Below are 549067 nucleotides of genomic sequence, written 5' to 3'. Positions count from 1 at the left end.
TCTAATCAAGAGGATACCGAACAATTAAAATCAAAGACAGCTACAAGAGAAACTGCCATCACCATGGAAAGGTTGCCAACAACCTTAGGATTCGTGTTTTGGGGAATATGTTTGTGAATTTGACTTTTACAATAGTAATACCAGAATTCTACTCCAGCACTGAGCAAGCTGAAGAACAGACTCGTTATTAGTTATGCTCGCTGTGGAAGAATTGTATGGGGAAGTGATTGGGCTAATTGGGGGAAAAGGCTAAGACCCAATTAAGTTCAGAGAAGGTAGAGAGGGCTCGTAGACTCGGAGTGGGGAACCCAAATGCCATCCCCTGCATGCAGATGCACCTACAGCTGAGGTGAGGTTCAAAGGAGGGCAGGGGAGACCCCTTCACAACCAAGGACTTTTGGTGCTTGGCTTTCCAGAACCTGGCTTTAAAGTTATTCCATCCCACACCGTAATTTCCCACTCAGACCTTGTCCTAATCATGTCTGCTCTTAGGAGGAAGGTCTGTGTTCATGTCTGTGATGGCTACCACCTGAAAAGTCAGTGACAGGAGAACAAGAGATGACCTGAAGGGAACTGTGGTGTCACCCAGGGTGGGATACAGACCTGGCTCCAGCCATTGCTAGGCAAACAGAATCTGTGGGCTTTCCAGGATGCTGTGGAGAGGGATTCTGAGAAACAGGACACACTCACAAGCAAGCTGGTGGGGCTGGTTCGCTGAGGTAGCACGCTCTTTCCAAGTGGGTCAGCTCCTTAGTCCCTGATGTCCTCTGCACAGCTGACACCCTGTTGCTTAGCTAGGAAAGGCATCCCCCTGAGTTCATTTCTTGTCTCCCCTTGCATGCCAAGCCCAAGTTGGCCCAGCCCCTTGCATCTACTACTTCCTGCCTGTTACACATGACTTCCACTGGCCTCTCCATGCAGTTCATTGCTCTCTCGACAGGATGGAGAATGTATGGCCTCTTACCAACTTGTGTATTCTCTACATCAGAGATGTGATGCTCTTGCCAGAAGTACAGAAACAGAGGAATGTGGTCCTTGGGGCAAGGTAGATGACATCATGTAGCTTCTGATGCAGACCACACATTTGAAGAAGTAGATTTTGTTCAGATGAGATTGGCTCACTCTCAACTCTCCTCTGCTTGTCACTTAGAAAAACTACATTTCCCAGCCTCCCATGCAGCTGGGACTCACGTGACCAGGATCAGGCTAATGGAATATGAGTAATAGGGCTATGGAACACTTCCATACGTGGCCATAATTGCATGTGGGGTTCTCTCTACATTTCGTCTCTTACTTGAGTAGATGGGCAGGGGAAATCCCACAACTATGGAACTGCTTCTGGAAAATTCTGGGGTGTCCCACAGACTCAAATGGGAACTTGAGGATGATATTATTGGAGCTTAAAAAGGAAACTCCATGGTAGGAAAACTGTACATCTCAGCAGGTACCTGGGGGGTTGGGGATGGGAAAGATGAGAGGGGAAGAAGTCATTTAAGTTAAGCTGGCGTGGAGGTCATCCACATGGTGGCAGGCAGACACTAGATGGTAGCAGGGAAAGTGGGGGTTTAGAGACAGAGTAAGGAAGCCTGCAGGGACAACAAAAGAACGTGTAGGCTCTACTCAGCACCTGAAAGAGAGAAAGGAAAGGGAAAAGGGGGAGCTGTATCTTTCTGAGTCAGGATTCAGGGTGTGCGGAGCCAGCTGGACCTCAGGGTTGCTCCCTGGGACTAGGAGACAGGGATTCTAGGAAGGAAAAAATACAGTATCTCATTAAAGGGATAATTGCTCCTCTTACTCCTTTAGCATGGGTTAAGATGGACACATCTTTCTAGGAGTGGTCCCAACTTCCTGAACTTCCCAGCTGGGTTAACTTGTCAGGGAAAAGCCAGCGACATCTCTCTCAATCTTTAGAGTAACAGAGTCCATTCATGGATGGATTTGAATCTGTCATCACCTGGGAAGAGGCTTGCCAGAAAGCAACCGTCTACTAAATTTTAAGAATACTCTGTGTGTGTGTGTGTTTGTGTGTGTGTGTGTGTGTGTGTACATGTGTAGGCGTGTGCACATGAATGTGGAGACCAGAGGTTGGCCTTGGATGCCTTCCCCAATGGTTTCCCACTTCCTTTCTGAGCTAAGGTCTTTCCCTGAGAAGAATGGAGCTCACTGATCATCTTAGTTAGGGTTCTATTGCTGTGAAGAGGCACTGTAACCATGGCAACTCTTAGAAAGGGAAACATTTAATTGAATGGCTTACAGTTCAAAGATTCTGCCCATTATCGTCATGGTGGAACATGGCGGCGTATAGGCAGACTTGGTGCTGGAGAGGTAGCTGAGAGTTCTATATTTTGTGCAGGCGACAGAGTGATCTGAGACACTGAGTGTGGCTTGAGCATATATGAGACCTCACAGCCCGCCTCCACAGTGACACACTTCCTGCAACAAGGTCACACCTACTCCAACAAGGCCACCCCTCCTAATAATGCCACTCCCTTGGGGGGGCATTTTCTTTCAAACCACTGCACTGATCTGGCTAGACTGTCTGGCCAGCAAACCCCTAGCACCTGTCTCCACCACTCCAGACTTGGCATCAGAGCCTGGCTGAGTTTTGTTGTTTTGTTTTTTTTGTTTTTTGTTTTTTGAGGGTTTTTTGTTTTGTCTTGTTTCATTTTGTTGAGACAGGATCTCACTGTGTAGCTGCTCTGGCTGCCCTGGAATTCACTTTGTAGACCAGGCTGGCTTTGAACTTACAGAGATCAGCCTGCCTCTGCCTCCCAAGTGCTGGGAAAAGGTGTGTGCCACCATGCCTGGGTATTTTTTTTTAATGTGGATCCTAGAGACTGAACTCAATCTCCATGCTTGCATAGGAGACATTCTCCTGAGGAAGCCGTCTCTTCAGGCCCTTCTCCCTGGATATCTTATGAACATAAAATAAATTTGTACTGGTCATTTATGTTTGTTATTTTTATTTTTGTTATTTGGGGCCAAGGATTGAATCCAGGGCTAACTATAAGATAAGTTCTTGCCCTTGTTTTATGGCACTGTGATTTGGATGGGGGTTATTTATTGCTCCAATTCAATCTAGTTTTGACTGAGTTATAAGGTTCATCACTGAGGAGTGTCTTCAAACACCTGCACCTTAATAGTTACAGCTACAGCCAGAGCCAGTAATAAGTGATTCTGTGTTAGGGTCCTTAGGAGTTACGGTGCCCCCGAATTGGCTTGTCTGCATAGTAGTGAGTTAGCTGCCACTGCTGGTGTCTGTGGAGGGTGGACTGAGGAACCCAGAAGAGGTACTTAGCAGTGAGGATGCTGGGTATTGTGACCTCTCTGCTCCAGCACAGATAATGTCTCATATAGCAGTATTCCTTTGAGAGTTGCTAACTGACAGAGAATAGAACTGAAATCTCACCATTTCCCCCAGAGCCCTGGACCCAGAGACCAGAGGAGTTCCAGGAATGGAAACTCCCTCCCCAGATGCCTAAAGCAGTTGGGTCAGATTTGACTCTCTCTAGAATGCACGAGCCGACGGCAAGCAGCAGATGGGGTTGGAGCTTTCTCCCACTCTTCTCTGGCCAACCCACAGGCCAGTGTGTGTAAACAGGAAGATGAGCCCTTGTCTTACTAAGCAGCACTGGTAAGTAGGAAAGGAATTTTAATGGCTTCTGTCACCTTCGGTCCAAACCAGATGGACTTTCCCTCCCAGCCCTTTTCTTAGGAGAGAAAGCAGTATTAATCCTTAATAGTGTTCTTGCTTAGTCTGTTTGGAAGAGAGATCTGTTCCTTCCATAACACTCCAGAACTCCAGGAGCCTGCCCCACAGAGGGATTAAGTGGTCAAAATCAAATGTATGTTTCAGTAGGATGTGGGCAATCCTTCGGGATAAACATTGAGTCGGCCGCTGTCGAGAGGATGCCCCACCTGAAAGCGGTTGCCAGCCAACAAGGTGGGCGGCTCCACACAAGGCCTGATGACGACTCTTGGAAAATGCCAGAGAGATGAGCGCAAGAAGCCCTTCTTCTGGTCTGGTGGGGGCTCACCCTCACTGTGGGTCCCCAAACCACAGGGGTGGATTTGCAACGACGCCCTGCACAGATGCCTCCAGGGTGCGTTTGCGACAGCGTGCTGCACCGGAGCACGACCCCTGCTCAAGGCAGAAGAGAAGACCCTCCTGCACTCGGGGGCTCGGACTTGACCACTTGATGGGTGCTCAAGGGTATCCCCCAAGCTGTCCTGAGTTTTCTGCAAGGTCAACCCCTGGATCTTCCTATTTGGGGTCTTCCAAGGACACTTTGGATCTCCCTGGTGTGGGTGGGGCCCCTGCCCATAAGGACTGCACAAACTCTGCTGTGGTTGGTTATTTTGCTTTATTTCCAGACTGAAGTTACTACATAAATCCACCTCACAGTCCAACACAGGAATACTCGGCAGAAGAGAGGCGACAATACAAAAATACAGCTCTCGATAGTAAGGGGGCTAGGCTCAGCTCATTCCAGTCCAAGCCAGTCAGAATTCACAATTTCAGGTCAAAATGGGGTTGGGGGATACTAAGGAATGAAGAGGTGCAGACCACTCAGCTTTTAGCCCTGCCCCAGAAGGTCCTAGGCTTGGGTAGGTGTGGGTTGTTCTGGCATGCAGCCCCCTCTGGCAACTCTCCTACAAGATTTATACCAGAGTGGAGCTTGAGCCCAAACCTGTGGTCAAGAGACACGACAATGTGTGTGTTTTGTTACTTTAGTTGTACCTAGGAACTCTGGAAAACTGGCACACTCCTCTCAAAGGTTGCTGGATGCTCTTTGTGTGGGGCAAAGGGTAGGAGCTCCTGGCAGCAGTCACATGACCCTGGTATCAGCGTCTTGGCACACAGTTGCCATGGACACCTTGCAATTTTTATATTCTCCCTCTCCTCCCTCAGGCTCTCGGGTCTAGCACTCTGGTCGGATGGAAACAGAAAGCCAATTAAGAAAAAGTCCTGTCAAGAACTCAGCTAGGGATTCAGCCTCAGGCCCGAGTCCTCTTCCATTTGGGATGACATTTTGAAGGGCCCTCAGCATCTGCCCAAGGAGCCCTGGGGTTTAACTGTCATCAGTCCTCGGGGTTGGGGGATTTATTGAACCAGCCCTGTAAGAGTGAGATGTGTCTGCTCCTGGATCTTCTCCGGGACGGCCACTCTGCTGTTGCTCCTGCTCCATCCACACCAGAACCCCAGCCCTTACCCCCACGCTTCACCTTAACCAGTCTTCCGGTCTAGGCTTGCTAGAGAGCTGAGCGCAAGCATTAATAGTGACAATACAGCTTCCTGTGTCACACAAGACCACAGCACGTTTGGACTGGTGTCACGTGACGACAGTGGTACTGTAAGGCTCGGCAGGCGAACACCCAGGTTCCTGCTCTCCTCCTGCATGCCCCAGCCCTGCTCCTTGCAAACTTCCTGGAGTGACAATTCTGACTCTGTCCCACCTGCAGCCCAGGTGGCAGCAGACATGGGAGAAGACAGGGCTCATTCACACACTCAGCAGTGCCCCGGCTTCCAGGAGCCAGCGGGACCTTCCTGAGGGGAGAGGCACCTGTACATGGCAATGTGGGAGACAACCACCACGCAAGCTCCAGACCACAAGGCCTGTTGGTGAAAGCTCAGGCCTAACCTAGCCTCACATAAGGATAACTAGGCCAACCCAACTGTGGGGGACCCTCCCGCTCCCAGTGAGTTAGGGGTCTGGAAGGCTGAGTGGAGCTTGGTTAACAATTCGGGTTCCTCGCCTTGGGCCCCACTTTTCCCAGAGGCTTCAGGGGCACCCAGAGGGTAGGCCTCCCTGGTCCTGCTTGTCCTGGAGCAGGTAAGGAAGGCTAGGCAGGTTCCTCGGAGGCGGGCGAGGTCCCTGTGAGTGGTCTCACTGACGAAGCAGTACAGCACCGGGTCAGCTATGCAGTTGAAGCTGGTGAGGAGGAGGGAGAAGTGGTAGATGTTGAAGATGCTCTTGGCGAAGTCACAGCTAGCCTCCCAGAGGCTGCGCACCAGCAGCAGCACGTGGTAGGGCAGGAAACAAGCCAGGAAGATGACCACGGTGCTGAGCACCAGCCGCTGAATCTGGTCCTTGCGGCTCTTCTGCGTGCCGTGGCTGCGGCGCACAGCCCGCAGGATGCCCCGGTAGGAGGCCAGCAGCAGGCAGATGGGGAAGAGGAAACCCACGAGGAAGCGGTAGTAGTTGATGCCACGCTGCCAGGCCTGGATGGGGTAATGCTCAAAGCAGACTCGGTGCCGGTCCTCGTCCTCGATGACTTCCTTGTGCTTGAGGAAGTAGACGCTGGTCAGCAGCTCCTTGACCCAGATGAGCACGCTGACCCCCACGGCTGCCTTCAGGGTTCGGAACTGGTGGAAGCGGAAGGGGTGGGCCACAGCCAGGTAGCGGTCGATGGAGATGCAGCAGAGGAAGCCCACGCTGATGTAGATGTTCTCATAGAGGAGGATGCCGCACACCTGGCAGGATAAGTCGCCATAGGACCAGTTGTCATGCTGGAGCACGTACTGCAGCCAGAAGGGGAGCGAGCAGATGTAGAAGAGATCCGCAATGGTCAGGTTACACAGGTACACTCCCAGCTCATTCCGCGCCTTGATCTGCAGGTAGCCGAAGTAGAGGGACAGGCAGTTGGCTGGGAAGCCCACCACCAGCACGGTCACGTAGACCACCGGGGCCAGTGTCTGGTGGATGGTGTGGTCGATGGGGCAGGGTAGTGAGACGTTCTCTGTGGTGATGTTCCCCATCTTTGGGCCAGAAGGGGCCTTACCCCTCATAGACTTTGAGATGGGGTCAATCTCTCTGTTGCCATCTTGTTTATACGCGACCCAAGTGTGTCAAATCTGTTCGTCACTGGCGGTAGGTGAACCCCTACAAGTGAAGGCAGAAAAGGCTTTAAATAATCACAGCTATGTAACACCTGTATGCCAGGCATCGTTCTACTTGCTGTGCTCATTTAGAAGCTCTGCCACCCAAGCAACTCCAGTGCAACTGAACGAGATATACCAAAACACCGAGGTGTAGCTTATGGCTCCCCATCTCTGGCTTCCCTATTTATCCCCTGTCCCTTATTTATTTTTCTGGTCCCTTGGTGCAAGCAATGGGGGTAAAGAGGAGATTCTAGGAGCATAACTAAGCTTGGCTTTCCAAAGGAGAGTATCCAGGGCTCCATCACCTTACACAATAACAGTCTGAACGTTACAGGACTGTAGCAACGAGGCCCAACACGGAAACCACAGCCACTCCATAGACCTCTCCCTATGAAGAGTCACACATATGAAGAGTCCATAGCCTTCTGTGCTTTGGCAAGAAACAAAGGCCAGTTTCTCATCACAGTGCCCTACCCCTTGCTACCCCTTGCTATCCCTCAGCAAGTGTCTCCTCTCTCATCTCCCCAGGGGATCTTGGGCAAGGTTCTAGACTAGGGATCAAAATAAGCAAAGGTCAAGCCAGAGCCAGTGCCTTGTCTAAGTTTGTTAGTCTCTCTGAGCCTCGATTTCTTCATTTGGAATTTAGGGACTAAAAACACCTTCCCCTTTCGGTCGGGACCATGTCAGATGCTCACTCCTTCACTGCATTAGTGTGACAACTGTGTCGAGACTGTTTGTTTGTTTTTTGAGACAGGGTCTCACTGTGTAGCTTAGGGCTGTCCTGGAACTCTCTCTGTTGACCAGCCTGGCCTCAAACTCACAGAGATGCACCTGCCTCTGCCTCCCGAACGCCGTGAGTTGAGAATTTAACAAATGGAACTCCAGAACACAATGATGTCTAATGGTAGAATGTGATGTTTTGTCTCCAGTGTACTTGATAAATTAAGACATCAAAACAGTAAAGGCTTGAAATGCTCTATTGATTCAACCCTTCTCTCTCAGCTGGAAAAATCTCACTGGGGCTACGTCATATTTTTCTTTTCTTCCTCTTTTTATTTGTTGGATTGTTTTGGGAACAGCTTTGTCCATGTGTGTAGTCTCCTCAGTGCCGGGGTGATAGTGTGTGTTCAACTGGCATTTTTGAGCCTTTTTTTGCATTTATTTCCTTGAAGAAGTCGTTTTAGGTACAGTATTTGCTGTCTCGTGATGAAACTTACTGCCACAGGTCTCCTGTGTGTTCATGCTGAAGTCGTCTGGAAGGAGACATGACACTGTGGTCTCTCAGATTTCTTCCCATTCTACCCCTAGCCAAGAACTGACTTTCCTTCCCCTTGAGAATCTACAGTCTACCTGACTTAAGATTCTAAATTACTCTGCTTTGTGATTTCTGCAGATCAATACTGGCCTTTGTGCACTCTTCAGAAAGCTGAGGGTTAGCTGGGCTCCTGAGGGGAAGCCTCTTAGAGACCCTGACCAAGTCTCAGCAGACCCCAAGTCTCTCCAGAGCCACGCCTCCCCTTCCACCTCTGCCCTTCTCTCCACTACTACCTCCCATCTTTCCTTGGCTCCCACCTGGCCTGGGACCACCAGAGCAGAGATGGCTAAAGGAGCTAGAGACTCCTGGGAAGGGATGCAGAGAAATCTGGACCCTGCAGCTCCAGTGCCAGGGTCCCTGAGGACTAACACAGGAGTTTCTCTGAAGTCACACTCAGTCTTGCAGCTAACTATGCAGTCACCTGCTCCGACCTGTGGTTTCTGTAACCTTGACCTCAGTTACCAAGGTTAACAGTGGCAGAGAGAAAAAGACAGGTGAGTGCAGCACATTAATGTATTCTGAACTTGAGAAGCTAAAGTAGGGGATTTCGATGACACCTTGAGTCACCTTAAACAACTTAAACAACAATAAACAAACATCATTGCCACATATATTATATACACATATGTGGGGATGGTGGTACGTATCCACATACCTGTAATATGTCTCTCTCTCTCTCTCTCTCTCTCTCTCTCTCTCTCTCTCTCTCTCTCTCTAGTTTTGTGAGACGGGGTTTCTCTGAGTAACGGCCCTAACTGTCCTGAACTAGCTCTTGTAAACCAGGCTGGCCTCGAATTTACAGAGATCTGCTTACCTCTGCCTCCCGAGTGCTGAGATTAAAGGCCACATATCTACAATCTCAACAATTATGTCGGGGTCCGGTGTTAGCCTGGACCATAAATTATTTCTCTCGACCAGACCCCAACATAAACTCTCTCTGGACCGGCATGGAGACGCAGGAATAAAGAGACAACTCACGTGGCTTTATCTGGAGGGAGATTCTCAGTGATCCCTCATGAAGTCCTGCATTCACATCCTGAAGAATTCTTCTCATTTATTCTTCAAACAGCTTTTATACCAACACATAAACTGAGCGGGGAAACACACCAGCATTCTGTCTCCTAGGTAACCAGGTGAATGGCATTTTGTCACGTCTGCATCTACCTGCCTGCTGTGTATGCTAACTGTCACGTAGGCTTGAATCAGCATCTCTATCAGGTATCTTCCAAATTACAAAGAAAGGAGCAACAACATCCTGACACTTTGTTGGGGCAGTGACAGCCTGTCTGCAGGGCCATGTGACCACCTCAGGTGGGGCCCATGGCTTCAGAGCCTGGCTGCCACACTATATAGAAATATGGGCCTACACAATAATGAGGCAGAGGCAAGAGAATCACTGTGAATTCAAGACCAGCCTGGGCTAATCGCTTAGTAAAATTTTGTCTAAAAACAATATTTTGAAAGAGAGAAACCATATTCACAAAAATTTATTACAGTATACTATTGTAATTATTCTTTTTATTACTAGTTATTGCTCACATCTTCCTATGTCTAATATACAAATTAAACTACATCAAGGGTAAAATACGTACATGTTTGATAACTCATAGTGTAAACAGAGGTCAGTGCTCCCCACCTGTGAATTTAGGCATCTCCTGGAGGTGTTGGATGTGTGCCTTTGGGACAAGGTAGACCACTGTGTGTTCAGTTCTCCTGGATAAAGGGGCCAGAATCCTCATGCATGTTTAAACGAGCAGGAAATGGGTCTGGTCCAAAGCCACCTTTTCTCTCATCTGGATTCCAACTCCCCCTAGCAGGGTCAAAGCCCAGTCCCTCCTCTACCCTAGCTCACCCCTCTCCTCTCCCCACTCATATTCTTTCCTGAGAAGTCCTTCCAGGCCCGCTCACTCTCTATCCCGCTCTCCTCTCCACCTGACCTCTTCTGCCACCCAGCACCATCCCCGCCCTCCCGCTCAGGCTCTGTGTCAGCCACAGCCCTTCTCTGGAGAAGCAGCCCGTCATCTCCTTGATTTACACAGCTTCTCCCACACCTAGACTAAAAACCAAGCACCCTTGTCAACCCAGCAGACCCCCCTGATTCTAGCTCCCCTAACCTTGCCTGCCACCCCACCTGACAGCCACACGGCAGCCTTCTGTGCCTCGGTCCCTCTACCTGGATCTTGCCTGGCCACTCCTTCCTAGAGTTCTCCTCCTTTGGCACTGCCCCACACAGCACCTGCTCCTGTTCTGCCAGAGATCTCTGTACTGCCGCTTCCTGGGAAGGCTTCTCCTGGCACCCACCTCAAATACACACATACACACACAGCACGCACACACACTCACACACACAGCACGCACACACACTCACACACACTTGTGTGCACTCACATTGCACACACACTCACACACACACCTGTCTCCATCTCATCATCCTGACTGATTGCTTCATAAGCTTTTCCGATTTATGTCTTATTTATTTAACTTGTGTGACTGTTGATGGCCAGGCTCCGCAGGGATGCAAATTCCAACACAGCAGAGGTTTTTTTTTTTCTTCCACCTCTCACTGATGTCCCCCCAGCAGTGTGAACTATTTAGGGACTTCTTAAATGACTAAGTAAGAGTCATTGCTCATTCTTTCCAGGTGAGGAAAGTGGGCTCCGAAGGGGAGACTTGGACCAGCGAGGTGGCTCAGCTGATAAAGGCTCTTGCCACCAGGCCTAACGACCCGAGTTCAAATCCCACATGCCACAAGTTGTCCTCTGGCCTTAACATATGTGTCATGCAAGTGTGAGTATCGAAGTTCAGACCCCCCAGAACACAGGTAAATCCCAGGTGGGCATGGCAAACCATCTGTAACTCTAGGCTTGCGCAGCAGAGATGGGGGTTTCTAGAAGATGCTGGCCAGCTACTGCAGGGAATCCTGGTTTCGGTTGAGAGACCTTGCCTCAGTGAATAAAGGGGACCTGAAATGGAAAATAAAAGGGCAGAGGAGCACAGGCCCCAGGCTTCCCCAGATCAGAGCAGACGAAGCCTCCCTGAGGCATGCCCTGTCAGGTCTTGGAAATTCCCTGATAGTCACCGGGCCCCAAGTCTGTTGTTTACTAGTGGTGAGTGTATGGACGTGTGGGGTGGGGTAGGGCCGGGTGACGTTTGTAGCTTCCTCTTTCCTAAGCCAGCAGCAAGCTACTCCTGGCAACCAAAGGCAGAAATCTACAAGTCTACAGAGCTAAAAAGCAGCACTACTGCAGCCAGGTTTAGGCACCTCCCATGGTCACCGTGGAGCAAAAAGAACAGCAGTTCTTAAACTGGCTGCATCCACTGGAAGTTTGGGAAACCACAGCCTCTCACACTCATGACTTTCCAAACTGGCTAGGTCTGAGAAAGGAGCTCTCGAAGTTTTACATCTCAAATGAGCTGCTAGGAGATGCAAAAGATGTGGGCTAGCTGGACCATGGATCACACTTTTTAAATAGCAAGGTCCCAAAGAGTCTCGAAGGTCATAGGCTTGGGTTCTAAGCATGTTCCCCTCCCATTATGAGTTTTTGAGGCAGGGAGCAGATGCTGCTAGAAGGAGATTAAAACCCAGCAGAAACTTTGAGCAGAACAGGGGCACAGGCCCTGGGCATTTCCAGACGCTATCTGGAGGGAGTAGCTCCAGGGGTCCTCATGGCGTGGTGACTGCAGGTATTCCTGAAGGTGTCTCTTTAGCTTGCAAATGATTTGTACTTTATTAGGGTTTCCTATCTGTACTCTGCTTCCACCTTCACAACCCTGTTTTTGTTTCTCTTTAAGACAAAGCTATTTGTCCAACAGTCCAGTACTTCTAAGTTTCATGGAACAGATATTTGAGGAACATGTACAGTGTTCAAGTGCGGCCAGGATACACACATGGGGAACTTAAGAGATAAAACAAGAAAGAGCTCCCACCCCCAGGGGACCTCCAAACCCAGAGCTCCCACTCCCAGGGGACCTCCAAGCCCAGAGCTCCCACCCCCGGGGAACCTCCAAGCTCAGAAGCCAGGAAGACACATGCAATGATTACTGCCATGAGAAGTAGCATCTGGTGGATGCATGGGCATCTCTTACACATACATTCAGTGTTGGTTCAGTCTTGTGAGCCCATGCACACTTTCCATGATTCCAATCCCACTACAGCCTGATGGCTCCCAGAACTCCCCCTAGGCTGAAGGCTACATATAAACCACCCCTGCCACCTCACAGGACAAGCCCAGTGGGGTCCACACTAGGTCCCACATTTTCTCCATTAATCTGTTCTTAGAAAAGATGTCCCCACTTGCCCAGTTACTCACCTTGAATGGATGCCCTTTAGATTCCTCCCGCCTCTCCTTCATGGCCTTAAGAAAATTGCCAACTTCTAGAATTTTCAACTCCTAAGTTTTTGAAAGCATTGCTCCTTTCTCCCTTTCTCTCACCAGCACCTAAAGTTGGCTTGATCAAGACTTCCTGAAGTCAGTGTAACTGCCTTAAGTTAGGTTCATGTCTGTGACTCACCACCGAAATGCCATCTTTCAAAACACACATCTAACCAAGTCATACACTGGTTGTCCAAACATTCACCCATATCTACCCAGCCACCTATTCACTTACTCATCCATCCCTTCCCTATCCACCCATCATCCATCATCTAGCCATCCACCCATCCATCCATCTATCCATCCATCCATCCATCATCCATCCATCCATCCATCCACCCATCCATCCATCCATCATCCGTCCATCCACCCATCTATCCATCCATCCATCCATCCATCCACCCATCCATCCATCCATCCACCCATCTATCCATCCATCCATCCCTTCCCTATCCACCCATCCATCCATCCATCTATCCACCCATCCATCCATCCATCCATCCATCATCCATCCATCCATCCATCCACCCATCCATCCATCCATCCACCCATCTATCCATCCATCCATCCCTTCCCTATCCACCCATCCATCCATCCACCCATCCACCCATCTATCCATCCATCCATCATCCATCCATCCACCCATCCACCCATCTATCCATCCATCCATCCCTTCCCTATCCACCCATCCATCCATCCATCCACCCATCCATCCATCCATCATCTACCCCTCTATCCATCCATCATCCTTTCATCCACCCATCCATCCATCATCCATCCATCCACCCACCCATCCATCCATCCATCCTCCCATCCATCCGCCCGTCCGTCTGTCCACCTGTCCGTCCGTTCATCCATCTATCCATCCATCTATCCATCCATCCATCCATCCATCCATCGTCTACCCCTCTATCCATCCATCATCCTTTCATCCACCCATCCATCCACCCATCATCCATCATCTACCCCTCTATCCATCCATCCACGCAGCCAACCACCCATATTCATCTATCCAAACGATCTTCCTAGAACAGTCACTCAACGTCCATTGTGTGGAAGGCATTACACTATAACCTGGCTCTAACAGCCAGCTTCATTTTATTCCCATGAAGAAGAACAGGTCAATGAAGTAAACTAGGAAGAGCACAGGATTTTGTGGGAGTTCTTTGGAGGTAGCCTAATGCAGAAAGGGAAGCCTTTCTGAGCAGTGACAGCCAGACTGAGGCTAAAAGAAAGAGGAAGGGCTGCCCAAACAGCGGGGAGTTTTTGCCTGTGGAAAATGTGTGCATGCCGTCAAATGGAAGAGGGAGAGAATGAGTACCTTTGGGGAACTGAAAGTAGTTTGACATGAGAGCAGGTAAGTACGAGGCAGGCATGGCCAGAGAGGAGACAAGAAACTCTGTAGAATGCCAACAAAATAGAAAGGAAATAGAAAGCCTGCTCTTGGAGGCTGTCTCACCAGCTTACCTATGCACCCAGTCCTTGGTCTCCAGTGGTGGAGAAAAAAAGAGAAACAGCTCTCTACCATCTAAGTACACACAAAGTGACTCGCAGCTGGGGCAGACCCTTACACACATGTGAGCCAGCGTAGAAGCCGCCAAGGGTTTAAACGACCAGGAGAGATGAAGCCCTGACAGGGAGGAGGCACCTCTAGGAGAAGCTCTCCTGGAGCCTGAATAACTATCTCCCCCAGCACTCATTCTTCTGCACGTTGTACTCAGAGCTGGAAGTTTCCGGTATGCCTGCTTCCCTTTCCTCGGCTGACCAAGCATCCAGACATTTACACGGGCTGTTTCCAGAGGGATGAGGGCACCCAACTGTCCTATGAAGGCTGGCTTTAGAGGAAGTTTCCCCGGGGAAAGGATAGAAATAAAATGTTCTTTCTTTCTATTGTCACCTTTCCCCTGAATAGTCTCACTCCCGCGATGACAAAGATAACCGAGTCCCATTTCTAATTCCAATGAGAGTTTCAAAGTCAGCCCAATTGAAGCTTACCAAATCCCTGTAAACTGGGTGGGGCTGGCATTGCTAACCCATTTCACAGAACCTGAAGCCTGGGGAGGCTGAACTAGTTCCCAAAGCTTACACAGTAAGTCAGGATGATTCTGAATCCAGAACAAAAGCCTGACAGTGGTGGCATGCACCTTTAACACCAGCACTAGAGAAGCAGAGACAGGTGGAACTCTGTGAGTTCGAGGCCAGCCTGGTCTACAAGAGCTAGTTCCAGGACAGCCAGGGCTGTTACACAGAGAAACCCTGTCTCAAAAAACAAACAAACAATCCAAAAACAAAAAAACAAAACAAAAAAAAACAACAATAAAAATAGACCCCAAACAATAGCAAGCAATAGCAAACAATACACTTGACTGTGTGGCCCTGTACACACACACACACATACACACACATGGACTGAGAAATAAACTCCCCCAGACAATGCTTACCTTGATGCTTGTCATGCATGCTGGTATTTTCTATTTCATTTTCTTTATACACAGGTCTTGGGCTATTAGACTGATTTCTGTCCCACAAGCAGGCCACTTTGGAAACTATCCAGTCCCATACTCACACTGCCTGGCTTTTCTGGAGCCTCTGGAAACACAAAGGAAGGCAGCAGGGTGTCTACAGCCGGGGCTGACGGGAAACAAGCAGTGAGGTCCAACCTCAGCAGCCCGAGTCTCTGCAGAAGAACCCAGCAAGAGCGGGCTCTGACTCAGCCCGTCTAGTGAGCTCTACCCTCAAACCTCAACTAGCTGTACTCCTACAGCTCAGCTTGGCAGTACACGGACAACCCTGCCCCCGGACAAGCTCTCCCTCTCTCAATTCCTGCAGAAAACCTTCCCGGTTCATCTAGAAAATCCCCAGCTGGAGGCTGCCCATTCCCGAGCTGAGGCAGAATCATGTGAACTCCAATCTGGTGTCAGGCTGGGCTGTTGCTGAGGAACCGCCCGCCAGCAGGAGGATGAGGGTGGCAGGGATCCCTCCACACACCCTCCATCCCTTCGGCTTTCCGTGTGCTGCAGGTGGAGTCGGGGAGCAGCCTCGCCGCAGACACTCGGACTTGAATTAATACCGATGCCTGGGGGTGGGGGCTTAGAAAGAATCGGGCACCCCACTTCTAGCTATCACCACCTCGGGTACATGCTAGGCACCAAGAGGCACCGAACATTGAACCTCTTTCCTGTGGTTTTCATTGGAGTCCCTCAGGTCTGCACTGCGGTTCTGACTTAGGGCCATCAGAGGCAAGGACAAACTGACAAGGGACTGCACTCCTAGCCTCATATCCTTCCTCCCGGCAACTAATATCTGGGTTAGTGGGTCTTGGCCCTGGCCACACTTGTCAGAAAACACTTCAGAGCCTATTAATACATAATACATACATACATACATACATACATACATACAGATATAGATATACCCTATCCAGAATTGTCCAGGCATCAGTGTTATGCAAAGTTCCCTGGTTAATACTAAAATAGATGAGCAAATGGAACCTGCTCCACAGACCCATAGAGCTGGGGGATTAGGGGTCAAAGCCTGGGCAGGATAGGATGTGTGACCCCAATTGTCAACCAAGCGCTGGACCATACCCGTGAACTCCTTCTGCTCCTGGGAGCACTCATGAAACCTTGCTGTGTTCATTTACACACTATACTACACAGGCCAAGCTGTAGGAAGTTCTCCAGTCCAGCCCCTCAGTTACAAGTGGGGAAACTTGGGGCCCCGAGGCCCAGAGGCTGTGGACAGAACCTAACCACTAAAGAATGACTGGGCTATGAGTGAGTTTGATGCTGATGTCAGGGGCTGCGACAGAGTCCTCCAAAGCAGAGCCCTTTGGAAGCCCATCACAAGCTATCCCTGGAGCCTGGGCACACCACAAATAGAGGACCCAAGGGACACGACCTCACTGTGATGTAGGGGACCTGTCTTCTCCAGAGAACAAGCTGCTCTAGGACAGTGTTAGCTGAGGATCCTTCCAAGAAATGCCAGCACGTAACGGGCCTTTTTCAGCTGTCACCTGCATCTGCGGCTAGCTGGAGGTCTTATGTTACAGGAAGACGGCCACTTGTTCTGGGGCCGCCATCTGCCAGCACTGGATGTCACGCCTGGGGTCTAGAGTGTACTTGTCTTTCCATGATGTCACACGGGGGAGGGGAGAGTATAAGACTACCTGACCACCTCCAGGTTGCAGAGAGCACCTCCCTTCCAGGGTGGCCCAGCTTAACAGACCACACAGACACTGCACCTGCACCGTTGCCTTGCACACCTTCAGGAACCAGTGAAGGCATTGTGAACTCCCTCCAGGATACCAGGGACCAGAAAACTGTCCTGGAACTCTGCTAGCCAATGCACAAATCTCCACCTGGAATAGGCACCCAGCAAACCCACCAAGCCTCAGACACATTGGTAGAAGGATTCCTTAGTCCATGTCCTCTGTCATGCCCATGTAGTAAGAGAAAATAGAGCCATTGCTAGGTCTTTGGTGCTGGGACTTTTTTCCTTCAGCAGTGACACTGTACAGTGGTCTCGGGAATCCTAGAAGCCTCATAATCCCCTGATCTTTACAAACTTCAATAAAACCTACAGTTCTATAAAAACACGAGCCTGTCACACACTGCTGTACCGTCAAGAAAAGCATCGCCCTGTATCTACCTGCAGGATTCTGCCCTGTAGCCAAAGAGAACCAGCTACTGCCCAGGGCAGGGTGGGATAAGGAGGATGGAACTGAATGGGACCAGGTCCTTCCACCCCACCCCACTTAGGTTTAAAGACACAGTCTCCTATGTAACTCAACCTGGAACTATGTAAGCCCAAACTGGCCCTGGACTCATGATCCTGCTGCCCAAATGTCGAAACGCTGGGATTACAGACAAGCATCGCCACATGGCTGCATTATACCAGCCCGGTCGCAATGACTGCAGTCCATGGACCCCACTGGACTGAGCCCTGACTGTCCCTATCCTGTCATAGCATAGACACCTGCTTCTGGGATTGCCCCTGAAGAGTTGTGAGCCTTCCTCGGCTGCTTTGGAAGCTACTGGCTGCCATTTGCTTTGATGCAGAAGTCTGCTCCGAGACAGAGTCCTAGGTCACAAGACCTTGAGTTACCCACCATCTCCCCAGGAACCCAGGCAGCTGGGAAGCAGGATAAATAGCCCATGGGGTCTACACATAAGGTCTCCAGCACACAGGAATAACGAATGCCAAGGCCACTCGGAGGCCAGCTCAAGATGGAGGGTAGGAGGAGCACAGGCTCTGACCCAGACCTGGAGGTCAAGGTGAGCACTTCCACTTCCTAACCTTGAGAATCATATAGTCTACAACTTCGTGAAGCTTGGAGACGATGAGACCTAGTAAAATGCCTGGCACGTAGTAAGTCCTGAAAAAGAGCCAGTGAGATGATGATGATGATGATGATGATGATGGACTGATAGATTGATGATACTAAGCCTGGAGTTAGAACTTCCCATCCCGCCATCTGATGACGCAAGTCAAGGCAGAAACTGGGCAGATTGACTTGGGAAATGGTGATGGAGCACTGTGTATTACCATTGGGGTTTGGAGGAACTCAAATTACTCCCTAATTTGAAGCTAACCAGGAAGGAGGATCTGAGGGGCTCCCCGGGGGTCCTGGCAATGTAAGCAATGCCTGTAATTAGCCATCTGCAGTTTGGCTGCAGGGAGCCTTTCCTGGATTGTGTCTTCAGTAGCTGTGTGTTAACTAGCTCATGCTTGTAGCCAAGGAGACTCTGCGTAGGTCACCTAGATTCCTCGTGGTGCCGTGGGCTCAATAGGCGCCAGGTGTGGATTGACGATGGCTCCAAAGAGTAAGACTCTTCAGTTCCCAATGTGTCCAGCACCAACACCTCCTTGAGGGTTCTGGAAGAACCTGAAGGACCTCAATATCTACACTAGCCACCAATAATGTGGCTATCCACCAATGCATGCTCTGGTTTTAAGTTTAAGAAAAAACACTGTGTGCATGCATGGGCACATGTACCGTGGTGCATGTGTGAAGGTCAGAAGATCACTCCGTGGTGGTGATTTTCTTCTTCCATCTTCACACCTATTCCAGTGACTGAACTCTGTCACCAGATTCGCCCAGCAAGTACCTTTCCCGCTGAGACAGCTTGCATGCTATATTTCTTCTTTTCTTTTCTTTCTTTTTTGAGACAGGGACAGGGTCTACATAAAGCTAACTGTTCTGGAACTCACCATGTAGATTAGACTGGCCTTGAACTCACATATATCTGCATGCCTGCCTCTGCCTCCTAAGTGCTGAGGTTAATGGTAGGCACTACAATGCCTGATTCCATTCTTATATCAACCCTATGCTTCGGGTCATCCCAGCTTTATAGATGAGGGAAATGAGACTCAGACAGAAACCAGTCTGCTCAGGGCTACATAACTGGCGAGCACATTAGCTAGGATTTGAACACAGGCGTTTGACTCCACATAAGGCTTTAGACCAGGGCTTTCCTGGTCCCATTGCTCCTGAAGCAGATTGCCAGGGAGTTGCTTTAAAACAAATTCTCATCGTACAGTTCTGGCGGTCCAAGTCTGATATGGATTTTACTGGATTAAAATCAATCTGTTTCCTGGGTTGTATTTCTTCTGAGGGGGAGTTTAAAAAGATCGCCTCATTTTTTCAGCTTCTAGAAGCTTCCAACATCGCTAGGCTGTGGGCAACTTTCCATTCCCAGAACTTGCCATGGAACCGAACGCTCTTTGCTTTGTTATTTTGTTTGTTCCTGTCAGCATGGCTTCTCTCTCCTCCCTCCTTTTCCACTTTCAGGACAAACTGGGTCCACTCAATTGGCCCAGAAGAGTCTCTTTATTTTAAGGTCAGTTTAGCAGCAACCTTAGTTCCTTAATTCTCTTAATTGGTGCCTATGAACTTAATTCTCTGCAAAGGCAATACTGTTGCAGGCCCCAGGGTGAAGAACTAGACATCTTGGGTTGGGGAAAAGAAGACAAGAGACCTAGATGTTTCCCTCTATTCCCACCCCAATCAGGACAAGGTCTAAAGCTGTAAAACAAGGCCACATGGACCAGCACATCAATGTACGTATAGGATGGGGCCTCTGGGTGGAGGCAAGCTTGAGCTGTGCCCTGAGACAGAGCAGAGTTCTGGAGAGGGAAGGAGAGGAGACTCTTCAGTCTTTCAGCATCCTGTGCTAGGTGACCCAACTTGTAAGTCACCCCTTCCCCAACTTCTGTTCCTTTTTCCCCAATACTCCTTACCGCCTATCTCTAACTCTTCTCCCCAGTCTTGAAGGCCACCCTGTTTCCCAGGTATGCAAAAGCACTACTGTTGACCTTGAGGACACCTGTATCAGCAACCCCTGGATGCCCTGACCTGGACTCAGACTCAGAATCTCTTAAGGGTCTGGAGAGATGCCCAGTAGTTGGGAGCACTTGCTGCGCAATCGTAAGGAGCAGTTTGAATCCCAGAACCCACGCAACAAGGCAAGCATCTTGCTGGGCATGACAGTGCATGCCTTTAATCCCAGAATTTGGGAGGCACATACACATGGATCTCTGTGACTGTGAGGCCACTGGTCTAATAGTGAGTTTCAGGAAGCCTGAACTACATAGTGAGACCTTGTCTCAAATAACAAACAAAGAAATGAACAAATGAACCGAAACAACCCTGGGCCCTCAGCACTTAAAAGCAATGACTGCTCTTCCAGATGACCCAGATTCAATTCCTACAACCATCTGCAACTCCAGTTCCAGGGGACCTGACACCCTTTTCTGGCCTCCAAAGAGCACCAAGCATACAACTGGTGTACCCACATACAATCAAGCAAAACAACCATACACATAAAATAAAAACAAATATTTTTAAATGAAAAAAACAATAACAGAAACAGAAAAGGCTGGATATCCATAAATAGCTGTGTAAGACAAATAGTAGGGTCAATTTTCAAAACCAAAGTATCTTGAGGCCCAGAAACATATACACAGAAAGCTCGGCTCCCTGCTAATGGTGGCAAGTCTCACTCCCCCAACCCGAACTAGACATTTAGAGTAGAAAATTACCAAGAGCAAGGCTTTCCTCATAACCTACAGAGGCCACATCCCTGAAAAGCTGAAAAATAAACAAACAAACAAACAAATCAAGCAAGCAGGCTGTGAAATATGCTAAACCCACTCAGGCCTTCACTGAGAAACAGACAAGGATAAGTGACAGGTGACATGTTAGTCTGTACCCGCCCCATTGCTCAGCCACTGAGGACAAGAAGGAAAACAGCCCTGTTCAGGTTATTAAACCTCTTCTCTACCCTCGACTGGCGCACCGGTCACTTCTTTGGGTTGGTGCCCAGCTTTGCAAGGCTATAATATAACTGGCCTCTCTTTCAATCCTCTGGTCAGTAGGCTTTATTATTATGACTGAAGAGTGTATGTTCCTTCCTCAAAACCTGTAGCTCCAGCTCCAGAGTTCTGATATCCTATCCAGGCCTCTGAACACACCACACACACACACACACACACACACACGCCCGCTCACACATGCACTCTTTAAGGGATGGAATCTGGGAGGCTGTGTCTCAGCAGTTCCCCTGGGTGGGTATGCCATATACCTAAGCTTCCTGGTGGAACTTCAATACCAGCTTCTCCATGCAGCCCTTCCCGAGCCCAGAGGCCAAACCAATTTCCCGTCCACTCCTATACCATCCACTCCACCCTTCTCTGGGACTGCTTTGTCCTTTCTGACTGACCTGTGACTCTAGAGGTGAGCCTGTTCTCTCATTATGACTGTGAGAGCCAGGCCAGGGTACCTCACACAGAAAAAGGTGTGGCAGGGAGTTCCAATGACAGGTGAGTGCAAGTTACGGGTACACGGGATAGGTGCTGGCGTGCTTTGAGCTACAAGCAGGTGCAAGGTGCCGCACCTTTCACAGGCTGTGACCCTGTGGGGAAGACAGCTCATCCCAGCTGTGTCACCTAAGTGAGTCGCAGGGTCACACAGCTGAGAAGCGACAGTGCTGGATTCATGATGAAACCCAACTTCAATATGTTTCAGTGACTGTCAGTGTCATTCCTGGGACTGTACGGGGTGACTTCTGGGTGCCCACATCCTCCTTCGTTTCCTGTGTACTGCTGGTCCCTGACACCACGACCCCTTGCATGCTAGGCCTCTGACCTCTACCTCTGAGCTCTACCCACAGCCTCCCACCTCCCTCTTGAAGAAGGAGGACCTGGGTCCATTTCGTTTTCCACCGAGGAAAACATACACCAACTCCATCAAGAGTTTGCATGAATAAGCGACTGTGGGCCTTTCTTCTGCAGCCTGCCTGAAGTCCGGTGTAGCCAAAACTGAAGTTAGAAGCTAACAAATGGGGGCGGGGGTCGGGGGAGACAGACAGGATGTGGATGAGGGAACAGAAAGAGCGTGAGTCTGTTCTAAAGGTCTGGAGGGTTGGATCTTGGTGACTATGAACCACAGCAGAAGCCTGTCACCCAACCCGACTTTGAGCCAGGAGGGTCTGTGGTTTAAGGAGTTGAAATCTGTCTGAGCATCCTTCTAGCTTCTGGCCAGAGGAACCCCAGGCCTTTAGGTTGCCATGGTAACCCAAGTCTGCTGCACCCTTCCCCTACACTTCCTGCCTACCCACCCTGAGAGCTCTAGGCCATCAATTAATGAGCCAATAATGTCTGACAACAGTCATCCAAGCCCAGCTGCAGCCTCCTGAAATCAGCGAGACTTCTCCCAGGGACTGGGAACCATAAAGATGTTCATCGCACTTGACCCAGAACCACCTGCTAAAGTCTCTTTTCCCAAATCTGGGTTACTCTTTATCTTCTTCCGCCTGATTTTGAAAGCATGAGGTTGCCAGAGGTTGGGACTGATGCCTTAGAGACTTCCGGAGAAACAGATGCTGGAAAACAGCACACGGGAAGCTTACCCCCCTCAGTCCTGACTCAAGACCAGAGACACTGATTCCTATGCGCTTTTGTGACACTGCTGGTCCTTCACCTTTGCACAAGATGATCAACTCACAGCACCCAGAAGGGAGAGAGGGAGGGAGGCTGGAGATCTGACTCAGTAGGTAGAAAGATCAGCTAGCAATCCACACCCTGGGTTCGGTCCTTAGCCCTGAATAAAACCAAGCACGGCTCCTTACACCTGTATCCCCAGTGCTGGGAAGGCATAGACCAGAGAGGGTCAGAAGGCCAAGGTTATCACACAGCTAGTTTGAGACCTGTTGTGGAGTATTATTTTGACTAGGCAAAGATGTGTTCCACTTGTTTATGCCATAGAATATTGCTTCAACTATGTGAACGTGTGTTCCATTTGTTTTTGCTGCCTTTGTTAACGATGGAAAGATGTGTTATATTTATTTGTTCGTGCTAAATTTGTTTAATGGTGTAAAGATGTGTTGCATTTGTTTCACCTTGCCTAAGGCACTGGCTAGTTTAATAAAAAAAAAAAAAAACTGACTGGCCAATAGCTAGGCAGGAGAGGGATAGGCAGGGTTGGTGGGCAGAGGAAAAAAAGAGAGAGAGAGAGAGGAAAAAAAAGAGAACGAGGAGAAAGAAGGACATGCCCAAGGCCAGAAGTCAGACAGTCACCAGCCAGACACAGAGATAGCAGGAAAGAAAGGAAGAAAGCCCTGAGGCAAAACATAGATAAAGAGAAACATTAAAATAAGAGCTAAGATAAGGCCGAACATTCATAATTAATATTAAGTCTCCGTGTTATAATCTAGGAGCTGGGTGGTGGCCCAAAAAGAAAAAACCTGGTACAGAGACCGGCCTGGGCTACATCAGACCCTGGAAAGACAGAGGGGAGCGGGGGGTGGGGAAGAGGTGAAGGAGAAGGGAAGGAAAGAGGAGAGGAGAGAGACAACCATGTTGTGGTGTCTCTAAGGTGGTTACAATTTAACACTCATCTGGCCAGGAGTAGGAGCGCCTCTGGATCCTGCTGGGCTCTGTGATAGCCAGGCCAAGAGAGCTAAGTGTCTGGGTCCAGTCTAAGGGAACAGACAGTTCCCACTCCCTTATCTCTGGAGATAGCGGTTAATTGAAATTTAAGTACTACACTGGAGGGAGCTCACCAACCAAGACAAGAGCTGACAGCCCCAGATGAACCTCCAGTTGACAGCTGAGTCCAGACTCCTGCTATACAAGTTTGCGACTCCATTGCAGAGGGGCCTCTGAGCCCTTCCTTAATCACAGTCTTTTGAGCAACATAAACAAATGTTCTGAGTATCTGTTTTGTTTTCTTATTTCTTTAAAAATACATAACGAAATTCTTTGAGAATTTCATCCACGGTATTTTGGTCGCATTCGCTTCTACTCTTCCCCCCTCCCCCAACTCCTCCTGGATCCACCCCATCTACCTAACCCCCCCCCCCACACACACACTTCCTGTCCTATCCGCTGCCCATATTCTCCTAGATATGGGGCCACCCACTGGAGTGTAGCTGACCTACTAAGGTCACCGCCTGACTGACCGACTCTTCCTCTCATTCTCAGTTCCTAGCTGAGTTTGCCGTTTGCTCTGCTCCAGTGACTAGAGGGAATGTTAGTATCACTGTCTCCCAAATCTCCGTAGGGTCTACCCTGGACTGGGCTCCGTGCATGGCTATTTAATTTTAATATTTGTATGGACTCTGTCGCAAGGGTATTATCATCTCTATTTTCCCTGCAAAACACAAGGGTTCGGAAAGAAAAAGAACATCCATTGAGGTCAGCAGCTGAAACAGGAGTTTCAATGCTGAGAGCCCCAGGGAGCCCAGTTTAATTGTCCTTCTGACGTAATTGTTCTTCTGACTCTAGTGCCTAGAAAGTGCAGCAGGGGAGGAGGCTGGGTATCAGCGTTGGTCTCTACACCTTGGAGGTCAGAGCTGTGTGGTTCCATCACCACACTAGAAAGAACTCCAGTGGCAGGTCCTTTCTCGGAGGGGCCCACTGAAACTTAAAATGAGGGTGTTTTGGACTGGAGATGCGCATTGCAAGCATGCAGCCCTCTGGGGAGCAGGTAGGGGAGAAAGGGTGAAGAGGAAGAATAAGAAAGAGGAGGAGGAGGAGCCCAGAACTCTAACGAACAGAAGAGGTGGCTCAGAACGAAGCGGTGAAGTTCCGGAACTGGGCAGAAAACTCAAGGAGTCCATATTTTGGCCGTTCGGCATTGCCCGCTGGGCTAGGGAATTTCCCCTCTCGCCCTTGGACACTCACCTCTGTATTGAGAGGTGGAGATGGAGGTGGGGGCGGGAGGAATGAAGCAAGTCATAGCTTTGTCTGTTGTCTCAGATTTGTGTCGTTTCCATCGTCAGATGGGAGGGCAATCGACTGCCGCATGTCACCTCACTAACCTCTAGGGTTGATTCATCCACCCACAGGTATCCCACCCCCCTTCACAGCGAGACATGCCCACAGCCATTTGGGCACATTGGCACCAAGACAGTGTCTTTTTAAACCAGTGCTGAGCCCCAGAAAGCTTGCTTCCCTTGGCGTTTGCTTCGCTTTTGTCCACCCATCCCTTCATCCAGACACAGGACCTGGGACACAGCTTTCTCTCTGGATTATTTGATTCCCAGAAGGGATTTGGGGGTTCAGACCAGCAAGCTCTGGTACTGCTCCTGCTGACTGGCGGTGGACCAGCTTCCCCCTTCCTTGAGTGGAAGGTGAGGACATGGTAATTGTTTGGGTCTCAGTATAAGATGTAACCAGAATCTGCCGGAAGAAGGGACACAGATTCTGGGAAAGGACCCCAGTGCAATTTCTGGATCACCAGAGCTGGGGAAATAAAGGGTTAAGGGTCTCACACTCTTTTTGCGGGTGAAGAAATTACCAGGTGGTCACGGAGCCAGCCGCGGGGGCGGCTGCTAAACCCAGCGGCGACCGCATAAGGAGACACCGACCTAGGAGAGGACCGGGAGGCGCCTTCGCTCCGGAGCAGACACCATCCGGTCACAGTTCTGCGGGTCCACCACACGACTGTACTGTTTGGGGGTGTGCCCGCCTCTGCCGTGTACAAGCGTCTGCGCGCGGTCGCACCCGCATCTGTCGCCGGGCAGCGGTTGCACGCTCGACCCCGCGGTGTGCGCTCCGGGCAGGTCCCAAAACCCAGCCAAAGACCCCCCACGCGCTTCTCCCAGCACTGGCGCGAAAGCCACCCGGGACCGTGGCAAAAAAGAAGGAGCTTGGCTCGCTGGGGACACGTACCTGTGCGGCGACAGTCTGGGACGCGGGCCTGCTGTCTTCCGGCGCCCTCCACTCGCCGCCCGGAGAGGTCGGGGACTCCTGCAGGCACACAGGTCTCTTACTCCTAGCCAGCCTGGGCCACGTTGTGAGAGATTCCTCCAGCTCCCAACCCCCTTCAGGCATAGCCAGACCTGCCGGCCCACGCCCTGCAGTTCACACTGACCGCAGGCCACAGGCGAGGCGCCTGCTAGAAGGGCCGAGGTGGCCAGAGAGCGCGCCGGTCCTGGAGTTGCAGCATCCCCCACCCTCCCTCCCGCCAGCATCCTGACATAGAGACTCACTCTGCCAAGGAAGCCTCGCTAGTGATGGGCTAGGGGACTTCTTCGGCTACAGGCACAGCCAGGCGCGCTTGAAATACAACATGGGAAGCCGGGAGAAAGGTGAAGAGCGCAGTAGCCTTTCTGTGTTCACCTTCTGTCTCCAACATCAGTGGCACATTAGTGGCCACTCAGTAAATGTGGTGGGTGTCACATATCTGAGCCTTTCTCTATGCGCCCTAAATCTGGCCTCCTGGATCCCAGAGCTGGTGCTCCCAAAGCCAGCAGGGGTGGCCAGGGACTTCATGAATGACCTTCTCTGGTTTTATGGAGACATCAAGGAAAACTTAAATGTCCTTGGCCCTACATGCTCCCAAATAATACTAATAACGATAGCCACAGCTTGCATTGCTATAAGCAGCTAAACATGTTGATTTGATTAACTCTAAACAAACGCTACTATTTTTCTCGTTTATGTGAGGAGGTATTGAAGCACTGAGAGGTCAAATAGCTTGCCCAAGGCCACACAGCTATTTAATGAAGACTGATTAAATCCGCATCCCATCCTACGGCCTCGCTTTCTCACTCGTGCACACCTGGGCTCCTGCCGACCACCTCCCCTTGAAAGCCTCCCTGCCTCTCATTTTCTGAACTTTCCCAGTTTGGCCTCTGGCGCCCCCACTGCGCTCTTCCCGACCGACAGCCTTTGCATGGCCTGATGGGATCGTTGGCACAGAGCTGCCTGTCCGCGTGGCCCTTGCTCTGGACCCACATTCCCATCTATGGAGTGAATGTCTGCGAGTGGTTGGTGGGGAGTCTACAGAGTCCTTGTCTGAGACAGACAGGCGGTGAGGGTACAGTGTAAACCAAGGCGCAGCATGGCGAGGGACAGACAGGAGCTATCTCAGCGGCTACCAAGGCCTCTGGGTAGCCCTGAGTCATAGGATGGAAGCTCCGGATCATTGATTCTCAACCTTCCTAATGTTTTGACCCTTTAATACAGTTCTTCATGTTATGGTGACACCCCCTCCCCATCATAAAATTATTTCATTGCTACTTCCTAACTCTAATTTTGCTGTTATGAACTGTAAACAACCAGAATGGGAGGGAGGCTGGGTCAGTCTGCTGACTGGTCCCCATTGTGAAATCCCACTTTTTTTGTTTTCACAAGTGGAATTTTCCAGATAAACTGTCTGTGCCTGAAAATGCTCCTCTGGTCTTTCTCTTAATTTTTATTTATGTGTGTGAGTGTAGTGTGTGGTATAAATCTGTGTGTGCTGGTGCAGGGGGAGTTGGAGGCTGGCATCGATGTCTGTGTCTATTATCTTCTCCACCTTGTTTTTCTGAAACTCTAAAGACCACTGACTTCTAGACTGGTTGGCCAGAGAGCCCTGGGGATCATCTGCCTGCCTATGGTGTGTCCCCAGCCCCCATCAGTGCTGGGTTACAGATACATGTGGCCATACCTGGCTTTTTGCACGAGTGCTAGGATCCAAATTCAGGTCCTCATGCAGGCACAGCAGGCACTTTACTGACCGCCTCCCCAAACCCTGCTTTGCTTTTTGTTTGTTTTGTTTTAAATTGCCACTCTGAATGTAGTTAAGAGCTTGGGTTTGAAAGCCAGAGCATCTGAGTTTAAATTCCAGCCCTTCTTTCTTACTGGCAGGGTGACTTTTGATCAGTCTCTTAGTCACCTTGTGACCATTTTCCCGTCTATAAAATGGGGGCACTACCTAAGTGTGGGACTGACGTGTTGCATGAGTTAACCAAGTGATGTCTTCTCCACTCAGCACACGGTCAGGGATGTCCAACAGATGTCGGCTGCTGTGATGTTTTGGATGCTCACTGCATCCTCAGAGCTCAACCCTGAGTTTTCTTTGTAATTAGGTTTTTTTTGTTTTTTTGTTTTTTTGTTTTGCTTTTTTCGAGACAGGGTTTCTCTGTGGTTTTGGAGCCTGTCCTGGAACTAGCTCTTGTAGACCAGGCTGGTCTTGAACTCACAGAGACTGTCTCCCTATTTCTATACCATAATCTCTGTTTGCAGATGGCCAGCCAATATCTTGTGCCTCTTGCTGCCTGAATATTCTGTAGTGCTGGGAATTGAACCCAGAGCCTCATAAACGCTAAGCAAACACTCTACCCCTCAGCAACACCCTAGCTCCTAAATGTCCTTGAATTAAGCTTCCTATTGATTTGTACCTCACCTTGTGAGACAGGAGGATGGCTCTCACCCCCAGTTTCTCAGAGCAGCCAAACTGGTGGGAGAGGTACAGACAGGACAATTCTGGCCTTCTCTTCCATAAGAAAATTCTAGATTTGAAAAGGTGAGCTAGGCACAGTGGCATATGGGCACGCCTTTAATCCCAGCACTCGGAAGCAGAGGCAGGAGGATCTTTTGTGAGTTCGAGGCCAGCCTGATCTACAAAGGGAGTGCCAGGACTGTTACACAGAGAAACCCTGTATTGATCGCCCCTACCCATGGCCCTGCCCACTCTGCTGTCTTTTGGCCAGGTTTTTCCGGGGCTCTTGGGGTCAAGGTGACTGACTCTTTGGCAGGGGCAGTGGAGTTTGTTGTACTGCAGATGAAACCTGGCGACAACCTTATAAACAACGCACAGCTCGCTAAGTTGAAAGGAAGTACGCGTCATCTTCCAGGAGCTTCCTAGGGCTGGAATGGGAACTGCTCCAGGAATCCTGATTTGGAATACTCTGCTAACCACTATCTTTCATGCTCACTGAAGTCTCTCCCGACATGGGCAGGGTTCCAGAGACAAGGCCAGAAGTTCTCTGTCCCCAGCAGGTAAGGTTTGCTCCAGGCCTTCTTTTCCAGTCTCCTGTGGTTTGGGGTTTTCTTATCTGTATGTTTTGTCTTGGCATTGTTCCTGAAGGCAGTCTCCATGCTGAGGGCAATGGTAATGGGTTCACTGTAGTTTTTGGTATCAAACTTGGGATGATGCTCTGCTAAGGTCCAGAAAATGGCAGACATCAGCCCGTGTGCACAACACCTTTGCCCAGGCGGGGTTTTTTGTGTTCTCCTCTGTCTGTCCACACCCACTCTTCACCCATTTCGCGGAGAACTGAGTCCTGGCTCCCTGCCTTGCTTCCTGCGTTTAGCCAATAGGAGGAGAATGGGGACCCAAGGGACCTAGTCCCTTTGCCAGGGTGGCTTTAAGATGGCTGCTTCCTCTTGTTGAAGGTGTCAGTCCCAATAAGCTGCCCCTTCTCTACTTTCTTCCCATTGGCCTTGGGGGAGCCCCTGGTTCCACATGACCACCCCTTAGGCCAGTCTTCGGGACCCTGCCCCTCAGGTCTCCACTTCCCACTGGGACTGGGACTAACACAGAGGCAGTGGATACACACACGGAGGACTAAGAACGAGCAAAGATGAACTGCTTGTGAAAATAGCTGTCTTCCCTGGCTTGTTCTTCCAATGCGCACAGCTGGCCAGCCTCGGAGCAAATCCCTCTTCATCCTCCAGCCTGAAGAACGGGCAGTTATTCCCTCCCCAGCCTCCAGCGCCAGGTCATTTCTGTGCCTGCTCGGCCCCACGGCTCCCACCACTGACTGCCCTGCCCCATCACTGACTGCCCTGCCCCGTGCTCCCTATCACGGGAACATGTCCTAGGCAGAGCTAATCAGGCAAGTGGATGCAGATAGACAACTCTCCTCCTCAGAAACACCCGCCTGTGCTGAGTCAGGCACCTTCTAGTATAGTCTGGGCAGCAGGAAGCTGGTCGCTCTGTGGATCATCATTTCTGGCATCAACCACACACCAGCAGGCTGGGGCCTGAGCTGATTCATCATGGCCTGGGCAAGCAGAGGACCACATGGCTGGTTTTGCTCCTCCCTAGGTAATCTGAAGGTTCTCGGGAGACTGTGACTAATGGGGACACCTGAAGAAAGGAAATGCTGAGGCTGGTGTGTGTGTGCGTGTGTGCGTGTGTGCATGCGTGTGTGTGTGTGTGTGTGTGTGCACGCGTGCACGGGGGGGTCAGCTCAAGTCCACGTGGAGTACAAACATACGCATTGAGGGCAGCGTGTTTCAACCTGTGGTTCATGACCCCTTTGGGGAGGTCACAGAGCAGAATCCAGCATATCAGATATTTACATTATGATTCATAACAGTAGCAGAATTACAGTTATGAAGTAGCAATGAAAATAATTTTGTGGGCGGGAGTCACCACAACTTGAGTAACTGTATTAAAGGGTCAGAGCAACCGGGCGATGGTGGCGCACGCCTGTAATCCCAGCACTCGGGAGGCAGAGGCGGGTGAATCTCTGTGAGTTCGAGACCAGCCTGGTCTACAAGAGCTAGTTCCAGGACAGGCTCCAAAGCTACAGAGAAACCCTATCTCGAAAAACCAAATAAATAAATAAATAAATAAATGATCAGAGCATCAGGAAGGTTGAGAGTCATCTAGAGGGCTGGCCTTGGGATTCTAGGAGAAGCTTTCAGGCCGGGTTTGCTCAAGTTGGGTTTTTTGAGAAGAGGAAAGTACAGGGAACGTACGCAGGTCTGATGCTGTGAAAATAGACAGCTTCCCTGGGTCTCAGTTTCCTCTTTAAAATGGGCTGTGGTGGCGCAGGCCTTTAATCCCAGCACTGGGGAGGCAGAGGTGGGCAGATCTCTGTGAGTTCGAGGCCAGACTGGTCTACAAGACCTAGTTCCAGGACAGGCTCCAAAACCACAGAGAAAGCTTGTCTTGAAAAACCAAAAATAAATAAATAAATAAATAAATAGATTTAATATAAAGATCAACACCTACCAACTGAATACAAGGGAACCCTCACTTCTGATTGACCTTAGAAACCAGTAGCCTATCTGAGTGTGCTGGTGCAGGCCTGTGATGCCAGCTACTCTAGAGGATAAGGAGGCAGGGGTACCAGTCTGAGGCCCTTTTAGCAATTTCAAAGCCAGCCTAAGTAACTTAGTGAGGCTCTATCTCAACAAAAGCAAGAGTTGGGGATGATGTAGCTCGGTGGTACTTGACTAGTATGACCAGTGCGCATGACGTTCTGGGTTCTGTTCCCAGTTCAGGAAGAAAGGAAGGGACTGGATTTACAAGGAGCATAGAGAGAGCAAGTGAGGCAGAGAAGGCACACAAGGGGCTTTCCTTGCGGCTGCAGTTTTGAGAGCCAGGATGGAGTGCTCAGCTGGCATAAGCAGCATCTGCCTTGGTTCTTATGTGTCATGCATCACACCTTGACTTCTCCATTGATGCTTGGACCTTAAGCATCCCTCTAAGTCTCCATTTTATTTTATTTTCTTTCTTTCTTTTTGACAGGGTTTCTCCTTTCCTTCCTTCTTTCCTTCCTTCCTTCCTTCCTTCCTTCCTTCCTTCCTTCCTTCCTTCCTTCCTTCCTTTTTGACAGGGTTTCTCTGTAGCTTTGGAGCCTGTCCTGGAAGTAGGTCTTGTAGACCAGGCTAGCCTTGAATTCACAGAGATCCATCCGCCTGCCTCTGCCTCCAGAGAGCTGGGATTAAAGGCGTGCGCCACCACTGCCCGACTTCCATTTTCATATTTGTAAAATGGCATCACTAACAATACCTCACAGGGTTGTGGCAAATGAGTTAATGGGTCTAAAATTCTTAGAACTGTGCCTGGCTCTAGCGAGTGCTCCATGAACGTTAGGCTATCCCTCCTTAGCCCAGCACCCATGGAAAGCGCTGAGCTCTGCTCTGCCTCAAGAGTGCCAGGCTTGGAGTTGGGTAGATGGAGACTGGTTTGTTCACTCGACCCTCTTGGGTCAGGTCGTATCATTTTGGAGTATGTGAAGGAAGGAGGATGACAAAGAGCCCCTAGAGAGAGCCACTGGGAGTAGGCACAGCGATACACACATAATCACAACAGTCAAAGTTTGAGGCAAGAGAAACCCAGCTGAAAGTCAGGCTGCATAGTGAGGCCCCGTCTCAATAAACAGACAGACACAGTAGTAGAGTACTGACCCAGTTTGCACAAGGAGGCCCTGGGTCCAAAGTACCCCAAGGAAACCAACCAACCAATAATCAATCAACCAAACAATAAAAACATCTCCCGGAAACGTCCCTTAAGTCTTCAGGGACCACAGTTCAGGTGCCTCTTATGGGGTGTGGGAAAGAGAAGATGGGGGAGGACTCACAACAGACATAACCTAGACCAGGACCTGATCAGGGAAATTCCAGTGAGAACTCTCTCCCCAATCTCTCCCCCAGTCAGCTTTAGACCTTGCTTGGTCTGAGCCCAGGGTGTAGGAGCAGCAATGGTACCAGAGAGGTGCTGTCACCTCAAGGTCAGAAAGGGGGTGCTGTAGAGTCCAGCTCTGCTACCCGCTGAGTTCTAAAAGCCCGAGTGCAGCATATGTACAATGAAGATGTACCATGTACCATGTATGATGGTGCCACCTGCCCAGGGTGCCATTCTGTAACCATTCAACATCAGCCACTGCTAACACAACCCTACCACAGGGGTTCCCAGGACACCCCCCCCCACAGGTGTCGATGTCCTAGTCCCTGGAGCCTGTGGATATGTCATCTCACATGGCAAAGAGGACACGGTCAGTGTAACTAAATTTGAGATCTTGAGATAGGGTGGTTATCTGGATTAACTTAGGGGGAGCTCACGGAACAGCAAGAGCGAGAGAGGGATGCGGGAGACCCACCAGCCATTGTCCATTTTGATGGAGGGAAGGGGAATAAGGAAAAAAAAAAAGCAGGCAGCTTCCAGATGAAAAAGGCTACCAAATGGAGATCCTCCTGGAAGATCCTCCACAAAGGACCCCGCCCGGGAGCTCTTGGCCCTGACCTTCGAAATTCTGAGATTATAAATCTGTGCTGTCCTGAGACAGCACATTTGTGGTCATTTGTCATGACAGGAAATGAGTACAGCCACGAAGTCCCTGCACGGCAGTCTCCTTGATGGATGGGCCGACTAAGGAGACGACGCCACAGCATCATTGAGCCCTTGTGGCATTCACACACACACCCCCCCATCTCCTCTGTGTAGTTCCACAACCCATGTCATGGAAGCAATTGTCCATGCTTGGGCACAATCCAGGGACAGAGACTTCCGGGATAGGCGAGCTTGGTTTCTAGAGAAACGGGGCTCTCATTGGGTTTTTCTGAAAGTCTCCTGAAGGATGGATGTGTGTGGATTTGGATGAGTAGGAGGAGGGCAGACAGAAAGACAGAAGGACATCATTGGAATGGGACCAAGATTCCAGTTTTTCATTCACTCGTGTCTTCCATACTTCAGGGCGGGGCACCTGGATAGTGACGGCAACTTTTCATGATATACGGAGTAGCCAACAACACACCACAAGGATAGCGGGGTTACATAGGGAGGTGGGGTCGCTGTGGGTGACGTCAGGTGGCTTCCTGGAAGAGGCATCCCTCCAGCCACTGCAACTGGATGAGGTGCTTTCACTTAGCCCTGGGACGTCCAGGTACCCACTGGAAGCATTTAGCGATTTTTGTTGTTATTCTCTATCAAGTTCTCTTTTAATTTGTCCAATTACTCGGAGGAAGTCTCTGCGGGTGCGAGCGTGCCTTGCATGCCCTTAGGGTTCTCTGTTGCACAGAAGGGCCAGCCCCAGGCTGGTCTGCAGGCAGCGAGGACACGGCTTAAGAGCTCTGCTCGGCTTTCTTTTGTTTCACCTTTTGTCTAACTACTTTCCTTTTGTGCTAGGATACCGATTTTCCTTTTCTGGGTATGGAATACCATTTCTCTTTATAGCAAGGACCTCTCTTGATTCCTGCCTGCAGGTTAGTTGACAGGGACAGCTCCCTTCACCTTGGGACAGAGCTAAACTCAGCAGTGGGTTGGCCTGTGCAAATGAATGAATGGGAGCAGGAAGGGAAGGATAAACAAACAAAATAAATAATCCTGTGCCTCTCCCTTTTCCTTCCTCTCCCTGGGCCAGGGCCCACCCTGCCTTCCCCTTCATCTGCAATGCCACTGGTGGTCCCTGGTCTCTTGCCGTACACATTATAAGCAGGACGGTCAGGACATGTCCCAGTAACTGGGCAGGGTTGGATTAGGCTCCCTCAGGAAGCCTAGACAGGTGACCTCTTGGATCTACTGATCCTTACACAGTTTGGCAGGTCCCATCAAAGTGGATGACTGCTATCTCCCAGCCCTTCTCCTCTCCATCCCCACCCCTCGGCTTTTATCCCTGAGCCTGGAATTTAAATTTTCCGTGGGGGCCCGGAGCACTGCTGAAGGTCAGGGTCTTAGCGTCTGCAATCGTGAGTTCCTCAAAGGTGTTATCTCCTGGCTGTACTCACCGGAAGCCGGGGAGCCACTCACCTACCTCTTGTTAGCACGGCTGGTACGCAGCCCAGCCCGCACGGCAGGGGTGTGGGGATGGTACACAGCCCGCACGGCAGGGGCATGGCACGGGTCCGATGGAGGCTTGGCACCCATCTGCACCTACTCAACCCCAATGAGAGCAAGCCCCAGGCTGACACAGGGAGGCGCTGGCCAGCTCTCCCTACCAACTGCCCAGCAGTGGCCTGGGGAGGGTGCAGTCTCTACAGTCACTAGAAATAGAGGGACCCAAATCCCTGCCCATCCTGCGGCAAGGGGATGAAGAACAGGTTGATGGTTTCAGAAGGCCAGGCAGCCTGACTGATAAGGCTCACTGGTATGGGTCACCAGGTTGAGCGCAGCCACCTTCCTCTCTCTCCTTCCCCAGGCACTAGGTGACCACAGTGGAGATCCTTGTCCCCCAGCTCTGGCTGACTTCAGGCTGCTGCTAGGCAGAGCCTCACTGCCAAGCTGGCTTCCTGCCATGCTGCATGGAGAAGGCAAGGGGTGTGGGTGGGGATGGACTCAGAGCAGCTGAGTTTGGGATGACCTGCGGTGGCCAGTGTGTCACCTGTATCCCCTTTGCTGCTCCCCTGCTTCCAGGCCAGTCTTAGGGCTGGAAGGACAAGGAAACCACTAAGGGAAGAGGTGCTGCGGGCACACCTAGCCATCTCGATTTCAGGTTAGGACCAGCCTCACTTCCCTTCTGTTCTTTTGTTTTTGGCCATTTCTTCTTGATCTTATGTCCATCCCCTCTACTGGTGAAGAGTTGGTTCACTCTGACTCCTGACAACAGAACAGTGAATTGTGCAAACCAGCTGTTAAAGGTGGCCATTACCAGGAGAGGAGGGAGGGGAAACTGAGGTCGGGTTGTAAAATAAATGAATACATTTTAATTAATAAAAACAGTGACCATTACTGAAGATGAACTTACGTCAAGCTATGATCAAACAATGTAATAAAAACAAAGATCATAAAAACTCAGAATTCACCCTCTTCTGTATTACTTTGCTAGTTCTGTGCCTTCACGGTTTACACGCATTTTAACTGTACAGTGGGTTTTACAGTGGGGGGAAGGGCTACTGCACATCTTCCTTCTTCATCCATGCTCTATCACCCCATGCGGGTAGCTTGAAATCAGCTAAGTATTTACACCACAGGAATGGGCATGCTGTACTCACGGCTGGATTTGTGGCTGGTTTGGGGGTTTTATTGAGATAAGGTTTCACTAAGCAGTTCAAGGTTCTCTCTCGTCTCAGCTTCTTGAATGCTGGGATTAACCGGCATGGTCTGTGCCACCATGCCGGGTCAACGTTTTTCCAGTCTGACTTGAGAAAGCGATGGAGACAGTAGGCTAGCACGATAAAAGCATGTCTTGGGCGAACACTGTGGTCCTGCCTTTAAGGACAGCTAGCCATACTGGAGGCTGTTACCTCCTGAATAGCACACACACGGAGGAACTCTCAGTGCTGCAACCAGAAAGCACTACCTAACTTAGCAGGTCCCTCCCAAGTCAATGAAATCTGACTCAGTCTTTGCCTTGCTGACCAAGTGCCAACCCACATTCACTTTGGACTGCAAGCACCCGCCAGCCAGGCTGACGTCAATACGTGAGCACGGCAGCCATGAGCGAGAACATCCTTTGACAATCAGCTGGCTGAACGGACTTTGATAAACTTTTATTATTTGTAAATATTTCATATCCTTTGCATCAGTGAACTTAGATGTATGCATTCATCTCTCTCAGACACAGGTATTTGCCAGAATGATCCCCAATGTCTGCTCTATCCCAAATGTTCTCTAGAGCCCCTTGTCCCAAATCTCTCGAAGACCTCACCTCACGCTGTGAACATGAAGACTCGTCTGTCACTTGGGTACTTTCTAGACACCTAAAGTTAATGTAGAAGGTGGGATATGGAACCTAGGAGGGGTTAGTTATTAGAACACACTTCTTAACCACTGGACCCAGGGTGTTGCTAAAGGACCATCATCACTTGGGACTGGGTACGGACTCAAGGCTTGAGTTGAAACCGTCTGAGGGAAGGGGCAAGGGGAAAGACAATTCAAACACCTGGGCATGAATCATCATGTTTAGTGAAAAGGGGAAACGGACAGCCAGTCTTGGTGCTTGGGGCAGATGTGAGTTACATTCCAGGCAGCTCAGCGACATCCCAGTCATGTATGTGCAGATCTAGAATTCCCAAGGAGCTGGGGGCTGAAGATGGCAGCTCCGCGCCTCCTGGGAATGGCCTGTAATTAGAATTGTGGATCTGGAGGAGCTTGTCAGGACGTGAGGGGTGATGAGAAGCCTAGGTGTGCCTCAGGTGGACAGGACTCAGTCCGCTGAGTGCAGGGTGTGGCTACAACAGAGCCCCAGAGAGGGGAGTGTCAAAGGGAAGGTCACCTGGGGTGAACGCACCAGTGCCCAGACTGCCTGGGCATTTAGTGCCTTTGGTGACCTGAAGAGCAGAGCTGGACAAAGTGAGGCAGAGAGATCAGAACTAGGGCCCTAGGGCTGGATGCCTGGGATGAAAGAGCTAACCAAGGGCAGGACAAAAGCCTGGCATGATCTCTAAATATAGCTGAGAGGGTCAAGACCAAATGCGGGCCTCTGTAATGGCACAACAGATGGTGTCCATTCAAGAGCTTGGGGAGATGAGCCAAGAAGCTGAAGGCGGACTTCATGCCTGAAGCTTCTAGGTCTGCGTTTGTGAGCACAGGGGAGGTGTGTGGAGGGAAGGGAAGTGGTGGAGGGAACCCAGGGCAGCCCACAGGCTCTGTGTGGGTGTGTGAGTGTGGGAAGGCTGTTCCAGAAGGGACACGGTCGTGAGATAAAGGCTGCCAACAACAAGACATGACTGGCCAGGTGTCAAATCCTACAAAGGTCACACAGAGTGAAGTCTGCCAAGTGAGTACTCCATGGAGAGCAGCTCCCAGCACGCAGCCAGCTCCAACAGACTGCAGATCCTCGGGAAGGAAGGGCAGGGCCAGGAGGCAAGAGCAGCTCACACAGGAAGTCTGGTGAGGGAGGAAAGGAACTTGAAATAGCAGATGGACCAGGAAACAGGACACGATTCGGTCACCTGGGGAGATTAATATACTTTTCCTAGTCCCATTCATCCACCTAACTGATTTAAATATGAGGCTCCGACATCCAAATCCAAGATTAGCACTTGGTAGCTGTGTAAGGGGATCTTATCCTGGCTGCAGCGTCCTATGCCTAACTGCAGCTCCCCCAAGGCTGGCTACATGTGACATGGACCATGGGGGTTGCGGTCACTTCCAGGTCAGCTCTGTTCTTTACCTTCGTCTTGCTGGCTGTGCAGCTCTGCATATCCAATGACTCGGCCAACTATGGACCCCCACAGCCGAGGAGCCTGGGGTATCGGAGGAAGGCCTAGTTTGTGGTAGCTCACTGCATGCAGCCATAGTGTTCACTGAAGAAAGCCAGGACTCACTCAGGTTCCATTCTGTTTTATTATGGCCCTGCCCTTGTCTTCCAAAAAGAAAGGCTATTTAACACACAACCCAAACACCCTTACCATGGATCTTGTTAACATACAGAGATCTCCCCTGTTTCCTCCTTAGCACGTTACACCAAAACAGAAAATAAATCGTTCAGTCCATTCCAGGAAAAAGCACCATTACAACAGGAAACGCAACATGTTAGGAATTGGACCGAATATAAAAACAGCAGGTCAGACCCTGAAAGAATGACTTCCAACATAATAGGAACATAAATAAGCCCCCGAAAGTATATCTATATATATATTCATGTGTGCACATATATATTAAAGAAATTTGGTTTCTACCCCCAAAGTTATTCAGAAATAACAACATTCCATCTGAGCTAAGGAAGGCCGGGTGCAACAGCCACATCACAAAGGGGCATGGCTTGGCCTTCCCTCTGTACTAACCATGCCGGCCAGTCAGTCCATCGCTGGGACACTTCACACCCTAGGCCTAGCAGATCCAGTGTTTGTAAAGGCTGGTCCCTGGGCAGCCTCAAAATCTAGTAACAGAGCCCAGAGCCTGGGGCTGATCCTGGAGCTTGGTTCTGCTGTAGGGACAAACCTGGAGCCTAGAAATGGGATGGCCACCATCCTGGGTTTAACAGCCAGCCCTGCCCTGGGCTTTTCCCAACACCCTGCAGATCTTTGCAGTTTGCCCAGCCCAGGCCTTTCCCTAGGATCAATGGCTTTTAGATGGGAGACCTAGAGTTGGGACTTGGCTCTGTGCACAGAGCCCGGCGCACACGAATGTATTCACATGTGCACACACATGCTTTAGCGGAGGTCGACAGGTTGCAAGTGAGTGTTCCTACTCAAGTAGTGTCTCTTCCTATGTAAACTGGTTTTGCCACTGAATTCTAAGCAGTCCCCCTGCTAAACAGATCTGTCCATTAGACACCAGCTACCGGAAGCTGTAGACATAGAAGATAAGTTACAGACCCTGGAGAGCAATCCTCTTAGGGCTTGGCACAGTGTTTCCATCAACCAATAGGATGACTGTGTGGGAACCCCATTCCCCTTTCCATACCCTTTCCTGGCACGCCAGGCAAACAGGAGAAAAGGCCATTGTAATCAGAAGGCGTACAGTTTGGGGTTTGCAAGCCGCAGATCCAATGACAAGAGTCACACACAACCATACTCATACCACACTGTTTGTGGGTCCCCACCTGGCTCTGGGGACGCTGGTGTGCTCTTTGAGCTGTTCCCTTGACTGAAGTCATCAGGGCCCCGGCTGACATGAGGAGCCAACTCGGGAGACCGACCAGGACTTTTGGTCAGGAGCCCCTCGCTGTAGCAATGCCCCGTGCCCCCATCTCCTTCTGAGGTGCTGAGCCCTGATCGTACAGGAGCAACGGTGGCTATCTCCCCGGAGTGTGGTGACACTTTGGGTTTTGTCCTGGCAGCAGGAGCCACAATGGGAGAAAAGTGCTGGATCGGGGGGTTGCTACCGCTGCTACACGCAGTGGCCAGGGCTGGGGCAGTGGCAGACTGCTGTAGGGGGGCCAGCCTCTCCTCCTTTGGGGGAGCCAGAGAGAAGCGCCTTGTGTCCAATGGCCGGCCACGAGGACCCGGGCCTGGAGAGGAGCTGTCAGCTTTTCCTGACAGTGGAGTCCGCTCCCGGGCCAGACTGTGGGAACCCTGCAAGCTGTGGCTGCCTGTGTCTCTGGTTCCTGCAGCCTCAAGACACCCAGGCTTCTGAGGAGACTCTGGCCTGCAGGCTTCTGGCCCACTGGCCCGGAGGAGGTCAGCCGAAGCCAGGCTGAAGGTTCTGCTCAGAGACGCACTTCGGCTAGCAGGCATGTGGCAAGTCGGGGGCATCGTGGCTTGCCTGGGTCTACCCAGAGACAGGCTCTGGGGAGGCTGGACCTGTCTCGAAGGAACCCCAGCCAAGGCTTCCGCCTCAGGCTGTCTCAAGTTGGGCTTTACATAATGCCCTGGTTTCAGCCGCTGCCCCTCAGAGGTGTTGACTGACATTTTGATGGTGGGAGCCACAAAGTTGGTGGGCATCTTGGCTCCGTCTTTCCTAGTTGGTCTTAGCTGGCCTCCCGTGGCTGGAGGATCATGGGCCTTTCGGAAGTTGTCACTAAGAAGGTCATCACGGCAGCTGGGAGTGTCCTGGGGAGGGGAGAGAACAGAAGTGGAAAATTAGGCCCGAGGGTCCTCGGGAGTCCAGACTGACATTTCCTTTTCTTATGGGCTTCTAGGCATGCCCGGGAAGCAGTCTTGGATGTGGGGCCAGGAGCGCAGGAGACACTGGGTAAAGAACCCCAGACATCACCCAGGCAGCCCACTGCCTAGGCAGACACAGAGAGAAGTGACTTCTCATAAAGCCACAGTTTTAATGCCCACAATGAGACCTGGGAAGAGCCGGCTGTTTCAGTCCATGTCCTCCCTATGGTACGGAGCAGGAGTGAGAAGTTTTGGGGGTGAGTCAACCCTTCTCTCTCCATCCATCCCACAGGCTTGGGCACTCACGAGGACAGGAGAGAAACAAGACACACACAACTGGCACCGCCACCCACATCTTCCTCTCAAGAACAGGAGGGGAGGAGGTGGAAGCCAGAGATGTGGAGGGCCCGGAGTGGAGATGGCCCATCCTGGGCTCCAGGAAACTGCTTCCCTAGGGCTCTGCTTCTATCCGGGAGAAGGTATTCTTTGCCACCACCCTGGAAACAGTAAAGCTATGGGAGGCAAAGGTCTGTGACACCGGTAGGGTCTGTAGTCTGTAGCATCTCATAGGCTGACAGAGGCAGCCGTCAAGGTGAGGTGTTCTTTCTAAGGCTGACAGGCGGGCTGGTAAGACAGGCTCGGGGGTAAAAATGCTTGCCACCAAGGCTGACAACCTGAGTCAGCTCTCTAGGACCCATTGGTGGAAGGGAAAAACCAACTCCCACAGCTGTCCTCTGATGTCCCCATGTGCCACTGTGCATGTGTCCACACACACACACACACACATACACACACACACACACACACACACACACACATACACACATACACACACACACACATACATACACACACACACACACACATACATACACACACACGAACACATAAATTCAATGGGAATAGGAAGAGATGGGAGCGCAGACAGGACGTGAAGTGTCAGGGGCCGCCAGTTCCTGCTGTGACCTGCAGTGGGGCTCTCTGATGTGGCATGTGTGCTGTGGACATCTAGGAAAGCTGTGAGCGCTAATGTCCACAGACATCATTTATCGCCTCTGCCACCAGGCCCCGCTCCAGGCTTCAGAAGCCACCTCACCTGTTGTGGAATTCCCCCTTACACTGTGTGAAGATGTGTCACTGTGACGGGTTTAATAAGAGAAACGGCCGACGGCTAGGCAGGAGGTACAGCAGGGACTTCTGGACAGAGAAAGCTCTGGGAAAGAAGAAAGGCAGAGTCTCCAGCCAGATGGAGGAGTCTCCAGCCAGATGAGTGCAGGGTAACGGTAACAGAGCCACATAAAACAATATAGATTTAAAAATATGGGTTGATCTAAGTTGTAAGAACTAGCTAGGAACAGGCCTAAGCTAAGGCCAAGCTTTTATAATTAATGTTTCTATCATCTTTTTTGTGAGCTGGGAGTCCAAGGAAAAATTTGTCTATATTCACCCAATTCCTAAAGCAGCTTGGCAGGGGTTGGTTCAAGCTGTGGAAAAGTACTTAGACAGATTGAAGAAATGAGGTCAAGCAGGTCACAGGCTGGAGGTTAGGCCAGGGCTGTGTGACCCTGGGCCCCTTTCCACACAGCCTCTCCTCTCTGCACGTTGCTTCTGTTTTCATTCGGTCATTTGCTTCTGCCTGTGTGCAGGCCAGGGAGTCGGATCTCACCCCCCACCTGCTGTGGCAGGGCCTCTCACGTCTGCTGCTGTCCCTAAGCTTCTGCGGATGCTGTCTCCTGTGTCTCCTATCTACCTCCTGCCTCACTGGGGGAGCACTGGGATGACCAGTGTATCCTCACTGGGGGAGCACTGGGATGACCAGTGTATCCTCACTGGGGGAACACTGGGATGACCAGTGTATCCTCACTGGGGGAGCACTGGGATGACCAGTGTATGCCACCATACACCCAACTCTGTGTGGGTTCCAGGAACTGAACTCAGGCTGTCAGGCTTGCATGGCAAGCTTTTTTTTTTTTAAAAAAAAAAAACCTGCCAAGCCCCACCCCACTCTGGCCCCTCTTGTCTTCTGCTGAACTGACTTATAACGGCCATTTAAAAGACAGTACTTGGTCTTCTACACATGCCTAAGCATCCTACAGCACGCGTAAGTTCTTCGTGTTTGGAATCTCCAAATGCTTCTCTTCCAGTTCTTCCACCACGGGCATTCATTAATTCTCTATCAGTTTCTTTTAGCTTCTAGGTGAGGAAATGTGTGGCAAATTTCCAAGTCTCGAACACGCACCCTCCAAAGATCAGCCTTCCTGGCTACCCCAGAAACCCACCTTATGCCCTTTCCCAGGCATCAAAGGCTTGGGTGGGGACCCCACTGTAGAAGGCTCTACTGTGGTTCAATCAACCTAGCGGTCCTAGGCACTCAAGGGAGGTGCGAGAGGCTATGGCTGCCCACATCAGATTTCATCGGAAGCAGCTACAAAAGGCCTCGTATAAGCTGAGAAGAGGTGGGCGAGCCTACAGGGCTTGCGGCTCTGTCGCTGACAACAGGTCTGAGCAGAGGAGGGCCTCATCCTCTCTTAGAACCTGGAAGGGGAGGGGACACAACTGCTGTGGACACCACACCAGGACAAGAAGGAAGGCTCAGCTGCAGCCCGATTCCTGGACTGTGCCTTGGGCCAGCGGTTTATACGGTGCCCACTGAAATGATCTGAGCACTGCCTCGGACCCACGCAGTCAGAAACACCAGTGTGCCTTGTGCTCTGGCAAGCCTATTAGGCAACTGGACCTACAGAAGGTTCAGGACCCATGAACTCAGAAGCATCAACTTGCCAGGGGACTCCATCCTCCTCAGCTGGAGATCTCAGGCATCTGGCTTGAAGCCAGCACTCGACAGACAGAAACAGTGCAAGTTTCTCTCCTGTGCCAACCATGAAGCCAGGCACTGAGCAAACTTCTAGAGGAGTTGGTTGGCTTCACTGTGGAAAACAGGCACCATGCCCACTGTCCAACAGATAGCAGGTACTCAATGAACACTCACAAGCAAGCATTTTATATACCCCGTGCCTTTGGGCTCTCTCAGTATACTCCATAGATACTGCTACATGGATGAAATCTGTTTACTTAGGGGGAGTGGGGGGGGGGGGAGAGACAGAAGCATTAACTCAACAGTTCTCAAGGTCAAGATGGTATATTTCACTCAAACACCCAAGACTCCCATTACTAATTTCAGACAGCATACTACAGCCTATGGGCGGCCCTAAGACACTGAAGCCCTAAAGAGCACAGAGGAGGGTCCATCAACAGGCAGTCATGGGGAGGGGGGTGAGAAGCTACTGAGCAAGTCAGCACGCTGAAGCCATGAACCCAATCTAGCTAGCTTCTCAAAGATGCGGTAAGGGACAGGGAGAGAGAGAAAGGGGGGGGGGGGGAAGGAGAGGGGAAGGGAGAGAGGGAGAGAGGGAGAGAAGGAGAGAGAGATATGCTGGAGATTGAACCCAGGGTAATGTCAAAGCCACCCAAGGACTCTACCAACTATGTCCCAGCCCCTATTGCAGCCTATTCTCACAATGGGTGAGCACACAAGTCTCTGATGGGTGGCTGGGTAACACAGGGGTAGGTGTGTGTGTGTGCATGCGTGTCTGTCTGTCTGTCTGTCTGAATGCAATGTGAAGACATGTATGTGGCAGCCAAAGGAAAAACCTCTTCCAATACTGTCTAACTTAATTTTTTTATTTTTTGGAGACAAGATTTTTCTGGCCTGAAGCTCACCAATTAGCACAGCAGGATGGCCGACAAGCCTTAAGGATCTGCGTGCGAGTCTCTGCCCTTCAATGCTAGAATTACAAGGGGAGAACTACAGTGCCCTGCTCCAAGCTTTCATGCTTCTAAACATTTGAGCAAACAGAAAGAAAAACCAAAAAAACCAGGAGTAGGAATGGCACAAAGCCCTGGGGTTCAATCCCTAGTAAAATACACACACACACACACACACACACACACACACACACACACAGACACACACACACAGACACACACACACACAGACACACATACAGACAGACACACACACAGACACAGAGACACACAGACACACACACAGACAGACACACACGGACAGACACACACACAGAGACACACACACACAGACACACGCACACACACAGACACACACACAGACACACACACACACACACACACACACACACACACACACACACACACACACCCTGTTACATCATGGCATGTGAAAAGCATTCAAATGTCACTGCGTGTAAGCACAGCTGTGCCAGACACGGTCAAAGTCTGCATTCTCTACAGGAGCAGAGCTAGACAGCTCTAATGAAACTACTCAAGGGTCTAGGGACCTGAGATGTTTACTCTGTGGTCCTCGGGAAGCCTGTCCAAGCTGCCAATGGCTGCTGGAGATGACACAGGCTAAGACGCACTCAGCTCTGCCACAAACGCTGCCAGTGAGCGCTGGTCACAGGCTCGACCCATTTGGTTTCCCAGGGGAAAGCAGCTGCTGTCTGGGACCTGAGTCCCTGCTGTCCCTCCCTGCACCACTGGCTCTGCTGGGCCAGAGAACTCACTTGGGTGGGAGAGCCGCGGTTACTCTCCTCTAGAAATTCCTCCAAAGTGACCATCTCACTGCTGGGTGAGGCCGAGCGGGGCCGTCCCCCGGCGTGGGCTGGAGCTGCACCTCTCTTCTGGACACTCTCCTGAGGGACAGGCCCGTTCCGGAGTGGAGGGTACTCGTGGCGGCTGAGAACAGCACGTCCTGGGGTGCTGGGGTCCCTGCTGGGGATCAGGTCTGAGCTGCTGAAGCTCTCGCAGCGGCTGTGCAGACGGTCAGAGGACCCTGGAGGGCAACGCAGGGCACACGTCAATCTCACTGTCCCCTCTGCTCCCTGCGGCTCACCTGAAACAGGCTGGCTGGTGACCTTGGACCTCTGACCCACCTTTACCTCCCAAGCGCTGGGATTATAGGCCTACACAGGTTTATGCGGTACTGGGGACTCAACTCAGGGCTTCATGCATGCTAAGCCAACACTCTATCAACTGAGCTATATCCCCAGTCCTATTTTTCTATTCTTTGCTTGTGGGGGAGGGGGGGTTGAGACAGGGTTTCTCTGTAACTTTGGAGCCCGTCTTGGCCTATTTTTCTATTCTTAAAACAAAATAAAACAAAACCCCTCACAAGAGGCAGACACTCCAGTTGGTGGCAAGTGTGAGTGCTGAGGTATAAGGTTTACACTGGAGAAAGAAGCCCGGTGCAGACGGATGGGTGGGTGGGGCGTCTCTTGGCTCCACCAGTTTGCACATCCTCCTTGCTCAGCAACAGTGCCCATCTCTTCTACACTGCTCCAACATCAGTAGGTGTGCCACAGCATTGAAATAACTAACCCTGGCACCCTCATCAGCTCTCGTCCACTCACATACTAAAAGTTCACTGAGCGCACATACATGCAAGGTCACTCTTGCAACGGTCAGTCATGTAGAAAGTTAAGAAGAAAAAAATCCTGGTAAGTCTCACACAATAAAGTCATGAGACAGCATATGCCCTCTTCAAATGTGGAGGCAGGACGGGCGGTGTGGCACAGGCCTTTAATACCAGGAGGCAGAGGCAGGCAGATCTCTGAGTTTGAGGCCAGCCTGGTCTACAGAGCTAGTGCCAGGACAAGTGCAAAAAAATAAATAAATAAATAAAATAAAATAAAATAAAATAGAACACCCAAAACTTAAAATTTCTTTAAATCACATTCAGGCTGGGGATGTATCTCAGTTGGCAGAGTGTTTGGCTAACACGCACAGAGCATCACACATTCTGGCCTTGGCTCTAAAGTGAGCTGGAGAGCTGCCTGGGATACAAAACTCATCTTCTAAGAGGAATCACACTTGTTCTCGGTTCTGCGTGGGAAAGAGCACTGGTCCCTCTCTCTAATCCATGTAGCTTGGGCTCAGAGGAGCTGTGACTTACCCATGTCCTCGGGGTAGGCAGGGGAAGAGGGGACCGGAGCCCTAATCTCCTTGGCCTGTGCTTGGAACCTTGCTGTAGCCTATGGCTGCGCCAGAATGTGTCTCCAGCCCCGCTAGGCAGATCTGAACTCTAAGATAGTGCGAGCCCAGGGCTGACTGTCCTAATAAATGTTTGCCTTACCCTTGAGGCTCAGGGGTGAGCTGTTGCTGGACGTGTTCCTGCTGCTCTCCAAGCTGTTTGGCCGCGACACTGAGAAGAAACGACTGTGTTTAATACAAAGGGCCAATGACCAGGTAGATCCAGGTTAATATCCCGACTTGAGGAAGAAAACATAACAAAGCAACTCTACACCAGTTCAGGCCAGTGCTCTCAGGCAGGGAGCTCTGCGTATACTCTTCTGAGGCAACTGGCTTCAGCAACAGGGAGGTGGACATAGCACACAGCAGGCAGCCATAACTGGCTGAGCTAGGTCTCTATCACCAGGTCTAGGCATCTAGTTTAAAACATTAATAAAACAGGCCATATCACAGAATTCTAGCACAAAAAGTACATAGGGGCTCCTCTGGGCAAACCCAGGACTGGGGCTTAGAGACCACCTCTTACTGCACAGAACTTTCCAGAACACATATCCATTGTCCTCTCAGCAGTGAGGTACTGTCCAATGCAGAAGGTGCACGCACGTATATGCGAGCAGTAGTGTGTATCTGAGTGTGTTCTGTACGTAATCACAGGAGGGGATGCCAGGATGTGTCTGCATGCTGTCTGCATTTCTTCAGCTGCTTTCAGTCACCTGCCTCAAACATTCATCTGCTCTAAATCGAAAACTCAAGGCTCCTAGTAACAAAGGCAGAGGGACCCAGCCTTCATGACTGTGAGGGTCAGCCTGAGTCAGTCTGCAGTAATCACCCTGCTTCAGGTGCAGAGGGCAGCACCTCACTCCTTGCCCTGGCTGGACCATCCCTTCTAGGGTCCACAGACCTCTCCTGGTCCACCTGCAGCAGCCTGTACCAGTGTCAGGTGAGAAAACACCTCTGCTGCTGGGCTCTGAGTCCCGAGGGAAAGGGGTAATGTTCCAACATCTCTGTAGCTCTGGAGTCAAGTGCAGTGTGTAACAGCACTGGGCAAGCCTTCAGAAACTCTAGAAGGCCCCTGGCTTGCTGTCCTCAAGGGGCGTCAGCTCGGGTGTCTACACAGGCCTAAGTACCAAGTGTGGTAGGTCCTGGCACAGAGCAGGCATCCGGAACACATCTACTGGCTAAGTGTTTAGGGATAAGCCAAAGAAGACTTGGAGCTTGGGAGCAGTACTGAACCAAGACCCCTGGTAGAGAGGCAGTCGGAACAAACGCAGGCTGTTCTGTATCAGGTACAGGGTTGCTAAATGGAAGCATCTATGTTTATTATTTAATTCTGGTTTTGAGTTAGTGCCTTATTAGGTAGTTTAGGGTAGCCTTGAACACACAACCCTCTCATCGGAGTCTCCCGAGGCCTGAACCATCATGACCACTCACCCGTGTTCATTAAACAATTCTTTTTGTTCCATATTCCAAACAAAGACACTGGAGGGGTTGGGAGGTGTATGAAGAACCTCATGGCCAGGCAACCAGTCACCAACTGGATATACAGTGAGCTGGTGCACTTGGAAGGGCCCCCCACTCCGGGTAAAGGCAGAAGGGCTCCTAGACCAAGAGGCCTCATTAAAGAACCTGTCCTTACCCACAGAATCATAAATAACTAACACCAACACTGTCGCACTCTCTAAAGAACGGGTAGAAGACAAGGCTGGCTTCCTCGACGACTTCAAGCACATCAGAAACAAACTAAACCCATGTAAACCTCCAAGGTTTCCCTTCTGAGCAATTTCTTCCTACCCTTCTAGGGTTTATGTTTTTTTAAACATATTTATTTAGCGTGTGTTATGTGTGTGAGAGGGCATGTGAGGAGGTCGGAGGACAAAATGGCAGGAGTTGGTTCCCTTCCACCATGTGTGTCCTGGGATAGAATTCAGGCCATCAAGCTTGGTAGCAAGTGCCCTAACCCACTGAGACACCCCACTAGCCCACTGCTTTTTATTTTTAAAACATTCATTATTTTTAAACATTTATTCGCCTGCATGCATGCATAAGTGTGTGTGTGTATCCACATGTGTATGGAGGTCAGAGGACAAATGCAGTAGCTGGTTCTCTCCTCTGACCACATGGGTTATGTGATCAAACCCAAGTTGCCACACCTGCACTTGGCAAGTGCCCTTACACCCTGAGCCGTTTTGTCAGCCCCCTAGAATTCCTTTTTAAAAACTGAGAACTAGAGACCACTGGGAGAAGCGTGAGCAGCAGCATGGCAGGCCGCAGTGGAAACAGCAACATCTGAGCCTTGGGCCCGCAGGCACCTGGAAGAACAATCACCAAGGCTCTCTCCACCTGAAGAAGCGATCAAGGAAGCCACAGCCCCTAACTACACCAACTGGAGGAAAACGGAGCCCCCTGAAACACAGGCTCCACCTGTTCCGATTGGAGAAAGAGATGGGTAGACAACAACCTAATGAGCAATACAGCACCATCAGGAACTAGTGGTTCTACAAGAGCAAGACCTGAACATCCCAACACAGATGAAGCAGAAGAAAACGGCCTTAAAAATAACTTTATAAAGATGATAGAGGACCTTAAAGAGGAAATGAAAAAGTCCCTTAAAGAAAGGGAGGGAAAGGAATAGATAACCAAAAAATTGCAAGAAATCAACAAATACTTTAAAGAAAACCAAGAAAAAGCAATCAAACATAAGAAAGAAACGGTTCAAGACTTGAAAACTGAAATAGAGGTAGTAAAAAAGAACAAAAACAAAAACACACAAACCGAGGGAAATCTGGAAACAGAAAACCTGGGTAAACAATCAGGGACTATAGATGCAAGCATAAACACCAGAACACAAGAGATGAGAGAGAATCTCAGGCATTGAAGATACAATAGAGGAAATAGATTCATTTGTCAAAGAAAATGTTAAATCCAACAAATTCTTAACACAAAATATCCAGGAAATATGAGATACCACGAAAAGACTGAACCTAAAAATATGAATTGAAGAAGTCCAGCTCAAAGGCACAGAAAATATACTCAACAAAACCATCGAAGAAAAATTCCCAACCTAAAGAAGTATATGCCTATAAAAGTACAATAAGCTTACAGAGCACCAAATACACTAAACCAAAAAAGCAAGTCCCCTTGTCAAACAATAATCAAAATACTTAACATATAGAATAGAGAAAGAATATTAAGAGCTGCAGAGAAAAAGGCCAAGTGACTTATAAAGGCAGACCTGTCAGAATCACACCAAACTCAACAGAAACAATGAAAGCCAGAAGTCCTGGTTAGGTGGCATTATACAGACACTAGGAGACCATGATACCATCCCATACTACTATATCCAGCAAAACTTTCAATCAACATAGACGGGAAAAAAAACCAAGATATTCCATGATGAAACCAGATTTAATCAAATTCCAACCCAAAGAAGTTAGCTACACCTACAAAAACACAGGCAATAATCTCACACCAACAAAACCCCCCAAAAAAGAGAAAAATACACACACCACCAACAACAAAAATAACAGGAATTAGCAATCACTGGTCATTAATACCTTTAAATATCAATACCCTTTAATATCAATGAATTCAATTTACCTATAAAACGACACAGGCTAACAGACTGGATACAAAAACAGAATCCATCCTTCTGCTGCATACACGAAACACACCTCAACTACAAAGACAGACATTACCTCAGATGGACCTAAGAAACAAGCTGGTGTAGCTATCTTAATATCTAACAAAATGGACTTCAAACCAAAATTAGTCAAAAGAGAGGAAGGTCATTTACACATTCATCACAGGAAAAATGCACCAAGATGAAGTCTCAGTTCTGAACATCTATGCCCCAAATACAAGGGCACCCACATCTGTAAAAGAAACATCACTAAAGCGTAAATCACACATCAAGCCACATACACTAACAGTGGGAGACTTCAACACCCCACTCTCGCCACTAGATAGGTCTGCCAGACAGAAACTTAACAGAGAAAGGAACTTACAGATGTTATGACTCAAATGGACTTATAACAGACACCTACAGAACCCTTCACGCAAACACAAAAGAATATCTTCTTCTCAGCACCTCATGGATCCTTCTCCACACACTCGGTAACAAAGCAAACCTCAACAGATACGAAACAATTGGAATAACCCTGTGTCTTATCGGATCACCATGGCTTAAAATTAGAATTCAATAACACTAATCTCACAAACTCATGGAAATTGAACAACGCTCAACTGAATCATCACTAGGCCAAGGAAGAAATTAAAGACTTCCTAAAATTCAGAGAAAATGAATCCACAATATACCCAAATTTATGAGACACAATAAAAACAGTGCTAGGAGCAAAGTTCATAGCACTAAGTGCCTAAAGAAGCTGAAAAAAAAAAACACCCCACACTAGTGAGTTAACAGCACACCTGAAAGCCCTAGAACAAAAAGAAACAAACTCACCCAGAAGGACTAGATGACAGGAAATAATCAGAGAGTTGAAATCAACAAAATAGAAACAAAAAAGAACAATATAAAGAATCAATGAAACAAAGAGTTGGTTCTTCCAGAAAAATATCAACAAAATAGACAAACAAACCTTTATCCAAACTAACCAAAAGGAAGAGAAGGGAATATCTAAATTAACAAAATCAGAAATGAAATGGGGGACATAACAATGGACACAGAGGAAATCCAGAGACTATTCAGGTCATACTTCAAAAGCCTGCACTCCACAAAATTGCAAAATTTAAAGGAAATAGACAACTTTCTGAATACGTATCACTTACCAAAATTAAATCAAGACCAAATAAGCAAATTAAACAGACCTATAACTGCTAACGAAATAGAACAGTCATCAAACAGTCTCCCAAACAAAAAAAAAAAAGCCCAGAGCCAGATGGTTTTAGTGCAGAATTTCACCAGAACATCAAAGAAGAACTAATACCAACACTCCTCAAATTGTTCCAAACAACAGAAACAAAAAGAGCTTTGCCAAACTCTTTTTACAAGGGTACAGGCTACCCTGATACCCCAACCACACAAACATACAACTAAGAAAGAGAATTTCAGACCAATCTCCTTCATGAACATTCATGCAAGAATACTGGCAAACCGAATCCAAGAACACTTCAGAAAAATCATTCACTATGACTGTTGTCCTTTTGCCGAACTACAGTTCCCAGCATTCTCCTGGATACGGACATTTCTCAGAAGCCTTTGTATTCCTCGTTAAAAAGCGAGGGTCCTACGACCCTCTCTCTCTCTCTCTTCTCCCTCTCTTCCCTTTTCCGTCTTCCTAGTGTATCGACACACCTTCACCTGCCTGTTGCCCCTCCCCCATTAAAGTGCACCCACGTGGGACCGCCGCGTGTCTGTGTCTTTTCCTCGCGTAACCGTCTTCGCCTTCTACCTTAGAGCCAGAAATTAATTAACAACATTGGTGCCGCCGTTTGACTCGTCTGAACCGACTGCCTGCACTCACCTCCACCTGTTTGCCACGGCCTCATCCTCATCCGTGAGTTAACCTAACTTGGCTTCCCTTACCCCCGGGGCGCTCAGAGACTGTCCGGCCGGCTTTCTCTGCTGTGTCCTGGACTGGGTCGCCAACCTCCCTTCCCACCCCCTCCTCGCTTTTTGCCCTTGGCTTAAACCTGCGTCAGCCCGCACCCGGGAGTTCGGTGCTCCCGGCCTTTTTCTCCTTTTTTTCTACTCTTTCCTGTCTCCGGCCCCGCTTCGGTGCGGTGCCTCCGGGGCTGTACGCAGGCCCTAAAAAGCTTAATTGTCTCCTCCCAGCCGGGGCTTTTTCTACCCCGTACGGTAGTTGGGTTCGGGCCAATTAAGTCTTAACACGCCCCAAGAATGCCGGGACGCCTACGTTCTTGGCCTTGCCGTGTTCGTGGTACCTTTTGGGTACCATTTTGCGGGCGGGCTTCAGTTTCAAGTCATGGGCTCTGTAACCAACCCCCGCACCTGGAAGGCTGGTGCAATGCCATCCCTTTCAACTCATGTATGGGCGGCCGGTCTTAACCCCCGGCTTCTCATCAGAGATCTCTCCCCTTCTTGACCACCTGCTCACTCTCCTCCTTTTCCACTTACGCTCACTACTGTGGGACTTCACAGATCATTCACTACCTCGACCATGTGCTAATACATGTCCACCGCCAGTTAAAATAGGAGATAAGGTACTGCTCTCACCTCCAGGCCAGCGCCCTTCACCCCTTTCCCCTAAATGGCAGGGCCCTTTCAGAGTAATTCTTACTCCCACAGCTGCCAAGCTTGAAGGGATTCCTCATTGGATTCACCTGTCACATCTTAAACCGTTTATCTCCACAGCTCAAGATAATCCTTCATATACGGTAACTCAAACTGGAGCCTGTTCTCTTAAGTTCCAAAGGATGCCTGATTCAGTTCCCCTACCACAGTCTAAGGAGAATACTGGTCCCCATCCGTCGCTGTGTTAACACACCCTCCCTTCTTTAAATTCATAAATAACCGTCTAGCTGTCATTACAGGTACCCTCATTAAATACGGAGTCAAGTGGTAAGCAGATTCTCCTCTACAAAGCTCTTTAACATAACAGGCCAGCTACTGACTGCAGCAGTGGCCCCTGAAATGTTAAGAAATGTATGGTTAAAATCTATTTCTTTTAAGACAGTTTCTTTAAGCTCCAGGATGCCAGCCCAACCCACCTAAACAAATCAAACACAAGCGGACCATTAATGGAATAAGTATTCTTTTTATCATTCTTAACCCCGGACATCCTATCCCCCCCCCAACCCCGGACATCCCCTTTTTTAACCTCTTTTTTACTTTTTTAATTTTCTTCCTTTTACTAATGCAACTTTTGCCTTCCAGCATCTTAATGATGACCCAGCTACTCAGGAAAGCCAGACAGATTTCTCCAATTAGCTACCTCAGATGATAGCCGATTTCTTCAATCAGCTACGTCAGACACCAGCGACCTCAGACACCAGCGACCTCAAACACCAGCGATCAGCGACTTCAAATGCCAATGCGACATTCCCTGGACCCCTCAACGCCCAAAGCCAGCAGGAAGCAGCCATGAGAGACCGGACTACGCCCCCATTCCCTACCCTTCAAGGTTCCCCAATTTTTTTTAATCAAACCAAAAGGGTGTAATGTTGTTCTTTTGCCGAACTACAGTTCCCAGCATTCTCCTGGATACGGACATTTCCCAGAAGCCTTTGTATTCCTCGTTAAAAAGCGAGGGTCCTACGACCCTCTCTCTCTCTCTTCTCCCTCTCTTCCCTTTTCCGTCTTCCTAGTGTATCGACACACCTTCACCTGCCTGTTGCCCCTCCCCCATTAAAGTGCACCCATGTGGGACCGCCGCGTGTCTGTGTCTTTTCCTCGCGTAACCGTCTTCACCTTCTACCTTAGAGCCAGAAATTAATTAACAACAATGACCAAGTAGGCTTTATCTCAGAGATCCAGGGATGGCTCAACATATTGGTCAATGTAATCCATCACATAAACAAACTGAAAAGGAAAAAACCACACATGATCATCTCATTAGATGCTGAAAAGCCTTGAACAAAATTTAATACCCCTCATGATAAAGGTCTTGGAGAGAGCAAGGATACAAGGACCATAAATGGACAGAAACTCCTAGCAATCCCACTGAAATCAGGAACAAGACAAGACTGTCCACTCTCTCCGTATCTATTCAATGTAGTACTTGAAGTTCTCAGTAGAGCAGTAAGAAAAATAAATAAAAGAACAAGGGGATATAAATTAGAGAAGAAGTCAAACTTTCACTATTTGCAGATGATATGATACTATGCATAAGTGACTGCAAAAATTCCAACCACGGAATTCCTACAACTGATAAACACCCTCAGTAATGTAGCAGGATACAAGAGCTCTCCTATACACAGATGATAAACAGGCTGTTAAAAAAAATATTCAGAGAAACAACACCCTTTGCAATACCACAAATAGCATAAAATACCTTGGGGTAACTCTAATCAAAAAACTGGAAGACCTGTATGACAAGAACTTAAATTATTTGAAGAAAGAAATCCAAAAAGATATCAGAAAATGGAAAGATCTCCCATGCTCTTGGACAGGTAGGATAGTGAAAATAGCAATCTTACCAAAATCTGTATTGCAATCTACAGATTCAATGAAAACTCGTGAAAATCCCAGCAAAATTCTTCACAAACCTCGAAAGAACAATACTCAACTTCAAATGGAAAAACAAAAAACCCAGGATAGTCAAATCAATCCTGTACAATAAAGGAACTTCTGGAGGCATCACAATCCTTGACTTCAAACCCTACTATAGAGCTATATTAATGAAAACAGCCTGGTATTGACATAAAAACAGATACATGGATCAATGGAACGGAATTGAAGACCTGGATATCAACCCACACACCTATGAATACCTAATTTTGGACAAAGAAGCCAAAATTGTAAAAGGGAAAAACAAAAGCATCTTCAACAAATGGTGCTGGCATAACTGAATATCAACATGCAGAAGAATGCAAATAGATCCATACCTATCACCATGCACAAAACTCAAGTCCAAATGGATCAAAGACCTCAACATAAAACCAACCACTCTGAACCTCATAGAAGAGAAAGTGGGAAGTAGCCTTGAACGCATTGGCACAGGAGACCACTTCCTAAATATAACTCCAGTAGCACAGACACTGAGAGAAACAATTAATAAATTGGACCTCCTGAAACCAAGAAGCTTCTGTAAAGCAAAGGACATGGTCAACAAGACAAAATGGCAGCCTACAGAATGGGAAAAGATCTTCACTAACCTACATGAGACAGAGGTCTGATCTCCAAAATATACAAAGAACTCGAGAAACTAGACATTAAAAGAACAAATAATCCAATTAAAAAAAAATGGGTACAGACCTAAACAGATACTCTCAACAGAAGAATTTCAAATGGCTAAAAGATCCATAAGGAAATATTCAACATCCTTAGCTATCAGGGAAATGCAAATCAAAACAACTCTTGAGATACCAGCTTACACCTGTCAGAATGGCTAAGATCAAAAACACTAATGATAGCTTATGCTGGAGAGGATGTGTAGTAAGGGAGAACCTAGACAACAAAGAAGACCCTAAGAGAGACATACATGGATCCACTTTGGAAGGAGAAAAAGACAAGATCTCCTGAATAAATTAGAAGCATGTGGGATAGGGTGGAAGGTAGAAGGGTTGTGAATTGTAGGCTGATTGTTCTTTGCTTTATGTCTAAAATCCAATTATGAGTGAGTTTATATTATATTTGTCTTTCTGGGTCTGAGTTACCTCATTCAGTATGGTTTTGTCTAGTTCTGTTCATTTGCCTGCAAATTTCAAGATGTCATTATTTTTTTACTGCTGAGTAGTACTCCATTGTATAAATGTACCACTTTTTCCTTATCCGTTCTTCAATTGAAGGGCATGTTCTACTTATTACGAATAATGCTACTATGAACATGGTTGAGCAGATGTCCTTATGGTATGATCGAACATCATTTGGGTATATGCCCAAGAGTGGTATTGCTGGGTTTTAAGATAGATTGATTCCTAATTTTCTGAAAAATCGCCGTAATGATTTCCAAAGCAGCACCCTCCAGGTGTGCCAGGGAGTCCTAGTGACCAATGTAGGGAAGGGAAGATGTTTTAGGAAGCTCTGCAGCTTGCCCATGTTGTTTTCAGAACCCGGGGCTTCTAGGGGGACAGTAAATTCCCTACCTGGAGGGGCTGCCAAGTAGAACTGTGTGGAAAGTTCCTGGCAGGGCGGAGAGGCAGGCTCAGAGACGCCCCAGTCCCTGCATCTCCACGTCCACCAGAACAATTCCACCCTCACCTCTCTCGTGTGTTAATATCCATGACGCCCGTGCCACTTGGCTCAAACTCAGAGTGCAACCAACAAAAACCACCTAACCACACCGACTGCTCACCTGGCTGCCGGTGGTAGGGCCCCTCAGGCTCCATGGAAGGCTCACAGAGATTGTCTTCTGAATTATAATCTAAGGAGAGAATAAAGTTAATGTGTTGGGGTTTCTAGAATGCCTACAACCCACAAGGAAAACCCTGGGGTCCCGGGCTACATGGCCAACTCAGGCCTTTGTTCAGCCCCTCAATCAAGCAAGCAAGAGAAGGTCCAAGGGGTGAGGGAGGGGTGTGGATGGTGCCTCCGCTCATCTGTCTACCTGGGAAGAGAAGATGGGCTAACGCACTGGACTGACCCCATCCAATTCAAGTCACACTGTGCTGTGCATGAAGGGCAGGTGAGCTCTGGCCTTGGGGCCGGGGAAAGCAGCCAAGAGTCTAGTGCCCCGGGAACTTTCCAACCCCCAAAGCTGGCAGCACCAAAGGCAGAGGGCGTGTGATCATCTTTAAGGGCCACAATGTCATCAAGTGGGGGGAGGAAGGAAAGAAAAAGAGCAGACAACTGGGACCCACCATCTAAGGAGGGAGGGTGAGCAAGCCTAGAACCCTCAGCCCCTAACAAGATATTAGTCAGCAAGAGGCCTCTCCAAGATTGCCTGTCTCTATCCGAACACTAAATGTGGGGTCATCTCTGAAAAGATCTCCATATTGAAATCAGTTACCTACCCGCTGGCAACAAGTATCCAGACTGTGAACTCAGGGACCCCATGAGTGTTGCTTGTGTTTTATAGCACCAAGGCTGCGCATGCTTCCTTCCAAGGCTGAGTGTATAGGTATAGCCCTGGAGAGGCCATCATATTCAGCTGTTTCTTTTTTCCTTTATTTTATTTTCGTATTTTCATCTTCCTTCAATCATATGGAGGGCGGTTCCCTTCTGTTTGCGTATTCTAGACTTTCAAATGCCTCTCTCTGGCCATCACTTCTTTCATAGCATCCTGTTCTTGTTTCGCGGCCATAGTAACTTTTCTGACCACCATCAGGCAATTTAACACTTCCATCTCAATGCTTCCAAACACCCCAGTTTAGGCCAGTGATTTCTGCATTGGCTTTTCCTCTGTTAGGGGCTGCAGGCTCTCGTGTGCCTACAGAATCCTTGAGCCTCTGTGGGCTTTATGTGACAGCTGACCAAGCCATTTGGCTGGGATCTCTTCAGCTAGTGAGACTCAAAGACTACTGATTTTGCACCTGAGGTGTGTACAGCCAGTGGAGTGCAAGGACATAGCTATCTGCAAACCCTTCACTGATGTCGTTGTTTTCGGTATGGGACATTTGCCCTCGGTTCTGTCAACAGACTTCCGGGTTAGAGACCCTCTCATTCATCTTTTCTAGAGAAAATATCTTCTGACTCCAGGGAGCTGCCTGGTATCAGCCCAGCCCTGGTGACAACAATGCCTGAATGCTCTTGCTGATGGGTCCTGAGGCTTTTCTCGTGGTACTTAGGCCTACTGATGGTTGAATTATTTATCCAAACTCACTTGGCTGGTAAGTAGAGACAAGGCTTGCACCAACTTGTGACTTCGAAGTCTTCATCAGCTTTTCCCCTCTGAGAATATCTCTGGTCTTAAGAAGGCCCCAGGCCCAGAGCTCATCATCTAGAGAGGTCATACTCACCTTTGGTGCGGCCTGGGTGCTTGGGGACTGAGGTGGAGCTGGAAGGGGCTGCCGTGATGGCTGAGCTTGAAAAAGTCCGGGAGCCAGGCTCTGAGGGCCAGGACTTCATAGCTGGGTCTGTGGAGGCATCTGTGCGATCAACACTGCCTCCTCGTGGGGACCCTCGCTTTGGTTTTAGATCCCCGGAGCCTGGGGCAGAAGACATTGAGAAATGAGGTTGTGAGCTCGAGTCAAGGCTGGGCAAGCACACGGAGGCCCAAAGCAGGTGCAGCAGGGCACAGAGACTACAGAGACACAAGCTGGGTGGCCCCCCAGCTAGGACGGAGAGTAGGAGGCTACCAAAGGCTAGCTCAGACTCCAGTGTGGGCCACATGGTTATCACTGGGGGACTGGTGGGGAAGAAGGACACAAGCGGAGAAATAAAATGTTGGGGATGATCCAAAAGTCAACTATGGGATACGCTTTCTGTGATCCTCTACAAATCCTGTCTCAACAGCCCGAACAAGTACCTGCAGCTGTCTCCAACCCTGCCACTGAGGTGCTAAGGGCCCTGCCAACTGGGTTCTTTGGGGTGTCAAAGGGAGGTTCACTGACAAGCTCACCACAGTTTGTTCTCAGAAACAAAACAAAAATAAAACAAAAACCCAAAAAGCTTTAATCTCTGCAAGGTGGTTTTCACCTTGTATCTTAGGATTTTATGCAGTGCTAAATTTTCTGCTACAATCTCATTTCTTATTGTCTTCTTCCCCAGGCCCCGGGGCTATACCTGCTGAAGTTAAGCAATATTGCTGAAAAGCACTACCTCCAAAAACAAACAAACCAACACCTACCCCACCCCCCGCCCCAAAACACCTAACCAAAAGAAGTGAGTGTGGGATCTCCAGATAGAAAATATAAATGAGCAGGGAGGGCTGAGGGCACAATGAGATGGCATCATATGGAAGACCCAGGGTTCGAGCCCAGCATCTCAAAAGAAAATAACCCCAAATAAACAAAAGAAAACACGGGAGCATTCCCAGCAGCTGGCTAGGCTGAGGTGGAGGTTGCTCTCGCATAAACTGGCTCCTCGGCCCTTCCACTCCAGAGTTCTCCGTGTGGTCTCAAGGCTCAGATCTTAGGATCTGAACCGAGGAGATTAGATTTTGGATGCTAACCCTGCTGAGAAGCAAGACTCGAGTCTGGTAGAATGGATAGTGACGAGGCCTTCCTGTGGGTTATGAAAATGAAGTCCAGAGGGGAGGTGGAGATGGGCAGACGGCATGAGCAGCAGACAGACAAGCACAATCCCAGCAGCATGCGAGGAAGACAGACTCTGGGGTCAGGCACCACGATGGCTGGGTGTTCTTAAAGACAGGGTCACAAGCTGAAGTCAGCGGCAATGGTAACCAACCGTAACGCTGTCATAGCTGCAGGTTTATATGGTCACCTGGTTTCTATGGTGACACTTTTTTTCCCTGTGCAGCACAGCACTGACAATAACCTTTCCTTTTCAAGATAAACTGAAGTGCAAGCACTGAGTCACTTTAAGGGAGAACATGTAATAACCATACAGGAGACAGGGCCACGGCCCAAATCACAGAGCTGTGGTGTGAGGCAGACAATGACGGTGCTGGTGACCTCTCTGGTCAGCATCTTCCCCTGCTCTGGCTGTAACTTAAGTCTTGATATATGTTCTGTCCACTATGGCTTTAATGTCACCATGCACGATGTCAAAGAATCACAACACAGCCATAAAACTCCACTCTGGCTGGGCGGAATCAGTTCAATTATTCAAAATGCTAAAAAAGTGCAGGGCCATCCTTCAAAACACAGACTGGGGGCTTAGGAGTGGAAGGTAGCAGCTGTGTTCTGACCAAGAGAGGGGAGCAAAGTTGAGCTGCTTAAGAATAAATCTCTAGAAAGGCAGCTCATGGTCTGGCGGGACTTCAGGAAGCGCAGCGACATCTAACCACGCCTGCTTTGCTTTGCACGCGCACAACAGAAGCTTGCAGACGCGGGAGGGGGAGGAACACGAGGCCTCTTCACTTACTTAGCACGGGTCTCCTGGCCCAAGGGCAAGTAAATGCACGTACATCCCGAGGGTCCCCTAAAACTGTGCTGTGCTGAAGAATGGTCCAGGGAGCATGAGAACTCATCTTCTATTTTGCAATCAGAATCCACGATGGCTACTTTGTAACTGGGGTGAGGAACAGTGCTTCCACTAGGGACTAACTTCCTTTGGCTGGCAGTTTGAATTTTAGAAATGAAGGAGGGATACATGATGCAGACACATGGTAAAGGAGGGGGTCAGAAGTCCCCAATGTCTGAGAAAGAGACAGACTCGCTGGGAGAGGATGGGATGTCAGAGGAAGACCAGAACCGCAGGCGTTTAGAGAGAGCTGGGTGGGCCGACGGAGACTTGTCTTTATCCTTGCTTTTGCTTCTCAAAAAGGGACTCTTTTTGCGCTGGGATGCTAAATTGTTATCATTGTGATAACCCAGAAGAGGAAAAACAAAAAAACAAACAAATGAAATGAACAATAATCACAATGACTCTAGGCTAGCAAAAAGTACTTAGGAAAGCGGAGTCCTGTCCAGCCAGTACCCAATACCTGGGGCCAGAACCGTTTATGCTCTGACTCAATTTAATTTAGTGGCACACCGGTGCCAACCATTACTCCTGAGGTGCATCAGGAGAACGATACGCTGCCCCAGGAGCCGCCGGTTCAGATGACTTTTCAATTTCAGTGTGTTAAATTATTAAATACGAATGCTTATTAACATGGAAGCCAGCTTTCTTACTCATTCATTTTAATGACAGGTTCCCTGACAACTCATTGGACACACCTAATAACATGCTGGCCCACTGTCAGGGGACAGTCTGCCTGAAGCACTCACAAAAGGCTGTAATTCTAGAACCTCCCTCCTCCTTTGGCAACATGAGTTTAAAAGCACTCAAATATATTTTTCATCCCCCTCCACCCGAGACCAGGGGGAATGATTTCCTTTCAGATCCCCCCACGTCCTCCATTCCTTGAAGTGGAGTTCCTGACCGTACCTGCCAGGGTATTCACTGCTCCAACAGATGTCTGGTTTAGGATTAGAGACCAGGTGCTCTACTTTTCTTTTGCCACAGCACCACCTAGTGGCCAAATCCCACATTACAGACTAAGGGTTCCAGGTTAGTGACCACAGCTGAGGGAGGCACCAAACAGAACTCCACACTGCTGTCACTCCAGACAGTACCAACTCAGGAGTCTGAGGCTGAGACACCGGGCTTGGATCTCTATTACTATATCGGCTTTGCCTCCTCAGTGCTACCTTTGTGAGACCATCTTCTAGAAAATAAATAAATAGCATAAAAAAATGGACAGTAATAATGCCCACCTTGTGGGTTAGGAATCAGAGGAGATAGAGACCTTGTGAAATGGCTCAAAGGGTACTCAGCTCAGCTCCCAGCGGCAGTTTGGACCAGGCAGACACTTTCTCTGAAAGTCTGCTTGCTTGCTTGCCTTCTGGGTTTTCGGGTTTTTCTTTTTTTTTTTTTTCTGAGACAGGGTTTCTCTGTGTAGCCCTGGATGTCCTGGAACTCGCTTTGCAGAACAGCCTAGCTTCAAACTCAGCGGTCCATCTGCCTCTGCCTCCCAAGTGTGAGGCCTAAGGGGATGTGCTACCATGCCAGGGCTTCTGAAAGCTTTCTCAACTCAGTTAAACTAAGCACAACTAACTCATTTATTCAACTTAAACAACAATATTAGGCAGAAATGGAAAATGTTCAAATACTGCCGATACGGAAACTGGAAGACCCTCGCTGGCTATCAGAAATGTTAATGTCTAGAGCTAGTTAAGAGCTGAGGCAGGAGGAATGCCATGAGTTCACGGCCTGTCTGGGTTATGTGAGTTTAGACTGAGCTGCAGCATGGGACCCTGTTCGCTCTGACTCCCCTTTCACCTACTCCCGTCTGCATACAGGACAGACACAGCTGACGGGAGCACACACACGTCATGAAGTGACATGAGCTCTTGCAGTGGCGAACATGCCGCAACCCACAAGAGAGGGCACCTGTGACTCCTCCTCATGTGTTCTGTCAGCCCGACAGCCCGGGCTTCCCTGAGATACATTCAGAAAGTTCCAGTGTCTTTAATAAAACTTTCAGTTACTTAGAATGAAGGTCTGGCATAAATAACCCAGTACTCCCTCCTTCCACGCCCCCATTAGTGAAAAGTAAATTTGAACTTCTTGACATGTTTAAGGTAACTTGTATTTCAGATTCAATGTTAGTCATTTTCGATATAACATTGGAAATTTGGACCTAGCTTCAAAACTGTTCAGTCACTACAGACCTAGTGGTGACAGTGATAACAATGTCTGTATCATACCGGCCTTGCCAACCTCTTCTTATTGTATGTTGTGTGCACAACCATCTGTATTGTTTTAAAAAAAAAAAGAGCTGGGCACAGTGGTGCACATCTTTAATCCTACTTGGGAGGGAGATTCAGGTGGATCCCTGAGTTCCAGGCCAGCCTGGTCTACAGAATGAATCTCAGGACAGCCTGGGCTGCACAGGGAAAAAAATTAAATAGTTTTTTTTAAAATTTTATGTGTACAAGTGCTTACTTGTGTGTACATTGTGTGTGTGCAGTGTCTGTGGAAACCAGAGAGGGGCATCAGATTCCTGGAGCTGGAGTTACAGACAGTTGTGAGCTGCCATGCGGGTGCTGAGAATCAAAGCCATGTCCTCTGCAAGAGAAGCCAGTGCTCATCTCTGCTGAGCGTCTCTCTAGCCCCAACAATCTATCTCTTAGATGAGGTTTTTACTGCACAGGAGCATGGTAAAACACCTCAGCGGTGAAGTGCTGCCAAGACCAAAGGCATGCACCAGCACACCCACGTGCAGCTCGTCCAGTCTGAGACTACAACACGAATGACTAGTGTTCCTGTCTTCAGAATTCCTGGCCAATCCCAAACGCCAACCTTCAGGGGAGATACACCCAGTGTCCCAGGACTACAGTGCTCAGGTCCTATCTGTGTGGAGAATAAACCCACGTGCTTTTCAAATGATAAAAGACAACCACTCGGGACTTTCTAAAACTTGGCATGTGGAAGGTGTGGTAAATACGTGTGTACAGAAACGAGCTAACCATAACCTTTGACATACCTGAGGGAACTCCAGATGCGTAGCCCATGTAATAAATGGTGCTCCCCATTCTAAAGTAACAACCCAGCCATAGCAGAGACGGGCTTGGTGACATGCCCAGGTAGGGGACACGCATACTGCCACATTCCCACGGAGACACGGCACACCCGATCAGTGGGTGGAGCTGTCAGAGCTTCTATCATTGCTCTATAACATCTGGCAGAAGCACCTACCTTTCCCTACAGGCCCGTTGTGGGTGTCACGTTCTTCTGTACAGTTTGAACCGGATGTGGGGTTGTCAGGGCTCTCTGTCTGTGATCTGACAGTCTGGGAGGCAGATGGTGAGGTGGGGTCTGATGGCTCCAGCTGCCAGGAGGAGTTATCTGTGGTGGATTTTAATCGTTCTCTGGAGCCTTCTTTCTTTGGTTTGATAAGTTTGACTAGGGCTTTAGCTCCGATCCAGTGGTTCTTCCTAGTGAGAAGAATTTTAGGAGTTACAACCCATGCTCACAAGAGGCAAGCAATGGCACTGGGATGGAGGTGTGGCTCTGTGGCAGGGTTCTTGCCTCGTATTTACAAGGTCCCGTGTTGGATCCCAATAACCTCAAGAAAAGAGGACGGTGTTCATGAACATCGCCATGATCGTATTTACACGGCTGAGGCCTGGAACTGAGAAGCCTCGCTCTTGGGTGCAGGCTCTGCAGTTAGCAGAGGGCATGCGGCATCAGGCCATGCTGGTCTCCTAGAAGACGACACTTAGCTGCACTGTTATTCATCTCTCCCGTGCAAGAACAGGGCTGTGCTGTCTAGCTGCTCTTTGTTTTGTTTTCCCCGTGAAAGTCATCTTCAGGCGTAGCTGCTTAAGTCAACCAGTGACGGCTGGTGTTCACTGACTGGCATTCAGGAGGCGCACCAGGGGCAGAGGTGTCGTGTCTGGGTGAAAGGGAACCGAGGGCATTCTCGGGTACCTGGAGGAACGCCCCGCTACACACCTCCTGCTCTTGTTCACCTGTTACTCCTACTCCTCGCTGCAGCCTCAGTTTCCCCACCACATACAAGATGGAGACTGGGCGTCTCAATGAAGCTTCTGTGAAGGACTGGTGGTGATTTCAACTCCACAGCCTAGCCCAGGCAGTCTAAAGGGACTGCTGTCAAGGTTTCAAGCCAGCAACCAGGGGGAATACTACAAGAGATGATGGGTAATCTACAGGCACTGAGCTAGCCCCACACCCCGGGGCACTGCTCATGGGGGTAGATTCACTGTCCACGCTTATAAAGTCATCCCTTGTAGACAGTGTGTCTACACAGGGAATAAGGCCATTGTATATACACCACATGTGATAAGTGTGGGGCCCAGGCAGGGGTTCTGCTCACGATCCCTTTCCTTCCCGGGACCCTGGCTGTGCTGCCGACATCATGTTAAACTCCGACAAGCCAACTACGTCATTCAACTTTAATGACTGACTCACAACTTTCTGACTCGGATCAAGGTTCACCCCAGTGTCTCATCAGGGCTGGCTGGCACTTGCCACCCCCTCACAGGACCAGCTGGGGTATACAGGGCAGGGCTGAGAGCTCTTACTTCTTTGCCCTAGGCCAGTGGTTCTCCACCTGTGGTCGTGATCCCTTTGGACAACATATCAGATATTTACATTAAGGTACTGTACAAGGACTGTGCACAGATAAGATCTACTCACTTCTTTGGAGCAGGGTCATAGAACTTGTACTGATCCATAATTTTTTCTTCCAGTTTTTCCTTGTGTCTCCGTAAAGCATTTAACTTGTCTCTGTGAACAGAGGGACAGGAAACTGATCGATCCAGTTTAAATAAACAAGTGAGAGTACTCAACATCCCAATCTAGATCAGAAATCGGTGTCTGGATTCGGACCTCAGGGGGTTCGATCCTACACTGCTCACCGAATTGGGAATTTAGGGTCAGCAGTACCAGCTATGCATCCAGGTGGCCTTGTTGGCCTACTCCTTTACTTCCAGCACTTGGGAGGTAGAGGTGGGTGGATCTCTTTTGAGTTCGAGGCCAGCCTGGTCTACACAGTGAGTTCCAGTCTAGCCAAAGCTTCAAAGTGAGTTCCTATCTCAAAAAATCAAAACAAAAACCCAGCTATTCATCTCTTGGAACACCTGTGATCAGCTAAGTGGGCTTAAGGAAGCAAATCTCTGACCACCTGGGAACTCACGCTCTGAACTCCCATGATTTCCCAGCCAGGCCAAACTGTGCAGGACTCGGTACCACTGGCCCGAGGCAGACACTCTAACGCAGCAATGTCACCAGGTACGTTGGCACTTGAACACTGGGACTGAATGCCAGTGTAGCAAAGGCACCCTGGGGCCTGGTAACAGCTTGTGAGGCTCACTGCTTTCAGAGGATGAGCAAGAAGGCAACAGGCTGAAGGCCACAGACTGGGGCCCGAGGCAAGCCTGAGCACGCCCTGGGCAGCCAGCCCCGGCAGAGCAGCCATGCAGGAAGAAAGCATCTGGGTATGGTGACCCCTTGAAAAGCCAGAAGCTCAGGGGCCAAAGCAAATCTCTGCTTTTAAATGGCGGAAACCGGCTTACGCCAGTTTCAACATCACAGTAGCAACTGGCAGTCCCAGTGCCTCTGCTTCCTGTCTGCCATGCTTGCCGAACTCTGCGGGCCTTCTGTGTGGTCAGCTGGCTCCAAGCCCCCAGCTTCCTCATGGGAAAGTGAGGCCCTAGGCAGTAACTGCTCAGGTTACTTCATTGCTGAAGCAGAGAAGATAACATCTATGCGGAACACTTTCCCAAGAGCCCCATGAAGGCTGAACTCTGGGAAAAAGCAATGAGGTGCACACTGCTTGGAACAAGCTGAGACGGTGTGCCAATCCACCGGCCTGACACAGACACTCTCTAATACAGAAAACATTACCAATAATCTCCCTAGGACCAGTCTTCTACGCTGTTTCGTTTGTATCTGCCCAACCTCGGCTGGCGACTCTACCACAGGGATTACAGAGGGTAAACTTCAAGCAACTGCCACTTAGATCCCAAATTACAGTGTGGGCTGGTACATGAACCATCCTGAAGGAGGTGGCAAGCAGATGCATCAGGCAAAGAGGAGGCAGAGTTACATCAGAGAGAGCTGGGAAAACACCAGGGGTTCAGAGACCACACCTCTCCATAAACACACCTCTTCCTGCCTTTGTTTTGAGACAGGGTCTCTCCATGTAGCCTCGGCTCTCTTGGAATATGATATGTAGACCAGGCTGGTCTCAAACTTACCAGAAATCCACCTGCCTTTGCCTCCTGAGTGCTGGGATTGAAGCCACACACCACCATGGCCCACTCTTCTTGTCTCAAGCACACTGAGCCCAGCAGCGCAGGGCTTGCCCAAGACGCTGGCCATCGGGAAGGACAGGCATGATATACACAAGCATGGTACGCTCGGATTATCCAACTGTGGGTTTCCAGCATCACCGTTCTTCCTCACATTCACCACCGCTGACAAGTGACAAGACACGCATCCCTTCGGATGTCCCCGTAGAGCAATGTCTAGAGGGGTCTCACCTACATTCCTGATCACCTGCCACACCCGCCCCTCCCTATCCAACCTGGCCTCTCTCATCTCAGCACCACAAACGGACCCCTCCATGAGCCCTTCTGTGCCTCTCTAATCCCCATGGGAGGGGACACAACTCTGTTCATACCTGTCGCCCCAGGGTTCCAGGCTCCCACGGAGGAGGCTGGGGGGAGGGAGGCGTTAAGCAAGGCAAGGGACAAACTTACTTACTTGCTACAGTCACGTGAGACAGAAACGATTCCCAGTTTTTAATCTGAACTCGATCCCTGAGCTACATCTAGTGCTAGCTGCCTGTTTCTACAAATGAACTCAAGTCCAGAAGTAGAGAGAGACACCCCCGCCCCCAGTGGCAGATAATGCTACAGAAAAAGAAAATGAAGGCAGAGGATATAGCTCAGTTGGTGGAATAACTGCTATGGATGCATGTGAGGACCCGAGTTCGATCCTCAGAACCCACATAAAAAGCCAGACCGAGTGGAGTGCCCTTGTAATCCCAATAGGGAAGAGAGGAGACAGGAGGACCCAGGGGGTTCACTGGCCAGCCAGCCTGGCCTAATCAGGAAAGTACAGGCCAATGAGAGGCCTTATCCCAAATGACACTCCAGGTGGAACTCTGGCCTACCCACACACGCACGCAGACACACACACACACGCACACGCACACACACACACACGCACACACGCACGCGCACATACACACGCACACACGCGCACACACACGCGCACACACACAAGCGCACGCACACACGCGCACGCACACACACGCACGCACACACGCACACACACGCACACACGCACGCACACACACACGCACACACGCGCACACGCACGCACACGCACGCACACACGCACGCACGCACGCACACACACACGTACCCCTTCCCACACATGTGTTTTCACAGAGAGAGGGCACCTGGGAGCAGAAAACCTCACACGGGCACAAGTTAACCTCTACCTCTTTCAGAAATCAAGAGCATTCCATAAAATGGTTCCATCTCCAACCCTCCAACCCTAACGGCTAGGGGCTGCTCTCTTCTCTGTCTCGAAAGCAACAGGTGAAGACAGGACGTCAGGGGACTGAGCGAAGGCTGCGAACTGTAGGGGCGGAGGACAGTGGCGGTGGGGGGGCCCTCATGGACACGCCTACCGCGGCACTCACATGTACTGTTTCTGCTCCTCGTGGTACTGCTCCTTGTTCTCCATGTTCTGCTCCAGCAGCATCTGGTTCTGCTGGCTCAGCAGCTGGATCTGGCTCAGCAGGTGATGGTTCTCCTCCTCTAAGTTTCCCTTGAGACGGGAGAGCAGCTGAAACACAGACCAAGGCTGTGATGCTAGGCTGGGAACCCAGCCTCTCGAGGGAAAGGAACACGTGCTGTCTGCACCTGGGAAGGATCAACAAGTCTGGAGCCTGTATTTCCTACGTGCACACCTGGCCCAGCAGCCAGCTGCAGCTCGCGGCTGTTGGGAGCACAGGTGAGCCACTCTAATGGAGGTGTGAAGCCAGACACACAAGTGGGTGCTGAAAACTCAATGTGAAAAAAGGGACTACAAGATTACATTATGAAATGATATTTTTGATCTATTGGTTCAATAAAATGTTACTGCAATTAATTTTCTGGGGCCAGGGATGTGGTTCAGTGGTAGAGGGCTGCCTGACATCCCAGCACTGAAAAAAGAAAAATTTATTAATCTCGAAAAGAACTGTTTTGAAGGCGGCTACTACACCGTGCTAAATCACACATGTAGTTTCCATGTATTTCAACTGGAAGCTCTGCTGTGAAAGACAGCCTTTTCTGCCAAGCCAGAGACTAAAGACTGTGGGCCTTCCAAGACATCTAGTGTCTTGTGCCCTAGCAACACAAAAGCAACCTAAGAGTGGCTGTGCCCCAACAAAACTACACTCTCACACACACTGACAAAAATCTCATATATTTTTCCCTAGCCACAAATATCACTGTTTGTTTGATTTTTACCTTCAATGTCAAGAGCCATTCTTAATCCGTGGGCTGTGTAACTGCAGGTGATAGGGAGACTCTGGCCTGTGCACTGAAGTTCACAGACTTTCGTTTTAGAACAGCACTGTGGTGTAGCAGGAAGGCCCAGAAGCGTGGGAAGCAGAGACCGGGCTCCTGTCCTTATGTACCTCACTGAGGATGGAGTGAGCTAATGGGTAAGCCACAGTGAAACTCCCAGCATGCCACAGGAGGGAAACCCCATAAGACCAACTTCATTAATCAAAGGATCAAAGTCTACTTTAATTTTCAATTATTTTTTACAACTAATATGTATGTAATGAACAGAACTGGAAGGACAATAGAGGTTAGACCATTTTCTTTGCTAGAACACTTCTTTGAGGTCCAAAGAAATGGCTCAGTTCATAAAAGCACTAGCCATGCAAACCAGTAAGCATGTGCACGCACGCACACGCTCACACACAGACACACAAAAGAATCCTCCTGCAATGGCAGTCTCCAGTGGATATGGGTTCCCTGAGCAGTGACAGCCCTCCCCAAGAGGGCACTGGGCCAGGGCCTCGCTCTCTCATCCTCCATGGGCAGCTCAGATTTGGCTGGGTGATTGGATACTAGCGCCTGGGACTTGTCTCCCAGGGGTGTCTCAGAAATCAGGAGAGAAATCACTTGCTTTCCTTAGTCTCTCTCTATACAGTGGGGTCTATCTGATATTCTATTTGAAGAAGGTCTTTGCTTCCCACAATGGCCATTTCTGACCCAGCTCTATGCCACCAGCAGCTAAATCACCCAGGGGAATGAAGCCAGGCAGCCACACTCAACTCCAGGCCATTTTGCTTGAATAGCTGTCTACCGAAATGAAGAGGTAAAGAAGATGGTGCTGCCATGTCCTGAAGGACTGACAGGAACCACTGCCAACCTCAGGGAGCAAATGTCAGACCAAGTGGCCTCTGAGATGTCCCTACCCCTGGTGGCGCTCGGGTCTCACCTTGGGTCCAAAGTGAGGGCTGTCACTGCTCAGGGAACCCATATCCACTGGAGACTGCCATTGCAGGAGGATTCTTCTGTGTGTCTGTGTGTGAGCGTGTGCGTGCATGCACATGCTTGGCTCCAGCCCCTCACCAGACCTGCCCAAAGCCACACCTCACCTCACAGTGGTTGTCCAGCTTGGTCAGTGATATGTCCATGCTCTGGTGCTGCTCCTTAAGCTCGTCAAAGCGCGCCTGCCAGCGGTTCAGCTCCAGCTGGGAGTTGTTCAGGGATGTTTTCAGCTCCTTGGTGTGGGCATGCAGCTCTTCGTATTCCCCTTTCAGCTGGTGGTGCAGGAAACTGACCCTACGGGGAGGAGAGCCACAGGCAAAGGGGCTGAAAAGCATTCCAAAGACAGAAAGGCCTGCAGCAGCTACGGTTTCTGTACCCGTTCTGACAGTGGCAGGCTGTGTGAGCTGTTAACTCCTATGTGTAGCATAAGAATTCTGAACAAAACTGCTGCTTTTCAGCCGTGTTCTCTGGGGCTCTAGGAGGGCACCTCTGATGCCATGCTGGCCTGGGTGGGGAGAGGACAACAAACATGCAGGCTAAGATACTGGCCTAAATGGGACATCAAGGTCAGCAGCCTTCTACATTACAGTTTAGGCGTTCTGATGTAAGTGGAAAAAAGAGCTATGGGGGAAAAAATTGGGGAATATTTTTACTCTAAAACACAGCACTTACTCTTCCAAAGGAGAAAGGAAACCAACAGTCCCACTCAGCCAGGACACCTAAGAACCACGGTAACCACCAGCATGGCACAGTAACGCTACAGGTGCAATACTGGTACCTACTTGACAGTAACCAACAGCTCAGCTCTCTAACTGGACTTAAGAGCCACTCAACAAGAGGGAGATCATGCCTGGTACTGGAAACCTAGCTAAGTAATCAGAGCTAGAGAAATCATGGCTACTGGAGGAGAATCTACAACCAGTAACTTACTAAACCAGCATAATCCCTAATAGCCACCTATAAACAGTTGACCTTAGACCTACAGGTAAGTGTAGTTTCACCCCTCATCAAGGAAATTTCTCTTTGCAACAGAAGCTACAACAGACAACTACAACCAATGTAGAGACGTAGAGCCTAGTTCCAACATACTTCTACAGACATTCCTACATGTAAGGCTCAGGGAACACTGCAGAAGAGGGGGAAAAGATTCTCAGAGGGGCTAGAGGTGGCCCAGGGGTTAACAGCACTTGACCGCTCTTCTAGAGGTTCTGAGTTCAATTCCCAGCAACCACATGGTGGTTCACAACCATCTATACTAGGATCTGACTGCCTCTTCTTGTGTGCATGAAGGTAGATGACACAAATACATGAATAAATTTAAAAAAAAAAAAAAGATTCTTAGAGCAGAGGATCGGGGACTTTACTGTGTGAGATTATCCCCTAGAGTATCATCAGAAACTACACCCATGCAGTCTCACCAACACGACTGCCCAAACATGAGCTGAACAAGGAGGATACCAAAGAACATGCCACCCAGCATGAGGACCTCAGGAGACCTCAACCCTACCCAAAGAACTCCAGGCAACTGAGTAGAGCTGGGAGCTGGCGAGGTGGCCCTCCCAGGAAGAGAGCCAGTGCCAAACGTCAGTCCTGAAAACACACACACAAGCCTGTGACTCTAGGCGGGCGGGGCTTATCTAACACAGGTGTTTTCTCTGCTAGGCACACAGTTGCCACTCTGCACTCCGGACACCGACTGCATTTCAGCACTGTGCCTGGATCTGTTTAACACAGCAAGATGAGGACTCACGCCACCGGCAATTCGGTCCTGGGAGGACTCTGGTCCACAGTGGGAAAGATGTTAGAAGGGAGCTGGTGAACCTGACAACTGGGATATTTTGTGAACGCTGTATGTACCAACAAAAGATCCATGAACAGGAGGGAGATGCTGGTTCCAGATGCGTATTAGTGACTGGGTGAATCTGCTGAATAAGGAGGACCACTATGGCTCCCGTGGGCTGGGCTGACATCTGAAGACAGCTATGCTATCCAGATACATGACCCTCCCTTCCCTGTACTGGCTGGGCACCACCATCCACGCCACCCCCACTAGCACAGCCCTCAGCTCCTCGCCGGGCCAGCATCACGCAGTCCGTGACAAGGAGTTCACAAGCCTTCCACTAGCAGGTTTTAGTGAGGACTGGTCTGAACAGACTTTTGGGTAGCTGCCACTCCCCCAGGCCCAGGTGGGCGAGCCTGGGTGCTCACCTGTCCAGCTCTACTCGCAGCCTTTGGTTCTCGCTCGTGGCGACGGCGTTGGTCCTCTGTTCCCGCTGCAGAGCCTCCCGCTCGGTGCTCAGCACTTTTTCCAGCTCCTCCAGCTCAGCTTTCTGCTTCTGTAAGTCACCGTGCCTGGTGGAGGAACAGTCATTGGAAGCGCAGCCAGGTTTTACCTTCCACAAGCAACTTACACCCCAGGAGATGAGAACAAACCCTCTCAGAAAAAATGGGGACTCCTCTGAGACCTTCTCTCTGTGGAGTGAGAGGCTGGACGGCAGGGGAGCAAGATGAACGCTGCCAGAGTGGGGTCTGTCAGTCTCCCGGGGGCCGAGTCCTCTTCTATAGGTCACCCGAGAGCATAAGGCCCGCACTCTACACCCTTTTAGAGACTCACGTTACAAAGCAGTTCACTAACAACCAGTAGATCTAAAGGAAACCACAAAAAAACAGCTAAATTCCACTGCATGAAACAGCTAATCCCTGCTCACGCTCTCCTCACCCTATGGGAGCCCACATCTCTGTTCCCACTGGCATGGGGGGGGGGGTATTGTTGAGGTACCCCCTCCCTCGGCTTGAACTTTCTTTCTCAATCCTTGCAGGCTTCACAGCTGTCGCTGGGGGGCAGCAGAGCACAAGGAGGATCAACAAGCCTTGACTTTTGCCCCTCCCTGCTGATAATCCAGGATCTCCAAGTCCATGAAAGGAGTGGTCTGAGGCACATTGTTCAACCACCTGGCTCAGAAAACCTGGACGCCCCCAACACACACACCCCTCTCTTCAGAGTATGTAACATTCTATTGGTGTCCTTATGTTGGGGTCTCCAGTCTCCTCTCTAACTTCTACCCCCCACATCAGCTGAGCCTGGGCCATCTCACTGGAGCCCCAGGTAAGGGATCTGGTTAGGAGACTCAAAGACAAATGTTTTTAAGGCCATTAGCCAAAGCACAGAGGTGGCCCTACCATACAGCAGGGCACAGAGACAGGATGTGAGTAAAGGCCACAAACTGACCACCAAGGCTTTCCAGTTCCTGCTCTCCTTGTGTGACTTCAGCAAAGCATACAGATCAAGCCTGCCGTGGCCCGCAAGCCTATGGAGTCTTGCTTACCAGTGAGCCCTTGACACGACACAGCAAGTATCTGGCAGGAGGCCAATTAAACATCAAATGAAAAGAATCCAGACTTCTGTTACTCTGAAGACTGTGCCTCCAGTCATGTGTCCAACTAGCCAAAGACTTAAGTAGATGACATGCTACACCAAGCCAGAACCTTGACCTTCAGGGTCAGTCTCAACTACAAAAACCTTCCTCCTCTGAATGGGCATTAAGACTCTAAGAAGAGATCTCTGTGAGTTCAAGGCCAGCCTGGTCTACAAGAGCTAGTTCCAGGACAGGCTCCAAAGCCACAGAGAAACCCTGTCTTGGAAAAAAAAAAAAGACTCAAAGAGGCTCAGTGATTGAGAGCATTGGCTGTTCTTCCAGAGGTCCTGAGTTCAATTCCCAGCACTTACATGGTGGCTCACAACCATCTGTTAACTGTACTCCTTGGGATACAATGCCCTCTTCTGGTGTGCAAATGTACGTGCAGACAAAACACCTATACACATAAAATCCGTAAGTAAACCTCATGGTGGCGCAAGCCTTTAATCCCAGCACTCAGGAGGCAGAGACAGGTCAAGGGCAGCTTGGTCTACAGAGTGAATTCCAGGACAGCCAGGAATACACAGAAAAACTCTGTCTTAAAAAAACAAAACAGGAGGCTGGAGAGATCAGCGGTTAAGAGCATTGCCTGCTCTTCCAAAGGTCCTGAGTTCAATTCCCAGCAACCACATGGTGGCTCACAACCATCTGTAGTGAGGTCTGGTGCCCTCTTCTGGCCTTCAGGCATACACACAGAAAGAATATTGTATACATAATAAATAAATAAATATTTTAAAAATAAAACAAAACAAAACAGAGGGCTAGAGAGATGGCTCAGCAGTTAAGAGCACAGACTGTTCTTCCAGAGGACCTGAGTTCAATTCCCAGCAACCACATGGTGGCTCACAACCATCTGTAATGAGATCTGGTGCCCTCTTCTAGCCTGCAGGCATACATGGAGGCAGAATGTTGTATACATAATAAATAAAATATTTTAAAAAACAGACAAAAAAATCTTTAAAAGACTCTAAAAAGACAGTGTTTTATGATGCTTGAGAGCAGAGATCACGCCCGTATTAGCGCCAGTGCTGTGTCCCACTGCATTAGTGTGCCAGGGTTCCGGGACTAGACACAGCACCATATGCACAGTATAGGTCTAATAAATGCTGCAGATAGTACGGGCTGCAGGGGGAGCACCAGGGGATAAAGATGCCCAGAGGCAGAAGCTGCACCATCCAGTAGGAAGGAAAAGTCATACTGAAGCCAACATCTTGACAGCCCTGAAGGACAGAGATGGGAGGGAGACTCTAGATGAAGGCAAAAAGGCCATAGTTGATGGGAAAATCCACTGCCGCCACATTCTACCCACAAGTACCATCAGCAGCACCCCCACAAGGCTTTTCTGGCTCGATAACATTTGCAGATCCCTACAATGGAGATTTCTTACACGTCAGCCACTCCTACCAGACATAACCAATATACTCGGTGCCTAGCTGTTCTGCTGAGGACTGGGCAGAAATGCTGTCAGCGGGGACACTTTGCCAGTCCAGAAAGGGGGCGCTGGTTCTCTCCTGTCCCACTCCTGTGGGTTCCTTCTTTGGACAAACCTCCTTCTGATGCATGGCTCACTGATTCTCCAGGCTCTGGAGATAAACCTCCAGACGGGACTTTAGATACACCTGCTAGGGATTGGGAACCCGTAGTACAGGAGCAGGAGTTCAGTCAACAGTGGGTGACCTTAATGACACACACCCCAGGACCTGGGACTGCCAATGGTGAAAAATGAACATTTATGTATTTCAACATAGCTACAGTTTACCTTAAAAAATAAAAAAAGTGACAAATGCAGACGAAAGGATAATTGCAGTGTGGGTGACCATGGGAGGGGGGCTAGAGCAGTCTCTCTTCCACTCCCTCCCTCCTGCTTCTACCTCCCAACTGTGCTAAGATGATAGGAGTGGGATTCCTTTGTGCTCTGTTGTATGCATTCAATATTTAACACAATGGGAGGGTGTGTGTGTGTGTGTATTTGGTTCTTCGAAACAGGGTTTCTCTGTAGCTTGAGTCTGTCCTGGGACTCACTCTGTAGATCAGGCCTGCCTCTGCCTCCCGAGTGCTGGGATTAGAGGCGTGTGCCACCACTGCCCGGCAGATCTGGGTTTTTTTTTAAGCAAGCCCTCTAGACTTAGACTTGGAATAGGCAGTCTAAAGTGTGAATGTGCACAACCCTGCACAGAGGCAGCAGGAGAATTTTCTCAGGGCTATGGGTCAGGAGAGGAGAAAAGGCGGGGAGGAAGAAGAAAGAATTCTTAGTGAGCAGATCTCCAAGTGTCCACACTGGGTCACCCAGAGTTACCCCTTTGCTCCAAAGTGCCCTGCCACAATTCCCAGCTGGACAGACAAAAATCACATAAAAACTGCTAAAGGTTCTATTTCCTTCCCTTTGGGAAAGCTCAGGTGCACCAACAATGGGAAGCAGCCCGCCAAGAGGAAATGCAGGGGAGAAGGAGGTGCGTAGAGGCCTCAGGAAAGTCCCAGAAGCTCTGGGATAGCCTAAGGGGCTCAGCACAATAGCTGCCTCTGCCACAGGCTGCATCCCTGCCCCCAGGCTCTACCCTGCCCTCCCCTGCCCACAGACTCTACCCCTTCCCTCCCCCGCCCCCCCCCCCGCCCCCAGGCTCTCCCCCTGCCCTCCCCTGCCCCCAGGCTCTACCCTGCTCTCCCCCTGCCCACAGACTCTACCCCTACAGTCCCCTGCCCCATGGGCTTCACTCTTCCCCTCCAGGGCCCACCTCTCCCCAAGCTCCTTATGCTCCAGCTCCAGGTTCCGATGCAGTGTCTTCAGGCAGCTGTGCTGTCGGATGAGGGCCTCATACTCCGAGGACTGGCGCTCGTACAGGGCACCCAGGTGTTCATGGTCCTGCAGCAGGGCCTCATAGGCCGTTGCCAGTTGCTCCTGCTGCTTCTGCAGACCCTCGTGTTCAGCCTCCTTGGCTGCGTGCTGGCTCTGCAGCACTGTGTACTGCGCACCGAGCGCTGCGTTCTGGGAGCTCAGTGTAGAATTCTCCACCTGCAGGAGAGCAGAGCCCTGTGTGTGGTGAGCAGGCCAAGGACTACCAGCCACAGACGGCACCAGAGGGACCACAAGGCAGACCAGGCATGGGCAATGCTTCTAGAATGTGAGGACTTGGCTCTGGAAAGGGTAGGGGTCGGGGAGGGGCAACATGGCAAACACTGGCCATGAAAAGGTTGTCATCCTGAACTATCTCCAGAAATTGTCCGCCTAGGTAAGCCCGTTACAAGTCATTACTGATTATTTTTAAAGCCTGTTTTCTAGACAAGCCAACAGAAAATCTGTAAGGATAGACTATCAGACCACAAGGTCTGTTATTTTTGTTCTGCTAGGGTCCGCACCGAGGACTTTAAACATGCTAAGCATTTTTACTAGTGGTCCGTATCTGAACCCCTGGTGTTTTAGAACATTCTAACACAATCCCAAAACAGAAAACTGAACAGGGGCCAGAATTCCTCTGATATTAAAGGCAGACAAAGGCTTTTTCTAAGACAAAACAAAGTAACAAATCAGCATCCTATTTTGTGATTTTAACAAAACAAACCCAACCTCTTTGCCAAATACATTTCCTGTTTATTGTCTCTGTCCCATACATAACTTTCCAACTTTTCCCAGAAATTACATTAATGAGCAATTTTTCATTTTCCCACCACCTAATAGCCACAAATAAAACCACGTGATACGTGGGCTGCAATGCTGGCCCTACTGGCTGCTTCCAGCAGACGGAAGCCAGATCACAGCCCCACTTCCCTCTATCAACTTAATACAGCTCTGCCAGGTTGTACAATACAGAAACTGCTTAACCGAGCTTACTTCTTTCCAAATCTCTCTTTTGGTGTGTATGTATGTGCGTATGGGTGCGTGCACATACATGTGCATGTCATGTTCACTTGTATAAACTGAAAAGCAAAGAAATGAAGTTTTAGCCAGACAGCCCTAGGCCCAGCTACAGGAAATGTCTCATGAACCACCCTACTACCTTCAAAGACTCCTGTCTACAACAAGCCTCGAAACAACCACCCAGTCCCCACTGCCCCACACTTGGCAAGGAACCGCCCTGGGTCCCGCTACCTGCAGCTTTGCGGTCTGGGTCTGCAGTGTGGTGGTGTGTTCCTGCAGGAAGGCGCTCTGCTTCTGTAGGGTCAGGATCTGGCTGCTGAAGGCCACATTCTGAGTCTCCAGGTGCTGCAGCTGATCCTTCAGCAGCTGCTTCTCAGCCTGAAGAGCTGCGTTCTAGAGGAGAATCATGCGCCAGTTACCCATGACTGGCATGAGCCCTGGGGTTCCTGAACCCTCAGAGCTGGGGTTCCTCAGGCACGGGAAGTTAACAGCTTTCCTCTTGGAAACAGACAACTAACAGAATTTTCAAAATAGGACACAAGATTACAGGAGCTATTGCCCAGGACCTGAGGCACGCGGCATGCAGGCCACTTTCAGGATTCCATTTGTTTCCTCTGGAATGGAGTACCTGAAGAGTCCTTTTCTGTGAGCTCAAGCCCTCAGCAACGGAACAGGGTACTGAAGAGTGGGAGACTAAGGTTGGAGGGAGAGCTCACTGGCTAAGAGCACTGGCTGCTCTTCCAGAGGTCCCAGTTCAATACCCAGCAACCACACGGCAGCTCAAAACCATCTCTAACTCCAGTTCCAGGGGATCTGACACCCCCACACAGACACAGGTGAAAGTAAGACACCAATGCACACAAAGATAAACTACTTTTAAAAAAGGGTAGGAGACTAACAAAGATCATATGTATCATGTTACCAACCAGGTTAGGAGCCAGGACATGGGCTGCAGGCTGGTGCTACCCCTTATTAGCATGTGACTTTGAGAGAACCTCTAATGTTCTGTCTCAGCTTGTTTGTCTATTGAAAAGCATCACAGTGAACTTCAGAATGTCACTGTTGTCAATCAGGGGGACAAGGGGGGCAAGCACGCACTGGAGAGCTTTCTCTGGTAAGGGCCAAGGGTAAATAAATGCAGGTGCGGTGGTCGTCTCATCTCGATCCCAACAATGAAGGCTGCCGACACCGTGGGAAAGCAGCACAGACCACGTGGCAGTATGAAAGGTGACTGCGTGTCAATAAAGCTTTGTTCAGACACAGCTTGGGCCGTGGTACTGGGAGGTAGCTCTGGAAAACACATCACTGTGGGGATAAGGCTGGTGCACAGATTCTAGGTTTGTTACCGCAGCCAGAGAGGTCAGCCCAGGAGACTGGATGCGCCCCCTTGTATATGAAAGGTACCCAAGGGAACAGCCAGGACAGCTGAGGAAGTGTCCTACTAAATCCAATAGCCTCTGTGGCCTCTGCCATGCATATTCTTTGCAGTGGTGATATACTCTCGGGGCTGCTGCTAATAAGACGTTCAGCTCAAGGGTGGCCCACTCACGCTGCGCTCTAGTTCGATGGCCCGGTCCTTTACACGGAGAAGCTCCATGGTGGCCTCTTTGTGGCTGGGCTCCCAGGCCTCTTTTTCTTGGGGACTGGTGACCACCTTGCCCGTAGGGAGCTTCAGCACATCCTGTGCCTGTGTTCTGTCCTCCTGGGTCTGCCTGAGCTGCTCACGTTCGTCCTTTACCTGCAAGCAGCGTTGGAAAGCATACTCAGGCAGGAAGCAGCCAGCGAGAGCCCCACTAGTAGGGAGGGAGGGACCCCTCACCAAAGCCTCAGACACCCACCCACTCATTACACGAGGAGGGACAGGCCAGATGCTCTCCTTTGCCATGTGTTTCCAACCAGAGAGGACATGAAAGGTGGGGACGTGAACCTATGCCTGTCTTAGCCCCACCTTAGCTACATGATTGGCAGGTTCTGTTGCTTGCCTGGGCCTCCAGTCTACACCACACAACAAAACCAGGCACAGATAGTCACACATCTCACAAGGGCCTTGCCAGCTCTGCGTTTGCCTGACTTCAAATCCCAAGTCAGCTCTGTAACCAGGGAATGTGCCACATGTCTAAAAAGGGAAACGATAACACGTGGCACCAGCCCACCCATACACAGATGGAGATAGCATACACAAGTGTGTGTGTATGTGGAGCTCCTTATTGGCATGTGTGGAAGATGGGAATGAGGGAAGCATATTTATATGCATGTAGACTGTGCACATGTCGCCTGTATGTATGGGAATGCGTTCTTGTATGCATCCAAGAGTTGACACACATATTCATACAAGGTCCTGTCCCATCTAAGGGGCCTTTGAGTCTGCAGGGCTCTGCTTGGTGCTCTGGTCTGTTTCATGTTCCCACACCTTACCAGGAGGTGTGGAACTGCCCTGAGCCACAGCCTCCTCCCTACCATGCATCTGGCTGGCGTGCCAGCTCCTATACCCTGAGGTGGGCACCCTCAGGAGCCTACTGCTCATCCTCATGTGTCCCAGGACACTGCCCCGGTTGTCACAGAGGCCTGACAGGTAGGACCTCAGCCTGGTCCTTACCAGCTGCAGTTCAATCTGCAGTTGGCGATTCAAGCTTTCTTTCTCTTCCACCTGGGCCTCCAAAAACACAATCTTTTCTTCTTTCATGGCCAGTGTTGTCTTCAAGGCCGATTCACTTTTGCTTTCCAAAATCTTGCATTTTCTGAAAATACAAAGATACAATAGTACAGTTTTCATGCTACTTCACCCCAATCTCATCTCCCTGTGTCCCTGCACACACCATTCCCATTTATATGCCACTTGTAGAAGGTGTCACAGGGACCTAGAGCCCTGCCCGGGGTTCCCGGCTGACATGTCCACACCGCTACACTTGGCGGCTACTCCTTGAAGAGGTATGCTATCACAGCCACTTTACAAATGCCTTTCTACCCATCTCAGCAAACACCAGCAACCGGTCCAAGGTCACAAAGCTAGGGCATGGCAGCTCTGCGGCCTCCTGCTGCACCAGACATGTCAAAGCAGGCATTTGAGTCTTGGTGCTTACAAATCCAGAAAAGTCAAGTTATTCAGGAAGGCATCGCTAGGAGAAAAGCTGTAAAATCCATTAAGAGTTGTGGCTCTCCCCAGCTGCAGTCAGTGCAGAGCCTGTCAAACATGCGAGAGGCCCTGGGGTTCACTTCCAGCACCACAGCTGTTTATCGCACACAACAATCTCCTTCCATGCCTCCTTGAGACTCTCTAGGGACAAGACCTGAACTAAGGACAGACACAAGGGTCACGTGATACAGTGACTTCAGCAGTGAAGAATAGATCTCGGCTCAGGCTGAGATCCGGGAGCTCAGAGTCATCGGAGAGCACAGTGTTAGCATGCAGGGGACTGTCCTTACGTGTCACTGTGACTATTCTCCTCCTGCAGCAGCAGCTCCTTGCTGAGGCCAACCTTCTCCAGCTCTTGGCTCAGTTTGTCCAGTTCGCTGGTCAGCTGCTGGCTCTTCAATTTTTCCAGCACCAGGTCCTACGAGACAGGATAATACCACTGTGGACAGGAGTCTGGCAGAGGCATGGCAGGGAGGCAGGGCTTCATGACGGTGTCACCTCTTCCCCAAACCTGGCTGTTTCAGATGTTACAGGCAAGCAAGCGAGGTGACAAGGTGGTCAACTCCTGGATGCTCCATCAGAAGAAAAGGGACAAACACCCTTTCCCAGCTTTCTCGGTGCTAGAAACAACAGACCACACAGCAACATAGGATGGATCCAAAATGTTCTCCTTCTCCAAAACAGATCAGAAATATTCCACTATGCTGACTTTTAGTAGCGAGAATGATCTCTACTAATATGATTGACATTTTAAATTACAAATTTAGCAAGTAATTAAACACTCAATAGTGACAGTGAAAAATAAGCAAGGAGAGAAAGATGGTTTGTTACCATAACTCAGGATGGTCTTGCTGTGTAGCTGAGGCTGATCCTGAACTTCTGATCTTGTCTCTCCAAGTACTAGGTGTACACCACTATGCCTGATTTTACACTGTGGTTTCAGCCTAGGGCTCCGTGCATGCTAGGTGAGCAGGCACCCAACCAAGCCACCTGTCTCCACACCCAAAGGAGTTTATTTTAAACCTTGGCTTTGGTTAATTTTTCAGAATGTGGGCGATGAGCCCAAGGTTCATATCTTCAATCCATTTTGCTTTCATCACCACATATATCTCTGAGAGTAGCTATTGCCTCCGACCTGGTGCCACAGCTAACCCTCCTATCAAATCATAGGCAGGATGGTATCCCCACCACCAAATTTCCCGGCATGCTAGCAGCTGATACCAGGTGAGCAGCTCTGGCCATGAGTTGTGGGTTAGAGCAACATGGATCAGCTCCTGGATGAAGCAGAGACGAGCTGGCATGTGTTTTCCGGCAGCCTTCTAACCTACCACGGTCACTGCCAAAGCCCAGTGCTGATATGGTGGAGCTCTAGGTCAAAGCTGCAGCTGGGCCCTTGGGAGGCAGAGACAGGAGGATCAAGATTTCAAGGCTAGCCTGGGCTATACAAGGATCTAAGACTAGCCTGAGCTATATAGCAAGATTCTGTATTCAAAAATAAAAACAAAAGCAGAACAGCATCCGGGATGGCTAAGTCCCAAGTCAGATGTCCGACGGCTTCAGGACTGTCCTGCGGTGGTGAGAGGGACGTGCATCTGTGTGACAAGCCCTGGGAAGTTGGTAACGCCATTACAGCCCGCATTGCCTGCACTGTACAGACATGGGCTGTGGGAGGCATGCAGCGCTTGCCTCCTCCCTGGCTCAACCTATGTTATCAAGGCTCTGGGCTCACTTTGAAGTCACTTTCCTTCTCACTAGGCACACAACACCCTGCAGCCGCCTCCAGCTGAGCTCCACAGAGTGTCGGGCTTTCTCCCTTGATCTCTTCCTTGTCTACCTGGCACACACTGATGAGCCAGAAAGACAGTCCACTAGGGGATGGTTTAGTTCTAAGCTAGAAGGAGCCAGGCACCCAATCAGTGAACTGCAGCTACCTGGAACTGAACTGAGCTGAAGCCTGCGGGTTGGACCACTCTCTACTAGAGCACACCATGATGAACACACCAACAGCCCAAGAAAAGGTATCAAGGGCAGCAGAACAGATGCCCAGGAAGCAGAAGGGACAAGAGGCTAACGCGCTCACACACGTTGATCCCATCACTCTGCTTCTAGAAACATATCCTTTAAAAAAGAGTCCGATATGTTCGTGAAGTGACAGGAACGTCTAGTACCATGGAAGCAGTAAGAACATGTGGAAACCGGAAGACATCTTAAGAGAGTCCGTTCTGTCCTTCCATTATTTGGGTTTTGGGGATCAAATTCAGATCGTCAGGCTTGTCGGCAAGCAAGCGACACACATATGCCTACACGCACACCAAATGAATGAATGTAAGAAAACCATCACCTAAAACCTGAAACTTATTTCATGTGGAAAAACATAATTAAAAAAAAAAAAAAGCTTAGCCATATGTAGTCTGGCATGGAGCAGCCCTATGATACATGACTGATTCATGATTCTCTTTAATTTATGGTCAATTTTGGGGAATCCTGGTTTTATCTCAGGCTAGCAGTATACACAGTTTAATACTGTCTCTCAATGCTGGGCAAAGGCAGTTAGCTAGAGCTCTGAATTGCAGGCACTCCAGAATGCCATGTGCCTAAGCTTACGTGCAGAAGATTCAGTGTGTTAAGTGCATCTTCCACTTACAGAATCCGATCTATAGTGAGTGACAGGGACACAACCCACGGTGAGTGGAGGAGCACACAGGCACGGGGGCACAGAGTAAGAGAAAAGCATTCCCAGGGGGTTGTTAATGAGCTTCCCCCAGGCTGACTGAGCTACCTTAACCTCACACACCAAGGTCCCCCTTCATTCCAGAACCTCCCATCCTGGAAACAGGCCGAGGCTCACCTCTCTCAGGGTGGTCAGCGTCTTCGTGTGCACAGTGACCTGCTTGGTGAGGTCCCTGTTGTCCTTCTCCAGCTCCTTCAGCTTGCTGGCCGCATCCCGGCAGCGTGCCAGCTCTTTGTCCAGCGCACGGCTCTCCTTCTCGGCTGCTGACAGTTTGGCGGCACTGTCATCCAGGACAGCATCCTTGAGCTCCACCTGCTGCCACAGCCGCCTGGTCTCCTTCTCCAGCAGTTTCTTGTCCTTCTCCAGTTGGGCCACCTCCTGCTCCAGGGCCTTCCTGTCCTTCTCCGCCCCCTCAAGCTGCTTGTTGGTGAGCTGCAGAGTCTCCAAGTCTCGCTTCAGAGACTGGCGCTCGGCCTCCAGCTCGCCCAGCTCCCTCTCGAGGGCCTGGGACTTGTGGCTGCTGCTTTCTAGGCTGTGCTGCAGCCGCAGGTTCTCGGCGCTCACGCTCTGGTAGCTGAGTTCCAGGCGCTCTGAATTCTTGCTTAAAGTCTTCAGCAGCTCCACACTCCTGCGCAGCTCCTCCTTCTCCTGCTCCAGCTGCTGGTTCTCCGTCTCGATCTGTGCCATCTTGGCGCTGGTGAAGCGCATGGCCTCCACCATCTTTCGCAGCTCCAGGTTCTCCTGATCCAGCTGCTTGTTGTCCCGCTCCAGGCCCTCGAGCTGCACAGACACATTCTGCAGGGTGTCTAAGGACTTTCTCAGCGTTCGGTTCTCCAGCTCCAGACCCTCGACCTTCTCAGTGACTGTCTTCAGGGAGGTCACGTTCTTGGCCAGCTGCTCATTCTCCTTCTCCAGACGGTGCAATTCCTTCTCCAGCACCTCTGCCCGCTCTCCCTTCTCCTTGGCCTCCTCCAGGTCTCTGTGCAGCTGCTTCTTCTCTAGCTCCAGTTGGCTGACCTTGCTGCCAGCCTCAGTCACAGCCTGGTGGAGGGCTCTGTTTTCCTTCTCCACATCCTTCATGCCGCTGACCTGTGGCCTCTCCCGCAGTGACCACACAGCCTGGTGGAGGTGGCCCTTCTCCTGCTCCAGGTCCTTGATCTATAAGCAAACACATTAGGTATGACCCAGGCTGCTGCAGGAACCCACACCAGTGATCTGGGTTCAAACAGGAACTGCCAAGTAGAAGTCTTCAATAGCACTCTACGGTGCACCCAAACACATCCATGGCTCAGCAAAACACACTCAACACAGTGAGCATGGCCTTAAACCTAAATGACATGTCTCTTTCTTAAAAGTGTTAGTGATTCCCTTGGTCATGGTCAGCAGAACCCAGTAGATATCCTAGCTGCCTCTATGGCTTTCTCTTGGGCAACACCCTTCTGTTGTCCAGTTTCTTCCTACCATGGATACACTAGACAGGCTGCTGCTTCCTGTGCCTTGGTCCCTTCCCTGTGTCTTCTCTTCACTGACCTCAGTGCCCCAAGGAACCTTGCACAATGGCTCTAAAGAGCCGCTGTACTTGCTTGGCTGTGAGTGCGTTTCCTGGAAGTGTGCTGTGTGGGGTACCAAGCCTTCAAAATCCAGTTTCCCTGACCTCCCTTAATGATGGGCTGTACCTGTAAACTGTAATGAACCATTTCTTCTTCTACATGACCTAGCTTTAGGTCATGGTGTCTGTCACAGCCACAGAAAGAATCGAGAATGTTTGTGTCGGGAACGCTAGTCTTTTCCTTCCCAGAGTCCAAACAAACAACTGTCGAAAGACACTGCCAAGTGTCCATCCCAGACGGGGGAGGGTGGAGACACGGCCATATCCCTCAGCGCCTCTCCTGCTAGCACGAGCACGTTGGGGGGTGATGACGACGACGATGCCTACCTGCCTGGCCTTGTCAGCCTTCAGGGCCTCCATGTCACTCTGCAGCTGCTCCTTCTCCCGGATCAGCTCCTCGCTCAGAGTCTCCAGGTCTTGGCTGCTCTGCTTTTCTCTCTCCAGCTGTGTTTGCAACTTTTCAATCTGCAGATTAAAAGATCCAGCCTGTTGACAGTCAGCCTAACTCAAGCGAGCTGTGTTTGGACAGACAGACAGAGCCTTCTCTGCCCAGGCTATCCCCACAGGCCCTTGAGAAAAAAAGGTACCAGTGTTACTTTGCAGCAAAGTCGCCCCCCCCCCCCCAGTCATGGACTTAACATGGCCTGCACTTCCTGCTCGGGATAAGAGAAGTTACTTGGCAGAGCCCTGCCCTTGTCTGTCCCAGGTTACCCATGTGGCTTTGTGTCTAATCTACCCCATATCTTGCTTTTTTTCTTGACCTCATCTACTTCCACTGTGTCAGACCACATCTCCCAAACACCCAGTGCCAGATTCCCCACAAGTACCGTATGGTTCCCCTTCCCCTCCTTATGCTTGGTGAAAGCTCCTGGACACTTAGGTTTTATCTTCCTAGGTAAACCTATCATCAAACCCTGCCCCTTCTGCCCACGCTACTCCCCCCCCACCACACACACTTCATGGCTGCTGCCCCAGACCAAACTGCACTGTTCTGCCTAGACATTATCTTCCTATTACTTCCTGCCAACACCAGGCTCTGACAGAGGCACCCACCAGTACCCAAGCTCCCGAGAGCACGAGTTATCTGGATAAGAGTTCTCCACATCTTCCAGCATCTGGGTGCCCGTGAGGACTCAGGACCTGACTCAGCAGGGCTGGCAATCCTGTTCTCTGGAGATACTCAAGCTAGTCTACTCTGCTGAGGCTTCAAGCCCAGGCTGTCTCTTCTTGCTGTCACCAACTATATTCAGCATGGGACACAGATGCTGGCCTCAGAGGGGCAAAGCAAACCTGTCCCCCTACTGATGATGTGACTTCGAGTGAGTGCCTGACCATTCATCAGGACCAGACACACTCATGATGCTCAGTTACCACATCTGCCACATCACAGGTAGCTGACCCTCCCTGGAGACTGCAGGGCCCACGCCCAGTTTCTGACTCTACGGGTCTGGGGATCTGCATTTTATGTCATCTTAGTGTGCCTCAGGCTGCTGGTTGGGGGCCACTGCTCTAAAAGCGATGCTGAGAAGCATCGGAAGCTCAGGCCACCATTCAATCTGAACCTTGAAGGTAGAACCAGGGAAGCCCAGTGACCCTCGGAGCACAGGGACTGAGCGGCTGCGGCTCTCCCTTAGCTTGTGGTGTTGTACGGACAAAGGTTCAAGATCCCACAGCTCTGAGAATCCTTGTCTATAAGAACTCTGCAATCTCTCTCCTTCTTGAGGTGCCATCCAGCCTTCTGACCTCATGGTTTGGGGTACCATGATAACTTCCTTTGGGGTCCACCAGCAAGAAAGGCAGGGCCAGTGGGGTGTGCATGCATCATGGTTGTTAAGAGTCCCAGCATGGGACCCTAGGGCAGGTGACTCATCCAGCCATGTAGGTCACGGCTTTCCAGAGGATGCTACAATGTGCCACATACAGGTCTTTTCCAAAATCAAGACCCCCTATCTCACCCGAGACCTGACACGCAGAAGGGAGGCTGAGTTGGCTCAACACAGAACATGCTATGGGGCCAGATATGAGAAGTGGGGTCTGTTATGGAAGAGTACTGGCCCACGGGGGTCAGTGTGGCCTAACACCTTTAAGAAGGGCTGGACACATGTCCCTCTATGCAAACTTCCAAGCCTGTGGGATAAGGCCCCTAGCTCTGCCCTGAGCTATGATGAATACCATACCTTCTGGCCCTCACCACGCCCCCCCCCCCCCCCGAAATATGCTCGACCCCACTCCTAGAGAGCTATGCCAGTCTTTGAGTCCGATGCTGCCACTGCTATCTAAACATGGGATTTTCCTGGGTCCTGCTTAGCTGCTCTGGGGTCACCTCCATCTTTTTCCTTCTTGGTTCTCTGTCCCACATTCTATTGCTCACTGAAGACAGCAAACCCCTCCACCCCCCAGCAAGCTGGCTAGGCTGGGTTGAGAGCTAACTACAGGCTTGTAAGCTTGAGAAAGCTTCTGTCCTTACTGTTGGGGCTCAGACACTTCAGACAGCTGCTCCTGACTTCTCCTAATGGCCCCAAAGCAAGCGTGGCCCTCTTCCTCTGATAATACGGAATCTTTTCCTATTTGACTATAGGAACTGCACCTCCGTGACACTGGTATAAAGTTGCACAAAGACTGGAGGGAGGCAGTGTCTCAAGGACCTAGCAGAGAAACTGCAAGGACTCTAGTGAGCCCTGCCACACAGAGGATGACTGGGGGGGGGGGGGCTGAGCTGGTTGAGTGTGACCGCCTACTGGTGCTCAAGTGCTTATTCACCGAATACAGGGAACTAGGACCAAATGATGGTCAGAGCTGTATAAAAGGACGGAAACGGCTCCTCTACTGGCTGGGCAGACTGCTGTCAGACACACTCTATAGGCAGGACACAGGACAACTCTGGTCTGGGAGAAGCAACCCCCCTTCTAGTGTCCCATTAGTCCCTAACTACTAGGAACTCTGTGGGACGTCACGGCTTTCCTGGGACCACACAGGACAGGACTGGTAAGAGTCAAAGGGCTCAGGGAAAGTAGAAGCTAGGACTGGACATGGGCAGGAGCTGGTGGCAGTGTCCACTGCTTGTGTTTATATACAAAGGATAGTCTATAGAACAGAGGTTACCCACACTGTCCCTAGCCCAGTAAGAAGATAGCCCGGGCTTTCCTGAGAACCCACGGAGTGGGAAGGTCTCATCTTCTTTTATGTCAGCTCTTTTTCATTCTATTCAACACTGAATGCCCATTTATAAGGACATTCCCTGCCTTGGGACCACAAACACCCAAGAGACCAAACCATGTGCTCACTTCTCCCCTTTTCTTTGCACCACAAGACAAGGCATGAGAGAGGGGTGTCTCCTGTTCTCTCAAGTAAGAACAAATCACTTGGCAGCTAAAATGTCACAGGACAATCGTACTTCAAAGGACCATGAGGGTAAATGCAGCTAGATGGTTCCATGAAGGTCCTTTTCACAGCGGGAGGGTTTGGGCCAAGCCCTGTGCGCAGAGGAGAGAAGCAGCAGAGGCAGCATTCCTGGGGACTGGTCTCCTGCCTGCGACCTTGATCCCCTCCCTCCACCACACCAGGACCTTATATGGGACTAAGGAGCAAATCAAGAGAACACAGACATGAGACACAGTTCCTAGGAGAGCCACCAGTAAGGGAATGATCGCTGTCTCCCTGGAGCCTGGCATTAGGTGTGTTAAAGGCCCAGAGGCACGCCATCTCCTGTATCGCACACTGGGTGCCCCATGCCCGCCCAGGGAGGTCACCTTCTTGCTAAGCTGCTGGTTCTCCTTCTCCAGCTCCCCACATTTGAGGCTGCTCTCCTCCAGCGCCAGCGACGCGTCCCGCAGCCCCTGGATGGTACTCTGGAGGCTCTGGTTCTCCTTCTCCAGCTTCAGGATGCGGCTCGAGGCACACTCGTTCAGCTCGAACACGAAGGACTTCCTGGAGGCTGAAGTGCCGAGTCAGTCAGGGTCTAGCATTTCGGGAACCCCTGCTTGCTTCCACCCTCTGACACAAGCCGAGCCCCAAGAACAAGGCATTCCTCTTGTTCTCCATTCTCATCCAATTGGGAATGCTGCTTCAGCATCCAAGACTGAGGCCTATCCACTCAATCTAGAGCTTGAGGAGAAACTGGATTACACTGGAGGCGCCAATCGTGGAACTGATGGGAAGCTGGGTCACCACACTGCTCACTCAACTGACTCAAAGGCTACAGGCATTTTAGGTGCCCACTCCAGGAGCAGTGGGCATCTTGGCTGCTCAGCAGGGAGGGCAGAGTGACCAGCTGACTATGAGTGAAGCAAAGTGGTGCCTATGTATATATGCCTATAGCTGCCAGCCCGGGGATAGAACCTGGGCAGCTTGTGTATATACGCCTGTAGTTGCCAGCCTGGGCTAGAACTGGGCAGCCTGTGTATATATATGCCTGTAGCTGCCAGCCTGGGCTAGAACCTGGGCAGCCTGTGTATATACGCCTGTAGTTGCCAGCCTGGGCTAGAACTGGGCAGCCTGTGTATATATGCCTGTAGCTGCCAGCCTGGGCTAGAACTGGGCAGCCTGTGTATATATATGCCTGTAGTTGCCAGCCTGGGCTATAACTGGGCAGCCTGTGTATATATATGCCTGTAGTTGCCAGCCTGGGCTAGAACTGGGCAGCCTGTGTATATATGCCTGTAGCTGCCAGCCTGGGCTAGAACCTGGACAGATTTCTTCCAACCTCACAGTTATGTTGAAGAAAAGTCAGACAATACACTGCTTTAGATGTCTCAGTGAGATGAGGTAAATGTCTCTGCATTTACACACCCCAGGTATGCAAGTAGTACAGAGATATGCACGCAGGCAAAAACACCCATGCACACAAAATCATGTGATCAGTGAGATGGCTCAAGGAGTAAAGGTGCCTGATGACCTGGGTTTGGGGGTCCTCACGTGGTAGATAAATAACCAATCCCCACAAACTGTCCTCGCTTCCAGGTATGCACACGTGTATAAATAAATCTAATTTTTAAAATTTAAAAAAAAGAAAAAAATCTATCATGGCCATTGACTTAAAGGGTTCATAAACTACACCAAGCAGTATGAACTGACCAGGCCTTTGAAGCTGGCCCTGATAAAGTCTGCACTGCTTCTCCAGTCCACCAGGGGGCAGAAGTTCTTCTTGGTGGACTTGAACTTCTGAGCCATAGACAATGCCTTCTCCCCACCCACCCCGTGTGGCTCCCAGACACCTCAGCTTGGTATACAGGCACCAAAGCAGACACAGTTCAGTGTCCACAGAAACAAGCTAATGCAAGGCTTTCATGTTCAGAGCTGGTAGGAGCACTGGAAGAAATGACCTCGGTCGTATTCTCAGGGATTTTTATTGCTCTTTCAAACCTAAAACAAGCCAAATGCCCAAGCCTGCTCTGTCAAGTGCTCAGTCAATACTAACTTGTTAAGTCGGGTGCATGGGAAAGGTGAACGTGGCTATTTTCAAACACAGGAATTGGCTTATTGTTTGCTGGGCGCTGGAGCTTCCTGCTGCAGTGCTGACTGGGGTCCCCCACCCTTCCCATAACGAACAGCTTATCTCAGGGTACCGACAGAGGGCAGCAGTGCAAGCCAGGAAGAATGACTCTCCTCCCTCCCCTTCCCCAAGATCATAAGGATCATAAGAGCCGGAGACTAGGGAGAAGAGGCCACTTAGCATCCCCACCAGGGAGACAGGAGAGGCTGCATCCATCCTGCCCAATTATGCAAATGAACATGGCAAATAATATCCAGGGTCCATTTATAATAAGGATTAGTGACCACTGGGGACACTTCTGGTGTCAGGGCTTTCTGTCATCAGCAAAGAGCTGTGATCTGGAAGCTTCAGAGTGTCCATATGGAAAACCCAGAAATCCCAGCACTTCATCTAGAGTTTACTTCTGGGCATCGGGGCTGCCAGGCCACTCATGTTTCCCCTGGGGATGACCATAATGAAACAGCTCCAAACGGCACTTGAGGAAATTACATTTACTCGTGGAGAATGGATAGGCTGTTAGAAGCCGCAGACGCAGTCACAGGCTCAGCTCCTGGATGAGCAGCGGCTCTGTGGGGTCCCAGCACCGGGCGCTACGTACCATCGGACAGGTCTGCGTGCTTGGACAGTTGCTCCAGCTCCCAGCCCAGGTGGGCCGACTCGTTCATGCTCTGCTTCTGGGCGATCTCCAGAACCATATTTTCTTCCAGCAGCTCCTCGATTCGTTTCTTATCTGTGTCCCGATCCTGGGGTAGAAAGAGGCAACGTAGGAGAGAGGGCCGACTGGTCTCAGAAGCGAAGTACCAACTACCATCCGCTCAGGACACAGTGCTTCCTTCCAGACAGAGAGCTGCACACAAACACCCCCACTCAGGGCCCCACGGCAACAGGGAGCACTACTAGAGAGTCCCTTGACCTGGCCACTTAGGTCAAGAAGGAAATTCTAAGGTCCCAGTGAACGCTCTGAACGTAGGAACACAAGGAACAGTGCTTTGCCACGTGACACTTGGTGACAGGACACTTGTCAGCCCTAAGGTAGGTCTCTGCACCCTCAAGTGCTGTGACGAGATGACATGCCAGTGCTCAACCCATTCAAGAGCCATTGAGGACCCTTGAAAAAGACAATATGTGTTCACTCTTGCAGAAGCAACACATTAAGTCAGGTCCTAGCTGTTTTGAGGGCACTAAGTGCTCACTCAAGGCACTGAGTGCTGCAAGCTCTTCTCTTAACTCACAAGCTGCTGGGAGGCAGCAAACTCAGAAGCTGGCACACTAGAGGAGCTCGCCCCTCCTACACCCCCACCACGGCTTCTGCACACGGCACCTGCTTCATTCATACCAGTTCCAAGTCATGCAGTTTGGATTTTAGCTGCAGGTTCTCTTTCTCTAGCTCGTGGACTTTGTCACTGCGAGCCCGGGAGGCGGTCAGTTGCTCCTCCAACATGGCCTTGGTCTCGATTAAGATAATGTTGTCCTCTCTCAGTTCCTGAAGAGCAAACACCAACAGGAGAGCCATCAGATAAGGCCAGGGTCATGACCCTAGGACTTCCAAATAAAGTGCTTTCAGGCCCCTGAAGCCAGGCAACCAGGTGAGGGATACACATGGTGGGAAGCTCTGCACCCAGACCTTGTCAGCCTCACCCATTCCCTTGAAGCCAGGCACATAGACTCTCAAAGGAAAAAGTTCAAGAATGAAGAAAATATTTAACAGTGCTGGGGTGCAGATCAGCGTGTGCTCCCCGGCACAGCAGATAATGAGAACTCTGGGAAAGCAGCCCTTCCTCAAGGTCTTCCAGTCAGTCAGATGATCCTCAACTTGGACCCCACTGGAAAGTGGGCTCTAACGACAGTGTGGGTCACCTCTGACCTGGTTTCCTGCCGAGGGGAGGGAGCCCAGGACGAAGTCAGGGCCAGTCAAGTCGCAGCAGAGGAAATACAAATCCCACAGACAGATGCAGGCAGAAACTGGCCTCTGCGGGCATCATAGGAAGAGGCCAGTCTATGAGCCATGTCTGTCAGACCTTGCCGTCCTGAGCATCTCATGTCCCATGAGCCCTCCTCAGCAATGCTTGGTGTCCTGAGTGGGGGTGGGAGTGGAGCGGCCTGCATGTCTCTTACATCTTCACGGTTTGTTAACAGTACACACCGGGAACTGTCACCTTCCTCGGTGGGGAAGGTTCTCAAGGCTTGTCCCACTCACAGACTGCAACAAGGACCAGGGGTGGAGCTTGCCCTTACCCACCGTGTGTTCATTCTCCTACACAGGCCTGAATCCAAGCTTCCCAGGAGAGGAAAACACTCATGGGCATGGGTGTGATCAAAGCTGGCCCTGGGGACGCAGCTCGTTGATTCTAGAGTCTCCATGCCAACAAAGATCGCATCACTGGGGCTGGTTCTCTCTCAGCTGCTCCTCATAGCACCCCTCAGAGGGCAAGGCAGGGCCAGCCTCTTCCCGCAGAGGGAAAAACAACCCAGTACATGAAAGAAGGTGCCCAAGTCACAGGCCTGCTGTGGGCTGAGGCTGAAGTTCCCATTTAAGCTGTGGGCTCAGACTTTTCTCCATGACCCTCAGCTTCTCAGGGGCCTCTGGGGAGTAAGAGGCCAACGCTGCCACCAACGACATAAGACAGAGAACACGGAGGATCCAGAATCAGAGAAAGTCCAGCATGGTCTTTGTGGTCACTGTCCACCCTGTGTCTAATAAGGTCTACCCAGCAGCCCCAATTTCAGCCTCACTATTCAGACTTGGTAAACAACCACAAGACAGGCTGTATGTCTATCCGCACCGTCAACTCCTACTCAGACTTCAAGATCCATCCTGAACGACTCCCTCTGAGGACTTGGAGTAGACATTATCCTGTTCACTAAGTCAAGTCCTCTTCCCCAACTCGGGAAGTCTTGGAAAGGAACTGTTTCACTTCTGCTCACTGAGTCTTGTAGCAAGAGGAGATGGAGGTAGCCTACGTGGTGGCCCTTGAAGGACTCAGATACTAAGACAAGCAGGGACAGCACCTAAACAACTTTCAAACTGCCTCTGCTTTGGGCTCAATGTCCCCAGTATTAGGTAATGACATTCTACCCTGCCTTATACATCTACCACTTCACAGGACAGCAACCAGCCAGGAAAGACGCTGTACTTAAGCTCCTGACGGCCAAGAACTTCACTAGCAGTCTGCAGGGCTGAGAAGCTGACTCCATGGCTCTGGGCAGCTGTCTGGCACACCTATCTGTCCCAACCAGGAGGCTGTTATCAAGTCCAACCCTGCCCTGCCTGCAGCTGGGGAGGTTATACAGCCATAGGTTAGACTAAAGGTCCTGTCTAACTAAAGGTTAAACTTGAAAGAGTAACTGAGGGGGCAGCGGGCCAACCCCATTTCTGCCACGAATTCTGGCTGTAGGAACTCTCAGACTGGATAACTGCCTACGTGAAAATGTGGGTTAATAATGTATACACAACTCTGATTACACAACGCCTGGACTCACGAGCTCTCCAGTCACAGGCACTTCACACCTGGGAAGGACAAAGTTCAATCCAGCACTCGCCCACGAAGCAGCTCCTTGTTAACACATAAAAATTGTTTGGCAAGGGCTTAGGGGTGTTGCTGAACAGTGGAGGACATGCCTCGCATACATGAAGCCCTGGGCTCTGTCCCTAACACTGGAAAACAAACGCATACAACAAAAATTAACTGGTTTCCCAGAGTGCCTCATGACCCCCCACGAACACTGAAAGGAATATGGAGTCAAAGAAAGTCTCCTTTCCAGTGAGCTTGGGATTGCAACACACAGGGCTCCTGGCGTCCACTGCAACAGAAAGCCCAGGGATGCCGAGGGAAGCAAGAGCGGAGCCACCGGACCCATGGCAACAGGCCTCTTGCTCCTTCCTGCCCTGTCTCTATCCCTCTTAGCCCCACTGCCATGGAGAGTCAAAGGCAGGGTATGTTCTACCCTGACCCTGAAGGCCTGCACACCTGAAGCAAGGCCTGACCTTAAGAAATGTAGGGACCAGAGCAGAAGCCAAAGGTCCCCTCTGTCCTGTTCAACTTGACAGGTCTCATCACAGTGCCCAGAAGTCAACAGAGAGACAAAGGAAACCCCAAGGCAGAAAGAACAGAAGACTGCCCAGCCAGCATATGAGTTCCCCTCAGCCAGCTCCCTGGAATTTAACACTCCTCACTTGGGACATGACTGCTTAGTTGGGCACGAACTGTCGGAGGCTGGGGTCCCCCATAAGCACCTCTAGTTCTCCTGCACCACCCTTACCCCCTTTTCTTCTCCTTAATGGCCAAGGCTCCCCCTCTGGCAGCCACTCAAGGCTCTGGAGACTGCCAGCCACATTCCGATCCCAGACCACTTGCTTAGCAACTGTGTCGCCTTTTATTGTCTGGAGAAAGGAGGTTGCTACACCTCACAGGGTCACTGTGGGCCTTAAACGGTACGGTGGAACTAGAGCTAAAGGCAGTTCGTGTTCTACAGTCCCTACCGCTCACCTAAAGGCCACACTACACATCTTCTCTGTAAAGGACCAGAAAGCAATACTCTGTTGGGGCCAGAGGATGGGGCATTGTGTGCCAATAAAACTGTACCCACAAAAGCCAACGGTGGGCTGGGTTTAATCTACAGACTACAGTTTGCTGCTTGTGAGCCGAGAATGTCACTGGGGCAGAGGCCTCACTATCAGAGAGGCACATACTATCTGCCTGGGCATACAGTCTGGTCAGGAGACACAGAAACATGTATCATCACAGTAATACCTTACTTCACACACCAACCAGAGTGGCGGGGTGGGGGGAAGGGGGTCTTATCAAAAAAACGGGAAGTACAGGATTTGCTGAGCTCACAGACCCAGCCCTGCACTCTGGCCCTAAACTTCTGAATGAATGAGCACAGGAGAGGCAGACATCCTGGGAAGTCAGCTGCAGGGGCCCAGGGTGGTGGCTGCAGTGGGGGATCAGGGGTAGCACTGAGTACTGGACAAAGGGAGAGCATGAAGTCATTCCGGAGATATGAAATTTTACACACACACACACACACACACACACACACACACACACACAAAGTATATGGTGGACCATTGGAGAGGGCATCCCAGGAGTAGACCAGGGGACTGAGCAGCATAGCTAGTTTAGATTCAGGGAGGGCTTCTGTGTACAGCTGCCGGAACAACCAGAGCAAGCCAAGAGAGGTCAACTAGAGACATGCACAGACTTCGGATACCTACTGAGGACAGCAACATGCTGAGAGATGGGAACGCAGGTTTAAGGGATGATGGGCCCCTGGGCCTGACCCTGGTGGGGTGAGGTGAGGAGAAAAAGAGGATGTGAACTCCGCACAAGTGCAAGGAAAATGACTGAACTCCACAGTCAGCACAGGCGGGCATGGAGGGCAGACAGTGATTATGGACACATTAACTGAGGCTCCTATGGGACGGAGATCTGAAAGCAGGAAAGGGTCCAGCCCAAAGCTCAAGGCACTGGGCACTAGGAACCTCAGGGTACAGGGGAGTAAATCAGCCTGGGGTCAGGGCAGGAAAGACCAAACTCTGTCCCTTCCTGACCCTGGCCCCTCCCCCCACTACTGTCATCTTAGAGGTGTGATCTCAGAATGGGGGTTATAGGAAAGAAACATGTTGGAACTGGTCATTAACTCAGCTCCTAAGGACCAGGGCCTTGCCAGTGACCCACCCATCTCTCTGGCTGCCGCTTCCCTGCAAGACCTGTTCCAGGGCTTTCATCTCCACTTGGGCTTCTCTGCAGGGAAGGGCTGGCTAGAATAAGCTTGCTGCAGGCATGCTTCTGTGCCTGGGAGGCCAGGGCAGGACACACTCCTCCTTCCGTAACAGGACAAGACTTGCCCAGCACTTGGCAGAACAGTGTATGGCTGGGTCTCTGCCCCCTCTGATTAGTTCGAAACTAGCACTTCCTAGAGAGCTGTGCATCTACACAGCACAGGGAAGACCACAGCCACTGTGCTCAAGATGCACACAGCATCTGATCGGCTACCTTCTGCTTTATGCAGAATTTTAAAAATATTTATTGTTATGTATATAGTATTCTGCCTTCATATACGCCTGCACATCATTATAGATGGTTGTGAATCACCATGTGGGTGCTGGGAATTGAACTCAGGTTCTCTGAGTTAACAGCCAGTGCTCTTAACCACTTAAACCATCTCTCCAGCCCCTTAGGCAGAAACTCTAAGCCAATCAGGAAATACTGAAAAACCTCCCAGGCTGTATCGCTACCCTACAACCCTGACTGAGACCCTCTTGCCCCAGGCAGCGGCCCTGAGGACCACTGTTTTCAAAGGGAAGCCACAAGGACCAGCTATGTACCCATTCCACACCTTTTCCCTTCTCCAGGGTGGTTACACTGCTCCCTGGATGCAATTTCCATCCTTCTGAGAACTAGACCAGGAACCACAGAAACGCTGTTGCAGTTTAAGAACAAACTGTAAATCTTGTGATCCAGATTTTACTCATGAAATCCAATTTGCTATGGCCCTCGGACCCGAGCTCTTCCTCACCTCCCCCTCCTCCTCCTCCTCCACCGGCACCGACACGTTCTTCCTCTGGGCATCTGCACTGGTGTGCTCTTCATCATCATCCATCAGAAAGGATGGCTCAGTCAGCCCCCACCGTTACCGAGAAGGGTCACAAATGGGGACAGCTGGTGTGAATGTGACAGCTAAGCAAGCCAGACTCTCACTTAGAGGAGCTTGCCCACCTGCCCATCATAACTAACTTGATCCATGCCAGTCCCAAGGAGAGTGACCCTCAGGCTTCTCCCTGCATTCTCCCTACAGCAAAAAAATCTCTACACAGCAATGGTTTCTTTCACTGGGTGCAGGGGTTCCCAAAGATCTTATGCCTGTTGCTATGTAAGGTAGAATCCACACCCAGGGTTGGAAGCCCACAGGAACAGAGCAGACCACAGACAGGTATTAAGTTCTGTAATTCTCGCCTATGGAAGTGAGCATCCCGCAGCCGAGAGCCTCTGTAGCAAAGTGTTATGGTAGCACACGCCTGTAATTTGTGCATGTTGGAGAGTGGAAATCCACAGGTCAAGCAGGCCAGAGGTTGGAGCTAAGCGTCTCCTCAGTGACTTTTTTACTTTATTTTAAAAACATACTAAAACAGGGACCCTCCTATACCTGCCTCCCCAGTGCTGGGATCACAGGAGCAGTCCAAACTCAGGCCCTCCTACTGTGGAGCAGCATGTTACCAACTGAGCCATCACTAATCCTCACCTTTGAAGATGAATGTGCATGTTTATTTTATATGAGTGTTTTGCCTGTATTAATATTGGGGCACCACATACCAGAGAGGTCAGAAGAAACCATTGAATACCCTGGAACTAGGGTTAGACAGGGTTAGCTGCCATGTAGATGCTGGGAATTGAACCTGGGGCCTCTGAAGATCAGCCAGTGCTCTTAATCACTGTTTAGCTGTCTCTCCAGTCTGAAATGTGTGTTCTTTAACAGGTCCCTCAGCTGATTCAGGCCACAGCTTGAGAAGAAGAGCTAAGATGCAGGGAAGGAAGGTGTTTCATAGCTTCAAACTAGCATTTCTGTTTCATAATTAAGTTGATGTGGCTGACCAGGTATGCACCTATTCAAAGGGCTAATGGCCCCTTTCTCCATTGAGTTAAACTGTCTGTGTGTGTGTGTGTGTGTGTCCTCTGTTTTTCTCCGCATTCACTTGAGACAGTCTCTCACTGAACCTGGAGCTCACTATTTCTTTGGATGACAAACCCTACTATTCCTTCTTTCATCAGAGGTGCTGGTGGGCCCAGGCCTAGTCCTCTGATGGAGGGACAGTTACCTCAATCCCTGAAGGCCCAGACAACACCAGGACCTTCAGGGAAAGCAAACTACCCAAAGTCTCCAAGCCACACTTGACCTTAGGGCCAAAGCACACTGGTGCACAGGCTAGTGGGGGCCGGGAACAGCCTATGTCTACAGAAAGTACAGTGGTTACCAGGTCTGCAAATGCACCACCACCCAAGAAAGATTCTAGTAAGTATGATTCTTCAGCTCCTGGTGTGTGTCAGGACTGTTCCGGATGCTGAGAATATGTATCCATCAGCAGCACGAAACCAAGCTCCTTTCCAGAAAGGCCTTTCTGGTGGGACTCAGGAAAGCAGGGAGAGGCTTAAGTGTCAGCCCAAAGGAGCTTCTGAGGTAGACACCAGCATTCCACCCGCTGGACTGCTGGGGAATAATCCTTTTGTACACTGGGAAAATGGGCGGCTCCCATTGTTAATAAAAAGTTAACAGGCTAAGCAGAACTTTCAGGACAGAGAGATTGTTGGAAAGAAAGGAAAAGTCTGAGGAGTCTCAAGCCAGAAGCACCATGGGAAATTCATAGATGAAGCAAACCAGCCTCGGGGCAGCACACAGATTAATAGAAATGGGTTAGTCTGAGTTGTAAGAGCTGGCTGGAGACAAGCCTAAGCTAGTGACCCACCATCTATAATTAATAGCAAGTCTCTGTGTGGTTATTTGGGAGTGACGCTGGGAAACAGAGAAACTCAGCCTATACTAGACGTTGAACAAGGATGGTACACTCTGCATACCTTGGCTGGCTGGGCCGCCAAAAGCCTCCAAGTTCCCTTTGCATTGTTCACCATGGACACACCAGGACTGCATAAAACCCTGACCTCATCCCAGGTACTGATTGCCCTGCTGGTTGCTTTCTCGGGCTTCTCAGAATTTGACTCCTCTGCATGGTACCCCCAACTTGGAGCTGTTCCCCATCATCTCAGGCTCTTCTTTTTCCTGTGGTCTCCCAGGAAAGCACTTCTGATCTTGGCCTGTGTCCTGAGGGGGGCTCTCTGTACAGCACCTGCATAGCACTCGGACACCACAACCTGATTGCAGGCTTACTTACCTGCTTCTCACCAGACATGGAGCTTTAGGAGGGGACTGGCAGTGTCCCTGTCATTCCCATGGCTGTCTCCATATTGTTCAATGTCACCACAGGGCAAGTGTGCCAGCAGGAAAGGGAAGTCCCACAGCAGGGATGACAGAGGGCTGCTAGACCTGTGCTCAGTGACCCCAGAAGCTACCCAAGCTGAGGCAGTGAGCAGGAAGGCAAAACCCATTCTCAAGTTGGGGGGAGGAGGGAGATGGCCCAGTGGTAAAGGCATTTGCTATGTAAGGTTGACAAATCAAGTGCAATCCCTGGAACCTACATCAAAACTAGACACAAGGGGGCGGAAGGGCAGCTCAGTGGTTAACACTTAGTCCCCAGCACCTGTCTCTATAGAGCAGCTCATAACTACTGCTAACCTCTGACCTCTGTGGACACCTGCACATACATGCACACAGCCCCCCCCATACACCATTAAAAGTAAAATTAATCTTTCCAAAAAAATTCAAAAGGCTAGACATGGTGGCACACATTGGTTGTTACGAGACTCCTACAGTGATGTGGGAAGCAGAAATGAGAGAACAGGATGGAGGCTCGCAGACCAGCCTGCCTGGGGAGATGCAGGGGCAGGGGTACCCGGCTGGCCTGGGGAGATGCAGGGGCAGGGGCACCCAGGCAGCCTGGGGAGTGCAGGGGCAGGGGCACAGGCACCCGGGCAGCCTGAGGAGTGCAGGGGCAGGGGCACCCGGGCAGCCTGGGGAGATGCAGGGGCACCCGGCTGGCCTGGGGAGATGCAGGGGCAGGGGCACCCGGGCAGCCTGGGGAGTGCAGGGGCAGGGGCACCCGGGCAGCCTGGGGAGATGCAGGGGCACCCGGCTGGCCTGGGGAGATGCAGGGGCACAGGCACCCAGGCAGCCTGAGGAGATGCAGGGGCACAGGCACCCGGCTGGCCTGGGGAGTGCAGGGGCAGGGGCACCCGGGCAGCCTGGGGAGTGCAGGGGCACCCGGGCAGCCTGGAGAATACAGCAGCATAACCACAGGAAGGACTCTCTCTACCTCAACAAGGTAGGAGAGGCAGATGCCGGAAGGTCATCCTGATCTCCACACGTACTCTGTGTGTGCCCACACTTACAAACGCAATGAGTAAAGTAACGCTAACAGCCGGCAGGGCTTCCACTGCCTTGGGGTAGACGAGGGGACCTGCGTTCCACATGGCTCATTTTTAAAACTTCATTAGAAGCAGTATTTTTATTTTATGGATGGTGGACACTGAGGCCTAGCAAACAGCCCAGAAATTGCAAGCCTTAAGAAACAAACCAAACAAACAAAAACCAAAACAAAACCACAGACAGAAGTCATCATCATGTTATTATGACGATTGGTTTGATGTCAACTTGACACAAGCGAGAGGCATTTGGGAAAATGGAATCTCAACTAAAAAAAAAAAAAGCCTCCAAAAATGGCTTAAAGCTGAGTTTACGGTTCATTTTCTTAATTAGAGATTGATCTAAGAGGGCTGTTGTGGGTGGTGCCTGAGCTGAGGAAGCCATGGCTTCTCCATCAGCTCCTGCTTCAGGTTCCTGTCCTGACTTCCATCAACGATGAACTGTGAGCCGCAATATAACATAAACCCTTTCCTCCCCAAGTTCCTTTTGGTTACAGTGTCTACCACAGTAATAAAAAACCCCAGGACAGTCATAAAGTGGAGAAAGAAAACTCTACAAAGCACGGCTGTTTGTCAGTCGACCCCATTCCCCTCACCCACCCAACATTTGGAGATGAGAGAAGGGCTCAAGGGAGACCCAGGAAGGACTCAGGCAGGTGGGCTGTGCAGAAAGCGGCCACTGCTCTCTCCTCAGATCCTCCAAGGACACATGCTTGGTGGCTGTGCCCAACAGCAGTGGACGGAAGCCTGTCTGGCCACCTCACTCTGTCTCGAGGGTGACCACTCACCTCCATGCGAGCCTTGTAGAAGTCCACATCATGCAGCTTCTCCTTGCAGCGTATCAGTTCCATCTCCAGCCTCTCCACACGGTTCGCCTTTTCCCTCAGCGAGTCAAGCTCATCCCGATAGGCCCGGGCTGAGCGGGCATCAGCAGCGAGCTGAATATTCTGTGGGTGCAAGAAGGTGAAACCCCAGCTTAAGACACTCATTTGAGGATCCAATCCCTACAGCCCGGGATCTCCTGATGGCCAAGGAGCTCCATGTCCATGCACCCTGCATGGTCTCCCACGCTTTCACGAACACACATGGTTGGCATCCTGAGAAAGCTCTCAGAACAACAACTGTGAACGCTTTGCTGGACAAATCCCGTGCTACATTTGTGACCCCCTGGGACCGGTTATTGGGGAACCCCAGCCTCAGCCCAGGCCTTGTGCTTACATCTTGCTTGGCCTTCTGAAGCTCCAGGACCAGCTGGTCCACCTCGTGTCTGGTATCTGCAAGCTGCTCCGTCTTCTCTTCCCTGCACGGGTGATTAGGAGAGAGTGAAGGAGAGGATGTTTCTTGGCAGGCTCAGGGGAACAGGCTGCTACTTCTAGGACCACAGAGGGGAAAGGAGGGCACACAGGCTTCCAGGAGCCTGTGAAAATATTCCTGTGTATTCTGTATGCTAGTACACAACGTGCATACCCACATGTGTGTACATTCACTTGTGCAAGTGCATGTAGTATTTATAGATTTGATAGTCCATGTCTTTCTCTATGCCCTCCATATCATTTTCTTGAGACAGAGTCTCTCATTAAAACAGGAACTTGTGTTTCAGCTAGACTAGCTAGCCAGCAAGCCCTGGGGACCCTTCTGTCCTCAACCCCAGTACAGGGTTACAGATGTGCTGTTATGTGGGTGCTGGGATCCCAAACTCTGCAGGCACTGTACCCACTAGGCCATCTCTCAAGATCAAAACTCTTGGGTTTCTAAAAAGCACCCTTAAACTGGGCCTAATAACCAACAACCTACTACCCCCTAAGTGAACAAGACAGACAGAGCTAGCCACAGCTCTGTGAGTCCACAGGTAGCTCTGAGGCCAGACATGGAGAGGTAAGGCTGAGCAGCTCCCCAGATGGAAAAGCGACATTCACAACCTCAAGAAAACGGGAAAGAACCAAGAAAGCCAAGAAAACAATCTGTTCATCCCGGCCCTAAACTGAGTCTGCATGAGCGGCAGTCTACTTTGATCGGCAGCCTGGCTGAATCCTAAGCACCAGGCAGCCCTCCCTACAAGTGCAGGCCTGTAGAGGGCTGGTGATGAGCCTTCAGCCACAAGAAGCTCAGAGCAGCCCCGCCAGCTGAGCTATCCCATAACAGCACACATGCAAGCAAAGTACCTGAGAAGAACCATGCTAGGTTCATACCACAGAAGAGGGGAAAACGGCAAGACTCACAGTTCCTGCCTGACGCGCCGCAGCCTGGCCTTAGTGTCAGCCAGCTCAACAGCCAGGTGCTGCTTGTCTTCGCTAGACAGGCTACTGGTGGGGCTTGGTGTGGAGTCTGGACTGGAGAACTTGCCGGGGCTGGGAGGGTGCTGCGCCTGGAGGTAGTCCCTCTCTTGTGTCAGGTCCACAATCAGCTGCACAAGGACAGGGAGAAGACAGACATATGCGGGGTCACTGCTGCTCCCCGGACTGGCCCAGTGTCCAGGCCCAGATTCAGTGAAGAACCACTGAGACAAAAGACTGAGAATCAGGAGGGAGAAGATGCTACATGTTTACAGAGAGCAGGAGCAGAACCCACCCGTGTTAGGAACCCTGGTCAGCCTCTGTCTTCCTGTGGGCATCTCTGCTGAGGCTATTCACCACAGGGGCTATACCCTGGGGGAATACTGACATCCCACCCTAGAGACCCTGACCAGCAGGCTGGGAGGAATTCGGACCAGAGACAGAGAGGGAAGCAGAAGGAGAAAGGCCGCCTCAGGGACCCACACTGCCAGCCACAGCTGTTCCACAAGCACACCTCGGTGCACTCGTCCCGTTCGTCGATGAGTCTGCGGAGGTGGAACACCATGTTTCTGGAGAGGGCCTCCAGCTCCTCGGGGGCCACGTCTGGCAACTCCAGCCACTGCAGGTCAAACACATTCTCCTGGTTGTGGGTCACCTGTGGGAACACGGCCTAGGATTGCAGAGGCTGCTATGCGTGGTCCTGGTATTCCTGAATGCCCAGGGCCATGTGGGGTGTGACCCAGGCAGAGCCCAGGGCCCACTCTACACCTCATTCCCACATCAGGAACAGCAATTTACTCCCCAGACGTGATTAAGCCCTCACTGATAAATTTCCCATGCCCAACAGAGGGGGCTCCTTAAGTCCTGTCCTTGGATGACAAGATACTCATTCTCTGGGATGCTGTAAGCTGCACGAACTCACAACACCGAGAAGGTGAGTTTTCAGTGCGTGGATGAGGAACAGCTCTTAGCTTATTTCTTAAAATAAAATCTAATGCAAATAGAACAAAAATGTTAAGCCTCTTAGTTCAGAATCGTGCGTACATAGCAATCTTGGTTTCTTCGGGGGAGCTATTTACAGTCTTAGGCGATCTTGAGGTCCGAGCCTCATTCCCACAGACCACAGAGGGCAGCCTGGCTTTACCACTCTCCTGCGCAGAGAGCTGAGGATCCACTGAGCTGCTACCCTCTCATTGTTGGGAGAGAGATAGCATAACGGACGGGTCTCAAGGGGACGGCAAAACCAGGAAAAGAGGTGTCTACGGCGGAAGCACTCAGATGTCTGAACGAGGAGAAATCTTACCCCATGGTATCTTGCAGTCAGGATCTGAAGTAAGTCCCCAACCTGATCTAGGCCAGGGCTGGGAAAACCTTGAGTCTCAATGTCACTGTGAATGGCTGCAGGGTCTCCAAGCCCGTGGCACGTGGTCACCTCAGTTTTTTAACTTCAGGCCCATTCTCCCCCTCCCTTGAGTCTAACAAGCAGTTCCATAGCAGATCCTGAGCATGGGAGCTTTTAGGAGGCACCCAGTGAATTCCTATGCTAGCTGTCAAATTTGCTAGTTTACACAGGCATCTTTGGTTGTATATTTCTTTTTCTTTTTTTTAATATCCTGCAGTCTGGGCAGGAAGGGCAGTGAGTGGCAAAGAACTCACAAATTTCAATGACCTAAGTCTGTCCCTAGACATACATATTTGCAAAACACAATACCCACAAGGAAACTGAAAGGCAGACTACTTCTTAAACTCAAAGGAGCACAGTAATGGGTGAGAATATTTATTAAACACTTTCTCCTATGTCAGCTTTGCTGGGCCTCCTCCTACTGCATGCCAACCCTGAACCCTGCAGTGCCCCAGCCACCGTGGGAGCCAGGTATCCAGCCACAGACATGTCGCCAGCACCTACCAGGAAAGCCCTGTGCCCGGTGCCTCTTTTCATTGCACAATGGCTCTTGCATATTCCCAGTTCTGCATTTATCTACCTTGTCTAATTAGAGCGTGCGCTGAGCCCAAACAAAGCACTGAGCACCAGGACATCCCCGGTGAACATCTGCCACACATGAAGCCACCTTTTTGGCTGACACCATCTCAGTCAACCTTAGACAGAGGAACAGGAAGGTCTGCCTTGTCCTTCCCCATGGCAGTGACCGCACAGAGGCCTCCTGAGGCAGTGTTCTCAGGGTCTGCTGGCTCTGACATCTCACTTGGTGGCAGCTTGTTTCCTTGTGTATCGCTGACAGCAGTGGAGACTCTCTATAAAGATCAACTGTTCAGTGCGGGATGACATTTGCCAGAATACATTTTCAGGGCCAATAAATCAAATTCTGAGCCTAAACCATTTGACAGCTCTTAAAAATAGTCTGAGTCCATATAAGGCAAGAAGAAGCAGGCAGAAGATGACTTGATTGAAGTGTTGATTTTTTTTTTTAAAAACCTCTATTTTATTTTAGCTTGCTGGTGGCTACCTTTCCAAACAGAATCAATGTGTCTGTGGTGTTATGAAACCTAAAATTAGCAGCACCATTCACGGTGATGCAGTCCTCAAACTTTTCCACTATGGAGATGTCACCTCTTGCTATAACCCCAGATCCACAGCCACCCCACCCCCATGCTTACCTCCTGGATGTGAGCCACAATGCCAGCCTGGGTCTCGATGTCCAGCTGTTTGATTCTCTCAATGAACTCCTCTTTTCTCTCACACTGTGAAGGGTTTACACAGGTTGATGGAAGCTTTTGTCCAGGTACAGAAAACCTGGGTAATCAACACACCCAGAGGAGCCTGGGGACCTTGTACCCCCCTCAGACTAAGACTACATAGAGCTCCTCTGACCACATACAGGAGACTAATTTCTGAAACTTGCCTTTGATCCCTCCCAGGTGAGAGCTTAGGTAGGACACACAATTGCTTGCTTCATACAAGGTCTTCACAAGTAAAGGGAACACACCTGACTCGGGGCAAGGGCAAGCACACTCCAACCATAAAGGGCCAGAGGGCAACTATGTTTGCTTGGTGGCACCAGGGACAGAACCCAGGCTTTTATACAGGCTAGGCAAGTGTCTTGTTAGTAAACCTGCACCAGTCCTCGTCACTGTTTGAGACAAGGTCTCTGTCCTCTAGGTTACCCTCAAATTCACAGTTCTCCTGCCTCAGCCCCCAAGTGCTAAGATCACGGGTGTGTGTCATTTCATCCAACCAGATGCTGACAGTTTTCAATTTCCTGGCCTCTGTCACAGTTCCTCAACCCTGCCACCGCAGCTGGACAGCGTGAGCGACAATTGTGAAGAACAGAGCGTGAAAGCAGCTCAGTAAAACCTAGTTAGGAAAACAGGTGCCTGAGATCTTGCCCACAAGTTGTAGCGAGCACAACTATCCTGGCCTGAGGAGGTCTGTACCTCAAGATGCCTGGCACTACAGACGGTGCCACATTGTTTCCTAGCAACTCCCGTAATGACAGACTGGCCACCCGGAACCCTCCCCAGCCACCGAGCGGCCCTACCTGAACAGCACAGCCCAGCACCAACAGCAGCACCTTCTTAATCTCCTCCATGCTCTTCCCTGTGTCAAAACAGCAAGAGATGTCATTAAATTCAACTGCTTAAGCAAGTCCTGGGAGATGTGTTTTTCTTAAAGGAGGCGCACGGGGGAGGGGAGAATCAGAGAAAAGACAAAAATAAAATAAAACAAAATCCCAGTAGCCACTTACACATGCACACTACATAAGAGTTCATTTATTTTATTTATTTTAACTATGAGAATTCTGTGCGGAACCATTTGAGCCCTTTACCATAAAATAAAATACCTCATAAAATCTCTCTCCATGATAATCAACACACCTTCCCATCTGCAAAAACTGTTAGCATGTACTATAAGCAAACTACAGGAGCCTCCTGTGCACGGCTTTGCCTGTTATGTGGCATCTCCAATAGAGCAGGCGCGACAGCATAGCAAACGCGCTGTCTTCAACTTCACGCTGCCAATGCTTATGTATCTCACATCCCCTCCCCTCTTTGTTGGTGTCGGACTGGAGTGCTCTAATATAAACCACAGAAAACATGGATGTCATCTTTTGGGTTTTTTTTTTTGTTGTTGTTGTTGTTTTTGGTTTTTTTTTTTTTTGAGACAAAGGCTTCCTATGCACCCTTGGTTGGCCTGGTCCTTGTGACTGCCCCCTTCTTCAGCACCCCAAGCTGCGGGCATTACAATCAAGCACCCACACTGGATCCACATTAGTTTTTGATGGTACCACTTCCAGGGGTCAGGTTTTGAAAAGAGCATCTTGTGGTTAGTTCTCTAGCCTTACTCACTTTCACACTTGCCATGTGGCCAAACTGTCCTAAAGACGACAGGCTTTTCCACATGTCCTGTGAATCAATCAAGTAACAGTTTCTACTTTCCAACTCTTGATCAATACAGGCGGCTACTCTCTCAACTCTGCCACTAGGACAGGCCCCTAACTGTCCTTCATTCAGATTTAGATGTCTTTGACTGTGCTTGAGGCTGAATGAATGTCTCAATTATCTAACCAATACCCGAGGACCTGGGCTCTCTCCTGCTTCTGTGAGATGGAGGCAGTTGGCCGGGGTTGGGAATAGGGTTTCCATTCAAGCTTGCTTTTTTTTTTTAAAAAAAAAAAATGTGTTTCTGCTTTTTTCATCACATCCTGTCATACAACAGAGAATCGTGTTTGCCAAAAACATGGCATCATTTTCTTAAGACTTCTGACTCCCTATCATACTGCACCAAAACGGACCCGAATACCAACTGGAGACACTTGTGATGTCAACCATCACTGTCAATTTGACTAGATTTGGAAGCACCTAGGACACTTCTGTATGTGTCTTTGAGGCCAATTCCAGAGAGGCTAACTGAGGACAGAAAACCAACACTTTTACGGGTGGCACCATTCCATGGTGCCTGAACTGAAGAAAAGGGAGAAGAGAAGAAGCCCCGTAAGTGCCAACATCCCCATCCTCTCCTGACAGAAGCAGAATATGAGGTGACGGGACCAGCTCCACACTCAACCATGAACTCCACATCTTTTCCCACCATGATGGATCCTCTTAGTGCATGAGCCAAAACAAACGTATCTTCCCTTAAGCCGGTCTGTCAGGTGTTTTATAATGAAGAGAAAAGTAACTGATACAAGTGAAAAGACCAAACCACACCTAGGAACTGGGATACAGACACAGGGGCACAGGCAGTTAATATAGGATTTCCCTCTATATGCGGTGACTATGTTTTATTACCATTGGTTAATAAAGAAGCAGCTTTGGCCTATGGAAAGGCAGAATATAGCCAGGCTGGAAGAGATAGAGACAAAGAGAATAGGCGGAGTCAGAGAGGTGCTATGTAGCTGTCGAAGAAGAAAACCACCAGCTGCCAGCCAGAACCTTACCGGTAGGCCACCGCCTTGTGGTGATGGCCAATGGCCCAGATAGTCCGACATCTATGATAGCTTCAGGACTGCTGGCTAAGATGGACCTAGCACAGAGGATACGCCATGAAAGGCCTGATTAACAGCACCCCAATTAGCAAAAGGTAGTCTAGACAACAATGCCCAAATTCCCCAAATGATTGTTTATAAATGTTTATTTACCTTTAAAGGGTGATATGCTATAGAGATGAATACTTAGCATTGGTATGGGTCTGGGTTTATATGTATATTTCTGCTCTTGATTAAAGTATTGTATTTGTGCAGCTGATTTAAAAATGTAATGTATAACTAAGAAATACGGGTTAATAGATAGTCATCTATAATAGTCAAGCTTGTAGTCACGTTAGTTAGGTTTTCTAAATTTATAGAGATATATTTCAGATGAATAGGTATTCTTCAAACCTTTCAAAGACTAGCAGAATGTTTTAAGAACTTAGGACTTCACATGACAATGAGACACATCTGCTCCTGGCAACACCAATTTACTTCAAGAGGATGATAGGCATCAAAGATGCTCCTCGTGGAGTTTTTTAGCCATTTGGGCAAGAAACTGCTCTTGCCTGGACTGCTTGATGGTATGCTGTATGAACTGGACATGCAGGACACACAGAAAAAATGCCTGAAGTTGCCTAAAGGTGAAACAGTCCTTTAGGGTTCCTATTTCATGAAAGAGTCCGCCATACATTCATTCTGCAGGACACAGAAGAAAGAAACTGCCAATAGAGGTGAAACAGTCTTTCAAATTTCCTGCTTCATGGAAAAGTCTGTTGGATACTATGGACCTGTAGGCTGAAGTGAGTGCCCAAATGTTACAGAAGATCTTTGGGTGACTTTCCAGGCAGTGAGATGTCTCTGTCAATTCTAAAGTTTTGGAAGTTGCTTATAATATACTTCCTGTTTCCTTAGGTAATATTATATCCTTCTGGAGTCTTTGATGGAGTTGAAGAATAGATAGTTATAATTTTTCTTAGCTATGATAAAATATAAAGTAGATATAAATATTGTAACTGTAATTCTTGCATGATACCAGTTTTGTTATGTGTAATTTTACTATCTTAAAATTAAAACCTTCCTTTTTATTTAGATAGAAAAGGGGAGATGATGTAGGATTCCCCTATATACACTGTGAATATGTTTTATTACCATTGGTTAACAAAGAAGCTTCTTTGGTCTATAGCAGGGCAGAATATAGCCAGGCTGGAAGAGATAGAGAAGAGACAGGCAGAGAGATGCCATATAGCTGACGAAGGAGAAAGATGTCAGTCACCAGCTATAACCTTATCAGTAGGCCACAGCCAGGTAGTAATTCACAGATTAATAGAAATGGGTTAATTTAAGATGTAAGAGTTAGCTAGAAATATGCAAAAGCTATAGGCCAAACAGTGCTGTAATCAATATAGTTTCTGTGTGACTATTCAGGTCTAAGTGGCCAGGAAATGGACAAGCAGCCTCCGCTTACAGGCAGTAACCTGTGAACGCGTGCTAATTCCTGGCCAAGACTTCACTGAACTCAATTCTGTGGCATTAGCATGGTTGTCAAGCCTCAGAACAGGGAGCTAGGAGATCACTCCTCTACAACCGCGAAGCACCTCCCAGCCTCGGGTGGGGCCCGAGTCCATCTCCTTGTTCTCAGTGACACATCAGAAGATGAGGTTCAGTGTTGTGGATCCATATATGATGGCCTTCTTTTTGCCCAAAGACTCTCTCTAATCCACACATTACCATGTTCCCTTCTTATCATTGAGAAAAAAATAAAAATCAAGCCTTCCACATCGGTTCTAATTAGAGAAAATGGGGAATTCTATGTCCAAGAGCTAACAGCTTCAAGTCAGGCCAATGAGATGCTCTGGGCATCCCAGTCACCAAGTACCTCCTTCCCCTCTGAGTTTCACAGATTACTGGCAGGCAGAGGCCCTTATGTGCCCTTGGGTAGACACAAAAGCGCTGGCTCCTAGCCCTACAGTGAGAGATACATAGCCCCTCCTTTCATGCTGACCTTCCCCTATCACTGGACCTGAGACAAGGGAAGAAAATGCTTGTGGAGCTCGAGCTCATGCAGAAAATCTTTATTCATGCCCAGGACCAAAGGATCTAATTGTAGCGTCCTTTAGAATAACTGAGACAGCTCCAGCGATGTACTGGAACAGCAGACTAAAACAACAGGGAGAGGTGGCCTCGAGGAGTGCAGGCCCACCAGATAGGAGGAGCAAGCTCTGTGCCCTAGAGACAGTGGTGACAGCTCACGGTACTGTACATACACTCCAAAAGGTTATAGGGAGGACCTGGGTGGTCTCACCAGGGTTCAGTGTTTGAGTGATAGGCAACCTAAGGGGCCTAGGTTGATCAACACACACTATGAATGGACCAAGATGTCACGGTGAGGTGCATCTAGTCTGTAATTGTCAATGAAAACAAATCTAAGTGTGGAGGGAGTGCTGGGTAGGCCTGATGCTAGTGCCAAGAACACAAGCAAGTGTTCTGACAACAAAGGGTTTAGAACCCTGCACAAATGTGAGGGCTCAAAACTACACCGAGGGGCTGCAGAAATGGATCAGCAGCTAAGAGCACTGGCTGCTCTTCCACAGAACCCAGAGTAGATTCCCATAGCATTTCACAACTGTCTATAACCCCACTTCCAGGAGATCTAATGCCCTCTTCTGGTATCCACGGGTACCAACACATGAGTGGTGCACAGACATATACGCAGACAATATGCCCATATACACAAAAAAGAATTCAAATAAACAACAGTAAAACCCAATGAGGTCAGCAAAAGAGCAAGTGTGGCACTCCCTCGGCACCCTGCCATCACCCACGTGCTACCCCAAGCCACTCATTAACTCAAGAAGTCACCAGAATTAGGGAAAAGCAAAGGAAGTTTCAAAGATCTAATGGGCTGGAGAGATGGCTCAGTGGTTAGGAGTACTGGCTGCTCTCCTGGACCCAGATTTACAGATTTGGTTCTCGGCACCCACATGGCAGCTAACCACTGCCCATAATTCCAGTTCCTGAGGATCTGACACTCCCTTCTGGCCTCCATGTGCATACACACGTGGTGGATAGACAGGCATACCTTGCGCACGCGCGCGCGCACACACACACACACACACACACACACACACACACACACACACACACACACACACCCTGGGGACCCAGAAAAAGAACTTCTAGTTTGCAGTGCCAGGCACAGGAAACACTATCTGCAAAGGTCCAGAGGTAAGAAAGCATGTTTCTCAAATTTTGAATGTTTTGTGGTTAAGCTTACTGGAGCTGGTTTCCACAGAGACGGTGCTAGGAGTAAAACAATATCATTTTCTAGGCCAGATGATTCACAAGCAACCCCAGGTAGTGAAGTCAGACACCCACTCTAACCTTAAGTTTTGTCAAGGGAACCCCAGAGAGTCTGAGTCAGTGGTGGAGTCTAAGAAAATCCCACTAGCTTGCTTAGAGTCACCCAGTTTGTCCCAGGCAGCGTGGAAAGCAGCAGACATGCTGATCAACAAACGCACAAACCCGAAAGATGCACACAGCACCTGGCTCCAGGAACAGAGGAAAGCATCTGCTCTCATGCGTGGTGTGAGGGTGGAGGGGCAGCGTGGAGCTGGGCTAGCTCAGAGGGCTAGCTCAGGAGTGGACAGTAGCGGTGCAGTTGTACCGTGGAGCTGGGCTAGCTCAGAGGTGTGAGGGTGGGGCGGATAGTGGCAGCCTTGAGGAAGGTAGGAAGGAAGCACTGGGGATCTGGACAGGGTCAAAGAAGAGCAAGACATCTCAGCCCTGCATGGCTAACTTAGCAAGCAGAGGACCTGCAAATTAGCCGGGTTTGCGGGGAGGGAGCTTAGATCCAAGAGTACCGGCCTGAGCTTGTGGAGATACGCTACAGCCACGATCACTGTACCTCAGTATCATGTACTATGGCTACCATTGTGTTAACCCCAAAACAGCCCCGGAAGGACAACTTTATCTCCTCCATCTTACAGACAAGGAGGACGAGGCTGAGTCAGAGCTTCAGGCTGCCCCCAGCCTGCCTACCTCCTCCCTAGCAGCCCAGCACTTACTGATCCAGTGTTTCCCTACAGTTCACTCACTGATCTTATCTGTTGCAGGAGATCAGCTAAGATAACAGTGTTGGTTTCCATAGATAGAGGCCTGTCTTAGTAATTCTACCTTCTGTTCTCCCCTGACTTTACATGCTAGGGTGGACCACTACCTCTGCTTCCCCTGGCTTGCTGTTTAAGAAGCGGTCGTTTCATAAGCACGATTACAGGGCTGTCCCGTTCGTGAAAACAACAGTTTGAACATGATTATCAACGGTCCTCATGTATATCCAGGGGCTCACCCAAGAAGTTGGCTCTGGGACCTTCCTGGAAGTTCTGCCTAACATGAAGGCAGTGATTTGCTATTATTTAGACAGTCAGAATAGCCTTCCAGGGTACCACCGTGGAATCATGCGCGAAACTGCTCATGTGTGGGAACATGGACAACCTGTACCATCCATGCCCCACTCCAGGGGTAGGAAGCAGGCTCACATTCTGGGGTGGGGGTGCGGTTTGGTTAGATTTCTTAGCCACTGAATGTGATCACACATGACACCCACTTGGCACCAAAGAAACCATGCAATCTCCTATGTGTTTATTTAGTCACTCAACAAACATTATCAACTAGAGACTTTGGTAGGCACAGAGCTACACTTCTGTGTAGAATGGTGCAGAGCTGCCCCAAGTGCCCCTGACCAACCACACACCCCCATCCCAGTGTCTTCCATATTAAATCTGTCCTATGCCTCTGAGTGCCCTGGTAAAACCACCCAGGACAGAAGATAGGTGTCCCCAGGTTATGCAGAGCCATTTGTAACCACAGGAGCCCTCAGGACACCCTCCCCATCCCAGCCTGTTCCTACCAGCCTGGGGCCACAGAAGTTGACAGAAAATTCACCAAGCAAAGAATAGGAGAGGAAAACACATCCACAGTTTGCCCAGGAGGAGATGAGGGGCTGTGCAGCAGGAACACATTAGAGTCAGGGACCTCCCAGCACCAGATGGAGAACTCTAAGCCCAGACATCAGGGAAAGACAGAGACCTTTGACAAACAACATCTCGTCCTTCAGTCTCCTCTTCCACTCTAAGCCCAGACATCAGGGAAAGACAGAGACCTTTGACAAACAACATCTCGTCCTTCAGTCTCCTCTTCCGACTTGGTGGAGCAGAACTTCTAGAAGCCATGGCGGTGGTGGTTGAGGCTCTCTCTGGGCTCCACTACTCCAGGAAGTTTACTAAACAAAGCTTGGTTTCCAAGCAGGCCCTGCTGGCCAGAGGGCTGGCCCTGGGCTACTGTGCTGGTATGGGCATGCGGAAACCAAGCTCCATCTGTTCCTAGGAGGCATGGCGTGGGCTTCTACTGTCCAGGCCACCAAGCCAGCACTGCAGCCTGGCAAAGGGACACAGGGAAGTCAGGAGGAAGCTAACAGACCCTGAGAACATCAGGATGCTATCCTGAACAAACAGGAGACACCAGAGTGATTAAAATTCCAGGAAGAGGAAGAATTTTTAAAAATTTTATAGCTATTTTTCTCACTGCTGTGACAAAGGGTGCACTCGGCTCACGGCTTGAAGGAATACGCCCCTCACGGCAGGGCAGGTGTGGCGGCAGAGTGAGGCGGCTCTCATGCAGCAGACTTGATTCAGTCCTGGACTTCGTTCCACAGCATGGCGCTGCCCCTACTCTCTCTGGAAACCCCGCTCACAGACACACTCAGGTTCCCAATCTAATCAAGTTAAGGAAGATTAGCCATTAATTCTTATGTTTTCTCCCTCCTTGTTCAAACAACTTAAGGTTTTCATGATCTACAGTCAGCCAGACCTTTGTGGGTAGAGATGCCTGTGACCAAGAGACTACCAAGTTGAGTTTAAACCCTGGACCCCTACATGAGGGGAGGAGAGAACCAACCCCTAAAACGTCGACATCTGCAGAGCTATACATGTACACCGTGGCACATGTGCACACAAAGTAAGTGTAATAAGTAAACAAACAGGGTTAGCAGTAAAGGCCTGGATAAATGAAATAAATACAAGGGCAGGCTGGGGAAAGGACACAAGAACGGCTCAGCAGCCCCATGGAGACTCTTAGCAGCTTCACCACCCCACAGCAGTCAGTTCTGAGGAAAGCAACCTAGGTAAGAAGGCCAATCATGACAAGCAGAGCCTGGGCCATTGCAGGAAGCAGCCAGTGAAACAAGCACCTTGCCTTGGTACCTGCAGTTGGCTGTGCAGAGAGAGGTTGCTATGGGATCCAGGAACTTCAGGGCCAGCCCTGAGAGGGGTAAGGCGGTAAGGCTGCCTCAGAGCCTTCCTCCGAGCTCCTCCCACCCCTTACACCCCTCTTCACCTCTATAGTCTGAATGGCCTGTGTGTAGAAGGGGTGATCACAGAGTGGGACTGGTAAGAGACGGAAGAGACGGGGACTAATGCGAGGTCTAAAGTTAGGTCACTGGGGCATGCCTTGATGATGGAGGAAGGTCATTGGTTAATAAAGAAATGGGCCAAGGCAGTTTCTTTATTAACCAATGACCTTCCTCCATCACCTTGACCCTGGACATTTCTTCCTCTGCTTCCTGGCCCTCATGTGGGCAGTTTTGCTCCAACATATGCTTCAAGGTCCCAAAGCAACTGAATTAAGGGCTGATCATCCAACATGATCCAAAGTAGACCAGCCCCTGTATAAGGCGATCGCTCATCTCAAGTATTAGTTCCATGACAGAAAACAAGCACAACTTAACTTCTCCATTAAGTGTTCATCAAAGCTCTGCCCAGACACCACCTCCTCCATGAAGCCCTTCTGACTTGCTCGGGTAAGATTAATTATACCCCCCTGTACACAGCAGCATGCTGTCATGCCGGGATACCCATCATTATGGATTTTCCTCTTTCACCTCCCTGCTCAATACACACTGAGGGCTTTTCTATGGCTCCAGGGCCCCTGGATCCAGTACAGGGAGCATCTGAACAGCAAAGGCTGAAGAGCAGGTTTGGGCTGAGCTCCTTCTGCAAGGTTCCAGCCAAGAGGCAGCCAGCCAGGATGAAAAAAAAAGACACAAGGGCATTTGGGTCTCCTTGGGAGGGTCAGAAACCAGGCCTCTGCTTCCTTAACCGGAGCAGAGACATCACAGGATCCCACACTTGGCCAAGGAGGAAAGATATACACAGAACACTCTGAGCCCTCCAAGGGCCCCGCCTGCTGCTGGAGACCTTTCTCAACGGCCACGCCAGGAACACTTGGGACCAATGGCCGATCCACTGACAGCTGGTTTCAAGAGCTGCAGCTTGTATTCACAGACAGGTCCCTACGGAGCACACATACAGGGTCGCAACCCCTTCACAGCACCCCCAGCCCCACCCCCGAATCTGAATTGACATTCAGAATGAGCATAGCAATGGTAGTGGCTTGTCCTGCTTGGGAGCTATGGTCAAAAACCCTTAAACATAACCATCTGCATGATGTATGGCTTAAACATGGTTACCTAGGAGACCTCTGTGCTGCATGCATGTCTCCCTCTCTCAACAGGGTCTCTGCACCGTCATGGCTCCTTCTCTTTTATTCGTGCTAATGCAGATGAGATCAGCAATTTATGAGTATGTAAACCACCACTGCGCTTGGATACAAGCCCTGGATGAAGAAACAAAGTTCTCTTCCAGACCGTTCTTTGCAGCATCACAGAAATTAATTTGTTAACCCTCTGGCTTCTTGTCAGACAATCCATCTTTCTGTGTGGGGAGGGGCACAGTGGCAGGCCTAGGGGCTGAGAAACCAGAAGTGTCGTATGCACTACCCCACCTCATTCTACAGTCAGAGCTGACGTGGGCCGTCGATCTTCCTAAGGCTTCGACAGAGCACTCTCACCAGCAAACCAAATAAATGGGCTTGATGGTTATGCAGCTGGCAAGCTGGTGTGGCTCTCTCTGTGGGCCATCTTGGGCCTAAGGAAGAGACAGCTGTTACGGAGCAGAGATTAACCACCACCCGAATGACCTTTTATGTATCCAAGTCTGTGGTTAAACAACTGAAGGAAGCCGTAGGAAGCTGTTAAAAGGAGTCGCATATGGAGAGACAGGAAGAGATGGGGGCATGCCTCCAGCACATAGGCCGTGGCTCTGCGTGTTTGCCAAGCAGTTATTTCACACCAGACCCTGATCTAGGCACAGACTATCCACTCAAGGGAGCTAGGGAAGAAGGGAAAACAGGACAGGAAGAATGGGACAGGCTGGTGAGGGACAAAGGAGGCCAGGAGGGCCTTGCTGAGGAAGCTCAACAAGCAAGGACTTGAAATGGGCTGCCCCCATGGGTGCCTGAGAGAGGAGGTAGCAAGCAAGAGAAGAGCAGTCGGTGGCACCAGGAGGGTATGTCACAGTGGATTCCATTGTGGTACGTGTGCCAACAACACAAAAGTAACCTCAAACAGCAGAAAGCTATGATTAACAGCATGGTGTGAGCCTCTGCCAGAAAAAAAAGGTTCAAATGCACCCCTTATTAGACGCAGGAGACGGGAGTGAAAAAGCCAATTCTCTCTACCCCAGGGCAGCTACACAATTTCTTTAAAATGCTAACCCTGTTCTTTGTTTAAAAGGAAACACAAAATACTTCACACATCTATTTTTAAAACTGAAAATACGATTCCATAAATACCGCCTGGGATTTGTGTTTGCATCTTCTTGCTGGCAGATGATTCCTGCCATGCCCTCCCCTGACTCTCAGAACCCCTCAGGAGCCCTGTCAAACCTACTCATCCGTGTGTCGTGGGGAGGCCACCTTTGCCCTCAAAGGCAGCCTGCTGAGGCCCCTGTCTAGCATGTCATTCAGGCCTGCCTAGGTCTCTGAACTTAGGCGTGAGTGCCAATTTTTGTTCTAATATGCAATGCTCCAGCCGTCTTCTCACCACTTCTTAGAGCTGGACCCAGGGTCTCTGGAACGGGTGAGCATTGGTTCTTTATCACAGAGGAGCCCTGGGACCATTCACCTCACCTGCTGACAAACACCGAATAGCAGCTACCCCATGGACTGAGGTGAGGGTTATACAATTCTGTGCACTTGTGGGGAAAAGCACTAGCGTGAACGATACACTTAAAACTGGGGGGAATCTGAGAAATGAAATATGCAAATAAAGCCAGGTTTTGGTTTTGGTTTTAAATTGGGCTGACAAAATGGCTCGGCAGGTAAATTCATTTATCACCAAGCCTGATGACCCAAGTTTGATCCCTGGACTCTATATGGTGGAAGGAGAGAACCAACTCCTGCAAACTGTCCTTTGATAGCCACATGCTGCCATGGCCCATGGGCCTGTGCCCCCCCCCTAAAATAAATAAACAATATAATTTAAAAAGAATCTACTTTTCTCTGGGTATTCTGAGTTGGTGCCACACAGGAACAAGGACTTGTTTTCCCTAACATGGTCACTCTGTCTCTGATAGAGGTAAGGGACCCTGAGGAAGAGAGACAAAAGGCGTCCAGATCTGGAAGCAACAGGAAGATGAGGAAGTGGCACAGATGACAGGGTGGTCAGGCAGGGCAAGGAGAATACGTTTATTACGTTGATCCGTTCACCACAAACACTTTTCTCAGCAATTGCCGAGTGTGTACTACAGACAGGAACTCAGGCCCCAGAGAGCCTGGGCTGCCAATCAGCTGTTCTGCTTATCAGCTAGTGACAAGGGTGTGTGCACACATAAATTCCACACCTATATAAATGGGAATGACATTGACACACCCCAGAAGCACACTGTCATTTCCACACTTTAAGACGTGTTCAAAGGCTGGTACAGGGGCAGGTGTTCTGTTTTCTGGCTCCTCCAGTGCCCTCAAAGCAGACAGAATGGCAGCCCTTGCTGGCACAGCCAACCTTACAAGGTATACCCCTATCTGCTGGTTAACATCAGCCCCTCATCAACCTGGAAGGCAACAGTTCCCCATCATCACCATTCGAGTCTCACAGGACTCAACTGTCCCTGAGGTTCAGGGGTGCTGGACAGACCACAGCTGGCATTCTCCACCTCTTTCTGGAGGGCCATAAGCTGAATCCAGAGACGGGGAACCAAATGCTCCCGTTCCTGATGCGATGGGATAGAATGGGGAGGGTCCTCACAGGCAGGAGCCACCAAGCAACCTGGTGGACATGGAAGGGCCACCACGTCAAGCTGCTGCTGAACACTTATGCACCAGTGCCAAGGATGTCTTTTTTTGAGTGTACAGAAAAAAAAAGAGGTGGACATATTGCCAGCTGGAGCCCAAAAGGAGTGTCCTACCTACTTAAGCTGTACAAAGATATCTCTGCCGACTCCAAGGTTGTGCCACCAAACGAACTGCTGTTTTAGAAGTCACGTCCTTGGTTGGTCGCTGGGTTTATTTTTCCTCCAGTATCACGGCAACTTAGGGACTATCCCAGTCAGGAGAAAGGTCAGGCAGACCCCGGGAGGCCAAGGAGCAGCCCACAGAAGGAAGCTCCTTCCGTGAAAACTGCTGACTCTCAGGACCCCTGGCCTCAGCCCATCCTGCAGGCCTAGTTCCCTTGCTTGTCCTAACACCTCATGGACTTCAGAGTTCTAAGCAACCAAAGAACAAGGAGGAACCAGCAGGAGGAGCTCGGACCCCAGGGCGCACACTGGGTGCCAAAGTGTGACCTTTTCACCTGGAAATTACCTGCACGTGGAATGAGCTGTGCTGTGACACCTAGGAGGCGTCAGGAGGATTTGCCACTTTACAGACTTACTGAGTCCAAGACCAGAGGGGCTCAGAACCCTTGCCCACCAGGTTCTCTCAGTCCAGCGAGGGACATGGGCCAGGGGAGAGACACTGGCTCCCAAAAGGGTGCTTGCTTCCAATCTAGGGACGCACCCATCACACTGGAATCTGGTGCCGTGTTTACAGGAGTCGAGTCTGCAGAGCCCATCACAATTCAGACCCACATTCTCAGAAGGAACACAGCAAAGGCCCGTCTATCTCTGCCTTGCATCTAAGGGTGGAGGGATTCACTCTCCAAGGTAAGAAATGCATGCCTGGCCTAAAGTCTCACCAAGACCATCATGTGTTTCACTGTGCTGGCTCTAAGCTGGCAGCCAGAGCTGTGGCTAACAGCTGTCCAAACCGATGGCATTGCCCAGGCACTACAGAAGGTGGGGGTGGGGTGCTTGCACTCACCAGACAGTGGATCTTTGCCAATCATCAAAACATTGGGCAAATTCATTACGATCAGCTGCTGGAGAACTTCCTATAGAGACAAAGAGAGAACGACACCGTCAAAGAAGACAAGGGTAAAGAGCCATTAGGTAAATCACAGCTAATCAAGTCACTAGAGAAGTGTGCAGCCACTATGGGGCAACCGTGAAGGCCCTAAATGATAGGATGAACCATTCAACACAGAGTGTAATCATTCTGTCTTGCTCATCAAATAAAAATGGAGGCTGCATATGTAGAAACTTGCTAGGTCTGAACTTCTTTTCAAAAGCTATACAGAATTGTTTTTGTTCCTATAGTAGGTGCAGTTAAAACATAATAGGGAATAAATAATGGAGATGCTACTGAGCCTTTACAAGCTGAGGGCGGAGGATCTAAGCATGGGATGAGGCTTTGGAGCAAGTTCTAGATGAGAATTTGTTTTTCCACACAGGAGTGACCTTCAGCCTGGTCAGAAAAGGTGGCCTTGGGGACAGTTGCCTCCTGACCTGCATACAAAGGCCCCTGAAAGAAGGTGGGACAAGGCCTCCTATCTGTGGGTCTTTTAGGAGCTGTGCTCTGGCCAGGGGAGGCAGCACTGCCACACACAGCCCTGGTCATTCCCCGGGGTTGGGCAGATCCAGTCTTCCTCCCTGCTTAGAACTGCTTTTCATGGATCCAGAAAAGAAAAACCCAAGTCCCGAGCTCCAATACTCAAATGAAAATTGAGGCATGGCCGGGGTGGGGAGTGGCGGCAACAGCAGGCGGATCTTCAGAGATCACCGGCCAGCCTAGTAGTGAGCTCCAGATTCAGTGAGAGACTCTGACTTTATAATGATGATGATGATGAAGATGATAAGTGGAGTGATAGAAGAAGACATCCAACATCACCTCTGGCTCCATGTGCATGTATGGGGAGACACACATGCACACACGCACACATCAAAAGAAAACTCCGGTTTTATGGAAGACTGGTGGAAAAGAGTGGGTGCCTTTGAAAAGGGTTTCTCCTGAGAGGCAGCCTGAGTCTGACTTCTCTGCTGCACAGAGGGGGAGGCAGCGGCTGTGTTCAGCAGGCTTCCCACTGGCATTTGAGAAACAAACTCACTACCTAGTGGGCTAGTCTCACAGCTGAGCACCTCAAAACCATCTCAGAAGCATGAGGTGAGACACTTGACAGTGGGGACTATCTAGTACCTGGGCTCACATGTCACCTTGCCGACCATAGCTGTCATCTCAAACATACCTCGGTGACAACACACAAAACTCTCCCAGCACAGGTCCAAAGAGCACATCTGGAGAATGGGGCTTTTAGGACACCGTGCCCATTCTTTTAGGCAGCTCCCTCCGTGGGGTCCTAGCATCAGGCTACCCAGGGAGATCAAGACCATTCCGAGTCCTAGCGGCTTTCCCGCCACCTTGTCCAAATCTCAAACCTTCATGCACCCTTCTATAAATGACGTGAGTAGAGTAAGCAATGCTATCTTCACCGTTTTCAAAGTAATCCGTCAAATCTCCAAGCTTTACTTTTGTGCTAAAATAAGCAAATATTACAAAGCACTATTAGGAAAACTGTCTTTCGAAACAGGAGGCTTAGATTCATTTAGTCAGTACTTCCTCATTTCTCTTAAGAAAGATGCTATTTATGCAATAGAGAAAAAAAACGGTTTATGTCATGGTGGTGTATGCCAATAATTTCAGCATTCAAAAGGGTGTGGCATGAGAATTGCCGGGAGTTCCAGACCACCCTGGGCTACACGACAAGACCCTGTCTCAAGAAAACAGTAGTAAAGAAACAATATTTATAAACAGGATTTTAAAAAGTGTTCCTTGTAAAACACCAGGAGTCTCCTAAGACCTAATTCAATGAAAAAACAAAACAACAACAACAATAAAAATGCTAAAAGGCCATTAACCACTAGTTCCCTTAACGAAGCATCCATAACATTCCAGCAAAAGCAGGCTCAAAGGCTAGCATTGCCAATAACAAGCAACTTGAGATACATAGTTAATTTCAATTTCTCCAGAAGCCCACTTTAAAAAGATAAATAAAAGTGTAAGTATTTTCATAATAATACTTTTAAGCCAGTGTATCTAAATGTAATCATAAAACAAGATAAAAATTACTGAGTCATTTTACATTCTTTCTCACAGGATCTTTGATATTCACAGTATATTTTACACTTAGATCACCCAATTTATATGCAATTTGGAAAAACGTGAAGTGTACATAGATTTAATAAATTTATAGCTAAACAAGTAGATTTCAATTCCCTAGTTGTTCCAAATACACTTAGGAATATCTTTTTTTTTCTTTTTTTAAAATTAGGACGAACTAAAATAGTAATTTGTATCCCCAGATGTACCAGTCACATCCCAAAGCTCCGACAGCCACAAACAGCTACAGGGTCCCCAAGAGTAACAAGGTACTCTGTGGCCCATGAGTTCCCTTGCACCTTTGACCTCTCCCAACAGAGTCCAGCAAAGTGTTGGGGCTCCCGCAGGGCTGGAGCCTCCCTCCAGGACGGGCCTCAGCCTACTGGGGACGTGAGCAGGGTGCTGACGAGAGGCCCCTCTGCCTGGCACTCAGAACAGAAAGCCACTGTGAAGCAGCTGACACAGTCTGCTTGGGACACCTGGTCCCACCCAGGCTGGCTGTGAGGAGCAAGGCTGGCTATGCTGGAATGCAGCCCAGTGTTGAGCTCTCCACAGTCCCCCAGACCCAAACACCCCAAAAGACCACAGCGACATCCTGACATGGGGATGAGGGAGCCTTAACCAAGGCTTGGATTTAACAAGCCGTCCTTCCAGAGGGCACCCCTGCCCTACTACCCCTGAGTAGGGTGGGTAAGAGTCTGCACCCTCCACCCTGGACTTAAGATCTGCTGTAGCAGCCGATCTTCCTAAATTTTCCTAAATGAAAGTGGACTAAATCCAATCCTGGAATGGCCCACTGGCAGTTAGTTGCTTGAAACAATCCCCCAAATCTGGGTCAGAGGAGGGTGTGTGCATCCTGCAGAGGCAGCCTGAGCCCCAGGGAGGAGCCAGGCAGGAGAGTACTGAATATTATAATAGGCACCCTTTCTGCCATACTAATCTGGGCTTCAAAAGCAAATGCAGGATCTCATCAATTGCTCGAGACCAAGGGGAGCAGCTACAACCCTGCCAAGGAGGGTCTGCCATACCAGCTTTGATAGGCCTCAGGACAGTCCCTGCGTCTGCACTATGAACAAGCCAGAACCACAAACAGAGCCTCCCTCCATTTTGACCCTGACCGGCAGGATAGCATAAGGTGGCTACTGTCAAGGTCTGTGGTTTTCAGCATGCCCCAGAAGAGTTAAGAATATACTAGGCGTGCTGGCTTAGGTCTAAAACCCCAGGACAAGGCAGGGGCCTGTGGCTGGGGAGACCCAGAAGGGTACTTACACAGAGCACTACACATCAGCAAAGGCAGAGCTGGAGCCTCACTGTAAGGTTCCAACAGCCAGTCAGGCCTATCAGCCTTTGCCATACATTTGAACAGAAGAGTCTTTCTCTGTAAAGGTGGGAGAAATGTAAGGTACTAGAAGGGTCAGGAGAACACCAGGCGGGCATGGTGGCACTTGCCAGAAACCCCAGAAAACAGAGGAAAACAGAGATAGAAGATTACCACAAATTCAAGGCCAGCCTGGGAGAGAGAGAGAGTAAAATCACGTCTCAAGACACCAAAATCCAAGCCAGGTGTGGTGTTGCACACCTACAAGCCCAGCATTTGGGAAGTGTACACCTATAATCCTAGCATTTCGGAGGTTGAGGCAGGAGGATCACCATGAGTTTTAAAGCAAGCTTAGAATTCAGAAGGGAGTTTCAGGCCAGCCTAGGCTATAAATAAGACTGTCTCCAAGAAACAAAATGAGGAGCAGGATTGGGATAAAACTACTTTTGTATGTATGTGTGGGGGAGGTTAGTGTGGGACTTCCAGATCAAGAACAGGGATTTCAACCAACCAGGCAGGGGTGGCGCACATCTTTAATCCCAGCACTCTAATCCAAGGTAGAGGCAGGTGGCTCTGTGAGTCTGAGGTGAGCCTGGTCTACATAGCAAGCTCCAGGCCAACCAAGACTACACATAGTGAGACTATCTCCAAAGTCAATCAATCAATCAATCAAGCAAGCAAGCAAGCAAGCAAAAAATAACAACGATTCCATGAGAAATGGAAAGAACAACCCACAACCACCACCACCTGAGTGAAACTTTTTTTAAAAAATGTGTCTAAGTATTTTGCCCGCATAAATGTATGGGCACCACATGCACACCTGGTACCCGTGGAGGCCAAAAGCGGGTATCAAGTCCCCTGGAATTGGAGTTAGAGGTGGCAGTGAGTCACCATATACGGGGAACTCACAAAGAACTTGGGGTCCCCCGAAAGAGTTAATGCTCTTAATGGCCGAGCCATCTCTCTAGCACCCTGAAACTGCATCTTATAGGTTGACAGTTTGTCCAGAAGGGAAAATAGGAGCTGCTGAAGCTAAGCGCTTAATCTTTGTAAGAGGCGTCACAGCAGCTGTTAATCCTGAATCAAGGGAAATCCCAAAAAGTTAAACACCCTGCACAGGCAGCAGGAGGAAAGTGATGCTCTCGGTTGCCAAGGAGATGGGGATGGTCCATATGGCAAAACTGCAAAGAATGTTCATGCTGACCTACCCAGACTCTCCGAGTCAAGACTAAAAGGCAGGAACATGCATGACATCAGCTTTGTATGAGCTACTCACACACACTTCAGGTCTAGTCTGAGTTCAGATATTCACAGGACACAGACCTCACTGTGCCTGAGAATGGCAAGTAGGCCGATAGTCACAGCACAGCAAAAGGAACACTGTCAAGGGCTTCCCAGTGGCAGGGGCCTTCTGGCCTGGGCTGTGGAGGATGCTTAGGAGCCTGAGAGATCAAGAACCAGGCTGACCAACTGTTCCAGGTGAGCAGCAGATCAAGCCCCAGGTTAGTGAACAGCACACTGAAGGACGCACAATCAGCTCTTCCACACAAAGCCCTGCAACACGAGCCAGGGCCCTCTCAGCTCCCAAAACCTCAGGCAAAACACCAGTGCCCACGATCACATGCAACCTTCTCTCTCTCTCTAAATTTATTCAGCTGCCACTTCCACATTTTACTTGTCAATCAGCTCCCCACTCAGCCATCAAAAAGCCTCCAATGGTGGCAGTTGGGAAAACCGAATCAGAAAACATTCCTAAAAGATTTGCATTAAGACTTCCTTACAAAGCCTCTTTTATGTGGGTGTCTTCTCTCTCCCATACTGATGAGACACCAAACCCCCGAAAACCAAATGCTTCCCTCCGCAGAGTTATCTCCCATGCTTTCAACCCTGGCACTCTCTCCCACGATTTCCTTAAGATTCACAGCTTGTAGCTGTTAGCAGAAGATGAACTCTTTCAAAGTGGGAGGAAAAAAGGAATAGTTCGGAACGTTTTATAATTTTCCATGAAAACGTCCATAAGTGGAATACTGAATATAAATGTAAAAAACACATTCCGAGGTGAATCTATGATGCGGGCTTGAACATGCTGTGCCCTTCTAAACTGTAAAGTCCCAAGGGTGGTCATCTGAGGAGCAAACTAAGCAAAACAAGGATCATTCCTCAATTCCCAAACTGTGTGTGACAGCCCACAGGAAAGGCCCACTGGTGTCAGATGCCTACAAACGCCCACTGGAAGCTTTCCCTAGGAACTGCACACCGGCTCCACCCAGCGTGGCAGGAACTGAGCCCCACAGAGACCCTGAACCTGGGAGCATAACACGGGTCATTTGCGCCGTGACACCGATGTGCGTTCCTCCACATGTGACATCTCAAAAATCTTTGACCTGTATTTGGCCAAGATAGTTCTCAGAACAACACTTCAACACTGTCCGGAACAAAAGCTGCCCTTCCAACATGGCTCCTGGGCCTTACTGATCTCTTCACGATTCTTACTATAAGTACCCAGTCATCGGGAGGTTCCTGTCCCTCTCTTCTCCTATCACTCCTAAGTGGTGTCCAGGACAGGAATTGCCAGTATGCAGCGTCTACAGGACCTGCTGTGTAGCGCTGCTCAGGGATTTCATGGGAGGAACCAGAGTGAGGGGCAGGGCTGAGCGAGTTTATTATCCCCCACCAGTTTCTCCGCGGTCCAAACCAGGGCATCTCCTGCAACTGACACTTGCTTCATACCTTCACTATAGCCTCATGACATTTCCAGCCTGCAGCTTGAGGCCAGGCCAGCATGCCTCCCACATTGCCACCCCTGAGAGGGCAACAGGGATTTAACCCCAAAATTGTGAGCCACAGAGAGCTTTGGGGGCCTGTTACGCCAGGACCACAGTTTTCTAATTTAACTGCCGTGAAGAAACATAAAATGCTGATTTATCCATGACACCTGCTCAAAGCACGACCCAGAGGACCAGAAGCTTGTAATTCCATCTGTACAAGGGCCTCCAGTCCTAACAGCCCCCGCTGACTGGGGCAGGAGTCCTGCTACAATCAGTGGGTAATGAAGTGCGTTAGTGTGAAGAGGCTGCCATGGAGCGCTGCTGATAGACCCAATCCATCTGTTCCGCCTCGTTTCAATTAATCCAGGGTCCCCAGGGCCTGAAACCAGCCCGGTCTGAACAAGCATGGCAGCACAGGTTTCTCTAATTAGGTCAAGCTGTGTTCTAGGATAAGGCAATTTTAAGGCCTGTCTGAGGTTAGTTACCAAGTCACCAGAAACCCTCTTCCAACAAAACAGAAACAAACACCAGCTGACTGAAGAGAACTGGGGTGGGGGAGCCCCCAGAAAAGCCAGCGGCACCAGAAAGGGCAAATCAGCCCCTCTCTAAATCACAGTCTCCTGTAGCAGAACAGACTCCCTCGGCTTTTGGGGCGGAGGGGCACCGGATGGATACAACACCCAGTGAGCATCTTCCTGCACCAGGAGCCCAGAGCTGCCAGCTCTGAGAGCAAGCCAGTGCACACCCACCAGGAAGAGCCCAAGGAGCTCAAGAGGGGTGGGCCCAGAGGACATTTCAAAAGTAACCCCAAGAAATGCCCGCCCTGCTCTTTAAAGGCTGTGTGATGCTCCTTATGGCTATGTGGATAGCTGTCTGTCTAGTGCAGGGAAGCAGACAGGGTGGAAGTGCTTGGGGAATCCTGTATGAGGTGAACACATGCCTGGTCGTGAGAACCCAGAGGGAGGCTTTGGGGACCGATGTCTCTCACGATGTCATCAGTAACCACATGTGTCGGGTTGCGGGTCTCAACTATACACAAAGTCCAACCAACGTCAGGAGAATTTGCTAGTTTTTTGAAGTCTTATTTTAAATTATGTGTATGCGTGCCTGCGTGTGGCCGGGTGCCTACGGAACCTGGAGGTATTAGATCCCCTGGACTGAAGTGATATGAAGTTATTCGCCACTCAATGCGTGTGCTGCGAACGGGACTTGGGTCCTCTACAAGGGCGGTCTCCATTCTGAACTGCTGAGCCGTTTCTCAAAATCCATAACCAAACCAGCACAGCCTTATGGATTTCCTATAGAGCCAGAAAACAAGCCCAGAGGAGAAAAAAATGGGAGGCCTAGCACCACATTTGAGTCTTGAAGCAGGACCCACTGGGCCCTGCCTTGGCTCTTTGTACCACACCACAGAGCTTTCGCTGCAGTGTCTAACAAGGACCGGCCTCCTGGGAGGAACACGCATGTAGCTGAGCCGAGAGAGCTGCCCTGTCCTCTGCCCACTTCTACTGTCAGCTTACAGGACAGCACGGCAGCCCTGGAGCGGGGGCTTACAGAAGGAGCCTGCTCTCAGAAGCAGGAGGAGGCTGCTATCAATCAGCTCCTAAAACTCCTTTCTTTGGGCTTCCAGGAAAGGCCTGGTTTCCCTGGTGAGCAAGCAACAGAGGAGAAGAGAAGGCAAGGCTTCTTGGAGACTCGATTGTTGAGAGTGAGCCTGGCCTGCCAGGGGGAGATGTAACCTGCAGCAGTTCCTGAAGAACAAGGCACTTCTCCAGACCTCTGGTCATGTGGGAGGCTCTACGCTGCCTTCCGGGCAGAACCTTCTGCCCCGAGCGCCCCACTAGCCAGAGCTCAGTGACCGAGGCATAGCCTTCCCTCCACCTAGCAAGTTGCACCTCCTAAGCTACTACATCGCATCGTACCTGGCACACTATCCTTACCCACTGCCCTTAGTTCCTTCATTTTGGGGGTACAGGCAGAGCAAGAGCAGCAGAAAATGCCCATGAGTCTCCCTCTGCAGATGGCAGCCCACATCATGCAGCTGGACATGAGGGCCCCAAAGAGAACTGGGGTGGGGGCAGCACACGAGTCTACCATTGCACACACCGGGACAAGCTTAGGCCTTGTCACATGAGTACCCTGGGACAAAGGCCACCAATACTCTGTGGTTAGCGGTCCCCTGACTCCGCCACCCCAAGGCAAACATCTAGAAGACCAGAAATGTGACATATGTGGTTGTGTTTAATGCCCGCCTCTGATTTCTGCGTACCTGCTGGGTGTCACATGCTGCACCTGTTTGGAGATTATGGACCGAAACAGAAACCACAAAACCTGCAGGGAGAAGGGAGGACTGCCTGAGTGTGGGTGGGCCTGCTCTCAGAGCCCACAGCTGGGAGGAGGCAGCTCCGTCAGCAAGCCCAGCACCCTAACAAAGACAGCTGGCTGCTGAGCTGGGGATCCCACCAGGCTCCGGATATGGTGTGCAATCCCCAAGATTCATGAAACGAAGCTTCATCCCCAGAGTGGCAATGTTGGAAGACGGTGAGACCTTTAAAAGGCAGGGCTGAATTGGAAGTGATTAAGTAGTTCTCAAAGGACCCCCAAATCTCGCTTGTTTTCCGTTTTGTCATGTGATCTCTTCTGCAACCACTCCTTTGTGAGGACTCCCGCCTCCAAAACAGCTGCCTGATCTGGGTTTTCAGTCCCATAAACCGTGAGCTAAATAAACCACTTCATGAAATATACCACCTCAGATGCATCACTGCATAAAAGCTCAATTACAAGCTCCTGAAGTGAAACGACAAAGAACAGGAGCAGGTAACTAACAAGATCTGGGGGTATGTGTGCTGCCTGGGTCTTCAGTGGGGCAGGTGGCAACAGAGACCAAACTACCTTCTGCTCTCCAACCCCAAGGCGGTCATGGTACATTCTCCTCCAGATTCGCAGCGTGACAACTGAGAACAGAACTGAGCCAGTGCTCAGGGTGAGTGCCCATCTATGACTTTAAGAGTCTCTGCCAGCTTCAGAACGCCTGCCAGACAAGCAAGTGTCTAGCCCACAGGCCACCAAACTCTACACCTGGCATGCAATCCAGCCACCAGCCCATGCTGGCTACACCAGAAGCCATGTTGGTGCCCTTGGGTTTTGCTAGGTATCATTCCCAACATAGTTAGGGGCTATGGATGTTCCCTCCCTTCTACACTGACTTAGAAAAGCCCAGCTGTAAAGAAGACTCAAGGCCATAGCCCAAGAAAGTGGATCCTTTGGAGACATACAGACCACAGCTACTTTTGCATAGGGAGAGGGGGTGTCAATTCCGCTCTAGAAGCTTCGAAACATTTCTCTCAAAGCCCTCTCCATCCCTCTGGGTCAGGCCTAGAAGGAAGGAGAGCTGAGCAGGGTCATCTACTAGGACTTTCTTCTCTCTCCTTTCTCCAACCAAGGAAATATGCGTGCGCGCGCGCGCGCACACACACACACACACACACACACACGCACACACACACACGCATGCACACGCACCTACCCTGCCTATAATATCAAGGGTAGTTTTGACTCCCCAGGGCTAATGGGAACACCCACTGAGAACTGAGGAACCTGGCTGGTCTGGGCTCAGTGGGGGAGGGTGCAGCAGTGGATGGTCAATGCTTGTTAGACTCAGTCTGTGCCAGGGAGAATGAATGACAAAGGCTGCAGAGAGAGAGAGAGAGAGAGAGAGAGAGAGAGAGAGAGAGAGAGAGAGAGAGACAGAGAGAGACAGAGAGAGACAGAGAGAGAGAGAGAGACAGAGTGGATGAATGAGCAGGGTATGTGTTGGCCTTCTAACAGCCCCCTCCACTGTCCCCCACCCTGTGGGCAGATCTCTATAAAACAGCTCCTTTCCAAGATGTAGGAGTCTTTAGCAAGAGATGACACTTCACCTAGTCACCAAGAATACACTCTCAGGAAACTGAGGGAAGACAGCCTGGGACAAGGCTGACAACAGGGTAGTGAAGCGGTGTGTGTGTGTGTGTGTGTGTGTGTGTGTGTGTGTGTGTGTGTGTGTGTAAGTAAGGGGGGAACACGTTTCACCAGTAATATCTTGGCAGGAAGTGAAATCTCAACAGATATTATCGGCTTTAGAGCTGCCATCCCGGGTGGGGATGGGGGGGAGGGGTGGTGGCTCCACCCATCACGTGATACAACCTGCTATATCCTGTGACACCCACCTACCATGCCTGCCCCCATCCCAAGCCTTCCTAATTCCTCTGCTGACTGTGTGTCCTCTACACAGGTAACCAAGAAGGTCATTCTCAAGTGTTAATCCCTGGAAGACGCCTACCAAGTGCTGGCTAATCAGGGCTGGCTGGAAGGAAGATTGTGCTCCTGTGAACAGAGGTTACAAGACCGCAACACACACTGCTCATCTCCAATGCAAAGGATACTCTATTTTCAACAATCACAAATCAAAAGGCCTCATAAGCCAGATATTGCATTATCTCATTTAGTCCTAAATTAGGCAGGTGGGACCAGAGTGAGGTCACTAGGTACTAGACCCCACCCCTTTAATCCCAGCACTCTGTGGGCAGACACAGGTGTCATAACTCTGTGCGTTTGAGGCCACTGAGGTCTACAAAGTGAGTTCCACATCAACCAGCGCCATATAGTTAATGTCTCAAAATATAGATAATGTCTCAAAAAAGGAAAAAAAAAATCCACTCTACACACAGTTCCCCCTGACAGCTCAGGGCTGCGGAGGAGGGGGGAGGCTGTGAACAAGGAGGGGGGTAATACATCCTGGGTATCAGGGCCTTGGATGAAAGGAGGACTGAGCAGGACAATATGGGGTGCGAGCCAGGCCGAGACATGGAATGAGAGCTCCAGGCAAAGGGAAGAGCAAATGGGAAGGGCTCAGACAGATGTTTCTGGAAGCCCAACTACATCTGCCTTGAGCTTCTGTGGTCAGATATCCCAAGTTGAGAAGCAAAGACCCTTCTCAGGTGAGCAAGGATTTCCCAGCGGTTTTCTATCTGGTTTGGGGGCTCAGGTGTCTGGTGATGACTATCTGGAGTGCATTCATTCAGGCTGATGATCCTGACTGGGGCTGGAGAGGCGGCTCAGCAGTATTGGCTGAGTTCAATACTCTTGTAAAGGACCTGGGTTTGATTCCCAACCCGCCTAGGGCAGCTCACAACTGCCTGTAACACCTCTCCCAAGGAAGCCAGCATCCTTTTCTACAAACATGCAGGCAAAATGCCCATACACATAGAATAAAAAATTTAAATCCAAAAAAAAAAAGGATTCAAAAGACAGATCTGAACTCAGAAGCAGATGCCTGAACCAGGAGTTCAGATGTCTGAACCAGGAGTTAAGGTACGCTGCCGCTCTGCTGTGTGATCAAATGTGACAGGTGACTGTACCGTGTAGAGTACTGCCGGCTAAGGGAGTATGGGCAAGGGCGAACTTCACTGTTACAAAGCGGTGCACTAGCCTCCCTGGCTCAACCAGACGTACTTTTACAGTCTCCTTCCCAACTTGTGGGCTCCTAAATGTGGCAATGAGGACTATTACTTCCCAGGGTCCAGCACTCAAGAAAGTCAACGCCATTTGCCAAATGATCTAATCCAGGGACCACACTCCCCAGGAAGCATGTTCACCCTCTATGTGAACAGCCTGGCAGTAGATCTTACCAATGGGGACGAACACTGCCCCTCAGTCAGGCACACTGAGTCAGCCGCTATTTGAAGACAGAGCCTTTCCCCTCCCTTTCTGTCCCCAAACAGGGACGCTGTCTCAGAAAATCAGACCAGCGGCCCCCGAGGGCCAGCTGAGGGTCTAGTCATTAAACACAGTGTTTCTGCTTCCCGGCAGCCAAGGAGCAGGAGCAGCAGGAGGGGGCAGTCTGCACGCCCCCTGCTATGGCAGCCAAGTGGACTCCTTCCTCCGGCTGTAGCCCAGAGATGCCATGAACAGACCCAACACCACAATAACTGAGTGCCTGTGAGGCACGGGAGTGGATGGCCAGCTCTCTCCAGCTACATGTTCTACTGGAAGCATGGAGGAATAGATGAAGATGCAAGCTATGAGCCCCCAATGACCTTCCAACCTTAAGACCATGATAAGCTTGGTGACACAGTGAAGCCCCTGTGTGTCTTCCCAAGGATCCAGAGGGGTTGGCAGGTGAAGAGGTGGCCAACCAAGTCCATACGAATGATACAAATCTGGGTAGCCAAGGAAAGGCAGGTGGACAAACATACCCGTCTTCTCTGGGCAGTTGCACCCATGTTCCCAGACCCTCCCAAGCCTCAGCTTTCTCTCCAGGTTTCTGTACACTGGGCTCTTTAAGCCACCTGCCCCTGCCCGCAGTCTCAGTTTTCTGCTTTACAACTCAGCTGCTGCTTCCCTCTTAGATTGCTCCCAGTCTTCATTCACTCCAGCGCATCACAATCTTTTCACAGCAGGGCACTAGAAACCAGGACAGGAATGCGAACTCATATATAGTCTTCCTGCCCTCCAGGCAATGATTAGCCCTCCCCACTGTGAGCTCAGCCAGGAATGCTGCCTGCTGGGAACAGAAAAATAGAGACCTGCTTGTAAAGAGAGTGTGTTGCAAAGTCAGTAAGAGTCATCCTAAACCACCACCCCCTCAGAGGGTGGAGAGGGTGGTGGGAGAAGCATGGCCTACTCCACCTACAGGGCAGTGCTCTTCCATATCAGCCAACACTGGGTAAGCCGAGTTGGCTCAGCCTCCAGCTGGCCGCTCACTGGAGCCCCAGGCCTGCTGAGGGCTTTCTCCTCACAGACTGCAGAGACTGGCCATGCCAGGAGGTTAGCATTCCAGAATTGTGACTGCTGCCCAGTCACCGAATCAGAGGGTAAGGCTGTTGCTGGGCTCCACATTGGACTGCCCTAGGTGAAAACCCTACATCTACCCAGTGAAGTCACCCCCACTCCCTCTCCAAGCGTAGCTATCATCCCGCCTCTATTTCCAAGCTACATAGTGAGGCCCTGTCTCAAAACAACCAACCCACCGAAATTAACCAATTAAAAAAAGACTGAAATTACAATAAAATGCTACACTCCCGGTCCCACAGTCCACGCTGGTTTTCCTCTAGAGAGGAGACAAGAATGGTGGCCCGGGGTTGGCAGCATCAGGTAGGAGAGCCACCTTTAACAGGGGTGACTGTCAAGATCAGCCATTCCAGGGCAGAGATGCTGGGTCTGAGTCCGTGGAGCTGAGTGCACTCCCTTGTGGCGCACCCCCCACCCCCAATGCTGTGCATGCAATTGTGATGCCTGGGCACAGACCCAATGGTGGCAAACTGCCTCACTGACAGCAGGTACCTTGTTAACTCAGAAAAGTAACGGGGTTTAGGAGTCAAGAGATGCCTGGATCAACCAAGAGTGATCAGAAAGGACCAGAGTCCCTGGGGATTCAGGCCTGTGGGTGAATGCAAATGATCCTGGAGTCTGGAAGTCTTTGGGTTCATGGTATACTCATCCTGTACCTAGTAATGCTAAGAACAGGTGGAGGGCTATCAGACATACCACAGAAAATTATGCTCAACTGTGTTGATAAAGCCTCGAAAAGTAGCAACTCAGAGACGTAAATTTATGAGAAGCCAGGTGAGCCCCAGCATAGGGTATCATGACCCTGGATGCTTTTGATCTCACTGCCCTTTGGGAGGCCATTTCCCTGTTCTGTAGGAAGAAAAGAAAGAAGGAAGGCAGGAGACCACCTCCACTTTCCAGAGGGACAGCAACCACGCTACACATGGCCAAATGGCCTACTTGGCCATGTAGCCACAAGAGGACTTGAGTTCTGCTATCTCAGAGGAAGGGGCAAGCAGGCCCAGAACTAGGGAGCTATCCACCACAGAAGAGGAGATAAAGCCTGACCTCTGCCCTGTGGAGATTACATCTCATCAGAGACCCGCATGAACACATGTGGGAACGATTACCCGGAGAGGTCACACACAACAAGGCATTAATTGTGAGGCGCAGATAGGAAACAAGCAGTTAAGGAAGGGGAAGAGTCGCAAGCTGGCTGAAGTCAGCAGCCCGCAGGCATCCCAGAGAAGAGAGACCTGAACTGGATGGACAGGTGTGAGGAGACAGAGCAGGGGGGAGGGTAACTATGAAAACACAGGCTCCACCCCAACCCTCAGCAAATGCTGGGTCACATCAGCCTTAGCTAAAACCAACTCCAGCTGCAGGATTGTTGGCCTGACATGCACGGAACAGGGATAATTAGTGAACTTAATCCTTGGCCCCTGATGTTCACGTGGGGTCACACATTAGCTTCACTCCACAATGCAATAACCACCTGCAAGACCTCCACCAAAAACAAAGGCCAGGACCCTGAAAGAACCGACAATTAACCAGACACCCCACTTCCAGATTTCAGAACCTAAAAATTCCAGCTAGCTTTCTTAAATACTCTGACTGTCTATAAATAGTCCTAGTGAGTATTCCAGTTTGGTTGCCTTTCACCTTACAACAAAAGAACAGGCTGCGTGTGGTGTCTGGGAACACGCTATTTTTACCTAATATTTATGTATTGCTAGAATTCATCTTCAGCGCCGCATGCCACTGTACTTAATTTGTTTAGACAGCTGGGTAATATTCCATTGTGCAATTGTGTCTTAGTGTATCCAACCGTCCTCCCATTGATGGGCATCTGGGCTGTTTCCCGTTTTTTGTTATTGTGCATGAGGGTACAGTGGGCATTCCCGTTCGAGCTTCCTAACGTCCGTGTGCTAGCTTCTCTCGGGTGTATGCCTAGGAAGGAAGCCAAGGTGGGCTGTGGGTGTGTGGACTCCAGACAATGCCAGATACATTTGCAAAGCAACTGTGACAATTCACGCTCCCAACAGAAGCAGACGAGAAACAGAACAGTGATCGCTGTCTCAGGAGTCCACCAAGGGTCTGATCCATCCTAGGTTTGTGACAGTCCTTTCACAGAAGCAAGCAAATCCACCATAACCCGGCACTACAGACGACTGTATCCAAGAACTGGGTCCTGATAGGGAGCCAACCTGACTCTGAAACCCTGTGTTCCTACCCATGCCTCCCACCAACAAGTAAAAAAACAACAAACAAACAAAAAACAAAAACAGGTATCTCTTGCCCAAAGCAGTAGCTCAGACAAAGTCAGAGGACACTAACACCTACAGAAGGCTCGAGTATTAAACACAGATAAGACACTTCCAGACCAGTCTGCGGGATCAAGTCATGGCCATACAGGATGGCTTGGGAATGGGCTGGCCACTTCAGGAGGTCTAACTGGCTTTCTATGTCCGGCGTTTCTCACTCCTTCATTAAGTCCCCTGATGCACACGCCTCCTCTCAGTCAGCCCCCATGTGTCCATAAAGAATGGATACCAGGAAGACCCTGTCTCCCTCCATGGCAGCCTGGCACCTGCTCTCCTTGACAGCTGTCAGCACGTAGCTCTGAACAGCTGGCAGCCATGGCCTACCTCAGCAGGCCCTTGCCCCCCCCCCCCATCAGAGTTCTTTATGCATTCTGCCTTCCCTGTGGCGGGCCTGCTGGAAAACATTAACTGTCTGCCCTCAAGAGGTTTAGCTACTGTGAAAGGAGCCAACCCGGAAAACAGGACGAGAAGGAGTCAAGGCTGAGACTGTGGCTGAGTCCAGACACCACCCGGCTCTAACAGCTGATAGGGGTTCAGATCCAGCAAAGTTGTTGCGGTCTGGCCACACCCACTGTGAGGAAGCCTCTCCATACTGTGAGATAGGACCCTACGAGGACCCTTCCTTCTCCTGGGACCTTGGCTTCAGTGAGATCCCAGGAAAATCAGGGGCTCAAACTACTCACTTACTTCCTGCTAGTGTTTGTTCAATAAAAACAAAACTCATATTACTATTTATACAAGGGCACTATGAATAACCTCTGCAAACTTACCAATGATGAGGTTCCCGTCACTTGAGGGAGCTCTGGATATATTACAACTTTTCAATAAAACATTAACTACATAAAGGAGGAGGAGCAAAAACACAAATGCAGAGCAAACAGAGCGCTCTGCAGCAGCTTCTCTAGACACGTCAGTTTGACAGCGAGGCCCCAACAGAACGCTACACACATTTTGCAATCTTCCTTCCTTTCAATTACATTTAGAGGTTGGAGAGATGGTTTAGTGGTTAAGAGCAAGAACTGCTCTTGCAGAGAGCCTGAGTTTGGTTCCCAGCACCCACATGAGGACAGTTCACAATACCCGTAACTCCGACTCCAAGGGTTCTAACACCCTCTTCTGGCTTCCATGGAAACCAAAATGCACATGCACGAGTGAATGCACACATATACACAAATAAATAATAAAACAAATATTTTTTAAAATTACATTTATTTATTTATGAGTAAAAGAGGCCAGAGGACACCACACGGGTCTTAAGGATCAAACTCACGTCAGACTCAGCAACAATCACCTTTACCTGCTACACCATCACAGGAGTCTTTCTGCAAGCCTCACTGTGAATCATCACAAATACAAACACAAAGGGACACACAGTCAGCCACATACGCCCACCCCTCATCAAGGAGCAAAGGGAAGTTTCACCCATCTTTGGTCCCTTTGCTGAAACACAGGAAGAATTTTAAAGCAAACTCCAGCATGATACTCCACTATCCATCAAAAACACACTTCCAAAGAATGCTGGAACTTCCTGACAGACCACAATCGCACAGGCCACATGTCTCTCTTGCCACGTGCTTCACCTGTCACTGTAGAGGGGTAGGGAGAATGAGAAAGGGCTGGCCAGCATGGTTACAGCATTTGTGATGCTGAGACCTGCAGTCTCGGGAGGGCAGCAATCCACACGCCCGGGCAGGTTTGCTTTCTTCCTTTCAGGACTATGATTGCCAACCACTAGCCTCAAAGAACATCAGTCAGAGGGTGACTATGTGGCCCATCAACCCCATGCAAGGAGGATGCAGCAACATTGCCGGCGGAAAAAGATTAGGCGACTCTTACACCTGCCAAACTAGCTCCTCTTCCTGTAAGAAAGATGAGCTACTAGCCGGAGCCATGTGTTCCTGGGTCCACTCTTGGCTGAAACTGCTGGGTGCTGAGGCTCCTGTATGGGACCTGTCACACACTACTCATGGCTCCGAGAAGTTCCTGTGATGGAGGAAGGACATTGGTTAATTAAATAAAGAAACTGCTTGCCCTGATAGGTTAGAACATAGGTGGGTGGAGTAAACAGAACAGAATGCTGGGAGGAAGAGGAAGTGAGCTCAGAGACGCCATGCTTCCCTCTCCCGGGCAGACACAATAACTCTGCTCTCTGAGGCAGACTCATGTGATGAAGCAAGCCGCCAGGTCAGACATGCTGAATCTTTCCCGGCAAGACCGGTGCTACACAGTTTATTAGAGATGGGTTGATCGGGATATCAGAATTAGCCAGTAACGGCTAGAGCTAATGGGCCAAGCAGTGTTTAAAAGAATACAGTTTCCGTGTAATTATTTCGGGTAAAGCTAGCCGGGTGGCGGGACACAGCCTGCTGCTCATATTTCAACACTCCTGGGTAAGTGGAAGAGAAGGGTGCAGGGGCTTCTCCTGTGGGAATTCCAGTCTCTTGTAACAGAGACTAAGACCACCAGATCCATGTCACATATGGGACACAAATGAAGTCTCAACCAGAACACGGAGCACTATAGAAACAGCAGGTGGGCCCAACCAGCCAGCAAGCACACAAGAATTGTTCTGGGGTCAGAATAGTCCTCTTCACTGTACAACAAAATTTCAAAGAGTACCCCATTTCCCTCCGCCGCAAAGCAGCTCCAAAGAACACCAGCACTTCGACCACACTCACACACTTCAAATACCTTCTCCCCACGTGCATCATAAATAAAGGCTTTGCATGCATTTGGAGGCCGATCCAGAAGTGGATGAGTGGGTGGAGCTCCTAACACCACGTTCTCCCTGCTGCTGAAGGAAAAATGCTTTAAAACCTAGCACCAAGGGCCCAGGCAGCAGCTTCACCTTTCTGCCCCATCACTGAAGGGGATAGAAAATTTACTTTCTACACCAGTCAGGCTTCTCTTACAAGAGCCAGCCCTCTGCCCTCTCCAGTCTGAACCCCTCTCCCCGTCTTCTCAACAGCCTGTTGCTATTCTGCCCTAGTCATTTAGCACTGTCTTCTCTCTAGCTAGGATGATTCCTTAATGCCAAAGCAACAGAAAGAGTACAGGAAGGAGCGTCAGTAGCACTGGGTTCTAACTCTAAGTCCACAGCACAATTTCCCTGGGCCTCAACTTTCTCATGATACTACACTTCATGCGTGGAGTGATTCCAATCCCCCCTCCTGCCGTCACAGCTAACAGACTGAATACTTTCCCCCACGATCATGGTGGAAGATTCAAAACCCAGCCAAAGCTAATCAACCTGCACACAGGGGTAAACCGTCTGCCGCTCCCAGGCCTAGAAGGTCTCTAGGGACACTGTAACCACGGTGGGGCCACAACACGGCAAAAGGTAGGCACATAGTGAGTCCTGCCCTAACTGAGCTGCATTCCAAGCTGGCCTCCTCTGTCAGAAATGGCAGTCTGAAGAACTCTTCAAGAGAGGCCCCCAGGCCGGGCGGTGGTGGCGCACGCCTTTAATCCCAGCACTCGGGAGGCAGAGGCAGGCGGATCTCTGTGAGTTCGAGACCAGCCTGGTATACGAGAGCTAGTTCCAGGACAGGCTCAAAAACCACAGAGAAACCCTGTCTCAAAAAACCAAAAAAAAAAAAAAAAGAGAGAGAGGCCCCCAGGAGCTGTCTGTTCAGTGTGGTCCCTAGATTTCTGAGCCACCTATATAGCACAAGGCACACTTGTTCACCTTAGGGCCCTAGGCTGAGCCAGGGCCATGGTGGGTCCCACAGAACCAGTCAGCAGTAAGAAACAAGATTTACAAAGGCAGGACCATAGCTCACCTGCTCCCTACTGGGATGGAACCCAGGGCTTCATGCTGGTCAGGCAAGCACTCTACATCTGGGCACACCCCTAGCGCTCTTTTTACATTTTATTCTACCTTATTTCTGTTTGTGATACTGAGAATTGAACCCAAAGCTTCCCAAAGCTTGTGGGCAAGTGTGCATGGGGGTGGGGGTGAGTGGGTATGTTGTATGTGCGTGAATGCGTGTGTGTGTGTGTGTGTGTGTGTGTGTGTGTGTGTGTGTGTGTGTGTGACTGGCCTCCTATGTGCATGCAGAGGTCAGAGGAAAGGTCAGGCATCCGGCCTATCACCCCTCCTCTTATTCCCTTGAGATAGAGTTTGATTCAACCTGGAGGTAGCTCGCAGCCAGCAAGCTCCAACAACCTTTCTGTCTTTCCCCATTGCACTCAAATTACAGGTATGCATGTACCCATCAGACTTTTCATGTGGCTGCTGGGGATTGAAACTCAGGTCTTCAAGCTTTCTCAGCAAGCTCTTACTTGTAAGCTGAGCTCTCTCTCCAGCCTGTTCTTGTGTTTGTCTGAGATAGGTCTTCTGTCTCCTGAGCACTGGGATAATACACCCAAGCTACCGTGCCTGGCTTCCATATGTATTTCTGTATTACAGAGGATTGAACCAGGGCCCTGTGCATGCTAATAAACACTCTACACTGAGCCAGGCTGGCCTTGACTAGAGCCCAGGACCTACACTGTACCCCTTCTCAGTACCCTCCAGCTCTGGCCTCTGCCTCTCTGCTTGTAGACTTGGGGGGACTGTTCCTCACAAATGAGTCATCCCTCCAGCCCCAGCTCTGGTGCCTGTCCCTGAGGCCAGTCATCTCCTAGGCTGGCATTATTTCAGTCGGAAGTCCAGCTAGGAACTCAGGGGGCCATGGTCTGATCTGCCAGGCATGACTGGCTTGGTTTCTACCCGAGAATGTAGCCTTTGATCTAGGCTTCCACCCTACTGCCCAGGACAGGAAGGCTCCTCCCTCCCTCTGCTTGAATGTGGGAGTGCAGAGGACCCAGGAGAGGCTGTCTGAGAAATCTAGGAGCCTAGGAGTGTCTGGCCTCTGCCAAGGTTGGCCATAACTTACTAGCTGCTCGTCTTCCTAGCAAGGAGATTGGGCTGAGCTGTCACTTTACGAAACCAGTTCTCCCAGATCACGAACTGTGTGGGACTTAGTGAATGGCTGGTGGGAAACCAGACACCCCTGGGAACAGCTTCGTTCTTGATGAAAGGAGGTGCTGGGGGAAAAAAAAGGCATTAGCACTCCTGCAGGTTATAACCCATTTTATTGTTAGCTGCACGCTGGGACAGAGAACCCGACTCTCCAATGGAGAGGACACAGCACAGTAACACAATAGCTTCAAAAAGATGAGGCAGTTTTTCTCACAGTGAGACAAACAGATGCATCTGTGTGTAAACGTCTTCAGAAGTGGGGTGACTGTTACCAAGCTGGCAGAAAGGCAGCCTCTCTCTGTGCCCTTGACAAAGGCCAATTCTGCACCCAGCATGACAAGGGGGGCAGCTTGCCTGAGCACCTCACTATACACTGGTACCACAGCACACCAAGTCCTGGGGAGGCAGAATGAAGGCGCCACATCTGGATGCCAAAAGGACTAGTGCATACCAGTAAGAATGAAGTAAAGGCTGGGTGGGCGGTGGTGGCGCACGCCTTCAGTCCCAGCATGTGGGACACAGGGGCAGGTGGATCTCTGGGACTTCGAGGCCAGCCTGGTCTACAGAAGAAGTTCCAGGAGACAGTCTCAAGAGTGCCTCACACCTTCTGACACCCCAACCCCAAACTCCTGCCTTGCAGCTATTTCACAGCATAGGACTAGCTGGCAAACTGGGCATGTCACGGTGGGGCTGAGTCACATGCTGGATTCCAGTCTTGAAGCCCTCACTTCCTTCCCTCCTTAGGCAGACAGACCCACGGTATACCAGAGAAACCCAAAGGAGGGCGTAGGAGTGCTTATGTGATACTTAAATCACCACCTGAGTCCTAAAGCTGCAGGACTCAAACCATTAGAAGTGCAGGTGGGATAAAGTATACTCCACACGACAGCAGCCTCCCTCAGGAGTTAACCAAGGAATGCCAGCAACCAGAGTCAAGGCCCCAGTGAGCCTTTTCATGTCCTCCAGATTCACAGTTCTCCTGACCCTTGAGTGACTTCAACAAAAGCTCTTGTGGCTATCCTCCCCGCCTCCCTCCACTGCATCAGGGCCATGATCCACGCTACTGCCCGTTCCAACAGAGTGGCAGTTTGGCACCGATCCCAGCTGGAAGACTGAGAATTCCAGGCCAGCCTAGGCTATGTAGTAAGACCCTGTTCCCTTTCTCCCTGAGGCTGCTATGGTTCCCTAGCTTCCTGGGTCTTACTACATAACCTAGGCTGGCTTGGAATTCTCAATCTTGCAGTTGCCCGAGTGCCAGGATTGCAAACACGCCCTTCCACACTCTGTTCTGAGCAGGATCCACTCCCTACAGCACATCTCCACCTCTAACAGAGGTAACTGCACAAATTTTATTTCGGAAGCCAATGGCGCAGAGAAAAACGATGGGCAGAGAGCAGAGACCAGGGTTCTGAACTCAACACAGACACGCAGGCCAAACACAGTGGCGCACACCTTTAATCCCAGCACTAGGGAGGCAGAAGCAGATGTATCTCTGTGAGTTCCAGGCCAGACAGGGTATACAGTGAGACCCTGTCTCAAAACACACACACACACACACACACACACACACACACACACACCCTAGCTGGGTATGGCCCAGGGCAAGCCATTCCACACTCCAAGGCCTCATTTTCTCATCTGTGAAATGAAGACAATAATTCCCAAGCCATCTGCTTTGTAATCTTTAGTAGGCTCTTTGATGACTGGGTTTCCTCTTTTTCTTTATCCTATGACTAAGCTACAATTAAAAAGTGAATCCATGTCAGAACCAATAATACAACCACAGGTGTGCATGCACAAGTGCACGCACGCACACACACAGGCTTTGAGGTACACATAGCTCAACCACCATCCTCTAAAGGCTGACCAAAAGTTACTCAGAAAAAAGGAGACGGGGCCAAACTCACTCTGCGTGTGTGTGTGTGTGTGTGTGTGTGTGTGTGTGTGTGTGTGTGTGTGTGTGTGTTAGTTAATTAACTACTCTTCCAGGGGATAAGAGGTCACCATGGAAAGGAGGAAGCATGGCAGAAAGCGGTAGGTGTGGAGGTTGGAGCTAAGCATGAAACAGAGACAGCCAACTAGAAATGGACTGCCCCCAGTGACATACTTCCTCCAGCAAGGACAAGCCTCCTAAACCTACCTAAACAGTGCCACCAATTGAGAGCCAAGTATTCAAATGCCTGAGACTGAGTGACATTTATCATTCAAACCACCACATTGTATGTGTGTGTGTGTGGTTTTGCTACTAGCACATTTGAGAATTTCCCACAACTGCTCAAATGAGAGGGAAGCCTCACCCCTTCTCTACAGGCCAGTACACTTCCTCTTCGTGCCTGGGACAACCCCAGGGCTCTGCCGGCATCAGCTGTGAACCTGTCCAGACCCATCTCTTTAAGCCACGAGGCAGCCAGAACTGAGTGTATGAGCCACTACTGAGCCTTCCGAATGTCCTCAGATCAAGGGCAGCAGGTGGTGACTGAGTGACAGACGTCGTTCTAAGTATTCTAACTAGGCTGGCCTACGCACCCTTAGCCCAATCTACTGTAAGTCTCACTTTGTAAATAGAAAAACCGAGGTACAAGGATGTAGAATGACTAGCCCATGCCAAGGTGATCTGGCCAAAGAAAATGCACAGCCTCAGACACTAACACAGTGCCGAAGAGAGAATGTGAAGAGCTGGGTTTTGAACACCCAGTGTGGCAAAGCTAAGTCCGCTCCTCTGTGGACTGTGCAGCTGGGCAGCATCGACTCCACAGCTGCTGCTGGTGTTTGACTGGCTGAGTTATGTTAGTATCAGCTTAGGTCCTGACTCTTGGGCACCTGTGGACTGGCCATCGAGCTGTCTGGGTACATAACAAGTGCTCTATAGAGAGAGGGAGACCCTGAGAAGCAGCCGGCAGAGGTGAGGGGGGGGGCAGAGTAGGGGCATCCAGGGTGCTTTGAAAATGCCTAACACACAAAAGACCAGCAGACCCTGACCTCTGACACTCTGAAACCACGTCTGTCGGTTAATGCTTAGACTAGAGCATGTTTATACCGGATGGCATCTCAGCCAGGAGCATGCTCACCTAAGATAAATCCCCAGAGACCTGTCACCCACCTTAAGCCACCAGGTTCCAAGGTGCACAACTGCAGCTTTAATACCTCCACATGCCCCTGGATGCGGGAGCTGGAGCCAGGGTACAGCCCATGCAAGTCTAATGGACTGGCTCAGAGGAAGCCTGGAGCTGCAGCACCTTCCCCCAGGGCCTAGCTCTGGCCACATTTCTACACAACAATCCGAACCATATAATCAGAGTTGACTGAACCCAGAAGAGCACTGACAGCTGTAGCCCCCAAAGCCCTTCCTAGATCCCCGTGTTTCCAGTCAGATACAAACTGTAGAGGCTCCCTTGGTAGAGGTAGCAAAGCCACACGGGCCTTCCTTGGTGTAAAGGTCCACAGAAGCCAACAAGAAGTGGCAGCTGCCTGGGCACTTTCCACAGCTATTTATGCAGCTTCAGGAAGATGCCAGGCTGATGCCCGACATGGAAACAAGGCAAGGAGTGAAGGAAGCAACCCGAGGAACTGGAGTTGATATAGGAAGTCTGGACTCGGCCACTGTTGTCGTCAGATTGCTAAGAGGAATGGAGCAAAACCACTTGGGGTCCATTGCTCTGCTGTCCCTGATGCTAGACAGGAAGCGGCTTAGAGGGATTCATGTTCCAGGCTCTCACTGCATGTCAAAATCCTCTGAGATTTGAGAGGGCTATCATATACAACTTTCAAGCAATACTAATTCCCTAGGTCATCAGGTCAGCTAACTACCGGTCTCTCACTGAGGAAGGGGTCCCCATGCATTCTTCAGGGAAGCTGGAATTGACAGCTACCCCACTGAGTGATCCAAGCCCCTTTCACAAGCTCCTGTCTTTCTTTTGTTGGTGTTTTTTGTTTTTGTTTTTTTGAGACCGGGTTAAGTGTAGTCCAGGGTGACTTTGAACTCCTGGTCCTCCAGCCCCACCCCACCCCCCAACGATGGGATCACTCGCGTGTGAGCCACCTTGCCTTGCTAACATCTGTCCTATCTGACTGACGGTGCTGGAGACAGAACCGTCATCCCCAACACTAAGCTACACACCTACTACCCTTTCCAGCCACTACAGTCTCACAAACACCAAGGAACAATGGTCAAGCCCCGGGGTTATCCCAACTGTTTCAGTCAGGAAGTGAGTGAGAAATGGAGTATTCAAGCGAGTTCTAGCCAGTGTATGAGTTTATGTACAGCCAGGCTTCTGACAACTCCATTATGTGGGGTCCTGGATAAGTTCTGCTATTCATTTTGCACGCGCGTGTGTGTGTGTGTGTTTTGCTGGGAATACAACCCAGGCCTTCAAACATGTGAGGTAAGCCCTCTACCACTGAACTACATCCCTCTCCCTGGTCCGACGATTAACTCATTTATGTGGTCTCAACCAAGACCTCACCTATGTATGGTAAGAGGGCTGGGCTGGGACCTGCAGCTCTGGGAGGCCACAACCCACTCTTGAAAGCCCTTGACACTGACCCTGACCTCTGAGCTCAGGTACCCTGCTGCATTTGCTTAGGAAAGGGTTAGGCTGTGGACCGGGTTTGTGGCTGGCTACAGAGGCTCTGGATGCTGGCTGAGCCACTCTCTTTCTATGTAATGTGGATGAGAGGCACGGCAATCTCAAAGATCAGACCAGAGAGTAACGTCGCCTGCTGCTCGAGTTCACAGTAGGAGCTCAAACCGATATATAAACAAGAAACACACATGGCAAGCTGTCAGCCTGTGTGAAACACTAAAAATGACTAAAAAAGGATCGAGACACTCAAACACATGCCGCTTCCACCAAATAAAGACAGAGCTGTTCCAATAGTAGGCCGTGACTCAGAAGCACACTTGGGGAGCAAGCTGTTGGCTCCTCCCTCGGGGATCCATCAAAAGGAGTTCCCCGGGTATTAATAACCCTCAGCTGTAAAGGAAGCAAAGAAGACAAAGATTCCCTTCCCAGGGACCGGCTGCAGCCTCAGCAAGACAGTGAACGGTGAACCGCCGTAACGTGCTGAGGCTGCAGAAGGATGAGTGGCGGGTATGTGTCTTCTCTTCTTTCATGATGACTGAGGTGATAAAAATAGAAGGCCAGAAATAAAGCATCTGAGTCCCCGACTCTGCTCAGGCCAAGACATGATACCGGTCCTGACTTCACAGCAGCACTAGGGCCAAGCAAAGCCCATGTTCCCAGGACACACACCCGGCACTGGGATCCAACCTGCTCCTATTTAAACAAGGCCAGTCAGAGTCCCTCTGGCTCACCAAGAGAATCTGAAAGAGAGAAAACACGCCCGACCCCCACTCCTTTCATTCTCCCATGTTCCTAACCTCTGTGCCACCCTTCCTCTTGGCCCTCCAAACCCCACCCTCCCCTAGTGAATGCCACTCATTTCTTCCTCTAGAAATAAGTCCAAGTTCAGATCCAAGGCTACTGACTGGCTCAAAAGGCCTCAAGGGAGGGGGGGGGATATCTGATTGTCTGCCAGGTCAATTCTGGATTGATTCAAACATGAACTTCTAAAAAGTCCTCTACTGAGTCAGCAAGACAGCTCAGTGATTAAAGGCCCTTGCTTGGCAACCTGTTTACAGCTGGAACTCGTGTAAGGAGGAAGGAGGGAGAGACGGCTCAGCGGTTAAGAGCACTGGCTGTTCTTCCAAAGGACCCAGATTCAATTCCCAGCACCCATATGGCAGCTCACAACTGTCTGCAACTCCAGTTCTAGGAGATCCAACACCCTCACACAGAATACATACAGACAAACAGACAATACACCAGTGTACATTAAATGAATAAATAAATCTTTAAAAAGAAAAGCTCTCCTCCAACCACCAGAGAAACCCCTCCCCGAAGACACACACATTCCCAATAATAATAAAATACTAACAAATTCTTCCATCCTAGGACTACCTACCCACCAGCCACAGAGACATCTCAGCTGCTAGGATTTCTTAAAATAATTGTCTCTTAATTAATTGTCTCAATGCAGAAAAAGCCTTAAACTGACAAAGAGAAAAGGGAGGGAGAGGTGGGCTGAATGGCCTAACCTGTGTGGTGATGTGGATGAGAACCGTCCACCACAGGCTCATGCATAGGAACATCTGCTCCCTGGCTGAAGGCATTGTTTGGGGAGATTATGGCTCCCTTAGGAGGTAGAGCCTTGCAGGAGGAAATACTTCCCTGGGATTTGGACCGTTTACAGCCTTAACCTACTTCCAGTTTGCTCTCTCTGCTTCCTGCATGCGGGTGAAGATGTGATCGCTCCCCCAACCAGCCCATCCCCAGAACTATAAGCCAGAGTATTAAGTTGCTCTGCTCATGGTGTTTATCACGGTAACAAAAATGAACTAATACAACCAACTCTGGTTACTCAGCCTCTCTTAAGTCCACACGCCTTATGATTAACACCACATATATTTTCATTTTATGTCTTCAAAAAACTATCCGACACACAGTCACAAGTTCCACATCAACCTAGCCTCCTAAGGTATGCCTGCGGCATCCTCCTCTGTTACCGACAGGGCACTGCAGTGGAACACCTACAGCTGCCACAAGGAAATGAGGAGCCCGCCAGACGGCCTCAGGGACTGTCACACTCCTTAAAGAGGCCTCAGGCAGGAAAGCCCTAGGACAGTACAGTGCTGCTGCAGGTCTGAACAGGGATCTCTGAAGTTCACTGTGGAAACCTGACCCCCAAGGCAACAGCTAGGAGGTGATTAGGGCCTCGGGGCCCTGCTCTCAAGAACTGATAAAGGCCCTTCTAGCAGGTCTCCCTCCTATCTACAAGTGAGCCCTTCCCTGGCCCCTCCTTCTTCTTCTGCCACATTAGAGCACAAAATGAAAGCCCTCACCAGGAGATGCCCTTGGACTTCAGACTTGCTAGCCTACAGAACTGGGAGTAGAAGATCCGTTGATTATATATAGATAACCTTGTCAGTGGCCCCTGCTGTTAGCGCTATAGAACTACTAACAGAGAGGTTGTGCAGGGTTTACCAACTAGCTACTCCAAACCAGCACTGCTGGACAAAAGACAAAGGCACGGCTAGCCCGCCACACCCTCCTGACGTGGAACTCAGTCACCTGGCAAGTGCCATTCACTCTTTATCGGGGCTGCAAGGCCAGAGAGTGGAATGGGAGTAATCTAATTCCTTCAGCACAGGGGAGCACAGGGTTCAGGGTCCCAGAGGGAAGGAGCTGTCTTCCGGCATAGCCACCTAATGCTTTTTATCCTAGACCTCACAACTACCAGGATCCTTGGTTTCTCTAAGCTTCCATTTTCATCTTTGAGATAAGAACACGTGTCTTGGGAGGCGGAGGCAGGCATGTCTCCATGAATTCTAGGCCAGCCTTGTCTACATTAGGATGGTCCAGAGGAGTCAAGGCTATATAGAGAGACCCTGCCTCAAACAAAACACTTTCATGTCATAACAACCAAGAACAAGGAATGTACACGAAGATTCCACACCACAGACCCAAATCTCTCCACTGTCAACACCAAACACCCAACACAACAGATGGCACGATTTAGAAGATTCTAGAAGCCTCAGAAATCAACCTGCCCGTTCTCTAGCAGCCTGTGTGTCAGACTTCTGAGACCCTGAGGCACAGAACACTCAGATCTAGTTTCACATCCTCATGGTGCAACTGTCGTACTGCCTACCCCTTCCTCTAAGGAAAAAAACGGTGTGTGCAGGGGGTTCTCTGCTGAATTTCTGAATTGCAGTAATATACATAACATCACACGGCACTTGGCTCTTCCGGGCTGCTGCACTGCCAGCCTGCCTTCCGTCTCCACAAGACTTTCCCTCTTGCAGAGCTAAACAGTAACTCCCTGGGCTCCGTGCTTAAGAACTAAGGACTTCTAAAGTCAGGCAGCCTTCTACAAGACCAGCGCTGAATTTTCTGGAAAACTACATTGCTTTCTCTTTGCCTTTTAAAGGCTTGGCTCTACTCAGAACTTAAAAACCTCATTACTCCTCACACCCTCTGAACTCTTCAACCCTGAACACATACCAGGGTTTCAAACCATATCATTACTTCATCCTCTCACTCCTGACCCTGAGCTGTGGAAGGAACCTCTTAAGGGTCCCACCAACCTAGTGCCTGGTGCTTCAGCTCTTGCCTTCCAGACGCTGGACCCAGAAGTTCAAACAGACCCCGGGGTTTAAAAGACCTATAAACCCTGGTTAACAGATTGCCTCTTCCTCCCATGGCCACACGAACCCCAGCCACTAACCCTGGAAGCAGGGAAGGCTGTGAACAGAGGGCAGAGGTCCTGACCTGGACCTCCCATCGCAGGATGGAGCCGGGCAGGCACCTCAATCATCACAACAGAAAGAGAAGTGGAAGCTTCACTGATCACATTTCTAATTAGGTTCAGTTAAAAACAGCAAGTTTAGAAGGAGATCAAAAGGCCCGTCACGTGACTCTGCCTTGAGAAATCACCGTAGCCCACTCTTTGAACCTCCGTTGATAAGGCCCCGAGTTTCAATACAGACAAAAGCCAAATCATCTTGGTCCGCCCCCACCTGCCTGTGGACCTCTCCGGTGGCTGTGGACTCCCGAGCTAGGGCAGAAAACTGCTGGAGCAGCTCTGGGCTGCTTTTAGGAAAGCATCAGTCATATAAAAGCAATGCCACGCAAGTATGAGGGCGGCAGTTGGCACCAGAGTTCCTGCCCTTGGGACACGGAGACAGTGAGTGGGAGCAGGGACATCCAATGACGGTGATAACAAAAACCATTAGCTGGTTCAGGAGTCTGCGTGGGCCTTCCAGAGGAGGCCAAGGGAAGCAACCATGGGCAGGAGGGAGCTGGTCATAAAAGCAGTTCTGCTCACCAGACCCCAGCTGGGCAGCAGGATACAGAAGTAGCCCGCTGTCTCTGAACTGGCCAAACCTAGGGAGCTGAGGCCATAAGTAACCCCCAAACGACAGAAAGGGAAAATGCTTGGAATCTGGCAGGGATTTCTGGTTGGTTGCCATGGCAATAGGACCCTACAGAGACTGAGCAAAGAGGGCAGGCAAATCCAGTTGTTACCCTCCTCCAAGGACAGATGAGGGGAGGCTTTTCCTGAGGCCCCCTCAAGGTGCTGCCCAGGCCAGAGGCAACCTCCCCAAGTGAGAACCAAAGGTAAGGGCAGGAGAGAAAGGGAGAAAACTGCAGATTGGAGCAGTGACCCCTTTGAGTGACCCGCACCTCACCCAGCAGGTCTTCTGCGAAGGTGTGGACATTCTATCACATATGGTCAGCAGAGCAGGCCGGAATCACCGGAAACCATCAGCCCTCTGACACCTCACGCTTGGGACTCCCACGTCCATGACTCAGTCCATGTCCATCTGAACAACGCAACTCTTCAGGCTCCATTCATAAAACTCACATCACATATCTTATCCTCCGAAGACATGGGGCTACAAGGCCAGCTTAGCACAGGCACTGCCAAAGTGGCCTCAGCTCTGGGCAGCATTCTGCACCTCAATGGATGCAGGTGTTGACCCGAAGCAAGAAGAGAGATGAGCCTGTAGGCTGCAGGTTTGAAAGGAGGCTTTTTTTTTTTTAAGCTTAAGGTCATTCATTAGGCTTAAACCTTAGAAAGCTCAGGGGAGCCAAGCTGGCTAGACCAAGTTGAAAACAATCAATTTAATTTTTACCTCCCAGGGCTTGAGGCTCTTAGTACATATGACATGTGGCATTTCCATCAAAGCAAACAGAACATAAAAAGCCCACAGGCTAGTGAGAAAACAGCAGGGGTCCTGGAGTGGGATTCAGACTCTAGAGCCTCAGTCAGTTACCTCAATGCAGTCAGGGCCTGAGCCCCTGCCCTGTATCAGGCTCCTGTCCACCAACTATTCAACCATCCAGCAAGGGCAAGAGGTCAGGGGCTTTGTAGGGTCGTGGCCTAGAGCTAGGATCCCTGTGCAGACCCAGAGCGGGCCGCCCACTAGTTCCATGAATGAAATGATTGTATCTGAAGTATTTACTTTATCAAGCAGCAGCTTATATTGCTCAGGTCATTAACACACACACACACACACACACACACAGAGAGAGAGAGAGAGAGAGAGAGAGACAGAGAGAGAGAGAGAGAGACAGAGAGAGAGAGACAGAGAGAGAGAGACAGAGAGAGAGAGACAGAGAGACAGAGAGACAGAGACAGAGACAGAGAGTGCAAGCAGCTGTGTCTCCATGTGGTAAGGTGAGAGAAACACAAAAGGACCGAGTGCCTAGTTTTAGAGTTTCGTTGCTGGTGTCAGCCAAACCTGGGCAGCTCCCTTCAATGTGAAAGTGTGAAGCCACTCCGCACTCTGCGCGTACCCAGAAAGCATAAGCCAGAAAGATCAGAGAGGAAAGGGGCCAGCAGGGCAAGAGACAGGCACACACATACTGCCGATCCACGAGTCAGAACAGGCTGCCCTTGGAAGGTCTTTGGATCCACTCCATAAGGCTGCCTGCCCACTACACCTACCAGACCAGAGGGCAGCCCAGCCACCCACCGATCAGACCCATGGTGTAGCATAGCGCTAAGTCCCTTTTAACCCTCCTTGGCAGGCACTGCCTCAGGGAGAAGAGGTGAGCAGCTCGGACTTGGCGCCTGCGGAAGTTGGCGATTACTTTTCTTACTCTTCTGTATGCATTTGTAGCTCCTGACTCCTACATTCTCCATCTGCATATCCCCCATCCCCTACAGAGTCAGCCCTGCACGGCTGTTGTGATTCACAGATCCCACATATCCAGACCATTTTGTTAAGCCTCCCCATAGCACACGCTACACCTTACAGACGAAGCTAAAGTTGCTTCATCTGTGGCTAGGAAAGGGGTCACAGGAGTTCCCGGTCCCAAATACGAGTTAAACGACCCAAGCGGATCCTGTAGAAGAACTCTCTCCCTCATGGCCGCCCTCCCACTTTTCATCTTGTCCCTCAGCTACTAGTTTCTTTCCCAGCCAGGGAGAAGCCAGCTGACTCTTCCAAGCCAAGAATAGCAGATCATGACAGCAGCAAGGGATTACTCCCTGCAGACCTCTGCTTTCAGAGTACCCTGACATCCAGAGAGACACCCATCAATCTGTGATCTACTGAAAACTCAAGCCATCAGACCCCTGCAGTGTGCACACTATCACAGCCTCTATGTGCGTCTTGGAATATCTATAGCTCAAACTATTACCAATAAACTCAGAATCCGGGGTAGGGTGTGGCCTGCCCATTCCCTCTATAACCCTGGCTGCTCTGATGGTTACTAGAAACAACAGAATGAAATTATCTGGGAAAGGCCAGGGTTCTGAATGCCTTGGCAAAGCCATGGGGGGAGGGGGATCTGTCTTTCTTAAGCCAACAGTTCAACGACAAAAACTGTTATTAGCTTGGCCGTGAACCAGGTAGCCAGCTTTAGGGAGCAACCAAGCTTGCCTGGGCAAATCCTTGTCAGATTCCATGTGATAAACCAGTTACAATCAAATATGTTGGCCTTGGCACTGACACCCACCTCACGGAGATAAGGAGAATCCCCTCCCCCCATCTCACTTTAAAATTGAGAACTCCATTTCCTGAATCTGGTCACAAGAGAAGGGGTACTTCTTCCCAACTCCTACCGGATACCACCATGGAACAAATTGTTACACTGTCATTCGTTCCAGCATGGCCTGAGTCGCCCCACACCACTCACTAAGTGTACAGTGACCACTGCGGACCAAGAGGCTCAGGGACTCTTGGTGTTTGAAGTACAGTGTAGCATGTGTGGTTTTAGCTGTAATTTTGCGGGCAGCATGAATTCAGACTTCTTCCTCAGCAACTGAGGGTGACCATGGCTTCCATGACAACAGCCTTCCCACTCATGTCTGTGCACCCACCACCACAAATGAGGGGCTCACACACACAAGTCTTCCTAAGACCGAGCCACGGTGGGAAAATGACACCTTGATACAGTGGAGATTCTGGACAGGAAAGCAGCAGAGGAGACGTGCAGGTCTCTGGGCTGAAGGGTACAGACCAGCACAGGAGCCATCACGTCACTGGGTGGCATTCTCCACACCTGGGAACAGAGGACCAGGGGCACAGGCCAGCACACAGCCCCAGATATCCCTGAAAGAAATCCTGGCAATTCAAATCTGAACTCAAGACCAGGAGGAGGAGCCCACAGGAAGAGCCCAGACTAATGCATGTCTGCACACACACACACACACACACACACACACACACACACACACACACGGTATTCATGTATGTGCATGTAGACAGACACATGCATACTCATTCACATTAGCACATATAATGTGCCCATGCTCACTCAAGCATGCTAGCTCTAACTGTGATAAGCCTCCAATACCTCTGGCAGAATCCCAACTCTGCTAATTACATCAGACCCACCTTTCACCCCTCCCACCAGCTGCAATTAGCCCTGTATCTTGACTTCCTGCTGCTCTGGGGGTGAGGGGAAAAGCCAGCTGCTCCCTCTGCCCAACCCCGGAAATGCTGGTTTCAGAGGTGCCTCAAGCAACCCAGTCCCTGCTTCTTGAGGCTCCAGGCTGATAGGAAATCAGGGGCAACCCTTTCAGGATGCTCTGAGAAGCAACGCCCCCAGCCTAGCACCGGGCTGCACCCACACTGATCTACCCAAGGCAAGCCACCTCCCTACGGAGACTCCAGAAACTTGACTTTGAAGAAAGAAGTTGCTCTAGGCAGCCAACAACTTAGGAGAAACATGCTGCTCTCTGGGGCTGGGGTTTCCTCCTTCATAAGTCTCAGTTTCTTAACCTGTAAAATGGGCCCCGCAACTTCTTCCTCTTGAGGATGTGCTGCAATGAAGAATAAGGGAAGGCTAAGCTCCCTCCTGCTTGGTCTCTGCCTTTTGATCCCACTTTGAGCTCCATCCCCCCACATTCCTGTTGCTATTCAATATGCCTTGACAGCATTTGAGCTGACAACAAAAAGGTGAGGTGAAAAGGAGACGGGGGGGGGGGGGGGGGGGAGAAAGAATGGAAATCAAATTTCCAGGTAGCCTCACATCCAGCCTCCCCAGGAATGCGGCAAGTCCCTAGGGCCAGGGCCCCTTAACCTCCTCCCCAGTCAACACCAGAGCTCAGAAGGTAAGCTGCAGGGATCAGCCGGCCAGGGAGAGGGAAGACCAGAGAGGAAGTACGGAGTCCAAGGGAGAAAATGACTTCTGTGACCTTGAATGTTTGAGCAGTTAGCTCCCCAGCTCCCGCCTTGGCCTCAAAGCCAATGAACAGACCCGCCCTGCGGAATACAGCTTTCTTAGGCGGGAATCCCAGTGGAGCTGGGTCCACAGACCACCTGCCCGAGTCTCAAACCCAGGTTCCTCAGCTCACACGGCCACAGACCCTAGGTGACCACCAACCACAAAGACCCTCACTTTGAAGGTCTGGTGGGCCTTCAATCCCAGCAGTAACCTTGTCTTCTGTTCTGGCGTTAGGTCACACCCAGCCCCACCCCTGCTCCCTGCCAGTGTCAACTCAGGGTTCATTCTCCACATAGGTACCTGAGCATCAAACTCAGCCCTTTTCCTTTCTAAAATAAGGAGAAAAACAGCTCCATCCTTTCCCTTTCACAGCTCCGGGTGTGTGGCTGGAGGGGTACAACCCAGTGGTAGAGTGCTTGCTGAGCCTACATGGTCCTGGGTTTGATCTCTAGTAAAACAGGTAAGCAGAAAACACCTACGACACCAAATGCATCAGGACGAGGTTCACATCCACTAGCACGGCACCCCAAGTGTTTCATCTCCAGGGGCCTCACCCTTACCCCTGGCCCAAATCCAGCCTACTTCACATCCATTCTTCAGGTGCTTCCCAGGACACCCCTCCACCAGCCTGGTGCCCTCAAGGCACAGGCAAAGTGCCACCCCCTACAGAAAGCTGTCAGTCAGGGTCCTCATCCTTCCTGGCCTGTGTTTGAGACGCTACCTCATCCCGTGACAAGCTGCAGCAGTGCTATCTGATCTCCTTCCCACAGTATCTCAGGTATGAACAACAGCCTTTAGACCCAGGAGAAACGCACAGCAAAGATCGGTCCCACAGGACCCCAGCCACACCCACCGCTGGGCCACCAGGGCTTCCTGTCTCGCATTTCATCACTCTGCACACACCCGTGGGGTAGCAGGGGGCAGGAAGAGGAAAGGAGGGGCCCAGGCAGACTGCTGTCCTCCACTCAGCATTCACATCGTGGCCCACAGGGAAACAGAGGTTCCACTGACCCCGGGACAGAGCCCAGTCTGCTGCCTGGGACCCTATAATCTCTCCCCTCCTCCTCCATCCCCAGACTGCCTTCAGTGGGTTCCATGTTAGAGAGGGAGTCCACCCAGAGAGACTGGCAGAGACCATCTCAGGCACAGTCTGCCTTACATGAGCGAGGTACCAGCTTTTGCAAAGTGAGCAAACAACCCCCCACCCCAGAACTCTGGCCAGTGTTCAGCAGCAGCACGGAATGCGGTCTTTCAAACAGGGCAGTAGGCACAACCGTGAAAGGCACAAAAAAGCAATTCACCAGAAAAAAAGGACAAGGCCTATAAACAGGGTACTTGTAGCAATAAGGAGCAAACACCCCTAAAGTATTCATGCCCTCTGACCCGGCAACTCCCTGACAGGAACTTACCCTGAGGAAACCAAAGACGAATTTGCTGAAACATTTATGTTCAGGGTGGTACCGCTCATAATTCAGAAAGAGGGATATCGGAAATGTCAACGACAGTACAGTCACACAAAACATCACACAGGCGCTGACATTCATACAAATGAATGTTTAATAGCAAGGGGAAACACTCCTCCATAAATGAAAAAGAACACACTTCACACAGACATTGGGAATTACAAACCACACACACAAAGAAAGCAAAGGCAAGGACCAAAATGGTGACGGTGGGCACCCCCAGGTAGAGAGATGATGGGCAAACTGGATTCCTTTGACATTTCCCAACCTGGAGGAAGGAACCCAAGATCAAAACATGATCTGTAATTTCCTCAGCTGTAGACGCGAGCTGGCCAATCAAGAGGACAAGCCTCCTCCTTAAGCTTTCAAGGCGGCAGCGTGGAAGGTAATTTCTCTGCAAAGCCAATGCAATGTGTTATTCATGAAGCAAGTTCTGTGTGTGGCTGGATTTCTCGACCCCTCAACCAGCTAAGGAAACACGGCTTCACACTCCCCAAGCCACACAACACAGAGCTGAGTGAGATTAATATGCTTCTGCCACCAACAATGCCGAAGATCTATCGCCTTCTTTTCTATTTCCTTTTGTTCTGTTTCGAGACTGGGTTTCTCTGTGTGTAGCCCTGGCTGTCCTGGAATTCACTCTATAGACCAAGCTGGCCTGGAACTCACAGATCCACCTGCCTCTGTCTCCCGAGTCCTGGGATTAAAGGCGTGCATCACCACAGCCTGGCCTTTTTGTATTTTTTAAAACCAGGTCTTACATAGTCCAGGCTGGCCCTGAACTGTCTGTGTAGCCGAGGATGTTTCAATGCTTGCTCTCCCTGTGTTCCGTCCCCTAACTACTGAGATTACAGGTGTGTAACACCCTGCCCTATTCTGGGTTGACTTCTGACAGTGTCTCATTCCAGCCAGTGAGTAATGGTGGCACTTACTATACCCATAGCAGGTGGAGAGAAGTGGTTTCATCAGCTGTCCTCTGACCTTCCCACAGACACTGTGGTACACAGGCACACACACTAACTTGAGAGAAACTGTCCCCTTTGTCAAGCCGCTTCTCATTCTCAGCAGCTGCCATATGCTTATTGACACAACTGCCAAAGAGCTGGCCAGGGCGGAGTTGGAGCTGCATCTTGGCATCTACCTATCACTGAGGCTAAAGGTCACACAATGTAGCTCAGGCAGGACAAATGCCTCACATGGTCAAGGCCTTGCACTTCAGGAAAATGGAGCTTGGGGGCTGCAGACAGCACAGCCACTGGGAACACTTGTTGCTCTTGCGGAGGAACCAAGTGAGATTCCCAGTGACCAGACAGCCGCTCGCAGCACCCCTGGAACTCCACTCCCAGGGATCCATTGCCCTCTTTTGGTCTCCATGGCACTAGGCACACATGCGATGCACTGTATACACGCAGGCAAAACCCCCATACGTGTAAATAATAATTTTAAAAGTTATCTTCCAAAAAGCACCCCTCTCACACCCACGGGGATGATCCCCCTCCCTCCTGGCCATCCCAGACCGAGGAAGGAGTAACAGTTGCTCTTGGTTGGTTGGCTTTGTTAAACAGTCTCACTGTGCAACCTATGCTGCCTGTAAACTCGCTATACAGGGCGGGCTGGCCTCAAGCTCTCCACCCCCCTTTCCTGCCTCCCTCGGGCTGAGATCACAGGCAGGCGTGTACCACTGAGCCTAGCTGGGATGGCATGTGGGCCATTTCATACCGCTCTGGGCTACTTTCCAACAGGGAAACCGGGCAGTGGTTCCTTGGGAAAATGCCCATTGAATACCCTCTTCACATAAATAAGCTATAGTGCTGCCCTGGAAGGGAAAAGGGCAGGACGTGCAGTTAAACTTATGGCATGCCCACACGGCACAAAACAAAACCCATTCACCCGACTGCGGGGAGGAAACACTAAACGCGATCGGCGATTGTCTCTGGTAGAAGGCTGACGTGTTGGCCGCCTTCATGGTACTTGTTTCTCAAGCTGTTTATGCAGACTGAATATGCTTCTAACGCGAGAACAGAATTTCTGCTCCCCATAAACCAGAAGGAAAGAACACACAAAACACTGTGCCCAGGTAACGTGCCAGTCACAAATGCACACATCTCACGAGCTCTTTCTAGGCTGGCAGAATGAGGAGACAGTGAGTGGCCCTTTGCTGCTTCCAGCAAGTGCTTATGTACACTTTGCTTAGCTGGAGCTAGACAGTCACCCAATGCCTTCCGCACTCTCAAAGAGCTAAGAGACGACAAGAACACAGGGCCCTCTTCCCCACCTCCATTCTGGTTGCCCAGCTGTTCCTTTGTGTGAGTTTCTGGAACCCTAGGCACCAACCACCTCTCAGTGGCACACTGTCTTCAGGCCTTTCACCTGGCCCCTCACAGCTACTAATCACTGGCAGGCAGCGAGGAGCCCACTGGGCAGGATGCTGCTGCACCTCTGCCTTGTGACAGCACCCTGAATACTGTCGTTTACAGGTGGGGTGCACAGGTGCCACAACCACATCTCTACTGTGCACGTGGTACAGCCCACATCCACCGACAGGACAGATACAGTCAGGACAGAATACCCAAGGCACTGCCCACTTCCTCCCTCTCCAAGCCCATTTCAAATCCATAATGAAGAGAAGCCAAGGATCCTGCAACACACGGACAGTCCTTGGTAGGACCTGGGCCCAGGGCAAGCCCAAGACTGCACCTCTGCCACTGGTCTAAAGTCAGCAATCAAGGCAGAGGGAAGCCTCAGCTTACAGGGAGTCCTCGGGTCGGCAGAGACCTCACCACATCTACGAAGACCACTGATTTCAAGCACCAGGACTCAGCTACAGACCAGGGAACTGAAGGGGCAGAATCAGACCATCGATCTGTGAGACCCTGGCACCAGCAATGGTTCTCGAGCCATGGCATTGAGAGTGACTGTGGTTCTGCCGGAGTGTCAAGAGGTATCACATGGCAGAAGGCAGTTTCACTGCTATCAGAGACTCAGAAGCCAGGGATCTGAGGTCCCCAGCTGCAGCTCGTTCCCCACCAGTGCTGGCCATGCAGAAGAGCTCGCAAGCCTGACCGACCCACCAGCACATCTGATCAAACACAGCAAGCAGTGTACAGTGGATTCTTCACACCATAAGCCCAAGTTCCTGCTGGCCTAGAGGCACAATAGTTCCATTATTGGTCCCTATAGCCCTTGTGGTTCCTCCTCCCTCTGCTCGAGTGATTCCAGCAGAGAGCTACCGAGCCAGAGGCATGGACCATGCACCCCTTCCAGAGTCCCCAAGTGACACATAGAGAACAGGCTCTTATGGCATTCAGAGCGAGCCAGTCTGAAATGCAAGAGTCCCCACACCCAAACTGACACCCCCACAGCAGGGCTAACACGAAAGTACCAAGGGTCAGCAGCCAGCCACCACTTACTCTGGCTTCTTTGGGGAATCCATCCAAGGGACCCCACTGCAAACACATGGGAACTCAAGGGGCCTCTGTCCACCTACTGGAGGGGCCCCACCCCAGACTCTCAGGAACCCCTGGGCCAGCAGAGCGGCCTCACCTGGTAGTAGGTCTTGATGTTTCTCACCAGGATGCTCAGGTTCTGGATACGCAGGTTCACGTCGTTGTTGACGTGCTTGTTGATACGCTGATTGTTGGGCCTGGGGTCTCTAGAGTAAGAAACGGAGCAGAAGTCACACCTCCGGACATTCACTGTCCCTCCTTCCCCAGCAGAGGACCAGTGCTCAGGTTCATGAGCCTCGTTAACCCTTTGGTGGTCATGAGGCTGTGAGGCCGGAGCACCAGTCAGATCCTAAGTCTGCTCACAGCTGTGCTAGAACCCTACATAACCCATCATCTCTGCTGCCACTCAGGCCCCTGCCGAACACAGACAGCCCTTTTCAATGCCATCCTGTTTCCTCTGCTGGGAGCACCACAAGGGACAACCGAGTGTCAACACTGTGAAAATCAACATACAGATATATGAGAACCAATAACCTATCCAAGATTGCATTTTAGCATTAAAAAGACAAGCAAAGGCCAGGCGGTGGTGGCTCATGCCTTTAATCCGAGCACTTGGGAGGCAAAAACAGGCAGATGTCTGTGAGTTCAAGGCCAGCCTGGTCTACAGAGTAAGTTCCAGAATAGGCTCCAAAGCTACAGAGAAACCCTGTCTCAAAAAACAAGAAAGAAAAATACATGAAACATCAAGAAAAACGGGCTGGAGAGATGGCTCAGTGGTTAAGAGCACTGGCTACTCCTCCAGTGGTACTGGGTTCCATCCCTAACACCCACATGGTGGTTCACAGCCGTCTATAACTGTAGTCTAATGGGATACCCTTTCCTAGCATGCAAACATACATGTAGATAAAACACATATACATAAAATAAACAAATAGATCTTTTAAAAAAAGAAACAAAAACAGAAAATGGGGAACGGGGTGCTGGCATGTTTTATGACCTTAAGAATCATGTTCCACTCAGCACTGGTCTCCCTGTCATCTGGACTTAGGTTAGTCCTGCTCACGATTGACACTCCAGGGAAACAATGGTGTCTTGACAACCTGACGTCTAGGAGTCTAGGATATGACTGGTGTACCATCACACCCCACAAGAATCGCCAAGTGCGGGAAATCCCAAGCGTCACTCATTTTCCAACCTCAGGCGAAACTTGGGTCTGGCTGTAAAGACATCAGCTAAGAGATTTACAGTTTGGCTCATCCACATGCGGGACAGTGTGGGAAATGTCTGCCCGGAAGAGTGAAATGAAAAGGGGAGCCTGCTTTCCATAGCAAAGGCCTCCCTTCCATAGCTGTCCTGAGGCACGACCAAGGATAAAGGGCAGGGAACTCAGAGGCCCGTCTTCCCATTTCAAGTGAGCCAAGCCCTGTGATAAAGGTGCAGAGCCTCCTCAGGGCTGGTGCGGAGCTACAGAACTACTCCTGGGGCTATCTGGTTCATTCAAGAAGATGGAGAATAGAAGGAAAATCTTCAACCATTTCGAATGTCATTGGAAGCACAACCTCTGAATCAATACTGGACATATACTCTGTCTCCACACCATGTCCTAAGCATGCGAACCTTCCCACAAGCTCTCAGCAGCCCCTGACTTCACAAAGTCCTTCCACAGCCCCTCAAACTGTCACGTGGGTCCCCTAAGGGGAACCAAGAAAACTGTTTTCAGCTGTCAAGTGACAACATTCCTCAATGTCCCCACACCATGAAGGAGTCTGGAGAAACCATCTGCCTATTAGGCTTCTTCTAGGGCCCTTAATTAACAAGGAAACAGAGGCCTAGAGCCCCACTGACGTTAACTTAGGAAAGAGGCAGCATTCTGTATTTCAACAGTAAAGGCATTTTAGCCACAGAAGCCTTCCAAATGTGACAGTAAGGGGCTCTCTTACGGGATGAGCTGCGGTTTCATGGGACCATACATGAATCTGTGAGAAGCTGCAGGCTTTGCTAATTCCTGGTTTGAGGAAAGTTAGGGAGTGAAGCGGAGGCTGCACACGTGTTTAGCAAACACTCATCACCGATCCCTAACTTTTTTTTTAAACTCCTGAGACAGATTCTCATTACGTGGCCCAGGCCGACCTTCAACCTACAATCCTCCCGCCTCAAGCTTTGAAATAACCGGGGCTGCAGGTGTTAGGATATGCATTGTTTCATTATTTCAATCCTGAATTTTTCTTTGAAACAGGGTTTTACGTAGCCCAGGCTGCCTTAAATTTCTGATCCTCCTTTTGCTCCTCCTACCAAGATTCCAAGACTGCATCACCACACTTTCTATGTGTAATGCCAGGGATTGAACTCAGGGCTTTGAGAATACCAAGAAACCGTTTTACCAAGGGAGCCACATCTACAGCCTCCAGAGTCCATCTACATCAGAGGGGCCGCGTCTCAAGTACCAGGTATCGAAAGTGTCAATGTGCACCACTGACAGCCACTCACTCGCAGAGGCTCTGCACACACCCAGGACCTGGGATGCGCGGCCATATCTGTTTTTGTTCTCCCCAGGCATGGGAAGAAACGGCTAATTGATGGAACACTAGAAAAGAACCCTGACATTAGTTATGTGACTAATTAGACTAATTATCATCATCATTAGCATTCCCTCAGTTAACCGAGTCTCTCAGGGTAAAGAGCACTTATTAAGAGTTAAATCAAAAGTTTCAGCATTGCTTACGGAAGGCAAATCCCCTTTCTACCCACTCAGTGTTCCACACCGGGTGCTAGAAATGGGGGTCAGAGGCCCCGGGGTCACAAGAATTTGAACAAGCAATAGGCTGTGGTGAATTTGCCACCATCCTAGCAAAGGCGGAAAGAAGTCAGCAGGCAGAGCTCCTAGTCCACTGAGGCTCCTTCACGAGCACAGATAAACATCACTGTGAGCAACACACACACACACACACATCCCTACTTCACTCATACCCCACTAATGACATCTGGATATTAATACACACTATAGTGCTTAACTCTCCCCACATCTACAAAATTCTACCCCTTCATCCCAGAAGAAGAAACTGAGGCCCGGGGGTGGCGTGGAGCAATCTGCCCAGTATAGCAGAACTAGTCAGCTGTGGAAGCTAGCTCTGCCTGAAGCTAGCACACCACCCCAGTTTCCCAGTAGTCCTCACAGACAAGAGAAACACAGCCTGTGCTCTGGACCACCTGGTGGACTCTCATTCAAGAATTCTAGCCCTGGGCCTCTCCTGAAAGCTGAGCCTGCAGGGCTTTCCTGCTTCCAGGTGGGCCTGTGTCAGGGAGGCCAGGGCCAAGAGACTACCCCAGCCTTCTAGAGTTGCCATAGACAATGGCCAGGTGCGGTCACGTGACCACAGCCAGCCTCCAGATGGCACTGAAGTATTAGGTAACAGGCTCTTATCTCAGCCCACCCCAACCCAGTCAGCCACGCTGCTCTGCCATTTTCAAAGGCCACTGCCTCCCAACTGGGGAGAATTTATCAAAAATAGCATAGCAGTGGTCTCCAGGTACCCAGCACAGTCGGTTACACCCACCCACCGATCCTGATAAGGACCCGATCCTTAGGCAGACACTGCTCCAACTGGGCAGAAGGGGAGGCGAAGGCTCAGCCTATATATCACCAGGGAAAGACCAATGCTGAGAACTGTGTAGTTGTTTAGAGACTGAACACAGAGGGAAGGAGACTTGCAGAGGGGGTAGTGAGATGCTCAGCAAGTCAAGGCACTGGTAGCTAGGTCTGAGTTCAATTCAGGAACTACTCGTGGCAGGAGAGAACCAACTCTGCAAGCTGTCCTGACTCCACCTACACGCACACAAGTAGACGGAAGAAACCAAGCACTCTGTGTATGTGACTGACCCGCAATGCCATTCCCAGTACCGAGCTTACTCTCCTTAGGGCAGAACTTTAATTCCTGCTTTTCAGAAGAGAAAACCGAGGCACCTAGCAACAATCCCAGTACCGCACTGCTCATAGGAAGACGACCCTGGGCTCAAACCTAGCCCGACCACTTAGGATGCCCAATACTCGGTCAGGGTTCTTTTTGTTTTTCTTTGTTCTTTATTTCCTTTTATTTTATGTGCACATTTGTCCATGTGAGGATGTTGGGTTCCCTGGACCTGGTGTTAAAGACAGTTGTGAACTGCCATGTAGGTGCTGGGAATTGAAACCAGGTCCTCTGGAAGAGCGGCCAGTGCTCTTAACCACCGAACCATCTCTGCAGTCCTGTTTGTTTTTTGACATAAGGTCTCATATATAGCCCAGGCTGGCCTTGGTAGCTGAGACTGGCTTCGATCTCCTGACCCACTGTTAGGATTACAGCTGTGCACCACCATATCTGGCAGAAGAACTCATCCAAGGTTCTTTTAGTTACGTACATTTTGAGGTGGCAGGTATGGAGCCCAGGACCCTAGACACTTGCTGTAAACACCAGAAAACTGCAGATGCCCTGTTTGTATTTTTATAGAGGTTACTTTGTTGTTGTTCGTGTTTGTTGTTTTTCCGAGACAGGGTTTCTCTACAGCTTTGGAGCCTGTCCTGGAACTAGCTCTAGTAGACCAGGCTGGCCTTGGAACTCACAGAGATCCAAGTGCCTCTGCCTCCCAACTGCTGAGATTAAAGCAAGCATCACAACCCTGCCATAGCCTGGATAGAGGTTACTTTTACAAGGAGTAAAAGGTGCGCATCTTAAATCACAGCCTGGAGCTTGGGAAAACACATTGCGGGGAGCCATTCCACAGGCCCCCTGGCAGTCAAGCCCCACCCACTTCCGGAGGCAAACACATTCTAAGGCCTGTTACCTGGTGCCAAGTTATGATTCCCTAGAAGCAGAAAATGATGATAGGCAGGTCCGGTGCCCACCCACTCCTGCCTGTCCTTCCTGGTACAGGAAAGTCACTCATTGTCTCCGCGGCTGTCCCAGGGCTGCTGCATACCGGCCAGTCCTTCTTCCAGAATGATCGCATTAGCACACCGAAAACTACCAGGGAGAGGAGCGGCCGACCCTTCCGCAGAATTTAGCCAGGGCCAAACGCAAACAAATGATGAATCGGCCTTTCTCAGAAAGGTCCAGCAGGCTCCCCTGATTTACAGGCAAGTAGTAAAGGCTTCAGGAATTCCAAAGGTCGGGAAAGAAAGAGAACCGGACCCTGGGCTTTTGTTCTCCCCAGTGCCTCAGTGTAGCTCGGTATAAGCCTGGAGGACACTGCTGCGTTCCCTAATTAAACAGCCTCGAGCTCTATGGGGATAGGCTGAAGTTCCGATGGTCCTCTGACCAGTGCAACCCAGTCTGACAGAATGGAGAGAGAGTGCCAGAACCCAAGCCTGCCATGAGGCAACCCCAGAAAAAAACATTTTCATCAGAGTCTAAGACACACTGCCAAAGCCAAGAATAAATATATTTCTTTAGAATCTGGTCAAATGCTGAAGGATCGTGATTGGATTTTTTTTTTTTTTTTTTTGGAGACAGGGTTTCTCTGTGTAGCCCTGGCTGTTCTGGAACTTGCTCTGTAGACCAGGCTAGCCTCGAACTCACAGAGATGCCTCCTGAGTGCTGGGATTAAAGGCTTGCGCCACCACTACCTGGCGGAAGAAATTTTTTAAAAAAAAGAAAGGAAAAAAAGATGGGTGGTGGTGGCGCATGCCTTTAATCCCAGCACTAAGGAGGCAGAGGCAGGCGAATCTCCAAGTTCAAGGCCAGCCTGGTGTACAAGAGCTAATTCCAGGACAGGCTTCAAAACTACAGAGGAAAAAGAAAAAAAAGAAAGAAAAGAAAAAAGACGACAGTTCCATCAGTGACATCAAATGTCGAGCCCTCTAATTGGGAAGGCACCCCATACCTGCCCCCAGCTACAAACACAGACTGTTTTTAATTAGCTAACGAATAACTGAGTGTGGCACCTCCATCAGCCCCAGGCGGCTCCACAGAACACACTGAGGTGTTTCTACTTCGCCCCAAGTGCCAGTGACTCATACTGACACTCACTCCCAATACTATCCCTGAAGCTTCTAAGTTAAACACAGAATGTAAGAGCCAACACCTACACGGCGATAGACAGACAGGCTCTGCAGAACTCTGCAACGGATGTGGTCAGAGGCAAGTAATATCTACAGAGACCCCATTTAAGGCCAAACGGTCCGGCACGGCACGGCTGCCTATGTGCCTTCTGAAGCAGACTTCTGAAATGACTGCATCTGCCCCAGCAATTGGCAAGAGAAGGGAGGCTCAGAAACTCGGTTACCAAGCCACAGCGAAACTTCAACCACCACATTGCGACGCTCCAGACCCACCGGACATTTCCTGTAATCAGACTCTCGTTACAGTTCTGGGTCTCCCCCAAAAGAAAAGGGACTTTTAATGTCAAGGCTCAGACCACCATCAAGTCCTTGAGTTTGCAGACCAGACGAGTCAGTTCCAAATTCCTTAATTGAGTAAGCAGCCAGGGAGAGTCCAGCGGCCCACCTGCAGGCACCCCCCACCTCCCTGACCACCCGGCATTCACACAGCAATCTCAGGCTTCCGAAAGCATCCTCTCTGAAAAGGCAACTTACATTTGCAACATGATTTGGTTCAAAAAGATGCCATCCACTAAATCCATGTACAGAGTCAAGTTGTCCTGGTGGCCACTTCCAAACGTGCCAAAAGTTTTCACCTGCGGGGAAGCAAAGGTACGTTGGTCTGACGCTGGGGGACAGGCGAGCCAGGGATGTCACCCACCACCGCGGCACCCTTAGCAGGCAACAAGCCCACCCTTCCCGAGCGCTGTCCCCTTCAAGCTCCAGGCAACAGACACAGGACAGGAGGAAAACTTCTGGCTACTTTTCTCCAGCGTCCCGGAGCGCGAGGGAAAAAAAAAACCAAACAAACAAAAACAAATAAAAGGGACTTTTTCAACGCATTTCTCACGTCTCAGGTTCACAGGAAAGCAGCGCGCCCAGCCCGTCGCTCCGCGTCCCCACTCGGAGCCCCCAGCGCGGGACTCCGAGCTTCAGGAGCGCCCTCCCCCCCAACACCCCGAGCGGGAACAGGTGCGCGCTCCCGAATGGGAAGGCCACCAGCCACGGAGCCTCCCGGTCCCCGGCACCGCCGCACGGAGTGGAGGAAGGCCAGGACGCGCTCACCCAGGTCACCAGCGGGCTCTGCAGGAACAGCTCCACGAGCTGCGACACCGTCACGTCCATGCTGAGCCGCGGCCACGCCGCACAAAGCGGCTCCGGCAGCCGGCGGCGGGCGCGGGAGACAAAGGCGGGGCGCGAGCCCACGGTGCGCGGCTGCAGCCCCGCCCGCCCGGGGAGAGCGAGAGGATGGGGGCGGGGGGGGAGGAGGGAGGGGCGACGCGGTCCCTTCCTCGGCCGCCGCCGGGCGCCCAGCGCAGCCTAGTGGAGCGGAGCCCAACGGGGCGGGGCGGGGAGCGCGTGGGGAGCGGGGACGCGAGCGGGGAGGGGCGGGGCCACAGCACGTGGCGGCCCGAGTGCGCGGGCAGGTGCAGCCTGCGCGCGCAGACCTAGGCGCGGTGTTGACCCGGGAGGCAGAGGGGCTCGGTGTTATCCTCAGGCTGCAGGATCGCGCACCGGTGCAGACTCTCAGCCGTCTCCCGGGTTTCCCTCCCTTGCAGAAGTCCCTTTAGGATGCAAGCGGTGTGGCCGTCTCACCCGAGTGCACCCCCTGTTGTGGCTCTGCCCTCCCTCTACCATTGCACCCAGGGATGGAGAGCCTGTCCCGGGCGCAGTGCACCACAGCACCTTTGAGGCAGGGCCCCCAGCACGAAGGTCGCCGTGCCCCCTGCTGGCAGGGCTGTGTGCGTGGAGGCCTCGCAGCCCCACTCCCTCACCACTTCCTGGAAATAACTTCGCTCCCCCAGCTGGGCCGTTGTTCGATGAACGCTGTATGACTGACGGATTTAATCCTCACTGAGTTGTGGGAGTTAACCCGAAGCCCCTGGCACGCTGCGCAGCGAGCTACTCAATGGCTGCCCTTTGGCTAGCAATTTTACAGCGTGGCTTTGTCACATATTAGGGGTGCGACATCTGCTGATGACATGTAGTATTACAGTTCCGCCTGACGGGAAAGCATGTTCATTGACTGTAGCCGCTCGTAGACTGTAAGGGTCTAAGAATTGTAGAAGTCAGGATAATTAAAAAAAAAAAAAGGCGAGGAAGGGGATGTCGGAGATTAAGAGCACTGATGCGCTTCCCCAGAGGACCCAGATTTGATTCCCAGCACCCACAGGGTGATTCACAACCATCTGTAAATCCACTTCCAGGGTCTGATGCCTTCTGGCCTCCTGTGGGCACCAAACACATACGTGATGTACAGACATTTATGAAGACAGAACACTTAAACTCAAAAAGAGTAAAATAAATTTATCTTTAAAAAAAGGCGGGTGGGGGGGCTGGAGAGATGGCTCAGTGGTTAAGAGCATTGCCTGCTCTTCCAAAAGGTCCTGAGTTCAATTCCCAGCAACCACATGGTGGCTCACAACCATCTGTAATGAGGTCTGGTGCTCTCTTCTGGCCTGCAGACATATACACAGACAGAATATTGTATACATAATAAATAAATATTTTTTAAAAAAAGGCGGGTGGGAATAATGGTTCAAGCCTGTAATACCAGTTCTACGGAGATGGCGGCAAAAGGATAAGGAGTTCATGTTATCCTTGGCTACAAAATGACTTCAGGGCTAGCCTGGGCTCAGTGACGTCCTGTCCCAAAAGAAAAAGACAATGGCAGTCAGTCTTAGTTCCTGTAATCACAGAACTTGGTGGAACTGAACCAAGAGGATCTTGAGTTCCAAGCTAGCCTGGGCTACATAATGAGCTTTAGAACTACAGGGGTGGGGGCAGCATAGACCACCCTCTTTGGAAAAGTAAGGGCTGTTTTGAGGGGTTTTGTTATTTTTTTCTGTACCCATCTAATTTTTTTTAAAGATGAGAAATCCTTCCAGCTGTTTAATAAACAAGTATATTATTTCAAACTAAGAAATTCATTGAACAAATGCCTGTTACTGTTCATGAGACATTTCATTCTAGTGTGGAAATAATTTCTCCACTAGAGATGTTGGCAGTGTCTGCACAACCACACCAGGGAATTGTCACTTTGGGTCAGTTATATACACACATAACAATGTCAATGAAACAGTATTTATGGCTAATGTACCATAAAAACCACTCCACTTTTTAGCTGCACACACAATTTAAGTTCCTATCAGGTGGCACAGAAATTATCTTATTTATTATGTAGCCGAGGTGGCTCATGGTCACGGACATCCAGGCTGACTACCACCATTGCTTGGCTAGACCTCTTCATCCAGACTAGGATTTACCCCAGTCTGCCGAGGACAGCTGTGCAGTGAACCCCAGGGGTGGCCTAGTTCTAGGTAGAAAGGCTTCAAACGATGGGGTGGCCTGGGATATAAAACACAACCGTCTGTTCTACACTCTTAGGTCTACGCTACAAACCAGGCTGGAGAGTTAAACACACACACACACACACACAGACAGAGACACAGAGATACAGGTCATCCTTGATACAAGAATAACATCTTTATTGTGCTCAGGGGAAGCTTCTATAGGGCTCTGGCCATGCCCCAGCTCCTGAGATCTTTTAGTTGCAGGCCCACCAGAAACCCATCCCCTCTTGTGCTCAGAGCAGCTGCAAACACAAGAAAACAAGTTTTTTTTTTTTTTGATTATTTTGCTCAGAGCAGCGGCAAGCAAGTTGTGTACAGGAAATTCAGGGTCTAGGGGTCCACAGCCCCCAACACCAGGGAAAGGAAGTCTGAGAATTTTCCCTATTCAAGGATTTTTACAAGGTAAGTTGGAATTTCAAAGTGAGGCATGTAAAATCTTTGCCGTGATATGTAACCACAATGTCTTCTTCCTCTTGTCCCAGTCGGCTGCTCTAATGAGAATTGTTCACTCGAAGCTCCATCACGCTGGGGCTGAGCTTCGGGGAAAACTGAACTGCCGAGTAGTGTCCCTCCACCCACCTCTTCCATTTTAAAATGTCTCAGTTCATTTCTGGATAGAAATGTGTTTGCTGCTTTTACAATTTTCGAATGGAAGAAGGAAGAAGAATTTCTTCTCCAGACAGTCTCACTGGGTACCCATGGCTTATTTAACTTGCTATGTAGACCAGGCTGGCCTGTCTGGTCTGTTCCTGCTTCCCAAGTGATGAGATTAAAAGGCATGGGTCATCATGCCTAGCAAGAACCAGGTTTTCAATTTTCATTCTAACTAAGGAGTTTCTCCTCCGAGGAAACACTGACTTAGTATCATAGCTAATGGCATTTCTGTGTCATCTGGTAGGAGTTTAAATTGTGTGACTGACTAGAGGGTGAGGTGACATTTTATTGTTTATTAGTATATATTAGGTATACACAAGTTTTACTGACATGGTTACATTGTTACAAATTGTTTTTGTTTTTATTTTTTGAGGCAGGGTTTCTCTGTGTAACAGTCCTAGTCCTGGAACACGCTTTGTAGACCAAGCTGGTCTTGAACCTCTGCCTCCCAAGTGTTGAGATTAAAGGCATTCGCCACCACCATCCACACCATCCACACCATCCAGCTTTTTTTTAAACCACATTCACTGTCATTATCTTCTCTGCCCCCACTCATACCCCCCCCACTCCCCCACCCCTCCTGTTGACCCCTTCCTCTTCTGATGAGTCCCCTTTCTTCTCTGTTTTGGTTTTTGTTGCTGTTGTTGTTCCCAGTGACTATCATTGAGATTGCCCACAGGAGCCCAAGTAAGATGTTACTCTCAGAAGCATGGATGCACGACCAGTTATTACATTACTAAAGAAAATGTCTCTCCCTCTACTGGCAACCATTATCTGTGTATAAATTGTCAGAGAGGGATGGAGTTTTGTGAACCCCCTTTCCTTTCCATGACAGGATACTGGCGGACTAAATTGGTGTAGGAGTTTCTTCTGTTCATGTGTTGCTTTCATTGTTTAATGAATAAAGAAATTGCCTTGGCCTTTTGATAGGGCAGAACTTAGGTAGGCGGGAAAGACAGAACTGAATGCCGGGAGGAAGAAGGGCAGAGTGAGAGAAGCCATAGATCCTCGGCCTGAGATGGACGCTGGTTAGAATCTCTGGCAAGCCACTGCCACAAGGCAATACACAGACTAATGGAGATGGGTTAAACTAATATGTAAGAGTTAGCCAACAAGAAGTTAGAACTAGCCGGGCGGTGGTGGCTCATGCCTTTAATCCCAGCACTTGGGAGGCAGAGGCAGGCAGATCTCGGTGAGTTCGAGACCAGCCTGGTCTACAAGAGCTAGTTCCAGGACAGGCTCCAAAGCTACAGAGAAACCCTGTCTCAAAAACAAAAACAAAAACAAAAGTGAATGATGAGGATGTATAGGTTAGAGAGGGTTGAGCAGGCAACAGTCTCTGATTCTTGGCACTTTGACCAGTTATGAGTTGCTGCATCATAAAGTGCCTCCAGTACAGCGATAATTCTTTGACCAAAGCCAGCCGACAGCATCAGTAGCCTATGGGCATAGTACTTCTTTTTTTTTTTTTAATATTTATTTATTTAGTATACAATGTTCTGTCTGTATGCCTACAGACCAGAAGAGGGCGCCAGATCTCATTACAGATTGTTGTGAGCCACCATGTGGTTGCTGGGAATTGAACTCAGGACCTTTGGAAGAGCAGGCAATGCTCTTAACCACTGAGCCATCTCTCCAGCCCCCGGCATAGTACTTCTTTAAAAGGTAATTTGATGGGCTCATCATGTCCATTTAGCAAAACAACAACAGTATAGTTGTCATGAGCCTCCTTTTTGGGGTGACTTCTGCCGCAATCCTAGCCACAACAGGTAGAAGTGTGAGGACCAGAAGATGCTAAGTAACAGGAACAGAGATAAGAAAGAATCACAAGAGACACAAGATAGTAATGGGAGAGCAATTGAGTGAATACAGAATGCTGAATTCACCTGCCTTTATTTTCTTTTTCTTTATCATTTTATGTGCATTGGTGTGAAGGTGTCAGATCTCATGGAACTGCATTTTCAGACAGTTGTGAGCTGCCATGTGGGTGCTGGGAATTGAACCCAGGTCCTCTGGAAAATCAGTCAGTGCTCTTAACCACTGAGCCATCTCTCCAGCCCCCCCCCCACGCCTTTATTTTCTATAAACTTTTATACCTAATACAAAAGGGGAGAAGGCAAAAGACTGCTTTAACATGATAGAAAAGACAACTAGACAGTTATTTGCTTCAGTTCTTTGAGACATTAAGTCATTATTCTTGGGAAAAGCATTCTGATGTTAAGGCAGTGAACCCACCCTAGACCAAGTATCCTGAAGGCAGCCACTCCCTAGGTCAAACCTCCTCCTACTTCCCTACTTCCAAAGAAGGATCAGAAGTCTGCTTCAATTCTCTGACCTTTGGTAAGGACCATCTTAATGTCCAAAACACCAAGTAACCACACCCTAGGTCAGGAAGTGTAGACTCTCAGACCTTTAGACAAGGTGAAATAGGCTTACAATTTTAGGCCTCCACATATAATAGCATTCTCTCTAGGGCCTGTGACCTCCCCAGATGTGGGGTTTTGATCAGGTTTAGTTGCAGGAGGCCTCAGCTGCCCAACTGATAGTCTTCGGGACCCTCAAAACCCCTGGTACCGTAATTGTTATTTAATAACTTGTAGCTTTGGGGGACAGTTTTATTTGCCTCTACTAAGTACCTCTATCAAATGCTTTAAAAGGATCTTTTCAAATTTACTTATGTATGTGAGTATTTTGCCTGTATATATGTATGTATGTATGTATGTATGTTTGTATGTGTACCACGTGTATAGCTCCAGATGGTTGTGAGCAGCCATGTAGGTGCTGGGAGCTGAACCCAGTCATCTGTGAGAACAGTAAATGCTCTGCAGCACCGAGTCATCTCTCCAGCCCTCAAAATACACCTTTCCTTTTGATTTTTTTTTGTGTGTGTGTGGCGTTTTGTACCAGCAATGAGAAAAATACACTAAGCTTTTGTTGGCTTGTTTGTAACCCTGTTCCATGAACCTAGAGCCTGGTACATGCTAGACACCTGTTTTTCTATTAAACTATACTGCCAGACCCCGTTTTTCCCCTTCTTGAAGATTACTTGCATTATTTTGAGTCCCTTGTAATTCCTATTAGCTTCATTTTACTTTATTATGGTGCTGAAGACAGAACCCAGGGCCCTTGTGTGTGGTGAGCATGTGGTATGACATGGAGCTCTATCTTTACCTCCATAAACGCTAGAATATTTTCAGCATCTACAAGGAAATAAGCTGGAAAATCCTAGGTGGCCTCCACTGAATTTGTTTATTAATATTGAGGATGCACGGCCACTTAAACAATACTGTCATCCAATATGCATGAGGTATTTTGCACTTATTTAAACCTTTGTTTCTTTCAATAATGTTTTATATTTCTTTTTGTTTTAAAGATTTATTTTATTATATGTACAGTGTTCTGTCTGCATGTATGCCTGCATGCCAGAAAAGGGCACCAGATCTCATCGATGGTTGTGAGCCACCATGTGGTTGCTGGGAATTGAACTCAGAATCTCTTGAAGAGCAGTCAATGCTCCTAACCTCTGAGCTGTTTCTCTAGCCCATAAACCTGGCATTTTTTAAAAAAGATTTATTCATTTATTTCATGTATGAATGTTCTATCTGCATGTATAACTTTATACCAGAAGAGGGCATCAGATACCACTATAAATGGTTTGTGAGCCACCATGTGGTTGCTGGGAATAGAACTCAGGGCCTCTAAGAGCATCCAACTCTCCAGACCCTCTGGCACTTTTGTTAAATGTGTTAATCCTTCCCCATTTTTCTTTTTTTGTTATGTTTAAATCCTCGAGAGGTACAGCATCACATAGATTCTGTGTCCATAGGCCTTCCATAGGAGGTTACTCCAGAGCTGGAGAAATGGCTCACCGGTTAACAATACCAGTTACTTTGCAGAGGACCTGAGTTTGGTTCCTAGCACACACATGGTAGTGCACAATCACCTGTTACTCCAGTTTCAGGGGATCTGACACCCCGTCTGGCTTCCAAGGGCAGCAGGCAGGCCCATGGTGCACACATATTCAAGCAAAACAGTCATAAGTAATTTATTTGTTTGTGTTTTTGAGACAGGATTTCTCTGTGTAACTATGGCTGCCCTGGAACTCACTCTGTAGACCTGGCTGGGCTCCGGCTCAGAACTCTACCTGTCTCTGCTTCCCAGTGCTGGGATCAAAGATGTGTGCTACCACTTGCCTTTGTTTTTATTTTTTTTTTTTTGGTTTTTCGAGACAGGGTTTCTCTGTGGTTTTGGAGCCTGTCCTGGAACTAGCTCTTGTAGACCAGGCTGATCTCGAACTCACCGAGATCCGCCTGCCTCTGCCTCCCGAGTGCTGGGATTAAAGGCGTGCACCACCACCTCCGGGCCACCACTTGCCATTTAAATCTTAAAAAGAATTCTGGGGGCTAGAGAAAAGGTTCAGAAGGTCCTGAGTTCAATTCCCAGCAACCACATGGTGATTCACAACCATCCATAATGAGAACTGGTGCCCTCTCCTGGTGTGCAGGTGTACATGCAGGCAGAACACATATACATAATAAATAAACCTTAAAATAAAAGTCTTTGGACAAAAACTACCTCTCTCAAGATCGTTTTAGCTTTTGGGAAGTGTTGCTGGGAGTCTCTGGGTTGTTATTTGCTTTGTCCACATTAACATAATCTCTTGTCCAAATAGAATTGTTTTATGGTGGACAAAACACTCAAATTTAAGATCTGTGAGCTTGAGAGATGTTCTAGTAGGCAGCCTTCCAAACATGTTTTACAAGTTCTGTTCCTGGTTAGAGAGATGGCTCAGAGGTAAAAAGCACTTGCTGCTCTTGCAGAGCACCAGAGTTTGGCTCCTAGCACCCATGTCTGGTGTTCACCACTGCCTGTAATCCAGCTCCAGATCTGATGGTTTTTTTCTAGCCTCCATGGGCATCTGCAAGCACATGTGCATAAACAGATGCAAACACACATGTAAAAAAAGAAAGTAAAATATTGTTCCTCCAGGCATGGTGGCACATGCCTTTAATCTCAACACTTTGGAAGCAGAGGCAGGCAGATCTCTGTGAATTCAAGGCCAGCCTGGTCTACAAATCGAGTTCTAGGACAGCTAGTACGGTGACAGAGAACCCCTGTCTCAAAAGCAAACAAAAAGAAAACCCTGTTCCGAGTAGGCTTTCATAAACCCCAATATGCCAGGAAGAGCTAAGTAAATTGAATTGTTTTTTTAATTTGTTTTGATCATTGCAAGTGTACAGAGATACAACTGTTTTTTGTTTGTTTTGATTTTTCGAGATGGGGTTTCTCTGTGTAGCTTTGGAGCCTGTCCTGGAATTCACTCTGTAGACCAGGCTGGCCTTGGAACTCACAGAAATTCGCCTGCCTCTGCCTCCTCAGTGCTGGGATTAAAGGCATGTGCCACCACTGAAAGACCACCTCAGCTAAACTGCCCCCCTCTTCTGGGAACCAGGAACCTGATCATCACCCACACATGCACTAGAGCTTTGGGTACTTTTCCCTGGAATTTTCCATCCCCTTTGTAGTTTTTTTCTCAATAGATTCAGATCCTGGAACTGGGGTAAAACGACTTCCAGATGACCTGCAGGTGTTTCTCCTTGTTCAACCAACCAAGCAATCGCCATAGCAACGGCCCATCATCGTTAGCTGAGCACTGAACGAGCTAGTCACAACAGCTGACAAACGACTCTGCACCCCCTTTTGGTTCTGCGGTTTTTCTCTTTAAAAGAAGTCTGTAATAGCTTTTCGTCATCCTTCTCCCCTGTGGCTGAGGGACCTCCGGCGTCAGAAATAAAAATTCCTCTTGGTTTTGCATCAACTGCGGTATGAGGATGGTCTCTTGGAGCAACTCCTCCTCGGTGATTGGGCTTTAGGGTTCAACACCACCACCCTGCTTGTTTTTGGTTTTGTTGAATCAGGGTTTCACTATGCAGCTCAGGCTGGCCTTGAACTTGTTATATAGTTGAGGATAACATATTAACTCTGGTCCTCTTATTTCTGCTTCCTACGTAATGAGAAGACAGGTATGTGTTACCAAGCTCCTACTGCTTTTTGAGTTAAACAGTTTGCCTCTCTAGTATTATGTCACTTCATCAAACTTATCAATAATTATTAGTATTCCCTTATTATCCTTTTAATTTCTATAATGTTCCAATCAATTAAGAGTTTGTTTTTTTTTTTCCAGTTTCTCTAGACAGGTTCTCTCTGTGTAACTGCAGGGACTGTCCTGGAACTAATTAGCTTTGTAGACCAGACTGCCCTTGAAATCATAGAGATCCAGGTCTGCACCTCTGCCTCTTAAGAGCTGGGATTTGGGATTAAAGGCATGCACCACCACTGCCTGGTGGATTATAAATTCTATTTGTATATGTGTGTGGGCACACATGGGTCACAACATGGTGATCAAAGGACAACTTTCAGGAGTCAATTCTCTCCTCCCAGGTCCAGGAATTAAACTCACATCAGACTGAATTTAGGTGCCAGGCACTTTTAACCACTGAGCCAACATACCAGCGTGTATGTCTGTGTACGATGTGTGTGTGTATGTGTAGTGCTTGTGGAGGTCAGTAGAGGGTGTGTGATACCTTGGAACTGGAGTTACAGATGATTGTAAGCCGCCATATGGGTGCTGGGAATTGAACCCTGGCCCTCTGGAAGAGCAACTAGTGGTCTTAGCTGCTGAACCATCATCCCTCCAGATTCCTTACATATATTTGATTTTAGTAATCTTTTTTCTTTATTTAGCTGCTGCTTTTAACTCATGAGTATTTTTTCCCCTACACTCCCAACCAGGTGTAGCAGAGAAGCCATTTGTTTCAATGCTGTCTGACCTCATTAGAACTACCTTAAGACTGGCTAAAGATTAGGTGGCTAGTGGGTGGGTGGACTGCCACCATTCTTAGGAGATTCTTTTCAATATGCCCTTGATTCTTGAATTCTGCAACTGTTGGGTTGGGGCACTTTACCCCAATTAAAGAGATTTACAAGGTTTTCTCCATCATTTCTAGTTTTTAATCAATATACCATTCTTGCTGCACTGATTCGGAATGACTAAGAGTAGAAAATTTCAGGTAAAGATCAAGTTTTATAGTCTTCTCCCTCCAGGTTTTGACTCTATCAATATATTTACGGGTGGGAATGTAGCTCAGTGGCTAAATCATTGTTCACCAATTGGGAAGTCCCAGTACAACCAAGAGTGTACACACACAAACATATATACACACAGAGCTGGTTTTTGGCTTGGTGGTAGAGCATTTGCCTGGATTTTCCTCATAAGCAACCCCCAAAGCAAGTAAGTACACACACACACACACACACACACACACACCATTTGCAGTGCAAACGTATTAAATACTGATCCTTCAATGATAGCACGCCATTGGGACACCTTTTCATACACATCCTTTGCTATAGCCCTCAATTGTTGTTTTCAGTACAGGTAAGGATCAAGAAACTTAAAAACGTCTATGCTCTCGCTGTTGCACTCTTGGATTGCACCCAGGGTCTCCCACATTGTAGGCCAGTATGGTAACACTAAACAATCTCCAGTCCCTACATTCTGCCCATAGTTTTTAATAGCCAGAACTTGGTCTTTTAAGAGTCAGCTGTGGCTGGAGAGATGGCTCAGCCGTAAAGAGCACAGGCTGCTCTTTCCCAGCAATGGCATGGTAGCTCACAACCATCTGTAATGAGATCTGGTGCTATCTTTTGGCCTGTAGGCATACACACAGAAAGAATACTGTATACAGAATAAATCTTTAAAATAAAGTCAGCTGACCAATCAATAGGGACTATGACTTCCTAAAAGATCATTTGGCCTCTATTGTCTCTGGCCCCCCTACCTTTCCTCATTTCCCCAAAGGTGAACCGTCAAGTACTTGAGTAGCAACCCCAAGAATCTCCCACCACCGTTTTCCTGGATTCTTACCACATGAAGTCCATTAGGACCATGATGGAGGCTGTTAGACCCTCGCTGACCTCCATTGGCAGCATGCCACTGGGACAGCTATATCCCACACACCCTCTTCTATAGCCCTCAGTTTGTACTTCCTCTAGTGCTTACGTTATGAGAGCATACAAATTAGTAATTTCTGGATGAAATACATTTTTTAGGTAAAGTTTACCTATCTTCTTTCTATATTAATAGATGCTTATGTATATGTGTGGGCTGTGGTGGAGGACATACATGTGACACCAGACAAAGGAAGGTTCATGAACACAATGCTAAGCCTGGACTAAACTGTCAAAATGTTTTGTCTCAAAACAACCCAGAAGCCAGGTGCAGTGGCACATGTTTGAAGTTCCAGCCATTTGAACCTGAGCAAAACAATGGGAGGCCGACTCTGGAGGCATGCACAGGAGGAAAAAAGCCATAGGATGAAGCAGGGGGATCCCAACGTCCAGGCCAGCCTGAGTTCCATCATTCCTAGTCTGTTGGGTATGGTGGCACACACAAATGGGAGATGAAGGCAGGATAGGCAATTCAAGGCCATCCTTTGCTCTGTGAATTTACACACCAGTTTAATAGAAACCTTAACTGTACTTGCCCCACACTCCCAGAGACAGAGAGGGCGGGGCCAGAAAAGATTAGATTTTAGTAATTATTACCTCCTCCCCCTACACAAAACTCCTCTGTGTAGCCCTGGAACTTGCCTTTTAGACCAGACTGGCTTCAAAGAGATCAGCCTTCCTCTGCTCCTGGAATTAAAGGGGCATCACATCCAGGAAGAGTTATTAAGACTTCTCTAAACACATTAACAGCAGCAGTAAGTTAAAGAGTTGTAGTTTCATAAATTTCCCTAAAGATCAAGATTAAAAAGAGGTTTAGAGCCCTCCATGTCTATCCACTAAAAGGGGAAATTAATGGCTAAGAAAACTGTTAACTATGAAAGCCATCAGTTTGCAGTGAGCACAGGTGGTCTTTTCTGTACTCAGCATTTCCAGAGTCCCATGTAGGTAGGTTACATAGTTGTTAGGTCACATATAGGTAGGCTACATGGTCTGGGTGTTGCGGATATAAAGTAAAAAAACAAGATAGAACTTTCCATCAAGGAATAAACAGGGTGTCTGGGCAATGGACAGAAAGATCTGGGGGACATTCTGATGTAATTACATATAGGATCAGAGTACAACTGGGCAAGAAATGGTAACTAATCATAATCCATTGAAAACTACAAGGGTAGCTTTGTAGAAGAGTGGATGGCAAAATGTTTTCTGCATTATAAAGCTTTCATCACTTCAAGTTTTTTTTTCTTCATTGCAAACACTATAAAATGAGCAAAAGAACTCATTGGTATCATTAAGGTGAAAATATTTTATATTATATTTATACCAGCTACCAAGACTTGGGCTTAGAGTGTGAACTTGGGGCTAGGTGTGTAGCTCAGCAGTACTGCATGTGCTTAGGTAACTGGAGTCCAGGGCTGAATCGCCAGAACATAAATACTGTGGCCTTTCAGTTAAACTGTCAACTCAAGGCTGAATATCTAGTAACTTCTGGCTAATGGTAGGTCTCCCAGCTCTTTTTGACTTATAATAGCAAACCTTCATTTGCACTAAGAGCTAACAAAGCAATAATCTGAAAAGCATGACCAAAGGCTAACATAGATTTCTTTAAAATAACTGGATGATTTATGAAGTGATGAGTCTGTCCTCTGCCCAAGCATTTCTAGTACATCAAAGCAAGTGTTCCAAGAATAATTCTGAAAAGTCAGAAGGATTTTGAGTTTGGCTAGAGATGTTTAAAAAATGTTTAAGCCACCATCATTAGTTGATGCAAAATGTTCTAAGTAATAGTAAAGACAGTATTGACTTAGACCTTTTTCCCCCCCTCTGTATAAATAAATAAGCTGATTCAGACATGGTGGCACATAGCACTCTTTTTTGGCAGAGGCACCTCTGTTGACTCCGGTTTACATAGTGAGCTCCGAGCAGTTAAGGATTCCTAGAGACCCGTTCATATATATAAAACACACACACACAAAAAAAAGGTAGGCATTAACTTCAACTGTTAGCAGCCAGAATTTCTGACTCAGAAGTAGCTCTAACTGCATGTTGGTGTAAAGCAATTCAAAGAGCCAGGACTGCTGCTAGCTAGTTTAAGGCCAGCTTGATCTACATAATAAGTTCTAAGCCAGCTGGAGCTATAGAGCTAGAGCCTATGTCAAAAGTTAAAAATGGGGGCTGGAGAGAGGCTTAGAGGTTACACTCAATTTTTGCTTTTACAGATGACCAGGATTTGGTTCCCAGTATCCACTTGCTGGGCTCACAACCATCTGTAACTCCAGTTCCAGAGGATCCATCCAACTTCTACCCTTCCCAGGCACTGCAGACATGTGGTACATTTACATACATGAGGCAAACACTCATCAACATAAAATAAATCTTTGTTTTTTTGAGACAGTTTCTTTGTATAACAGCCCTGACTGTCTTGTCTCACTCTGTAGACCAGGGTGGTCTAGAACTCAGAGACCCAACTCCCTCTGCCTCCTGAGTGCTGGGATTAAAGGAGCGTGCCACAACCATCTGGATAAAATACAAATCTTTTTTAAAAAGCAGATTTATAGTAAAATGAATTTACCTTTTGTAGTTTATTATACTCTAAAGTTTCTTCTTCTTCTTCTTTTTTTTTAAGACAGTGTTGCCTCAAACTCAAAGATTCATCTGCCCCAGCTTCCCAAGTGCTGGGATTACACTCACTACCAAGTCCCGCATACTCTAAAGTTCCTGTTGTTACTGAGGAATAAGCAGCAAAGACAAGCACTAAGTGCTTGGTTGAGTACTCAAAGTATACCCACAACTGTGTCTTCTCCTGGGTATGAAATTTTACTCATTCACAACTATAAAGTTAAGTTTCATTTTTCACCTTAAAAAAGTGAGGTTTCTGGAACATTTTAATTTCCTTGAAATCATCTTAGTATGTCTAACAATAAAGACTCTATTCAAGAATATATTTTTTGGGTGGTAATGGAGCTAAAAATGGAAATTGCCCCAACCCACTCTACCACTAAGCAACATCCCCAGACCCCAAAACACTGTTTTAATCAGGTGCCATCTAATGGTCATTAGGTGTTTATTACCATTTACAGCTTAAACTGGTATTCCAAAGGGCATATGTTAAAAAACGAAAGAAAGAAAAGAAACATACAATTAATACAATTTCTCTTACTCTTCACTTTTCTTTTTATTATTCAAAAGTCAAGTATTACTTTTAAATCATCCATCCTCAATTTTGATTTAATGTACCGTCATTTCTCCAAGATACGAAATTTCTGAATCTCTTTGGAATACTAATTTCATGTTTCTAGGTTTAACAAAACTGTCAAAGTTTTAAATTCCACTCTATTTCCCTGAAATCTCAAGACAGCTGCTGATGCAAATTTTAATATAAAATATTTAGTCACAAAATAGTATTGCTTTTTTATGCACATAGTTGTAAGATTACTTTGCTTTTGTCAATAAAAACTATACCATCTTTCATAAAACTCTAAACAAATTAAGAACTGTGATGTAGAACACAAATTACACATGTAAAGCAGGTGCCAGCACGTTAGGCTATATTACATCAAAAATGTTTTAATGGTCCCAAATATATATATTCAACAACTAATCATACACTCAGGGGAGAAAAACAAAACAAACTGAAACAAAAAGTATGACACAAATGACCACATCTAGAATTCCACTCAATCTTTAATCAAGTAGGGACAAATCCCCACCTTAAAAAAAAAAAATCTGCAGTTTGAAGGGCAAAGGGAACAGATTAAAAAAAAGAGGATACTTTATTTTGCCCCTCCCCCACAGAGGTTTTCCAAACCTGTTGTAGCCTGACTAAAATGTTCAGAATGTACGATTTGAAAGGCAGGTCTCTTTATACAAAGAAACTGCTGGCATTCTTTACTAGTGAGGAACTATGGCAGAAAGACCCATTCTTCTTCTAAGTCTCAAACATGGTCCAAGAAAGCAAGTTTTGATTGTAGCAACCGACCAGTCAATCCAGAGTTCCACTGACAAAACCCCTGCCCTGTTGGCTTTTTATTTCCATTTCCTTCCCTGAGAAAAGGGCAATGTGTGGTCCAAGCTGGAGAGCTCACAGGCTTATGTCTTCCCCTAACTGCACAGCATCCCCCTCCTCCTGCTCCATTGAATTGGCACTTGATGAGCAGAAGTCCAGTGTGCTGCTGATTTGTGTCAGTCACTCACAAGAGACCACTGCGCTTTGATGTGGATGTTGTAGGGGGGAGGGGTAAGAACCAGTTTTGTCAACAGGTACTGATCACAGGCAGTTGCTATTATTAGGACTCAAATTTTGCTTTCTTTGACAACGGTAGCGTGTCTTCTTTGTCTTCATCCTCATCATCATCTTCATCATCATCGGGATAATCTACCAGACCCACGAGTCCTCCCTGTTCAGAAATAAGGGTTATTTAAAAGAAAAAACAAACAAACTATTACATTTAAAAATACCTGTGTAAGTCTAATGGCAGGATATTGAAGTTCATTAATTATTTTTATATGTATTTTAAATGTTCATATTTTTGGAAGGTTGTTTTAAGCTCCTAAAAATTCAAACAGCAAAAAAATATATACTACTAGAAAAGCACCCAGGAAACAAATACTACCGAAAAATGGCCTGACTAACTATAAAATTTCATTTTTTTAAAAGTGATGCTGAATATTGAATCTAGGGCTTCAAACATCTCAAACCAAGGGTTCTACTACTACTACCTACTCAGCCTTCATTTTTATTTTTTGAGCCAGGGTATCACTTAAGTTGCCCAGTCAGGCCCTGAACTAGCAATTTTCCTTTCTCAGTTTCCAAAGTAGCTAGGATTATCAGCCTGCACTACAATGTCTGGCTCAAATTTACTTCAAAGTATAGTATAAAATGGTATCAAAGTGCAGAAGACAGATCACTCAAAATGAAGGCAGATAGGAAAATAGTTCTACTATCTCTCTGTCCTTCTCTCTTCTGGATTTTCTTTTTAGCCTGCTTTTCTGCCATAAGCTACTACCATACAACTTGAATGCCTATGGGCTCATGCTGCATTTCAACATCTTTGACTCGCCCTTAGCCCTGAGGGATCTCCTGCCAGGGTCAGATGAGATGAGACCAGTGAGATGGCACAGCAAGTTAAGGGGACTGTAGTGATATTTCATTTGTTTTTTAACAAATAAAGCTTGCCTGAAGATCAGATAGTAAAACAGTCCCACTGCTCAGTCTTACAGACCAAGCAGTGGTGACACACACTGTTAATCCCAGTAGCTATACTAGTTTGCTATAGAAATTGGGTGGCAGTGGTGCATGCCTTTAATCTCAGCCCTAGAAAGGAATATAAGAAAGAGGAGACAGTCCTCAGACACAGTCTCATTCTGAGATTCCGTGAGACAGGATAGCTATTTCAGATTGAGGTGGAGGCAGTGGCTGGCTGTTTTGCTTTTCTGACCTTTAGGTTGAACCCCAATTTCTTTCCCTGGGTTTTTAATTGTGCTACATACAGAGGGCTTTCTGACCTAAGCTTGATCCCTGATCCCTGGGTCCCACACATGCTGGGAGAGCTGATTTCTGCAAGTTGTGTTCTGACCCCCCATACATGCTGTGATGTACACACACACACAAAAACAAACATGTGTTTAACACTTTATTTTTTTTTTGAGACAGGGTTTCTCTGTGTAATAGCTCTGGCTGATCTGTAACTTGCTTTGCAGATCAGGCTGGCCTTGAACTCATGCCTGCCTCTGCCTTCCAAGTGCCGGGATTAAAGGCATGCACCACCATTGCCTGGCACAAACATATTTAAAAAAAAAACAAACAAACAAAAGAAGAGATTGGATGGTACTATGAATTAGCCTGGCATTACGCCAGTCTTAATTAGTTTGTTCTAATAGCGATTACTTTTATCTGTGTTGGGGAAAGGCATGCTGAAGTAGCAAATGCCACCAAAATAAATGTTTTTCTTAAAAAGAGAGTCTAAGAACCAGGCAATGGTGGCACACGCCTTTAATCCCAGCACTCAGGATACAGAGGCAGGTGGATCTCTGTTGAGATTGAGGCCAGCCTGAAAAAAAGGGGACAAAACAGTGAGATGTCGTCTACATATTTTGCATCAAAATTTTATTCCTTATATGAAATGTTAGTGATAATGGATAGTTATAGTAAAGAAAACAAAATAAAACTAAAAAACAAAAAAAAACTTTTGCTTCCCCTCCCAAGTTTTCACATGGGCTTTAATTGGGAAAGGTAATAAAGTTACAGTTCACAAGTGAAAAACACCATAGACATACTAAATTTTGCATTGGACACATGAGGTGGGTTCAGGTAGTGGTTGTAATGAAGTCTCACCTAGTTTACAGCATTTAGCTAGCTATAGAAAAGAGAACCAGAGCTAAAACCCAGACACACTGACCACTGAGAAACCCTAAAGCACAGTAGAGAGGGGCATTTGGGAAGTGAGAAGTGTACCTTTGTGGTAATAGCTGCCGTCTGAGATGTACTCTTAGGGACGGATCCAGGAGAGCCTGGAGAGCCTGGGGATCCAGGTGACCCTGGAGAGCCAGGCAGGCTTGCTGCCGATGACTGGCTGCTGAGGTTAGTTTTTGTCCCACTGGACAGCGAAAGTTTGAAACTTGGGCTCTGTCGTCCAGAAAGATTAGTTTTCAGAAGCACCTCCTTTTCTTCACTTTCTTTCACTAAAAAGGAGAACGTAAAATAGTTGTCATTCATTTTTTTCTGAATTCCTCCAAACAAAGTGACACTAAAAGATCATTAACCAGATTTTTTTTTTTTGCATAGGAGCAACTCTGTTCCAATCTATGAGTGAAGCCTAGCCAAGTATTAATTGCGATTATGCAGCATTTTTTCTGTTGTTGTTTTGTTTTTTCGAGACAAGGTTTCTCTGTAGATTTGGTGGCTGTCCTGGAAATGCAGCAAATTTTACAATGCAGAAGTATGACCTTTGGTATCACATTTAGTATTTGTATCTTCCACCAAACTACTTCACATAGTCATCAATTCAGCCATGTCCTGTAGACTTTGGAACTGTCATTGTATACTGAGTAGATACTAATCATTTTCTCAAGGAGTAAAGAAAAGACCTGGATTTTCCCTTGCCCACTGTTTCAACATACATTTCTTCCTTTCCATGAATTTACTTATTGGATCCATGATATCATCATCATTCTTAGTTTTGTCAGATGGAGACACCACAGCCTCTCCATCTTCCATGTCATCTTCATCTGTGTTGAACCACATCTCTTCTTCGTCTTCTAGTGTTCTGGCATCTCGTCGATATCGATGATTCCTTAAGATGGACCGCATGCTATGAGAAAATGGAAGGCCGTAAGGGACTGAGGTAAACAAGGTACTAGGCCTAATCCCTGACACCACCAAACCAAATACCAAACCACATGGGAACAAATACACAATTATAAAACAGACCCTATCAAATCTAGTAGAATCAAATTTCCTATTTTTATAACTGTTATAGCTCAATTATTATACTTGTTAACCTCGAGAGTTAAGTAATTATAATCCATACTACAAAGGCTAGAGATAGCACAGTAGTTAGGACCTGTATTCATTCCCAGCACACAACAGCAGCTCACAACCATTTGTATCTCCAGTCCCATGGGATCCAACACCCTCTTCTGTCCTAGGTGGCTATCAGGCATGTACCAAGTAGGTACAAAGATATACATGCAGACAAACAGTATATATATTAAGAAATTAATGGAGTTGGGAGGTGTTGGTGGACGCTTTTAATTCCAGAAGGCAGAAGAAGAGGCAGGCAGATCTGTGGGTTTAAGGACAGCCTAGTCTACAAACCAAGTTCCAGAACTGTTACGTAGAGAAACCCTGTCTTGAAAAAATAAATAAATAAATAAATGGGGAGGACCCCCCCCAACCCATACTACAAGTGTGAATCCAGTTATTTAGGAAGGTACATGGATGATATTTTAAATAATCTATACATAAAAAACCAATTAAGATAATATTCTGACCATATGAAACCTCACTGCTGTATCAGTTTATTTTGGTATCTAAAATCTTCTTATAATTCAACTACACTTTCAGAAGCAAACAAGCAAAACTAGTACAGGGTTGCCAGAGTAAGGGTGTGTTCTGCCAAGTATTGAGCCCCAGAACCCACATGATGGAAGAGAATCAGCTCCTGTAAGTTGTCCTGAGACAATTATTCCCACCTCCCCATAATGGTGTACATGTGTGTGGTGACACATGTATGCATAAAATAAAAGTGTTGAAGAAAAAGACAATGGAAAGTCCTTCACTCCTCAAAATTTTTGTGCATGTCTTCTCTTCTTTCAATGGCCAAATCAAATACTGCCAAGAACCAAGAAAATGTTCACCACACAATCTACTGCCAAATGAAGAACATACTCAAGCATGTAGTAACTTACCTGTCAAGTTTAGGGTTGTCTTGCCTTTCTCTTTGTTGTTCAAACCTCAATTTTAATCCTTTAAAAGTCTGCACATAATCTACATCTTCTAGTGCTTTCCAATAATTTTCAATTACATGGGCAGTTAATGATTTTATATCTTCCTACAGGAAAGAATTATAATGAAATAAAAAAAATACTTTAACAAGATAAAATGAAGCATTACTGTGGTAATTCCTAAGTTTCACAAAAATTTAATTACATAAAGTTACCATATAATTTAAAAAATAATCAAACAGTAAAAACAATAGTATACTATACTGGCTCCTTCAATAGTCTTTTGGTGTATCACAGAATTGTTAATAGGTGTTCCCAAAGTGTATGTCCAAGCCCTACTCTAGTGATTCTGGCTCACCAAGACTGGACACAATGGCACACAGCTGTAATCACAGCACTTATAAGGCCTGAGGCAGGAGAATGGTCATGAGATTGAGGTCAGCCTGAACTGTAGAACAAGGCCCTCCCTAATCTCAAAAACATACTAAAAAACAGAAAAAGTCTACAGTAAACTTCAGTGGAAGTTGTGCAGTAACATAAGATACTACCCATAGAGGATATATTTTAGAATGAAAATGATAAACATTTGAAGTTCTGTATATCTTCTCGTTATTCTTTCTTTGGTTTGAGACAGGGTCTGAGTACTAGGATTACAGAGTCACCACACCCAGCATATTTATCTCAGCTCTTAAAAAATGCCAGATACTTGTGCACAATTTTTTTTAATTGATCTGAATTGAATTAATTTTAGGTTTTTGGTAGCATGGTTCTTCTTTTTTTTAAGTATACATACAATGTTGTGCCCGCATATATGCCTATAAGCCAGAAGAGGGCACCAGATCTTATTATAGATGGCTGTGAGCCACCATGTGGTTGCTGGGAATGGAACTTAGTATCTCTGGAAGAGCAGCCATTACTCTTAACCTCTGAGCCATCTCTCTAGACCAGTAGCATTGTTCTTAAAGCAAAATCTCCACATTCTCAAGACAAAAGACAGAATACTCATGTTTCTCAAATTAAAACCAAAATCCTAATATAAGAAGACAGGACCTACCACTCTAATAAATTCAAACATTTCTATTATGGCGGAGTTCATCAGATTGTAACGAGATCCATTGTTGAGAAACGCTTTGACTACAGGTTCAAATAAAAAACTTTTCATTATGTAGCGGTTATAAAATTCATCTTTTAATCCAATGATTTTTCTCTTAAATCGGAGGGCACCTGAAAGACAGAGGCATTACTGTTTAATGTTCTACATCTCAGAGTAAACAAACATCAGAACTTATCAACAGACACCAGTAGTCTCCATTCTTACCTGTGTGCAGGTATGTGAACCTGAGCACAGGGATTTTAAGAGTGCTGTAAGGAAAAACATTCTCAAACAATATATGTTGGTAGGGTGTGTGATTCATGCCTATAATCCCAACACTTGGGAGCCTGAGGTAAGAGGACTACTTAGAGTTCAAGGCCAGTGGAGGCTACCTATTTGAGATTTAGGACACCCTGGGCTATTATGTGAGACAATGTCTGTTACCCGCCCCCACACAAACAAAGGTAGTGTATGTTATCATAGAACACAAGTCTTAGAAAGCCAGAAAGTTCTGGGAATATATCACTCACTATCAGTCAAAATGTAAGGACTGAATTATCATATCATAAGGGGACAATCATTTTTTTTTTAATCATACCCCTTTGAATGCATTTTAAAATCACCTAAAAAAAAGCACTGTCTTTTTTAGGGCAATCCACTGTATTGTAATTTGATCTTAAAATTTTTGGACCCTTAGTATTTTATAGACTTCATGGATCTATACTGGATTATTTGTAGATGTGGTTTAAAAAAAAAAAGACAACAAATCACAAAAATCCGCATGCCCCCAAAATTGCCTTCCCATGGTTTATATATAAATTTAGTTGTTTTAAAATTCGGTCCTCTACTCTCATTGCAGCGAGTATGCTTTTGAATTTTCCCTTAGTTTTCCTTTTAATAATAAATTAGGCTTTAACTTACAGATTAGCAGATATATATTTGCATCTTGAGGTATGGGGAGTTACTTAAGTCACCATTCATCAAGATCCAAATACACTCAGACAGCTAGACTTCAGCAGAGCCCTTGAACCTATGGAATTATCAGTAAGTTAATGCCCCAATTACTGTAAACAGTTCAAAAAAGCATACTCACTTCACGCAGTCACATCGTCTTCGGTTGGCAAGATTAAATATTGTGTTTGTATTTTGGTTTCTTTGGAGATCATGGAAGTGGCTCGTTAAATTGCCAATTTGTTATTAATCAAGTCCTTCATGAGCAGGTAGCCAGGCAACCATGCTGACACGGTTTCTGGGTGGGAAGGCAGAGGAGTAAAGCAGCTCAATTTTTCTTTAGTTGGCACAAAGAGGTCCACAAGTGAATGCCCAATTAGGTACAGTTGGTTAGAAACTGCCCTAACAATCCAACTTATTTAAGAGTGTATCTTCATAAAGAAACACTCTGGGCAGGGAGTTTCAAAATAGTTTAAAGAGTAATAACTGCGTTTTATTTTTAATCTACTGAAAAAATTTAAAAACGTAAGTATGGTGAAGACATTTTAAACACTAAGAGGCAGTGTTCAGTGTGGTGAATGAAGGCCTGACAAGGGCTTATTTCTAAAACAGAGATTTCTCTTGTTTTGGGTAGCTGGCAAAAGAACTTAAGTGAGACAGTTCCACTTGTTTAGATAAAAAAAAAAAATCAACACTCAAAAAGCTCATGCTAGTAAATTTTAAACGTTCAAAAGCAAAAACTAGTTATTCTAAGGTTTGGTAATCTAACTCTACAGGCTTTGTGGAGACTTGTGTCCTATCAAAACATCACATTAACCACGATACTATTATACACACAATTCCTAGGTAGGGGAAAATAATCTCCTACCTTCCCAGAATTCAGTAAGGCCAGGATTTGCCCTGATGTACATCAATAATTATTTCTTTCAAATCACCCCTCTCCCCAAGCAGCCCTGCATCAAAAATATCCAAATATTACTATTCTTTGCTACTAAATAGCAAGTTACTCTCTGCCTTTGTTGGTCTGTTTTTCGAGAGTTTCTCTGTAGCTTTGGAAGCCTGTTCTGGAACTCGCGTTACAGACCAGGCTGGCTTCATACTCACAGAGATGCACCTGTCTCCGCCTCCCGAGTGATGGGATTAGAGGTGTGTGCCACCATCACCTGGCTGTTTTCCATATTTTACCAGTCAATGTTAAAGTCCAGTCATTCAAAAAAGGGTAGAGAAAGCTCCCAGCTATGCACAATTGGCACAACCACAGCATTTTCAACATAATGTGCACTCTGGTTCCACTCACAACAGTGCTAATCTTCATTAGAACAGGCCAGGTATCCTGTGTTCAGTTTTGATGACACTTTTTTGTAATACATGATACAAGATTTCATGGAGTAAGTTTGAAACTCATCACCACATGTGAAAGTAATAATTGAAGCTTTGAAGCAAAGCTCTATTTGCCCCTCCTTCCTATTGATGCTAGGGATTGAAGCCAGGGTCTTTCTATGCTAGCATGCCAGATAAGCACTCTGCCTCTGACCCTACAATAAAGTTTTAAAAGAAATCCATTCTTTTTATGGAGTTCCTTTTCTGTTCTCCATTTAGTATGTGTGGGAGAGGGAATATATGTGTGATGGCTCACATTTGGAGGTCAGATGACAGCTTTTAGGAGTTGGTCCTCTCCTACCAAGGGATCAAACTAGCCCCAAGCCGCCTCTACCCACCAATCCATCTCCCCAGCCTGAATGCAATACTTCTTAACAACACTACCTAGTCAACATAAAAGTACCCAAAGTCTTAAAAAGGCAGTCAATAGAGTAATAGAACTTGTTATCTATCTTGTACTCATTTTTGAAAGGAGTGTAGGCCTTATCTAAAGACTTGCTTATTTAAAAATGACAAACACTAATTAAAAATATAAAACTCCAGGCCGGGCAGTGGTAGCACATGCCTTTAATCCCAGCATTCGGGAGGCAGAGGCAGGGGGATCTCTGTGAGTTCAAGGTCAGCCTGGTCTACAAGAGCTAGTTGCAGGACAGGCTCCAAAGCTACAGAGAAACCCTGTCTCAAAAAAAACAAAAACATAAAACTCTGTGGGCTGGAGAGATGGCTCAAAGGTTAAGAACATTGGCTGCTCTCCTAGAAGTCCTGAGTTCAATTCCCAGAAACCACATGATGGCTAACAATCATCTATAAGATCTGGTGTCCTCCTAAATCCCCAAACCACATTTAACTATTGTCTTTTCTCCTTACACAGTATATTTAATGTGCAAATTCTCTCTCAAATAGCATCCCCCACCCCTGACAGAGTTTCTCTATGTTGTCTTGGAGCCTGTCCTGGAAATAACTCACTCTGGTCTCAAACTCATAGATCTGCCTGTGTCTCTGCCTCCGGGGTGCTGGGATTAAAGGTATGCACCACGACTACCCAGATTAAAGCCAGTCCTAGTCCTTATTAACTGCTATTGTCTGAGATGTTCTGATCTAAAGTATGGGAATAGAGGCCCACTGTAAAGAGTTAGGTTTCAAAGTAACTTGTTCCAGTTAAAACACGTACAGAATATACCTAAGATAGAATAACAGTTTCCAATATGATCTTCATCTTGTAAAATAATTTTTTTTACATAATTCTTACTGGATTATAGTAAATTTGTTTTTAGAGTACTACAAGCAAAGAAGATACTAGGAATGCCTAAATTAAAGAAAAGGACTTTTCTTTTAGTTTCCACATCCTGACACTTTCCACCTGGACTCGTTTCCCACCTATAGCAAAACATACCACCGTCCTATACTTAACATCTTAACTGCACATTCAATGAATGTGAACAAGACAATTCAAATTAATACCTCTGTGAAAACTTCCTGATATGATTCACTTAAAATAAGCTGATATTATACTAAGTTTCTCTAAGTATAGTTCTTATTTTTTATTTTCATATTACATTCCCCTAATAAAACAATGAAAACAAAACTACAAATTATAAACACCATGCCATCAACTTTAAGACTTACCTAGTTTAAGATGATAAATAAAATAAAGATGTGCATCTCAGATTCAATGGAATATAATAGTAGTTTGTGTTTAATCTCTTTTCTTTTTTTTTAATTCTTGGAGACAGGGTCTCTTTCTGTAGCAATGGCTAGCCTTGAATTCATAGACATTGGGCTGCCTTTGAAGTACCAGAGTCACCGTATCCAGCAATTTTCTTTGTTGAAATAAAACTATTTAAACTTAATCTATGTATTCAGTTTTTCCTTTCTGTTTCATTTCCAAATTTTTCTTTTCCCTACATATACAGACAAGACTTTTTATGGTGACTCAAAAGAACATGGCCTTGGTACTATCACCTCTCCTATGATAAATATATGGAGAAATGTTTTTAGTGTATCATGTTCTGTCTGTATGTATGCCTATCTACCATGTGTATGCCTGATACCTGTCGAGGACAGAAGAGGGCATCAGATGGCTCTGAACCTGAAGAATAGACAGTTATGCCACGTGGGTGCTAGCAATCAAACTCAGGTCCTCTGGAAGACCATTCAGTGTTCTTAACCAGAGTCATCTTTCTAGCCTAGCTCCTTAAAGCCATTCTTTGTTATGTGCTGAGCTAACATCCTTAGTCTCATCAATAATACAGAAGTTATGACTAAAGTAACATTTAGTATTCTGAGTGTTCAGTGGAAAGTAAATAAACCCAATAGTCTCTTCAGGATGTAAAAAGATATATTCCAAACACACGAATTCATCACATATGTGTCAAGTAAAGAAACATTGACAAGTGCAAACTTAAAACACAAAGCCTTAAAACAGTGCAACAAAATCCGACTTACCTTTAAAAGTCAACTGGCAAGTTACTTGGCATTCTCAGCCTCCACTAGATATCTCTAAACTTGGTCAGTCAACTGACCAATAATTACAGTTTAGATATGCAAACTCATTACCTAAGAAGTCTGGCTACAGCATGACCATAACACTATGGACTAACCTATTTCTTTCTTTCTTTTGAAATATTTATGTATTTCATGTATATTAGTGCTCTGTCTGCGTGTATGCCTGCACAACAGAAGGGGCATCAGATCTCATAACAGATAGGTGCTGGGAATCGAACTTATGACCTCTTGGCTTAGGTTAAGAGCAGCCAGTGCTCTTAACCACTGAGCCATCTCTACAGTCCAATAACTTTTTTTTTTTCAAGACAGGTTTTCGGTTTTCTATGTTTTTCCGTAACAGCTCTGGCTATCCTGGAGACCAAGCTGGTCTCAAACTCACAGATATTCTCCTGCCCCTGCCTCCCTAGTGTTAGGATTGATGGAGTACACCACCATGGCCAAGGAATAAACTATTTCTATTCAAAAGTATGTTTTACTACAATAAACTGAGATCTTAACACTGTGAATGTCAGCTTAAAACAAAATAATTATAGCTAAGATTAATCTAGAAAGAAAGAAAGAAAGAAAGAAAGAAAGAAAGAAAGAAAGAAAGAAAGGAAGAAAAGAGAATGCTGTTAAAAAATTTTTCTATTGCTTTTTGGGCTAGGGGTGTAGTATAGTAGTCAAGGTATTGGGCTCAATTCCTTAGCACCCCCCCCCCCCCCACAAATTACTACGTGTAAAGCTAGGAATGGTAGTTTGCACCCATAATCTCAGGACTCGGGTAGTTGAGGCATGAGGATTGCAGTGAGCATAAAGACAATTTGGGCCGCAGAAAGACTACTGATAAAAAGATAATAAAAACAAAGCACACACATATGTACACAAACAAAACAAAACTATCTGTAGCTATGAAATAGTTCACTAACTTTCTCCATAAAGGTTCACATGTACGTATTTCAGGCCCTGTGGGACATATATGGTCTCTGTAGTATTATTTGTTTTTCTTTTATTAAACCACTCTTTAAAACCATCTTTTAAGTTATACAAAAGATAGGCAACTGGTAGTATGGGTGAAACTGTAATTACTTACCACTTGAATTGGAAGATACCTTCTAAGTCATTCCACTTTGTATGAATACCTGCCAAACTACGTCACAGGGCACGGAGCTTGTACTAAGATGCTAGGTCCCCTAAGGACTCAACCCTGAAGTCAGTGATGTTCTCAGCAATGAGCTTTAAGGCTACGAACAGGATAATACAGAAAGATAATAATTCTTTAAGAAGCACTTACATAATGCTAAGAAAGCATGCTTGGAGGCCATAAGAACTAGCACTCTGCGAAGGATGTCCTTGTTGATAATATAGTTCTTTATGTGGTAGGTATGGTGCTCCACACAAAATGTTAGCAATTCCAATACAAGTGCCAGTAACTGTGCAGTTTGAAAATCATCTAGAATAAGCAAAACATGGTCATATGTATACTGAACAGACAGTAAACAGTATAAGAAGCCACACTACACACTCTTCCTTCTTTGGTGTAATTTTGCTGTATCTTCTTCCATTTTTTTTCATTGTGCTGTGTTTTCTTCACAACACACAGTATGCTTATAATACCGTATTTGCTGATAAATCTTTACTCTTTAAAGCCAACAAGTCTCTCCAAGTATCTTATTTTTTTCATTCTTATCACATAGTCCCCATAAGATTATGGCGTAATTCCTTCTACAAGTTCTTAGTAAATGCTAGGTGGCTTGAAGGTGTGAATTTGGAAACAGACTTCAAATTTTACCAAATACAAATACAGAAAGAAGAAAAATAACATTTTAAAATTTGACTTTGAGGGTTGCACAAGACTTTATCTAACTTGTTGGACACAGAAAAACACACCTTTAATCCTACTATTTGGGAGGCAGAGGCCTGTGGATGTCTCTATGTTCAAGGCCAGCCTGGTCTACGCAGTGAGTTCTAAAACAGCCAGGGCTATGTAAAGAAACTCTGTCTCAAGAAGGAAAAAAAAAAGAAAAAGAAAAAACATTTTCCACAACAGTACATTAACACCATTACAGTTTCTATTAATGCCATGAATAATACTAGTATGCTTTAAATTAAACATACTAAATTGTGAATTTATAAGGGAAAATAATGTATGGATTCCTAAATAGAGCATCAATGGCAATTTCCCAATAACGACTCTAAAACTATTCCTTAAATACATACACGTAAGTGTAAGTCCTAAGAAATAAATTGAAATAGTTTGCCGCGTACCATGGCACACACCGGAAACCCCCGTAGTGGGGAGGCTAAAACAGGAAGATGTTTGAGGCCAGCATGGATCCCATAGCAAGATCTCTCAAACATACAATCCCACAAACAAAAACCCAATATAAAAATAACTAGTTTCTTTGGCATATTTTTAACTGTGAATATAGTGCTTTTAAACAAATTTCACCTTAAAAAATCTCTTGAAAATACATGATTAAATTTCAATCTATTAAAAATTGTTACTTCCATTTTAGGGTATATTCTGCTGCACCTGCTTCTGTCCCTTCCTATAGTGTTGTAATAAGAGCGGTGGGGCTGCGTCCCCGGCACCCCGGCCACCCACATGGCTAGCTTATGCCCCGAAATAATTACACGGACACTGTATTCTTTTAAACACTGCTTGGCCCATTCTGCTTAGCCCATTAGCTCTAGCCCTTACTGGCTAATTCTGATATCCCGATCAACCCATCTCTAATAAACTGTGTAGCTCAGGTCTCACCGGGATGATTCTAGCCTACGTCCATCCTGGGTCAGAGCTTCATCGTGTGCCTCTGCCTGGGAGAAGGGAGCATGGGGTCTCAGAGACGTCTGCTCCCGAGAGGAGAGCTGTCGAGTCTGAGCTCACTTCCTCTTCCTCCCAGCATTCTGTTCTGTTTACTCCTCCCACCTATGTTTTAACCTATGAGGGCCAGCCAAGAAGTTTATTTTTTTAACCAATGACCTTCCTCCATCACTATAGACTTTTTATTTTAGGTGCATTATTTTTTTGCCTGCATATATTTCTATGTACCATGCATATGCAGTGCCCATCAAGGCCAGAAGATGGTATTAATGCTATGGGATTGGAGTTGTGGATTGCTTTTAGCCACAGTGGGTCCTCTGGAAGAGCAGCCAGTGCTCTTAACCGCTGAATTATTTCTCTAGCCCCAATGTTTTAAATCTAGATTGTAATCAACAACAGGTTTTGAGTTTGACAATTCAAGAAAGCTACAAACCTGTATTATCTTACCTTTACTAGGCTTGTCTTCTGTTGTATTTGCTAGTAAGGGAGCAGTGAGAACATGCATACAGTGCTTGTAGAAGAAACCCAGAAATTCAGTCTTTTCTGTTTTCTAAGGAATCAAACATACTTTGATGAACTTTAACTGTATTGGCTCCTACCAGCAATAGAAAAGATACTGCTATAAAAAGAAGAAATAGCTATGGCTTACATTGGCAGTGGCTAGCATGTTCTCTGGGTCAACTAAAGTTCGAAGCAGGCCCATAAGTTGGACTGCTCCTCCAAGCTCAGGATCTGTATCACAAATCATATGTTCTATAATGAGGTTGATGAGCAAAATATCCTGGTGATAAAAATACACATAATACAGATTACTAAGACAAACAGCATTAATAACTCTAGCTGTCTTGTTAACTTCAAACAACATAGAACAACTGATCAATCTAACAGGGTATATGAAGTGCTTCTTTCTCCTAACGAGTGATAGAGATATCCAATACCCCCCCCCCCAAGTTTCATTTTCCTATTATTTCTTTTTTCTTTTTTGAGACAGGGTCTTACTATGCAGCTTTGGCTGCCCTGGAACTCACAGCTGCCCAAACCCCGACTCAAAGATCTGCCCCATCACTGCCTCCCCAAGTGCTGAGATTATAGGCATGTGCTACTACCTCTCTGGCCTTTTCTATTATCTTTAAACTTGTCTGATTAAAGGGGTAAAAAAAAAATCACAAAGGTCAGGTTTGGTGTTAAAACATGTTTTGCTTCTCTAATAATTCATCTAACATCTGCAGAAAGCTCACGGACTTTACATTTATGGCTTCAAAATAAGAATACTTAGAATTTATAAAACTGATTTGCCTTCATTGCATTTACTTTTAGTTTGTTTTTTATTATCATTTTTTTGAAACGGTAGCAATTTTCCATTTGTGGACATAATAAATTGAGTAAAGTGAGACTGGAGTGTACAGAACAGTAAGTATATTATGTAGATTCCTAATGTCAAAGAAAATCAAATTCTGATTTTTTCAAAGGACCTTTTAAGGTGGGTGTTCTTGGTTCAGAGGATAAATAAAAACTGAGGGATACAGTGAGCAAGCTCCTCCCACTTGCCTATGTATGCAGTGGTTAAGACAGACAAGGACAAAGAAAATGCAGACACTATAATGGAAATGATTTGGCAAGTGAAATCCAGAAGCCTAATGCATGTTTATGGAGTGTGAAGATGCACAGCCATGTCTGCTCACCCAGTGGTTACAGGGCCTACAAGAACAGCTTTTAGTTCTAATTACTCAAGATACTCTGGTTCTCAAGATAGGACTATTTCACAGAAGAAAAATGTGATTATGATTCAATAATTCATGGTACATTTTTGCATGTATTCTAGCACTATAATTTTAAAAACAAACCACAAATATAGACATTACTAGGCATTCAACTTCATACTGATGGGGTAGGTTTTTTAAAAGTAACAAAAGCTGTGGTTGATTTTCTAAGAAATACTGCAAGCTGAAATTCTACAAACTCCCCTCCCCCAAAGGAGACATTAATTTCTTCTGAAGGAATTCAAGATAGCTTAATCTATTCTTAAGTAAAGAATAGCTTCCAAAAATTTGGAAGGAGAAAAAAACAGAACCATTGGTTTAATAAATGAAGTAGAATAGCACAAACATCCAGAGCTTTGACATACATTATGTACCACAAAATTCAATCTACACTACAAAGACAGTCTAAGATATTTTTAAAGGTAATTTACCTATCTTATTATCTGATTAAATACTACCATAGCTTATGAGTGTACAAGACAATAAGTTGTTTTTATTGCTAAAAAGAAACACTTCCCTAATACATTTCAGGGAGATGTAACTCACAGTTCCACATACAGAATATTCAATTGATTTAAGGGTTTAAATTAAGACAATATAGCCAAGTCAGCTTCATAATTTAAAAAGTTGAGGTCAGATATAATAAATTTACAAATTAAGGCAGGAGTAAATTAAGGGGAAGAATGAGACATTTGACACTATGGCTACACTTCCCAAAGGGTAGTAGTTTAAATCTTAAAAATATATAACCCCAGCTATAGCCGCCTATGCATAAATACTTACTATTAGTGTAAATAATATTTACCTTGCTGGTTATTTTTTGCTCTGTTAACTTCTTACTTACATCATCATTCTGTTGTGCCTCCTGCATGACAAACTCTCGTACCATGGATGGATTATATTCAACCAAGTATGAGAATATATCAGTAGCAGCACTTCGCACCTGTGTATCATCCATGCCCTGCAAAGGAAAAGTACCATTCTCTCACAATCGTAAAAACATAAAACTTTATCAATGAAGTTACCTAAACCCCGACAAAAGAAATTGTCACAAAGCACTACAACATAAAAGAAACATTTAAATGGTTGCTGGGGAGAGCTATTTTTTTGGTACAACTCCTTATCCACACTGACTTATATAAGCAATCCTAATTAAAAACGAAGGAAGGGAGCCATGAAAGCAAGATAGGGATGACAGCAGGTCAGTGGTGGCACATGCCTTTAATTCCGGCACTCTGGAGGCAGAGGCAGGTGAGGCGGATCTGAGTTTGAGGCTAACCTGATCTACCCAGAGTTAGTTCCAAGACAGCCAGAGCTACACAGAGAAGAAAAAAAAAAAAAGAAAGAAAAAAGGGATGATTTAGAAGGGGGGATTCAGCATTCAGCAAGTGTGGAAAGAGATTATAAACAGGATTGGGGATAGTGCATTAGATTGTCAGAATTGTAATAAATCGTCTAAGGGCTAGGAAGATTGCTCAATGAATAGAGCACCTGCAAAGAAAGCCTAAAAACCCGAGTTTAAATCTCAAGACCCCATGTAAAGTCATGGATGATAGTGTCCAGAGTTGTAACCCAGTACTTCTCTATGGCCAAGATGAGAGATGAAGACATGAGAATTCATGAAAGCACTTAACCTAGCCAGCATGTTGTATATAACAAAAAATAAGAGACTCTCTCTCAATCAGAATGGAAGGCAAGGATTGATGCCCACATAATGCAATGACCTCCACGTGCACAGTGGCTTGTGTGACCATATGTATACATTCACACACAAACTTTATGGAAGGGAACATACATATTAATGTGAAAGAACAAATCTTAGATAAGTACCAGCTGACCCATTTCCCAGCCTCCTTAAGATATATATATATTTTGAGACAGAGTTTCTCTGTGTAATAGCTCTGGCTGACCTGGAACTCAGAGATCCATCCACCTCCCTTTGCCTCTCTAGTGCTGGGATTAATAAACATATATAAAATAAAAATTATTATGGAATAGTAATACCATAATTATATCAACATGCTAATATTATATATACATGTATGCACGAACACATGTATGTATGTATGTTTTTAAAGATGGGATTTCTTTCCTTTTTTTTTTGTTTTTTTCAAGATAGGGTTTCTCTGTGTAATAGTCCTATATGATCTGGAACTAGCTTTTGTAGACCAAGCTGGCCTCGAACTCACAGAGATCTGCCTACCTCTGCCTCACAAGTGCTGAGATTAAAGGCCATGAGCCATCACCGCCCTGCCGGGATTTCTTTGATTAGCCCTGGGTGACATTTTTTAAATTAAAAAAAAAATAAAAGAAAAAGAAAAGAAGTCAGGAATGCTTAGATTAAAGGCAAGAATCCCTCTCAGTTATTTTAACATTACATTTGATAGGCTGAAAAGCTAATTATTAAAGATGTGATAAATTACTCTATGTATGCATGTGTATGTGTATGACAAGGTCTAACATAGCTCTCAATGGCCTGGGATTCTTTGTGGTTAGTCTCAAATTCATAGAAATTTCTCTGCCTCTACCTGAGATTAAAGGCATGTGCCATCACTGCATAGCTGCACAAATTATTTTAACCAAGCAGTTTTGTTAATTAAACATGAGGAGGACTCTAATACTGGACTTGTATCACTTCTTTAGCTTTATGCTATCTATACACAGCTAGTATTCAATATTGGTTACACACAAATATGCTACCTATTACATAAAGTCTGCTGTATTTATGTATGTATGTAATAAAGAAAAAGAGGCTGTTAACGAGAGAGAGAGAGAGAGAGAGAGAGAGAGAGAGAGAGAGAGAGAGAGAAGAGAGAATATGTGCAAATGTGCAAGTGGCTGCCTGGAAAGGGAGGACAGGGAAAAATGATTTGATTTCAAACAATAAAATTGTACAACATCACATCCAATTTTTGATATGGGCTCACATGGGCAGTTCAGAATTAAGAGAAACAAACTTACAAGGATGACTTCTAAAGCTGGTAATATGCCCATGTTTGACAAAGTCTTGAAAAAAGCATCTCTGTTTTGGGGTTGTAGCGTTTGAGAAAATGCACAAAATTCTTTTAAAAAGTTAACCTGAAATCAGGAAAGAAGACAAGCATTAAAAGGCTAATCTCAAATTAGAAAAATATTAAGTGAGTGTAAATGTTTGTTTTACTTCTCTGCCCTTGTATTATTTGATTTCTTACCAATTCTTGTCTTTTTTCCTCATCTGTTGCTTCATCTGTTAGTTGTGCAAACAAATCTGTCAGAAATTTTTCATCCTCCTATGAAATAAACGACACATTTAATTAGCTTACGGATAAGATTTGTATAAAATACAATTTCAACATTTCATAAACTAGTTTGACAAAAGATGTCAAATTTCTTTTAAAAAAGAACTAATAAAAATATATATGTACACACGGGCGTGCATACACACAGACACACATGCACAGCCAAACACGGGGAGTACACACTTTTAGTCCCAGTACTAGGAAGGCGGAGGCAGGTGGATCTCCATGAGTTCCAGGCCAGCTTGGTCTACATAGTAAGCGAGACCTTGTCTCAAAACAAAACAAAGACAAACTGAGACTTCTATCAGAAAGATTACCTTTGTGTTTTGACAAAACTCTTTTCCAAACCCCACTTTAGAGCCAGGAAGTTAAGTGCTTCACACCCTGCAAGCCAGTGGTTTATCATACCCTACTGCTGCAGGTGAGCAGACAGAGAGTATGTAATCGAATACAGCTATGTTACAATGAAACTTAATAAACTCAAGCATACATGTCTGGCCTAGTGGCAAATGCTTAAAATCACGGCAATGGGGAGGCAAAAAGAGAGGGGTGGGGAGAGAGGCCCACATGGGCTGCAGTGAGATCCTGTCTCTAATGGTCAAACACACATACAATGTAGTCAGTGTTTGCCATGCTCGGTTTACATGAGCTAATGATAGATATTAAAGTTCTATAACCTCTCTTCAGTAAAGATAAAAATGACACATTCTTTGGGCTCCAAAGATACAGAAAATGGCCAGGTGGTAGTGGTGGCACTTGGAAGGCAGAGTTAAGTGGATTTCTGTGAGTTCAATGTCAGTGGTCTACAGAGTGAGTTCCAGGACAGCCAGGTAAACACAGAGAAACCCTGTCTTGAAACAACAACAAAAACCTTAGAAAATGAAAGAAATATCTATTATTTGAAGATACCCATTACAAACATATTCCTTAACACATTAAATTATTTTGAAATAATTATTTAACACAGTAATAATTAACACATTAATTTTGAAAAGGCCCCAAAGGATTCTTTTTTTCTTCTGGTTTACCGAGACAGGGTTTCTCTGTAGCTTTCAAGCCTGTTCTGGAACCAACTCTTGTAGACCAGGCTAGCCTTAATTTACAGAGATTCACCTGCCTCTGTCTCCTGAGTGCTGGGATTAAAGCTGTGTGTTACCACTGCGTGGCTGCCCCAAAGGATTCTATCACAGGATATTTATTTTCCTGGGTAAGTAACAAGCCATATAGATCCTCTCTGTTACCCATGAATTTTCTTCATTATAATTTGTCACCAAGATTTTTTTGTTGTTGTTGCTTAACTATATTTTATGGGCACTGGGATAAAGATGTCAGACCCTGGGGAACGGAGCTACAGACAATTGTGAGCTGCCATGTGGTTGCTGGGAATCGAACCAGTCCTCTGGAAGAGCATCTCTCCAGGCCCTCATCAAGATTTTTTTATATTATTTTTTTATTTACCTAAAAATACATTTTCATCAAGATTTTGTTAATAATTTATTTGCTTAGGTAGGAGTACATTCAATACTACTCCAGCTAAATGTAAATTCATGCAGACTACAGTCTAAGTTTCTAAGAAATTACATCTATTTATATATTAGAAATGAGGGGAGCAATGTGCCACAGAACACATATGAAGGCCAGAAAATAACTTTCTGGAAGTTAGTTCTCTCCTCCTAGCACTGAGTCATCTTGCTATTCCTATGTAGTAAGTTTTATATTAACTATGGTAGGTGTTTAGGAAACATTTTCTATACGACACAATTATAATGCTCATTATTTCTTCTAAAATGTAAAATAGGAATAAATAATACGATTCTGATGTTTTCTACTTTTTTCAAAACTAATGGCATCCGGGCTGGAGAGATGGCTCAGAGGTTAAGAGCATTCATTGCCTGCTCTTCCAAAGGTCCTGAGTTCAGTTCCCAGCAACCACATGGTGGTTCACAACCATCTGTAATGAGGTCTAATGCCCTCTTCCGACCTGTGGGCATACACACAGACAGAATATTGTATACATAATAAATAAATAAATAAATATTTTAAAAAAAAAAAAACTAATGGCATCCAATTTCAATATACATCCCAGATTAGTATCAGAGTATTAATAGCATTACAGAGGAATTTTGTTTGTGTATGTAAAGGGGTGGTAGTGAAATTCTATCTGTAGGGGCTAGAGAGAAAGTTTAGTGTTTAAGAGAGCTTACTGTGCAAGAACAGTTCAGATCCCAGTACCTAGACAACAAGCTAGGCATGGTCCTGTATACACCATCAGCAACCACTGAGTCGGGCTGGGAAACAAGGACACATAGCAACAGATAGGTCCAGAGAAGGTTCTGCCTCAAAAGAATGAGGGAGGCAGCAAGTAACAGGACACCCAGTGCCCTCCACTGGCTTTCATGTACACTAACGAGTTTATACCTGAACACGTAAGCAGATATACCACACAAAACAGAGAAAAATCTATTTCAGTTAGAATAGACTAAGGTTTTGTCAAATACTATGTAACATAGGTCACATTCAAATCAAGCATTAAGAGACATTATTTTTTTTTTGTCTTTAAAGGTCCTATTTATTAGAAAACGGTCAACACTTTACTATATGGTTTCACTTGATCTTCAGACACTTCATAGTATCCTATAGTATTAATATGATTCCTCAGATGGTAAATTCAAGTTTCCTATAATAACCTAGCAGCTATTAAGTAACAAGTAAAGCCCAAATATTCTCAACTACTTCAAAAACATACTTTTGGAAGGGACACATACAGATGTGGCCACAGGTACCTGATGTGGTTAATAGGACCAAATGCCAGTTCTCTAGAAGAACAGCACATTCTTATTAGTATTAAAATATTTACCATCATATCACAAGATTAAGTTTAAATGTAAGGATGTAAAAGAAATTATTATTTTTGCGGCACCCTTTTAAAGTTGGGGGATGGATGGATAGGAGATAGGGAACTGAGAATAACCGAACTTACCTGTAACATACCAACAATTTCTACCTTGTTGAAAAAGATGAAAGAGTGAAGTGTTGATAACATGTTTTCTTCAAAGACTGAAGGGGTGGGGAGAACCATATCTTGTATATACTGAACTCTGTATGTCTGATGAATTTTTTGTTTCAGCTCAGGATCTGATATCGGAATCACTTCTTTAAACTTGGCTGTTTTAGTTAAAAATTCCCTGTGTTTTCGTGGTTGTGATAAAGTTGGGTCATATTCCAAGCATCCAATGACGTCCATTATACATTCCTCAGAGAACATAACCTCAAAAAGAGCAGTTCGGTTCAAGAGGAAGATCCCTTTGATAATTTCATATAAGTGGTGCAGTCCTTCAATGTTTTCCAAATCTTCACACACATGAAAAAGCTCTAAAAGCTTTTTAATATAACCCTCATTTTCCAGTGCTAGTGCGAGTTTCTCACGACGGAGGGGGGAAGGTAAAGATGATGCCACAAGCTCTGCGATTTCCTCCAGTCGACTTAATTCACAAGATGGCAATTCTAAACCTGGTGAGGACATATCATCAAATCGCTCCTCTTCTGATTCATCTACCAGGTCCTGAGTGATGTCCACTGAAGGGTCCTTTCCTTGAACCTATAAAAAAAAAAAGATTCTGTGGTAGCCGACAAAATTCAAACAGTAAATCTAAATAGACTTAAATGAAAGAGACATTTAAAAAAAGCTGTAATGACAAATATAAAGTTGGAAGACTCTTTTCTCAAACCTGAAACAACTGTCTACTATGCTGTAACTTTCCAAATGACATTTTCATGTTTATGCAAACTAATCTAAAGTTGAAGAACTTAGTAAAAGCTCTCCTCAAGCACAAGTGTCAGGAACAACTTCACTTCAAGACCTACAAGACAGAGGACCAAATACATCAGTCTTCTGTCCATGGCCATCTTCATCTTTTCTAAGCAGGAAAACTCCACATTAACATTCTAGGGCCATATATTGACTAGTACCAAGCTCATCAATATTTAAGTAAAATTCAAATGAATATCAAATATAATAATGCCATGGTCATAAAGAATACACATAATTCTAAGACAAAAAGAAAAAACATCTAATGTCAATTGATCCCAAAGGCAAACTAGCTTTGGACCGAAGTGGATCAATGGTCTATTGTAAATGCTGAGTAACAGCCCTGGTGTGGGACAATTCTATATTCTGTCAATTATATTTTAAATAAACACTGATTGGCTGGTAACCAGGCAGAAAGTAGGCGAGAAAACCAGACAGGAAGTAGAGGTGGGGCGATGAGAACAGGAATATTCTGAGAAGAAGGAAGCTCTTTCTGCAGTACTGCCCAGACACCGAAGAAGCAGGATGTGACCTACCCTGCTGAAAAAGGTACCGAGCCATGTGGCTAACATACATAAGAATAATGGGTTAATATAAGTTATAAGAGCTAATATGAAGCCTGAGCTAACGGGCCAATCAGTTTCTTATTAATATAGTCCTCTGTGTGATTTCTTTGGGGCATAACAACTGTGGGAACCAGGCAGAACTGGGGAGGACAGAAACCCCAACAAGCAAGACCCACGTGTTACAAGCCCTATGATTAAGAAAAGTTAATTAGGACAAAGTGCGTCAACATAATGGAGTTTTACTCAGTTATAAAAAATAAAATGTCATTTGCAGGAAAACGAATGGAAATAGACATCATTAGGTTAAATAGACTAGGGTACGCATCTTCTTACACACAGATTAGAATTAAACAAGACATGAAAGTAGAATAAGGTCTTTATTTATTTATCTATGTATCCCCCCCTTTTTGAGACAGAGTTTCTCTGTATAGCCCTGCCTGCCTCTGCCTCCCAGAGTGCTGGGATTAAAAGTATGTGCCATCATGTCAAGTAGGACTGCTCTTGTAGCTGTTCCCACCTCAGTTGACAACTCTATGCTTCCTTTTGCTCAGGCCAAAACCTGAGTCATGAGTCGCCCTTGGCTCCCCCCTTGCCTTCTGCCCCATGTCTGTAGACTGTGCTGTCTCTGCCCCCACAATCCACTGATCCTAGCTTGCCTCTCACTGCCTAGCATCTCTCAAGTGGGTAACTCCCCTTTGTCCCACAGTTTGTCCTCAGCACAGGAGCTGCTATGGTTTGGATAAGTGTATCCTGGAAGGAAAAGATCTTAAGGGCGAACCAAGAGTTAGGTGACAGAAAAGAAAGAACTACATGCTTTCATAGAGAGAATCTTGACTTAAAACATGACAAAAGCAAAACTACTTGAAGAAAAAGGGAACCAGGGGAGGAAAGACGAGGAAAGTAAAGGGGGTATGAACAATGATAACAATGTTATTTGTATTTAAGTATCATTATGAAACCCATTATTTTTGTATGCTGAGTGAAAAATTATTAAGAGTGTGTTGTTTCTCTATTCTTAAAATTACCTGACATATTTTCTCCCAAATTTCATCACATCCAGCTTTTTCTTGAAAGCTAAGGGCCAAGTCATAATTTTCTGCTTCAGACCACACAATCAGAGTGTCCTTTGAGTTAAAAAAAAAAAGTTTGAATGACTACATGTGTTATCACAAATTCTTTAAGATATAGCAAATGAATAAAGCAACAAGGCAACAGGAATTGAGAACATCATTTTTAACATTTCCAACACTTCCTACTGGTAATTATTAGTGCTTTGTTATACTTTAGTCTGCCAAATCAACATAAATGAAACTATGTTTTAAAAATAGAAGTTTGGCCAATATATGAAAAACACTGTAAAAAGGCATACATAATACTTATATTCTAAAAGGAAAATACAAACCATTGCACCAAGACCATTTTCACACATTACAATTTTTAAAAAGGCTTATATGTTTTAGTGTTTTCTTTGCATGTGTGCAACACCTACGGAGGTCAGAAGAGGGCTTTGGATTCCCTGGAGCTGGAGTTATATACAGATGGTTATGAGTAGCCATATAGAAACTGGGATTCAAATCCAGGTCCCTTGGAAGAGTAGCCAGCATTCTTAGCTCCTGAGCTTTTTTTCCCCCAGCTGCCACTGTATTTTATAGTATCATTAAAATGCCCACCAAAGAAGTCACAAACTGGATCAATAAATAAAATCCATTCCTTCCCTCAGTTGGCAACAACTGTTCTTTACTTGTGGCTTATTTAGCCTCTGAAATTACTGGCTTGAAAAAGCCAGGCATGAATGAGCCATACCTCTAATCAATACTTAGGGGCCTTGAGTTTGAAGCTAGCTTGAGTGGTTTTAGCTGCTAGGCTCAACCTGAAGGAGCACTAAATGTGGGTTCATAAGGATACACCAAACAGCAGTCCTGTCAGAGCACCAGAAAGGAGCACTGACCAGTTTCTGAAACTAAGCTGAAATTCCTGTCTTACCCTTGGAGCAAGAGTCTACCAGATACACTTCCATATAGAAAGGCTTGAGTAATGGGCTCCCTCTCCCTAGCCTCTGGGAGGTCTTCCTCATAAGCCCAGCCTCTCCTGTGGCCTGGATGTAGAGAGAGTTCCCGGCCCCCATTAGCCATAGCCTGGACTAAAAAGTCCTATGTTCTGGGCCAGCCTCTAACCAGAGGCTGAGTTCTCCCCAGGGATCCATGGAGCGAGCTACCCTAAACTCTAAAAGCCCTGAAGGTTTAGATCCAGAAGGACCGGATTCGAGTGAGTGCTGGTGCTGGGTAATTTCTGCCTCCTGCATGTAGTTGTTCCAACCTGCTGGAGGGAGGGATTTGCAAGTCTCAACCCACAGCTCTTTCTTTCTTTTCTTTCTTTCTTTCTTTCTTTCTTTCTTTCTTTCTTTCTTTCTTTCTTTCTTTCTTTCTTTCTTTCTTTCTTTCTTTCTTTCTTTCTTATGTATACAATATTCTGTCTGTATGCCTGAAGGCCAGAAGAGGGCGCCAGACCTCTTTACAGATGGTTGTGAGCCACCATGTGGTTGCTGGGAATTGAACTCAGGACCTTTGGAAGAGCAGGCAATGCTCTTAACCAGTGAGCCATCTCTCCAGCCCCCTCAACCCACAGTTCTTAACATGTCCCCATATCCTTCTCATGTTCCTCAGGAACATTTCTACAAGTTTCCAGTCTAAAAGTGGGATTGGGGCTAATGGATGTTTTTCCTTCGATGGTTGCTGCCCCCTGAACTCTCCAAAGCACCTACCTGCACTCCCCAATATGTTGCATTTTAAAAATTCATGTTATTTTACATTTGAAGCAGAAATGTACCTGCCTAGGCTTGCCTGCCTCAGTCCCGAGTACTGCATTACAGGTATGTAACACCAGCATATTTGTTCTATGCCCCACAGCAGTTATATTTGTCTGTTTTGTTTTTCTTTGGCAAGGCCTCAGACTTTATAGCTAAGGCTTCTGATCCTTTTATCTTCCACCCTGCAAGTGTTGAGATCACAAACATGCACTACCACACCCAGCCCCTACCATACCAACTTCCTTCTAGTTTTAATACTCAAGGATATAAATTTTTCATACTTGTACTTTCAGGGCAATAAAGAGATTTCTTTATTTCAATGGCTTTGTGGAGCACATTTTATTTGTGTATGCAAAACACTTCATTCTTTCTGCAGAAGCATCTCTGATAGGACAGAAAGGAACTTCAACCACTTGGCTGAGTTGGTAGTTGATTATTACAGCAACGGTCACTTTTTCCTTCTGGTAAAACTGCTACTTTAATTTTAGAGAAACGTGTTGCTAGAATATCTGGAAAATGAACTCAGATTACGACAGCTTCTTTAATTTTTGATTTAAAATTGTGGCTGAGGACTGGGGAGATAGAACAAGTGAACTGATTCCTGAAGAACCCAGTTCAGATCTCAGCAACCATGTCAGGCATCTCATAAACTCCTGTAACTCCAAGGGATCCAACACTTTCTTCTGGCTCTGCAGGTACCTCCATACTTGCAACATGCAAACACACACTCAAATATACATAAATAAAATAGTGGCTGACAATACAGTTAAGTGAGTATATGTTTGTCAGCCTGTAAGAGGCATGGAATTCATTACCATCAAACAAACAAACAATAAAAACAACAAAAACCCAAAACAAAAAAACAAGGCTGGAGAAATGACTCAAGTGGATAAGAGCACTTGTTGCTCTTGCAGAGGACCCGGATTCAGTTCCCAGCACATATGGGTGCTAACAACCACTCCTAACTCCAGTTCAGGGGGACTGATATCCTCTTCTGACTGACACCCAACTCCTGAGGACACCAGTAATGCATGTGGTACACAGACATATATACAGGTAAAATCCTTGTATACACATAAATTAAAAAAAAAACAACAAAACACCAAACACTTTTTAACCATATACAGACTGGTAGAGCTCTTATTTTAAAATTAGACTGGGCATGCAAAAATGGCTCAGGATGTAAATATGGCTGCCATCAAGCTTGACAACCCAAGTGTGAGGCCCAGAATCCACACTGCGGAGAGAATCAACTCTCTCAAATTGTTCTCTGACCTCCATGGGCAGGCTGACCACAACACTCCCCCCAATGTAATAAAATATTTTTCAGGAACCAGACTGGCGAAATGTTATAATCTGTTCTGATTTTCTTATTGTAAAAAAAAAAAAAAAAATCAATGGTAAATTTATTTAATCACCAAACTAAAAAAATAATGCATAATGCACAACAGCTTTACTTTTTGTTTTTTTACCTGTTGTTTCTGATATGCAGTGTTAGGATTTATTTTGGATTCTAGAAGAAGAGAACCTATAAAACAGGAAAAAAAACTGTTACTACAAAACAGAAAAATTAGATATCCTTCATATACATATGCTTATTTTCTCAGTTGCATGTACACCATCAGTTAAGGAACAAAATGTAATTTGGGGCTGGCCAGATGATAGCTCAGCAGGTAAATGTGTTCTCTCAAGAGCCTGACAACTTGACTTTGGTCCAGGAACCCACTATGGAAAGGAGCCTATCCTGAAAGCTATCCTCTGACTTCTACATGCTCGCCTTGGCAATACAGTTACTTCACATATACAAACAAAACAGTGAGTGCAACAAAAACTGCAAATATGACTTGCAGCTTGAGAAACACACGGTTTTGAGTGATTTTTGGTGGTAGAAGAGGTCAGTCCAAGTCTCAAACGTGCTGGGAAGTACAGAGCTATCTATACCCTCCTAGCCAAATAGACTTTTGGTTGGTTGATTTGTTTTTATAAGACAGACAAGATAATACGAAGAGTGAAGACTGGGAAGCAATAACAATCCAACAATTTGGGCTGGTCTGACAGACTTTTAATCCCAGCACTCAGGAGGTAATGGTAGGAGGCCAGCATGATCTATAGAGTGAATTCTTGAACAGTCAGGGCCACACAGAAAAACCCTGTCTGAAAACCCACCCCCCTCAACTTACCCCCCCCCCAAAACCCAAACTAACAATTTACAGAGAGCATAAGGCAGTAAAAACAGCAGTGTGACGCCAGATATTAATTTCTAAAATTATATTAATTGTAAATTTTATGGAACCATGTTAATGTGGTACATATATATAATACATAACAAGCAAACCACTTCCATCTAACTAAAAATATTTTGATAAACAAGTAACAAATGTTCATATTTACATAGCACAATGGTATGTCTTTTGTTTTTTTTTTTTTTTCTGAGACAGGGTTTCTCTGTGGTTTTGGAGCCTGTCCTGGAACTAACTCTTGTAGACCAGGCTGGTCTCGAACTCACAGAGATCCGCCTGCCTCTGCCTCCCAAGTGCTGGGATTAAAAGCGTGCGCCACCACCGCCCAGCACACAATGGTATGTCAATAAAAATAAATAACACATATTGATCTCAATGAGGTTAACAGATATTTCTATCCCATTATTTTGTTTGGAGTCTCTGAAATCCTCAGATAATCTGGGGTTAATAATGTTTGATATGGTGTGCGTCTTATAGAATACTTTAAAATAAGCAAATAAGGCTCTCAATACAATGTGATAAGTGTCAAGACAAAAAATGGCTGTCACCTTCAGAAGCCTCAATTTTCTTCTATTTCCCATCTTTTCTGTTTTTCTGTTGTTTTAAGACAGTGTTCTCGCTATGTAACACAAACAGACATCAAAATTATGATTCTCTAGGCTGGAGAGATGGCTCAGAGGTTAAGAACAATGGCTGCTCTTCCAGAGGTCCCAAGTTCAATTTCCAGCAACCACATGGTGGCTCACAACCATCTAGAATGAGATTTGATGCCCTCTTCTGGTGTACAGGCATATATGCCTGCTGAACACTGTATACATAATTTAAAAAATGAAGTCAAGCAGTGTCTTTAAAAAAATTATGATTCTCCTACCTTAGTCTCTTGATCAGCTCAGACTATAAGCTTGTGTCATTACGCTCATCCACTATTTCTATCTCCTCTGTTCTCTACACATTTTAAGAATAAAATTCTTCCTATCCTCTCATCAACCAGGTCTAGTTTATCTGGAGACAGAATATCTAAAAAGTTTTGGATTGAGAAAAAAATGGTGCCTGCAGCTGTTCTCTTTTGTACTTTCCTCCTTCATATTACACTTTACAGTTGCTTCACACATACAAAATAGTGATGAAACTGACAAAAAGTCAAGGTTTACTATTTCTAAATTCACTTTGTTCTTGCATTAAATGTACTTAGTAAGTGTATGATCAACTTGATCAGAGTGCTAAATGATACTCCATTTAAAACCTCTTATCCTTTCAGAATTTAAGTAACTAAACGTGAGAGTGAGTGAGTGAGTGAGTGAGAGAGAGAGAGAGAGAGAGAGAGATGATTCTACCCATAACCACCAAATCCTATTTCTTTAGTTTTCTTTCCTTGTATCCTCCCTAACTGGCTTACTGAGGTTCAGATAAGAATCATCACAATTTAGGGGAAAAAAGTCTCAACCACCTTCTTTTCCCCCAACTTTTGTGAAATTAATCATAAAAAATCACAAACTACTGAAAATTTTCAGATTTTTATTTTACTGATTAAGACCTATGTTAGTAATACAACACAAGAAAACTGCAGGCAAATTAACAGAATGTTTAGAACATCCAAAAATGGTGAAGTCAGAGGGAGAGGTCACAGCTTAGTGGTACTGTGCATTCTCAGCATGTACAAGCCTGAGTTCAACGCCTAGGACCCTGCCAAGTCAACCATCTTTGTATTTTTCCAATTTGTTTGCCAGAATAAAAACTGCATTCTATTATTTTCCACTAAAATAATGTTCAGGCCATGCAATTAAAGGTTGAATTTATTCTTTAAAAGATTAATGAAGGCATATATATAATTATACTTAAATGGTTTTTATGGGAAATACAGGGGAGCTAGAGAGATGGCTCAGTATGTCTTGCTTTTCCAAAGGACCTGAGTTCAAATCCCATGACCCACCTCAAGCAACTCACAACCACCTACAATTCCAGTTCCAGGCCTCTGCCAGTACCTGCACTCATGTGTACATATAATCCCCACATACATATTAAAAATAAATCTTAAGCCGGGCGGTGGTGGCGCACGCCTTTAATCCCAGCACTCGGGAGGCAGAGGCTGGCGGATCTCTGTGAGTTCGAGACCAGCTAGTTCCAGGACAGGCTCCAAAACCACAGAGAAATCCTGTCTCGAAAAACCTAAATAAATAAATAAATAAATAAATAAATAAATCTATCTATCTTAAGGAGCTGGAGAGATGGCTCAGCGGTTGAGAGCACTGCCTGCTGTTCTAGAGGTCCTGAGTTTAATTCCCAGCAACCACATGGTGGCTCACAACCATCTGTAGTAAGATCTGAGGCCCTCTTCTGGCCTGCAGAACACTGTATACATAATGAATAAAATTATTAAAAAAAATAAATCTAAAAAAAACCCCCACAAAATAAAACAAAAGACAATCCAATTCTGGGAAAAAAAATAGAAAACCTAAAAACAAGCAAATAAACAAAAGCACAACAACCTGGGTATTTTTTGGCTGTGGGACAATGGTCTTATATCCCCTAAAGATTTGTTGCTTGTATTTTAATAAAACGCTGATTGGCCAGTAGCCATGCAGGAAGTATAGGCGGGGCAACAAGAACAGGTGAATGCTGAGAAGAGGACAGGCAGTCAGCACTCATCATCCAGACACAGTGATGTCACAGAACCAGGACAACAGAAAGGGGGAAAATTGTTTGTTTAAAGAGGAATCATTTCACCTCCATCCCCAAAAACCTGGGTAAAGTAAGTATATTTAAAACAGTGGTTCTCAACCTGTGGGTCACAACTTCTATCTCCAATAATATTTAATTATGATCCATTCGATTCATAACAGCAACAAAATTAAAGTTATGAGGTAGCAATGGAAGTAACTTTATGGTTTGTGGTAAGAACTGTATTAAAGGGTCATAGCATTAAGAAAGTTGAGAACCACTGATTTAAACTGGTATTTGAGATGTTGGGGAAGCACCTTTCTTGAAATCTAGTTCTCTCATGTACCTTGGCTTTATCTAAGACACCACTTTAGAAGTCCAGTTCTGGGTCCTGTTGAAGGTATGGGTGACCCAGCCCCAGTGTTGGGGTAGGGGGCATCCCCATTACCCATCTGACATGTAGTGACATGGGTGGAGGAATGATGCTCTCCCTCCCCACCCCCTGCCCATCAAAGCACTGACAGGTGGGGGAACTGGCCCTGGGGTCATGGAAGTGGGAGGGTTGTCACTTGTACCTTACCTGAGCATGCTAATGCAGGAGAACTAGCCCCACCCCTCGCTGATTGCTACAAGGGGTGAATGGGGGGACACATGCCAGTGCTGAAGAGCTCATCCTGGTGAGGAGGACAGAGGAGAACTGACTGCCTGACCAACCCTGCACTGCCCAGGTTACAACATCCCAACATCCACCCCATCTATGATCTGCTGGAGCACTTGAAGGGGCCTGACCCACAGATCTTCATAACACAGGGCAACAACAGGATACCCATGAAGAATCCCAGTAAGGGCCCAGTATCATTAGTGTAGTAGAAACCAGAGGCTCCTACAAACCACAATCCCAGAGAACTTAGACAACAATGAGGACACTAAGAGAGACTTACATAGATCTGATCTACATGGGAAGTAGAAAAAGACAAGATCTCCTGAGTAAATTGGGAGCATGGGGACCTTGGGGGAGGGAAGAGGCATGGAGGAGAGCAGAGAAAAATGTAGAGCTCAATAAATGTCAATTTAAAAAAAGACCAGAAGCCTCTAACCATGACTTACTGTGTTATGTGCCACACTGAGCTTACATGATGAGATTTTGAATCTTTTCCTTTTTTGTCTTAAATTTTGTTTTAATTTTGGGGAGTTTGCAGGGGCAGATACAAGGGAATGGGAAAATGAATGGGATCAAGATGCACAATGTTTTAGAATAAATAAAGTTCAAAAAAAAAAAAGAACTCCAGCTTTGATCTCTAATGCCTTATTCCCCAGTTAGTACATAGGTTGAAACTTGGAAAACAGTTCTACAATGTTGAGGTTAATATAACTAAAAACAAAAACAAAACAAAACAAACCCAATAAACTATTTTGGTCATGCACTTACAGTTTATTTATGCCAGTCTATCTAACTGTCGTGTCTGCCATCTAACAGCACTTATATAATTTATGAACACTTGTCCAGCCTACTGAATCCCAGCACTCAGGAGGCAGAGGCAGGTGGTTCTACAAAGTTTCAGGACTGCTACAGCTACACAGGGAAACTGTCTCAAAAGATCTTAAAAAGAACAACAAACAGGCTCCGATTATGCAATGTTAAAATATCAGTTAGCTACAGACCCCAAACAGTAATTCTATCACAATGTACAGTATAGATCCTGACATAAGAGTTCAATTTTATGTGGGAGGCATTTACCACCCCAACAGGAGAAAAAAAAAGTATGATCCTGAGACTGGAGAGATGGCTCAGTGTTTAAGATAGCTGACACTCCTACAGAAGACCGGGGTTGAGTTCTCAGTACCTATATGGCAGCTAACAACCATCTGGAATTCACAGTTCCAGTGGATCTGACACCCTCCTCTGGCTTCCACAGGCACCAGGCATGCATGTGACACACTTAAATCCATGTTGGCAAAACATCCATACATATAAAATAATAATAAAACATAAAAATAATAAATAATAAAAATAACTAGTATGATCCTTAGCAGGAGACTTCAGTATCATTAATGAAAACGTAGAGAAGACTTATCAAAAGCAACACGTTTCTGACGGTAGTAACTTAGTAACAACTGCAGTAAAAATTTAGGACAGTCCTTCGCTACTCCAACTCATGAAAAAAAACACATCTAGGGCTAGGCATGATAGTACACATCTTTTAATCACAGTATTTGGGAGGCAGAGGCAAATAGATTTCTGGCCTACAGAGTGAGTTCCAGGACAGGCAGAGCTACACAAAAACATAGGTCCTATCTCAAAAATTGAAAAGAAAGAAAACAATCTAACCATTATTTTGTTAATGTGTAATATCAAACATTATTTTTTGTTTTTGATTTTTCGAGACGGGGCTTCTCTGTAGCTCTTGGTTCCTGTCCTGGAACTAGCTCTTGTAGACCAGGCTGACCTCGAACTCACAGAGATCCGCCTGCCTCTGCCTCCCGAGTGCTGGGATTAAAGGCCTGCGCCACACCGCCCGGCTCAAACATTATTTTTAAGTGAATAAATAAGTCTCAGTTTTAGTTTCCGATATGGTAAACATTAATGGATAAAACCCAAATAAATTGTGTGGGATACCCAAAGCAAGAACAATGATATTCTAATTAAAATATTCAGAAATGCCACCAAAAGGGAATACAGAGTGGAATATTGTGCTACTTTTATAAGTGTTTGGTAGAACCTAACACTGATAAAATATACCAATATACCAATAACAGATAACCAACAGATCGTCATGGTTCCTCCTATAAAGTAAACAGGGTTTTCTTGTGATTTGCTGTCACACACCACTTCGATGGGTTGGGGCTAAGGGTGCGGGTTGCTAGTGTTACTCAGGAAAGTGTCATAGAAAGTCTCAGAACTCTAAACTAATGGGTGTTATTCTTTCGGTCCCTGCCCTAGTCACGCCCACTCCTTTTAACCTCTGACCTCCGCCAGCCGTCTCTCCGTTTTCTCTGGTGTTCACACGGGGCTTTGCCTTCCTCCTCCCCCCTCCCTCTCTCTTTCCTTTAATAAATATGTTACCTTTATGCCTATCTTTTGTGTCTATGTGTCTGTTACCCGCCGCCACCGCCTGCGCGGCGCGTGCCCTCCCACTGGTGGGAAACTGTAGCCGCTTATCGCATGGCGGCCCCGCCCCGGGGACCAGGTGCAGCGAATATATTACAAATATTTTAGGAATAAGAATGGGCACATACAATTAAAGGTTTTTTTCCCCCTTAAGGTCCATTAAGCTCCAAGCATGACAAATGTGAGTTCGGGTAGATCCCTGGGACCTACATAATGGAAAAACTGAATTGACTCCTATGGGTTACCCAATCTCTTCCTGAGCCCGTGTGAACATGCATAGACACACAATAAGGAAAATGCAAACCCCCCCCCCTTTTTTGGTTTTTTTGAGACAGGGTTTCTCTGTGGTTTTGGAGCCTGTCCTGGAACTAGCACTTGTAGACCAGGCTGGTCTCGAACTCACAGAGATCCGCCTGCCTCTGCCTCCCGAGTGCTGGGATTAAAGGCGTGCGCCACCACCGCCCAGCAAACCCATTTTTTTTTTTTAAATATAGGAAAAACGGGCAGAGATAGTGCAAAACCAAATAAGGATAAGGGTAAGAGTTAAAACTGTCTGGCTCTAGAGTTCATGGTTTTAACCATTGTGTTTTATACTGTTTCTTCAATGCTGTTTTCCCCACTTTTGTTCAGTGTTTTTATAGCAGGGATTTGATAGTAAAATCCAAGAAAATCTTTAGACTCCAGTCTAGTGACAACAGGCTACTTGAGGCTAAGGCAGAAGAGGCGAAATCAAGGTCTATGTGAGCCAGGTGAGAGAAACTCGTTTCAAAATAGAAAGTAAAAAGAATGGTGGAGAGATGGCTCAGCAGTTAAGAGCATGCACTATGCCTCAGAGGACCAGAGTTAGATTCCCAGCAAATATCCTGTACTTCTAGCTCCAGGGGATCTGATTCTTCTGACACTAGAATTCACTTGCACAGATCCACACACATACACATAATTAAAATCTCGAGGAAAAAAGGTTGTTGTTGTGTAGCTCAACAATCAGTGATTGTACAAGGCCCCAAGTTCAGTTCCTAATACCTCAAAAAACCAGTATTGAATAAAGAAAACAAACAACTCCTCCCCCGGTTTCTTGTTTAGTGTGTGTAGCTATCCAAAGAATCAAAACATTAAAACTTATGGTTAGAAAAAAACAATGCAAGCCAGCCAGTGGTGGCACACACCTTTAATCCCAGCACTTGAGAGGCAGAGATAACCGAATCTTTGTGAGTTCGAGGCCAGCCTGGTCTACAAGAGCTAGTTCTAGGACAGATTCCAAAACTACTGAGAAACCCTGTCTGGAAAACCCAAAAATAAATAATTAAATAAAAAAACCAACCAACCAACCAACCGAAACCAATGCTATGGGTATTCACTAAAAATTTATATGAAGGGCCTAACCCCAATATCTAGCATAAAATCAGCACTTAGTAACTTGGATTTTTAACTGACAACCATTTGTTAACAGGAAATGGAGCTTTGGCAATGATGATACAGGTCTACATTACAAGCATAAGGCTCATGATACTGCTTAGTCAACATTCCATGCAAATTGCCATCACTTCTAAACTTCTAGTACATATTCTTAGCTGGAAAACTTTACATGAACCTCATATTCCTTCATGACAGAAGCCGAGTTAGCATGAAGAGTTCTTGGATTAGGGATGTAGCTTAGTTAGAAAAGAACCTGCCGATGCACAGGGCAGGAATGGGCCTCAAACATGGTGCTGGAGGTTGGGGAAGCTGAAAACCTGAGAGTTCTTGAACTGCTCTTATTTTCAGCACCAAACAACCTTGAGTTTGGTCCTGGTTTTAGTGCCAAAAACAAATACTAAAAGACAGTTCCACCTTATTGTTAAGTCTGGTGAGGTGGGCTATGCTTGTTGCCAAGTCTAATATCCTGAGTTCAGTAGGAACTCACATATTAGAACCTTCTGATCACCACATGTGCAAGCATACACATTACCCTAACCTCATACACATATATAACACCAACAACTTTAAGTAGAAACCAAACAGAAGAACCCTATTTTTGAAACCAGGAAGTCCAGATACTTAGTGGCTGAGGGAGGAGAATCAATCACTTGAGTTCAGAGATAAAGGGAAAAACATATTTGGTGAGGTGGAAGGGGTTGAGACAGTTCTTAGTAAAGGCCAAGGAAGCCTCAAACTGAGCCATTCTCTTGCCTCAGGTTCCTAGGTACTGGGATTACAGGGTGCACCACCATGCCCACTCAAAACACTGTTCTTGATGCTGTCCAGGCAACCTTAAGTAAAGAACAAGGGTTTGACTTTATAAGCTCAGTGTAGAACACTTGCCTGGCATGTAGCAAGGCAGTCATCCTTTGTATGAGGAAATGCCAACATCCACTTTATCAATTCTAAAACTGGCTAGGCTGACATTAGCCTTCAGCAAGTTAACAGGGAAACAAAGTGCAACATTAAATCATGGCCGGAACACAGAACATCACACAAGACCTACTATAAAACTGAGAGGAAAGTGACATTTTTTTTACTAAAGAAAAGGATATTTGGGGAGAGATGGCATGGCAGTTAAAAGCACTTACTGCTTTCCACAGAGGACCTGAGTTCAATTCCCAGTCCCTTACAACCACTTGTAACTCCAGTTCCAGGGGATCTGATGCCCTCTTCCAATGTTTTCTGGCATCGAAAAACACATGCAGATGGTGCATATACATACATAAAAAACAGGACATAAATCTAATTTTAAAAAGGGGGTGTGTCTGCCAGCAGACGCCTACTGAGTAAGAATGAAATCCAGGAAATGGGCATAATAGCTAGCTTTGTAACACATTCCTCCCCTCTACAGCAAGGAAAAGTGGACTGCAGATCTACCAAGCGCTCCAGAGGTGGGAAATGTATTTACCTAGACAGACTTGCTTGAAACACAGAGGCCACAAATACTGAGATTCAGAAACTGTCTTAGAAAACCATGTGTGGGGGATTGAATTCACCCTGCCCCCACCCAAACAGGCTCATGTTTGATTGAATACTTGAGTCACCAGTAAGTGGAACTGTTTTAAAAGTAGTAAGAAAAGGCCTGGAGGGATGGCTCAGCCGTTAAAGACTAGGCTCACAACCAAAAATATGAGTTCGGTTCCCAGCACCCACGGCTGTCCCTCCAGGTACCTTAAAAAAAAAAAAAGTAGTAAGAAAAAAAAAGTATTAAGAGGCGTGGTATGTCATTGAGGGCAGGCTTTGAAATTTCAAGACATACCATTCCCAGTGTGTTTGCTGCCTCCTGCTTGTGGATTAACATGTGAACTCTCAAGCTGCTATACCAGCCACCTGTCACCACACCTTCATTCTGCCACCATAGAAACAACCTCTGGAATCATAAGCCCAGGACCCTTTCTAGGTTGTTTTGATCATCGGAGTTTTATCACAGTAATTTAAAAATAACTAAGGCAGACTCTGTGACATCGAACAAGGAAATTAACACAACACAAAGTTTACTTCAGGGTGATCAATAAGGCTCACAGGGTAAAGGTACTTAGCTAATAGTAGCCTGACAACCTGAGTTTTATCACCTGTGCCCACAAAGTAGGAGAGAACCTGCTCCCCACACCACTGTGAAGATGGGCAGGCAGATGGAGGGACAGACAAACAGAAAAGAAAAAAAAATTCAGGGGTCAGGATGCAGCTCAGTGGTAATGCACTTGCCTAGCACGTACAGTCCGGGGTTCAAACCCGTTATTGGAGACTGCTTTTTCGTTCCGGCCGCCTAGACCTGAATAATCACACAGAAACTATGTTAATTGCAACACTGTTTGGCCTATTAGCTCAAGTTTCTTATTAACTAACTCATATCTTAAATTAAGCCATCTCCATTAATCTGTTTATCAACTACTGGTAAGGTTCCAAAATCTCTCTCCTGTGGCAGCTACATGGTGTCTCCCTGACTCAGCCTATTGTCTCTATATCTCTGTTCCAATTTCCCGCCTGGCTTCACTCTAAGCCATTGGCCTGAACAGCTTTATTCATCAACCAATAAAAGTAACACATATACAGAAAGACTTCCCACATCACAAACCATTGTATTTCAAAAATTTAGAAAACAAGTATCTTATGTTTCATCAGTGTTATGATTTTTGTTTTTGAGACAGAGCACTGCTATTTATTATTTAGAACAGGATGGACCAAAAATCAGTATGTAGCCCTAGTACCTGAATTACACATGTATGCTAAAGTCTCAAAAAATAATCCAAAAAACTTATATTCATAGAAAAAAGAATGTTACCATATAACAATGTTTTTGAAGGATTCTTTCAGGGTGTTGGGGGGACAACGACAGAGTAACACATTTTTTTTTTTTTGAGACAGGGTTTCTCTGTAGCTTTGGAGCCTGTCCTGGAACTATCTTGTAGACCAGGCTGGTCTCGAACTCACAGAGATCCGCCTGCCTCTGCCTCCTGAGTGCTGGGATTAAAGGCGTGCGCCACCGCTGCCCGGCCAGGACAACACAATTACTAGAGGGCCAACCCATACACAATACTTTCCCTTTCTTCTTTTTTGAGAAAGAAGCTTAAACTAATCTAGAAGTAGGGATACTTCTGCTTCAGCTTTCCAAACACTCAGATTATGAGGAAGTGTTAGATTATAAATTTGTGCACCATACCCATCTCTAATCTTAATTTTCTACTAGACAACGAGCCACTTTATGGAAGACCACAAACCCTTTCTATTTGTCTTATGTCTGCAGTTCCTGCCCTCAGGAAATAATTGGCAGGAGGATAGTATTTGAGGCCAGTCTTTGAAACCACCCGAAAACAAAACAAAACAAAACAAAAAAGAAATGCTGAGCTGGAGAGATGGCTCAATGGTTAAGATCACTTGCTGCTACTGATTTCAGAACCCACATGGTAGCTCATCAAAGTCTAACTCTGGGTCCAAGGAATCCTTTTGACCTTCAAGGGAACAAGGTATGTATGTAGTACACATACATACATATATGTAGGTAAAACACCCACATACACAAAATAAAGTTTTAAAAAAGAAATGCCTTCGTTGACCATCACAATGGAAAAAAATTTTCAATTAATTATATGTAACAGAATGGAGAAACAAACAATAATGGGTGATCTAAACTAGTAGCTGATGTCATAACTTAAACATTCAGGGCTACACAGTAGGTAGGATCCTATCTCAATCAATCAATAAAATGAAACTATCTTGGGGCTGAGCCCAAGGCTCAATTGCTGCTTGTCTAGCACTCGTGGAGCCCAAGGTTTCATCTCAAGCACCACATGGATAAAGCAAGAAAGCATAACATGAGGAAATAGAAGGTGGGGCTGGAGAGATGGCTCAGTGATTAAGAGCACACTGCCTGCTCTTCTGAAGGTCCTGAGTTCAATTCCCAGCAACCACACAGTGGCTCACAACCATCGGTAATGAGATCTGGTACCCTCTTCTGGCCTGCAAGCATATATGCAGGCAGAACACTGGATACATATATATATAAAAAAAGGTCATCCTCACTACATAGCAAATTCAAGCCCAGCCCAGGATACATGAAATTTTGCCTATAACAAAATTAAAGTATCTGCAGAGTAAACTCGAATTTTGTTTCCTTTGAAATAATTCTTGAGGCCATGAATAAAATAGCACACAAACAGCCCATATAACATAGGCATAAAAAATTACATTCAACGTAAGTAGCTATAAGTGCTTTAAGCTGTAGGCTAAATTTCTCACTAAAATACAGACCACCATCCTAGGCTGAATTTGCACCAACTTACAATTATTACCTCAGACTCTAAATTATCTATAAAACACAGCTAATTATAGAACCCACATTTGAGAATGGTTCTAAGAATTATTTTTGTAAATACAAGTGAATTGCCTAAAGAGGCCCTGGCACATAGGAGGTACTCAATATTCTCTATTTCTAATCCTGCTTGGAATTTATCTATAGGGGGAAAAAAGCTTTAGTAATAAAACTAGAGACTTCATCACAAGTATCCCACAATTTTTCTAAGTCCATTTTTTTCTTTGTTGTTTAGTGAAAAAGTTTTACTATGTAGGCCCTGAACTTGAGCTCCTCCTGCCTTGCTTCCTGAGTGGTGGAATTAGGAATATGGTACCACACCCATCTTAAACCCATTCTTTGGAATTAGCTTTCCCTCTTAATACAAATTTACAAGGCGAATCAGTAATTTTGTTTAGCTCTTTTCCCACTTGGGTAAAAATAAAAACCATTTTACCTGTTCTAGTTAAGTTAGAACGTCAAAAGTCCAAACGGAAAAAAAGGGTTTAGAGGCTATTTCCTGAGTGATAAAAATATAAAAGTGCATAAAAACACCAGACCTTTACAAAATCTTGTTAGAAGAGATTCTTCAAGAAGTGTGGCATTAAGCTTATCCTTTCAAAAGGTCTTTGTAAACTGGTTGACTGTGGTAGCTCACTGCCAGTAATCCCAACAGGAGGATCTGAGGCAGGAGAGGCAGATAGAGAGAATGGCTCTAAATCAAAACAAAGAGGTTGGATAAGAAAGTAGATTTACAATCCCAGCACTTGGGAAAATAGAGATTGAAGGACCAGGATGTCCAGATTTATTTATTTATCTATTTATTTATTTATTTGGTTTTTCGAGACAAGGTTTCTCTGTAGCTTTGGAGCCTGTCCTGGAACTAGCTCTTGTAGACCAGGCTGGCCTCGAACTCACAAAGATCTGCCTGTCTCTGCCTCCCTAGTGCTGGGATTAAAGGCGTCCGCCACCACCGCCCAGCGACTTCCAGGTCGTTGACTACAAAAATTTTGACTGCCGGAGGCAAAGGCCTGTGTATTTCTGTAAGTTCGAGGCCAGCCTGGTCTACAAGAGCTAGTTCCAGGTCAGGCTCTAAAACTACAGCGAAACCCTCTCTCGAAAAACAAAAAAAAAAAAAAAAACAAAACAAAACCCCACAAATCTTTGAAATAAATTTGTAATAAATTAGATACGAAACAACTACAAACATACTAAAGTGCCTGTTCCCTCCGATTAATGCAACAAGGTAACTATATTTATACTTCAAAGAAACAACTTTAAAAGTTTTGCCCAACATGTATATTTTCTTTCATTAAGTGAAATTCACAGAATGTAGACAAAGAAAAGGGTAAACCCTGAAGAAACTAGTAATTTAAAATGAGAAGCCGAGCCGGGTGGTTGTGGCACACACCTTAAATCCCAGCACTTGGGTGGCAGAGGCAGACGAATCTCTGAATTTGAGGCCAGTCTGGCCTACAGAGCAAGTTCCAGGACAGCCAAGGCTACACAGAGAAACCCTGTCAAAACAAGACAAAAAACATAAAGCCGTTATTTTGAACAACTTGGTCTCTGAATCCTGAAGACTGTTTCAATAGACCTAAGAGAAAGCAGGAGGGAAAACTCAAGTTTTAAAAATACTTCTCCCCGAGCCGGGCGGTGGTGGCGGACACCTTTAATCCCAGCACTCGGGAGGCAGAGGCAGGTGGATCTCTGTGAGTTCGAGGCCAGCCTGGTCTACAAGAGCTAGTTCCGGGACGGGCACCAAAGCTACAGAAAAACCCTGTCTCAAAAACAACAACAACAACAACAAAACCACTTCTCTCCACCTGTTAGTTGAACCAAATGAGTACCATACCCTTAAGCAATCAGAAAATCTTGCAATTAAATGTCCCAAAGGTCCACGAGTTCCCACAGTAGAATTACAAAGTCTCCCTTTCTTGGCCAGGCGTTCTGGTGCACTTTAATTGTAGCACTCGGGAGGCAGAGGCAGGCGGATCTCTGAGTTCGAGGTCAGCCTGGTCTACAGTGCTAGTTCAAGAACAGCCAGAGCTAAACAGAAGGGGAAAAAAAATCTGCCTTCAAAACACAAAACGGCAACAATAATAAACCCTTCCCTTTTTTGTGAAAAAGACAACCAACAGCGGAGAAATCAAAGGGATCCTCGCAAGGCGAAGCAGCAATTTCTCTGTCTAGTGGAGTTGCCAGATTTACAGACCAGAAAGATGCAGTGGGGGGGAATGTTCACAAATAAAACAGCAGCTCAGAACTTTCTCCAAAAGTGTGCAACAGCTATCAACTTCAAGAGCCCCAAGCAAGGTCTCCCGTCGCTCAACTCCGGCGGGTCGGAGACGCCGCGCGCCTTTCTCAAGGTCACGCCGGGTCCCACGGCTGCGACCTTTCCCCACCGAAAAGGGGGCCCAACGCACCGCGCCCCTCTCGGCTCTAACAGCAAGGTTCCGGGGTCAGGGAAACACCCCGAATGCTCTCCGCCGAGCTCCGCCGGGCCTGGGGCCCCGTGCGGCGGCGTTCCCGCCCAGACTTCCCCGGACTCGGGGCGCTTCACCTACCGTCGCTCTCGGCCCTGACGAGCAGGGACATGCCCTTCAGCCGCTCCACGTAGCCGGAGGACACATGGCCGGTGCCCCGGTCGTCCCACTGCCGGTCCTCGTTGAGCGTGTAGACCTTCACCCGCCGCCGGGTGTCGGTCATCGTGGCGGCCGGGGACCCCGCCCGAGTGGCCCGGGGACTGTGTCCAGGAAAGGCGGGCGGCCGCAAACGGGAGACTCTGGGCCCTCAGTGCCGCCGCTGGCCGCCGCGGAGCTGCGCCGCCGCTCGCATGGCCCGCTCCCGGGTCCGAGCCCAGGGCCGCCGCCTTCGCTCGCTGCCCCGCTCGCTCCTCGGCGCTATTGTCCAGGCCGGGTGAGCGCGGCCGCCCGGCAGCCCCGACGGGGACGCGCAGCGCTGAGCTGCCTACCGGCCCGCCGTTCACACAAGGGGCAGCTCGGTTCACAGCTCTGCTCCCGCCTCCGCCATGACCTCCGCAGAGCCGCTTCCCGCGCCGCCGCCGCCTCCTCAGGCCGCCGCCGCCATGTTTTCCTCTCTTGTACCTGGCCCTGCCGCCGCCGCCGCCGCCGGAGCCTTCGCTCCGCTCAGCTCCTCCCGCTTAAAGCATCCGAAGCGGACGAGCTAGCGCTGCCGGGGAGACTCCGAACGTCCCGGGCGACCTGATAACCCCTAGGTCTTCTTAGAAGCTGCCTTCTCTACCCCACCGCCTCTTCCGTCTTCCTCACAGAGCCAAAGCCGCCGCCATCTTGACTCGCCCCTCAAAAGCGGCGCGCGGGGCCACCTAGGCAGCGGCGGCAGGGGCGGCCCGCAGGCCCCACCACTTAAAGAGACAGGCCCCGAGCCAGCAGCCTCGCTGCGGCGGAGGCCTCGCGCCGAGGCGGACCCGGAGCCGCGGGGGTGGCGGAGCGGAGGAGGCGGGACGCGAGTCGCGCCGGTGTCGGACCGGGACTCCCTCGCGCTGCCCTGCACGTAGTGTCGTGCGAGCGCGGGCTGCGTATGCGTCCGTCGCACCCTGAGTTCGTCATCAGCCCTGTTGTGGGCAGGGAAGGGGTGTGGAGTCGCTTGGCGGCCTAAGAACCAGTCTGGGTTTTGGACTCTGATCCCGTAGCTCACCCTTCTCCTTGTGTGCTTTCTCCGCCGCTTCCCGGGGGAGGGGGGGATGGGGGGTTGGGGTCGGCCTCGGGGCACGGGCTTCTGGCCTCTTCCATTGGTTTGAAATGAGGAGCTACTGGGGAAAAACCGTTGGGGCCGCGGCGGGCCTCGCACTGGCCGGACGAGTCTACTACACACTTGGCACGGTGTTCATTGCGCGGCACGGGTCGTTCTGAGCACCCACCTCCTTTTCTCTGCCGGTTATCAGAGCTGATGTTCTTTTGCTTGTGTGTGTGTTAAACAAAACAACAACACGTCTTGAAGGCCTTGCAAAGATAAATGCAGTACTGTAAGATCAAGATGAATTTCTTTTTGTTTTGTTTTTGTTTTTTGAAACAGGGTCTCACTATGTTGCTCTGACCGGCCAAAGCAATGTATGTGAGAAGCTGGGACCTTCCTCACCCACAACTTGAGAGACAAGAGGAAGACATGTCTGAAAACGTTTGCAAACAAAATTGGCAAGTATGGAAAAACAAAGCCGTTGCTTTAGCCACTGGAATCCAATTGTTTCCAGTATCTAGATGGAGCCCATGGACTATCAAGCAGACCAGATTATCAATCAGTATGTTGCACCGGTGTGCTGATTGTTTTAAAGCAGTGGGTCTCAACCTTCCTAGTGCTGCGACCTTTTAATACAGTTCCTCATGTCGCGGTGACCCCCAACCATAAAACTATTTTGTTGCTGCTTCCTAACTATAATTTTGCAATCGTAATGTAAATATCTGATACGCAGGATATATGCTGTGTATCCCGGAAGGGGTTGTGACCCATGAACCTCTGTTTTAAAGGAACTTGGAGATCAGCTAGGAGAGGCTGCACCCTGGATAGTTCCTTATTTGCTTTAATTCTTTACCCATCAAAGAGGAGATTTGCTTTCAGTCCTCTTTGGAACTTTTGCTGGGGAAAGAAAACTGGAATAAAGCACACCTAGCCAGAATGACAGTATCTGCCTCTTGGATGATAAAGGACATTATTTACAATCTAATTTGTGTCTTCTGGAGTCATTCACCTCTGAAATAGATTTGTTCTAAATTGTCTAAGTTGCTAGACTCTGGCTCTCCCTGTCCCACTCCCCTCTCCCCCCAAAAAGTGCATTTTAGGGACTTTGAATCAGGCCCAATCAGGATTTGCGCTTCTCAGAATTTCAGAATAGCCAGTGTCCAGCAGACGCTGTTTACTAGTGAAGCTTTAATATAGACTACACAGGGGATTAAGAGGAAGTGAGGAGCCCAGAGGGACATTCTCCAGTACATGAGTATAGGCTTCTCAAAGAGTCAGTTTGTCGTTTATTTTTACTTTCCCCCACACAATAGTCAAATACAGAATTTGAGTGGGTTTTGAAGTTACTATCTTCAAAAGGTTACTGAGGAATCTGAATGAGATCTGCAGCACAATCCACAAGATTAGAGTTGAGAAGGTAAAACTCTAGATCACAAGGACTGTAGATAAGGTTGGCAGTCTTAATAAAATTGCTGAAAATGCCTGAGGAAATGAATGAGACCCTCCCTACGGTTGTGTACATTCAGGCCTTAAGCATTGCTATTTTATATAACACACACACACACACACACACACACACACACCACAAAGGACTATATGTTGGGGCAATGTTCATAGCAAATATTGTTACAGAGAAATTCTTGCTTCTCAGCTTCAGTCACTATGATGGCATCTCTGTTGACATCAGACTGTGCCTTGTTCTAAGTTACTCCATAGTGTATGAAACAGTTCAGGCTGTGTCTTGCCCTAGGAGACCCCATTTTCCAAGCAGCTCTTGATTCCATTTTGAGGGAGGATGACTGCACCCCTTGGGTGAACCCATAAATTTTATCATCTGTCGAGTACCATCCACTCGCCCCAGACTGATAAATTACATTCTTGGGAGTAGAAAGGGAGCTACCCTATGAATTGAGGGACAAGGGTCTATTAGAACATCAGGGATGTTTATGCTACTTTTCTGTTACGGTAACAACACCATGATACAGGCACCTTGCTGAAGCAATAGCTCAGAGCTTGTGTTTTGGGATTACTATCATGAGGCAGAGAGAGCTGTCTTGGAATAAAATGGGGTGTTGAAACCTCAAAGCCAGCCTCCATTGGCACACCTCCAACAAGGCCACACCTCCAAATCCTTTTCAGACAGTTCCACCAAGCATTCAGATATAGCCTATGGCAACATTCTCATTCAAACTACTGCAAAGTGGGCTAAAGAGATGGCTCAGCATTAAGAGTGCTGACTGCCCTTCCACAGGAAGCAGGTTTGAGTCTCAGCAAACAAACAATGGCTAGCAACCATCTGTAACTCAGGTTCTAGGGGATCCAATGCCCTCATCTGGCCTCCATAAGCTCTGGATGGTGCATATGTGTAGGTACAACACCCATGCACATAAAAATAAAAAGCATTAGGGAAACAAATTCCAAGAACATGCAGACCATGCCAGACTAAGGGAAAGGAATAATACCCAGACCCCACAAAGGAATGGATACCGAATACTGTGATGGCATGGGCTACACCAAGCTATCATTATCATCCAATAACCAGGGAACTCCCTGTCCTGGAGTCTCTGCTTGACTGCCTCCCATCTACCTGTTGGCCCATCTAGGGAACCTGGACCCACCCCTGGTCTTCACCCTCTAGCTGAAGTAGATCGTCATTCTCAAACTGTAGCTGCAGTAGCGGCTACCTTCTGGCGCTGGTCTGGTTTATTTTATCAATACAGACTCAGTCCCTTTCAGAAAACACCTACTGCAGGTTTGTAGACTGGCGTTCATTCTCTAAACACACACACACACACACACACACACACATATATTTACTGTATTGTGTGTGATAACAGTTAATCCTGGTGGCTTAAATGAAAATGGCCCCCATAAGCCCACAGGTAGTGGCACTATTGGGATGAGTGGCCTTGTTGGAGTGGGTGTGGCCTTGTTGAGAACAGTGTCACTGAGGGTGGGCTTTGAGGTTTCAGATGCTTGAACCAGGGCCAGTGTCAGTCTTTTGTCGATCCAGATGTAGAACTCTGAGCTACCTCTCCAGTACCACATCTACCTGTATGCTGCCATGCTTCCCACCGTGATAGCAATAGACTAAACCTCTGAACTGTAATCCAACCCCAATTAAATATTTTCCATCATAAGAGTTGCCACGGTTGGGCTGGAGAGATGGCTTAGAGATTAAGAGCACCGTTTCTGGTTGTTGTCCCAGAGGTCCTGAGTTCAATTCCCAACAACCATATGGTGGCTCACAGCCATCTATAATAAGATCTGGTGCCCTCTTCTAAGCTGCAGACATACATGCAGGCAGAGTACTGTACACATAATAAACAAATCTTAAAAAAAAAAACAACCAAGAAAACCCAAATAGTTGCCATGGTTGTGTTGTCTCTTCACAGCATTGAAACCGTAACTAAGAAATTAATAAGATTGGAATAAAGAACCTGTATTCACCTTAGCCAAGTTACCAAGGTAGGTGGTAACAGATGACAAACGCTGTCATTAAAACAGCTAAACCCTGCAAATGTTCTGCTGTTTAATAAATTCTGACATTGCGGGAAGACATATACTTATTTATGTTTCTGATGTATTAAGTTTACAACAGGTTCCCTTCCCATGTCCCCATAATTTCCCCTGTGTTTCTGTCCTGCCTCAATGACAAAAGTCTTCAGAGGGAAAACTTATAATTCTCCTGGGAGGGTGTTGTGAGAAAGCTTTCTTTTTTTTTTCTCTTTAATTTTGAAGTGCTTAAGGATTGAACCTAGGCCTCATATATAATAGAGGGACATTTTGTTTTGTTTTAAATTTGAGACAAATTCTCACTAAGTTTCCCAGTTTGGAGTTGAATTTGCTCTGTAGACCACGTAGACCTTGAATTTGTGACCTTCCTACCCCAGCTTCTTGAATAGCTGGGATTACAACAGGCCTCACTGGATTTTTTCATCTTTTTTTTTTTTACATTTTGTGTGTGCGTGTGTGTGTGCTTGTGTGTGTGTGTGTGTGTATAGGTGTATCTTTCCATTATTTGGTCCTTTGGTCCTGGGGACAGAACTTGGGTTGTCAGGCTTGGTAACAAGTGCCTTTCTATGTTGAGCCATCTAACTAGCCTTCAATTTTGTCTTTTTTTTTTTTTTGGTTTTTCGAGACAGGGTTTCTCTGTGGCCTTGGAGCCTGTCCTGGAACTAGCTCTGTAGACCAGGCTGGTCTCGAACTCACAGAGATCCGCCTGCCTCTGCCTCCCGAGTGCTGGGATTAAAGGCGTGCGCCACCATCGCCCGGCCCAATTTTGTCTATTTTTGATGCAATGGGAAATTAAGTTTAGACATATGTTGATTAACTTTTACATATACAAATCAAAACAAACAGTAACTTATAGAAAAATAATACTTTAGAGCCCAGCAGCTGTATAAGCATGAGAACCTGACTTCAGATTGTAGTACCCATGTAAACGAAAAAGCTGGGTATGTATGAAGTCAACTTATCTCAAAACTACAAGAACAAAAATAATTTGCAATGATAAAGTTGCTAAACATCAATTTTAGGGGCATACACGTCAGAATCACAATGAGAGGATGGGGGAGGCGCTGTTATCCAAAAAGCAGAAAAAAGCGAGTGTTCTCCAGGACCTGGAAATGTTGGGGACCCTGAGCACTGTCAGTGTAGAAGCCCTGGATATAGCTGGAAACAGGATGTTTTATTTAAAACAACCCCCATCCCCACACATACGTGGTTGGTTTTTGTTTTTGCTTTGTTTTAGAGACAGACTCTCACTATACATCCCTGGTTGTCCTGGAAGACGCTACTTAAACTGCCTGCTTCTGCTTCCTGAGTGGTGAGATTAAAAGCGTGCACCAACATGCCCTGTCCAAAACAGAAGTTGTTGAATGACTCAGCAATTTTACTTGTAGATATAGATTCAAAAGATCTAAAACCAAGATATTTGTACCCCTATGTTCATAGAAGACTTGTTCACAATACCCAAAAGATAAAAAACAGAAAACAAAACAACAACGAAAAATCCAAAGCCGGGCAGTGGTGGTGCACACCTTTAATCCCAGCACTTGGGAGGCAGAGGCAGGCGGATCTCAGTGAGTTGGAACCCAGCCTGGTCTGCAAGAGCTAGTTCTGGGACAAGCCCCAAAGCTACAGAGAAACCCTGTCTCAAAAAATCAAAAATAATAAAAAAAAACCCCAAACCCAGAAAAAACCCACAAAGGCCTATGGATAGTAGCTATCCGAAACACTGGAATGTACACTAATATATGCCCATACAATATGATGTTATTTGGCCCTGGAAAAGAATGAGGGTAAGGTGGCTTGAAAGAAATAATCTCCAAAGGTAGTGGCACTATTGTGAAGCAGGGCTTTGTTGGAGTAGGTATGGCCTTGTTGGAAGAAGTGTGTCACAGCAGAGCAGGCTTTGAGGTCTCATATGCTCAAACCATGTCCAGTTTACTTTTTGTTGCCTGCTGATCAAGAGTAGGATTGTCAGCTCCAGCACATGTCTTACTGCACACCACCACGTTCCACCATGATGAAAATGGACTAAACCTCTGAAACTGTAGTTTTTCTTTATAAAAGTTGACATGCTCAGCCGGGTGGTGGTGGCTCACGCCTTTAATCCCAGCACTGGGGAGGCAAAGGCAAGGGGATCTCTGTAAGTTCAAGGCCAGCCTGGTCTAGTTCCAGGACAGGAACCAAAAGCTAAGGAGAAACCCTGTCTCGAAAATTAAGCAAATAAATAAATAAAGGTGTGTGACACCACTGCCTGGTCTCTAGTGGTTTAGTTTTACTGTCTGATCTTCAGGCAAGCATTTATTAAAACATAAATAAAATATAACTATAATTACCTGTGAAGGGCCTTGAGATATCTTAGCGGGTAAAGGCACTTGTTGCTAAGCCCAAGGATCTGAGTTTGGTTCTTGAAACCAACACGATGGAAGGAGAGAACTGATTCTCCTCTGACAGCCACACACCCCTCCCCATCTCACAGAAACAATACATGTTAAAAAAGTCACTTTCAAGTTCTTTGACATTTTTCTAAGACATTTTCCAAAGACTCCAAGAATGGAATCTTTAATAGTTGTGATCATGCATGCCTTAGTTCCAAATTCTTGGGGAAGAAGACACAGATGGATCTCTGTGAGTTAATGGAGTCTTGGTAGGGGTTGGAGAGCTAGTGCAGGAGAGCCCTTGCTGCTCTTGCAGAGAACCTAGATTCAGTTGTCAGCATCCACACTGGGCAGCTGGCAATCTTGTACCTCCAGTTATAGGTGATTTGACATCCCCTGCTGGCCTCTGTGGGTATCTGCGCAAAGTAGGAGCATATGTATTCATTCACACTCAGTTACACACACATAAAATAAATACCTTTTAAAAATGGAGTCTTGGAGCCGGGAGTATGGGTGCGTGTCTTTGATCCCAGCACATAGGAGACAGAGGACAGCCTGGAGAGTTCCAGGATGGTCAGGGCTACACAGAGAAATCCTGTCTCCATAAAAACAAAATACAAACAAACAAGCAAACAAACAAACATGGAGTCTTGGGACTGAGGATGTAGCTCAGTTGGTAGAATGTTTGCTTAATGTGACCAAAAACCTGGACTCAATCCCAAACGCTGCATAGACCAGGCACGGTAGAGTATGCCCGTAATCCCCAGCACTTGGGAGTTGAAGGAAAAAAGATCCTAAATTTAATATCATCCTGGCTTCACAACAAGTATGGGCCTCCTATACCATATAAGAACATGTCTTGCCGAGCCGGGTGATGGTGGTGCACACCTTTAATCCTAGCACTCGGAAGGCAGAAGCAGGTGGATCTCTGTGAGTTCGAGGCCAGCCTAGTCTACAAGAGTTAGTTCCAGGTCAGGCTCTAAAACTACAGCGAAAGCCTGTCTCGAAAAACCAAAAACAACAACAAAACAAAAAAGAAGAACCCGTCTCAAGATGGCTGTGGCAGAACATGCCTCCCAACACTAACACTTCGGGTGCCGAGGCAGTAGGATCACGAATTTGTGGACATCAAGGACTATATAGCGAGTATGAGGTCAGCAGGAGCTAAATAATGAGACCCTGCCTCTGTAGCCCAGGCAGGCCTTGAACTTTCTAAAACCTGTCCCTCCAAACCACCAAATTAAAACAAACAAAAGCAATGACATCACCACTTCCCTCCTCAGACCTGGGCAGATCACCCCAACATGTTTGTGCCCCACAGAGGGAAGCAGGATTGATGCTATTGACATCAGAGACCAGGGCAGAGCTGGCAAGCCTGCTTCTGTCAAAATGCTTTCTGTGGGGAAACCGGCCACCATGTAAGTGCTCTGCCAGAAAAGCCACCTGTGGCTGCACAGGTGCAGGGAGCCCTGGCTGAGCTCCAGATGACAGCTCTCAACAGCTGCGGCCATGCGTGTTTCTTAGAGAATGGTGCAGCTGGTGTTTCACTGTAACTGCAAGAGAGGCCTCGGGCCAGGGTCTGCCTAGCCAAGCCTTCCCATTCCTGACCCAGAGTCCAAACATGTTAAAACGCCTGGCCCAGAGCACGGCTTTAGGAGGTTATGCACAACACAGATTCAATAGGAAACAGATAACAATCTGCATAATCGAGTCTACTTTTTTCTTTTTTTGGTTTTTTGAGACAGGGTTTCTCTGTGTAGCCCTGGGTGTCCTGGAACTCACTCTGTAGATCAGGCTGAATCACAGAGATTCATTTGCCTCCCAAGTTCTGGGATTAAGGGTGTGCACAACCATACCCAGGGAGTCTACTTTCAAAGAGGGTAGAAATACATTTGATCAGGACTGAATAAGTAGGATCTAGTTAGTTTGTGTTTTTATTATTTTGTGGTACTAGAGATCTAACCCACGGCTGGTGCGTGCTACATTCCCAGCTTTCCTCGGAAGGCATGAGGACCCACCTAAAAGACAAGTGTAATTGCTTGTGCCTGCGTTCCCAGTACTGAGGAGTCAGCTGGCCAGCCAGTGTGGCCAGTTAGTGAGCTCTGGGCTCAGCAACAGATCCCAAAACTAAGGTGAAGGTGTAGGGATAGCCCAGCTCATTGGGGGGCGTGTTCGCCTCGGGCTAATGTTTATGTATTAATCTGGAGGGCGTGAGCCCTGCCGGTCTCTTTTTTGTATCTCCTGCTCATCGCTGGATCCCTGGTGTTGTAAGCTATCCCTTCATTAAAATTTGCTGTTTCATATTAAGCTAGCCTGGTTATTACGCCGCTTACATGAAGGGACTGGAAAGATGGCTCAGAAAGAGTGTTTGGTTCTATCCTGAGGACCTTAGCAGTCGGATCTTAGCATCCATATTGGGCAGCTCACAAATGCCTGTAACTCCAGCTCCAGGGGATTTGATATCCTCTTATGACTTTCATGTACACCTGCACACATGTGTACACACACACACACACACACACACACACACACACACACAGAGAGAGAGAGAGAGAGAGAGAGAGAGAGAGAGAGAGAGAGAGAGAGAGAAATAAACTAAGAGAGTGTTGAAGATACCCAATGTTGACTTCTGTCATCTAGACATATGCTATGCCCTTGCATGTACAGATACACAAACACACACCAAACATACAAGACACATGAAAAAACCCTGCTGGTAATGGTAATATATACAGTGCTTTTATGCAATGGGTTTTCTTTTTTGTTAGTAATGGGGATTGATCTGAAGGCTTTTCACATGCTAGGTAGGCAATCTACTGCTAAGTCATATTCCCAGCTTTTAATTTATTTGTTTATTTATTTAACATGTTGTGTGTGTGTGATGTATATGCATGAATGTGGACATGCAATGCATGCCTGTGGAGTTTAGAGGACAACTTTCAGGAGGTGATTCTCTTTTTCTTTTTTTTTTAAAAGATTTATTTATTTATTGTGTATACAACATTCTGCCTCCATGTATGTCCACATGCCAGAAAAGGGCACCAGATCTCATTATAGATGGCTGTGAGCCACCATGTGGTTGCTGGGAATTGAACTCATGACCTCTGGAAGAGCAGCCAGTGTTCTTAACCACTGAGCCATCTCTCCACCCCCGCTTTTCCAAGCTGTTTTTAATGATAGTACTCTAGAATGTTCTTTTTCAAGATAATGATTGAGAAACTAATTTTTAAAAAATGGTGCCAAGTACAACAATAATAGGAACAAAAAATGGCATGGGGGAGCCTTTTAGCTAGTACTTTTACCTGCTGAGTCATTTTGCTCAGCCACAGTCCCACTCTTTGAATTGTTTTTTTATTTTAAGAAAAGATTGCCCAGGTTGACTGCAGACTTATTGTATATGAAAGGTTGACTTTGAATTTGTCCTTCTCTTATCTAAGCCTCTGGAGTACCTGGGGTCACAGACCTGCACAACCCCACCTGGCTACGTGACGACCTTTTGAGCACAGTCTAGAGGTCTGGTTCCAAGACTTGAATTGGTAGAGATCAGGTATTGTCAGACCAACTCCACAGTAATTGTATAGATATACAGACTGAACACTACAAATACAGATATTTGTACTAAAATGCTGTGCTAGTTTTGTTTTTATATGAGTGACCTCTACATTTTAATTAAATTGGATTTTAATTCCTTCCTTCTTTCTGTCCTTCCTTCCTTCCTTCCTTCCTTCCTTCCTTCCTTCCTTCCTTCCTTCCTTCCTTCCTTCCTACCTTTTCTCCTTCCTTCTTTTGCAGGCAGGGGGACCAGTCTGCGACAGGGTTTCATGTGGCTCAGACTGGTTTTGAAGTCACTGCAAACTTCCTGCTTCAGCTTCCTGAGTGCTGGGCCTGCGCTGAGTGGGTAGCAATGCACCACCACACCAGGCAGTGGAATTTAGTTTTCATTTACAGTATTTGAAGTTGAATCAAAGAAACATATGAAAAATTGGCAATATAGATTGAGCATTGCACAAGATGTTTACCTGTAATTCCAGCGCTTAGGAGGCTGAGGTAGGAGGATTGAAAATTCAAGGCCAGCTGGGTGGTTGTGGTGCACATCTTGCCTTTAATCCCAGTACTCAGGAGGCAGAGGCAGGTGAATCTGTGAGTTTGAGGCCAGCCTGGTCTATAAGAGCTAGTTCCAGGAAAATTTAAGGCCTACCTGGGCTATGTAATCAGACACTACCTTTATTAGAGGTTTGTTTTATTTTTATGTGTAAGTGCGTATGTGTGTGTGTGTATGTATGTATACATCTATGTATGTGCATGTGTATTTATATGCATATGTATGTGTTGGCCTGTATATGAGTTTGTGTGTGTGTGCCTGCAGGGACCAGTAGAGGTTGTCTGATCTTTTGGAGCTGGAGTTATAGGCGGTGGTGAGCATCTCAGTGCTGGTGTTATGAACTGAATCTAGCCTTCCACAAGAGCAACCGCTGCTCTTAGCCAGGAGTCATCTCTCCAGGTCCCAGACACAGCTTTTTTTTTTTTAAATCAATACAAGTTTAAAAAGAGCGAGTATACTATCTTCCTTTTTAACTGACTAAATGGGAACACTGTTTTGGAGCACTAGGTAAAGGTCAGAGCCATTTCTCAGCCTCAACACTGAGCTAATTAAACTGAGAGTGGACACTTGTAAGATTAGCGCGCGAGGAGAGAGGTCACGGCCCAAGAATCTGTTTCTCAGCAAAGTCCGATTTTAGGAGGTCATGAAGAATTCCAGAGCTCAGTGGAAGGCTAGAGCAGAAGCCGAGAGAGCCCAGAGAAGAGCTAGGCAGGCCGAGAAAGGAAAAGGGCAGCTTGTATTGTCATACACTAAGGCCAGGGACTAGCTTTTATGCCTGCTTGTGTCTTTTACAGGATGACTTTCCTTCTCTCCAGTGCTTCCCTCCTTTGACCACGGTGACAGGTGTGACTCAGGATCCCAGGTCTATCTGTGAACCAACCTTTGTCCTTAGTTATCGATGGGAACTTTGTACTGGCCAAAAGGCAGTTTTAGTTTTCTCAGCTGTGAGTATGTGTACGCTATAATGGTGAGAAGAAAGTATGGTGTGGGGAGGTGGCGTGGGGTGCAGCTGGAGAGACAATTCGGTGGTAAAGAGCACTGGTCCCTATTCCAGAGGACCCAGGTTCAATTCCCAGGGGATCTGATGCCCTCCTCTGGCCTCCACAGGCGTGCACATTGTGTACAGACACACGGACGTGCAAAATGCTCATAAAAATAATAAATAATTTTTTATATTTATTTATTTATTATGTATACAATATTCTGTCTGTGCGTATGTCTGCAGTCCAGAAGAGGGTACCAGACCTCATTACAGATGGTTGTGAGCCACCATGTGGTTGCCGGGAATTGAACTCAGGACCTTTGGAAGAGCAGGCAATGCTCTTAACCACTGAGCCATCTCTCCAGCTCCAATAATTTTTTTATATAAAAAGAAAGTACAGGTTTCTTCCTGGGCCTCAGAAATTCCAAGTACCCTGCCTGGCTCTGATCCTCACGTTTGGGAACCTGAGGCAGGAAGATCTCTGTCAATTGAAGGCCATCCTTGTCTACATAGTAAGTTCTAGGCCAGTTAGGTCTACATAGTGAGAGCTAGTGAGATACTGTCACAGAAAAACAAAACAGCTGGGTTGTGGTGGTGCGCGCCTTTAATTCCAACACTGGGGATCAGGGGTGGCAGAAGCAGGTGGATCTCTGTAAGTTAGAGGTCAGCCTGGTCTACAGAGCAAGCTCCACAACAGGCTTCAAAGCCACAGAGAAACCCTGTCTTGAAAAAAACAAAACAAAACAAAACACAAAAGAGATATATAATAGATAGATAGATAGATAGATAGATAGATAGATAAAAGGAAGATGACAGATAGGTAGAAGGATGGATGGGTAGATAGATAGATAGATAGATAGATAGATAGATAGATAGATAGATAGATAGATAGATGATAGATAGGTGATTCCAGGAGCACATGAGAAAGTATGACATAGGCTTTCTCCTACCTCTTGAGGCACTAGAGATTAAACATGAAAATGTGAATGCTAGGAAATGCTCACCCAGCATTCGTTCCTTTTTAAAAAGTTGTTTTATGTGTATGGGTGTTCTGTCTGTATCTATGTCCGTGCCATCTGCATGCAGTGCCCTTAGAGGCCAGAAGGCGGCTTCCGATCCTCTGGAGCTGGAGTTACTAACAGCTGTTCTGAGTCCTCTGTGAGTACAACCAGTGCTCTTAAGCTATGAGTCATCTCTCCAGTCCAGCGCTAGTTCTTTTAAAACTGCTGTGAGAACAATGGCATAAGTAGAACATTTGCTTTGGTAATAAGTATTTAGACTTTCAAGGTAAACTAGGAGAGGAATAATGTCAAATGCATTTATTTCTAGCACTTTTGAACTTGACACAGACAGCACAAGCCACCAGCAGAAGAATTATTGAGCCGGACTTTATACGAATTTAAGATTTCCTCCATCAAATACCCTGTTACTAGCATAAAAGGATATGCTATGTACTGGGACATTATGTTTGCAAAGCCACATATATCTGATAAGAGATTTTCTAGAATATGTGAAGAATGCTAATCATTCAACAACAAAAATCAGACATTCCAACCAGTGAAAGACACAAACTAATATTTTACCAGAAACATTGTTGCATGGGGCTGGAGAGATGGCTCAGTGGTTAAGAGCATTGCCTGTTCTTCCAAAGGTCCTGAGTTCAACTCCCAGCAACCACATGGTGGCTCACAACCATCTGTAAGAAGGTCTGGTGCCCTCTTCTGGCCTGCAGACATGCACACAGACAGAATATTGTATGCATAATAAATAAATAATTAAAAAAAGAAACATTGTTGCAGGATATGTGATTACAATGTGAACCCAGAGATTGCATTATTTACTGGAAAAACCCATTTCTAACTGTGGTGTGGCTCAGCCCTAGTGCACACCTTCAATCCAAGAGTCTTTTCTGCTTGAATGTTTTAAACAGGATTTAAAAACGTCGACCATAGATCAAGAGGTAAAGCAAATACTCAGTTGACAGGAAGTGAACAAGAAAAAAACATAGAGAGTAAGAGGGAGTCCGGGGACAGATAGAGAGATGCATAAGAAGTAGAGGGGGACATTGAGCATTGAGTTTGAGGAGACCTGTTTGAGATGGGAGGAGAAGGGAAGGGTATTGGGATGTTGGCAGAGGATGAAGGTCAGCTGGGTGCTTTCTCTGCCTCTTTGAACTCTAGCAGGCTCTCACCCCAGCAACTGACTTGTTTTATTTTTATATTTATTTATTTATTTATTTAGGTTTTTTTTCGAGACAGGGATTCTCTGTAGCTTTGAGGCCTATTCTGAAACTAGCTCTTGTAGACCAGGCTGGCCTCAAACTCACAGAGATCCACCTACTTCTGCCTCCCGAGTGCTGGGGTTAAAGGCGTACTCTCCCACCACCCGGCTGGCTCCTGAGTTTTATTGAAAAAAAAATCTAATGATTAAAATTTCATTAAAAACAACATTTGGGCTGGGCGGTGGTAGCCCATGCCTTTAATCCCAGCACTCGGGAGGCAGAGGCAGGTGGATCTCTGTGAGTTCGAGGCCAGCCTGGTCTAGAAGACCTAGTTCCAGGACAGGAACCAAAAGCTACAGAGAAACCCTGTCTCAAAAATCCAAAAAAGCCAAAACAAAACAAAAAAACCAACATTTGAGGCCAGGCGGTGGTCTAGAGGTATTGATATTTCCCAAGACTAGCTTCTAGGTAAAGGTTAATAATGCTGAGTTATTATAGTCATGAAAGGCAGCATGAATTTGAGGACCACCTTGGCACTATGTCGTTTAACAGCCTCTAAATGCTTGACACAAGGCTGAAGAATCAGGAAAGAGTGAGTCACTTACTAAAGTTATACAATGCCCAAAAGAAGCCTGTACTGATTTTTTGCAAAGATTGACTCTAACTGTAAATAAAATAGTATCAGATCCAGAAGTCAGACAAATATTAACTGATTCTCTGGCTTTTAAAAATGCTAATTTAGAGCCAGGCAATGGTGGTGCACACCCTTAATCCCAGCACTCAGGAGACAGAGGCAGGCAGATCTTTGTGAGCTGGAGGCCAGCCTGGTCTACAGAGTGAGTTCCAGGACAGGCTCCAAAGCTACACAGAAACCCTGTCTTGAACCTCCTCCTAACATCCCCCCAAACAAACAAAACAAATAACCCACCCCCTCAAAAGCAAACAAATGCTAATTCAGAATGCAAAAGGGTGATTAGGCCTTTAAAGGCAAAATCAGTACCAAGAGATGAGTGGATTAGAAATACTACTGATATTGGATTTCATGTTTATGATGCTACTCTGATAGGAGAAATAATTTCTAAAAGTTTTAAGACAAATCAAAATGTCAGATGTTTTAATTGTGGTAAGCAAGTCATTTGAAAAGAGATGGTAGGCAAGGCATTCCTAGAAAGCATGTTTTTTCTAGAGATAATCCAAACAGAAGGCCCCAGCTTTCTGGAGTATGCAGAAGGGGTGGCAAAGGTCAACATTGGACTAATGACTGCAGATCAACAAGGGACAGGCAAGGTAATCCTTTGTCAGCAGGAAAGGCCCCAACATCAAATTTGGTTCAATCATTCCCTGTCAGCACCAGAGAAACTTACCCACAGAACAATTAAAAGATTTAATGCCCGTTACTAAAAACAACAATGCTGTGTATGCCATCAAGGACAGAACAGCTTCAGTAGATAAAACCAAAAATTCAAGAGAGAACAGAAAACAAGTATTTTGGCAAACTTCTATAAACGATTAGAGACCAAAGCTAAAAATACAAATAAATGACATTAAAATTGTAGGTTTTTTAGACACAGGGGCAGATGTAACAATAATTTCACCAATATCTTGGCATCCAGATTGGACTCTTCAGGAACTAAATATTCATCTTCTAGGGATTGGAATTTTATGTTAGGTAAAAACAAAGCACAAATGGGTCGAGTGTATAGGGCCAGGAAAAATAGGAAAATTAAAAGCATATGTGGCTAATATAGACATGAATTTATGAGGACTTGATTTGTTGCAGTAGTGAAAAAACAGATTAACATTCCTCCAATCTCAAAAAAAAGGTGACTGGAGACATGGCTCAGAGGTTAAGAGCACTAATTACTCTTCCAGAGTGAGTTCAATTCCCAGCAACCACATGGTGGCTCACAACCATCCATAATAAGATCTGGTGCCCTCTTCTGGCACGAAAGCAGACATGCAGGCAGAATACTATATATACAATAAATAAACAAACATTAAAAAATAAACAAATGTAAATAAAAAACATAATATAAAGAATACTTATGAGCCGGGCATGGGGGCGCACGCCTTTAATCCCAGCACTCAGGAGGCAGAGGCAGGCGGATCTCTGTGAGTTCGAGACCAGCCTGGTCTACAACAGCTAGTTCCAGGAAAGGCTCCAAAACCACAGAGAAACCCTGTCTCGAAAAACCAAAAAAAAAAAAAAAGAATACTTATGAGAGAAACACTAAAAGGTATTATCAGGAACAGTTACCATTCAAACTACTCAGGGATTTTTATAGGCTGAGCACTACAGTTGGTCTTTCAAAAATACCAACAGCCCTATCTTTAAAATGGTCAACCGATAAACCTTTGTGTGCAAAACAATGGCTTTTGATATTATAAAAATTATAGGCATAAGGACAGCGGGTACAGGAACAGTTTAATGCTCAATGTATTGAAAAATCAACTAGTCCTTAGAATTCTCCTATATTTGTCATCATGACAATTGGGAAAATGGAGAATGTTAACAGATTGAAGAATCATAAATAAAGTGATTCACCCAATGGGCTCTCTATAGCCTGGATTTCCCTTGCCTTCTTTATTACCTAGGGAATGGAATATTATAGTGATTGGTTTAAAAGACTGTGCTTAAACTGTACCTCTATAAGAACAGGATAGAGAATTTTTTGCCTTCACAGTGCCTCCTTACAATGACTAGTTACTTACTACTCACAACCTGTTAAAAGGGATCAACAAATCATTCTTCCACAAGGGATATTAAACAGTCCCACCTTGTGTCAATATTTTGTACAACAGACATCAAAATAATTCACAAACCATTTCCTCAATCTAAAATCTACCCATATGGATGATATCTTATTGGCTGATTCAGATGCAGATACCTAAAAAAAATGTTAGATGAAGTAAATAAAATTTTATTTTGCTGGGGATTACAAAAAGCTCCTGAAAAAATACAAAGAGAATATTCTATCAGTCATCTAGGAAATAAGATAAATTCACAGAAAATTCAACTACAAAAAGTACAAATAAGGGGAGAACAATTAAAAACTCTTAATCATTTTCAAAAATTGCTGGGAGATATTAACTGGCAATGGTCCACCGTTGGGTTAACTACTTAAGAGCTAAGTAATTTGTTTCAAACCTTACAAGGTGATAAGGATTTAAATAGTCCAAGAATATTATGAGCTGTGGCTGAGAGGGAATTTTCTCTGGTGGAAAAGAAATTACAGGATGCACATGTGGATCTCTTGGATTCAGAGTTTGATTGCTTAACAAACAGAAAGGGGTAATAAAGACACCCAGAGATACATTATGCAGTGCTTTACTAACTTTAAAATTTTAAAACGCTAGTGAGAAAGGGACAGCAGCTGCGGAAAGACACTGGATGGTAGAAAAAACTGCTGAATTAAATCAGCCTGTATATTTTAAAGACGTGTTGACCTCAGAATGGAAACTGGGATATGTAAACAGGTTTTATTTTCTTTTCCACAGGAGAAGAAATGCTGTGGATACCATCAAGATTCATAAAGATTATATTCAAAAAGGAGAGACCTCCTGAATAGGAGAGATGATAATTCATCATACAGCTTGGTCATTCAATCCAGACTAACTTATTTTTTTAAGGATTTATTTATTATGTATATGGTGTTCTGCCTGTGTGTGTACCTGCAGGCCAGAAGAGGGCACCAAATCTCATTACAGATGCTTGTGAGCCAGCAATTTGCTGGAAATTGAACTTGGGACCTCTGGAAGAACAACCAATGTTCTTAAACTCTGAGCTATCTCTCCAGTCCCCCAGACTAATTTATAAAGATTAACAAAAGCCTTTCATTTGATTAGGTATAAAAAAAGAATTTCGAGTGTTAATTTACCAGAGGTATACTTGCCTTACTGGCATGAAAGGAAAAATCAGTTTTCTTAAACCACAGGTCTTAATTCCACATTTAAATGTTAGAATGTAGACTGCAGAACCTTATACTTAGTCTTAAAGGCGCCCCTTACAATGAATCTTTCAGCCATTTTAGATTCTTGTGTTGAGAGTTTTCTGTTTAGGTCCATATTCTTTTTTTTATTGGATTATTTGTTTTTTTGATGACCAAATCTTTTAGTTTTTTGTATATTTTGGAGATCAGACCTCTGTCTGATGTGGGGTTGGTGAAGATCTTTTCCCATTCTGTAGGCTATCATTTTGTCTTGTTGACCATGTCCTTTGCTTTACAGAAGCTTTTCAGTTTCAGGAGGTCCTATTTAGTAATTGTTTCTCTCAGTGTTTGTGCTGCTGGGGTTATATTTAGGAAGTGGTTCCCTGTGCCAATGCATTCAAGTGTACTTCCCACTTTCTCTTTTATAAGATTCAGTGTGGCTGGCTTTTTGTTGAGGTTTTCTATGCATTTGGACTTGAGTTTTGTGCATGGTGATAGATATGGGTCTATTTTCATTCTTCTGCACACTGATATCCAGTTATGCCAGCACCACTTGTTAAATATGCTTTCTTTTTTCCATTTGATATGTTTTGCTTCCTTGTCAAAAGATAGGTGTTTGAAGATGTGTGGATTGATATCTGGGTCTTCTATTTGGTTCCATTGGTCCTCCTGTCTGTTCTTATGCCAGTACCAGGCTGTTTTCTGTACTGTAGCTCTGTAGTAGAGTTTGAAGTCAGGGATTGCGATGCCTCCAGAAGTTCTCTTATTATTCAGGATTGTTTTTTCTATCCTGGGTGTTTTGCTTTTCCATATAAGTTAAGTACTGTTCTTTCAAGGTCTTTGAAGAATTTTGTTGGGATTCTAGGAATTGGAACCTTATCTTAAGTGAAACAAAGCACAAGATGGGTTGAATGCATAGGAACAGAAGGACAGAGAGGAAGGCTGAGGCCATATGTGGTTAATGTCACAGTGAATTTATGGGGTCCTTATCTGCTGTAGCAATGGAATACCCAGATTAACATTCCTGCAGTCCCAGAAAAGGGTATTATAAGTTACTATTAAAAAATGGTCACAAGTCTTTCAGGGTGTACAAGATCACAAAGCAACTAGCAAACCTTCAGTGGTACCAACAACCTTACCTTTAAAATGGCTAACTGAGGAACCAAGATGGGTTAAACAATGACCTTTAACAGAAGAGAAACTGCTGGTTTCAGAACAACTGGAACAGGAGCAACTAGATGCTCACCATATTGAATAATCAATTAGCCCTCGGAATTTTCCTGTATTTGTTGTTAAAAAGAAATCTGAAAAAAAAATGGAGAATGTTGACAGATCTAAGAGCTGTAATTGAATTGAATTGCCCATAGGGTAATTCAACCTATGGGCCTTTGCTTCCCTACTACCTAGAGGATGGGCCTCTTATAGTTATTGATTTAAAATGCTGTTTTATTCACTATACCTTTACAAGAAAAGAACAGAGAAAAATTTGACTTCATAGTTCCCACTTATAAAAATTCTCAGCCTACTAGGAGATATCAATGGACCATCCTCCCACAGGGAATGCTCAATAGCCCCACCTTGTGCCAATATATTATAAGTCAGCCATCGGAAATATGTAAACAATTTCCTAAATCTATAGTTTACCATTACATGGATGACATTTTGCTGTCTGATTCAAACACAGATACTTTAGAATGAGTGTTTGAAGGAGTAAAGAAAGTTTTGCCTGCCGGGCGGTGGTGGCGCACGCCTTTAATCCCAGCACTCGGGAGGCAGAGGCAGGCGGATCTCTGTGAGTTCGAGACCAGCCTGGTCTACAACAGCTAGTTCCAGGACAGGCTCCAAAAAAAAAAAAAAAAAGAAAGTTTTGCCTAAATGGGAATTACAAATTGCTCCTAAAAAATACAAAGAGGAGATTTCGACAATTACCTAGGTTATAAAATAGGTTTACAGAAAATTAGAACATAAAAAACACAAGTTAAGAGTGATCAATCGCGAGCTCTTAATGATTTCAAAGATTTTTAGGAGATATTTTCCGTCTACAACCTGCTGTTGTAGACGGAAAATATCTAATAATTCATATAAACAAATATAAACAAACATAATAAACAAAACCTTAGATGGTGACAAAGACTTAAATAGCCCTAGGGAATTAATAGCTAACGCTGAGAAAGAATTTGTGGTTGAAGAGAAATTACAGGAGGCACATGTGGCTCAGGTAAATCCAAATCTTAATTGCATTCTAGTCATATTGCCTTCCAGAATTTCCCCTATAGGAATTTTAATGCAGAGGGATGATATTATCTCAGAATATATCTTTTTACCACATAAACCAAGTATAAAATTAAGATCTTATGTGGAAAAGATCTCTTAATTATAAAAGGAAAATTGAGACTGCATCAACTAGCAGAAATGGATCCAGCAGAGATTTTAGTGCCTTTTACTACTGATGAAATTTAATTTTGTTTATTTTCACTTGTTTTTCTGAGATATATCTCACTGTGTAACCAAGACTGGTGTCTAACTTATGGTAAGCCTCCTAACTCAGGCTTGCAAGCACTGAGATGACAGGTAAGACCCACCATATCTGTCACATCATCAGGAATTTAAAAAAATATTATTTATGTATACAGTGTTCTGTCTGCATGTATACCTGCAGGGCAGAAGAGGGCACCAGATTGGATGGTTATGAGCCCCCATGTGGTTGCTGGGAATTGAACTCAGGACCTCTGAAAGAACAGCCAGTGATCTTAACTGCTGAGCCATCTCTCCAGCCCCATTAATGAAATTTAAGAAAATTATGGGAAGATTTTGAACCCTGGCAAATTGCTTGTGCTAATTTTAAGGAGAGATTAATAGCAATTATCCCAATAGCAGTAGAATTAACCTTATAAAGAGAACTGCTTGGATCCTTCCCCACATTGCATGCAACACACCAATAACTGGAACCTGAACATTCTATACTGATGCAAATAAATCAGAAAAGGCAGGTTACATATCAGAAGATTTAAGTAAGGTGGAACAAAGACCTTATAATTCTGTCAAAAAGTCAGAATTATATGCTATTCTCATGGTACTAAGGGATTTTAAAGAATCTTTCAATATAGTCACTGATTCACAATATGCAGAATGAATTGTCTTTCATATTGAAACTGCTGAATTTACAACAGATGATACAGAATTGTCTTAATTACTCACTCAGGTTTGAGATATAATCAGGAATAGGCTTTGTCCCATACACATAACAAACATCCAATCCTATATGGGTCTGCCAGGACCTCTAGCACAAGGTAATGCTGAAGTTGATAGATTATTGCTTGGAAATGTGGTGAAGGAAACATCACGCCAATAGCAAAGGTTTAGAGAATGAATTTTTTATTACATGGCAACAAGCTAAGGAGATTATAAAGAGATGTCCTAATTGTTTTTTCTATAACTAAACACTGCTACTTGCAGGGAGTAACCCAAAGGGTACTCAAAGGAATGAAATCTGGCAGATGGATCTTTACGGAATTTGGAAAATTATAGTATGAACACCACAACATTGACACTTATTCAGGGTTTCAGTGGGCAACTGCTTTGAGCTCAGAAAAGGCTGATTCAGTAATCATACATTTTTTTAGAAGTTATGGCCATTATGGGTATACCTGCACAAATAAAGACATATAATGGTCCAGCATATATCTCTAAGAAAATGAAAGAGTTTTATTTTTGCTTATTATAATATAAAGTATATTATAGGTATACCAAGCAATCCTATAGGTCAGGCAGTTATAGAAAGGTAAAATTGAACTGTAAAGGATATGCTAAACAAACAGAAAGGGATGGAATATACCCCCAGAAATAGATTGCATAATGCTTTATTAGCCTTGAATTTTCTTAACGCTAATGAGAAAGGAACAGCAGCAGCGGAGAGACATTGCATAATAGAAAAAACTTCTGAATTTAATCAGCTGGTGTATTTCAATGATGTGTTGATCTCACAATGGAAACCAGGAGATGTGCTACATTGGGGATGGGGTTTTGTTCTTGTTTCTTCAGGAGAAGAAAAGCTATGAATACCTTCAAAATTAATAAATATTTGGTTTGAAAAAGGGAAACCTCTTGAGACAGAGAAATGACAACTCATCCACAGAGGTGACAATCACACAGGTGGTAAGGAAATCTCATAAGGGTTGGGGCAGGGTTCTGTTCTTGTCTTTGCAGGAAAACACTCATCTTCAAAATGTCAAGAATCTTGGACATTTAGAGGCCTAAAGAAAAAAGTTATCTATCCAGAAAGATCACAAAGCAATGAGTAATCTGACTCGTGGTACCATATCCTCTACAGGGTAAAATTTTATTACCTGAACAGTATAAAAAGTTAATGGTGAGGCCCCAACAGGCATATTTCTAGTTCTGTTGGCCACTCAGTCTAGTAAATCTATGAGCTCCAGGTTAATTGAGAGACCTTGCCTGGAAAAATATTTACCACCTTCTAGTGCAAGAAACAACCTATAAGAAAAGAAGAGTCACCAGTATCTGGGAAATGAGTTGTTACTAGTGGACATTCTTTGCTGTGTTCTGCACTTTTTTTTTTTTCAGATTTAGACTAACTTCTTTCAAGGTCATCAGAAAAGACAAGAGTATTTCTTACACAGGCTTTCCCAGGAATACATTAAACTGTGACCAGTTTACTTCTGTGGGAGGTATACAAAACAGATTTGATATGACTGTGTGAACCCTCTTTTGAAGTAAATGATGAATATAAAATGGGATTAAGTAGCATAGTTACAGCATTACTTGCCAGCTTTACATCCATTTATGAGTGTTTGATACTGGGAAAGCCATTAAGATTCATTCTGGGTACCTTTAGTGAGTCTGTGCACCCAACAATGAACATCCACACAGCCATGAATGTGGGAGGAAATTGGTTTATTCTATGCAGACGCAGCTCTTTCTAATCTTTGCACTGTGTGTGTTTAATTATTTATCTTGCAATAAGTTCATTTGTCAGTCTTTGCATTTAAGTCCTATTTTTTCAAGATGGGTATGAAGCTCTTTATGACAGGTTGCCTTAAGTTTCAATATATAGAGACAGAGTGACATTTTGGCTTTTATGTTTTTACTTGAGTGCTCAAATAAGCATCTGGGCACCCTAAAATGGATATTATATTAAAGATGGTAGATTTGGGAAACTACTACTGATCATAGGTTTTCAATGAAAATCTTGATACCCTTGAGGGAGGCAGTTAGTTAGAAATTCCAACTGCCTATCCTTTAGATTTTTCTTAGCAGGCTTCTGTACTTAGTAGCAGCTGATTGGCTGTTACCAAAATTAAGTGGGCTGTTAAGGCAGTCAACTGTAAAACTCAGCTAAGGCAGTCAACTAACTGTGAAACCTCAGTTCTTGATAGCTGGGTCTTTAATCTGTACAGAAACAAGGCTAAAATGTAAACAACAACAACAACAGATCAAAAGAAAGGACAAGAGACAAATACAATTAAAGGTAATTATAGTAATGAATATTAAAATAAGCTTCCTACTATAATATTAATGGATGTAATCACTTTTCTATAACAGTGGAATAGCTACATGTGAGTCAGGTGGGGAAGAGATGGGCTTCTTCTTTGGTTTACAATGTTTGTTGCCACAGAAGAAAAACACCCAAATACATTGTCTTAGACAGTTACATAAATTCAGTTCTTAATACTACATCTTCGGTCTATAGTGTAGACTCCACACAGCAGAAACATGAGTAAAATATAAAAAGAAAAGGTAACTAGGGAGGAATTAGAGGTAATTATAATAATGAATATTAAAACAAGCTCTCTGCTAAACTATTAATTTGATGTAATCACTTTTCTATGGCGATGGAATACCTACAAATAAACTGAGTGGGGAGGAAGCAGGGTTCTTCTTTGATACAATTTGCAGTGTTTGGTCCCAGAGAAGAGGAAAACTCAAACTGTGTGGTTTGTCATAGACAGTTCTATAAAACCCATAATAATCAAAGGCATGGCTAACTAGAGCTGTTTAACTGTTGTCAGTTTAACTGTTAAATGAGTTGGAAAAAAGTAAAAAACATTGTCATTTACCGTTATGTAGCTTCCAAGTTTGAATCTAACCAGTGAAAGAGATAGCGTAATTGTCTGATAAGATGAAACATATGAATTTTATAAGCTGAAATTTATGTAACAGAAGAAAGAAGTTGTAGAGTTAATAAAATACTTCTCTGTTAAAGAAGCTGCCAGATATAGTAAGTACAGACAGTGTAGAATAGCTGCAGTACTAATCTTACAGAATAAAAAGTGAACTTAGAGAAACACCTTACTGGAAAAAAATTCAATTGTTCAAGATTAACTCAAGCTAAAATCTCTCTAGAATATGCAGTGCCTGTTGCAAAAAGGGAATATCAGAGTAGGGAAAATATTTATATTGAAGGAAAAATGAGTTAAAAATATGTGTCACCCAGTTTAGTGATAGGTCAAATACAATCATTTCTGATATACTTGATTTTTTTTTTTTACTTTATGGCATCTTTGTGTGTTGACTAAATATGTTTGAAGATCTTGGTCCTAAGCTCATCTGTCACTAGGTAGTAATGACCTTGAAACATGCTACTATTATTGTTTTATTAGTGATAAAATGCCACTACCAAAACAGCTAACTTATAGAAGAGCAAGTGTATTTGGGCTTCTGGTTCCAGAGGATTAGACTCTATGATGGCAGAGCAAAGGCATGGGGCAAGAGTAGGAAGCTGAGGGCTCACATCTTGAACTGCAAGTATAAAAGATAAAAGAGATTGAACTCTCAAAGCCTGTCTTGAGTGACGTACTTCCTCCAACAAGGTGACACCTCCTAAACCTCCTAAACAGTGCCATCAATTGAGGACCAAGCGTTCAAGTGTCTGAGACTATAAGGGACAAATTATTCAAACCACCACAAACCCTAAAGTGCATTCTGTCGCTATACTAAGAGAATAAGCAGTAAGACTGAATCCTGAAATAAGGAGAATGCAGTCAGTAGCAGAGCCATGGGGAACCTGAGGTGTATCTCCCTTGAATCAACTCTCTCAGTCTCTTTCCTCCCTGAGTGTTTAAAGTTTTTCACAGTAAGTTCTTAGTTCATCTGTCAAAGATCAACCATAGCCTAATCAAATAAAATTAAATTCACAATGTTATGCCTACTTAATAAAAGGAATTAGAGCAATATTGAGGATAACAATAATGTAGGTAAATCAAATTGGAGACCTAGTGTATAATGCATTTCTATTAAACTAATGAGAAAAGCTTATGGGTTCTAATGGTGTTATATCATTTAATTTGAATGTTTAGGTAAATAATACAAAATCTGGACATCAAGCACTATGCTATGGCTTTATCAGGCTTTCCTTTGTGACAACTTGTTTTTTAAGGTGACTGAAAATGTGAGCTTGTTTTTTATTGAAAAAAATGTTTTCATACAATATATTATGATCACAGTTTTCCCTCCCCCAATTCCTCCTTAATCTTTCTCATTTTCCACTCAGTTCCATTCCTTTTCAGCCTCTCTCCCTTTAGGAAACATACGAGTAAATGAAAGAGAAAAAATAAGAGGAACACACATACACAAAACCATAAAACCCTCTAAGTGGAAACCATAGCATATAAGCAAAACACCAGTATGACAAGAATATAAAGATGCCTAAACAAAGCAGTGTGAGACAAAAAGTCCACAAAGTTGACTTTGAGTTTGTTTTGCGTTGGCCATCTACTACTAAGCACGGGACCCACCCTTAAGTATGCTTAATATACCCAGTGAGACTCAATTGAAGGACACTAGTTTTGCCTTTGTAAGCTGATGTCAATGGGGGAAAGCTGTTTAGTTAGGGATGGAGCCCATGTCCACTCTCCTCCTCAATGCCAGGATCCCATCTGGCTTTAACCTGTCCAGGCCCTGTGCATGCCCCCATCATCTCTGTGAGTTCAATGCGGATCCGTCCTGTGTGTCTGGACTCTGTTTACTTGGAGTCATCCATCTGCTCTAGCTCTTAAAATCTTTCCACCTCCTCGTTTACCCTGCGGGCAGTGGTGTGATGAGACACCCCGTTTAGGACTGAATATTCCAAATCTCCCATTCTCACATTGTCCAGTTGTGGGTCTCTGTGTTAGTTCCCATCTATTGAAGAGGAAGCGTCTCTGATGATGACCGTGTGAGGCACTGGCCTATGGGTACAACAGAATGTTGCTAGGAGTTGTTTCATTGCTATGATCCTTTAGCAGAACATTATTTGGTTCTTCCCTCAGTCCATGCCCTATCCAGTCTCAGGTTCTTGGCAAGCTGAGCAGTGTTAGGGTTCCACCTCATGAAGCAGGCTTTAAATCCAATCAGAAAGTGATCCTGCAGGCAGATCATCTTTATAGACCACAGGTTTGTAGCTGGGGTGGTGGTTACCTTTCTCCTCTGGTAGCTTAACAAAGTACCTTTCAGTACCATGAACTCTAGTTAGTAGGGTGGAGTCTAGTCAGGCATCAGCTCAACTTCTCTGTATTCACTGAGATATGGAATGTTGTCTTCAACAATAGGGCCTGGCCAGTAGTTTGTGGAGAACAAATAACACTCGAGTTTCTAAAATCTTCCATAGGCTGTGTGGTTGTTTTTGCATTTGGAGGCAGAGGCAGGCTGATCTCTGTGGATTGAAGAACAGACTGGCATTCATAGTGAGCTACATGTCAGCACAGTTTGACCCTTTCTCTAAAAATAACCAAATAAATGAAATATAGACGTCCCTGATAACATAAAATGGTAAATTTAGAATCCAATGGATATTTGAACATTCTGTCATTAAATAAATATTCTTAAAGCAAAGAAAGTTTTGAGGAAGGGAAACACTAAGCAATTATCAGGAGCTTCCCAGACTCTGAATTTCAGTCTGCTTAAGGTTGTCAGGTTAGTCTTGTATCCATTCTCCTGGGTGCTGGCAAAAGACATGGGATTCCTAGGTTAGAGACAAAATACACCATTGCTCACAGAGAAAAGCATAGCCAGAGTGTCAACATGAAGCTCTTTCTAAGTCCTTCACTTCCAAAGTCCAACGGCATTTCCTAGGGTTCCATAAGAAGGTATCACATACCGAGAAGATTAAACAGATTTTTTTACAGTTCTGGAGGCCAGAAGCCTGAGGTCAAAGTGTTACCATGAATGATTTCCTTCCCTTCCCTTCCCTTCCTTCCTTCTTCCTTCCTTCCTTCCTTCCTTCCTTCCTTCCTTCCTTCCTTCCTTCCTTCCTTCCTTCCTTCCTTTTTATCTTTCTTTCTTTCTGCTTTCTTTTGGTCTTTGGAGCCTGTTCTGGAATTCACTCTGTATACCAGACTGGCCTTGAGTTTCCAGAGTTCCTCTTGTCTCTGCCTCCCTAGCACTGGGATTAAAGGTGTGAACCATCACCACTCAGCCCGTGGTTCAGTTCATTTCTTCTGAGGATGGTGAGAGAATGATGTGGTCTGGTCTTTCCCATGAGTTTCTAGATGATTATCTTGTCCCTGCCTTTGCTTCATCTTCTCTTTTAGGTCCAAGTTTACTTAGCTAGGACACTAGACATTTTCAGTTCGAGCATCTTTTCAATGACCTCGTCCTCCGAATAGGATCACATTCTAGGGGTAAGGACTTCAATATGTGAATTTTGTTATAAATGACTCTGTATAAGAGATACTTCACAGATCATGAGGTGTATCGCAGGGGGAGAACACTGACCTTAGGAGGGTCACCATGGAAACTGGCCTGCTATTGCAGCTCCCTCGTGTCTGTTGGCTGCAAATACAACCCAAGAAAAGCCCTGGATAAAGAGAACCAGAGACTTGCATCCTTACTATACCCAGCAAGAACATGCAAGAAAGCTTGGGACCATGTGGACTATTTCAAAACCTAGGTAGTCAGAATATTGTCAAAGATAGTAAAAGAAAAAAAAAGATTGTCAGTTTTATCATTCTTAGAGTGTTTATTAATCCAGGTTCTTGATCTTATAGTTGATCTAGGATCATTAATCTCACTTCACCCACTGTTATCTATATTGAAGAAAGTCCCAAGCCCCAGACTCTCTGTCTCTCTCAATGTCCATACTTTTACATATTTGAACTACACAGTAGGAGATAAATTTAGAACTTAGTCATGTTGTGCATCTGTTCCAGGGTTTTGTTGGTGGCCAGTTGTGATGTGGATGCTGGGGATCAGACCCAGGGAGTGTGTTGCTAGGCAGGCTCTCCACCTCCAGCTTCATCGTCTGCTTCCGTCACAGTATAGAAAGTATTTGTAACTTGAAGTGATGTTTTCTTCACCTCTGTGTAGTTGTTTTTATGTCTAAAAACTCAAAATAATATTTTCAGAGTAACTGAATAGAAATTATTTATATTTATTTCAACAGATGGAATCACGACTTATATATGTTCTGATTCTACTTTTGAATGTGTTTGAATTTTCATCAGCAGTGATATATAATCAACGTAAGTATCAGACTGATTCCTTTCAAGGAGTTCTTATTCTTATCCTTTCCTGATTTGCAGTTCAAATATTGTCCATTTAATATTTTTGTCAGTATTTTCCCATCGTTTTCATGTGTTATCTATTTACTCTGGCCCAGGTGTCTAGTAATGTCATTGTGAATCCATTGTTATCAAGTTGTATATGCAAAGTTTTTAAAACAATACTTTGTCACTTTCAAGTCATAGAATGTTTACCATTAAAAGCAGATTATACATGGCAAATATTTTATTATTTGAACAGATATAAAATCTTTTCCTTGATGCATGAATTCTCGGGCTACCAAATTGAAAGTAGAATTTCCTGAACAAATACAAAGATAGAATTAGTTCACAAAACTTTAATAATAGAAAAATTTTGTTAAGGAAACATCCATTTCCATAGTGCACACATTTTTGAGATCTTCCTGCATCCTAGAATGCATGATAAAATACAGTGGTGTTTAATAAATGGATAGATAGAAGAATTCAGATATTCTATTCACAAATGTGTTGCAGAATGTGATGAGCTACAAATTGTCCCAGTGTTTAGTTGGAACATTGCAGTAGGGATTTCTGACTTATATGTGGCTAGGAGCCAATATTGGAGAGTCACCGAAGGAGAGAAGTCAGAGAAAAGAGAGATTGTATCTGGCCGTGGAAAAGCAGGTTTTTAAGGCTGGCATTGTATAGAAGAGAACAGTCTTTCTAGGTCCTTAAAGTGGGTAAAATTTGTATGTGCACATATGAGAAAGTGTGTGCTTCAAAGGCAGCATCGGACACACGGTAAACAATAGTTTGGAGGTAGTAAATTGCAGACTGTGAGGGACGTAGTGCATAGTTCAGTCTGACATGAAAGAAGGAATACAATTAAATTATTCTGAAATACTGGGAGCTGGTACATATAGAAGTGTTTGCATGTGAGGCAAAGAAATGTTGATTTCAAACTCTAATCCTTGGGAGGTACACTGATATGATAATATAGACAAATTGAAAAATAACATTGGAACAATTACATTGTACAGACAATGTGCAGTAAAACGTAAATTTATTCTTAGTTCTTACTAAAATCTAATGCTAAGTTTTCCTATAATTTTGGTCAAAAATTCAGGCCCTTCCCGCAATGTCTTTTTATCTATCTATCTATCTATCTATCTATCTATCTATCTATCTATCTATCTATCCAAACTGCAATACATTTTCCGACTTCCATTATAAAGTATGTCATGCCTACAGTATCAAGGCTGGTCTAATTCAGCCCCTCCCTTCCACAAGCCAGTGTCGCTAGCAGCTGTCATCTCTGCTCAGCAGCATCCAGAAAGTTAAAGTCAATAAAGCACCATACAGAATCCAGATGCCCTGTCTAGTTCCCATCTCTACATGGATTTTTATATGTTATTTTATTCTCTTTTCAAAGACTTTATTATTTTAAACTATTCTTTCTATGAATGTCTATTCCTAAGCACCTAAGCACATTTTAAAACATATTGCACCTTTTTAAAAGTTTGCTTTGTATGTACCTAGCATTACTAAGCATCTGCAGTGTTTCCTGGTCACGTGAGACTAATTTTAAACTGCTACGTCTGTCACCTGGCATAGCTCACCTTCGTGCATTGCCCTGGTGGCTGGTTCCAGCCTGAAGGCAGTCTCTGTACACTGAGCCTTTCTGAGAGACCTTGGTCACCAGGAAGACCTGCCAGGAAGCCACATTTGACTCAGTGTTTTGAACTTTTTTTTTTAAAACTTTCTCAGGCCTTATGTGGATATATGTGGCTGGATATGTACACAGATTTTTTCCTTTGGTCTATCAGCTCACAAAAAAATGACATGGAAACTTATTATTAATTATGAAAGCTTAACCTTAGCTTAGGCTTGTTCCTAACTAGTTCTTATAACTTAAATTAAGTCATGCCTTTTAATCCACATTCTTCTTTTGCTGCCAATAGCCGTTAAGATACTGGCCCACTTTGGGCACGGTCACATGTACTATAATACGCATATGTAAAAGTGTGTGGGGGGAGGGGTGCCTTGTGGCTGGATTCAGTTCTAGCTCCCTGCTCATGCAGAGGACTGCTGATCTCTGAGTCTACCCCTAAATAAAGAAATCTTTATTATACTCCATTCTGGACTAGTGTGGGATTATTTTATTATAAACTGCAACATTTTTTTTTTGAGACAGGGTTTCTCTGTGTTTCAGTCCTGGCTGCCCTGAAACTCGCTCTGTAGACTAGGCTGGTTTTGAACACACACAGATCCACCTGCATCTGCCTCCCAAGTATTGAGATGAAAGGCGTGTACCACAACTACCAGACTTTTCATGTAAGTCCTTTTAGCTTGACCGATTTTTTGTTGTTTTTGTTTTTTAGGTGATAATGAGAAACACTTTGTTTGCTCCAGCGACCAGTTACCCAGTGACCAGAAAATAATCAAGTTGTATCTTTCCACTGACAGTTTGGTAAAGTCTACTAACTGTATGTACTATAGCCCTTTGGTCCCTTTAAAGGTCCCTTTAGAAGCAGTGACACTGCAGTCTCTCAAGTGTCTTCTCCTGTCCAGACAGGAAGGTGAGATTCTATGGAATTGTGTCTGTAGTTGGATAGGGTAGTATATTTTTAGCCATTGAGAATCCTGGGTAGCCATGCTCTGTGGGTGTTGTTAGGAAATGATGCCCACCTCTCTTTTCTCGACCACCTACAACAATCTTCATCTTATATGGAACCAATTTGTTCTTTTGAACTTTGTCAGAGAAACGTACCTCACATGATCGTAGGAAAGAAATAGTCCTTGTATAATAGGGACCGTGCTGCGGTTGTCATTTGTGTAAGGGGTGGTGTGACCTTTCTGTAGAAGACCAGCTTCGACAAAATTCATACATTCTGGGGTAGGAGCGTGAGTTTTAGAATTATTAAGCAAAAGGAAGAGAGATATGAGAGAAGAGACAGAAACCCAGAACAGCCTCGGGAGGGAAGTTCAGTGAATACTGAATTTGCCTCTCCCGCCCCTACCTGCTTCTATACTTAACTCCAAAAGGGAGCGGGAAGGCACCAGATTTCAATAACATGATATAAGCAATAGACTTGTATTCTCTGAGGAGATCCATCTCTATGCTCCAATCACTAATTAACCACACCTTTGCTCAGACTCTCTCGTTTGTAGCCACGCCTGTTGTCGACAACTTTGAGAGAGAAAAATAAGCTCAAACTCTGTGACCTCCAGTCAAGGTGGAACAGGCTCACAACTCTGTGGGCCCTCATACCTTTGCATTCAAGCGATGGGAGACTTTTCAGCAGTCAAACAACAAAATAAAACAAAGCAGAACATTAAAATAGTCACAGGCTACCACCATGTGTAACGGCTTAGTGAAAGAGAGCTTGCCGATCGTGCTGGAATCCTTGGGCTCGATATGAATGCACACATGCACACACACATGAACATGCACACATGCACACATGCACACACACATGAACATGCACACGCACACATGCACACACACATGAACACACACACACACACGCACACACACACAACGGAAAATTCAGAGAGCAACTGCTAGCAAAAACAGGTGTTAATAAAAAACCACGCAGATTATCCAAAATTAGATGACAAATACAATCAAAACACAGAATAACATTCCACCAAGACACATAATTTACCCCTAAGTCCCCTTTAACTTGGTCCCTAATTTCTGCTTGACGTACCAAATAAACACTTAGTTTAAGTTTTGAATTTATAACTCTTGAGAAGCCTGTGCCCTTTTTTGGTTGTGATTTTGTATTATAGGAAAGGGAAGGCAGACTTACATACAAAGCTGGGGTCAAATCTTGGGCCTGCTGTTTATGGCTGTATGCCCTGACACAGATTACTTAACACTTTGGTTTCAGTTTTTCTATTTTAAAAATTATTTGTAGAATTTTTAATTTTATTTTATTTGTATGGATGTTTTGCCTGCATCTCCATATGTGTGCTACATAGATGCACGTGTGTGTGTGTGTGTGTGTGTGTGTATGTGTGTGTGCGCACGCGCACATGATGCCTATGCAGGCCAGAAGAGAGCATCTAGTAGTTGGAGTTAGAGTTGTTGCTACAATGTGGGTTGTAGGAATTAAACAAAAGTCCCGTGGAAGAGCAACAGGCTCTTAAGTGCTGAGCCATCTCTAGTTTCTATTTCTAGTTTTAAATTAGCATTCTAACCAATTTGTACATAGTCATAGTGAAGTACTTGTCACCTTGGCATTATTTCAATCATTGCTTACATTTTTAAAGTGTTTGTATTACAATCAAAGTGTTCTGTGTTCATTATGAAACTTGATCTTCATGCATGACCTTTCCCAAGGGAACTCTTTTGCTCTGAGGACTCTGTTAAAAATAAGACTTCCCAGACCAGACCAGACCAGTAAGCTGTCTGGTAAGGAAAGGCAGCTACCACCAAGCCTGATGGCCTGAGTTCGATTAACGGGTCCCACATGGTGGACAGAACTGAAGGCCTCACATGCATGCTGTGGCATAGGTGCTCATACATGCATGTGTAGACAAGCCCACCCCACCACAATAAAATTTTAATTAATGTTTTAAAATCAGACTTTATCAACACCTCTGTTCCAACTGCTCCCTTCACCATTTTATTCTATAGTTGATGCTATATTTATTCTTTTGGTCTGTCTTTCCCTCCATCCATCTACAAATTTACTCACTACTCCAGCCAACAAGTTTGTCTTCCTGACACCCCTCACTAGACTGTAAATTCTACCGTGGCTGGGAGTTTGTCAGTTTTACTCACTTCCATATTTCAAACACTTTCCACTCTGCCCAACTTATACTAGATATTTTTAACGTTGTTGTCAAGGCCTACTCCTTTATTTCCATTATTTAGGCAGGATTGGGGTCTTCCACTTAGCTCAGAATAGCCTGGGATTCAGTATTCTTCTGCCTCGGCCTTCTAAGCAGTAGAATTACAGGTGTGCACCTCTGGGCTGTGTCCCCGTTTTTTAAGGTAGAGAACCTGAAACTTAGCAAACTCCCAAAGTATTCTTTTCACTTTCGCAAAGTATTCATAAGATTCACTTATTTTATTTTCTGTGCATGCCTGTTTTCACTACATGTATGCATGTGTCTCATGTATAAGAACGGTGCTTAGAGAGGTCAGAGGAGGGTGTTCGATCCCTCCACTGTAGTTACAAACTGTTGTGGACAACCATGTGTGTGCTGTGAATGGAACTCGGGTTCTTGGCATGAGGAGTTCCTAACCTCTAAGCATCTCACGAGTCCAAGACAAAGTTATTTTTTTAATTTTTAAATTTTTTAATTGATTTTATTGTGTTCTACATTTTTCTCTGCTCTCCTCCCTGCCTCTCCCCTCCCCTTCTACCCTCTCCCATGGTCTCCATGCTCCAAATTTATTCAGGAGATCTTGTCTTTTTCTACTTCCCAATAGATTAGATCCATGTCTGTCTCTCTTAGGGTCCTCATTGTTGTCTAGGCTCCTTGGGATTATGCATTGTAGGCTGGTTTTCTTTGCTTTATGACTAAAAGCCAATTATGAGTGAGTACATATGATATTTGTCTTTCTGGGCCTGGGTTACCACACTCAATATGATGTTTTCTAGCTCCATTTGCCTACAGAATTAAAAATGTCATTATTTTTCTCTGCTGTGTAGTACTCTATTGTGCAAATGTATCACATTTTCCTTCTCCATTCTTTTATTGAAGGGAATTTAGGTTGTTTCCAGGTTCTGGCTATGACAAACAATGCTGCTATGAACATAGTTGAGCACATGTCTTTGTGGCACTATTGAGCATCCTTTGGATATATACCCAAAAGTGGTATTACTGGGTCTTGAGGAAGGTTGTTTCCTAATTTTCTGAGAAATCACCACACTGACATCCAAAGGGGTTGTACCAGCTTGCATTCCCACCAGCAATGCAGAAGTGTTCCCCTTTCCCCACAACCTCTCGAGCATAAGTTGTCATCAGTGTTTTTGATCTTGACCATTCTTTCAGGTGTAAGATGGAATCTCAGAGTTGTTTTGATTTGCATTTTTCTGACTAAGGATGTTGAACATTTCCTTAAGTGTCTTACAGCTATTTTAGATTCCTCTGTTGAGAGTTCTCTGTTTAGGTCTGTACTCCTTTTTAATTAAATTATATCTTCTTTTGGTGTCCAATTCCTTGAGTTCTTTGTATATTTTGGAGATCAGACCTCTGTCTGATGTGGGATTGGTAAAGATCTTTTCCCATTATGTAGGCTGCCGTTTTGTCTTGTTGACTCTGTCCTTTGCTTTACAGAGCTTTTCAGTTTTAGGAGGTCCCATTTATTAACTGTTTCTCTCAGTGTCTGTGCTGTTGGGGTTATATTTAGGAAGTGGTCTCCTGTGCCAATGCGTTCAAGTGTATGTCCCACTTTTTCTTCTGTGAAGTTCAGTGTGGTTAGCTTTATGTTGAGGTTTTTGATCCATTTGGATTTGAATTTTGTGCATGGTGATAAATATGGGTCTATTTTCATTCTTTTACATGTTGATATCCAGTTATGCCAGCACCATTTATTGAATAGGCTTTCTTTTTTCCATTTTATATATTTTGTTTCTTTGTCAAAAATCAGCTGCTCATAGGTGTGTCTTCAATTCTGGGTCTTCAAGTCAGTTCCGTTGGTCTTCCTGTCTGTTTTTATGCCAATACCAGGCTGTTTTCAGTACTATAGTTCTGTAGTTTTGAAGTCAGGGATTGTGATGCTTCCAGAAGTTTCTTTCTTTCTTTGTTTTTTTTTTTTTTTGGTATTTCGAGACAGGGTTTCTCTGTGGCTTTGGAGCCTGTCCTGGAGCAAGCTTTGTAGACCAGGCTGGTCTCGAACTCACAGAGATCCACCTGTCTCTGCCTCCTGAGCGCTGGGATTAAAGGCGTGCGCCACCATCGCCCGGCTCAGAAGTTTCTTTATTGTACAAGATTGTTTTGACTATCTTGGATTTTTTGCCTTTCCATATGAAGTTGAGTACCATTCTTTTGAGGTCTGTGAAGAATTTTGCTGGGCTTTTGAGGGGTATTCCAATAAATCTGTTCATTGCTTTTGGTAAGATTGCCATTTTTGCTATGTTAATTCTACCTACGCAAGAGTATGAAAGATCTTTCCATTTTCTGGTGTCTTCTTCAATTTCTTTCTTCAAAGATTTAAAGTTCTTGTCATACAGGCCTTCCACTTGTTTGGTTAGAGTTACTCCAAGATATTTTATGCTATTTGTGGCTATTGTGAAGGGTGATGTTTCTCTGACTTCTTTGTTAGTCCATGTATCATCTGTATAAAGAATGACTACTGAATTTTTTGAGTTAATCTTGTATCCTTCTACATCACTGAAGGTGTTTATGAGTTTTAGAAGTTCCTTGGTAGAATTTTGTAAACTATCATATCATCAGCAAATAGAGTTTGATTTCTTCTTTTCTGATTTGTATCTCCTTGATCTCCTGTGTTTGCCTTATTGCTCTAGCTAGGACCTCAATAAGTACTATATTGAATAGATATGGAGAGAGTGGACAACCTTATCTTATTTCTGATTTCAGTGGGATTGCTGGGAGTTTCTTTCCATTTAGTTTGATGTTAGCTGTTGGCTTGCTGTATATTGCCTTTATTATATTTAGGTATGTTCCTTGTATCCCTGCTCTCTCCAAGACCTTTATCATGAAGGGATGTTATATTTTATCGAAGGCTTTTTCAGCATATAATGCAATGATGATGTAGTTTTTATTTTTCAGATTGTTTATATGGTAGATTAGATTGATAGATTTTCATATGTTGAACCATTCCTGCATCTCTGGGATGAAGCTGACTTGATCATGGTGGATAATTTTTCTGATGAGTTCTTGGATTCAATTTGCCAATATTTTATTGAGTATTTTTGCATCAGCGAGTGAGTGAGATTGATCTGTAAGTCTCTTTCTTAGTAATGTCTTTGTGTGGTTTGGGTATTAGGGTAATTGTAGCCTCATAAAAAGAGTTTGGCAATGTTCCTTCTGTTTCTATTGTGTGGAACAATTTGAGGAGTATTGGTATTAGTTTTTCTTTGAAAATCTTGTAGAATTCTGAGTTGAAATTATCTGGTTCTGGGCTTTTCCAGACAAAGTATTCTTAATTGGTAGGAGAGCATTGAGATATATCTCAGTGTCTGTCTTAGGTTTTCAGTAAAATTCAGCATTTATTCAACATTTCCACAGCTATCTTTAAAATTTTTTATTAATATTATTTTATTGATTCTTTGGGAATTTCATATCATGCCCCTCAATCCCACTTATTTCTCAGTTTTTCGGTATCTGCCCTTCACCTTTTAGTGTTGCCCCCTGACAAGGAAAACTAAAAATGAAATAAGATAAAAAACAATAAATAAGATAAACATGCAAAAATAAATAAAGTAAAAAATGCAAGTAAGAATATTGATTTAATAAACAAACAAACAACCCCTACTTGGTTCCTTTTTCTTTCCCACCTCTCCGTCAATTCTTCTTTTGTCTTGCTGTCCTTGGTACCTGCTCTGTATCATGTAGTAGACTCTTTTGTCCAAAGAGTTTTACTTGCAAATGTTAATTGTGTAATGTGTTGTTGGTCAGGTTCAAGGCCCCTGGCTTCTGGTATACTATCAATACTGGACCCTTATTGAAACTCCTCTCAGATATCCTGAAGTTACCCAAATCATGGAGATCCTGTGGTTACGGCTTCATAGGCCCAGTCACTGCCCATGCCCCAGCAGATCATATGTGGGGTAGATGTTGGGGAGTGTCCACTCATAGTCCTGAATGTGTGTCTGGTTGTAGCTGGGCTGTTGACTGGGCCACTGGGACAGGTAAGGCGCGGATCTAGCTCTCACACACTGGTGATAAGAAGTAGGACCAACTTTCCTGTGTGTGTGTGTGTGTGTGTGTGTGTGTGTGTGTGTGAGAGAGAGAGAGAGAGAGAGAGAGAGAGAGAGAGAGAGAGAGAAAGAGGAGAGAGGGTGAAGTGGGTAGAACAGGCTCTCCAATTAGGGGTGAAGCCAGCTTTCCCATGCCAGGGTAATCAGGGTCCCTTATCCCAGGGCTGGGAGGGGTGGGGCCAACTCAATATGGGTCCTTTGTACTTCAACACCATTACAACATTTGGTTTACATGGGCTTTTGTGGTAATACAGGCAACAGACATCAACACAGACTCCAGCTGCAGCAGAACCACAGACACAGACATGCTATCAGTAGCAGTCTGGGCTTGGATGTCACCATGGCCCTGGGTAGCAGTGCAGGCCTCTTTGATTGCATAAGCCTAGGAGCAGCCTGGTCCTCAGACTCCAACATGGCCCCATGGGTCAGTTCAGACTTCAGGTAGTCGCATGACCTTCAGGGGTAAAAGAAATCAAGGATCTCAAAACAGACCCCAGCTGCAGTAGGGCAACAGACTCACAGCTTGGGTCCAGGAATCAACATGGTCCCTGGTGGTAGCATAGACTACCCCAATCTGTATGGCCCTAGCAGCAACATGACCCTCAGGCGCTCACATAACCTCAGGTGTTGGCCTAGACCCCAGGCAGACATACTTCCTTTGATGGTAACTGGAGCCATAGGCATCTATACAGATCCTTGCTGTAGTAGGGCCATAGACCCCGGGCATGGCCCCCAGCAGCAGCTCAGGCCCAAATGACACCATGGCCTGGTGGCAATGCAGGCTGCTCAGCTCGACGTGGCGGTAGCACAACCCTCAGAGCCTAACGTGGCCATAGGTGGCTGCCCAGAAGCCAGGCATCCTTGTGGTCCTTGGTGACCATGTTGGCTATGGACATCAGCACAGACTCCAGCTACTGTAGGACCATGGACCTAGATATGGTACTAGGCAGCATCCCTGGCCTGGATGTCACCATGGCCCCAGGTGGCTGCACAGGGCACTCAACCTGGCTGCAAGGTGGCCAACAAAATGGCCCCAGGTGGAGGCCCAGACTCCAGGCATCCACTTGACCTTTGATGGTAACTGGTGCCATGGACATTAACACAGACCTTTGCTGTGGTAGGTTCATGGACCAAAGCATGGCCCTTGCCTGTCTCCATGGCTCCGGGTGACAGCTCAGGCCACAAGATTGGGATGGTCCCTGCTGTGGCATGGCCCTCGGAGGCCAACAATGTGGCCATATGGGGTGGTGTCCTAGACCTTGGGCATCCTCAGGACTTTTGGTGGTAATTGCAGTCATGGATATCAACAGAGACTGACCGACTCAGGGTCATGAACCCAGACATAGTCTTAGGCAGCAGTCCATGATCCAACATCACCATGGCCCTGGGTAGCAAACAGGCCTCCCACAGTAGCCTGTTCCCGATCTCCTTCGTCTCTTCAGATCTATCTCTTTCCCCAGGACAGAAACCATTCAACCCATCTCTCTCCCATATCTCACCATATATTTGCTTACCATAATGGTGCTTGACCACCTTGTACAGCAAGGCGCTTGGTGGGCGAGTAGTTATTTCTCCCTGCCTAGGGCAAATGGTCCTAAGAAGACGTGTTTCTGTGTCCCCCTCTGCCAACCTGGGTGTGCACGTGTGTGTGTATGTGTGTGTGCGTGCACACACATGCATGTGTGTCCATCTCTGCCCACTTGGTCCTAATGGCATTGTAGTTTCTTCTTTCTGCTCAGGGCAAACAGCTCTGGGAAGGCAAGTGTATGTATGAAGCAGACCGTGTCAGATGTGGGCCAGGGAATGCGAATCAATCCCACACCAGCTCCGAATAGGGTATACTAAGGTGTTCTTTATTAAAAGGGTGCTCACGGATCACAGTGTGGAATCAGGAATGGAACCCAACATCCAGGTGTGGCAAGTGGGGAGAGAGTGAGAGGGCGATCCCAGGGGCCTTTTGGTACCCAAGGACATGCCCCACCTGGTCCAGCCTCTCAAAGGCCATTGGCTGAAGGAGGTTTCCCATCATATATCCATCTCTGCCTACTCCCCAAATCTCTTTTATAACTGGGAAGTGGACAATAAATTTAAATATTTAGTCACACCACAACAGTTTTAATAAAATCATATTTTCTATATGTGAGACTAGTTGGTTTTCATTTTACATTCATGAAAAATATAAACTTACAATTTTATGACTAGAACACTTTCATAAGGATGGATTAAAACCTTAGGATGCTAAATAGGTTACTGAGTTCCAAGGATATGTTCCTAAAAACAGGGTTTTCATCACTGGATATGGCAACCATTAAAGACAGAATTTTATCAGCAGTGGTTTTTCACAAACTTATCCTCACTAATAAATTAATGTAATATGCTTCTCCATATTAAATTTTCATTACTTGTTATATTTCTTTCTTTCCTAAAGAAAGTCTACTGTTTTTTCCAAAGTGAAAACATAGATTCGACAAAGGGAGTTTTGGGTATATTTACAGCAGGAGGCCTGGCTCCCAAACTGATCATCATGAACAGTACATACCATGACGGCTTCCACTTCAAGTTAACTCTGGTAATTATGTATTGCTTTATACTGTGTGTGTGTGTGTGTGTGTTTTTATAGGTGAGAAGAAGCATGCTCTTCTTGGATGTCTTTTTTCATGTTGGAAATTCAGTAATGTTTCTCTACAAATGTTTTAAAGCCAACAATATATGATGTGTATTACATTCCTTCATGCTGTGTGAATATATGGCACTGTGACTAAAAAAAGCTAAATGACCAATATCTAGGTAGGATTAATGGGGCAGAGAAAATGCTGAAAAGAAGGGCAGAGTTGCAAGGAGACACCAGGGACACAGAGCAAGCAGCATGGGCTTTACAAAGAAAAGGTAATTGAAACACATTGAAGAACATATATTAAAAGATATGGGTTAATTTAAGTTGTAAAAACTAGTTAGAAACAAGCCTAAGATATCTGCCGAGCTTCCATAATTAATAAGACGTCTCTGTGTGGTTAATTGGGAACTGGCAGGTGGGACAGAAAAATCTGCCTGCAAATACGGTATAGATTGTTAATTAAGAAGTCATATAATTCTCAAGTACTTATAACACATTAAAAGAAAATAACGATGATGATTGTGGTGATGATTATGATGGTGAGGATGATAAAACACATTAGCAAGCCATATGGCACATGCCTATAATTCTGGCACTCGGGAGGTAGAGACATGAAGATTGCTGTAAGTTCAAGGCCAGCCTGGAATACAGAGCAAACCCTTTTTTATAAACCCCTTTTAAAAAAATAAATCACATAAAAGAAATGCATTTTAAGCAATTAAATATTTCTATTGCTTTCTGAAGATCTGACATTTGTGCTAGCTTCAATTTCTTCCAGCATTTTACAGTGCCTGCCAAATGGCAGTGAACTGCAGTTGACTCCACCATCTGTAAAAAGTGTACTTTCATTTAATGTAGAAATAGACTTACAGAACCACCGTTCCCGCGGAGACCAGGAAAGCAGAAGCAACGGCTGTGGAGCACGCTCTCCAAATTTATAGGCAAACATTAGCCCGAGGCGAACACGCCCCCTTAGGGGAGGGACTTATCCCTACATTTGTATATTTTGGAGATCAGACCTCTGTCTGATGTGGGATTCGTGAAGATCTTTTCCCATTCTGTAGGCTGTCGTTTTTGTCTTATTGACCATGTCCTTTGCTTTCCAAAAAGTTTTTCTGTTCAGGAGGCCCCGTTTATTAATTGTTTCTCTCAGTGTCTGTGCTGTTGAGGTTATATTTAGGAAGTAATCTTTTGTGCCAATGCGTTCAAGTGTACTTTCCACTTTCTCTTCTCTCTCTCTCTTTTTTTTCATTCTACCTGTCCAAGAGCATGGGAGATCTTTCCATTTTCTGTTGTCTTCTTCAATTTCTTTCTTCAAAGATTCAAAGTTCTTGTCATACAAGTCTTTCACTTGTTTGGTTAGAGTTACTTCAAGATATTTTATGCTATTTGTGGCTATCCATTGGAAGGGTGATGTTTCTCTGATTTCTTTCTCAGCACATTTATCATCTGTGTATAGGAGGGCTGATGATTTTTTGAGTTAATCTTGTATCCTTCTACATTTTTGAAAGTGTTTATGAGTTGTAGAAGTTCCTTGGTAGAATTTTTGGGGTCGCTTATGTAAACTATCATATCATCAGCAATCAGTGAGAGTTTGACTTCTTCTTTTCTGATTTGTATCCCATTGATCTCCTTTTGGTGTCTTATTGCCTCTGCTAGGACCTGAAGAACTATATTGAATAGATATGGAGAGAGTGGACAACCTTGTCTTGTTTCTAATTTCAGTGGGATTGCTGGGAGTTTCTCTCCATTTAGTTTGATGTTGGCTGCTGACTTGCTGTATATTGCCTTTATTATGTTTAGGTATGTTCCTTGTATCCCTGCTCTCTCCAAGACCTTTATCATGAGTGGATGTTGTATTTTCTCAGAAGCTTTTTCCGCATCTAATGAGATGATCATCTGGTTTTTATTTTTCAGTTTGTTTATATGATAGATTACATTGACATATTTTCATATGTCGAACCATTCCTGCATCTCTGGGATGAAGCTGACTTGATCATGTTGGATGGTGGTTCTGATGTGTTCTTGGATTCTATTTGCTAGTATTTTATTTAGCATTTTTTCATCAATATTCATGAGTGAGACTGGTCTGTAATTCTCTTTCTTAGTAATGTCTTTGTGTGGTTTGGGTATCAGGGTAATTGTAGCCTCATAAATAGTTTCTTTCTATTGTGTGGAACAATTTGAGGAGAATTGGTATTAGTTCTTCTTTGAAAATCTTGTGGAATTCTGAGCTGAAACCATCTGGTCCTGGGCTTTTTTGGTTGGGAGACTTTTGATGACTTTTTATTTCTTCGACAGTTATAGGTCTGTTTAATTTGTTTATCTGGTCTTGATTTAATTTTGGTAAGTGATATTTATCCAGAAAGTTTTCCATTTCTTTTAGGTTTTCCAATTTTGTGGAGTACAGGTTTTTGATGTATGACTTGATCATTGTCTGTATTTTCTCGAGTCTGCTGTTATGTTCCCATTTTCACTTCTTATTTTGTTAATTTGGATAGTCTCTCTCTTCCTTTTGGTTAGTTTGTCTAAAGGTTTGTCTATTTTGTTGAATTTCTTGACGAACCAACTCTTTGTCTCATTGATTCTTTGTATTTTTTTGTTTCTATTTTGTTATTTCAGCTCTCATTTTGATTATTTCCTGCCATCTAGTTCTCTTGGGTGAGTTTGCTTCTTTTAGTTTCAAAGTTTTCAAATGCACTAGTGTGGGATTTTTTTCAGCTTCTTTATGTAGGCATTTAGTGTTATGAGCTTTCCTCTTAAAACTGCTTTCATAGTTCCCATAAATTTGGGTATTGTGTGAGGTCATTTTCATTGAATTTTAGGAAGCCTTCAATTTCTTTATTTTTTCCTTGACCCATTGATGATTCAGGTGATCATGGTTTAATTTCCATGTGTTTGTAGGCTTTCTGGAATTAGAATTGCTGTAGACTTCTAGTTTTAAGCCATGGTGATCTGATAAGATACATGGGATTATTCCAATTTTTTTGTGTGTTTGTTGACATTTGTTTTGTTATTGAATAGGTGGTCAGTTTTTGAGATAGTTTCCTGAGGTGCTGAGAAGAAGGTATATTATGTTTGGATGGAATATTCTACATATGTCTGCTAAGTCCATTTGAGTCATAACATGTTCTTTTCCTTATTTCTTTGTTCATTTTTTGTCTGACTGACCTGTCCAGTGGTGAGAGTGGAATGTTCAAATCTCCCAGTATTAGTGTGTGGGGTTTAATGTATGATTTAAGCTTTAGAAATGTTTTTGTATTTGGGGTATGGATTTCAGTATTGAGATTTCTTCTTGATGGATTTTTCCTGTGACTAATATGAAATATCCTTCTCTGTCTCTTTTGATTGACTTTAGCTTGAAGACTATTTTGTTAGATATTAGGATAGATACACCTGCTTTTTTCTTAGGTCCATGTGATTGGAAAATATTTTCCTAACCCTTGACTCTGAGGCAATATCTTTCTTTGAGGTTGAGATGTGTTTCTTCTATGCAGAAGAAGGATGGATTGTTTTCCTATCCCATCTGTTAGCTTGTGTCTTCTTATAGGTGAGTTGAGTCCATTTATATTCAGGGATATTAATGACCAGTGGTTACTATCTCCTGTTAATTTAGTTTTCATTGTTGGGGATGTTAATTTGTGTGTTTTCCCCTTCTTTGGGATTTGCTGCTATGAGACCATCAATTTTCTGTGTTTTTGTTGATGTTGCCCACTTCCTTGGGTTGGAGTTTTCCTCCTAGTGTTTTGGGTAGGGCTGGGTTTGTGGCTAGGCATTGGGGAAATCTGGTTTTGTCACGGAATATCTTGTTTTGACCTTCTTTGGTGAATGAAAGTTTTGCTGGGTATAATAGTCTGGGCTGGCATCCGTGATCTCTTAATGTCTGCATAATGCTTGACAATGATCTTCTGGCTTTCATTGTCTCCAATGAGAAGTCAGGTATAATTCTGATAGGTTTACCTTTATATGCTACTTGGCCTTTTTTTTTCAACTCTTAATATTTTTTCTTTATTCTGTATGTTTAGTGTTTTGATTATTATGTGGTGAGGGGGCTTTTTTTGGATCCAGTCTGTTTGGTGTTCTGTAAGCTTCTTGTATCTTCATAGGCATATCTTTCTTTAGGTTTTGGAAGTTTTCTTCTATGATTTTGTTAAATATATTTTCTGTGTTTTTGAGTTGAACTTCTTCTCCTTATTCTATACCTATTATTCTTAGGTTTGGTCTTTTCATGGTGTCCCATAGTGTTCCTGGATATTTGGGTTAATCTTCTTTTAGATTTTTAGACTGATGAGTCTATTTTCTCTATTGTATCTTCAGCACTTGAGATTCTCTGGTTCCTGCCTACTCTCTCGGAGGTCCCAGACTCATGACCAAACCTGCAGAGGTCCTGGCTCAGGCCTAGTTCCTCAGAGATCCTAGACTCATGCCCAGTCCACAGGGTTCCTGGCTTAGGTATACTCCCTTGAAGGTCCCAGATTCATACCCAGACCTACAGCAGTCTCTGTCTCTGGCCCACTCACTCAGCAGTTGCTCCCATGTACTTGCTCCTGTTGAGTTCGCTCTCTCATGTCTGCTCTGGCCCAGGTTGTTGACTCAGTCCTGCCTCTGCAAATGTCCCTGGCCTGGATCTGCTCCCGTTCCCATGGATCTCACTTTCTCCGGTCTGTTTCGACCTAGGTAGCTGTCTCAGTCCCACTACCATGGAGCTTGCTACCTCAGGCCTGCTTCAGCAAATGACCCTGGTCTGGATCTGCTCCTGCTCTTGTGGAGTTCACTGTCTGAGGCCTGTTCTGGCCCAGGTAGCTGCTTTAGTCCTACTCTTTTGGGGATCACTGCCTCAGACCTCCTGTGGCCTAGGTGGCTGGCTCAGTCCTATACCTATGGAATTTGTTGCTTTAGGCCTGCTCTGGCCCAAGGTTGCTGACTCTGACCTGTTCCTGTGGAGTTCTTTGCCTCAGGTCTACTCTGGCCTAGGTTACCGGTTCTGACCTGTTTCTGTAAACCGTGGTCAGGATCTGCTCCTCCAGAGGTACCTGGCTTGGGGTTGGTCCTGAAAAGATCTCTGGCTCTGATCTACTCCCTTGGAGTTCCCAGGCTTGGGTGCACCCAGACCTGCAGAGAACCTGGCTCAGGCCTACTCCCTCAGAGGTCCTAGACTCACACTTGAACCTGTAGAGGTTTCCGATTCCTGCCTACACCCTTTGACATCCCTGATTGATGCCCAGACCCACCCAGGTTCTGCCTCAGGCCTATTCCCTCAGAGGTTCCAGACTCATGCCTGAACCCACAGAGATCTCTGTTTCCTGCCTACTCCCTTGGAGGTCCCAGGCTCATGCCCCCTGAAATTCTTTTAAGTATAAATCGACTCTGTTTTGTTCTTTTTATAGGTGAGGAGTACTCTACAGTACACATAGCACATTTTGTCAATTAGAAGATGGATGTTGGACTTGCTTCTATCTGTGGCTATAAGTGATGCTGCTGTGTATATGATTCTTTTTGTGGAAATAGGTTTTCATTTATTTGGAGTACATTGCCAGCAATGGAATGGTTGGGTTATATGGTGAGGAACTGCTGTTTTCCAAAGTGAGAGCACTCTTTGCTTTTCCTACCCCTGACTACTCAGTCACAATTTGTCTACATCCTCACCAATAGTTATTGTTATCTCCTAGTGTATATAAAATAATAGCTCATCATGGATTTGATCTGCATGTATTTAATGCTTGCTATCACTTCTTGTGCTTATTGGTCACTTGAATATCTTCTTAGGGGAAATGGTTATTCTGATTTCTTGTCCACTGTTACAGGGTTTTTTATGTTTTCATAGATAATTTATAAATGTTATTTATATATTCAAGGTACAGGTTGGTTATAAGATATATAATTTGCAACTATTTTCTTCTGCTCTATATTTATATCTTTACTTCCTCCAACATATGTAAGTTTTTTCCCTTGGAAGATTTTTAAGTTTTGTTACTTGTGCAATTTTGTGTTATCTGTAGAAAAGTCATTGCCTGACGCAAGACTTTACATTTTTCATGTCTTTGTTCCTGGTATCTATAATTTTCACTTTAATTTTTGCACTTTGAACAACTTTGTCATTCATTTTTATATAGTACAGTACATAAGAGTCAATAGTAATTTTTGGAATAGCTAGGGTTGGTTTATTTAACATGTAAAAATGAAAACAATTTAGGGGTCCTGTGAAAACATTTAAAATACAGACACATTCAGGACAGGAATAATTCTAGCCCAATGCTTGAGGCAGGGTGAAGGAGTTGAGCCCAGCCTCCACCTGAACCAGCTTTCTCTTTCAAGCTGAGACAGTCTCAAGAGAGGAAGGCCACAGCTTCCTCCCCATGAGCAGACAGCATTGGGTGATCACAAAGAAAGAGCTGTTGACATGAGGGTTGGTTTCTGAAGTGACCCTGGGTCTTCTGTAGGTGGTTTCCATTCAGCAGAAGAGAATAGTGGTCCTGGGTGGGGGTCTGAGGACAAAGGGCCAACACTCAACAAAGGCCCTCTTTCTTACAGTAACACTGTATCCCCTTTTTCAATAGCAAGAAAACAAAAATCCAGGGAAGTCCTTAGGAAACAATCCTCTCCCTTGATGTACCTTGACAGTGTCTGCCAGAGCAGAGGAGGGGAAGAGCTGGACTGACTGCACCCTCAGTGGCTCTCCTCTTTGGTAGGAGAGCAGCCAGAGAAGAAGCTGCTATTGCTGGCCAGAGCTTGTTTCTTCTTCTTCTTCTTCTTCTTCTTCTTCTTCTTCTTCTTCTTCTTCTTCTTCTTCTTCTTCTTCTTCTTCCTCTTCCTCTTCCTCTTCCTCTTCCTCTTCCTCTTCCTCTTCCTCTTCCTCTTCTTCTTCTTCTTCTTCTTCTTCTTCTTCTTCTTCTTCTTCTTCTTCTTCCCTGTGGCCTTATTTTCTTGGGATTCTGTTGTTCTGTGTTTTATGTCTGGTACATCTAAGGAAACTGCAAGAGCCGTCTTCCTTAACAGAACCTGATCCATATCACACGTCTCTTTTAGAATCTTGGTATTGGGAGTGGCACAGATGGGGTTGAAGAAGCTCAGTCCCGGGATCACCTCTGTAGGATCCTCCAGCTTGAAGGAGCCTCCAGAATCCTGGTTCTGCTCAATAGTACCCAAGCTATCTTGTTCTTGCTGATGGTTCCGGCACTTTGTGTGGTCACAACCACAGGCCCCACTGCAGTTCACCTCTTGATTCCTGCACCCACAGTGTTTGTTCCTGTACCATCCCCTGCAGGAACAGCTGTGGATAGTCTTCCTGGGCACTTTAGCCAGTTTCCTTGGTTTTCACTCCTCATCTTTGGCATCACCATCTTCAGACTCATTTGCAGAATGCTGTGAATGATACTTCAGATCCTCAGTGTCCATGCTGTGTTCCAGGAACTTGTCTCTAACATGGGATGGTTTAGGTGGAGGTGGGATGTAGTTAAAGGAAGAATCTGCAGATTGAAGGCTGCCATGTTTGGGAAGATAAGATTTCTGGCTGCTGGCCCCTTGAAGAAGGGTCAGTTTCTGACTGGTGGTTTCATTCTCTTGGAGAAGCTGTTGATTTTGCTCACATCCTTCTTGCATTTTCCTAAACTGTTCCTCCTGACACTGTGAGGTGTTGAGCAGCTGCTGCTCCTTTCCCCAGTGGACGCCTCCAGCTGCGTCTCCCTGTTTGGCTTTGCTGCATCTGACTGAGGAGGTAGAGCAGCTTCTCCTGGTGCTTTTGCTCCACTTTGAGCAACTCAGCTTTCAACTCTGTCTCTACCATGACAAGATGATTCCTCTCCTCAAACAGCATCCCCTGCATTTGAGAATAGGTGGCCTGGCTCTGTTTCAAGTTGCTTTCAAGCTGGCTGACCCATAGTTTGGAGGAGACCAGCTCTCCAACCAAATATTTGAGCGCACATTTGGCTTCCAGAATATCAGCAATATTTCTCCCAGTGTTGTTTTGACCTGTCTTCGCTTTCTGCATCCAGGAGCTTTTGCTGTAGGTCAGCAATCTGAGCACTTCTGGGTTCCATTTCAGACTCTGGACTGTAAATCTGCTTTGTGATAGAATCCTCTGACTCTGAATCATGACCACAGACTTCATCACTGGCCAATGTGCTCCTCTGGAGCTTAGGCGGTGGGTTCTCCCCAGGTTCCTTGATTTCTTTAAGTTGAGCCGCACGGAGGGCTAGGATCTTTCGCTCTTTACGAAGGTCATTCAGATGGTGCTCGACTTCCTCAGTACTGATCATAACTTCAGTTTCATTTCTAAGCCAGTTCTTCACGTGTGCTTCTGTGCCTTCTATTCCGCGCCTCTGAGTTTCTTTCTGTTTTTCTGTGGCTTCCTGTTGCTTTTGCGGGGATTCCTTGAAGTGCTTGTTGGCAGCTGCTGCCTCTTCAGTTTTCTGTCTGAGCACATTGGACTGACTGTTTCTGGAAATCTTCTTTACGTTTAAGCAGCTCATATTGCCTTTTATGGTCTTGTTGTTTTAGCTGGATTACTTCTTTGTCCTTTTGTTGCTATTGGGACAGTTTCCTTCAGTCTATGCACAGATTTGTAAAAATGACATTTAATCCATTGCCTGTTAGTCAAACTGGGTGAACTAACTGTATTTGTCCCCATTATATCAGTTACATCGGTCTGTTGTTTTCCTACTGTCATTGTCTTGGTTGAGAATTGGACACTGCAGGTAACATGTTGTGGCAACTCTGGATTCTGGTTGGTTCTTCTAAGAAATGCTATTGTTACTGCTAGTCTAAACACTCTGTCTCCTTGTTAAGGAAGAAAAGAAAAACTGCAAACTGTCTTTCCTGTCATTCTGGTGGTTAATGTCCTACTGGTTTTTTTGGCTTCCACTGCTTTTATTTTTCAGCTCTTCTGGGAGTGTTCTCTACTCTGGTGTGGCAGGAGGATTTAGACGTGTTTTCTATGTGAATTTTAGAGCTCCCCTTTCTTGCTGCTCCCCTGTTCCTGGGATTTCCCTCCTAAATTTACAAATGCTCTGCCAGCCCCATGCTGGACTCTGACTTACCAAGTCAGTAAAGCTTCAGTTTTGTGCTTCCTGGGCTGTTCCAGCATGTGGCCATATAATTATGTATATCTTACTAGGATTTCCATCAACCTGCTATTACAAACAATGATGCAAAATATCCTTCAATATGTGTACACATGTGTTTGTGTGTGCGATTTCACACATATCTGAAGTAACACGGGAAAAATCCCAAAACAGTGAAATTTGCTATTGAAAACCATTCATCTACAAGTGTACATATGTGTGTATATTTGGACATTTTTGACTAATCTTATTTTGAAAATGTTGGGCAGAATATGCCAAAATAAGTGTTATTAATGTTGTAAAATAATGTATGCTGATTTCTTCTTTCTTCAAGTTCAACGATCGGGCTCTCTGGGTGTTGGACATTCCTAGAAGAAACATCACAGTAAGAAAAAGTAAGAGGAATCTGAGCTAATTCTGTTACTTATTGGTTTTGTTGGTAAATATAGCAAATCAAAGCACTGACTTCATGTAATAAATTACACCTTACCTCAAGCATTGTGTGAGGGACAGCTCCTGGTGAGACACAACACATGTGTCCACTCACCCCAGAAAGGGAGCCCGCTACAGTACAACAAAGTAACTGTCGCACCAGTGTTTGTTCTGGGGAACCAGTGAGTTTTTTTCAGGGGCTTGCTAAGCTAGTTGTGAGGAACAGGGATAACTCAAGTGCAGCTGCCTCACCAGAAAGCCCACCCTAGCATGGGGGTGACTCACCAAAATCTGCAACCCTGTAGCTTTCTCCAAGCTTGTGCAGCCCCGCAGTCAGGACATCTCTCTCTTTCCTGGGATGTCTAGTCCTCTACACCGGCAACAACTGTTTACTCCCCTTAGATAGATGGGTGGAGGCACAAAAGAATCTTCCATGTTTCTGTTCTGGATTTGTACCCTTTTGTTTACTTGCTGAAACCGGTGAGCCAAGGCTCGCCCCTGGAGGAAATGTTCGAGTTGTAGAGAAGGTTACAATTTGGAGGAATGTTCCATATGACATCACATACATGCCCCATACAGTTGCATGGAGCATACTAATAATAATTATTTGTGGTTTATTTGAAGTTCAAATTTACCTGAGAATTTAATCTGGCAGTCTTTTTTGTTTTTTGTTTTTTGAGACAGGTTTAGCTATAGCTTTGGAGCCTGTTCTGGAACTAGCTCTTATAGATAGAGCAGGATAGCCTTGAACTCACAGAGATCCACCTGCCTCTCCCTCCGAGTTCTGGGATTAACGGTGTGCACCACTACTGCTCAGCTTATCTGGCAGTCTTACAAGCTGACTTGGCTAACATGTTTGTATTATATAGCAATCTCTCTCTCTCTCTCTCTCTCTCTCTCTCTCTCTCTCTCTCTCTCTCTGTATGTATATATATTTGTGTGTGTATTATATAAATGATAACCATTCTTTATTTAAAATGAAATCATTTTCTAGAAGTTGGAGAGTTTATATTGGGAAAATTGGGCCTTGATGCATTTTACTGAAATGGAATTAATGTGAAAATATTACAGGATGTAATATGTGATGTATTACTTTGTTATGGAATCTACTCTTAAGTGGTGTGTGGAGTATAACATTTCATACTGCTCTAAATACCCAGAGGGAGAAGAGGAGGAATATCAAATTCCAGGAGTGGGAATATTGAGCTAGTGGATCAAATTAATACCTCTCCAGTCATGTGATATGTGAAAAATGGCCAGACTCATATGATATATTCAAAGTAACCTCTGAATTAATTTTCCCTATAGAAAATAAAATATTTATTTTATTTCATTTTCATCTCAATATCTCTGTGTCTCAGCCATCATATTTGCCTATAGCCTTTCATCTAGAAATGGGAAATTGAGAGAATTCCCCTTTCAAAAGTTGTCATGTGGACTGTTGCTGTTTTTTAGTATTCATATTTGTTTTGGCAACATTATATTTGAGATTTCAGGACTGAGTGCAGCTTCTCTACAATTCTGAAGCCAACACTGCGGTCCTCACTAGCTCTCACAGTCACATTAGTGGTTCCATAATGTTCTCTGTGCCTTCGGTGTAGGGTGGTGTTATACATGTAGCAGGGAACCCCATGGTCTGTTGATCTCTGCATTTTGACCAATTAAGACTTTGTATAATAGTCTTTGCTACAAAAATAAGCTTCTTTGATAAGAGGTAAGAGCTACATATATCTGTAGCTATAAGGATGAGGATTTAAAATACAGTTAGAAGTCAGGTTTGGTGGTGCACATCTTTAATCCCAGCACTCAGGAGTGGAGGCCAGCAGATCTCTGTGAGTTTGAGGCCAGCCTGGTCTGCAAAATGAATTCCAGCACAGATATGGCTGTTACACAGAGAAACCCTTTCTCAAAAAGAAGAATAAGAAAATGTACTTAGAGATTATAGTGACTGCAAAAATAGGAGGAAGAGGTCCTCTTCCATATTCCATGGCTTCACCAGCTCCAGGCAGCCAGCTCAGTGTACAGTACCCAGCATTATGTCCTCCTGCTGTATGAGCCTTTAGTCCAGTTAGTCAGCTGTTGCCCACCACCAAGATATAAGTGCCACTCTGGCACCTCTAGGGATAGCCTGCCCTGTTGGTAATTGTTGTGGCTTTTAGGCAACACAACTTGGAAGGACTATTAATTGGGTTTCTCTCTTGGCAGTTTGCATAGCTCCTTCCATTATTGTGATGTCTAGTCCTCAGGGAGGAACCTTTGGATAAGACCGAGGTTGATTCCTTCAAGTTGTGCACTGTGTAAGGATATATTGCTGTGGTTAGGTTAATGAAGAGCTGAACAGACAATAGCTAGGCAGGAGATACAGACAGGATTTTCATGGAGAGAAAGGAAGAGGAGGAGGAATCAAGAGACAGAAGAAGCCAGGATACACAGAAGGAAAATAGGAGGTGCAAGATGGAAGAGAGGTAATGCCACATCATAGTACTTAGATGAAAATAAATGGGTCAATTTAAGTTATAAGAAATAGTGAAGAACAAGTCCAAGCTATAGACCGAACTTTCATAATTAACAAGTCTTCATGTCAGTATTTGAGAGCTTGCTGGTGGGACAGAGAAAGACTCATTACATAATACACCCAATGTATCTAATATCAAATATCTAAATATAGGGCCTGAGAAAGCTAAGGAATATTCTGGACAAGGAGCCACATGTCGATTCCTAGTCCTATAGTCTCTCAAGTGGCCAGTGCCCAGCAGCATACAGAGATGTGACTCCCAGATGCTTCCTGGGGGCTGGAAACAGCTGCCAGTGCTGTGCACCAGTGTGATGTGCTAAGCTGAGTTGTTCACGTCAGTTGTTCACTTAAATTGACACATCAATTTGAGATTTAAATCACATGATAGGATTATGCTGCAAGCACTTAATAAAGCCAGGTTCAAACACAGCAAACCTCTAAAAAGATACAGTATATTTAAAAACTTGCTTAGTTACTAGAGAAAGAAAGGAAAAAGGGTATAGACAGTCATAGTAAAAAATAATTTGAAAGTAATCAGGTAAAAATTTTAAAGAAAGAGTAAAGTCAAATGAAAAAAAATAAAGCTACATAAAGATGGGAAATGCATAGGGCTTCTGGATCCTGTATGGTGCTTTGTTGACTTTGAATTTTTGAATGTTGATGAACAAATGATGGCTACTGAGAGACACTGGATTATGGAAAGGACTACTGAATTAAACCAGCCTTTATACTTTAGAAATGTCTTGACTTCAGCATGGAAGTCGAGAAATATGTTGTGTTGGGGGAGAAGTGATGCCTTTATTTCCACAGGAAATGAAAAACTATGGATTCCTTCAAAGTTAATAGAGATCATAGTTTGATGATGGACACTATAAAGTTATTCCACACTAGCTCAGAATTGAGTAAAATAAAGGATTCTTTATTCAGGGGTAGACTCACAGATCACAATCCTCTTCACAAATAGGGAACAGGAACCGAATCCAACAGTGGAGAGACAGAGTATGCACTAGGTTTATGGCTGCATTTATAGTATATGAGACCATGCCTAAGTGGACTGGCATCTTAAAGGCTATTGACAGAAGAAGTTCCCACAGCACCTCCCCCTTTTGTCTAAATAAGAGAGTTCTAAGCCTAATACGAAACTATATAAAATAAGAACAAATATGAAGTATAAAAATTAGAATTACAACCAGCATAAACAATATCAAGCAAGAAACATATGCTAATTGTTTTCATATAATTATCCTATCCTAAGGAGTCTAAGTCTTCTATTAGAAACAGCTTGGCTAAGTCATGAGAGGAAAGTAACTACCACTCTCTAGTCTAGTCAACCTCATTGAAGACCTGAGAAAGGAAATAATATTACTTCAGTAAACCGGAAGTGCAATCAAGCAACTTCCAGAATGTGTAATAAATGACAGGCAACTGGCTACCTGGGCAATCACTGAAAGTCTCATTTACAATGTTGGATCAACCAACTTTGGCTAAGGCCTAGAGTAACTGACAGACCATTTCACAGGCAGGAAAATTTTCAAAACTGTATTACTCTGTCTTGGCAGTGTTTTACAGTCTTTTTTCTTGTATCCTGCTTGTCTTGTCCAGACACTGTGCATTTTGTCAGTGGTCAAGGCATGGGCAGTTCCTTGCCCAAAGGTCAGTTTTGCCAAGAAGAAAATAAGCTCCAAGTAGAGTGTCTTCATTGCTCAACATTCTCTTGGGAATAGATTGGTGCTGCCAGGAGCAATTGTGTCTCACATCAACAGAACCCTAATGTATTCAAATGCCATACTTTACAGTTCTTTGAAATGGATGAAGATAACCTATCTATGTGGACTACAATCTCTATGTGTCTAAATAACCTGATTAGTCTAACTATAACTATGACAAACATGGATGACTATTGACCTATAATTCTTAATACCTACATAGCTTAAAGACTAAGACTTCATATTAGAATACTAAACAAGCTTTAAACAACTGTGCAGTATATGAGGACAATCACCTCAAAACGTAAACAGTGTATAAGTATCTTGATCAGACGTAGACATGAATAATGAAACATGATAAATACATCCTAAAATTGTATCAATATACAAAATATCTTAAGCAGAGTTAGAAGCATGCGTACATACAAAAAATAAATTTGCCTAGGTGTACAAATATTGTAAACAGAAATAGGAGCATAGTCAATATAATTTGAATTTGTATAAATATACAAAAATCTATACCAATGTAAATTGCCTATAGATAATATTTCACAAGTATTCATTCTATTACTCACTATTATTATTAGTGTGTAAACTCACACTAATCTATGTATTATCTCATCCAATTTCCTTTTTTTTTACAAAGAGATCCCTGAGCCTATATATTTTCCACCCCAACCCCAACCCTATACTAGTTATAATTAACCCCTAATTGTTGTCCTTAACCATGAGGACTAATTTTGTTGGGATAGGGGACATCATCTTCTATAATTACTTCTAGCTGTCATGGGGGTCATGTTCTTTCTATGGGATCCTGTAAAAGTAAAATGATTAAGTTTTTAGATTACTGTCTGGTGTAATTGCAAATAGTCTCTTGAGTAGTTTTTCTGAGGTTCCTATTTGAAGTTCTGGCCAGAACATTGTAAGAAGGTGCACCATTTCAATTGACCAAGTTGGAATCATTTTGAGCAGCTGGTACCAATTTATAACTGATCTGAAATTAGCACTATCAGCATCATGACATCACATCAATCATATGGAGTTGTTGTTGTGGGGGCCCCATCTGCTTCCTGGAAACTTCAAAGATTACTGCAGGAAAATTTATTCATTGTGGAAAACTTAAATATTGTTTATATAGACATGTATTCAATGAAAGGTATGATAGAGACAAAATAGGTATGGAGAAAAGTAAAATTTTTCCTAAATTCTTTCTTCTTTCTATCACATACCAGATGACTTCTGACATGAGACAGAAACTCTGGATTTTTCTTTTAACAACATGCTTGGATTTAGAGAAGGATAGCCATTGTCCAACTCCAAAGACAGATCTGCTTTTGCTTTTTAAGTGAGTCATGACTATTTTTCTACAGGACAGCGCATATATATATGTGTGTGTGTGTGTGTGTGTGTGTGTGTGTGTGTGTGTGTGTGTATCAATATATATACTACACATATATGCAATAATCTCTATCATCTATCTATCTATCTATCTATCTATCTATCTATCTATCTATCTATCTATCTATCAATCTATCTATCTTCAGAGATTTTTACCCTGCAGATGACCCATTCTCATAAGTCATAATTCTCTGCTTGGTGATCCTTTCTGGATAGTTATCTTTTCTTCTTTAGGCATCCACATATCCAAGTCTCTTGACTTTTTGAAGACAAGTATTTTCCTACAAAGACAAGAACAGAACCCTGCCCCAACCCTTATGAGGTTTTCTTACCACCTGTATGATTGTCACCTAAGTGCATGTGCTCTCATTTCTCTTTCTCAAGAGGTTTATCCTTTTTAAACTGAATGTTTATTAATTTTGAAGGTATCCATAGCTTTTTTTCTCCTGTGGAAACAAGAGCAAAACCCTCTTTCCAATGAGGCACATTTCTTGGTTTCCATTGTGAGATCAACACATCCTTGAAATATACCAGATGGTTTAATTCAGAAGTTTTTTCTATTATCCAATGTGTCTCTGCTGTTCTTTTCTCATTAGCTTTAAGAAAATTCAGGGTTAACCCCTTGATCTCCAAAAGGAGATACAGATCGGAAAAGAAGAAGTCAAACTCTCACTGTTTGCTTACGATAGGCTGGTTTACATAAACGATCCCAAAAATTCTTCCAAGGGACATCTATGACTCATGAACACTTTCAGTAATGTAGAAGGATACAAGATGAACTCAAAAGAATTAGTAGCTCACGGGGGCTGGAGAGATGGTTCAGTGGTTAAGAGCATTGCCTGCTCTTCCAAAGGTCCTGAGTTCAATTCCCAGCAACCACATGGTGGCTCACAACCATCTGTAAGGAGGTCTGGCGCCCTCTTCTGGCCTTCAGGCATACAGACAGAATATTGTATACATAATAAATAAATATTAAAAAAAAGAATTAGCAGCTCTCCTGTACACAGATAATAAAAGGGTCAGGATTAAAATCAGAGAAACAAAACCCTTCACAATAACCACAAACAGCGTAAGATATCTCAGAGTAACTCTAACCAAGCAAGTGGAAGTCTTGTATTACAAGAAGTTTAAATCTCTGAAGAAAGAAATTGAAGACATAAAGGGAAAAGATTTCCTATGCTCTTGGGTAGGCAGAATTAACAGTAAAAATGACGGTCTTACCAAAAGCAATCTACAGATTCAGTGCAATGCCCATCAAAATCCAGCAAAATTCTTCACAGATCTCATAAGAATGGTACTCAACCCAGGAGAGCCAAAATAATCCTGTACAATAAAATAACTTCTAGAGGAATCACAATTCCTGAAGTCAAACTCTACTACTACAGAGCTATAGTACTGAAAACAGCCTGGTATTGGCATAAGAACAGACAGGAGGACTAATGGAACTGAATAGAAGACCCAAATATTAATTAATCCACACTCCTTTAAACACCTGATTTTTGAAAAAGAAGCAAAAAAAATTCAAATGGGAAACAAAAGCATATTTAATAAATGGTGCTGGCATAACTAGATATCAACATATAGAAGAATGAAAATAGACCTATATCTATCACCATTCACATAACTCAAGTCCAAATGGATCAAAGACCTCAACATAAAACAAGCCACACTGAACCTCATAGAAGAGAAAGTGGGAAGTACATGTGAACGAATTGGCAAAAGAGACCACTTCCTAAATATAATATATCTCACAGACACTGAGAGAAACAATTAATACATGGGACCTCCTGAAACTGAGAAGCTTCTGTAAAGCAAAGGACACGGTCAACAAGACAAAACAATGGCCTACAGAATGGGAAAAGATCTTCACTAACCCCACATCAGACAGAGGTCTGATCTCCAAAATATACAAAGAACTCAAGAAATTGGACACCAAAAAACCCACATAATCCAATAAAGAAATGGCGTACAGACCAACAGAGTACTCTCAACAGAGGAATCTAAAATGGGCTGAAAGACACTTAAGGAAATGTTCAACATCCTTAGTCATCAGAGAAATGCAAATCAAAACAACTCTGAGATTCAATCTTACACCTGTAAGAATGGCCAAGATAAAAATCACTGACAACTTATGCTGGAGAAGTTGTGGTAAAAAGGGAACACTTCTGCATTGCTGGTGGGAATGCAAGCTGGTGTAGCCCCTTTGGATGTCAGTGTGGCAATTTCTCAGGAAATTAGGATATAACCTTCCTTAAGACCCAGTCATACCACTTTTGGGTATATATCCAAAGGAAGCTCAATCGTGCCACAAGGACATGTGCTCAACTATGTTCATAGCAGCATTGTTTGTCATAGCCAGAACCTGGAGGCAACCTAAATGCCCCTCAACCAAAAAATGGATAAGGAAAATGTGGTACATTTTGTAGGAAAATGGATGGAACTAGAAAACTGGACCATTATTTGTCATTATTTGTGCAGGTATACCCGTGATGGCCATAACTTGTAATAAATGTATAATTACTGAATCAGCCTTTTCTGAGCTCAAAGCAGTTCTCCATTGAAAACCTGAATACGTGTCAATGGTGTGGTGCACATATTTTAAGTTTCCAAATTCTGTAAAGTAGAACACATCCATCTGCCAGATATTATTTCTTTTAGTACCCTTTGGGTTTCTTCATGCTGGCAATGGTGTTTGGTTATAGAAAGAGCAAGTATGACATCTCCTTATAATCTCCTTAGCTTGTTGCCATGTAATAGAAAACTCTTTTTTTAAATTGTATATTGTTTTGTATTAGGCTTAGAACTCTCTTATTTAGACATAGACAAAGGGGGAGGTGCTGTGGCAACTCCTTCAGTCAATAGCCTTTAAGATGCCAGCCCACTTGGGCATGATCTCGTATACTATAAACACATCATAAAGCTTGTCTCTCCGCTGCTGGATTCAGTTCCTGTTCCCCATCTGTGAAGAGGACTGTAATCTGTGAGTTTACTCCTGAATAAAGAATCCTTTATTATACACAATTCTGAGCTGCTGTGGGATAACTTTATAGCATCTATCATCAATATTTATCAGGGATGACCTGAGGATCTTGGCTACAGATATGAGGAAGAAATATAGAAAAGACTGCAAGACAAGTGACATGTATGCTGATCTCTCTGCATGGGAACAGCTTTGAGACTTGATGAGACATGATAATTTCTTCTTTGCTATAGAATCCTCATGACTTATTACATGCTATGCTTCATATGATATACATAGAGATTTATATTAAAGTTTGGTTATACAGACCAAACAGACAAAGTTAACAAATACTTTTTACCTGCTCAAATATAAAACCAAAAAAAATCATCTTAAGTTCACTTGTACACACTGCATAGTCCATGTGTGTTAATATATACATACATAAATTTATGTACAATCTTTAAAAGGTTGTATGTTGCTGGGTAGTGGTGGCACACACCTTTAATCCCAGCACTTAGGGAGGAAGTGGCAGGCAGATTGTTTGAGTTAGAGACCAGCCTGGCATACAGAGTAAGTTCTAGGACAGCCAAAGCTACACAAGGAAACCCTGTTTTGAAGTCCCCCAAAAGAAAAGTTTGTGTGTTTTTAGAAAAAACTATATACCAACAATAACAAGAAGCCGAGGTGATCTAGCCTCTCAGAATGCCTCTGTTGCAGTTTCCTCAAAATTTTGCATCCATACAACTTCAAAGCTTCTAGCTGAGATGGTCCAGCCCCCACAGACTATTCCAGGGAAGATTTCAGATAAGCTCTACACTTTCCCATCATAGTAATATGTAGTAATATGGGGCGGCGGGGCTGCGTCCCCAATACCCCAGCCGCCTGCCCAGCTAGCTTATGCCCCGAAATAATTACACAGACACTGTATTCATTTAAACACTGCTTTGGCCCATTCCTATCTAGCCTCTTCTAGGCTAACTCTTGCACCTGGACTAGCCCATTTCTTATCATCTGTATAGCACCGGTCTTACCGGGAAGATTCTAGTCTAAGTCCATCCTGGGTCGGAGCTTCATAGCGTGCGTCTTCCCTGGAGCAGGTAGCATGGCGTCTCTCCTGCGTCTGCTCCGGAGAGGAGAGCTGTCGAGTCTGACCTCACTTCCTCTTCCTCCTGGCATTCTGTTCTGTTTACTCCACCCACCTAAGGGTGGGCCTATCCAATGGGCCTAGCAGTTTCTTTATTGCTTAGCCAATGAAATCAACAGATTGATATATGACACTCCCACATCACTTCCCCTTTTTCTGTTTAAACAAAAAAAAGGCTTTAACTTTAACATAGCAAAATTACATATAACAAAACAGTTATCAAGTAAAAGTTACATCAGAAACATTTATACATATAACAAAATTGACCGTAAATCTCTATCAATAAAGCAAAATCTATACTAATGCAAATTATTCATGTCTATATCATATCCCCCTTTAAATGTAAAAGAACATTTATAAACTATATTTGGGAACATGGGCGCAGTTTTTTCTCTCCAAACTGCTTCCTGCTGAATGGGGGCGTCGTTAATTAGGTCTTTCATGGTATAACCTGTGTGCTAGTTTCATCTCAGTTGGCAGTTGAGCAAAGCAATTTTCTGAAGATGTTCACAGCAACCCTTCAGGAGGATGTGGTCCATCATACCAAATCGGAATAGAAGAAATCCATAGAGTCTCATCCTCTGTGAAAACAAAAGAAGAATCTCTTTTCCAAAGTATCATATCCTTAGATCCAAATTCTGAAATCATACCCTCATGATATCCGTTCTGGTTCCACTGGGCAGCCCATATAATGAAATGTCTCTCTGTACTTAGCTCCTTCACAGTCAAAAATTTTAAAGAAAACACAATGTACATAATCCAGACTCTCTGTGAATTTTTCATTTTTACGCGGCTTATTTTTATTTATATCTATAACTATCTGTACTCTGTCTCTTTAAAGACTTTACCTTTTTTTTTAACATTAACTTTATTTTCTATATTCCTTTTCTTCTCTCTCCCAAGCCTACGTACATTCATCCAACAGTGTGACTCATTTAGTTGTCTGAATCTGTCCTATTGTGAATCTGCAATTTTTTACTATCCAGGAACACTTTTGATTTGCGCCTTTAAATCACTAGGCGCTTAAGAATCTAAGCTGTGACATTCCTAAGTTAACTTTTTGCTTTTTGAGCGTATATCTTTGACCTGGAATAACTCTTTAGACCAGGCTGTCTTAGAACTCTCAGAGATCCGCCTGTCTCTGCCTCCCAGGCATTGGGATTAAAGGTGTTTGCTACTACACCTTGAACTCACAGAGATCTGTTCGCCTCTGCCTTTTAGGCACTGGGATTAAAGGCGTGTGCTACCACACCTTGAAGTCACAGAGGTTTACTTTAAGAATTTTAACTTTTAGTCTGCATATATTTTTAACATAGTTTAAACCATTCAGAAATTTTCTCTGTCTTTGAATCTCTCTTTACTGTATACCACTCTTTTTCTGACCACATGAGCCTTTAATTTACCAAGCAATATCAGTAGGACTAGAGGCGTGGCTTTGCCAGCTAGATCCAGCTCATTCCTTAGCTTTCCAGCCTCATGGTGGATATACAGGCTGCAGCCATGTTTATAGCCACACCTCTATGGCGTTTCAAGGTCCCTGCCAGCCAGCAAGCTACAACAGACAACACTCAAATCCTCTCTCGGTAGCCGGCCCTCCTGCTTCAAACAGTCAGAGTTTGCCCTGGCAGGATGGCCCAGAAAGCCGGCATTTTTAAACAACACAGGTTTGTTCCTGCTGCTGAGTCAGGAAAATTTCAAAATGGAGGACGTACCATTTTGTGCTAGCTCTGGGGCCACCAGGTAGGAGCGGCACTCAGCACTTTAATTCTGAGACTGAGCACGCAGCACAGAAATTCTTTTCATCCAGGTAACATCCAAATCTGACACGCAGAGCACTGCGCAGTCTGAAAACATGTCCCTGTATGGCGGCAGGAATCCGCCATGCTCTTCCGCCTGCCTAAGCCTGATTCTGCCTTCTGCCCAGGAGCAGGCGGGGAGCTCTAAGTCATCGTCAAGGTCTCAGAGCACTCTCCTTCCGATCCCAAGCGGGAACACAAACATAAAGCCAGAGTTTGCACTGGCGGCACAGCCCCAAGAAGCTGTGCTTTAAAATGACACAGCGTTTTTTCTGCTGCTGTTGCCGAATCGGGAAATCTCTCTACAGCACGCCACCAACAAACAGCAAAAATCTGTGTTAAACTCTCTCTCCATTATTTTTAAGCCTTCTCAGGTTTTTTAAGTGGGTTTAGCCCCACGTTGGGCGCCATTTGTAGTAATATGGGGCGGCGGAGTTAGCCTAGAAGAGGCTAGATAGGAATGGGCCAAAGCAGTGTTTAAATGAATACAGTGTCCGTGTAATTATTTTGGGTAAAGCTAGCCGGGCAGGCGGCTGGGGTGTTGGGGACGCAGCCCCGCCGCCGCTCCTTATTACTACACAGAGACTAAGCAAAAAAATAAAAACAAAAAACAAACAAACAACAACAAAAAGCCAAAAAACCACAGCTAGTTTCCCAGAACTTGACCATTATCTCAATTTTCTCAGCGTTCCCTAAAGATGGTATCATCCCCAGAGAACAGGAAGTAATTTTAAGAGTATAACACCCACATTCCCAAGAGGTGGGGAGGGTGTTCTTTTGGTTATTCAGTGGGTTATGGATATTTGTCATTTTGTGGGGGAGGGGCTGGTTAGGTTGTTATTGGTCATGGTCAGAAAAAAAAGCTGAGTAAAGGAAATTAGATTTAGGTATCTTGTTCTGAAAAGAACAGGATTTAGAAATGATAGGATAAGAGGACAGATTACTTGTATTGATACAAATTTAAAATTATTTTTGTGAGAATATACTTCTTATTGGTTTCTACTCTTGCTTAAGATATTTTTGTATATAGATAAAAATTTAAAGTTATATAAATATATGTATATATGTTTCTACTTTTGCTTAAGGTATTGTACCTATGCAGTTCATTTAGCAATGCAATATAAATTTCTAGTCATTGTTAGTATTATGAACTATTTAGGATAATTAAGAAATACAGGTTAGTGATTACTCATCTTTATAATCAAACTTGTAATCATGTTATATATGTTTTCACGGTCAAACAGAGATATATTTTAAATAGATAGATGGTCTTCAATCGCTTAAAAGACCTACAGAATATGGAAGTTAAAATGTTTTAACATAAGGCTTTTCATGACAGTGAGACATGTCTGCTCCTGGCAATACTAGTCTACTTCAAAAATGGATGATGGGCATTGAAGAATCTTCATAAGGTGTTTGATTTTATTATGGCAGAGTTAACCCCTAGGCCAGAAACTGCCTTACCCTTGACTGCTGACAGTATGTCCAAATTGGATAAGTAGTACATAAGAGAAGGCTACTGCCAAACTTTGCCAAGACAAGGTAGAATAGTCCTCCAAATATTTTCTGCTTTGGTAAGAGGCCTGCTGGCAGGCTGCTCTACCACAGTTCCCTTCCATTGGACACTGTAACCTCACTCTGCTTCCCAAGCCCACTGAACCCTTCCCCCTGGCCAAACTTCCCCTGCAAGATCAGCAGCCCCTAGAGACACAAGCACCACCTACACTAATTGGAAGAAGGAGTGAGTGACTGGTCTCCTAGCTAAACTGCCCCAATCCATAGGCCCTAAGCCCCAGAGCACATTATGTAACCTTTGCCCTACCAACTCAGTCTCATCAGCCAGCTAACAGCTGAGAGTCCTACTGCTGGCAGCTGCTCTACTGTCCAAACCCATTGGGTACTGTAACCTACATGACCTACTCCACCACCCAAACTCACTGAACACTTCACCCTCCCCTGGCCAAACATCTTCCAGAAGAGCAGCAGCCCCTAGATACAAAAGCATTCCCTGAACCAGTTAGAAGATATTGGTAGACAGCAATGTAAGATACATCTGACAGGCAGAGGCATGTGGATCTCTGTGAGTTAGCAATCAGCCTCTAACAAAGGAGTTTCAGGACAGCTAATGCTGTTACACAGAGAAACCCTGTCTTGAAAAGAAAAATAATATGTTCAACAGCATCAAGAGCAACATGGTACCACCAGAAACTAGTGGTTCTGCAAAAGCAAGACCTGAACATCCCAATGCAGATGAAGCAGAAGAAAATGACCTAAAATAGCTTTATGAAGATGATAGAGACCTTTAAAGAATAAATGAAAAGTTCCCTTAAAGAAATAGAGGAAAAGACAAAACATGGAAGAAATCAATAAACACCTTAAAGAAAGTCAAGAAAAAAACAAACAGATGAAGGAAACAGTTCATGACTTGAAATTTGAAATAGAGGCAATAAAAATCCCACAAACCCCATTTTGGGATTAGGGAGAAATCTGGTACCCAGGAATCCCCCAGGAACCCAAAAGGATGACCCCAACTAAGACTTCTGTCATAGGATGGAGAGGGTGCCTTTATTGGCCATCATGTAAGCAGATTGGTGACTTTTGTAATTGTCTTCAGAGATACTCTATCCAGTAACTGATGGAAGCAGAGGCGTAGATCCACAGACAAGCACTGTGCTGAGCCCCAAAAGTCTCATGGAAGAAAGGGAGGAAGGATTGTACCTGCCAGTGGTTTCATGATGGGGGAACCCACAGAGACAGCTGACCTGAGCTTGCAGGAGCTCATGGACACTGTACCAACAATCAGGGAGCCTGACATAGGTCCTCTGCATGTGTGTGACAATTGTGTAGCTTGGTCTCTTAATAAGGCTTCTAATAGTGAGAACAGGACCTCTCCCTTGTGCTTAACTGACTTTGGTAACCTGTTCCCCATGCTGGATTACCTGACCCCACCTCAATATAAGGTCAGGAGTTGTCTCGACTTGATGTGCCATGCTTTTTGCAAGTCCATGGGAGGCCTGTCCCTTTCTGAATAGAGATAGTGAATGTGGAGAAGGGTAGATGGGAAAGGGGAGGGGATGGGAGGAGAGGGGAAACTGGTTGGTATTTAAAATAAATTAAAAAATGTTATTTAAATAAAAAATTTCTGCTTCACAAAAAAGTCTGTCAGATATTCTAAACCTGTAGGCTGAAGATAGATGCCCCAATGTTGTAGAGGAACCTTGAGTGACTGTTTAGGCAACCAGATGTTTCTGTCATTTTTTAATTTTGGAAGTTGCTTGCTTTGTACTTCCTGTTTATTTAGGTAATAATCCTTCTGGGGTCTTTGATGGTGTTGAATACTATATGGTTATAGTTACAGTTTTCCTTGTTACAAAATTCAGAAAAGAAACTCATAAAAGAAGTATAAAGTGTATAAGGTTGAGAGACAGTAAAAGTGTAAACTGTCAAAGAAAATATTTTGAAATCTAAAAAGATAGTTTTAGGATGGTAATACAAGGTTTGATAGAAAATGGTTTATGTCTAAACCTTGAAATTTACCAAGATATTATGTAGAAGGAGTGGTGGGCTGCATTTCTGCCAGGATCCTGGCTCCCCAGCTAGATTACATGCGAAATAATTACGCAGAAACTGTATTCATTTAAACACTGTCTGGCCCATTATCTGTAGCCTCTTATTGGCTAACTCTCACATCTTGACTAACCCATTTCTAATAATCTTTATGTCACCATGAGGTCATGGTTTACTGATGAGTCTAGCCAGCGTCTGTCTCAGGAAGAGGAATCACGGCATCTGCATGACTCTGCTTTCTTTCTCCCAGCATTCTGTTCAGTCTACTCTGCCTACCTATGTTCTGACCTATCAGGCCAAGCAGTTTTCTTTATTAATCAACCAATGAAAGCAACAGATAGATAGAAGACCCTCCTACATCAATAGGATAGATAAATAGCACCTTCTCCAGTGTTGCCAAACACAAATTGACTGGACTCTGTGAATGTAATTCTTACCTGACAATTGTTCTCATTGTATATGGTTTTACTATGTTAGCATTGAAACCTTTCCTTTTTATTTAGACAAAAAGAGGGAAATATTGGGGGATATTTGTACACTGTGTGAATATGTATCACTGTGGTTGGTTGAATAAATGATTTAATGGCCAATAGTTAGGCAGAAAGTATAGGCAGGATGTCCAGAAAGGGAAAGGAAGAGGAGGAGGAGGAACCGAGGGGCAGGAAAAGCAAGGAGGCATGGAGAGGTGCTGTGGTCTGCAGGATCATGCAGTGATATTTCAGTTGATTAATCAGAAAGAAAACCAACCAGAAAGATGCATTCTGATGGCAACAAGCCCAGAGAAAAGATGACAGGAATATTGCCTTTTGATAGCTGCTGTTCTTGCTGTAAATCCTTTGTGAAGTCATAGCGCTCTCCTCTAATGGGACTCATCTCAAAAGATTCAGCAGTGTATTAACTTATTGGGCACAAATATTCCCATGTACTGGTATATTGGGTGACTTTCTCTCCACACTGTGGGACCCTGGTGAGAAAGTTAGTCACACAATCAACAACTTTTGTTTCTACAGTCTTGTTAAATCTCTGCTCCATTCCCTGTGATAAACTTAGAAGTTAAGTCTCTGAAATAATCTTTTATTGGCAGGATAATTGGCTAGGAGATGAGTCTAGTCTTCCAAATAGATCATGTTTGGGGCCTTCAGAGGTAGGCACTAGTAGGAGGTTATGGCATGTCTGAGATTGTTGATTCATAGTCCTCACAGAGAAGGAGTCCTGAATTCGCCCACAGGTGATTTGGGAAAGTGCAACCTCAGTTAAGCCCTCACTCTAGCTCTAAAAGGCTAACAATACTCTGCACCTACTCTCACCTTGGTTTATTGATACAAGATTTTAGTCTAGGAAATTAACTGTCTGTGTCTTAACCTCTAGAGATAACAGGAAAAAGATCTGGAGGAAGGTAATCCTTTTTACATGGATGGCATAGGGACAAACATCACTGTTTGACATGGGCGGCTGGACATTTTCAGGCCCCAGATTTTGTAGGATATAACCATAATTTCCCCTTTTTCTAAGTGCTTAGTGTAGCACAGAAGTTTCTGTTTTGCCTGGTCCTCCAGCTGTTTAGTCTCAAAGAAACACACAGAGACTTATATTAATCATAAACAGTTTGGTCTATTAGCTCAGGCTTATTATTAACTAACTGTTACAACCTAAATTAGCCCATAATTCTTTTCTATATTGAGCCACGTGGCTTGGTATCTTTTCTCAGTAAGGAGTTCTCATTTCTCTGTGATTCCTCTGCATCTGACTGGTGACTCCATCTCTCCCTTTTCTCTTTCCAGAATTCTCCTAGTCTAGTTGACCTGCCTATTATACCTCCTGCCTGGCTACTGGCCAATCAACATATTTTGTTTTGTTTTCTAAGAGAGGGCCAATAAGCATTTTATAAACAAATATGAGTGACAAATCTTTACAGTATACAAGAGCATTATTCCACAACAGCTTAGGGTGATAAGTGAATTATTAAATATGAGAGATCCCTTCTAGCCAGTTATCATTGGTGAAAATGCTAAAGTGGACAGGCTCCCTTGTTTTCTTCTACAGTTCATGCCAGTCACCATGGCTATCCTCATGTGTCTTCAGGCCAAGAGAGTGCCCATTACTGAATCCCTCCCTTTTTTTACATATATCATCACCAACCTCTAGTCTAAGTAATCACACTTAGGAATGTAGCACACAAACTCCCCTTTCTTCCCTTCTTAGAATTTAATGCTCTGTAAATAAACTATTTTTTGCCTCTTAGTGTTGCCCAGGGTTTTTTTCCCCCCAGTCACACCTCCCTGGAGCCATAAAGTAAGCTGACAGTGTTGCTTATATTATATGTAATTCAAGCAAATGTAAAATAATATGATTCCCTATGACTTTTCAAACTTCCTTGGTCCTACCTTCTTCCTTTCCATATTCTCCAGTAGAAAAAAAATCTCTCATTTTTCTATTTTAAATTTATATGATTCAATTATTTGCTTATTTTTTCAGAGACATAATCTCTCTATGTAGCCCTGGCTGCCCTGGAACTTACAGAGATCTGCCTTCACTGCCTTCTAAGGGTATAGAATTAAAGGCAAACTCTACCACACTCAGCTAAGAAATTTTAGATTGTAGAAACTAAATGACAAAAATGCAGCCATGCTCCAGGATAGAAGTGTAAGTAAGAAATGGACAAAACTCAGGGAATAGTGTCTCCTTGTCTCGTTTAAGTTTTTATGTTCTCTAGAATTCATTTTCTTTCTCTGAAGACTGGCTTTCTAGGGCTAACTTAGTAGTTTTGAATCTTTATATTTTTCTCCTAGATGTCAACGCAATTCCAGATTCCCAGGAGACTATCATCAGTTCTCACTGTTGGTCTGACATTTACTTGCATGCCAATAAAATATGCAGGCAAAGGAACACTGGGAGAGTGGGTTCGGATGTGTGCAGCCAACCTTTCTAGCTATGGGGTAATAGTGTTACCTACTGAATTAAGGGGGTGAGGATAGGGCAGAAGTGACAGATAAGGAAAGGTCAACGACGAAGACAGAAGCTGTAGCTGTGAGAGATGACATGGACTATATCACTATCTCTACCCTTTCTTCATCTACTAAAAATTGTATCTGTGTAAAGTGGTTTCCACACAGGCACGAGGAACTGTGGTCAGATCACCAGGAGTTATGGACAGTTCGACTTTGTAGTGTGTTCCTGTAATCATGTGTTCCAATGGAGAGATGGAGGCAGAAACGGGAGAATCCCTTTTTTCTCTGCCCTACAAAATATCAAAAATATGCCCTGCTTGAAGCAAGGTGGTAGTCACAGATTAATATCTGAGGCTGTCCTCATACAGCCATACTATGTGGACCTGCATGCCTGAATTAATGGAGATTTTTTTCTAATGTTTTATGAGTCATTTTTTTTGCAAAAAGCTCATTAAAATTTCAACACTTTAAATTGTACTTTATTAGTCTAAAGTAAAATATCATTACTATAGGCACAATTTTGAAAATTAATTCTTCTATCACGTATTCATAGCTTACTTAGGCCATGCTGACAGGGGTAATACAAAATCTGAAAGTAGATTTCATTTGTGCATTTTCCTAATATCTAAGTACTTTGGACATTTTGAAGTATTTCTCAGCTTATTTGTGTTTCCTCTTTTAAGAACTCAGATTTTCAATTGTTACAGATCATTTACACTTAACATAATTGTTTATTTGGTTCTTTTGAAATCTACCATCTTGCAAATGGAACAAAGTTTTACTTACCTGTTAGTTACCTTCAGGTTTTGCTGTTTTTCCATCTTCATTTTATGTTAATTACTTTGTGATTCCATTTTGCCACTACTATAGGGACATTATGTCTTAAGTTTTTCAATATTTAACTATACATTTTAACTAATTGCCATCTACTCTTTTACAATATATTTCAGGGATTTTATCCTTAGTGGAACATTAGCTCTTATTTTTTATTTTATCTTGAAACTGGATCTAACTGTGTAGTTCTGACTGGCATGGAATTTGGCTTTGAAGACTCAGAGATCTTCGATTCGATTCCATTGGTCAACCTGTCTGTTTTCATGCCAATATCAAGCTGTTTTCATTACTGTAGTTCTATAATAGAGCTTGATGTCAGGGCTGTTGATGCCTCCAGATGTTCCTTTACTGTACAGGATTGTTTTGATCATCCTCAGGTTTTTATTTTTCCATATGAAGTTGAGTATTGTTCTTTTAAGGTTTGTGAAAAACCTTGTGTTGTGATTTTGATGGGGATTGCATTAAATCTATAGATCGCTTTTGGTAGGATTGCCATTTTTTATTAGGTTGATCCTACCTATCCAAGAGCATAGGAGATCTTTCCATTTTCTGGTATCTTCTTTCTTCAAAGACTTAAAGTTTGTGTTGAACAGGTCTTTTATTTCTTTGGTGAGTGTTATCCCAAGATATTTTATGTTATTTGTGGCTATTTTGAAGGTTGATGTTTCTCTGATTTCTTTCTCAGCCCATTTTTCATTTGGATATAGGAGGACTTCTGTGTTACAAGGAGGGGGCCCACTTGTTTGTCCCAGCTGCCTAGCTAGCTTACACCCCAAATAACCACATGGAAACTGTATTAATTAAATTACTGCTTGGCCCATTAGCTCTAACTTCTTATTGGCTAACTCTTATATCTTAATTTAACCCATTTATATTAATCTGTCATCACATGGCAGTGGGTTACCAGGTAAAATTTGGCATGTCTGTGCCTGGCAACTCCATGGTGTCTCTCCCCAACTCTGCCTTTCTTCCTCCCAGCATTTAGTCCTGTCTCTCCCACCTACTTAAGTTCTGCCCTATCAGGCCAAAGCAGTTTCTTTATTAACCAATGAAAGCAACACAAAGACAAAAGGACCTCCTACACCATTTCCACTTTTCTGTTTAAACAAAAAAGAAGGCTTTAATTTTAACACAGTAAAATTACATATAACAAAACAGTTATCAAGCAAGAATTACAGTTACAACATTTATATCTACTTTATCTTTTATCATAACTAAGGAAAACTATAACTATAAATATAAATTCTTCAACTCCATCAGAGACCCCAGAACGATATATTACCCAAGTAAACAGGAAGTGCATTGTAAACAACTTTCAAAATTCTAGAATTGAAAGAGACATCTTGCTGCCTAGATAGTCACCCAAAGTTCTTCTGTACTGTTGGGGCATCCATCTTCAGCCCACAGTCCCATAGTATCCAGCAGACTTTTCCATGAAGCAGGAAAATTCAAAGACAGTTCAGTCACTTTCTTCTGTATCCTGAAGAATGTTTTGCAGACTCTTTCATGAAGCAGGAACCCCGAAGGATCATCTCACCTTTAGGCAAGTTCAGCAGTCATTTCTCTGCAGGTCATGCATGTGCAGTAAAGCAGTCCAGGCAAGAGCAGTTTCTTGCCTAAATGCTAAGGAGCCTCTTTAGCTCCTGGGAATTGGAACCCTATCTCGGGCAAAACAAAGCACGAGATGGGTTGAATGTATAGGGCCAGAAGGGCCAATAGGAAGACTAAGGCCATATATAGCCAATATTGCAGTGAATTTGTGGGCTCATGACCTATTGCAGCAATGGAATACCCAGATTAACATTCCTGCAGCCCCCAAAACTTTTGTTTCTGAGGAAAATATTAGAAGATATTACAGATGACAGACACCAGCCATTTGGGCTGTACAAGAACACAAAGCAGTTGATTTGTGGTACCAACAGCCCTACCTTTAAAATGGTTAACTGAGAAACCAATATGCATTAAGCTAACTGAGGAAAAGTTGCAGGCTTTAGAACAGCTGGTACAAGAGCAACTAGATGCTCGACACATAGAAGAATCTATCAGACCTTGGAATTGTCCTATATTTGTTGTTAAAAAGAAATCTGGAAAATGGGAATGGTGACAGATCTAAGGGCTATCAACAAGGTTATTCAACCTATGGGCCCTCTACAATATGGAATTCCTCTGCCTTCTCTGTTACCAAAGGGATGGCCTCTCATAATTATTTATTTAAAGGATTGTTTCTTCACTATACCTTTATAAGAAAAGGATAGAGAAAAGTTTGCCTTCACAGTGCCTACTTAAAATAATTCTCATCCTACTAGAAAATATCAATGGACTATCCTCCCACAGGGAATGCTCAATAGCCTCACCCTGTGCCAATACTTTGTCAGCCAGCCATTGGAAATAATATGTAAGCACTTTCCTAGGTCTATAATCTACCATTGCATGGATGACATTTTGTTATCTGATTCAAATACAGATACTTTAGAAAGGATATTTGAAGAAGTAAAGAAAGTCTTGCTTAAATGGGGATTACAAATTGCTCCTAAAAAGATTCAAAGAGGAGATTATGTTAATTACCTAGGTTACAGAAAATTAGAAAACAACAGTCACAAATTAGGAGAGACTGGTTGTGGACTCTTAATGACTCTCAATGATTATTGGGAGACATTTCCAGTCGACAACCAGCTGTTGGAATAACCTGATCTAATAATTAATATAAACAAAACCTTAGGATGGTAATAAAGACTTGAATAGTCCCAGAGAATTAACAGCTGAAGTGGAAAAGGAATTGATGATTGTTGAGGAGAAATTACAGGAGGCACATGTGGATAGTGTGAATCCAATTCTTAATTGTATTCGAGTCATATTGCCTTCCAATTTCTCCTAGAGGAATTTTAATGCAGAGGGATGATATTATCGCAGAATGAATCTTTTAGCCACATAAACTAAGTAAAAAATTAAAAACTTATATGGAAAAAGTCTCTGAATTAATTATAAAAGATAAATTGAGACTTTGTCAATTAGCAGGTATAGACCCAGCAGAGATTATAGTGCCTTTTACTGCTGATGAAATAAAAAAAGTTATGGGAAGACAATGAACCCTGGCAAAGAGCTTGTGCTAGTTTTTTGGAAGAAATTAATAGCAATTATCCCAAAAGTAATAGACTTAATCTTATAAAGAGAACTTCTTGGATTCTTCCCCAGATTGTATGTGATGCACCAATAACTGAAGCCCATACATTTTATACTAATGCAAATAGAACAGGGAAGGCATGTTACAAATCAGAAGAATTAAGTGAAACAAAGCCCAGAAGGTAGAATTACATGCTATTCTTACGGCACTAAGGGATTTTAAAGAACCTCTCAATATGGTTACAGATTCACAATATGCAGAACGAGTTGTCTTACATATTGAAACTGCTGAATTTACACCAGATGATATGGAATTGACTTCATTGTTCATACAAGTGCAAGACATAATCAGGAATGGGCTTTGTCCTATGTACATAACACACATCTGATACCATACGGGTCTGCCAGGTTCTCTAATACAAGGTAATGCAGAAATCGATCAATTATTGATTGGAAGTGTGTTGCAGGCCTCTGAATTTCATGAAAACATCATGTCAATAGCACAGGTTTAAAGAAAAATGTTTCTATTACCTGGCAACAAGCTAAGGAGATTATAAAGAGGTGTCCTACTTGCTCTTTCTATAATAAAACACCATTGCCTGCATGGAGTAACCCTAAGGGTACTCAAAGGAATGAAATCTGGCAGATGATATGTTCCACTTTATAGAATTTGGAAAATTAAAATATATACACCACACCATAGACACAAATTCAGGTTTCCAATGAGCAACTGTCTTGAGCACAAAAAAGGTTGATTCAGTAATCACACATTTATTAGAAGTTATGGCCATTATGGGCATTCCTGCAAGTAGGTCAAAGTATCAGACAGGCCCTGTTCCCAGTGTTGCTAATCCCAAAAGTATGCCAAGCTATTCAGCCATTACAGGTATGCAGAGGACCTAAGTCAGCCCCCTACAGGATTCCTGGTTTCTACGAACTCCCATGACAGTGGGAAGCAATTCTAGAAGACGACACCCCCTATCCCAAAAAAGTTTGTCCATAGGGTTGGGAGCACTGTTTAGGGGTTGTTTATTATTACTTGTACTAGATAGAGGGTTGGGGAGAAAACTATGTTTGTTCAAAAAAAAAGAGGAGGGGGATAGTAATAGTGGGTAATAGAGTGAATACTTGTGAGCTATTTGTGGATAATTTACATTGGTATAGTGTTTTTATATTGATACAAGTTCAAATTATATTTGTTACTTTTGTTTACATTATTTGCACATATATACAATGTTATTTTTTCAGATTGTATATATGCAGGTTTCTATGTCAGTTTAGGACATTTTGTATATTGATGCAACTTTTAGGATATATTTTTATATTGCATTATATATTACTCCTACTTCTGATCAAGATACAGGTATTAATTATTATAGGTCAATAGTTGTTCATGTTTGTTGTACATATGGTAGCTCAATTAGGTTCTTTAGATACATAGAGATTGTATTCTGTATAGATAGATATTCTTTAACCACTTCAAGGATCTGTTGAATATGGCATTTAAATAATTTAGGGTTCTGTTGACATGAGATATGATTGCTTCTGAAAGCACCAATCTTTTCCCAAGAGAATGTTGAACACAGAAGACACTCCACTTGGAGCTTGTTTTCTTCTTGGCCAAACTGGCCTTTGGGCAAGGAACTGACAATGCCTCAACCACTAACAAGTTACATAGTTTCCAGAAATGGATAAGCAGGACTCTCAAATCTTGCAAAGACAGGCTAAAACAATTTTTAAAATTTCCTGCCTCTGAAAATGGTCTGTCAGTTACACTAAGCCTTAGCCAAAGTTGGTTGCTTCAACGTTGCAAAATGAGACTTTGGGTGATTGCTCAGGTAGCTAATTGTCTCTGTCATATATTGCTCGCTTTGGAAGCTACTTGATTGTACTTCCTGCCTGCTCAAGTAATATTATCTTCCTTCTCAGGCCCTTGATGGGGTAGAAGATTAGATAACTGTACTCTTATGATCTAGCCAACCCATTTCCTATAAAAGACTTAGACTCCATAGGAAAGAATGCTTATTAAAACATTTAGAATGTTTCTTGCTTAATATTGTTTATGCTGGTTGTAATTCTAATTATACTTGATATCTCTTCCTAGTGTATATAGTTTTGTATTGGGTTTGGAACTCTCTTATTTAAACGAAAAGGGGAGGTGCTATGGGAGCACATTCTGCTTCTTCAGCCAATAGCCTTTAAGATACCAGCCCTCTTGGGAGTGGTCTCTTAAAGTTTAAAAAGCAGCAGGAACTGTGCACCCACTCTCTTGCTTCTGGCTCCCCTTCTGGCTGCTAGATCCTGTTTCCTGTTTACGCTCTGAGGACTATTGTTTAGGATGGTGATCTGTAAGTTTTCCCCTTAAATAAATAACCCTTTTTATAATCAATAATTCTGAACTGGTGTAGGATGGTTTTATGGCATCACTTCTTTTGAGTTGATCTTGTATCTTGCCACATCACTGAAAATTTTTTCAGCTGTAGGAGTTCCCTAGTAGAGTTTTTAGGGTCATTTATGTACACTATCATATTATCTGCAAATAGTGAAAGTTTGACTTTTTCCTTTCCAGTTTGAATCCTCTTGAACTCCTTTTGTTGTAGCCAGAACTTCAAGAATTATGTTGAATAGATACAGAGAGAGTAGACAGCCTTGTCTTGTTCCTGATTTTAGTGGAATCACTTTGAGTTTCTCTACATTAAATTTGTTGGTGACTGTTGGCTTATTGTATATTGCCTTTATTATGTTTAGATATGTTCCTTGTATCCATGATCCCTCTAAGACCTTTATCATGAATGGGTGTTGGATTTTGTTGAATACTTTTGAAGCATCTAATGAGATGATCATATGATTTTGCAGCATCTAATGAGATAATCAATATGGTGGATTACATTGATAGATTTTTGTATGTTGAACCATCCCTGCTTCTCTGGGCTGGAGCTGATTTGATCATGGTGGATGGGTTTTTTTTTTTTTGATGTGTTCTTGGCTTTGGTTTGCCAGTATTTTATTGAGTATTTTTGCATCTATGTTCTTGAGTGAGATTGGTCTGTAGTTCTCTTTCTTGGTAGACTCTTTGTGTGGTTTCTATATCAGGGTGATTGTAGCCTCATAAAAAGAGTTTGATAATGTACATCTGTTTCTATTATGTGGAACACTTTGAAGAGTATAGATAATAGCTCTTCTTTGATGTTCTTGTAGAATTCTGCACTGGAACCATCTGGCCCTGGTTTTTTAATTTATTTTTTAGTTTTAGTTTTTTTGTTAGGAGGCTTTTGATGACTGCTTCTATTTCATTAGGGGTTATAGGTCTATTTAAATTGTTCACCTGGTCTTGACTTAATTTTGCTATGTGGTACCTATCCAGAAAATTGTCCATTTCTTTTACACTTTGATATCAGGGATGGTGGTGATGTAAAATTTTACATTTTACATTGTCTTTTACATTTTCCAATTTTGTGGAGTACAGCTTTTTGTAGTATGACCTAATGATTCTCTGGATTTCCTCAGTGTCTGTTGTTAAGTCCACATTTTCATTTCTGATTTTGTTAATTTGGATGTTCTCTCTCTGCCATTTGATTAGTTTGGATAAGGGTTTATCTATCTTGTTGATTTTCTCAAAGAACCAGCTCTTTGTTTCATTGATTCCTTGTATTGTTTTCTTTGTTTCTATTTTATTGATGTCAGCACTCAATTTGATTATTTCCTGTCACCTACTCCTCCTGGGTGAGTCTGCTTCTTTTTGTTCTAGACCTTTCAAGTTTGCTGTTAATTGACTAATGTGAGCTTTCTCTACTTTCTTTATGTAGACACAGTGCTGTGAACTTTCCTCTTCACACTGCTTTCATAGTGTAGCATAGGTTTTTTTGAATTCTAGGAAGTCTTTAATTTCTTTCTTTCTTCCTTGACCCAGGGTGGTTCAATAGACTACTGTTCAATTTCCGTGAGTTTGTAGTTTTTCTGCAATTAGTGTTGTTAACTTCTAACTTTAAACCATGGTTATCTGATAAGATAAAGCAGGTTACTCCATTTTTTTTTCTGTTGAGGTTTTCTTTGTTACCAAGTATGTGGTCAATTTTAGAGAAAATTCCATGAGAAGACGGTATATTCTTTTGTGTTTGGGTAAAATGTTCTATAGATGTCTGCTAAGTCCATTTGAATCATGTCATTTGTTAGTTGTCTTATTTCTTTGTTAAGTTTCTGTCTGGTTGACTTGTCCATTGGTGAGAGTGGGGTGTTGAAGTCTCCTACTATCAGTGTGTGGGGCTTGATGTGTGATTTAAGCTTTAGTAATGTTTCTTTTACAAATGTGTATGAGTATTTTGTCGATACATGTGAGTATTTTGTATTTGTCTACACATATGCATGAGTACCATGTGTGTACAGCACTCACAGAGGCCAGAAGAGGGTGTTTGAACCCTGGAACTGGAGTTACAGGTGGCTGTGGTGGCCATGTGGTTGCTAGGAACTGAACCTGGATCCATTAGAAGAGCAGCAAGTGCTCTTAACCACTGAACAATCTCTTTAGGTCCCAGTATTCTAGGATTTGCTTGATGATATTTTACCTTAAGGTTCATCAGGAATGCTGACTTGAAGTTTTCTTTTTATGGTCTGCCCTTATCTGGTTTGGTATCAGGGTAATACTGACCTTGTAGAATGTCTTGAAGTGTTCCTTCTGCTTCATTTATGGAAACTGGTTTGATAAGAAATGTTGATTTTTTATTACACACTTGATCAAATTCAGCAGTGCCATGCTCAGGTCCTGTACTTTTCTTTGACAGGTACTTTAAAATAATAATATTATACTGTTTCACAAAAGGGTTATGGTTTTCTTTTTCCTCACTATAGCTGTAGGAGAGAAATTAGGATCTAAGTTTATTAACATTAAGATCCATTTTTGTGGTAGTAGAATCATTTAATAATTCTTTTCCATTATTTCATCAGAAAGTAAGTCTGCAGAAGACTATGTGATATTAGACACATAGATGTAGTTAAAATGATTGTAAAAGAAAAAGGAATCATTGTTGGTTGTGTTCTTATAACTTCCATTTCATTAACATGACATGTAAAAAGTTATTTATCTTTTATTTTAGACATAGCAGCTGCAGAAGAATGGACAATAAGGATTACAATGCATGCAGGATTAAACATTTATGAAACTGAAGGGACCCTATTGGATCTTGTCCGAGGTAAATATCGACTTATAAAGTAGAATGGAATTCACATACTTTTTGATCAAACTGATGACTACCAAAGAGTGACAAATCCCAGATGGCCAGGGCGACAGCCTAATGGCGCAAACAAGAAACAAATATATGCATACATGTATATGTATATTGAAGTATATATATGTATGTATATATGCTGAATCACAGAAAGTGATGGCATGGTTGAATTTAGAAAGGCTGGCAGGGATTGTGGAAAAGGTGTGGGCTTTTTACTAGCTGTAACAAAAAGACATCACCTGAGTGCATTGAGTAGGAAGGTGGTACATTCTGACTTGGGATTTAGAAAAGGTCCCAGTGTTGGATGCTTGTCAGCCAGTGACCTAGTCTGGGAAAAGGGTGACAGGAATGGAATAAAGGCCGCGGCTAACAGCTGTCGTATTACCACACCCAAGAGCTGCCTGTAATCCTCAGGCTGTGGTGCATGCCATGCAGAAGTTGAGCAGTAGCAGAACAAAGACTACAAATACACTTTGTAAGTAAAGCAGATGGGATTCCTGATAGCCAGGGGAGAGGGAAGTGGGAGCATCAAGGATGAATCCTCCACTTCTGGAGCAATCAGGTAGGGAGAGCAGTGTCAGTTCCTGGAGACAGGAGGGATGGTACAAGGAAGTGGGAGGCAGGGAGAAAGGTGAGGGTGTGGTCCTAAGTTTATATTCACTACTAAACTCAAAAGGGATGTTTAAGGTTCCTCTCTGGACTGCTTCATATCTAATACAGAGTGAGATAGATCCCGAGCTGTGCATCTAAATTCTGCATCGTACACATAAACCGCTTTAATCACAGGTGAAAAGTGACCTTCACATTGGTCACTTCTCTCTCTTAGTTTGACAGCACTAAGTCTCTCTGCAGGAGAGGAGACTCTGTAAGTGGCATTTGAGGGATTAGATACTTTATAGGACAAATGGGAACTTTGGCAATGTAACTTTCCATAGGCAAGTCAGTTCCCCTGCAGTTGAAAAATGATAATTACCAACACAGTTCAGTGTGTTGATCTTATAAGAAGCTTACCAAAGGTGTTTATTTTTCAAATCGACTTTCCTGATCAATTTCTCAGCTCACCTGAGTCTTTTAGGTCACTAACAGACTCTAGTTCTTATGACTTAACATAGCGCACCTGACCCCAAGCAGCTTTTTCTTAAGGTCAGAGGCTCTGTCAATCCAGGACAAATCAAACTTCCTTGTTCAGTGAGGCTGATGGGAATGGCCTGCAACCACGCTACAGTCCATGAAATCAGTTGCTTACCTGCAGCTTCTCTGAAGTCCTGAGCAACTTTCTGCTGAATGACGGTAGCTGACATTCTTTCTTTCCCCTTCTGGCTGTAGCTAGACTGCATAATAACCAAACAGGCAGAAACTGAACTGCTTTTCTTGCTTTCACAAGGTAGGATAAAGAGGGAAGTTCCCCAAGGGATTTGGGTCTAGACACAGTCAATTTTCCTGAAAGTTTGAGGAGATTGAACTGCACTGTAGAATATAAACAGCTAAGCACTGATTAGCGAGTGTCTCTGTAGGTAGAGTTCTTTGACTATTTTTTAAATTACACAATAGTAGTATTCTTTCAAACTGCCATGGACTACTTTGTACTTTTCTCTCTAATTTTTGCAAAAGAAGAAAAATGTTTTTCCTTTGAAAATTTTAAATAAAAAAGTTTTAAACTTTTTTTTTGTACTGTTTCTTTTCCATCAGAGAAAAGAGCATTCCTGTTTTTATATATGAAAATTTGACTTTAGCTTCAATCTGTTTCATATCTGTTGTCGGAGCCACTCATTCATTTCCTGGCCACCCAGACTCCTGAAATAACCACACAGAAACTGTATTAATCAAATCACTGCTTGGCCTATTAGCTCTAGCTTCTTATTGGCTGGCTCTTATATCTTTGGTTAATCCATTTCCATTATTTTAAATTTTACCATGAGACTCGTGGCACACTGGCAAGGTTCTGGCTGGCAGCTCAAGTCTTTCTTCTTTGGGGGCTCCATGGCTTCTCCCAGACTCAGCCTTCTTTCTCCCAGCATTCAGTTTAGTTTCCCCTGCCTAGCTCTGTTCTGACCTACTATAGGTTCAAAGCAGTTTCTTTATTCATTAACCAATAAAGACAACACACAGTTTCTTTATTCATTAGCCAATAAAGATAACACATATATAGAAGGACTTCCCACACCACATTTCCTTTTAGGTATTGTGAGTTTTAAACTTGTACCCCTTGTCTGACTAAGTCTGTCAGCTGGGTCATTGCCGAGTGCAGTCTGGTGAGGAAGACTGCAGTCTCTTTCTTTAGTTCCAGTGACGCTCAGGGCTGCACTGAGGTCCAGGAGACCCCCACTCATCCTAGCATTTCACAGAGTGCTTCTCAGAGAGGGAAGATAGGGTATGGAGAACAGCAGGAGACTTCTGAGTCAGAGCTTAGCAAAAACGAAAGCACAAGAATTTTAAAAACCAACAAATTTTCTGTAAAAAAGTGATATGCAGTTTTTGATAGACTGAACTTCTACCTGTTCCCTAGAGACCTTAGTTTCTGGTTCACTGATGAGAACGTGTCTTTATTTACATATACTCTGGTTTATTGCCTTTTATTTACCCATTGTTGTTTTGATGGGATTGGAAAAGGAACAAAAGGAAATGTGTGCTTTTGAAGCAGAAGCAGATTCCTAAATTACAGATATCCCTGTTCTGTGTTCCAGCTCTTGTAATTCTAAGCATAGACCATGTGACCATGCTTGTCCATGTATGGCTAAATTAATATCTCTCATCCTAAATGTTCTTCAGCAATTTCCAGAGTATTAGCAAGAGAATATCATTCTTTCTCCTTTGCATAATAAAAACTGACCCATTTTTAACTGCAGAAGAGTGAGATCATATTACATACATGTATAAGGTTTATGTTTATGAATGTTTTGCCAGTACACATGTCTGTGCATCAGGTGTGTGCCTGGTGCTCTGGAAGGTCAGAGGAGTAGTGAATTTGCTAGGATTGGAGCTTCAGACAACATTCAGCAGCTCTGTGGGTGCTGGGAATCAAACCCAGGTCCCCTGAAAGAACAGCCAGTGTTTTTTTTTGGTTTCTTAATTTTTTTATTATTGATATTTATTGAGTTCTACATTTTTTTCTGCTCCTCTCCCTGCATCTCCCCTCCCCATTTCAACCTTCCCCCAAGGTCCCCATGCTCCCAATTTACTCAGGAGATCTTATCTCTTTCTACTTTCTACTTCGCGTGTAGATTAGACTTAAGTAAGTCTCTCTTAGTGTGCTCATTGTTGTCTAAGTTCTCTGGGATTGTAGTTTGTAGGGTGATTTTCTTTGCTTTATGCTTTAAAACCACCTATGAGTGAGTACATGTGATAATTGTCTTTCTGTGGGTTACCTCACTCAATATAATGTTTTCTAGCTACATCCATTTTCCTGCAAAATTCAAGGTGTTGTTATTTTTTTCTGCTGTATAGTACTCTACTGTGTAAATGTACGACATTTTCTTTATCCATTCTTCGGTCAAGGGGCATTTAGGTTGTTTCCAGGTTCTGGCTATGACAAACAAAGCTGCTATGAACATAGTTGAGCACATGTCCTTGTGGATGATTGAACTTCCTTTGGATATACACCCAAAAGTGGTATGACTGGGTCTTGAGGAAGGTTGTTTCCTAATTTTCTGAGAAATCTCCACACTGACATCCAAAGGGGTTGTACTAGCTTGCATTCCCACCAGCAATGCAGAATTGTTCCCTTTTCCCCACAACCTCTCTGGCATAGGTTGATCTTGGCCATTCTTATAGGTGTAAGATGGAATTCAGAGTTGTTTTGATTTGCATTTCTCTGACTAAGGATGTTGAACATTTCCTTAAGTGTCTTTCAGCCATTTTAGATTCCTCTCTTGAGAGTTCTCTGTTTAGGTCTGTAGTCCATTTTTTTTTAAAAATTGGATTATGTGTTTTTTTTTTTTGGTGTCCAGTTTCTTGAGTTCTTTGTATATTTTGGAGATCAGACCTCTGTCTGATATGGGGTTGGTGAAGATCATTTCCCATTCTGTTGGCTGTTGTTTGTCTTGTTGACCATATTCTTTGCTTTGCAGAAGCTTTTCAGTTTCAGGAGGTCCCATTTATTAATTGTTTCTCTCAGTGTCTGTGCTATTGGTGTTATATTTAAGAAGTGGTATCCTGTGCCAATGTGTTCAAGTGTACTTCCCACTTTCTCTTTTATAAGGTTCAGTGTGGCTGGCTTTATGTTGAGGTCTTTGATCCATTTGGACTTGAGTTTTGTGCATGGTGATAGATACGCGTCTATTTTTGTTCTTCTACATGTTGATACCCAGTTATGCCAGCACCACTTGTTAAATATGCTTTCTTTTTTCCATTTGATATGTTTTGCTTCTTTGTCAAAAATCAGGTGTTTGAAGGTGTGTGGATTGATATCCGGGTCTTCTATTTGATTCCATTGGTCCTCCTGTCTCTTTTTATGCCAATACCAGGCTGTTTTCAGTACTGTAGCTCTGTAGTAGAGTTTGAAGTCAGGGATTGTGATGCCTCCAGAAGTTCTTTTATTGTACAGGATTGTTTCGTCTATCCTGGGTTTTTTGCTTTTCCATATGAAGTTGAGTACCGTTTTTTCGAGGTCTTTGTAGAATTTTGCTGAGATTTTGATGGGCATTGCGTTAAATCTGTAGATTGTTTTTGGTAAGATTTCTGCAGCCAGTGTCCTTAACTGCTGAACAAGCTCTCCAGCCTCTACTATATATACTACCTGATTTGGACAATCAAATATTTTCTTTACATAGTTTTTCTAAAATGTTTTTCTAAAAAATAGTGGTGCTTTAGTTTCAAGAGTGCTGCCATGATTTAAAGGCCTAAATTTGCCTTCCCCAGAACCTATTCTTCAGTGGAGTCTTGGATCTAAAATGTCTGAAACACTTGTCAATCAATTGTATCCACATGTGACAGATATCCGAGTGGCAAAGTGCCCCTGTGCCAGTGATGTGGCATTAATTGGCTTTATTTTGAACTCGGCATATAATGGTAAGTTTACAGTCTTATTGACTGTTGAAGTAAGCAGTGTTATATATTTGTTAAGGGTGGTTTTAAGTGGAAATACACTCTAAATGCATACAGAGAATAAAATTTACTGTTTGTCACTCTACCTCTTCTGCTTGCCAGTGTGAGCTGCTAGGAGAGGCCCTCCTTTGTTGTGGCCTTGTGCATTCAAATGGTGACTTAAAACAGGACGTGGTGGTGTGTGCCTAAATCCCAGTTACTTGGCAGACTAAGACAAAGCAATTGAGTTTGAGGTTAACCTTGTAAGACCCTATTTCAAAACCAGTTAACCAAGTCAGTCAAGTAGTAGGTCCCCTGTCCTCTGTTCTTCATAAGTTTGTTACAGTTTTCCAGAGATTCTTAATTGCTTCTGGTCTGTCTTCATTTTCTGCTATGTATAAAACAGTATTATTATTCCTGGGACACTACCTTATTGTATTTATTACAGACATATTTTCAATGATTGTTAAATACCTAATGACATATGTAAGAAAAACAGCTGTTTTTCTCTAGACTCTGATTTATCACACTTGTGGAGTCAAATGTATGGATTTCCTTCACTGAGTGATTTTTCTTGGCATATTGGAGGTGCCAAGTGGGTATCCTGTGATTTAATTCAACTCTGGCAATAGATACATAGAGCTAGCATCAACGCTCACAAATTAGAAAGACGGTTTTTCATTTCAGATTCTAGGCACAAGTGCCAGGTTGTGACCCGTGCTTCTAATCTGGATGCTGTAAATTGAAGCCCTATAAGCCCCTTCTGAAATTCAAGACTTTGTTACACTGTTCACAGAACTCAGGGCAACCCACAGAACTCAGGGTCTGAGATGCTTGTCCTGCTGGGAGATGGAGTGTACTGGGCAGCAGAGCTCCTAAGGGCTACAAGCAGAAAGGTTGAGCCTGGTGAACCTCAGGGTGGCAGCCATAGAGTGCAGGGAAGTGTGTGGCAGCAAGGACCTTGGATTTCCCAGGATGCCCTGCTTAGCTGTAACACACTTTGATTCTAGGCAATAATAGAATATCTGAAACAAGTATCTTGGCAATGATCCAGTATTTATGGTGCTTCAGAAACCAGAAACCTTGAACCTGGCCAATATTTGCATGTAAAGCTGTCTGGGCAGTGTATGTGTGTATGTCATACACACACACACACACACACACACACACACACACACACACACTCATATATGTTGTAGAATATTATTTTAAGATGTGTTGTGCTTTGGAACTTTTTTTAATGATGCAAAGATGTGTTTGATTAAATAAAATTCACCTGTGATCAGACGCCTGAGTCAGCAAGTAGCTGACCGGAAATTGTAGGGAGGAGTCAGGTGGAGAAGGGATTTTAAGGAGGGGCCAGGAAAAGTATGAGAACTTCTTGGGAAATGCCAGGCGGTGATGTAGGTAAGCTGCTTGCTATTCAGCCTCCCTGGGGAGCAGAATTCTAGGTCAACCTTTGAATCTTGAATTCTCTAGAGGGACAGAGGAAAAATAAAGCTATGGTGCCTAGAGGGAACAGATTTTTTTTCAGGCTGTGGCTTTTGCAGCCAGACTGCTGCTGGTAGTGACAGAGCTGCCATTGTTGACTAGGATAGCCGGAGCTTGGAAGGTAGCAACAATTAGAAAAGAAAATAGCAGCTATATGTGTGTGTATATATATATATATTATGTGTGTATGTATATATACATATATATATTATGTTATAAACTATAGTTTCCAGTGCCACTGTGATGAATGAATATTTGCTGGAGCACTGGGAAAGACAGAGGAATGGATTGGTGATTAAGCAGCGGGGAGATGTGGGCCTAGAGACTCAACAGTGGTGGTAAGAGAGAGAAGGCTTCAGTGGACAGGAGAGCATGAGGGTGGGAGGACAGACTGGGAGGACTGGGAAGTGATATGCTTGGGGTTCATGATGTGAAATTCCCTAATCGTCAATAAAAACATATTACAGAATAAAAAAGAAGTTGTATTCTTGTGGTAGTTTGAAAGTAATTGGCCACCATAAGCGCACAGGGAGTGGTACCATTAGAAGGTATTGCTTCATTGGAGTAGGTGTGGCCTTTTTGAAGGAAGTATGTCACTGTGGGGACAAACTTTAAGGTTTCATGTATGCTCAAGATAACACCCAGTGAGACACACCACTTCCTGTTGCTTGCAAGATGGAGAACTCTCAGCTACTTCTCCAGCACCATGTCTGTCTGTCTGCTCTGTGTTCCACCATGACGATAATGAACTGAACCTCTAAACTGTAATCAAGCCACCCCAATCAAATGATTTTCTTTATAAGAGTTGTCATGATCATGGCATTTCTTCATAACAATAGGGATCCTAACTAAGACAGAACTTGGTACTAAGGACTGGGGCATTGCTGTGATAGGCTGGACCATTTCTTTTTGTTTGAATGAATGTGAGATTTGGGACTGTGTATTGGAAAAGCAGTTGAACACTTTAAGTGCTGCTTAATGGACCTTAGAAATAGGAACATGGAAGACTGTGTGTACTAAGGGTTATCTGAACTGTGGGGGCTATCTTAAGATGTTTTGAGGGTAGTAATAATATGTGATCTAGAGACTGCTTCATTTTGGTGAAGAAAGTGGCTGCCTTTTGCACTTGTTCAAAGGATCTGCCTGAGGCTAACATGAAGAATTTTGGATTAATTTTTGGGTTAGTTCCATTGGCATAGGAAATCTCAAACAGCCTAGTATAGACTGTCATGTGTTTACTAATGGTAACTCTAATGAAAATCTATAATGAAAATAAGCAAGCTGAGCAAGGACAAATACAAAATGTACAATTTGAGGAGAAAAGAAGTGCTGGGAAGTGGAATGGAGCTAAGTCCCCTGTTCAAGGAGATAAACAGATTAAGAAATGGAATAAAGGGCTGGGACGGGGAGCTCAGAGGTTCCTTGGCCCCTTATCCTTCCTGGGCTCACTGCAGGGCCTCTACTCCCTGCATACCGCCTCTTTCTTCCTAGCCCACCCAGCTTCCATCCAGAACCCTCCCCACTTCGGCCCCACCGCACTCTTTCGGCACATAACATCACCCAGCCCGGCCTGTCTGGGCACTGGGTCTGAATTCTCGGGGCACCCAAGTGGGTGGGAGTTCCTTTGCTTCTATGGCCTGCCTGCACCAAGCAGGGTAGGCGCTTTGTTTGCGAGCTGCCCAACCAGCACGGAGGCCTGATCTCTCGGCGCCAGGAGAGCCAGCGTTGGGGCGCCAAGAGACAGCACTGGTGAGAGCCAGTGTTGGGTAGGCAAGGAGACCTGATCCGGTAAAAGAAGATCCATAAGGGAGCATTTGGAAGAAGAGATGGGCAGACGCCAAGGCAAGAATTTGCCCAACAAGCTGAAAAGCACATGAAGCCACCAGAAACCAGCGACCTAACAACGGGAAGACATGAATACCTTAAACAAGAAGAAGTAGAAAAGATTGACTTCATGAAAGTGATTGACGCCCTTAAACAGCATGTAAAAAACGCCCTTATAGAAATGGATGAGAAATATAACAGAAAGTTTGAAGAATTGAATAAATCAGTGAATGATACCCTAGAAAACCAAGGAAAAACAATCAAACAGATAATGGAAACAGTTCAAGACTTGAAAACTGAAGTGGAGGCAAAGAAGAAAACACAAACAGAGGGACGGCTGGACATGGAAAATTTAAGTAAACAAACAGAGTCTACAGAAACAAGAATAACCAACAGAATACAAAAGTTAGAAGAAAGAATCTCAGATTCTGAAGATACCATAGAGAAAATAAACACACTGATCAAAGAAAACAGCAAGTCCAACAAACTCTCATCACAAAACATTCAGGAAATCTGGGACACAATAAAAAGACCAAACCTAAGAATAATAGGAGTAGAAGAAGGAGAAGAAGTGCAACTCAATGGTCCAGAAAATATATTTAATAAAATTATAGAAGAAAACTTTCCCAACCTAAAGAAAGATATACCTATGAAGGTTCAAGAAGCATACAGAACACCAAATAGGCTGGATCAAAAAAAAAATCCCCTCGCCATATAATTATCAAAACACAAAGCATACAGAATAAGGAAAGAATATTAAGAGCTGCAAAGGAAAAAGGCCAAATTACTTATAAAGGTAAACCTATCAGACTTACACCTGACTTCTCCATGGAAACCATGAAAGCCAGAAGGTCCTGGATAGATGTACTGCAGAAACTGAGAGACCATGGATACAAGCCCAGATTACTATACCCAGCCAAGCTTTCGTTCACTATAAATGGAGAAAATAAAATTTTCCAGGATAAAAACAAATTTAAACAATACACAGCCACAAATCCAGCTTTACAGAAAGTAATAGAAAGAAAATCACTAACCAAGGAGTCCAACAATGACCACAATAACTCAGACATCTAGAGACCCTTCACCAACACAAATCAAAGAAGGGAAACACACAAACTCTATGACTGAAAAAGTGACTGGAGTTAACAACCACTGGTCATTAATATCACTTAATGTCAATGGACTCAACTCACCTATAAAAAGGCACAGGCTAAGAGATTGGATAAGAAAACAGGATCCAACATTCTGCTGTTTACAAGAAACACACCTCAACCATAAAGACAGGCACCTACTCAGAGTAAAGGGCTGGGAAAAGGTTTATCAAGCAAATGGACCTAAGAAACAAGCGGCTGTGGCCATACTAATCACTAACAAAGTTAGACTTCAAACTTAAATCAATCAGAAGAGATGGAGAGGGGCATTTTATACTCATAACAGGAACAGTTCATCAGGATGAAGTCTCAATCCTGAACATCTATGCCCCTAATATATAAGCACCCACATACATAAAAGAAACATTGCTAAAACTCAAGGCAGCCATCAAACCGCACACGCTAATAGTAGGAGACTTCAACACTCCTCTCTCACCAATGGACAGGTCAATCAGACAGAAACCTAACAGAGAAATAAGAGAATTAATGGAGGTAATGAATCAAATGGACTTAACAGACATCTATAGAACATTCCACCCAAATAGGAAAGAATATACCTTCTTCTCTGCAGCTCATGGAACCTTCTCAAAAATCGACCACATAGTCGGTAACAAAGCAAACATCCACAGTTACAAAAAAATATTAGTAACCACCTGTGTCTTATCAGATCACCATGGATTAAAGTTAGAATTCAACAACAATGGTATCCCCAGAAATCATACAAATTCATGGAAACTGAATAGTCAACTACTGAACCATACCTGGATTAAGGAAGAAATAAAGAAAGAAATCAAAGTCTTCCTGGAATTCAATAAAAATAAAGAAACAACATACTCAAACTTATGGGACACTATGAAATCAGACCTAAGAGGAAAGTTCATAGCATTAAGTGCCCACTTAAAGAAAACAGAGAAAGCTCACATTGGAGACTTAACAGACCACCTGAAAGCTCTAGAAAAAAAGAAGCAAACTCACCTAGGAGGAGTAGAAGACTGGAAATAATAAAACTGAGGGCTGAAATCAACAAAATAGAAACACAGAAAACAATACAAAGGATCAATGAAACAAAAAGCTGGTTCCTCGAGAAAATCAACAAGATTGACAAACCCCTATCCAAACTAATCAAACGGCAGAGAGCGAATTTGCAAATTAATAAGATCAGAAATGAAAAGGGGGACATAACCACAGACACAGAGGAAATTCAGAGAATCATTAGATCTTACTACAAAAGCCTATATGCCACAAAACTGGAAAATGTAAAGGAAATGGACACTTTTTTAGATAAATACCATATACCAAAGTTAAGCCAGGACCAGGTGAACAATCTAAATAGACCTGTTAGTCGCGAAGAATTAGAAGAGGTTATCAAAAACCTCCCTACCAAAAGAAGCCCAGGACCAGATGGTTTCAATGCGGAATTCTACCAGAACTTCCAAGAAGAGCTAATACCTATACTCCTTAATGTATTTCACAATATGGAAACCGAAGAGGCATTGCCAAATTCCTTTTATGAAGCTACAGTTACTCTGATACCAAAACCGCACAAAGACTCAACCAAGAAAGAGAATTATAGACCAATCTCACTCATGAACATCGATGCAAAAAATCCTCAACAAAATACTGGCAAACCAAATCCAAGAACACATCAGAAAAATTATCCATTATGATCAAGTAGGCTTCATCCCAGAGATGCAGGGCTGGTTCAACATACGAAAATCTATCAATGTAATCCATCATATAAATAAACTGAAAGAAAAAAACTGTATGATCATTTCATTAGATGCTGAAAAAGCATTTGACAAAATTCAACATCCCTTTATGATAAAAGTATTGGAGAGATTAGGGATACAAGGGTCATACCTAAATATAATAAAAGCTATATACAGCAAGCCGACAGCTAACATCAAATTAAATGGAGAGAAACTCAAAGCCATCCCACTAAACTCAGGAACATGACAAGGCTGTCCACTCTCTCCATACCTCTTCAATATAGTGCTTGAAGTTCTAGCAATAGCAATAAGACAACATAAGGGGATCAAGGGGATTCGAATTGGAAAGGAAGAAGTTAAACTTTCATTATTTGCAGATGATATGATAGTGTACATAAGCGACCCCCAAAACTCCACCAAAGAACTTTTACAGCTGATAAACACCTTAGTAATGTGGCAGGATACATGATCAACTCCAAAAAATCAGTCGCCCTCTTATACATAAAGGATATGGAAGCAGAGAGGGAAATCAGAGAAGCTTCAATTTTCACGATAGCCACAAACAGCATAAAATATCTTGGGGTAACTCTAACCAAGAAAGTGAAAGATCTATTTGACAAGAACTTTAAGGCATTGAAGAAAGAAATTGAGGAGTATACCAGAAATTGGAAGGACCTTCCTTGCTCTTGGATTGGGAGGATCAACATAGTAAAAATGGCAATTCTACCAAAGGCAATTTATAGATTCAGTGCAATCCCCATCAAGGTCCCATCAAAATTCTTCACAGATCTGGAGAGGACAATAATCAACTTTATATGGAAAAACAAAAAACCCAGGATAGCCAAAACAATCTTATACAACAAAGGAGCGTCTGGAGGCATTACCACCCCTGACTTCAAACTGTACTACAGAGCTAAAGTATTGAAAACAGCTTGGTATTGGCATAAAACAGAGAAGTCGACCAATGGAATCGAATAGAAGACCCTAACATTAACCCACAAACCTATGAACACCTGATTTTCGATATGCCTATAAGGATTTTGGATATGCCTATAAGGGATTACTTAGATTAGGTTAACTGAGGTGGAGAAACCAAACTGTAGGTGGCACCATTCCACAGGCTGGGGTCCTAGAATGAATAAAAACAGGGAAGTAAGCTGAGCAAGGCATTATATATCTCTGCTTCATGACCATCTGCCTCTTCCAGTTCACTTTTCTAACATAATGAACTACACTCTCAAACTGTCAGTCAAAATAAACCCTTTCCCCTTTAATCACAGTGACAGGAAAAGTAACTCTTCCACTGCCTAGCCTCTGTGACCAGGAAGGAAAGCCCTCTTTATTTCCAGACACAAGAGGTCATTATACCATACTTTTAGGCAATAAATAAAGATCAGAGCCTGCATCTCTTGATTCTATTGCTTTTACCTCGAAATAATTATTTATTTAGAGTTGCATAGTCTATGGTGGCACATTGTAGTCCTCTCCAACATTAACAAAATCCTTACTAAATTATAGCTAAAATGATATTTTTAGAATAAACCAATACATTAAGAGGATTTATCCTAAGGAAGTAGTACTCATAGAGATAACTCTTCTGGGAGTCAATGAGGTGGCTCATAATCTTATGGTATATCCTGTAACTACTTCATCCTCCCAATGCCTTGGGAAGTGAGAATGAGATTCAAAGAGAAGAGGAGAGGTGAGGTGTTGTTGTAACATGAGGGCCTGCTCGTTGGGGTTTCTGTCCTCCTACAAGGTCCCACAGCCAGCAAGCCCCAAAGAAAATCACACAGAGATCTCCATAAGTTATAAAACTGATTGGCCCATTAGCTCAGGCTACTTATTAGCTCTTGTAGTTTATATTAACCCATTATTCTTATCAATGTTAGCTACATGGCTCGGTACCTTTCTCAGTGGGATAGCTCACATCTTGCTTCTTCAGTGGTCTGGGCAGAACTGCTGGAGGGAGCTTCCTGCTTCCCAGAATACTCCTATTCTCTTTGCTCCACCTCTACTTCCTGTATGGTTTTTTTCACCTATATTTCCTGCCTGGCCAAACAGCATGTATTTAAAACATGATTGACAGAATACAGATAATTATCGCACACTCTGTTGTGATGGCTATTCTTGGTTGCCAACTTAGCTGTATATGTAACTAACTAAAACCCAAGTAGATGGGAACTTCTGTGAAGGATTTTTCTTAATGAAATCATTGGAAGAAGCTAGACCCACCTACAATCCAGATCATTAGAGGAGGGAAGATCCACCTTTAATCTGGGCCATACTTTATATATAAATAAAAGGACATCATTCCTTTATAGTCTGCTAAACCAACAGTGACTTTCCCTGAATGAGATGTCAGGTAAGCCATCAGAATCCATGAGTTGCCTCTAGACCTATAGCCAGATTTAAGGCCAAGCAGGCTTCTAGGGGGAGGTAGAAAGTATAGCCCATGAGTTGGTGCACTATACTACTAAGGAGCTTAATGATGATCAGAAGTCTGGGAAATATGTGTGTGGGTAGATTTTAAGGGTATGGAATAAAGGTAGAAGAAATTTAAAACTGGGTTGGGTTTAGGTTATTGATATGTGCCCATTGAGTGCAGATTCTAGCTTTAATATGGAAACTCTTAGATTTAAAAAAAAGTGTCAAATGTTTGCTTAAATGGTAGGTTGAAGACTTTAGATGGCCTATCTAAAAGAGGTTGGGCATGCCTAATATTGCTTGGCTCAGTGTTGATAAAGGTTTTTTTTTTATTTTTAAAGTTCAGGGAAATTGTATGTTAGATGGGTGTGATGTATAAAACCCAATCCTTCACCATGGAAAACCCAGAAGTCATGCCTATCAGTAATCCTATAAGATACAAAATGGGCACCAACATATTTGTAGAGCTTTCTTTGCACCATTTTTTGAGCCAGACCTTTGGGTTAGAGACACTGCCTGCTTCGTTGGATGAATTAAATGCAGTGGGATTACTTGGGCCTTGAAGTAGCAGCGGGACAGGGAGCAGCACTGAATTGCCAAAGACAAGGTGATTGTAGTTCTCATAAGAGGCAGCATAGACAGGGCAATATACATAATAGGCTGACCCATCATGGGCAGCAGAGGCAGAGTGATTCTTATGGTGATATGAGTAGGGTGGACTCTCTAATCAATCATGATGTTTCCAGGCATGAAATAGAATAGATGCCTACTTCATTTTTGTTCAGTCTTTATAATGGAAGCATTCTTAAATGAAAGAAAGACTATTCTGGATTATGGCAAAAACAGATTTCTTTCTGGTAAGCAAGTTCCAGAGCTGAGCCAGTTTACAGACCCAGAACCCCTTGCATGATGGCAAGGCCAAAGTCCTCCTCCTGAGGAAGGACTTTGCTAAAATGCCTGAGAGTTTTACTGTCAGCCATTCTCCAGTCCTTCCCCCAAAGGAACATATGGCCTTTTATAAGGGCAACTTTACAGTGGAGAAATATAGGAGGAGGCTGTTCATTTGTTTCCCGGCTGCCCAGACTTCTGAAATAATGACACGAAAACTGTATTGATTAAATAACTGCTTGGACTATTAGCTCTAGCTTCATATTGGCTAGCTTTTACATCTTAATTTAACGCACTTCTATTAATCTGTGTATCACCACATTGTGTGGCTTACCAGCAAGGTTCCAGTTCATCTGTCACTGGTGGTGGTTACATGGCATCTCATTGACTCCGCCTTCTTTCTCTATATATCTTTTTCAGCCTGGCTATATTCTGTCAAGCCATTGGCCGAAAACAGCTTCTTTATTCATTAACCAATAAAAACAACACATATACAGAAGGACTTCCCACACCATTTTCACCTTTTCTGCTTAAATAAAATGAAGTTTTTTTAACATAGCAAGTTTGCATATAATAAAACAGGTATCAAGCAATAATTACAGTTACAACATTTATATCTACTTTATCTTTTATCATAACCAAGGAAAACTATAATTATAACTATCTATTCTTCAATTCCATCAAAGATTGCAGAAGGATATAACATTACCTAAGTTAACAGGAAATGCATTCTAAGCAACTTCCAAAACTCTAGAATTGATAGAGACATCTTGATGCCTGAAAAGTCACCCACAGTTCTTCTTTATTGTTGGGGCATCCAATCTTCAGCCTACAGGCCCGTAGTATCTGGCAGACTTTTCCATGAAGCAGGAAATTTCAAAGGCAGTTCCACCTATATTGGCAGTTTGTCAGTCACTTTCTTCTGTATCCTGCAGAATGTCTGGTAGACTCTTTCATGAAGCAAGAAACCTGAAGGACCATCTCATTTTTAGGCAAGTTCAGCACTCATTTCTCTGTGGGTCCTGCATATCCAATTTATACAGCATAACATCAAGCAGTACAGGCAAGAGCAGTTTCTTGCCCAAATGGCTAGCAGACTTCATAAGTAGCCTCTTTGATGCCCATCATCCTCTTGAAATAGATTGATGCTGCCAGGAGCCGATGTGTCTCATTGTAACAAAAAGTCCTAAATTCTTAAAACAGTTTAAATGTCATATTCTGAAGGTCTCTGAAAGATTTGAAGAATACCTATCTAATAGAAATATATTTCTATGTCTATAAAACCTAACTAACATGACTACAAGCTTGAGTATTTTATAGATGATTACCTATTAACTTTTATTTCTTAATTATATATTACATTTTTAAATGAGCTGCACAAACACAATACCTCAATCAAGAGTAGAAATGTACATATAACAAAACTGACTTAAAATTTGTATCAATAAACCAAGATATATACCAAGGCAAAATATCTATCTCTATATCATATCCCCCTTTAACTGTAAACAAACATTTATAAACTATATTTGGAAATTTGGATGTAGTTCTCTTCAAAGTTCTTCCCACTTTTTTTGGGAAAAGTAATTTTTGGGGTGTTCATGGAGACCTTTCAGGTGGTCTTGGTTCATCAAGCCACATTAGTCTGGAATTAATCCACAGGTTCTCATCTTCTGTGTAAACAAAAGTAAAACTTCTTTTCTAAAGCGATATATACTTAGACCCAAATTCTGAAGTCAAGATACCTTTCCATTGGTTTATATTAGCATCCCGTACAATGAGATATCTACCTGTACTTAGCTCATTCACAGCCAAAAATTCAAAGGAAACACAATAATATACATAATCCAGAGTCTGTGTATTTTTCATCTTTACATGACTTATTTTTTTTTATTCCTTTCCTCTATGACTGTCTGTACTCTGTCTCCTTAAAGACTTTGTTTTATTTTTTAAAATGATTTGCTTCTTTTTATAACATTCTATACTCTTTTTCTTCTCTCTCCCAAGCCTGTATACATTTATCCAATACTATGATCCATTTAGAGGTCTTGTATGTCTGAATCTGTCCTATTGCATATCTGTAATCCTTTTCTGACCAGGACATCCTCTTAAAATGCTAAGTGATTCTTAACAACCTAAGTGGTGGTGTTGCTAGGGCAAACACAGCCTTGCCTGCTTGCTCTGCCCAGTCCAACGTGGCAGAAGTTCATTCACGGCCTCTGAGACTGCCAGGTGGGAGCCATGCTCATCACCTCGACTCTGGTAGCCAGTTGGCTCATGCTGCCACCAAGTAACTTGCAGCACACTGCCCACAAACCCCATTCGAGTGCTCGGCCTCCTGAAAGATCCAGAGTTAGCCCTGGAAGTACGGCACAGGAAGCCACCATTTTGAAACCATACATTTTTTTCCTTTTTGCTACCAGTGAATCAGGAAAACCTCTCTTAAAGGAGCTGCAGCATGTTGCCAGCAAGCAGAGCCCATCTGAAAAAAATGTGACTAAACTTTGTTTTTTAGTGTCTAGAATTCCTTTTCAAGCCCTCTCAGGTTTTATGTGGATTTAGTTAGCACACATTGGAGCACCAATTTGTAGTACGAGGCTGCTCGTTTGTTTCCTGGCTGCCCAGACACCCAAAACAACAATACAGAAACTATATTAATTAAATCACTGCTTGATTTATTAGCTCCAGCTTTTTATTGGCTAACTCTTACATCTTAATTTAACCCATATCTATTAATCTGTGCATCCCTACGTGGTTGTGGCTTACTGGCAAGGTTCTAGCTCATCTGTCCCTGGCAGTGGCTATATGGCATCTCACTGACTGTCTTCTTTCTCTATATATCTTTTCCAGCCTGGCTATATTCTGTTAATCCATTGACCGAAAGCAGCTTCTTCATTTATTAACTAATAAAAGCAATACATATACAAAAAGACTTCCCACATCAGGGAAAAGAAAAAAACATCAGAGTTTTGGGGTCTATTGGATACTGGTTCAGAACTGACACTGATTCCCAGTGAGCTCATGAGGCACTGTGGCCCTCCAGTTAAAGAAGGGGTTTATGGAGGTTTTATGGAGGTGATTAATGGAGGAATTTTGGCTGAAGACTTAGTAGGTCCCAAATCATCATGTTGTTATTCCCCACTCTGAAATGTATAATTGGGATAGATATACTGAGAAGTAGCCAGAATTCCCATTGGTTCCCTGATTTATGGAACGGAAATTATTATGGTTGTAAAAGCCAAATGGAATCCATTGGAGTTGCCTTTACCAGGAAAAATAGTGAGTGGACGACAAAAATCTCAGTCCAGTAGGAGTGGCCAGCATCAAAGACTTAAAAGATGCAGGGGTGGTGGTTTCCTCTGCATCGCCCTTTTACTTTCCTAACTGGTCAGTGCAGAAAAAAGATTTGTCTTGGAGTTGACACATCACAAGTTATTGGTAATGACTCTGATTGCAGCTGCTATACCAGACATTTTGTCCTGATTTGAGCAAATTAACACATCTCCTGGTACATGGTATACATCTATTTGTCTAGCAAATGCCTTTTTCTTGGTGCCTGTCAATAAGGACCACCAGAAGCAATTTGCTTTCAGCTGTAAAGACCAGCAGTATAAATTTACAGTTCAACCTCAAGGATATATTAACTCACCTGTCTTGTGTCATTACTTAGAAGGGACTTTCCATAAAATATCACATTGGTGTAATAACACATACACATATCAGAGGATGGGAAACAAATTCAACCAAAATTCAAGGGCCTTCTACCTCAGTGAAGTTTTTAGGGCTGCATAGTGTGAAGCACACAGAAATATTCCTTCGAAGATGAAGGGTACGTTTTTGCACCTGGCCCCTCCCACCACCAAGAAAGAAGCACAGTGTTTAGTGGGTCTATTTGGATTCTGGAGACAGCACATTCCTCACCTGAATGTGTTACTCTTGCCCATATAGCAAGTGACTCAGAGAGTGGCTAGCTTTGAGTGGGGCCTGGAACAGAAGACTCTTCAACAAGTCCAGGCTGCTTAGAATGCTGCTCTACCTCATGGGCCATATGATGCAACATACCTAATGATACTTGAGATGTCAGCGGCCAATAAGGATGCTGTTTGGAGCCTTTGGCAGGGCCATATGTGAGAACCACGGAAGGCACCTTTGGGATATTGGAGCAAGGTTCTACCATTATCTTTAGCCAACTATTTTATCTTTGAGAGACAGATCTTGGCCTGCTAATGGACTTTAGTGGAAACTGAACATTTGACAATAGCCCACCAAGTTACCATGGAAACTGAGCTACCCATCATGAGCTTGGTGACCCACTAAGCCATGAAGTAAAATATTCACAGCAATGATCTATTATCAAATGGAATTGGATATATGTGATCAAGCCTGAGCAGGTTCTGTTTTTTTTTTTTAAGATTTATTTATTCATTATATATATAGGATTCTTCTTGCATGTGTCCCTGCAGGCCAGAAGAGGGCACCAGATCTTTTTACTTTATGCCTAGTTTATTTTCTTTTTTAAAAAATTTATTATTTTTTTAAAAGAAAACAAACTATTTTTTTTTCATTTTACATATCAAACCCAGTTCCCACTCCCTCCCTTCCTCCTATTCCCTTTACCTACCTCCCATCCCTCCCCACATCCAGTCTTCAGAGAGGGTAAGGCACATTGCTTTGGGGAACGTCCAAGGCCTGCCCTACTATATCTAGGCTGAGCAAGTTATCCATCCAAAGAGAATAGGTTCCCAAAAAGCCAGTATAAGCAGTAGGGATAAATCCTGGTGCCACTACCAGTGGCCCTGCAGTCTGCTCCAGCCATACAATGTCAACCACATTCAGAGGGACTAGTTTGGTCCTAAGCTGGTTCCTTCCCCGTCAGGCTGGAGTTGGTGAGCTCCCATTAGCTCAGGTAGACTGTTTCAGTGGGTGTCCCCATCATGGTCTTAACCTCTTTGCTCATATTCTCACTCCTCCCACTCTTCAACTGGACTTTGGGAGCTCAGTCCAGTGCTCTGCACCTCTGTTTCCATCAGTTGCTGCATGAGAAGATATTCATCAGTCTGATACAGGGCAAGGCCAGTTTGGGCATCCTCTCTTCTATTGCTTAGCCCCTCCCCCATGGCTTCAGTTTTGTCAGGCAATCTTAACTATTTTCCCTTTCTGGGTCGATCTATGTATGCTTTTCTTAGGGTTCACCATGTTACTTAGCTTCTCTAGGATCATGAAATATAGGCTCAATATCCTTTGCTTCACAAACAGTATTCACTTATGAATGAGTACATACCATGTTCATCTTTCTGGCACCAGACCTTATTACATATTGTTGTGAGCCACCATGTGATTACTGGGAATTGAACTCAGGACCTCTGGAAGAGTAGTTAGTGCTCTTAACCTCTGATCCATCTCTCCAGGTCCCTGAGCAGGTTCTGAAGGCACAAGTAAATAACAGGAAGAAGTTTCCCAAATGCCTGTGGTTCCCACTCCCATTACAATGCTCCCTGCTCCCAAGTATGTACATATATCCTCTTGGGGTGTGACCTGATCAGTTGACTAAGGAAGAGAAGACCAGAGCCCGATTTTCCAATGGTTCTACACATTAAGCAGGCACCACCCAGAAGTAGACAGCTGTAGCATTGCAACCTCTTTCTGGGACAATCCTGAAGGCCCCAGAAAAGGGAAATCTCAGTTGAAAAAAACTTCAGGCTTTGTCATATATTTTGTTTTGAATGAGAAATATCTGGATGTGTGATGGTTCACTGGTTCATGAGTTGTATGAACTAGATGTCAGGGATTGGAACGATGACGGTTGGAAACTTCGTGAGAAGGATATCTGGCTAGGAAGGATGTGGATAGATCTCCTCAAACGGATGAAGGTTGTGAAGATTCTTGGGTCCTAAGTAAATGCCCATCAAAAAGTGACTTCAGAGGGTACGGTTTCAATAACCAAGTAGATGGGATGGTCCAGTCTATGACTAGTTAGCTTCTCTGCCCTTCCATCCTTGTCATTACCCAAAGATCCCCTTAACAAAGTGGCTGTGGTGGCAGAGATGGGGGTGACTCATGAACTTGAAAACATGGACTGCTACTCACTAAGGCTGACTTGAACACAGCTGCTGCTGGGTACCAGATTTGCCAAAGGCAAAGAACAACACTGTGCCCCAGATATGGCACCATTCCCCAGGATGAGCAGCTATCAAACTGGTGGCAGGTTGACCACATTGGACAACTTCTTCTCAAGAGAAAGGACAGCGCTTTGCCTTTCTGTCTCCTTCGTGCAATACTTCTGCCAAACCACCATCTGCGAACTCAAGGAATGCCTTATCCATCACCCTCATGGTCCATACAGTATTGCTTCTAACAAAAGACCTTACTTCACAACCAGAGAAGTGGGAGAGTGGGCCTATGATCATATAATCTACTGGTCTTAATAGAGTCTCAGCAGCCTGAAGCAGCTTGCCTAACATAATGATGGAATGAGCTTTTGAAAACACAGTTATAGCACAGATTAGGTGGGTCAAGAGCCATCAGAAGGTGGTATATTCTTTGAATCAGCAGCAGATATATGGTACAGTCTCTCCCATAGCCAGGATCTATGGGGTTCAGGGATCACATGGTGGAAAAAGGAATTGTTCCACTCACTTTGACCCCTAGTCACCCACTAGCAAAATTTTGCTTTTTATCCCCATGACCTTAAGTTCTGGTGGCCTAGCAGTTTTGGTTCCAGAAGGAAGAATGCTCCTGCCAGGAGACTCAACAGCATTCCATTGAACTGGAAGCTCAGACTATGCCCTGGCTGCCCTTAACCCTACAGACTAAGAAAGGAATAACAGTGTTAAGAGTGGTTACTGATTCAGATTACCAAGGGAAAATTGAGTTGCTTCTCCACAATGGAGGTAAGAAAAATTACGTCTGGAATGCAAAAGATCCTTTAGGGGGTCTTTGACTAGTGTCGGGGAGAAGTTGCAACAACTAATTCAGGCAGGATGACAGTGAAAACAGGCCCTTCAGGAATGAGGATATGGATCAATCTTCTAGGAAAAGTGCCAAGACTTCCAAAGGTTTGCTGAGGGTAGAGGAAATACCAGAAAGTGTAGTAGGCAAAAACAGCTATAAATATAAAGGCCATGGGACCAGTTGAAGAAATGAGAATTACAATTGCTGTGATATTTTGTTAAGAATGTATTTTTGCAGATATTTGTGTTTTCTTTCTTGATTTCTTTATATGCACAATAACATCACTTAATAAATATTAGTGGTTTTTAAGTTTTCATATTCATGTTTTTAGATACTAAAAGAACATCCCTCAAGAAACATTCCCACCTATCCTAAAATTTAGAATGTGTTTGCAGTTGTGTGAGGTATTATAGCATGTTAGGCCAAATTATGATCTGGTTAAGTATATAATGTGTTTGTGGTTGTTGGTGGGAAAGCTATACCATGTGAGGCATAATTATAACCCGGTTATTGGTTTCATTTCGAAATTAAGCATGACATAGGAGATATGACTGTTTGTCAGATTGACAAGGAATGGACTCATGTAGGCTATTCTTCCTTGTCAGCCTCACTAAATCTAGAATCAGGTAAAACCCAAAGTGCTGGGTATACCTGTGAGGAATTTTCTTAATTAAATCATTTGAAGTAGTGGAGGAATGTTTCTTAATTAAATCATTTGAAGTAGCTAGACTTACCTTTAATCAGGGTCATACTTTCTGGTGTCATCGTATATGAAGAACATGGAAGAAGGAAGCTTTTGTTCTTTGCCTGCTTGCCCTCGCCCTCACTAGCAAGTGCATTCCTTCACCGCATTAGAGCCTACTTCTTCAGGATTCCGGCACATACTCAAGACCAGCTGGGACTCCCAGCCTAGTGGACTGAAACAACTACTGTGTTTCTGGACTTTCCACTGGTAGACAGCCATTGTTGAACTGGACTACAGCCTGAATGCCATTCTAATTAATCCCCTTTATATAATATGTATATATTTGTAACATTTACACATATGTGTTTGTTTTCATTTGGAAATTTGGATTTTTGATGACTAAATGCATGTTCCATGGATAGATAGATAGATAGACAGACAGACAGACAGACAGACAGACAGACGATATAGATTCACACTGTCAGTTCTATAGAGCTGTGACTAATTCAGTGTGGAGGAGCCTATTTTAGAAGATGGAGCAGGTTTGTGTTCATGTATTGAGCTCTGCAAAGTTGCCTGGCTCTGATTTCTTTTTCTTTCATGGTAGGTGTTTTCATAGGAGTTACCATTTCTGGATTTTGGGATTATAATAAAACCAAATGGTATGACCTGACAGAAAACATCTATTCACATCTTAAAGATGGTAATTTTTCTGGCTGTGTTTATTCTCATATTTCATTTATTTTGAAACTCATTCAGTATTTATGAAATGTCTTTCTAAAAAACTCACTGTTTCTAACCTATGATGTGATTTGATTTCTTCCTTCAGAACATAAAGGACTGACACTGATAGATATGGTGTTAACAAATCATTTTTTAGTCATCCTTACCTCTTTGGGTCTTTTTGTAAGTAGCGATCTTCGTTATCCAGTCTCTACAGGAATACAGGTATGAAAATTTCTTTGTAATCTATTGATAACTCTTAATATCTTCTGTGGTATAAAAAAGAAACAGTTTTTAATTGATTTATGAATAGTATATCTTAGAACTAAAGATTAAAAAGGCTCAAAGTATGATAGCACATCTTTTTCCTTTGCTTCATAGCATTTGAAGTATAAGTAAAAGTGGCATTAGTTTTATTGCTGGACCATCCCTAGTAGATTTTAAACAAATGCAATAGGAAAGACATCATCTTTCTATCTACTTGTCTATTTATTTATTGCATGATGTGTTTCTAAAATGCTATAAGGCAATTCTTATAGCTAAATGTTATATTAAAATGAACAGCAATTAAATGTTGTCAAAGAAATAATACACACCTAAGATGATAGAGATGCCAACTCTCTTGATAAGACAATTACACACTGTACAAGTGTATTGAAATGTCTGCTATCTCCATATATGTGCAACATTACAAGTAAATAAAAACCAAAGCAGACCCTTCATAAACTGGGAACCAATCCTGTTGAGAAATTCTGTGATAGGGCAACTGATTTATTCTACCAAGAGGTGAGGAAAAGTGAAGTTGAGACTCTTCATCCAGGTCTAACTACAGAGATTAGAAAGTTTCGTCAGGCAGAAAGACAGAGGAAGAAAATAGAAGACAGCATAACTCTGGGACAAAGAGAAGAGAAATATTCACTGAGATGGAGCTATATACATACAATGACGTTCTATCAAGAGGCTGATGAGAAGCCACAGTATCCTTCGGGGGCCATTTATCTGCTGATATACAAAAGAAACCCGTGTGTGTGTGTGTGTGTGTGTGTGTGTGTGTGTGTGTGTGTGACAGCTTAAAATAAAAGGGTTTGTTATACCTTCTGAAAAGCAACTAAATTTTTAACTTTTTTCTTCCTCTTCCTTCTCCTCTTCTTCCTCCTCCAGCTTTCAAGAGCAGACTTTTGCGGTTTTGAAAGGGTAAGACTTTTGATTTCCTACAATTCACTTGGCAACTTGGAAAGCAATAATTAAAAGTCTACATGTTTCTTGCTACCATAAAATTATTTTCAGTTTAAACTAAAAGCATATTTTCCATAATTATTAGACTCTCCTAATTTTGGCAGCCATTGTTTTTTTCTGGTGGGTTCTCTCTTGGCTTGTGGAGATTGCTCAGGCATGCTGTGCACAGAGATGCCCCACTGGGAAGGGTGAGACCTGGAATCTGGCAAAAGTTTTACTTCCCAATCCACCTGTCCTGTATCGACCCAGAAAAAGGAGCACTTCCATTTTGGACAAAAACTGCCATTAGAAATGACCACAACTCCATTTCTGTCCTCTTGGGGAACCTTTTCCTCTGTTAGTTTGCTTCCTTCTCTGTTGCAAAATCAGTCTGTCACATTCAAGAAGGCACTCTCAACACATGAACATGCACTGTCAGTTTTGAAACTGCAAGGAAAATTCTCCATATTCATTCTCAGGCCTTGGCATGTCCCCTTCCATTCTGTCCTGTGTTGTACACAGTCACTACAAGTAAGAAACCACACTTAGTTCTCCGGAACCAAATACAAGTAATTGTAATATCAAAGTATTGGTGGGAGGAAAAGTGAAACAGAGAACTGGGAAATCAGGAGAGAAAACAAATGCACGATGGAAGGAACAAATGGAAATACTTTATCTCTTCTCTCAAATCCACATGCTCGGATTTGGCCAACTGCCAATCAAAAATGTTAGTGTGCTAGGGATGTAGCTCAATGGTAGAGTCTTTGCCCTGCGTGCCCAGGCTCTGGGTTCAATTCCCAGCAACACCAACATGTTCAATGGATACAAACATTTACTTGTTGTTTTACTGAAGTGGAGTATGGAAATTATTTTCCCAAACTAGGCTACTCTGTATAAACAATAGAATACGGACTAAAATAATGAGATCATGGCTCATGGCAACACAGGGCAGCAAAGGAAAGGCAAGTAGAGGATCCTGCAAAGAGAGCTGACCCTCAGAACTCACTCCAGGAATAGTTTTTCTCATCAGTGATGGTGGCTTTGAGGAAGCAGAGAGAAGACTGCTAGAAGGGGGAGCTGAGCTTTCCCAGAGCCTGAAGTGATAGGTTGAAGGACTCCTTCAGGGGAAGAAGGCTTCCATGGTGAAATTAACTGCATGGAGACAGCGACTCAGAGGAGCAGAGAGCACTGCGCTTTCTTCCCTCAGTCAGGCATTGCCAGAGTTGATGTGTTCTAAAAACTGAGGTCATCTGAGGTCCCAATGGAACACAGTCATTAAAAACAGGAGATGTTCTAGAATGCTAGTCTGTGAACCAGAGCAGCAAAATTTAGCTAATAAAATCATGGGCATTCACTAAGCTACTACCATGATCATTGTCATTGACCCTGAGATAGTAAAAGAAAAAAGAAAGCAGGGTGTGGTGGTGCACGTCTTAATCCCAGCACTTGGGAAGCAGAGGCAGGCAAGATCTCTGTGAGTTCAAAGCCAGGCTGGTCTACATGATGAGTACCAGGACTGCCAGGACTGAAATACTATCTCAAAACAAACAAACAAACAAACAAACAAACAAACAAACAAACAAGGAGACACAGAAGAAAGGAAAAGAAAAAGAAAGAAAAAAAAAGAAAAGAGAGGCAATCAAGATGGATTTAGGAGTTTACACAGCACAAAAACACTTTCTGGGGCTTCCTTCCACAATTGTAATTAAAAGGAAAATAAAATGAAGGATAGCATAGCCATTGAGTGGATGTAGACTAGTGCCACAACAGAAGTTAAGATGAAGAAACATTTCTAAATGTTTGGAGGAAATTAAAGAGAATGTGTGTTTCAATTAAGCAGAAGATAAAAAGATGAAGAAAACAGTGATGAGCACTGGCTGGCTGGTGAGGTTCAGTGTCTGGTGAGGGCCCAGTCCCTGGTTCACAGACAGCTGTCTCCTCCCTGTGCCCTTAATTGACAGAAGGGCTGGGGCTACGTCTCTGGATTCTCTCCTGTAAGGGTGCTGATTTCACCTCTCCAGGCTCCTTCAGAGTAGGAAAGGCATCAGACTCTTCTACCTAATCTCCTCCCGGAGGCTTGCCTCCAAACAGCCTCCTGAAGACAGATGACAGAAACCAAACACAACTGGTTTCAGCAAAAGAGAGAAAGCTGTTGGCTCTTTTAAATCATAGGGGGTTTTCTTTTCTTTCAGAGTTTGCTTTATCTGTTTTTTTTTTATTATTTACATTCTAACCACAGTTGCCCCTCCCACGCCTCCTCCTGCCCCTCCTAGCCTTCTCACCCCAGCTCACTCCCCATCCATTCCTCCCATGGGGAGTCAACCAAACCTGGCACATTAAGTTGGGGTAGGACCAAGCCCCTCCCCTCTGCATTAAGGCTGAGCATGGCATCCCACTATAGGGAATGGGCTTCAATAAGGTAGCACATGCATCAGAGCTAGATCCTGGTCCCACTGCCAGGGCCCCCTCAGATAGACCAAGCTCCACAACTGTCTCCCACATGCAGAGGGCCCAGGTCATTCCCCTGGAGGCTCCGCAGCTGTTGCTCTAGAGTTCATGAGTTTCCACGAGCTTGGTTCAGCTGTCTCTGTAGATTTCCCCTTCACGATCTTAATCTCACTTGCTCATATATTCACTCTTCGCTCTTTTTTGACTGGATTCCTGGAGTTTGATCCCAGATGTGGATCTGGTTCCATCACTTACTGGATGAAGGCTCTAGGATGACAGGGTATGCACCTCTCTGATTACAGGGGAAGGCCAGTGCAGGTACCCTTTCCACTATTGCTAGGAGGCTCAGCTGGGGTCATCCTTGTGGATTCTGGGGATTTCACTGGCACCAGGTTTCTCCCTAACCCCATAGTGGCTCTCTCAATCAGGATATCTTTTTCATTGTTCTCCCTCCGCTCCTCCCCCACTTCTACCATCTCATTGTTCCTTCATGTTCTTATCCCTCTCCCCTTGACTGCCCTCCTCTCCCTCAGTTTCACCAAGAGGTCTCATCTAATTCCCCTTCCCAGGCCTATCCATGTTATTCTCTTAGGAATCATAGGAATTTGAAGGGTGAGACTGACTTCCGGCTGGATTCCCTTGAATAGCAGGTGTCCCAGGGGCTCTGTCCTCAGATTTGGGTGTGCTGTCCTTTACACTAGTAACTGTACTCTAAGTAACTGTTCCTCAGCCATTGGTAAGAATAGCTGCCAGGTGGCTTGTAGCCACTGTTTTGCCTGTCCCAAAGGAATAAATGCTTTCCATCATCTCTAAGGTTGATTTTTCATTGCTCATGTGATCCAAGTCATGTGTTCCTTCTTAACCTGTGACTCTGGATCAGAACAGTATTCTGGACTCATCTTTGGTATGAGATCAGCCTCATATGAGTTAAACCATCCCTAAGGACAATCAATCGACTGTTTTAGTATGGATTTATGTAGGAAAAAAATTCATCAATTAGTCTAAACAGAAGGAAGAGGCATAGTTCATTGCCCAAAAAGATCCAGTATTAAAATTGTCAAGATTAATAATGATAAGTATGGTACCCTAAAATCTGGAGGCTTTCGTGAGAAATCAAAGTTTTATTTTAACAGCTTAATTTGAGTGATAATATAGCATAATTCAAAAAAGTCATCGGTCATTCACTCTTAAAAAGCCTTATGATTTGCTTAGTGTTTTACCAAGGTAAAATTTGTATGGCAACACCTTTATCTTCTTAACATGCTCAGTTCTATGGTATTTTGTATCAACCACCACCATGATCAATTTCAGGACACTTTTTAAAATTGATTTTATTGAGCTACACATTTTTTTCTGCTCCTCTCCCTTCTTCTCCCCTCCCCTTCATCCCTCTTCCATGGTCCCCATGCTCCCAATTTACTCAGGAAATCTTGTCTTTTTCTACCTCTCATGTACATTAAATCCATGTCTGTCTCTCTTAGGGTCCTCCTTGTTGTCTAGGTTCTCTGGGATTGTGAATTGTAGGCTAGTTTTCTTTGTTTTATGTTTAAATATCACTTATGAGTGAGTACATATATTTGTCTTTCTGAGTCTTGGTTACCTCACTCAATATGACGTTTTCTAGATCCAATTATTTCCTTCAAATTTCAAGATGTCATTATTTTTTTTTTGGTTTCCATCAACAATGTATGTCAATTTTATCACTGACATAGCTATAAAAATATAAGGTTTTCTTTGTCTCAATAGCAGCTGGAAACTAAAAATCTTGCTCTAACAAAGCTTCTCACCTTATTATACATATTATCCAACAGAAATATTCTTATTTGTCACCACTTCTCTATGATCAACGTGCAAAGCCTTTATATTGCTGCTACTTGTCATTATCTGCCTGTTGTCCAGACTCCTTACGCCCTGTTACAGCAAGTGTGGAATTAAAAGATAAGTGTATGCCCCAATCTAACAGCGGTGAAAGTTTAAGGATCTTCTGGGGGTTTGGAAAGACACTTCATAACCAAGAACATCATCAGGCCTTTGCATTTCTTTTCTGGCGACTCAACAATGTGCATTCTGGTGTCTCAACCCCATTCTGCAACCTCTTACGGGCGGAGTTTTCTGTCTTTATTTCCTCACGTCCACTAATGATCAAAACTTTGGAATGTTTAAAGTAAGTTGCTTTCTTAACTCCAGATATGACCTAGTTGACATTTTCATTTATGTATTTGTATAGGTTGACTATATCAAAGGAAAACTGTGGTATAATGAAAAATGTTTTGCAAACAGAGAAGATTTTGAAGGTAAATTTGAAAACATCTTAACAGACTTTTATCACTATAGATTATATATAGCTTAAAATGCATTAAACCCCCAAATGAATAAAATGTGAAGATAACTATTCTGTATGAATTAATGACCCCGAAATGAGGAGCAGGCTCAGTAGGGGTATGTATTTGCTGTTGGTTTAACACCCAGGGGGCAGAAACAGGAACACTGCAGGCTTGAGGCTCCCCTGGGCTTCACACTGACGGCTTCTCTTAAATGAGGGGGAGTGAACGCCTGCCTAATCGCAAGAGAACTGTGTCCAGAGATGCATTAATAGATGGCACATAACTGGCATTGGACTCTGTGAAGGCAACGCCATTAACACTAACACTTCCTAAGTCTACAGTGTAGATGCTCTTCGTAATCTGCTCCTTTGTGCTTTCCAGCTGATTACGTTACCATCACTTTCGACAGAAACATGACCCTGAGTGAGGTATGATATAGAAAACTTTCAAAGGTAGGAAATTTTGTTAAGCATGAGTGTAAGAATTGTTGTTAATCTAAAATATGATGTCTAAGCACACAGAGAAACTTAACCACCCCCAGGGGTGTCTCCTTGTAGGCTTAACAGCAGACACTTACTTTGTTAAAGCCAAGTAGTCCACGCCAGAGAAGAATGTTTCTTTGAAGTGCCTTCTGAAATTGATCCACCGAGAAGAAAAGGATAAATATTAAAGAATTAAACCTATGATCTGGGAGCCAGATGTGGTGACACACAGCTGTAATTCTAGTAATCAGTAGGTGAAGGCAGAAAAATCACAAATTCAGTGTGAATTTAGATTATGTATTCTAAGCCATCCTAGGTTCACATAGTAAGAACATGTCCTAAAAGATCACTGTATTCATATGTGTGTGTGTGTGTGTGTGTGTGTGTGTGTGTGTGTGTGTGTGAGAGAGAGAGAGAGAGAGAGAGAGAGAGAGAGAGAGAGAGAGAGATTGACTGATTTATATGTGGCCTGTCAGAACAGCAGAATGATTTATTCACTTATTTTCCTACAGCAACTACTTGGGATTTGTGTTTTAGAAACAACGTTAACTCTTCTTTATTTGTAGTCCAGTTCTTGTTTTTATAGTAAAGAACCATTTCTTCGGTGGTTGCCTTGCTTTTCTTCTCCTTTTAAAACTGCAAGATTTCTTCCACATGTGATATCATTTCTTATTGACCAAGAAAGTGGTACCGGAATTTATCTCTTCCATACTCGGGTAAGTCTTATTGTTCAATTACCAAGCACTGCAAACTGATCTTAGCAGACATCATTTCCAATTTGTTGTGATCTCAGACATAGAGAATGACAAGATTATTTATGATCCATAGACTAGTTTGGAACCTTTTTTTTTTTTAAATTGTTTGTCATTCGAGCTGATGAAAATTAAAGTCATGATGCTGGCTGCTTTCTTGTTGTTCTTTACTCATTTTTCAGGGGAACATGATTAATATTTTCCATATAAATCTAACATTCCTGGAAAGGGTTTCCTTCAATGAACAACAACAAGAAAAGGGAACCCATTGTCATGGATATATATTTTCTGTTGTAGAGGCCCTTAACCGCGGCTCTTAATTAGAATTATTCTCGGAGCCCTTAGAAAAGTTAGGGCTCTCTAAGTGGCTGTTCAGCACTCACTCCTAAGTACAACATATACATCACCCTCCCGCAGCCCATGTAAAATTAAAATAAGTTAATTTTTCTGTTGAACTTTTTTTTAAGGCCGGGACTCATTAGGTAGTACTGGGTATCCTCGAGCTCAGTGTTCTGCCTGCTTCTAAATCTGAGTGCTAGCACTGAAGGCATGTACCGCCATGCCTGCCGATGCTGAACATAACTGATATTTTCCTGGAAAAAAAAACCCGTTACTGTTTTGCTAGACAGACGTCAAGAGAACAACAGGAGAGGAGAAGGTGATAGTGTCAGACCATGTAGGTATCTCTCTCAGAGCCTGTGACTCCCCTGGAAAAGGGATTTAGGGTAGATCTTATTTGCTGTTTGTTTTCTGAGAGTAGATCTGCTGTGAAAAGAAATGACTGACAGTCTCATTTTCAAGAATTTTCTGCTGTTAGGCAAACAAGGGAAGAACTAAGACAGGTTCCCCCTTGAATTGGTGAAAGCCTTTAACATTATCGTTACACCAAGATGACATTTATGGGGTGTCAGAGTCTTGTTCCTTTCAAGGCTGTGACTCAATAGAACTAGGATTTTTGTCAGGTGCCCACATGTAACATGAAAGGCATGAGCAGACACTGGAGTCTGTCTGATTATTTTAGTAACAACTCACAAACTTCTCGATACTGTTCATTGTACAACTTTGAACAAATTCCTTAGTTTCCTACACTACATCTCAGCATCTTTAAAATGTACAGGTAAGGGTAGTGGAGTAGAGTTACCAGTGACTGCTCATCTGTCCAGTTCTTTGCAGTGATAACAGGAATGCTCCTGTCTTAATTAAAACTGAAAAATGAGAAAGTCTACAAATTATACCATGGGCAAAGAATCATGGACTAAATTTTATGACTTCCTTGTGTTTTATCTAGAGTTCCAAACAAACCTTTGTTTCTGTGTCAGTACTCAAGAATGAGAAACCAAGTAGTCAACCAAAATTTCCAAATTTCCATTTTCCCGCCTCATTCTCCAATCCAGTTGGAATGGTGTTCCATCCCCGAAGCCACTTTCTGTATGTTTATGGAAATGAGGTATGCAGCCATAAAATTTTTTCTTTTGGAATAAGAGTAAGTAGTCTGACTTTTGTAGGCTGAGGGATTAAGTACATAAAGACCAGGAGTCCTCTACTGATCTGGAGAGTAGAAGTAGAAGGGAAGAAATAACATTTATCAACTGTTTATTCATGCTAAGCTTATAAAAATGAATCATGGAGCATCATGGTTCGGAATATCGGCAGCTGTAATCCATTTCTTTACAACTCTAGGACCTAGATGTTGTCATTAATCCTTCAAAAGTATGTCTTATCTGGTATTTCTGGCTCTTGGCATTGCCGTCTCTCCCTCTGATTTGCTTATGCATTCTGTTCTGTCTCTGCTGCCCTCTGAGCTCTTTCTGGTGATGCTCTCTGTTCTTGGGCCTCTAGTCAGACAGATCTATTGTAAGTAGCCTGAAAGCTTTGTAAAGAGGTATTTTGGCAAAACATCTCTGGTTATCAGCCAAGTTAAAAGTAAGGCGCACAAAACATGACATGTGAAGAAATTCAGTTCCAAGAAAGCACTGTGGTGCCTTCCAGTGAACACACTGAATTCACTCTTTCTTTTTTATTTTATTGTTTTTATTGAGTTATATATTTTTCTCGCACTCTCCTCCTCTCCATTCCCCTCCCCTTCAACCCTCTACCACTGTCCCCATGCTCCCAATTTACTCAGGAGATATTGTCTTTTTTTTTTTATTTCCCATGTACATTAAATCCATGTATGTCTCTCTTAGTGTCCTCATTGTTATCTAGGTTCTCTGGGATTGTGTTTGTGGCCCGGTTTTCTTTGCTTTATGTCTAAAAACCACTTATGAGTGAGTTCATATGATATTTATCTTTCTGAGACTGGATTACCTCACTCAATGTGATGCTTTCTAGATCCATCCATTTACCTGCAATTTTCAAGATGTCATCGTTATTTTTCTGTGGTGTAGTACTTCATTGTGTTAATACACCACATTTTTGTTATCTATTCTTCAGTTGAAGGGCAATATACCTAAAAGCGGTATTGCTGGGTCTTGGGGAAGGTTGTTTCCTAATTTTCTGAGAAATTATTATACTGATATATAATGCATTCCACCAGCAATGCAGGAGTGTTCCCTTTACCCCACAACCTCTCCAGTATAAGGTATCTATCATCCGTGGTTTTGATCTTGGCCATTCTTACAGGTGTAAGTTGAAATCTCAGAGTTGTTTTGATTTGCATTCCTCTGATGACTTAGGATGTTGAACATTTCCTTAAGTATCTTTCAGCCATTTTAGATTCTTGTGTTGAGAGTTCTCTGTTTAGGTCTGTATTCCTTTTTTTTATTGGATTATTTGTTCTTTTGATGACCAAATCTTTTAGTTTTTTGTATATTTTGGAGATCAGACCTCTGTCTGATATGGGGTTGGTGAAGATCTTTTCCCATTCTGTAGGCTGTCATTTTGTCTTGTTGACCATGTCCTTTGCTTTACAGAAATTTTTCAGTTTGTTTATTAATTGTTTCTCTCAGTGTCTGTGCTACTGGGGTTATATTTAGGAAGTGGTCTCCTGTGCCAAGGTGTTCAAGTGTACTTCTCACTTTCTTTTCTATGAGGTTCAGTGTGGTTGGTTTCATGTTGAGGTCTTTGATCCATTTGGACTTGAGTTTTGTGCATGGTGATAGATATGGATCTATTTTCATTCCTCTACATGTTGATATCCAGTTATGCCAGCACCATTTGTTGAATATGCTTTCTTTTTTTCATTTTATAATTTTTATTTCTTTGTCAAAAATCAGGTGTTCATGGGTGTTTAGATTGATATCTGGGTCTTTAATCAATTCCATTGGTCCTCCTCTCCTCCCATTTTCCTCCCTTTCCCCTCACTCACCTTCCTCCCTCCCCCTCCCTTCTTAAGAGAGAGCAGGGAACCCTGCCCTGTGGGAAGTCCAAGCCCCCCACCACCACTTCCAGGCCTATGAAGCTTTGCATCCAAATACATTAGGGACCCCAAAAGCCAGTACATGCAGTTGAAACAAGTCCCAGTGCCGTTATCAATGGCTTCTCAGTCAGCCCCCATTTTCAGCCACATTCCGAGAGTCCGGTTTGGTTGCATGCTCATTCAGTCCCAGTCCAGCTGATTTGGTGAGCTCCCATTAGAACAGGCACAATGTCTCAGTGGGTGGACCAACCCCTCGTGGTCCGGACTTCTTTGCTCATCTTCTCACTCCTTCTGCTCTTCAACTGGACCTTGGGGGCTCAGTCTGTTGCTCTGATGAGGGACTTTGTCTCTATCTCCATCCGTCGCCAGACAAAGATTCTATGGTGATATTCAAGATAATCATCAGTGTGACTATGGGGCAAGGCCAGTTCAGGCACCCTCTACTCTGCTGCCCAAGGACCTAGCTGGGGTCATCCCTGGGTTGGCAAGAGACTTGGCTCTAGAGGGGTTCCTGTCTGTTTTTATGCCATTATCAATCTGTTTTCAGTACTAAAGTTCTGTAGGAGAATTAGAAGTCAGTTATTGTAATGTCTCCAGAAGTTCCTTTATTGTACAGGATTGTTTTGACTATCCTGGGTATTTTGCTTTTCCATATGAAATTGAATACCATTCTTTTGAGGTCTTTGAAGAATTTTTCTGGGATTTTCATGGGCATTGCATTTAATCTGTAGATTTCTTTTTGTAAGATTGCCATTTTTACTATGTTAATTCTACCTAAACAAGAGCATGGGAGATCTTCCCACTTTCTGGTGTCTTCTTCAATTTCTTTCTTCCAAGATTTAAAGTTCTTGTCATACATGTCTTTTACTTATTTAGTTAGAGTTACTCCAAGCTATTTTATTCTTTTTGTGGCTATAGTGAAGGGTGATGTTTCTCTGATTTCTTTCTCAGCCCATTTAACATCTGTGTACAGAAGGGATACTGACTTTTTTGAGTTAATCTTGTATCCTGCTACAATACTGAAAGTGCTTATGAGTTGTAGAAGTTCCTTGGTAGAATTTTTGGGATCTCTTATATAAACTATGATGCCATCAGCAAATAGTGAGAGTTTGACTTCTTTTCTGATTTGTATCCCCTTGATTTCCTTTGTTTTCTTATTGCTCTAGCTAGGACTTCAAGAACTATATTGAATAGATATGGAGAGAGTGAACAACTTTATCTTGTTCCTGATTTCAGTGGAATCGCTGGGAGTTTCTCTCCATTTAGTTTTTTGTTTGCTGTTGGCTTGCTATATATTGTCTTTCTTAGGTTTAGGTATGTTCCTTGTATCCCTGCTCTCCCCAGGACTTTTATCATAAAGGGTTCTTATATTTTGTCAAAGACTTTTTCAGCATCTAATGAGATGATCATGTGTTTTTATTTTTCAGTTTGTTTATATGGTAGATTATATTGATAGATTTTTGTATTTTGAACCATCTCTGCATCTCTGGGATGAAGCCGACTTGATCTTGATGGATGACTTTTATGATATGTTTTTGGATTCGGTTGACAGTATTTTATTGAGTATCTTTGCATCAATGTTCATGAGGGAGATTTGTCTGTAATTCTCTTTCTTAGTAATGTCTTTATGTGGTTTGGGTATCAGGGTAATTGTAGCCTCATAAAAAGAGTTTGGCAATGTTCCTTCTGTTTCTATTGTGTACAATAATTTGAGGAGTATTGGTATTAGTTCTGCTTTCAAAATCTTGTAGAAGTCTGAGCTGAAACCATCTGGTCCTGGAATTTTTTTTTTTGGTTGGAAGATTTTTGATGACTGTTTCTATTTCTTTAGCAGTTATAGGTATATTTAATTTGCTCATTTGGTCTTGATTTAATTTTGGTAAGTGATATTCATACAGAAAATTGTCCATTTCCTTTATTTTTTCCAATTTTGTGGAGTATAGGTTTGTGTTCACTTTCACAGTATGATTTTTCCCCTGGAAACAAAAATTTTGATTATGACAGTTAGTCAAGAAAGAAAACAGTGTTTCTCTGTTAGATTCTGAGATCTACATGACAAGGTACAGTTTTATTTCAAAGATGCAAGCTCTTCAATCATGAACTTCAAAGAATGATTTCTATTTGGATAGATAGTGGCTACAGACTCCAGAGATTCACAGTGTAATCTAGAATTTCTGTCCATATGATGACTGTCTTGGAACATCCATTGCGTATGAATAGCTCTTTCTAGCAATCACACCTATGGGAAGACAAGCAGTACCAATCTAAGGTCTCTGAAGACAATCAGGGAAGTGAAACATAATGGCCCCACCTGCCGTCCCCACAGTCTGGAGGCTGAGATGGATGGAGCGCTGTCTGTCCAAGGCCAGTTTTGGCTTCAGCGTGAGATTCTGTCTCAGAAAAAGAACTTGGGAAACTAACAAGGCATACTAAATGTTCAGGGTGATTTTTAGCACCTTACCTCATTGTTAATTCATTCAATCTTTCTCCACTTGACCTCAGACGTACTTCGTTTCGACTGAATCTGTGCCTCCCAATGTGCATAAACCATCTTTATTTTAACAATGCTTATGATTTCTTGGCTTTCAGTCTCTACTGTATACAGAATTGAAGATGGAGAAAGGTGACATCCTGGTATTGGGGCTTCTTGAAACTCCCTTATTTTACTTCCTAAACTAATGGTTTAGAACCTCTAATTTCTCCTCTGGCCATTGACTTTTGTTCCCCACACATCCTGCTGCACACATTCTTTAGGAAATACGTTACACTCCTGAGCTTGTTCTCTTCTCAATCTCCGTCCATGTTATTTTCTCTGTGTTGCCCTGACTGTAGTAGAATTCTAAGACTTTAGCTAACAGTTTGCTCTCATTTTTTGCCAATGTGACTACTTCATAGTTTTCTATTCTAGAATTCCTAGGCATTGGGTAGAAAACAAATTTTGGAAGAGTTTGCTGTTCCTGTCAGATTTGATGGCATGTAAACCAGGAATATTGCCGATAGACTCTATGACTCACATTTTCCATGTGTATATCTGACCATGGGCAATAAACAGCTGTAATTGAAGTGAAAAGGCTTTAGATGATGTTCAATAAAACTCATCTAAGAAGTGAGACAGAGTCCTATTCCTCATAGTGGGCGGAGGAATTAAGAGACCAAATACTCAGAACCACTTATGGAACAAAAGCTAATATAGAAGTGATGGTAAGAATGCTGGCAAAAAGGCCCTGTTAGCATAAGCTACAGTGAGGATACTTGCACTGGGGATAAAAGATCCTGGTATACTATTCTCTTGGGCTCGTGGTCCTATATTTTGTTTTTCCTTGAGACAGTCTTACAATCTACTCCAGGCTAGCCTGGACCACACTTGATAGCCCAAGTTAGGCTTGAACTTGCCTGCTTCAGCCTTCCTAGTGCTAGAATGATAGCGTTGTACTTCTGTTTCCCAGCTTGGAGGGATGAAAGACACAATATAGACGCCATAATTTTTAAGGAAGACTAGAATATAGGCCTGATAATAGAGGGGAGAATTAACAATAACAATAGCGAAAGAATTCATATAAAGTATTTTCAAAAGGAAAATCTAGTAGTTAAAAACAGAAATGATACAAAGAGGCATTCCATTGAAACAAAAATAGAAATAAACCTGCGAAGAGATGGTATAGCTCCTAAGTGTCAGAAAAATACAAATAAAAAACACAATATGTAGCACTGGGAAGCTGTCTCGGCTGCTTTCACTTGCTCTGAAAGTTTGAGGACCTGAGTTCAAATCCCCAACACCAGTGTGAAAGGTTGAGCATGGCTGTGCACACTTATAGCAACTGCATTAGGGAACAGAGACAGGCAGATCCAGAGAGCTCGCTGGCCAGCCAACGTGTCCAAAGCAATAAACTTCCTGTTCAATAAAAGACTGTCTCAATCAGTCAGAGCACACAATAGAGGAATTCACTCAATGTCATCCTGTAGTCTCCCTCATGCATGTAACACACACACACACACACACACACACACACACACACACACACACGCGCGCGCGCGCGTGCGTGTTTGAGAGAGAGAGAGAGAGAGAGAGAGAGAGAGAGAGAGAGAGAGAGAGAGAGAGAGGAAAGAGAGAGAAAGAGAGGAGAGAATGAGAAGGCAGTAAAATGTCATTCAGTCACTCAGTTTCCTAATTGCTTGTGACAATACAAACTCTTGGGAGGGTAAATCAAGTGGGTGAGTGGGAAAGTAGCCAGTGTGTGCCTTAGTTTGTCGTGGACATCAAGATGTGAGGAAAATAGTACTACATGGTTTCTCTTTTGTAGGAAGATCAGGCTAATAGGTAATTTTGAAAATCAGTGAGGTAATATCTCTTTATTTCTTTAGGTATGGCTTTCAATGGATGGTGGCAATACTTTTGAACAATTGTGTGACTTTCTCAGTAACTTTGTAAGGAAGACTATTCATTGTTTTTATTCTTCAGCTATATCTTTTATTACACAAAATGGAATGATTTACATGTCAAAGGCAGGTAAGGAACATTCTTTTTGGGGTTTTAAGTTAGTTCTACATTTGGCTCAGGAATGTAAACTGTTTGAAAAATACGTATTAATCAACTAATAATAAGGCCTCAAATATAGGACTCTACAGAGACAAATCATATGAACAGCCATAAAAAAGAACCCTGGGTTAGCATGCTGGCTGTGTTTTCAGTGCTGTTTCCTTTTCCCAAACCAAATAATAATACATGCCACAATGGAGATATAATTTTGCTTCACATGTTTTAGACAGTGTCTTATTTAATACTCACAACTGCAATGCCAAAGAAGGAAGTGCTTGCTTTGGTTTTGCTGATGAAGTAGCTACAGCTCAGGTCACAGAAACTTAAGAAGTGACACGATATGAATGATTGTTTGCTCTCCATCTTCACAGTTTCTTTGACTGAGTCAATGAAGCTGTCAGTTTGTTGTAAAATGAAAAAAAAAAGTTGGCAGTGATTGATCTAACCTACAATTGCCTGCTCCCTTCCCATTCAGTTGAATACAACCAACCAGACTCGGGACCTGAATAAGGAAGGGCATGGTCCTCGTGTTTCCGTGTCCCCCTGCTCTGCATTTTCAGTTAGCTATTCTGTCTTTGAGTTTTTGAAATCTTTTTTTTTTAGTGGAGTATTTTTCCTTTTTGTTAAAGGTTTTTAATATGAATAATATTACATGATTTTCCCTTCCCTTTCTTCCCTCTATCCCCTCCCATATAGCTCTCCCCACTTTGTCTCAAATTTGTATATTTTTCATTAATTGTTGTGAAATATATGCACACAGGCACACAATCTGTTCAGTCCATACACTATATACAACATAACAATATATAATATAATGTTACCTGTATATATATATATATATATATATATATATATATATATAATTTCATTCTCGAATATTTGATATTGGCAAACCTATAGGGAGACTCTTTCCTAGGGAAGACTATTTCTCTTGCTCTCAGCACTCTTTACTTCCCTGTAGTTCTTTATCTAGTGTTGGAGCCATGAGACTTTCCCCTTTCATGTTATCATGTCTGTTGGCTGTTGTAATAGGAGCGGTGGGGCTGCGTCCCCAGCACCCTGGCCGCCTGGCTAGCTTATGCCTGAAATAACAACACACAAACTGTATTCATTTAAACACTGCTTGGCCCATTTCTATCTAGCCTCTTCTAGGCTAACTCTCACACCTGGACTAGCCCATTTCTTATAATCTGTGTAGCCCACGAAGTGGCTTACCAGGGAGATTCTAGCCTACGTCCATCCTGGGTCAGAGCTTCATCGTGTGCGTCTGCCCAGGAGAGAGGAGCATGGCGTCTCTCTCCAGAGAGCAGAGCTGTCGAGTCTGAGCTCACTTCTTCTTCCTCCCAGCATTCTGTTCTGTTTACTCCACCCACCTATGTTTTAACCTATGAGGGCCAAGCAGTTTCTTTATTGCTTAACCAATGAAATCAACACATTGATATATGACACTCCCACATCAGTCGGCTTGTTTGGGAATCATATTGTAGAGACTGTATAGGTATAGCTCCCACTATAAACACAGAAGATACCATGACTTCCTGTTCTGGCTCTTACATTCTTTCTTCCCACTCTTCCGCAATGCTGCCTGAGCCTTGGATGCCAGAGTTGTATTGTCAATGTATCAGTTGTCGCTGGGAACCACATGATCTCTTGTCCTCTGCCTTCTGATTAGTTGTGCTTTCCTGTAATGGCTGTCTTTTTTTTTTTTTTTTTTTAATTTTTTTATTGATAAAAGGAGGATAAAGAAAAGAAAAAAAAAAACAAATTTCCACCTCCTCCCACCAGCCTCCCATTTCCCTCCCCCTCCTCCCACTCTTCTCCCCCTCCTCCCACCCCTCTCCCCTTCCCCCCACTCCTCTCCCCCTCCCTTTCCAGTCCAAAGAGCTGTCAGGGTTCCCTGCCCTGTGGTAAGTCCTAGGTCCTCCCCCCTCCGTCCATATCTAGGAAGGTGAACATCCAAACTGGCTAGGCTCCCACCAAGCCAGCAGATTGCGTAGGATCAAAACCGCATGCCATTGTCCTTGGCGTCTCATCTGTAATGGCTGTCTTTTAAAACTAAAAATTTCTTTGATAATGGGTGAAAGCTACATTCAATTATGGCTATAAGGATTAATATTTAGAATGCAGTTAGAAATTATAATGGCTTAGTAAGGTGGTGTTTATAGATTCTCTCTAGCTGGGGTCATCCTTGTGGATTCCTTTGAGTTTTCCTAGTACTAGGGTTCTCCCTAACCCCTAAATGTCCTCTGTACCAAGATATCTCTTTCATTATTCTTCATGTCTATCTTGCCCACAAACCACCCAACATGATCCCTCATGTTCCCATTCCCCTAGTGTTCTCCCACCCCCAGTTAACCCAGGAGTTTCCCCTTCCCAGGAGAATCCAATCCTTGGGCCCTCCTTTTTACCTAGCTTTTCTTGGGCCATGGTTTGTAGCCTGGCTATCCTTTGCTTCTCATATAATATCCACTTAAGAATGAGTTCATGGTATTGTTTGTCTTTCTGGTTCTTGGTGCCTCACTCAGGATGATTTTTATCTAGTTCCATTCATTTGCCTGCAAATTTTATGATGCTATTACTTTTTAAAAAACCACTTAGTAATACTCCATTGTGTATACATACCATGTTTTCTTTTTTTCTTGATTTTTATTGAGCTCTACATTTTTCTCTGCTCCCCTCCCTGATCTCCCCTCTCCTTCAACTCTCTCCCAAGGTCCCCAAGATCCTAATTTATTCAGGAGATCTTGCCCTTTTTTACTTCCCATGTAGATTAGATCTATGTAAGTCTCTCTTAGTTTCATTGTTGTCTAAGTTCTCTGGGATTGTGATTTGTAGGCTGGCTTTCTTTGCTTTATGTTTAAAAACCACCGAGTGAGTACATGTGATAATTGTCTTTCTGTGTCTGGGTTACTTCTCTCAAAATGATGTTTTTGAACTCCCTCCATTTGCCTACAAATTTCATGATGTCATTATTTTTTTCTGCTGTGTAGTACTCCATTGTGTAAATGTATCACACTTTCCTTATCCATTCCTTGGTTGAAGGGCATTTAGGTTGCTTCCAGGTTCTGGCTACGACAAACAATGCTGCTATGAACATAGTTGAGCACATGTCGTTGTGGCACGGTTGAACATCCTTTGATATATACCCCAAAGATGTATTGCTGGGTTTTGAGGAAGGATATTTTCTGAGAAATCACCACACTGATATCCAAAGGGGCTGTACCAGCTCACACTCCCACCAGCAATGCAGGAGTTTTCCCTTTACCCCACAACCTCTCCAGCATAAGGTGTCATCAATGTTTTTGATCTTGGCCAATCTTACAGGTGTAAGATTGAATCTCAGAGTTGTTTTGATTTGCATTTCTCTGATAACTAAGGATGCTGAGCATTTCCTTAAGTGTCTTTCAGCCATTTTAGATTCCTCTGTTGAGAATTCTCTGTTTAGGTCTGTACTCCATTTTTTTTTATTGGATTATTGTTCTTTTGATGACCAATTTCTTGAGTTCTTTGTATATTTTGGAGATCAGACCTCTGTCTGATGTGGGGTTGGTGAAGATCTTTTTCCTTCTGTATGCTGTCATTTTGTCTTGTTGACCATATCCTTTGCTTTGCAGAAGCTTTTCAGTCTTAGGACGTCCCATTTATTAATTGTTTCTCTCAGTGTCTGTGCTACTGGGGTTATATTTAGGAAGTGGTCTCCTGTGCCAATGACTTCAAGTGTACTTCCCATTTTCTCTTCTATGAGGTTCAGTGTGGCTGACTTTATGTTGAGGTCTTTGATCCATTTGGACTTGAGTTTTGTGCATTGTGATAGATATGGGTTTATTTTCATTCTTCTCAATGTTGATATTCAGTTATGACAGCACCACTTGTTAAATATGCTTTCTTTTTTCCATTTGATATATTTTGCTTCTTTTTCAAAAATCAGGTAATCAGGTGTTGAAAATTGTGTGGATTAATATTAGGGTCTTCAATTCAATTCCATCGGTCCTCCTGTCTGTTTTTATGCAATTACCAAGCTGTTTTCAGTAATATAGCTCTGTAGTAGAGTTTGAAGTCAGAGATTGGGATGCATCCAGAAGTTCTTTTATTGTACAGGATTGTTTTTGGCTATGCTGTTTTTTTTTTTTTTTTTTGCTTTTCCATATGAAGTTGAGTACTGTTCTTTCAAGGTCTTTGAAGAATTTTTCTGGGATTTTCATGGGCATTGCATTTAATCTGTAAATTGAGTTAGGTAAGATTGCCACTTTTACTATGTTCATTCTACCTGTCCAAGAGCATGGGAGATCTTTCCATTTTCTGGTGTCTTCTTCAATTTCTTTCTTCAAAGATTTAAAGTTCTTGTCATACATGTCTTTTACTTGTTTGGTTAGAGTTACTCCAAGATATTTTATGCTGTTTGTGGCTATTTTGAAGGGTGATATCATTCTCTCTGATTTCATTCTCAGCCCTTTTATCATCTGTGTACAGGAGAGCTACTGATTTTTTTTGAGTTAAATCTTGTATCCTGCTACCTTACTAAAAGTGTTTATGAGTTATAGAAGTTCCTTGGTAGATTTTTTGGGATCACTTATGTAAACTATCACATCATCAGCAAATAGTGAGACTTTGACATCTTCTCTGATTTGTATCCCCTTGATCTCTTTTTGGTGTCTTATTGCTCTAGCTAGGACCTCAATAAGTACTATTTTGAATAGAAATGGAGAGAGTGGACAACTTGTCTTGTTCCTGATTTCAGTGGTAGCACTGTAAGTTTCTCTCCATTTAGTTTGATGTTGGCTGTTGGCTTTCTGTATATTGCCTTTTATTATGTTTAGGTATGTTCCTTGTATCCCTTCTCTCTCCAAGGCCTTTATCATGAAGAGATGTATTTTATCAAAAGCTTTTTCAGCATCTAATGAGATGATCATGTGGTTTTTATTTTTCAGTTTGTTTATATGGTGGATTACATTGACAGATTTTCATATTTTGAACCATCCCTACATCTCTCTAATCAAACTGGATGGTGGTTCTGATGTGTTTTTGTATTCAATTTGTGAGCATTTTATTTTATATTTTTGCATCAATGTTCATTAGTGGTACCACATTTTCTTAATCCATTCTTCAGTTTATGGGCATCTAGGTTGTTTCCATGTTCCAGCATTTATGGATAATGCTTTTATGAACATAGTTGAGAAATGTCCTTGTAGTAAGTCACATTGGGTATATGCCCAAGATTGGTTTAGCTGGACCTTGTGGATGATTGTTCTCAATTTTCTGAAAACCTCAAGACTGATTTCCAAAGTGCCTGTACAAGTTTGCACTCCCGCCAGCAGTGTAGGAATGCTCCCCTTATTCTATATGCTCTCCAACATGTGCTTTCATTAGTGATTTTGTTCTTAGTCATTCTGGCAGGTGTTAGATGGTATCTCAGAGTCTTTTTGATTTACATTTCCCTGAGGGCTAAGGATGTTGAATAATTCTTGAAGTGTTTTTCAGCTATTTGAGATTCTTCTGCTGAGAATTCTCTGTTTAGATCTGTACCCCATTTTATATTGGATTATTTGGTATTTTGATGCCAAGTTTCTTGAGTTCTTTATATATTTTGAACATCAGCCTTCCATGAGATGTGGGGTTTGTGAAGATCTTTTCAATTTTGGACAGAGGGTGGACAGCCTTGTTTTTTTTCTGATTTTAGTGGACTCATTTAGTTTCTCTACATTTAGATGTTGGCTGTTGGCCTTTTTCTCTTGTTGACCGTGGTCTTTGACTTACAGAAACTTTTCAGCTTCAGGAGGTTCCATTTGTTTATCTCAGTGACTGTGCTACTGGATTTTTTTTTCCAGGAAGTTCTTTCTTGTGCAAATGCTTTCAAGGTTACTTCCCTCTTTCTCTTCTATGAAGTTCAGTGTGACTGTATTTATGTTGAGGTCTTTGGTCCACTTGGACTCCAGTTTTATGCAGGACCATACGTATGGATCTATTTGCATTCTTTTACATGCCACCATCCAGTTAGGCCAGCACCATTTGTTGAAGATGTTTTCTTTTTTCCATTTTATATTTTTTGGCTTCTTTGTCAAAAATCAGGTGTTCATATATATGTGTGGATTAATGTCAGAAACTTTGATTCAACTCCATTTGCTGTAATAGGAGTGGCGGGCTATGTTCCTGGCACCTGGCCACCCGCACGGCTAGCTTTATACCCAAAAAAATTACATGGAAACTGTATTCTTTTAAACACTGCCTGGCCCATTAGTTCCAGCCTCTTATTGGCTAGCTCTTACATATTGATCTAACCCATTTCTAATAATATGTGTAGCCCACGAGGTGGCTTACCAGGGAAGATCTTAACCTGCGTCTGTCTGGAGTGGGAGAATCATGGCAACTCCCTGACTCAGCTTCTTTCTCCCAGCATTCTGTTCTTTTTACTCTGCTTACCTAATTTTCTGTCCTATTAAAGGGCCAAGGCAGTTTATTTAACCAACGAAATTAACACAAAACAGAAGACTCTCCCCCATCTTCCATTGATCCATGTGTATGTTTTGATGCCGATATCAAGCTGTTTCTATGACTATAGCTCTATAGTGGAGCTTGAAGTCAGTGATGGTGATATTTCCAGAAGTTCCTTTATTATACAGGATTGGTTTAACTGTCCTGCTCTTTTCCCCCCATATGAAGCTGAGTATTGTTCTTTTGAGGTCTGTGAAGAATTGTTTTGGGATTTTGATGGGGACTGCATTGAATTTTTAGATTACTTTTGCTAAGACTGTTATTTTTACTATGTTAATCCCACCAATTCATGAGCATGGGGGATCTTCCCATTTTCTCATCTCTTCTCCAATTTCTTTCTTCAAAGGCTTAAAGTTCTTGTCATGTAGGTATTTCACTTGTTTGGTAAGTGTTACCCTAAGATATTTTATATTATTTGTGGCTATTGTAAAGGATCATGCTCCTCAGCCCATTTATCATTTGTATAGAGGAAGGCTACTGACTTTTTTGAGTTAATCTTGTATCCAGCCACATTACTGGAGGTGTGTATCAGCTGGAGGAGTTCTCTGATAGAATTTTTGGGGTCACTTATGTATACTATTGTATCATCTGCAAATACCTAAAGTTTGGCTTTTTCTTTCTAGTTTGTATCCACTTAATCTCCTTTTGTGTCTTATTGCTCAAGCTAGAACTTCAAGTACTATATCGAAGAGATAGGGAGAGAGTGGACAGCCTTGTCTTGTTTCTGATTTTAGTGGACTCACTTTAGTTTCTCTACATTTGGATGTTGGTTGTTGGCTTGCTGTATATTGCTTTTATTATGTTTAGGTATGTTCTTTGTATACCTGGTCTTTGCAAGACCTTTATCATGAAGGGGTGTTGGATTTTTTCAAGGACTTTTTCAGCATTTAATGAAATGATCATGTGTTTTTTTTTTTTTCCTTTCCGTTTGTTTATGTCGTACATTGTATTGGCAGATTTTCTGCATTTCTGGTATGAATCTTAATTTGATCATGGTGGATTTTTTTTGATGTGTTCTTGGATTCTGTTTGCTACTATTTTACTGAGTATTTTTGCACCAATGTTAATGAGAAAGATTGTTCTGTGATTCTTTTTTCTTGTATGGTTTGGGTATCTGGGTAACTGTAGCCTGATTTACAAAAAAGTGGCAACATTTCTTCTGTTTCTATTGTGTGGAACAATTTTAGTAGTATTGGTATTAGCTCTTCTTTGTAATTCTGGTAGAATTCTGCACTGAAACCATCTGGCCCTGGGCGTTTTGGTTGGGAGACTTTTGATGACTGTTTCTATTTCCATAGGGGTTATAGGCCTATTTAAATTGTTTATCTGATTTGATTTAATTTTGGTATGTATTATCTATCAAGTTAATTGTCTATTTCTTTTTGATTTTACAATTTGTGAAGTACAGGCTTTTGAAGTATGACCTAATGATTCTCTGGATCCTCAATGTCTGCTGTTATGTCCTCCTTTTCATTTCTGATTTTGTTAATTTGGATGTTTTCTCTCTGCTTTTTGGTTAGTTTGAATAAAGGTTTGTCTAGCTTGTTGATTTTCTCAAAGAACCAACTCTTTGTTTCATTGATTCTTTGTATTGTTCTCTTTCTTTCTATTTCATTGATTTCACCCCGGAGTTTGATTATTTCTGTTGTGTACTCCTCTTGGATGATTTTGCTTCTTTTTGTTCTAGAACAAAGCTCTTTGTTTCATTGGTTCTTTGTAGTGTTCTCTGTATTTCTGTGGTATTGTTTTCAGTCCTAAATTTGATTATTTCCTGCTGTCTACTCATGGGTGAGTTTGCTTCTTTTTGTTCTAGAACTTTCAGGTGTGATATTAAGTCACTAGTATGAGATTTCTCCAAATTTTTTATGTGGGCACTGAGTGATATGAACTTTCCTCTTAGATTTGCTTTATTGTGTCTCATAAGTTTGTACATGTGGATTAATTTTTATTGAAATCTAGGAAGTCTTTAATTTCTTTAATTTTTCCTTGACCCATTGATAATTCAGTTGAGAGTTGTTATTTTCAGTGAGTTTGAAGGCTTTCTGCAATTGTAGTTGTTGTTCTTTTCTAACTTTAAGCAATGGCCTTCCAAGGGGGTTATTCCATTTTTTTCCATTTCTATTGAGATTTGTTTTTTTGACCAAGTATGTGGTCAGTTTTAGAGAAGGTTCCATGAGGTGCTGAGAAGAAGTTATATTCTTTTTTGTTTGGCTGAAATATTCTGTACATGTCTGTTAAGTACATTTGAGTCACAACATCTGTTAGTTCCTTTGTTTCTCTCTTAAGTTTCTGCCTGGCAGACCTGACCCTTGGAGAGAGTGGGGTGTTGAAGAGTCCCACCATTAATGTCTGGGGTTTGATGTGTGATTTAAGCTTTAGTAATATTTCTTTTACAAGTGTGGGTGCCGTTGTATTTGGGGCATAGACGTTCAGAATTGAGACTTCATCTCGATGCATTTTTCCTTTGATGAATATGAAATGTCCCTCTCCATCTCTTTTGGTTAATTTTGGTTTGAAGTCTATTTTGTTAGATAGTAGGATAGCTACACTGACTTGCTCCTTAGGTTCACTTGATTGGAAAATCTTTTCGCAACACTTTACTCTGAGGTAATATCTGTCTTTGAAGTTAAGGTGTGTTTTTTTGTATGCAGCAGAAGGATGTGTCCTGTTTTCGTATCCATTCTGTTAGTCTGTGTCTTTTTATTAGCAAATCGAGTCCATTGATATTAACAGATATTAATGACCAGTGTTTGTTAGTCCTACTATTTTTGATTTTGGTCATGGTGGTGGTAGTGTGTTTCTCTGTGTGTGTGTGTGTGTTTGTGCTTGCTCTCCAAGTATTTGGCTGGTGTGCAATTATCTATACAAATATGAAATGCTTCAGGAATTTGCATTTCATCCATGCACAAGGACCATGCTAATCTTTTCTATATCATTCCAATTTTAGTATATGTGTTGCTGAACTGAGCGACATTTTCAAATCTTGAGTAGTTTTATTTGTTTCCTTTTACCATTTGTTTGTATTTTCCTGGATTTCTTTAAGGGATTTATTCATTTCCTCTTTGAAGTCCTCTATCATCTTCATATAGGCTGTTTTAAGGTCTCTTTCTTGTGTTGCAGCTGTTAGAATATTGACAGCATGCTGCAGTAGGGTTTCTGGGCTCTACTGGAGACATACCGTCCTGGCCATTATTGATTGTTTTTACACTGGCATTGTGGCATTTGGGATTGGGGGATGATTATCGGTCTAGGTGCTGATTTCTGGTTTGTCCTGGGTGGGTGTTGTTCCATGGTTCCTGTTTCCTCTCTGGATTTTAGGAGAGTGTGATGGCTGTGTGCTGCCTGGTGGGAAATTTTCTCTGGACCTTATAGATGTAGACATCAGGGGTTCTAGGTAAAATGTGCTTCTGATTGGGAGCTGATACTTAGAAATTGGGATAGGCTAGTAGTCTGAAGGTTTCACAGAAGGTAGGAGAACAGAGTCTACAACCAGGCTCTGATTATTTAGTCTTCTTGGAATGGGAATAAACAAGAGGTTAGGTCTGTTATAATGCTGAAGATGAGACTGGGGAGATTGGATCTGGAGGAACAGGAAAGGAGGGAAGATAGATCTACAGTCAGCCTCCCTACTTTCCTGGCAGGAAAGTCCTGTGGGTAATTAGGGGATGCAGGTGAAGTTGCAGACAGAGATAAAACAACAAGTGGTGCTGGGGGAGGGAAATTAGGAGGGGAAGCTCTGTGGGATCCACAGAAGATGGGGGTGGTGAGGAAGAAATGTTGCAGCAGGTGTTCTAGGGATGCGGAGCTAGGCAGGAGACTGGGGGTGGGGATTGGATTTGGAGGAGAGTAGGGAATACTGAAGGTCTGTTCACCTGGTGCCTTTGCAGGAAATGCCTGCTAGTGATGGAGGTTAGGATAATGGGATGACTTAGGGGAAGGGAGGTTGGAGGAGAAGGCCTTTGTGATTCACTGGGGATGGAATCAGAGAGGAAAGGGAGCAGAGTAGGTAGGTGATCTGCTATAGAGCTGGGAATGGCACTGAGGGATTGGAACCAGAGAAGCAGAGGCCACCTTAATTTTATTAACAAAAATCTGACTATAATTCTCCCTATCTTTGGTTGTTTATTTTTCAGCAGTTGCTGAAGGAGTCAAATGGGCCACAGTTATTCATTGTCTCACACAACATTCTCATAGCACCTGTGGTTGTTCCTAATGTTAATATTTTGTTCTGCAAAGAAGGTAGATTTTACACCAGGAACCCTGAGCTCCTGGTCTGAGGAAATATTTTTTTTATGAACTATGCATTCAATGCTACTACATCCAAGTCCCTTGTGAACATTGCAAGTATTCCAACTGAAATAACACAGCTGATAAAAAGGTGAACTAAACAAGTAAATAACACCAGATGAGTAAATCCCGCTGCAGTAGCATTAGAAACATACACACACATGAGAACAGAACTCCAAAATTCTCAATCCTACAGCCCTGGCATCTAATAGAGTGGGTGTCAATTCCTGGACAGAGAACTCAAAAGAATAATTTAAGTATGTCCAAAGAATAAAATGAGTTCCTGATTGTACACTCAAACAGATGAATGAAAATAATAAAGGCTATAGAAGATATCAAAGATGAATGAAAATAATAAAGGCTATAGAAGATATCAAAGATGAAGCCAAGAGAGGTAGGAAAACAATCTGAATTGCTGGAAATAAAAAACGTAAGTCAAATAAAAAGCACTCCTGGAAGTCTCCCCAGCAGGCTAGGTCAAGAGGAAGACAAAATAGCTGATCCTGAAGATGAGCGATAAAACTCAAACAATAAAACAGTGACAAAGATAGAATAACAAAAGGATGCCAGTTGCAATTTCAAGAGATACAATACGCTAAAAAGACCAAATTTATTGATAATAGGCATAGAGGTAGAAAAAAATCTTGTTCCAAAGGCACAGAAACCATTTTTTAAAAAGAATCATAACAAATAACTTCTCTGAGTAAGAAAAAGAGATGACAGTCTTTATGCAGGAAGCATTTTTTCTTTTTTTAAATTGATTTTTATTGAGCTCTACATTTTTCTCTGCTTTCTACCCCCCCTCGCCTCTTTCCTCCCCCTGCAGGAAGTATTTAGACACTAAACAGGCAGACAGGAAAGGAAACTCCCCATATTGTTATAACCAAAACAATAAAACCACATAACAAAAAACACTAGCAAGGGAGAAGCACCAAGTCCCATATTAAGTCAGGTCTATCAGAATAACTGCAAATTATTCACCGGAAGCTTTCCAAGCAAAGAGAGCATGGTTTGCTGTACTGCAAGGTTTTTTTTTTTTGGTTTTTTGAGACAGGGTTTCCCTGTGGTTTTGGAGCCTGTCCTGGAACTAGCTCTTGTAGACCAGTCTGGTCTCGAACTCACAGAGATCCTGTACTGCAAGTTTTAAAAGACAGCAGCAGCTAACCCCAGACTATTTCCAGTAAAGCGATCTGTCCTAATTACAGGAAAAATTAAAACTTTCAATGATAGAAATAGGCTAACATAATGTACGACCACTGATTCAACTCTTTTGCTGCCTCCAAGAAACACGTCTCACCTTATAAAGCAGATGTGACCATATATCGAAGGGAGGAGAAAAGGTGTTTCATGCATATGGGCCGAGAAGACCCATGTATTGTTGTTCTAATATATGGCAAAGTAGATTTCAAAGCCTCGAATAAGAAAAGATGAAGATGAACACTTTACACTGATTTAAGGAAAAATCCATCAAGCAGACAATATGATATGCCTCCAATACAGGTACAGGCAATTGCATCTGTAGCAAGCTTTCTTTGGGCCACCAACCAGTTCCCAATTATGACATGGAGACTTATCACTTACGAATGCTAGGCCTTATCTTATGCTTGCGCCGCTAGCTCTTATAGCTTATTTTACCGTTTCTCTTCAGCGACGTTTTGCCATGGGGATTTTTTTCCTTCCTTCCTCCCTCCCTCCCTCCCTTCCTCCCTCCCTCCCTCCCTCCCTCCCTCCCTCCCTCCCTCCCTCCCTCCCTTCCTTCCTTCCTTCCTTCCTTCCTTCCTTCCTTCCTTCCTTCCTTTTTCTTTCTGTAAGTCCTACTTCCCTGCTTGCTCTATGTCTGGCTGGCTAGTGACTTCCTGGCTCACTGTTTCACTAGCCTTGGTTATTTTCCCTCGTTCTCCTTCTCTCTTCTCAAGCTTAGATTCCTCCAATTTATTTGCTTTGCCTTCCAACACTGTCTATCCCAAATCAATATACAGAGAGAAATCACTAAGATCAACATAGAACTCAATAAAAAAAATGAAAACAGAGACCAAGAATCAATGAAAGAAAAAGTTGGTTCTTTAAAGAGATAAGGAAGACCAACAGCAGATACAAAAGTGAGTGTTACAGCAAATACCAGGGAAATTCACAAATCATGAGCTCTTATTTAAAAACATATATTTTACTAAATTGTAAGATCTAAAAGAATTTTTAAATTTCTGGATATGTGTGACCTCCCAAAAGTAAGCCAAGATGAAATAAACCATGCAAATGTCTCTAACAAGCAATAAGACTGAAGAAATTAATTAGAATCTCCCACAACAGCAACAAAACATCCAGCTCCTCTTGAACTGACAATGTTATTTTACTACACCTTCAAGGGACTAACACCAATCCTTACCAAACTATTCAATAAAATATAAATGAAGAAACATTACCAAACTTTCTCTCTTGTTGAAAACAGGGCATCATACTATGCAGCCCTGGCTGACCAACCTGGAACTTAAGAAGTGTAGCAGGCTGGCCTCAGACTTGCAGAAATACACCTTCCTTTGCCTCCCAAGTGCTGGGTTTAAAGGGCTGCATGACCATGCCAAACCTTCTCATTTCCTTCTTAAGCTAATATTACAAAAATAAATAAAGACACAATAAACAACAACAAAAAGCCTACCAATTTATCTGATGAACTTAGACCAATAAAATTCTCAAAAATCCACTTGGAAGCTAAATTTAAGAACTCATCAAAAATATTGTTCACCATTATCAAGTTGGTTTTACTCCAGAGATTCTGTAATAGTTTGGTATATGTAAAGCTATAAATGTCATAAATCACATAAATGGACTCTGGCATAGAAATTACATGGTCAACAGACACAAGAATTCTTTGAAAAGATCCAACATCTCTTCGTGTTTAAAGTCCTAAAAATCTCAGAATACAAGGAACATAGTCCAATATTAAAGGGGTATTTGTAAGACACCCACAGGCAACATGTTAAAAAGATCATAGAATCCTATTCACAGTAGCCTTAAAAGATGACATCTGTTGTAATAAATCTAACAAGGGATGTGAAGGCTCTCTACAATGAAAATGAAAGCACTGAGGAATTAAGTAGAGAATAACACTGAAGAATGGAAAAGTCCAGCGCTCATGAACTGGAAGAATCATTGTTGTGAAACTGATTATCCTACCAAGAGCAATCTATATATTCCATACAATCACAATCAAATTCCAGTTCTATTCACCACAGAAAGAGAGAAAAAAAAATTAATGATAGAGAAGCACAAGATCCTAGATAGACAGAAGCCTAATTTGATAGTTTTAGGAAGAGAAAGCACCACCAGGGAGAATAAAACCCTCCTTCCATTATCCCTTGACCAGACAACCCTTTTGTTCTGTTCTGTCTGCCACATTGGGGAACATGTTCTGTAATGAAGTGGAACCACAGAAGACTTTCCAAGGATGCAGCACAAAGCCGCACGTATTTCACTAATTTCGAAGTCTCAGAGCCCTACTCTCACTCCTAATTTAAACAAGCAGATTTTTACAGGTGCAATATAAAATTTCTTCTAGTTGTATTGTATCAATATCAAGAGAGTTCTGTTTGTTTCCTAACAGGATCAACAAGATATACTCACAGTGGAGATTGTCTTGATAAAGTTTTCACAATATACTATGATCACTTGGGATTCTTACACAAACTGACTCCAGGACACGTTAATTCTAGTTCATCATTTTCACGCTCTGGAGGTGTTAATATTTTTGGAAAGGTCAGTAACATGATGCACTGAGACTGTTTGCCTTGTTTTGAGAACAGATGCCACATTCTCTGTGCTGGCTAGTGAGACAGTGTTTTCCTTAATACAAAACTTTTTAGTGGTTTAAAATTTTACATATACATATATAAATATATGTATAATTTTCTTTCTCTCTCTCTCTGTACATATAAAGGCAGGTGTTTGTGGAGGCTAGACATGCTGGGTCTACACTAAAGTTGGTATTCCAGGCAGCTGTGAGTCACCTGGCAGGACACCTGCAAAACAAACTCAGGTCCATTGCAAGAGCAAGTATGTGCTCTTAACAGCTGAGCCATATCTCCAGACCCATCAGGACAAACACTCTTTGCTAAAGGAAAACTTTTATACAACATTGAACTCCTCCAAAATCTTCTGGAAGCCCAACAGGTTTCCTCTTACAAGATTTCACTGCAGAACAACATAATGTCTATCACAGATCTGTTACGAACAACTCAGCTCCTGGTGGAGTTTATTTTTTAACCTCACAATGTTGGCCTTGAAGATAAATGATTTTGACTTGTCCATGTTAAATAACCCTACTCCCTAGTTTATTCCTTGTTAATGCCGACATAGAGCACAGTTTTTCTGCCCTTCACAGAAGATAATAGATGCATTTTTTTGAGGGGGTTTCTGAGACAGGGTTTCTCTGTAGCGTTGGAGCCTATCTTGGAATTGGGTCTGTAGAGCAGTCTGGCCTCAAACTCACAAGCTGCCTCTGCCTCCTGAGAGCTGGGGTTAAAGCCATGTACCACCATTGCCTGGCTATAGACGCGTATTTTTATTAATTACAATGTATAATCTACTATTTATGGAAAGAGAGGGGGCAGAGGTAGAAAATGATTACTCATCAAGAAAGCAGCCAAGAGTAAAATGGAATTTGGTAAAATTGTCATTTTGCTAAAGAAACTAATTACACGGAAACTGTATTCTTTCAAACACCGCTTGGCCCATTATATCTAGCCTTTTCTAGGCTAACTCTCGCACCTGGACTAGCCCATTTCTAATAATGTATGTAGCCCATGAGCTGGCTTACCAGGAATGATCTTAACTTGCATCTGTCTGGAGTGAGAGAACCATGGTGACTCTCTGACTCAGCTTCTTTCTCCCAGCATTCTGTTCTGTTTACTCCACCCACCTAAGGGTGGGCCTATCAAATGGGCCTAGCAGTTTCTTTATTGCTTAATCAATGAAATCAACAGATTGACATATGACACTCCCACATCAAAGAATGGATCTCTTTATAGGTCAGCCCAGGCCTAGATATGTAACTCTGTGCCTAAGAGCCTTTGCTACCCTTCTAGAGGACCGAATTTGGTATTCAGAACTGTTCAAGGAGGCCGCTTGTTTTGTTCCTGGTTGCTCAGCCCCAAAATAAACACACAAATACTATATTAATTAAGCCACTGCTTGGTCATTTAGCTCTAGCTTCTTATTTGCTAACTCTTACATCTTAATTTAACCTGTCTTCATTAATCTGTGCATCACCACGAGGTTGTGACCTACCAGCAAAGTTTCAGCATGTCTGTCTCCGCCTTCTTTCTCCCAGCATTCAGTTTAGTTCTCCCCACCTTGCCCGCCTAGCTCTGTTCCCCTATAGCTCTGCTATAGGCCCAAAGCAGTTTCTTTATTAACCAATGATAGTCACAGCATACAGAGGGGAATCCCACATCACAGAACCCACATATTGACTCAACCATCTATAACTATAGCTCCAGAATATCCAATACACATTTATTACCTCTAAAAGCAGTAAGTACACATATGTGGCACATATATGTAAACTGTGCTGGTTGGGTTTTTGTCAACTTGACACATCTGGGAAGAATAATGTCATTTGAGGAGTTGCTTACATCAGACTGGCTTGGAACCTGATCTCTGAGGCATTTTCTTTGTTCCTGGTTAATGTGGGCAGTCACAGCAAGAAGCACTCTTAGATGTCCTCTGCTTCATTACCTGCCTCCAAGTTCCCGACATATGTCCTTTCCCTAACTTTCCTTCCTGATGGACTATAAACTATAATCTGAAATAAGCTGTTTCCTCCAGAAGTTACTTATGGTCAGCACTAGAACGTGAACTAGCACACAAGCAAAGCTCTCACACAATATGGTGAGAATAAATATAATATATATTAGTTACGAGATCAGTCTGTACACCTGGCCAAGGCTACAGGTGGACAGCGAGGTGTTATAACATCCTCTGTCTGAGACATGCACACAAAGTAGAGAGGATTCCATGAGAGGGAGATGCCAACATGTTCTCTGAACCTGGGGTCTGGATTCTGCAAATGTACAAAGTAGAAGATATGAGCAGTCTGCTAGACATAACCAAAAAAAGCAGCCGTGTCAAAATTTCACTAACATCATAGTTTTGTAGAAATTAGCTTAGTTCCCTTCAGTGAAAGTTGAAATTGTTATGATGGAAAAACTGTAGGAATTCTTGTACTCAGGACAAATTTGAAGAACTCTTATTCAACAACTTTATTTTTTTCCCTCTACAAATACATGCATCCTCTCTGGAAAAGAGTAATCAGTAGTTCTTAGTATGTGTCAGGCACTGCTGTGAATGTCTCATCTTCCCAACTGTTTGTCCTCAGTTATTTAGGAGGAAATCAAGGAACACAGAGAGTAAATAACTACCCAAACTATGTGGGGGTAATAAAAACAGATTTTCACTGAGGCAATTGATTCAGGATCTGTCCTTTTAGCCACACTATTTCCCTATCTCTTTCATTTTGGGTGAGAACCCAAAATTCAAACACTGGGAGGAAAACGTGACAGAAAATGTTTGTTGGAGGCAGTACTTGATAGATATAACCCAAAACAGACTGCAGTATCTACGAGTCCAAAACACACAGATGCATGCACTCAGGCAAGCAAGCATGCAGGCATGCACACACACATGCATGCAATACTTGATCTCTTAATCAACAGAGGAGACTCCAACAGCTGTTTTGAAGCAAGTATTCATCTCTGTTTCATCCATTGAAAAGTCTCAAAACTGTGCAGTTCTGGATGAAGGAATTAGATGTCAGAAATCTAGGCAAACATTATCTTAAGGGACAATCTGTAAGTCCTATAAGTTCATGAAATGGAATTGACCAGCAGAGACCAGAACCGGGAGGCTCTAGATACAGAGCGTGAGACTCAGAGAAGCAGTGCTCAAAGAAGAGGCCCCTATTAGACCCTTTCTCAGTAAAACTCCAAGTAAAAACCCAGTTATGACCGGATCTGCTGAGTTCACGATGATGTCACCATAGATAACCCAGCTCTAAAATCTGCACCTCCAAACTTATCACATACACCCACAGCCTCCTACAAAGGGCACCGGAACCTCAAACTGGGTCTTAATTATCAGACTTTCTTTTCCTCCACTGCAAAAAACTTTTTTCTCTTTTGCATAGATAGATATTCAAAGATATCCCAAGAGCATAGAGGTATATTACTCCAGTCAGTAAGTAAAGCCGTATCATTTTGATATGAATGGGAAACAAGTTTGCTATTTGAATTGTGTTATAATTGAAGCATAAGCATTCAACGTACAATATTTCCTTTTCTCTATTTCAGTCTCCTGATTTGGGATTTGATGCTGCACTAGCTCCACAGTACCTTTCTCCCAAGGAAATGCTTTTCTTCGCACATGTACCTGTGAACACACCTGCCAGCAGTATAGACAGAATGAAGTTCAAAAACATCCACCTTGGGAAACTGATAAAATTTGGGTAATTGATGACTTGCTCAGACTTATTTAGAATACATGCTGGTTTTCAGATTCAAAATTTTAAACTAATTTTTAAAGGAATTTTTGTTTTAATAAGACGGATTCTCACTACACATTCTTTGCTGGCCTAAAACTTTGTATGTTGACCAGGCTGGCTTGAACCTCTTGAGATCTCCCTGCCTCTGCCTCTTCCTAGATATCTTTGACTTTTGATTATCTATGTGACTCTTAGATTTAGCTTGTCAGTTTTCCTTCAGGGAGAAAAAAATTCTCTTAATAGAAGGTATATCTTGAGGCAACCAAATTCTGCTTTATGTCTGCAATTACTTTGTGGGTGGAATTTATCCTTCTCAAGTGCCTTTAATAATTATTTTTCTTTTGTTTTGAAATATTTATTCTCTCTCTCTCTCTCTCTCTCTCTCGCTGTGTGTGTGTGTGTGTGTGTGTGTGTGTGTGCGCGCGCGCGCGCATGTGCATATGCCACATGTGGGATCAGAGGACAACCTACATGAATTCACCTATTGAGTCATCTTGCTGGTGGCTAGTTCTACTTAATACCTTAGACATTTAGGAACAAGACACATCCTTGTACTCTTTAGTGGACCAAGAATTGTGTTATAGTTTCCTCTTCTGTAAAGTGTATTACCTGTGCACTACAGAGAATTGTCTTTGTTTTCTTACATAATTGCTTACAGCTTTCTCTTCCTAGGGAAGAGGGGCAAGGGGACGAGGAAGGTAGAGATTGAGAGGGAGAATCCTCAGGTAGCACTGTGAAGCCTGTGTGCACGTTTCTGATACCCAATCTCAAGTGGATTAGGGTTTTGCTTTCCATGAAACAAAGTTCAGAGAGTCAGGTGATACAATAAGCCTGCTTCTTCCTGTTCTCTGACTCTTTCTAGGTCACCTGCACTGCCAGTGTCTCTAGTCATTGTTTTGCCTGAATCTTTGTCATGAGCCTTCAAAGGAAAGCCTTCCTTAATTGTAAAGTCCCTTTGCCCAAGTGCCCCAGCTTTTCCAGACTCACATACTTACACAGATTTGGCCTTTAGCACTTGTAACAGTTTGGGCTGATGCTTACTTTCTTGTGTTATGGTCAGCACTGTTTCCTTTCCCCATGCTTTTCTTCCATGGTGTAAATGATCCTGGTGTTTAGTGTTTCCTTCAAGCTGCTCATCCTGCTGCATTTCGGTTAGTTCTGGCTTAGTTCAATTTCTACTGCTACTAAAGAGCACTTGAAACTGGGTGATTTCTAGAGAATGGGGGATTATCTGGACTTTTGACTCCAGCCACTAGAATCTCCAAGTTAAGACTTCTAACTGTGGTCAGGGCAATGGCCTTACTTGATGTGGAAGGTAGAGGGAAGGACAACTGCATGTTTGAGAAACAGAGAAGACTGATATCTCTTCATAATTACTCCATTTCAAAGACAGGGCTCTACTCTCATGATGCAAACACCTCCCTATTAGTCAGTGTTCTCTAGAGGAACAGCACGTGTGTGTGTGTCCATAATGTGATCTTTCTACAGTTTTTAACACTTAATTTTTTTTCTTGTTAAGAGTTTTGTGATTTGGTGGCTGGAGAAATGGATCAGTGATTAAGGAACTTGCTGCCCAAGTATGAGGGTCTGAGGTCAGATCTCCAGCACTCATGTAAAAAACCAGGCATGCTGTGGTATGCCTGAGATCCCAGCTCTGGATGGCAGAGGCAGGAGAATTCCAGAGGTTCACTGACCAATCAGTCTAGTCCTTTAGTAATCTCTACTTTCACTGAGAGACCCTTTCCCTGCAAAGAAAGGCAGAGGGGGTTGGAGAGATGGCTCAGTCATCAAGAGCTTCCACTGCTCTTGCAGAAAGGCCCTAGTTTAGTTACTAGTTCCATGTCATACAACAGTCATAACTGCCAAAGATTTGGATATTTGAGTTTTTAATTTTTTAAAATCTATTTATTTGTTATGTATACAGTATTTTCGGTATTTTGTTTGCATGTATGTCTGCAGACCAGAAGAGGGCGCCAGATCTCATTACAGATGGTTGTGAGCCACCATGTGGTTTCTGGGAACTGAACTCAGGACTTTTGGAAGGGCAGGCAGTGCTCTTAACCACTGAGCCATCTCTCCAACCCAGGTTTTTAATTTTCTAAAACATATGTTGAGCTACTTCTCCCAGTTTTCCCCTTTATTTTGATAAATATCATGAGTTATAGTGTGGATTTAACAATGTTGTCTTGGTCACACTTATGGATTTAGTTCGCTAACACTTTAATTTTAACATATGTGTTCAAAATGAAATTACAGTTTTTCACATATATTTTTGCCCTTGAAATATTTTATTGTCTGTTAACAAGATTACAAAACCTCATAAGTATTGTTTTCTAGAAAAATCTTAGGATAGTAATTTTCTGTGCTTTGAAGGTTTGCTTTTGGAAATTTATTGAAATTTATTCTATGTTCTGGGAATAAAGCTACTTATACAGTCAATTATTTGGAATATATTTGAGGGTAGGAACTTTTTTTTTTTTACCTCTTCCCTTTTAGGGATATTTCATACATAGGTTTAAGAATTAAACAGACATAAACTGAAACAAAACACATACTTTTACTTGGTTCAAAATTCATATAGCATGGAAATCCTCATAAGAAAATGAAGACCCAGAGTGGCAGTTTAAGTTTAATACTCTTCTTTTTCTCAGAAGTTATTTCTGTTCCCTTCAGATTGTGCAATGACCGAGCATTGTTTCTATCAAGTCTTAGGGACAGAGAGAGGCCTCAAAAGTCTCACAGGCTCTCCATCACTTTCATGAGGAAATGTTCGTGGCTCTACTTTTCTAAGAATCTCTTGTGAATAATCACAGTTGCTGTTATTTCAAGATGACAATGACCATTTTGCACGCAGAGGACAGAAAGTCCCACAATACTCAACACATTCCTCTGTCTTTTACATCTGTCCTCTCGCTCTCTCTCCCCTCCAATGTTCCCTGAGCCTTAGAGAGGTGATACAGCTTGGGTGTTTATTATTGCACTTAGGGATGACCTTTGGTCCACTATTGTACAGCATAGCCATTTATTATCAGCACTTTGATCAGTTATAGGTTGGTGTGCTGGCTGCATCACTGGCTCCCATTTCACTAGCTTCCTTATACAACCCAAACCCACTTTCCCAAGGAATGGTGCTGCCTCCAGTGAGCTGAGCCCTCCAACATCAATTAACATCAAGGGAACCCCCCACAGAAATGCCCAGTCTGATCTAGTCAGATTACCCAATGGAGCTTTTCCTCTCAGATGACTCCAGGCTGTGCCAATTTAGTCATGGAAACTCCCTAGCCCAGGAGGCTGGAGAGATATCTCAGTGGAGGAGAGCACTTGCTCTTCAGAGGAACCAGATTTTGTTCCCAGCACCTCCTTTTGTGGAACACAATTTGTGTCCCCTATTACAAGGGATCCAGTGCCTTCTGACCTGTGCCAATACTAAGCACACATGCAGACAAAACCCTCATGCACATAAACTACGAGAATACACTCTGATGATGTAACGACCACTTAACATTACTTTACCTCTTACCATTACTTTAAGGACCAAATTCTCAGTACATGAACCTTAAAGGACAAAGGACAGACATTTTAATGAATAGACACAAACATACAATTAAATAAGGAAAACCAATTAGATCTCGTATATACTATGAAGAAAGGAAGTCTAAGACAGGGGATGTGAGAAGGATTGAGTGCTGAGAAATAAGTGCCAAGGTATACAACTATCTCTCACGTGCAGACGGCCTAGTTTAGTACCATGGCAGCTCCATAGCTTTTGTTCTAGAGTTCACGAGTTCCTACAAGCTTAGTTCAGCTATCTCTGCAGATTTCCCATTATCATCCTGACCTCTTTTGCTCATGTATCCGCTCTTCCTTCTCTTCTACTGGATTCCTGGATCTCAGCCTTACCCTTTGGGAGGTGTAGGTGGGGGTGGGCTGGAGTGAAGTTGATGGGGGCAGGAGGAGGTGTGGAGGGGAGAACTGTGATTGGAATGTAAAATGAAATTTTAAAAAAGAAATAAAAATAAAAACAAACAAAAACCCCTAAGTGTCAAGAAAAGAGCTTAGAAAGAAATTCCGATGAGACTAGAGTGGGGACTGTTTAACAAGCAGGGAGAAGGCCACTGTGTGCAAGCATGGAGAGATGGTATAGCTCAGGTCAGTGAGAAGGTAAAGGCCGGATTGTGTGGGCAGTGTCCTGGCTCGTTTGTGTGTCAGCTTGACACAAGCTTGAGTCATCAGAGAGGAAGGAACCTCAGTTGAGGAAATGTCTCCAAGAGAACCAGTTGTAAATCATTTTCTCAGAGATTAATGGGGAGGTCCCAGTCCTCTGTGGCCTGTGCCATACCTGGGCTCTTTAAGGACTGTGGCCTGTGCCATACCTGGGCTGGTAGTACTGGGTTCTTTAAGAACGCAGGCTGAGAAATCTAGGGGAAGCAAGCCAGTATATAATAGTCTTGGAGTACTGTAGATGGAAATCTCTGCTCCACCACGTTCTGCAATCATTCAGTCCCAAAGAAACACACAGAGGCCTATATTAATTATAAACTGTTTCATCTGTTAACTCAGGCTTATTATTGACTAGCTCTTACAACTTAAATTAAGCCATAGTTTTTGTCTATGCTTAGCCATGTGACTTGGTACCTTTTCTCAGTGAGGCATTCTCATTTTGCTTCCTCTGCATCTGGCTGGTTCCCCTTTGCCTTCCAGAAGTATCTTAGTGTAGTTACCCCACCTATACTTTCTGTCTGGCTGCTGGTCAATCAGCATTTTATTAAACCAATAAGAGTTACAAACCTTTACAGTGTAAAAAGCATTATCCCACAGCACTTCCCCTTTTTACTTTTCAAAACAAGACTCTAATCTCCTTTGTTTAGCTTTTTAAAAAGACTATTATCCATAACAACTTTTAACCAACACACTAAACAAAGATAATCATCCATAATCCATGTTTTGGGAATGTGAGTGTAGTTTTTTTAGGCTGCATTCTGCTGATTGGAGTCACTGATAATCTTAGGGGGACTCAAAGAAAGTTTAGGATTATGGTCACATCCTGACTGGAATGTTCTATGAGGCTTGATCTTCTTAGCCAGCAGTCTTGAAACTGTTCTGATAGTAGAACTCAGAGGGAACTGCAACAGAGATAGACGCCCTAAAATGTTGGATAATCAGGACCATGGCTCCTATCAGAGATTTGTCAGGGAGTCTTCCTCATTCAAACTGTATTTTTCTTTTTTTATTGAAAAAAATTTCCGCCTCCTCCCCGAATTTCCTGAGAAAGCGCCACACTGATTTCCAAAGTGGTTGCACAAGTTTGCATTCCCACCAGCAATGGATGAGTGTGCCCCTTCCTCCACAACCTCTCCAGCAAAGGCTATCATTGGTGTTTTTGATTTTAGCCATTCTGACAGGTATAAGATGGTATCTCAAAGTTATTTTGATTTGCATTTCCCTGATCGCTAAGGAGGTTGAGCATGACCTTAAGTGTCTTTTGGCCATTTGAATTTCTTCTGTTGAGAATTCTCTGTTCAGTTCAGTGCCCCATTTTTTAATTGGGTTAATTAGCATTTTAAAGTCTAGTTTCTTGAGTTGTTTATATATTTTGGAGATCAGCCTTTGTCTGTTGCAGGGTTGGTGAAGATCTTCTCCCAGTCAGTAGGTTGCCTTTTTGTCTTAGTGACAGTGTCCTTTGCTTTACAGAAGCTTCTCAATCTCAGGAGGTCCCATTTATTCAATGAGGCCCTTAATGTCTGTGCTGCTGGGGTTATACATAGGAAGCGATCTCCTGTGCCCATCTGTTGTAGGGTACTTCCCACTTTCTCTTCTATCAGGTTCAGTGTGTTCGGACTGATATAGGAAATAGACTCATCAGTTAAAGAAAACATTAAATCTAACAAAACCTTAATCCAAAATATCCAGAAAATGTGGGACATCATGAAAAGGCCAAATCTAAGAGTAATAGGATGGAAGAAGGAGAAGAAGTTCAATTCAAAAGCACAGAAAATATATTTAACAAAATGATAGGAGGAAACTTTTCCAACCTAAAGAAAGATATGCCTATCAAGATACAAGAAGCTTACAGAACAACAAATAGACTGGATCCAAATAAAAAGTCCCCTTGCCACATAATAATCAAAACACTAAGCATACAGAGTAAATAAAGAATATTAAGAGCTGTAAAGGAAAAAGGCAAAATAGCATATAAAGGTAGACCTATCAGAATTACACCTGACTTCTCATTGGAGACAATAAAAGCCAGAAGGTCACTGTCAAGTGTTATACAGACATTAAGAGACCACGGATGCCAGCCCAGACTACTATACCCAGCAAAACTGTCAATCACCATAGAAGGACAAAACAAGATATTCCATGACAAATCTAGATTTTACCAATATCTAACCACAAACTCAGGTCTACACAAGATACTAGAAGGAAAACTCCAACACAAGGAAGTTGGCTACACCAACAAAAACACAGACAATTGATGGTCTCATAGCAGCAAATCCCAAAGAAGAAAAAATGCATAAATTAACATCACCAACAATAAAAACTAAATTAACAAGAGATAGCAATCACTGATCATTAAATATCCCTTAATATAAATGAACTCAACTCACCTATAAAAAGGCATAGACTAACAGATTGGATACAAAAACAGAATCCATCCTTCTACATACAAGAAATACATCTCTACCTGAAAGACAGACTTCATCTCCAAGGAAAGGGTTGGGAAAAAATAGAGCAATCAAATGGTCCTAAGAAACAAGTGGGTATAGCTATTCTAATATCTAACAAAATAGACTTCAAGATAAAAATCAGTGAAAAGAGACAAAGTCATTTCATATTAGTCACTAGAAAAATTTATCAAGAGGAAATTTCAATACTGAACATCTATGCCCTGAATACAAGGGCATATGTAAAAGAAACACTTCTATAGCTTAAATCATACATTAAGTCCCACACACTTAATAGTGGCAGACTTCAACATTCCCCTCCCACCACTGAACAGATCAATCAGACAAAAAATGAACAGAGAAATAAGAGAACTAGTAGATGTTATGACTCAAATGGACTTAACAGACATCTATAGAATATTCCATCCAAACGAAAAAGAATATAACTTCTTCTCAGTACTTCATGGAACCTTCTCAAAAATTGACCACATACTCGGTAACAAAACAAACCTCAACAGATACAGAAAATTGGAATAACCTAAGGTACCTTATCAGATCACCATGGTTTAAAACTAGAAGTCAACAGCAATACTAATTATAGAAAACCCACAAACACATGGAAATTAAACAATGCTCACCTGACTCATCAGTGCGTCAAGGAAGAAATAAAGGGAGAAATTAAAGACTTCCTAAAATTCAATGAAAATGACCACACAACATTCCTAAATTTATGGGATACACTGAAAGCAGTGTTAAGAGGCAAGTTCATAGCACTAAATACCTACATAAAGAAGCTGGAAAAATCCCACACTAGTGAATTAACAGAACATTTGAAAACTTTCAAACAAAAAGAAACAAACTCATTCAAGAGAACTAGATGGCAGGAAATAAATTGAGGGCTGAAATCAACAAAATAGAAACAAAGAAAAGAATACAAAGAATCAACGAGACAAAGAGTTGGTTCTTTGAGAAAAATCAACAAAATAGACAAACCTTTATCTAAAGTAACCAAAAGGCAGAGAGAGAATATCCAAATTAACAAAATCAGAAATGAAAATGGGGACATAACAATAGGCAGGGAGGAAATACAGAGGATCAGCAGGTCATATTTCAAAAACCTGTACTCCACAAAATTGGAAAACTTAAAGGAAATGGACAACTTTCTGAATAGATATCACTTACCAAAATTAAATCAAGACCAGATAAGCAAATTAAATAGACCTATAACTGCTGAAGAAATAGAAAGAGTCATCAAAAGTCTCCCAATGAAAAAAAGCCCAGGACCAGAGGGTTTCAGCTTAGAATTCTACAAGACTTTCAGAGAAGAACTAATATCAACAATCCTCAATTTATATCACACAATAGAAACAGAAGGAACATTGCCAAACTCTTTCTATGAAGCTACAATTACCCTGATACCCAAACCACAGAAAGACATTACTAAGAGAATTACAAACCAATCTCACTCATGAACATTGATGCAAAAGTACTAAAAAAATGCTGGCAAATCGAATTCAAGAACACATCAGAACCATCATCCAACATGATCAAGTAGGCTTCATCCCAGAGATGCAGGGATGGTTTAACATAAAAAAATCTGTCAATGTAATCCACCATATAAACAAACTGAAAAAATAAAAACCACATGATCATCTCATTATTTGCCTAAAAAGCTTTTGACAAAATACACCATCTCTTCATGATAAAGGCCATGGAGAGAGCAGGGATACAAGGAACATACCTAAACATAATAAAAGGCAATATACAGAAAGCCAACAGCCAACATCAAACTAAATGGAGAGAAACTCTCAGTGATTCCACTGAAATCAGGAACAAGACAAGACTGTCCATTCTCTTCATATCTATTCAAAAGAGTTCTTGAGTTCCTAGCTAGAACAATAAGCCAACAAAAGGAGATCAAGGGGATACAAATCAGAAAAGACGAAGTCAAACTCTCACTATTTGCTGATAATATGATAGTTTACATAAGTGACCCCAAAAATTCTACAAAGGAACTTGTATAATTCATAAACACTTTCAGTAATGTAGCAGGATACAAGATGATCTAAAAAACATAAGTAGCCCTCCTTTACACAGATGATAAATGGGCTGAGAAAGTAAGCAGAGAAACATCACCCTTCACAATAGCCACAAATAGCATAAAATGTCTCAGAGAAGCACTAACCAAAAAGAGGAAGTCCTGTATGGCAAGAACTTTAAACCTTTGAAGATAGAAATTGAAGAAGATACCAGAAAGTGGAAAGATATCCCATGCTCTCCTTGAGTAGGTAGACTTAGCATAGTAAAAATGGCAATCTTACCAAAAACAATCTACAGATTCAATGCAATGCCCATCAAAATACAAGAAAAATTCTTCACAGACCTTGTAAGAATGGTACTCAACTTCATATGGAAAAGCAAAAAAACCCAGGATAGCCAAAACATTCCTGTACAATAAAAGAACTTCTGGAAGCATCACAATCCCTGACTTCAAACTCTACTACAGAGCTACAATACTAAAAACAGTCTGTTTTTTGGCATGAAAACAAATAAGATGACCAATGGATATTAATCTACACACCTTAGAACACCTGATTTTTGACAAAGAAGCAAACAATATCAAATGGGAAAAAGGCATATTTAACAAATTGTGCTGGCCAACTGGATATCAACATCCGAAGAATGAAAATAGACCCATATCTATCACCATGCACAAAACTCAAGTCCAAATGGATTAAAGACCTTAACATAATCAACCATACTGAACCTCATAGAAGAGAAAGTGTGAAGTACACTTGAATGCATTAGAACAGGAGACCACTTTCTAAAGATAACCCCAGCAGCACAGACACTGAGAAACAATAAATGTGAGACTTCCTGAAATGGAAAAGCTTCTGTAAAGCAAAGGACATGGTCAACAAGTCAAAAACGCAGCCAATTGGGAAGAGCTCTTCACCAACCCCATATCAGACAGAGGTCTGATCTCCAAAATATACAAAGAACTCAAGAGATTGACATCAAAAGAACAAACAATCCATTGAAAAATGGGGTACAGAGCTAAGCAGAGAACTCTCAACAGAGGAATTTAAAATGACTAAAAGACACTTAAGGAAATGTTCAACATCCTTAGTTATCAGAGAAATACAAATTGAAACAACTCTGAGATTCCATCTTACACCTGAAAGAGTGGCCAAGATAAAAAACACTGCGGACACCTTATGCTGGAGACGTTGTGAGGTAAAGGGAACACTTCTGCATTGCTGGTGGGAATGCAAACTGGTACAGCCCCTTTGGATGTCAGTGTGGTGATTTCTCAGAAAACTAGGAAACAACCTACCTCAAGACCCAGTAATACCACTTTTGGGTATATATCCCAAGGATGCTCAATCGTGCCACAAAGACATGTGCTCAACTACATTCATAGCAGCATTGTTTGTCATAGTCAGAACCTGGAAAGAACCTAAATGCCCTTCGACCAAAGAATGGATAAGGAAAATATGATACATTTACACAATGGAGTACTACACAGCAGAGAAAAATAACCTCTTGAAATTTGCAGACAAATGGATGGAGCTAGAAATCATATTGAGTGAAGTAACCAAGACCCAGAAAGACAATTATCATATATACTCACTCATAAGTGGTTTTTAAACATCAAACAAAGAAAACCAGGCCACAAATCACAATCCCAGAGAACCTAGACAACAATGAGAACCCTAAGAGAGACATACATGGATCTAATTACATAAGAAGTAGTAAAAGACAAGATTTCCTGAGGAAAATGAGAAGGGGGACCATGGGAAACGGTTGAAGGGGAGGCAATAGTCAGGGAGGGGAGCAGAGAAAAGTGTATAGCTCAAAAAAAAAGTAAAAAATAGTAAGATATTCATCAATCCGACTACAGGGTAAGGTCAGTTTGGGCACCCTCTCCTTTATTACTTAGGGTCTTAGCTGGGGTCATTCTTGTAGATTCCTGGGAATTCTCTAGTGTCAGGTTTCTTCCTAACTCCATAATGGCTCTCTCAATCAAGATATCTCTTTTCTTGCTCTCATCTAGTCATTCCTCCATCCCTTCCCTCAACTTCTCCTCCTCATTCCCATCTTCCTTCCTTTTTCCCTTCTGCTCTCCCTTTCCCCCCACCCCTATGCTCCCAATTTTGTCAGGTGATCTTGACTATTTCCTTTTCCAGGTAGATCTGTATATGTTTTTCTTAGGTTTCACCTTGTTACTTAGCTTCTCTAGGCTCAGGGACTCTAGGCTTGTTATCCTTTGCTTTACAGCTAGTATCCACTTACGAGTGAGTACATACCATGTTCATCTTTCTGAGTCTGGGTTACCTCACCCTGGATGTTTTTTCTCTTTTCATCCATTTGCATGCAAATTTCAAAATGCCTTTTTTTTTAACCACTAAGTAGTACTCCATTGTGTAAATGTACCACATTTTTTAATCCATTTTTTGTTTGAGGGGCATCTAGGTTGCTTCCTGATTCTGGCTATTACAAGTAATGCTTCTATTAATATAGTTCAGCACATGTCCTTGTGGTATGATCATCCTTTGGGTATATGCCCTAGAGTGTATTGCTGAGTCCTGAAGTAGGTTTATTTCTAATTTTCTGAGAAACCACCGTACTGATAGGAAGCCTCTCTTAAAGGAGACACACCTCTGCTTCTCACCAGCAAACAGAGCCTACTAGAAAAAAAGACAGTTACCAAGAAGTCATGCTTTATTCTGTTATTGTCTGTCAAGAATCCGGAATTCTTGTAAAACATTTGGGCACCATTTCTAGATGGATGTTTCTGTCCTGCTCTGTCCCGAAGCCATTCAGTCCCAAAGAAAGGCACAGAGGCTTATATTAATTGTAAACTATTCAGTCTATTAGCTCAGGCTTATTATTAACTAGCTCTTACAACTTAAAATCACCCATAATCCTTCTCTATGTTTAACCATGTGGCTTGCTACCTTTCCCAGTGAGGCATTTTCATCTTGCTTCCTCTGCATATGGTTGGGACTATGCCCCTGTCTTCCTTCTTTCCAGAATTCTTTTAGTCTAGTTGTCCCACCTATACTTCCTGCCTGGCTAACTGACCAATCAGTGATTTTAAACCAATATGAGTGATGATACTTTATGGTGTTCAGGAACATTATCCCAGGGAAGTGTACTAAAATTCCTCTGTGTCTCATCTAGTAACCCTTGCCTCCACAGCTCCTGGCAACCTTTTTGTTGCTGTTATTGTTGCCACCTTCATTTTGCCTTTTCTAGAATGTCACGCATTTGGAGTTACACAGTCTTTTCCAATTAATTTGCTTCTTCTTCTCTAAGCATTCCTATAAGATTCCTATTAGGAGAGATAGCTCAGTGGGTAAGAGTATTGCCTGCTCTTCCAAAGGTCCTGAGTTCAATTCCCGGCAACCACATGGTGGCTCACAACCATCTGTAATGAGGTCTGGTGCCCTCTCCTGGCCTGCAGACATATACACAGACAGAATATTGTATGTATAATAAATAAATAAAAATATTTTTTAAAAAAAGATTCCTATTATCCTGATAAAACAAGACCTGAACAGTTAATACATCACTGGGCATGCTAACATAGGAGGGGGAAATTTCATAGGGTTCCCCACCAGTAAACAAAGAACTAGAGGCAGCTGAGGAGTGCTGGGAGTGGGAAAAAGTAGTCTTCCTCAGGCATTAACCTTTAATTGGTTAGCCAATATCAGGTTGTCAGCCTTGAAATTATGTTCACACCAAATGGACTAAACCTAAGCAGAGTATATATATGTATGTATATATGCACACTGTATATACAATTAGAGGAAAAGAGGTAATAAATTTGAAAGGAAGCAGGATAAGGGAGGAGCTGATATTGGAGGAGTTAGAGGGAGAAAAAGAAAGTGGGAAGTGATTTAATTATATTTTAATTTCAAAAAATTTAAAAGATACCCATTATCTTCTAATGACTTGATAATTATTTAGTGATAAATAGTATTCTACTGACTGTTTGAAACACAGTTTATATAAGCATTCATCCATTGTTTTAAATTATTTTTATTGTTTTATGTGTGGGTGTTTGGTCAACACATACATCTATCTGTGCACTATGTGTATGCAGTGCCCATGGCCAGAAGGGGACGTTGGGTTTTTAGGCATTGGAGTTACAGATGGTTGTGAGCTGTCATGTGGGTGTTGGGAATCAAGGTATGTCTTTTGGAAGAATAGTCAGTGTTCTTAAATGCCAAGCATCTCCCCAGCTCCAACCTATTCATCAACTGAAAGACTTTCCTGCTGCTCCCAATGAACACAATGCTAGTAGTATCTACACACAGGTTTTGGTGTAGACACATCTTTTCAGTTCACTTAGATAAAAATCAGGAATATTGTTTTCCTTATATCTTTTTATTTTATTTATTTAATATTTTTTAATTACAAATTTCCACCTCCTCCCCTCTTCCCATTTCCCTCCCCTTCCTCCCACTTCCCTCCCCCTCCCTCTCCAGTCCGAAGAGCAGTCAGGGTTCCCTGCCCTGTGTGAAGTCCAAGGTCCTCCCCACTCCATCCAGGTCTAGGAAGGTGGGCATTCAAACAGACTAGGCTCCCACAGAGCCAGTACACGCAGTAGGATCAAAATCCAGTGCCATTGGCCTTGGCTTCTCAGTCAGCCCTCATTGTCAGCCACATTCAGAGAGTCCGGTTTGATCACATGCTCATTCCCATTAGATCAGCCCTTCCGTCTCAGTGGGTGGACCAACCCCTCGTGGTCCTGACTTCCTTGCTCATGTTCTCTCTCCTTCTGCTCCTCATTTGGACCTTGGGAGCTCAGTCCAGTGCTCCAATGTGGGTCTCTGTCTCTATCTCCATCCATCGCCAGATGAAGGTTCTATGGTATTATGCAAGATATTCATCAGTGTGGCTATAGGATAGGGCCATTTCAGGCAACCTCTCCTCAGCTGCCCAAGGAACAAGCTGGGAACATCTCCTTGGAAACCTGGGAACCCCTCTAGAGTCACTTCTCTTGCCAACCCTAAAATGGCTCCCTTAATTAAGATATATACTTCCCTACTCCCATGATGGCTGGGATGGAGGAAGGGTGAAAATCAGGAATATTGTATATGGTAAGATTATGTTTGAGGTGAAAAAGAACTGCCTAACTCCCCATGCCTTTTTACATTCCCCCTAGCAATAAATTAAAATGTCTTTCATATATTCTTACCAACATTTGACAGTGTTAGTCTTAGGGTTTTGTTATTTTAATTTTTTAATTTCCAATTCCCTGATGTGCCATGTTGCTCTTTCTGGGCTTACTTGCCACCCCCTCCCCCCCTGCCGTGTGTGTGTGTGTGTGTGTGTGTGTGTGTGTGTGTGTGTGTGTGTGTGTGAACCAATCTCCCCAGTGCTGGGATTGTAAAACCTCTCTACCTTTGTTTCTTCTTTATTCTCTTCTTGCTCCCACTCTCTCATTTTATGGCTCTCTTTAGTCTGGACTATGGCTAACTGGGGGTTCAGTAACCAATCAGCACCCAGGATATGCAAAAAAATATCTACCAGTGCAATGAGAACTAAACTTCTCTATCTAAAGGGAAATAAAGAAATACACCCTTTCTAATGGTAACTTTCTCTTTAATTCATCTTGAAAAAAATCTTTCTGAGAATTTCTCTGTCCCACATATCTCCACACAGCCATAATCTTTACACACACACACACACACACACATTTACACATCTTTTACATGGTTATACATCTTTCTTTTTCATACATGTCTCTTCTACATTTCGTTTTTTACAGCTTCATCTTCCTTTCCTCCCCACAGCTATAATCTTCATCCATTCTTCACGTAGTATCACACCTTCACGTTTCTTCTTGCATGTCCTTCTCAGCACTCACACCGTCACATTCTGCACAGCCCCTTTTCCTGCCATTCCCTACATAATTTGACACAATTTCTTCCTCTACACTGCTATGCCTTTTCTCACAGCCAAACTCTGGACAATTACATGTTACATTTTCAGGGCTTGACCCATTCTTGTAATACAAGATAAGTAATGTCGTTTCTCTTAGGCTAAAGATGGCACATTGACCAGCCAGTGAGTCACTCTTGGCTCTACACATAGCTCTCTGCTGGTGAGAGTTCCCAGACAGTAAACAATTGGCTGAACCTTGAGCCTGAGCCTGTGACTATGTGCAAAAATGTAATGTCTGCTAAAGTTGCTGCTGTCCTGACCTTGAATCAGTAAAACACCTGGGAAAATGACCTCGTGTATTTGTCTCTAGGACAACCAGATATTCATCTTCAGGGGCAACAAGACTGCTTTGAGTTTGTTCTGGAGTCCAAAATTAGCTGTCTCTGTAAAAGACTGTCTTTGTGGCTGAGAATTATATGTCAGTCTGAGCAATGTAAAATATCCTAGTATTATTTCTATCATCAAAATTATACAGTTAAGTGGAAATCATCTTCCTGACCGTCACAGCTATATGTGTGCCCAATAAGTGTAAAACACACCACCAAAGGGAAGAAAGAACCCTACAGCTGTTCTTATTAGGAAGATATAGTAGTGACACCTGAGAAAGTTGTGGACAGAAACAACCAGTCATTTACAGCTAGTAAGCCCACAGCGTTGCCAAGTGGGGTTTACCAACAGGAATTATATGTCTGATGTGAGAACTTATTAAATACTAGTTGTCACTGCTGTGCACTCCCAAAGCCCCTTACAACCAGAAGCTCTTTGCACTGGACCCTTCCAGATGCCTCTGATTATTCTGTCCCTCTTATCGAGAGCAAATATCCACCATACCTAGGAGCAGTCATGACCTTATTTTTCATTTAAATGTGAAGTGTTAAATTGCTTTTTAGGAAACTTGTCTTAATTTACAAACATACGTGTAGCCAATGTGCATCTATTTCCATTTAAGTATCATCTCTGCTGAACTGTGACATTTAAAAATACTCATAGGCTGGGGTGTGGATCAGAGGTAGAACATTTGTCTAACATGCATGGAGTTCTGGGTTTGATTCCCAGCACTAAAAAGATGTATATAGATGATAAATAGATCGATGATAGATAAATTGATGATAGATAGATATATGTTAGATGATAGATAATCTCTGCCTATTTTAAGTGTGAAAATTTATGTTGTATATGTCATTTTGTTAGCAACTAAAATCTTTGAACAACTGTTTGTCAAGTAGTAATTTGGTAGTTGGTATATTACTATTTTCAATCCTAGTATGGGTATATTTTATTTGTAGATTGTATGTTAATATGCCTGCTTATTTAAACCACTGGGATATCCATTTTTTGTTTATTGGTTTGTTTTTAGTAAAAATGGACTTGGAATCATCAAAAAATTATTAGAACATACCAAAGGTCCTTTCGGATTCCAGACCTCGGTTCTCACAGAAATGGTTGAGCCTTTTGGAATAGAATCGGATCAGGAGAGCCAATGCGTATCTGCTTCTCTTTCCATTTCACATTTTCAAAACCATTTTTATCGCATTACTATTACAACACAAGGTAAGACACGATTTACTTTGTAGCTTTGAAGCCTGTCCTGGAACTAGCTTTTGTAGACCAGGCTGTCCTCAAACTCACAGAGATCCACCTGCCTCTGCCTCCCGAGTGCTGGGATTAAAGGTGTGCACTACCAACGACCAGCTAGGATGAGTTACAACACAAGGTAAGTATAAAAATACAATCTGTTTCTGATGGCTACAAAACATTGCATTTGGGAAGACTTCATGTTCCTTTATAATATGTTTTAGTGTGTGTGTGTGTGTGTGTGTGTGTGTGTGTGTGTGTGTGTGAGATTGGAGATTGAACCTAAAGCCTTGTATATACTAGGGAAGTAGGCTACCACTACATGAACTATCCTTACTCTCCAATTCTAGTCCAACTGTCAACTAACCAAAATTTTCAGATACTCAGGTTGTTGCAGGATGTTTATAACATAATAATCACTTATATATTATTATTATTAGTATTTATTATCCATCACAGTGAGACTTATTTTGTTTTAAACAGTGGCCAGAAGAAGTAAGAGAAAATAGGATTTTTGTGTCAATTAAAAATACATTTGAAATGTATTTTTAATTTTTTTTAAGAGGCCAGGAATGATGATGTAACACCTCTAATCCGAGCATTTAGGAGGTAGAGGCTGGCAGATCATTGTGACTTTCTGGCTAATCTGATAGAGATATCAAGTTCCAAGCTAGCCAAAGGGGTGTAGTGAGAATTAGTGTCAATTCTTTTCAAAGAATTTGACATTTTTGCCCTACCTAATAAAAATGAATTTGAACGAGGTGGTGGTGGCACACGCCTTTAATCTTAGCACTTGGGAGGCAGAGGCAGGCGGATCTCTGTGAATTCAAACCCAGCCTGGTCTACAAGAGCTAGTTTCAGGACAGGCTCCAAAGCTACAGAGAAACCTGTCTCAAAAAACCAAAAAACAAACAAACAAAACAAAAACAAAAAGAAAAAAGTAAAAGAAGAGATTTTGAATCTATTATGATAAAAGACATTTTTATTTCTAATTATTATAAGATGTTAATAAGGTTTGGGGCTAGATAGATATATACTACTTTTCTAGGAGACCCAAATTCAGTTCCTATCACCAAACTCAGTCACTTAGAACAGCCTAGAACTCCAACTCCAGGGAATTCATTGCCTCTGCTCTCTGAGGACACCTATATTCATACAAACACACATAACTACACATAATTAGAACCTTTTTAATTTAGTAAAAAATTTAGGTTTTACTTTGAGTTACTGGTAAGCCATTACAGGGTTTTGCTAGAAAATCACTGGTCTCATTTGAGTTTAAGAAGATCTCTTTGTCTTTGTGACTAGACAGCTGATATAGACAGGCCACAGGGGAAAGCAGAGAAGCCAGATGAGGGCAAGTCATCAGGTGGGAGGTCATGTCAAACTTTAGGTTCCTATTACTTCTCCAGTTGTCAAACCTGCACCTTGTCAAACCAAGCATGCACAAGGGTCTGGGTTCAATCTCCAGCACATAGAGAGGTAAAAACAGAGGAAGAAGTACTATAGTAAACCCGAATACCACCAGGTGGCTCTGATGTGGGAGTGTCACATATCAATCTGTTGATTTCATTGGTTAAGCAATAAAGAAACTGCTTGGCTCATTGGTTAGGAGATAGGTGGGAGGAGTAAACAGAACAAAACGCTGGGAGGAAGAGGAAGTGAGGTCAGACTCCACAGCTCTCCTCTCGGGAGCAGACGTCCGCCATGCTCCCGGCTCCTGGGCAGACACACGCGATGAAGCTCTGAAGCTCCGACCCAGGATGGACTTAGGCTAGAATCTTCCCAGTAAGACCGGTGCTACACAGATGATAAGAAATGGGCTAGTCCAGGTGGGAGAGTTAGCCTAGAAGATGCTAGGTAGAAATGAGCCAAAGCAGTGTTTAAAAGAATACAGTGTCTGTGTAATTATTTTGGGGCATAAGCTAGCCGAGCCAGGCGGCTGGGGATTTGGGGACGCAGCCTCGCCGCCGCCCCTATTACAACATGGCTCATTTGGGATTCTGAGACAGGAGAATCATGAATTCAAGGTGACCCTCAACTACAGAGCAAGAACCTGCATTGTTTTTCCTTTTTATTGAAAAAATATCATAAAATATATTTTGATCAAGTTTCTCCTCCCCCTAATTCTTCCTCCCCAGCATTTTATTCTTCCAACTTTATGTTACCTCTATAAACCAACAACCAATGCACAATGTTCTCCCACACAAAACAGAAACCAATCCTGGAAATGATAGTGTACATAAGCAACCCCCAAAACTCCACCAAAGAACTTTTACAGCTGATAAACACCTTTAGTAATGTGGCAGGATACAAGATCAACTCCAAAAAATCAGTCGCCCTCTTATACACAAAGGATATGGAAGCAGAGAGGGAAATCAGAGAAGCATCACCTTTCACGATAGCCACAAACAGCATAAAATATCTTGGGGTAACTCTAACCAAGGAAGTGAAAGATCTATTTGACATGAACTTTAAGGCATTGAAGAAAGAAATTGAGGAGTATACCAGAAAATGGAAGGATCTCCCTTGCTCTTGGATTGGGAGGATCAACATAGTAAAAATGGCAATTCTACCAAAAGCAATTTATAGATTCAATGCAATCCCCATCAAGGTCCCATCAAAATTCTTCACAGATCTGGAGAGGACAATAATCAACTTTATATGGAAAAACAAAAAACCCAGGATAGCCAAAACAATCCTATACAATAAAGGATTGTCTGGAGGCATCACCATCCATGACTTCAAACTCTATTACAGAGCTACAGTGATGAAAACAGTGTGGTACTGGCATAAAAACAGAGAAGTCGACCAATGGAATCGTATAGAAGACGCGAATTTTAACCCACAAACCTATGAACACCTCATTTTTGATAAAGGAGCCAAAAGTATACAATGGAAGAAAGAAAGCATCTTCAACAAACGGTGCTGGCATAACTGGATGTCAACCTGTAGAAGAGTGAAAATAGATCCATATCTATCACCATGCACAAAACTCAAGTCCAAATGGATTAAAGACCTCACTATCAGTCAGAACACATTGAACCTGATAGAAGAGAAAGTGGGAAGTACCCTACATCAGATGGGCACAGGAGATCGCCTCCTATGTGTAACCCCAACAGCTCAGACATTAAGGGCAACATTGAATAAATGGGACCTACTGAAACTGAGAAGCTTCTGTAAAGCAAAGGACACTGTCACCAAGACAAAAAGGCAACCTACTGACTGGGAGAAGATCTTCACCAACCCTGCAACAGACAAAGGTCTGATCTCCAAAATATATAGAGAACTCAGGAAACTAGACTTTAAAATGCTAATTAACCCAATTAAAAAATGGGGCACTGAACTGAACAGAGAATTCTCAGCAGAGGAAGTTCAAATGGCCAAAAGACACTTAAGGTCATGCTCAACCTCCTTAGCGATCAGGGAAATGCAAATCAAAACAACTTTGAGATATCATCTTACACCTGTCAGAATGGCTAAAATAAAAACTCCAATGATAGCCTTTGCTGGAAAGGCTGTGGAGGAAGGGGTACCCTCACCCATTGCTGGTGGGAATGCAATCTTGTGCAACCACTCTGGAAAGCAGTGTGGCGGTTTCTCAGGAAATTCGGAATCAACCTACCCCTGGACCCAGCAATACCACTCCTGGGAATATACCCAAGAGATGCCCTATCATATGAAAAGAGCATTTGTTCAACTATGTTCATAGCAGTATTATTTGTAATAGCCAGAACCTGGAAACAACCTAGATGCCCTTCAATGGAAGAATGGATGAAGAAAGTGTGGAATATATACACATTAGAGTACTACGCTGCAATAAAAAACAATGACTTCTCGAATTTTGCATGCAAATGGATGGAAATAGAAAACACTATCCTGAGTGAGGTAACCCAGACCCAAAAAGATGAACATGGGATGTACTCACTCATAATTGGTTTCTAGCCATAAATAAGGGATACGGAGCCTACAATTGGTGATCCTAAAGAAGCTAAGTAAGAAGGTGAACCAAAGGAAAAACATATAGTTATCCTCTTGGCTATGGGAAGTAGACAAAGTTGCTGGGGAGAAAATTGAGATCTTGGGGGTGGGGTGGGATAGAGGTAAGGGGAGATGGGGAGAGAAAAGGGAGAAGGGGAGGATGGGGGGAACTTGGGGAAAAAGGAGGATTGGGATAAAGGAAGGTTGGATAAGGGAGCACGGAAGCACAATTCTTAGTTAAGGGAGCCACCTTAGGGTTGGCAAGAGACTTGAACCTAGAGTGGCTCCCAGGTGCCCAAGCCGAGGTCCCCAGTTAATTCCTTGGGCAGCTGGGGATAGGGAACCTGAAATGACCCTATCCTATAGCAATACTGACGAATATCTTGCATATCATCATAGAACCTTCATCTGGTGATGGATGGAGATAGAGACAGAGACCCACACTGGATCACTGGACTGAGCTCCCAAGGTCCCAATGAGGAGCAGCAGGAGGGAGAACATGAGCAAAGAAGTCGGGTGCACCCACCCACTGAGACAGTGGAGCTGACCTATTGGGAGCTCACCAAGGCCAGCTGGACTGTGACTGAAAAAGCATGGGATAAATCCAGACTCTCTGAACATGGCGAACAATAAGGGCTGATGAGAAGCCAAGGACAATGGCACGGGGTTTTGATCCTACGTAATGTGCTGGCTTTGTTGGAGCCTAGCCAGTTTGGATGTTCACCTTCCTAGATATGGACGGAGGGGGGAGGACCTAGGACTTACCACAGGGCAGGGAACCCTGACTGCTCTTTGGACTGGAGAGGGAGGGGGAAAGGAGTGGGGGGAGGGGGAGAAGGGTGGGAGTAGGGGGAGAAGGGTGGGAGAGGAGGGGGAGGGAAATGGGAGGCTAGGAGGACATGGAAACTTGTTTGTTTTTCTCTCATTTTCTCAATAAAAAAAAAGATTAAAAAAAAAGTAAAAAAAAACCAGAAACCAAAATACACAAACAAAAGATGAATAAAACAAAAAATACCCAAACAAAGCAAAATAAGACAAAAAGTCTACAAAAATACCATTGAGTTTGCTCTGTGTTAGCGAACTATTCCTGGGTATGAGACCTACCCCGCCTGAGCAGACTCTGTGTGTGTCATGTTCCCATATCTCCTGTGAGAAGGGCCTCTGATGAGGGCTGAGTGAAGCACTGATACATAGGTACAGAGGAAGTCATTAACAATCATTTTATTGCTGTGCTCCTTTATCTGAATACTAGCATTTGGTTTTTCCTAGGCCCACAGCATATGTAGTCTCAGGTTGTTCAGCATCTTAACAGTGTCGGGGTGAGGTCTATCTCACAGAATGGGCCTTAAGCCCAGTAAGAAATCCAGTTTTAATTCATGATAGATAGGATGCATTGTGTTACTTCATTTTTCTTGTATCTTTTGAGACTTGCTTTGTATCCAAGTCCAAGGTCAAGTTTGGCAAAAGTTCCATGCAATGCTGAGAAGAAAGTATATTCTTGGTGTTTGGGTGAAATTCTCTGTTAAGTTCATTAATTTATGATATTTATCTCCAGCATTTTTCTGTTTAGTTTTGTCTGGATGACATGTCTATTGGTGAGAGTGGGGTGTTGATGTCACCACTGTCACTGTGTGCTGTCAGTATGTGATTCTAACTGTTGTAGTGTTTAACTAATTGGGTACCATTGTGTTTCCTGCATAAATGTTTAGAATTGCCATATCATCTAGTGTATTTTTTCCTTTAGTGAGCATGTAGTGTCCTTCATTGTCTCTTCTGATTAGTTTCAGTTTGAAGTATATTTTGTATGATAATACACCTGCCTGCTACCCTTTTCCATTCTTTTTGTTTGAGTTGATGCCTATTCTTGATAGTGAGATGTGTTTCTTGGATGCATCATAAAAAAATGGCTTCTACTTTCAAGTCAAATCTGTTAGTCTGTGTCTTTTTATTAAGGAATTGAGAATATTAGTGTTGGCAATCAGGAATAGGCTGTGGGGGACCGGCGCGGCGAGAGACGCTAGCGGCAGGGACCGACCCGGCACAGCGGCAGACGAGGCGGGGATGGCCGCGCAATAATGAGAGCAGATTGCCCGACTACAATTAAACCATAGAGGTAGGCCTTTTGTTGGCGAGGTCACTGGCAAATGGGGAGCCTGGTCCTGATCCGGAAGACCCTTCAGAGGGGTGAGAGGGTTCTTGGCCTGCGGCAGGAACCAGGAAACAGAGTGAGGGCATTTGGTAAGCGGAACCCTTGGCCAGCAGGGAAACCTGATCTGGTTTTAAAAGACCCCTTAGATAGGATCAATAGGAAGAGATGGGCAGGCGCCAAGGCAAGAATTCACCCAATAATCTGAAAAACAACATGAAAACACCAGAACCCAATGATCTTACAAGAGCAGTATTTGAACACCCTAACACAGAAGAAGTGGAAAAAATTGACTTTATGAAATCAATAGAGTCCCTTAAACAGCATGTAAAAAACGCCCTTATAGAAATGGATGAGAAGTATAACAAAAAGTTTGAAGAAATGAGTAAATACGTACATGATACCCTGGGAAACCAAGAAAAAACAATCAAACAGGTAATGGAAACAGTTCAAGAATTAAAAACTGAAATGAAGGCAAGGAAGAAAACACAAACTGAGGACCAGCTGGTTATGGAAAATCTAGGTCAATGAGCAGAGTCTACAGAAACAAGCATAATCAATAGAATACAAGAGATAGAAGAAAGAATGTCAGATTCTGAGGACACCATAGAGAAAATAAACACACAGATCAAATAAACAGCAAAGCCAACAAATTCTCAGCACAAAACATTCAGGAAATATGGGACACAATAAAAAGACCAAACCTAAGAATAATAGGAATAGAAGAAGAAGAGACACAGCTCAAAGACCCAGAAAATATTTTTAACAAAATTATGGAAGAAAACTTTCCCAACATAAAGAAAGACATTCATTTAAATATTCAAGAAACATACAGAACACCAAACAGAATGGATCAAAGAAAAACATCTCCTCGCCATATAATAATCAAAACACAAAATATACAGCTTAAAGAAAGAATATTAAGAGCTGCAAAGGAAAAAGGGCAAGTAACTTATAAAGGTAAACCGATCAGACTCACACCTGACTTCTCTATGGAAACCATGAAAGCCAGAAGGTCCTGGATAGATGTACTGCAGAAGCTAAGAGACCATGGATGCAAACCCAAACTACTATACCTAGCCAAGCTATCGTTCACTATCAATGGAGAAAACAAGATTCCAGGATAAGAACAAATTTAAACAATACGTAGCCACAAATCCAGCCCTACAGAAAGTAATAGAAGGAAAATCACAACCCAAGGAATCCAACATTGCCAACACTGCCTACAATAACTCAGGCATCTAGCAACCCTTCACCAGCACATCGCAAAGAAGGGAGACACACAAACTCTACTACCAAAAACAATAAGAATAACCGGAGTAAACAACCACTGGTCATTAATATCACTTAATATCAGTGGACTCAATTCACCTATAAAAAGGCACAGGCTAAGAGATTGGATATGAAAACAGGATCCAACATTCTACTGTTTGCAAGAAATACATCTCAACCACAAAGACAATCATCTACTCAGAGTAAAGGGTTGGGAAAAGGTGTTTCAAGCAAATGGTCCTACGAAAAAAGCAGGTGTGGCCATACTAATTTCTAACAAATCTGACTTCAAACTAAAATCAATCAGAAGAGATCGAGATGGACACTTTACACTCATAACAGGAACAATTCATCAGGATGACGTCTCAATCCTGAATATCTATGCTCCTAATATAAAAGCACCCACTTATGTAAAAGAAATATTACTAGAACTCAAGGCAGCCATCAAACCACACATACTAGTAGCAGGAGACTTCAACACACCTCTCTCTCCAAGGGACAGGTCAATCAGACAGAAACCTAATAGAGAATTAGGAGAATTATTGGAGGTAATGAAGCAAATGGACTTAACAGATATCTATAGAACATTCCACCCAAATAGGAAAGAATATACCTTCTTCTCTGCAGCTCATGGAACCTTCTTGAAAATTGATCACATACTCGGAAACAAAGGAAACCTCCACAGATACAAAAAAATATCAGTGTCCACCTGTGTCTTATCTGATCACCACGGATTAAAGTTAGAAGGCAACAACAATACTACCCACAGAAAGCTGACAAACTCATGGAAACTGAACAGTCAACTACTGAACCACACCTGGGTCAAGGAAGAAATTAAGAAAGAAATTAAAGTCTTCCTTGAATTTAATGAAAATAAAGAGACAACATATTCAAACCTATGGGACATGATGAAAGCAGTGCTAAGAGGAAAGTTCATAGCACTAAGTGCCCACTTAAAGAAAACGGAGAATGCATACATTGGGGACTTAACAACACACCTGAAAGCTCTAGAAAAAAAAGAAGCAGACTCACCTAGGAGGAGTAGAAGACTGGAAATAATCAAACTGAGGGCTGAAATCCACAAAATAGAAACACAGAAAACAATCCAAAGAATCAATGAAACAAAAAGTTGGTTCTTGGAGAAAATCAACAAGATCAACAAACCCCTATCCAAACTAATTAAACGACAGAGAGAGAACACGCAAATAAATAAGATCAGAAATGAAAAGGGGGACATAACCACAGACACAGAGGAAATTCAGAGAATCATTAGATCTTACTACAAAAGCCTGTATGCCACAAAACTGGAAAATACAAAAGAAATGGACATTTTTTTAAATAAGTACCATATACCAAAGCTAAACCAAGACCAAGTGAATGATCTAAATAGACCTGTTGGTGGCGAAGAATTAGAAACGGTTATCAAAAATCTCCCTTCGAAAAAAAGCCCAGGACCAGATGGTTTCAATGCGGAATTCTACCAGAACTTCCAAGAAGAACTAATACCTATACTCCTTAATGTATTTCACAATATAGAAACAGAAGGGTCATTGCCAAATTCCTTTTATGAAGCTACAGTTACTCTGATACCAAAACCACACAAAGACCCAACCAAGAAAGAGAATTACAGGCCTATCTCACTCATGAATATCGATGCAAAAATCCTCAATAAAATACTGGCAAACCGAATCCAAGAACACATTAGAAAAATTATCCATTATGATCAAGTAGGCTTCATCCCAGAGATGCAGGGCTGGTTCAACATACGAAAATCTATCAATGTAATCCACCATATAAATAAACTGAAAGAAAAAAACCATATGATCATTTCATTAGATGCTGAAAAAGCATTTGACAAAATTCAACACCCCTTTATGATAAAGGTCTTGGAGAGATTAGGGATACAAGGGTCATACCTAAATATAATAAAAGCTATTTACAGCAAGCTGACAGCTAACATTAAATTAAACGGAGAAAAACTCAAAGCCATCCCACTAAAATCAGGAACACGACAAGGATGTCCACTCTTTCCATACCTCTTCAATATAGTGCTTGAAGTTCTAGCAATAGCAATAAGACAACATAAGGGGATCAAGGGGATTCAAATTGGAAAGGAAGAAGTTAAACTGTTGTTATTTGCAGATGATATGATAGTATACATAAGCGACCCCAAAAACTCTACCAAAGAACTCCTACAGCTGATAAACACCTTTAGTAATGTGGCAGGATACAAGATTAACTCCAAAAAAATAAGTTGCCTTCCTATACACTAAGGATAAGGAAGCAGAGAGGGAAATCAGAGAAGCATCACCTTTCACGATAGCCAGAAATAGCATAAAATATCTTGTGGGTAACTCTGAGAGATCTATTTGATAAGAACTTTAAGTCTTTGAAGAAAGAAATTGAAGAGGACACCAGAAAATGAAAGGATCTCCCTTGCTCTTGGATTGGGAGGATCAACATAGTAAAAATGGCAATTCTCCCAAAAGCAATCTATAGATTCAATGCAATCCCCATCAAAATTCCATCAAAATTCTTCACAGATCTGGAGAGGACAATAATCAACTTTACATGGAAAAACAAAAAACCCAGGATAGCCAAAACACTCTTATACAATAAAGGATTGTCTGGAAGCATCACCATCCCTGACTTCAAACTCTATTAGAGCTTCAGTATTGAAAACAGCTTGGTATTGGTATTAAAAAAGAGAAGTCGACCAATGGAATCGTATAGAAGACACGAATTTTAACCCACAAACCTATGAACACCTCATTTTCGATAAAGGAGCTAAAAGTATACAATGGACAAAAGAGAACATCTTCAACAAATTGTGCTAGCAAAACTGGATGTCAATCTGTAGAAGAGTGAAAATAGATCCATATCTATCACCATGCACAAAACTCAAGTCCAAATGGATTAAAGACCTCAATATCAGTCCAAACACACTGAACCTGATAGAAGAGAAAGTGGGAAATACTCTACAACACATGGGCACAGGAGACCACTTCCTACGTATAACCCCAGCAGCACAGACATTAAGGGCCTCATTGAATAAATGGGACCTCCTGAGACTGAGAAGCTTCTGTAAAGCAAAGGACACTGTCACTAAGACAAAAAGACAACCCACTGACTGGGAGAAGATCTTCACCAACCCCGCAACAGACAAAGGTCTGATCTCCAAAATATATAAAGAAATCAAGAAACTAGACCGTAAAAGGCTAATCAACCGAATTATAAAATGGGGCAATGAGCTGAACAGAGAATTCTCAACAGAAGAAGTTCAAATGGCCAAAAGACACTTAAGGTCATGCTCACCTTCCTTAGCGATCAGGGAAATGCAAATCAAGACAACTTTAAGATACCATCTTACACCTGTCAGAATGGCTAAAATAAAAACACCAATGATAGTCTTTGCTGGAGAGGTTGTGGAGAAAGGGGTACACTCATCCATTGCTGGTGGGAATGCAAACTTGTGCAACCACTCTGGAATACAGTGTGCCGGTTTCTCAGGAAATTCGGGATCAACCTACCCCTGGACCCAGCAATACCACTCTTGGGAATATACCCAAGAGAGGCCCTATCATACAACAAAAGTATATGCTCAACTATGTTCATAGCAGCATTGTTTGTAATAGCCAGAACCTGGAAACAACCTAGATGCCCTTCAATGGAAGAATGGATGAAGAAAGTATGGAATATATACATATTTGAGTATTACTCAGCAGTAAAAAACAAGGACTTCTTGAATTTTGCGTACAAATGGATGGAAATAGAAAACACTATCCTGAGTGAGGTAAGCCAGACCCAAAAAGAGGAACATGGGATGTACTCACTCATATTTGGTTTCTAGCCATAAATAAAGGACATTGAGCTTATAATTCGCGATCCTAGAGAAGCTAAATAAGAAGGTGAATTCAAAGAAAAACATATAGGCATCCTTCTGAATATTAACCTACATCAGGTGATGAAAGGAGACAGAGACAGAGACCCACATTTGAGCACCGGACAGAAATCTCAAGGTCCAAATCAGGAGCAGAAGGAGAGGGCGCACGAGCAAGGAACTCAGGACCGCGAGGGGTGCACCCACACACTGAGACAATGGGGATGTTCTATCGGGAACTCACGAAGGCCAGCTGGCCTGGGGCTGAAAAAGCCTGGGATAAAACCGGACTTGCTGAACATAGCGGACAATGAGGAATACTGAGAACTCAAGAACAATGGCAGTGGGTTTTTGATCCTACTGCATTTACTGGCTTTGGGGGAGCCTAGGCAGTTTGGATGCTCACCTTACTAAACCTGGATGGAGGTGGGCGGTCCTTGCACTTCCCACAGGTCAGGGAACCCTGATTGCTCTTCGAGCTGATGAGGGAGAGGGACTTGATTGGGGGAGGGGGAGGGAAATGGGAGGCGGTGATGGGGAGGAGGCAGAAATCCTTAATAAATAAATAAATTAAAAAAGAAGAGAATATTAGTGTTGAGAATTATTGTGTAGTGTTTATTGAACTTTGTTATTTTGTTGTTATGATGTGGGTTTTTCTCCCTCATTTGATTACTGTTCTGGGATTATTTATTCCTTGTGTTTTCTTGGGTGTAGTTAACCTCTCCAGACAGAAGCTTTTCTTTTAGTGCCTTCTGAAGATCTAGATTGGTAGATAGAAATTGGTTACATTTGGGTTTTATTATGGAATGTTGTTTTTTTTCTCCATTGATTGTGAATGATGGTTTTGCTGGATATAGTAGCTGGGGTTGGCATCTGAGATCTCTAAGATTTTGTAGTTCATCTATTCAGACCCTTCCAGTTTTCAGTTTCTACAGAGAAGTGAGGTGTTATTCTAGTAAGCCTTCTTTTTTTTCTAGAAAATTTTAACAGGTTTATTTATAATTTTTATAAAGTTGAACTGTTAAAATGTGTTCACTGAAACATTTTGCTTGCATTTATATTAAAAATTCACACACAAATGAAAATGGAAAAACTGCCAGTACCTGATTTCTGTCCCCGATTTTTCCACTCACGATCATATACTTAGGTACCTTTTGACCCCATGGAAAAAATATCTAACATTCAGAAGTGCTGATAACAGGAAGAAGAGGAAATAAATTTTTTTGAGAATGAAATGTTTCCCCCCTCATAGTGGACTCTTAAGCACGTTCTCCGCATATGCGGTGTGCTAGCTGGATATCTTTTGGCATAATTGTTACACGTTTGGCATGGATAGCACACAGGTTGGTATCTTCAAAAAGGCCAACCAGATAGGCCTCACTTGCCTCCTGCAAATCACCAATAGCTGCACTCTGGAAGCGCAGATCTGTTTTGAAGTCCTGAGCAATTTCTCGCACCAGACGCTGAAAGGGGAGTTTGCGGATCAGAAGTTCAGTGGATTTCTGATAGCGTCTGATTTCACGGAGTGCCACAGTATCAGGCCTGTAACGATGAGGTTTCTTCACCCCTCCAGTAGAGGGCTCACTCTTGCGAGCGGCTTTTGTAGCCAATTGTTTCCTGGGTGCTTTACCATCGGTGGATTTACCGGCAGTCTGCTTTGTACTAGCCATGGTATGGGCACCTCCTTACTTACCCCCCTTCTCCTTCGGCTGGAGCTGGGCAAGCGAGAGGCGGCGCTGGCGTTAGAGAGCAGCGGAGGCGCGGCGACGGCTGCGAACACCTAGTAAGCCTACTTTTATATGTGACTTGGTCTTTTCCCTATCCAACATTTTATATCCTTTCTTAGTGGTTTGATTATCATGTGTCATGAGAATTTTTTTTTATTAATGGATGTACCTCCTTTAAGTTAGGGAGATTTTCTTCTATGATTTTAAAGTATTTTTGAAAAATATTTTTGTAAACATGCTTTTCTATCCTACCCTGTACCTCGAAGTTTTCTGTCTCAGAGTGGCTTGGTCCCAAATATTCAGCAACCACTTCCCAAATTATCACACAGAGGTTTAATATTACTTATAAATGCTCCACAAATAGCTCAGGCTAATTACTAACTACCTCTCACATTTTAAGTTATTCATATTCCTTATTTTCACTCTGTTACATATCAGTACCTTTTCTCAGTATGGCATGCCTATCTTGCTCTTTTTGGGCCTGGCTAGCATCTCTTGACTCTGCCTTTCTCCTTCCCATCATCCTTAATTTGGTTGTCCCATCTATTCTTCCTGCCTGGCTACTGGTCAGTCAGCATTTATTAAACCAGTTAGAGTGCCAGTCTTTACAGTGTACAGAGGATTATTCCACAGCACTGCCTGGTCTGGCAGCTGATTGTAAGTAATGACTCAGAGGCTTAATATTAATTATAAACTGTTTGGCCTATAGTTCAGGTTTATTGCTAATTAGCTCTTACATTTAAGTGAATCCATTTCTATTAATTTATGTATTGCCATGTGGCCATGACTTTTACTGTTCTGCTGGCATATTGTTTTTTGGGCCACCGGCTTATGTCTCTCCCAACTCTGCCCTTATTTCTTTCTGTATTTACTTTGGCTTTCCCACCTAAGTATATTTTCTCTTGCTACAGGTCAAAGCAGTTTTTTTAATCAACCAATGAGAGAAACATATATTCACAGAATACAGAAGGGTTATCCACAGCATTTCCCCTTTCTGTATAACACAAAAGGGAGGTTTGAGCTTTAGCATAGTAAAATTACAGATAATAAAACAGTTATCAGTAAGAATTATAATTGCAATATCTGGTATATTTGCATTTGACATAATTAAAATATTTAATTATCTAACCTATCTTGGTGAGTTTAAAGTTTTATATCTAATTTACCTTTTTATTATAACTAAGGAAAAATATAACTATTTAGTATTCAACTCAATCAAAGACCTGAGAAGGAAATAATATTACCTGGATAAGCAGGAAGTTCAAATAAGCAACTCCCAAAAACACAAAAAAGTAAGAAATGACTGAAACAGCTAGCTGCTTTAGCAGTCACCCAAGATTTCTCTGTGATGTTGGAGCATCCATCTTTGGCTTAGAGGCCTGAATTATCTGACAGACCACTTTCAGAAGCAGAAAAATTTGAAGGACTATTTGCTATGTCTTGACCAAGTTGGGCAGTCACTTTTGCTTGTGTCTTGCTTGTATGGAATAGGCATTTTACTTACTGTCAGCAGTCAAGGCATTTTACTTACTGTCAGCAGTCAAGGCAAGGGCAGTTTTTATTCCCAATAGTCCAGTTTTTTTCAAGAAGATAACAAACTCGAAGACTGAGCCAGTGACCTGGGCAAGAGCAGACCTGAGATAGCAGAACTCCACAGGAATAGGTACAGGGGAGCAACCACTGAGTGAGTGAACCAGAGCCAGAAACCGCTGAGGGTCTGGACATGAATCTGGGACCTCCAGGGAATAGGCAGAAACCAGAGATCTCTGTGGGGCCAGGCTTGAGTCTGGGACCTCAGAGGGAGTAGGCTTGAGTCAGGACCTCTGCGGGTCTCAGCGTGAGTTTGGGACCTCTGAGGGAGTAGGCCTGAGCCAGATCCTCTGTGGGTCTGGGTGTACCTGAGCCTGGGAACTCCAAGGGAGGTGACTGGAGCCAGAGACCTTTGCAGGATCAACTTCAAGCCAGGGACCTCTTCAGGAGCAGATCCAGACCAGGATTTACAGAAATAGGTCAAATCCTGTAACCTAGACCAATGTAGGCCTGAGGCAAGCAACTCTATCTTGGGCTCGAGTAGGCCTGAGGCAACAAATTCCACAGGAGTGGGACTAAACCAGCTACCTAGGCTGGAGTGGGTCTGAAAAAGCAAGCTCCATATGAATGGGAATGGATCCAGTACAGGACATTGGTGAACCAGGACTGAGCCAGTGACCTGGGCCAGAGCAGACCTGAGACAGTGGAACGCCACAGGAACAGGTACAGGGGAGCAACTGCTGAATGAGTGAGCCAGAGCCAGAGACCACTGAGGGTCCAGACGTGAATCTAAGACATTCAAGGGAGTAGACCCAAGCCAGTACCCCTGTGGTTCTGGGCGTGAGTCTAGTACCTTCAAGGAACTAGGTTTGAGCCAGGGCCTCTGTGGATCTGGGCATGAATCTGAGACCTCTGAGAGAGTAGGCAGGAATCTCTGTGGGTCCAGTCATGAGTCTAGGACCTCAGAGGGAGTAGGCTTGAGCCAAGACCTCTGTGGGTCTGGACTTACCCAAACCTGGAAACTCTGAGGGAGTAGACCTGGGCCAGAGTCCCTTATAGGACCAACCCCAAGCCAGAGACCTCTGCGGGAATGAATCCAGATCAGGGACATTTAGAGAAACAGGTCTGAGCCGAAAAACTCAGCTAGAGCAGGCCTGAGACAGCAAACTCCAAGGGAATGGAGCAAACCCTGGGAGTGCTGAGTAACTTCCAGGAATACAAAGTGACCAAAGGGGTAACTAGAACCATGGCACTGCACTGACTGTACCATGAGGATCAACTATCTGAGCCTTGGATTCACTGGCATCTAGAATATTAATCAACAGAATCACAGCCAGCCCCAACCAGCCATATTAGAGGAAAAGATGAATAGATAAGGTAAGAACACACATAACACCATAAAGAGCAACATGACACCAGTAAAACCTAAAAACCCTATAGCAGGAAGACTTGAACAACCAAATATAAATGAAGCAGAAGAAAATGACCTAAAGAATAACTTCAGGAGAATGTTTGAAACTCTTAAAGAGGAAATGAGAAATTCCCTCAAAGAAATGGAGGAAAGACAAACAAAAAATTGGAAGACATCAGCAAATCCCTTAAAGAAACCAAGAAAAAGCAATTAAACATATGAAAAAACTATTCAAGACTTGAAAACTGAAATAAAGACAATAAAGAAAACATAAGCCAAGGGAAATATAGAGATAGAAATCATGAGAAAATGACCAGGAACCAAAAATGCAAGCATAAACAGCAGAATACAAGAGATGGAAGAGAGAATCTCAAGTGCTTAAAACACAGTAGAGGAAATAGACTCATCATCAGTCAAAGAAAACATTAAATCTAACAAAAGCTTAACCCAAAATATCCAGGAAATATGGAACACCATGAAAAGGCCAAACTTAAGAATAATAAGCCTAGAAGAAGGAGAAGGTTGACTCAAAAGTACAGAAAATATAATCAACAAAGTCATAGAAGAAAACTTTATTAACCTAAAGAAAGATATGCTTATGAAGATACAGGAAACTTACAGAACACCAAATAGACTGGATCAAAAATGTCCCCTTGCCACATAATAATCAAAATACTAAAAATATAGAGTAAAGAAAGAACATTAAGAGCTGCAAAGAAAAACAACCAAGTAACAATAAAGGCAGACCTATCAGAATAACACCTGATTTTCATTGGAGAAAATGAAAGCCAGAAGATCCTGGTCAAGTGTTATGCAGATATTACGAGACCACAGATGCCAGCCTAAACTACTATACCCAGCAAAACTGTCAATCAGCATAAAAGGACAAAACAAGATATTCTATGACAAAACCAGATTTAACTAATACCTAACCACAAGACCAAGGCTACATGAAATAATAGAAGGAAAACTCCAACCCAAGGAAGTTGGCGAAAACAACAAAAACACAGACAATTAATTGATAGTCTCACTGAAGTAAATCCCGAAGAGGGAAAAATGCACAAATTAACATCACCAACAATGAAAACTAAATTAACAAGAGATAGCAATCACTGGTCACTAATATACCTTAATGTAAATGGACTCAACTCACCTATAAAAAGGCACAGGCTAACAGATTGGATACAAAACAGAATCCATCCTTCTTCTACATACAAGAAACACACCTCAACCTCAAAGACTGACATGAGATCAGAGTTAAGGGTTGGGAAAAAATATTCCAATCAAATGGACCTAAGTAACAAGTGGGTATGGCTATCCTAATATCTAACAAAATAGACTTCAAGATAAATTCAATCAAAAGAGACAAAGAAGGACACTTCATATTAGTCACAGAAAAAAATCCATCATGATGAAATCTCAGTACTGAACATCTATGCCCCAAATACAAGGGTACCCTCATATGTAAAAGAAACACTTCTAAAGCTTAAATAATACATTAAACCCCACACACTAATAGGGGGAGACTTCAACACTCACCTCTCACCACTGAACAGATCAATCAGACAAAAAATGAACAGAGAAATAAGGGAACTAACTGATGTTATGACTCAAATGGACTTAACAGACATCTATAGAATATTCCATTCAAACATAAAACAATATACCTTCTTCTCAGCATCACATGAAACCTTCTCAAAAATGCTCACATACAAAACAAACCTCAACAGATAGAAAAAATATGGAATAACTCTGTGTATCTTATCAGATCACAATGGTTCAAAACTAGAAGTCAACAGCAATACTAATTACAGAAAACCCACAAACCCATAGAAATTAATGCTTATCTGAAACATCAAGAAAGAAATTAAGAGAGAAATTAAAGACTTCCCAAAATTCAATGAAAATGACCACACAACATTCCTAAATTTATGGGACACAATGAAAGTAGTGTTAAGAGGCAAGTTCATAGCACTAAACGCCTACATAAAGAAGCTGGAAAAATCCCATACTAGTGAATTAACAGGACATTTGAAAACTTTCAAACAAAAAGAAGCAAACTCATCCAAGAAAACTAGATGGCAGGAAATAAATTGAGGCTGAAATCAACAACACAGAAACAAAGAAAACAATACAAAGAATCAACGAGACAAAGAGTTGGTTCTTCAAGAAAATCAACAAAATAGACAAACCTTTATCCAAACTAACCAAAAGGCAAAGAGAGAATATCCAAATTAACAAAATCAGAAATGAGGAGGGCAATATAACAACAGGCAGGGAGGAAATACAAAGAATCATGAGGTCATATTTTGAAAACCTGTACTCCACAAAATTGGAAAACATAAAGGAAATGGACAACTTTCTGAATAGATATCACTTACCAAAATTAAATCAAGACCAAATAAACAAATTAAATAGACCTATAACTGCTGAAGAAATAGAAAGAGTCATCAAAAGTCTCCCAATGAAAAAAAGCCCAGGACCAGATGGTTTCAGCTCAGAATTCTACAAGATTTTCAAGGAAGAACTAATATCAACAATCCTCAATTTATATCACACAATAGAAACAGAAGGAACATTGCCAAACTCTTTCTATGAAGCTACAATTACCCTGATACCCAAACCACAGAAAGACATTACTAAGAAAGAGAATTACAGACCAATCTCACTCATGAACATTGATGAAAAATACTTAATAAAATACTGGCAAATCGAATTCAAGAACACATCAGAACCATCATCCAACATGATCAAGTAGGCTTCATCCCAGAGATGCAGGGATGGTTCAACATAAAAAAATCTGTCAATGTAATCCACCATATAAACAAACTGAAAAAATAAAAACCACATGATCATCTCATTAGTTGCCTAAAAAGCTTCTGACAAAATATAACATCTCTTCATGATAAAGGCCTTGGAGAAAACAGGGATACAAGGAACATACCTAAACATAACAAAGGCAATATACAGCAAACCACAGCCCAACATCAAACTAAATGGAGAGAAATTCACAGTGATCTCACTGAAATCAGGAGCAAGACAATGTTTTCCACTCTCTCCATTTCTATTCAATATATTTCTTGAGGTGCTAACTAGAGCAATAAAACACCAAAAGGCGATCAAAGGGAAAAAATTGGAAAAGAAGTCAAACTCTCACTATTTGTTGATAATATGATAGTTTACATAAGCAACCCCAAAAATTTTACCAAGGAACTTCTACAATTCATAAGCACTTTCAGTAATGTAGAAGGATATAAAATTAACTAAAAAAAAATCAGTAGCTCTCCTGTATACAAATGATAAAAGGGCTAAGAATGAAACCAGAGAAACATCACCCTTCACAATAGCCACAAAAAGCATAAAATATTTTGGAGTAACTCTAAGCAAACAAGTGAAAGACCTGTATGACAAGAACTTAAATTGTTTGAAGAAAGAGATTGAAGAAGACACCAGAAAGTGAAATGGTCTCCCATGCTATTGGGTAGGTAGAATTAACATAGTAAAAATGGCAAATTTACCAAAAGCAATCTCCAGGTTATATGCAATGCCTATCTAAATCCCAACAAAATTCTTCACAGACCTTGAAAGAACGGTACCCCGATTTTACATGGAAAAGGCAAAAATACAGGATAGCCAAAACAATCCTGTACAATAAAAGAATTTCTGGAAGCATCACAATTCCTGTCTTCAAACCCTACCATAGAGCTACAATACTGAAAACAGCCTCGTATTGGCATAAGAACAGACAGGAGGACCAATGGAACCAAATTGATGATCTGGATATTAATCCATATACATTCCAAGACCTGATTTTTGACAATGAAGCAAAAACTATAAAATGGAAAAAAGCATATTTAATAAATGGTGCTGGCTAACTGGATATCCACATGTAGAGGAATGAAAACAGATCCATATCTATTAACATGCACAAAACTCAAGTCCAAATGGATCAAAGACATCAACGTAAAGCCAGCAACACTGAACCTTATAGAAAAGAAATTGGAAAGTACACTTGAATGCATTGGCACAGGAGACCACTCCCTAAATATAACCCTAGCATCACAGACACTTAGAGAAACAATTAATAAGTGGACCTCCTGAAACTGAAAAGCTTTTGTAAAACAAAGGACATGGTCAACATGACAAAACGACAGCCTACAGAATGCTAAAACCTTACATCAGACAGAGGCCTGATTTCCAAAATATACAAAGAACTCAAGACATTGGTCCTCAAAAGAACAATAATGCAAAAAAATTGAAGTACAGACCTAAACAGAGAACTCTCAACAGAGGAATCTAAAATGACTGAAAGACACTTAAGGAATTGCTTAGCATCCTTAGTCATCAGATAAATGCAAATCGAAACAACTCTGATTTCCATCTTACACCTGTAAGAATGACCAAGATTAAAAAGAGTGATGACACCTTATGCTGGAGATGTTGTGGGGGAAAGGGAACACTCCTGCATTGCTGGTGGGAGAGCAAACTGGTGCAGCTGCTTTGGATGTCTGTATGGCGATTTCTCAGAAAATTAGGAAACAACCTTCCTCAAGGCACAGTAATCCACTTTTGTGTATATATCGAAAGGATGCTCAATCGTGCCACAAGGACATGTGTTCAACTATGTTCATAGCAGCATTGTTTGCCATAGCTAGAACCTGGAAACCACCTAAATACCCCTTGACTGAAGAATGGATAAGGAATATGTGGTATGGCAGAGAAAAAAAAAACGACATCTTGAATTTTGAAGGAAAATTGATGGAGCTAGAAAACATCATGTTGAGTGAAGTAACTGAGACACAGAAAGATAATTTTCACACCCTCACTCATAAGTGGTTTTTAAACATAAAGCAAAGAGAGACTGGGCTTTGTGGAGGAGCTTATGCCAGTTGTCTCCTGTCCTGTGGTGAAGTTGCTGCTGCAGGGAGATGATGAACTGAGAGCTTTGGCGATCTGAGGAACCACAACATGGCCTTTGTTTGCGAGCTACCCAAGCAGCACGGAGTTTCGATCTGGGCACCAGGAGAGACATCATTGGGGTAAGTGAGTGCGGTGGCAGCCGGGAACAGGGAACTCAGACGTTCCTCATCCCTCCTATACTTCCTGGTCATCCTGCAGGGGCTACACTGCCCGATACCTCCTCTCTCTTCCCATCCCATCCAGCTTACAACCAGATCCCCCCACCCCCTGTCTCCCTCCCTCCCTTCTTTGGCGGCATAGCACCTCCCAGCTCAGCCTGCTTGGGCGCTGGGACTGAACCTGAAGCAGAGGGCAAAGGGGAGGGCGGTAGCTCCTTTGTCTCCATAGCCTGCCTGCAGCAAGCAAGGTGGGCGCTTTGTTTGCGAGCCACCCAAGCAGCACAGAGATCCGATCTGGACACCAGGAGAAATATCACTGGGGAGTGACATCACTGGGAAGATCCATAGGGGAGTATTCGGAGGAAAAGATGGGCAGGCGACAAGGCAAGAATTCACCCAACAATCGGAAAAACAACATGAAACCACCAGAACCCAGTGACCTCACAACAGAAGGACATGAACACCTTAATCAAGAAGAAGTAGAAAAAACTGACTTTATGAAAGTGATAGAGGCCCTTAAACAGCATATAAAAACACCCTTATAGATATGGATGAGAAGTATAATAGAAAGTTTGAGAAATTGAGTAAATCAGTGAATGATACCCTAGGAAACCAAGGAAAAACAATCAAGCAGATAATGGAAACAGTTCATGACTTGAAAACTGAAGTGGACGCAAAGAAAAAAACACAAACAGAGGGCTTGCTGGACATGGAAAATCTAGGTAAAGGAATAGAGACTACTGAAACAAGCATAACCAGCAGAGTACAAGAGATAGAAGAAAGAATCTCAGATTCTGAAGATAACATAGAGAAAATAAATGCACCGATCAAAGAAAACAGCAAGTCCAACAAACTCTCATCACAAAACATTCAGGAAATATGGGACACAATAAGAAGAACAAAAATTAGAATAATTGGAGTAGAAGAAGGAGAAGAAGTGCAGCTCAACGGTCCAGAAAATACACTCAATAAAATTATAGAAGAAAACTTTCCCAACCTGAAGAAAGATGTACCTATGAAGGTTCAAGAAGCATACAGAACACCGAATAGGCTGGATCAAAAAAAAAAAACATCCCCTTGCCATATAATAATCAAAACACAAAGCATACAGAATAAAGAAAGAATATTAAGAGCCGCAAAGGAAAAAGGCCAAGTTACTTATAAAGGTAAACCTATCAGACTTACACCTGACTTCTCTATGGAAACCATGAAAGCCAGAAGGTCCTGGATAGATGTACTGCAAAAACTAAGAGACCATGGATGCAAGCCCAGACTACTGTACCCAGCCAAGCTTTCATTCACTATAAATGGAGAAAACAAAATTTTACAGGATAAAAACAAATTTAAACAATACGTAGCCACAAATCCAGCCTTACAGAAAGTAATAGAAGGAAAATCACTAACCAAGGAGTCCAACAATGACCACAATAACTCAGACATCTAGAGACCCTTCACCAGCACAACTCAAAGAAGGGAAACACACAAACACTATGACTAAAAAAGTGACTGGAGTTAACAACCACTGGTCATTAATATCACTTAATGTCAATGGACTCAACTCACCTATAAAAAGGCACCGGCTAAAAGATTGGATACGAAAACAGGATCCAACATTCTGCTGTTTACAAGAAACACACCTCAACCACAAAGACAGGTGCCTACTCGGAGTAAAGGGCTGGGAAAAGGCTTATAGAGAAAATGGACCTAAGAATCAAGCAGGTGTGGCCATACTAATTTCTAACAAAGTTGACTTCAAACTTAAATCAATCAGAAGAGATGGAGAGGGACATTTTATACTCGTAACAGGAACAATTCATCAGGATGAAGTCTCAATCCTGAATATCTATGCCCCTAATATAAAAGAACCCACGTATGTGAAAGAAACATTACTAAAACTCAAGGCAGCCATCAAACCGCACACACTAATAGTAGGAGACTTCAACACTCCTCTCTCACCAATGGACAGGTCAATCAAACAGAAACCTAACAGAGAAATTAGAGAATTAATGGAGGTAATGAAACAAATGGACTTAACAGACATCTATAGATTATTCCACCCAAAGAGGAAAGAATATACCTTCTTCTCTGCAGCTCATGGAACCTTCTCGAAAATTGACCACATACTCGGTAGCAAAGCTAACTTAAACAGTTACAAAAAAATATTAGTAACCATCTGTGTCTTATCAGATCACCATGGATTAAAGTTAGAATTCAACAACAATGCTACCCCCAGAAAGCCTACAAACTCATGGAAACTGAACAGTCAACTACTGAACCACACCTGGATTAAGGAAAAAATAAAGAAAGAAATTAAAGTCTTCCTTGAATTCAATGAAAATAAAGAAACGACATACTCGAACTTATGGGACACTATGAAATCAGTCCTAAGAGGAAAGTTCATAGCACTAAGTGCCCACTTAAAGAAAACAGAGAAAGCACATATTGGAGACTTAACAGCCCACCTGAAAGCTCTTGAAAAAAAAGAAGCAGACTCACCTAGGAGGAGTAGGAGACTGGAAATAATCAAACTGAGGGCTGAAATCAACAAAATAGAAGCACAGAAAACAATCCAAAGAATCAATGAAACAAAAAGCTGGTTCCTGGAGAAAATCAACAAGATTGATAAACCCCTATCCAAACTAATCAAATGGCAGAGAGAGAATTTGCAAATTGATAAGATCAGAAATGAAAAGGGGGACTAAACCACAAACACAGAGGAAATTCAGAGAGTCATTAGATCTTATTACAAAAGCCTGTATGCCACAAAACTGGAAAATGTAAAAGAAATGGACACTTTTTTAGATAAATACCATTTACCAAAGTTAAACCAGGACGAGGTGAACAATCTAAATAGACCTGTTAGTCGCGAAGAATTAGAAGCTGTTATCAAACACCTCCCTACCAAAAAAAGCCCAGGACCAGATGGATTCAATGCGGAATTCTACCAGAACTTCCAAGAAGAGCTAATACCTATACTCCTCAATGTATTTCACAATATAGAAACAGAAGAGTCATTGCCAAATTCCTTTTATGAAGCTACAGTTACTCTGATACTAAAACCACACAAAGACTCAACCAGGAAAGAGAGTTACAGCCCAATTACTCATGAACATCGATGCAAAAATCCTCAACAAAATACTGGCAAACCGAATCCAAGAACACATTAGAAAAATTATCCATTATGATCAAGTAGGCTTCGTCCCAGAGATGCAGGGCTGGTTCAACATACGAAAATCTATGAATGTAATCCAGCATATAAATAAACTGAAATAAAAAACCACATGATCATTTCATTAGATGCTGAAAAAGCATTTGACAAAATTCAAAATCCATTTATGATCAAAATCTTGGAGAGATTAGGGATACAAGGGTTATACCTAAATATAATAAAAGCTATATACAGGAAGCCGACAGCTAACATCAAATTAAATGGAGAGAAACTAAAAGCCATCCCGCTAAACTCAGGACCACGACAAGGCTGTCCACTCTCGCCATACCTCTTCAATATAGTGCTTGAAGTTCTAGCAATAGCAATAAGACAACATAAGGGGATCAAGGGGATTCAAATTGGAAAGGAAGAAGTTAAACTTTCGTTATTTGCAGATGATATGATAGTATACATAAGCGACCCCAAAAACTCCACCAAAGAACTCTTACAGCTGATAAACAGCTTTAGGAATATGACAAGATCAACTCCAAAAAATCAGTCGCCCTCTTATACACAGAGGATATGGAAGCAGAGCGGGAAATCAGAGAAGCTTCATCATTCACGATAGCCACAAACAGCATAAAATATCTTGGGGTAAATCTAACCAAGGAAGTGAAAGATCTATTTGACACGAACCTTAAGGCATCGAAGAAAGAAATTGAAGAGGATACCAGAAAATGGATGGACCTCCCTTGCTCTTGGATTGGGAGGATCAACATAGTAAAAATGGCAATTCTACCAAAGGCAATTTATAGATTCAATGCAATCCCCATCAAGGTCCCATCAAAATTCTTCACGGATCTGGAGAGGACAATAATCAACTTTATATGGAAAAACAAAAAACCCAGGATAGCCAAAACAATCCTATACAATAAGGGATCTTCTGGAGGCATTACAATCCCTGACTTCACACTCTATTACAGAGCTACAGTAATGAAAACAGTGTGGTACTGGCATAAAAACAGAGAAGTCGACCAATGGAATCGTATAGAAGACCTGGATTTTAACCCACAAACCTATGAACACCTCATTTTCGATAAAGGAGCTAAAAGTATACAGTGGAAGAAAGAAAGCATCTTCAACAAATGGTGCTGGCGCAACTGGATGTCAACCTGTAGAAGAATGAAAATAGACCCATATCTATTACCATGCACAAAACTCAAGTCCAAATGGATTAAAGACCTCAATATCAGCCCGAACACACTGAATCTGATAGAAGAGAAAGTGGGAAGTACCCTACAACAGATGGGCACAGGAGATCGCTTCCTAGGTATAACCCCAGCAGCACAGACATTAAGGGCAACATTGAATAAATGGGACCTCCTGAGACTGAGAAGCTTCTGTAAAGCAAAGGACACTGTCACTAAGACAAAAAGGCAACCTACTGACTGGGAGAAGATCTTCACCAACCCCGCAACAGACAAAGGTCTGATCTCCAAAATATATAAAGAACTCAAGAAAATAGACTTTAAAATGCTAATTAACCCAATTAAAAAATGGGGCACCGAACTGAACAGAGAATTCTCAACAGAAGAAGTTCAAATGGCCAAAAGACACTTAAGGTCATGCTCAACTTCCTTAGCAATCAGGGAAATGCAAATCAAAACAACTTTGAGACATCATCTTACACCTGTCAGAATGGCTAAAGTCAAAAACACCAATGACAGCCTGTGCGGGAGAGGCTGTGGAGGACGGGGTACCCTCATCCATTGCTGGTGGGAATGCAAACTTGTGCAACCACTATGGAAAGCAGTGTGGCAGTTTCTCAGGAAATTCGGGATCAACCTACCCCTGGACCCAGAAATACCACTCTTGGGAATATACCCAAGAGATGCCCTATCATATGACAAAAGCATCTGTTTAACTATGTTCATAGCAGTATTATTTGTAATAGCCAGAACCTGGAAACAACCTAGATGCCCTTCAATGGAAGAATGGATGAAGAAAGTATGGAATATATGCACATTAGAGTACTACGCTGCAATAAAAAACAATGACTTCTCGAATTTTGCATGCAAATAGATGGAAATAGAAAACACTATCCTGAGTGAGGTGTCCCAGACCCAAAAAGATGAACATGGGATGTACTCACTCATAATTGGTTTCTAGCCATAAATAAGGGTCACGGAGTCTACATTTGGTGAACCTAAAGAAACTAAATAAGAAGGTGAACCCAAGGAAAAACATATAGCTATCCTCTTGGCTATGGGAAGTAGACAAAATTGCCGGGGGGGAAATTGGGATCTTGGGGGTGGGGTGGGATCAGGGTAAGGGGAGATGGGGAGAGAAAAGTTAGAAGGGAAGGAGGGGGGGGAACTTGGGGAAACAGGAGGATTGGGATAAAGGAAGGTTGGACGGGGAGCATGGAAGCACAATTCTTAGTTAAAGGAGCCACCTTAGGGTTGGCAAGAGACTTGACCCTAGAGTGGCTCCCAGGAGCCCATGGTGATGTCCCCAATTAGTCCCTTGGGCAGCTGAGGATAGGCAACCTGAAATGACCCTATCCTATAGCAATACTGACGAATATCTTGCATACCACCATAGAACCTTCATCTGGTGATGGATGGAGATAGAGACAGAGACCCACACTGGAGCACTGGTCTGAGCTCCCAAGGTCCCAATGAGGAGCGGAAGGAGAGAGAAGATGAGCAAGGAAGTCCGGACCACAAGGGGCGCTCCCACCCACTGAGACAAGGGGGCTGATCTATTGGGAGCTCACCAAGGCCAGCTGGACTGTGACTGAAAAAGCATGGGATAAAACCGGACTCTCTGAACATGGCAAACAATGAGGGCTGATGAGAAGCCAAGGACAATGGCATGGGGTTTTGACCCTACTTCATGTTCTGGCTTTGTGGGAGCCTAGCCAGTTTGGTTGTTCACCTTCCTAGACATGGACGGAGGGGGGCGGACCTTGGACTTTCCACAGGGCAGGGAACCCTGACTGCTCTATGGACTGGAGAGGGAGGGGGAGAGGAGTTTGGGGGAGGGGGAGAATGGTGGGAGGAGGGGGAGGGAAATGGGAAGCTGGGAGGAGGTGGATAATTTTTTTTCCTTTTCTCAATAAAAAATAAAATAAAAAAATAAAATAAAATAAAAGCAAAGAAAACCAGTCTACAGTTCACAATCCCAGAGAAAGTAGACAACAATGAGGACTCTAAAAGAGACATACATAGTTTTAGTGTACATGGGAAGTAGAAAAAGACAAGATCTCCTGAGTAAATTGGGAGCATGGGGACCTTTGGGAGAGGGCTGAAGGGGAGGGAAGAGGTAGGGAGTTGAGCAGAGAAAATGTTGAACTCAATAAAAATCAATAAAAAAGAAAACAAACTCTATATGGAGTGTCTTTGGTGCCCACTATCCTCTCAGGAGTAGATCAGTGTTGCTAGGAGCAGATATATCTCATGTCAAAAGAATTCTAAGTTACGCAAACCTTTTTACATGCCTTTTTCCTGTATGTCTTTGAAGTGTTTGAAGATTAACTATTTGGAGTATATCTTTATATATCCAAAAAGTCTTACTAACATTACTTTAAGTTGGACTATTATAGATAACTAACTGTATTTTTGTAAATGTGCATTTTAAATTATATATTACATTTTAAATTGAGCTGTATAAACACCATATGTTAAACAAGAGTAGAAATGTACATATAGTATAACAAATTTAACATTAAATTTATATCAATAAACTAAAATCCATACTAATGAAAAATATTTTGAGATTAACAGTTTTTTGGATTAAAGTAAATTCAGTAATCTACCGTTTTCCCCATCATTTCTATATCATATACCTCTTCCTTCCTTTCAAAAGAGATTGACTACAAGCAATAACAGTTTGAAATCAACCCTCTTTAAATGGGGGTCACTATGTATACTATCATATCATCTGCAAATAGCAAAATTTGACTTCTTACTTTCCAATTTTATCCCCCTGGTCTCCTTTTGTTGTCTTATTGCTCTAGCTAGAGCTTATAGTACTATGTTGAATAGATATGGAGAGAGTGGACAACCATGTCTTGTTCCTTATTTTAGTGGAATCACTTTGAATTTCTCTCCATTTAATTTGATGTTGGCTGTCGGCTTGCTGTATATTACTTTTATAATGTTTAGATATGTTTCTTCTATCCCTGATCTCTCCAAGACCTTTATCATGAAAGGGCATTGGATTTTGTCAAAGGCTTTTTCAGCATCTGATGAGATGATCATATGGTTTTTTTCTTTCAGTTTACTTATATGGTGGATTACATTGACAGATTTTCATATGTTGAACCATCCCTGCATCTCATGGATGAAGCTAAATTGATAATGGTGGATGATTTTTGTTGATGTGTTCTTGGATTTGATTTGCCAGTATTTTATTGAGCATTTTTGCATCAGTGTTTGTTTGGGAGAGTGGTGGTCTGTAATTTTCTTTCTTGGTTGCATCTTTATGTGGTTTGAGTATCAGGGTAATTGCAGCCTTATAAAGAGAGTTTGACAATGTTCCTTCTGTTTCTATTGTGTGGAACAATTTGAGGAGTATAGGTATTAGCTCTTCTTTGATGTTTTGGTAGAGTTTTACACTAAATCCATTCACTTTTTTTCCTTTTTCTTCTTTTTAGTTGGGAGACTTTTTATGCTTCTATTTCCTTAGGGGTATAGGTCTATTTAAGATGTTCATCTGTTCCTGATTCTATTTTGGTATGTGTGTGTAGCACATATTCTTAATGAACTTCCTGTGAAACACTGTATTTTAGTTGTAACTGCAGTTTGGAAAATGTGTTCTCAGACTATGACCGTAGCTTCACAACTCAGATGAAAACTTCATTAATTATGATCACATATGTTTAGTGAAAATTAACTATTTTCTTTCATACCAAATCTTCTGTTTTATCTCCAGATAATACAGTAATCTTTAAAAGTTCAGATATAGAAAAGACCGTGGTGAAACCTGGCTACAGCAGCTTCCTTATCACAGAAATTGAAGATTCAAAGAATGCTTTATCGCTGGCCACTATGCCTCTTACAGTAACATCAAATTTGACCTTTCCAGCACACTCTTGGTACTTATTTGACTTTGGCACAGTTAATGGACGGAATTGGAGCATAATTTTAAGACCATGTAATTATTGGGTTCAACAAAATGATCATGATATGTTATCCCCCAACGTTGTGAAGTATATTGATTTGGGAAACAAAGTGAATTATGAGCTTAAGTTGATACCTAATACACGTGGTAAGTTGGATTTTTATTGAGAACGTAAAAAGGAGATTTTTCTTTTCTTTTGTATAAAACATAACTCTTTGATATTCATTTTGGCTTTCACGATTGCTAGGATTCTACTACTAACAGAAGTACATTCTAATTACGGTTAATGACTTCATTCTAGGTTCTATATTAAATTTTTATAGACATTTTTAATGTTTATAGTTGCTCCAAAGTCTAGATAATAATCATTCTATAAAATGAAGAAATGAAGATAATGAGCAGTCAAAACTTCTATCATAGGATAACATAGATTTTTGTTGACCTTCTAAATGAAAACCTTTTCATTTCTTTGGTATGAAAATATTTGTCTTAGGTATTTTTTTAAAAACATAGATTTACTTTTATTTTGTGTCTATGAGTGTTTTGGCTGAATGCATCTTCACCATATATCTGTCCATGGTTCAAAGAGAGTATCAACGCCCCTGGAACTCAAGGACACATGTTGTAAGATACCATGTGCATGCTGGGAATCAAAGCAAGTTCCTCTACAAGATTCTCAAGAGCCTTTAGCCACTAAGCCATATCTTTAATCCCTACTGTAGGCATTTAATTCAAGCCAAAATGGATTTTACATAAAATACTATACTATATCTTATATTTTAGTATATTTATTATAAAAGCCTGTAAGCCTAGACTGCCAAGATGTTTTAGCAAATTAGGACATTTTTCCACCTAGACTGTTACCTGAGAACCACGATCAACATAGTAAAGGGAGAGAACGAAGAGCCAAGTCCTAAACGTAGTCCTCTGGCCTTCCCAAGAACACCATCTCATGCACACACTCACATGAATACGCAAGACACACTCACTCACACTCACATATTATAAAGTAAGTAAGTACACAAATATACAATAATAATGAAAAATGTAAGGGCTCAGTGGATATAAACACTTGCCATGCAACTCAGACAACCCGAGTTTTGCCTCTGGATCCCACAATGGAAAGACAGAATTAATTCCCATAAGTGGTCCTCTGATCAGCATAAGCTCACCATGGCATCTGTGGACCACACTTGAACACACATACAATCATGTACACACAAGAGTAATGAAAGGCCTCTGTGCATGCATCCAAGGGATTATCTTGATTACATTAATCGATGTGGGAAGACCCATCTTAATTGCAGGTGGGCCCATTCACCTAGACTGTGTGAACTGGCACAAACAAGCTGAGAACCGGTGTGCATTAGTGTACTGCTCTCTACTTCTTGGCTGTAGATGAAATACCTTGACTTCCCCATCAGAATGGACTGTACATTGAACTTTGAACTGAAATAATCTCTTCCTTCTGTACACTCTGCTCATCAGGGTTTCTGTGGAGGTGGGAAAGCCAGGATTTTGTCTTTTAGTGTCCTACTGGACCTAGTGAGAGTCTATGCTTTTTAACAAAAGCAGTTTCTAGGTGTCTGTTATGGGACATCAAGTCAGAGATGTCAGACGTTTTATCCCATTTGAGTCACTCTTTTTTTAAAATTTTTTTTAAAAAATTTCTCTTTTATTAAATTTTTTAAATTAAAAATTTCCACCTCCTCCCCGCCTCCGTTTTCCCTCCCCCTCCACCCACTCTCCACGCCCCCTCTCCTCCCCCTCCCTCTCCAGTCCAAAGAGCAGTCAGGGTTCCCTGCCCTGTGGGCAGTCCGAGGTCCTCCTCCCTCCATCCAGGTCTAGGAAGGTGAGCATCCAAACCAGCTAGGCTCCCACAAAGCCAGTACATGCAGTAGAATCAAAACCTAGTGCCATTGTTCTTGGCTTCTCAACAGATCCTCATTGTCTGCCATATTCAGTGAGTCCAGTTTTATCCCATGCATTTTCAGTCACAGTCCAGCTGGCCTTGGTGATCTCCGAATAGATCAGCCCCACCGTCTCAGTGGGTGGGTGCCCCCCTCATGGTCTGGACTTCCTTGCTCATGTTCTCCCTCCTTCTGTTTCTCATTTAGACCTTGGGAGCTCAGTCCATTGCTCCAATGTGGATCTCTGTCTCTATCTCCATCCATCACCAGATGAGGGTTCTATGGTGATATGCAAGATATTCGTTAGTATGGCTATAGGATCGGGCCATTTCAGGCTCTCTCTCCTCAGCTGCCCAAGGACCTAGTTGGGTACAACTCTCTGAACCCCTGGGAAACCCCTCTAGAGTCAAGACTTTGCCAACCCTAAAATGGCCCCCTTAATTAAGATATATACTTCCCTGCTCCCATATCCATCCTTCCATTATCCCAACCATCCCATTCCCCAAAGTTCTCCCTATCCTCCCCTTCTCACTTTTCTCTCCCCATCTCCCCTTTCCCCCATCCCTCCCCACCCCCCATTCCCAAATTTTTGCCCAGCAATCTTGACTATGTCCAATATCCAGGAGGATAACCATATGTTTTTCTTTGGGTTCACCTTCTTATTAAGCTTCTCTAGGATTGCGAATTATAGGCTCAATGTCCTATATTTATGTCTAAAAACCAATTATGAGTGAGTACATCCCATGTTCATCTTTTTGGGTCTGGCTTACTTCATTCAGGATAATGTTTTCTATTTCCATCCATTTGCATGTAAAATTCAAGAAGTCATTGTTTTTTTACCACTGAGTAGTACTCTAATATATGTATATATTTCACACTTTCTTCATCCATTCTTCCATTGAAGAGGATCTACGTTTTTTCCAGGTTTTGGCTATTACAAACAATGCTGCTATGAACATAGTTGAAAAAATACTTTTAGAGTATGATAGGGCATCTCTTGGGTATATTCCCAAGAGTGGTATTGCTGGGTCCAAGGGTAGGTTGATCCCAAATTTCCTGAGAAACCGCCACACTGCTTTCCATAGTGGTTGCACAAGTTTGCATTCCCACCAGCAATGGATGAGGGTACCCCTTTCTCCACAACCTCTCCAGCAAAGGCTATCATTGGTGTTTTTGATTTTAGCCATTCTGACAGGTGTAAGATGGTATCTCAAAGTTGTTTTGATTTGCAATTCCCTGATCGCTAAGGAGGTTGAGCTTGACCTTAAGTGTCTTTTGGCCATTTGAACTTCTTCTGTTGAGAATTCTCTGTTCAGTTCGGTGCCCCATTTTTTAATTGGGTTAATTAGCATTTTAAAGTCTATTTTCTTGAGTTCTTTATATATTTTGGAGATCAGACCTTTGTCTGTTGCGGGGTTGGTGAAGATCTTTTCCCAGTCAGTGGGTTGTCTTTTTGTCTTAGTGACAGTGTCCTTTGCTTTACCGAGCTGCTCAGTTTCAGGAGGTCCCATTTATTCAATGTTACCCTTAATGTCTGTGCTGCTGGGGTTATATGTAGGAAGTGGTCTCCTGGGTCCATATGGTGTAGAGTATTTCCCACTTTCTCTTCTATCAGGTTCAGTGTGTTCAGACTGATATTGAGATCTTTAATCCATTTGGGCTTGAGTTTTGTGCATGGTGATAGATATGGGTCTATTTTCATTCTTCTACAGGTTGACATCCAGTTCTGCCAGCACAATTTGTTGAAGATGCTCTCTTCCATTGTATACTTTTAGCTCCTTTATCAAAAATCAGGTGTTCATAGGTTTGTGGGTTAAAATCCGGGTCTTCTACTCAATTCCATTGATCGACTTCTCTGTTTTTATGCCAATACCAAGCAGTTTTCAATACTGAAGCTCTAATAGAGTTTGAAGTCAGGGATGGTAATGCCTCCAGAAGTTCCTTTATTGTATAAGATTGTTTTGGCTATCCTGGGTTTTTTGTTTTTCCATGTAAAGTTGATTATTGTGCTCTCAAGGTCTGTGAAGAATTTTGATGGGATTTTGATGGGGATTGCATTGAATCTATAGATTGCTTTTGGGAGAATTGCTATTTTTACTATGTTGATCCTCCCAATCCAAGAGCAAGGGAAATCCTTCCATTTTCTGGCATCCTCTTCAATTTCTTTCTTCAAAGACTTAAAGTTCTTGTCAAATAGATCTTTCACTTCCTTGGTCAGAGTTACCCCAAGATATTTTATGCTACTTGTGGTTATCGTGAAAGGTGATACTTCTCTGAATTCCCTCTCTGCATCCTTATCCTTAGTGTATAGGAGGGCAACTGATTTTTTGGAGTTGATCTTGTATCCTGTCACATCACTAAAGGTGTTTATCAGCGTAGGAGTTCTTTGGTAGAGTTTTTGGGGTCGCTTATGTATACTATCATATCATCTGCAAATAACAACAGTTTAACTTCTTCTTTTCCAATAGAATCCCCTTGATCCCCTTATGTTGTCTTATTGCTGTTGCTAGAACTTCAAGCACTATATTGAAGAGGTATGGAAAGAGTGGACATCCTTGTCGTGTTCCTGATTTTAGTGGGATGGCTTTGAGTAGTTCTCCACTTAATTTAATGTTAATTGTCGGCTTGCTGTAAATAGCTTTTATTATATTTAGATATCCCTACTCTCTCCAAGACCTTTATCATAAAGGGATGTTGATTTTTTGTCAAATGCTTTTTCAGCATCTAATGAAATGATCATATGGTTTTTTTCTTTCAGTTTATTTATATGCTGGATTCCATTGATAGATTTGTGTGTGTTGAACCATCCCTGCATCTCTGGGATGAAGCCTACTTGATCATAATGGATAATTTTTCTAATGTGTTCTTGGATTCGGTTTGCCAGTATTTTATTTTATTTTTTTTTTTTATTGAGAAAAAGAAAAAAAAATTCTGCCTCCTCCTAGCCTCCCATTTCCCTCCCCTCCTCACACCCTTCTCCCCCTGTCCCACTCCTCTCCCCCTCCCTCTCCATTCCAAAGAGCAGTCAAGGTTCCCTGCCCTGTGGAAAGTCTAAGATCCTCCCCCCTCCGTCCATGTCTAGGAAGGTGAACATCCAAACTTTGCTAGTATTTTATTGAGAATTTTTGCATCCTTCGACGCAAAAATTGTCAGTATTTTATTGAGAATTTTTCCGTCAATGTTCATGGGTGAGATAGGCCTGTAATTCTCTTTCTTGGTTGGGTCTTTGTGTGGTTTTGGTATCAGAGTAACTGTAGCTTCATAAAAGGAATTTTGCAATGACTCTTCTGTTTCTATATTGTGAAATACATTAAGGAGTATAGGTATTAGCTCTTCTTGGAAGTTCTGGTAGAATTCTGCATTGAAACCATCTGGTCCTGGGCTTTTTTTGGAAGGGAGATTTTTGATAACAGTTTCTAATTCTTCGCGACTAATAGGTCTATTTAGATTGTTCACCTGGTCTAGATGTCCATTTCTTTTGCATTTTCCAGTTTTGTGGAATACAGGCTTTTATAGTAAGATCTAAAGATTCTCTGAATTTCCTCTGTGTCTGTGGTTATGTCCCCCTTTTCATTTCTGATCTTATTTATTTGCGTGTTCTCTCTCTGCCGTTTGATTAGTTTCGATAAAGGTTTGCCAATCTTGTTGATTTTCTCCAGGAACCAGCTTTTTGTTTCACTGATTCTTTGGATTGTTTTCTGTGTTTCTATTTTGTTGATTTCATCCCTCAGTTTGATTATTTCCAGTCTTCTACTCCTCCTAGGTGAGTCTGCTTCTTTTTTTTTCTAGAGCATTCAGGTGTGCTGTTAAATCTCCAATGTGTGCTTTCTCCGTTTTCTTTAAGTGGGCACTTAGTGCTATGAACTTTCCTCTTAGCACTGCTTTCATCGTGTCCCATAGGTTAGAGTATGTTGTCTCTTTATTTTCATTAAATTCAAGGAAGACTTTAATTTCTTTCTTAATTTCTTCCTTAATCCAGGTATGGTTCAGGAGTTGACTGTTCAGTTTCCATGAGTTTGTCAGCTTGCTGGGAGTAGTCTCGATGTTGAATTCTAACTTTAATCCATGGTGATCCAATAAAACACATGTGGTCACTAAAATTTTTTTGTATCTGTGGAGGTTCGCTTTGTTACCGAGTATGTGGTCATTTTTCGAGAAGGTTCCATGAGTTGCAGAGAAGAAGGTATATTCTTTCCTATTTGAGTAGATGTCTGTTAAGTCCATTTGCTTCATTACCTCCATTAATTCTCTTATTTCTCTATTAGGTTTCTGTCTTATTGACCTATCCATTGGTGAGAGAGGTGTGTTGAAGTCTCCTAATATTAGTGTGTGAGGTTTGATGTCTGCCTTGAGTTCTAGTAATGTTTCTTTTACAAAAGTGGGTGCTTTATATTAGGGGCATAGATATTCATGATTGAGACTTCATCTTGATGAATTGTTCCTGTTATGAGTGTAAAATGACCATCTCTATCTCTTCTCATTGATTTTAGTTTGAAGTCAGATTTGTTAGAAATTAGTATGGCCACACCTGCTTGTTTTTTAGGTCCATTGGCTTGAAAAACCTTTTCCCAACCCTTTACTCTGAGTAGATGTCTATCTTTGTGGTTGAGGTGTGTTACTTGTAAACAGAAGAATGTTGGACCCTGTTTTCATATCCATCTCTTAGCCTGTGCCTTTTTATAGGTGAATTGAGTCACTGATATTAAGTGATATTAATGACCAGTGGTTGTTGACTCTGGATGTTATTTTGTTTTTTCGTAGTAGAGTTTGTGTGTTCCCTTTCTTTAAGTTTTGCTGGTGAAGGGTTGCTAGTTGTCTGAGTTATTATAGGCAGTGTTGGCAATGTTGGATTCCTTGAGTTGTGATTTTCCTTCTATTACTTTCTGTAAGGCTGGGTTTGTGGCTACATATTGTTTAAATTTGTTCTCATCCTCGAATATTCTGTTTTCTCCATTGATGGTGAACGAAAGCTTGGCTGGGTATAGTAGTCTTGGATTGTATCCATGGTCTCTTAGTTCCTGAAGTACCTCTATCCAGGACCTTCTGGCTTTCATGGTTTCCATAGAGAAGTCTGGTGTAAGTCTGATAGGTTTACCTTTATAAGTAACTTGACCTTTTTCCCCTGCAGCTCTTAATATTCTTTCTTTAATCTGTATATTTTGTGTTTTGATTATTATATGGCGAGGGGATTTTTTTTTGATCCAGTCTATTTGGTGTTCTGTATGCTTCTTGAATATTCATAGGAATATCTTTCTTTTTGTTGGGAAAGTTTTCTCCCATAATTTTGTTAAATAAATTTTCTGGGCCTTTGAGCTGTAATTCTTCTCCTTCTTCTATCCCAATTATTCTTAGGTTTGGTCTTTTTATTGTGTCCCATATTTCCTGAATGTTTTGTGATGAGAATTTGTTGGATTTGCTGTTTTCTTTGATCAGTGCGTTTATTTTCTCAATGGTGTCTTCAGAGTCTGACATTCTTTCTTCTATCTCTTGTATTCTATTAGTTATGCTTGTTTCTTTAGTCTCTGTTCGTTGCCCTAGATTTTCCATATCCAATTGGCACTCGGTTTGTGTTTTCTTCCTTGTCTTCATTTCAGTTTTCAATTCTTGAACTGTTTCCATTACCTGCTTGATTGTTTTTTCTTGGTTTCCCAGGGTATCATTTACGTATTTACTCATTTCTTCAAACTTTTTGTTATACTTCTCATCCATTTCTATAAGGGTGTTTTTTACATGCTGTTTAAGGGACTCTATCGCTTTCAAAATGTCAATTTTTCCCCTTCTTCTGGATTAGGGTGTTCAAGACCTTCTGTTGTCTGGGTTCTGGTGTTTTTATGTTGTTTTTCAGATTGGTGGAGGAACTCTTGCCTTGGCACCTGCCTATCTCTTCCTCCAAATGCTATCCTATGGATCTTATGGAACAGGATCAGGTTCCCTTGGTGGCCAGGAACCTCGTGAATAAAGGGCCTACCTTGCTGCAGACAGGGTATTGAAGCCAAGCAATTCCCGCCGGCCCCTTTGCCCTCAGCACCCAGTCCCAGCACCCAAACAGGCTGAGCTGGTGGATCCCGTGGCCCCGCAGAAGGGAGGAAAAAGGGAGAAGGTTCCTGGCTGCAAACTGGGATGGGTTAGGGAGAGAGAGGCCCCAGCAGAGGGGAACAGCCCCTGCTGAATGACCAGGGAATGAAGGGAGTCGGGGAATGTCCCTGCTCTGTGTCCGGACTCCTGCCGCGGGTCGAGAGCACATTGAGTCACTCTTCAGATGTCCGCAAGTTCAAGTGAAGACTCAGTGCTTTTAGCAAAGCTTTTAAGGTCTACCAAATGGCAAGCACAACTGTTACAGCTCACATAGCAGAGGTCTTACCTACGTAAAAACAAACACGAAGACACTAATGTGTAACATCCAAAATTCATACTATCTAAACTTCTCTAGCTAACGCTTTTCTATGAAGAGGTAAGGGGCCCAGAGTTCTTTATCTTCTATCCCTTGGCTGTCACTAACTGCCTCGGCTTTGCCTCTGTGTGGGCCCAAGTTCAATAACCAATGCCAAGAGATAACAGACTGAAGGAAAGGCTTTCTCTACCCAACAAGGAAGGATACATTGAATATTTCCAAAGCACAGTCTCCCCAGGGGAAAGAAGCAAAAAGGCTTGACTTTTTTTTCCTTTCCTGAGAAAACTTCACATAGGACTATTGTTAGATTGAAACATCCTTGAACATGATATACATACTGTGAATATTTCCAAAGCAATTTCTCCCTGGGGGAAAAAAGCAAAAATGCTTGACTTTCACATAGGAGTGTTGCTAGACAGAAACATCTTTGAGTATGAGATTATACTTATACATACCCCACACAGGAGTGTCATTAGATAGAAACATCCTTGAACATGATATACCCACTTATTCATACTTACACATACTTCACCCAGGAGTATTGTTAGGTGGAAACATTCTTGAATATGCACATTTCAAGATCATGCATTGTTCAAAAGAGGGCAGAAAACTTGATATTGCAGTGAACGAAGTTCACCCTAGGTTACTATAAAGAGCAAGTCAGAGAGCCTGGGATGTTTTGTCTGATTCCTAAGGTTTTTTGGAGGAGGTTTTCCCAAACCAGTAAGTCTCACGGACAAGTTTCTGAGGGAGACTGGACAGGCAGCTCACATGGCTCTTTAGAGAACTGAGTTCAGTTCCCAGCACACACAAACTCTTTGCAGGGATAGTAATAGTCATATAAGGGCATTAGCTTTCTCAGCTCCATAGTTGTAGGTGATTGTACCTACAAATTCCTGCCTGGTCCCACACATAATCAGATGTACCCAAGTGACCTTGCTGTCCATGTGACAATTTGGATGAGAAACGAGGAGGAGAAGGGACAATAAATTTTCTGAGGAAAATATCTGTGAAGATAAACTTCCTAAGGACTATTAAGATGCCAATCACTATTCAGTTCTTCTTATAATTTTCGTTTGGTAATGTTAGCTTTTGGCACTGTTTCCACAGGTCTGAGAATACTTGAGGTCCCACCAGTCATTGTAGTTGTTGGAAACCCATCGATATTGAACGTTAAGGTAGAAGGACATTTTGACTTCGTTGATAGCTACCATTTGAAGGTTGAAGTAGCTAGCAATTATTTCCATAAAGTAAGAGAAATTTTTAAAATTATAAAACAATCTATTACCTGTAGAAAATATAGACATAGTAGCTATAAAAGACAAACTTAATCCTTCCATCAAGAGTAAGTAGCCTTAACATGTGTGGTATTTTATAAGACAGGGTGAAGGATATAGAAATGTTACAGCCAGGCGATGGTGGTGCACGCCTTTAATCCCAGCACTCGGGAGGCAGAGGCAGGCAGATCTCTGTGAGTTCGAGACCAGCCTGGTCTACAGAGCTAGTTCCAGGACAGGCTCCAAAGCCACAGAGAAACCCTGTCTTGAAAAAACCAAAAAAAAAAAAAAAAAGAAAAAGAAAAAAGAAAAAGAAATGTTACATAGGCATTCTGGACAGGAGTATTGCATATCTTTAATTCCAACACTCTGGGGGGCAGGAGCAGGCAGAGATCTCTGAGAGTTTGAGACCAGCCTGGTCTACACGGTGAGTTCCAGGCCACTCAGGGCTACATAGTAAGAGGATCTTAGAAGAAAAAAACCTTTCATATTTTTATATTTCTAAACCTTTTTTTCCTGATTTTATCTTTTCTGTTCTCTTCATTGTTAATCAGAAATTCTCTCTAGCACTTTTATGCCCCCCTTCATTTTCTGTTTTTCTTCGTCTTCTTTTAGTTTTTTCTCCATACCCTGCCCCTCCTTGTTTCATTATTTTTTACTTGAAATGTTTTGAACCTTGAGCCACATTAATTTTAGCTATCTTATTTTATGTGGTTATTGATAGTATAGTACTTAGCTTAAATAAATTTGATTACATTTTTGCATCAGATTTGGTTTGGTAATACTACTCAAATGGGCAGTTTATGTCCCCTCCCAAAGTGACACTTGGGCTCTAATGCTCAGCTTTATCTACCTACTTGACATAATCTACAATCACCTGGGAGAGCTGTGTCAATGAACTTGTAAAATCAGGTTGGCCTATGAGCTCACTAAGAAATATTTTGTTAATTAGATTAACAGAGGTAACAAGTCCCACCCTGGGAATTAGAAAACAAAAAAACAGTATTGACAAACTCCAAGACAAGAGCACTAGGGATTGGAACTGTGGCTCAGTTGGGAAAGTGCTTGACTGGCTGGCATAAAGCCAGGGATTAGATCCCAGCATCAAATATCTCAGGGACGTTAATGCATGCTTGTGGTCCCAGCACTTGGAAGGTGGAGGCAGGAGAAAAGACTCAACTTGTGCAAGTTGTCCTCTGACCTGTAACACACACACACACACACACACACACACACACACACACACGAAAAGAACCAACAAAACATGAGACTACCTCAGTCCATGTCGGAAGTTTTAAATACCTAATTTAATGTTGTTCTGTATCATATTTCTTCTTTTCTTTTGGCTGACTTGCTACTTGCTTAGTTAACTCATTCACTGAAAACCAAAAATACATCTATCATATGTCATTCTCTGGTTTAATTAAAATAATGTATCTGGGGTGTTTCCAGGATTCTAAACTGCATTTTCTGATGTTTCCAGGGTTCAACCTCAATAGGCCTGATTATATGGGAAGCATCGACCGAGTGCCCAGTCACTACCATGGTGCTCACCATGAAGAGCAGCTGTGGCTACCTCAGGGATATGCACTACATTCCTTCACGACACATACCACATGAAGCCTGGGCTAGCGGCGTGCACAGGGACAGACACGGTTTCAACATGATCAAGACTCTGCCAGTAAGAAATCTAGCTATAGCACCCATAGGAGAACAAGCGATAGTTCTCTCCTGTGTGCTTCCATGACCATTCTGCCTTAGCATGTCTGAGGTGCTCTAGCACCTACAGCATTTTCAAACTGTGGGTCGTTTTGAGAACATGATAATGATGGTCCATTTCTAAACTGTGAAAACCTTCTGAAATAATTGTTTTTCTTACTAACTTCTCTTCACCGTCAGTGTCATTAAGACGATGATGGCATAATATTGGGCTTTTGTGATTCATGCAGCTATTTTACTTTAGAGTGACTTGTCTCAAACAAATTACCTAATTGGTCCTAGTTTTCTATGTGTTTGGGTTTGTTTTTTGATTTTTCCTTGATCAAGTTACAAAATGTTTTTCAGTTCTCCCATTTCAATATAATAATTTTTGCTTTTGTTTTGTTAGTATTTGTGAGTCTTTAATTTTGTTTTTCTGTGTATGAGAGTGGCCAGTATACTTGTGTGCAAGTGTGTGTGCAGGTATGTCTGTGCAGGTATGTTTGCTCATGTAGTGTGGAGGCCAGCAGTCAACATCAGCTTGTCTTCTCCCATTGTTTCTCTGTCTGATTTCTAAGACCAGGTCTCCCATTGAGCCTAAAGATCACCATTTTTCTTGAACTGGCCAACAAGCTCCCCAGGATAGGACTGTCTCTGACCCCAGCATTGGGGCCATGGGTTGTGCTAGAATTGGTTTTCCACTTGGGTACTGGGACCCAAACCCAGGCCCTGACACTTGTGTAGCAGACGCTTCCAGCTGAGGCATCTGATCAGCCATTTTTTTGTGTTTTATTTTATTTGGGGATTCTTATGACAACTTTAAAACCACAAATTAGCTCATGTGCTGCTTTTAGTTTTGTGACAGGAAAAATAAGAAAACTTGAAGGTATGTTCTAACCACATCCCTGAGCCATGGCTCTACAATGCTGGGACACACCTGCATTAATTCCACGACAGCTGTTTAAGTAGTAAAAGTAATTTCCCCTCTTTACAGAGTTCATATTATATCATCATGGGGTAACATTTTTGGAGCTACAGAAACTTAGGTGTACGGCTACTGAAGAGCAGAAACTGACTGTGATACTGGGGCTGAACGGGAAATATTTGCATGGGATGATTGTCTGGTAAAATAAAATATTGATGTTTTGGTGAATAATAACGTGTGGCCCTCTTTCTTTATTTAATCACTTGCAGGTAAACTACAGACCTCCATCTAATATGGGAATTTCTATTCCACTCACAGATAATTTTTATCATGCAGACCCTAGCAAACCCATACCAAGAAATCTATTTCACAAGTCAAAGGTAAATAATTTGTCTATAAATGGACTAAGTAGTGTCTGTTTTATATTTACTCATATTTATAAAAATATTACTCTTATATTTATAAGAAACACTATGCTGATGAGAAGGCTTAGCTCCATCAAGACTGAACCTCAGTTCGAACCCCAGGAAATTGTAGAAGGAAAGAACTGATTCCTGCTAGTTTGCTCTGGACTCCACCCACTCCATGACATATGCACATCACACACACACACACACATGCACACACACAGATAGACACAATACATTCATACTTATTTGCTAACTTGCAATTTTAGAAGAAAAACTTTATTTAGATGGTGCATCGTCACAGTTCTGGGATTTAAAGAGAAATTTCAGCCACTTTTATTACTCCAGGACAACTGCTGTCCCCTGTTCAGCCTCTGCTGCTTTGGCCCTTCAGCTACTCTCACACTACTTTCCAGCTGTGGTGGTTTGATGTAATTGCCCCCATAAACTGATCGGGAGGGCACTATTAGGAGGTGAGGCCTTGTTGGAGAAAGTGTGGTCTTGTTGGCGGGGGCTGGATGACTTAGCCCTTTAATCCAGACTGAGACTGAGCGCACACCTCTAATCTGGAGCCTACCTTCTGTGGGTCATGGTGTCTCCTCCCAGCAATAGAACACTAAGACAGCAGCTAAGAAGCTGAGGCGGACTCTCTCCTTGATTCTTGGCTCCCATGTAGATTTAAAGGCCACAGGTAGAGGAAGAGCCTTGTGTTTTCTGAGAGGAGGGCTTAGACCCAGCTCATGTCTTTCAGCCTTGTAAACTGAATGGTGTCCTGCCATGTTAGTACTAGAAAAGAGGCTGGCTCCTTGGCCTTGGCACCACCTTTCTCCAGGAGGAATGAGCATGACAGAACACAGGGAGGCATAGGGCTCAGAGAAAAGGCAGATGATCTGGGGAGCCTCTGGTGCCTGCTGTGCAAAGAGACCAGCATGCACTACAGAAAATTAGCATTTCTCTTGCTGAGAATGATTAACATCTGCCAGTCACATTCAAAATTGGGGGTACCAGCCCCTCAGATCCGTTCAAGGTCCAGCTAAGGTGCTGCAGTTGGCAATGAAAATATAACTAAGGAGACGAGGGAGAAAATGAATTAACTCACCTGCGATTCTCCCGCAGATGAATGAATTAACTCACATGCGATTCTCCCGCAGATGAATGAATTAACTCACATGCGATTCTCCCGCACATGTCTGTTTGTTCTCTCTTCCTTGGCCTCCATTCTATTCTTCTTTCCTAACTGTCTCTAATTTCTCAGCTCTAGTTCTCTGTCTTAATTCCAATTCTCTGCTATCTCCTCCTCCCCCTTCTTCATTTTCCTATCTCTTCTAACTTCTGAGATACTTCTGTTCCAGCTTCTGTTCACTTTTTGTTCTTACCTAGCTATAAAGACCATAAAATCTTCCAGGCATAGAGAGTGACCAGTCAGCCTATATAATAAACAGACAAGTGAAATTTTATGGCCGTTGGTCCATTAGCACTTTTGCCAAAAGTTGCAAATTCTAAGGGCCTTTTAGATTGGAAGTTTACACCACTTTCTCTAAGCAGTTGGAACACAGAGGAGACCCAAGCCTCTAAATGATCAGATCCAGGGTTTGATGCCGATCAGAGTCACCAGTGGAGGTTCGTCCTCTTCAACGCTGGGGGTTGATGGTTAATTATTTTCTCTGAGAGTAAGAAATAAGTAGTAAATCTCCTGAACTAAAATCATCAGAGAATTGAGGTGAAGTGAGCATGGGGAGTTAGGAGTCTTTTAATAAAAGGTTAGTTTGAGATCAATTTTTTTTTTAAATCTATTGTGAGGTAAAACCAGGTCACGCTTATTTTTTCTATCTATCCATGCAGCTTTGGGCATGTAATAATTTTATGCCCTTGGATATCTGGGAATGTCTTAAATGGAATACATTTGCCTGGATCCTAAACATTGCCAATAAAGATAATTTCAGGAAAGCCGATCTCTGCATTTACACTGAAGAAAGGAACAGAGACCTGGTAGTGGGAAGAAGGTGTCTTGATTGTGTGATTATTTTCACACAAAGTTAGGAACTGTCATCCATAAACCCCAGTTGTCTAGGGGAAATTGTGCCCAATAAAGGATCAACTAGTTCTGAACTGTGGGAGATAAGCCCCAAATCTGTAACAGAAGGGGCTAAGCTACAAAGAGAAATCTACAGCAAGAAACAGTCACTTTATTCACAAGGCATTAATTCCAACATGCTTGCATGGTGGCCTCATCCTCCAGTACAGAGTCCCTGACTCTGATGGGCTGACCTTGAGAAATGCGGCTGAGTAATTACTGGATGATTCCATGGCTTGCAGCATTCTAAAGGGAAAACTTGGCTTTGGCTTCACACCTGACTCTTGTCAATGAAGTCAGGGAGACAAAGCCTGAGGAATTCCCCCTTAGGCCCTCCACTGACTGAAGCCACAGAAGAGCATTCCAGCAAGAGTCCGACCCAAAAAGCACACAGTGTGGATAGTGAAGTCAATTCATGCTGCACACCTTAGACTTTAGCATTGTTAACCTCTATTTTTCAAAGAAAGGGACGTTAAGTGTCATAGTTATGATTATGACCGGAAAAATTACATTGCTAAAAGATGCTATTTGCCGCCATGTCAAAGACTAAATGAAATTTAAAATCAGATCAGGCTTTAAAAGTAAGCTTTTCAATAGCATATGCACTTGCTGGTTTATCTCCCTTAAGTATTTCCTTTTTGTCTGATGTGTCGGGGGCCACCAATTCCAGCATGCTAGGGACAAAGGCAGACGCATCTCTGTGAGGTGTCAAGTCGAGGGCTTGACAGGTCCAGCCTGGTCAAGTGAGAGAATTTCCTTTTGTGAATGAAAGGTTAAGGGTGTTTGTGAGGTTCATTGTTCAATTTTCAGGGTGAGAATGCCATGCTATTGTAGTTCAACTCAAAGGCCACGTGAATTTGGCCCTAGGCACACCCGGTCCTCTTGTTTCAATATTCTGGTGTGACAGATCACTCAGAAAAAGGATTATTGTCTTTGTACAAAATCCCTATATATTTGATTTTTTTCATATTTGTTTAAGTTCTTGGCTATAAGCCAAAGAGAAATACAGATTAGGTTCTGGGCTGAGGGTCTTCCCCTTCACCGGTCCCCTTATAATCTCTGTTTCTGCATCGTTCTTCCACATGACTGCCCCCAGCTCACTCTGTCCTAGCCAGGGTGGCCTCCTCTCTGTTTCTCTGATATATGTCACCCCAGGCCTTTGCAGCTGCAGAAGAGCCTTTCATCTTCTGTCAGACGTCACCTCACAGTCCCCTTTGTCAGGCTTTGGCTTTAATGCTCTGCTTAAAGTGAGCAGTCCATGTAGAATGATAACTCCAGCTCCACATTCCCTGATTCTCTATTTCTTCCTGTTTTCTCCATATCGTGTATTACTATTCTAGACATTTTACTCCTTTGTTTTATTTTTGTGTCTCTCTGACACCACAAGGAAGTAAGCCCATAAAACAAGACTTATTTCTTTTTGATTTGCTTTATTTTCCTGTTATTGATGGTCAAGGCAAAGTCTTGGACATGCCAGCCAAGGGTTGTGTTTGTTTTTGACTTATTTTTACTATATCCCCAGTAGTCCAATGAATATCAGACAAAGGAGTGTTCAGAAATTGTTGAATAAATGTATCATGATGGTACACACACATACACACATACACACACGTAATTTCCGCAGTTCAAAAGCCAAAGTCAGAAATGTCAGGAGTTTGACATCAGCCTGAGTGATAATGCCAGTCTGAGGCTTCTTTTTGTTTCAGAGATAGACACTGTTTGAAAAAAAAAAACAAGAGTTGAACAAACTAATAATATACATTGCATGCATGTTTGTATACACACAGAATATCCAGAGGTTAACACACCTCTTGCAGAATCTTGGATTTAAGGGCAAGAAATTCTGCTCCAACAGTGAATCACTAAGACACTGAGTTTTCCAACTCCATTTTCTCCCAAAGATAAAACCTGTTTTATTACTATAACCATTGCATGTATATTCTTACTTTCCTGGAGTTCCCCTCCCCACGATTTCCCTGGGTGTTAAGTTGGAAATATGTATAATTCATACCAAGTAATTAAGAGTGACATCTGACCCTTGGTTTATTTTGTTTTGTGTTGTCGAACAAGGTCTTGCTTTATAGTCCAGGCTGGCTCAAACTTGCAATGTAGCACAGGCTGACTTGGTACTTCTGATCAAAGTGCCGAGTCGAAGTGCTGAGTGTACTGACATGTGTCAGCACAGCTACCCGTGAAGAAGGTTTGTAATGCAAGTTTTGGGGATGTGACAGTTGTCCACATCAGCACGTCAGTGTTATCAGACACTGGTCAGCATTCTCTAAGTGACTGCCCACACATGCATGATACCTGGTGTCTTCATGGGCTTTCAGTCTAGTCAGAGGAACTGCTATGAAATGACGTCACAGAAAGGGCGTTGTGTCTTTTGTGCAGTGTTTCTGAGCAGGATGTCGATGAGTAAACTGAAAGAATTTTTGTTAGGTTACAATGCAGAAATATTGTTGCATTACTACTTTGATAATCCCTCCTGGGCAAGCACTGTGTACAGATCTCCACACTCACAGCCTCTTATTGTATCATTAGTGAATTTTCTTCTTTTCTTGAAATTTTATTATTCAGATTGTAAATATTTCCTAAGCACTTAACTTGGAAAAACTAAAAATGATGAAAACAGGTCACCCTTTGTTACTTCTGTCTACAGGAAACTGGCAAATACAAACAGTGTGCTAACGCTACCAATCGGGAAATGTGCAACTGCTCAGAGAAACATAAGCTTTCCGATTATCTTGATGTCTCAGATTGCAAAGAAAAGGTAAGATAAATTTTTAAAAAATATTTATTTATTTATTTATTGATTTATTTATTATGTATATAATATTCTGTCTGTGTGTATGCCTGCTGGCCAGAAGAGGGCACCAGACCTCATTATAGATGGTTGTGAGCCACCATGTGGTTGCTGGGAATTGAATTCAGGACCTTTGGAAGAGCAGGCAATGCTCTTAATCACTGAGCCATCTCTCCAGCCCAGGTAAGATAATTTGTAATTACCTGATGATGACGTGTTTCCTATTCCCATGATTGGAAAGGTGCCTTTTAGTTAGACATGAAAACACAGACATGGGGGTTAGAGGCAGAGCTGAGTGGGTAAGAGTACTTGATGCTTTGGCTGAGGACCCAGGTTCAATTTCCAGAACCCAAGGCAGCTCACAAACTTATATAACTCTAGTTCTTGAAGATCTGTTGCCTTCTTCTGGCTTCCACAGGCACTGTATGGATACAATTTAGAGACAGACATGCAGGCAAAAACCTGTATACATTAAAACATATCTTTAAAATAATAATAATAATTAAATCTCACAAGTGGAAATAATGCCTATTATGACTTAGAACTAAATATGACATAGCTAAAAGTATTGGACTTTTGTACCTACAGGAATTAAGTAGACTTAACCCTGAGTAAAACAAATACCTGCCCTGACTTCTCCATTGCATGCAATGCATATAAAAATACATAGGTGGACACACATGTCTGTGTGACAACGATGTATAACTAATGAAGCACAATACCATATAATGGTGAAATCTGGTACATTACAAAGTTTTACAGCTAGTATTCCATGTTCTTGAGCATAAAGTTTAAAGTCTTTGTAATCCAGAGTTCAGTCCAGCAGTAGTCACAAACAATGACAATATAAGAGATCTGCGGTGTTAACTCAAGAGGACAGAGTGCTTCCTACCCACGCATGGAAACAACAGTTAAGATCCTCAGCACCTATAGAAAACTGAATGCATTTGTTGACTCACCTGTGATGCTAGTACTTGACAGACTGAAGTAGGTGATCTCCAGGCTAGACAGCTAGCTAGATGAGCCAAAGTGGTAAGCTCTGGGGTCAGCAAGAGACCCCACCTAAGCAAATAAAGTAGCAAGTGATCAAGGAAGACACACAAAGGACATATGCTCCTTCATACCCTTGAATGCATGCAATATGCACACCTACATGAACAAACACCACACATGAGCAAATATGCAAAAAAAGGCAGTATAATTGGTTAGTTAAGCAAATAAGTTCTGGGGTCTGAGAGATGGTTCTGTGGATAAAAGCACTCACTCTAAAAGGAAAAGGACATGAGTTTTAACACCCGCCTTCATGCAATTGCTGGGCATGGCCACATGTCTCTGCAATCCCGGTGTTCAGGCATTAGAGATACATGGATCCAGTGAGCTCACTGATTATTTTTCTAAATTTATTTTACACGCTGACTGCAGTTCCCTCCACCCCCTGCTATCAAAGTCTTTCCCATCTACTCCTCTTTGATTCAGGAAGGTCAGACCTTCCATGAAAGTCAACAAAGCATGACACATCAAGTTGAGGTAGGACCAAGCTTCTCCCCCTGTATCAACCTTGGGCAAGGTAATCCAGGATGGGGAACAGGTTTCCAAATGTGAGCTAAATGTCAGGAACAAGTCCTGATCTCACTGCTAGGAGCCTTACAAACAGACCAAGCTATACAACTATCACACAGAGGCAGAGGGTCTAGGTTGGTCCTATGCAGGATCCCTAACTGTTGGTCCAGAGTCCATGAGCTCCCAGGATCTCAGGTCACCTGCCGATATTCATTCCTCTGTCATGACCTTGACCCCCCTGTATTCTACAGTCCCTTCTCCCTTTCTTCAGTAGGACTCCTGGAGCTCATTCTAGTGCTTGGCTGTGGATCTGTTGATGGAAGCTGCTTGTTTATTTCCCGGCTGCCCAGACCTGAAATAATCACACAGAAACTATATTAATTGCAATACTGTTTGACCAATAGCTTAAACATATTTCTAGCTAGCTCTTACATCTAAAATCAATCCATTTATGTTATTTTATATTTTACCACGAGGGTCGTGGTTTACCAGTACTAACGCCCAGGTGTCTTTCTCCTCTATTGGCTGGCTACATAGCCTCTCTGACTCCGCCTACTCTTTCCTCCTCTAACTGCTTGGAATTCCTGCCTTACCCTAGTCTGCACTTCAATAGGCCCAAAGCAGAGTCTTTATTAACCAGTGGTATTCTCAGCATACAGAGGGGAATCCCATATCACCTCCCTTATTCTGTCTAAAGAAAAGGAAGGTTTTAACTTTAACATATCAAAACTACATATAACAAAACAGTTATCATCAAGAATTATAGTTACAATATTTATATCTGCTTTATCTTTTATCATAATTAAAGAATATTATAACTATAACTATCTATTCTTCTACTTCGTCAAAGACCCCAGAAGGACGTAATATTACCTAAGTTAACAGTAAGTACATTGTAAGCAACTTCCAAAATTCTAGAATTGACAGAGACATCTTGCTGCCTGGACAGTCACCCCAAGTTCTTCTGTATCATTGGGGTACTCAGCTTCAGCCTACAGGCCTGTAGTATCTGGCAGACTTTTCCATACAGCAAGAATTTTAAAGACAGTTCCACCTATATTGGAAGTTTGTCAGTCACTTTCCTCTGTGTCCTGCAGAATGTCTGGCAGACTCTTTTATGAAGCAGGAACCCTAAAGGACCATCTGTCCTTTAGGCTAGATCAGCAGTTATTTTTCTGTGGGTCCTGCATGTCTAGTTTATATAGCATAACATCAAGCAGTCCAGAAAAGAGCAGTCTCTTGCCCAAATGGCTAGCAAACTCCATAAGGCTTCTCTTCAATGCCCATCTTCCTCTTGAAATAATTGGTGCTTCCAGGAGCAGATGTGTCTCTTTGTCATGAAAAGTCCTAAGTTTTTCAAACATTTAAATGCCATATTCTGTTAAGTCTTTGAAAGGATTGAAGAATACCTATCTAATTGAAATATATCTCTATATATCTAGAAAGGCTAACTAACATGACTACAAGCTTGACTATAACAGATGATTATCCATTAACCTTTATTTCTTAATTATACATTACATTTTTTTATTGAAAAAAAATTTCTGACTTCTCCCAGCCTCCCATTTCCCTCCCCCTCCTCCTCCCCCTCTCCCCCTCCCTCTCCAGTCCGAAGAGCAGTCAGGGTTCCCTGCCCTGTGGAAAGTCCAAGGTCCTCCCCCTCCATCCAGGTCTAGAAAGGTGAACATCCAAACTGGCTAAGCCCCCACAAAGACAGAACATGAAGTAGGAAAAAAACCCCATGCCATTGTCCTTGGCTTCTCATCAGCCCTCATTGTCCGCCATGTTCAGAGAGTCCGGTTTTATCCCGTGCTTTTTCAGTCACAGTCCAGCTGGCCTTGGTGAGCTCCCAATACATCAGCCCCACTGTCTCAGTGGGTGGGTGCACCTCTCATGGTCCTGACTTCCATGCTCATGTTCTCCCTCCTTCTGCTCCTCATTGGGACTTTGGGAGCTCAGACCAGTGCTCCAGTGTGGGTCTCTGTCTCTATCTCCATCCATCGCTAGATGAAGGTTCTATGGTGATATGCAAGATATTCATCAGTATGGCTATAGGATAGGGTCATTTCGGGTTCCCTATCCTCAGCTGCCCAAGGAACTAACTGGGGACATTGCCCTGGGCACCTGGGAGCCACTCTAGGTTCAAATCTCTTACCAACCCTAAGGTGGTTCCCTTTATTAAGTTATGTGATTCCCTGCTCCTCTATCCAGCTTTGTTTTATCCCCAATCATCCCATTTCCCGAAGTTCCCCCCATCCTCCCCTTCTCATTTTTCTCTCCCCATCTCCCCTTACCTTCATCCCACCCCACCCCCAAGTTCCCAATTTTTTGCCCAGCAATCTTGTCTATTTCCCATAGCAGGGATAATAACTATATGTTTTCTTTGGGTTCACCTTCATATTTAGCTTATTTAGGAGCACAAATTATACACTCAATGACCTTTATTTATGGCTAGAAACCAATTATAAGTGAGTACATCCCATGATCCCATGAATGATGAAGCTTCTCTGATTTCCCTCTCTGCTTCCATATCCTTTGTGTATAAGAGGGCGACTGATTTTTTGGAGTTGATATTGTATCCTGTCATATTCCTAAAGCTGTTTATCAGCTGTAAAAGTTCTTTGGTGGAGTTTTTGGGGTTGCTTATGTACACTATCATATCATCTGCAAATAACGAAAGTTTAACTTCTTCCTTTCCGATTTGAATCCCCTTGATCCCCTTATGTTGTCTTATTGTTATTGCTAGAACTTCAAGCACTATATTGAAGAGGTATGGCGAGAGTGGACAGCCTTGTTGTGTTCCTGATTTTAGTGGGATGGCTTTGAGTTTCTCTCCGTTTAATTTAATGTTAGCTGTCGGCTTGCTGTAAATAGCTTTTATTATATTTTGGTATGTTCCTTGTATCCCTAATCTCTCCAAGACTTTTATCATAAAGGGATGTTGAATATTGTCAAATGCTTTTTCAGCATCTAATGAAATGATCATATGGTTTTTTCTTTCAGTTTATTTATATGATGGATTACATTGATAGATTTTCGTATGTTGAACCAGCCCTGCATCTCTGGGATGAAGCCTACTTGATCATAATGGATAATTTTTCTAATGTGTTCTTGGATTCGGTTTGCCAGTATTTTGTTGAGGATTTTTGCTTCGATGTTCATGAGTGAGACTGGCCTATAATTCTCTCTCTTGGTTGAGTCTTTGTGTGGTTTTGGTATCAGAGTAACTGTAGCTTCAAAAAAGGAATTTGGCAATGACTCTTCTGTTTCTATATTATGAAATACATTAAGGAGTATAGGTATTAGCTCTTCTTGGAAGTTCTGGTAGAATTCTGCATTGAAACCATCTGGTCCTGGGCTTTTTTTGGTAGGGAGGTTTTTGATAACAGCTTCTAATTCTTCGCGACTAACAGGTCTATTTAGATTGTTCACCTGGTCCTGGTTTAACTTTGGTATATGGTATTTATCTAAAAAAGTGTCCATTTCTTTTACATTTTCCAGTTTTGTGGCATACAGGCTTTTGTAGTAAGATCTAATGATTCTCTGAATTTCCTCTGTGTCTGTGGTTATGTCCCCCTTTTCATTTCTGATCTTATTTATTTGCAAATTCTTTCTCTGCCATTTGATTAGTTTGAATAGGGGTTTGTCAATCTTGTTGATTTTCTCCAGGAACCAGCTTTTTGTTTCATTGATTCTTTGGATTGTTTTCTATTTTGTTGATTTCAGCCCTCAGTTTGATTATTTCCAGTCTCCTACTCCTCCTAGGTGAGTCTGCTTCTTTTTTTCTAGAGCTTTCAGGTGGGCTGTTAAGTCTCCAATGTGTGCTTTCCTTGTTTTCTTTAAGTGGGCACTTAGTGCAATGAACTTTCCTCTTAGGACTGATTTCATAGTGTCCCATAAGTTTGAGTATGTTGTTTCTTTATTTTCATTGAATTCCAGGAAGACTTTAATTTCTTTCTTTATTTCTTCCTTAATCCAGGTATGGTTCAGTAGTTGACTGTTCAGTTTCCATGAATTTGTAGGCTTTCTGGGGGTAGCATTGTTGTTGAATTCTAACTTCAATCCATGGTGATCTGATAAGACACAGGTGGTTACTAATATTTTTTTGTAACTGTGGATGTTTGCTTTGTTATCGAGTATGTGGTCAATTTTCGAGAAGGTTCCATGAGCTGCAGAGAAGAAGGTATATTCTTTCCTCTTTGGGTGGAATAATCTATAGATGTCTGTTAAGTCCATTTGCTTCATTACCTCCATTAATTCTCTAATTTCTCTGTTAGGTTTCTGTCTGATTGACCTGTCCATTGGTGAGAGGGGAGTGTTGAAGTCTCCTACTATTAGTGTGTGTGGTTTGATGGCTGCTTTGAGTTTTAGCAATGTTTCTTTTATGTACGTGGGTGCTTTTTTATTAGGGGCATAGATATTCAGGATTGAGACTTCATCCTGATGAACTGTTCCTGTTATGAGTATAAAATGCCCCTCTCCATCTCTTCTGATTGATTTAAGTTTGAAGTCAACTTTGTTAGAGATTAGTATGGCCACACCTGCTTGTTTCTTAGGTCCATTTGCTTGATAAGCCTTTTCCCAGCCCTTTACTCTGAGTAGGTGCCTGTCTTTGTGGTTGAGGTGTGATTCTTGTAAAGATCAGAATGTTGGATCCTGTTTTCGTATCCAATCTCTTAGCCTGTGCCTTTTTATAGGTGAGTTGATTCCTTTGACATTAAATGAAATTAATGACCAGTGGTTGTTAACTCCAGTCACTTTTTTAGTCGTAGAGTTTGTGTGTTTCCCTTCTTTGAGTTGTGTTGGTGAAGGGTCTCTAGATGTCTGAGTTATTGTAGTCATTGTTGGACTCCTTGGTTAGTGATTTTCCTTCTATTACTCTCTGTAAGGCTGGATTTGTGGCTACGTATTTTTTATTTTTTTTTTATCCTGGAAAATTTTGTTTTCTCCATTTATAGTGAATGAAAGCTTGGCTGGGTACAGTAGTCTGGGCTTGCATCCATGGTCTCTTAGTTTTTGCAGTACATCTATCCAGGACCTTCTGGCTTTCATGGTTTTCATAGACAAGTCAGATGTAAGTCTGATAGGTTTACCTTTATAAGTAACTTGGCCTTTTTCCTTTGCGGCTCTTAATATTCTTTCTCTATTCTGTATGTTTTGTGTTTTGATTATTATATGGTGAGGAGATGGTTTTTTTTTTTTTTGGTCCAGTCTATTCGGTGTTCTGTATGCTTCTTGAACCTGCAAAGGAATATCTTTCTTTAGGTTGGGAAAGTTTTCTTCTATAATTTTATTAAATATATTTTCTGTACCGTTGAGCTGCACTTTTTTCTCCTTCCTCTACTCCTATTATTCTTAGGTTTGGTCTTTTTATTGTGTCCCATATTTTTTGAATATTTTGTGATGAGAGTTTGTTGGACTTGCTGTTTTCTTTGAATAGTTGTTTATTTTCTCTATGGTATCTTCAGAATCTGAGATTCTTCTATCTCTTGTATTCTGTTGGTTTTGCTTGTTTCTGTAGTCTCTGTTTGTTTACTTAAATTTTCCATGTCCAGCTGGTCCTCTGTTTGTGTTTTCTTCTTTGCCTCCATTTCCGTTTTAAAGTCTTGAACTGTTTCCATTATCTGTTTGATTGTTTTTCCTTGGTTTTCTAGGGTATCATTCACTGATTTATTCAATTCTTTAAACTTTCTGTTATATTTCTCATCCATTTCTATAAGGGCGTTTTTTATATGCTGTTTAAGGGTGTCAATCACTTTCATGAAGTCAATTTTTTCTACTTCTTCTTGATTAAGGTGTTCATGTCCTCCTGTTGTGAGGTCGCTTTTTTCTGGTGGTTTCATGTTGCTTTTCAGATTGTTGGGTGAATTCTTGCATTGGTGCCTGACCATCTCTTCCTCCAAATGCTCCCCTATGGATCTTCTTTTACAGGATCAGGTCTCCTTGCCTACTGATGTACCTTCCCAGTGATGGCTCTCCCCAGTGATGGCTCTCCTGGTGCCTAGATCAGATCTCCGTGCCCAATAATGATTCTCCCCAATGCTGGCTCTCCTGGTGCTGAGATCAGGTCTCCTTCCTGGTTGGGTAGTTCGTAAACAAAGAACCTACCTTGCTTGGTGCAGGCAGGCTTTTGAAACAAAGGAACTCCTGCCCACCTGGTTGCCCTGAGGATTCGGACCCAGCGCCCAGACAGGCTGAGCTGGTGATGTTATGTGCCCAAAGAGGACAGGGGGGTAGAGGGGGGGGAGGATTCTGGATGCAAGCTGGGTGGGATAGGAAGAAAGAGGCAGTATGTAGGGAGTAGAGGACCTGCAGAGAGCCCAGGAAGGATAGGGGGTTGAGGAACTTCTGAGTTCCCTGTCCCGGGCTGCTGCCACGGGGTCAGAAACTCACCCCAATGCTGGCTCTCCTGGCGCCGAGATCAGGTCTCTGTCTATAAATTACATTTTTAAATGAGCTGCACAAACATAATACCTTAATCAAGAGAAGAAATATACATATAAAAAATTTGACCTTAAATCTATATCAATAGATCAAGATCCATACCAATGCAAACTATTCATCTCTACAGCATATCCCACTTTAAATGTAAACAAATTTTATAAACAATACTTGGGAATTTGAGCACAGTTCTCTCCAAATGGCTTCCTGCTTTTTGTTGGCTGAAGTAGTTTTAGATGTTCATGGAGACCTTTTAGGGGGTCTTGTCCCATTGAACCATATTAGTCTGGAAGGAATCCACAAGATCTCATCTTCTGTGGAAACAAAAGCAGAACCTCTTTTCCAAAGCAACATATCCTTAGACCCAAATTTTGAAGTCAAGATACTTTTAAAATACATATGTTGGTTTAGCTTAGCAGCCCCCAGAATCAAATATATCTCTATAGTCAAAAGATTCAAAGAAAACATCATAATATACATAATCTGGACTCTATGTAATATTCCCTCTTTATATGGCTTATTTTTCTTATTCTATTTACTTTTTTTATAAGTATAATATTTATTTCATTATCTTCTTTAATCTATGACTGTCTATATTCTGTCTCTTTACGCCTTTATTATTAAAAACTATTTACTTTTATTGCTGTATATACTCTTTTTCTTCTCTCTCCCAAGCCTATGTATATTTTTGTGTCTCGTTTAGGGGTCTTTTATGTCTCAATCTGTCTTATTTTGTATCTGTAATCCTTTTCTGATGACAAGACCTTCTTAAAATGTGAAGCGTGGATAAGGAAAATGTACATTTACACAATGGAGTACTACACAGCAGAAAAAAATAACTATATCTTGAATTTTGCACGCAAATGGATGGAGCTAGACATCATTTTGAGTGAGGTAATCCAGACGCAGAAAGACAATTATCACATATACTCACTCACAAGTGGCTTTTAAGCATAAAGCAAAGAAAACCAGCCCAAAAATCACAATCCCAGAGAGCCTAGACAACAATGAGCAGCCTAAGAGAGACATACATGTAAGATCTTATCTACATGGTTAGTAGAAAAAAACAAGATCCCCTTAGTAAATTGGGAGCATCAGGACCTTGGGAGAGGATTGAAGGAGAGGGGACAGATAGGGTGGGGATCTGAGAAAATGGTAGAGCTAAATAAAAATCAATAAAAGAAATGTGAAGCGGTGTGCCTAGGATTAAGGCTGCTTTGCCTTTTGAATTCACCCAGTACAACATGGCAGAGGTCTGTTCAGGACCAGCACTGTGCGCCATGCTCACAGCCCCATTTCCAGGCACACAGTGGGTCTATGTTGCCATTAAGCAAGTTGTAGCATTCGGCTAACTAATCCCATTTAAGTGCTCAGCCTCCTGAAAAAGTCAGGGCTGTTCATTCAACTAGCACAAATCAGGAATCTGCCATTTTGAACCACACAGTTTTTTTTTTGCCACTAATACTGAATTAGGAATACCTCTCTTAAAGGAGCCATGGTACCCCTGCTTGCTGCCAGCAAACATAGCCCTTCTTGGGAAAAAAAAATTATAGCTACCAAGAAGCTGTGCTTGGCTCCCATTTTTGTGCATCTAGAAATCCTCTCTCTCTCTCTCTCTCTCTCTCTCTCTCTTTTAAAAATCATTTTTACGTCTTATGTGGATTCATGCTCCAGATGGTGGGTGCCATTCTGTTGATGGTGGCCGCTTGTTTGTTTCCTGGCCACCCAGACCCAAAATAATCACACAGAAACTATACTAATTACAATACTGTTTGGCCAATAGCTTAAGCTTATTTCTAGCTAGCTCTTACACCTTAAGTTAATCATTTCTATTATTCTGTGCATCACCACAAGGTCAGGCATAGCAGCAAGGTCCCAGAGAGCTCCCACAGGAGGCGTTCTCCCTTGGTGGTAACACGGCATCTCTGTGACTTCACCTACTCTCTCCTTCTCTATATGCTTGGAATTCCCGCCTTGCCCTATTCTGTGCTGCAATAGACTGAAACAGATTCTTTGTTAACCAGTGGTATTCACAGCATACAGAGGGGAAACCCATATCATGGGTCTCTACATCTGCTTCCATTAGTTACCAGATAAAGGCTCTCTGATGACAATTAGGGGCTTACCAGTCTGATTACATTAGATGGCCAGTTCAGGCACCCTATCCACTATTGTTAGGAGTCTTATCTTGGATCATCCTTGTAGATTCCTTGGAGTTTACCTGGCACCAGGCTTCTCCCTAACCCTGAAATGTCCCCCGCATCAGGACATCTCTTTCTTTACTCTGTCCCGCTGCCAAACAACTCCCACACCCAGCCCACTCGACTAAGTTCCCATCCTCCTGCCCCCTCAACCCTGCTCTAGTTTACCCTGAGATCTCTTCTATTTTCCCTTACTAGGGAAATCCATTTGTCCCTCTTTAGTGCCTGCTTGTTATCTAGACTCTCTGAGGCTATGGATTGTAGGTCAGTTATCCTATATTTCACTCCGAATATCCACTTATGAGTGAGCACATACCATGCTTGTTTTTCTGGGTCTGGATTTTCTCACTCAGAATGACTTTCTAGTTCCATTGATTTGCCTGCAAATTTCATGAGGTCATTGGGGTTTTTTGTTGTTCTTTTGTTTTGTTTTGAAGCTGAGTAGTACTCCATTGTGTAAATGTGCCACATTTATACAAAACAATAAGACTCTGTGTATGTTTTATTTGGTAGTTCTGTGATAGGTTCCCCCCAAAACCCAAAAGAGTAAAATAACCAAAAACAAACATTCTGAGAAATAAAAACATCCTATTTATAGTATCTGATGATAGAGAGGGTTGGAGGGAGGGAAGAAGGAAGGAACAAAACCTAAACCTCTTAATTAAAATTTTTTAAGACAATGAAGAACGGTACTGAAGAAGGCACTAGAGGATGGAAGAGCCTCCCATGCTCATGAACCAATGCAAGCAATGCTGTGAAATGGCTGTCTCACCCAAAGCAATCTACACATTCAATGCAATCCCCATCAGAATTCCAGTGCCATTCTTTACATGAGCAGGAAAGCAATCCACAAATCCACAGGGAAGGTCAAACACTCTCGAATAGACAAAGGCATCTTAAGCAAAGTAGTGATGGAAAGATTACAATGCCTGATCTCAATTTACAGTAAAGGCAGTACTGAGGAGATGCCTCATAGGAGGGAGATCTGTTGCATTTGTCACCAGGTCAGACATTCTCGTTCAGTCTCTGGGATCCATATGGTAGAAGGAAAGAATTTTCTTCTCCAAGTGGTCCTCTGACCTTCACGTGCACTCTGTGACACAGGAGCGTGTGGACACATACACACACATGCAAACACACAAAATTAATAAGAAGAATAAAATACTAACAAGTTAGTTTAACTTAATGTTTTTAAGACTGCCATGTGGCCCAGCTGTACCACTCGTGGATATACACCCAAAGAACTCAGTCGCTATACAACCAGAGATGCAGCATATATATGCTTATTACTGCAGTGCTCACAATAACTAAGAAGGGAATCCATTCTGAATGTCATTGACACATGGACAAACAATATGCACTGCAAGTGGACTTTTCACCTCTAAGAAGCATTGAATCATGGCATTGCAGGAAGATGGATAGTACTGGAGATCGTTATATTAAGTGAGATAAGTCATGATCACAAGAGAAGTGCTGTTTTTCCCCATGCAAAGACTCTACACTTAATTGGGAGAGTATAAAGCATAAAATGGACCACACCAGAGGAGGAAGAGATCTTAACTGGGTGCACAGACAAGAGAATTTGTGTGACATAAAGACAGAAGGGAGGTCTATCTGGGGAAAAGTGGACCGGCAAAAGGAATGCAAAAACCAAAACAAATCAAGAATATATATCACTTACTAACCTTAAACATTGTTTCTAAATCTTCTGAATCTCATTACCATGTTTGCTTCTGTGGAATTTGTATGAATTTTGTTGCGGTAAACTGTTTTCATGTCTGAAAGGCAGAGACCGTAAAAAGCATTCCACTTGGAATAGCCAAGGTTCTGTGAAAATGTCATTCATTTCTTGAGCAGGAATTATAGTATTGAACTTTCCACACTTACATGCCTTCATGGAATTTGCATTTTAGGTTCGCCGTTTCAAGTTTCCAGTCACACAGTTACCAGTTGTTTTGGAAATTCATCATGAAGAAAAAAAATTCCTCGCGGGACCTCCATATTTGGTTACCATGACTGAAGTGAATAAGAGGCAAAACTGGCAAATAAGTATGTGTTCTGTCTTCTGTCTGTATCTACAAGCCATTCTATTATTGCTGTTTTGCTTAATGAGTGCATTGCAAAGCTTGTTCACTGAAATAACCTGGAGTATTTCAGAAGAGGATTTGAATCATTGGCTTGTTCACGTTTACCTCTGTCATGTCCTCTTATGTTCTCATCACTTCCAGTAACCTGGATTCAATGGTGTACGGCCAGTAGTTTTTAGATTTGAACTGCAGGACTGGAGAGATTGCTCAGTGGTTAAAAGAGTATACTGCTCTCTCAGAGGACCCATGTCAACTAGTTCATATAACTGTAACTTGAGCTTCAGGGATCCCTATGACTGTGTGTCTGCAGGGGCCTGTATATACCCACATGCAAACATAATTATCAATATATCTTTAACACGTACTATAGCATGGAAACACATCTGAGAGTCTTGTTGTAGATCAGTAGCAAAAATTAAGTTTGTGCTGTGTTCCAGTTGAGTATCTTTACTATTTACTATGAGAGCAGCTAACTAAATATTCTAGGTGTTGCTGGATATTCTAAACATACGTATCTAATTATCTAAGGAAGTTTTGTGAAGATTTATTTAATTGAATGTGGTAGTATACAGTGGTTTTCCCAGTACCTGCTAGGTAGAGGAAAGAGTTTAAGGTCAGTTTTACTTCTATAGCAAGATGGGAACAGCCTGGGTTATGTGACATTGTCCCAAAAAGAAGGAAGAAAGAAAAGAAAGAGAGTGGGGATTTTGTGGTAAAAGAGCCCCAAAGAGACAAATATATTTTACAATACAAAAGGAAATATTCTTAAATTCAGTTTTACCTTAAAGATACAACTTTCACTTGCATATTTTGTTTTTATTTATGTGTAAATATTTTCAGGTACTTGATAGATAAATGGAGAGATGATAGATAGATAGATAGATAGATAGATAGATAGATAGATAGATAGATAGATAGACAGACAGGCAGATATATAAGGGCTGGGGCTGGAATTCAGTGGTAGAATGTTAGAAGCCTTACGTTCAATTCCCTGGGTTGCCCCACAATAAGACAGGAAGATAGCCTGACCTATTGGTGAAGACAATTGAAACTTTGATTAGTCGTCATTCTTGCACTCTGTTTGCAGACAACTGGTAGTCAGTGAGTCTAACTCTCACAAATTTACTTTTTCATTGCTTTTCTATTTAATGTTTTTCTTTCTTTTTCCAAGTCTGATCACAGATTTCTCTCGTACCCTCTTTTCTTCCTGATCCCTCCCCAAAACCTCCCCTCTTGCTCCCACCACCCATTCTTTCTGCTTTCTTATTCAGAAAGGTTACCCTACCAAATTGAATGCCTTCTTGAAGTCCAGGAAAGAAAGTAAAGCTCCCATTTTCCATGATTAATATTCCCAGTTTCTGTGGTATCCTAGTGGGTCTTACTAGGTTTGGAGAATTGACTTTGAAATATGGAAGCATTTTTATAAGCCGACTCAAACCCTTAAGTTCACATGGTGAGAGCATTCCCAATAGAAGGAGCTTAGGAGACAACCAGGCTTGAGTTACTTTCTTATCTCCTCTCACCATTGCTCCACTAGAGTTCTAACACCTATACCGGTTCACTTGTTTAGAAAAAATGACAAGATAGTTGGGAAGAGCAGAACCCATAAGGGATCCTATTGTGCAACTCTACTGCTGTTTGGGGAAAATCATTTGCCTTCCACCATGAAAACTATAAAACCATGATATGCCAGGATTGGTTTCTCATGAGTCAGAGTCTAGAAAGAACTCAAAACTGCAGCAAGGTGGTCAGACACTCTCTCCCTGAGGAGGATATTGGGGCAGTGTGAGGCAGTTAGTTAGTCTACTTCCCCATGAAGAGAAGGGAGGTTGTAGTTTGGCTTTAGAGGGTTTCTCTAGTGTGAAGAAGGCACTAGGATTCAATACCCAGTACCAGAATTTTTAAAATTACTTTTTGATGAATATGAGTGTTTTGCCTAGGTGTTTGTGCATCACGTGCATGCCTGTTGCCCTCAGAGGCCAGGAGAGGCAATCAGATCCCAGAACTGGAGTTACAGATGATTGTTAGCTGCCATATGACAGCTGGGAATAAAGCCCAGGTCCTCTACAAGAGCAGACAATGCTTGTAATCACTCAATCCACTCTTTAGTCCACAAGTACATGATAATTTTTAGAAATAAAAATAGGCAATTCTCCCTTGACCCCACATCCAGGCTAGGGTGTGATGTATTTGCTGTATCTTTGAGACGTCCATATCCATGCTCTGGGGTATGTTTTGCCTTCTTCTGAGTGTCTCTTTTTCCTCTTAGCCCTTCTGCTTAAGCCTATATTAAAGTGTCTTTTGTAAAACCCAACTCTTAAGGTATTTACAATGTCAAACGTAACTAAGAGCCTGAGCTACCTTTCACTGTATCCTAATGTATATAACAACTTTTATGCAAAATATAAAAATGTAAGTTTTCTAAATGTATTTTGTATATTTCAGAGCACAACACTCCACTAAATGTTAGGAAAATGCAAGCTTACTTAGAGCCCATGCTTAAGACTAAAGTGTATAATCCTTTAGGGCTCAACCTAAGTATAATGGTGAGTTGACATCATTTTTCTTTTTACCATGCAGAGCTTAGAATAAGGCATGTGTGCCAAAGTCTACAGCTGGAGGATGGTGGGAAGAACAGCTTTAAAGTATATAGAAAACTTTTCTTTGTCTTTATTCCCTGGTTGTCTTATTTCTAAGGGAATCTGAATGTTGAACAGGACATTAATTTGCTATTTTCTCAGAGATAGGCCAGCCAGATCAATTGACTAAAGGGAAGCAGAAGAGTTAGGGTCATAGAGATACATAAAGCCCAGGTCAGTGTGAGAAACAGCGATAGTGCAGAGGTAAGGTTAAAGCCACAGATATGAAGGCCAATTCAAAGTGTTCATGAAAGCCAGAAGGTTTTCTATTTTAGTTTCCTTCTGAAAATGAAAATGTGTCATTGAGCTCCTGATTTAATGCCTCTTCATTTTATATGTGATACTCATGACAGAAGCCATGGCACTCCTTGTGAATGACATCTCTGAAAGTGGCGCCCACAGATATTGTTGTTTAAAGGAACACTCCTTGTGAATGACATCTCTGAAAGTGGCGCCCACAGATATTGTTGTTTAAAGGAACACACACGTTGATACTGAGCTTCTGTGTTTGTTCCACAGGGCTCTGAGCTGTTTCACTTCAAGCTGTCTGTGGTTCCCGGGGTCACCTTTTGTGAGTTAGTAGAAGAATTTCAGGTATAGTAAATGCATGAAGTATGAAAGGAGATAATAACTGGGAAATGACACAACTCTTGTCAGTCCAAGTTATGGAGAAAGATAAAAACATGGACAGAATTTGTGCGCCGGATAGGGCTTGGACAGGGTGTGGGGGGAAAGGATGTTGAATGTCCACAGGATTCTTGGTGGAATTTTATTGTCTGGTTAATTGTGGGGCTCATACACTGTCCAGTGTTTTCAATTACTACACCCAGAAAATATAACCTTTTCCTTTTTCTTTTCAGATTTATGTTGACGAAGTTCCATTGCCTTTTCCAGGACATACACTCATTGCTGTTGCAACATCTGTAGTGCTAGGGGGATTCCTTTTTATAGCATTTCTATTCCAACTGCGTAACATCCACCCACTGAGATCATTCCGGAGATATGTCAGAGGAAATACTGCAAACTCATCAAATATAAGTATCAGCTCATAAGTGAAAGTCTAGATAGTGAACAAATGATAATCATCAATTGTCTATATTTCCTAGTTTTATTGAACATGTCCACAAAATACATTTATATTTTTAAAATACACATTAGATGCAATGTTATAGAATTATTATACTATTATAATTCTAATTACTATTGCTCAACAGTTCTACATTCCATTTTCTAATTTTCATTACATAAAAAATTATTTTAGCACTTGCGTGAGTTTTGTCTTTGTTCCTTTTTAAAGATTGTTTTGGAAAATATTAAATGGTCACCAACTCTCTGTGGAATGGGTGTTCCGCATCATTTAGCCTTATGATCTAGAGCACATTTTGTAGGGCCAGGTTCTAGATAGAATAATGGTACCATAAAGGCGCCATTACACCATGGGGTCAGGCATGGAGAGGCTAGCCAGCGTTTTCAGAGCCATGTAGGAAATAAAAAAAGAAGTCATTTAGGTTTTATAGAGAATGCCAAACCAGTTTGTGATACTAAAAAGAGAGGAAGGTGATTCCATCATAGAGGACTCAAAGAATACAGCAATCGAGCCAGGTGTTGGTTTCAAACAGGCAGCACACAGAACTGCAAAGGATTTGTCTCTGTGTGCTATTGGTGAACCTCTTCCCAGGACCCAGAAAGTGATGGCTACAGCCAGGTATCAGACCTGGCTCACATGGGAGAGATTCGTGAAAGAGGACAGTGCTGTGGGTTCATTTGTGCATGCAGGAGGAACAGAGAGGACTACTCAGAAATGCCAGCCCCTCGGGGACTGTAAGCCTAAGATTAGGGGCATTTCCTTGTTTTATAATCACCCCTACTACTGAAAGTAAGATTATCATGAGTGAGAAGAGATCTCAGAGCCCCAGGAGTCATGAGCACTTACTAAGCAGATAAGCTTAAGGGAATCTTGGGGCTGGAGTCATGGCTCAATGGCTTGGAGCACCTGTTGCTCTTGCGGAGGGCAGGGGTTGAATTTCAGCACCCGTGTAGTAGCTGACAACCGTCCGATTCTTCTCTATTGTACACATATCTCACCAGCTGTCTCAGCTATGTTTTCTCATCACTGTGACCTGACATAAATAAATGAAAGGTAGAAAAACGTCCAGGGGCTCACAGTTTCCTAGAGTAGTCTAGCATGTTAGGGAAAATATGGTAGTGACATTAACTCCTATCTATGTTGGCTGAAGAACAAAGCAGCTGTTCATATCAACAGGTGTGTAACAGAAAGTTAAGCAGAAGTGTGGTCTATCTATAACCTGTGTCCACCGTCTATACCCTCCGTCTAAACATTTCCACTGCTCCACAAACAATAGCAGCACATGGAGACCAAGTTATCAAACAAAGGCCTGTGAGTGACCTTTAAAACATAATTCAAATCACTGTTAAGTAGCTGAATGTTCCTGTTGGCCTCAACTATTTTGTCTTCTTTAATCACTTTTGCTAACATGCTAATTTATCTTGAAAAGTCTCTTAGAACCATCTTACTACTAGATACATACCTTGTTTTTAGATCTTCCCTGAATACTTCATAATAAGTTTATTTAATTTTCTTACCTGTAATGAGGTATGGTGACATAATAATCCCTGTAATCCCAGCACTCAAAACAGTGGAGCAGGAAAAGTATGGATTCAGTGACTGCCTGGAATATATAATAAAACCCTGTCTCGAGTTCGAGGCCAGCCTGGTCAACAAGAGCTAGTTCCAGGTCAGGAACCAAAAGTTACGGAGAAACCCTGTCTCAAAAATGAAAGAAAAAAAAAGACCCTGTCTCCAAACTGAAAAAAGTTTTGGTTTTAAATTTTTCTTTGATCTAGTTTTTATGTCATTTTATATTCTGGTACCTGTCATTGAATACTTTCAGAATCTAAAGCTGTTGCTGCTTAAAATAAAATAGTCCCACACTGGCCCAGATTGAAGTATAATAAATGTTTATTTATTATTTAGGGGTAGGCTCACAGAAAAAGTGGTGATCAGCAGTCCTCTGGCATGGGTGGGGAACTGGGACTGAATCCAACAGCCAAAGTGGCTATGCACACTTTTACATCTGCATATATAGTACATGTGACCATGTCCAAAATGGGAAAGTATCTTAAAGGCTATAGGCTTAAGGAGTTTGTACAACATCTCCCACTTTTGTCTAAATAAAAGAATTCTAAGCTTAACACAAAATTAATACAATAAGAACAAATACCATATTATAAAAATTAGAATTACAACCAGCATGAACAACATCAAGCAAGAAACATATGCTAAATGTTTTAATAGTTGCCTTATCCTAAGGTATGTAAGTCTTGAATTAGAAATGGCTTGGTTAATTCATGAGAGGAAAGTAATTATGCCTGTTTAGTCTTCAACTGCATCAAAGACTTGAGAAGGGAAATGAAATTACTTGAGTAAACAGGAAGTGCAATCAAGCAACTTGCAAAAGATGCAAGAAATGACAGCACCAACCAGCTACCTTGGCAATCACCCAAAGTCTCATGTGCAACATTGGGGCAACCAACTTTGGCTAAGGCTTAGAGTAACTGACAGACAATTTTCAGAGGCAGGACAATTTTCAAAACCATCTTACCCTGTCTTGGCAAGTTTTTGCAGTCTTTTTGCTTATATCCTGTTTGTCCAATCTGGACACTGTACATTTTGACAGTGGTCAAGGCAGGGCAGTTCTTTTGTCCAAAGGCCAGTTTTGCCAAGAAGAAAACAAGCTCCAAGAGGAGTGTCTTTGGTGCCCAACATTCTTGTGGGAATAGATTGGTGCTGCCAGGAGCAATTGTGTCTTACATAAACAGAATCCTAAATTATTTAAATGCCATATGCTACAGTTCTTTGAAGTGGATGAAGATTACCTATAAAGAATACAATCTCGATGTATCTAAATAACCTGATTGGTCTAACTATAAGTATGACAAATGTGGATGATTATTGACCTATAATTTTTAATACCTATACAGCTTTAAGTATAAGGCTTCAATAATCACCAGAGTCACAGACATCCCCAACTACACCAATTAAAAGGAAAGATGAGTAGACAAGGTAAGAACACATGCAACAGCAGAAAGAGCAACATGACACCAGTAAAATCTAGAGACCCTACAACAGCAAGACTTGAGCAACTAAATATAGATGAAGCAGAAGAAAATGACCTAAAAAATAACTTCAGGAGAATGTTTGAGACTCTTAAAGAGAAAATGAGAAATTCCCTCAAAGAAATGGAGGAAAAGACAAATAAAAAATTGGAAGACATCAACAAATCCCTTAAAGAGAACTAGGAAAAACCAATCAAACAGATAAAGAAACTATTCAAGATTTGAAAACTGAAATAGAGACAATAGAGAAAACACAACCTGAGGGAATTGTAGAAACAAAAATCATGAGAGAAAAATTTCCATCTTTATGTGGCTTACTTTTCTTTGCTTCTTTTCATCTATGACTGTCTGTACTCTGTTGCTTTAAAAACTTTACTTTTTTTAAAAAAAGAATTAACTTTATTTTATGACTCTCTATACTCTTTTTCTTCTCTCTTCTAAGCCGGTGTACATTTATCCAACATTGTGACCCATTTAGAGTTCTTTTCCATCTGGATTTGTCTTTATTGCATATCTGTAATTCTTTATTTTCCAAGGTGTGCCATTAATATGGTATATTCAGTACTTTCTGCTTGCTGTCCCAGTCTAAAACTTAAGCTGTTCTATTATTATGGTTTATACGATACTGCCTGCTCACTCAGCACAGTCGCTCATCACAGTTGAGCATGGCAGAGCTGCTCACCACCTCTGAGAGACATGCACAGTGCCCTAACTGTAGGCACACAGCCAGTCCATGCCACCATTAAGCAAGCTGGAACAGTCTGCTCACAAGCCAGACCTCGAGAGAAAGAGATTGTGCTGGCATCGTGGCCCAGAAAGCTGTGTTTTAAAACCACGTGGGTCCTTCTCCTGCTACGGATGAATCAGGAAAACCTCTCTTAAAGGAGCTGCTGCACACCACCAGCAATCAGCAAGAAGCTGTGTAAAACCGTATTTTTTTTTTTTTGTCTAGAATTCCTTTTCAAGCCCTCTCAGGTTTTATGTGGATTTAGTTGGCCACGTGGCCACCAATTTGTAGGAGGAGGGCCCACTTGTTCATCCCAGCAGCCCAGCTAGCTTAGCCACAAAATAACCACACAGAAACTGTGTTAATTAAATCCCTGCTTGGCCCATTAGTTCTAGCTTCTTATTTGCTAACTCTTACATCTTAATTTAACCCATATCTATTAATCTGTATATCACCATGAGATTGTGGCCCACCCTCAAAGTTCCGGCATGTCTGACTCTGGTGGCAGCTCCATAGTGTCTCTTCTCTGTCTTTCTTTTCCCAGCACTCAATCCAGTTTTCCACGCCCACCTAAGTTCTGCCTACCAACAGGCCGAGTCAGTTTCTTTATTCACTTATTATTATTATTTTATTTTATTACTCAAAAAATACCAATCCAAATTTTCATTTCTTCCCCTTCTCCCACTCCCTGACTACTCCCTCCACACACCCTACCCCTACCCCCTCCAATCCTAAGAGAGGGCAAGGTACCCTGCCCTGTGGAAAGTCCAAGGCCCTCCCTACTACATCTAGGTTGAGCAGGGTATACATTCAAAAAGAATAGGATCCCCAAAAGCCAGTACATGCAGTAGAGACAAATCCCAGTGCCACTGCCAGTGGCCCCTCAGTCTGCCCCAATTGTCAACCACATTCAGAGAGACTAGTTTGATCCCATGCTTGTTCAGTCCCAGTCCAGTTGGAGTTGGTGAGCTCCCATTAGCTCAGGTAAACTGTCTCAGTGGGTAAACTCCTTATGGTCTTGACCTCCTTGCTTATAATCTCACTCCTTCCACTCTTCAAGTGAAGATTGGAGAAATGTTAATCTGGGTATTCCATTGTTGTAACAGATCACAACCCCAGAGATTCATTGCTATATTAGCCACATATGATATCAATTTTCCTTTGTGTCCTTCTGATCCTATGCATTCAACCCATCTCTTGCTTTGTTTTTACCTGATATAGGGCGTTAGTCCCAAAGAACTGAAAATGTACCTCCTGAAAAGGTCAGTTCAGACGCATGATTCTGGTGTAGATGTAGTCACATCCACCCCTGTGCTCCAAAGACTTTCAAGTACAATCCAATTTATATGTGTCCTAAGCTTTGGTCTTTGGTCATTTATACAAGTCTGCAAAAATATTTATTTTATGGCTTCTTTTGGAATTTTTGATTCATATTCTAAAGCTGTTCTATCATCCAGAGCAGTATGGTTTATTACAATAGGCAGTGGATTTTTAAATTGTTCTGGGGAGGAGTTTCCTCCACAGTGACTGGGAATGACTGGAGCACATTTAACATGTGGGCCTGTGGAAGGCCCCTTAATACATTTCCTGTTGGTGAAGGGTTGCCTTGTTTGTCTCTTGTTTATCTGCATTCATTGGTCCAATGTTGGCCTTTGTCACATCTTCTGCATAATTCAGAAGGTTGGAGCCTTTTATTTGGGTCATCCTAGAAGAAACATTATTTCTAGGAATGCCCTGTCAACAATTTCTTCTTTTTTAAAATTATTTATTTATTTATTTATTTATTTTGGTTTCTTGAGACAGGGTTTTCTCTGTAGCTTTGGAGCCTGTCCTGAAACTAGCTCTTGTAGACCAGGCTGATCTCAAACTCACAGAGAACCACTTGCCTCTGCCTCCCAAGTGCAGGGATTAAAGATGTGGGCCACCACCGCTGGGCTAACAATTGCTTTTTAAATGACTTGGTTTGCCATTAAAATGTTTGACGACATTTTGATGCCTCTTCAGGCTTTTGGAAATTGCCTCTCATAGCCAAGTCTCATTGCTATAGTTAAGAGGCTATATTGCCTGTGTTTTGGATCCATTCATCTATTGGTGATGATCTGACCTTTAAAGGCCCAATTATCTTTTTGCATCCTAAATTAGAATTTTCAAAAGACAAAGATTTAATTAGTACTCATCTAACTTCTGGGTCTGAAATCATTCTATTTATAGCTTTAGTCAATCTTTGCAAAAGGTCAGTGAAGGGTTCTTTTGGGCCTTGTGTAACTTTAGTATATGACTCAATTCTTTCTCCTGATTCTTGAATCTAGTCCCATGCATTTAAGGCTGCTGTATGGCATAGGTACAGGGTGTGTTCACTGAATGTAGCCTGACTATTTACATCATCATAATGGCCTGTGCCAAGAATTTGATCTTGGGAAATCTCATAACTTCTAACCTTACCCTACTGTTCAAGGGTATTAGTTTCTTCTTTTAACCAGCTTTTCCATTCTAACTGAGCACTGTATTCTAATACTGCTGAGACTAATTGATTCCAGTCACTTGGAATAGGGGTGTTCCTATTCCTATGGGCCACATATTCACCATCTGTCTCACATATGCTCAATGCATACCATAGGACATTATTGCTTCCTTAATATTTCTTACATCTGTCCTGTGAACAGGTTCCTGTCTGTATCCTTCAGCATAGTTGTCATTTCCTGACTTTTCATCATTACTGATGTAAACAGTAACAGGATAAAGCATAGCAGGTGTGCTGACAATTCTAGGCAGCTTTTTTTCTAATTTTATAAGGTCATGGTGAGGCTGTCTCCTCTAACTTCTTACATCTCTGTCTGAACACACTTTCTGTCAGCTTTAGTAAGTTCTTCTAAGGTTTGAAAAACTATTAGTAGTTGTCCTGTGTAGGGTCTGAACTTCCCAAACCATGTAAAACATCTAAAGCGTTTATAAAATCAGTCAGTTTCTTGTTTTCCTCATTTGTAAATAATTCAAAGGCTTTTACCTTCTTGATCGGGTCTGCCTTGACCTCTACAGTGCCTCTCTCTATGGCTTGCAGATCGCTTCCTGAAGCTAGTGGGTTTTTTTTGCTAGTCTGTCACAACTCTTTCCTCCGTCTGGGTTAACATCGCTGAAGCTTTCACCTTCTGCCATGCTGCGGTGTGTCCCTTAATGACTATCTGTACTGCCTGTAAATTGCCTTCCAATTTCTCATAACCATTATGGAAATTCTGTATAATTTTAGTTAGTTTCTCACATTTAGCATTATTATCAAATCATTTTTAAGGAAAAGATGTGAATTGTCAGACTAATAACAACTACAGCCAAAAAATGTATTCATTCCAGCTGGGTTGTATATCTCTCCTAGCATTGCATTCAAAGCAGAAATGTGCAGGTTTTAATTGCCTGATATTCTTTGTCATTAGTGTGGAAAAGGGCTTACAAATTGGAAAAAAAATATTCATTCACTTATTTATTTATTTATTTATTTATTTATTTATTTATTTATTTATTTATTCATTCATTCATTCACGTATTATTTATTTAATTATCAGTTTTAAGTTTAAAGTTATCCATTTATTTTCCTCTGGTAAAATCCTTGGAAGATTATCCTAGCTGCAGAAAGATTCAGTGTTGAGTTAAAAAAGAAAAAAAATTCAAGATGTAATAAAAATGTTGGCCAGCAGGTGTCGCAGGTGCAGCACCAAAGCAGGTCCTGGAACACCACTCTGGTTTGGTGCTCCTGAGTTTGCCCTGTAATTTCTAAGCAGAATGGAACCTACACGGACCAACTCTGCAGGCTGAGCTTGGGGAGAGCACCAGGTGGGCCCCGTGCCACACGCAAGCCGGAGCTGAGCTCAGGCTCCAGAGCTCCTTCAGGCAGCTCGGAATGGGGCCGGATACATGTGGCCGCAGTCATCGCCACTGTCGGCTGTAGTGCTATGTTTTACTTTTTTGGCCTTTTGAGGGGCCCACTACCCAGCTCCCAAATAAATCACACATAGGGGTTTAGTTTTACTTATGAGTGCCTGGCCTTAGCTTGGCTTGTTTCTTGCCAGCTTTTCTTAACTTAACCCAACTACCTTCTGTCTCTGGTCTTTTATCTTTCTCTATTTCTATAAAGCTTTCTTTACTTCTTTCTCCATGGCTTGCTCGGTAGCTGGGTGACTGGCCCCTGATGTCCTCCTCTCCTTGTTTTCTTGCTTTTGTTCTTCCTTGGTTCTCCTATTTATCCTCTCTGCCTGCCAGCCCCACCTATTCTTCTCTCCTGCTTCACCATTGGCCATTCAGTTCTTCATTAGGACCATCAGGTGTTTTAGACTGGCAAAGTAACACAGCTTCACAGTTAATCAAATGCAGTGTAAACAAAATCGCACACCTTAAGATAGTATTCCTCAACGGTGGGTGTCTGAGAGGCATGCTAAGTGAAAACCGCTCGCTTGGAGTGTACTGCAGGGCCTCAAGTGGTAAGCTGGCCAGGGCTGGCGGTGTGTGTACGCCTGGTGAGCAGACAGGTGGACCAGGTGAGCTGACTCTAGAGTTGCCCAGGCTGGGTCATATCAGGGAGTCGAGTTGGGAATCAGTCTGGGGTACACTGGGGTGTAGGACACAGAGCACGCGGGGAACACCACAGCGTACAAGCCTATTGGTGTGGTACCTGGCGGGTCTGGGCGAGCCTGAGTATAGACACGGTTCTGCTGCTTAGAGTTAGGCAGCTCTGGCCACAAATGGAAGGCACAGGGCAGAAGGGGCTTGGAGCAGGTAATTCAAAAGATGGAGTGATCAGCAGATAAGCACCTACACCTGAACCAGGCAACAGGCCATGTTCCCTTTCCTGGGGGCTGGCTTCAGTCAGCCATTGGCTTAGCCCCAAATGTTCTCCCAACTCTAGTGGCAGGGAGAGTCACGCCCACCCTGACTAATGGGCAGTGGTCTGCTCACAAGGATGCCACTTATCACATGAAACCACGCGAGTCTGTTAAAGGGTCTCAAGAATTTATTTAGGTATAAAACAGGGATAAACACTCACTGATGCAGATTAGACTCTGCCACAATCCAGCTGCTATGTCCTGTCATTCTGACCAGGGTAGCTGGGGTCCAACCATCCAACTGAGAAAGCAAGAGAGTATATAACCCCACCCCCAGCTTTTAAGCAATCACATATGCAGACAAGACCATGCCTTAGGGCTTGCTGCCCAAAGGTCATTGGCTAAATGGGTCAGAGGTTTCTTGACACCCCCCTATCCTGTAGCCATTTTTAAGATAACCTCTCAGACTTAATACAAACTGTTTGACCTATTAGCTCAGGCTTATTATTAACTAGCTCTTACAATTTCAATTAACTCATTTCTGTTATTCTATATTTTATCACAGGACTTGTGGCTTGCTACCTCACATCTTGCTTCCTTGGTGACTGCTGGAGTCTCTCAGACTTCACCTTCTATTTCCCTTTACCTTTACTTGGATTTCCTGCCTGACTCTATTCTGCCTAGCTATTGACCAAATCAGCTTCTTAATTAAACAATGAAAATAAGACATATTCGCAACATACAGAAAGACATCCCACATCATCTTTCCTTTTCTGTCTAATTAAAATGGAAGGTTTTAACTTTAAAATAGAAAATTACATATAACAAAACAGCCATCAAGCAAAAATTACACTTACAATATTTAATCTATTTGTCTTTGGCAAAATTAAAAAACATTCTATCTTCTGTTTTATCTTTGTGAGTCAAAAGTTCCATACCTAATTTATCTTTTATCATAACTAAGGAAAACTATAATTATAACCATCTAGTCTTCAAATTCATCAAAGACCCCAGATATAATATTATATACTATATTAAGGATATAATATTACCTAAGTAAACGGGAAGTAAATTGTAAGCAACTGCCAAAACTCTAGAATGACAGAGACATCAAACTAAAATTTTTCAGAAGAGATGGAGAAGGACATTTCATATTCGTAAAAGGAAAAATCCATCAAGGCACAGTCTCAATTCTGAACATCTATGCCCCAAATACAAGGACACCCACATTTGTAAAATAAACATTACTAAACTTAAATCATACATCAAACCCCACACGTTAACACTGGGAGACTTTAACACCCCACTCTCACCAATGAACAGGTCTGTCAGACAGAAACTTAACAGGGAAATAATGAAATTAGCAAATGTTATGATCAAATGGACTTAATAGACATCTACAGAACATTTCACCCAAATACGGAAGAATATACCTTCTTCTCGGCACTTCCTGGAAGCATCTCTAAAACTGGCCACATACTCATAAAGCAAATCTCAACAGACACAAACAAATTAGAATAATATCAGACGAACATGGTCTAAGGTAGAGGCCAACAACAGCACAAATGACAGGAAACCCACAAACTCATGGAAACCGAAAAACTCTCAGCTGAACCACTCCAGGTCAAGGAAGAAATAGAAAGAAATTAAAGACTTCCTAGAATTCAGTGAAAAATGAATGTACAACATAGGAAACTTATGGGACACTATGAAAGCCATGTTAAGAGGGAAGCTCATAGCACTAGATGTCTACCTAGAGAATTTGGAGAGATTTTGCACAAGCAACTTAACATCACACCTGACAGCTCTAGAACAAAAAGGAGCAAACTCACCCTGGAGGATTATAGGGCAGAAAATAATCAAACTCGGGACTAAAATCAATAACATTGAAACAAAGAGAACAATACAAAGAACCAATGAAAGAAAGGGATGGTTCTTTGAGAAAAACCAGTAAGATAGACAAAAGGCAGAGAGAGAATATCCAAATTAAGAAATCAGACATGAAAAGGGGTATGTACCAACAGACTCCAAGGAAATACAGAGAATCATTAGGTCATACTTCAAAATCCTATAAGCCATAAAATTGGAAAATGTAAAAGAAATGGGCAACTTTCTTGAAAGGTGCCACATACCAAAATTAAATCAAGACCAAACAAACAATTTAAATAGACCTATAACCCCTAAGGAATTAGAAACAGTCATTAAAAGTATCCCAGCCAAAGAAATGTCAGGACAGATGGTTTCAGTGAAGAATTCATTTCAAAGAAGATATAATACCAATAATCCTCAAATTGCTCTGCACAATACAAACAGAAGGCATATTGCCAAATTCTTTTTATGAGGCCACAGTTACCCTGATATCCAAACTAAAAAAAGATGCAACAAAGAAAGAAAATTACAGACCAAGCTCCCTCATGAACATTGACACAAAAATATACAATAAAATACTGGCAAACAGAATCCAAGAACACATCAACAAAAATCAACCACCATGATCAAGTAGGCTTCATCGCAGAGATGCAGGGATGGTTCAACATATGAAAATTTGTCAATGTAATCCACCATATAAACAAACTAAAAGAAAAAAAAAGCATATGATCTTCTCATTAGATGCTGAAAAAGCCTTTGACAAAATTCAGCATCCCGTCATGATGAGGTTCTGGAAAGAGCAGGGATACAATGAACATACCTAAACATAATAATGGCAACATGCAGCAACCAACATCAAATTAAACGAAGAGAAACTTAAAGCGATTCCACTAAAATCAGGGACAAGACAAGGTTGTCCACTCTCTCTATATCTATTCAATATAGTACTTGAGGTTCTAGCAAGAACAATAGGCAACAAATGGAGATCAAGAGGATGCAAATTGGAAAGGAAGAAGTCAAACGTTAGATATTTGCATATGGCATGATAGTATACATAAGTGAACCCAAATATTCTACCACTGAACTCTAATAGCTGATACACATCTTCAGTAATGCGGCTAGATACAAGATTAACAACAAAAAAATCAATAGCCTTCCCATATACAAATGATAAATGGGCCAAGAAAGAAATCAGAGAAACAATATCCTTTACAATAGCTACAAATAACATAAAATATCTTAGTGTAAGTCTAACTAAACAAGTGAAAGACCTGTATGACAAGAATTTTAAGTCTTTAAAGAAAGAAATTGGGGATGAGATCAGAAAATGTAACAATCTCTAGCTCATGAATTGATAGAATTAATATAGGAAAAAAATAACAAACTTACCAAAAGAAAGCCACAGATTCAACGAAATAACCCATCAAAACCACAACAGGATACTTCACAGATCTCAAAAGAATAACACTCAACTTCATATGAAAACACAAAAAGCCTGTGATAGCAAAACAGTCCTGTACAGTAAAGGCCCTTTTGGAGGTATCATCATTCCTGACTTCAAACTCTACTATAGAGCTGTAATAATAAAACCAGTTTGGTGCTGGCATAAAGACAGAAACTTGGATCAATGGAATTGAATCAAAGACCTTGACATAAATCCACACACCTATGAATATCTGATTTTTTAGAAGGAAGCAAAAAAATATACAGTGGAAAAAAGGAAGCATCTTCAGCAAATGGTGCTGGCATAACTGGATGGTGTCATATAGAAGAATGCAAATAGATCTTGCACACAATACCAGTCCAAGTGAATAAAAGACTTCAACATGCATCTGGTTACAGTGAAGCTGACAGAAGAGAAAGTGTGAAGTAGTCTTGAACACATTAGCACAGGAGAACACTTCCGGAATACAACAACAGTAGCACAGGCAGTGAGATTGACAATTACTAAACGGACCTTATGAAACTGAAAAGCTCCTTAAGGCAAAGGACACAGTCAATATGTCAAAACAGCAGCCTACAGAATGGGAAAAGGTCTTCACCAACCCTGCATCTAACAGAGGACTTATATCCAAAATATATAAAGAACTCAAGAAACTAGACAGCAAAATACAAAATAATCCAATTAAAAATAGGATTCAGATTTAAATAGAGAATTCTCAACAGAAGAATTTTGAATGGCTGAAATACACTTATAGAAATGTTCAACATTCTTAGCCATTAGGAAGATGCAAATCGAAATGACTCTGAGATTCCATCTTGCACCTGTCACAATGGCCGATCAAAACTGCTAATGACAACCTATGTTGGAGAGGATGTGGAGTAAGAGAACACTCCTCCACAGCTGGTGGGGGTGTAAACTTGTATAGCCACCTTGAAAATCAGTATGGTGGTATCTCAGAAAATTTGGAATCAATCTACCTCAAGACCCAGCAATATTACTCTTGGGCACATACCCAAAGGATGCTCAACCATACCACAACGATGCTTGCTCAACAATGTTCATAACATTATTGTATGATATTACTGGCTATTGTAATAGCAAGAACCTGGAAAAAAAACCTAGATGGCTCTCAATCAAAAATTGGATAAAGAAAATGCTGTATATCTACATGATGGAGTAGTTCTTAGTGAAAAAAATCAATTGATATAATGAAATTTGCAGGAAAATGGATGGAACTAGAAAAAAGATTGTCCAGAGTGTGGTAACCCAGACACAGAAAGAAAGAAAGTGAGCATGGTATGTGCTCACTCAATAAGTGGATATTAGATGCAAAGCAAAGGATAACCAGGCTACAATCCACAGCCTCAGAGAATGTAGGTAACAAGGGGACCCTAAGAGGGATGTATAGACCTACCTGGGAAGAGGAAATAGATGAGATTTCCAGGGTAAACTGAGGGTGAGAGGGGAAGGGAGAGGAGAGGAGATGGGGGATGGGGACATGAGGGATCTGGATGTTGGGGTTGACGATAAGATGAAAGTGGAGAGTAACGAAAGAGATATCTTGATAGAAGGAGCTGTTATGGGGTTAGGGAGAAATATGGTGCCAGGAAAACTCCTAGGAACCCACAAGGATGACCCCAAGGAAGACTCCAAACAATAGTGGAGAAGGTGCCTGAACTGGCCTTTCCCTGCAATCAGATTGGTGATTACCCTAATTGTCATCATAGAACCTTCATCCAGTATCTGATGGAAACAGATACATAGATCCACAGCCAAGTACTGGGCTGAGTTTCGGAGTCTAGTTGAAGAGAAGGAGGAGGGATCATATGAGCAAGGTGGGGGTCAAAATCATGATGGGAAAACCCACAGAGACAGCTGACCTAAGCTTGTGGGAGCTCACTGACTCTGGGCCAACAGCTAGGGAGCTCCCTTGGGACCGACCTAGACCCTATGGATCTGGGTGACAGTTGTGTAACTTGGTCTTTTGTGGGACTCCTAGCAGTGGGACCAGGACCTCCCCTGATGCATGAGCTGGCTCTTTGAAACCTATGTCCTATGGTGGGATACCTTGTTCACCTGTGATGCACAGGGGAGGAGTTTGGCCCTGCCTCACCTTGATATACCTTTCTTTCTTTCTTTCTTTCTTTCTTTCTTTCTTTCTTTCTTTCTTTCTTTCTTTCTTTCTTTCTTTCTTTCTTTCTTTCTTTTTTACCATGCTTTCTTGTTTCCCAAGAGAGACCATACCCCATCTGAATGGAGACTGAGGAGGAGTGGATGAGGGATAGAAGGGAGGTGAGGGGAGGGAATGGGATGAGAGGAGGGAGGGAAAACTGTAGTTGGTATGTAAAATAAAAAAAAAAAAGTTGGATTGACAATCAAGTTCTGTCCTTTTCCTGTAGGCTTGTCAAAACAAAACAAAAACAAAAACCTAAACACTTCATTAAAGAAAAACCAAACCCTAAGCCACACAAGTACACAGTCTGATAAGATCTACAGAGCAAAACAAAATTGTCCATAACTGGTTTGTTTCATATGAGATCCCAGAACAAGTGTAAGTATTCCTTTAAATTTTCAGGGAAAAGATCCTAGGAAGGAAAAAGACTCACACTTCCATAATTTAGCAATACAGAATGCTGGAAGACAATGAAAGTACATTTTAAGGTTTACTTTTCTCCTAGGACTCAATATTAACAGATTCCTGACTTGAAAACAAAATTATCAGTGCTCTGAACACTATTTACTTGCCAGGAGAAACTACCTCAAGATCAAGGCAGATCTCTTAACCTAGAAAAATATTGATATTCTAATTCAGTGATGGGTCCCATGATTAAATATTAATAAAAGAATTTCTCAGGAAACTGGCGCTCCACCTTTCTGTCATTTGCAATGATCTAGTTGTAGCTCTTTGTTGAATCTGGTATTCAGAAGCGTCTATGAATATTTCAGAGAATGTGCATGTTTTCAGTCACGTATCTTACGCACTGTTGTGTCCAGGAAACCTTCCTCATTGTGGGCACCAATATTTTTGTAGCTTCTATCATATAAAACTTGCTTGAGGCTAAACTTAGACTTTTTCTTTTCTTTCTCATGCTTAGAACGTCCCAGAAATGACCTTTAATGTGAACTATGCCCAGTGAGTAAGGCAGTGGAAAGGGCAGTGTGAGCAGCTAAAGCAGTTATGCCTCTTCTTTCTGTTTAGTGAATTTTATTGTTCATGATGTTGCTGGTGTTTTGTTTTAGGGGCTCTTGATTTTAGTATTAGAAAATAATATTTTCATCATTGCTTCATGATGAAGTAGACAGGAAAGATCACTATTTCTTTAATGCAGAAATAGTTAAAAATAAACCAATGTGTGATGTTCAGACTATTAAACAGAGGAGTTAAGTTTGTCATTTTATATTTTTCCAACATAAAACTTTTATTGATTCTTTGGAAATTTCATATAGTGCACCCCACTCACACTAACTTCCCTGACCTCCCAGGTCTACCCCCTCAACCTTTGTGACTGCCCTCAAGAAAAGAAGGAAGAAGGAAGAAGAGGAAGAGGAAGAAGAAAAGCAAAACAAATTCAATTTTTGCTGCCCATATACTCACTGGAGCATGGTCAAATTCCCAGTGGTCAGCCCCTTAAAGAAAACTGAGTCCTCCCACATGAAAAACCCCAGAGAGGCCAATTTCTGTGTGCTCTTGGGTATGTGCATCTGCTGGAGCAATCTGTTTAGTAGTGGAGTAGGACACTAAGCCTTTACTTTCTCCTTCCACCAGTTTCCCAGCTCCTCACTGTGCAGAGGCTTCTAGAACCTGGGGCTCAGGATGCTGGCTTGGCCTCTGGTGGAGTCGGAGGCTTCTATTGGGATACAGTCTTATCACGTTAGTTTTGCAAATATGCATTTTCAAAGTCTGTCTGAGTCTAAAAGCAAGCCAAGCTTACTGACAAACACAAAACAACAATAACAACAACAACAACAACAAAAACCCCAATAACAAAACCCCCCAAACCCACACAAAAACGAAACAATAACAAAAACAAAAAAACTTTTTAGTTGGGACTAAGCTAACAAAGTTTGTTAAAGTCTGTATTACTCCTGACTTGTTAAATTGTGACACTCTGCCTCAAGACATCAATTGTAAACCTTTGTTTTCCTAAACTAAAGTAACAGAAAATCTAAAAGTATAAAATAAAAGAATTCCAAAGAGTTCCCTGCTCTACCAGTGTCCACACTGGGACCCAGATCCCCAGGTAAGGACACTGCCCAGGGACCACTATCCCTTTTCCAACACTGCCCAGCCTACAGCCAATGTCCCTCCACTCCTTATCACCATATCCCCACCTATAGCTCTTGTGGAAGCACCTGCTCCACTAGAGGCCACACTGAAAACCAGAACTTCAGGTACGCTACCGTACAGACCACCTTCAATCTCTGAGGGCCTGCCCAGTCCACCCCCAAACAACCCTTCCCTCCATATCACCATATCACGGTCCCCAACCTCAGCAGAGGACAGGTTGTAAAATCTTCTGCTCAACCAGAGGTCACTCTGGTGACAAGCAGAGAGGAACAGAAGCCACGGAATGACACAACCACCCAACATAGGCATGGTGGCTCACACCTGATGTCTGATGCTTTTCTGTATGCTGTGAATAATTTATTACCATTGGTTAATAAAGAAGCTGATTTGGCCAGTAACCAATTAGAATAGAGCCAGGCAGGAAATCCAAACAAAATAAGAGGAAAAAGAAGGTGGAGTCAGGGAGATATAAACAGCTACTAGGGATGCAAGATGTGAGGTAACAAACCATGAATCTAATGACAAAATATAGGATAATAGAATTGGGTTAATTTAAGTTATAAGAACTAGTTAATAATAATCCTGAGCTAATAGTTCAAACAGTTTGTAATTAATGTAAGTTTTTGTGTGTGTGTGTGATTTCTTGGGACTGGGCAGGTAGGAAACAAAAATACAGCCTCTAGTTACAAATGGTGCCTGACTAATGTGGGGCAGGGATTTCCACATAAGACCTGGAAACGCTTAAAAAGGGTTCTAAAACACATAGATGAAGCAAAAACAGCTTCCTAGCTGTGCCTCTCATAAAGGCCATGATGCAGAAATGCCATGGCCTTCAAGCTTGAGAACAGCATGGTGGACCCAATGGACAACAAGAGAAGTGTCCTTAAGTCATGCAGTGCTGGCATGACAGATTTAGCTTTTACTCATCCAGAATAAAAAGGTGTATGGGTGGTGTGCTGCAAGCTGCCTGCTGGCAGCAAGGACCTACTGCTTCCCGGGGATGGTAAGCATGGCTCCCAGAGCTGGCAATGAATGTCCTCTATGTTGGGAAGCTAAATGGGGTGGGGACAGCAGCCAAAGCCACCATGCTGTTCCTAGCCATGCTTACTTAGCATTTAAAAATCTCTCCTGGTCAAAAATGATTACAGATATATAATAAAGACAGATTCAGACGAAAATAAACCTCTAAATGGGTCACAGTGTGTTTAAAAATGTACATAGTCTTAAGGAACAAAGAAAATGGGTATAAGCAGTTATAGGAAGAAAAAAATTGGGCGGTGGTGGCGCACGCCTTTAATCCCAGCACTTGGGAGGCAGAGGCAGGCGGATCTCTGTGAGTTCGAGGCCAGCCTGGTTTACAAGAGCTAGTTCCAGGACCGGAACCAAAAAAGCTACAGAGAAACCCTGTCTCGAAAATTTAAAAAAATAAAACAACAAAGTTTTAAAAGAGACAGTAAAAGTAACATTAAAAATGCCACATAAAGATGGAAAATACACTGAGAGTCTGGATTATATATTGTATATTGTATTTTCTTTGAATTTTTGACTGTTAATGAGCTAACTACAGAGAGACATTGGATTTTGGGGGCAGCTAAGCTAAACCAATATAAAGGTATCTTTACTTCAAAATTTGGGACCAAGTATATGTTGCTTTGGAAAAGAGAGTTTGCTTTTGTTTCTAGAGAAGATGAGAACCTGTGGATAAAACTAGACTCATATGAATTTATCAAGCAAGACCTTCTGAGGGGTCTCCATGGGAGCTATGGCTTAGGTGATTCAACATCCAGAACAGTTCCAGACAACTGGCTGAGACATTGCAGCCTCACAGATTAGTACAGCCAAGATTTAACCATACTTCTAAATTTTCTCAGGATCTACATAAGATTAAAAATGCTCCCAATCAGAAGGAAGTAGTATAGAAAACTATGCCCAAATTCCCAAAATATTGTTTATAAATGTTTACTTTCATTTAAAGGGAGTTCGTTATAAATAATTAATGGTCAAAGTCAACCTCAACCCCAAACCCTAATGCCTATACACTAGGAAAGAACACAGTCAACAACAGCCAGGGCAATACATCACCACCAGAACCCAGTTATCCTACTATAGCAAGCCCTGAATACTCCAACAGAGCAGAAGCCCAAGACAGTGACCTTAAACCAACATTATGAAGATGAGCGAGGTCCTTAAAGAGGACATGAATAAATCCCTTATAGAAATCGAGGAAAAAAACTATAAAAAAATTTGGAATAAATGAATAAACAACTTAAAGCCCAGAAAAAGCTGTTGAAAAAAATAAATAAAATTGTTCACGACTTTAAAATAGAAGTAGAAGAAATAAAAAGAAAAACCCTAAAAACTGAGGTAATTCTGGGAATGGAAAAGGTAAGTGAACAGAACTTGCAGACTCAAGCATCACCAACAGAATACAAGAAGAGATGAGAGAATTTCAGGACTTTTTGATATGATAGAATAAATAGATTTATCAATCAAAGAAAACATTAAATTAAAAAACTTCCAGCCACAAACATCAAGGAAATCTGGGACACCATGAAAAGGCCAAACCTAAGACCTAAGAATAACAGGAATAGAAGAAGAATCCCTGCTCATAGGCTATATATATATATATATTCCTTTTTCGAGACAGGGTTTCTCCACAGCTTTTTTGGTTCAAAATATATTTTTTTTAAGAAAATCATAGGACAAAAATTTTGTGACCTAAATAAGGATATACCTATAAAGGTACAAGAAGCTTACAGAATACCAAATAGACTACACCAGAAAAGAAAGACTCCCTCGCCACAAAATATCAAAACACTAAATGTATGGGACAAAGAAAGGGTGTTAAAAGTTACAAGGAAAAAATGTCAAGTAGCATATAAAGGCTGATCTATTAGAATTACATACAGACTCTCCATGGAAACTCTAAAAGCCAGAAGGGTCTGGACAGATGTCCTGTAGACTCTAAGAGAACACAGATCCCAACCCAGAAAATTCTAGAGATTGACATCTTGGACATTTTATCCAGAGCTGTGCTGCCCAACCTAGTAGCCAGCTACACAGAGTCAGTAAAATTAGGGGAAGTTATGGCTGGGCTGAGGACGGAGTTCAGTAGGTAGAGTACTTATGGAGTACACATGGGCTTGATACTTAGCATCCATAAAACCAGGCATGGTGGCACATGTCTGTAATCCCAGAAGATGGGGGTGGAGACAGGAGGATCACAAGTTCAAGACCTTCCTTAGCTATATATTGAGTTCCAGGATAGCCAAGGATTCCGAACAGCCTCTCTAAAAAAAATTAAAAAATGAAGGAAATTAAAATTTATTTCCTTGATTAGTGAGTCGCTTTTCAGATATCCACCACCCAACATGGATCGCATGACTAGTGGTTACTGTTGTGGATGGTGCAGACCCAGAACAAGGTGCCAGGAGACGAGTCAAGTCTCCCAGTCTGCATTCCCGTACAGCTCTCCTGTACCACAGTAAAGATGCCTGACTCTGCAGAAACACCTAAGGTTCCGTATCCATCTCTTCTTATGAACTTCTCTTTAGTTTTTCCCACTCAATAAAGAAAGCAACTTTAGTATTTTAACAAGCATAATTTAATGGGAAATATATCATATATAATATGATTATACATTATAACAATATATATTATAGTATATATATAGATATAAAATCATCCCTCAAAAGTTCTTGAAAATAGAGAGCAACAAACACCCACATTTAGGCTCCAGGCATCTACTCTGCCACTTAGCACCAAGGATTAAAGTTCTTTTTTTTTTTTTTTAAGTTTTTCGAGACAGGGTTTCTCTGTAGCTTTGGAGCCTGTCCTGGAACTAGCTCTTGTAGACCAGGCTGGTCTCGAACTCCCAGAGATCCGCCTGCCTCTGCCTCCCGAGTGCTGGGATTAAAGGCGTGCGCCACCACCGCCCGGCTCCAAGGATTAAAGTTAACTGAAATTTGGCCAAGGCTGTTTCCTTGTGGTATAACAGGGCACACAAGAAAACTATGCACTGATGTAAAAGTGCACATGAAGCCAAACAATGTGGGGGCGTGGTAGCAACAAAACATTTTATAGACGGTCGTTTCGATAACACCGTAGATTTTATTGTGAACAATCCCACTTTAAAGTTGCACCTTCAATGCCCAGACAGTGGAAATATGAAAAAAGCAACGAGAGAGAGAGAGAGAGAGAGAGAGAGAGAGAGAGAGAGAGAGAGAGCACAAAGCCCAAATGGAGTCCACAAAACAGTGACCATCATAAACAACATTAGTGAAAAAAACTGTGATGAAGGCCAAGCCCCCCACTGTACAGGCAGGAAAACCAAGGCCTGTCACCACCCTTAAGGGCCCCACCCTCTGGGCTGGAGAGATAGCACTGACTTCCAGAGGACCCGGGGTTCAATTCCAAGCACCCACACAGCAGTTCACAACTGTCTGTAAATCCACCTTCACACCACCAGTGCACATAAAATAAAGTTAAACAAATCATTAAAAAAATCTTTAAAAATAAATAAAACGTCCCCACCCTCAGGAACCTGGGTGTGCAGTGCAGGCAGGAACAAGAGTGGACACTTCTAAAGCAATGTGACAAATGCAGAATGTGAGAGGTGTGGACCTGAGAGCCCAGACACCAGGGTGACAACTTCGGGTCCCCGGGGGATGAGGACAGGAACAGAATTCCTAGCATGGATCCCCTGAGCCAGGTACAGCAGTGACCTCCTGTAGCCCACACTCAGGAGGCAAAGGAGTGGATTGTGAGTTCAAGGGTAGCCTTGGCCACAGAGCAAGACTGTCTCACACAAAACTGAAAATAAATTTAAATGAGAAGAATCCATGGGCAATGACACCTGCTGAGTCCAACAACTGGAGTTCCAGCCCCAGGGCCCAGGGGGCAGAAGGAGGGGCACAACTCCACGTGGTCCTCTGTCCTCCGACCATGTGTCATGGCTGCAACAGCCACGCCCACGACCACATCTGACTACATCTGACCGTCTCTCTCTCTACCTAAAAAACAGAAGACTTCAGCCACCAATTCAAAGTCAATCGATGCTTTTAACTATTAGAACTAACCGTAAAGACTTCATCTCACTTACCACCCCCCGAGGGGCTAAGGAGCTGAGAAAAGGTTACAGGACCCACTCATCAACTAAAAAAATTAAAGATTTGTTGCCCACAGCAGTTTGTTGTTGGAGGCAATAAAGGGTCTGGAATAAAGGCAACTGACAAGAAAATGAGACTCCTGGAAGGCAACCCTGGGTGGTGCTAAGGATTCCTAGCTCAACACTGCCCCCTGCTGGCAAAGCACCCGCCAGTCAGCATTTCAGCTCACCTGAGCCTCTGCTGCCCTCCTGTGACTGGGAAGGAACTAGCTTTTGCTGTTCCACCAAAATATAACTCAGCATCTCAGCGAAGGAAATGTACATCCACTAGGTGGCAGCAGAGCTTAGAGAGTGACATCTAGGCTGGTAGGTAGCTGCAACACGTGGTCCCACTCCACAGGTGTGTGAAGTGAAGGGAAACAAGCCCCCGGGCAATGCTGTTTCAGTGCCCAACAAGGGATGTAGCAAATGAACCGGTCTGGTTCCAAATCTTCTCCCAAGTTAATCCAAGTTTATCATTTAAGTTTGGACACATATTACTAAGCACCAACTGTCACTCGTTCATACTCTGAATGCCTAACAGGTAACAAAGGCCACACCTAACATCAATGACAATCAAAATTGGAAAAACTTCAAGAACACATCTTTTCAAAAATATCCCTGCAATTTATCATTCTTCAAAAATCTTTGGTGCACACCTGTAATCCCAGCAGGAAGGAGGTTGAGGCAGGAGGCTGACAAGCTTGAGATCTGCCTGGGCTACATAGAGAAAGCCTGCCTAGAACAACAAAAATAAAGGGCAAGTTTTAAATCTTGAGTGTATTTCTTTCACAGTCACTAGTAGAATACACTGCATCGAGCACACTGCACTCTGCACCTTAATAATCTGCAGGACTAAGACATGACTGCCGAGAACAGCAAGCTGATGATCATGCCGACAGAACATACATCGAACCTCCAGGAAATTCTGCAAATGTCACAGCACCACAGAACTCTTCCAACTAGAAGCAGAGCCAGCCCCCTGTAATTCAGTGCTCTTTTTTTTCCGTTTATTTATTTATTAAAGATTTGTCTCTTCCCCGCCACCACCTCCCATTTCCCTCCCCCTCCCCCAATCAAGTTCCCCTCCCTCATCAGCCCATAGAGCTATCAGGGTTCCCTGCCCTGTGGGAAGTCCAAGGACCACCCACCTCCATCCAGGTCTAGTAAGGTGAGCATCCAAACTGCCTAGGCTCCCACAAAGCCAGTACGTGCAGTAGGATCAAAAACCCACTGCCATTGTTCTTGAATTCTCAGTAGTCTTCATTGTCTGCTATGTTCAGCGAGTCCGGTTTTATCACAGGTTTTTTCAGACCCAGGCCATCTGGCCTTGGTGAGTTCCCGATAGAACATCCCCATTGTCTCAGTGTGTGGGTGCACCCCTAGCGGTCCTGAGTTCCATGCTCATACTCTCTCTCCTTCTGCTCCTGATTTGGACCTTGAGATTTCTGTCCGGTGCTCCAAAGTGGGTCTCTATCTCTGTCTCCTTTCGTTGCCTAATGAAGGTTAATATTCAGGAGGATGCCTATATGTTTTTCTTTGGGTTCTCCTCATTTTGCTTCTCTAGGATCATGCTGAGCCATCTCTCCAGCATTTTCTTAACTGATGATTGATATGGGAGGACCCAGCCCACTAGTCAATACTACACCCCCCCCCCCCCAGGCAGATAGTCCTGGGTTGTATAAGGAAACCAGCTGAGCAAGCCAGGGAGAGCAAGCCAGCAAGTAGCATTCCTCCGTCATCTTTGCTTCAGTTCCTACCTCCATGGTCCTGCTTTGCCTTCCCTTGATGATGTGCTGTAACGTGTAAGCCACACAAGCCCTCCCCAGGTTGCTACTGGTCATAGTGTTTACTACAGCAAAGCAAAGCAAAGCAGGACCCTGTCCGAGAAGTGTGGGAGAAAGGTGTGCGGAGGAGCCTCCAAGAATGGCCTGGGAAGTTTCTGAAGGATACTTACCATGCCGGGGACAGATAAGCTGCTCTGTGAGAGGTCTAACCCCTCCGGAACCTGTGTTATTCATGAACATGCCACATTCCTCAGAGGCTTTGGACACAATTAAAACATGCCTGCTCCAGAAATGGGCCTTTAGTGTCTCCCAGCACTTCCAAAGACAGGAACGGACTCTCTCCCGAGGCAGCTGCCCCTCCCCCCCGGCAGTTCTGGTCCATCCACTCCTACATGCTCGTTAACCAAGCATCCTTCTAGATGCTGGGAACATGGCACAGAGCCAGTCAGGAGTCCGGCTCCCATGGAACTTAGTCTGTAGAGACAAACACATGTGCTTCCGGTCACAAGTCAGCAACCAAACAAGAACATTCTGGCAGAGCACACACCGAAGAAAATGGAGCAGGACGAGAAGACTAGAAAACGTCTTTTTAAGATGCTACTAAAGCCCATGTTTGAAGCCAGCCACGGCTCTGGGACAGAGCAATCAAGACAATAAAATCAGTCTTGACACATCTTAGGCATAACAAGTCAGAGACACCAGATAGCGGTGACCGAGTCTCAGGAAAGAGTCTGCACTTAAAGGGCAGTGTAACAGCACCGCAGGGTCTGAGCTCCTGGTGACACAAACGACTCACATTCTTTAAAGTTAGAACTGCAACGTGAAGAATGGCTTGTAGGACTGGAGATGACTCAGAAGTCATCCGGCCACAAGAGGACACGAGCTCCCCTGAGTAAGCGGAGGAGCTGGCAGCTCACATGAGAGGGACATGACACCCCAGTGGGAAGCAGAGAGCACAGGCACGGGGCAGGCGGCCGCTGAGATTCAATGGACGATGAAGGGGCTCCTGGCCACGTTCACTCTGCTACTGAAAACCAAAATAAACCGTGAATACAGATAAAGGAAAGCAGAAAAGTGTGAGAGGTCACGAAGCACATTTTGGGAAAGTGAACACACTAGGGACACTGCAGGACCACTGGGCGGGGCAGGCTCCCAGCTGCTCCCATCCTCACCAGCGCCGCTTCATTCACTGTCTCCAATTCCCTTCAGACCGGAAGTGCAGGGCCGCATCTGTGCTCCTCACAGGTGAGCGTGCAGCACCCGAGCAGAGCCTGGCAAACAGCCCTCCATGCTCCTTAAATTAAGACACGGGCCACAATTAACACGCACAGTGCTAAGCAAGGATGCGGGGGTGGAAGCACCCGCCCTCGCCTTCCAGAAGGCAGACAAGCACAACACAAGCAACCTGATGGGAAAGTCCCATCTCTCTTCTTCCTTAACTCCACCCCATCCCCGACAGACAGAGAATGAAGCAAGGACACAGAGCCCTGGCTCAGCTGGGAGGGTCAGCAAAGGTTCTCCACAGGGGGAAGCATCGAACTGAGAGGGAAAGAGTGCCAAGTGAAGGCACAGGAGCCTGACATCAGAGCTCATGGGACGGTAAGTAACTTCCTGATACTGGAGCTGCGATGAAGAGGAAGGAATCAACGAGGCCGGCTCCCAAAAGAGCTTATGTGTCATGAAAAACAAACAAACCAAAAACTCGACTTTGGGTACCACAGCCAAATGTGGTTAAGCAACACAATCACGCTGGCGAGTCAAATCAAGCTAAACGAGATACCAGAGGCTGCGCAGTCAGGACACAGCCAGAGGTACCGAGAATAAAAAGTAGTGATGGATAGGACATTTAGAAACAGGACAATCAGCTATGAGGTTGGCAAATTTCCATCTCCTGGATAGCAGCTCAGAGAGGTCCACAAATCTAACAGACACTCCCTCAAGTAGCCAGACCCCAGTCCACATAAGCCAATGACTGCTTTAAGACAGAAAATACTCTGGATTAGTCTCCTTGTTTCTCAAACTCAAATTCCTTTGGGATTTCTTAACTGGGAGTACTAAAACTTTGTTTAATAAATGTCTTAAATTTATTGTTTGTGTGTGTACGTGCATGTGCATATTAAGTGTACGGATGTGGTGTGTGTACACAGTGTATGTATGTGTGTGTAGATGCACACGCCTGTGTGTGCATACTTTCAAAGGCCAGAGGCCACTGAGTGTCCAGCTCTCTCTCTCTCTCACCCTTTGAGATAGGGTCTCTTCTCACTGAACCTGAGCTGGCAGTCAACAAGACTCAGCAACCACCAGCATTGCATTTCAGATATCCTGCATATCAGATATTTACACTATGATTTATAACAGCATCAAAATTACAGTTATGAAGTAGCAACAGAATAATTTTATGGATGGGAGTTATCACAACATGAGGAACTGTATTAAAGGGTCGCAGCACTAGGAAGTTTGAGAACCATTTCCCTAGAGCCCAACAGGGAGTGAAACCCAGTTTATCTGTTTTAGATTCTGACCACCAGAATCATACAGTCATTAATCCATACTGTTTTAAGCAATTAAGTTGATGGTAATTTGTTTAGCTTCAAAAGAAAATTGTAACTCCCAAGCAAAATTAAGGTTAGAGGCTCTGATATCAACTGTGAAGAGGGATGAAGAGAGGGTGTGTGTCTCTGAGCAAAATGACCTGCACTGAGAAAAGTAAAACAGGGAGAGTTGTTCATGAATACTTGAGAAAATAACCTATACTTCACAAGACAAATCAACGTCAGTGAATGGAGCAGTAAAGTGGATTTGGATACAGGGAGGCCTCATAGATGTGCCTTAGGGTTGTTGAGTCTAAAGACTTCCTATACTTCAGAAGACACTCAGGGGTTGGTGTTGTTGAATCAAAGCAGAGATATCCAATCCACAGGCTGCAGGTCATGTGTGACCCAGATTAGATGATTGCGGCCCAGTACAAAATCTTAAAATAGAATCAGATATTTTTGTGGTTTTCTTTCATTTCTTTGATAATTTTATTGCATGTTTCTCTGTTGTGAACTTTGTAAATGACACTATCTTGTCACAATGTTAAAAAAATTAAACATATATATGTTCTCACAACCCTTAGGCCACAGTTTAGACACCACTAGATTTAACATTTGGTCCCAACTATGCTTCCTCATCAAGTGTAGCCCAGAGAAGCCAAAATATTGGACACTCCTGGTCTAGAGTTTATGTTTAATGATAGTATTGGATAGTGTTCAGTAGGTCTAATTTGTTTGACTTCAGTGTCTGAGTATAACCTTGCTGAGTTGTACCTGAGGTCTAAGTTCATCTGATCAAAATAACTGCAGAAGCAGGGAATTCTTAGAGAAGCATCCTGGGTGAGAGGACAACTGTAAGCTATGGCTGAGGGGGTAAATTCTTTAAGAGGCATCCTGGTGCAGAGGCCCTTAGAATCCTGGAAGGTTAGAAGACACAAAATAGGACAGTTTTATTAATCTGGGCCCCCAAATGGGTTAAGGAAATCACTTAATGATACATGTTTTAGTAAGAAGATACCATAGCCTAGCCTTCTTCAAGATGTCAGAATCACAGTCTTAGGATATGGAGCTTATATCTTCAAGCTTCAAGATAGTTGTTAATCAACTCAAATTTCACTTGATTGTAAGGAAGGAGGACAAAGGAAGAGAAGTAAGCTGTTTTCATCTCAAGGAGACCTTCCAGAAGATTCATATACCACGTGTGTGCATTTTTTTTCAGAGACTGGAACACATAAGGCCACATATAGCTGCAACAGAGGCTGGGAACTGCCATCCTTATGAAGCTTGGAGTTTGTTTTTCAGGCAGATGGTGTGCTAGCTTTTCATCCTTTGACAAGCACCTGAGAAAACTAACACAAAGAGAGGAAAGAATGATGCTTGACTAAGAGTTTCAGGACTTTCAGTGGATGGCCGGCATGCCCCAGTGCTGTGGGCCTGTGGCCAGGCAGAATGTGAAGACAGCAACAGCATGTGGTGAAGCAAAGCAGCTCACCTCATGACAGAAAGGAAGTATGTCCAGAGAGCCACACCCTAGTTGCTTTCCCGTTTCCTATTCTAGCCCACCCATACCCCCAGACTATGGGACAGCATGGCCCACATTCAGGGAGAGTCCCCTTTATTTGGTCACCTCGAGAGAACACTCTCATAGACATACCTAGAAGTGTAATTTGCTAGTCTAGGCACATCTCAATCCACGTAAGCTGATGATGACCAATCACCACAAATAAGCAAGGCATTGTGATGCAGACTCCTGAGAGAAGAAAGGAGTGTACATTGATACAGGACTCTGCCATAGACAGTAAGGGAAACAATTCAACAGCTGATACTTCTGCTTTCTTGACAGTGTGAGCAGTTGTAACATGAGGGCCGGCTTGTTGCGGTTTCTGTACCACCTGGTACCCCACAGCCAGCAAGGTCCCAAAGAAAATCACACAGAGATATCCATAAGATTATAAACTGATTGGCACATTAGCTCAGGCTTCATACTAGCTTTTATAACTTATATAGCCCATTATTCTTATCTATGTTAGCCACATGGCTCAGTACCTTTTTCAGTGGAGCAGGTCACATCTTGCTTCTTCCATGGTCTGGGCAGGAGGAGTCAGGACTTGATCATATTTCTAAATTTTATTTAGGTCCCCATAAGATTATCAGCGCCCCCAACCAGCCAGAAGTAGCCTGGAATACTATGCCCACATTCCCAAAAAATGGACTATGGATATTTTCCTTTGTTTAAAAAAAAAGGGGGTGGGGGAATGGTATGGGAGAATTGTCTGTATTCTGTCAATTATGTTTTAAATAAACACTGATTGGCCAGGCAGGAAGTATAGGCTGGTCAACCAGACAGGAAGTAGAGGCAGGGTGAGGAGAACAGGAGAATTCTGGGAAGAAGGAAGCCCATTCCTGCCATTCCTGCCCAGATCACCAAAGAAGCAGGATGTGACCTGCCCCGCTGAAAGAGGTACTGAGCCATGTGGCTAACATAGATAAGAATAATGGGTTAATATAATTGATAAGAGCTAATAAGAAGCCTGAGCAAGTGGGCCAGTCAGTTTTATAACTTATGGAGATCTCTGTATGATTTTCTCTGGGACTAAACAGCTAGGGGACTGGGCAGGACAGAAACCCCAACAAGCCCTCTCCTAATGTTACAAGCAGTGAAGCAAAAAAAAAAAAAATGAATAAAATAAAAGCTGTTCTTATATTTTACCCAAACGACCCAGTGAAGGCACTTCTCATACTCAAAGGCTCTCAGAACTTCCAATGGAATATGTCACACTGAGCACAATCTTTGCTATGGTTGCTTTCTCCCAAAACTCCACTAAGATGATATGCAACAAAACTTAAAAGCAGATGGGAATGAGTTTCTTCCTGAAAATCAGGAGATGAAGTGAAGGAAAGACAGCACACTGAACATCGAGTCCCTTCCTACTGCTCTCCTTTTGTTTTCTCAAGAAGATGGCAGCTAAAGTTGTCACCTCTTGCCCCCACTTACTTGTATCCTCACATGAAGCAGGTAACTGAACATTTTCGAAAGATGATTAATCTGTGAAAATTTATTACCTCGAAAACAATGTATCTATTAGTGGTTGAAATAAAAAGGTGGTAGTAGTAATAAAGCAAAGCTCTATTTGATGAGAAATTAGAGCTTAATTAGAATAGATTTCTCAGATTTAGTGTAGTGTTATTTTCCTCATATCAGCGAGAGATGAATCATCAGGGGATTTTACACTGCATGGTATCAAGAGCACAGTGAGTGGGATTCTGAAGCAAAGGGCAAAGTCCTCATTTTGCCTCTGGTGGTTCTTTGAGTTTACACCCGCTCTGACTGTGGAAAGCAGAATTATACCACCTCTTAAATATTTGCTTTCTAAGGGCAGGTGGTCTCCAGGATGGGTAAGCTCTGAAATACAATAATTATCATGACATAATTCTAAACTTTGTATAGTATATGTTAATAGTAATCACATTCTCTGAGTACACTGAATACATTGCTTTCGTAGATTATGAAAATGTGTTAGCACATAACAGAGGTCCTACTACTGGAATAATGCAATTAATAAGGCACTCAATTGACTGATCATGCATCAAATGAAATATGTATGAATTAGAAAGGAACACAGAGACAAAATACTGTTTTTGTTTGTTTGTTTTTAGAGAAGGGGAGGGTTTATTTCAGCTTACAGGTTACAGTCCATCATTAAGGGAAGACAGGACTGAACAAAAGCATGGGCTTGAAGCAGAAACCAGGGTGGAATGCTCTTTGACGGCTTGCTTATCTCATATAAGGTTGAGTGTTCTAAGATCTCCTCCTCTCTGCATATTGTCTAGCTGTGGATCCCTGTCTTTGTTCCCATTGGCTGCAGGAGGAAGCTGCTCTGATGATGGCCAAGAAAGGCATTGTCTGTGAGTATAGCAGAATGTTGTTGGGAATCGTTTTATTTCTGTTCCTTAAGCAGAACAGTAGCATTTGTTTTTCCCTATGGACCATGGCCTATTTAAGCTCAGGTCTTGGCCAGCCAAGCAATGCTCAGTGTGGGCTCCATTTCAGGGAGTGGACCTTTGATCAAGTCAGATACTGGTTGGTTACTCCCACAAGCTTTGTCCCACTATTAAACCATCATATCTTGGATGCAGGTCACCATTCTACATTGGAGGTTTTGTAGCTGGGTCGGTGTTTACCTTTCTCCTTTGATAGTGAGCAGACTAACTTCCAATGCCGTGAAATCTAGATCATAAGTGATGAGGGCTCTAGGGAGACATCAGCTTGAATTCTCCAAGTTCAATGGTTTGTGTTAGTGCCGTTTTCAGGAATTGCTCCTTCCTGTTAGTTTATGGAGAGAAATGAATACCCTTACAACACCTTGGATTGTTTGGGGTCCTATTGGACTGCTCTGACCCACAACTAGACTAAATGGAACACAATGCCAGGACTGCAAGCTTCATTTAGTGACAAGAGACATCCAGCTGGGCTTATGTCTCCCTGCTTTTGTGGATTCTCTCCCTTCCCTCCCCTCCCCTCTCCTCCTCTTTCTTTCCTTCCCTTCTTCCCCTCCCCACCCCTTCCTCTTTCTTCTTTTTTCTTTCTTTCTTTTCTTCTTTCTTTTTTTTGCTATTTCATCTAGATTCCCTTCATATATGTATATATTTTTGAGTGGTTCTACTCTATTTGGGTTCCATAAGATCCCTCAATTGACTCTTAATTTTAGCTCTCCCTCCCCTGTATTTCTTCACTTGTGCCCTCTTCTTGCTTGACTAACTGTTCCAGACTCCATCCCTCATCTGCCCATAAAAATGTACAATCTATTCTATTCCCCCCTCCTTATGGAGATCAGTCCCTCCACCCTAGACCCTTACTCTAAGTAGTCTGTGGTTATAAAAGTTGTAGCTTACTTATCTTAGATTCAACACTTAATATCTTTAACATCTATATATAAGTGAAAACATAACCATATTTGTATTTCTGTGTCTGGGTTATCTCTCTCCGTATGACTTTTTCTAGCTCTATCCATTTACCTGCTGATTTCATGATTTCCTTTTTAAATGCTGAGTGTATGCTGAGCCCATGGTGTAAATGTACCATATTTTCTTTAAACATTCATAAATTGAGGAGTACCTAGAATATCTTTAATGTCTGATTATTCTAAATAGAGCAGCAATGACATGGTTGAGCAGGCAAGTGTGTCTCTGTGGTAAGTGAAGGATCCTTTGGATATATGCCAAGAGTGGTACAACTGGGTCTTGATTGATTCCTAGCTTCCTAAGGAACAGGCACAACTATTTCCATAGTGGCTGTACAAGCTTGCATTCCCATAGCAATGGATGAGTGTTTCTCTTACTCCACAGTCTCACCAACACATGCTATCCTTTGTTTCATTAATCTCATCTATTCTGACTCGTGTTACATGAAATCTTAAAATGGTTTTGATTTGCATTGTCCTGATGACTAACGACACAGAACATTTTTAAGGGTTTTCCAGACACTAGCATTTCCTCTATTGAAAACTTTGTTTAGAACTGTTTCCTCATTTTTAGTTGTGTTATTTATTTTCTGGATATCCAGTTTTTTGTTTTGTTTTTTAGTTCTTTATATATTTTGGATAGGTAGTTGATAAAAAAAAAAACTTTTCCCCGGTTTGTAGGCTACCATTTGAAATATAACACTATTACAAGCAGAACAGATAATGTTTTATGGGTTAATACAAAAGTTGACACACACATTGTTCTTAACAGAATTTATTAAAGATATTTTAAAAGGATACCTATATAAAATACATTCTTTACATCAATAATTTAATAAACATATTTCATTATATTTTTGCTTACTCTTTGAAAATTTTATAGAATGCATTTTGAATATACTCAGTCTTCAATTCTTCCCATTTTAAACCCCAAGTCTGTCCCCATATCTGTGAACCTCAACTTTGGTTCTTCTTCATTAAATTAATTTTTAATAACCCCAGGGGCAGACTCATCAAGAAAACAAACTCTCCCTCTGCCAGAAGGCATGATTTGTCAAAAGCTCATCTGTTAGAGGAGAAGGGGCTCATGCACACATCCCAGCCCATGCTTGAATATTGACTGGCATGATCCCGTCCAAGTGACCAAAGCTGTTCTGAGTCATGAGTGCAGCGGCCCTATCATGGTCAGAGTGCTGCTTGCCGCTCTGCTCAACTACCTTTCCTCTAAGACCCAGGCTCCCTTCCTAGGGCTGACACTACACACAGAGGACGGAGCCCTACCCCATCAATTAGCTCCATGGAAATGCCACCAAAGCATCCCTGCAAGGCAGGCTGATGGAGTCAAATCCTCAAATACTTGTCAAGTAGGCAGCCAATATGAGCCATCACAGCAAGCCATAAAGGGGAAAAGTAAACCAGCCCACTGCAAAGAAAATTAACCTTCCATGAATATAAATATAATTCTATGTCCAGAGTGAATTTCAATTGTAGGAAGAATAATTTCAAAGTCACAAAATGAAGCTATATTTAAAATACTGAGTGACAATAAGCACAAGACACAAAGGAAAAGTTGGTAAGTTTTACTTCTTGAAGCCCCTTCTGGAGGATGCAGGGTAGACATGACCATCCTTCCAGTGCTTTGGTGGAGGACTTCCCATCAGAAGCCCTACCCCTTACTACAGAGGATAGGTCCAAAATACAAGCCTGAGTGATCAACAGCATGCCAGAGCTTATGTTGTAAAGAAATGGAGGAGTGTGTTGTACTTGATGGTTTGGGGAAGGCTGGGTCCCATTTTGAAAGATAGAGATGTTGGAACCTTCTAAAGCAGCACCAGGCACATCATGTGAAGTCGGGGTCCTTGGGGGCACAAACTGCAGTGTCCACACTCACCATGCTAGTGTCAGTGGTGAGGTCTAGAATATGGTTTAGCTCTGGAGTAGGATGTGTTTCCTGTTGTTGCTGCCTCCAAATCCTGCCCCTCTGACTGCCATAGAGACTTCAAATCTTAATAAACCATTTTTGCTTTGAAAGCATCTAGAGGCTTCTACTGTTGTTCACAATGAAGACACCACAGGAGTCTTCCCTGGGTCCTCCTATTTTATCTAGGAGCCCTTTCCTTTCACAGGATCCATGGAGTAGGTAACACATGGTCTGGAGTTCTAGTCCAAATTCACATGGCTCTTTTTGACACCCCCCATCCTTACAGGTACAGTGTTTTTGCTTTCTTCCCTTTTCTTTAAAGAGTACCTATTTTCTGACCCTTTGTACCATTTCCCACCAGTTTCTACCAAGCATAAAATAGTTATCTGAATCTCAAATCTTCAATTCTAGAGATAAACCAGATTCTTCTGTAACTGGGTTTCTATCTGGTCCCCTCTTACCCAAGAAACCAAAGACTGGTATTTCGTCCTGCTTTAGCCATCCATGGTCTTATGGAGATCACTAAAAGTCATCATAACCATGAGATCTCCAGCTGATTCAGAAGTACATAGTGATTATCACCAGTCCTTCCTTTCACTCTCAAATGGAGATATTAGCTCATGAATATTAGTGAAGAACGGAACACGACTATGACAGCTTTTCTAGGTTGTCAACGTTACTACATCTGGTATTAACTAAAACCGCAAAATCAAGGGCACACCAATGAGAGATTTCTTCTTAATTTGAAGTAGGAAGATTGACTTCTAGTCTGGATCTTTGAGGTAGGAGGTCACATCTTTAATTCAGATCTTTAATCCAGATGTAATCTAGAACACTCCTATTGGAAGCCTATATGCATATATGAAGGAAGGAAGCTTTTACCCTTTCTCTGCTTGCTCTCTCCTTGTTAGCAGAACCATTCCTTCACTGGTGTTAGAGCCCATCTCCTTAAGATTCCAGCATATACTGCAGACCAGCTGAGACACCAGCCTTGTGGAGTGAGCAACTACTTGATTCTAGGACTTTCAATTCATTGCCAGTCACTGTTGGACTAGCTACAGCACAGCCTGTAGGCCATTCTAATCAAATCCCCATTCAATATATAGAAAAATCCATTTTATAATGTCGGTTACTCTAGAGAGCCCTGACTAATACACGGGCATGGAGAGAGGGCAGGCTAGAGCAGTTTGGGTCTCATAAGAGTCTCAGCTCACTTACAAATTACAACAGCCACTATACCATAACCTTAGCCTTCCCCAGGTGCTTTTTCACTTCAGAGGACTCAACCCTCCTCTTCCACATCATTCTGACTTAATTTTTTGGCATGCTTTATTTCTCATATTATTGGGTATGGATGTTCAGGAGGGGAAGGGCCATTCTTGGTCAGTGTCTTATTAAGTCAGTTCAACTCTCCATGGGAGAAGCAGTGAAAAGATTCTAATGAAGCAGAGAGAAATCTCTAGTGTTGGAAGGAGGAAGTGCTGAATGGCTTCTCCTGTGTCACAGGAAAGACTCATGGAATTGAAGCTCAGCTTCTGCTCAGTTCAGGGAGAAATAGAAGAAAGCGAAGGCTGTGCCCGTGACATCAGCAGTTCCCTCTCTGGAAATTCTGTTGTATCCTGGAGAGCTCTTGGAATCCTGTGATGTCACTTGTGTTGTAGCAACTCAACTGCCCTCAGGACGTTCGTTCAGTGGCTGTAAGATTCGCTTATAGACATGTTGTCTAGACTGAGGAGACTACTTGCGAGAGAAAATGGACAGCGTGGAGAGACCAGAGTGAGGCAGAAGGAAGCAGGCCCTAGGTCTCATCAGAAAACAGGGAGAAATAAATGGTCCTGGGGAAGACGCGGTGAGTTCAGGGAAGGGGACGGAGAGTTTCCTGGATGTGGTGGGCATGAGCCTACCAGGGCTAGGGCTCAGGAACTGGGAGCTTCTGGGAAGCAATGGGCCTATCCTGCTTCTCTGGGATCCTAAAGAGCAAACCCATATCAAGGATTCATGATGATTAGTTTGGCTGAGTCAGGAGTTGGCAAGGCTGTAACTGTTTTGTTGGTACCCTCTGTCTTCATTCTGAGTGGGGAAGGAGGCCCAGAGGACTTACTATTTCAGGTCCATCACCGCACTTCACCCCTTCTGGAGTCCTTTAGGTTGTGTGTCACTAATACTAGGGAAAGGGGAGTGCCCTGGTGAAGCGTGAGGTTCCCATACTTTACATCACAGCCAATAGCAGAGCAGGAGTCACCAAGTATGGCTGTCTTCCAGTTAGCTCTAAGGTTTCTGACTTCCCCCCATTGGTGGCTCACAGATCTCCAGTTTATCCTGAGAAATTAGAGCTAGTAGACCTGGGCAGAGACTGTTCCCATCCTGTCAGCACTGGGTGTCCTGTGCTTTCGATAAGAATGGCTCTATGTTCTACCCCTGCCTGACATCCCTATTAACATGCAAGTCTGAAGCTCTCAACGTATAACATGAGAAAAAAGTGGATCAGTGTGTGCTAATCAGATAGTAGAGGGCTTCCTGGAGGAGGTGAACATGCATGACCTGGGCCTTCTGGTAGTGAAGCTTAGCAGCTGAGAGCTTCTGGGAAGCAATGGATCTATATTACTTCTCTGAGATTCCAAAGAGCAGACCCAGAGTCAAGAGTTTCTGATGGTTATTTAGGAGGATCGTGAATTGTCCAGGCTGCAGATGCTTTCTGGGAGCTCCTTCCATTTCATTCTGAGTGGAAAAGAGGGCAGGAGGAAGAGATTGACTAATGAGGGTCTCTCTCTAGCTGGGGTGTTGCTGTACACTTCATCCTCAATGGGTTCTTTCAGTTTCCATGGGAATCTGATGCCAATAAGATGGAGGGAAACTCCCCTGGCCATGCACCAAAGCTTCAGACATCAGATGCTTTGGCTCTGGACATGTGATTAGGACTCAGGGCTGCTAAGCACTAGGGACAACGGGACTCACCTGCATCATATCAGATGTGAGCTGACCTTGCCCTCCAGTTCTACTGGGCTGGGCTAGCTTATGCCTTCCAGGGCCAGGGGACAGCAACAGGGAGCGATGCACATGATTATCCAGAGGTTGATGATATGGAGCTCAGGGGCCCGTTTGAGGATAGCTGCCCTGCTCTTTGGAAGTTTCACTGGGTTCCTAGCATTTTCTCATCCTCAGGCTTCTTCTTGGGACTCAGCATGGACTCTCCTGGCCCTATGCCAGTCAAGAACACAAGTTTATTTGTCTTTCTCTACCTGCAGGGACAACTGGGGAGGCACCATCCCAACTCTCCACCTTCACTGAGAAGCAGCAGCAGATGAAGAAGTTGGAGGAACTCACCCATCAGTTACATCAAATGACATGTGAGGCTGATGAGCTGCGTGAATTCTTGGCCAATTACACCGACAAGGATTTGAACAACAGGTACTCCATGACCAGTTCTCTGCTGACCCTGTTGACACCACACAAGCAATCCCAGGTTTCCCGAGAAAGGGCAGGCTGAAACTCCAGAGTGTTTTTGGTGCCTAATTTTTCTAAAAGCATTTGAGATGTAGAACTTGGAGCCCGGATAGAAGTGAGATGGGAACACAGGCTGTTCTGCTTTCTCCAAATGAAGAGCAGAGCCTATGACCCAAATCATTGTCTAGGGATAGGGACTGTAGTGTGTGAGCTCTCAGCATGCGTTTCAAGAGGCCTTGACAGGTGTTGGCTTGTGGGAGATGCTAGGCACTGTGAGTTTGTAGTGAGTCTTTGTAATTGACCAGCAGATGACTGAGCTGAAGGCTCCTGGCAGCAGCTGGAGGGGTCTGGTTCCATTCAACCATCACAGTGTGACGCCGGAAGGCCTGGAGCCCAGCGCTGCTCCTCTCTAGTCTTTCTTATTCTTTCTTATGCTCTGCGGAAATGACATTTCCCTGCATTTCTGAGACATCCTGATTGCATGTGCTGTATGTGTGTGTAAGTGTGTGTGTGTGTGTGTCTGTGTGTCTGTGTGTGTCTGTGAGTGTGTGTCTGGGTGCTCCTGGGAGTCTGGAGTCCATGGCATGGCCTGAGGATTTTACATTCTCACAATTTTCAGGTGATGGCCTGCTGAGGCCAGGGAAGCCCACGTTGAGCAGCACACCTCTTGGGCACTGTGCTCCCCTTGGTGGAACATTAGAATCCCCTGTGGAGTTTACAAAGCCATCCTAAAGTTCAGACTCCTCCCTGGAAATACTGATTGTGTGCTCTGGTCCTCTGTGTAGCAAGAGGCACTCAGGAATTAGAATTCAGGAATTAGGCACCCTGTTCTGAACACAGGAGAAATCTCGTCATAGGCTTCTGCTGGGTCTAGATATGTGGCACAGATTCCTGGGATCTTCTTAGAGAGCCAATCTAAGCCCATTGAGGGTGCTCATGCAGGCAGCCCTGGCTCCCTCCCTTTGGACCTCCTGCCTCTTCTTGCTGAGGGACAGGATAGGAAGTATAAAAAGCACCAGAAGGTCCCAGTGTATAAGTGCCAGGCTGTGACATCCACTGGGCTAGGGCAATCTATAACACAAGCTTCATTCATGTGTTCATGGTACTCTTTTCTCCTGGGGCCATGCTCTACCACAGGCTGAATTTTGAGCTTGAGATGCTCAAAATGGAGCATAAGCAGGTGGTGTGTGACCAGCTGAAACTGCCCAGGGAGATCAGTAAGGCCATGGACAAGTGCAATCAGCTGATGGAGGAGACCGAATCAGTCGGGTAAGTGCCTGATTTAGCTTGAGAGGGACTGTTTCTGTCCTCACTTGTCTTGACCCAAAGTGAAGGCTCTAGTTCCAAACTGTCTGCTCTTAGCAAGCAGCCTAGCCTGTGGCCATCAGCTTTGTGTCTCTTAGACCCAGTTTTGCTAAGGGCAAACATACACTGAGGCCCTCCCATCATTGTCCTGCCAGCCTCAGGAGTCCTTAGAAAAAATGCTCTGCATCATGAAGGAGATGTCTGGGAGCCCATGCCCTAAGGAGCTCTGGCAGACACTTCACCGAGCTGGTTTCCATGGGATCCACAGACAGAATTTATTCCCTTTGGGAATTCTTCCCTCCTTCAGAGGGTGTTAGCCCTCTACCCGCTGATGCTTTCTTATACCACGAGCAGTAAGTACAGGTGGGGCTTCACTCTGTTGCCTTCTCAGAGGCACAGGATACCTTTTGGTAGCAGGGTTTTCCGACGTAGTTTGAATCTTCCTGGAATTTGGTTATTCTCTGGATTTGGCCTGCCTCTGAGTGAGGCTGGCTTGGCTCCTGAGAGCTCCAGTCTTGGGCTGTGTGGGGGTTTTCAACTTTTCAGTGTGGGTGGCACATGGACATAGGCATGGCATATGGAGGCTGGTTGAAGCTCACCATTTTTTTTTTTTTGGTGTTGGTCCAGTTACCGCCGTGGCCAGGTCCTACGAGATTGGACTCAGCTGAAGAAAATAGTACATGTGTTGAGACTGAAGAACAGATTGCTGCGGAAGGAGAAGACTGAACTGCAAGAGACCTGTGAGGAGGTGAAGAGGCTCTTGAAGGAGGTGCATGAGAAGATCTGTGGCCCCTGTGCTGAGCAGCAGCAGGTAGGCTGTGGCAGTGGGGGCAGGCTGCCCACCTGTCCAAACATAAACGTACAGACACCCGTGTAACCATCCATCTACCCATCCAGACTCCACCTACATGCCATCCAGTTGTTCTTTCTGTCTTCATTCACAAGGTTCTCTGTAGAGCTGTCCTCTTACAAGAAACCAGATGTTTGGCTAGCAAAACCTTCTGTTCTGTTAGAAGCCACAGAACATTCAGAGAGATGCGTCAGTCACATATCACACCTCCATGCCATTATGTTTGGAGGGCTGCTATGCAGGGAACTACTTAGGGAACAGCACAGAGCTTTCCTCGATGAGGACAGCACACTTGGCTCTTTTGCTGTTCAAGGGTCATGTGAAATCACAGGCGGGAAGCAGCTTGCAAGGACTCGAGCCAAGTGAGTGGTTCTCATTGTCAACTTTTTGAGCTTTGTGTGGTCTTCTCCTTTCTTCCTGCACCCCAATGTGTTCTCTTCCTTTTCTCAAGCTCTTGGTTCACAACAACAGAAGCCCGCGTAGCGCTTTCAGTCCTGTTTTCTGTGGGTGGTGCTTGACATTTTTCCCATCCTGGTCTTCCAGTCTGGTGCTGACCGAATGACCATTGACGTGGGATGACTTTGGCAGGCTTAGGGTTGGGGTGGTTTGAGGATTCAAAATAACATTTTCTCCAATCACCTCAACACAGGCTGATGAAGCTGTGTGCTCCCCTAGGCATTTTTAGTTCCCAAGGAATGGACAGCAGTGTTGTGGCTCTCAGTTGAAACACCGATGAGCATACTCTAAATTCAACTGTTCATTCACCGTGATGTCCTCTTCATTTTTTCTGCTCACTTCTGATGCCTGTGGTCTGTGTGCATCTATGCAGGCTTGTGTAAATGGGTGCCATGGGGAGTAAGTCTGCAGGCTGCATAGTGAAATCCGGCGCTGTCCTCTGCTGTTCACGCTCTTATTCTCTTGAGCCCAGGCATTCACTGCACAGCAAATTTTCTGTCCATGTTTCATGTCCACCTAGCTGTCTAGAACAACCCAACAGAAAACTGCTGTGACTCAGTGGTTGTTAGGTATTAGCAGAGGCAAAAATATTTATCTGCAAGGAAATCCTTGGAACAAACCATAGAAATGTGGTACATGAAGTTTAGAAGGAGGCCACTGTGGCAAATCAAGGTGTCTGAGAGGCAGGATTGGCTGGATGAGGGTTTGCGTCCCTTCTCTGCTCTGGGTGAGTGGCGACTGCACCCTTAATGGTCAGGTGGCTCACTATGTCTTCTCTGTCCCTTTTTGTTGTTATACATATTGTCTGTTACCATTTTTTCCACCTTTGCCCAACCTTGGCTCAGTTAACCTTGTTCTTGGAGCTTGGCCTGGATTTTATTCTGTGGGAGATTCTGACGTGCAGTGTGCTTCCAGCACATCTCAGTCCAGCAGAGTCCCACAGCCATGCTGTGACGACAGAATGGGGCTGTCTCGGGGCACCCCCTTAGGCTCCCGATGGTCTAAAGCACTCACCATGTGCTGTGTCTGCAGCACTCAGTAACTGCTCTGATCCAGAGTTGTTCACTCTGAGTTAAAACCAGTCTCATGGAGGACTGGAGAAACGAGGACCCTCAGACATTGCTGGTGCTGTAAAATTGTGTAGTGCAGTGAGAAGCCACACACAAGTCTTCAGAAAGTCGAACTGCAATCCCCAGGTGACCCAGTGAGTCCAGAACATGAAGTAGGTGTCCACAGAGAAGCGAGGTGACATCGGGGTCTTAGCAGCAATCCTTAGAGGAGCCTCGAAGTAGAGACTACCCAGATGTCCATCATTCAAAGAGTGAAAAAGCACAGTGTGCTTGAGCCCTTCTGTGGAATATTGTTCAGCATGAGATAATACATGAAATCACTTGACACTGACTTAATCAGCCATTGTTACTCAAAGAAATCGCACTGTGTTCTTCCTTCTTCAGACAAAAGTTAACTTCCTCAACAATATCCATAGGGATTGCTCTTTATATTAGCGTTAACTGGGCAACTACACATGTTATTGTATTGCACTGTGTTTGTATGTAGACATTCACATGCATGCATATTCATGAGTGTATTGTGTACATGGGAGTGGGCAACCCTCCAGTGAGAACACAATCTTCTAATGAACAGGAGCAAGAAAGCCTGGAGGAAGGACTGAAGAATGTCCTGAAGCAGAAGGAGCTGGTCACCCAGCACGGGGACCTGGCCGAAAAGCTGCAGCATCATCTCAGTGTCCCCGAGATGAGGTAGGAGCCCAACGGGAGGAGCAGTTAGAACCAGGCAGCTCACCTGTACCTGGATTCTGTCTTTTTGGGGACTCTTGCAAGCTGGATGTCTCTCAGCTGCAGTCAGGGAAAAATCACCTCAGGGTATTGTGCTAGCCCAATCAAGAACTTCTCCAGGAAACATCATGTTTGATCCTTAGTGTTTCTGAGAATTGTGTGCTCTTATTCCCTTCTGAGCTCTCTGGTATCTTCTCAGTACCTTGTCCCCTGTGTCTCCTCCAAAATCTCCCTATGGTAGTCCTAAACCTAGAAGGAGGGGGTTAGTCATGGAGGACATTGTGTGCCCCTGCTACTCTATTTTCCTTCCAGAACATCACCTTTAGAGAGAAGCTCCTGCCTCTGGGCAGATCTGCATGCAGCACACTCCTGCTGGTTACAGGCTCTCTGCAGCATGCATTGATTTCCTGTGAAAAGATTTCTGGGGTGATAAGAGAAGATTTAGGAGTTGAGGAGCTGAGTGCAGGAAGGTTTCTGCGCTGTGGGAATAACCAGAGCCTAAACTGTAATGTTGTGTAGGCTCCCCTGGAGGGTCCACATTCCGTTTCCCAGGTTGATACCATTCACCTGGTATCTAATCAAGGCCATGCAGATCTGTCCTGAGCTGTTACTCAGGCATTGCTACACTAGTATTTATCTAAAATAATGTATCTAGGCAACACGAGAAATGTGCTGTGTTTTCTTGCCCAGCACAGTGTAGTTCTCGGTTCATCTTCTAGCAGATTTTAAAACTAAGGAAAAAATTCCAGGCCCAGGTGCACTCTGACCCTTCTCCCCTGGGGAATGCAGGGAACGACCTCAGCTCAGCTGAAAAGTAATGATGGATTGTCCCGCTGAATAGAGCTGCTTCAGGCTCAGTAGCTGTCTTAGCAGGTGCCCGCCAGGCCTGATCCCTAACTGCCTTCCTCTTCCAGCTCAGAAAATCTCCAGTCAGAGCTGGAACAGGTCACAACCCAGGACGAGAGCTTCCTGCAGACAGAGCTGCAGCAGCAGGAGCTCTAAGTCTCACAGGCAAGTGAGCCACCTTTGCTTCCAGCCCATGCAATGGCATTCATAGGGGGTGGGCGGCTAAGTGACTTTGGTTCCTCTCGTGAATAGGCCCTGATTTTGTCTAGCCTGTGGTCTGCCAGGCTGCTTCTGGGACTGACTGTCTTTCCTTCTCACACAGCTGCTCTTGAGAGAAAGGAGGAGGCCAAAGAAGACAGTTTGTACCCATGGCATTCTCCACCCTAGCATCAAGGCCTCCTCCTCAGAGGACACCCTGCAAGGCCTAAGAAGGCATGGCTATACTATCTTTGAAAAGGCCTTGCACAATTGGTACCTGCCTTCCTCCCATGTTTCCAAGGCCAGCCCTAGGCTGGAGGACTGCACTCAAAATCTGCAGCAAGACTAAGCTAATAGTTTAATTAAGCAAGCTGCTAAGCTTAATTTTTTTGTTTGGTTTTTTGGTGGGTTTTGTTTGTTCTTGGTTTTCTTGTTTTCTTTGCTATGGTTTGATGTTTTGAATTCATTTTATCTTCCTTTTGTTCCTGTTGTTTTGGTATTTTGTTAGATTATTTAGTGTTTACATTGTGTTTCCTTAAAAGAACTATTGAGTAAAATAAATATGTTTTTATTAATAAAAAAGTTATTTCCCACTCTTCGCTCTTCAGAGCAATTTCTTTGGTCCGTACTGCTCTAGGCACTGATTTTGTCTAGCCTATGGTCCAGCCAGGCTGCTCTGGGTCTGCTTGCCTTTCCTTTTCTGACAGCCGCTCTTGAGGTAAAACTGAGGAGGCCAAAGAAGCCACACATGACCACATGACATGCTCCACCCTAGGATCATGGCCTCCTCCTCAGAAGACACTCCTTTCCAGCTGTGAACTCACCAGTGAGGCAAATGCCAACTCCCTTCCAGGTGATCTCGCTCCAATCAGATCCATGGGTCTGTTGACTCAGTAGTCCTGCAGAAAAGAAAGAATCAAAATGAGCTTGAGATACAGAAATTCTGAGACAAGAATTAGGGAGAACCTTGACGCTCAACATCTAGTGGCCCCCATGAGGGGAATAATAACATCGAGGGTAGAGATGTTGGTGAGCAGGACTTTTTACTGACAGTTTAATGTCATTGGCCTCGGCAAGCTGACTGAGTCCTCAGCTCTCCCTATGTGGTGGGAGATTCTCCAGTCATGGAAGATTGCGTTGATGTCCAGTTATTCCAGACAGGCAGATTTCCAATTTTTTTATTCTAAAGAACAATTTCTTTGGTCATGTGTAGTGTTTCATTCCTGTAGCCCCAGAATGTCCTGTGACCCCAGAACTCTTGGGTGCCCAGTTTAGGCTACATAGTTAGTTCCCAGAAAGCCAGGGCTAAACAGGTGGACTGTGTTTGTATGTAGATGGTGTTGCCAACTTCGTGTATACCCATTTCATAATGGAGATATATATATATATACACACACACACACACACACACACACTGCATCCTCATTGTCATATATTTAGCTATCACTAAACTATAGTACTCTGTTTCATGAAATGAACATGTGGAACAAATTGATGAGAAACACCACAGTATTGTTTTAATGCCTCTCAGGATACACAAACATCTACCAAAGTCGTGTGCAAAAACTTTGTGTCCTACTTGCTACCTGAGCCATGGTGCTGTCCCTGTCTGGGCTGCTGCCAAAGGCCATGGCCCTGATACAGCTGTGGGCAGCAATGCTGATATCTGTGACTTCAGTTACCACTGAGGGCTCTGTAACTATCTTCAGTCTAGGCCACTATGCTACTGTCACAAGAACATACTCCTGCAGGGGGCATGTGGGTCTTGGAGTGCTGTGCTGCCACCCAGGACCATAATTACATCTGGACCAGGACTGTTGCTGAGAACCAAGTCTCAGTCCATGGCTCTGCTGAAGCCAGGGTCTGAGCATTTATGTCCCAGGCTCGTGCTGCCATCAAAGACAGTGCAGAAGCCTGGAATGTGGACCATCACCTAGACCCACCTGGGGTCTGCTGCTAGGCCCTGCTGATCTAAGTGACCTGCATTGACAACCATGGCCATGGTAACATCCCTGCCCAGGATGTAGCTTAGGACCATATCTGGGTCCATGTTACAAATGCAGCCAGGGTCTGTGCTGATATCCATGGCTCATGTTTCCAATCAAGAGACACACAGAAGTAGAGATCTCAGCCACCGCCATGTGAGTCTCTGAGGGCTACACTTCTGCTGGGGTCACACAGATCTGAGTGTCCTATGCTGTCACCAGCGGCCATAAGTGTCCTCTGGGCCTGAGCTGCTGCCAAAGGCCATGTCTGCATCCATTGCCCTGCCAGTGCCTCTATCTGTGTTGATATAGTGGCTCCTGTTAGCACTGAAGACAGGATACAGATGCACAGATGAAGCCCACCCTTCACAGGCTGCAGCACTAGGGCGAACTGACCTGCCTCTCCCCAACTATAATAATGGGGATGCTGGGTCCTGCACCTGGACTGAGCAGCACAGTAGAGCTGACCCTGTTAGCAGCAGTGCAGGGGAGCTGGCCCTGAGCCTGTGAGAGCAGAAGAGCTGAGTTTAACCCCTTCTTCTCCCTTGTGTTGGCGAGGGTGAGGGAAAGACGTCTGCCTCACCTGAGTACATATCACCTGCAGTGGTGGGAGAGATGGCCTCTGGGGCATGAGAACAAAAACCTGGGTCTGCCTCTCACCAACTGCAGCAACTGGGAGAGTGGGCCTGGGACCTCACCTGGGCTCAACAGTAGAGCTGGCCCTTTGTGGTCTGAGTGTGTGAGAGCTCGATGGGAGGGCGTGAGAGCAGGATCCTGGCCTCTCTGCATTCTGCTTGCTCTATTGGGAGACCTAACTGAGGCAGTGCTGGAAAGCTTGCCTGGGTGGTGAAGATGAGGGAAGCCTGGCAGGTTCACTAACCCAGCTACAATGCAGGCCCAGAACCAGGGCTATGATTATCCCACCTCAACACCCTCTTCATCTAGGAGCTGCTGGAGCAATGAGGGTCTGGATCTGCAGACCCAAATCTGCAGGATCTCCATGACACAAGCTTCAATAGGATATGCAAGAGGAGTCCCAGTGAGGATACATTATCTATAGTGTAGTAGAAGCCAAAGGTCTGGAAAACTTACAGGAAAAGATGTATGGACTAAAGGGTATACTGTGTGACTCACTGGGCCACACTGCCGAGTCCTCACCAAGATTTTGTGTGTTTGTTTTTGATTTTGAGTTTTGGGTTTTTCTTTTAAACTTTGTTCTGTTTGGTGGGGAGGTAGCAAGAGCAGAGCACAGATGTGAGGGAATGGGTAGGGGGAAGAATGGGATTGAGATGCATAATGTGAAACCAACAGAGAATCAATAAAATATTTTTAAAAAGAAATTACATTAACTGGAAGTATCTGTCTCTGGTTTCCTTGAAATACAGCATCAGGGATAACCACACAGCAGACAGAATGACTTCTAAGATATGTTGGCCATGTTGTTCTGTTTTGGTGCTGTGCATTCACTATGCTTTGGTTTAATTTTTAAGATTATTTAGTAGATATATATGTATGTATGTTTTACCTGCTGAAGGGCTGAATATCACATGCATTTAATTCCACAAGAGGCCAGAAGAGAGCATCAGGTTCCACCTGAACTTGGAGGCTTTTTATCTGCACTGTTGTTCCTTTGGGACAGAAAGAAATACTGAAAATTATGGCACCATCTCTCCAGCCCCTACAATTGACTTATATCCATCATATTAGTTAGATTGAATTACCCTCAAGCAATAAGAGAAGTTTAAGGAGACCAGAGGGACAAATTCAAGATGTAGGAATGCGAATTGTCTTAGGATGCCAGACATCCATGCAAGGCTTTCGCAGGTTCAAGACCCTGCTCCAGCATCACTTGTTGTCATGGCTGGAGCTCCAGCATCACTTGTTGTCATGGCTGGAGCAGATCTCTCACATCTTGTCCTGGAATGACAGTGCAGATTAGGGACATCTGATGAAATGCAGAATTGAGAAGACCTTCCTGGTGGCGGTGGTGTGGTTAAGGAGTCTCTCTTGGTGCTCCAACTAAGTGTTGGAAGGAAGCTTCAAATTAGCCAGAGTGGATGGAGCCTGCAGCGAAAGCCACTTGCCTCTGCCTGAGAGCACAACTGTGCAAGGCTAAGAAGGGAGAGGGATGCATGACGCTGCTGTGTGTGACCACAGCAGATCTCACTGTATACTGAGGAAGGGTTTCTTCCAGATGACTGCTTTATTCTTGTGCAGCTCCCCAGAAACGGATCTGACATCTGAGACTGACACTGAGTCGCAGTTAATGTGTGGAGGAAGTAATCTTGTGGGTCCACAAATAGTGCTGTCAAACCAGGGGGGGGTGAATCCACTCTATATGAATGAAGGACATATGTATTCAGAACACCAATATAAATATAGAGCTCATTCAAGTCCATGGGTAATGTGATCCACCAGAGAGATGTCTCAGAGACTATAGATACCTGCTGACAGCCTACAGGCCTGAGTTCCTTCCCTGGGATTCACATGGTGAAGCAGAGAACAAAACTCAGACAAATTCTCCTCTGATTTCCTGTGGGTGTGGGTGCCACCCATGGTCCACAGAAGCTAAGACACCCAACTTTCCACTGAATCTCTCCGTCTCATGCATTCATTTAATTATAGTACTGTGGTGTCCATACTATTTTGTCTTTCTGGCTCTTGGGGATTTCATTCAAGATGTTTTTTTTTTCCTAGTTCCATCCATTTGCCTGCAACTTTCAAGATGTCATTGTTTTTTACCTCTGTGTTAAATGTACCACATTTTCTTTATCCATTCTTCAAGATAGAAGAGGCAGCTAGAAATGTGCCTGAGTTATTGCCCAAACAGTGTTGCAATTAATATAGTTTCTGTGTGATCATTCAGGTCTGGGTAGCCAGGAAACAAATGAGCAATCTCTTGTTACAAATTGGGAAACCAATGTGGGGCAACAATATCAACATGAAAACTAGGAAAGCTTGGGAAGGAACTCTAAACACAAAAGAACAGAGATAAGCACAGTTTCTTGGTAGCCACATTTTTTTTCAGATAGACTCTGTTTGAGGCATGGCACCATTAAGAGAAGTTTTAGCAGCAAAAAATTGCAGATTCTTTAAGATCCAGCTTCCTGGTTTGTGCTGGCAGAATGAACTCTTGCTATTTAGGAGGTCCTGCACCTAACTTGGGGTCTGTGAGCAATGTGTTACAAATTGCTTAATGGTGACATAGATCTGTTGGGCCCTCTAGCTGGGGTGATGAGCATGGCTCGCAGAGGCAGTGAACATGCCTCCACCATGTTGGAATAGGTGGAGCAAACAGGGCTGCAGAGCTAGTTATAGCCATGTCTTCTTTGCATTAAACAAAAGGCACTCCTGGTCAGAAAAGGATTTCAGATACACACTTGAATAGATTCAGACATAAAAGACCTCTAAAGGGGTCACAGCATGTTTTAAAAAATGTATGTAGGCTTTGGAGAGAGAAGAAAAAGAGGAATGAGAATATGAGCAAAGAGGTCAAGAATATGATGGGTACCCACTGAAACAGTCTACCTGAGCTAATGGGAGCTCACAAACTCCAGCCGGACTGGGGAGGAACAAGCATAGGATCAAATTAGTCCCTCTAAATGTGGCTGACAGTTGCATGGCTGGGGCAGACTGAGGGGCCACTGGCAGTGGCACCAGGATTTATCCCTACTGCGTGTATTGGCTTTCTGGGAACCTATTCTCTTTGGATGATAACTTGCTCAGCCTAGATATAATAGGGAGGGCCTTGGACCTTCCCCAAAGCAATGTGCCTTATCCTCTCTGAGGAGTGTATGGGGTGGGTTGGGAGGGTGTATGGAGGTAATGGGAGGAGGGGAGGGAGTGGGTACTTTGATCGGAATGTACAATGAAAAAAGATTGTTTTCTTTTTTTAAAAATAAATAAATAAAATAGTTTTAAAAAATAAAGTTTTCAATGAAACAACAAAAGTGATATGAAAGAGTAAATACAGTTATAGATTAAAGGGCTAAAGAAAAATAAGTCATGTAAAGATGGAATATTTACAGAGAGTCTGGATTATGATATTGTTGTGTTTTCTTTGAATTTTTTGACTGCAGAGAGAGACTTGATTCTGGGGGCTGCTAAGTTAAACCAACATAAAGGTATCTTGACAAAATTTGAGTCTAGGGATATGTTACTTTGTAAAAGAGTTTCTGATTTTGCTTCCACAGAAGATGAGAACCTATGGATTCCTTCTAGGCTAATGTGGTTTGATGGAACAGAGCCTCCTGAAAGGTCTCCATGAACCCTAAGAATACATCATTCAACAATCAGCAGGAAGGATGCCCAAAAGTTCTCTAGAAATCCTAAGAATACTTCACCCAATAATCAGCAGGAAGTAGTCTCTAGAACTATGCCCAAATTCCCAAAATGATCGGTTATGTTTGTTTTCATTTAAGGGGAGACGATTATAAGTGTTTAATGGTCATAGTCAATTTCTAAGAGGAAAAATAAGGGGGATATGACATAGAGATGAATACTTTACATAGGTATAAACTTTGGATTGATACAAATTTAAGATCAATTTTATTGTATGTATATATCTATTCTTGTTTAAGATGTTATATTTATACAGCTCATTTATAATTAAAAATTACAGATTAATAGACATTTATAACAGTCAAACTTGTAGTCATGTTAGTTAGGTTTTCTACATGTACAGAGAGATATTATTTCAAATGGATATGTATTCTTCAACCCTTTCAAAGACCTACAAAATATGGCATTTTAAGGGTTTTAAGAACTTAAAATTTTCTCAACAGCAAGACAGGTCTGCTTCTGGCAGCACCAATCTACTTTGCAGGGATTGAGGGGTATTGAAGAAACTCATTATGGAATTTGCCTTCAATGTGGCAAGGCTAGCCATTTGGGCAAGAAACTGCTCTTGCCTGGACTACTTGATAGTATGCTGTAAGAACCAGACTTGCAGGGCACACAAAAAATAACTTGTGAACTTACCTAAAGAAGGTGAGACAGTCCTTCAGGGCTCCTCATTCATGAAAGAGTCTGCCAGACATTTTGTAGGACAACAAAGATATTATGGGTCTGTAAGCTGAAGATGGATATCCCAATAGTACAGAAGAACTTTGGGTGACTGTCTATGCAGCAAGATTTCTCTGTCAAATCTAGAACTTTGGCAGTTGTTTATAATGCACTTCCTGTTTACTTAGGTAATATTATATCCTTCTGAGGTTTTTAAAGAGCTGAAGACATATAATTATAGTAACAGTTTTCCTTAGTTATCATAAAAGATAAATTAGTTATAAAACTTCAGATTCACAAGGATAGGATAGATGATAGAGTATTTTACCTAATTTGACAAATGTAAAAGGACTAAATATTATAACTATAATTCTTGCTTGATAACTGTTTTGTATATGCAGTTTTACAATGTTAAAACTATTTTTTTATTTAGACAGAAAAAGGGAGATGATGTGGGATGTTATTCTGTTTATGTGTGGCTTTTATTGGTTGATGAATAAAGCTGTTTAGGCCAATGGCTTAGCAGAGTAAAGCCAGGCAGGAAATCAGAACAGAGATAGAAAGATAAGGCAGAGTCAAAGAGACACCATATAGCTGCCGAAGGAGAAGGACCAGGAATCTTTCCAGTAAACCACAGCCTTGTGGTAATTTACAGATTAATAGAAATTGGTTATATTAAAATGTAAGAGCTATCTAGAAATATGTCAGAGTCATTGGCTGAACAGTTTTATAATTAATATAGGTTCTGTGTGACTATTTGGTTCTGAGTGGCTGTGAAACAAACAGTCTCCGCTTACAGTCAGAAAAGCACAGTGATTTAAGTTCAGTAACTGAACTACACATCAAGATGGAAGGACAGAAAAGACTATAAGAAAATTTACTCTGACCTCCACATGCACTCCATCACGTGCACAATGCACAACACACATGCACACACACACACACACACACAGCTGCAGGCAGGCTATGGGGACAAAGGAGCTACCGTGCTCCCCTTTGCCCTCTGCTTCGGGTTCGGTCCCAGCGCCCAAGCAGGCTGGGCTGGGAGGCGCTCTTCCGCCAAAGAAGGGAGGGAGGGAGGGAGACAGGGGGTGGGGGGATCTGGATGTAAGCTGGATTGGATAGGAAGAGAGAGGAGGTACCAGGCAGTATAGCCCCTGTAGGATGATCAGGAAGTGTAGGCGGGCTGTTCCCAGGTGCCGCAGCACTCACTCACCACAATGATGTTTCACTCAGTGCCCAGATCGAAACTCCATGCTGCTTGGTTAGCTCGCAAACAAAGGGCCCACCCTGCTTGCTGCAGGCAGGCTATGGGGACAAAGGAGCTACTGCGCTCCCCTTTGCCCTCCTCTTCGGGTTCCAGATTTCTTTTTTTACAACAAACACAGGAGAATTCCAAGGACTGGTTGATTCTTCAATATGGTGAGCATCTAGTTGCTCTTGCACTATCTGTTCCAATGCCTGTAATTTATCTTCAGCTAGAGGCCACTGTTTGATCCATATTGGCTTTTCAGTTAGCCATTTTAAAGGTAGGGCTGTTGGTACCTTTAAAGGTTTGGTATTTGCTGTATGTTCTTGTACAGCCTGAATGGCTGGTGACCTTTTTCCATAATGCCTCATCATATCCTTCTCAGAATTATGAGTTCCTGGAACTACAGAAACGTTATTCTGGGTATTCCATTGCTATAGCAGGTCACGGCCCCATAAATTTATTGCAATATTGGCTATATATGGCCTTAGTCTTCCTATTTGCCCTTTGGGCCTTATGCATTCAACTCATCTTGTGCTTTGTTTTACACAAGATAGAGTTCCGATTCCCAGAAACTGCACATCTACCTCTTGAAGAGGCCAATTCAGATGCCAAGATTCTGGAGTAATGATACTTACATCCACACCTGTGTCTAATAAGCCTTCAATAAAAGTGCCATTTATACAGACTCTTAGCTTTGGTCTTTGGTCATTAATAGAAGTCTGCCAAAATATACGTTTACTCTGTCCTACTGGGTTTTTTGACTTGTCCTCCAGGTGTAATTCATCATTTAGACCAGTATTACTTTTTTCAGCAGAAATTGGAGCTTTTAATTTTCTTGGTGAGGCACGTTCTCCACTGTGACTGGGAATGACTGGGCCGCTGTTGGCTTGGGGGCCTGCGAGAGGCCCCTCAAGGAGTTTCCCAATGGTATCCGGTTGCCTTGTCTGTCTGTTGTTGACCTGCATTCGTTGGACCAATGTCGGCCTTTATCGCATGTCCTACATATATATACCTGAAGGCTGAGGTCTCCTATTTTTGTCTTTCCCAGAGGAGATATTATTCCTAGAAATTCTTTGCCTGCAATCCCTTTTCAGATGTCCTAATTTATCATAATTAAAACACCTGGCAGTTTGATGTCTCCTCATTGCTTTGGAAATCGCTTCTCCTACTCAAGATTCATCATTATAGCTAAATGTCTCAACATTAATTGTATGCTGAATCCATTCATCCATAGGTGCTGATCTAGACCTTAAAGGCCCAATTATCTTTTTTCAATCTATGTTTACATTTTCGAAAGCTAGAGATTCAAGAAGCATTCGTCTAGCTTCTGGGTCTGTTACCCCTAAATCCAGAGCCTTAATTAATCTTTGCAAAAAGTCAATAAAGGGTTCTCTCTGTCCCTGCCTAATCCTGGTATATGATTCAGCCCTTTTTGCTGGATCTTTTATCCTATTCCAAGCATTTAAAGCTGCTTGGTGACATAGACACAGTACTTCATCGTCATAAAGAGCTTGGACCTGTGGATCAGCATATTCTCCTGCACCAAGAGTTTGATCTTGGGAAACCTCCACACCTTTTGCTCTTCCTTGCTGTTCCATATGTTTGGATTCTTCTCTGAAATAGATTACAAACATCAAGGAAGGTCCATCATCTAAAACTGCAGACACTAACTGATGGAAATCATGGGGGGTAGCTCTAGCATTAGAAGCCCAAGTCCTTATCATTTCCTTAACATATGCAGAGTGCAAGCCAAAATTAACAATAGCTTGTTTAAGATCATTCATTGCTATTGGCGTCCATCTAGCTCCTCTGACTCCCTTTGAGCCTTTAGAAGTTGACGCTTTGAAAAAAAAAAAAGAAGTTGACGCTTTGTCAGAATAAATTACAGGGTATGTGGCTAAAACCCTGGGTAAACCAGTTCTAATAGCTGGTGGTAGCATTGTATTCTGTCCTTGTGCCTTCTTACTCTGTTCACCAGCTCCAATAATTTCTTCAATCATTTCAAGTATTTTTATTATTGTCTCTTTTGAATCCTGAATTTCCTGACCTGCATGAGTTTCTAGTAAAGATTGTATGGTTCTTAAGAGTGCCATATTCTTCCTAAATGATAGAATATTCAAAAGAATACTGAAACCTAGTAACCAATAAATTAAGTTATCCCCATAGTCATATAAACCTTGCATGATATAACCCATTGTATTAGTAAACAAAACAGTAAAATTTGTGTTGGAAACGAAAACTGCCTTATTACCTATTATCCAGCAGGTGGCGCTGTTGCCAAGTCACGACGAAAACGGGGTCCTGTTTCAGTGTCTGCCTACTATTTGTTAAAAACTGGGAAATGCAAGTTGCTCAACAAAGTAAATGTAATTAAATCAATTCCATACACGGAACCATAAACCCAGAATCCAGGGGTAGAGAAGAGTAACCCGGAAGCCGTGTATGCTTCCATTTGACAGAGTCGCCCCAAGGGGTTGCAGCTTTTGGCAACCTGCAACCGCGTGCTCTTGCAAGGGAGATTTGAAAACAACTCAGAAAAGAGCAAACCAAGCAGGCAGAGACTACTCGGGCCTGTGGAGTTTAAATCCATGTGGGGAGGCAGACAATAGGGTGCGTGGGGACTGGAAGTCAATCTGAGGTGTCTAAAGGGAAAATATAAAGAACTGCAGCAAGAAAAGCTACTGCATGATAATTTATATTAAACTGCGGGCTCCACGCACAAGGCACAGGCCGCAAGGCACAGGCCACCGCTAAGGGAGGGAGGGCTCACGCCAGGCAGCCGAGCGGGGAAGGAAGGGTCCTAAAACCAAATGTTAGGGTGCCAGATGAAGGCATAAGTCAGAAACAACCCACACCAGTTTGGAATTATGATGAATAGGGTGGTATTTATTTAAATGGGAAAAAACTTACAGATCACCATCCCAGAAAACAGCCCTGTGCGCAATCAGGAAGGACTCTAGTCGCCCAAAACGGAGCAGGAAGCAAACATAGAGTAAGGAGGGAAGTGGCCGCTTTTGTAAAGAGAGAGACCATGCCCCAATGGGGGTAGCTTGAGCATATATGAACCCTCAAAGCCCATCTTCATAGTAAACCACTTCCTCCAACAAGGCCACACCTATTCCAACATAGTCCCATTACCTTTGGAAGCCGTTTTCTTTCAAACCACCATAATATAATTCACTGCCAGGTATCTATTTTACAAAAACTGTGTGAGCATATACTGGCAGGAGAGAGGAGAGTGGTGATGGTATTACATTCTCAGAGTGTTCAATGACAGGTACCAGAATATAAAGGTTTTAGTTTGGAGACAGGATGTTATTGTATAGTCCAGGCCGTCCCTGAATCCACACGCTTCCTGCTTCAGTCTCTTGAGTGTGGGGATTACAGGTGTTATGTCACAATATCTTGTTACAGGTAAGGGAAAATTAAATAATAAACTTATTATGAAGAATTCTGGGAAGGTCTCAACACATGGTATGTATCTAGTAGTAGGATGATTCTAAGTGATGAAAGAAGACAAATGAGCAAGTTAGCAAAGGTGATTAAAGGAGACAAAATAGTTGAGGCCAACAGGAACATTCAGCTACTTAACAGTGATTTGAATTATGTTTTAAAGGTCACTCACAGGCCTTTGTTTGATAACTTGGTCTCCATCTGCTGCTATTGTTTGTGGAGCAGTGGAAATGTTTAGATAAATTAAATAAATTAAAAAATAAAAAATAAAAAAAATAAAAATAAAATTACAACTGAACCAATGAATTCAAGCACCAATTCAACCATTTAAACTACTTCTACTGAGGAAACAGATAGTGCTGAAGGCTAGTGAAGGTTAGCAGTCATCATTACAGTTCATCTTTTTTTTTAATTTATTTATTTATTAAAGATTTCTGCCTCCTCCCCGCCACCGCCTCCCATTTCCCTCCCCCAATCAAGTCCCCTTCCCTTATCAGCTCGAAGAGCAATCAGGGTTCCCTGACCTGTGGGAAGTCCAAGGACCGCCCACCTCCATCCAGGTCTAGTAAGGTGAGCATCCAAACTGCCTAGGCTCCCCCAAAGCCAGTATGTGCAATAGGATCAAAAACCCATTGCCATTGTTCTTGAGTTCTCAGTAGTCCTCATTGTCCACTATGTTCAGCAAGTCCTGTTTTATCCCAGGCTTTTTCAGACCCAGGCCAGCTGGCCTTAGTGGGTTCCTGATAGAACATCCCCATTGTCTCAGTGTGACCCCTTGCGGTCCTGAGTTCCTTGCTCGTGTTCTCTCTCCTTCTGCTCCTGATTTGGACCTTGAGATTTCAGTCTGGTGCTCCAATGTGGGTCTCTGTCTCTGTCTCCTTTCATCACCTGATGAAGGTTAATATTTAGGAGAATGCGTATATGTTTGTCTTTGGATTCACCTTCTTATTTAGCTTCTCTAGGATTGCGAATTATAAGCTCAAAGTCCTTTATTTATGGCTAAAAACCAAATATGAGTGAGTACATCCCATGTTCCTCTTTTTGGGTCTGGCTTACCTCACTCAGGATAGTGTTTTCTATTTCCCTCCATTTGTATGCAAAATTCAAGAAGTCCTTGTTTTTTACTGCTGAGTAGTACTCTAATATGTATATATTCCATACTTTCTTCATCCATTCTTCCATTGAAGGGCATCTAGATTGTTTCCAGGTTCTGGCTGTTACAAACAATGCTGCTATGAACATAGTTGAGCATCTACTGGAGAAGATCTTCACCAACCCCGCAACTGACAAAGGTCTGATCTCCAAAATATATAACTATATATATATAGAACTCAAGAAATTAGACCGTAAAAGGCTAATCAACCCAATTATAAAATGGGGCACTGAGCTGAACAGAGAATTCTCAACAGAAGAAGTTCAAATGGCCAAAAGACACTTAAGGCCATGCTCAACTTCTTTAGCGATCAGGGAAATGCAAATCAAGACAACTTTAAGATACCATCTTACACCTGTCAGAATGGCTAAAATAAAAAGCACCAATGATAGCCTTTGCTGGAGAAGTTGTGGAGAAAGGGGTACACTCATCCATTGCTGGTGGGAATGCAAACTTGTGCAACCACTCTGGAAAGCAATGTGGCGATTTCTCAGGAAATTCGGGATCAACCTACTCCTGGACCCAGCAATACAGTTCATCTTTTAAAAGCATGTGGTTCTGTTTTCGTTCCCTTGAATGCCAAACATCAGAGAATGTTCAGGCCAGTAAAGGACTCCTTGGAGGACCCACCATCTCTCAGAATCATGGTTTAATATACACTAAAAGCTCTTCAACAAACCAATGCTTGCTTCTAGGTTAAAGTATCTGCCCACACGGAAACATCACCCTGAGGGCTGTTTTTTGTTCTAACTGGAGAAAGCATCTTCTAGAGTATCCTCCTGAGCATATCCGGACATCTACTGGTATTGTTAAAAAAAAATTCAGTATTACAGAAGAAGGCAACACCACCACACTTGGCAATACTGAAGCTTTCCTTACCTAAAAAGTTCCCATTAGATACTCGAGTGGGACAATTTCACAGTAAGATCACTTTCTTGCTTCCTTTTTCCGTATCAGGAAAAAAAGGCAGTCTGAGGCAGTAGGAGCACTGGTGTTTGTGATGCCTCCGTTGCATTAAGATAATGGGTTTATGTCGATGGGTACAACTGCAGTTGTTTCCAGTATTCACACCACACATGGTGATTCCTTAGACACTCACCTACCAGTTTCCACTGCTATTTAAGTTTGGTTTAGTTTTCAACATAATACCAAACAACCGTTGGTTTGCTGTGTCTAACAGATGGCATCTCAGACTACTGAAGAACACCCAATCACATGGGGAGAAACCTCCATCTACAGTGATTCTCCATCACTGCCCAACATGTTTTCTGACTCCATCACATCACGGGCAGCCAAGGGAGCACTGGAGCCTGGGTTTTGTTTGAGCACAGGGGTGGGACACTTTGCTGTTTCCTAATTTTCTGAGAAATCACCATACTGATATCCAAAGGGGCTGTACCAGTTTGCACTCCCACCAGCAATGGAAGTGTTCCCTTTACCCCCACATCCTCTCCAGCATAAATTGTCATCAGTGTTTTTAATCTTGGCCATTCTTACAGGTGTAAGATGGAATCTCAGAGTTGTTTTGATTTGCATTTGTAATGACTAAGGTCTTCTGTTTGGTTCCATTGGTCCTCCTGTCTGTTTTCATGACAATACCAGGCTGTTTTTACTATTGTAGCTTCTGTAGTAGAGTTTGAAGTCAGGGATTGTGATGCTTCCAGAAGTTTCTTTATTGTAGAGGATTGTATTAGCTATTCTGCGTTTTTTTGCTTTTCCATATGAAGTTGAGTACTGTTCTTTTGAAGTCTGTGAAGAATTTTGCTGGGATTTTGATGGGGATTACATTGAATCTGTAGATTTTTTGGTAAGCTTTTGGTAAGATTGCCATTTTTACTATGTTAATTTTACCCACCCAAGAGCATGGAAGATCTTTCCATTTTCTGGTTTCTTCAACTTCTTTCTTCAAATATTTAAAGTTCTTGTCATACAGGTCTTCCACTTGTTGGTTAGAGTTACTCTGAGATATTTTATGTTATTTGTGGCAACTGTGAAGGGTGTTGTTTCCCTGATTTCTTTTTCAGCCCATTTATCATCTGTGTAAAGGAGGGCTACTAATTCTTTTGAGTTAATCTTGTATACTGCTACATTGCTAAAAGTGTTTATGAGTTGTAGAAATTCCTTGGTAGGAGTTTTGGTGTTGCTTATGTAAACTATCATATCATCAGCAAATAATGAAAGTTTAACTTCTTCTCTTCCGGTTTGTATTCCCTTGGTCTCCTGTTGTACTATTGCTCTAGCTATATGGAGAGAGTGGACAACCTTGTCTTGTTCCTAATTTTGGTGGAGTTGCTGTGAGTTTCTCTCCATTTAGTTTGATGTTGGCTGTTGGCTTGCTGTATATTGCCTTTATTATGTTTAGGTATGTTCATTGTATCCCTTGTCTCTCCAAGACCTTTATAATGAAGGGATGTTGTATTTTGTCGAAGGCTTTTTCGGCATCTATTGAGATGATCATGTGGTTTTTTTCAATTGTTTATATGGTAGATTACATTGATAGATATTTGTATGTTGAACCATGCCTGCATATCTGGGATAAGACTACTTGATCATGGTGGATGATTTTTTGTTGTGTCTTTGGATTCGGTTTGCCAGTATTTTATTTTTGGCAATTCTTTCATAGTAATGTCTTTGTACAGTTTGAGTATCAGAGTAATTGTAGCCTCATAAAGAGTTAAAGAGTTTGGTAATGTTCTTTCTGTTTCTATTGTGTGGAAAAATTTGGGGAGTATTAGTATTAATTCTTCTTTGAAAATCTTGTAGAATTCAGAGCTGAAACCATCTGGTCCTGGGCTTTTTTTTTTTTTTTTTTTTTTTTTTTTTTTTGGTTAGGAGACTTTTGATGACTATTTCTATTTCTTTAGCAGCTATATGTCTATTTAATTTGCTTATCTGTTCTTTTTTTTCCTGTTTAGGAGTTTATTAGAGGGACATGTACAGAACTGGGGAAGTCAGTGTGCAGAGACAGAGAAAGAGGGAGAGAGAGAGAGAGAGAGAGAGAGAGGTGCTTATCTATTCTTTATTTAATTTTGGTGAGGGATATTTATCAGAAAATTATCCATTTCCTTTAAGTTTTCCAATTTTGTGAAGTACAGGTTTTTCAAAATATGACCTAATGATTTTCTGGATTTCCTCTATGTCTGTTGTTATGTCCCCCTTTTCATTTCTGATTTTGTTAATTTGGATATTCTCTGCCGTTTGGATAAAGGTTTGTCTAATTTGTTGATTTTCTTGAAGAACCACCTCCTTGTCTCATTCTTTGTATTGTTTCCTTGATTTCTATTTTGTTGATTTCAGCTCTCAATTTTATTATTTTCTGACATCTAGTTTTCCTGGGTGAGTTTACTTCCTTTTGTTCTATAGTGTTCAGGTGTTCTGTTAACTCACTAGTGTGGTATTTTTTTCAACTTCTTTATATAGCCATTTAGTGCTACGAACTTTCCTCTTAACACTGTTTTCATTGTGTCCCATAAATTTAGGTATGTTGTGAGGTCATTCGCATTGAATTTCAGGAAGTCTTTAATTTCTGTATTTCTTCCTTGACCCACTGATGTTTCAGGTGAGCACTGTTTAGTTTCCATGTGCTTGTGGGCTTTCTGAAATTAGTGTCACTGTTGAATTCTAATTTTAAGCCATGGTGATCCAATAAGATACATGGGGTTATTCCAATTTTTTTTAATCTGTTGAGGTTTGCTTTGTTACCTAGTATGTGGTCAATTGTGAGATTTCATGAAGTGCTGAGAAGGTATATTCTTTTATGTTTGAATGGCATGTTCTATAGATGTCTGTTAAGTCCATGTGAGTCATAGCATCTGTTACTTCCCTTATTTCTCTATTAATTTTCTGTCTGACAGACCTGTCCAGTGATGAGAGTGGGGTGTTGAAGTTATTAGTGAATGGGGCTTAATGTGTGATTTAAGATTCAGTAGTGTTTCTTTTACATATGAGGGTGCCCCTGTATTTGGGGCATAGATATTCAGTACTGAGATTTCCTCTTGATGGATTTTTCCTGTGACTATTATGAAATATCCTTCTTTGTCTCTTTGGATTGATTTTAATTTGAAGTCTATTTTGTTTCATATTAGGATAGCTACACCAGCTTGTTTCTTAGGTCCACTTGTTTGGAAAAAAATTTCCCAACCCTTTACTCTGAGGCGGTTATCTTTTTTTGAGGTTAAGGTGTGTTTCTTGTATGCAGCAGAAAAATGGATTCTGTTTTCATATCTAATGTTAGCCTGTATCTTTTTATAGATGAGTTGAGTCCACATATAATAAGGGATATTAATGACCAGTGATTGCTACTACCTCTTAGTTTTTGTTGTTGGTAATGTTGTGTGTTTTTTCCCTTCTTTGGATTTGCTGCTGTGAGATCATCTATTGTCTGTGTTTTTGTGGATGCAGCTAACTTCCTTGAGTTGGAGTTTTCCTTCCAGTACTTTCTGTAGGGCTGGGTTTGTGGCTTGGTATTGGTTAAATCTGGTTCTGTCATGGAGTATTTTGTTTTGTCCATCTATGGTGATTGAAAGTTTTGCTGGGTAGAGTAGTCTGGGCTGGCATCCCTGGTCCTTTAATATCTACATAATGCTTGAACAGGACCTTCTGGCTTCATTGTTTGCATTGAGAAGTCAGCTGTAATTCTGATAGGTCTGCCTTTATGTTACTTGGCCTTTTTCCTCTGCAGCTCTTAATATCATTCTCTATTCTGTATGTTTAGTGTTTTTATTATTATGTGGCAAGGGGACTTTTCTTTTTGATCCAGTCCATATAGTGTTCTGTAAGCTTATTGTATCTTCATAGGCATATCTTTATGCTGGAAAAGTTTTATTCTATCATTTTATTTAATATATTTTCTGTGCTTTTGAGCTGAACTTCTCCTTCTTCTATACCTATTATTCTTAGGTTTTGTCTTTTCATGGTGTCCCATATTTTCTGGACAGTTTGTATCAAGCTTTTGTTAGATTTAATGTTTTCTTTGACTGATGAGTCAATTTCCTCTATTGTATCTTCAGCGCTTGAGATTCTCTCTTCCATCTCTTGTATTCTGCTGTTTATGCTTACATTTGTGGTTCCTAATCATTTTCTCATAATTTCCCTTTATATAATTCCCTTGACTTCTGCTTTTTTTATTGTCTCTATTTCGGTTTCAAGTCTTAAATAGTTTCTTTCATCTGTTTGATTGCTTTTTCCTGGTTTTCTTTAAGGAATTTGTTGATTTCTTCCAAGTTTTTGTTTGTCTTTTCCTCCATTTATTTGAGAGAATTTTTCATTTCCTCTTTAAGGGCCTCAAACATTCTCCTAAAGCTATTTTTTAGGTCATCTTCTTTTACTTTATCTATATTTGGTTGTTCAAGTTTAGCTGTTGTAGGGCCACTGGTTTTTATAGGTATCGTGTTGTTCTTCATGGTGTTGCATGTGTTCTTACCTTGTCTACCCATCTTTTCCTGATTGGTGTAGCTCATGTTGAGTCTCCGGTGATCAATATTCCAGGTGTCGGTAGATCCAAGGCCCAGGTTCCTCATGGTGACAGTTGTTTAACTTGGGCAATTTGTGGGGCGACTAGCAGTGGAACAGGATCTATCCAAAGTGCATGAACTGACTTTTTGGAGCCCATTCCCTATGGAGGGATATCTTGCTCAATCTAGATAAAGTAGGAAGGGCCTTGGTCCTGCCTCAAGTGATGGGGCAGACTTTGTTGACTTCCCATGGGAGGCCTGACCTCCTCTGAGGAGTGGATGGGGGTGGGTTGGAGAGAAGGTGGGGGGTAGTGGGTGGATGGGAAAGGAAAGGTTACTGGGATTGGTATGTAAAATAAGTTTTAAAAATAATCCCTAGTGCCTGGTTTCTCATGAACCCCAGAGAGCAAGGAAATGGATAACTAAAAATACTAATCCCATCCATGAGGGATTAGTAATAAAAAAAAAAAAAACCAACTAAGCACCTCCCAAAGGACCACTTTCCACACTGTCCATCTTATAGGGGTTGGATTTTCAATAAAAGAATTGGAATATTCCTTCCACTGCAGTTTTCATAGGTTCCTTTGCCCATACTGAAATCTAAACTACAAAATTATGCCTATACAGTTCATGGAATCCAACAGGAGAGACACAATGAATAGGGAGACCTGGGCCTAATAAATAGAATGTGAGCCTAGAAAAAGCTGAAAGGAATTCAGAATTTACATTGTCTGGCTTTCCAACATGAGGTGAAAAGAATAGATATAGACAAAAATAAACTTGCAGATATTGAAGCAGGTAGTGGAAGGAATCTAACCATGTTTCCTCTGCAATCTGGAAATAATACCTACTAAGTAATAAAAGGAGAAGTATGTTAAAGATTGAAACAAGTGGAAGTATAGTTGCTTTTCAGTGAGTCAGTGGACAAAAGAAATCAAGATTTCCAGATGGGAGAATCAGTAATGATGAGTTAGTGCTACCAGGTTACTTGGATATGTACATGTGGGGCAAGAGATCAACCAAGCCTTTCCTACTTCATTCATTTACATTTAATTCTTCCTTTAGACTTTCCAAAGCACTTTATTTATACCTCCAGGATATTTTTATTATAATCCTGATTTTTATGGTTTTATTTCACAAATAAAATATATAAAATATAAAATTTCAGTATAAACAATGATGGTTTATTATATCTAAGCATATATGGTGATTCATTTGTAATTTTAGTTATTTCATGATCAAAACCACGCATTATATAATCAAGGCATTTGAAAAAACAAGAAATTAAACTGATGGCCAACTTAGCACCACAATCAAACTTACTTTTGCTAAATCATTATATCACAAGAAGATTTTTTTTTAAAAAAAATCATCTTCCAGCCTCAAAAAACTAAAGAATGATGACCTTAAAATCCCATGACATAAGAATATTAAAAGCAATACTAAATAATTATCAATACCATTTAAAAGAATACCCTATTTGGTGTTGCATGGATTAGTTGCCTCTTTGCCATCTAAGAAAGCATGAAGAAACTTTGTTCCAGGTAATCTACTGCCTTTACCAAGGTCCTATTGATTTAATGGAAACATTGACTATCACCATTTGTTTTAAGGATCAGATTTTTTAATAGATAACAATATTAAAAAATGATGACCAAGAAAAAAATGTACTAGGAAATCATTAAAACTAGACAGCACATACCTCTGTCCATAACAATATAAAATCTAGGTTTGGAGGACTCTAATAATTCTTTTAGTATCTTTAAAATCATAAATCAATATGATTTATTTGAGAAAGGTGAGAAGGGTAGGATGGGGAGAACTTGGGGCAACGGGATGATTGGGATAAAGGAAGGTTGGATAGGGGAGCGGGGAAGCACATATCTTAATTAAGGGAGCCATCTTAGGGTTGGGAAGAGACTTGGACCTAGAGGGGCTTCCAGGTGCCCAAGGCGAGGTCCCCAGTTAGTTCCTGGGGCAGCTGAAGATAAGGAACCTGAAATGATCCTATCCTATAACCATACTGATGAATATCTTGCATATCACCATAGAACCTTCATCTGGCGATGGATGGAGATAAAAGACAGAGACCCACACTGGAGTACCGGACTGAGCTCCCAAAGTCCCAATGAGGAACAGAAGGAGGGAGAAGATGAGCAAGGAAGTCAGGACCAAGAGGGGTGCACCCACCCACGGAGACAGTGGGGCTGATCTATTGGGAGCTCACCAAGGCCAGCTGGACTGTGACTGAAAAAGCATGGGATAAAACCGAACTCTCTGAATACGGCGAACAATGAGGGCTGATGAGAAGCCAAGGACAATGGCACTGGGTTTTGATCCTACTTCATGTTCTGGCTTCGTGGGAGCCTAGCCAGTTTGGATGTTCACCTTCCTAGACCAGGATGGAGGGGGGAGGACTTTGGACTTTCCACAGGGCAGGGAACCCTGACTGCTCTTCAGACTTGAGAGGGAGGGGGAGAGGAGTGGGGGGAGAGGGAGAGGAGTGGGGGGACGGGGAGAGGAGTGGGGGGGAAGAGTGGGAGGCTGGGAGGAGGCGGAAATTGTTTTTTCTCAATAAAAAAAAAGAAAAAAAATCTATATAAATAAACAGGATACTTCTTAGTTTAAAATTCTTTTAACTCAATGTTTCACCTAAAACTGAAAGCATTTGATTAAAACAGGGTCTGAAGCAAGAGAAAATTTAAAAAGCCTCATCCTAGTCATCACAGACATAAACATTTTATTGGTTCTTTTTTTTTTTATATGCTCTGAAGAAACACTAAAGTTCCAAACACTGAATAGAGAGGCATCTGAAATATCCATTTCTACCATGATAAGAAAAGTTTGAATTTATTCCAAGTTTCTGAAATATTTCATACATGTGCAAATATATGAACACATAAACAATGAAAATTTTTGCTAGAAATGGTTTCCAACTGGCTGATGAGTTTATTATTATCAAAAAAATTTGCAAAACTATATTTAAAGAAAACTTCAGGTTAGTTTATTTTTAAACCATAATTACATATGTTCAGAAATCCCAATAGTTTCTTCTCAATTGTCTGGGAAGAGCTGACATTAATACACAAGTCATTTGTATGATTTCTGCTTTAAAAATTAGGTAAAACTAAATGAATGACAAACAATGATTTCACATGGGCTGTAACTTTCTTTATTATCTGGGATACACTGTTGAGTAATCTCCCTCCTGTTGTAGAAAGCAGATGTAATCTGGCAGAACTTATTCCTTCCAGTGCCCCAGAACATATATGGGAAACCAGCAAAGTTTCTATGGGATCAAAGTAATATTTTATAATAACATAATAGATGAAGTAAAAAAACCTATGGTGGCTGTGAAAGCCATGTATATCATATTAATACCTTCAGGTGGTCATAAATTCATTATAAATATAAAACATGGACTAATACCATAAAAAATAAAGGTCATGTTAGTTTGCTGAGAATTAAATCAAGGAAGTCAATTTTAGAAAGAGTCCTTCACATGAGCTACTAAAAGTTGCATATATTTTACCTACAAGATCTGCTACACTAAGAGCTCCATCGAAATTTATGAATTCTCAATTGCACTTGAAATTACCACTGGACTGATGATGGCTTCAAACTTCCTAGATGGTTAAACAGAATAAATCATAAATTGTTAAATTGCTTAGTATTTGGTACCTGTAATTCATCCAGTAATTGTTAGAATGCTTAGTATTTAATACCTGTAATTCAGCCAGTAACTTTTTTCAAATATACTTTCATATATAGCATGTTGCTTGTATGCAACTGAGCAAGTAAATTGCAGAACCAATAACTTCTGTTCTGCATAGCAATCAAAGTTGCTATTTGAATTGAAATGTTTTTATTATATCAAAAAATTAAGGACATATGTACAAGCTGGGAAGTAAACAAGTATGCCAAGTAATTAAAAGAAGAAAACAGAAAAAAAAAAGAACCATTGTAAAGAGAATAGCATCATGTAAAATTAAATGAATGCCAAATAGTGTTGACATGGGCTGTAACCTTTTATGTTATCTGAGAGTTTATAAATACATTTATAAATGTCATAGTTTATAAATGACTAATCTCCCCAGTTATGAAGTTTCCTTGGTTCCCATTTGGTCTCCCAGCATCATTTAGGTTCTTTTTTCTTTGTTACAAATAAAGGTCAAGAAAAGCCCAAACCAACACAAAGAAAAATGATTTTTGCATAATATTTCAGTTTTTATTACTGGTTCCTATTTTTTCTTACATTTCACATAAAATTTCAAGGACAGAATGAGCATACACATTTACATTCAGTACATCTTCATTTGAAAAATGCTTCAGTAAAGACTGATTGAAACATCAGAAACCTTCACCTATCAATAGTTTTTCACCTGAAAGTTCTTTTAAATACAATTTTCTTTGTATTGATTTATCTAGGCTATCTAGGAGACTGGGAAACCAAGAAAGCATATCTTTTCCTCAAATTTTATAATATGCATATGCTTAACTATTAGTTGGATCATTAAAATGGAATTAAATCAATGGCATGTATCAAATTTAGTAATTAAAAGTCAGAGAACACAAAAAAGGCTGAAAATAAAATTCTAGATTTTAAAAATAGCAAGCCTATGATATGTTGGTGTAGGTTGGCCAATTCTGACAAATGCCTTATTTGGGTGTAGGATGTTCAAAGTGCAGAAGGTTGTGCCTGTGTTGACAACAGAAGATTACATGTAAAAACATATGTGCCAACTTTAAAAGTAAAATCTATTAAATAAAGTAAAGTTAAAGAAAGTTTAAGTCTCAATTTACAAACTGCTATCACTATCACAAAGGATGTTTTTCCTAAAAGGCCAAGAGAGTACTCACTAGTACTCCACTTTTCATAAGTCTAAAAATATTTTTCAAAATTCACAATGGCAAAAAATTCTGGTAAATGCCACTGGTATCATAAAATCTAGGCAACAGAAGCAAGGAGAATATAAACTACATATATTTGTAGCTTGATAAGCTATCTAGGTAACAGTTCAGTTTAGGTTCTAATTAAATATCTAGACAATAAAGAACTGGAATTAAAAAGGTTACTCCTACATTATAACAAAATATTACTCTGACCTAAATTGTGTGATACAAAGAACGAGAGAGGCAAGCAGGCAGATTGGTCAAGAGGGAGGGAGAGAGGAGGATCAGGAATACAGATCTCATTCTTTATTTATTAACAAAAATAAAGTCACTTTATAATATTAGGTACTGTTGCCTGCTTCTTCCTAAAAACTGTATTGTCTTAGCCACAACTCTTATTGCCATCCAAGCAGGAATAATATCCATAGGCTAAATTGTAATACGTACCTAAACAAAACCTGCAGTAGAAAAATATATACATTCTATAAATTTTTGTCAGGTAACGTTATTAAAAATTGGAAAATATTTTAACATTGTAGATTACAGAACAAGTAACTTACGTCAAAAACTAAAACAAAGAACTTATGATCAAAATTACTGAATTTACTATTTAAGCTCATTTACTTTTGGTAAATTAAGTTGGCCCAAATATAAAGTATTTTGTTTTTATACCAAATAAAATAAAGGATAAGAATGAGGAAGACAGCAAAATGTACATATTTTGGATTTCAAATAAACTTCCATTTATTCTTTTTTATTGTATGTGTGTGTGCGCGTGCGCAAGTGTGCAAATACATGTATGCACCATGGTTTACATGTGGATTTCAGAGAGCAAACTGAAGGGTTCACCCTTCTCGCCTTCTATCACTTTGCATTCCAGAAATGGAGGAACTCAACTGTCAGTGTAGTGACAAGCTCCTTTACCCACTGCGCCAGCCTGCTAGCTTCAAGCTTATTCTTGGAAAAATGTTAATAATTCTCTAATTCTCCTAGAGATAAGCAGCTTATAAAAAGGTCATCATGCATTTATAGATAAGAAATTGTAAGCACAAGGTATCAACTTTCCTCAAATACAAAATAAAATAAAATGGTTCTACTCATTTTTGCTCGAAAATGTACATATGAGGATATAACCCATATAACCAAGATCTAATCAATCATTCCTAGCACAGGAAAAGTGGCAAAGTCCTGCAAATACCTAATAGTACTAAGAGGGATTAGTGTGCTAGGTTTTGAAGTCCAATAGTACAAGATGACAAAAGGTTATGGCCATGTGTGTAGTTCTGCATCCTTGCTACTACGAAGATTCAGCTCTGTTAAATCCACCCTGTGAAATGCTGAAGGATTGCTAGCAGTTGCTTGCTCAGTTGTTTCTTACTTTTTTTTATGTTTACTTTAGAGACTCAAAGATTTGGATTTGTTTACTTGAAAAATAAGTTTTCAGTATTCAAAATTAAAGTTTTCAAAGCACAAAACAAAGCAAAAAAAGCAAAGCAATATAGAAAAACCTATCTAGGAATGATATTTTCATAGATTTTATAATCTATTTAGTTGGCCTAATAATACAACCCTTTATTTTAACTTCTGTTTTGGTACTATTTTAAAACATTTTGTTCACTTTGTATAACAGATAGAATGCATTACAAGCTTTAGAAAACTAAAATTATGTTTCTTCTAAAAGACTGTAAAGTTGTTTCTTCACTGAATTAATGCCTTGAAGTCTTCATGATGGATTTAACTTGTGCCACTTGATAACAACCTTTTCTGGATTTGTGATTGTTTCTTTCCATTGGTTCACTGCTTCAATATCATTACTGTCTTCACTTATCCAGAGCTGTAAAGGAACAGTACAATCATTCAACTTGACATAATATTATTAACTAAATGGAAGCAATTACTCTTATTGTTAAGATATGGGCAAGTTTGGATAACATATTTCTAAATAAGTATCATTCCAATTTTTCAAAAGTTGCTTGATGATTTGATTGATCCTTAAATGTTAAAATATTTAACCTGCTGAATCATTCTGGATTATGTAATCCAATTCAGTTTAAAAATTAAAACTGTAAAAATGAAATATTATTTAAAGCATTACCCTTTGAATATTCTTTCTTGCTCTATCAATCTAGTAACTCAACTAAAATTGATCCTTAATTACTCAAAAAAAAATTTTGCCATGATTTCTAAATTGAGGCAAACAATGATTCTAACCTAGAAAGGAATGTACACTTAAGCACCTTGTACATGACATGAAACTATAATCTTAACTAAAATCTAATAAAAAGTCATTCTTAATACATAATAATTTCATTGTTTTATCATTTACAAACTACAGAAAATACATGCAAATGATCTTGGGAAAACTGTAGTATTGTACAAACATAAGACATTGAAATGAGTATATACCATGGAAATAAGGTGGATGTACAATTTTAAAAAACTGAATTTTTATCTTGGCTATAATGCTAACAAATACTGTAACCTTGGAATTAACTTACCTGAGACCCAGTTTATAATTCTTCTAAGAGATTTGATGTAAGTACTGGTTTTCAATTCTTTTTCTACCTTGGCCTAAAAAACTTTCCTTTAAACAACATCTTACAGAGACCCTAACACATAACACAGATAACAGAGTATTTGGATCAATAAAGTGGAAGAACTTGAGCCCACGTATGATTCCCTCATGGTGACTGACACCTGGGGCCACTAAAGAATTTCCAAATTCATTATCCTGCTAATTACCTCTCAAATTAAATTTATATTAATTCTTTAGTTAAAACTCCTTTCCAAATAAGATTACAGAAAGCTGCAATATTTTAAATTGGCAGTCTAATTATATGAAATGAGAGTTGATAGCAATCTTTGAAAATTCATATACACAATCTGAAGACTGTTAATAACAGTTTTTTGTAAAGTGAAAACTTTTACATCAGTTAAAGACTTCAAGATTTAAATGTGACACAAACAGTTGTAATTAATATGAATAGATAACTAATAGCTGCCACAAATGCTAATAAGGAAAGAAAATGTAAAAAAAAATTCTATAGGATTGACAACAAGGAAAGAAAACGTAAAAAAAATCTATAGACTTGATAAGTAAGATAACTGTTATACAGCCCTATACAAATTAATTTTTAATTAATTAATCAAGACAGCAACATTTGATCCCTAAATATTATCACATTGTTAAAAATTGATATTTTCTAAAAATTCAAATCTATCATAGCAAAGTTAATAAAATATATAAAAGGCTCATTTTAAATACAAAATTAAAGATGAAACAATAAAATAAATGTGATACTCAAAATCTTCCGTACACTTCATAAATTATGCTATGATTGGTTTAATAAAGAAGCTGACTGGCCAATGGCTGGAAAGGACAAGGCTAGGTGGGAAACCCAGACTAACAACACTGAGAAGGGTGGATTCAGAGGAGTCGCCAGCCAGATGTAGAGGGAGCAGGATGTGTACAAGATAAGGTAACAGCCATGAGTCACATAGCGACATATGGATTAATAGAAATTGGTTAATTTAAGTTATAAGAGGTAGATAAAAAAAAGCCCAAGCTATCTGCTGAGCATTTATAATTAGTAGACAGTCTCTGAGTGGTTATTTAGAAAGTGGCTGGTGGAACAGAGCTAATTGCGGTCCCAATGAAAAACTCTGCTTACATATATTTTCTCTTCTACTGATTTTATATATTTTAAAGCTGAAAGTTCAGTATGTTTAAAAACGAAGCCTAGCTGCTCAGAAATGTTATCTATTCACATTAAAGCAAAACATCTGACAAAATCTGATACTAAGGCAACACTGAATTTTAATTTAAAGTTTGAAGAATTCTCCTGTATTCACTCTTAACTTTATCCTCCTTCCTTTGCTAATTAACCACACAGTAACAACAGCGATGCACCATGAAGAAATCCAGGACAGCATTACTCACCTGGCCTACAAACTGTTTTCTTCTTACAGAGCTTCGACTGTAAAGTTTAACAAGGAAAACAATTTCTTTTTCAGTCTGTGTAAGTGGAAAAATCATAGTTTCTCCCCACTTTACTCTTCCACTGGATGCCTTCAGTAAGCGTGTCTTCTTTTTATAGATCAGCTCTCCTGAGCTAAACATCCCCACCTTCACAAAAAAACCTATGAAACAAGAAACTATAGTTTATAAACTTTCTTGTGAAATACTACGTAAAGTTTTTATCTATATAGGTTATAAAAATATAAATAATCAGTTTTAAAGGTCTTCTGGGTTATTGTTTGACAACAGAACAAATAGAACATTTACCACACTCTACAAATAACTATTGTGGCCTTAAATGAACTTAAACATTCCTCTAGTCTGAATAATGTCAACCAGAATAACAACCATCAGCACAGGAAAACACACTGAAATGAATTACAGCAAAAAAGGTGTCAATTCTCTAGACAACTAGAGGTATTAATTTCACAATTTCATAGGTAAATTTCTTTGCTTGTGATGCAAGAAATATATGTGCGCTAGAACTAGAATAAAACAATATTCTTAAGTAAATTTGAGAGCTAGCACTTCCAACAATGATAAAATAGTTTGTATAAACTATAACAAAACATAACAATTATAAACTCTAGGGGAAAAAAGTAAAAAATCCTCCAAAACCAACTCTGCTGGTGCTTAATATTGGACTGTTCAATCTCTAGAGAACTGAGAAAATAAACTTCTGTTTTTTAAGCCAAAATGTAGAATAGGGTACTAAAGAAGTTGGAGCAGGAATATCAACTTGGGAACTGCCCAGATAAAATTATGGGTAACGTATCTTTACACCTAAGCATACTTTTCAATGTGAGACTGTTGAGAATAGGCAAAAAGCACCCTGGTCTGAGTACTGCCGTTTTGACTTTAGACTCCATTTTACTTATAAGAGTGAACTAAAGTTCAGGTTCCCAAACTCTAGGGGAGTTGGGAAACTTCCAGTAGCTGGCCCACCTGCTCCCTAAACCATAGAAATAGTCGTTATGCATTTTCAGTTCCCTAGAAACATTGTGGCTGTTCCTAACGAACAAATGAATCTGGTTGGACCAAAAGGCTTGCATTATAGATAGGTTGGCAAAGATGGAACTAACATTCAAAGAAGCCCCTAATCTCTAAATCCTGACTGGTTAAAATTATAACTGTAATTTGGCAACAAATATTTGTAAATTTTGTGCTTAAATATTTGCTTCAATTGACATGTAGGGTCATAGTTCAGCTCCTGAGTCTGTTCTGTGACCCTGATCGATCAGTCCCCTCCCCTTGCCCGCTTCTTTTGTGCTGCCCTGCATTAACTCTCGCCTTGCAGTAACCTCGTGTCTGCTTGGCTTGATTCAGAGCCTTGGACCACAACAACACAAAATGACTACAACTTAACATCAAGTGCTGTCTGGCTACTGTAAGGAGTCAGTTAGTATAACTGGGGCTAAAGGTAGCAAGAAAGGCAAGAGGGAACTGCCAGAAAGGCAGAGTCACGGGATGAGGAATGAGATCTATTAGGTTATAAAATGGCAATCATTAGCAATCCTTGGTAGTAGTTTTGCTTAAATGAAGTGATCCATTTATATAATACATCTGTATAGACTCCCACTATTTTTCTGTTTCACAAAATTAAGAGAAGGAGCCCATCCCTGACACTGCCTGGAGGGGGGCAGGATCCAGAGGCTGGATAGCCCAGAACTTAGGATAGAACCAAATATGACTAGAGAATTAAAAGTCACTGAAATGATTCCTAATGATATTCTGCTATGCTCATAGATCATTGCCCCGTCCAATTGTCATCAGAGAGGCTTCACCCAGCAACTAATGGGAATAGATGCAGGGACCCACAGCCAAACATTAAGCAGATCTCAGGGAATCCTGTGGAAGAGGGAGAGGAAGGATTATGGAATCGGGGGAGAAGGGTGTCAAGGACATCACAAGAAAACCCACAGAATCAACTAACTTGGGTTCATAGGGACACACATAGACTGAACCACCAACCAGAAAGAAAGTTTAGAGGGGACTGATCTAGGCCCTCTGTACATATGTTACAGTCGCGTAGCTTGGTCTTCTTGTAAGACTCCAAACAGTGGAAGCAGAAGCTGTCTCTGACTGTTACCTGTTTTTGGGACCCCTTCCTCCTACTGGGTTGCTTCATCCAGTCTTAATAGGAGAGAAGGTGCCTAATCATACATAACTTGATATGCCAAGGCTGGTTGGTGGCACACGGGAGGACTGCCCTTTTTCTGAAGGGAAAAGAGAAGGAGGGAATGGGGGAAAGAGGAAAGGTTGGGAGATGAACTGGGAGGAAAGGAAGGAATAAGAGGTAACTGATCAGGCTGGAAAAAATAATCAATTAATTAATAAAAAAGAATTAACTAGAAGTAATCTTGACTTACTTTTCTAACTTTGATTTTGTTTACTTTTATAATTCTCCATCTAGTGGTATTAATTTATAGTTATTTTCAATGAGCTATTCATTCTATTTTACTATCAAGAGTACACTAATATCATAAAATTATTTTTTCCATGCTTCAAAATAACTTATGTTGAAAAGAAATTACATGTTCTTCAATGGTTTAGTAGACCTTAGTGCTATGAAGCACTAAAATGTTATCTGTCTTGCTAGGGTTTCTTTTGCTGTGATAAAACTCCATGACCAAAGCAACCAGGTGAGGAAAATGTTGGTTCCAGCTTACAACTCTCAGATCATATCCCATCACTAAGGAGAGTCAAGACAGAAACCTAAAGGCAGGAACCTGGAAGCAGGAACTGAAGCAGAGACCATGGAAGAGTACTGCTTACTGACTTGTTCCCCATGGCTTGCTCAGCCCGCTTTCTTATACATAGCACGAAAGCAGTTCTCAACTTCTGGGTCAGACCCCTTTGGCAAATCTCTATGTAAAAAAATAATGACATTCCAATTCACAACAGTAGTGAAATTAGAGTTATGAAGTAGCAACAAAAATAATCTTATGGTGGGCGTAACTGCATGAGGAATTGTATTAAGGGTTACAACATTGGGAAGGTTAAGAACCACTGCTCCAGGGCTACCTGTCCAGAGATGGCACTTACCACAGTAAGCTAGGTTCTCCCTCCCACATCAATCACTAATTAAGAAAATTCCCCATAGGCTTGACTGATTACAAACAAATCTTAATGAGGAATTTTTATCAACTGAAAAGTCTCTCGTGTCAAGTTAACAATAACAACAACAAAAAGAAACAAAAAAAACAAGAACAATACCTCATTTTTGTACGTAAATTATATATATGTAGGTGTGTGTATAGATGCATGTAGAGGCCAGAAGTAAACACTGGGTATCCTCTTCCTCAGTCATTATGTGTCTTATCTTTTGAGACAGAGTCTCACTGAATCTGGCATTCACTGACTGGCTAGACAAGCTGTCCAGCAAACTCCTCTCCATCCCTTCAAGGTTACAAGCATGCATGATCACCCCAGATTTTTGTATGGGTCATAGGGATCAGAACTCAGGTCCTAATGTTAATATAAAAGGCACTTTCCCAACTGAGCCATCTCCCAAGCCCTACTTAGTGCTTTTTGCAAGGAATTCTTCACTTTTTCCATAGTTATTCTTTTCAGATTCTTCCTGTTCTTTAATGAGTTTTTAAGAAACTCGTTTACCTTCTGCATGTGCAAATGAATTAGTATAGTTGGTACATGGAATTGCCTTATGTATTATTAATTCTCTTCTGACTTAGAAAATTCTTCTGAATTTAAAATTTTATTATCTTCACTGTTCAGAATAGCAATCATATCTTCTCTACTTTGCTTTATCCATCTTCTTACAAATTTTCCTATTTTAATGGTCCTTTTAAAGAAAAAAAGCATTTGGGTTTTTGTCAATTATTAACTTGTATTTATCAATTCTAGCTTTCCTACTTGTTATTTTCCCGACTTCTTGAATTGAATGCTCAGCTGTATATATTTTTAATGTTTTTTTTTTTTTTAGTTAAAGTACTTTTACTTGCCTAAATAATTCCCTTTCAATCTAACTGAAGTAGGGTTGATCTCAAATCTTCAGCTCCAAAGGTGGCCAGGTAAACTAAGCATAGCTCATCAACATATCATAGTCCCTAGCTGTTTATCCATAGAAGGGCACAGTCCTCAAGGCATACTGGTCTCTTAGATTCTTACCCTACTGAAACCTCTTCACACTGGATGCACTTTGAACCACTTACTCAAAGTCAGAGGTGTTGATGAGCTTGGAAGGTATTGTGCCTCAAGAATTTGCAGCTGAATCCTGCTATTTACTGCTTGAAAACAAGTCCCCAGTTCAAGTTCTGAATGGCAAACCTATATATGAAAAAAAAGTCATTTAGCAGTTCAAAATAGAGTTTAGAGATATTTCAAAACTTCTAACATAAAAAGCTAGAGTGAAAATTTTTTAAGTATTATTTTTTACTGACACTATAAACCACAAGTTATGAGAGATTTTGAAGATAAATATCATGGATTCCAAAAATATATTCACTTGCATGGAATCTGAAAATATAAGATGTTATCTATATACTGAACTTCAAAGCTACTGATATCAAAAGATAATCTGACTAAAACCTAAAATGCTAAGTTTCTAAGCATTATTGGAGAAACCGCTTAACCTAAAAGAACACATCTTCAAAAGAAATAAAAATATTCTAACTACATTATTTTAAAACATGAAATAGAGATTTTTCAGTTTGGTTGGTTTTGGTTTGATGAGTTTCCCGGTGTAGCTGTGACTATCTTGCTCTGTAGACCAGGCTGGCCTCAGGCTCAGAGATCTGCCTACCTCTGCCTCCTGAGTGCTAGGCTGAAATATGATTTTTAAAGTAACAGAAGATAATTTTTTCTAACTTTAGAAAGAAAATAAAATATACTCTACATTATTGCTGACCAAAAGCAAAAACAAAACAAAAACTGGTGATTTATTTGTGAAATGTAACATAAGACAGCCCACTTTTATTTATTCTAAGGTCCTTAAAGTGAAAAACAGAGTTTTCCAAATACAAAAAACGATTACTACTAAAGATCTAAAACCAGTAAGAATGAAAATAAGGCAGGAACATGGCATTGCAGATCTTGCCAGGGCTGAGCATAGACAAATGCAGTACTGATAAAGTTACAGAATAAAATTCAATTAAGTTACAGAATGTTTAACACTTCTCAGAGTTTTATATAGTATTTGATAATTGCCAAATATTCTGCAATAATTGGCCCATTGAAAATAAACAAAAGAAGAATATGCCACTGACTGAAGTGTTAGTGTTTTCTTAAAACATGATTTTATTTTAATAAGAAATTGAAAGCTTATGATTCTATGTTTTAACATTACCATGCAATAAGAAATTCAAAGCTTCATTGGAAAACAAATTGCCTAGAAAATATAAACTACACTGTGGTGGTCTGAAAGAAAATGGTCCCCAAAGGGAGTGGAGCATTAGGAGGTGTAGCTTTGTTAGAGTAGGTATAGCCTTACTAGAGGAAGTTCCTCACTGTGGGGGTGGGCTCCTGGGTCCCCTATGTTCAAGCTACACCAGTGACACAGCTCACTTTGTGTTGCCTGCAGACCAAGATGCAGGACTCTCCAGCTCCTTCTCCAGCACATGTCCTGCCATGATGATAACAGACTAAACCTCTTAACTGTAAGCCACCCAAATTAAATGTTTTCCTTTATAAGGTCGGCATGGTCATGGTGTCTCTTCACAGCGACAGAAACCCTAAGATATACACTGAGGTTATTTTCCCCCTTAAAAAATTTTACTACAGCTGGGCGGTGGTGGTGCACGCCTTTAATCCCACTACTCGGGAGGCAGAGGCAGGAAAATCTATGTGAGTTCGAGGCCAGCCAGGTCTACAAGAGCTAGTTCCAGGACAGGCTCCAAAGCTACAGAGAAACGCTGTCTTGAAAAAAGAAAAAATTACTACAGCAGTTCTCAACCTGTGGATCATGACTATCAAAAAACATATACTCTCAATGGACTTAGGAACCGGGACACCACTCAGTAGCCAAACTAGTAATGAAGTAGCAATGAAAATAATTTTATGGTTGGGGGGTCACCACATGATGAACTATATTAAAGGTCACAGCTCTAGGAAGGTTGAGAACCACTGTTTTACTATGATGATAAAATGTGTTTATTTTAGCAAAAAATGATGACTTAAATAAGCATATCTAGTACTTGAGGTTTAAGAACGAGAATGGGTCAATATTCAACTCAACAAGAATTCAAACATTATGTACAAAATAAAACCTTTACTGATTAAAACAAAAGTGTCTTTGAAGGTAGGAGGGCAGTGAATTTGAGACTACTCTGGACTATATGTGGGATTCTATCTGAAAATAAATGTTTCTGCTCACAGCATTTAAATTAGTACACTGGGTGGTAGCACACGCCTTTAATCCCAGCATTTGGGAGGCAAAAGCAGGAAGATCTCTGTGAATTTGAGGCCAGCCTGGTCTACTGAACTAGTTCCAGGACAGCCAGGGCTGTTACACAGAGAAATCCTATCTCAGGGGGAAAAAAAGAAAAAGAAAAAAAAAAGCAGTTATTACTGGTAATGTTGACTTGTAATCTCAGCCACTGAGGAAGATAAGGCAGGACCATGGAAAGTTCAATACAAACTGCGACAACTTGCTAAAACTCTATGTTTAAAAAAGGGAGGGGGATAGTTGAGGATATAGAGTGTCTACCATTGATTAGGTCTTAAATTTAATCCCTTATACTGAAGAAAAAAAAAAACAAAGGTACAGACACAACTGTTTACCAAACACAAAAGAAACCATGAGTAAATTATCTCATCAATTCTTTTTCATTATTGTTTTATATTCATGATTAAATACTTATAATGAGAATACCTAGTGTTGTTACACTGTTACAGAAATCACTCCCCTAAAACACCGCAGATCTTGGCAGTGGACTTGACACCTTCTACTTGCCAAATTTATTAACACAAATACAAATTATATATAGGAGATTAATTCAGATCTTGAAAAACCACTTTCATAAAACCCCAAAATTTAAAAATCTAATCAATAAGCAGGTATACATTGACAATATTTTATGAGCACAAAATTATAGAAAATCTGTTTATAAATAGTGTATCACTTTTTTAAAGAAAACTTTATTAGCTTCCTAGAATTGTCTAAAACTGAAAAAGTAAAAGAACACAAGAGAAAACATGATCTGGTGGTATTTGAGAATATTTTTCTGGGGGGAAAGTGATAAATATAAGGTATAACCCAAAGAGCTGGCTCTGAAAACAAATCCTATTTGCCAACTGCTGGCTCCATGAACTCAAACAAGTTTCACTATTTCTACTATTTCTAGGGATAACAAGAGAACATACTCCTAAGTATGGTAAGAACATTTTGCACTTTAACAACAACTGAACCATAAATTTCTGTAATGGTCAGTTATTTCTTCAAGTAAATGCTGTCTCATCTACAGTACTGAGCACAGAAACTTGAGATCTCAAATAAATACTTGATTAATGATCAAGATCAAGAAGTCCATCAAGAAAAATTACAAAACAAATCATTCTGATCAGCAATGATTTCATGTACTCTATGACCACAATGTAATAAAATTTAAAATTAACAGGAAATCCCTAATAAATACATAAATTCATGAAGATTAAACAACTCATTACTGAATAATGAATGGTACAAAGAAAAAAATCAAGAAAGAAAAAAAAATCCCTGAAACTAAATGAAAACACTACACAAAACCTCTGGGATACATTTTGAGTGGTCCTACAGCTCTAAGTGCCTTACAAAATCAGAAGGAGCAAAAATTAATGACTTAATGACGCAACTCAAAAATTTGGAGAAACAAGAACAAATCAAGCCCAAATTCAGTTCAGTAGATGGCAAGAATTAATAAAAATCAAAGCAGAAATTAATGAGATAGAAACAAAGAAAACAGTACAAAGAATCATTAAATCTAAGAGCTGGTTCTTTTTGAAAGTAAACAAAGTTAACAGACCATTGATAAAACTAACCAAAAGAAAGAGAGATGATCCAAGTTAACAGAATCAAAAATGAACAGGGAACTATCACAATAGACAGTAAGGAAATTAGAAAGTTACAAAGGAATACTTTAAAACAAAACCTTTATCCATTAAGATGAAAAATCTAAAAGAAATGGATGAATTTCTTCATTCATTCAAACCACCAAAACTAAACCAAGAAGAGATCAACAACCTAAACAAACCTACAACAAATGAGAAGATTCTAGTAGAAATAAAAAGATTTCCAAAAGAAAAAATAATCTCAGTCTGATATAGATTCATAGCAGAATTCTACCAGACTTTCAATGACGATCTATTGCCAATCCTTCTTAAATTTTTCAAAGAAATAAACACAGAGTTGGCATAAGAACAGACAGGAGGACCAATGGAACTGAATAGAAGACCTGGATATCAATCCACACATCTTTGAACACCTGATCTTTGATAAAGAAAGCAAAAAATATCAAATGGAAAAAAAGAAAGCATATATAACAAGTGGTGCTGGCATAACTGGATATCAACATGTAGAAGAATGAAAATAGACCCATATCTATCACCATGCACAAAACTCAAGTCCAAATGGATCAAAGACCTCAACATAAAGCCAGACACACTGATCCTTATAGAAGAGAAAGTGAGTACACTTGAATGCACTGGCACAGAGAATCACTTCCTATATATAACCCCAGCAGCACAGACACTGAGAGAAACAATTAATAAATGGGACCTCCTGAAACTGAAAAGCTTCTGTAAAGCAAAGGATATGGTCAACAAGACAAAATGGCAGCCTACAGAATGGGAAAAGATCTTCACTAACCCCACATCAGACAGAGGTCTGATCTCAAAAATATACAAAGAACTCAAGAAATTGGACACCAAAAGATCACATAATCCAGTAAAAAAAAAAAATGGAGTACAGACCTGAACAGAGAACTCTCAACAGAGGAATCTAAAATGGCTGAAAGACACGTAAGGAAATGTTCAACATTCTTAGTCATCAGAGAAATGCAAATCAAAACAACTCTGAGATTCCATCTTACACCTGTAAGAATGGCCAAGATCAAAAAAAAAAAATGACAACTTATGCTGGAGAGGATGTGGGGGAAAGGGAACACTCCTGCATTGCTGGTGGGAATGCAAGCTGATACAACCCCTTTGGATGTCAGTGTGGCAATTTCTCAGAAAATTAGGGAACAACCTTCCTCAAGACCCAGTAATACCACTTTTGGGTATATATCCAAAGGATGCTCAATCGTGCCACAAGGACATGTGCTCAACTATGTTCATAGCAGCATTGTCTTAGCCAGAACCTGGAAACAACCTAAATGCCCCTCGACCAAAGAATGGATAAGAAAAATGTGGTACATTTACACAATGGAGTACTACACAGCAGAAAAAAATAACAGCAGCTTGAATTTTTCAGGAAAATGGATGGAGCTAGAAAACATTATTTTGAGTGAGGTAACCCAGACACAGAAAGACAATTATCACATGTACTCACTCATAGGTGGTTTTTTTAAACATAAAGCAAAGAAAGCCAGCCTACAAGTCACAATCCCAGAGAACTTAGACAACAATGTGGACTCGAAGAGAGACTTACATAGATATATTCTACATGGGAAGTAGAAAGTAGAAAAAGACAAGATCTCCTGAGTAAATTGGGAGCATGGAGACCTTGGGGGGAGGATTGAAGTGGGCAGGGAGAGGAGGGGAGCGGAGCAGAGAAAATGCAGAGCTCAATAAATATTAATAAAGTAAAATTTTTAAAAAAAGAGTACTTCCAATTTTGATCCATGAAACCACTACTACCATAATACCAAAGTCAGGTAATATACTACAACAAAAGAAAATGAGAGTCCAATAGCCTTGATGAACAAAGACTCAAAAATTCTCAGTAAAATATTTGTAAACTGAATATAAACAAACTTCAAAAAGATAATCTACCATAACCAAGTTGGCTTATCCCAGAGATGTTGAGATGGTTCAACACACACATGTCAATAAATATAATAAATCACAAAATGGAATCAACCTAGTTGTCTACCAACAGATGAATGTATAAAAATTTCATATATGTAGAAAATGGAATATCATTAAGCTCTAAAGAAAAATGTAATGATAAAATTTGCAGGAAAATATATAAGGTTATAATGTATAATACTAAATAAGATCAACAATCTCAGAAAGAAAATAATTTCATGGTCTTCTTCATATGCATAACCTGGCTAATAATATATGTAAACAAACATATATATGAGGGTATAGTATAATATGTAGGTAAGAGAACAAGAAAAGCTAAACATTAGGTGATGAACAAAGACAGGTAATGGACATAAGTTATGAATAACAATAATTGTTTTTCTAGTTCTAATTCAGTCATTTGATTTTTTTGGTCTAGTGCTTTAAAAATACTTGATAGTGAAAATATAAAATCTAAGGAGAAGCTCCAGAGCTTCAAAAGGAAATTTTTACTGTATAACAACATTCACTGATATAAAGACTTAATTTAATTTCAATGCGTAATGTTTTTTATTTGAATTTTATGATAAAGTTTTTTTTTAAGAAATAGAATATAGCCATAACCATTCCTTCAAATTCTTCAAAGAAAATAATTTCTCAATTTTCTTCAGTATCTTCTGACATACTGGTACTATATCTTTAGCATTTAATATATGAAATATGCATTTGATATTTGTATCTTCTGTAAAATAATGACTACATATTACTCTCTACTAAGCTATTATAAATGATGCCAGTTACAAACTGCTATCATAATTACTGTGCTTTAACAGCAAAAAAGGTAACTTAAGTTTTAAATGTTGTAGCAAAAGTTATAAGCACTCACACTGGCAGCTGAGATTGAATATATAGTCAAGAAATAACCAGAAATAAATTTTAATCTCTGACTTTAGTAATCTTTCGTTTTTTTAATATTTTAATCTCTATTCTCCCTTCCAATTTGGTGGTTCTCAAGCCATGCAACACATTAGATTCACAACTGGGAATCTATTGAAAACTACAAATGTCTCTGTCCTAACCCCCAAGAAAATTTAATTTTATTGGTTTAGGTGTGGACATGCTTTTAAAGTTCCCAAATGATACCGTTATTTTAATTATTACTTCAAGTCATCTTAAATTTTTTTTTTTGAGATAGGGTTTCTCTGTAGCTTGTAGCCTGTCCTGGAACTAGCTCTTGTAGACCAGGCTGGCCTCGAACTCACAGAGATCTGCTAGCCTCTGCCTCCCTAGTGTGGGATTAAAGGCGTGCACGACCACCGCCTGGCATCTTAAATATTTTTAAAGAAGTAAAATATAAATCTTACATAAATTTAAAATCATAATAGATTTATCTTATAAAGAATAAGACTAATTTATATAAATGTTATCCCTACAGAGAAGCTATATAGTTAAACCATTAGGAATTTCTAAATACTTTAATGACAATGTTTGACAGACTGATTGAGAGAGGCAAATAATCAGGTCTCAAAATCAACCAAGCACTTTTTCTATAATGCAATATCAACCAAAAATTATTAATAATTTTAAAAACTTCCATTCTTGGTCCAAAGAGATGGCTAAATTTGAAGGTGGTTGTTACCTAGCTTGACAATCAGAGTTTGATCCCCAGGAACTACATAGTGAAGACAACAATTTCCCACAACTTGTCCTCTGACCTTCATACACATGCCATAGCATATATCCTGTTCCCAAAATCAATAAATATTAAAAGTTTTTGAGTAAAAGCAAAAACACATTAAAATGAAAACAAATTTGCATTCTGTGATGGGGGTGGGTTGCAACTCATGCAGAACATGAAAGGTCCTGAACTTCATCACTAGTAACAGAGGCGGGGGCAACCAAATTCCATTCTAACCAACTTGTGAACAGATATACTGCTTACCTATGGTTAAAACCATTTTCTTAATTCTACTTTATTGCAATCTCAGATTGCACTTGAATTTTATGATTTATACTTATTTTTGCTGAGTCCTCAGCTACTGTGTTACTCCTACAGTATAAAACATTAATGAAAAATGTACTAAAACAGGATAGCATAATGTTACTCTGAAGAAAATAAAGAAAGAAAATGGTTAATGTTTTATAAATTATTTATAAAATAGTTTAAAATAATATTGCTTATTCAGAGTTCCCATGGTCTTCCAACATATTATACTGTTCAAAGTACCTCCAACAAATAAGTCATTTATTAAACCATTCTCAAGGTGTGTACTATGTTTAGTATTGGATACTATTATCACTTACAGAAATTTTTGAAGGTGGTATTATTTCCAACGAGTAATCTATTTCCTGTGTACTGAGAGTTCTGAGTGATAGAGAACATTTTCCAATGGTTTTCTTCCTGGGAGTCTGGGTTTGAATCTTAAATACAAGCCTCACAGTTTGTAGACTTTGTAGTTTAATAGCAAATACAAAAGTTTCCATAAATTCAATAGCCTTAAAAAAAATAAGAAAACAAATATAAATACTAAAAAGGCTGATATGACATGATAAAATAAGTTTTTATACCTAAGAAAGATATTTAGAATTTGTTTTTATAGTATATTTTTCATTAAAACATGAAAATGAATGTGGTCTTGTTTTACTATTTTCCTTAGCTTCACAAATTATAATTACTTAGGAATTAAGATCAATGCTAACAACAACCTCATCAGAATACATCTTTCCTGTAGGCAGAGGCTGCTCTTTTGTTTCTCAGCTGCCCAGAACTGAAATAATCACACAGAAACTATATTAATTGCAACAATGGTTGGCCAATAGCATATAAAAATAGGCATATTTTTAGCTATCTCCTATATCTTAAATTAACCCATTTTTATTATTTCATATTTTACCATGTTACCAGTAAGGTTCTGAGGCATCTGTCTCCTTAGGGCAGTTACATGGCGTCTCCCCGGTTCCACCTTCTTTTCTCCTCTATCTCTGCTTAGAATTCCTGCCTTGCCCTATTCTGTGCTGCCATAGGCCCAAAGCAGCTTCTGTATTAACCAATGGTATTAAAACACATTCACAGCATACAGAGGGGAATCCCACATCACTTTCCCTTTTTTCAAATTAGACCGTTTTTCCCAACCTTGGTTTTCTAATACACCTTTCTTCCTATTCATTGCAGTTTTTCAAAAGGTAATGAGAATAGTTCAAGAATTTCACATACAAGTTTACTAAGCATCCAGAATCTATGCTGTTCGCATCAATTCTCTCCTTAAAAGAGACTGAACACTAGATTGTTCTGTGATATATACTTCCTTCCTTACATATTTAGTATAGCTTTTTGAAAAGTCAGATATCTAGTCAACTAACAAATATGAGGGATATTATCTCCAAACTTTGTCATTATAATAATTAATACCACATCAGATAGAATTATGTTCCTGCTAGTCTCTCAAGCACTTTTTTTTAAATTACCAAGCTATAAAACTATACCAGTAAAATATTGCACATAAACTATTTAATAGTCTTACACAGTACAAGTGTGTTAGTATACTTCATATTTTCCATAACAGGGATCTCCCAAACGACTTGATGTATAAAAACAAATTTTGAAAATGAAGATTGATGACAGAATTTTTTCTAACCTTTGCTAAGTGTGTGTGTTTTAGAGTAATAGTTCTCAACCTTCCTAATGCTACAATCCTTCAATATAGTTCCTCATATTGTGGTGAGCCCAACCATAAAATTTTGTTGGTAGTTTATAACTGTAATTTTGCTACTGTCATGATTTGCAATGTAAATATCTGATGTGCAACCCTAAGGAATCACAACCCACATACTAAGAACCACTGTTTTAGAGTAATTTAAAAAAAAAAATCCTGTGCAGAATTGGGTAGGTTCAGAGGATCTGGGAGGAATTGGAAAGGGGGAAAGCATGATTAGAATATATTGAATTTAAAAATTCAATAAAATATTTCCTAATCATATTAATTAAAAATATCAATATGTATTTTATTATTAATAACTAAAATGAATTTTCTTGAATCCTTAGACACTTTAATTCTATTAATTAAGGTGATAAACTCTCTTAAAAGTTATCTTTTCAAGGCTAGAGAGATGGCTTAGTTGTTAAGGATGCATATTGTTTTTAGAGTGGATCTGAGCTCAAGTCTCAGCACCCACATCAGGTGGCTTACGGCCACCCGTTAATTCCAGCTCCAGAAGATTCACTGCACTTAAGTACACAAACCAACACACACAATTAAATATGAAGAATCTTAAAATATCTTTTTGCTTCCATGTAAAAACTTAACTTTGTAATCATATCAAAAGACAATAATGGACATGTATATAAATTAATGTGAAAACAATCTGTAAAACAAGACTCAAGATAATAAATCTCCTACTTATAATAACTGGAAGATTTGGGGAATAAGATTAACTGCAATTCTGCAATTACTTTCCAAAAGAAAAGTAGTTTCTTACCTATTCTACACACTCTAGCAATTACAATTTCCTTTGTAAATTCAGCTTAATACCAGACAATGTAATAGCAAAAACTCTTAGTATTTAAAATTATCTTTTAAAATAAAGGGTGTTTTGGAGAACTAAATTTTATTTACAAGTGATTTTATTTAGCTTCTCCAAAACAAAACGCTTTCTTATTCTCACATTTTACATAATTAAAAAAATAAATATGAGAAAAATGAAAAAAAATTCAAACACCTACTTACATTGGAAGCTTCTTTGGCTGAAGATCTGAAATGCACTGGCTTAGAGAAAGTTAAAGTCCCTTTTATAGAAATTGTGGGAGTGTCTCCATAACTAGAGGGCCAAATTACATCTCTGCACTAAAAACAAAAATATATTAAAACATAATTTATGTTTTTACAAAGAACTTTGACAACACAAATTTCCATATTTATTGAGTTAATAACTTTTTTGAGACTATCTGCAAAGCCCTGGTTTTTGGAACTCACTATGTAGACCAGGATCCACCTACCTCTGTCTACAGAGTGCTGGGATTAAAGATGTGTGCCACAATTCCCTCCTGAGTTAATGATTTTTGATTAAATTTTTAAATAAACTTTAGAATACTGTTTTTTCATGTTTCATCCATATTACTATTTTAACATTATTCTACAGTCCTATTAGCTTCCTTCATGACATTTTCATATAGATTTTATTTTAGCTATTATTCTTCCTCTGTTCCTCTCCTTGCCATGCCTCTCATTTGTACCCAGTTGTCTTCTTCTGGCTTTCAAGTAACATGTATTCCATTATCATCCCTAATCCCTTTCCTTAAAAACTCTTTTCCATAACAAATAATTTTAAAAGAAGCCAAAAACACCCCCCCTTAAGGTCCTCTTTCTAATTTTCCAACTTATGTCCATATAAGTACAAATATAAAAATTGAAAGCAGGGCCCACATGTGAAAGAGAACATGTAAGTATTTGTCTTCTGGTCTTGTTTATCTCACTTGGTAAAATCCAGATCTATTAATTTTATTAAAATTTTCAAAATTTCATTTATATGGCAAAATAAAATTCCATTGTGCACATGTGCCATATTTTACAATCAATTCATATGCTGACAGACAACAAGGTTGAGTTAATTTCCTTGCTACTATGAATAGAAAAGCAATAAACATGGATGTACAAGTATATCTTTAGTAAGACTTATAGTTCTACGGGGATGTCCTAGAGCCGAGTCCTATGGCAGTCCTATGGGGATGTCCTAGAGCCGAGTCCTATGGCAGTCCTATGGGGATGTCCTAGAGCTGAGTCCTATGGCAGTCCTATGGGGATGTCCTAGAGCCGAGTCCTATGGCAGTCCTATGGGGATGTCCTAGAGCCGAGTCCTATGGCAGTCCTATGGGGATGTCCTAGAGCTGAGTCCTATGGCAGTCCTATGGGGATGTCCTAGAGCCGAGTCCTATGGCAGTCCTATGGGGATGTCCTAGAGCCGAGTCCTATGGCAGTCCTATGGGGATGTCCTAGAGCCGAGTCCTATGGCAGTCCTATGGGGATGTCCTAGAGCCGAGTCCTATGGCAGTCCTATGGGGATGTCCTAGAGCCGAGTCCTATGGCAGTCCTATGGGGATGCTCCAGGAGCTGAGTCCTATGGCAGTCCTATGGGGATGTCCTAGAGCCGAGTCCTATGGCAGTCCTATGGGGATGCTCCAGGAGCTGAGTCCTATGGCAGTCCTATGGGGATGTCCTAGAGCTGAGTCCTATGGCAGTCCTATGGGGATGTCCTAGAGCCGAGTCCTATGGCAGTCCTATGGGGATGTCCTAGAGCCGAGTCCTATGGCAGTCCTATGGGGATGTCCTAGAGCCGAGTCCTATGGCAGTCCTATGGGGATGTCCTAGAGCCGAGTCCTATGGCAGTCCTATGGGGATGTCCTAGAGCTGAGTCCTATGGCAGTTCTACTTTTGCTTGTTTGTTCTGAGACCTCTCCTCAATGATCTCCATGGTGGTTACAGCAGTTTACACTCCTTTTCACCAAACATCCTCACCAGTATTCATTGTCATTTGCTTTTGATGACAGCCATTTCCCTGATGGCTGAGGATAATGAACATTACTTAAGAATTTATGATCCTTTTGTATTCCTTCTTTCAAGGGCTATCTGTTCCATTCTTTAGTTCACTTATTGGCTGGAAGTTTGGGGTTTTGGTGTGTAAAGTTTTTAGTTGTTTATATATTCAAGATATTAACTCCTACTCTAAAGTATGGCTGGCAAAGACTTTGTCCCAATCTGTAGGCTGTCCATTTATTCTGTTGATAGTTTCCTTTGCTGTTCAGAAACTTTTAAATCTTATGAAAGTCCACTTGTTAATCTTTGGAGTTAATAATTGGAATTATTTCCTGTGCTATCAGTTCTAATCCAATAGTTTTTACCTATGCCTATATCTTAAAGCTTTCCTTGTTTTCTTCTAGCAGTTTCAGTGTCAAATGCTTTATTAAACACTCTACTCTGCAAAATACAGCAGAATCCTAAATTATAAAGATAGTTACTGATCCCTTCTCCAGTAAGAAGCAACACTAGATACTTGTAGGTTATAAATATTCAATTTAATAATAAAAAATCAATATTAACTACACTAATTTACCTGCAAAACTGTGATCCAGATCTGTTCTGCTGAAGAATTATAAAACAATTTCACATTCAATCTCCCCAAGTCTCTTTCATCTCCTGATAGGGTGATTGTATCTAAATTATAAAGGACAAAAAGTAAAAATTCCATGCAATCTTTTTAATCCAATTAAGCTTTGATATGAACCAATTTTAAAAGATATATATATTATTCAATATATTATACATATGCAAATATACTATATATATTGAGTTTTGGACACAAGATCTATGTAGCTTTGCCTATCCTGGAACTCACTATGTAGACCAGGCTGGCCTTGAACTCACAGAGAGCTGCCTGCCTCTGCCTCTAAAGCATTGGGATTAAAGGCATGCGCCACCATGCCTGGCAAAAGCTGATACATTTTATTGTTCTAAGTTCCCAGTGTAGTAAGACGAAATCACACTTCTAGTGAAGTCCTAGACATAAAATACACTAAGAATGCATATAGTTTAGGAATTTAACAAAATTACAATGTCAGGAATTCAGTTAAAACTCTGCAAACTTTTGCAAATAGTACTTATAAGGTCTATGTGCTTCTGAAAGCTCCTTAATCCATACACTTTAAAACACAAACTGGGTGGTGGTGGTGCATGCCTTTAGTCCCAGCACTTGGGAGGCAGAGGCAAGCAGGTCTCTATGAGTTTGAGGCCAGCCTGGTGTACAGGACAGCTAAGGCTATACAGAGAAACCCTGTCTAAACAAACAAACACACACACACACACACACACACACACACACACACATACACACACACATATATAGTGTGTATGTATATATCAAACAAATAAAAGATATGTAAGAGCTTACTTAAAAAATATTCATTCTTGCCTGAACACTAAGCCATGGTTCATCTGATCTGAGTTTGTGATAATATTGTCAACATAGGTTCAATAACATGTAAAATGTATAGAACACTTTTTTCTTCATTCAACTAAACACTGTCAATCTATGACTGAGTAGAAATAATCTGCTCAACAGTATACATAAGATACTGCATTCCTTACCCAGGCTTCTGTTACTGCCCTGAGAATTTTTCCTGGAAGAAGAACTACTAGGCACACTGGACAACGAGTCATGTCTCTGCAACAACAACAAAATGCTTCAGTCAGAAACTGAGTATCAAACTTTAAAAACTTTCATATTTATGCCCCAATAAACACCCTGATATCAAACTCCATGTTAATCACTTTGTCAGTGTTATCAGTCAGAATGTCCCACTTTTGTAGGAGAGGAAACTAACGCATCAAAAAATACCTTCATAGGTAACATTGGAAAGCCTTTAGTACTTTTGGTTTGGTCTTAGTTTTCATGTTGAATACATTAATAGAAATGCCCAATAGCCTATAAAAGTGTAAAACAGGATTGTCAAAACATAGTCCCTCTAGATCAGGAGCATTTGTATTATGTAAACTTCATAGAAACAAAAATTCAGAACCCATCACAGAACTACTGAACCAAAAATTCTAGGTGTGAAGCTTTGACAGTTTGTATCTAACAAAATCGTCAAACAACTCAGATGCATGTTAAATGCTATAAATGACTAAGCATTTAAAAATTAATTGTATAATTATTAAGGCTAAATTAGAATACATGCCCATTTCATAAGGCATTCCTTCTCCACCAACATAAAGGGAAGTCCATAAGTTTATTTGCAAAGATGTTCAGGGTGCTTTTTCTCTCACTTATAGGAAGACAGATAACTTGTCTTTAAACTTTGCTTATCTCTATAGCAGTTGGGGAATATTATTTTAAGGTGTGTTGCTTTTGTTTATGCTGCATTTGATTAGCTGTGAAGCTATGACTTTTTGATGATGATTCTAATAAAGAGCTGAACGGCCAATAGTGAGGCAGGAGCAAAGATAGGCAGGGCTGGCAGGCAGAGAGGATAAATCGAAGAAGAACCAAGAGAACAAGAAGAGGAGGACATCAGGGGCCAGCCACCCAACCAGTCACAGAATAAGAAGGAAAGAAAGGTATACAGAAATAGAGAAAGATAAAAGCCCAGAGGCAAAAGGTAGTTCGGATTATTTAAGTTAAGAAAAGCCAACAAGAAACAAGTCAAGTTGAGGCGAGGCATTCATAACTAAGAGTAAGCCTCCATATGTGATTTATTTGGAACTGGGTGGTAGCCCCCCAAAAAACAATATGTCGTTATTTATTTATTTTTTTACTTTTTGATGTTTTCAGACATGGTTTTACTATGTGGTCTAGGCTGGTGTCATATTCTTTTTTTTTTCTCATATTCTTCAATGATCCTCTTGCCTCAGCCTTCTAGTGCTGGGATTACAAACATGGGGCACCATTTCTGGCTTATTTCCTAATTTCAAATAGAACTTAGCTGAACTAAGAATGAAATATTTTAATCTATCAAAGGATGCTATATTGATATTATTGAAAAATTAAAGTCTTACACCTCAATAGAAATATTAATTCTTAGTAACTGCCTGGTTATGTTCAATAAGCAAAGAAGTACTTTTAACTATATGATTTACAAATGCCAATTTCTGAAGATCCTTAAACTCATATCAATTGAGAGATACAAAATTATGTAAAATGAAGCAAATATAATGCCTTTCATTAATCACTGATATTTTCCTAAAATAATATATTTAGGCAATGTCACATATTTATTCTTCAGATATTGCTATACACATAAGCCACAGAAATAAAACATGTGATTCCACCAAATAGAGGTCTGATCTCCAAAATATACAAAGAACTCAAGAAATTGGACACCAAAAGATCACATAGTCCAATAAAAAAAAAAAGTGGAGAACAGACCTAAACAGAGAACTCTCAACAGAGGAATCTAAAATGGCTGAAAGACACTTAAGGAAATGTTCAACATCCTTAGTCATCAGAGAAATGCAAATCAAAACAACTCTGACATTCTATCTTACACCTGAAAGAGTGGCCAAGATCAAAAATACTGATGACATTTACACAATGGAGTATTACACAGCAGAAAAAAAATGACAGCTTGAATTTTGCAAGAAAATGGAGCTAGAAAACATTATTTTAGTGAGGTAGCCCAGACACAGAAAGACAGTTACCACATGTACTCACTCATAGGTGATTTTTAAACATAAAGCAAAGAAAGCCAGCTTACAAACCACAATTCCAGAGAACTTAGACAACAATGCAGACCCTAAGAGAGACTTACATAGATCTAATAATCTACATGGGAAGTAGAAAGTAGAAAAAGACAAGATCTCCTGAGTAAATTGGGAGCATGGGAACCTTGGGGGTAGGGTTGAAGGGGGAAGGAGAGAGGCAGGGAGGGGAGCAGAGAAAAATGTAGAGCTCAATAAATATCAATAACAATATGGAAAAAAAGTAAAAAAATAAAACATGTGATTCCTAATGTTTTGATATATTTATGTGAAAGGTTCACATATAAAGAAATTTATATGGTTATATAACATTATCTACCTGGATGAATCGTTGAGGTGGAGTTGTAAGATCAAACATGGATTTGCTTAGCCCAGGGGAAACAGGACGTTTACTGGTCCTTAAATCACAAACTACAAAGGGACAAGAGGAAAGTATTTTTTTATTAATAAAAATAAAACCGTGGCATTCTACCTAATTGTCATAAGTCAAATCCCCATAGGAATTCATCATGTATATTATATACAAATTTATATAAACAGAAATTTTGATAAAATCTTTAAAACTTCAATTATAAATTATTTTAATCTTTAAAACAGAAGACTGTAGCAATCAAATAATACATTTTCATATCCACATAACATTTTAAGCAGGTTTTTGTGATATTCCCAGTCCTTCATCCAGAAAAAATAATTTAATACAATATAATACTCTTTGAGAAGTGTAATTCAACTACTACTTAATAGACACATATAAAATTATAACATTTCAATCCTGAATCCCATGTGCTCTTATATTTCTATTTCTAGTTCTCCTCCCAAACTGTAAGATCTTTCTAAAAAGGAGCTCTGCACACAGTGTGTGTTCTAGCACAATGCTAAGTACAGAGCAGCCCTCAAGAAAATATTTTTTTGTTTTCAGTGATGCTGATATATGTCTACAGATAGACCTGTAAAATCTGAGAATGTTTTGAACATGGTAGTTCATATAATTGATAGTCCTAAATATCAAACTAAAAAAAATCTAGTTATTTTCTATTATTTGTGTCTACCTCCAATCATGAGCTCTTAAATTCATTTAGCTGACTGGAACAGAAAAAGAAAATACTATAAATATCTATAGTAAAATTTATTAAGTATATAACAAAATGTATGTAAAATAACCTATAATAAAATTTTTTCTAAAAGAAAAAAAATGAAGTGGAATTGGCAACCACCATTATCTGTAAATTTTTATACTAATTGTAAAAACAGAGAGAAGTCATAACACTTATCACACACTCGTGAAGTCTGCTTTGCTCTTAATAGCTATTTCTGCTAGAGTCTTAGATTTAAATCTCTAAATTTGTTAAAGATAAGCCCAGAGGAAAAGCACAAAAATGTTTTCTTACCAGAGCCATACATTTTTTTGGTTTCAAAATGAGAAGGAAAGCGCCTATTTAAATCAGGTGAACAGTGCTGATACATATAGCACGGATTATACACATCATAGCTGGGTCCATGGTACAATGAACTGCAGAGTTCTGCCTTTTGATCTCCAAAAGATGCTCTGACAGATCCTGAAAGCAAGTGTTTCTATAAGCCACTGAAGGAATAGGTTAGAAATACTTTGTCATAAATGAAACTAAAACATATGCCTTAACCAGCACACTCTTATAGAACTGTAAGTACATGATGTATGTAAGGAATGAGCCAAGAATTGCTCTTAAGACAGGCAAATTTTTGGCATTTTTCTTTGCCCTATAGATAATTCTGTAGTTCACTGCCTGGATTTCATCTTATGTTTCTACTAACATATATAACAGATTTTAAATGATTTTTACAAACATTCTTTTGAAGAAAACATTTAAAAATTGACCACATGCAATAAGATACACTAAGCAGATCTGTTCTCTGAAAGGACTCAAGTCAAATAAAGCATTTTTTAAATACAGTGCAAGTAAGCTGAAAATCAAGAAGCAACAATAAAATTAATAGAAAATATTTATAGAAATACTAAGAACCAAGAATATTTTAACATAAGCTTTAAGAAGAAAATCAAGGTACTTGGGAGATAGCTCAGTTGTTAAAAGCACTTGCTGCTCTTCCAAAGAACTGGAGTGCAGAAGCCAGCACCCATGTCAGGCAGCTCACAATAACCTGTAACTCTAGCTCCTGGGTATCTGACACATTCTTCTGGATTCCTCAGGCACACACATACCATGGCAAACACAGAGACACATATACACATATTATAAATAAAAATAAATCTTTAGAAAACAAAGGAACAAGAAGAAAAAAATTAAATTTTTTTTGTACTGGATATAAAGAATTAAATTTTCGTATGACAGAAAAGCGGATTAATGAAACAGAATACAAGACCCTGAAAGAGCAATTATTTTACAAATATTTGATATATAAGCAATGTGACTTCATATAGCAGTGGAGAAAAGATGGTCTTTTCACTAAAAGGTTAAGTTAATTGAATACTAATATGGGGGAAGACAATTTAATCATATTTATTTTGAAAATTATATGTGGATAGCAGATCTAAATTAAACATCAAAGATGAATAAACCTTCTATAGTTATTTGTAAGAAAGGCTTTGAACACAGAACATTCAATCATAAAAGTGTGTTAACTATATTAAAACTTAAAAGACTTTCATCAAAGGCTACTTAAGAAAGTACACAGGAAACCCAGAATGGGAGAAGAACACATGCAACCAAATATAACTGGCCCACTATGTGAGAGTCACAAAAAATACTTTACAGTGGTTTTGTAATATATATATATATATATATATATATATATATATATATATATATGTGTGTGTGTGTGTGTGTGTGTGTGTGTGTGTGTGTGCAATTTGTATATAATATACATATTATATATATATGCATACTATACCTTATGTTTAGAACAAATAATGGATTATAAGGCATACTTATGTTTGGATATGAAAACACTAAAATTACTAGCTACTTGAATGAAATCTCACAATCATGAGGAAGAATAAAAAAATACATGAACAAAATAATATATGCTGACTAGGTCATTTCATTCCAGTTTTGTTTTTAGGGGATTACTGTGTGTGCGAACATGTGTGTCTCTGTGACTATATATGTTTCTTATACTTTTTGCTTGGATCTTTTTCTCTGTTTGTTTTACCTTATTCCGACCTGTTTATTTTTATCTTATTTTATTATTATTCCTTAGATGCCTGTTTGCTTTCTAAGATGAGACAGAAAGGATATGAATCAGAATGGGAGGAGAAGCAGGGAGGAACTGAAAGGAGTTGGGGGAATGTAATCAGAATATATTCTATGGAAAAAAATCTATTTTCAATAAAAGAAAAATTAAGCAAATAAATAAATAAAGACCAGAAAACAGGATAAGCACATAACATGTGCAAATGCATTAAGAGGAAAAGCTAAACTTATGATAAGAACAAGTGTGATACTGATCACCCACAATGAATAAGAGGCAGTCTTGCTGGTAATTCTCTATTTTCCTTACTTGGGTAGTGCCTCTATATGTATTTTACTTTTTAATACATCACTGAGCTTTACATTTCTGTTTTGTGTCTTTTCCTCCATATGTAAGATAGCTTACAATTTTAAAAGGCTAAAACAACTTAAAAATTTCTTTCAGGGGGCTGGAGGGATGGCTCAACAGTTAAGAGCACTGCCCACTCTTTCAAAGGTCCTGAGTTCAATTCCCAGCAACCACATGGTGGCTCACAACCATCTGCAATGAGGTCTGGTACCCTCTTCTGTATAAATAATAAATAAATAAATATTTTTAAAAAATTCTTTCAGGTTTAATAAACACATTGCATAAACTAAGATTTTCCAAAGGTCTAAATTCTGATGGCTATGTCAGTAAAGTCATTACTTTACAATCATCAGGATCTGGATTTACTTCCCAGAACCCCTCAAAGCTGCTGAGCACAGATGTGTGTACTGTAATTCCAGTGCTAGGAGGGCAAGCTGGCCAGTCCATCCAGCCTAATTGATGAGCGTTAGGGAGGGATTCTCTCTCAGTGGAGGCAGATGTGTTACTAAAAATGTCACCAGAGGATGTGTTCTCATCTCCTTACATGCATGCACCCACACACATATTTTTTTTAAGTTAAGGGCTGAGAAGATGGCTTAGTCAATAAGTGCCTGCCTGACTCTAGATCTCCAGCACATAAAAGCCAAGTGTGTTGGCACTTATCTGTCACGCTAGCTCTAAAAGTACAGAGACAGCAGAACTCCCAGAGCCCATTGGCCAGCCAATGCAGCCATTTGGTGAGCTCTGAGATCAGGGAGAGACATTGTCTCAAAAGCAGGATGGGAAGCAACAGAAGACAGCAGTGTCAACCTCTCACCTCCACAAGCATGTGTGCATGTATACACACACAAACACAAATATGCACTCACTCATAGTTTGTACACACAAAACACATAAAATTTCTTTAAAGTTTAAATTATTGCCATATTTGATTCTCTGTCCTACTTAAAATTGAACTAATAAAATAAACTGGTATTTTCTGAATTAAGCTAAACGATTTTTTAAAAAAGTATTTACAATGAGTTCAGAAAAGAAAAAATAAAATATGAGATATAATATGAAAGTTTATCATCATTCTGGCTCAGGCATAACTGCATAATCCAAGTAAAATACAGAGGCAGGAAGATTCTGAAGAGTTGTGATATCTGAGAGTCATATTTACATACCTTATAAACTAACACTTAAGTCATTTAGCACATAAACAAAATGTTACTAGAAGATTTACTTTATGGCAACAAGAGTAGCAATAAACCTAAGAGCATCATTTTAATATTGCAATATAATATATAAATATTTGCATATAATAAAATTAAAATTTATATACTTATAAGATATGTTTATATTTTATATGCCATACAAATAAATGTCATTTATATGACATATAAATAAAATATATTTGTATATAATACAATATATAAATTTATTGTTATTATTATTTCTAAAGATCCTTAGTACCATCAAAGATAATTCATTACTTTTATAAGGTATTCCTAGAATGTAAGAATATTCTCATTTAGCCGGGCAGTGGTGGCGCACGCCTTTAATCCCAGCACTCGGGAGGCAGAGGCAGGTGGATCTCTGTGAGTTCGAGGCCAGCCTGGTCTACAAGAGCTAGTTCCAAGACAGGAACCAAAAAGCTACAGAGAAACTCTGTCTCGAAAATCCAAAAAAAAAAAAAAAAAAGAATATTCTCATTTCAACTTTCTTTCTTATAAGTAAAGCACTAAAGAATTTATATCTTTCTTTCAGACAGTACACAATGATATCTAAGGTTCAACTAGAATTTCTTTCAGTTTACTAAACCACAGGGCTATAAAATGAAATGTAACACTACATGATAGCCTACTCCTCTTAAAAACCACAATTAAAAGTTTTTAAGCCCAAATGTCTATTATCTTTAGCAGATAGGCAGGTAAGCAATGATTTTTTTTAAGTTTAATGATAAAATCTGTTGTCAGTGTAGTAAGGACCTAGTAAGGGACAGTCGTATTCAGACCCATCAGTTAGTAAATTATGGGACAAATTTGTAACACTTAAAAAAGTTTTAGTTATTATTGATAGTAGTCTGTTGTCTCAGGATTGCCTCCCCATCTCATTCCATCAACCATACATACACACAAATACACATATATTTGACTTCTACAATTGGGCTCCAAGAGGACTTTCTCAAATTAGGTAATTTTCATATTCATATGTGTGTGTGTGTGTGTGTGTGTGTGTGTGTGTGTGTGTGGTCTTCAATGTGCCTATAATTTAAGAGTTAAGCAATTTTTTTACCTATGTAATTTAAAATTAAATTTGTTTTCTAGTAAGTACATGAGAAGAACAAAAGAAAACCTATCATCTATTGCTATATATTTCTTACTTTTTTAACTAAGAAAACAATATTAAAGCATTCTGTTGTGGTTTGAAAGAAAAATGTACCCATTGGCTCATGTATCTCAACTACTGGTCTTCAGCTGGTGCACTGGTTGAGAGGTTATGGAACCTTTAAGAGCTACAGCTTTGCTGGAGAGTATGCTACCATTATGAGCAGGAGAGACATTTGAGAGTTTCAAGTCTTGCCCCACTTCATATTCATTCTCTCTGCCTCTTGTATGTGATTAAAATGTGATCAGTCAGCTTCCTGCTCTGTCCACTTGCTGCAATGTTTCCCCACCATTACGATTCATTCTTGCTCTTACTCTAAAACCAAAATAAACTCTTCTTCCTTTTTGTCATGGTATTTATCACAGCAACAGAAAAGTAACTAATGTCTTATCTGTCTAGAAATATATTTTAAATAATGTATGGTATATCCATATGATGAGATACTATAGAGCCATTAAAATCAATAAATATGAAAACATGGTGTGTGTGTGCATCTATCTATCTATATCTATGTCTATAGATATATAGATATAGATATGATCATAAGACTAAACATATGGTTGTGCTGGCTAGTCTTATGTCAACTTGACATAAGCTAGAGTCATATGAAAGGAGAGAATATCAATTGAGAAAATGTCTCCACAAGATCCAGCTGTAAGGCATTTTCTTAATCAGCTGTTGATGGGGGAGAGTCTACCTCATGGAGGGTGGTGCCATCCCTGGGCATGGTGGTCTTGGGTTCTATAAGAAAGCAGACTGAGAAAACCATGGGAAGCAAGCCAGTAAATAGCTCTCCTCCATGGCCTTTGTATCAGCTCCTGTGGTGTGGGAAGTCCTTCTATGTGTTGCTTTTATTGGTTAATGAATAAATGTTTCAGCCAGTGGCTTAGCAGAATAGGGCAAGGAGGGAGTTCCAAGTAGATAGAGGAGGAGAGAGTAGGCGGAGTCAGAGAGAAGCCCTGTAGCCTCAGCCTTTGCCAGAGACAGACTTGCTGGAACTTTACCCGGTAAGCAGCAGCCACATGGTGATACACAGATCAATAGAATGGGTTAGTTTAGGATATAAGAGCTAATTAGCAATACACTTAAGAGATTGTCCAAACAGTATTGCAAATAATATAGTTTCTGAGTGATTAAGTGGTCTGGGCAGCCAGGAACGAACAAGTGGCCTCCACCAACACTCCTGCCTACAGGTCCCTTCCCTGTTTGAGTTACTGCCCGGATTTCCTTCAGTGATGAATAGTGATAGGAAAGTATAAGCCAAATAAATTCTTTCCTTCCTATCTTGACTTTTGATCATGGTGTTTCACTGCAGCAACAGAAACCCTAACTACTACTAATTAACCCTAAAACAATGGTTTAATTTGAATATTTTTAACATATATGAATAAAAAAGGGAGTCCTGTCAAGAAAGAAAGGTACTTTTCCCCAAGCCTGACAATACGAGTCTAATCCCTAAAGCCTTTTGGTGGAAGGAGAGAACTGACTCTTGCAAGTTGTCTTCTAAGTTCCACATGAGCACCCACATACACACGTATGTAAATAACAGGTAACTGACCCACTGATCAGATACTCCCTGAGTCACAAATTTTAAAACTATTTTTTGAGACACACTTGATATATGCAAAGTAACAGTTGGTTACTGTGGTAGGACCATGCACTGGGTTCATTTTTCTTCCTTAAGGAAAAAAAATCACTTCCATTTCAACAAACCCAGTATGTCCTACAGACAACAATAAATTATAAAATGAAAACTAACCAAACAAGTAAAATTCCTAAAAGTACTGCAGTATAAAGAAAAGTAGTGTGTAACACATGTTACAGATGACTGATTTTCAGTGTAAGCCAAAGCCAACACTACACAGAGCAGACAAAACTCAGAGAGCGAAAGGCAGATTAACCTGAGAGCAATATTCCAAGCAACCAGGCATGCTGAAAAGAGAGGTTAAAATCCTGGAAAGGAGAAATTCTAAATTTTGATAAAGTTTGATCAAATATCTGGCTAATCCCTGAACCAAAACTCAAGAGCTGACCCCTAATGCAGCATTTGTAGTCCAAGTTCAACCAAGTTACCACTCTGGAGGGAGACAGGAAGGGTAGAAAAAGGAAATAAGATTGTCAAATCAATATAGCCAAATCTAGAGTCTCCACAATATCATTAAATATTCAGAATATAAACCAAAATTAGTCCACATAAAAAGTAACTGAAACATGTGACCTATTTTCAAAGGAAAAGGAATGACAGAATCTAAATCTAGATGGATGACTTAGGTACTGAAATTAACACAGATATACCACGATAACTAGCAAAAGACATAAAATACTTCTACAATAATAGAATAGTAAGTTACAAGTGGCAAGATAAATATACAAAAAGAAACAAATACAAATCCTAATACATAATGTCTAAAATAAAATATTCAGAAAATAAACAAAAGCAGAATGAGGATGACAAATAAGAAAGATCATGAACTTGAAATGGGCCAGTTATTCTCAAACTAAAGAAAAGTTATTGAGGAAAAAAATGAGTATCAGAACCACAGAATAGCAAAAAATCAGACTATGTAAAATCAGAATCCCAAAACAGAAAGAAGAAAAAACAGAAAAACATGTGGACAAGTATTATATTTCTTGACATGGGTTTTACATGTCTCTGTCAATATTCAATAAATAGCATATTTGAAACTCAGCAAGTACACACAAAATTCAAAAGTATATTTTCGGGTTTTTTGTTTGTTTTTTGTTTTGTTTTGGTTTTGTTTGTTTGTTTGTTTTTTGAGACAGGTTTTCTCTGTAGCTTTGGAGCCTGTCCTGGAACTAGCTCTTGTAGACCAGGCTGGCCTTGCGCTCTGCCTGTCTCTGCCTCCCGGGTGCTGGGATTAAAGGCATGCGCCACTATCACCCAGAAATTAAAAAAGCATTTTAAGAAAAGTACATTGTACATAAGATTTATGCTAAAATTCTAAATAGGTCACTAAACTTCAGTAAATGCTATATCTAAGTACTTAGAAGATGTATATTGAAGACTTCAATGTATTTTAAAATGTTTCACACAGTCCTTGTCAAAAGAGAGGATTAATACTGACTAGAAGGATGGAATTATATAGATTAATGATAAAAATTGTATAGTAAAATGCTAATGGAACAATTTAAGTTTTAGACATAGAGGTATTACTGATAAATTCTTTTGAGTCCTTTATATGCTTGAAATTTTTCTAATAAAATTTTGTAGGGAAAAGCCACTGTGACTGACAATATTTCAATGGACGGATACAAATTATTTTTTAAATAAGAGCTATACGTCTTTACTAACTAACCTAATTAATCTTTAATTAATCTGAGTCAGATTTCAGTCAATGAATCTACCTTATTCATGTATTTATCCAGTTTGGGAATCAAACCTGAGGAAGAAAGAAGGGAGTAAGGAAGGGAGGAAAAGAAAAGCAGAATGGGAAGGAGAAGGAAAGAAAGATAACCAGAAAGCAGATTACTTGTTCCCTGTGTCTTATTGTACCAAATTTTAGAAAATAGTAACTATTTTTGTTTCATTCTTTAATGATTGAACTCTTTTATTTTTTTTCTAGTTGCATAAAGAAGAATATGCCTATATTTTTTAACTCAAACTGGAGGAGCAAGAGATATGGTTCAACAGTTAAAAGAACTTGTTACTGGGGCTGGAGAGATGGCTCAGAGGTTAAGAGAATTGCCTGCTCTTCCAAAGGTCCTGAGTTCAATTCCCAGCAACCACATGGTGGCTCACAACCACCTGTAATAAGGTCTGGTGCCCTCTTCTGGCCTGCAGGTATGCACACAGACAGAATATTGTATACATAATAGATAAATAAATAAATATTAAAAAAAAGAAGAACTTGTTACTTTTCCAGAGGACTCAAGTTTAATGTCCAGAACCCACACTGGGCAGCTCACAATCACTTGTAACTCGAGCTCCATAACATCCAGTACTATCTTCTGGCCTCCACAGACATCAAAAAACATGTAGTATACACAGACATAAATACATACACATATAAGTAAAAATATATTATTCTTAAGCCAAGCTACATATAAATGTGCCATGCTATTTGTGATCAGTTTCTACAGTGGGACATTTCTTCTTTTTTTTTTTTTTTATTGAGAAAAGGAGAAAAAAAAAAACAAGTTTCCACCTCCTCCCAGCCTCCCATTTCCCTCCCCCTCCTCCCACCCTTCTCCCCCTCCTCTCACCCTTCTCCCCCTCCCCCCACTCCTTTCCCCCTCCCTCTCCAGTCCAAAGAGCAGTCAGGGTTTTCTGCCCTGTGGTAAGTCCTAGGTCCTCCCCCCTCCGTCCATATCTAGGAAGGTGAACATCCAAACTGGCTAGGCTCCCACAAAGCCAGCACATTACGTAGGATCAAAACCCCATGCCATTGTCCTTTGCGTCTCATCAGCCCTCATTGTTCGCCATGTTCAGAGAGTCCAGTTTTATCCCATGCTTTTTCAGTCACAGTCCAGCTGGCCTTGGTGAGCTCCCAATAGATCAGCTCCACTGTCTCAGTGGATGGGTGCACCCCTCGTGGTCCCTACATCTTTGCTCATGTTCTCCCTCCTTCTACTCCTCATTGGGACCTTGGGGGCTCCGTCCAGTGCTCCAATGTAGGTCTCTGTCTCTATCTCCATCCATTTACAGTGGGACATTTCAAAAATACTGTTCATTAAGCTGTTCTACAGAAAAGAACTTATAAAACTCAAAATATAAATATTTGTATAAATTTTGAATGAAAGATATAAAAAGCAAAATAACACCATTAACAGTATTTAAATGGTCCATGTTGATTTTTAAATCATGTGATTTTATTGCTTACCTTCTAATTCATCCAGATGTGAGGGAGTTCCTTGCATCCTGGGCTGAATATAAGATAATTTAAACCTGGGCACCACAAATGGTACTTCTTTGCCATCACATGGTAATTTGGAAAGCAAATAATCCTCACTACAGCCAACTTGGGGCTTTACTGAAACAGAAGTCAATGGAGGTGTACAGATGGTATTTTGGCCATTTGAGACTGATGCTGTAAAGTCCCTTTCCACAGAAGCTGCATTCAAAGGAAGAAAAAGATCAGAAGTAAGTCACAATTATGCATATAGATTATATGTAATAATCTAAACCCAAAATGGTTAGTATTTTTTAAATCACTATTATTTTTTTATTTTCACTTTATTTTGTTATTTTGTTTTGAGACAAGAACTTACTATGTAATTCTAGCTAATGTGGAACTTGCTATGTAAATTATACTTTCCTGGAATTCACAGAGCTCTGCTGGCTTCTGCTACTTGCTTCTGCCTATAGAATGCTAGGGCTAACTGTGTGTGACAGCATGCCGGGCCTTTTTAAAAATAATTTTAGAAAAAACATTCTGATACAAACTACTTTTGATTCGAACAAGCAGTTCTGGAATCTACATTAATCTTGGTGAACAAAGATTTGATCAATGAATATGTTACTGCCAAAGCACATTCTCCTAGTAGGGCAGGAAAAGCAGTTTTAAGAGTCATTCTCATAGGAGCTCACTGATGGAAAGCAAGTTTATTTCACAATTTAATGAATAAAAACCTAGTCAGTTTAAAATGTTATAAACAAAGCAATTTTTGTTGTTAAAACTATGGGCAAACCTGAGTCTCAAATACTTAAGTCAATTCTGAGAAGAAGCCAAAAGTCTTCAAGTTTACAAAACTCTCCAACAAATCACCAAATAAAATATATACTGACTAGATATTTATTACATTAGCAATTCACCCTGCCTGAACATCTACAGAGCACTTTATCTATTCTCTAAAATAGTATACACATAACTGTATAACCTAAGATAGGGTGGAAAAGGACAGCTGATCTTTATGTAGTTAGTATCATCTGTAGAATGAATAAAAGCACAACTACTATTGTACAAGAATTTATGGAAAGGTTTAATGTAAAACAGAAGCTTTCTGCTATAGACTGGATATAGACTGGATATGGTTTAAGTGTATCCCCCATGAGTTGACATTTAATCCTTAAGGTAAGGGTATTAAATACACAATCCACATAGTAAGGAAAGGAAAACTATCTATGGAAACTTAAACTAAATCATGTGTTTAGATACAGGGCCTTTGGGAAGGTAGAGAATCCATGGTTGATTTCTGGTGGCTTTATACGAGACTCAGAGAGATCAAGTTATATGTGTTCATTCCCTACTTTCCTATCAAGTGATTCTCTGTACTGCCTTAGGATACTACCAGCAAGAAAACTATCACCACCTTTGACCTTTAGAATTGAGGGCCAAAATAAACCTCTTATCCAGTTTGTAATAAGCAGAGGTACTGTGTTATTGATGTAAAAAAAAACAGACTAATAAAATGTCATATCCAAATATATACTAAGAAGTTCTACCCTACAAGAAATAAAATAACCAGAGAGTAAAATTATAATCTTAACCCTGAAGAGATAAGAAACGATACAATATAAAAATGAAATAGCTAATCTAGGAATATTTCATAAATGTGAATCTTGATAATGTTTTGAGTTTCCTCTTCAGTGATCATCTTATATGGGTTTCTACTGCTGTGATAAAACATCATGACCAAAGTCAACTTAGGGAAGAAAGGGTTTATGTTTCAGCTAATAGCTTGTAGCCCACCATCTAGGGAACTCAGGGAAGGAACTTGAGGGAGAAACTATGGTTGAAGCCAAGGAGAAGTTCTGTTGACTGGCTGGCTAAGCCTGCTTTCTTACAGTACCCAGGACCACATAAGCTGCCCCACACAAACACATCAATAATCAATAAAGAAAATGTGCTAAAGGTTTTTCTACAGGAAAATCTGGTGGGGGAAATTTCTCAGTTGAGGTTCACTCTTCCAAAAGGACTCTAGCTTTTGTCAAGTTGGGACATAAAACTGGCCAGCACAGTGACCATTCATTCACAAGATATTTTTAATGTAACTGAACATAAAGTGGAAGTTATCTTTATTTGCATCGATGCATTTATCAGAGTTTACTGTTTCCCAAGCACACTTCTCTCCTTACATTCACCTGCTTATGTCCAACTCATAGATTTTTGTACTTCCTTCTTCCACCAGCTTGGCAAATCCTATTCAGATTCCCACGCCAAGTATTACCCTCTTTATAGTGATGTACAGGGTTCTCTCATGGTTTGAATTAGTCTCTCCACTATACTTCAGGGTCCCTACAAGTTCTGAAGCAACAACCTTCCCATCAAAGTCAGAAAACATTCCTAATTTACTCATGCATTATTAAATGTCAAAGAAGGCACCAAGCAAGTGTTTACCAAAATCAAAATAATACTCACACTTGTGCTTCTCTGTTTCACCATAGAAACATCCTCTACAGCAACTCTTTATACATTCTGCTGCCATTACATTCAATTTCTAATAATCAGAAAACTTCCAATAGCAACCTGCTGGTAAAAGAGAAAGCATGAAATTTCACTGTAACTGTCACAGATTATCAATAACAAGTCATACTATCTGTCTTTCTAATGCATAATGAGGGCTCTGAAAAATATTTAAGAGGAAGATAAATTTTTTCTCATCTATATGATTTTATATAACCTAGGATCCTTATAACTTATCTGAACAACATACTTGAAATTATTACATAAAAATTTCGTTGTTACAATTTGAGAAAGAAAATACCCTTTTCAATATTATCTTACACCTGCTATATATAGGTTTATATTCAAGTAAAACTTAAAAGAAGATATAACTGTCAAAAAAGTATGACAGAAAAATTTCACTTCCTCTATATCAATTATTTTGATAATCCAAATCCTTTGTAATTGCAACCTAATAAGCAAATCACTATAAACATTGTAAGTTATCTTAATCCTTAAAATTAAACTAACAGAAAAATATATCTTAAATATTTTATCATTCGCACACAGAGGTAGGAGAAGGGGCAAGCACACAAATAAGATATATTGCAAATAGATTATGTATTATATTTATCAGGAACATGGTACAAGAGAACTTTCTGCCCAATTTTCTACCCTGATTATCAATGTGCTTGTCCAAAGGGACTCTCTTCACTTACACCTACTTAAATTCTATACATTTTTGTGGGAAATTTAAACACAAAGACAACCTACAATAACAAAGTCACCAAAATTAAACTATTTTCAACTCATGGCAAATCTTATTTCATCTCTACCTCTCACTTGTCCTATATACTTTTGGCTTACTTTGAAATAAATGCCAATCATATAATTTAATCTAAAATACTTAAACAGTAAGCACTAAAAGATGTGACAGAGGCCTCAGAAGTTAATTTTTGAGAGGCTCTTACTAGCTGAAGTATTAAAACAAACTATCTGAAATGGATTATATCATAACATTTCTAAAAGGCACTTTTTAAAATAATTGTAATAGCATTATCATATATAAAAATTTAACATTACAACATGAACAAGTTTAATAAACTTTTTATTTAGTTTCACCTATGGTTTCCATTAAGAGTCATTTTGTTGAATTCAAGATAATATTTAGATTGCTGTACCTTTTGATATTAGAAATAGTACACTAGTTTTGTGTACATACATTACTCAGACAGTTCTTAGTATGTATCTGTAAGCTATAGGACTACTGGGTCAAAAATTATATGTGTATTCTGCTTGTAGTACTAAAATTTCTCTGAACCACTACTGTTTCATATTCACAACAGAGCATATAAAATCACATTTGTCACCAGCAAGTGCTCTTCAAATGCTGAGTTTTGTCAGTGTGATAAAAGAAATGATTGGCCTCTGTTGTCTTAAGTTGTATCTCCTTATTAAAAATCCTATTAGTAAGGACTGGAGAGATGATGATGGCTCAGTGGTTAAGAATACTGGCTGCTCTTCCAGAGGACTGGCATTCAATTCCTAGCACCCACATGGCAGCTAACAATATTCTCTAACTCCAACAACCTCTTCTGGCCTCCGCTGGTACTTCACTCATGTGGTACACCTACCTACATGCAGGCAAAACACAAAAAATAAAAATAACTAAATCCTTAAAATATGATGTTGAGCATCATTTAACACATAAGACTAAAGTACAGTCATTTCTATGAATTATCTGTGTTCATAAACTCTCATTTATCTAGTTTAGAACTTTTTATGTATCTCAGAGATTAGCTCATGTCTAACATATAAGTGAGAAATGTTCTTTTAACCTGTCATTTGCTTCTTCCTTTGATTGTCGTTATGTAAAAGTGTTTGTATAACCTTGGGATGTAGCTCAGTGACAGAACACTTGCCTAGCAGGTGAAAAGTCCTAAATGATATCCCCAGGACCAAACACCAAATTGCATATATATCTATACACACAAAAATATGACACATATATACAGATTGAGTATCTGTTGTCTAAAATTCTTGCCATCAGAAATAAGTGTTACAGATTTTGTATTTTGCAATATTTATACATATATAATAGGATATCTAGGGAAGAAACCAGATCTTCTAAGTATGAAATTTATTTTTTCATATTATATATCCAAAAGTAATTTTGTTTTTGATGTGAAATTTTCTACTTATAGAATTATATTAGAACTGAAGTTTCAGATTCTGAAACACTCTGGATATATAAACATATGATCATATACATACCTATATATGTAATTATGTCTATGATTTTTATTTTTCAGCTAGACTAAGTCATAGCAAAATTTCTCCATATCTAGGTCATAAATAATTTATCCATCTTTTCAAGTTTTTTGTTTGTTTGATTTGCTTATTTATAAAGACAGGGTTTCTCTGTGTAGCTTTGGCTGTCCTGAAACACACTATATAAACCAGGCTGGCCTCGAATTTACAGATCTCTGCTTGCCTCTGCCTCCCAAGTGCTGGCATTGAAGGTGTGCATCACTCCCGCCTGGCTTCTTCAAGCTATTTTAATTAGTATGTTATTTTTTATATGATCACCCTGGTGCATGGTATGAAAAATGTATTCAAACCTATCTTACCCCAGAACCACAAACACCACATACTCAAAATTCCATGAGCTCACTTCAGCGGCACATATATTAAAACTAGAATAATATGGAGATTAGCAAGGCCCTTATGTAGAGATAACTTGTAACTGGTGAAACATTCAGAATTTTACCTCTATGCTTGGAACTCACACACAAAATAAATAAATTGATAGATGAAATACAAATTTCTTTAAAAAATCTTATTTCCTCCACCACTGTTAGGATGTTCCCTTTATTAGAATATTAAATTTTGATGTATAATTGGGTGTGTTTCTGTATTTTCTATTCTCTTCCATTGGTCAATGTATTCTTGTATCAACGCCATGTGATTTTAGTTTTAAGGATTAAAATGTATAGCAGGGCCAGTCATACTTACTGCTCTTCGCTTTCAATATTTTTGTTTTTGTTGCTTTTTAAGCTACTCATGCTTGTCTGATCTTACCAATAAACTCTGCAGTCTGGTCTAATTCCAAGTGAAAAAAAAAATCTGATGATACTTTCATTGAGAACACAATAAACTTCTATTTTATAAAAACTGACATCTTTAAGGATATGTATTTGTAACTGCTTACTTGATTATTTTAAATTCATGTTTTGACAACTATAATAGCAAAGGGTTTGACATTTGTCCAAACACAAAATATATAAATTAACACTGGAGCCATCACACATGACTGGTAAGAGTGTAAAATAGTGTAGATACATTGTTAAAAATGCCGTGGTATTCCCCCAAAAACATAACTAAAAGTTACCATATGACCTAGAAATTCCATTTCTGGTTTAATATACCTATGAAAATGAAAACCATATTTTCATGCAAAAAAAAACTTGAACACAAATGTTCATATTGATCTTACTCAGAAGAGTAAAGAAATAGAAACAGTAAAAAGACAAAATGAAACATTTATTTGTCTATGCAATGGGTATTATTTAACAACAACAAAAACGAATGACGTACCAATTCATGCTATACCATGGATAAACCTTGGAAACAATATGCTAAGTAAAAAAAAAAGACATGAAGATCATATTATATGATTCTATTCATAGGCAAATCCAAACACAAAATTGTTTTTTTCTAGCATTGCCAGAAGCTAGAGGAAAGAAAATAGGAAGTTACTACAATACAAATGGATACAAGATTCCTTTTAGGGTGGTGGTTCTCGACCTGTGGGTCATAGCTCACATATCATATCTTGCATATTAAATATTTATATTATGATTCATAATAGTAGAAAATTTACAGTTATGAAGTACCAATAAAATAATTTTGTTTTTAGGGGGCCACCACAACATGAGGAACTGTATTAAAGGGTCACAGCATTAGGAAGGTTGAGAGCCAGTGCTTTGGGGGAACCATAAGATTGTTCCTGAATGGTGTACTTGAACAGGGTAAATAATTAAAAGTAGACACTTTTAGCCGGGTGGTACTGGTCCACACCTTTAATCCCAGCACTTGGGAGGCAGAGGCAGGTGGATCTCTGTCGGTTCAAGGCCAGCCTGGTCTACAAGAGCTAGTTCTGGGACAGGCTCTAAAGCTACAGAGAAACCCTGTCTCGAAAAACAAAAACAAACAAACAAAAAAAGATCCTTTCCTTTTTAAGTTTACTAAGGATAACCACTTCCCACACCCCACAGCCCCACCCACCCACCCCACTTAGTTTACCCGATGGTTACATCTTGCTAAGGACAGGCTTTTCTCCCCTTCTATTTTAGTTAGCATCAAGGCAACTTTCCTTACAGTGTTTTTTGTTTTGTTTCTTTGAAGATGGTAGAGTAATTTTTCAATCCTTTCTCAACAAATCATCCCTTTGGGAACTTAGAATTAGGGAAAGAAGTTCTCCTTAGTTTATCTTCAACGTGCTCTGGTTGAACGCCAAGTGTCCTCCACACTACAAATAGTGCAAATACTTCACAGCCATCAAACTTCCCTAGTTAAGCAAATGTCCTTCAAGCAAACAGAACTTCAGAGCTCCTGGCTCTCATATTTCCACCATTCTCTTAGCTTTTTGACATTCTAATTCCCATTTGTTAAAATTCTTAGATGCTTTCAGCATATTTGTTCCAAATACTGCAACTTACTATATTTCCAAAATAAACTCCCATATTTACTTTTTAATGTAAAATTAGCCTTGGTGAAATGGGACAAGATTTACAGTCAATATGCTTGACATTAGAGTATCATTAGGTTTTTTGTTTTGTTATTTTGATTTGTTTTGTTGCCTAAGGTGATTATAGTACTTGTTTAAAGCAATTATAAAAAGTAAAAGTTTACTTACAAAAGGGAAAAGGAAAAACAGAACAATTTGAGAAGTCTAGTTTTACAAGAAAGATGGCACAATGTCGTCTACAACTAAAGCAAGACTATAAAGGATACATAAACAGTTCAAGAAACAGTAACTTCAAAACACTCACAAATATACAGAAATTTGACACATGACAGACATCACTAGGATGAAAATTAATTAGATAATTCAACAAATGATTACCCATATGGGGGAAAAAACAAAACTAGATCCTCCCACTTCACAAACACACAAGAAAATAATTACACATAGGTTAGGGCTATACATACGAAAGAATTTGTTCCCCTTTTTGTGATACTGAGAATGAAACCCATGGCTTTCCATATGCTTACTTAGCAAGCACTTAACCACTAATCTATACCCCTAGCTATGGTTGTCTTAAGACAAAGAAAGTCTTGCTGCTTGGTAGTTTCGGATGGTCTTACAGCAGCTATGCAGCTTAGATGGCTTGCTGCTATAAGCTCCTGATTAACTTTATTTACTGTGTGTATGTGAGGGTACACATATGCTGTTCTGTGCTTGTGGAGGTCAAAGAGCAACTTTTGGAGAGTTGGTTCTCTCCTTCCATTTTGTTTTGAGGCAGGGCCTCTTTGTTTCAGCCACTCTACTCTATACTACAAGCTAACTGGCCCACAAAGCTACAGGCAGATTTTCTGTTTGCTTCTTATCTAGCTTTCTACCTGTGTCCCCTGTGTTTCTAGGATCAAAACTCAGGTTATAAGACTTGCAGAGCAGGCATTTTCACTCTCCAAATCATCTCCTTGGCCCTAATATCAGTTTTTAGTAGACTATTTTTTACTGGAGTTTTAGGTGTTATGGAAAAAATGAGAGACGCACACCTTGGTAACATTTTAAAGCTTCCAGCAGAAAACATAAAACTACATTTTTGCAAGATGAAGTAAGGGAAAGATTAAACAAGACACCAAAAGTAGAAACCTAAAAGAAGTTGGCACAGCCAGCTATATTAAAATATATGATATGTTCTTCAAAAGCACTACAAACTAAGGAGACAAGCTATTTACTGGAAAAACACACATAATTAATAAACAATCAATTTCAAAAATAGATAAAGAACTTCTAGAAGATAAAAAGAAAAGGATATAAATGGAAACCCCATAGAACTACATAACGTTCAACAATTAAATAATTGTTGATAAATAATAAATAATTAAAGAAAAGCAAACTAAATTCCCTGGTGGGATACTATTTTTCACTCACTAGATCATCAAAAGGAAAATCTGAGGCAAAACACCAATGTTCAAATGTCTTAATATGATAACAAGAATGAGAACACTTACTTGTGATGGTATAATTGATACAGGCACCATATAAAATAACTCAATATTATCTAGCAAAAATAAAGATCCATGGCTCTAATCTTGGACTTAAAAAGCCAAAGAAATTCATATACATGGATATTAAGAAACAGACTGGAAGGGAATCACAAAAGAGTTTTTAATGGCAAAAGTAGAAAATAAAATAAAGGGTGGCAATGTACACTAAACATCCATCAACAAAATTATGAGTAAACAGTGGAAAGTCATATAATAGGATGATATACAGCAATAAAAAGCAAATGATCTATAGTATATGAACACAGAAAAGTATCACAAAATAAAGTGTTGAAGTCATAGAGCAGGATGTGGTGGTAGATACCTATAATCCCTTTACTTGGAAAGGCTGAGACAGGAGAATGGCAAGTTTGAGGCTAATCTGAGCAATACAATGACACCTTATGTAAAAAAATAAGTCACAAATCACACAGGATAATTTGTTTTATATTTTACTTTGAAACAGACAAAACTAAACAATACAATTTTTAGAAAATACAGGCATGTAATAAAATTATAAAGCAAATCAAGAAAAGGAAAAATATACACTGCACAGGACAATTTTAAATATATTATGTCTTATTTCTTAAGTATATGAGTATCTCTATTCTTTAAATCTAAGATGTGTTTAATGCCATTTTGCATATGTTAAATAGCTTCTCAGCAATATATTCACAATACAATATAAAAATGAAAAAAATTAAAAGTATTCACAATCTTATCACCCTGACATAACTATAATATTCAAAGAAAGCAACTATATTTAAATGCTGTCATTTCTTCCTCTTTTATTTACTTTCTCACTTTATCAATGTACAACTGTTCTGAAATAAACTACACATTTTTAAAATTTACAGTTAAATAATTCATGTATAAATATTTTGGAAAAAGTATTATTACAATCCAGTAAATTAATACACCCAACATTCCTAAAGGTTACCCAATGCCCCCTTTTACTCCATCCCACTTTCTTTCATTGTAACAACTTAATGTGTTTTTTGTAATGTTTACATTTTCTGGAATTTTGTTGGGTAATGGCATACAGTTTATGCATGCTTAACCTTATTATATACTGCACAAAAGGTTTTTAAAATGATTACACCAAATCAAATCCCGCCAGCACAACTATCAGAGATTCATATATAATACTTGGTCATCAGACTTTCCTTTTGAACTGTCCTTTCCATCCTCCTAAGTAATATATTCATTAAAGTACTAGTCTGAACTTCAGAATAACAACAATGGAGATCAAAGTGAAACCCATTATACAGAAATTTTAATCCAAGAGCATTTTCCTTTAAACGCATATTAAACCCAAAGCACTAACCAGCAATTGTAATTTAGTAAAAACATCTGATTTCCACATAAGATATCTACAAGAATCATTAGGCCATACCTAAATAAGTCAAATAACTTAAAAGCAAGTTTGGAGTACCAAAGTACTCCAAATACGCACCTGAAATACAGTTTGACACAGTTTATATTTGTAGCTTAGATACTGATAGCAACTGTGGAACCCAATAAACAAAACTTAATACTAAAACAGTATTCACAATTTATAAATAGTGCTATTATTTATTATGATCAGCTACTTGTTCCGAGTTTTCAGTTTGAGAGAGGCCAATGAATTTTGGCAAAAAGCTATTCTATGATCTTCACATTCTTTCCAACTCCAAAATAGGGTCCCTCTAATGGCCACCTGCTGTCACTCCGCCTAACCTTTCTCAGAACATAAATTCTACACCCAATATTTTTATCCTCTATTCACAATCCGAACTCCTTCCAGTTTGGCTTCTGCCCTGACTATCTTACTACGATTAGGCTTGCTGAAGGCAAAGACCCTATCCTTGGCTACCGAAGTCAAAAGGCACTTCATTTCCTGATCCGTTTGATTCATGTCGTTTGAAGTCTTTGAAACTCTCCTGACAGTAAGTACCACTGTCTCCAAGAATTTCTCATTTTTTCTCAAGGCTCCTCGGTCTCCTTGATTGCCTCTATACTCAAGTATTCATAATTCCCATAGCCTTCCTCTCTCCTAATTTTGTGCTTACTCGAATGATCTATACCTTTACAAGGCTTCTGAGTGTGGTTTCAAATATAACCAGTACAAATAAATCTTAGTGCCAATAGACAACATGCCAAATGTCCTAAGAGCATGTCAAATTAGTTTTCTCTCAACCTGCGTTTATTTCTTCATCGACAAGTTCTATTCAGGAATCGCTATAACTCAAACGAAGCAAAATTCAAGACCTATTTGAATTTTCGTGAAGGAGTAAAAAAAATATATTGTTTCTCTCCTAGTTATACGGGCAAAATGTTCATTAGCAACGCCTACACAAAAAATTACAAAGGAGATGATAAAAACAAATCTATAACCTCAGAGGCAAATATTATTAATAGTCCCGTCTAGAAAGTGTTTTAAGAAAGTTAAATATTAGACAAGTAGGAAAAACCAGTTGTAGATTCTGTTACAGTAAAAGGAAAAACACAATTCTATTGACTGCCTACCTGCAATGAGAATCAAAATATTTGAATTACAAAAGCAAAAACATTTTTAAGTGATTCCTTTAAAGACGAGGTTTGGCTTGGCATCTATCCCACAACTTAACTATTCAGCACGGAAGAGGTGGAAATCCCACTGCGGTGTGCTAAACACAGGAAAATGACACGTTCACCCCCTTTCCGGGCTTCCCGGAGTCTCAGAAGTTTAGCAGCTGAACTCTAGACCGCTCCCCTCGCTCGCCTCTCCCGGGAGAGCACCTGCGGCTCGTGAGCCAGCGCGGGCCAGGGCAGGCTCGGGGCCGCACGCCGGGGTCCCGCGTCTGCGCCGAGACCGCAGGCCACGCCGGGAGGCCGGGCCTCGCCCCCCGCCGCCCTCAGGCCACCGCGACCTCGACTGTAAGAAAGCTCAAGACTCAGAGAAGGAAACTCGCCGGGAGGGAGAAGCGCACCTGAGCCGCCGCAGCTCCCCGCCGAGGTCTCGCGTTCTCCGGGGCGTCTTCTCCCGCGGCTCTCGAGGCGTGGGCGCCCTCGCTGCACCCTGCGCCGAACCGGAGCCTCCACTCTTGCAGGCGGGCTACCTGTAACTGACACCGGAGCTCTGCCTCAGCGGAGCTCAGCTCCGCCCAGCACCTCCGAGGCCACGCCCCTCGTCCCGCCCCTCACGCCACACCCTTCAGGTGCCCCGCCCCCTCACCTGAACCTCCCCCGCCCCAGGACAGCCCGGCCACTTCTAGAGGGAGCCCCGCCCCTGCTCTGAAGTTACTGCTCGCCCTCCCCTCTGGCTTCCCCCCCCCTTGGGAGAACAGGCGCACTGCGCACAGACACACACACACACACACACTCCCCTCCCTCCCTCCCTCCCTCCCCCCCCCCCCTCCCTCCCTCCCTCCCTCCCTCCCTCCCTCCCTCCCTCCCTCTCTCTCTCTCTCTCTCTCTCTCTCTCTCTCTCTCTCTCGCTGAGTGAGGACAAGAGGGAAAGCTGTTGGCCTGATGACTCTGAATACAGAGAGTCCTTTCTTGCTAGCGGTGTTTCTGTACCTTTTTGTTCAACAGGGCGAAGTTGTGGTTTTTATGACTTTTAATGTTTTATAAAAAGTTTAATTATAAGCTGAATAAAATGTTTCAGTGGCTCTCTTACAGAGGACCGGGGTTTGAGTCCAGCACCCAGTGGCAGCTCACAGCCATCAGTTTCCAGGGGCTCCCAACACCCTCTCTGGCCTCTGCAGGCAGTTATGGGTGTATGCTGCAAGACACTTGTACATATAAAACAACAAAAGAAGCTAAGTCTGCTTATATAAAATCTTCCAGATATTAGTATTAATATTAAATGTGTCCACTAAAACACCATATATTCCCCAATTTTATGGAAGAATCCCCATAAAATTGTCAGAGTTGGCTGGCCCTTTCCTTTTATACCTCCTATGGTAAGTATCTCAATGCTGGCTGGGACAATTATCGCATAAATGTACAGAATTTGTAGGGAGGCTTCCAGATTACTAAAAAGTAAAGATTATACTTATCTTTTTCAAAATGAGTCCTGTGACCTTCATGGTCTTGGAGACACTGACCCCGGAGAGGTTGAACTGACCCAAGAGCAGTGTAATTTAAGAAAATAGACAACTCAGTTGCTTCCCTTGATATTCACAGTGCACATTAGCATCGGAACAACCTATGAACCATATTTTTTTTGCTAATCTTCCATTTTCCAAATTTAATCACAGAACTCTCTTCTTGAGAAATACGTCCTACAGGATGATCATCAATGTCTCACCACAAGATCTAATTATGATAAGGCCTCCAATATCAGTGCCCGTCCTAAAAAACCACCTTCCTCTCTGGTGTCACATCTCCCTCCTCCAAACCCACAGATCAGTGAAACTTCGTGGCACTATGAAGTTGGTAGTTTCACTGAAGGCCTAATTAAAAAACTACTCAGTATTTAAGGTAAGATACTACAGTGCTGGCAGGATCAAATTAAGTATGTGATTCCAGATAAAAGAGAGATTCCTACAGTACAATCACTTGATGGGAGAAGCAGCTGGGCAAACAGGATGTAAGAGCTAGGAGCAAGCCACAGGAAATGCCCCAGGATTCCAGAGCACAGGCTTCTGGCCTCCTGAGTATAGCAGAGAAAACCATAATGCCTACTTCAAGTAAACGCTGTGTGAATTACCAAAAAAAAAAAAAAAAAAATCACTCAACCCAAGTTCCATTCTCTAGTATCCATGCGGACTTGCCTAAGATGAGCCTCGTTTCCCAAAACTTTAATCTTTTATCTTATGATTGAGTTAAGTTGGCTAAAACGAAGCTGGGTATGGTCATACGTGCCTTTAATTCAAACACTCATGAGCCAGAGGCAGTCACATCTCTGTCAGTTCAAGGCCAGCCTGGTCTACATACCAATTTCTACGTAGAGAGCCCTTTCTCAAAATAAATAAATAAATAAATAAAAATTTTTTAAATTAAAAAATGGGAGGGAATGTCCACAAGAGGAATTTGGCCAAATTTTGGATGGTAGAGGTGAGAGAGTTTCTAATCCCTGACAACTGCCATGTTTAGACAGTAGAAGGCATCCACAAAGAGGCTGGCAGGGTCTAGCTGGTCCTTGATTCCAGGGTTCACTCATCTTTCCAACTTCTGGTGCTTTTAACCACCAGAGGGCCCAGGTCTGACTGAAGAGCTTGGTGGAAACCCCTTAGCAGTGAACGTTGCCCACAGACTTCTCCATAACTCTCCTTGAAGATACTACTCCAGCAGTTAGATAGATGTCTCTGGTCTTCTAGATTCATTGCAAGTTCTGATCTATTAAATCCATCTGTGCCAGGGCATGAGAAAGGTTTCTAGTGACTTTCTTTTAGCACTTCAGTCCCCCTTCCAGACACGGCTAATTCCACCCACAATTCCGTAAGATATTATTTATGGGGCTGGTGAAATGGATTAGTGGATGTATTAGTGAGGGATTCTATTGCCATTATGAAACACCATGACCAAAAAGCAAGTTGGAGAGGAAAGGATTTATTCAGCTTACCCTTCCACATCACCGTTCATCCCTGAAGGAAGTCAGGACAGGAACTTGAACATGGCAGGATCCTGGAGGTAGGAGCTGATTCAGAGACCATGGAGGGGTGCTGCTTACTGGATTGCTTCCTCTGCCCTGCTCAACCTGCTTTCTTATAGAATCTAGGACCACCAGTCCAGGGATGGCACCACCCTCAATGGGCTAGGCCCTTGATCACTAATTAAGAAAATGCCTTACAGCTGGATCTCATGGAGGCATTTCCTCAACTGAGGCTCCTTCCTCTCTGATGTTTCTAGCTGTGACAAATTGACACACAAAACCAGTCAGTACAGTGGGTGAAAGCATTTGCACTTATTCTTGACATTATTGTTCAATTGGAAGCTTAGCCCCCGCCCTTTGCATCCATCCCAGCCCCCAGGCCTGAGAGTTGTATTGGTCTGGACTCCAAATCCCAGCATGCCAGGTCCTGACCCCTCCCCGGGGGAGAGTAGAAGGACCACTCCCACAGGGTATTTTTTGTGAGCTCCCAAAGGAGAGCATTCAAGGCCTCCCAGTTCCCCCTTGGGGCCACCCAAGAGCGCAGGAATCCCATTAAACCTGGATATTTCTTAATTTGGCTTGTTGTGATTTGGCTTGATTGGGATTTTTGCGTTGGCAGAGAGCTCGCGTTAGGAAAAAATCCTAACAATCATAAATTTGATGTCCAGGCCTTACATGGTAGAAAGAGAAAAACAACTCTGAAAGTTGTCCTCTGATACTCAAGCACATGTGCATGTGTTCATGTGCACATGCATGCACACACACACTTACATATATACACACACCAACTGATGTGATTTTCTTAAAGGTGTTATTCAAACATCAGACATCAGTAAAACTCCACTGCTTCCCGGGTAGGCCCTTCTGAGGCACTATTCACATGTTTAGCTGCCCAACTTTAAAACTATATTGCTTCTACCACCCTTCCTTTCCACTATTAACTACAAAGTTCTGGGGCTATATAGGAACTGTAGAAATTTGGGTTTAAAAAATCGCGTCATGGTAGTGGTCTCCTTAAAAAGAGTGGTGGCTATATATATACTGACTTTAAACTGTGAGTTTATCATAAGAGAGCAGACTTTTAGAAGCTTTTCAAACTGAGAAAGTAGTTTTGTTTTCCCCTGTCAGCAGATTAAGTATCTCTCCATCTTAAAGAATCCTCTGTCCAGCTTGCTAGAAGTAGATGATAGTGGGCTTATCTAATAATACATAATAAGGAAAGGAATTGTGGCTGTGCACAGGTATTTGCATTTTATGGCTCAAATACTTTGTTACAAACTCAAGAAACCAATGACAATCAGAGCATTTCCTGGAGAAAGACTTAGAACCCAAGAGTTAGGAGGAAAATGAGTGCTTAATAGCATCAGGCCGTGATACGCATGAGCAATTCACAAGACGGGACTCACCTGCCACAGTTGCAGACAAGTGGTATGGACCATGCCCTGGAGGAACAGTCCTAAACTTAAAACTTCTCCCCTGAAGGAGACCACAGAATTATCCCAGAACGTCATCCTTCACTATGTTCACGCCCCTTGCAATGACTTTCAAGTTCCTTCCACTGTAAGAATGGGATGCGTGTCCCTGCCCTGAAGACCTGGATTCAGCTATGTAATTTGTTTTTTCTCAAGAGAATGAAGTAGAAGTAACAGTTTTGAGTTTGAGCCTTAAGTAATTTGTGTTTTCTGGCTCTTGTGCTCCTTCTAACAGTGCCCTGGACAGTCACTAGAAAAGAAGGACCCAGCCTGGATCATCTCATATCCAGCCAACCCACAGACACATAAGAAACAATAGAGAACTGTTCTCTCATAACAGAACAACTGGAAACTAATCTTACACTCAAATTATCCCTTGACATATACTTCTACCATGACTTTTCTGTTATGAAGTAATAGACATATGCCAATATCCAGACCAATGCACACAGAACATGTAAGTCACTAAGAAATATCTGTTGAGCCAATGGTTATTTAAGGAACTTAACTTCTCACCCTCAGTAAAATTCCATTCCATTATTTGGATTTAATATATACAATCTATATATTCATCACAGTAGAAGAAAGATTTGAAAACACTTCAGAAGGTAACTTCAGAACATTAGTAATTGCAATTCGTGTTTAAACTCATTATCTGGAGTCATAAAATACAGAGGAATCAAGTGATGCTAACTTGGAAGTATCATCTCTACAGGATAGTGCTGGAAGGTAC

General features: G+C 42.8%; 6 protein-coding genes, 1 non-coding gene and 2 pseudogenes across 11 annotated transcripts; 2 read left to right on the top strand and 7 right to left on the bottom strand.

The window, feature by feature from the left end:
• Window positions 1–4346: 4346 nt before the first annotated feature.
• Window positions 4347–26717, bottom strand: Gpr68 (G protein-coupled receptor 68). Of its 2 annotated transcripts, none has more exons than XM_075948126.1 (2): window positions 25748–26717; window positions 4347–6884 (listed from the first exon to the last, which is right to left on the bottom strand). In XM_075948126.1, exon 2 carries the CDS (start codon window positions 6788–6790, stop codon window positions 5663–5665), a length of 1128 nt encoding a protein of 375 aa, XP_075804241.1. In that variant the 5' UTR covers window positions 6791–6884; window positions 25748–26717; the 3' UTR covers window positions 4347–5662. The 2 variants fall into 2 exon arrangements, with proteins under 2 accessions (XP_075804241.1, XP_075804242.1); XM_075948127.1 differs by lacking the exon at window positions 25748–26717 and adding an exon at window positions 15013–15389 and having other exon boundaries at window positions 4351–6884.
• Window positions 26718–37786: 11069 nt separating this feature from the next.
• Window positions 37787–164214, bottom strand: Ccdc88c (coiled-coil domain containing 88C). Of its 2 annotated transcripts, none has more exons than XM_075947472.1 (30): window positions 164041–164214; window positions 163471–163571; window positions 157000–157108; window positions 118395–118464; window positions 105273–105331; window positions 104392–104475; window positions 102290–102430; window positions 101722–101906; window positions 100721–100802; window positions 100291–100449; window positions 90805–90951; window positions 90067–90211; window positions 87727–87911; window positions 84305–84442; window positions 82486–83526; window positions 79928–80055; window positions 79101–79242; window positions 78054–78242; window positions 76736–76897; window positions 75384–75661; window positions 71444–71587; window positions 69343–69529; window positions 67384–67529; window positions 64365–64454; window positions 62901–63139; window positions 57551–57739; window positions 55948–56016; window positions 46119–46187; window positions 44551–44819; window positions 37787–39955 (listed from the first exon to the last, which is right to left on the bottom strand). In XM_075947472.1, the coding sequence occupies exons 1-30, from the start codon at window positions 164098–164100 to the stop codon at window positions 38963–38965; spliced, it is 6000 nt and encodes a 1999-aa protein (XP_075803587.1). In that variant the 5' UTR covers window positions 164101–164214; the 3' UTR covers window positions 37787–38962. The 2 variants fall into 2 exon arrangements, with proteins under 2 accessions (XP_075803587.1, XP_075803586.1); XM_075947471.1 differs by lacking the exon at window positions 164041–164214 and adding an exon at window positions 163826–163871.
• Window positions 164215–178655: 14441 nt separating this feature from the next.
• Window positions 178656–221000, bottom strand: Ppp4r3a (protein phosphatase 4 regulatory subunit 3A). 2 transcript variants are annotated; one of them, XM_075948638.1, is made up of 15 exons: window positions 220711–221000; window positions 205860–205915; window positions 202607–202705; window positions 200188–200805; window positions 197121–197198; window positions 196891–197007; window positions 194735–194890; window positions 192819–192950; window positions 192617–192719; window positions 190637–190795; window positions 184489–184658; window positions 183399–183541; window positions 182109–182299; window positions 181444–181670; window positions 178656–179386 (listed from the first exon to the last, which is right to left on the bottom strand). In XM_075948638.1, exons 1-15 carry the CDS (start codon window positions 220850–220852, stop codon window positions 179276–179278), a joined length of 2502 nt encoding a protein of 833 aa, XP_075804753.1. In that variant the 5' UTR covers window positions 220853–221000; the 3' UTR covers window positions 178656–179275. The 2 variants fall into 2 exon arrangements, with proteins under 2 accessions (XP_075804753.1, XP_075804754.1); XM_075948639.1 differs by having other exon boundaries at window positions 194774–194890.
• An 11718-nt stretch (window positions 221001–232718) lies between these two features.
• On the top strand, window positions 232719–432917 carry Catsperb (catsper channel auxiliary subunit beta). The gene is made up of 28 exons (XM_075947829.1): window positions 232719–232794; window positions 248510–248599; window positions 249361–249439; window positions 251821–251909; window positions 260771–260911; window positions 270350–270410; window positions 297528–297623; window positions 302517–302666; window positions 320415–320510; window positions 320637–320755; window positions 321692–321724; window positions 326421–326487; window positions 326899–326945; window positions 327566–327715; window positions 329040–329198; window positions 335472–335616; window positions 350021–350172; window positions 353763–353917; window positions 369935–370128; window positions 399264–399599; window positions 408864–409003; window positions 410514–410711; window positions 411923–412033; window positions 416794–416904; window positions 429053–429188; window positions 431672–431772; window positions 432385–432459; window positions 432726–432917. The coding sequence occupies exons 3-28, from the start codon at window positions 249361–249363 to the stop codon at window positions 432915–432917; spliced, it is 3333 nt and encodes a 1110-aa protein (XP_075803944.1). The 5' UTR covers window positions 232719–232794; window positions 248510–248599.
• LOC142835192 (chromosome-associated kinesin KIF4A-like) lies at window positions 267623–269621 on the bottom strand (annotated as a pseudogene).
• LOC142835443 (U6 spliceosomal RNA) lies at window positions 345000–345107 on the bottom strand. The gene has a single exon (XR_012907870.1). It is a non-coding gene; the product is annotated as a U6 spliceosomal RNA (small nuclear RNA).
• LOC142834808 (histone H3.3A-like) lies at window positions 382683–383201 on the bottom strand. The gene has a single exon (XM_075947675.1). It carries the CDS (start codon window positions 383099–383101, stop codon window positions 382691–382693), a length of 411 nt encoding a protein of 136 aa, XP_075803790.1. The 5' UTR covers window positions 383102–383201; the 3' UTR covers window positions 382683–382690.
• A 61289-nt stretch (window positions 432918–494206) lies between the features above and the next one.
• LOC142835235 (elongin-C-like) lies at window positions 494207–496320 on the top strand (annotated as a pseudogene).
• A 565-nt stretch (window positions 496321–496885) lies between these two features.
• Window positions 496886–544388, bottom strand: Tc2n (tandem C2 domains, nuclear). 2 transcript variants are annotated; one of them, XM_075947719.1, is made up of 12 exons: window positions 544254–544388; window positions 535003–535110; window positions 532525–532755; window positions 523168–523335; window positions 522099–522190; window positions 519671–519746; window positions 518640–518740; window positions 516260–516376; window positions 513840–514031; window positions 505766–505880; window positions 501516–501715; window positions 496886–499409 (listed from the first exon to the last, which is right to left on the bottom strand). In XM_075947719.1, the coding sequence occupies exons 2-12, from the start codon at window positions 535067–535069 to the stop codon at window positions 499299–499301; spliced, it is 1470 nt and encodes a 489-aa protein (XP_075803834.1). In that variant the 5' UTR covers window positions 535070–535110; window positions 544254–544388; the 3' UTR covers window positions 496886–499298. The 2 variants fall into 2 exon arrangements, with proteins under 2 accessions (XP_075803834.1, XP_075803835.1); XM_075947720.1 differs by having other exon boundaries at window positions 499168–499409; window positions 535003–535113; window positions 544254–544365.
• Between the last annotated feature and the right edge of the window lie 4679 nt (window positions 544389–549067).

Source organism: Microtus pennsylvanicus, chromosome 14 (assembly GCF_037038515.1).
Source record: "Microtus pennsylvanicus isolate mMicPen1 chromosome 14, mMicPen1.hap1, whole genome shotgun sequence".
NCBI lineage: Eukaryota > Metazoa > Chordata > Mammalia > Rodentia > Cricetidae > Microtus > Microtus pennsylvanicus.
The sequence above is the reverse complement of the archived record's forward strand: the minus strand, read 5'-3'. Positions and strand labels throughout refer to the sequence as shown.

Coding starts and splice junctions, on each gene's coding strand:
- Ccdc88c (XM_075947472.1), bottom strand. CDS start 164,100: ATGGACGTGACGGTGTCGCAGCTCGTGGAGCTGTTCCTGCAGAGCCCG. Junction 100,803..101,721: donor CGGCGCGTCAGGCAGGAACT/GTGAGTCTTGCC, acceptor TCACCCGTGCAG/GGAAGAGAAGACGGAGCAGC. Junction 87,912..90,066: donor GCACGCAGACCTGTCCGATG/GTACGTAGCGCC, acceptor TCGGCACTTCAG/CCTCCAGGAAGTCCTTCGTG.
- Ppp4r3a (XM_075948638.1), bottom strand. CDS start 220,852: ATGACCGACACCCGGCGGCGGGTGAAGGTCTACACGCTCAACGAGGAC. Junction 205,916..220,710: donor CGTCAGGGCCGAGAGCGACG/GTAGGTGAAGCG, acceptor CCTGTTTTATAG/GTTCTCTTCTTCTAGAATCC. Junction 192,720..192,818: donor ACATGCTAGCCACTGCCAAT/GTAAGCCATAGC, acceptor TTGATTCCTTAG/AAAACAGAAAAGACTGAATT.
- Tc2n (XM_075947719.1), bottom strand. CDS start 535,069: ATGGCAGCAGAATGTATAAAGAGTTGCTGTAGAGGATGTTTCTATGGT. Junction 516,377..518,639: donor TCTGGATCACAGTTTTGCAG/GTAAATTAGTGT, acceptor TTTTGTTTTTAG/TGCAGAGATGTAATTTGGCC. Junction 505,881..513,839: donor TACCACCTTCAAAAATTTCT/GTAAGTGATAAT, acceptor TTTCATATATAG/GTTTGCCATTCAGAACTTGA.
- LOC142834808 (XM_075947675.1), bottom strand. CDS start 383,101: ATGGCTAGTACAAAGCAGACTGCCGGTAAATCCACCGATGGTAAAGCA.
- Gpr68 (XM_075948126.1), bottom strand. CDS start 6,790: ATGAGGGGTAAGGCCCCTTCTGGCCCAAAGATGGGGAACATCACCACA.
- Catsperb (XM_075947829.1), top strand. CDS start 249,361: ATGGAATCACGACTTATATATGTTCTGATTCTACTTTTGAATGTGTTT. Junction 249,440..251,820: donor AGCAGTGATATATAATCAAC/GTAAGTATCAGA, acceptor TTTGTTTTTTAG/GTGATAATGAGAAACACTTT. Junction 429,189..431,671: donor GAGGCAAAACTGGCAAATAA/GTATGTGTTCTG, acceptor TGTATATTTCAG/AGCACAACACTCCACTAAAT.